The sequence below is a fragment of the Lagenorhynchus albirostris genome, chromosome 6 (assembly GCF_949774975.1).
Source record: "Lagenorhynchus albirostris chromosome 6, mLagAlb1.1, whole genome shotgun sequence".
Classification (NCBI taxonomy): Eukaryota; Metazoa; Chordata; class Mammalia; order Artiodactyla; family Delphinidae; genus Lagenorhynchus; species Lagenorhynchus albirostris.
In genome coordinates this window covers 72,552,778-73,046,087 of record NC_083100.1, presented here as the reverse complement: position 1 = coordinate 73,046,087, position 493,310 = coordinate 72,552,778, and the positions used below count along the sequence as shown (strand labels likewise).

The following is a 493,310-nucleotide window of genomic DNA, read 5'->3' as shown; positions in this document are numbered from 1 at the left end:
CAGGTGAATAAGGATGGTCATTTTATTACAATTATTAGTAAAAATATAGTTATTCACTTAAATTATTATTCAGAACAAATTTTTTCATTTGGGAATAAAAGGGTCAAATGATATAAACCTCCAGCTTGTGACTGATGACAATTAAAGATTGGTGATTAAAGCATAGACATTTTCTTCTCTGCCTTTCCCTCTCTTTATAAACTTGCTTTCTTAATGATTTTAATCAAAAGTTCAGAGAAAAATAGTTTTGATTTTATGTCATGAGGCTTTGAAAAGCAGCCCAAGAGAGTTGAGAACTCTCAAACTAATCATTCTGGTAGTGATTGCAAATCATTCTGATGGAGGGAGGAGGATAATTGAAAGATTCTGCACATTGGTCCAAAAAATCATCTGCACAAGACAGGGATGGGGAGACAGGGTTTAGTGGCACCATGTATAAAGAAAATGGCCTTTATCTAGGTTCACACATTGAGACTGATTTTTATGTCTCACTAGTTTATTTTAGTCTGAACAATCCCATCACTTTTTTCTCCCAGGACACTGACTTTTTCGAAGCATTTAAAGAAGCTGTTTTGTAGAATGTCCCTCGTTTTCGGACTTGTCTGATTATTTCCTCTTGGTATCTAATAATCTCCTTTTATTCCTCTTCCCCTTGAATTTCCTGTAAGTTAGGTCTCAAACAGGGGTCAACAAACTACAACTCACAGGCTAAATCCAATCCCTTACTTATTTTTGTAAATAAAGTTTTATTGGCACACAGCCACACCCATTTTTTTACATAGTGTCTATGGCTCCTTTCCGCTATAAGGACAGGGTCGAGTAGTTGTGACAGAGACCATGTGGCCCACAAAAACTAAAATAATTACAATCTGTCTCCTTCTAAAAAATGTCAATTCTTAGACTAGAAAATTGGTTGGATTGAAGTAAAATACCTTTGGCACAAAGGTGATGTATTTCCTATTCATCAATGCCAGGCTACTCAACTATCAGTGATGCTAAATTAGTAGCCTTGATGAAGCTGGTGATAGCCAGATCTCCTCATTGTATGTAAAGGTACATATTTTTCCCTCTTTTCATTTAGTAAGTAATTCATGGAGTGATATTTTGGCTCTGTGTAAATATCCTATTACTCAAAAATCTTCCATCCAAAGGCTTTACTATTCATTGATGATCTTTGCCTGAAATAATTATTACATTAGGGATTGAAAAAGGTCATTTTCCAAATCTATCATTTTTTCAACATTTATCAGGTGGCACAATAAAACAGCCTAAGTTCACCTTATAAAGTCGAATCAGCTATTTGTTTTTCCAATTAGCCCTGGTTCCTTTAGGTGAGGACGGTATTTAGAAATCGATACCTAAATTGATTTAGATACTAGACTGTATGATTTAGTATGTAAAGTGTATGACCTATAGGCCTGAAATAGTTTTATTATCTGGCCCTTTACAGAAGTTTACTGATCCCATCTAGTGGGATGACAGAAGGGAAGGGCACCACATATTTAAATGGTAGTAGGTATGCTCACTGCTACTGAAGTGTCATTGTTTCTAGTGATACATTCAGTGACGCTCTCCAGAGGAAGAAAAGTTTATTTTGAAAAGAAAAAAATCACACGTCCTCACTGATATTTTAATTTTATATTTAATATTATAGTCTCTCAAACACGAATTTAATATAGGTATCTTTTCTTATACACTGAGTCCTAGTCCGGTTAACATTAAAATATTCACTTGTATGTTTTATCCTACCACAAATATAAAATATTTCAAGCTCACAATACCAATGTTACCACTAATATTAAACCCACTGAATGAAGTTTAGGATTTCTTTCTAGCACTTTTTCACTTAGAATACATCCAAATAAGGATGTACAGGCCACTATTTTCAGAAGTCACTTGAAATAATTTTTTCTTCATGTGGTTATACTATTTTAGTTGGGGAGGCTATAAAAATTCTTATGACAGAGAAATTTGAATACGACTGGATGCTAGATGATATTATGGAATTACTGTTCATTTTCGTAGATATCATAATTGTCCTTGTTCTTAACAATTTCATGCCAAAGTACTTAATGGTGAGGTGTCATGATGTCTGCAACTTTCTTTTAAATAGTATGGCAAAACACAGCGTGTGTGTGTGTGTGTGTGTGTGTGTGTGTGTGTGTGTGTTGAGAGAGTGAGAGAGCAAGATTACAAATGATAAAGCAAATAGGGCACAGTACTAAAAATCCATAAATCTAGGTAATTTTTTTGTACAGTTCTTGCAACTCTTCTTTAAGCTTAAAATTTTATTGAAGTTAAAAGTTAAAGAAATAGGTGGAGAAAAAAGAGAAGGATGATTATTAGTCCAATATGGATTCTTAAAAGTGATTCATATACACATGCATAAATACTTTGCCACCTTGGGCAAAATTAACTGATGTGTTTATCTTGGGGAAGAAGCTTTTAATTCTGCTCTGCTTTGGCAGGAGTATCAGACCATACCTAGAGCTCCAAGTGCTTTACTGTCAAAGGGAACAGACAAAAAGGAATGCAATGAGAGGAGAGAATGGTTCATTAGCTTGAACAAATGTCAAGTTTTCTTAGCTTTCCTTCATTCTAGTTAGGTCAGTCTAGAGGCTATTTAAGGCTAGAACTCAAGTATATAAAAAAGTTTTGCTTTTTTAAGCAACAGCATTAATGCCTCTCTCTTTCACCATCCCGTTAGACTTGGGGTTAGCAAACTTCTTCTGTAAAGAGCCAGATAAATGCTTTAGGCCTGTGGGCCATACAGTCATTGTATGGATCACACTGTCATTGTCACACTGGGCCACAGAGTTTCTGTGTGTGTTCTGTATGTGTTACACCATAGGTGTCACTATGGTGCACAAAAGCAGTCATAGACAAATGAATGGACATGGTTGTGTTCCAATAAAACTTTGCTTATGGACACAGAAATTTAAATTTCATATAGTTTCCACACAACATGATTTCTTCTTCTTTTTTTCAACCACTTAAAAATGTAAAAAAAAAAAAAATTCTTAGCTTGTAAGCAATGTGAAAAATAGACAGAGGGCTGGGTATGGCTAAACCCAGAGAAGAAAGGGGAAAACTTACAATTGTACCTTTGTGTTGGTTGCCTTTTAGCTGCCCCACTTGGCTTTGATGAAGGAAAGGGGCTCCTTTAGATGGTATGACAGGTCAAAGCAGTTCTGTGCTCTCTCTTTTTTTTTTGTCTGTGCTGTGAGGCTTGCAAGATCTTAGTTCCCCGACTAAGGATTGAGCCCGGGTCCTCTGCATTGGAAGCACAGAGTCCTAAACACTGGACCACCAGGGAATTCCCAGCTCTGTGCTCTTATGTCATTGAGCAGACCATAGGAGTCTCTTCCCAGAGCTTCAAGATTAAAGAAGGCCATGAACTGCTCTAAATAGGAAGACTCATTTCAAGTTTGTAATCAGTGTAGTTGGGAAGGGTCATAATTTAGGTAATCATAACTAGAACCATGATCTATCAGCCCAGGTCCCACCTGGAACTAGAGAGAAGTGTCTCCCTCGCTCCCGCTGCAAGGGAAGCCACTCCCCTGTCTTTGCACTCTAGGGCCTTTGCCTTGACAGATCCATGTAATGTTAATATCTCTGTGCAATCAAATTAGTTTGCTTCTAGATATGAACGTGTCTTATTTAAACAAATGTATATTAGATACTGATATAGGCAACTTCCTAAGTAATAACCTCTATTTACAATAATTTATATCCTTTGATAATACTTCCATAGTGACCCTGAACTATGATATGTGTTGAATCATGATGGTGCGCTCCTTTGGCCAGTGAGGGTTTTCCCCTAAGCCTTCCTCCACTATAAATGACAAATGAGTTGAAAGCATACCCCTTCCAAAAACAGCTTATAAAAGAAAGGACTTATAGGGATGAGAATGGATATGTGGGAAGAGAAATAGATAACCATCCTTAATGTTTAAATGGTTGTCAAGGAAAAGAAGGTTCAGACTTGTTCCACACGGTCTCAAGCAATAGCAGGAGGATTAATGTATGGAAGCCAGTGAGACAGATCCAGGCTTACTACCAAAAGTAAATAAATAAAAAGAGGAAAAGAAAAAAAATAATCCAGTATCTGTCCGAAGATAAAATGGACTGCCCTGGAAGATAGGAAGTTTAGTATCAGGAAGTACTAAATTAGATTTCACTAGATTTCACTCTCATAAAATTAACAATTTGCTAGAAAAAATTAAAAATTTAACAAGTAATTACAATTAAAACATGGGTGTTGAGATTTTACAGATATAGGGCACAGTGATGGTCTTTAAACATGATCACAAATTCATTTATACTCTTCCTTTTGACAGTTTGGGTCCCCAAATTCCCTAAATTCCCTTGATGGGCCCATGTGATTTCCAAGGCTAGATCATGAAAGGTCATGAGGCTTCTGCCTTGTTTGATGGAAGATGAGCTTCTGGAGCCCTGAGGTACCATGTAGGAAGTTCAGCTCCCCTAAGCTCACTGTGCTTTGAAGAAGTTAAGCCTCATGGAGAAACCATACAGAGCTCCAGTTGACAATTCCCAGCTATTCCTAACTTTCTAGTTATCCCAGTCCAAACGAAAGAGGTCACCAGATTATTCTAGCCCCACTCATTCAAGTCACTCCCATCCATTCACATCTTCCCAGCTGAGACTCCAGACATCATTAGGCAGAGACAAGCCATCCTCTCTGGGCCCTGTCCAAATTCCTGAGCCAATGGATCCACATGTATACTACTACTACTACTAATAATACTTTTGTTGTTTTATGCCAATAAGTTATGGGGTGGTTTGTAAGGCAGCAATAGATTATTTTTTTAAATTAATTAATTATTTTTATTTTATTTTTGGCTGTGTTGGGTCTTTGTTGCTGCACGCGGGCTTTCTCTAGTTGCAGAGAGCAGGGGCTACGCTTCATTGTGGTGCGTGGGCTTCTCATTGCAGTGGCTTCTCTTGTTGCGGAGCATGGGCTCTAGGTGCACAGGCTTCCATAGTTGTGGCTCGTGGGCTCTAGAGTGCAGGCTCAATAGTTGTGGCACTTCTCTGCAGCATCTGGAATCTTCCCGGACCAGGGCTCAAACCCGTGTCCCCTGCATTGGCAGGTGGGTTCTTAACCACTGCACCACCAGGGAAGCCCAGCAATAGTTTATTGCAACAGGCACCATGAGAATATATATCAAGACCTACCCTGTCTAAGGAGGACCAGAAAAGACCTGAGAAAGTCACATTTGAGCATGAAGAGACATGAGGAAAAGTAGGAGTTAGCCACAAGAATGTTCTCAGTAGAAGAAACAGTCTGTCTGAAGAGCCAGTGGAGGCAAAAAAAACCCCTGGGGCCCTGCAGGAACTTACAGAGTGTGGTAGTCTGGAGAGAAGTGGGCAAGAGTCCAGTGGGAGATAAGAGATGAAACAGAGTCTGACCATGGCTCATTTCGTAAGCAACATTAAGGCATCTGAACTTTATCCGAAGTGTGAAGACAAACCACTGAAGGGTTTTCAGTATCAGAATGTTGTGATTGGATGTGTTTGCATAGCAGGCAAGTCTGATGTAGGGAGAAGCTGTAGCCCTAATTCAAGTGAGAGATGATAGTAGGCTGATCAGGATGGCAAAGAGGCTCAATATTGAAAAGGTGAATTCATGGTATTTACCAAGCCCTTGGCTGGGAGAGGTGGAGGTGGGGAGTGAGAGAAGGAGTCCCCTGGGCTTCTGACTGAGGAGTAGGGTGAACGGGGTGAGTCATTTACGAAAAGGAAACACTGGAAGAAGAACAGGTGGAAGGGGTGATGAGTAGCTCCATCTGGAGCATGGAAAATTTGAAGCACCAGTGAGACATCCATGTGGCAAAGCCAGGAGACAGCTGGCTAAACATGATAGATAAGGAGGAGGGTATGGAGAGGAACTAACATTACCGAGTGTATTTTAATATGAGTGCTTTATAGATGTCATTTCCTTTAATTCTGCTAACAACCATGTGGGAGTGTTCAGAGAGGTAAGTAACTTTCCAAAGGTCACAGATACAGGAAGTGGTAACGTAGGGATTTCAGTATAGACCCTCTTACTCCATGTTCATAGTGAAAGACACATGGTACCCTTTCCCACTTAAAAAAAAATCACAATGTTGGGCAATACTCTTTGGATGTTGAAGGCAGCAAAGTCAGCATTTGGGAATGCCTCTCCATTCAGTTTAGTGGGTGACCTGAAAAGCTAGCAGTTTTGAACAGTGGCCAGAGCAAGAGAAAACTGTCCAGCTGGTCTAAGCCACAGTGCAGACAGCAATGCCATTTGGCCCTATGACACTGTGGATTCACTGGTGCACTGGTGTATTCTGGATGACCAGAATGTTCTGCAGAGCTTGCCAAAAACTTTTATAGGTCTTTGTATCAAAGAAACCCTCAGGATTCAGTGGCATGCTCATGATTTCTTTGCAAGTTATGCTTTTTCTTTTGAGAAATAGCTCTTGGTTTACTATTGGACCCTGGTAATTATTATGATAACTACTGTCAGTCAAGCAGGTACAATGTAATAGGCACTGTAGTAAGTGCTTCTATGTTTTAACTTATTTATTCCTCTCAACAACCAGGTATTATTTTTTATCTCTATTTTATAGGTATCAATTGGACTTTTGACTTTAAGACACCAGATGACAATGAGACTAGCTACTCATAATAACCTGGGTATTATCTGAGCCCCCTGGCCATAAAGCTGGGAGTGGTTTGCAGCACAGACTAATGAAACAAAGTGCATTGGGATTGAGCATGACCTGAAGACAAAAGTAATTTGCCCAAACGGGTGGCTTTTTCTCCTTCCAACTGACATCCTTCTCTCAACCCACAACTATGGCCTGTGGGACATTCTCAACGACGAACTGACTGGGGGAGAAAAAAAAATGAACCAGACACAAGCAGGGCTATCTGCTTTGGTGGATAGCCCTGCTTCGAGGTGTCCTGAGAAGTGGTAAAGAAGGGAAATTTTCATTTGAGTATAATTTTAAAAGGAACATCTCAATGTCCACTTTACCTGAGCTAAAGGATTAGTGACTGCCACATATTACAGACTCAATAGATACTTTTTGAGTCAATGAATAAATGATGAATTAATAACATTTTGTGAAAAAAAATAACATTTTGTGGAAAATAGTTCATGGCTGGGCCAGCTGGTTAGGGACATGGAAGGAATATGACTGGAAGATTTGTGACAGGAAGACTCAGACAGATTATATGGGTGGACCTGATGGAGTTGGGTAGAAGTAACTTATGGAGGTGATTTAGAAGAATTAGGTGGAAAAGATGATGTGCTATGTGTGTATCGATCTTCTTCTCCAGAAGCCTGGTACTTGCTCAATGGGCTCATGATAAAATGCCTCCAGTGGTGCGAACAGAAACTACATGTTGCTCAACTACACGGATTTGCCCTTATGAAGACTGATCTGGCTACTGCCACTCTGAGCCCTTGACAGGGTATATAAAACACCCGGGGAATTAGCCGGTGATGGCTGGTACATTATATCACATCTGTTCTATCATGGGAAAGGCAGAAAAACAATTTGGATTTTCTCTCCTTATACACCATGTTTGCACCATCTGTGCACTCAGTATCCCACAGAATGTTGCTTCATCCTGAGGAACTCCCTTCACTCTGTAAGATGTAAGACAACAGGCTGCAGCCCATATGCTGCCATCCTTATAAAACAGAGGAATGGTCTACTGATGACTCAGATACATCATGAGCTGGGGACTAATATTTTGTGAGGTTGAGTGCTATTTTATAGGAGGTGGTTTTTCTCTGAAGTAGTGACCAATATATGGTGCTATTTCTCAGCATGGCCAGTATATGAACATAGGTGGACCAAAAAGTACAAGTGGGAATGGTGCTTTTCACTACAAATCCTAAAGACCCATTTGCAAAATTTCTGATTCCCAACCCTGAGATTCTACGCTCTGTTCACTTTAGCTTCTAATACTTCCACCAGGATGACAAAAGTAACATTGAATTAGGAGCTGATGTAAGTATTTGCCTTTGGGGGTTTATAATAACAGTAAGTAAACAGGTAGAAAAGGAGGTTACAGTGCTTGCTGGAAAAAGTGACCTATCAAAGAGAAGTAGGACTGCTATTATTTAATAGAGGCAGGGAGAAGTAGAGGGAATCCAAGGAATTCCCAGGATACTTTCCGGTATCATGTGGCCAGTGGTAAAAGTCACCCTATACAAGCCAGAATAGGTTGACCCACTAGGTAAAGAATCTCACACAACCAAGATGCTGGCTAAAAGGAAAGGACACATGTAATGCATAATAGAGAAGAAAAATTATAAATTTGAATTGTGAACTTAACCATTTACCAAAGGAAGGCATTCATCCTTGATCTGCCATATACATACACACACATACATATCTATATACATAAAATGTGTATAAATATATGTGTGTATATATATATTTATTTAAACTAATTTTCTGTCTGCTTCCTTCACCTCTCTTTTCCTTACAATTTTACATGAGATATGTTTATTGGTAGTAAACTTTAAAATTTAGTTCACAGGTCATGGAATATCAAGATGGATCATGACAGACTAGAGAATGATAGGGCAAAAAGATATCACCTGTAGATATTAAATTTAGGGCTGGATGTTATAATAAATGAGACTTTGAGTTGATTCCCTTTAGGAATGAGGTAAGCATGTTTTGGGTTGTAAAAGGTAAAATTACACAATGTTAGGTAGAAGGAAACTTTTGGGTAGTTTAAGTATAGAAAGAAGGGTACATGTTGATTTTGCCAGTTAAAGTTATGACTGTAAGAGACATTTTTTTTCTTTTTCTGTTTTTCTCAGCTTCTGCGCCCCTTCCTCTTTTTTAAGAAATCCCCACTGTAAGCTGATGCCAGATACTTGCTTTCCCAGCCTCCTCTGCAGCTAGAGCATGAGCATCTGACCTGAGTTCAGCCCACCACAAACTTCACTTAGAAGCCAGTGATGCAAAGAAGCAAGGCCCGTGGAGATTCTGTTAAGGCCATGGTTAGTGGCAGTCGGGCAGGAATCTGAACAGAGGCACATTGCTAACAGTGATGTCCACAGTCCAGAGACAGCAGAGGAGGAGGTGCAAGCAGGGCATCTAATGGTCAGTGGTTGGACTCACTGGGATGATTCTGTAGAGGGAGTTGGGTTACTGTCTTGACTCTTTCTAATCTTCCCAGCCTCTGTTATTCCCAGCCATTTTCTGAGCTGGTTCTGTAGGTAATTCTGTAAGCTACCCAAATATCTTTCAACAAAATCTTTCTACTGCAAAATTCAACTAGAAATGATTTCTGTTGTTTGCAAACTAGAACCCTAGTTAATACAAGAGGGCTGGACTAGATGCTTTCCAAGATTCCTCCCAGCTCTAAAATTATATGACTCTATAGAACTCATATTAAAAAATATAAAGTAAGAAAACAACCCTGATTGTAAACACGCTCTTTTCACTAACTAAATAATTACTTTAATATCACCTGATAGCTCTGTGTGTGTGTACACATATATATTTTTTTGCAGGAGTAGTTCTGCAAACAAAGATAAACATCAAGTGCTTAAATCTATATTGTATCTGCCACAATAGTGGCATTTCGTGTAAGTTGCCATTACATTCCTCCCACTCCATGGCTTTATACTTCCATCAGAGCTGCTAAATTTCTGCCTACCTAGCCCTGCAGCTTTATAAAATCTTCCTAAAGTTTATGCCTAAAAGTTATTTCATTACCTGAAAGTGCTTAGTAAAACTCCCGAGCTAAGGGGTAGGTGATAAAGACATCAATACCATACAAAGTGGTTGCTCCACTTTACTCAGTATTTACTCCAAATACTGTGTGGGGCGTTGGAGGACACAGCATCCCTTTGCTGCAGAAGAGGAACACAGCAAATCATCTACCGCTACGTATTAGTATAAATGCTGAATGGGAGAAAGGTAATGAAGTTTCAAAACATCCCAATGCCCAAAGAGAAACTTTCAAATATCTGTGGACCAAGATAAAAGTGTGTGTTCCTGGGGAAGAGAATATGAGATAACTTAATCTTGAAAATACCATAGAACGTAGCTCTTCTATTTGGAGTTATAGCATCTGTGATCATTTCATTGACATATACATATGAAAAAAAATAATGGTGGGCACTAAAGGGATGCAGTAATGCTCATTTTGTATTAAAAATATATTATAAAGGGTTTCTGAATATTGCTTGCCCTCTACAAAACACATACCTGCTGACAATTCATTTTATGTCCTAAACAAGTAACTGCAACAGACAGATCAACTTGGCATATAGTAGAAATCCACTAGCTTTTTTTTTTAATGAGCAAAGAGTTCTAAAATCAAAAATCAAGCTTGTCAACATTAAAGTAAAAGCAGTCCAGGGCTTCCCTGGTGGCGCAGTGGTTGAGAGTCCGCCTGCCGATCCAGGGGACACGGGTTCGTGCCCCGGTCCGGGAAGATCCCCCATGCCGCGGAGCGGCTGGCCCCGTGAGCCATGGCTGCTGAGCCTGCGTGTCTGGAGCCTGCCCTCCGCAACGGGAGAGGCCACAACAGTGAGAAGCCTGCGTACCGCAAAAAAAGAAAAAAAAAAAAAGCAGCCCAAACTACTATACAAAAGGCATTCTCCAATTACCTGTGGTTTGGAAAGGGCCACAGACCTGAAGCTGGACTTGTGTAACTCAGGAGATAAATCGCCGTCCGAGACCTTTAGAATGACAACTGGCTGAGCCATCCCTGCCCAGCTGGTGCTCCGTCTGCCCATGGCACAAGTTTGCTTATTCATTTTCACATTAAAATGACACTATATATTATGCTTTGTCCATAAATTTCTTAGCCTCCCTCTGTTGATCATGCTTGCTCAGCTAAGATCCATTCAAGGAGTACTATGATTATGTCCAAATGATCTGTGTATCAATGCCCCAGTATGTGAAAACATAGACACACATATACGCACACACCATAGTCAATTATATTACACTGATGAGCAGGTTCTACATGTTATTATTATTTTTCTTTAGACAAAATTACCTCTGTGGGTTATAAGACAGCATGTTGGCTAACAGTGGGGTCTCTTGCAGCCTTTTAAATGAATGTTAATTTGTGAAACTCTCATGGTATCGTTTAAAAAACAGAACAGTCTTTCTAGGAACTATGTTTGCTTAGTGCCTCACAGTGACCCTTGGTCGACATCATTCGGCACAACCACTTGGAATGGGGATTTGGTTGGCAGAGATTTAATGAACAAGAACGTTCCCACTAATTCGGGGGAATCTCATGCTGAGAAGCAAAAACGTAACAAATGTTTGTAAAGTTTCTGTTGAAGTCACTTTATTGAACATGCTCTTTCAAAACCTCAAGGATTAGACCACGGACCCACTTCAAATGTTCTAATGTCTTCTAATATAACATGCTGAATTTTGCATATTGTTAAGAAAAGATGAAAATACAGAGAAACATCTGGTTTTACTACTTAGAAAATGCAGTAACTGACAATTCCCTGCTGTTGGCAAGCACCCAAAAACACACACTAGATTAAGAAAGCCAATTTAGTGTTAGGAAGGCAGCTGGCTCTAGTTTCTTCCTTCCAAACGGTCACCGCCATCTTCAACTTCAAATATTTGTTTTACAACATAGGAAAACTCTCTTCTTTCGGAAACAATAACTAAAAACTAGTGTTTGTTACTGCTAAACAGGAGGGGCACCCTGCTACGCATTCTCTAGGCCTTTTAGAAAACATGGAGCTGTTCCTTTGGTCACATACACGAGAATCTACAAGAACAGTGATATTGTAGATATCAAGGGAACGGGCACTGTTCAAAAAGGAATGCCCCACAAATGTTACCATGGCAAAACTGGAAGAATCTACAATGTTGCCCAGCATGCTGTTGGTATCATTGTAAACAAACAAGGGCAAGATTCTTGCCAAGAGAATTAATGTGCATATTGAGCATATTAAGCACTCTAAGAGCCGAGACAGCTTCCTGAAACATGTGAAGGAAAATGATCAGAAAAAGAAGGAAGCCAAAGAGAAAGGTACTTGGGTTTAACTGAAGTGCCAGCCTGCCTCCAACCAGAGAAGCACACTTCGTAAGAACCAACAGAAAGGAGCCTGAACTGCTGGAGCCCACTCCCGAGGAACACCCACCATGGCATGATGGGTATAAAGAAAATAAAAGACCTGGACTGTAAAGAAAAAAAAAGCAAACACATTTGCATTCAAACACACACACACATACACACACACACACACACGCACGCACACACACACACACACACACCCTGCTTGGAGAGAAATGCAAGATTTTTCCTTACAGAGGATTCTTAGAATTGATAAACTCCCCCATGAATGTAAAGTTTCACCGACATGACTTCCCTAAACAATTTCAGTGAGGGTATAGCATTGGGCAAAGAGAAATTAGGAGCACTTCTACAAAAAGTGGAATCTTCTCAAGAATCCAATAGATGATTTGAGGCCCATACTTCAGAAAGTACGGAAAGAACTCTAGTACACTGGTTCTCAAATGTTGCTGCACTTCAGAATCTCCTGAGGATTTTCAAAAACTGCTGGGGCAGAAATCCCATTGCCAGGGATTCTGATTTAATTGGTCTGGGGCCAGACCTGGACCATCATGACTTTCGAATGCTTCCCAGGTGATTCTACTGTATCAAAGAATGGAAATCCTGTTCTTGTGTTACATTAGCATTGACCAATGAAGCGCTTAGAGCCTGTACCTTCTATTTGTTGGCTGTGCCCAGCTTCAGTTTTCTGGTTATAAAATGATATCCAGAAGAACTGCTTAGCCAAGTTAATTTGCTTTTAGAAATCTTTAAAATTACCTTCTACAGCATATAGTTTAAAACATTTTTAATATGCTAAAATTATTACGAAGGAGGTAAATGGAAAAGGCAGGCTATTTATGAAAGGCCACACTTATATCCATCCTTGTGGAAACAATAATTGGCAAATACAGAAGAAGGAAGGTATATGTTAGCTGCAAGAGAGCTGAACTGCCAAAAAGTTAGAGACTGAACATTTGAACAAGGATTTACAAAATGTCCTAATGACTAGGGGAGCCCGTGCATGGAAGGGTGATGTAATTTCTGCTCGTTTACTCTGCAAATTTCAATAGTAATGGGAAGCAATACGATGTTAAGGAAAGACAAAAAATGAGATATGACCATTACGTGTCCTTACTTTCTACTCCTCCCTGTGTGTATCTAACATAAAGAATACTTGGTAAAGAAAGTTTTGGGAGACAATACAAGTATGTTTAAAATTACTCAAAAACAAAAGAAACATAAACATCACAGAACCATCACAGCTTACAGAGCTACACGCACAGTTACTAGGGCTGTGCCATTGGCCCCAACAGGCCCCAGGAGGAAGGCTGTGCATTCAGAGTCCTGCTGGAAAGAAAGAAAGAACCACTGTACGTAGAAGAAGAGAGAAAGTTTAGCTTCAATCAGTGGGTGGGAAAAGAAGGCTCTGGGGAAAGCCATCAGGAGATCAAATGACAAGGAAGCAGGAAGACCAGAAAAGAGCTCTGAGTGAAGAATCAGCGAAATTAGATAATACCAGGTATAAACATTGTGGTAAAAAGCCAAGGAGAAGTATATGTTCTTATGTCTATTTTGAAGACTGCCATTTCTGTTACCTGAAGAGGGTACTCCTGTATTTGGATTCACATATTCACTTCTATACATTTCCCACTACTTCCTACTTTTCCCACCAATTTGAAGCCCACAGCCAAACAATCAATGAAAATAGAAAAGTATGTTTTATTTATTATTTTTAAAAATACTGTGGGTGTTTTCTTACTACCAGAAATTTATGCTCGTTGTGGAAATTTTGGAAAATGCAGGAATATAAAGAAGAAAATCAAAACTGTCTTTCATTTCGTTACCTGGAAACAAAAACTGTTATCATAATATAGATATTAAAGTGAAAACATTTTGAAAATATTAACCTCATCTATTTTATTTCTCCTGGATATCATGTTTTCCTTTGGCCATTCCACTAGTGTGGAAGGAGAAGTAGGTGAGGTTCTCAGATGCCAACTTCATCACTTTCTACCCCTTAGTGAATCAACTGTAATTAGTGGGGGGTTATTAGAAACACTGAGATAGCTATGGGAGAGTCCAAGAACATGGGGCTAGTTTCCTACTTTCCTGGTAAAAAATGCTCCCCAGGGAAGCCCTGCGTTTAGCATGGCATCCTGTTCAGCATGACGTAGGAAGGGGAGGTGTTTAGAGATTACATGAGAGAACATTTGACCCCACGGTTTGTGCAAGGTTTTGCTGGAAGTATAAACCATGTGCTGGGAAAACCAGGGCTGGCAAGACCTGAGGAGGTGACCTCAGGACCAGAGGCAATGGCAGGGTGTGTAGTCAGCAGCAGCATATATATTAACCAGCATCCTAAGGCTCAGTGGATCCAGTTATGTTACCAGCAGATTACCTGAAGACCAAGGCCTATTCCCAAAGACAAGCAATACCAAGGACAAACTGGTAAGGACAGTGAAGACCTTGAAAGATACAAGATGATGAGAAAAGCAGGGTTCAAAATTTATATAAAATATGATATCAATTCTATAAGGGAGTCAGAATCTGCAGGTAGATCAGTCATTCAACCCTCCACTGACAGGAGGCCACTAAGCTTTACTGTGCACCTCCACTGGCCAATATGGATCCACTAACCACATGAGGTTATTCTGCACTTGAAGTGTAACTAGTTCAAACTGAAATGTGCTGAAAGTGTAAAATGTACAGCAGATTTCAAAGATTTCGTATGAAAATAAGAATGTAAACTATGTCATTAATAATTTTTATGTTGACAGCATATTGAAATAAAAATGTGTCTGGATAGATCAGGTTAAATAAAATGTATTATTAAAATCAATTACACAGGCTACTTTTTACATCTTTAAACGTAGATAACAGAAAATTTTAAATTACATATGTGATTCACATAATATTTTTATTGGATAGCACTGCCTTGTACCCTGGGGAGGTGGAGGGATGAGGTGAAATTGTGGAGGGTAATGAGGACCCTGAGGGGCATCAGGCTGCAGGCTGACTAGCCATCCCACCCTTCTACTGGGGGAGGTTGTCTGACCGCCAGCAGAGTTTCTACCTTACCCCCCAAAGAGATAGAGATAATCTGAAATGAGACCATTTAAAAATGAAAGAGCCTGAGATACTTTTAATTTTAAAAGTTTCCATTTTTCTTCACTACCCTACAGGAAGGGGACTCATAAAAAAGTTGAAATCAGTTACTATTCTTCATGCATTTGGGATAATGTGAGTGAATATTTGACCTTTGTACAAATTAACGTCTTTTATAAAAATCATACTTTACATAAATTTTAAAACTTCCTTTTTTAACCATTCTGCATACATTAATATTAATCTTTTACCAACAAGAAAGGAAGCTATATTGCCTTGGCAAAACAGACTTAAAAAGTAATGCTGGGGCTTCTCTGGTAGCGCAGTGGTTGAGAGTCTGCCTGCTGATGCAGGGGACACAGGTTCGTGCCCCGGTCCGGGAGGATCCCACATGCCGCAGAGCGGCTGGGCCCGTGAGCCATGGCCGCTGAGCCTGTGCGTCCGGAGCCTGTGCTCTGCAACGGGAGAGGCCACAGCGGTGAGAGGCCCACGTACGGCAAAAAAAAAAAAAAAGAAAGAAAAGAAAAAAAAGTAATGCTGAAGTGGAATATTATTCATCAGTAAAAAGGAGAAGAATGAATGATACACGCTACCATATGGATGACCCTCAAAAACATTATGCTAAGGGAAAGAACTCAGATGCATTACATTTATATAAAATGTCTAGAAAAGGCAAATCTACTGCGTAAGAAATAGATCAGTGGTCATTTGGGGCTGGGAGTGGGATTGGGACTTAATGCAAATACGTATGAAAATCTTTTGGGGGTGAGGTAAATGATTTAAAACTGGACTATTGTGATGGTCGTACAATTATATAAATGTACTTCATCTAAGTGTAAATCACTTAATAGTACACTTAAAAGAGGGGAATTTGTGATATATGCGTTATTCTTCAATAAAGAGTTTTATATTATGTTAAAAGTAACAGTGTTGGTAGCTTCCCATAAATCATGACGAATTTTTGCACATTTTTATGAAAAGACAGAAAATAGAAAAGTAGAAGAAACTGAAACCTACCATCAACCTTGTCTTTGGCAAGCACCCCAATATCTACCAATTTATTGTTAGGACATCAAAAGTGAAACGTAAACTATTTAAAAATTAAATAATAAAAACATATTTCAAGCCTTGTAGAAAGTGGCCAAAGATATACAGATAATAAAAACCTATAGCCAATTGAATTTATTAGAAAATGAAAGAGATCAAAAACAAAATAACTAAAAGCTTTCAACCCAAGAGGACAGAAAAAGCTCAATAATATTCAGAATCATGTTTCTTCCTCTGTCTTCCCTCAAACACCATCCCTAGTGAAATGAATCACCATATTTTACCTGATCTAAATACTTTATAAGCATCTGTCACCTCTGCATTCCCACTGCCACTTCTTAGTTCAGACACTTTTCTCACATAGCAACTAAAGAAAATTTATAATCGGCTCCTTGGTCACTCATTTCTACTTATTCCAAAATAATTTCCAGGCCTTCACCAGAGTGGGGAAGGGGGAACTATGAAATCTTCTAAAGAACCTAAGAGAAGATTTGAACTGGAGAGCTACTCTGGAAGGATGATCCTAGACTGGAGATTAAATGTGGCATATATGTCAGCTCTCCTTAATAAAATTTCAAAATCTGTTGATTTTTTGCATTGAAATTTGATATAATAATACATTTTTGAAAAGAACAATGAGTGAACCCTTGTACTATCAGATAGCAAGACAGAATAAATAAAACGGCATGGTACTGATGTAGAAATATAAATATAGATCAGTTTTTATTTAATCTAATCAAGAGCCCATATGAATATAAAAGCACAGTTAGAAGTGTAATATATAATAAATGGTGGCATTTCAAATCAGTGCAGAAGGATGAATCATTAAATAATTGGTGTCGTGATACCTATCAGTTTAGACCAAAATATGAAAGTCAGACATTTTGCTCCAATCTTTTATGAAAAGAAATCCCAGATGGCTAAACTTTAGAAGAAACATGGATAATATATAATATTTTTAATATTGGGGCTTCTGCTTTGCAGAAAGTGATACTCAACCAGGAGTAAAAAGAGGGTATGATGTCCAGCTTTGCCTCTGCTTGTCAAGTTGTGTTCCACGGTTCAGAAAGGGCGTCTTGTCTTTTCCTAATCTGTCTGCTTCCTGTAGGGGATCTATGTACTTTGCCCCTGGCAAGGGGCACCTTTTCTAATTGGCACAAAAGCCTTATATGCTAGCAGCAAACAATAAATAGTACTTAATAATAAACAGGTAATTTGTACATACATAAATCGGTTTTTTGTTTGTTTGTTTTTACACAAATGGTTGCTATAAATTGATTGTGTTCCTCCAAAATTCATATGTTGAAGCCCTAAACCCTGATGTAATGGTATTTGGAGATGAGTCCTTTGGGAAATAATTAGGTTTAGATGAGGTAATGAGGGTGGGGCCCTCATGATGGGATTAGTGCTCTATAAGAAGAGACACCAGAGAGCTTGCTGTCTCTCTTCCCACCTTCTAGGGATAAAGTAAGAAGGCAGCTGTCTACAAGCTAGGAAGAGAGTTCTTACCAGAAACAGACCATACTGGTACCTTGATCTTGGGGCTTCTAGCCGCCAGAACTGTGAGAAAATAAATCTCTGTTGTTTAAACCACCAGCCTATGGTATTTTGTTATGGCAACTGGAGCGAATACAATAGTATTATATTGTAAAATGTATTGGGTCTTTGTTGTTGTTCTTAAACTCATTTTTTATGTAGGTGTATGTAGATAGTTTGTATGTATATGTATTAAACAACTGATAACAGAGAGAACTTCTAGAGGACAGATTGCATGAGGCTAGTGATCAAGGGGCACTGTTTCCTTAACCTTAACATTTTATTTTTATTTATTTGGCTATGCCATGTGGCTTGAGAGATCTTAGTTCCCTGACCAGGGATTGAACCTGGGCCACAGCAGTGAAAGTGCCAAGTCCTAGCCCCTTGGCCACCAGGGAATTCCCAACATTTTATTTTTTATGAGTGTCCTCATTCTTACACGTTTTATTTAAAATATCTTAAATACTTAAATATTTTGAAAACAAATTATGTTAGATGGTATCTCATGTTTTAAAAAGTCAATTGATAGTAATCATTATATTTAATGAATACTCACTATGTTCCTGCTGTGTGTTCTATTTAACATCTCACTTACTCCTTGTAACAATCCTATGACGTAGATACTATTTGTCTTCATTTTACAGATGAAGAAACTGAAGCACAGAAAAGTGAAATGACTTACCCAAAGGTTACACAGCTATAAAGGATAGAGCCAGGATTCTAATGTTCACAACCTGATTCTAGAGTCTTCCGCCTCAACCTCTTTGGCATGTTGAGAAAGGAAAATAGGGCATTAGGAGGCTAGTGGAAATTTTGGCAAAAACAATTTTTAAAAAGTGATGAGGGTTGGGACTTCCCTGGTGGTGCAGTGGTTAAGAATCTGCCTCCCAATGCAGGGGACATGGGTTCAAGCCCTGGTCCAGGAAGATCCCACATGCCGTGGAGCAACTAAGCCCGTGCACCACAACTAATGAGCCTGCGGTCTAGGGCTCATGAGCCACAATTACTGAGCCCACATGCCACAACTACTGAAGCCCGCGTGCCTAGAGCCCGTGCTCCACAACAAGAGAAGCCACCGCAATGAGAAGCCCACGCACTGCAATGAAGAGCCCCCGCTCGCCGCAACTAGAGAAAGCCTGTACACAGCAATGAAGACCCAACACAGCCAAAAATAAATAAATTAATTAATTAATTAACCTAAAAAAAAGTGATGAGGGCAAAAGATAGCTTGTAATAGATTGAGATGGGAAATCTAATTAATAAATAAAAGGAATTGCTATATCTCTTTACTATGTTGAACTTCTTAAGATTGCCAATACTTAACCATTTGTTGACCCACAAAAATGGAATTTCCTTATGATTCAACCTGATGTATGTGCTAATTTACGAGTATTGTTTTCAAGACACTTAATCTTAGAATTAGAAAATAGAAAAAGGAAATAAACAACAGAACTTTTCAAATCCTCAAGGCTATGTGTATGTGTGTTTTTAACAGATCTGGAAATTGCTTCAAGCCTTCTTATTCTGACATGAGAAAAATGTGCCTACAGCTAAAATATCACACATGAGATTTGTGAATTGTATTTCAGTAGTAGAAAAAATACGTTTTAACCAATCAACCACATTTCTTAGCATCAGAATGGTTACAAACAAACACAACTTCTGGTTCTTGTCAGAAGCAAAAGCTATCAGCATTTTTGCATGTTAAATTCCATCTCTCTAAATCACAAAATGAGGACTGTTCTTTCATCTACAATATCATCCAAAATTTTCTGAGAATTCTTTTCTGATATATTATCTGGATATTTTAATGGCCTTCCTCACTGATTTCCCACTGGCATGCAAGCATTGGATTCATAATTATCTGAATCTATAACATTTCATATGAGTTGAATACACAGATCATAAACCCTTAAAAGTTGATAGCTCACTTAGCCCTCAAAAGTTATCCACTTCAGTTTTACAAAGGACAAAACAGAGCCTCGTAGAGGCTGAGTCAGCTTGATAATTATTGGGACAAGAAACACACAACTGAAATGGCTCTGTAATCAAAGAAACTTCCTGGCTATGAGGGCAGATTTTACTAGAAGCATGTCTCCTAGATGCTGGGACTTCACATCTGTTCCTTTTTACCTACCCCTTTAATTCCTGTGGCTCTCTTTTGTTTCCCCAGTGTAGTTTCAGACTATCCAACCAGCCTTTTGACCCCCACATTTGCCTTGCCTTTAGTACTTAGCTGCTTGTTCCTGTCTGACCCATGGCCTGGCCTGCCTTCTGGTATCCTCCTATATCTTGGTTTGTGCTTGTTTAACTGATTTCTCACTGGTTGTTTCATCTCTTAGCCTTGAGCCCTAGGTTTGCTATATTATTGGCTTTCTTCATAATAGATTAAACTCAATTATAAATCCTGAGATACCTGGAAAATCATGTGAATTTTATCCAGAAAGTTGTTGGGAACTGCATGGCATCTGTGTGGAACCACAGATTCACTCTGCAAGCTTGGTCACTGGAGTCTGACATAATTCCCATGGGTCACAAAGGAAGCTTCCTAGATATAAGTGAACCTTGTTGTGTAAAATAGTTATGTCATCCTAAGTTATGATAAGTCTAAAATGCAATTTTTATTAGTTTAGTAGACTTCATTTTTTAGAGCAGTTTTAGGTTCACAGTGAAATTGAGCAGAAAGTATAAAGAGTTCCGTGCAATTTTTTTTTACACTGACAAACTGTAAAGAAAACTTGTGATTTATGTTATGAAATGTAAGATCTATTTTTAATATATCTTTTGTGAAAATCTACTCAGGAGCTAGCTAAACTAGATAACTATGCCAGTTACCACTTTATTGTCTCTCAGCTCCAAATCTCCCTTCATTGTCTGCTCTATGAAAATAGAGTTGGACCCTGTAACTATTTCTTCTCTGCAGCTGGTACAATGCTTAGCCATGTCAGAAAAGGGTACAGGAGGAATGCTGAAGAAGGAAGGGGCTTTCCTTCCTAGTTCCAGTGTTTACTCCTTCTTGTTCCTGCTTCGTGGCTACCAGCAGCATGTGTGGGGGACACCCAGTGGTGTTTGTGGAGTTCAGTTGCACCCCGTGGCCAGTTTCCCATCAAATTTCAGAGGTACTCCCATGGTCAGGTTCCCACTGAGTCTTGCAGGCATAAGCATCACAATGCTTGACTTCCAGCTTCGGTCTCCTGCACGCAGGTAGGGTGTTGCCTGCTTGCCCCGTGACTAGGAACAAGTTCTGGATGAGCCCATCCAAGAACCTCTCCACCATGTGGCGGGCACCACCACACCTTCTACATTGAGGTCTGAATCCCAACCACAGAGAGGGGGGCCCCACCTCCAAATTTGTTCCTTCCATGAGAACCCTCCCTTCAGCCCTGCAGCATTCTTTAAAGTTCTTTATCCCTTTATATAACAGAGATTTTTTTGGTTAGAATTAATAATTCTTTATCTTAAACTTTCCCTATCCTAATTACCATGTTGTCTCTGTCTCCTCACTGACCCTGACTGATGTAGTAACCTTGAGAAAAATAATTTTAATTTTTCAGTGCACTCATTCATAAAATGAGGAAACTGGATTAGTTGATCTCAAATGTCCTTTCCAGCTCTAAAACTGCGTTATTCTAGAGAATTCAGGTTTTTCCTATACCGTTGGGTACATCTTAAGTATACTAGAATGAATACCACAGAGCACAGAATAATTGCGTACTGTCTTCCTCAGCCTCAGTCGTAGTAAATGACTTTTTATCTGAATAATGGTTTCCTCCTTCTGGGTCAAAATATTAAGTCACAGCAGCAGCCAGTATTATTTCACACACACAGTGGGCAATCAAATACTATGAAATCCTCTGTGAGGATTTTAACTAGGAAGCTCTCTGAGGAACAAAATGGAAAACTAGAGATTCATGTATGAATATGAGAGTTTAAAATACATTATAAGTATCATTTTATTCATTTATGAATATAAATATTGTAAGGACACATTAAGTATAGAAAAATGCTCCCTCTGATATTATTTATCCTAACACATTACGGAAGACTCCATTCACCTAACACATTACAGAATTCCATTACCACACAATTTAAATTTTTCTTTTACCTTTCTCTGTCTTTTACTGACTGTTCAGCCATTAATTTCTTCAGTTCTTCCAGACGCTGAAGATCTCTCATTTCCATTTCTTGCCATTTCTGCTCTCTTTTAGCCCAGTATTTTCTTATCTATTGCATAAATATCACATAAAATTTAAATTAACAACAGGTATGTTAAAAACAAGAAACAAAGTTATAACAACATTATCCATTGTTTCATATAGCAAATATTGAGTTTAAATGACCCTTCATCTTTTTTATCTCTTAGATCTGCCTACAGTGTATTGGCAACAGAAAAAATAAGTTAAAACACAAAAATACATGTCCTGAGAAGCTGCATGTTTTAACAGTTTCTGAAGTGGAAATGTAACTTGTGCTGAGACCTAAGGTTTTAATCTATGGCTAAAATAATCAGCTTTCAGGGAACCACAATAAAAGCATGTTATTGTCTCTAAAGTATATGATCTACCTGTTACTCAAGAATATTTTTATCCTCTTATGGTAATGTAGTCTTTAACAAATATAGCATTAAACCTATTTTTACTTTAAAAGCACGAGTTTATTTATACTAATGGACAGCAGGATGTTGAAAGTTTTATGCTTCTGGGGAAGTGGCAGGAGATAGGTGGGAGGAAGGAGGAAAAGAAAAAATTAGCAGGGTTGTGATAAATAGTAGTTCTGACTCATGTGGTAACATGAAGGACAGATTTATCAGGCTCAAAAAGGTGAAAGCATTGTTCCTCACTAGGCATGTTTTACTTCCTTTTTCTGGGAATGGAGGCAGAATGAGAAAACCTGAAGCACACATAAGCTATTTTTAGGGGGCTAAAAAAATTATTGCCTTAGTGATGGGGCAGTTGAAGTTTATGTTTAATTGACAGAGGACCATTCAACCACTCTGGCCTGCCATGTTGTGTCTGGGTCAAGAGAGTGGTTTCTTGCTGGTAAAAAACAGTACCTTAATGGTGAATGGCAGTGAGTGACCACGAGCAGAGGGGCTTTGGTAGAGTATGGGTTAGCCTCATCCCCAAGGTGGCATTTTCTCTTTTGAGAAATGAATATGAAAAGCCAAGTGGTTTCCAGACTTGCCCAGCAGCATGGGCTCTGACACCTGGGAGAACCAAAAGAGGCATCCCAGTACCATGGCCACAGCCATAGCAACTCTGTGGCACGGCTTGCAACACGAGCAGTCACACCAGTGACATCCATTCAATGCTTAATGAGTTACTGATGGCTCCAAGGTAAAGTGATTCTACTCCAGAGATGATGGAGATCGGAATCTAGGGAGAACAGAGATGAAGCTAGAAAGGTAGCACACCAAGATGGAAAGTGAAAGAAAGGGTAGGAAAGGGAGAAAAAGGAAACACTGACTGATATTTCAGAGTCCTAACTGACAAATGCCAACGCATTCTATTAGTGCCAGATATGGAAATGTTAACAACCATTATATTATCTCCCTCTGGGTTTATAAGCGATCTTTATTTTATTCTTTGTATTTTTCTGTGTTACCTTATTTTGGGCAATAAATATATATTTCTTTCATAATCAGAGGGAAAAAGAAGATACTTCAAAAGAACAGATATTGGATTAAAGGGCATTTTTCTCTGGGTTCTGACAGACCAATAATGTTGCTTACTCCCAGCACTGACCTTGGAGGGAAGTCAGTGGTCCTTCTGCTGACAGTCCCTTGACAACAAGCATACCAACCCCAGGTTCCTGGTGTCTTCAGATCACTGACACCATCTGGTGCAGTGTCCTGTGCAGGCCCTAGAAGTATATCACACCTGAGGCTTCTTGGCGTCTCAGGACCAATTATTTCCATCCTTGACTCTGGTAGAGGCTGGGGAATGATTCGGGCATTTTCTTCCTTGTTAATGGCTACTTTGAGACACTGATGCTGTCCCTCTCATGTACAGTGCCTTCTTCCTTTGATGTTTACAATATCTGGCTATATCACCCTCTACATGTCCTTATCACTGGCACGTGTGGACTTCCAGGTCATTCTCAAATATTCATTGAGAATTCAGATACGTGAGTCATAGCCACATAGGACTTGTTGTCCAGAACAACTCCTTCTACCTTCCTACGCAACTGCAGTCTGAAGCCCCTCTGACCTGCCAACTCAGAGTCCTATGACTTCCTCTATTCCAGTGAGCTACCTCCTCCTCCAGGATTCTACCACCATGGAGAACAGCTCCAACTCCAAAAGCTTCAATTATAGCCATCGATCTTATGACCAGAACCTACGAGCCCTTCTCCATCATCTTTTGTGTTCCGGTCGTATAGTTTAATTCCTCTAGTACAGCCCTCACCACAAGGCTTTGCTAATTAGTATCCTTGCTCCTCTCTCCCACTACACTGCAGAAACTGTGATTTATTATCCTGGGACTTCCAACAGCAACTGTACCAAATTGATGATTTCAGCTGAATCCTTATTGACAATCAGCATTCCTTTTATGAATTCCTGGCCAGTGCCTCCCGATTGCTCATGGTGGTATTTCAAAACCCATTCACTATATTAAACTCCATACCTGCCTCTATTTCTTCGGTTTTATCAGAGGAAACACAGACCCTAAAAGATTCCTTCCTTGATGTCCTGCTCCTCAGAGGAAGTGCTGTCCTTCCTTCTTTCCAAGGCAACCCTCACCTGGGATCCAGAACCTATTCCCCAATTCCAACTCCATAACCTTACTCCATCACCTACCCTTCTTTCCCCTGTAACTTCAACCTCTTGGTCTTTGCTGCTCCCTTCTCCTCACATGAAAATCTACACAAATCTCACCCATTAACAAAAATTTTAAAGGACTTTCTTTAGACCCCCAAGACTGTAGCACCACACCCTTCATTGTTCCCTTTCAGTCAATGATACCTATTCTTCTCCAATTTCACATCTCTTATTTTAGTCCTCACCCATGACATTCCTACCTCTGCCTCCACCCCAATTCACTACTCTTGCCAGTGACTTCCCAATGATCAAAGCAAATTCAATCCTTATTTTATGTAATGTCTCTGATTCTACAAACCCTTATTTACAGTCTTAAGAAACTACTGACTTTGGCATTCATTCATTCAAAAAATACTTATTGAGCATCTGCTTTAAGCCAGATACTGTGCTATGTACTTGGGATATGGTGCTTAAAGAAAAATTAGGCCTTTGCCTCATGGAGCTGGGAGTTTCGGAAAGAGAGAAAATAAACAAGTAAATGAATGAAAAGAATATTACATGTTCAATTCTAAGAAGGAAATAAGTATGGTGATGATGTAGAAAAATCTGTGTAGAACCATGAGAAGGCATATTTTTAAATGACATTTGGATTAAAATTTGAAAGATGAGAGTGAGACAACCATGGAAAGAGATGAGGGAGATCACTGCAGGAAATGAGAGCTTTAGGTGCAACAGTATTGAGTGGGAACGACCTTGCACATGTTCAGAATTGGGAAGAAAACAGCACAGCTGGAGCAGGTAGTGTGAGTTAAGACTGGAGGTAAGTTTGGGAAGCTGGATGGGGGCTAGATGATTAGGCAAAGATTTAGTTCTAGAAACAAAACAAAAAAAGATATTGAAGAGTTTAAAGCAAAGAGTGATATAATGTGACTTAGATTTTTAAAATATAGCTTGGGCTATATTGAGTGAAGAATGGATAGCAGAGGAGCAAAGGAGAAACAGAGACCAAAGAGAATATGGCAAAAATGATCACTGGGATCTAGGAAATTAATTATTCAGATCTGAGATGTGCTTTTGAGTGGAGTCAGAGTGTTCATTTAAGGATTAGACACGGCTGTTGAAGCTAAAAGGAATCCAGGATAATTCCTAGGTTTTTGCTAGAGCAACTGGTTGGATGATGGTACCAATAATTGAGATGGGAAATTGGAGGAATAACAGGTTTGGAAAAGGAAGTCAGGAGGCTCAGTATTAAACATTAAACAATTGATGTGACTGTAAGACATTTAAGTAGAGATATCAAATAAACATCTGGAGGTACAGATGGGTGGCTCAATGGAGAATTCAGGGCTGGTCTAAATTAAGGAGATATCTACTTAAAATGCTATTTGATGCTACAAGACTGGAAAAGATCTATAGAGTGTGAACGTAAATAGAAGAGAAAAGGTGATCATGCACTTTCATGTTTATCTGCCTTTTGCAGTTTTCTCAACCAGCATAACTTCATTTTCCTCCTCCACCTGTTTATTTTATTCTACCATTAAGACCAGAACAAATGCCATCTCCTTGAATCTTCCTCTGAACCCTCTAGGGAAAATGTTAGTAGGACTTCCCTGGTGGTCCAGTGGTTATGAATCCACCTTCCGGTGAGAGAGTGGTATGGGCATAAATACACTACCAAATGTAACATAGATAGCTAGTGGGAAGTAGCCGCATAGTACAGGGAGATCAGCTCTGTGCTTTGTGTCCACCTAGAGGGGTAGGGTAGGGAGGGTGGGAGGGAGATGCAAGAGGGAGGGGATATGGGGATATATGTATATGCACAGCTGATTCACTTTGTTATACAGTAGAAACTAACACACCATTGTAAAGCAATTATACTCCAATAAAGATGTTAAAAGAAAACCCTAATATTAAAAAATAATAAATAAATAAATAAAATCCGCCTTCCAATGCAGCGGACGCGGGTTTGATCCTTGGTCGGGGAACTAAGATCCCACATGCTGCAAGGCAACTAAGCCCTCGCGCCAGAACTAGAGAGCCCACATGCCACAGTGAAGAGCCCGTGCACCACATCGAAAGATCCTACATGCCATAACAAAAGATCCCATGTGCTGCAACTAAGACCCGATGCAGCCAAATAAATAAATAAATAGTAAAAAAAAAAAAAAAAAAAAAATAGAAAGAGAGAGAGAGCTCCTAGCTCCAATTTCATCTTTTCATTAAAAATAATAATAATAGCAAAAATATTTTGAAAAAAAAAAGAAAATGTTCGCTCAATCCTTGGCACACCAGTGATCTTTAATTAAGATTTATTACCCTCCCTTCTTTGTTCTGCTTTGTATTCCTTGATTCTTTTTCAGGAGGGTCTAACACTGGATTGTTACTGATATATTTGGACATTTACTACATGCCTGGCATGCTCTTCCCTGCCTTGTTACCTGCTAAATCCCTCCTGTCCATCATTTAAGACTCAATTGTAGCTTTGCTTTCTCAGCCTTCCTCCTTTCCCCTCTCCTCCAGACATAACTAGGTGTACCTTCTAAGGCACTATTTATGTATCCTTAGCATAATACTTTCCATATTGATCTGCATTATTCATCTTTGTATCCCTAGTATGTTGTATTGTAAATAACACATAGAAGGGCTTAAGTGATGATCATTAGGTGAGTGGGAGCACTTTCTGGTCTCTGGTCTGAATATAACAAAGTTACGGATGGGAACCAGGCCAGCAGTTTTATTTGCAGGATGGTAAAACTAAACATTTCCCTAAGGACAGTTCCATTACTTTCCATCAATTAATAAGAGCAGGAAGTGTGTGTCATGAAACATTGGCTTTGCAAGGTTCAAACTAAAGTTAAGGTTAAGAGTATTTAACTAGCCTTTTGGAACATTTGTTGAGACACAGATTTTAAACACACTACTGTTTAGATTTTTTGAGTGATCCTTATAACTTTCCAATGATAGAGGAACCAGAAAGTTAGCACACGGGGTAAGAGGTGAATTTAAAGCTTGTCTCCTCTAGACTTGCAGATAAGGTTTCTAGAAAAAGCTTACTTTTCTGAAAACCAAAATGGGTCCTCATTATCCCCCATCTCCGCTTGTTATCTCTGATTTGTACTGGATAGTCCTCTTTCGTAGTCCCATATTTTGTTCATTTTGGTAGAGTTAAGCCAATAAAAGTGTAAACAAACTGAAGAAACTATTCTCTATATAGATTTATGAGCCAAAGTAATGCTGTGCTATCTTTTCAGAGGGTTTAAGATCATTTTTATATCCCACCTTACTTTTGTAATCTTCCAAACAATTTGTCTCCAGTTAAAAACTCCATTAGTAAACATGACATTTATGGTATTAAGAGTATATCAGAGTTTAATTTTAAAAAACTTGGACTAATATTACATAACCATTCAATTATTTTCATTCCTTCAGTCCAAAAATTATAATTGCATGGAAGAAGAATTTATTGTTTACACATAGAAACCAGAAAGTTAGGACTAAAGCATTAGAGTAGGAAGACAGTTTGGTCTCTGATTTCAAGCAATCTTCTGTACCTTGCTCCTAGGTCATTATTCCAAAGGCTCCAAAGGCTCTAATTCAGGAGGATGTCATAATGCTTAACCAGATACACAAAATACATGAAATATGAAGTACAGAATATCCAGTTGCCTTACTCATAAAGCACTGAGGCAGAGTGATTTTTATTCCATTCTCTAGATTCTCATTTACTTAGCTAATTCCTCACATCTCACACCTTTTCTACTTTTGGCCCGGAATATGCACCCACAGAAAAAGTGTTGTTGCTCCACATGAAAACGCAGCAGGGCCTCTTCATTAAAAACAGTCATTCTTTTACTTTAAATTTTTCCCACGTGTTTCATGTAGATGAGCCTGTATCACATAAAGTCACCACCAACCGAAGTCTGACTCTTATTTCTATGCGATCTATTTGACAATCATTTGTATTTTGCCAAGTAAATTTTCACACACTTGTGTGAACTTCCAAAAGGTAAGGAACATGCCTTATACTGTAATATTTATTTGTATCCAGTATATTGCACCTTGCAGATGAGAGGTACAAGATAAACTACTCCAGTGGAAAAGAATATGGAAAGGCAACACTGCACACAGTACTTTTCTTATATCAATTCATATAAATCCAAAACTATTAATAAAGTATCCAGACAGAAAATAATGACAGACCACAGACATCAGTGAACCAATTCATTTAGTCATGTGGGGTGCAGAGGTACATTTAATCCCAAAAGAGCACAAGGGCGTGGTACTTCTCTAAGTCAAATTGTCCATGGAAGCCAGATTCAAGGTTTTTTGGGCTGAAGGTGGACACTTGGTCACTTCCATCCTCAGAACCTTTCAGCCAATGTTATCTCTTCTATACTTTGTGGTATAGAGATCTCTGTGGGCTTTTCAATCCACGATGTGCTGAAGCTTCTGAGCAAAAAATTTGGCTCCAAAATAATTATTTTGCATGGCATTCTTTATGCAAAGATGGGAAAACTCTCTACACGGGTAAGAAATCAAAGCTAGTTCTTTGGTTTTTAAAAACAGAAAGTCAGTTTTTCCACCATCCTGCCTGGTTATTTGAATTTAATGGATCTCCTTTCAGTCCACAATTCAGACTATTTGTATTTCAGCTACTTATTTTCATTGTCCTAAACTTGAACCTTTTTGCCACCAATCTCTAATCTGATAAACAAGCACATCTACCTACAGTAAGAGGATAAATTGTCATACTCTTTCTGAAGAATAAATAGGGAAGTTAACTAGCAAAAGCCTTCAGAATTAAGAAATAAAGTTTAAGAATTAATATGCAGGCACCTATGCAAAGATTTATATACAGGTATGTTCATTACAGCCTTAAAAGGGTAAAAAAATTGGAAATATTGTAACACCACCAAATAAGAAATTGGTTAAATGCAATTATTCACATAATGAAACACTATGCAAACACCAAAAATTATGTGGTAGGAATACAGAGGAAAATATGCAAGATATATTGATAGATGAAAAAAATCAGGTTAAAAATAATATATGCAGTATCAACTAGTTAAATTAAAATCTTTGTGTATATAGAAAAAAAATATATGAACATTGTTATTAATCTTTTGCTAGTGGTTTAGGATTTCAGGTGATATTTATTGTATTTTGTGTGCTTGACTGTATTTTCCAAACTATTTACAATGGACATAAAAGACTTTATAATTACAAAAGGATGTTTTAAAAGTCTGGCCAAAAAAAATCAAAATTTAGAAGGAATATCCAAGGGACATGACTGTTATTCATTCTGGAAGTTTTTAAACTCTATTCCCATATCAAATTAAATGACAAAAATACTGTATATCTTTGTATATAATATTTTAACTTTTTATCACCTTGCATGCATTACTTTCACTTTCTGTAGAAAAGTTTCACTGAGCTACGATTTAATTTTATGCCATAGGCCTTATAAAGGTTAACACAATATCATATAAGGCTTGATTTACACTCAGTAAAACTTCTATTGAAAATGCTTTCTTCTGGGTGGTTTGCCTCCCTCCCCCTGCCAGCTCCTGATGTGCTAGATGTTGTCTATTATTAGCAAATAAGAGCTAAATGCTTCCTTTTAACTTTAACCATGTTCAATTACAGCATCCCTTTTTAGTCTTGGTTTGCTGACATAACTATATTCCCATCCTCTTAGTTTTTTGTCTCTTATTCTCTTACTAATTTTCTATTTTAATGATTCCTAATAGGAAACAGATGGCACACTCAAAATTAGGTTAAATCCAGAAGAATGTAATAAGGGGACAATGACAAAGAAGGTTAGAATGCAGGGCAATCACAAGGGATCATGTAGTAGCCATGCTGCTTTACCGAGAGCCAGAGAAGGCTGTGTGGGGAGGGCCACCTGACGGGCTGAGACCTTTGGTGGAGGACACAGCTAGTCAATACAACTCTGCAGGGCCAGGAGCTGGGGGAGCAGCTCTCCCAACCTCACTCTCCTCTCTCATCCTCATCTCTAGTGTTCCACTTTGACTGAACACAATCAGAAGCCAGAGGGCAAGGGAGCCTTCTACAGGACAACTCCCTGGGACACAGAGCAGGATGGAGAGTAGATACGCCCTAACGGGTAGATATCTAGCACAATATTGTTAGTGCCTTTATTATAAATTATTTGGAAGTAGGTGATGTCTATATGTGTAAGTAAATAACATGAATCTTTTAGGTGATTTCACTTTGGTCACTTATGTGAGCATTTTTTCCTAGCAGAGCTGCCTACTCGAATTGGCAATAGCTATTTTCTGCCGTGATGTAGTCTTATATCCTTAGAGCATGATGAGCCAAGAAAGTATTCTGGTGTAAACACATTAGTTATCTCCCTCTTAATTGAAATTCCAGGTGGATTTAAAAATAACTGTTATGTCTTCTTTAGGAGTAAGGTCTATTTTCAGTCTGGGCATTGAAGTATTACATAATGATCGTGTCATATGTTGATTTTGCTAAAATGAATTTGTCTGTAATCTTGTTTAATTTCTCTCTTTTCACTATTCATTAAAAAGGGAGTATATATACTGAGGATGTTGTATTTCAAAGCCTGAAGTGTCAGGGAGAGTGAAAAGTGAAAAGTAATCAAACCTCAGAGTCATTCAATCATGACTTCTTAGAGCTGAGGTGATTTTAGCAATCATTTAATTCAAACACCTCATTTTACAATTGGGGAGGGAAAATCCTGCAGAGCCTACATATCTTGCCCAAGGTCATCCACCTTGTTAGGGCCTCCTAGTTTGGCATATTTTCCTCTATATCTCAACATCAAAGTACAGTTGTATTCTGCTCATACATTAAATTCACTCACTCAAACAATATTTATTGAGTGCCTTGTGTCAGGCACGGGAGATAAAACAATGAAGAAAATGGACAAATCCCCCCTTTTTACAGGGCTTACATTCTAGAAGAGAAAGAGAAGACAGTCAATAAATAAATAAAGATATGTCAGAGGAACGATAAATGCCAAGAAAAAAATAAAGTAGGGTAAATGGACAGAGTGACAAGGAAGGAGGATGCTATTTTAAGTTTGGTAGTCAAGGATAGACATTCTCTCTGATGACATTTGAGCGTGACCCTGAATGGAGTGAGAGAGTGAGTTATACAGACATCTGGGGGAGGACTCTTCCAGGCAGAAGGAACAGCCAGTGCAAAAGGCTAAGGGGACATGTGCTAGGGTGTTCGAGGAGGAAGAAATAGGCTGTGATGGCTGGAGCAGGAGGAGTGATGGGGGAAGTCGCAGGATATGAGATCCAAGAGATATTGAGCGTAATGCGGGGAATGACATAATCTGACATACCTTTTAAAAGCATCACTCTGCCTGTTGCGTGGGAAATCGATGGAGGGGGAGGGAGGGAAGAGAAAGGGAGGAGGCAGAGAAATGAATTAGAAGAGTAAGAGGTTTATAATAGTTCTGATTTGGAATACAGAGCCTTCTATTCATGACAATAGGTAAGGGTGTGAGTATAGGGTGTGAGGGGGGAAAACAAGAGTCAAAATATCAAGGCTTTTGGCCTGAGCACTGGGAGAATAGGATTCCATTTATTGAGAAAAGGAATATGGGGAAAGAGTGGGTTTGGAGAGAAAAACGAGATTACATTTGGGTCAAATTAGATTTGAGGCAGTGGGATGTGTGAGTTTGCAGTTCAAGAGAGAAATCTAGACCAGAGATATTAATTGATAATTTGAGTCAGCATATAAATGGCATATGAAGTACATTGGATTGGTTGAGATCCCCTGTAAAGTACACATACTTAGAGCACCGAGGCCCCAGGGAACTCGAAGACTTAGAACGATGAGGAGGATCCATCCAAGTTTATGGAGAAAGAGAACCCAGTGAGATAAAAGAACAGAGGATGACTTCCTAGAAGCTAAATATCAAGTTTTCCAAAGAGGAGGCAGTGATCACTTCCATCTTAATAGTTCAAGTAAAGTGAGGACTGAGAACAGACCCCTGGAATTAGCAACATGGAGATCACTGATGACCTTGACAAGCACAGCTTTGCTGGAATCGAGGGACAAAATGGCTCAAGCGACAATGGGTGGGATGAAGCGAGGACAGTGTGTAGAGGCTACAGGATGGTGAGATTTTCTTAACAGAGGAGGCATGAGGTCAAGGGAGAGTGTGTTTCTAAATACAAGGGAGAATGGTATATTTATAGGTTAATAGGAAAGATCTAGAATAAAAGGGGGAAGTGGTGGTGGGAGAGAGATTTGGATGACCTTGCGTAGGAGAGAGGGAATAGGATTCTGTGCATAAGTGAAGGGGCTGGCCATAGACAGGAGTACAGATACTTAATGCATTGTGAAAGGAGGGAAGGAAAGGAGTGGGTACAGATTCTGATAGGTTGGTAGATGCAATGTTGGAAGCCTGTGGAAATTTTCTTCTTGTGAAATAAGATATTGAGAGGTAAAAAAAAAAAATCACAATCAAAATCGTTAATATTTTCTTCAGTCAACTTAACAAAAGAGCAACACCAGGGAGGCAATGAAGCTGTTGTTTTTTTTTTTAACCTGCTCATAACACATGTCTTATACTTGACACTTCAACTGTGATCAAACCATAATGGTCTGGCTTCTTGTAAAGTGTTTGGCTATAGTGGTTCATTAACCCAAGGAGAGAAATCCTGAGAGAATATTAATAAGACAGACTGCATGTACCTGTAAAACATGAAAGAAATACTCCTAGTAAGCAGACTACTAAAGAGATTTTAAATTATCAATTACCTATCAATTTAACAGTTCTGAGTACACTAGGACAGGATCAAAGCCATGAAAATTACCCTAGAGCAAACAGTTTGAAACCAAGTTTTCTCAAAATTGATTAATCACAAAATTAATAGCAAACAGCAATCACCGTGATGGGCAGCACAGCACAGTGTTTAAAATCATGAACGATGGAGTTAGACCTCCTGGGTTCAAATCCTAATTGCACTGCTTAATGGCTATGTGACTTTGGGGAAATTATATTCCCTCTATGTGTCTCTGTTTCCTCATTTATAAAATGAAGATCATATTAGTACCCACCCCTTAGGGTTATTAAGAAGATTAAATGAACATAGAACTGTGCCTTGCACATAGCAAGCATTGTATAGGTGTCTGTTAATTAAATCATATCACTGTGAATAATCAAGACCTAGCCAGAAAATGCAGCCAAAAATTGACACCTGGAGTTAATTTTTAAGACTTTTAAAACTGCCTACTGGGAAATCTTTTACAGAAAAACAAATACATCTGTCTCTTGATCATCTAGGGTATTTTTTCCCCTCCATCTGACTTTTTCTTAAAATTGTGTCCTGACAAAGAGTAGGAAGATTCCATAATTTCCACTTTTAAAAAAGAAGTTCTAATGGAAATCTTCACTTTTAAAAGACATGGAAACCAGAAAAGTGAGCCTCTTGGATTACCATCCTACTTTTCTGTCACCTATTGACTCATATACTGAGAGCTGACCCTACATTTAGACTCATATTAGAAGGTCATAATCAGTTAACAAGCTATGTTAATGTTCATTTCTAAATTTTAATGACAAAATAAGGAACATTATGAATATTTTTAAATTATATGATCCTTGATTTATTTTCTTTTCTCCCATACCACATTCATTTCTTTACTCATACAATATCATTCAGAGGACTGGTTAAATATTCAGAAGATAAAGTCTGAACCCCCAGTTTATTTTGGAGTCATTTCTACATAAAATACACCTTAACTATCTTTTCTTTTTGACCATTGTAATATCCTGATAGTTAATTTACCTACTAGGTTTTATGGTGCCAATATTTTGGGTATTTCATCAGATTTTCAAATAAAAGTACCAAAAATTAAAAGAAAAACACCCGCTCAAACTTTGACTGCAAGATCACATTTCTAGGAGTTAGTAACTGAGAGCACCACAAAACCGAAGGTGGGAAGTAGTTCAACAGATTGGTCCTCAGCCAGATGGGGCTACTTCAGCTCTAGCTGCAGGTGGTCCCTATGCAGAGATGCTTGCAGTGAGAGATCTGGGTGGGCGGATTTTAGAGCAGAGGTCAAACTGGCGTTCAGAGAGGTTCAAAGACATGTTTTTAAGGTCGAAAGAGTCTATGAGAGTTTTTATATTCCATATTCTCCATTTTATAAAAATGTAAAAAAGTGTTGTATACCAATTTGAGATCATCTGAATGTCACTGCATGACTGAGTGCTGCCACAGTGTTTTTTGTTTGTGTTCACAATTCAGTTGGTCCCCAGTGGTACATTACATAAACTGACAGTATATCTTAAGTCATTTTAGTCTAAGTGGGATCCAGTTAGACCAATCAGTCTTTCTCCCTCCCTCTGCTCCCCAGAGCATTTCGTTCCCCAAGAACCAAATGGGCTTTTGTGGATTTTATGGGATTCACCTTGTTAGAAAAAAGCCAATAAACACAGGTCTTTTTGAGATGAACCCTTCTCTCTCTTGGCCTCCTGCTGATGTGGCTGTGAGAAACTGCCCTTAAACTTCTCTGAGGCTCTCTAGTTTGAGAGTATCTATGAGAAACACCCCTTATCTCTTGGAAGTGTTGCTTATATGAATGGATACACTGACCCTTTGATCTTTTCGAGACTATAACAAAGGGTTGTACATTCACACTTTCAGTCTTTTCCCTATGCCATGCTGTTGGAAATAAACTCTTAACTCTAGAGTCTTTTGCCATTAGGATAGATGGAGATAGAACCTTGCCATTAGGATAGATCCTCCTTTCTCCTGTTTCCAATAATATGTTCATTGCTTCTGAACCCTTATCAGCCACATCTTATCCATATTTCTACTAACGGTATGTTCAAGGCATTCTAGTCTTTTTTCTATCATGCTCCTCAAAATTCTTCCAACTTCTCTCCACTTCCCAACTCCAAAAAAACTTCCACATTTTTATGTATTTGTTATAGTAGCATTTCACGTCCAGATACCAAAATCTGTATTGATTTTTTAAATTGCTGTGTAACAAACTACCACAAATTTAGCAATTTAAAGCAATACTCACTTATTAGCTCAGAATCCTATAAGTCAGAGGTTCAGAAAGGCATGGCTAGGCTCTCTGCTCATGACATCACAAGCCTAAAGTCAAGGTGTTGCCAAAACTGATTTCTCATCTGGAAGCTTCAGAGAAAAATTTGCTTCCAAGCTCATTCCTTTTTTTTTGGTCAAAATTCAGTTTGTTACAATTATAGGACTATAGGTTACTGGGTCCTATTTCCTTTCTGGCTGTCAGCTAGGGCCACTCTTATCTCCTATGGGGCCACCCACATTTCTTGCCATGTGATCTCCTCCATCTCCAAGCCAACAATGGTGGGTCAAGTCCCTTTTATACTTTAAATCTCTGGCTACCCATCCTGTGACCAGCCAGAGACACCTCTCTGCTTTCAAAGGGCTCATGTGACTAGGTCACGTCCACCCAAATAATCTCCCTTTCTCAACGTTGTCTGTGCCATATAATATAACCTAATTAGGTATTTACAGTCCTGGCAATTATACAGGTATGTATCCCGGGACGGCAGAAAGTCTCGGGGCCCATCTTAGAAGGCTGTCTGTCACGGGGCTATCCATTGGCCCCTTTAAGTCCCAACAATCTTGAAGAAGCAGAGTTTAAAACCTGGGAATTTTTTTTTTATCATTCTCTGTGTCCACCTTTTTTTCTACTCTTGGCTCTTTAGATCAGTATATTATTAGATTGATAAACGCTGGAGAAGAGATTTCATAATATCATAATGAATTACTCTCATAAGAACCCATAAATCCCCACATAGAGAGAATGGCTTTGATCTGAATGTACTCTGGATTCCCTCCTAAGCACAGAGTTTCTTGAACCTTCTGAGAAGTAGTACTGTTCCACCCCTTTCGCCTGCATTCTGATTAAGATAGCCTCCCCTCTTTTGTTTTAGATTCTTTCCTCTCTTCCCTGGTTATCTGTCAGATGACTATAATTCTGAGTGTTTGCCAGGTCACCTGAGGACAAGGGGAAGCACCCAAGTGCCAAGGTTCTACTGAAGACTGGGTCTATTGGTATTTACTGGTGCAATGTCACTTGAGGCTCCCCAGAAACATCTCTGAGATAAGGCTGAAGGTCACACGGCTGGTGGAGTTATTCTGACTTTTCTGACTATGTTCCCCACCCCTCAGTTGTGCAATATGAGTGGTTTCAATGCTGGATTCAGAGTTGGTGAAAATTGGGAGGGAACTGTGACACGATAAATCAAGGAAGGGATATGTCTCCTTTTTCTGTGAGCCTTGCTTAAAATCTCCATTTTGGGAGCAAGGCTGAAAATATCCGCGCCTTGGATCCCATAGAATGCCAAGCATCATGCAGCAACAAAACCTCCTAAAATGCTGTGATGCAGAGCAATTTCTTTGTTATTCAAGCCATCCAAAGAGCCACACCTAGTAAAAGGGTGGTTCTGGGACCAATATTACATATCAGGCATTTTGAGGTTCATCTAGCATGGTAGTCTTGTTTCTTACAATAGCTCCTAGGGATAGTTTATGGAAAGGCATCATCTCTTGATTTTACCATGACAATTGCAAAAGTGGAGAGATGCTTCTGAAATATTACCATTGTCACCTAACAGCTTATGAATCAAAACTTTCCTTGAGTCTTGAGATAAAACTATGAAAACTGAATATTATGTTCAACTAGAGTTTTAAAGCACAAAAGAAAAAAGTGATCTAATAAATGTACATTTGCAAGGAGCTGGGCACCTACTAGGATAAACTTTGCCACTGGATACAAATTATGTTATTCCCACAAAAAGAAAATATTATTTCCTAAAAGACAAATTACTGGGAAGAAGAATTAGGATAAAGCTGATCTCTTGTTCAGAAATCCTAATGTGGGGTTCTATGCATGGCATAGTTTCTCTACCTCTATTGCTGCTCTCTTACGAGAAGAGACAGGCAAGTGAAACAGTAGATGGGGAGAGACAGAACACCAGGTAATAAAGCAACCAGTCTCAAGTCAGGGGGAGGCTGTCTGTAGGGGGTTTTCTGCCAAGCTTCTATTAAGCACTGAAGAACTAAAATTTGTCTCCAACACGTAAAATAGTTAAAACAAAGGGAATCTAGATTTGTGTTTAGTATATATAAAGGTAGTCAGAACTTTGGTCAGTATGTCTGAGTTGACATAGAAATCTTTTTTCCCACTTTAAACACAGAAATTTTGGACAAACTATATCACAACTATACACACACACCCAGTGTCCCAGTGCTGAAAATAAAGATGGAACTCAAAGTCAAAGCAGTGAGAAGGAGCCAAAGTCAAGTGACTCCTGGGGAGAACTGGACCTGAGATACATCTGAGGAGCTGGTGGCCAGGCCTTCAGTGTTAGTTGTGGGACCTGTGCACATGGGTGCAGGAACCAAGCTACCTACGAAGAGAAAGAAATCATATAGGATTTGTCCATACACACAAGGGAAACTAGCTACACCGTGACCACTCCCCAGGAGAGTGACAAAGGAGCCAACTTTCTGCTTGGGACCAGAGGAAGAAAAGGGCCAAGTGCAGAACCCCAGTGCTGTGCATGAGTGCTAAGTCAGCACCCACTCCCAGCTCACAGCATGGGTCCCAAGTCTCAAAGTTAATATACAAACTGGTCCTGGGCCAGTAAAATGCATAGGGCCCTTAGCAGAGGCAAACATAAAAGCTCTCTGTAGAGATGTTCTCACTACCAGGTCATAGTTCATAAAGGAAAGCACAATTCACAAAGAAAAAGTTTAAGAACTTCAATTATTTGATCATTTGAAATTTCCGTGGAACTACAGACACTGAGGCAAATTTAAAGGCAAATGACCAATGAAGGAAAATATTTGCAACTCATGTAACTGATAAAAAGAAATAATATTCAGAATTTATAAAGAACATCTATAGATTAAATAAAGAAAAAATAGACAATGGACAAGAAGCATGAATAAGCAAATTAAGAGAGGAAAAAAACTGCCCAATAAACATGAGATTTCCAATCTCACAAGTGACCAGGAGAATCCAATTTAAAACACTGAGATACTGTTCCCATTTAGCATACTGGCAAAAGTCAAAAAGAATAGTTTTAATGTCTTATAAAGTAAAAAAAAAAGTCTTATATAAAGTTGAAAACATACACATCCTGCAACATAGTGATTCCCACCCCAGGTACACCCTAGAGAAAGCTGTGCATACATGCCCTGGTCAATATGTACGAAGTGGCTGCTGCAGCACACTTTCAAGAACAGAACTTAAGAAACTTAAATGTTATCCACTAAAAGAAGGGATAAATGGTATCCTAGTTCTACAGTGGAACACTATATAGCCATTAAAAGAATAAACTAGCTCTCTGTGTATTAACATGGCTATATCTCAAAATGTAAGGGTAAATGGAGTACATGCTGCAGAATAATAGTGTGGTAATATTCATGAGAGAAGTAAGAGAAATGAAATACATATTAAAATATGTTAAAAGCAATAGATAGCCTGAAAGATAACAATAAAATTCATGATGGAGATTGCCTTTGGTGTGGTAAGAAGGCAAATGGTACTGAGTTAAGTCCTCAAAAGAAGACTTCAACTTTATTTATAAAATAAAATAAAATAAACCTGAAACAGAATGAAAATGTCAACAGTTTCAATGCTAGGTGATGAGTACTAATGTATTTATTACATCAATCTCTGTATTTTAAACTTTTTTTCTAAATGTAAGAAATAATTTTTAAAAGAAAATAAATAAAATAAAATATATGCCTCAGGCCCATACACTTTCAAGAGATTGACCATGAATTTGGCTTAGAGCTTAATTATTCCTTCCATCACTGTTTGTTTTGTTGTTGTTGTTTTGGTGTCAGGCCAAATTTCAAGCCAAATGTCAATAGCTTATCTGCAAGCTAATAAAGGTCTCTCTCTCATCTTTCAAAACACCTTTCTCTCATTTCCAGAAATCTAAGAGACTGAGGAGAAAACAGCAAGCAGTCTGTCTATCCATTCCTGTATAACCATGCCAATTCCCCAACTCAAATTTAATTTAACAATGAAATGCACTTACTTCAATTCTCAATACTTGAGTTACTAATTTGTGTATTCTTTCACTGTCTTTGTAAGTTCCCAGAAAGCGGAACTGTATCTAAATCTCTTTATATGGCACTTAAAATGACACTACATGCAAACAAATGCTTAAAAATACGGTACTTTTCATGATTATACTAATTCATAGAGAGGAAGGGCTATGAAAGGTGCCCAGGTAGATGACAAATCTCTAAGGATATGTAGTTTCATAATAGTTAATAATTGTTAAGTTTTCCCACAGAGATGTGTATAGTTCACCTATGTTATTTGAAACATGATTGATATTTATGAGTTTCTCTCTTGATGGGGACTTGATGAAATCACCCAACTTCCTTAGAAGTTAGACTGTAAATTATGTCTTCTTTGCAGCTTACTTTGTCAAAAATCATATAACTTCTCTACGTGTTGTTTTTTACACATGCTGACTCTACACCAATTTGCTGATATAAGAGCACAAAACAAGCAAGAATAATGGCAACTGAAGTATAAAGTGCAGAAATCTGACTTCTAGCTAAAAAACCACAGTGCCTTTTTTTTCCCTCATGTTTAATTTTAAAGGAAAAACTTCTAGACAAGAGCTTCATAAACCTGGTTGACCATATAAAGTATCAATTGTGTTCACAAAAGCAAAAATTTACTCATCAAGGACTGTGAATTAGTCATTCTTAGCACTTTAAGCAACTCCAAAAGAAAACATTTTACATATCATGCAGATCAAGCCAATACAGGTGTACAGGTTAATGGAAGTTCCTTTCATTATGTTATAGAGTTGATCATAAATTGCCTTTTGTGAATCATTTCCAAGGAAGTCATAAAATCTTAAAGAAAAATATTTTTTACTGTAAATTCTATCACTTTTGTGGTGTGGAAAAACAAAATATCTAAACAAATATCCCATATATTTTTAAAAAATCTCCTCTGAATATGTTTTACTTTCCACAGGTTGTCAGAAATCATTTTAAAGCTGTTAATAAGTGTTTTGGGGAATTCCCAGGTGGTCCAGTGGTTAGGACTCCACGCTTCCACTGCAGAGGGCATGGGTTCAACCCCTGGTTGGGGAACTAAGATTCCGCAAGCTGCATGGCACAGCCAAAAAAAAAAAATAAAAAAAAATAAGTGTTTTGATTAATATTTTGAAGGTTGGGAAACAAATGTTCGTTCAAAAGTAGATGATGAATTTGTATCAATATGAAAAACCAAACAATCTAACACATAATAAACCAAGAAGTAAATTCTTTAAAGGGCCTTTTGGTATTCTATGAATTGTACTGACCCCAGTATAATGTATTTTCCCAATAAGGACATCTTTTGATAGTCATTTGCTGTACTGCAGTCAACCAAAATGGTACCCCAGTACCTCTGGTTTTGCCACGTCCCTACTTAGTACACGATTTAACAACAATCACAAACCCTATCTTTTCTTTATCTACAGCATCTCTTCTAATCACATGTACTTGTGCTTGTGAAGGTCAATAAAGTGGGTTCTCCTCCATGTCTTTGAAGCTCAAATATATTTAAGCAAGACTCCACTAGAACCTTATGAATCTTTCTAAGAACTGCTTATGAGGATTCCATGCCAAACACCAAGGTCAATCAAATCTCAATCAGGCAATTAAACATTCATTCACACATTCACAGCAACAGTATAAATACTTTTTTTTTCTTCTCTTCTCTTTGTAACAATTCCTTCTTCTTCCACTGTTTCTCTTTCTCCTCTTCCTTTTCTCTCCTTCTGGCAGAAATTTCCATTTCCAGTCTTGCTACCTCTTCCTGGTGGGCTCGCCACTGAAGAACCTGAAATAGAAATTCATTCCAATAACTATACACACTCAAGTGATTTCACAGATCACAAGGAGACTAGGTTCTGAATCAAGTAGATGTCAAAGATTTTCCAAGTACACATTAAAATTCTGTGTGCACATGAGCGTGTGATGTATGTGCAAGATGTGTGTGTGTTAGTATTAAAAGGAGAAAGCAACTTTAAAATCACCTCATTCAGAGATTCTTCACTTGGATTCATGGAATGAAATCCTAAAGAGTCCGTGAACTGACTTCAAAGGATCTGTGAACTCTCATAAGTATTATGGGAAAGTTTTGTGTTTTTGCACAGCTGTGATTTTCTGGAACAATAGTTCCAGTTTCTGGTCAACAGTTTTCAAATGGTCCTAATATCCTAAAACTTTTAAGAACTACTGATATATTTCATCCTGATTTTTGTAAGTGAATAAAATGAGCCTGAATGAAGATGAAAAAAATGTTAAGACATTTAAAAGAAATTTCTGGGTACTGACAGGTGTTACTGGTAGAAGTATAATTGGCACAGCACTTCTAGAGGACACTGGGCAATATGTAAATACGTATCACAAGAGAAAACATGCATAGTCTTTGACCCACAACCCCACTTTGGGGAAGTTATTCAAAGAAGACAATCAACTGGACAAGTGCACAAAAATGTACCCATGAGGAATATTCACTGCAGTTCTGCTTAAACAGAAAAACTGGAAAGCGTCTAAGTGTCTGGCAAAAAGAGATAGCTTAAATTAATTATGGTATCGTCATACAATGACTGCCATTGAAAAAGGATCTATATTTCCATATTCATCAACATAGAAAATATCCACAACATATTATTAGATGCAAAAAAGCAGGTGCAAAACCACATTTATAGTATGATCTCATTAATATAAATTATCATCTATGTATCTACACATAGAAAGAGATTTGGAAGGAGGTTTACCAAAACAATAATAATTGTTATCTCTGAATAGTAGCATTTCATGGAATTTTAAAAATTTATCCTTAAGCCTTTCTATGCCAAGTGACATTTTTACAATAAACATGTATTATCTTTGTAAGCAGTAAACCAATGAAACTAACAAAATAAAAACAAACACATGTTCCATGTACACACGTAGCTAACGAAGCAGAGAGGAGGGAGATGGAGAGGTATGCAGAAATTTTTTTTGGAAAAGGAAGAAACTAGCATTCTCAGTTTAATACCTCTTTGCCTTACATATTTGATATAAGCATGACTCATTATGGTAATATATAAAGTGAAAATTGAATAAATAAAATATCATAGAAATATGATGAGCTAAAATGACTAAATAGTTAAGCTCTTTTTGCACTTTCATTATTCAAAGTTTATTTTCTAAAAATATATTTTGCTCTATTTATCAAAATAACCAAGGAAATTCAGACCCTTGATTTTCAAGCACACTTAGGTTTCCCCATCTACGGCTTATCTTGGCCGTATTTATCTTCTTGTTTTGAACCCTGTTCCTAGAATAAGATCATCTATGCCTTCTGTCCTGACCTCCTACTTCCCAACTATTCCTTTCTGTACCCACCTTCCATCTGCAACATGCTATATCAAAATCAAGTGTCCTATCAAGCGCTACCAGGGATCACTCTCCTGAATACCTAAAGGATAGTTTTCGGTCCCTCTTTCCTTAACCTCATGGTTGGTACTTAACCCTGTCAACCATCTCTTCATGTTTAAAACTCTTTCCTTCCTTGGCTATAACACTGTTCTCCCCTGCTTCTCCACCAATGAATACTACCTTCTTCTCTTCTTCCTGCTTCTTGTGTCTACCCTATACGCAACTCTATTGCTATCCTTTCTCAACCTCAGCCTCTCTCTGTTCGTTATCTGATGTGCTCATCCTCTCCTATGAGTTAACCTATCACTTCTGTTGGTCTGACTCTAAAATGTACAATAGCAACTCTGCATTTTTGTCTGCAATCCCATCCTAACAAATGCTTAAAGACTTTGCTGTATGTATGTGCACCCAAAACACAACATTTCCAAAATTAAACTCGACTTCTTTAACTTTGCCATAGCTTCACACCAAGTCCTGTGCATCTGCCTCTTCTTTCAATCTTGTTTGTTCTGTGAAACCACAAGTATCTCCGTAGTTTCCATTTTTATTACTATGTACATCTATCAACATGACTAATTCTTTACATTTTACCTATTACTTGAACAATCTTATATTTCTTAAGCTCAGATGGGCTTTTATTTATAACAAATCAGCTTCTAGACTACTGAATTTCCCTAAGCCACTTTGCTGTAATTTCCTAGTCCATCCAAAGTCTATGTGCCAAATGTATTTAGAACAATACCAGAAAGCTCATGGGGTGATGTCAATTTCTCCAAATATGACCTAAATAATTTAGCTTTCTCACTTCCAACCAATGCCCTACTTTAACCTAGCTAATGTATAATCTCTAGGTAGGTTTTTTCCTGTGCCTTTCCTTATACCACCATCTTGTCCTTAGCCTCATGGCGTGACCGAAACTATTCCCCCACCTGAAATGCCCTCTGTTCCCCCCTATTTCATAAAGTGCTTCTTGGTCCACCATGTGTCTCACATTTTCGATGAAACATTCTCCAACCCACACTCATCTCTCTTTTATTTCACTTACCATATGATAACTGTTCTCTAATCATTTTGAGCATAATGTTTCTATTTTCATTTAGAGCAGAGTCCATGATATATACATATTTTGTTTTCCCCTTATACTGTCTAGCAGAGTGCTAGCACATCATAGGTGCTCGATTAGTACCTATTTAATTTACCAAAATAACATTTTAAAGTGGAACCAAATAAATAAAAATAAATGATAGCATGAGAATATACCATATTGTAACACATAATGAAATAATGGATCCTCGTTCATGATCATCAATTGCTACTAAAAACTTCATTTTGACAGCTGATAGGAAACGTTATAATGGATGGATCAGGCTGACAACTGTTGAAAACGCTGAATAATCTTAACATCACAGAGAAACAAGCAGCCATTTTGGCATCCTGGTATAAGTATACAACATTCTCCTGAACCATTCTTGCCAAAATATGAAAATGAATATGATCAAATCTCTAGACCTATCTATCAGTTTACAGAAAATTCAGTCAATGGAAAAACACATTAAAGAACACTATGGGAATACAATCAGCAAAATTGAAATTTGAAAAACTTTCAAGGATTTAACAAATTACAAGGAAAAAAGAAGGAAGGGAAAATATGAGTTAAAAGAGATTTAAGAAACATTATCAGCCAAATGCAATATGTGGATAATATTTGGTTTCTGACTTGAATAAACCAAATGTAAAAAAATTTTGAAACAATTAGAGATATTTCAATATTGACTAATTAGTTGATACTATTATGGAAACTGTTAAAGCTTTTAGGTACGATCATAGTATGGTTATTTTTTTTAAAGAGTCTTTAATTTTAGAGATATATACTGAAATACATATGAAATGATATGATATTTGGGGATTTGCTAACTATTATCCAGTGGGCATGGGAGAGTACGTAAGGGTATTTGACTGATAAGCTGATAATTGTTGAAGTTGAGTAATGATAGATTTTGTATGTTTTTACATTTTTCCATACTAAAATTTTTGTAAAAAAACAAAATAAACCATAAAATATATGTCCAAAGAGATTTGTATAATAAAAGACTGTAGTCTCAAGGTTCTCAGACAATGAGACCAGAGATGCAGTGAACTAATGTAAAGAAAAATAGCATACATTCATCCTTTCCAAGTACTGAGACTATTTCTATAAATTTCAGTTGAAAGAAGTTTGTGTTTTGAAACTAGTCTTATCACCTTTTGATTTAAGACTAATTTATGGGAATTATCATTGAATGACCTCTGCACATGTGATGTCATATGATTTATGAAGCCAAATATAAGCAAACACTTATAACTGGTCAAGATTTCTGTTTAAAAAGGTAAGTATAGCAAGAAAATAACCAGATCAATAAAACTCAGGTAACCCAGTTTATCCAATTTACCCAATTGCCCTCCTTGTCATTTGCAAGTCTAAATGATGTTTCTCCTATTCTCCAGAAAAGATAAGATTATGGTAGTTTTTTAAATGGGGCACACACCATAAATCATGAAACAAATGCAAGTTTAGCAATCACAAAAGAACACTACCACAGTGGCAGTCAGGAGCGCATTATAAGGAAAGCATTATTTAGATTATTAACTACAGGACATTTTCCCAGTTCTTTAGTTAATACAGTCTTTGAATGAAACCTTAACCTAACAGAGAACAAATGAAGTTTAAAATATGTTCATCTGTTGCAAATAATAAATTAAGGATTTAAAATGAAAATGGTTAGTACTATTACATGTATCCCTTGCTCTTAATGTAAAAGTTAAATGGTTCAAGGGAAATTAATTAACATACATATTTTCAGGGTGAATAAAGTACTAGAAAAACACAAAATGAAACCCATGAAAACTTCAAAGGCAATAGTGGAAATTAACATCAAGGCAACAATATTAACACAATTTTACACAAAATTGAAAGCTTTGAAAATAACTCTAAGTCGCGATGCAGTATAAAGGAAATGAGTATTGAACTGCTGGTCAGAATACCAGCTTTTTTGTATTCTCTCTGCCACTAACGGACAACAATGTTACTTTGAGCAAATGGCTAACCTAGTTTTCTTGCATGTTAAAGGAGAGGACTGGATCAGGTGAGTTCTATACTTTCTTTAAGTCCTAATATTCTGATTCTATTTTATATTTTCCTTACATAGAGAGACCACAATATGGCACGCTCTGCAATTGTCTTCTTCAAGCAAAATGAATTGCAATGAGGAACGTTAGTGTTTTATAAGCCTGTTAAATAATAACAGACAATTAAACATTAATTGTGAATTCCATCTGCCATTATTTATGGACCATTGTATCATGTGTGTTGTTTTATATGGGAAAAGTACCATTGACCAGTGCCTGTAACTGATGATTATAAAATATTAAAAACTGCCATATATGAGGCTTATTGTGTGCCAGGCCTATGCTTTATAAAGGCATTAAGCACATGGTGTGAAGTAATCCTTGAAACAAGCAAGCTATCTTCTTCACGCTTCATCTGGCTAACTTCTCCCTATCCTACTCAGCCCTAAGCTTAGTCATCATTTGCTCCAGGAAGCCTTCCCTAAGTTACCATGTTCAGGTCAGCTGCCTCTTCCCTACTTCCCTACTTCCCTAGCACCTTGTCCCTCTCCTGTATTACAGCACACATCAGCATGGAACCATGTGGATTTGCCTATTTCTCACACTTGGCTACAAACTTCTTAAGGGCAGGGACCAGATTTGTTTTATTCATGGGCTCTCTCCAGGGCCTTGCATGGCATCTGGCACACAGTAAGGGTTCAAGAAATACTTGTTGGTAAATGCATGGAAAAGTCTCTGAGACTATGCCTGTCAGTTAGATTGACAGTATTTCCCTTTCTCCCCACTGGATTGGTCTTTGGAAAGAAAGGTACCCTCTTCAGACATGCTACCATTTTCTGATTCTTCCACCCTGTGATGACGGATCCTTGCTTTCCTGGTTATAGCTGTTTCCAGGGTTCCCAAGCTCCACCTCTGATTGCCTCAGGGAAAATATCCAGAAAACCTTGTCAGGATTTTCAACAATGAATTCCTATTTCTAGCAATGTTAGAGGACGTGTCCAAAAAAGTGTCAAGCAAATCCTTTTCTGTCTTCTCCTTAAATGTTTCTATAAGCTTCTAAATTCAGTTCAGCTGAGTAAACTTCAAATTTTCATTTTATTAAATCTTCAACAGTGTGATAGTTCCATTAAATTTTGCACATGTCCCACCATTTTTCAATATTACTTAACTAAGCATTTTTATCTAATGTGTTCCATTTATGTTTAAACTCCACTCATGAAATACAGTACCTGTGATTTCACATACATTATTAAAGCTTTCTATACTCTTCTTAGCATTTTTGCTTAGCAGAAAGATTTGGCTTTTCCTCTTGGTTTCACAATTGTCCCTTGGTTTCTTGGGTGACTTCATAAGTGCATTATTTATTTTGCAGTACGCGGGCCTCTCACTGCTGCGGCCTCTCCCGTCGCGGAGCACAGGCTCTGGACGCGCAGGCTCAGCGGCCATGGCCCACGGGCCCAGCCGCTCTGCGGCACGTGGGATCCTCCCGGACCGGGGCACGAACCCGCGTCTCCCGCATCGGCAGGCGGGCTCCCAACCACTGCGCCACCAGGGAAGCCGCATAAGTGCATTTTTTATCACCTCTCTTTGATAACTACTTTCCAGTTTCTGTGACTTTTTATCAGTCGTTTACAGAATCTCAATGATTATGCACTATTATCTTGACTGTTTCATGTCCTTTTCTTTTCAAATAAAATCTTGCAAAGTTTCATTTCATTGGGTCCCAGAGGGTCTTAACCTTAGTGTAAAACAAGACTTGCAGAGGAAGAAATAAACTAAATGTTAATAAGTAGAAAACTATCAACATATATTTTTTCCTAAGGGACAAAAGTTACAAACCTATCAGTCTCTTTTATTTACGAAGCTGACAAAGCCAGATTGTATAATGGAGACAGAAAATGGGGTTAACAGTCAGGAAATCACTTGCCTGCTGGCTATGAGATCTAGGGAAATCATTTCCCATTTCTGGGCCTCAAATCCTCTTTGAAAAATGAAAACTAAATCGGTTTTTCAAACAAAGGGTTACAACACATTAGTGGATAATGAAATAAATTTTATGGATGGGAACTAGCATTTCTTTATGGAAGAAAATATCAGAGAGCATCTCATGTCATTACAGTAATGCTGTTTCAAGAAATTTTAATTTCCATTGTGTGTATGCATCTGTGTGTGTGTGTGTGTGTGTTGTGTGTGTATTCATTTGTGATGTAAAATACATTTCTCACTGTAGGTCACAGTGAAAGAAGCTTGAAAAACACAGCAGGATGTTCTCTATAATCGCTTCCAATGCTGAGATTCTATGGCTCTCTGATATAAAGACCAAAGCTACTGTGTTGCCATCATTAAGCCACAGTCCTTATTCCTTCTATAATACAATCAACCCAGAAGCATGATGAGAGAACCCAGATTTTGAAGTCAGAAACCTTGAGTCCTACCCCTGTGACTTATTAATAGTATTCCCTGGGGTACATTGTTCAACCACCTGTAACTCCGGAATAATGTAAAATGGGATAACAATGACACACACCTTACAGGACTGCTGTGCAAATACCATCAATGTGCACAAGCCAGAAACTCAGGAATCATCCTGACACTGTCTGTCCCTGACGCTCCACATCTAATCCATTACCAAGTCCTGCAGACTGTGCATCCAACTATCACTTGCACCCACATTCGATTCTATCTTCAGGGCTCCCATCCTAGAGCTACCCAGATATATCCTGCATCCACTCTGGTTTCATTCCCTACCCACCCCCCTATCTCACTTCCTACACTTTCAATGGTTTCCAGCACTCTTGGGGTGAAGTCTGAACTCCGAACTATGGACTACAAGACCTCTAGGGTTTGGCCCTGCCTATGTCTGCAGCCCCAACTCCTAACCTCATACCAATCACAGACTCACCCTCTTGCTCCAGGAGCCCTGGCCATCATCCAGCCCCTAAACAAGCCACATTTCCTCCAGCTACATGGATGTTGAACATGCCATTTCCTTTGCTTGGAATGCTCCTCCCCTCCTCTTTGCCTCATCTACACATTTTCCTAACCAATACTTAGTCCCAGATTTCAGCTCCAGCGTCTGTCAGGGAAGCCTTACCCACCCACCCTATAGGAGATAAAGCCCTCTAGCTGCATGCTCCCATATCATTGTTTACTTTTTCTTCAATGTACTTATCACAGTTTGAAATCAGACATTCAGTCCTGTGATTACATTACCAGTGTCTGTTACCCCACTAGACTGTGATCTCCATGAAGAAGGGACCATATCTGATTGGCTCACCATGGTATCTCCAGTGCCTTACACACCACCTGACACCTAATAGATGCTCAATAAATACATCTGAATGGGTGAATAAATGCGATAAGAAAGCATAAGTGCTACACAAATGTTTACTATATTCCTGGATTGCTGCAATTGCTTTCTAGCTGACTTTCCTGACTTCAGTGTCATTTCGATTCAACCCATTCAGTAGATATTTGTCTATTGGATTTTCACATATTTTTGCTCCCTTACACATGATTCTAATAGCAGTGGCTTTGCATTTGCTACCATTTCAAGTGGCTCCTATGGCCATTTATTTATTTGGACATCACCTTATTCAAAGGAGGACTCAATCTTTTAAGGCATATGTGAACTTGACCTCACGCATATGACTTTATTTATTACTCCCCAGAGCAAATAGGCCAGACCGTCCTCTTCCTCCTGTCTCTTCCTCTCTTCTCTACTGCTACACACCCATGTTTATCTCTGTCACTGGCCTTTGCCCAAGAAGCCCTCACTCCTGCTCATCTGTCCTTCAAGGTCATTCAGGGCCCCTTCCTAATGACTTCTCCACCATTTGTCAATCCAATCTCTGATGTGCATCCTTGATAGTGTCTACAAATAGATGACATCCAAGCACTCTTTAACTACCTTGCTTTATTTTCATTCCACTTACCACTATATAAAATTATATTATTACCCTAAGATTTCTCAACAAAAGGAGAATTTTTTTCTTTCTCTTATATCTATATGAGATGATGGACAGCTAAACCTATTGTTTAGCTATTGTCATCATTTCCAATAAATGTAAATCAAACCATCGTGCTGTACATCTTAAACTTATACAGTGAGGTATGTCAATTATTTCTCAATAAAACTGGAAAATATTATATTATTGATCAGTTGATTTATTTTCTTATCATTGTTTCTCACTATACTTAAACTCCATGACAGCAGAGACTTGGCCTTCTTTACTTTCTAACCCCACTCCTGGAACAGTGCCTCACCCAAAGTAGGTGCTTAATGAATATTTCTTGGTTGAATGAGTAAGAATGGCTCTCATCAAAAAGATAAGAATTAATGAGTGTTAGAGAGGACGTGGAGAAAAGGGAACCCTTGTACACTGGTGGTGGGAATGTAAATTGGTGCAGCCACTACGGAAAACAGTATGGAGGTTCCCAAAAGATTAAAAATAGAACTTTCATACAATCCAGCAATTCCACTTCTGGGTATTTACCCAAAGGAAATGAAATCACTATCTTGAAAGATATCTATACCCCCAACTTTATTGCAGCTTTATTTAAAATAGCTGAGATGTGGAAACAACCCAAGTGTCCACTGACAGATGAATGGATAAAGAAAATGTGGTACACAAATACAATGGAATATTATTCAGCCATAAAAAAGAAAGAAAACCCTGCCATTTCCAACAACATGGATAGACCTTGAGAGCATTATGATAAGTGAAACAAGTCGACAGAGAAAGACAAATACTGTATGATCTCACTTACATGTGGAATCTAAAACAAAAAACAAACCCAAAAATAAACTTTCAGATACAGAGAACAGATTGGTGGTTGCCAGAGACAGTGGCAGGGGGTGGGGAGTGTCAAAATGGGTGAAGGGGGTCAAAAGGCACAAAATTCCAGTTATAAGATAAGTCCTAGGGATATAATGTACAGCATAGTGACTATAGTTAACAATAATGTATTGTATGTTTGAAAACTGCTGAGAGGGTTAATCTTAAGAGCTCTCATCACAAGAGAAAAAAATAGTAATTACATGGGGTAGTGAATGTTACCTAAACTTATTGTGATAATCATTTCGTGCAATATATACATACTTCAAATCACTATACTGTATGCCTAAAATTAACACAAAATTATGTCAATTATATCTCAGATTTTAAAAAAGAAAGAAAAAAGGTTTTGTTAATTAGCCATTTCACATACATATCCCAGTTCTCAACTAGATTATATGCTTCTTATATTCTGAGGTCAAAGTTTAGACAATTTTTGTAATCTACAAAATCAACTACAATGCTAAATTCATAGAAGGTACTCTGTAAAAGTCATTATTAAAGATATCTGTGATCTAACAAACATCTTGCAAGAAAGTTGAGACAACTTTCTGCTGAGCCCTAAGTTTAATTTCAGTATCAGGGATTTTCCACAAAGCCACCAACCCCAGAAATGACTACACTTTTGATTCTGCAATTGGAGCTTTCTTATCTGGAGCTATGGTTAAAAATAAAATACAAATAAAATATTTAGCACATTTGCCTAATTAATGCAAGTGAAATAGATTACAGAAAGGATGACTTATCTAGAATCCTTTCCTATAATTAGGATGGTATGCTGTCTATAGGGAGAAAGAGGGAGATATGTATTATATAATGTAAATAAGTATTAGTAAACTATTTTTAAATTCATAGGTTTATACTAGCATAACCATACACCTCAAATCTCTGATATTTTTCCCTTAGAGTTATTACTTTAATGAATAAAACCTTAAGAGAAATGCTCATAGATCAGTAACCACTGGAATAGACTTTTTTTTTATGAGAATAAGATAATTTTGGAGCTATGAAATGGAGACCACTGCTGAGAACAAAAATTAAGGAAAGTGATTATAGAGTGTGATAAAAAATGATTACAGTTTATGGATTTCCTTAACTCATAGGACCCAAATAGGAAGCCATCAATGAGAATACTTTTCTTACTTACCAACACAGTTCTTTCTAGATATAGCACAGAATCAACAACAGATAATTTAAAGAACTTGGCAATACTTTTAATCTCTTCACACAAACTCATTACATCTTACTTATAAAGGGGGGCCAAGAAGAGAAGTGGAGATCACAAGAAGATTAACTGGGAAAAATCATAAAGTGACTTCCATTATCATCAGCAAAACCCCCCTTCACTTAGTATGTTATTCAGCAATAAATATTTCAAACTAGATATAGTGCATATTGATTTATGCGTATTGCCTGAATGCCTTCCTGCAGAAAGAACAGTCAGAACATATCAGAAAACATAAGCAATATCTTCCTAGGGGAAAAATAAAAGCAATAGGAAAAAAGGGAGAAAGGGAAGATAAAAGGTAAGATGAAAAATTAAGGAAACATTATATGCATGCAAAGGGGGCTCACTCAGATGATTCCCAAAAATGCTAATGGAAGTTACAGACATCAATTCCCTGAGCATGCAGAAGATGATAAATCCTGTCACCTTGAACTTTTTCCAAATAGATACTAAGAAAGAGGCAGGATGCTATACTGATATTACAATATGTTCGTGGAGATGGGAAATCTTATTCTTTTCCATAAAGTCTTGGTAAACCTCTGAAATGAATGTTCTGAGCAGATAAAAAACTAGAACAATCTGCATTATTTTGAATTCATTTGTTTTATGTTCAAGATTGAACCAGTTTTGCTTCTAAATGACAACTCCACTGAAGCTTATTTATAAGTTCTTCCAATTTCCCCAACCTTCTAATTACTTATTCTGTATACATTTCTTGAAGGAATAGCTATGACCCCTTATAAAAAATTATATACTATTCAGCCAAGGAGACAACTCTGTCCTAATCCATAAAAACATATTAAACAGAAGATATAAAGCATGATGGTGTGAATCTAACTGCTACTTATGCCAGGAGATTTAGACATTTGAATTTGGTCTTTTAAGTCTATGTTCTACTGCAAGTTTCCTGCGTATAGATAATTACTCCCAGCTAGAAAAAAGATCCTATCTGTCATTACAGAGCTAATGTAACTGACCAATAATTCTATACATCATTATGTGCAAATGTCTTGGGGATTTTTTACATTTAAAACTGTTTTGCCTCTGGTGTTCCTAGGCTTTCCTTTTTGGTTCTTTCCTTTCCACTCAGCCCATTGGGCCTCCAGTACCATGAATGTGGTCACAACGCCCAATTCCATGGCTCTAGATCCATATTTCCAACTGCCAACTGGGTAATCCACAGCCCTCTAAAAGCAATACATTCAAAGACAGAATCACTATCCTTCCTTCAGAACCTGTATTCCCTATCCAGGTTGATGGCATCATAGATCATCACCCCATTGCCCAAGCCAAGAGCCACTCTAGACTCCTTTCTCTCCAGTACCCTTCCCATTCTGTCACTAAATCCTCCTTAATATGTCTAGACTCCTTTATGACATCTCCAGCCCCAAAGCTACTAAGTTCAGTTAAACTTTCATCATCCTTTCCTAGACTTTGAGAATTAGTCCTAACTGGACTCCCCACTTTCAGATTTATCCCATGTCAATCCATCCTCCACATCATGCCTGAAAAATTCTTTTATAGTGAAAAATCTGATATTACTCCACTGCCTCAAGCCTTTCAATGGCTCCCCATTGTCTCCAGCAGAGGCATAAGTTCAAATATCTGTTGGGGCCAGGCAAATATCAAAAGCAAGGAAAGGGGGCTGGGTGTAAGACACCCAAGTGGTAGTAGGGACTGGACCCAGATGGACAGGCACATGCTCCACCCAAAGGCACCTAAGGAAGGTAGTTGCTTTTGACTCTCACCAGTTGTTGCCACATAGAAATGCAGGGTCCAGGTAACCAGATATTCCAATTCTTCAAGAGAATCTGGAAGTCTGGATTTGTATGCACATTTTCCAATATTTTAATGTTGAAAATACCCATATTTTTAAAAACAAATATATGAAGCCCCAATTTCATATTTAGGCTATCAGTTTTCAACTTCTCATCTACCAGATAGAATTCAAACTCTTAGCATGACATATCATTTCCCCCATTATCTATCAAAGAATATTCTTTCTTTACCCTCCCTATACCCAAACCATACTACTTGCACCTATAACAAACTACATGCAATTCTTTAAACATGCCATGCTGTTTTAGTTCCCCATGCCTTTGAATAATCTTTCCTACTTCTGAAATACCCTGATCCCCGACCCAACTCTTGTTTTAGTAGGAAATTGTTATTCACTTTTCCAGTCTTAGCTCAAGCATCTCTTTCTCTGCAAAGTCTTCCTGGATCCAGTCACGATAAGACAATTATCTTTGGTGTCACCACCACCTCTAGGACATAACCATATGACTCACCAGTCCTACTGGTATGTATCCAAGTGAATTAATAGAATTACTATAAAATTAATCTTACTAAATTGAAATCATTTATTTTAAAGTTGCCTCCTCTATCAGACAAGGGACCTCTTTTAGAGCAAAGACTTATTTCAGCTTTTTACATCTATTCTCAGCCCACAGCCTATTTAGTAAATACATAATAGTATTAGAACTAAATAGGAGGTAAGAGACTTGTGCCATTTTCCCCAGTTGATAACAAAGTATTAATAGGAAAACAAGATCTTCACTGACGTCTGAAAGAACTAAATTTTGCTTTCATATAAGTAGAACAGCTTCAGCTTTAACTGAAAAATACTTTAACCTGCCTCTTCTCCTAGGCTGGTCAGTCCTTCACTCGTTATGCAGTGGCTTCAGGCCTATTTACTGTCTCTTGACCCTGTAAGTTTTGCCTTTTCCAGTTTTATATAAAAGGGATTATACAGCAGTAGTCTTTGGGCTTGGCTTCTTTCACTTAGCATAACGCACCTGAGATTCACCCATGTTGTTGCACATACAGAAGTTGATTCCTTTGTGTTGTTGGGAAACATGCTGTTGCGTGGATGCACCACAGATTGTTTATCCACCCACTAGTTTTAGGACATTTGGGTTGTTTCCAGTTTTTGGCGATTACAATTAAGCTGTTTATAAACATTTGCTGCAGGTTTTTGTATAAACATAAGTTTTCATTTCATTCAGATACATACGCAGTAGGATTGCTGAGTCATATGGCGTAAGTTTAACTTTATAATTGTCAAACTATTTTTCCAAAGTGGCTGTACCATCCTGCAGTTCCGTCAGTAACGTATGAGAGTTCCAGTTGCTTCACGTTCTCACTGGAACATGATATTGTCAGATTTCTGGATAGTCAGGTTTTGGGGGGGAGTATGAGTGGTTGAAGCCATTCTAACAGAAGTGTAGCAGTTTATCATTGTGGTTTCAGTTTGCCTGACCTCTTCTAAATCATTTTTTCTTCACTCTTCTTTATTAGTTGCTATTATCAGACATCTCTCTGTCCCACCTCATACCCTCTTGGCCAACCATTTGACTGTAGCTGTTGTGGCAACCAGCTGCTCACAGGTAGGACCTGAAAGCAGCTCAACCTCACCTCACTTCCACCATGTATCTCACACTTTCTGCCCCATGGCTTCTCTGTCCCCACCCCACATGTGAAATATGTGTAAAAACCTTCTCGTTCTGATGCATGTGTAAACCTAGAAAGGCAAGAAAGTTTACACTCTAATGGACAACTCTTGACCAATGGTGAATTGAAGCTGGTGAATACATACTCCTCCCCTTGGAAGGATAGTTCCATTCCTTGGAAGAATAGTTCTAAGACATTTTCTCTATGGTGCCTCACAAGATTCCTCAGTAGAAATGAACACAGTAACATTATGTTGCCCACAGTGGTGATCAGCAAAATAATAATATATCCTAGGCATGGCTTTCCCTCCTTTCTTGTTTGACTCCTTCAAAGCCCCTACTTTTCTTCCTTGAGGTCACTTTCCAAAATAAATTACCTGCACACAAGCCCTTATCTTGGTTCCTGCCTTAGGTGGTATACAGGCTAAGTCACCTTTGGAAAGTATCTCAGCTCAAAGGGGAAGTAAATAACAGAACAGAGCAGAACCTATGCTGCTACTCTCCATAAAGGACACATTTTTTTTCCTCTTTGGTGAGTACTATATTTAGGCATGTCTTCTAGCATGAGATATAAGACTGCAAAGTTATATGACTAAACTGTTGGATTTTTAATACTTAAATGTCTCTTTAATTAGAACCTTAAGGAGATATATGAAGATAGTATTTTAAATTTATTGAAAACAATAAAATATTAATGTCAACTTGTTAAACATAATACTTATTTTCAGTTTTTAAAATATTTTTTCTATTTTTTCAAATTAATCAATTTATTTTTGGCTGCGTTGGGTCTTCGTTGCTGCGCGCAGACTTTCTCTAGCTGCGGTGAGAGGAGTCTGCTCTTCGTTGCGGTGCACGGGCTTCTCATTGCAGTGGCTTCTCTTGTTGCATAGCACGGGCTCTAGGTGCACGGGCTTGAGTAGTTGTGGCACGTGGGCTTCAGTAGTTGTGGCACATGGGCTCAGTAGTTATGGCTCCGAGCTCTAGAGCGCAGGCTCAGTAGTTGTGGCACATGGGCTTAGTTGCTCTGCGGCATGTGGGATCTTCCCATGCCAGGGCTCGAACCCGTGTCCCCTACAATGGCAGGTGGATTCTTAACCACTGCGCCACCAGGGAAGTCCCAAAACATTAATACTTAACTTTTATTCTTCACTAAAGTAATTTTTAAATTTGCATTTTACTTGCACATTTTGTGACAGAGCCTCATTGGAGTGACATGGAAAACTACTGAGGTGGCTTGCCTAGGTGTAGTCTCTTACTCGAGGGAGCTTTACTCTGTACAAGAGTTCACACCAGGTCTGGAGAGAGGACATGAGTGACAGTGACTCTTGTGTCATTTAGAACAGAAGCAAATAACAAAGGAAAGGATTACTTTATTTTATACGAGGAACAGTGTCCTTGATCCTGATAACTCTAGGTTACTAAAGCTATACTCAAGTGTCTCTAATAAAGCTTACCTCTAAGAAATGTCCATAGAGGGAACTATTAATAGGTAAACTTGGGATCTTGTAAAGGTTTGTATTATTATTATCGTGTTTGACAACAGATATCACTTTTCTGGTTGTGCATACAAAAGTTTTGTTAGCAAGCAGAAAAAATCTAGTCTATTCAGAAGGATAGATTTCTCAATTTTCTTGATGACAATACAGGTATAACTCAACTCTCTGGCACGTATACATTACATATATGTGCTGATTACATCTATGGGCACTCTTTGTGTGGTGTTCTTTTTCCTATTGTGGAAGCACTCTTAGTATTTTCATAAAAGGTAAAAGGTGACATGTTGGTAGACAGAAGCCACATGTGTGTACTCTTAGAGGATAATCCTGGATTTCATTCACATAGATGAACGGTAGAGAAAAAGCTCCTGGGATAAATGAGCAATTCAGGTTGGATGTGATTTCAGATTAAAATGTTTAAGAGAAAAGTATACAAATAACTGCTTAGTGTTTACAATAATCAAGCATTGTAAACATTTACAACATCCTGCCTTTGTGAAACAGATCTATCCTGTTTCAGCATAATCATCATCACCTTCACTTTCACCAACAGAATTAATGATGCAGATTTTTAAAGTTAATAAGCTATTCTGAGGGTTTTATGTGTACTCTTCTAAATCTTTTAGATAATAATTCACCAGTATATGAGTAGCTTGCAATACATCTATTTCCTTATACTGAAATCAGATAACATGTTGTCTGCTGACTATTTTCATTTAGGGATATAACTATCATTTAAACAATGCCTTAAAACCAAACACAGTGATTTTGTCACAGAAGTAAATTGTTCGTCTTGCCTTCTGAGATGGCCCGCACCCTGTCTGTGGAGTGTGTTTCTCCCATGGCCCCTCTCACTTTCCGAGACGTCCCCATGCCCTGGGCCGCTCTCGCCTTTTGAGACAGACCTTATTCTGTCTATGGAATGTATATCCCTCTAAATAAATCCACTTCTTACCTAAAAAAAAAAAAGGTAAATTGTTCTTTTCGTTTCTCTGTTTCCCTAAACGCTCCAGATTAGAAAGCTCAGGCATCTTACATCCTCTTTGCCTCCCTATAGTAAATTAACTTCTATTAATTCATCCTTTGTTTTATTTGATTCTTCTTCTCCATTCCCTCTCCTCCTATCCAGGTTCAAAAGGCTAGGCTGATGCTCAGCTTGTTACTGGCAGGGCCAATTATCAGTGAGCTCTGAGGAGACATGAACATTACCTGACAACCTTAAATACAGCATTCCGAGAGGTTTTCATAAGATTTATAGGGGAAATTTCTGGGGGAAGTACAAAGAGCTATAGCTCCACTTGAGACTTACGAATGATCTTGGAACAATCACAGGGACAAGCAGAGCATGTGCTAGAGATGGAGACAAATATATGGGTCCTAAATGCAAGTTGGTCTCCTTGATGGAGGAGAAGGCTTTGGTAATTCCTTTCTACACCTCTGGTTTATAGAAGGTGAAGTATAGTTTTTGGATGAATGGAATAAATTATCCTTAAATGAAATTCAAAAAGAAAAAGAGTACAACTACTGCCCATTCTTTGGCAATTCTTATCTTTGACATAGATAAGAAAAAAGAGAAACTCTGTAATGCCTCAACTATATATCAGGCATGAAACTCCCCAGGCAAGGTGGACTCACACCTTCTGATGAAGCTGCAGAAGCCCTGCCCCAGAGAGTACAACACGTAGTGCTTGTGCCAGGATGGATGTGCCGTACTTATTGCAGAGGATGGGGCAGCTGAGTGCAAGTTCCATTTGGGAAATTAACCTTCCTGGAGTATCCAGTTAAGGTTCAAGGAGAGCTTGCCCAGAATCGGGCACACCCCCCCCCACACACACACACTTCTCTTTCACTGGGAAAGAATGAAACAATAAAATCCAAAATGTACCTCTTGGACCTTAAAAACTTGTAATCACAAATTGAAGCCTTGGAGACACAAAAGGTAGATTAATTTTTTCTTCTAATTAAAGGTCATGACTTTGGAAGAGGCTGGAGAATGTGAGAAGTAAACAGCTGGCTCCGAAAAAGTATTAAGAAGATTTGCTTTCTGCACTGTAAGTTATGATTCTAGATTGGCAAGCTCCTAGACGAGCATTTTATAAAGATCAGGAAGAAAATTTTGGCCAGAGTCATACAGATCTGACATAGAAGATGTCAACCTAAAAGCAAATGAAGATGGGTAAAAAAAGTGTACATGATGGTGACAACAGGCATGGTATACAGAGACCAACAATGAAGGAGGTATTTGATGATTATCAGTAATAATTAACAATATAGCCCCAATGTACCCATACCTCTTCAACCTATGACTACAAATGAAGTCACATTAGCATTTGTGCCTGACTCCTCAACCCACTGTAAAGTGTCCCCAAGTGTTTCTGGGGATTAACAGAGCGTGTACCAACAACTACATGTCTGATGGGCATTTGCTTCTCTCTTAGACCTCGCGGGAGGATCTGCCATCTCTACTTTGCATCCACTAAGTCCTCAGCTCTTACAGAGGCTCTTCTTAAATGTCACCACTGGTGCTTGCAAAGCTACCAAACTCTAGAGGTGCTAACCAGTCCTGCATTGCCTCTAGTCTTTAGTGCCACAGTGATTCTGGGTTCCTTACAGGAATGAGTCATGCTCATCACTACCTATTTCAAAGGACTCAGATGCAGTACCATCCCTCCATCATTACCTCTCATGCATTTGTCTCAGGCACCTGAATACGTGAATAGATACATGGCATAAAATTAGAGGATCTATTTAGGTTCATCAGGATCTACCTTGCTCTACTACCTCCTGAAAAATATGACAAGTCCCTTGGAGAGGATTCCAACCCCAGTCACTTTGCTCTTTCTCAGAGAAGGAAATAGTGTTTTCTCTGCAGTTCCCTGGACCTTGCTCTGGGCTCAGACCCTAAGGTTGCTGGCTTCCATGGCTAAGTTCCAGGAGAGCAGTTACTCCAATATACAGATGACCCCATGCTAGGATTTATGAAGTCTTACACGGGACATCAAGATTTTAATGGACTATCCCTGGATGTCACTAGCCTCTGGATACAAATGAAGTCTAGGCTCTGACTATTCAACTTGTGATCCATGGACCAGCAGCATAGGCATCACCTGGGAGCTCATTAGAAAAGCATAGGCTCAGACTCTACCCCAGAATGAGCAGCTTCAGGAGATCTCCAGGTGATTCATGTTTATATTAAAGTATGAAAAGATAATATTATAAACTATATCACCAAATTTTGCCATTTTAGAAAATTACATCACTGACAGTAATACTGTTAAAGGATTAGAGTTGTGAATACACACATCCATATGCATCTGCATCTGCAGCCCTCACAGTCACTGTGATTCTACTCACGGGTGTAAGCATCTGATCACTGTGTCTTCTGGTGGTGTTACACCCAAACATGTACACATTGAAATACATATTATGTTATGCAAAATTATTTTATTTCACTTCCCTTTTACATTATTGTTAGGATACTATATTGATTTTATTTTCAAGGTGTGTGTGTGCACGTTGATTGTATTTTCTATGGATTTCATTTTGGGAGAGTAAATGAGATATTATAGAATATTTGTTGCAAATAGGAGGCACTGGGTCTGAGGACAATGACAACCACTGCCAAGGGTCACAGGAAGCCTTTCACGGATTTTAAGCAGAGGAGTAACATGGTCAGATGTTTTGATTCAGCTAGATAATTCTGGAGGCTGTTTGGAAAACAGATTTAGGGTCATATGGCTGGTGTTAGAGGAATCAATACGGGACACTGCGACTACAGTCCAGGTGAGTGTCAGGAGTGGCCACAGACTAGAAGAAAAACTGGACAGAAAGGATTCTCAGAAGCAAGGATGAAAGGATTTCAGGAAGAAAGGGGCAAGTCAACAGATTCAAATGTACTTATAGGAATTATGTAAATTAGTAGCTAGGTGGCCATAAAGAATGCATGCACAGCTGTGAACAAACAAAGCCAATTAACTTTGCCTTGGCGTAAGTGTTGGAGGGAAATGAACATGGAAAAGAAGAAAGAGCAAGAAATGTTTTATTGGCTTCCTCTGGGGAGCATTTCCCCTTTTATTCCTATGTCCCTGCAAATGATCCTGTAGCCTTTAGGAAATGGCATTGCTAAGAAACTGCAGAATGAATTCTAGTCCTAAATCAAATGCCAAATACGTCACTTCTGGCAGGCCAATTTTCTGTGACTCAATGTTCTTATCCATGGCTTAGGGATAATAATTTGTCCTCTCTCAGAAGATAGCTTTGGTGACAGAAAAATATATCTCAAAATACTTTGAAAATTAAGGAAGATAACTAAATTATGATTGTTTTATTGTTAGATTTAGACAATATAATAGGTTTCCATTCAGAGCATCTGTATGCACAAGTGGGAGCCACACCATTCATTTCTAGGTAGTAATTCGTTTTTTCCTTTCTCAAAAAAGAAAGAAAGAACTTTCTGATATTAACACTTCTCTATGGCTTCATACTAGGGAATTTATGTGAACAAAGGGGCCTAATAATTCTTTGACTTTTGAAGTCTCTTTTTTTCTAAAATCCCTGTCAATCTAATTTTATAATCAAAGTATATTCTTTGGAGACCTTTGATGACAGCTGGAGGTCAGAGTTACTGTTCGTTATATTTACTCAAAGTATTTTGTAAAAGATTCTTGATAAGGAAATTTTAAACTGAAAAAAATCTCTGGAGAAATGATTACTCTAGGGAAGTGTAAGTAGTCATGATGACTCTGAGCATAGTCTGGGGAGCATTTTGCTGGCAACGGAAGTTCCAGACAGAATCACCCACCTACTCCATCAGCAGTACTTGTCAGTACCGAAAAAAGTTTAGAGCCTGAGCATCTATTCACTTCAAAATTAAAGAACTGCCATTATACATATAGATTCCTTGACAGGCTCTCTTTTTATAGAAATAAATGTCTAATATCTCTTTTTCAAAAAGTAAATTGACTTAGTTAAATAAAAGGATGAACATGTTAAATTGCGATATTTAGTTATAAATTATTTATCTGACTTGAAGCTCTCCAAAAGTCTTATCAGGCCAGGATGAGGCACTAGAAATTTACTGAGTTTCTGTTCAAAACAGCCGCATTCTGCCACTGAGCCAACTTTAAGACTGAACATAAAGTTTTATATTAGGTGAGCTGAAACCCCATTCAGACACACAAAATGGCATTTCCATTATCACTCGAGAAGACTTCTCTCAGCTGTATGAAATACTGTTAGAGATTGGTTCAAGATGGCGGAGTAGAAAGACGTGAACTCACTCCCTCTTGCGAGAGCACCGGAATCACAACTAACTGCTGAGCAAAAGTCAACAGGAAGACACTGGAACTCACCAAAAAAGATACCCCACATCCAAAGACAAAGGAGAAGCCACAATGAGACGGCAGAAGGGGCACAATCACAATAAAATCAAATCTCATAACCGCTGGGTGGGTGACTCACAAACTGGAAAACAATTATACCACAGAAGCCCAGCCACTGCAGTGAAGGTTCTAAGCCCCACATCAGGCTTCACAACCTGGGGGTCCAGCAACATGAGGAAGAATTCCCAGAGAATTAGACTTTGACGGCTTGCGGGATTTGATTGTAGCCCTTTGACAGGACTGGAGGAAACAGAGACTTCACTCTTGGAGGGCACACACAAAGTAGTGTGTGCATCAGCACCCAGGGGCAAGGAGCAATGACCCCATAGGAGACTGAACCAGACCTACCTGCTGGTAATGGAGGGTCTCCTGCAGAGGCGGGGGTGGCTGTGGCTCACCACAGGGACGGAAATGCTGGCAGCGGAAATTCTGGGAAGTGCTCCTTGGCATGAGCCTTCCCGGAGTCCACCATTAGCCCCACCAAAGAGCCTGTAGCCTTCAGTGCTGGGTCACTTCAGGCCAAACAACCAACAGGGAGGAAACTCAGCCCCACACAACAACAGACAAGTGGATTAAAGTTTTACTGAGCTCTGCCCACCAGAGCAACACCCAGCTCTACCCACCACCAGTCCCTCCGATCAAGAAGCTTGCACAAGCCTCTTAGATAGCCACATCCACCAGAGGTTAGACAGCAGAAGCAAGATGAACTACAATCCTGCAGCCTGTGGAATGAAAACCACATTCACAGATAGACAAAATGAAAAGGCAGGGGACTATGTCCCAGATGAAGGAACAAGATAAAACCCCAGAAAAACAACTAAATGAAGTGGAGATAGGCAACCTTCCAGAAAAAGAATTCAGAATAATGATAGTGAAGATGATCCAGGACCTCAGAAAAGGAATGGAAGCAAAGATCAAGAAGATGCAAGAAATGCTTAACAAAGACCTAGAAGACTTAAAGAACAAACACCTAGAAGAATGAAAGAACAAACAAGCAGAGATGAATAATACAATAACTGAAATGAAAAATACACTAGAAGGAATCAATAGCAGAATAACTGAGGCAGAAGAATGGAGAAGTTACCCAGAAGACAGAATGGTGGAATTCACGGCCATGGAAAGAATAAAGAAAAAAGAATGAAAAGAAATGAAGACAGTCTAAGAGACCTCTGGGACAACATTAAATACACCAACATTTGCATTATAGGGTCCCAGAAGGAGAAGAGAGAAAGGACCTGAGAAAATATTTAAACAGATTATAGTCAAAAACTTCCTTAACATGGGAAATGAAATAGACACCCAAGTCCAGGAAGCCCAGAGAGTCCCAGGCAAGATAAACCCAAGAAGAAACACACTGAGACACACAGTAATCAAACTGACAAAAATTAAACATGAAGAAAAATTATTAAAAGCAACAAGGGAAAAAAGACAACGTAAAAGGGAACTCTCATAAGATTAACACCTGATTTCTCAACAGAAACTATACAAGCCTGTAAGGAGTAGCACAATATACTTAAAGTAATGAAGGGAAAGGACCTACAACCAAGATTACTCTACCTGGTAAGATCTCACTCAGATTCAACAGAGAAATCAAAAGCTTTACAGACAAGCAAAAGCTAAGAGAATTCAGCACCACCAAACCAGCTCTACAACAAATGCTAAAGGAACTTCTCTAAGTGGGAAACACAAGAGAAGAAAAGGACCTACAAAAACAAACCCAACACAATTAAGAAAACAGTAATAGGAACATACATATCGATAATTACCTTGAATGTAAATGGATTAAATGCCCCACCAAAAGAAACAGACTGGCTGAATGGATACAAAAATGAGACCTATATATATGCTGTCTACAAGAGACCCACTTCAGACCTAGGGACATATACAGACTGAAAGTGGGGGGATGGAAAAAGATATTCCATGCAAATGGAAATCAAAAGAAAGCTGGAGTAGCAATAGTCATATCTGAAAAAATAAACTTTAAAATAAAGAATGTTACAAGAGGCAAAGAAAGACACTACATAATGATCAAGGGATCAATCCAAAAAGAAGATATAATAATTATAAATATATATGCACACAACATAGAAGCACCCCGATACATAAGGCAAATGTTTACAGCTATAAAAGAGGAAATAGACAGTAACACAATAGTTGGGTATTTTAACACCTCACATACACCAATGGACAGATCATCCAGACAGAAAATTCATAAGGAAACACAAGCTTTAAATGACACAACAGACCAGATAAATGTAATTGATATTTATAGGACATTCCATCCAAAACCAGCAGATTACAGTTTCTTCTCAAGTGCACACGGAACATTCTCCAGGACAGATCACATCTTGGGTCACAAATCAAGCCTCGGTAAATTTAAGAAAACTGAAATCACATGAAGCATGTTTTCTGACCACAACACTATGAGATTAGAAATGAATTACAGGGGGAAAAAAACATAAAAACCACAAACATATGGACGCTAAACAATACGTTACTAAATAACCGAGAGATCACTGAAGAAATCAAAAAAGAAATCAAATACTACCTAGAGACAAATGACAATGAAAACACGATGATCCAAAACCTATGGGATACAGTCAAAGCAGTTCTAAGAGGAAAGTTTACAGCAATACAATCCTACCTCAAGAAACAAGAAAAATCGCAAATAAACAATCTAACCTTACACTTGAAGCAACAAAAGAAAGAAGAACAAACAAAACCCAAAATTAGAACAAATGAAACCCAGAAGGAAAGAAATCATAAAGATCAGAGAAGAAATAAATGAAATAGAAACAAAGAAAACAACAAAAAGATCAATAAAACTAAAAGCTGGTTCTGTGAGAAGATAAACAAAACTGACAAACCTTTAGCCAGACTCATCAAGAAAAAGAGGGAGGACTTCCCTGGTGGCACAGTGGTTAAGAATCCACCTGCCAGTGCAGGGGACATGACTTTGAGCCCTGGTCCGGGAAGATCCCACATGATGCGCAGCAATGAAGCCCATGTGCCACAACTACTGAGCCAGCACTCTAGAGCCCACAAGCCACAACTACTGAGCATGTGTTCCACACCTACTGAAGCCCGCGTGCCTACAGCCTGTGCTTCTCAACAAGAGAAGCTACCGCAATAGAAGCCCACGCACCGCAACAAAGAGTAGCCCCCACTTGCCACAACTAGAGAGAGCCCGCGCTCAGCAACAAAGACCAAATGCAGTCAAAAATAAATAAATGAATAAATAAATTTATAAAAAGAAAAGAGGGAGAGGACTCAAATTAATAAAATTAGAAATGAAAAAGGAGAAGTTAGGATGGACACCACAGAAATACAAAGCATCCAAAGAGACTACTACAAGCAACTCTATGCCAATAAAATGGACAAGCTGGAAGAAATGGACAAACTCTTAGAAAGGTGTAACCTTCCAAGACTGAACCAGGAAGAAATAGAAAATATGAACAGACCAATCACAAGTAATGAAATTGAAACTGTGATAAAAAATCTTCCAACAAAGAGAAGTCCAGGGAAAGATGGCTTCACAGGTGAATTCTATCAAACATTTAGAGAAGAGCTAACACCCATCCTTCTCAAACTCTACCAAAACATTGCAGAGGAAGGAACACTCCCAAACTCATTCTACGAGGCCACCATCACCCTGATTCCAAAACCAGACAAAGATGCTACAAAAAAAGAAAATTACAGGCCAATATCACTAGATGAATATAGATGCAAAAATCCTCAACAAAATACTAGCTAACAGAATCCAACAACACATTAAAAGGATCATACAACATGATCAAGTGGGATTTATCCCAGGGAGGCAAGGATTCTTCAATATATGCAAATCAATCAATGTGATACACCATATTAACAAATTGAAGAATAAAAACCATATGATCATCTCAATAGATGCAGAAAAAGCTTCTGACAACATTCAACACTGATTTATGATAAAAAATCTCCAGAAAGTGGGCAGAAAGGGAACCTACCTCAACATAATAAATGCCATACGCAACAAACCCACAGCAAGCATCATTTCAATGGTGAAAAACTGAAAGCATTTCCTGTAAGATCAGGAACAACACAAGGATGTCCCCTCTTGCCAGTATTATTCAACATAGTTTTGGAAGTCCTAGCCATGGTCATCAGAGAAGAAAAAGAAATAAAAGGAATATGAATTGGAAAGGAAGAAGTAAAATTGTCACTGCAGGTGACATGATACCATATATAGATAATCCTAAAGATGCCACCAGAAAACTACTAGACCTAATCAATGAATTTAGTAAAGCTGCAGGATACAAAATTAATGCACAGAAATCTCTTGCATTCCTATACACTAACAACAAAAGATCAGAAAGAGAAATTAAGGAAACACTCCCATTCACCACTGCAACAAAAAGAATAAAATACCTAGGAATAAACCTACCTAAGGAGGTAAAAGACCTGTAACTCAGAAAACTATAAGACACTGATGAAAGAAATCAAAGATGACACAAACGGATGGAGAGATATACTATGTTCTTGGATTGTAAGAATCAATATTGTGAAAATGACTATACTACCCAGAGCCATATACAGATTCAGTACAATCCCTATCAAACTACCAAAAAATTTCACAATTTGTATGGAAACACAAAAGACCCCGAATAGCCTAAGCAATGTTGAGGGAAAAAAACGGAGCTGGAGGAATCAAGACTCCCTGACTTCAGACTATACTACAAAGCTTCAGTAATCAAGACAATATGGCACAAAAACAGAAATACAGATCAATGGAACAGGATAGAAAGCACAGAGATAAATCCACGCACCTATGGGCAACTAATCAATGACAAAGGAGGCAAGGATATATAATGGAGAAAAGACAGTCTCTTCAATAAGTGGTGCTGGGAAAACTGGACAGCTACATGTAAAAGAATGAAATTAGAATACTCCTTAACACCATACACAAAAATAAACTCCAAATGGATTAAAGACCTAAATGTAAGACTGGACACTATAAAACTCTTAGAGGAAAACATAGGAAGAACACTCTTTGACATAAATCACAGCAAGATCTTTTTTGATCCACCTCCTAGAGTAATGGAAATAAAAACAAAAATAAACAAATGGAACCTAATGAAACTTAAAAGCTTTTGCACAGCAAAGAAAACTATAAACAAGACGAAAAGACAACCCTCAGAATGGGGGAAAATATTTGCAAACTAATCAACGGACTAAGGATTAAGCTCCAAAATATATAAACAGCTCACACAGCTCAATATTAAAAAAATAAACAACCCAATCCAAAAATGGGTAGAAGACCTAAATTGACATTTCTCCAAAGAAGACATGCAGATGGCCAAGAGGCACATGAAAAGCTGCTCAACATCACTAATTATTAGAGAAATGCAAATCAAAACTACAATGAGGTATCACCTCACACCAGTCACAATGGCCATCATCAGAAAATCTACAAACAACAAATGCTGGAGAGGGTATGGAGAAAAGGGAACGCTCTTGCACTGTTGGTGGGAATGTAAATTGATAGGGCCACTATGGAGAACAGTATGGAGGTTCCTTAAAAAACTAAAAATAGAATTACCATATGACCCACCAATCCCACTACTGGGCATATACCCAGAGAAAACCATAATTCAAAAAGACACATGCACCCCAATGTTCACTGCAGCACTATTTACAACAGCCAGGTCATATAAGCAACCTAAATGCCCATCGACAGTTAAATGGATAAAGAAGATGTGGTACATATATACAATGGAATATTACTCAGCTATAAAAAGGTATGAAACTGGGTCATTTGTAGAGATGTGGATGGACTTAGAGACTGTCATACAGAGTGAAGTAAGTCAGAAAGAGAAAAACAAACATTGTATATTAACGCATGTATGTGGAATCTAGAAAAATGGTACAGATGTACCAGTTTGCAAGGCAGAAATAGAGACACAGCTGTAGAGAACAAACGTATGGACACCAAGGTGACTGACATATATGCACTAATATTTATAAAATAGATAACTAATAAGAACCTGCTGTATAAAAAAAATAAAATTTAAAATAAATAAAATGCTAAACTAGCATAGTAATTTCAAATAAAATCAATGTATTTGAAAACAATAAATAAAATTCAAGAAAAAAAAAGAAACTTTTACATGTAGCTGTCCAGTTTCCCCAGCACCACTTATTAAAGAGGCTATCTTTTCTCCACTGTATGTTCTTGCCCCCTTTGTTGTAAATTAGGTGCCCATATGTGCGTGGGTTTATCTCTGGGCACTCTATCCTGTACCATTGATCTATATTTCTGTTTTTGTGCCAGTACCATACTGTCTTGATTACTGTAGCTTTGTGGTATAGTTTGAAGTCAGGGAGCTTGATTCCTTCAAGTCCGTTTTTCTTTCTCAAGATTGCTTTGGCTATTCGGGGTCTTTTGTGTTTCCATACGAATTGTAAAATTTTTTGTTCTAATTCTGTGAAGAATGCCATTCGTAGTTTGATAGGGATTGCATTGAATCTGTAGATTGCTTTGGGTAGTATAATAATTTTCACATTGTTGATTCTTTCATTCCAAGAAAATGGTATATCTCTCCATCTGTTTGAGTCCACCTTTGATTTCTTTCATCAGTGTCTTATAGCTTTCTGAGTACAAGTCTTTCGACTCCTTAGGCAGGTTTATTCCTAGCTATTTTATTCTTTTTCCTTGCAATGGTAAATTGCAATGTTTCCTTAATTTCTGTTTCTGACTCTTTGTTGTTGGTGTACAGTGTATATGAATGCCAGAGATTTCTGTGCATTAATTTTGTATCCTGCAACCTTACCACATTCATTGATTACTTCTAGCAGTTTTCTGGTAGCATCTTTGGGATTTTCTATGTATAATATCATGTCATTGCCAAACTGTGACAATTTTACTTCTTCTTTTCCAATTTGTATTTCTTTTTCTTCTGATTGCTGTGGCTAGGACTTCCAAAACTATGTTGAATAAGAGTTGCGAGAGGGGACATCCTTGTCTTCTTCCTGATCTTAGTGGAAATGCTTTCAGTTTTTCACTATTGAGTATGATGCTTGCTGTGGGTTTGTCATATATGGCCTTTATTATGTTGTCGTAGGTTCCCTCTATGCCCATTTCTGGAGAGTTTTTATCATAAATGGGTGTTGAATGTTGTCAAAAGCTTTTTCTGCATGTATTGAGACGATCATATGGTTTTTATTCCTTAATTTGTTAATGTGGCATATCACACTGATTGACTTGCATATACTGAAGAATCCTTGCATCCCTGGGATAAATCTCACTTGATCATGGTGTATGATCCTTTTATTGTGTTGTTGGATTCTGTTTGCTAGTATTTTGTTCAGGATTTTTCATCTATGTTCAACAGTGATATTGGTCTGTAATTTTCTTTTTGTTTTGTGATATCTTTTTCTTGTTTTGGTATCACGGTGATGGTGGCTTTGTAGAATGAATTTGGGAGTGTTTCTCCCTTTGCAATTTTTTGGTAGAGTTTGAGAAGGATGAGGGTGTTAGCTCTTCTCTAAATGTTTGATAGAATTCACCTGTGAGGCCATCTGGTCCTGGACTTTTGGTTGTTGGAAAATTTTTAATTACGGTTTCAATTTCATTACTTGTGATAGGTCTGTTTATATTTTCTAATTCTTCCTGGTTCAGTCTTGGAAAATTGTACCTTTCCAAGAATTTGTGCATTTCTGTGTGTTATCCATTTTATTGGCATATAGTTGTTTGTGGTAGTCTCTTATAAACCTTTGTATTTCTGCATTGTCAGTCGTGATTTCTCCTTTTTCATTTCTAATTTTATTGATTTGCATCCTCTCCCTTTTTTTCTTGATGAGTCTGGCTACGGGTTTATCAATTTTATCTTCTCAAGGAACCAGCTTTTAGTTTTATTGATTTTTGCTATTGTTTTCTTTGTTTCTATATCATTTATTTCTGCTCTGATGTTTATGATTTCTTTCCTTCTACTGACTTTTGGTTTTCTTTGTTCTTCTTTCTCTAGTTGCTTTAAGTGTAGAGTGAGATTGTTTGAGATTGTTCTTGTTTCTTGAGATGAGATTGTATTGCTATAAACTTCCCTCTTAGAACTGCTTTTGCTGTATCCCATTGGTTTTGGGTCATCATGTTTTTGTTGTCATTTGTTTCTATGTATTTTTTTATTTCTTCTTTGATTTCTCAGTGATCTCTTGGTTATTTAGAAGTGCACTGTTTAGCCTCCATGTATTTATGTTTTTTTAAGTTTTTTTCCTGTAACTGATTTCCAATCTCATACCGTTGTGCTCAGAAAAGATGCTTGATATGATTTCAATTTTCTTTAATTTTCTGAGGCTTGACTTGTGACCCAAGATGTGATCTATCCTGGAGAATGTTCCACATGCACTTGAGAAGAATGTGTATTCTGCCACTTTTGGGTGGAATGTTCTATAAATATCAGTTAGATATATCTGGTCTATTGTGTCATTTAAAGCTTGTGTTTCCTTATTTATTTTCTGTTTGGAGGATCTGTCCCTTGGTGTAAGTGGGGTGTTAAATTCCCCTACTATTATTGTGTTACTGATGATATCTCCTTTCATGGTTGTTAGCAGTTGCCTTATGTGTTGAGGTGCTCTTATGTTGGGTGCATACATATTTATAATTGTTATATCTTCTTCTTGGATTGATCCCTTGATCATTATGTAGTGTCCATCCTTGTTTCTTCTAACATTCTTTATTTTAAAGTCTATTTTATCTGATATGAGTTTGATATGATATTGCTACTCCAGCTTTCATTTTTTCTTTCTTTTTTTTTTGCGGTACGTGGGCCTCTCACTGTTGTGGCCTCTCCCGTTGCGGAGCACAGACTCCGGATGCACAGGCTCAGTGGCCATGGCTCACGGGACCAGCTGCTCCGTGGCATGTGGGATCTTCCAGGACTGGGGCACGAACCTGCGTCCCCTGCATCGGCAGGTGGACTGTCAACCACTGCGCCACCAGGGAAGCCCCTCCAGCTTTCTTTTGATTTCCAGTTGCATGGAATAGCTTTTTCCATCCCCTCAGTCTGTATGTGTCCCTAGGTCTGAAGTGGGTTTCTTGTAGACAGCATATATATGGGCCTTGTTTTTGTATTCATTCAGCCAGTCTGTTTCTTTTGGTGGGGTATTTAATGTTTTACATTCAAGGTTATTATCTATATGTATGTTCCTATTACCATTTTCTTAATTGTTTTGGGTTTGTTTTTGTGGGTCTTTTTCTTCTCTTGTGTTTCCTGCTTTAAAAAGTTTCTTTAGCATTTGTTGTAATGCTTGTTTGGTGGTGCTGAATTCTCTTAGCTTTTCATTGTCCGAAAAGCTTTTGACTCCTCCATGAAATCTGAATGAGATCCTTGCTGGGTAGAGTAATCTTTGTTGTAGGCTTTTCTCTTTCATCACTTTAAGTATATCCTGCCACTCCCTCCTGGCCTGCAGAGTTTCTGCTGAAAAATCAGCTGATAATCTTATGGGGATTCCATTATATGTCATTTTTCATTTTTCCCTTGCTGCTTTTAATATTTTTTCTTTGAATTTAATTTTTGATAGTTTGATTAATATGTGTCTTGGTGTATTTTTCCTAGGGTTTATACTGTATGGGACTCTCTGTGCTTCCTGGACTTGGGTGAATATTTCCTTTTCCATGTTAAGGAAGTTTTCAACTATAATCTCTTCACATATTTTCTCAGACCCTTTCTTTTTCTCTTCTTCTTCTGGGACCCCTGTAATTCGAATGTTGGTGCATTTAGTGTTGTCCCAGAGGTCACTGAGATTGTCTTCTTTTCATTCTTTTTTCTGTATTCTGCTCCTCAGCAGTCATTTCCACCATTTTGTCTTCCAGCTCACTTATTCTTTCTTCTGCCTCAATTATTCTGTTATTCATTCCTTCTAGTGTATTTTTCATTTCAGTTACTGTGTTGTTCATCTCTGTTTGTTCTTTAGTTCTTGTAGATCTTTGTTAAATATTTCTTGTATTTTTTCAGTCCGTGCCTCCATTCTGTTTCCAAGATTCTGGATCATCTTTACTATCAGTACTCTGAATTCTTTTTCAGGTAGATTGCCTATTTTGTCTTCATTTATTTAGTCTTGTAGGTTTTTACCTTGTTCCTCCATCTGCGACATATTTTTTTGCCATCTTTTTTTTTTTTTATGAGTGGGATTGTGTTCCTGTCTTTCTGGTTGTTTGGCCTGAGGCTTCCAACGCTGGGGTTTGTATGCTATTGTGTAGAGCTGGGTCTTGGTGCTGAGATGAGGAACTCCGTGAGACCTCACTCTGATGAATATTCCCTGGGGTCTGAGGTTCTCTGTTAGTCCAGTGCTTCAGACATGGAGCTCCCAGCACAGAAGCTTCCACCTGACCCTGGGCTCGTGAACTAAGATCCTGCAAGCCACCGGTTCACTTTGGGGTTCCTCCTGTCTCCTTGGGCATCAGAGTCCTCCACCAGTGGCCAGCAGGCACCCTAGTTGTCAATAATAACTTCTTAAAGAGCTAAGAAAACTTCTTAAAGATCAAAAGAAATTAGTGGATGAAGTGAAGATTTCCTTTGGGGAATTTGGAAAGCTACTCAAAATCAATTCATTTTTGAAAAACTGAGAGGTAAGCATTTTGGGGGCATTCACCAACAGGGGGAGGTGGGAAGAGCAAAACTTTGAAAAGATAATGGAGGAAACATCGACTTTGAAGGGCTGTACCAGTGGAAGCCTGCTTTGGTCCTGCGGGCACTTGACTAGAAGCAGCTATAGATCCTTAGGGCTGGAGGAACAGAGAATGGAGCCTAGCTTTCACCAAGAGTGGAGATCTGAGTGAAACATCCTCTGTTAAGGGCTGGGATTCTGGATAATTTGAGTGACTCAAAAATCTTCAAGCCTCAGTCCTGGGCTTTGAATGCTTTCAGGTATATGGTAGAAGGATGCAGCATGTTTTCTAGAAGCGAATAATATCACTTAGGCATCAAATTATTTCTATCAGCAATTTAAATTCAATATCTAGTAAATATCCAGCTGAGGGAGGAAGAGCAGTGCTTTGGAAAGATCATAGAGAAAACATGGGTTTTGAAGGGCTACAGCAGTGGGACCCTGCTTGAGCAAGGACTGGCAAAATCAAAAGGCATCTGAAATTCTGAAAAAATCATCAGAAGCAGACTGTAACTTACTATGTTTATAAGGATAAAAGCTGAGCTTAAAATTTTAAGCTCTATGAATTTATCTATGAACATCTATGAGCTATTAACATCAACATTAAAGATTTTGAAAAAGGAGCAAATAGAAATCCTAGAACTGGAAACCAGAATAACCAAACAAGAATTCAGTGGTGGATGTAATTGCAGATTTGTAATAGCCAAAAAAAAATTGATAACCCAGAAGATAGGTCAGAAGAAACTATCCAGAATAAAATACAAAATATAAAATAGAAGGGATATATAGGCAAGAAGGCAACAATAGAAACAGAAAAAGCATTTAATAATAATAATATATTTCTATGTACATATATGTGCATATACATACACATACATACATACTACACTTCTAGCAAACTAGGAATAGCAGAGAACTTCCTTAATCTGAAAGCTTTCTCTATGAGATCAGGAACAAGACAAAGGATGGCCCTTATCAACACTTCTATTCAATAGTGTATTAGAGATCCTAGCCATTGCAGTAAGGCAAGAAAAATAAACACAAAGTATAAGCAATGAAAAAGAATTAGCAAAATTGTCATCTGTAAATAATACTATTTTATACATAGACAACCTAACATAGCATAGAGATAACATATTAGAATTATTAACACTTAATAGATCAATATTAGAATACTATAGTTATAGTTAATATAAATTATAGTGTTATGTTCTAGCAATAAATATTAGATATAATATTTTTAAAGATACCATTTTCAATAGCATCAAAAACACCAAGTACCTAGAAATAAATCTAGCAAAATATACACAGGATCTCTGCAAAGAAACTATAAAACTTTATAAAAGAAATTAAAATTAGAGAAGACCTAAGTAATTTAAAACATACACCATGTTCCTTATTTTGTAAAGATCTCCATTAATGCCAAATTTATCTATATATTCATTCCAATCTTAAACAACCCTCAACAGGATATTTTTTAGACTATGGCAAGCTTTTAAAAGGTATATGGCAGTGCAAAGGTCCAAGAATTACTAAGACATTTATGAAGAAGAAGAACAAGGTAGGAAGGATTACTCTATCATGAATCAACACTTATTTATAAAGCAATAGTAACTAAGGCAGCGTATTATTGGCCCATGCATTTCACACAGACAGATGAAACAGAATAGAGGGTATAGCAACAGATCCATACATTTACAGACACTTGGCTTATGACACAGATGGAACTGAAAACAGTGGAAAAGAACAGACCTTATAATAAAAGGTGCTGGAATAACTGAATATCCTTATGGTAAAAAATAAAATTGAGCCTTTAATTCATGCTATTAAAAAAAAATCCAGGTGGATCATAGACCTAAGTATCAGAGGTAAAATAATAAAAGCTTTAGAAGGTTAAAAGGAAAATATATTGTATTTATGACTTTAGTAGGAAAGGATTTCTTACACAAAATACAAACACACTAACCATAAAAGGAAAGACTGATAAATTCATTATTTAAAAACTTAAAACTTTTATCAATAATGGAAAGGTACTTCTAAGAGAGTAAAAATGACCCCTCAGAGCAGGAAAACATACCTGAAACTCATCTAACCCACAGTGAACTGATATGCAATATAGTTAATGAACAAGTACAAATTGATAAGAAAAAGAAAGACAACCCAATAGAAAAAAAAAAAGGACAAATAATCTGAACAGGCAATTCCACAAAAAAGAAATTCAATAGCCAGTAAACGTGTTAAAAGGCCCTCAGCCTCATTAGAAATCAAAGAACTACAAATGAAAACTACCACAAAATACCACTTAACATCCACCAGATTGGCTAAAATAAAAACATATGAGAATACAAGCATTAGCAAGGATGTGGAACAATGGGAACTTGTATACATAGTTGGTGTAACTAACATAGTTGGTGTAACACAACCCCTTTGGGGAAAAGTATGGTTATATCTTGCAAAGTTGTAAATACACATCTCTATGACCCAGCAATCCACTCTTAGTTGTAGATCCTACAGAATTGTGGTACCAGGGAACATTTGTGAAAATGTTCATAACAACATTGTTCCTAAAAACTCTAGTATGCGGATAACCCAAATGTTCATCAATAGCAAAACAGATCAATAAATTGTGATATACTACAGTCACACACAATACAATAATATACTATTTGATTCCATTCACAAAAGTTCAAACACAGGCAAAACTAACTTGTATTGCTCTGGGATGCATATCAAATAATAAAACCATGGAAATGATTATGGCAAAATTTTGGTTATATAATTCTGAAGATGAGGGGTTGCGGCTACAGCAAATAGAGCCTGAGGGGGAAACTGTGGGGAGAGACTGAAAGAAAGGAGCTGAGGGAAGAACATGGGTGGGGACTGGGGTGAGGTAGAAGTCTCGGGGAGGAGTGGGCAAAGAAGGATTACATGCCAGGGGGTGGACCTGAGGGGATGTGTGAGATGCAGGTATGGAGGTTGAGGTGAGTCACTGGAGAAAGGGAGCTGAGGCCTGGCAGCAGCTGAGGAGGGGATGAGCTGGTGGCACCTAAACAAGCTGGGGAAGAAAGGAGGCTGGCAGCTGGGAAGAACTGGGCACAGAGCATGCTCTGCCAGGCAGTACAGGCTGTCATTATATATTAGCATTCAGTACATTATCTCTAGCCTGGCCAACAGCAAAAGCCTCCAAATGGGTCTGCCAGCTTCTTCCCTTGCCCCTTTAATCTATTCTCAAACCAATAGTCAGAGGGATTCTGTTCAACTGTTTAAGTCAGATCATGTCACTCCTTGCTCACTCCAACCACACTATTCTAATTTCTGTTCTCAAATGCAATAGGCAGGACCTTTGCACTTGCTGTTCCTTTGCCTAAATTTACCTGTTACCTTTCCTCTAGATACATAGCTTGCTCTCTCATCTTGAAATAGGGAAGAACCTTTGTATTCTATTACAAGTTAATCACTAAAGGGATGTTGCCTATTAGCTTAAATTGTACATAATGGCCCATCTCTGGGAACCCTGCCTCCCAGCTCACCAGCATTAAGCTAAAATACCTTTGCTTAGCTCACATGAAACATCCTGACCAGACCCACTGGTGAACGACTGCAGGGAGGAAGAAATTAACACATCCCCTCCGGAGGCTGATAGGAACGACGAAGTGTTTGACTTTACTCCCTCCCCTTTGAGTATAAAAGGAGCCTGAATTCTAACTCAGGCAAGATGGTTCTTTGGGACACTAGTGCACCATCTCCTTGGTCTGCTGGCTTTCTGAATAAAGTCACTATTCCTTGCCCCAACAAATCGTCTCTCAATTTATTAGTCCATCGTGCGGATTGGTAAAAACCTCTCGGACTCGGTAAAAATCTCTTTCAAGGTTTTACTCAATTGTCACCTTCTCCTTAAGGCTTCCAGAGATAGTCTATCTAAATTTTTAACTACTTCTCACCTGCCTTTTTATTCTTTTCTTTCCTTAATATTTTTCTCACTAGTATCTATCACTCTCTTGCACTATATATTTCACTTATTTATCTTGTTAGTCATCCTAACTTCCATTAGAATAAAAGCACCATAAGGGGTGGGATTTAGGGGTCTTTTTCATGTTTGACTCCCAAGTACTTAGAAAAATGTCAGTATATACTCAGCACTCACTAAACATTTATTGAATGAATGAATGAATGAACATAAGAATGAATGAATGAACCCATCCATCCAATAATGAAAGCTAGAAACCTGGGTACCTTTGGCTCTTTCTTCTCCCTCACCCAGTTCTGTCTCTCTAACTTTCTAAATATCCCTCTACCCCTTCCTCTCCATCTCTATTACTATCCAGTTCAGATCACTATTATCTTTCACCCAGACTATGGCAATAGATGTCTAACTTCTCTCCCTTCCTCTAGCCCTGTCCCCATAAAATCCATCTTCCCCTGCGATCAGACTGATCTTCTTAAAATATGTCAGTTTACTACTGAAACTCTTCGATGGCTCTTCATCACACACATTGATTAAAACTCCAGCTCCCTGACATGGCATGCAGGGTCCTGCAAAGTCTAGCTCACACCTTCCCCTCTCGCCTCCTCTCATTACTCTCTGACCCACAATGTATGAAGAGGAAACATCAAACTGCTTTTGTGCCCTGACACGTTGTTTCTGATCTGTGGGAGACTGGCTCATACATCCCACGTCTGGAATGTATTCCCGTTTCTCATTTGACCAAGCTGACAAATACCATCCTTTAGGATTTAATTCAAATCATTGCCTCTCCCAGTGCTCAAGACTGCTGCTTCTATGTACCCTCCTCTCTGCTCCCATAATTTTCACACACATCTCTCCTGTGGCACTTACCATACTCCATAATAACTATATATCTCTTCTACTGGAATCTGAGATCCTTGAGGGCATCTTATTCATCTCTGTATGCCTAGTGCCTATCTCAGTGCCTGGCATGAGACAGGTGCTCAAAAAATCTTTGGTGATTGAGTAAAAGAATGAGTTATGCTATATATAAAGAAAAATAATTTTTATAATAATCACTAAATAAATTAGAAACATGCAACTTGTGTCACTTTCAAATACTCAGGCATTCAACATACGTCTTTTACAAATTCCATCTTTTGTGACAGCAAAAAAAATAGGCACAGAGCTCAGAAGAATCACATTTTACATGTCTCTTATGGTTCTTTCATGCCCCGAAATTTGACTCTCTTTATTATAAATGCCTCAGGCACCAACAGATCATTTTTCTCATTTTTTGTTCAACTTTATCCCTTCACTAGTCTGCCTCTCTCACCCACAATAAAGAACTTCCAGCAAGCCACCATAACCAAATGTAATATTCATTACAATGAGACAATATAGGAGAAATTCAATACACCTTATTTTAGACATTTATAAAATGGGGATTTTCTCAGGTAGTCTACAGTGAAAATACTCTAATGGGAATTCACTGGGTTAAAATCGGCCTGGTAACAAGTGTTAAGCGGTCATTGTATTCAGAGCACTAATGCTTCACTAGGTAGAAATGTACATAAATACCACATATATCAATAATTAATATATTTAATTTCTCTATTATCACCCAGAGAGTTCTGTGAAAATACACGGCTCATCAAAAAGATGACCTCATCTGTCCATTTCTAACCTGTCAATCCTAAACTTGAAATTCTTTGATAAAAGATTTCCTGGGTTATCTGGAGCTAAGAGCAAGGAATCAGGACTAGAGTTTTTCTACCCAATTATCCTCTCACTCACTGCTTAAGGTTCCCCCAGTCAAACAAAACCAAGGTGAAAGGGCAAACTACAAAAAGCAAATCTGCCCTCTGAATTTCTAGTTGGAGAAAAGTATATATAGAAACCAGAATGAGCTCTGGTGTGATGAAAACTATGGGGATGGCCTCAAACAGACTTAGATGAGTTAACACCATGAATTTATTTTAAAATGCAAACTTTCTTAAACCATGAGGAACATCAAAGCCATATGCGAACAATTTGAAATACAAGTTGATTATCAGAGAACATAAATGAGTACACAAGATTCTTCCTATAGTACTTTTTAAAAAATGAAATAAATTTCATACAAATATAACTTATTCAATGGTATATGAAGACAATACTGTTGTTTATTGAGTATCTATTATGGATTATAGCTGGTGTTAGGCATTATGATACAAAGATGAACAAAAACAGACCCTTCTTTAGAGTCTGGCAATAGACATATAAACAAACACTTACCTCAGATGTAATAAATGTAATACGGGAGGTAAGCACAGCGAGAACAATGTGGGGAGGGGCAAAAGAGCACATTTATCTACTGCATTATATGTAAAAATCAGATCTCTAGAGAAAGTCACACTGTTAATATGTTATATATAATGTAAAAGGAGCCAATACACCTTATACCTCTCTACAGACTAGGTTATGCCGTATGAAAGTACTGATATTTAGCCATTTCTCACACACAGAAACAGTAATTTGACATGTTTTAACCTATGAGTTTCAAAGAAAAGTTTCACTTATTTATTCCACATATATTTGGTCATCATGTAGCAAGTGCAGGTAGAAGAGGAACGGAGAGGAGAAAGAGTAGCCGCACCAACGGGGACTAAGGACTATGGCTTCCATTTAAACAAATCGTTTTGGCCCTGAAATTTCCCCTAAAGAGTGCCATAGACTCAACCCTCCAAGAGAGCTGTGCAGCTCAAAGGTCCTTGTTTGTTCTTACACAAAACAGGCCATAGAGACCCTCTGTGAGAATGCCTAAAGCAGAGGTAGAATCTTAGGGAGGCAGGGACCCCCAAATCCCATGCTGGTAACTCACAGCCATACTCTGCTAATTGTCCCTCTTATTTATTCTCCTCTTCTTCCATAGTAATGACCTCTTAATTTTGTCTGGATATCAACCACCTAAAATAGACTACACTGTTCAGCATGTTGCCAGGTATGGCAGGTATGAGAAAGTGCTAGCTCATGGGAGGCTAAGTGGACCAGACTATGCAATTTCTGGAAAATAAACCTGAAGGGCAGTCATGAAGCATTCTCATTCCCTTCTTCCGGCTAACTGGGGAAGTCCCTCCTTCCCCAGTTCCTATAGTTTTGTCTTTGCAAGAAGACCCTATGAATGAAATCATATAGTATGTAGCCTTTTGTGTCTGGCATTTTTCACTTAGGATAATACCTTTGAGATTTGTCCGTGTTGTTGTACGCGTCAGTAGTTTGTTACTTTTTTTGCTAAGTAATAATCCATTGTATGGAAGTATCATAGTTTGCTCATTCATCCCCCAGTTGAGGGCATTTGGGTTTCTTCCAGTATTAGCAATTACAAATAAAGTTGCTATACATGTTCACTTACAGGTTTTTGTGTGAGCATTAGTTTTCATTTTAATGAGTAAACATCTAGAATTGGATTGTTGCTTCATGTGGTATGTGTATGCTTATTAATATAAGAAATTGCAGTTCTTGATGGGAGGAACCAAGATGGCGGAATAGAAGGACGTGCTCTTACTCCCTCTTGCGAGAACACCAGAATCACAACTAGCTGCTGGATAATCATCGACAGGAAGACACTGGAACTCACCAAAAAAGATACCCCACATCCAAAGACAAAGGAGAAGCCACAATGAGACGGTAGGAGGGGCACCATCACAGTAAAATCAAATCCCATAACTGGTGGGTGGGTGACTCACAGACTGGAGAACACTTATACCACAGAAGTCCACCCGCTGGAGTGAAGGTTCTGAGCCCCACATCAGGCTTCACAACCTGGGGGTCCAGCAATGGGAGGGGGTCTTCTAGGGAGGAGGAATTCCTAGAGAATCAGACTTTGAAGCCTAGTGGGAATTGACTGCAGGACTTCAACAGGACTGGGGGAAACAGAGACTCCACTCTTGGAGGGCACACACAAAGTAGTGTGCGCATCAGGACCCAGGGGAAGGAGCAGTGACCCCAGGGGACACTGAACCAAACCTACCTGCCGGTGTTGGAGGGTCTCCTGCAGAGGCGGGGGGTGGGGGCTGTGGCTCACCGTGGGGACAAGGACACTGGCAGCAGAAGTTCTGGGAAGTATTCCTTGGCATGAGCACTCCCAGAGTCTGTCATTAGCCCCAACAAAGAGCCCAGGTAGGCTCCAGTGTTGGGTTGCCTCAGGCCAAACAACCAATAGGGAGGGAACCCAGCCCCACTGATCCACAGTCAAGTGGATTACAGTTTTACTGACCTCTGCCCACCAGAGCAAATCAGCTTTACCCAACACCAACCAGTCCCTCCCATCAAACCTCTTAGATAGATTCATCCACTAGAGGGCAGACAGCAGAAGCAAGAAGAACTACAGTCCTGCAGCCTGTGGAACAAAAACCACATTCACAGAAAGACAGACAAGATGAAAAGGCAGAGGGCTATGTACCACATGAAGGAACAAGATAAAACCCCAGAAAAACAACTAAATGAAGTGGAGATAGGCAACCTTCCAGAAAAAGAATTCAGAATAATGATAGTGAAGATGATCCAGGACCTCGGAAAAAGAATGGAGGCAAAGATCAAGAAGATGCAAGAAATGTTTAACAAAGACCTAGAAGAATTAAAGAACAAACAAACAGAGATGAACAATACAATAACTGAAATGAAAACTACACTAGAAGGAATCAATAGCAGAATAACGGAGGGAGAAGAACAGATAAGTGACTTGGAAGACAGAATGGTGGAATTCACTGGTGCGGAAGAGAATAAAGAAAAAAGAATGAAAAGAAATGAAGACAGCCTAAGAGACCTCTGGGACAACATTAAATGCAAAAACATTCACATTATAGGGGTCCGAGAAGGAGAAGAGACAGAGAAAGGACCCGAGAAAATATTTGAAGTGATTATAGTCAAAAACTTCCCTAACATGGGGAACAAAATAGCCACCCAAGTCCAGGAAGCAGAGCAAGTCCCATACAGTATAAACCCAAGGAGAAACACGCCAAGACACATAGTAATCAAATTGGCAAAAATTAAAGACAAAGAAAAATTATTGAAAGCAGCAAGGGAAAAATGAAAAATAACATACAAGGGAACTCCCGTAAGGTTAACAGCTGATTTCTCAGCAGAAACTCTACAAGCCAGAAGGGGTGGCATGATACAGTTAAAGTGATGAAAGGGAAGAACGTACAACCAAGATTACTCTACCCGGCAGGGATCTCATTCAGATTCGATGGAGAAATCAAAAGGTTTACAGACAAGCAAAAGCTAAGAGAATTTAGCAACACCAAACCAGCTCTACAACAAATGCTAAAGGAACTTCTCTAAGTGGGAAACACAAGAAAAGGACCTACAAAAGGAAACCCAAAACAATTAAGAAAATGGTCATAGGAACATACATATCGATAATTATCTTAAACGTGACTGGATTAAATGCTCCAACCAAAAGACACAGGCTTGCTGAATGGATACAAAAATAAGACCCATATATATGCTGTCTATAAGAAACCCACTTCAGACCTAGGGACACATACAGACTGAAAGTGAGGGGATGGAAAAAGATATTTCATGCAAATGTAAATCAAAAGAAAGCTGGAGTAGCAATACTCATATCAGACAAAACAGACTTTAAAATAAAGAATGTTACAAGAGACAAGGAAGGACACTACATAATGATCAAGGGATCAATCCAAGAAGAAGATATAACAATTATAAATATATATGCACCCAACATAGGAGCACCTCAACACATAAGGCAACTGCTAACAACCATGAAAGGAGAAATCGTCAGTAACACAATAATAGTAGGGGGATTTAACACCCCACTTACACCAAGGGACAGATCATCCAAACAGTAAATTAATAAGGAAACACAAGCTTTAAATGACACAATAGACCAGATAGATTTAATTGATATTTATAGGACATTGCATCCCAAAACAGCAGATTACACTGTCTTCTCAAGTGTGCATGGAACATTCTCCAGGACAGATCACATTTTGGGTCACATCTTGGGTCACAAATCAAGCCTGAGTAAATTTAAGAAAATTGAAATCATATCAAGCATCTTTCCTGACTACAACGCTATGAGATTAGAAGTGAAATACAAGGAAAAAACCGTAAAAAACCCAAACACATAGAGACTAAACAATACGTTACTAAATAACCAAGAGATCACTGACGAAATAAAAGAAGATATCAAAAAATACCTACAGACAAATGACAATGAAAACACGACGATCCAAAACCTATGGGATGCAGCAAAAGCAGTTCTAGGAGGGACGTTTATAGCTATACAAGCCTACCTCAAGACACAAGAAAAATATCAAGTAAACAATCTAACCTTACACCTAAAGGAACTAGAGATGAAGAGCAAACAAAACCCAAAGTTAGCAGAGGAAAAGTATCATAAAGATCAGAGCAGAAATAAATGAAATAGAAACAAGAAAAACAATAGCAAAGATCAATAAAACTAAAAGCTGGTTTTTTGAGAAGATAAACAAAATTGATAAACCATTAACCAGACTCATCAAGAAAAATAGGGAGAGGACTCAAATAAATAAAATTAGAAATGAAAAAGGAGAAGTTAAAACAGACACCGCAGAAATACAAAGCATCCTAAAAGACTACTACAAGCAACGCTATGCCAATATAATGGACAACCTGGAAGAAATGGACAAATTCTTAGAAAGGTGTAACCTTCCAAGACTGAACCAGGAAGAAATAGAAAATATGAACAGACCAATCACAAGTAATGAAATTGAAACTGTGATGAAAAATCTTCCAACAAACAAAAGTCCAGGACCAGATAGGTTCACAGGTGAATGCTATCAAACATTTAGAGAAGAGCTAACACCCATCTTTCTCAAACTCTTCCAAAAAATTGCAGAGGAAGGAACACCCCCAAACTTATTCTAGGAGGCCACCATCACCCTCACACCAAAACCAGACAAAGATACTACAAAAAAAGAAAACTACAGACCAATATCACTGATGAATATAGATGCAAAAATCCTCAACAAAATACTAGTAAACAGAATCCAACAACACATTAAAAGGATCATACACCATGATCAAGTGGAATTTATCCCAGGGATGCAAGGATTCTTCAATATATGCAAATCAATCAATGTGATACACCATATTAGCAAACTGAAGAATAAAAACCATATGATCATCTCAATAGATGCAGAAAAAGCTTTTGACAACATTCAACACCCATTTATGATAAGAATTCCCCACAAAGTGGGCATAGAGGGAACCTACCTCAACATAATAAAGGCCATATAAGACAAATCCACAGCAAACATCATTCTCAATGGTGAAAAACTGAAAGCATTTCCTCTAAGATCAGGAACAAGACAAGGATGTCCACTCTCACCACTATTATTCAACATAGTTTTGGAAGTCCTAGCCATGGCAATCAGAGAAGAAAAAGAAATAAAAGGAATACAAAGTGGAAAAGAAGAAGTAAAACTGTCACTGTTTGCAGATGACATGATACTATACATAGAGAATCCTAAAAATGCCACCAGAAAACTACTAGAGCTAATCAATGAATTTGGTAAAGTTGCAGGATACAAAATTAATGCACAGAAATATCCTGCATTCCTATACACTAATGATGAAAAATCTGAAAGAAATTATGGAAACACTCCCATTTACCATTGCAACAAAAAGAATAAAATACCTAGGAATAAACCTACCTAGGGAGACAAAAGACCTGTATGCAGAAAACTATAAGACACTGATGAAAGAAATTAAAGATGATACCAACAGATGGATAGATATACCATATTCTTGGATTGGAAGAATCAATATTGTGAAAATGACTATACTACCCAAAGCAATCTGCAGATTCAATGCAATCCCTATCAAATTACCAATGGCATTTTTTACGGAACTAGAACAAAAAATCTTAAAATATGTATGGAGACACAAAAGACCCCGAATAGCCAAAGCAGTCTTGAGGGAAAAAAATGGAGCTGGAGGAAGCAGAGTCCCTGACTTCAGACTATACTACAAAGCTACCGTAATCAAGACAATATGGTACTGGCACAAAAACAGAAACAGAGATCAATGGAACAAGATAGAAAGCCCAGAGATAAACCCACGCACCTATGGTCAAGTAATCTATAACAAAGGAGGCAAAGATATACAATGGAGAAAAAACAGTGTCTTCAATAAGTGATGCTGGGAAAACTGGACAGCTACATGTAAATGAATGAAATTAGAACACTCCCTAACACCATACACAAAAATAAACTCAAAATGGATTCAAGACCTAAATGTTAAGACCGGACACTATAAAACTCTTAGAGGAAAACATAGGAAGAACACTATTTGACATAAATCACACCAAGATCTTTTTTGACCCACCTCCTAGAGTAATGGAAATAAAAACAAAAATAAACAGGGCTTCCTTTGTGGTGCAGTGGTTGAGAGTCCGCCTGCCGATGCAGGGGACACGGGTTTGTGCCCCGGTCTGGGAGGATCCCACATGCTGCGGAGCGATTGGGCCCGTGAGCCATGGCCGCTGAGCCTGCGCGTCCAGAGCCTGTGCTCCACAGCGAGAGAGGCCACAACAGTGAGAGGCCCACATACTCTAAAAATTAAAATAAATAAATAAACAAATAGGACCTAATGAAACTTAAAAGCTTTTGCACAGCAATGGAAACCATAAACAAGACAAAAAGACAACCCTCAGAATGGGAGAAAATATTTGCAAACAAATCAACGGACTAAGGATTAATCTCCAAAATATATAAACAGCTCATGCAGCTCAATATTAAAGAAACCCAATTCAAAAATGGGCAGAAGACATAAATAGACATTTCTCCAAAGAAGACATACAGATAGCCAAGAAGCACATGAAAAGCTGCTCAACATCACTAATTATTAGAGAAATGCAAATCAAAACTACAATGAGGTATCACGTCACACCAGTCAAAATGGCCATCATCAGAAAATCTACAAACATCAAATGCTGGAGAGGGTGTGGAGAAAAGGGAACCCTCTTGCACTGTTGGTGGGAATGTAAATTGATACAGCCACTATGGAGAAAAGTATGGAGGTTCCTTAAAAAACTAAAAATAGAATCACCATATGATCCAGCAATCCCACTACTGGGTATATATCCAGAGAAAACCATAATTCAAAAAGACACATACACCCCAATGTTCACTGCAGCACTATTTACAATAGCCAGGTCATGGAAGCAACCTAAATGCCCATCGACAGATGAATGGATAAAGAAGATGTGGTGTATATATATATATATATATATATATATATATATATACATACACAATGGAATATTACTCACCCATAAAAAGGAACTAAATTGAGTCATTTGTTGAGATGTGGATGGATCTAGAGACTGTCATACAGAGTGAAGTAAGTCAGAATGAGAAAAACAAATATCGTATATTAACGCATGTATGTGGAACGTAGAAAAATGGTACAGATGAACCGGTTTGCAGAGCAGAAGTTGAGACACAAATATACAGAACAAACGTATGGACACCAAGGTGGGAAAACTGTGGTGGGGTGGGGATGGTGGTGTGCTGAACTGGGCGATTGGGATTGGCATGTATACACTGATGTGTATAAAATTGATGACTAATATGAACCTGCAGTATAAACAAACAAACAAACTAAAAACAACTAATACTAAACTTTCTTTGGGTTATTTGTATGGAAATATGTTAATATAAATGTTTCAGACATTGCATGAAATTTCTAAAAATCTTGTATGTTCTGGTATAATGTTATGAGTCATAATTCTAGTTATTACTTTAAAATGTATATCTCAGGAATAACTAAATTTCTTTGTCAATTGCATTACTATGAACTTTCATCAAATCTTTAACCATGGTCATTTTAAGTCTTTTGTCATTTACAGACAGTTCTGGGTGTACTCTGATGCTTTTGCAAAAATGTTCCTATAAAAGGGTTTCATCTTCAAGGAATCATGGAAAAGACTCTGACAAGTACATGTTTCTGGTAACTGACTATACTGCTGAACTGAATGACTAAGCATTTTCAGAACTCTAATGGAAAACTGATGAATTCATAAAAGCGCTAACAAAAGATCAAGATAAAAAAAATTAATTACATGGGACTGAGTGAAGTGATGAGGATGATTAAAATTTTTGTGACTTTTTGTTTGAATTAAAAAAAAAAGAACAGAAAAAAAAAGAGTAGGAAATCTTGCCTCTCTGTAATATATATCGTGAAAGGTCTGCATAAATACTTATAAAAAATTCTGTATTTAGAAACCTATTCAAAATAGGTCTTCTTAGGCTTCTTAGAAGTGTCAATAAACTCATATGATGCACTTCCAAAAACAAAAAATTGCAATAATGTTTTGCAAAGTGACTATCAGTTTGCAGTCCCACCAGGAATGTATGAGAATTCAAGTTGTTCCACATTTTTGGCAATATTTGGTATGGTCAGATTTTTTATTTTAGACTAATAGGTATATACTTATATCCCATGATGGTTTTAATTTTCTTTTCTCTAATGACTAATAATATTGAGCATACTTTCATGTCTTATTTGCCATATAACTTGTTTTGTGATTTTTCTAATATTTTACTTTTTAATTGAGTTGTTTGTTTACTTATCATTAAGTAAACAAAACACTTTGTAAATCCTGATAATTCTTTATAAATTCAAATACAAGTCCTTCATCAGATATGTGATTTGCAAATATCTTCTCCTACTGGAAGGCCTGCCTTTTTATTGCCTTCACAGTATCTTTCTATGAGCAGGAATTCTTAATTTTGAGAAAGTCCAAATGGTCATTTTTTTTTTTCTTTTAGGGGTAGTGCTTTTAGTGTCGTGTTTAAGAAATCTTTGTCCAACCCAAGGTCGTAAAGATTTTCTCCTATGTTGTCTTTCCCTGTGTTTTGTAGTTTTCAGTTTTACACTTAGGTCAGTGATCCATTTTGAGTTAATTTTTGTATAGGTCACAAGGTATGTATCAAGATTCATTTATTTTTGCATCTGAATATTCAATGGTTCCCACACCATTTGCACATAAAACTACCCTTTCTCCACAAAATTGACTTTGTATCTTTGTTTAAAATCAATTGACCATGGATGTGTGGGCCTATTTCTGGATTCTCTATTCTGTTAAAATGAGGCACACATTTTTTTTAGTAGATATGTATTCATTTTTAATAAAAATTTTTTAAAATACTGGCTTTCTGACTCCAAGTTGTGGCCTCCTCTCTTAAATTACCCAGTCCTTGAAATTATGATTTCCTGAAGTTATACTGAACAAAGTTACTGTAAAATACAAATATCCCATACAAAGTATGTCACATGAAGTATCCTCATTTGCAAGACATCTTGTGAATTGTTATGACTTGCCACTGAAACATAAGGCTCTTGTTGCAAAGAACATTAAAAAGTACAGTCTCTTTTAGACTTTATAAATAGACCCCAATGCTGACAAATATGTTTTTTAAAACTAAGACATTTTAAGAGTAGGGCTACTTTGAATATATTATTTGGAACAAATACATAGATTCATCAAGTCCCTAAGCCCTGTGCAATTTCAATTAGCTACCTGCCAAGAGCCATAGATAACATAATATAGCTGTATAGAGAAAATGCCATCTGCCTCTGTGAGCAAAAATCACTCTAGTATCAATGCCTATGATTCCTCAAAGCTCTCTTGATTCCGCTGATACTATATCTAAGGTTAACCACAGAGAACTTCTCTGTCAATGTCTCCAACTGCAGAGTCTATAGGGCCCCTGGGTCCATCCAGCACTGTACGAGATTCATTGATAACACTGATTGTGTGGATGGTGCATGGCACAGTTAACCACACCGAGATATTCATGAACAAATGCTCTAAATTGGCAGAAACCACTGAATCCTTGCCAGTTCCTGTGGTAAACTAAATATCCAAGTTTTTCTAACTGCATTTTTTTTCTTTTTTGATCCAGGAAACATATAATGTGAGGATCATTAATTCCCAAGAAGAAACTTGCATTATCTCTCATAACCAAAGAAAACACCCCTGAGATGATGCCAGAAATATAAATAGAAGTAAATAACACTGTGGACATTGAAAGATTGTTATCGTGTGGTAAAAGCAACCTTTCCCCTGCATCTAGTCCTTCAGGCCATGTGACTGATGGGTAAGTTTTTTGTGGTTACCTCTCCCTTTGAGGTGATCCTATACAGGGTACCGTGTGCCTAGAGCATCAGTTCCAGCTTGACCAGGTAAGTGATGGGCCATTATTGGTTCCAACTCCTGCTCATCTTAACCTGCAGTCAGCACACAGGCAAGTTAGAATAGCCCAGCAAGACCCAGACATCATCTGTGTCAATTTATTAGTTGTGTAAAAGAGAATCCACCCTAGTTAAAGAAGGAAAGAATTAAAGGGCTTTAGAAAGTTCACAGTCTTTGGAAGGGTCTGAGAAGCAAGCTCTAGACGAAGTTTCCAGGAATAACATCTAGAACCACACATCACAGAGCTGGTCTGGCAAAGGTCATACTGGCTCTGGCACAATCAGGAAGTTGCTGCCATCATCACTGACCCCAGAACATGCTGTATTTGCTTGGGATCACACCAGCAAGATGGCTCTCCATGCCATATCTGTCTCTTCATATAACTGTGTTTCTCTTTACCTTTCATTTCAGTAGTTTCATTATATGTGCCTCGGAATACTTTTCTTTGTATTTATCCATCTTAGGAGTTTGCTGAGTTTCTTGAAAATATAGATTAATGTCATTCATCAAATTTGGTAAGCTCTTGTATGTTATTTCTTCAATACTGTCTCTATCTCATTCTCTCTCTCCTCTTTCTGGGACTTCAATTACCTGTATATTAAACCTTTTTACTATGTTCCATATCTCTCTTATGTTCTCTATTCTGCTTTCATTTTATTATTTTTCTCTTCATGTACTTCATTTTGAAGATCGTCTATTGATCTACAAGTTCATTAATTCTACCTTCTCATAATGTCTAGTCTGCTCTTAAGGCTCATCCAATGAGTTCTTAAATTCAGGTATTATATTTTACATTTCTAGAATGTCCATTTGATTCATTTTTATATATTCTAATTCTCTACTGAAATATTCCATATTTTCATCCATTTTTTCATCTTTTCTTCCATTTTCTTTAACACATTTGTCATAATTATTTTGTAGTTCTTACCTTTTAACTGCAATATCTAGTTCATTTCTGAGACTGTTTTATTCCTTTATAATCAGTCACTTTTTCCTGTTTCTTTGAATGTTTGGTAATTTTTATCTGGGGCTGAACATTGTGAAGGATATATCCTAGAGGCTCTAAGTTATATTATTTTTCTCTAAACAATGTTGAGTCTTTAGTCTGGAAGGTAGTTAAATTGCCACAAAATCTCCTGGATTGTGTTGATGATTTATTTTTACTTTTTTTATGGTAGGTCTGTTTCAGTTTTGTCCATAATCCTCGAGTGCAGCCCATACCCTTAAGGCATGACCTTCCTGGAGTTTCAGCTGAACGTCTAGAATGTTCACCAGGATTTCTCCACATAAGCTGGGCTAGGACTCAAATATCTACACCTCCCCAAAACTGTGTGACCTCTGAAATTTCTATTCAGTTATCAGCCTACCAGTAGTTTTTCTCTCTTGGCCTTTTGGCATCTCATTCTCTGCATTCAGAGCTTAAAATTTGGCAAAGGACCCATGAGATATTTTTGTAGGCATTTTGGAGGCTCTTTATCTGCTGTACCTTCATCTCTGGTACCCTATCCTCCAAATCTCAGGTGCCTTTGTAGGCCAAACTCCAATATCTGCTTCCTTCAGCTATCAAGATTATAATTTTCTGCTTGGGTTATTTCTCTCTCCACCTTATATTAAAAGATGATGTCAGGGGAATTTCCTGGCAGTCCAGTGGTTAGGACTCCACGCTTTCACTGCCCAGGGCCCAGGTTCAATCCCTGATTGGGGAACTAAGATCCTGAAAGCCGTGTAGCATGGGGGAAAAAAAAGAAAAAAGAAAAAACACAGGATGTCAGGAAGAAATTCTGAGCAAATATAGGGCTCACCTTCAAAGTTTTATTTCAAGGATCTTATCCAGGCACTGGCTGTCCAATGCCTGCAAACATTTTTTAAAATAATATTTTGTTCATGTTTTATAGTTGTTTATGGTGGTATCGGTTATTCATTATCACTGGAATTGGAACTCAAAAACTACATTTTAAATTAAAGTACCATACACCATCTGATTTGTAAAACCTAAGTCTAAGTCTATTCTCCAGAAGCAAAGGAGGCTGAAATCTGTGGAGAAGGGAGATTATGGGAGGAGTTGATGCCATGAGAAATGATCAAAGTGTGGAAAGGGTGGTCAAATGCTATTTATTCAAAAAGGTGTCTTCTACCCCATCATTATCTGACTTCCCTAACTACTATGGCTTCTTGGTTAGGATGTTCATTAGCTAGAGATGGGGGAAAAGGGCACAAAAACAAGATGAAGTCAAGAAGAAAACTAAGTGCCTGGTAACATGATTCATGCCCAAAATATACCTCAGTTTTATAGATTATCAGGTTTTCTTTTTAAAGTCACATGTGACTCTGAAGCGTATTCAGTGTTGACAATTAAGACTTGTACTTCATTTCTTAATGACTTTGCACATCCACATACTTGTTTCTACAGCAAGATTCCCTCATAAATAAGGTAAAAAGAAGGTAGTGAAAATAGTACTATCTCAAGAGGTTATTAAGAAGAAGAGAAAAAAATGCCTAAGCCTTATTACATACTTCGACAAAAGTTACTCAGCACCAAATGTGTTCCAATCACTGAAAAATCTGATGCGGGGGAGGTGTTGGAGGGCTAGAGGAGTTGGAGGGGGTGTATGTTATACCAGGATGAATAAGATGGGGTTCCTGCTTGCAGTTGTATAGGGGACATAGATTTTTCAGTGTGAGAGGTCCACTAGGATCAGGAAGGAAAAGTGTTGACTGGATTAGGTAATATGGAGGTCACTGGTCACTTTGGAGAGAGGAGAGGATTTTGGTGGAGTGGAGAGGTCACAAGTCCTGGAGAAAAATATAATATAGATTATTCTTTCAAAAGGCTGATTTCAAATGAAAGGGTAGAGAATAGGGACTGCCCAGGTCCTAGAGGATGACTGAGAGAAATACCCCACAGAGTAAAAATAAAGAAAAAATAAGGAAAGGGGATAATCAGTAGAACCCAATTTCTAAAGTGGTTAGATGGGTCAGAGTCCCAAACATCAGAGGGAAGGACTGGATGTCATTGTGTAGAAGACATCACATCCTCCATCGGGAGGGAAGCAGGGGACTAGCAGGAGACAGACACAGGGTGGGCAAAGCAGGAATTAAGGGTCGATTTCATACCTCCATGACTTCATTTTATTGATAAAGTAGCAAGTGGGTTGTCTCCTGGGAGTCTGGTGGGGAGGGTGTATGGTGTTAGGTAAGAGTCTTGTAAGGACAGGTGATCCTTTGAAACAGTGATAAGGGGAATAGGAAGAACTGGTGAACAAAGGACAAGACTAAGGATTCCCATGCTGACATTTCATTGAGAGTCCGGATAAGATGACTTTTCCTTAGTAGTACTTGGCCACCCAGTATGGACACAGAGAAAGTCAACTGTGAGACAGATCTGGGAATGAGGCTCCCCAGCCATTCTGTAGACAGACGAGGATGTTAAGGAGTCAAGTGCACAGCTAACAGAGTGGTCTAGGCTAGTGCCAGGACGGTCTGGGGCTGGTAGTCTAGGAAAATTTAGGGCAACAAAGAGCAGGTTTTGTGGGAGCAGGAGAATAAGATCTCTACTTTCCCACTTTCATCTCAGCCCTCTTGTGAGAGGCCTAAAAGCCTCTACTTGCTACAGCAGCAGTTACTGATGGAAAACCAAAATAAAACAGAGACAGAGAACTCATTATTTCAAAATTCCTTTAACTCTTTTCTTAAAGACACAAATCGTCTAAATCATCCCCCACAAGCCCCTTTAAATTCCAAGACTAAGAACAAAATTATGGTTAAATGTTTAATGTTTATTATAGCTAGCATGTTGGTTTTAGAAAGGTCAAATTTATGACACAATGAAGTAATATTTTTCACATTCTGTGAGTCTATTTTATAGCACACTGGGGCCCACAGTATAATAAATGTCTTCCATTTATTTTGTAAGATTCTTGTATGCAAAGCTGTGTAGGGCAGTGATAATACGGAATTTCAAATCAACTGAGCTGGCGTGAACCTTAAGGCGGGTCACTTTATCTTTCAGGACTTCACCCTTCAGACTTGTAAAATGAAGACTAGGGATAAATCTCCAAGTTTCTTTACAGGTTAAAAAAATGAGCATAATTTAATATTTTTAATTACTACTGAATCAATAGAGTTACCCCTTTTCTTTTATGATATATTTTTGGTCCGAGCTATAATTTACTGAGTCTCAGTCCTTGATCAGGAACACAAACTCCAACGATAACACTGTCTCTATGGAAAATAGAATCCATTTTACCACAATTTACTTTATGTTCCAATTTCTCCACTCTCTGCCCACATTTACTCTTTGGAGGCTGCAACTCCAAAAGTTCAGAGATAGTTGTTCACCATATTGTGACCATGTGTCTCTGTGGAGACTCCATATTATGTTGTCTCCACTGACCCCAGCTCCTGATTTCATGGGTGAGTGCTCTACAGCACCCCTTGCACATTTTAACTTGGATTTGTCATTGAGGGTAATATCAGAAAATGCCTATAAAGCATCTATTCGAATGCCTGAGATGTTGGGGGCTCTCCACAGAATACGCCTGATACGTTGGGCAGCATGATGTATGGGAAATAATCAAAACACTGCCTTATTTTTGTCCCCCATTCAGATGTTTCTCCTGTCACTAGATGAAAACTAAGCAGAACCCATGGCTCACTCTTGGGTTACAGAGGGTCCCACAGTCACTTTAAGTCACAAAATACAGTCTTGATTCAAAATTAAATTGTCTAGTTCTAAGAGATTAAGCAACTCTTCCCTCTTTATTCAGAAGATAACATTTCCTTTCATTCCCTACATGCTTAGGCCATCAGAGTCCAGGAGTGGGAGGGAAAAGGGGAGGAGAGGTAAAGGGGAGAAGCAGAGTTCTCATTGGACTGGTGACTGACGCTGTCCCCAGTAAACCCGGCAGGTGCTTAATGCTGACTCTTGCCCTCCTATCAGTTTTCTTGTCTGGACTGTTCCTGGAAAAGTCCCCATACACATTTTCCTTTAGCTAATTCTCTTCCACCTTCAGGTTACCATTTATTGCTGTTCCACCTCACTGTTTTGGGTGGAGCCCAAACCTCTGGCAAGAGCTTTGCTGGGCAGGAAAATCTCAGACCTTTGAAAATGACCCCATGCCACTATCCAATGATTTCTTAAATAGAGCACATAAAAGATTGATAAATAGTATTTCATTAGGACCTTCCAGAAAGCAGGAAAATGTTGCTCCAACTTTAACCACAAGAAAAAGCTGAATAGCCTACAACATCAAAACTTTTCTTGAACCCATCGGAGAAGAGGTCATGGGGCAATAAACTAGCCTGAGATTTAAAGAAAGGTAGATGTCTTACCTTTCTGGTAAGACAGACTGGCTTACCTGAGGCAGAGCCCCTGGGAAAGACAAGGCCATCCTAGAAGGGATAAGAAGATTGCAGGTAAAACTGTGATGATCCCATAGTTACACTTTAACAATTGCTGCTGTGGCAGAGTGTTAGCTTCTGTATAAAACCCATGGAAGCTACAGACGTAAGGGGAATTTACACCCCTTCACAGGCTTTTCTCTACAGACCTCACAGAATGCTCCTAAGAAAGATGGAGGTCAGGGTAAGCAAGCAGAGGAAGTTCCCTATGGGTGTGCAAATCAGCGAGAGAGGAACAAAACCCTACTGAACAAAAGGCGCTGTGGGTGGGGAGGGATGCAGAGCAGCAAACTCACCAGGGCGCAAGTATAGACCCTTTACAGCTGGGGAAAGGGAACAAAGAAATCTTCCTCTCCTGGGGAAGAAGCAGCAAGCTCTCTCCCTCAAAGGAACAAGCAAGACCAGAGGCGAGTCTGGAGTTCATCTGCCCTGGGGAGGAGGGCACAGCTACTGAGTAGGTCCTGGCCCCAAGACCCAGGGACATAGGTCCTGCCCAAGACTGAGGCTGAACCAAGAAAGCAGAATGCCTCTTCCCCAGCCAGGCTAGCAAGGGGCTAGTAAGAACCTACTGCAGCAGAAGGTGCAAGAGGAGCAAGTCTCTCTCTTGGGCTCAGGTTCACAGGGAAAGCCTGAAGCCTACTCCCACCATAAGCAAAGTACACTAATTGCCAAAAACTGAAGACAACTGGTGAATGGATAAACTGTGATAAACCCATATCATGGAATACTACACAGCAATAAAAACGACAAAACTATTGACATACACAATAACGTGGCTGGATTTCAAAGGCATTATGCTAAGGGAAAAAAGCCAGACTCAAAAAAGCGCATACTATAATGGTTACATTTATATGACATTTTAGAATAGGCAAACTATAGGGACAGAGATCAGTAGTTGCCAAAGGCTGAAGGTGGGTGAGGTGTTGACTACAAAGAGGCATGAAGGATGGCTGACAGTGATGGAACAGTTCTACATCCTGACTGCAGGGGAGGTTACGTGTCAGGCATTTGTCAAAACTCAGAACTGTACACTAAAAAGGGTGATTTGTACAGTATATAACTTATACCTCAAAGACATTTAAAATTAAAAAAAAACAGAATTTCATTAAAATTAAGAAGGTTTGTTTATGAAAAAACAATGTTAAGAGTGTGAAGAGACAAGTTACAGATTGGGAGAAAAAAATAGAACCTGCATACAGAATATATAAAGAACATACAAATGAGTAAGAAAAAAAGGCAGGCGATGGAATAGAAAAATGGGCAAAGGACCTAAGTGGCCATTTCACAAAAGAGAATATTCAAATGGCCAATATGCATAAGAAAAGCTGCTCAATATCTTTATTCTAAATGCAAATGAAAATCATAATGAGGTGCCACTACACATCCATCAGATTAGCTGAAGTGAAAGATTGGCAACATCAATGTTGGTGAGGATGTGGAGCAACTGAAAGTGGTTGCAAATTTATATAACCACTTTGGAAAACTATTTGGCAGTCTTTACTAAAGTGAAACACCCATGAGCCTTATGATGCAGCGATTCCACTCCTAGGTACTTATCCAAGAGATATGAGGGCCTATGACCACCATAAGACATGTTCAAGAATGTTCATAGCACCATTATCATAACAGCAAAAACCTGAAAGCAACACAAATTCCCATCAATAGGAGAACATACAAATAAATTGTGGTACATGTATATTATGTAGGAAGTACTACCCAGCTATAAAAAAGAACAAATAATTGCAACATGCAACAAGGACGAAACTCACAGATATGATGAGTGAAAGAAGTGTAAAAGAGTATATACTGTATGATTCGATTCATATGAAATTCACCAATAAGCAAAACTAACCTATGGTGATGAATTCAGAATAGTGGTCATGAATGGGGCCAGTATATACTGAGAAGGCATGAGAGAGTCTTCTGAGCGGTTCTATACCTTGACCCTGATGGTATTTCTATGGGCAGCATATATTTATAAAACTTTATTCAATAGTACACTTAGGTTCTGTGTGCTCTACTGCATGTATGTTTACCTCAAGGTAATACAATAAAAAGAAAATATCACCTACAGCATAGTTTAAGGGCTAATGATAATGTGTGCAAAATGAGTATAAACAGACTAGGAGTACATAAGGACTTGTCGTGGCCCCTGACTACCCTCCACCTTTTTTTTTTAGAGTCACTGAGTGTTCCTAATCAGTCACAGATGGAGAAGAAACACACATTAGCTCTGTAGCCCATGGTAGATAGGGCTTGATGCAGCTTCTATTGCTTTTAGGTCCTAAGCTTATGCAATGTCAAAAGAAATATATTTTTGTTTAAAAAAATGCAGGGATTTCCCTGGTGGTGCAGTGGTTAAGACTCTGCGCTCCCAATGCAGGGGGCCCGGATTCAATCCCTGGTCAGGGAACTAGATACCACATGCATGCCGCAACTAAGGAGCCCGCCTGCCGCAACTAAGACCTGGCACAACCAAATAAATAAATATTAAAAAAAGAAAATAATGCAGAGCAGACATTTTTCCTCTAATGTTTTAAAATAGAGACATTTGTTTCTATATGTTATTAACTGCTATAATATAACATCTACCAGCTTATTTTTTCTATCAAGAGAATATAATTTCTTGTTGCGCCATCATCATCCTACCATGTCATTTATCAGTAAATTAATATTTGGGCACTGTATGTATGCTGTAACTCAATACAACTGTGTGTGTGCGTATGCCACATGTATCTTTATTTCTCAACCACAAACAAGCAGTTGGCATTATACTGCAGTTACAGAACTACTAAGTTTCAGAGAGCTGGCTAAGGTCACCAACTCCAGGTTCAACAGTTTCATGGGTAATAATATTGTTGGCAATTTTGTGAGGTCCGACCAGTCCCCTGCTCGGGGAATTAGTTAGCTCCCGGGTCCTGTCTCAGCTTCTCCAGTTTGTATGGTTCAGACCATTCTACTCTTTAAGTATAAGGTGGATTGCCAAATCACAACTCCCAGGCATCCTGCAAAATAAGCAGGTCACCTTAGGGGCAACCTTTACCCACTCAAAAATTCACCTCACATTAGCAGTAAGGATTTGGCACCACCCCAAATCATTATTTTCCTTACTCATAAGTTTAAGGCATGATACAATTCATGTTTGGTGGCCCTTCCAACGCTCCTAGAGAGGCCATATTCACATGGGGCCTCCAGGACTCATGCACCCGTGACCAGGCACAGCAGCCACTCTTGTTTTCAGTTCTGCCACTAATGTAATTCCTCTATATTTCCCTGCGAGTGTCAGACACCAGTGCTCAAGCCTCCAACTACAGGGGTTACACACTCAACTCTCCAAGTCATCCTGGAGGCCCCTCGCTGGGTCTGAGCAGGAGGAAAACCCTGTCTGCTCCCCCCTCACTCTGCTGAGTGCTCACACACAGCCCATCAAGCTCTCCTCAATGTTTCTCTTCACAAATCCTCCCTCCTCTTCATAATTTGACCCTTTTTTTAAAAAACATCTTTAATGTGAATGAGAGGTCCATGAGTCTGGAGCAGCGTCAGACATTTACTTTATAATTACATTCTGCATTTTCATCCAGCACCTCACTCTGATGTACAGCATTTGTGGTTGGTATTGGACATCCTCAATCAAAACTTCAATACTCACCTCCTGTTATAGTAACTTCAGGTTGAACCGTATGAAATTGTTGATTGTTCACAATTTTTGATCTAAAAGAATTTCAATTTCATATGGTTTGAACTAACAATTGTATTCAAAATAGGCTTTTTAGAGAAATGGGACTTTAGGTTGGAATTGAACAAAAGGGAAAAGTGAATTCTTAAGTGAATACCCAGGCAAATACTAAAGCATCTTCTGCAAAGCGTCTCACCTTGGCTTTCAGATCAGCACACACTTCCTGTTGCTTTTTCCTATCCTTAACCAACATGTTTTCCATTTCATGAGTTGCACAGGCCTCGACCACTGTCAGCACAGCCTTCTGTATAAAGTCTCTCCTATTCTTACTCCAACTTGCTATCAGGATCTTTCGCTGCTCCTTAGCAAAGCGATATTGGTCACAATATTTTTCATGTTCGACCTGAAAAGGTAACAGGTGGTAAACGCTTATGAAACTGAGCCTACGCTTTATGTCATTGTTACAAAAGTGAATAAAATGAATTATAACCAATGATTTTGAAAAATAAGGGACAAACATCTTAATAGTAAATACAACAACCAGGACCAAGTACCAGTCCCAGAGTTCTGAGCCCATGGCTAACTGGTGACTGAGGACCAGTCATTAAATGTTTTTAAGTTTTATACAGGATGGAGTCAGACCAGACAGCCCTAAAACAACTTCTACCCCTATATAGCAATGAATCTATGAGCAGAAAATATGATTTCCCCTACATATAATTTCAAAAATACTCCATCTTTAAATCAGCTTTGCTGTATTAACAGTGACTCCAGGTGCTTCAGTTAGATATATGCTAATAAACATTAAAAATTGCCACAATAATCCTGAAAACTCAGTTTGCCCTTGATTACTGAAACAATCAGATGTTCAGACATCTAAACTTGAAGTATTTATAGCAATGACAGTAGCCCTTCCCATCCCACACTCCTGAGGGACATGATATTCTTACATAGGTACCAATAGTTCCTGCTGCCAGTGAATCCCAACCCTGGGAGATTTGAGTCTTGAGGGAAAGAACAGGACGGGAGATAGCCTGAGTAGTTCGAAAAATCTCTGTAGGTGATTCTGAAATACTTATATAGAGGTGTGTCTCCTGCAATTGAGAGTCAGTGCTCTAAATAATTCTTTATTTTGCCAGTATAGACCACATCTCTGAATTTGATACATTACTTAACCCCTAAGCGATGTGAGAAAAGAAGCTAGCGAGCAGCATAAGGTTGGTCCTACCTAAAAAAAATAACTTAGGTATGGTTAATTAAGTACATAATGAAACGGGCTATGGCTTCACTGAAACCAAATATCAGCTTCTAAATTCTGTTTGGTAAACTTCTTAGCTTTATTCCCCTAAGCCAAGAATATGCTTAAAACTTGGCAAACATTAAGGAAGTATACACCATGCAGAAATGCATACTAATTATCCCAATGTAAGAAGTAAATGCAAAAATCTTTATCATATTAATAGTAGGCAAATATAAAAATCTACACAGTTAAAAATGACAGCTGGTCACAGAAGCAAACAGAATCTATAGGGAATAAAAAGAAAGATCTAATTTAGTAAATTAAGAGTTTTGTAAAATCCAGAATGAATTATTATATAACATGTTTTTTACACAACAAGGATTTGCTATAAAATAAAGGTCAGAATTAAAACATATAATTGGGTGGGGGTTGGTGGGTGGGAAAGGATAAGAGAGGTTGGTCATACTAGTTGTGTGGCCTTTGCCTCAGTTTCTTCACCTGAAAAGTAAGGATAACTATAGTTCTCTCATCCACTGTTACGTGCATTACAGGAGTTTACACATGACTGAGATAGGATAAATTCTATACACGTTAGTATTGTTACTTGCTTGATTTAAAACAATTACAAAATGCAGGGTATGTGATAATATTTTATAGCATGGCCTATTTAAAAGGTAAGAGTCGGACTTCCCTGCAGGCAACATGGGTTCGAGCCCTGGTCCGGGAAGATTCTACATGCCGTGGAGCAGCTGAGCCCGTGTGCCACAACTGCTGAGCCTGCACTCTGAAGCCCACGAGCCACAACTAGTGAGCCCACGTGCCACAACCACTGAAGCCCACGTGCCTAGAGCCTGTGCTCTGCAACGAGAGGCCACTGCAATGAGAAACCCATGCGCCACAACGAAGAGTAGCCCCAGCTCGACGCAGCTGGAGAAAAGCCTGTGCACAGCAACGAAGACCCAGCGTAGCCAAAAATAAATAAATAAATTTATTTTTTTAAAAAAAGGTAAGAAAAGAGAAAAAAATAAAATAAAATAAAATAAAATAAAAAAAGGTAAGAGTCTATGCATGTTTGTTTACATATATGTTTTAAAGTGAGTTACTATGAAATTCACTGGTGACATGGTAACTTCTGTTTCCTTGTCTATGTTACCTTGTCCACTAAAGAATGTAACCATAACTTCCCAGGGAAATTTCAGCCAGGACTCTGAGTTATGAATTTGGGGCATTTGTGTTTAGACCCGTCTAGGGGGATCAAGTGGAGTTGTGGTGGGGATGGTGTAGGTAGGCACCAGCTCCCAAGGCAAGTGTTGGCTTCCCCACGACTAGAAGGACTGAGGTGTGGTAGGCTATGTGAAGGCAGGAGCAGGCACCCCATTTTCAGGCAAGACTCAGAGATGGCAGAACCTCTGAAATGGGCAGGTGAATGTACAGACACCTGGAGGTCAACACTAGCAGAGCAACCCAGGGGACCATGGTGAAGCTCTCTGTGGCAAGTAAGCCACAGAAGAGTGAATGTGGCCAGAGGGATCTCCCACCTTTTTATGTACCACACTGACCCGAAAAATGGTAGACTTTCAAAATATAACCCTATTATTTTCTAGAGTGCAGAAAAAAAAATCATTTTAGAGCACCATTTAAAGTATATATATATTTTGCTCAATAATTATCAATCATTAAAACAATTTAACTTGCCAGCATATAGGGTCCAGCACTCACCAAATCATGCCTCGATTTGTGAGGAAAATGTCTCTGTAACATGTCCAGATACAGAGTCCTTCTGCCACTGAGATCCCCAGGATACTGATCCACAAGAGCCTGGTAAAACCAGTGGTCTTCATCACTTAATTGGAAGTTTCTGGAAGAAATAAAAATGTCACAACACTTTAAGCAATCATGGAGTTTGAGGGACCTTAAACTGTTTAAGCTGTTAGTGAATGATAATGATTATATTAAATAAAGACTTTTTAAAAAATACATTAGCCAAATTAAATGTCTCCTATAGAAAAAGTTCTAAATTATAACACAATGGGTTCTTTCAATCCTTTATTTGGTCTTGCCATGAGTTTCAGGAATAATTTGAAGAAGTTTAACAATGAGACATAATATTTTTAAAATATTTATTCTATCTTGCCTACAACAATATTTTAAAAATTATGACCAATGAATGAAATAATAAATTATTAACTCTACAGATTAAAAAGGAATTTTGCTAATTCAACAAACTTCCTGTTTCTAGACTGGAGGAAAACACAAATGTAGAGAGTCAAATAAACAATACACAAAGGAAACCAAGGCCTGAGGAAGGCACATATTAAGGTTGACTTTAGAAGTAAGTCTAGGGACTTCCCTTGTGGCACAATGGTTAAGAATCCGCCTGCCAATGCAGGGGACACGGGTTCGAGCCCTGGTCCAGGAAAATCCCACATGCTGTGGAGCAACTAAGCCCATGCACCACCACTACTGAGCCTGCGCTCTAGAGCCCATGAGCCGCAACTACTGAGCCCGCGCACCACAACTACTGAAGCCGTGCACCTACAGCCTGTGCTCCGCGACAAGAGAAGCCACCACAATGAGAAGCCTGTGCACCACAAGGAAGAGTAGCCCCCGCCTCACCACAACTAGACAAAAGCCCACTCGCAGCAACAAAGACACAATGCAGCCAAAAAAAAAAAAAGTAAGTCTAAAATTATCTTTTATTTTACCCGCTCAGCTTCTTGCTTTGTGGAGGTAAGACTAGATATTGGTAGTAAAAAGATAACCAGTGGCATTAAATTTCAGATCACTAAAGAAATCATTTGTAACAGGATCCCTTCAAGTCACCTTCCCAATAACATATCCATCATGCTCCAAAATACCTTTTTTAGTTCAGAACTTTCCGAGGTACTGGCCTGGTTTGTGTATTAGCAAAGCCCTATGCAAAGTAAAAAGGTTACAATATCAGCTTGAACTCTAGACTGAATTAATGTTTCTTTATTATTCTGAGTTTATTTGCATATCATCATTCCTGTTTAATAAGTTGGAATAATCAAATACAGATGCAATCAGAAGGAATATTATTAGCAACAAATATTTCTTTGATCCAAGATGGAGACTTGTTATTGTTTATTTCTATCATTGGCCTTCTACTTTAAAGTTAGTTGTGCAATTTAAAGAATTTTTACAGTATGTCCTCTATGCCCTTGAAAAATATTTGACAATTTAAAACAATAAAAACCTCTTTAAATCAGTGATACTAATGGGAATTCTACCATCCTCATCCAACTTACCCAGTTTCTGTAAAGTATTTCATGATACTGATAAGTAGCAAGAAAGAAACAAAGTTATTTTTCAAAGAAGATAACCTTCTCTAACAGCTCTATAATAGGAAGAAAAAGTGGGCTGGAAGTGTTCCATTAGGAAGAAGCAAACTCTACATTTCTTCTGTATGACATGATAATATATTGCAGAGAAAGAATTTGAGATTTCATTCATTGAACACATTGAGTGTTTGGGGTCTCTCTGAATCAGTTAAGCCAAAGGCTTCTGCAAATAAAGCATCTCAAATAGGAGTATTAAGCCTGGAGAAAGGATTGCCTGAGTGGTTTTGGCATTTAAAACACCCTCAAGTCTTCAGGGACAGTATCTCAGGTCCTCTCTCAAGGAACTCATTTCATTCATGATAACATAAATGCATTTTAATAGCAGAGTTAGCCACATTTCTACATGGCAAGCAATCAGAAAAAGGAATAGACCCAGAGTCGATGTCCTCATTAATGCTTTTAAACTGTTTCTGTAATCAAAGGGACCTGAATACAGTTTGAATTTCCATCTTTATTTGATTACAAGGATAGACGTGTAGGGGTGTATGTGCTGGGGAGGAGGAAGCGACAGAATCTAGGTCCAATAAGCTCTCTGTTCTTTTAAATTGTCATTTATCTATATAAAGGATGCTGTTGGTGCCAGGCTAGATCACCTTGATGAGCTAGAATTCCTATCTTCAAAATGCTGGTAATTCACAGATGTACCTTCCTCCTCTGAAGAACTGTCCTGGGCTAGATGGGAACTGCCTCACCCAGGAGGCTATTCTCCCACCACCTTTCAGAGCCAACCTCAACCAACGACTGGCTGACATGGGGGTACAGAAGGCCAGGCCACTTGCCTCAAGATGAGACCAACTCTGTGATGCCATTCGTGCTCCAGAGTTTCACTGTGGGAGCAAACTGTAACCTGTTTCCATTGAGATCTTCTGCCACAGACATCTTCCCCTCCTCCATCCTGCTTCCCTTACCATCCTTCTCCTGAGAGCACTGCCCAACAAATCACATGTTCTTACAATCCCTGTCTCAGATTTGCTTTTACAGAATTGACCTAAGATAATCTATGAGCAACCTTACCCATAACTGTCAAAAATTATTTAAATTCTTTGGCAAATGGAGAGGTACTTCTAAGCTAATTGTTTTGATGATCTCTCATACTGAATTGTGGTGTAAGATTGTGGCTATCCTCAAAGTGCAGATAGCAAACATTTACAAAAATGTTTTTTAAATAAAAGCACACATTAAGCAGTGTGCATTGCTATAAATAAACATAGCAGCAGAAGAATTTGTGGTACTCAGTACATTTTTATACATTGCATGAATGTATTAATTAGGTACCATTTTAGTGACAACATTAAAACCACTTAAACATATGAAGATAATATAACATTAAAACTACATATTTCAAACCAAGTATGATATGAACAATGATCACATCCATTTTGCTCCTATTGATTTTGGAAACCTCACATCTCAACAGCTTTTTCCAATTACCACAATTACACAAATTGTAAGTCATTTTTCTATTAGATGTAGGATAAAAACGAAAAACATGCTTATAAGAAATGATAGGGCTTCCATGGTGGTGCAGTGGTTGAGAATCTGCCTGCCAATGCAGGGGACACGGGTTCAAGCCCTGGTCTGGGAAGATCCCATATGCCGCGGAGCAACTAAGCCCATGCGCCACAACTACTGAGCCTGCGCTCTAGAGCCCACAAGCCACAACTACTGAGCCCACGTGCCACAACTACTGAGGCCCGTGCGCCTAGAAGGCAGTGCTCCTCAACAAGAGAAGCCACTGCAATGAGAAGCCCGCGCACCACAACAAAGAGTAGCTGCTGCTCGCCGTAACTAGAGAGAAGGCTGCATGTAGTAATGAAGACCCAATGCAGCCAAAAATAAAAATAAATAAAATTATATTAAAAAAAACTTTAAAAAAAGAAATGATAATATAAATACTCACAATATTATTATTTTAGAGTACTTATAGCAATTTCCAGAGCTGCTGGCTTAAATTTTGAAGCAAATATTCACATCAGCAACACTATTGGCAGAGTCATGCATCTCCATTAGGATGCTGTCTGTGAGGGAGAAAACTTCCACCACTATATATATATATATATATATATATATATATATATATATATATATATATATATATATATATATACTGAGTCTTCTGGGTAGTAAAAATCTAAGATGAATATTCAAACATGATAGCCTCTTCACAATAACAAAGTAGCCATTTCCTACTTGGCATCTAAGATAAAATCAAATTTAATGTATCTGAATTTCTAAATTCAAATCTGGACATTTATCTTTTCTAACCTTCATCTTTTCATTGTAGAAAAAAATATCTATATAAAATAGCAAATTATCCTAAAATTTTGTACTTAAAAAAAATATCTTCAGACAAAAGATCTTTGGTAGGTCTCTGCAATTTCCATTTTTCTGTCCATCCAAATTTTCTAATTTAAAATGTTTCAGGAAACTTCAGCCTGCAGGAGGATGAGGTATTTATTGCTCAGTCCTTACCCTCCATCCCCCACTGCCAATTGAGGTCCACCAATATCATTTCATCATGATTTCCCAGGATATGAGACAAAACAGGTAACTCAGAAAAGGAGGACAACAGGGCTGTGAGAATTCAACGAGACCAAGGCCAACTGTCTCCATAATTCTACCTGTTTGAATCGTTACAAAAATCCTAACCTGACTCACAATCAACTTAACTACCAGTTTTCTTCATAATCGTGTTAAACCACTTCCCCAGGGTTCTGGTTCCGTGACATCAAAAGACATTTAGTGGGGTGGGGGCAGCCAGCCATGGCAAACAGCCCATGTAGGGCAACAGGTACCTTAACAGCAGGGACAAGTCTATGAGACTAAACACTGTGTATTCTAACTGGCTGAACTTGTCTTATATTTTCTCAGAGTGAAGGGGGCTTTCCAGCAAAATGGCAATTAGGGCCTCCTGATGCTAGCCGATGCAGTTACCAGCATCTGATGACTACCTTGACTGGCAAATGGCCATAGTGAATCTGGATTGAAGAAAAGCTCTTGTCTCTTCAAGTGTAATGCTATCAGGGGAGTGAGCCACTGGTGGAATAATGTGGATAATAGATGGTTCTGACACAATCTGCTTGTTTGGCAGCATTGGGTCTGACCCTCTAGAAAATACAACTTGACACCACTTTTCAAAGTTGTCTTTCCAAATCATACCCATCCAAACATTGAATCTAATCAGCCTGGTTCCTGAAACTGTCTCCCCAGCTATTCACCACCCCACCCCAGGCCTATTGTCCAAACACAAATCTTTGATTTTCAGCCTGGTTTACAGAGGGCCCTCTGGGCGCAGACTCATTTCTGACCAACAGAATCGGCTCCTTAGATGTTGTTTGGGTATGTACGTTGTCTTTCAGGAGATCATTCCCATTTAGCAGTCCTCACTCTCCTGGCTCCCCAGGCTCTGCCCAGTTTACCTACTCAGGTGGGAGTTGACAGCCAGAATAAAGTGGGCTCTTAGGAGTATGGTCAAAATCCACTGAATTGGGCTTCCCTGGTGGCGCAGTGGTTGAGAGTCCGCCTGCCGATGCAGGGGACACGGGTTCGTGCTCCGGTCTGGGAAGATCCCACATGCCGCGGAGCGGTTGGGCCCGTGAGCCATGGCCGCTGAGCCTGCGCGTCCGGAGCCTGTGCTCCACAACGGGAGAGGCCACGACAATGAGAGGCCTGCGTACCGCAAAAAAAAAAAATCCACTGAATTGAAGAATCAACAACAACAACAAAAGTGGTCCAGAAGATAAAGCCAGAACTTGGACCAGCATCCAAAGCCGCCTTCTTCTGAGGGGTGACAGGAAAGTGAAAATAGGACCCTCCAGAATTTCTTAGAGGAGAGTTTAGGAATGAGAATGTGGTCAGAAGAGGAGGTTAAGTGATTTATTTGGAAGCTGCAATTGTTATTTTCATAACAAGCACTCTGTATCTGCTTTTGTATCTGTTTTTACTTAGATACTGTTTAAAAGTAGTTTGCATGGAAAGCTGAATTTTTTACTTAGAATGTGTATTTTTTGGAGGTGGAGTAGCTGGGATGGTGACAATACACTTAAACCATCTTTTGTGCCTATCTCCATCCACCACTAGTTTTAAGAGGCAGTATAATTCCTAGTGGAAGTTTAGAAATAATATGATCAAGATAAAACAGCTTGTTAAAAGTAAAATGTAATAGCTCAGCCATCCCATATGCTAGGTTTTAAATAATTATATTCATCACAAGAACTGTAAAGAAAAGGTAATTGTAGCAGACATCACCTCTACTCTTGCTCCTGCTCACCATAATCCTGATTTTATTCAAGATTTACCACCTTCCTGTACAGGCCCCCCACTTCAGGGTAAGTGAGCCCCATTCCAGCCCCGGGAGTGAATCTTGACTGATCTTAGGCCATTCACAAACATCTGTTCTCAAGCTTTCCGTTCCTCTTCCCAGTGTTCGATATAATCATGGACAAAAGGCCCAAAAGGCCACCGAAATGGGAGGAGAAGTCTTCTGGGGGCAAAGGTTTCCTAGCTCTTAAAACAAGTCACAAGGAAGAAAAGGTCCCCTTCTGCTTCTGAGTGTGGCAGTGTGGAACTGCTCGAGTTGTCTGGCAGAAAGTCATCTATCTACCCTGCAGGAAGGCAGGGCAAGAGAATGCAGAAAACTAGGCCTTGCTGTGCTTGGACTTCTCTACCTCTATGCTTCGAATGAAACAAGAAGTCGCTTTATTATTTATGTTACTTTGACTTGGGTTGGGTATTCTCTTACTTTCAGCTAAAGATATCCTATTTGACAGCTGAATGGAAGAAAAATGACTTTTTTAAAAGTCATTTTTTTAAAAAAGTAGCATCCTAATATTGCTTTGGAAGGAATGTACTTCCTAATATTGTAGCATCCTAATATTGCTTTATGAAGGATGTAGAGATGCAGATCCAATGTGGCCAGTGACCAACATCTACAGTGACACTCCTGAGCTGACTGGGAACAGAGAAGTGTTTAACACCAAAGGCCATTTTTAAGACAAAAAAAAAAAAAAAGAAAACCAAACAAAAACAGCTCAAACTCAAACAAACAGAATCGGTAAAGAAAAGATCATCCACAAACACATTATTTGCTCTAATTAAAAAAAAATCCTATTGAGCCAAAATCTGCTTCCATGTACCATTTTACTCTTCACTTTTGGGGAGCAAGAATATTTTTAGGTGCAATAAAGTTGAAGTGAATAAAGTTACTTTATATGGATATTATTAATCAATTTTCCAGGTTCAAAAGCAAGAATAATAGAACTGGCTTACTTCTTTGGGATGGGATGAGGAAAAGTTTAATTAACAATTATGAGGGCTTCTGAAATTTTAATTGCTACATAAAAACACTTATAATATCACCTCAAACCAACTACCAGTAATCATTAAGAAACTGTAAGACTGGAATATAAGAATGATGGTTCTTTTTCTTAGTTTGTTTTTTCTTAGACATTAACAATGTTCAACTTTATGTTCTTTTATAGGCACTAGTGTTGGAAATAAACACACGCCTGTGAGTGTGGTGATTATAATTTCCTACATTACTAGTTCTCCATAGTCTCAGTTTTAATGATACAGTTTCCTCAAAGGATTATATTTACCCACAGTTGGACTTCAAGGTATAAGGAGTAGGAAAAACTTGTTATTTGATATATAAAGTAAGGTATTATAATTTCTCTCATGTAAAAATTTGACAATCCTGTCTATAGAAATTTTAATCTTGTCTTTGCTTATAGTTACACAGATTTTATTATTTAAATAACAAATTCTATCTATATCATCCAGGTTTAAAAATAACATATATCAATTGTGCTGGACACAAATCTGTCAAGCTGCTATGTTTTCATTTTCTCCAATCTGATTTACTCAAGATTAATTTGATTTCATATCCGGCAAAAAAACAAAAACCTCTCATAAATAACTCTCACTCCATCCTGTAAAACCCTGATTTTTCAGTCTCCTGAAGTATTAAAAATGTATATTTATGCAACATTACACTGTATAGTTTCTATTTGAGGCAATTATATCAAGAAGGCAGTTGTGGGCTACAGTGATCCTAACAATAAAGCCTGCTGAACTAGAAATTTATGGCCACTATTCTTAGATATACTTTTCACAGACATTTAAACAAACATAACATATCAATAAATACACAGACTGAGTTATTAATTAAGCAAAAGCAAAAATCTAAGACTAATTTTTGGGATATCCTGCAGAAATTGGACCCATTTTTTTTCCTTGATAAAATGTATTCCACCATAGTCAAGAGAATTTAAAATATACTTCATTCCCACAACAAACGCAGAGTAGGTTGAACAATCACCAAGTGTGGCTTTTAGTTCATGATCATAAAGTAATTAAATATTTTCAATGATGTATTTAAGAGAAAGCTATGAAATACACATGACAAAAAAATAAAATCACAGTCTGCAATTATTACCTCCCCAGAAGAAATACAAATTCCCAGGTAAGGTTGGACAATCCATGTTGGAATACGCCAAGAGAAAATGGGAGTTGCAGTGATCAAGGACATTGCTTGAGGGGGTCATGTAAACAATGTGACTAAGTGAACACATTAGTGTTCAAATAATTATGCTCCTGTTTCTGAGCACTTCTCCCCTTATTAACCACCCTTGACATACAATCAGCCCAGATCAGAAATGTAGAACCTCAGACTGGACATGACCAGGCCCTGAATCTTTCCAAAAGTTCTGAGAATACATTCTCAGAGAAAAATGCCACCTGCTAATTAAAGTGTTTTAACTTCCTGTAACTTCATCAAGTAAGCAAATGTCAGTGGTTTATTATGCTCCTTTCCCCGTCCTTCTTTTATCTTTTATTCACCAAGCAAGAGTCACATATGTAAGCATATGTTTATTCAAATATTTTTTAAAGAAAATCATGTGAGAGACATAGAAAACAAACTTATGGTTTCCAAAGGGGAAGGTGGGGAGAGGGATAAATTAGGACTATGGGATTAACAGATACACACTACTATATATAAAATAGACAATCAACAAGGATTTACTATACAGCACAGGGAACTATATTTGATATCTTGTGATAACTTAAAATGGAAAAGAATCAAGAAAAGAATATAGATATATGCATATATATGGATAAATGAATCACTTTGCTATATACCTGAAACTACCACAGTATTGTACATCAACTATACTTCAATTTAAAAAAAATAAAAGAAAGAAAATCATGTGAGGCCACTCACTGTTTCCTGAATGCTGGCTTCTAAGGCTGGTTTTTATCTATTTCATCTTTTATCTTTTTGCCAATTCTGTTGGCAAAACTGACATAAGTACAGGGTCAGAGCTATGCTATATAAATACTGAAAAAGAGAGAGAAAGAGAATATGAACAAGGCACTGGTGATATTCACACATGATAGCCATAGCCAATACCCTGACCAACAAGTCCAAAAGATGAACCAAATGATAGCCTGTTGGTGAAAGTATAAATTGTTTCTACCTTCCTGGAAGGCAATATGGCAATACTCTCAAAAGCCTTAGAATTTTTCATGCCCTTTGGCCAGCAATTCCATTTCTAGGAATTCATCTAAAAGGATTAACCGTGGGATTACTCAAAGTATGGTGACAAGGTTTTTTATTCCAAGGTTTTAAAACAAATATCAAAATATGTAATACGTACATATTTGCCCAAAACCAGGAAATGGGTTAAATTTGTGTGGATGAATTATAACAATGTATCATAATACCATGTATGTAATAACAAATATGCTGTAAAGAATATTTAATACAGTAACTTAAAACATAGAAAAAGGTTAGTAAACATTTATAGAAAAAATGAATAATATTGGATCCAGTTCACAAACTGGAAAAACAATGGATAGTGTAGAGTATTTTTTCATTTTTATGAACAATATACATATATCTGAAATGTACAAAATGTTACCAGAGGATATCTCTGGTGTTAGAAACTTAGATAAGCTTTTAGTTTCTTCTCTTTGCTTGCCTCAACTTTTAAAAAATTGTCTCTAATAAATGTAAAGAGTTCTGTATTAAGAGAAAAAACAATAAGGGAAGTCCATAAGCTACTAATCAGTTATTTTGAAAGTTACTAAAAATTAGGTAAATTGAAATAATTTAGTTGAAAAAGTACAACTTTGGGGTGTTAGCAATGTATACACAGAGGGACAAAATTGTTAAAAATCATTGTGGATTTTAGAGAGGGCCGACAGCAGAAGCAAGAATAACTACAATCCTGCAGCCTGTGGAACAAAAACCACACTCACAGAAAGATACACAAGATGAAAAGGCAGAGGGCTATGTACCAGATGAAGGAACAAGATAAAAACCCAAAAAACAACTAAATGAAGAGGAGATAGGGAACCTTCCAGAAAAAGAATTCAGAATAATGATAGTGAAGATGATTCAGGACCTCGGAAAAAGAATGAAGACAAAGATCTAGAACGTGCAAGAAATGTTTAACAAAGACCTAGAAGAATTAAAGAACAAAGAAAAAGAGATGAACAATATGATAAATGAAATGAAAAATAGACTAGAAGGAATCAATAGCAGAATAACTGAGGCAGAAGAACAGATAAGTGACTGGGAAGACAGAATGGTGGAATTCACTGCTGCGGAAAAGAATAAAGAAAAAAGAATGAAAAGAAATGAAGACAGTCTAAGAGACCACTGGGACAACATTAAATGGAACAATATTTGCATTATAGGGGTCCCAGAAGGAGAAGAGACAGGACCTGAGAAAATATTTGAAGAGATTATAGTCAAAAACTTCCCTAACATGGGAAAGGAAATAGCCACCCAAGTCCAGGAAGTGCTGAGAGTCCAATACAGGAGAAACCCAAGGAGAAACACGTTGAGACACATAGTAATCAAATGGGCAAAAATTAAAGACAAAGAAAAATTACTGAAAGCAGCAAGGGAAAAATGACAAATAACATACCAGGGGAGGGTGGGAGGGAGGGAGACGCAAGAGGGAAGAGATATGGGAACATATGTATATGTATAACTGATTCACTTTGTTATAAAGCAGAAACTAACACACCATTGTAAAGCAATTATACCCCAATAAAGATGTTAAAAAAAAAAAAAAACATACAAGGGAACTCCCATAAGGTTAACAGCTGATTTCTCAGCAGAAACTCTACAAGCCAGAAGGGAATGGCATGATATATTTAAAGTGATGAAAGGGAAGAAACTACAACCAGGATTACTCTACCGAGCAAGGATCTCATTCAGATTCTATGGAGACATCAAAAGCTTTACAGGACATCCCTGGTGGCGCAGTAGCTGAGAGTCTGCCTGCCGATGCGGGGGGCGCAGGTTGGTGCCCCGGTCTGTGGGGATCCCGCGTGCCGCGGAGTGGCTGGGCCCGTGAGCTGTGGCCACTGGGCCTGTGCGTCCAGAGCCTGTGCTCCACGGCAGGAGAGGCCGCAGCACTGAGAAGCCCGTGTACCGCAAAAAAAAAAAAAAAGCTTTACAGACAAGCAAAAGCTAAGAGAATTCAGCAACACCAAACCAGCTCTACAACAAATGCTAAAGGAACTTCTCTAAGTGGGAAACACAAGAAAAGGACCTACAAAAACAAACCCAAAACAATTAAGAAAATGGTCATAGGAACATATATATTGATAATTACCTTAAATGTGAATGGATTAAATGCTACAACCAAAAGACACAGGCTCACTGAATGGGTACAAAAACAAGACCCATATATATGCTGTCTACAAGACACCCACTTCAGACCTAGGGACACATACAGACTGAAAGTGAGGGGATGGAAAAAGATATTCCATGCAAATGGAAATCAAAAGAAAGCTGGAGTGGCAATACTCATAACAGAAAAAATAGACTTTAAAATAAAGAATGTTACAAGAAACAAGGACGGACACTACATAATGATCAAGGGATCAATCCAAAAAGAAGATATAACAATTATAAATATATATGCACCCAACACAGGAGCACCTCAATACATAAGGCAAATGCTAACAGCTATAAAAGAGGAAATAGACAGTAACACAACACTAGTGGGGGACTTTAACACCTCACTTACACCAATGGACAGATCATCCAAAATGAAAATAAATAAGGAAACAGAAGCTTTAAATAACACAACAGACCAGATAGATTTAATTGATATTATAGGACATTCCATCCAAAAACAGCAGATTACACTTTCTTCTCAAGTGTGCATGAAAAATTCTCCAGGATAGATCACATCTTGGGTCACAAATCAAGCCTCAGTAAACTTAAGAAAACTGAAATCATATCAAGCATCTTTTCTCACCACAACGCTATGAGATTAGAAACAAATTAAAGGGAAAAAAACGTAAAAAACACAAACACATGGAGGCTAAACAATACGTTACTAAATAATCAAGAGATCACTGAAGAAATCAAAGAGGAAATCAAAAATACCTACAGACAAATGACAATGAAAACATGATGATCCAAAACCTATGGGGTGCAGCAAAAGCAGTTCTAAGAGAGAAGTTTATAGCAATACAAGCCTACCTCAAGAAACAAGAAAAATCACAAATAAATAGTGTAATCATACACCTAAAGGAACTAGAGAAAGAAGAACAAACAAAATGCAAAGTTAACGGAAGGAAAGAAATCATAAAGATCAGAGCAGAAATAAATGAAATAGAAACAAAGAAAACAATAGCAAAGATCAATAAAACTAAAAGCTGGTTCTTTGAGAAGTTAAACAAAATTGATAAACCATTAGCCAGACTCATCAAGAAAAAGAGGGAGAGGACTCAAATCAATAAAATTAGAATGAAAGAGGAGAAGTTAAAACAGACACTGCAGAAATACAAAGCATTCTAAGATACTACTATAAGTAACACTATGCCAATAAAATGGACAACTTGGAAGAAACAGACAAATTCTTAGAAAGGTGTAACATTCCAGACTGAACCAGGAAGAAATAGAAAATATGAACAGACCAATCACAAGTAATGAAATTGAAACTGTGATGAAAAATCTTCCAACAAACAAAAGTCCAGGACGAGACAGGTTCACAGGTGAATTCTATCAAACAATTAGAGAAGAGCTAACACCCATCCTCATCAAACTTTTCCAAAACATTGCAGAGGAAGGAACACTCCCAAACTCATTCTATGAGGCCACCATCATCCTGATACTAAAACCAGACAAAGCTACTAGAAAAAAAGAAAATTACAGACCAATATCACTGATGAATATAGATGCAAAAATCCTCAACAAAATACTAGCAAACAGAATCCAACAACACACTAAAAGGATCATACACCATGATCAAGTGGAATTTATCCCAGGGATGCAAGGATTGTTCAATATATGCAAATCATCAATGTGTTACACCACATTAACAAATTGAAGAAGAAAAACCGTATGATCAACTCAACAGATGCAGAAAAAGCTTTTGACAAAATTCAACACCAATTTATGACAAAAACTCTCCAGAAAGTGGGCATAGAGGGAACCTACATCAACATAATAAAGGCCATATATAACAAACCCACAGCAAACATCATTCTCAATTGTGAAAAACTGAAAGCATTTCCTCTAAGATCAGGAACAACACAAGAATGTCCACTCTCGCCACTATTATTCAACATAGTTTTGGAAGTCCTAGCCACGGCAATCAGAAAAGAAAAAGAAATAAAAAGAATACACATTGGAAAAGAAGAAGTAAAACTGTCACTGTTTTTAGGATACATAGAGTATCCTAAAGGTGCCACCAGAAAACTACTAGAGCTAATTAATGAATATGGTAAAGTTGCAGGATACAAAATTAATGCACAGAAATCTCTTGCATTCCTATGCACTAATAATGAAAAATCTGAAAAAGAAATTAAGGAAACACGCCCATTTACCACTGCAACATAAAGAATGAAATACCTAGGAATAAACCTACCTAGGGAGACAAAAGACCTGTATGCAGAAAACTATAAAACACTGATGAAAGAAATTAAAGATGATACAAACAGATAGAGAGATATACCATGTTCCTGGATTGGAAGAATCAATATAGTGAAAATGACTATACTACCCAAAGCAATCTGCAGATTCAATGCAATCCCTATCAAATTACCAGTGGCGTTTTTATAGAACTAGAACAAGAACTCTTAACATTTGTATGGAGACACAAAAGACCCCGAATAGCCAAAGCAGTCTTAAGGGAAAGAAACGGAGCTGGAGGAATCAGACTCCCTGACTTAAGACTATATTACAAAGCTACAGTAATCAAGACAATATGGTACTGGCAAAAAACCAGAAATATAGATCAGTGGAACAGATTAGAAAGTCCAGAGGTAAACCCATGCACCTATGGTCAAGTAATCGATAACAAAGGAGGCAAGGATATACAATGGAGAAAAGACAGTCTCTTCAATAAGTGGTGCTGGGAAAACTGGACCGCTATGTGTAAAAGAATGAACACTTCCTAACACCATACACCATACACAAAAATAAACTCAAAATGGATGAGACCTAAATGTAAGACAGGACACTATAAAACTCTTACAGGAAAACATAAGAAGAACACTCTTTGACATAAATCACAGCAAGATCTTTTTTGATCCACCTCCTAGAGTAATGGAAATAAAAACAAAAATAAACAAATGGGACCTGATGAAACTTCAAAGCTTTTGCACAGCAAAGGAAACTACAAACAAGATGAAAAGACATCCCTCAGAATGGGAGAAAATATTTGAAAATGAATCAACAAAGGATTAATCTCCAAAATATATAAACAGCTCATGCAGCTCAATATTAAAAAAAAAAAACAACCCAATCCAAAAAGGGGCAGAAGACCTATATAGATATTTCTCCAGAGAAGACATACAGATGGCCAAGAAGCACATGAAAAGCTGCTCAACATCACTAATTATTAGAGAAATGCCAATCAAAACTACAATGAGGTATCACCTCACACCAGTTAGAATAGGCATCATCAGAAAATCTACAAACAACAAATGCTGGAGAGGGTGTGGAGAAAAAGGAACCATCTTGCACTGCTGGTGGGAATGTAAACTGATACAGCCACTATGGAGAACAGTATGTAGGTTCCTTAAAAAACTACAAATAGAATTACCATATGACCCAGCAATCCCACTACTGGGCATATACCCAGAGAAAACCATAATTCAAAAAGACATAGGCACCCCAATGTTCATTGCAGCACTATTTACAATAGCCTGGTCATGGAAGCAACCTAAATGCCCATCGACAGACGAATGGATACGGAAGATGTGGTACAGATATACAATGGAATATTACTCAGCCATAAAAAGGAAAGAAATTGAATCATTTGTAGAGATGTGGATGAATCTAGAGATGGTTATACAGAGTGAAGTCAGAAAGTGAAAAACAAACATCGTGTATTAATGCATATATGTGGAACCTAGAAAAATGGTACAGGTGAACCAGTTTCCAGGGCAGAAATTGAGACACAGATGTAGAGAGCAAATGTATGGACACCAAGCAGGGAAAGTGGCAGCAGGGTGGTGGTGGTGTGATGAATTGGGACATTGGGATTGACATATATACACTAATATGTATATAATGGATAACTAATAAGAACCTGCTGTATAAAAAAAATAAATAAAATAAAATTCAAAAAAAAACATTGTGTATTTTCAATAGCATTCAAGATTTAGATCTCATAATTATTATTAGAATAATTATATAATTATAATTAGAATGATTATGAATCAACACTATAAAGTTTAATAACCTATCAAACAATAAAGCAGAAATTACTTGTTATCATTTTATAGCTTTTGCCACATATTGGCTTCAGATCTGACATAGCTGAATGGAGCATCAATTATGTCTCATCCATATGATTAACTCATCCAAATGTTAGAAAATTAAAGCCACAATCTCATCTGAGTCTAAAACAAGCAATTAAACTGTCTTCATGTTACTAATGAAATACAGCCCAAATAGAATCTAAATAGCTTCACAAACATACTGAATAAATAAATAGGTTCGATTGCAGCCAATTCTTAAAAAAATGTGTTAGTAAAAGACAATATCCTTTAAAGGTCTGTTGTCCAAGATAGAAGCTACTAGACACAAGTGTCTATTCGGCACTTGAAATGTGGCTAGTCCCAATTCAGGTGTGCTGTGGTGTGAAGTGCAAACCAGATTTCAAAGACTTTGTATGAAAAAAAAAATGTAATATATCTCATTAATAATTAAATGCTGATTTACATTGAAATTATATCTTGGCACTATTAAGTTAAAATATACTACCATAATACATTGTATCTTTTAAAATATTTTAATATGGCTACATAAAAATTTTAAATTATGAATGTGGCTCACATCCTACTTCTATTAAATAGCACTGCTCTAGTAGTCAACCCAATTTACCAACATCCTGGTGCATATACATGCTTGAAGTAGTGTGGTGTGAGGGAGAAGCTTTCTATTCAGATGAGCAGAAGAAACTCATTCCTGCTCAGCTATCTACTAGTTCAGAAATTTTGGGAAAATTGCTCATCTACAGCTGCAGCTGTAAAACAAATCTGTGAAATAGAGCTTTTGAAATGGGGTGTATTGAGGATTAAAATTACATGTACTTGTCATGTCATGTAATAGGCACTCAATAAATATCAATGGTTCCATCTTCCCTCTTTATCTTAGATTTTTAAAAATCTGTATTTTTGCTTTATAAGATAGAAACAGTATGTATGCCAAAATTATTTATAATGTTACTACCTGGGGACAGCTATTGTTATTGTTTATTTGGGTGGATAACCTCAGTCTTTTTTTTCTGTGGCTAAATGGATGTAACACTTTCAGAGGGAAAGGGAAAAAAAAAAGAGAACCCATGTTATGCAAGCTATTTTGTGGCCTGATTTTTAATTGCACAGCAAATTATTGCAACTACCTGTGCCATTAAAATTCTTTAATATAATTCTTAATGACTGTGGTATTCCATTGTGTGGATATATCATAATTGATGAAGCTATTTGTTGGCTATTTCATCATTTTGAAGATTTTGCTATCACTTAAGAAAGAAAAACAATATTGAACACCCTGAAGCCAACTATTTATTTCACTTCTATGATTATTTCCTTTAAGATTATTTCTAAAGAGACAAAGAGAATTTACACTTATAAAGATATTTGATGACCTATTGCCAGATTGTCTTCCAAAAGTGTTTATTCACTAGTCCTGTATAAAAATGCCCATTTCTTCCATATTTTTAAACTTGCATAAATTTCTTTTGTTTTGGGCTTCCCTGGTGGCACAGTGGTTAAGAATCTGCCTGCCAATGCAAGGGACACGGGTTCGAGCCCTGGCCCGGGAAAATCCCACATGCTGCGGAGCAACTAAGCCCATGCGCCGCAACTACTGAGCCTGCATTCTAGAGCCCGCAAGCCACAACTACTGAGCCCATGTGCCACAACTACTGAAGCCTGCGTGCCTAGAGCCCATGCTCCACAACAAGAGAAGCCATGACAATGAGAAGCCCACGCACCCCCGCTCACCACAAGTAGAGAAAGCCCACGCACAGCAATGAAGACCCAACACAGCCAAAAATAAATAAATAAATAAATAAGAAAGATTCTTAAAAACTTCTTTTGTGTTTTACCACTTTATAGGTAAAAATCTGAGGATTTTAAATTTTTTCATTGCTTTGATGAGTAGAGAGGTTTTCAAAAATTTCTCTGTCATTTGTATTTAGAATTACCATCCAGAGTTCCATGGACTGCCATGAGGATATCAATTCACCTCCCAGCATCTGACCATAGAATCTTGCATCCCCACCCGTTACTGTAGTAGATGAAACATTCATGCTTATTCCTCCACTTGTGCACTAAATCTTGTTACTGGATTATTCTCATCGGCATCAAACATACTAATATTTGTCCCATTTTAAGCAAAACAAAAGACAAAACCACAACATAAAAGTCTGACCTTACTTTCTAGCTCTCCTTTGTAAGATAACTTCGCAAAAGAGTTATTTATGCTCATTGCCTTCAATTGTTTCCTCTCATTCACTTGAACTCAACCCAGTTGTGCATCTGTTCCCACTTCTTCAGTGAAAATGGTCACCAAAGACCTCCATGTGGAGCCAGCAGTCAACCATCAGTCCTATTTTATTTGACCTAGCAACATTTACTCAGTGGATCGCCCCTCCTCCTCACGGTGCTGCGCACTCCCTCTTCCCTTACCTTCTGGGACAGCACACTCTTGCATTTCTTTGTATCTCACAGACCTTCCCTCAGTGTCCTTTGTTGGTTACCCTTCTTGCTGACAATGTAATGCCAGCAGACCCAAGTGAAACAGGAGGAAAGGGGGCAGGGCACAACCTTTAAAAGAATGACATCGCCTTTAAGGATATGACATAAACTGGTTAGAACCAACTAGGTCCAAGATGTTGGAAGATTTGACTCCCGGTAGACCTTGAGCCTCATTATACACACATTGTAATGCATTAGCATATGCTAAATGACACACCCACAGGCACGATGACAGTTCTGAGGCTGACCATAAAAGGCCAAAAAGTGGGTGGTGGCCCAATTCCTGGAAATCCCTGCCCCTTCCCCAAAATAGTTGGAATAATCCTCCCACTTACTAGCCTATGAAATTACCCAGCCTGTAAAAACTAACCATCCCATATTCTGGGGCTGCTCTCACCTTCTGGGACTGACAGCATTCTGTCTATGGAATGTGTAGCTCTCTAAATAAATTCACTTCTTACCTATCACTTTGCTTCTCCCTGAATTCCTCCTGCACTGAGACATAAAGACCCTGAGCTTCATTAAGTCCTGAGACCAGGTGTGCAATCTCAATTGAAAGACCGTGGGTTTGAGTCCCAGCCCATGGATTCATGTCCCAATCCGAGTTTTGGCTGAGTGAAAGTCTCAGCCCGAGTGTTCAAGTCCCAGTCAGAGTTCTGGCTGTGTGCAAATCCTATCTGAGTTGTGCAGCTTCACAAGGAACTAGTCTTTGATCCTCTCCTTTGTCCCTTCACACTCTTTTGGTGATCACATCCAATTTCATGCTGGTGACTCACAAACATGTATCTCCAGCTCAGATTTCTCTCCTGAACTCCAAACTCATATAACTGACTGCCTTCATAAATACTGCTATCAGATGTATTTGGACATCTGATAGCATCAAATTCAACATGTCCAAACCTGAATGCCTGATTTCCCCCTCTGCTTTGCTTACAATCTTCCCCAACTCAGTTGATGGTAACTTCATCCTTCCAGTTGCTCAACCACAAAATTTTGGACTATTCTGTTGTTTTCTTTTTCTCACATACCTTATTTTAAGTCAGCAGATGCTGTTGGCTTTACCTTTAAAATGTGTCCAGAAGCTGACTATTTCACACCATCTCCACTTCCTGATGCAGGCCACCCTTATATCCCACCTGGGTTTAATTAACTTTCTAAGGGTTCAGTTTTTTCTTGGCCCTCCTTTCCTCCATCTTAAACACAATAACTGCCAAAGTGATTCAGCTAAAACGTAAGTTAGGTCTAGTTAGCACACTTCCTCACACTTCTGCTTCCAGTAGCTTCCCATATCACTCAGAGTAAAATCAGAAGTTTTATAAACGGCTACCAGGCTCTAAATGTCCCACCCTCACCCTTACTTCTTTGCCCATACCTTCTACTCCTCTCCCCGTCTATCACTCTATTCCCGCCACACAAGCCTCTTGCCAGAAACATGCCCACCTCAGTAAACACTGGCTAGAACACTCATACCGCATATTTCTGCATGGCTAGCCCTCTCACCCCCTTCATGACTTTCCTTCACTGTCGATTCCTCAACCAGGACTATCCCCAAACTTCTATTCAAATTTGCAACCTGTTGGGACTTCCCTGGCGGTCCAGTGGTTAAGACTTCACCTTCCAATGCGGGGGGTTGCGGGTTCCATCCCTGGTCGGTGTGCTAAGGTCTCACAGGCCTGGTGGCCAAATAACCAAAACATAAAACAGAAGCGGTATTGTAACAAATTCAATAAGGACTTTAAAAATGGTCCACATGCAAAAAGAATCAAAAAAACACTGCAGTCTGTCCCCTCCCCCACAATCCCAGCAACTTCTCTTTTCCTCTAATCACTATTGTTCCATAGTACTTATCACCTTCTAATATACTACCGTGGATAATTTACTTACCTAGGGTGTTTATAGTTCGTTGTGTGTCTCCAACCTACCTCATGAGTACAGGGGTTTTTGTTTATTTTATGCCAGTAATTGCTCAACAAATATTTGTGGAAAATATGAATGATAAGTCACTTCTTCCTCTCTTTTGTCCCTTTTCTCTTCTGGCTGTTCAACAATTAATTTTGCAAAGTGTTTTTATATGTTAGAGATTTTAATCTTTTGTGCCTGATATTTGCCAACATTTCCTATTTGTCATTTGTTTTTTACCCTTATTTTTTTCCTTAAAAAATTCCTTGTTTTTAGGATAGACAGTATATTCACAGGCTTCAAAATTCTAAAGGTATAATAAAAGGGGGGAGTTACAATAAAAATTCTCCCTCACATTCCCCCCCACCCAGGCATCTAGCTTCCATTCCCAAAGGCAACAAATGTTATCAATTTCTGCATATTTTTTCAGACATATAAAAGCAAATATGTATATGTATGTGTTTTACTTTTTCCTGTTTTACACAATGTGTACTGTACATTGTATATAAGGCTTGCTTATTAACCTTATATCACACCTTAATCCTGACCCCTGGAAAGTGTTCCATATCAGTGAATGCTAAGTATTTACTTTTTTTTTTTTTTTTTTGGCCACACTGCGTGGCTTGCACAATCTTAGTTTCCCGACCAGGGATTGAACCCAGGCCCCCGGCACTGAAAGTGTGGAGCCCTAACCACTGCACCACCAGGGAATTCCCTATATCGTTTTTTGTTTTTAATCTGGAAAATAATACATTGTATGGTTGTACAATAATCTACAAAACTAGTTCCTATTGACATTAAGATTGTTTCCTCAGTCTTCAGCTACTACAATGAATAACTAAAAATAAATCACTGTATATTCAAGTATACAGTTGACCTTTTGACAACATGGAAGATGGGTAGGGAGGGGAGGGTTAGGGGCACTGACCCTCAGCACAGTCGAAAATCTGGGGACTATGAACTCTACAAATCCTTCTCAGTTTTCCCTCCCTTTGGTGGGACAGGATGGCTGGAGTTGGGTATTTCCGTCCCCAACATGTAAGGCTAGCGCTGCTGGACTTGTGTATTTTCCTGCCCCCAGGTAGGTTAGGTTCTGATAAAACTGTAGCAATTTAGGCTCCAATAAAATAGTTTCTCCTGAGGGCAGCCTTTGTTAAGAACAGAATGCTCTGGAGTATTTCCAAACGATTCATTTTCCCCTCCCTCCTCAGAGGCATGAGGGGATTTTTCTCAGATATTCACTGTGGGTACCTGGTAGAACTTCTTGAGGCAAAACTCACAAAAGTGTGCTGACATCCCCCTTAACTAAGGCCCCCTAGAGTTTTTAACTCTCAAAGTTGTCCACAACTCAGCTTCAAGCAATTCCTCAATTATAGTCCAGGTGTTCCTACCCCAACATTGGTTCCCCTGAAGGTTTCTGCTAAACCAGTTTCCTCTCAGGTAATTTGTGATTCTCTGTATCACCTGTGTCTCCAGCTCTGGGGGCAGTGGTTTGCCCTGTGACCTAACTTCTCTGAGGTAGTTAAGAAGAGTTGTTGATTTTCCAGTTTGTTCAGCTTTCTACTCCTCATTAGAGCAGAGTGGCAAATTCTAAGCTCCTTACTTGCTGGACAGAGAACTGGAAGTCCCTTTGATTCTTTAAAGATTTAATACTTGCCTGAGGAAACATCTCGTTATATATTATTAAATGTTTATGTCATTGCATTTATTTAATTTTTTTCTTTATGATTTTCACTGCAGGTAACGTGTTTTTAAAAGGCCTTCTCCACTCCAAGATTATTTAATACTTGTTTTTATTTTTATCTAATTCTTTTATGATTATTTTCTTCTTCACATTTTATGCACCTGGAGTTTACTGAGTCATAAGGAATAAGAGATCTAACCTAACTTTCTAATTCCCTGTTATTTAGTGCTGTCATATAAATAATCCCTCACAGTATAAAAATTTTACCTTTATAATAAATTAAATTATTATAGATATTTTCTGTTTTCTGTATTTCTATTTTGTTCCATTGATCTGCTACAGACATATGAACTTCCTAATTTACTTTGATATTAAAATATATATTTATATTTGGCTGTGCAAGTTTTACCATTCCCCCACCCTAGTTATTCTTCATTTTGAAGAAGTTATTCTTCACTTTGGGTGATTTTACAAGCTTAATCTTCCTAATAAATTTTGGAATAATGTTGAACAATTCTTCAATTGCAATTGTACTAAATTGACAGATTAATTTCATGAGTCATGGATATTTTGAAATCAAATCAACTATTATATAAAATTAGGAATTTTATACTCAAACTGGTTTAAGACATTAATATGGACTAATTGCCCTTGAAAATTCAGCAGTGAGGTTGGCTTCCCATGCAGTTCAAACACGGTACCAGACCAGTTTCCCCATGACTGTCTGGGCCCTCTCCTCTCCTTGCGTGCTGTTGTCCTTCATTCACAAGATGGCTGCCAGCAGCAACCACAGCCATGTACTTTCCTGGTAGATCCACAGGGAAAAAAATGCACTACCCCTCACAAGTATCTAACAAAAGTTCTGAGCTTTGCCTAGATTTGGACCACCCTGAGCTAATTGTTGTGACCGGGGGGAATGAAGTTATGGACTGGTGCACACTCCCAATCAGGGTCTACCTTTGGATCTGGGGTTGGAGTCATTCCAACCCAAACTGGCAAGCTGCTACAAAATAGGAGGAATTAAAATAAATATTGGGGATTAACCATGATGTCCACTGCCTTTAGCCCAACGAAAATTTCTCACAATTTAAAAATGTCCCCTAGATCTTTCAGCCTTCTTATGTTGTAGCAGTAGGCACCTGTTTAAAATATGCACACACTCACTTGTGCAGGTGTACACATATATGTATACAATCTATGTGAATTCTCACAAGGCCTAATAACTAGAACCAAAAGGGGAAATGGCCTTATCAAAATAATGGCAGATACTGGCAAATGAGAGTCCAGTAAATATTACAATTGAATATATAATTCACTGCGCTAGTTAGAACAGTGCATTTACATGCCTTACTCCCCACCAGCCACAGATTTCTGATGCCCACCACCTCTATTTATTCAAAACAGCCCATTTAGGGACTTCCCTGGTGGCGCAGTGGTTAAGAATCTGCCTGCCAGTGCAGGGGACACAGGTTCAATCCCTGGTCCGGGAAGATCCCACATATCATGGAGCAACTAAGCCTGTGCACCACAACTACTGAGCCTGTGCTCTACAGCCCGTGAGCCACAACTACTGAGCCTGCACTCTAGAGCCCATGAGTCACAACTACTGAGCCTGCGCTCTAGAGTCTGTGAGCCCACATGCCGCAACTAATGAAGCCCATGCACCGAGAGCCGCAACAAGAAGCCACCACAATGAGAAGCCCGCGCACCGCAACGAAGAGTAGCCACCACCCGCCACAACTAGAGAAAGCCCACATGCAGCAACGAAGACCCAATGCAGCCAAAAACTAAAATAAATTAATTAAAAAAATATATATATAAGAAATACTAATACTTGTCATATTCATCTTCTTTCATTTCAAAGGAAGAGCCTTTTACTTCTATTGCTAATTTACTATACATGTGTCCCTTCAATAGTTTTCCTTTCTTTTCAGGTATATATTCTTCGGGGAAATTTTTGAGGTCAATATAATAAAAAGCATATTTTGCTACAAAACGTTTCCCAGAAACTTCATATACAGAAAACTACATGAAGTAGACTACTGACCCAGGGTGGCATTTCTGGGTTTGTTCATTAAATGAATTTTAATATAAAATTTACACTAGAGAAGATGGCCCTGCTGACACTGAATTTTAAGTCAGTTAACATTATAGTTGTCATTCAGAAGAGGACTGTCATTCTCAGGATACAATCGAAAGTGCATTTTCTTATTGCTATTTGCAGCAACAAGGATGGGACCTAGAGAATACCATACTAAGTCAATTAAATCAGACAGAGAAAGATGAATATTATATACTATTACTTATATGTGGAATCTAAAAAATAATGCAAATGAATCTATATACAAACAAGAAACAGACTCACAGACATAGAATACAAACTTATGGTTACCAAAGGGGAAAGGGAGGGACAGGGAGGGAAAAATTAGGAGTTTGGGATTAACTCATATAAACTATTATACATAAAATAGATAAGCAACAAGGATTTACAGTATAGCACAGAGAACTATATTCAATATCTTGTAACAACCTATTATGGAAGATAATCTGAAAAAATATGTATATATATAACTGAGTTACTTTGCTGTATACATGAAAATAACACAATATTGTAAATGCACTTTTTTAAACTTCAATTTCTAAAAAAAAAATTTATAAAACATACTTTGTGTTCACTATAGGGCAAAATCACAGTAGATTACAAGTAACATAATTCCATGGGTATATTTTCCATTGTAATCAATTTTTAGTACTGATTTGTAAATTTCCATTGAAGAAGAGCTTCACATCTTGAAATAAAAATTCATAGTTATCAAAAATTCATGTTTGAAAACTATTTCTTACCTGTGTAGTAAAGAGATAAATAAGAGGGATATTCTCATCAAGTTTCAACCTTATAAAAATCTTTAAAACCATTATTTCAAGGAAATTACTTTGGAGAAAAAAAAAAACCTCTCTATTCAACAAATAGTAAATCTAAACATTTATTGATAGTCATATTCCAGTCGCAAAGTATCTATGAAAACAGTAAACAGGAAGTATAGTGACCCCGAAAAAAGTTAAAATTTGGTGGCAAAAATCTAGATAATTCAAGTAGTTTTATTACCTGTATATATCTTCTAACTGCATATCAAAATCTTGAAGTTTCTTTTGATATTTCTCTGTAAAGTTACAGAATTCATTAAGGATTGAAAACTTCAAGTCAGGGTATGGACATTCCAAAGTTTCTAATTCCACGGGCATTTCACTAAGCAGGTTACTTCTTTCTTCTGAAGAATGATCAAGTGTCTGAAAAAAATTGTATGATTATTTTATTTAATGTAAATGACAAATTGATAAATTACTACCTATATCGCACTTACTTTCAAACTCCAGTCTGAAAGATAATTTTCTATTTTCTGTTGCTCTAGCCTAAGTCTTTCATAGACGGCTTTCAATTGTTTCTTCACGAAGTCAACCTATAGGACATTTAGAACAAGTGGTATGCAAATTATTGATTTATCCAATATTTATATTTAAAGTCACAGGAATTTTTCTCAAAAGCCATTAAATGATGACAAATTAGATAAGGGAAAGTCCCTTTGAGGACCCATGGAAGAGGGTTCAAGAGATGCCATAGCCAAGCAGTGCCCATCAGACAAAGGAGCCTTAAAGGAGCTTCTAGACACGTAACCCAAAATGGGCTCAGTCACAGCCACTCTGCACTCACATTTGGATTTTGTTTGTGATGAAGCAGAAAGCTTTCCAGATTGCCTCTGCTTTAATCACCCACTCCTTTCCTTGCATCCTTGCCTCCAATCCCCAGATGGACATGGATTTTTAATGTTTATTTTTAATTATTATTTATGAAAGCAATATGACAATACTACAGAATAACTGAAAAATAAAGTAAGAAAAATCACCTAAAAGCCTACATCTAGGGCAGCTATGATAATGGAACTTATGCTCTAGTCAGGGAAGATAGTCTTAAACTCATAAAAAGTAAGTAAGAAAATATCAGGACGAGGTAAGTGAGGTAAAAACTGACTGAGGTAATAGGGAGTGACTGGGTCTTCTCTCATGCCTCTCGGAGGAGAGGACATTTAAGCTAAGACCTAAAAGACAAAAAGGGCCATGAGTAGGACAGAAGAAACAGTGCAAAGGCCTCAAGACAGGAAGGAGTCTGGCTTATGTGAGGAATAGGAAGAAGGCCAGCGTCGGTGGGACAAGGTCTAGTAGGAAAAAGAGGGTGTCACGTAGGAGGTGAGACTAAAGGAGGCGGATAGGGAAATGTACAGGGAGTGTTACCGTGTGCTCGACGTACAGCGAGGCCAAACAATACCAAAATGTCAGAGTTTGGCGCAAAGAAAGGTTTATCGCAGGGCCATGCCACGCGACAGGTGGCTCGTGCCTTAAAAAAACCCAAACTCCCCGAAAGCTTTCAGCAAAGCCCCGTTACAGGAAAGGTGAGAGAGGGGTGTGGTTAGTTGTTGCAAACTTCTTGGTGTCAGATTCTTTGTTTTCTTTTTTTTTTTAGATCCTTTGTTCTTGAGGTCAGGTCATGGTCAGGTCATGATGTTCCTGTAAACCTCCACCAAAACAAAATGTTATTCTCTGTTCTACAGGAAAGGGCAAGGTCCCAAGGCTCAACTTTCGCCCTCCGAGGTCCAGGCCCAGGCTAAGAGGAGAGGGTCCCTGCGCAGCCACTTACCAGACCCAGGAACGTTGGTCCAGCACCCAGTCTGGGTCCTCCAGCCAGTGCCCAGGCCCGGCTGAGGAGACAGATCTCAGCGGGCAGTGCCCTCAGGGCCGGGTCCCCAGACCCTGCCCAACCGACATCACTGAGCGAGCAAGACGCCCAGGGCCCAGCCTGCCCTCAGGTCGCCCAAACAGGGCCGGGACCCACGAACTGCGACGACGGAGACCGCTGCCGCCATTAGGTCTCAGAGGTGGGAATGGAGGAGAGGTTTGCGGCTGCTTCAAGGCCTGGGCCCGGCCAGTGAGCGGCCGTGGCAGGGGCTCTGGAGCTCCGCAGACGACAGCTGTCCCGGGGCGCCCCCAGCTCACCGCTGGCCCATGGCCAATGGGCCTGGAGGGTCCGGAGGAGAAGGCTGCGATCCGCCTCTCACCACATTCTCTGCCGCGAGGACCACCATAAAGCTGACTGGTGTCGGAGCGGGACCTCCAACCGCAGCGCTAAGGGTCACTCGCTCGTGGTCGCGCGCTAACGGTTTCGCGCTAACGATCTCTTGATAACCGTTAACGGCTGCGCACCCGCCCCGCCCCTATCGCAGGAGGAATTGTGGGCGGGCAGGAGCCCTGAAGGGATTTACCAGGCGGAAAACTTGATCCCCTCCCCTATGATAGGATTTCAGAATACCCTGGAAGGAGGGGCAAGAATGAAAGCGGGTAGGCCAGTTACGAGGTCATTGAAACATTCTCGGGGAGAAATTAGCATGTTTGGACAGATTCAGGGATATGTTTAAGATGCCGAGTAGATAGAATTTGCTATACCTTCTATTTATATACATAAGGTGTACATGTTTCTTATCTCCAACTCTTCTAACTGGGATAAAAATAAAATATTACATTATTAAAAGTAAAGGAGGGCTTCCCTGGTGGTGCAGTGGTTGAGAGTCCGCCTGCCGATGCAGGGGACACAGGTTCGTGCCCCGGTCCGGGAAGATCCCACATGCCGCGGAGCGGCTGGCCCCGTGAGCCATGGCCGCTGAGCCTGCGCGTCCGGAGCCTGTGCTCCGCAACGGGAGAGGCCACAACAGTGAGAGGCCCGTGAACCGCAAAAAAAAAAAAAAAAAAAAAGTAAAGGAAATATACTGACCTCTTCCAGTACTTTCACAGAGTTGGATTCACTGTGCGAGTGTGAATGCTGTGAAATGTGATGCTGTCTGTATTTTAGATCTGCTCTCAATTGCTGAAGAGGATTTATTACATTTTTAAGATATGTGCACCATTGTTCTGATAACTCTTGTTCTATGGTGAAACAAAATTAAATCGAAGCAACACATTATTATTTTAAGTTTCTTCAAGAACAGGTCATTAGATGCAGATTATTTTTGGATTCCTTTAGAAAAAAGCAAACAGCAATATTAAAAGAACATGAAGTGTGTGGCCCACTTTCATTTTCAAAACAAAGCTCCCCTTTAAATGTGGAACCAAAAAAGAAAAAAAAACCTACCGAAATTCATAAGGTCAGAAAGACATTCATTTCCAATGTTCTCTTCATCGAGTAAGGATTTTATTTCAGATTCCAGTTTACATCTGAAATAGACATTATCTCAATCAATTCTTTTACAATCATAAACATATATATAGGTTTAAAAAATAACTAACAGTAGAAACACTCAATCTAATGTGGTTTTACTCACCTGTTCACTAATTCAGACCACATACTAAATTCCTAATATGGATTAGGTACTTGCCAGGACACTGAGATAAGTGAATACTCCAGGAGAAGTAACAGCGTGAGCAAGGCAAGGACGGGGTACATCCTGGCACTATTTCGGGTTGAGAGAGCTCCGGGCACTGGGAAGCTGCTGAGGGATATTAAACTGACCATGCCAGCTCAGATCTGTGTTTTGGAAAGATTTCCAAGGCAGCAAGATGGAGGATGGGCTAGAAGGAGGGTGAAGAATAAAAGTGGAAGATGAAGACGAGGGGATCAGGCAAACCTGGATCAACAAGGAGGTTATTTAAAAAGTTCAGAGATGAGGAGGTCCTGACCTAGGGAAATGGGAGTAAAAGTATATATTTTTATACACCAAAAACATAATAAATCTCAATAATCTTTTACTATATTATTTAAATATAGTCATTTTAGAGTAAAACTATAACCAGCTCTAGATGGACATCTAAAAATATTGCAGTCTATCCCTTATTTATGGCAGGTTTAATAAAATCATAAAAAGAGTTTTGATTTATTATGACTGTTAAGATACAATATTTTAAATGGTATAAAATAAGAAAATAGCAACAATTACCACACTAATACGATGATTATTTTTATTTTTGCCTATAAGTTTCTAACCCTTGTCTACATGCATGGATATTTTAACTAGTTGTAATTATGGCATATTTACCATTTTATATTCGGGTTTTTCTTTTTTAACTTACTTTAAGATATTTCTAAATAATTTTCATAATTGCCATTTATTTTAGTGGCTGCAGAGTATTTTATATTACATATGTGCCATCATCTTCTAAGCCAATTCACAAATGTGGGACAGTGTTTTGTTTGTATATATAAAGGAGGGGTCCTATTGTAGATGACACTTACTGTCTATTTTTCTAGCATGTGTCTTAGTCAAAGGTATTTTTTTTTAATTTTATATATTTTATTTTTGGCTGTGTTGGGTCTTCATTGCTGCACACGGGCTTTCTCTAGTTGTGGCGAGTGGGGGCTACTCTTTATTGTGGTGCGCGGGCTTCTCATTGTGGTGGCTTCTCTTGTTGCAGAGCACGGGCTCTAGGCACACGGGCTTCAGTAGTTGTGGCATGCAGGCTCAGTAGTTGTGGCTCTCAGGCTGTAGAGCGCAGGCTCAGTAGTTGTGGCACACGGGCTTAGTTGCTCCGTGGCATGTAGGATCTTCCTGGAGCAGGGCTCAAACCCGTGTCCCCTGCACTGGTTGGCGGATTCTCAACCACTGCACCACAAGGGAAGTCCCAGTCAAAGGTATTTTTAAGATTACATTTGAAAGTGTTATATGGAGAATAAGTGCATAATAGTGGAGTAAACCCACAAGTTATTTCATAATGGATTTTTAAAAACAAAAATATAGCACTTTAAACCATTTAGGTCAGCCCTCTTATATTTTCAGCATCTAGAAGGCCATAGCAGAACACAAAAACCAACAGGAGAAGTGGCTTTGTTCATACAGGAGATCAACCTGCTACTGTGCATATAATAATTCTAGTAAGCTCCATCCTGGCTTTGTAGATTAACAACCCTGAACCATCAGACAAGACCAGCCTATTTCTCTAATTGTCCTAATTGCCTAACAAAATCCAGGAGCAAGTACTACACGACTCTGAGACTAGCTTGTGAATGCAGGCCAACGTTCCCAAATTGTGTCCTGTAAAACAGAAACATCAATAAGATGCTAGGAAAAACTGGGAAATGGTGAACTAAACAAATCAGACAAGTTTCCATAGTGCAGGATTTCTCAGAAACTTGATTATGCTAAAGTACATTGAGGTTCTCCAAAAAGGGGATGAAATATGAAGTATTTTCCTAATTTTTAGGATGATGAAATTCATTATTCTCCATGGAGTATCTTTTTTTTTTTAATTTTTAAAAAAATTTTTTTTCCATGGAGTATCTTGAAGAATATTTCTGTTTTGTAGAATATGATTTAGGAAATATAGATAAAAACTGCGATGCACTCAAGAGCATTAAAATGGTAACTCTGGGGAGGAAAACCCTGCCTGTTCACCACTGACATGTAGACTCAGTCCCAGGTGTTCACCAAGTCAGAACTCTGCAGCACAGACAACTGTCTCCACATCTGAATAGGGGACAAATGTAAGGCAACATTCCATATCCAGATCTACCAACTTAAGTACCTCCTACTGTTACTTGGCCTGTCCTCTGGTACCACTGAATCTGATGATACTACAAAAATTCTCCTGAGATTTTGTGTGACTGTTTGCCTAGAGGATATATTAATCCACTTCCTAGATATGCCCAGTTGCAATGCAACCACCTGCCTGGTGAGGACATTTTTGAACTCTCAGGACTCTACTTTCATACAGGTCCTCGTCCTCCCAGGATGCTGCCAAAGTTCTAGGTGTAGTACAGTCAGTCTTCTCAGAACCTCAAAAATTACCCAGAGCTTCCTAGGATTTCTAGGGTACACTTAGTTATTAATTTCGGCAGAACAAGGAAAACATGGGGCACTGGAGACTGGTAGAATCAAAAGCCATTTATGCAAACAATAAGCAAAGGGGCATGGATTGTGAAAGGCAGAGTAAGAGAGGATGTTAAAGTTCCTTAGTGGAACTAACAGCCAGGAGATCAGCAGAAAATTAGGGCACCAGAGCAGGCTGAAGGCCAGAGCCATATCCCTCCAATAAGGAAGGAACTCAGCAGTTCAGACAGCTTGGTACCTCAGACTAGCTATTTGATCTGCTTCTCTCTCTTTTAAGAGTCTGTCCCAAGCTGTGTACCACAGAGGGCAGAGAGGGAAATCTCACAACTGTTGGCTAAGGAATGACTCAGAGCGAATTCTCAGATGGCCTGAGTCACACAGTTATGAATACTGACCTCAATTTCATCTTTAAAGACACTTTTCCAGACAATATTTAATTGTTGTTGGTAAAGCTCCATGATATATTCTGTATAAAGGTAATACTTTAAAAATAATATTGTAAGAGACCACATATATTTCTAACAGAAACTACAATAAAAGTAGTAAGGCTTACAAATAAATCCCTCAAACTTTATTAGTCAGAAGTTCTTATTAAAATAATAATTGCAATTCTTTACCACATGGCCAATATAAATAACTTCCTCTTTAATTTCAAAATCAGTCACTCTGAAACAAGGAAGAAAGCACTCCTGGCAAAGTGTATCAAGGTCTTCAAGGGGTATAGTTTGGAAAGCATAGTAAATATAATTTTATAAATTTAAATATTAAATTCTATAAATTTAAAATGTAATTTTATATTTTGAAATTTTAATTGTCTAGTTTCCTTACAACAGATTTTAAAGAATTAAGGTTTGACAAATCCTTTTTTTTTTCTAGTAAGCCTAGACCATTTAGATCTCAGGTGATGTGAATGGAACCCTATGGAAAAAAGAAAAAGCTGCACAGCTCCAAGGTCAGCGAGCACAGGAGTTAAAGGCAAGTGATTCAATACCACCTCCACAAAAACTAGCTGGTTTACCTTATGCAAATAATTTTAATCCTCTGAACCTCAAGGTTCTCATCTGTAAAATGGGATAACAATGATACCTACTCCGTAGGGTCACTGTAAATGAAACAAACCATGTAAAGTACTTAACATACGACGGCATACACTAAGTTACCCAGCAAAAGTCAGATGTCATTGGAGGCCCTTACCTGCTGGGGACCTGAAATTCGCAGATGGAAGTCTCTTATGGTGATGAGTAAGAATATTTTACTTTCCATCTTTTATTAAAAGGGAATGTAGATTTTAAAGATTGGGAGACACTGATAGAATTTAAACTCCTGATTTTCTGGTGGTCCCTAAATTCTCGAACTTTCTAGCCATTTCTCGAACTTTCCTCCTATCACTAATAGTTTTTAATTTCACTGAATACACATTGTAATTAGCCTACATTCTAGAATAACACAGAAAGTTATCTTGGAATTCTTTTTTTTTGTCCAATTTTCAACGCTTACAAGTTTCAAGACATAACGTTATTACTTGAATATTCCTCATTTCCATCACCTTTGTGTCATTCCAGGTCAGCCAAAAGAATTACTTTCCATAATGAAATCTATGTGCCTCCTTTATCTCGCTCAAGAACAAGGTATATACACGGTAAGAAGGGTGTGGAACAGCCAAGATAAAAAACTTTCTCCAGCATCCTTACATTTGAGCCTGCATCAGTGAGCACAATAATTAAAACTTCCTAATGGCTTTTGTTTTTATCATATTTCAATTATGCAAATCTAAAAAAAAATTTCCAATGGGCTCAAAAGTTCTCTCCATAAAAGGTGACATTTTGATAAAATGGGACTGATTTGTTTCTATAGTGGAAGTATGAATGACAAAGTCTATATAATTTTGTTTTTCTCTGTTTTAAGTTATGTAATGATGTAAAACTATTTCCAATCATGAGTCTTTTATGTCACATTTAGGAATTACTTGCCAGAATAGGAAACTCCTATCAATATGAAAAGTACCCATGTCAAAAGTGAAGTTAATGGTATTTGGAAATTTAGCTTAGAATGAGACCACAAAATTATCTATTTTTATATAAAATATATGCTTACAAGCGTATATTTTAAAAAGCATACTTTATAAATACCACCATCATTAAAACTAATATATATGCCTTAAAAAGAGGGGAAACACATCTGCCTTCACTTTCTGGTTGACCTTTGAAAAAAAATTTATTTCTCAAAGATTACATTTAAGATCAAGTATAAAATCATTATTTTGTTTTAACTCATCTTGAAGTGACTGTTGGAAATAATAGTAAAAGTCAAAAATCCAAACTGAACAAGTTAGTCATGATGCCGTTACATTTAGAAATCACTCAACTTGAATCCCTTAGTTCATTTACTGAAAGCATTTAATCTGTCTCTTTCTATGTATCCTACGTAAAGATGAATATAAAGGGATGCTTGTCCTTGAGAAGTTTATCACTTCATAAGAAGACAAATATGTAAGCAAAACATTATAGTCCAAAATACTAAGTATAATATAAATAAATACATGTATGAATGGGAGTGCAGAAGAGTAAGTGATTAGCAGACATAAAAGATTATCTTTCTTTTTTTCCTAAGGAAAGGAAAAGCCATATTAATATATTCACTGGATTCCAAATTAAACTGAAGAAATGAAAGGATTTTAATTTAACTCACATTCAACTGTAACTTTAAATTTTGATTATAATAGTTCAATAAATATGGAAATTTACAGAACATCTACCTAGGTAAGTGCATCTCAGTAATTCCTGCATGTTCTTAATTGAGATTTCTCTCAGTTCTTACCTGACTTCATTTAGCCTTTGGTGTTCTTGCCACCACACTTGCTTGTGTTGCTTTATTAGTGTTTGCTCTTTAGATATCTTTGAAGTCTGCACTGCTTTTCTGATCTAGATTTAAAGGAACAAAAGAGGAGCAATTTCCATGTCTTTTAAGTGTTTTCCACAATAAAAATGTTTAATCTGTAATTTCTAAGTTAAATACTTATTCTTTTTCAATCCTATTCGTGCATTTTCTAACATTAGCACCTTTCTAAAGGTGAAGTAATTCTATTTTCCATACATACAATAAATAACACCTTAATTCATCTAGCCCCAGAAAATCTGCAAGAGTATTCCATATATTTTCTTGCCTGTTTACACATCTTCCCTGCCAGGCATCATAGGCATCGTTATTCCTATGTTACAGATGAGGACAGTGAAGTTCAGAGAGGTTAAAAGACTTGGTCAAGACCATCAAACTCATAAACAGCAGAATCACATAGAACCTCAGTGTTCAGATTGGCTCTTTTTTTTTTTTTTTTTTTTTGCGGTATGCGGGCCTCTCACTGTTGTGGCCTCTCCCGTTGCAGAGCACAGGCTCCGGACGCGCAGGCTCAGCGGCCATGGATCACGGGCCTAGACGTTCCGCGCCATGTGGGATCTTCCCGGACCGGGGCACGAACCCGTGTCCCCTGCATCGGCAGGTGGACTCTCAACCACTGTGCCACCAGGGAAGCCCCAGATTGGTTTTATGTGATCCTTCAGCACTGGATGGGAAAAGGTCATTGGATAAGTTATTAGGAGGCCTGGCTTTAGTCTCAGCTTCAGTATCTACTAGAAATGTGACCTTGAACTGTATATACAATTTTAATCTTTCAACTCCATGACTTTGTAAATAAAATTTTAAATTAAAACTTAAATTTTAAATTTCAGGCAAATCTTTATTTGAAGGTACTAAACAAGGAAACAGTGAAAAATCAGGTAGCATTGAAACCCAAATTTTCAACTAAATTTAATTTTTTCCCGAATTTTATGACTTTTAAAAAATGCTTTTGGGTTTGTGTTGATAAGATATGTCAGGCCGGGGTCTGTTTACCTCAAGATCCATTCTTGGCCGTTTTCCTCGTCTGCTCCACATCAGAGAGCAGCCTGCGTTTCTCAGACACCCCTAGCAACTGCCTTCCAGCTGGGTTCAGCCAAAGGGAGACATTGGTAGTGGGAGATTGGAGGGAGGGAGGGAGGGAGGGAGGAAGGGAGAAGCCAAAGGATTACTCACTTCTCCTGCCTTCTCTCTCCCAGAGGGGTCTCCACAAGCATCTGCATCTTCTCCATTGCACCAACATTTCTTGACATTTCTATTATGGTTCTAACTATCTCTGGGTAACCTCAGCCTATGGGATGTACTACAACCTTGCTTTTTCTAAATGTCCCTCCAACCCAGGCAAGGCAATGACTCACTTCTGTTCTAATCCCTGTGTTGGTTCACAGTCCTCTGGCTTCTCAGCTCTATCACCTGTGTAACCATTTCCTGCATTAAAGACCCCTCTATTCTAAATCCTTAAGTGGTTAGACTTTGACTGACATGTACATGCTGAACTTATGTATTTCATATTAATACTTTTAAACATCTATAAAAGTGTTAATCTGAAATCAGAAACTTGATGAAATATGCATATTTTATATTTTCCCTGTTACTAGAATACTTAGTACCCTGAAAGGCTTAACAGATCAATACTGAAGACATAAAAACTTAAGAAGAAAAGTTCTAAAACGACTATAATGCATGCTATTTCTAGCTGTCATTCACTGATTACCATAACCTTGAGTTTATCTTTCCACTGTTCTGGTTACTGATTCAAAATTAGGGGTATAAGAAAACAAAATAACCCAAACATTACTTAAAAAAACACAAAGTTGGGGCTTCCCTGGTGGCGCAGTGGTTGAGAGTCCGCCTGCCGATGCAGGGGACACGGGTTCGTGCCCCGGTCCGGGAAGATCCCACATGCCGCGGAGCGGCTGGGCCCGTGAGCCATGGCTGCTGAGCCTGCGCGTCCGGAGCCTGTGCTCCGCGACGGGAGAGGCCACAGCAGTGAGAGGCCCACGTACCGCAAAAAAAAAAAAAAAAACACAAAGGCAAAGGCAAATCTTTTCTTAAGAGTGCTACAATTATGAAATTTAGGAGAAAAGTACATTTAAATCAGAACAGGAGGGACATCCCTGGTGGTGCAGTGGTTAAGAATCCGCCTGCCATTGCAGGGGACATGGGTTCGATCCCTGGTCCGGGAAGATCCCACATGCCGTGGAGCAACTAAGTCCCTGCACCACAACTCCTGTGGCTTGTGCTCCAGAGCCCGCAAGCCACAATTACTGAGCCCATGTGACACAACTACTGAAGCCCGCGTGCCTAGAGTCCGTGCTCTGCAACAAGAGAAGCCACCACAGTGAGAAGCACACGCACTGCAACAAAGAGTAGCCCAGGCTCGCCACAACTAGAGAAAGCCCACACACAGCAATGAAGACCCAATGAAGCCACAAGTAAATAAATAAAATAAATAAATTTATTAAATAAATAAATAAGTCAGAACAGGACATTGCAGGAAAACATACAGCCATCTCTCTATTTCGCCGAAAAAATAAAAGTATATATGTAGTGTTTCTAAAATCAGACACTTGTGTTTGCTTGAAGAATGCCTAAAACTCATTCCAACTATTTACCACCTCTAGTCTCTGAAGTTTGTTGCAGCAGGCACAACTTTTAAAATTAGATTTCTTTGACATATTTGGTCCATACTGTACAAAAAAATTAAAACACATTGGTGAAAGATGTAGACACATTTCTATAATTAAAAAAAAAATCAATGCTACTGCCTTTGGTCCCAGGGAAAGGCCAATTAAGTAGACTATAAAAGTGAAAATAAAGCTACAGTTTTTCACTAGACACTTTGAATATTTTGCAGAACATCCTGAGTTTTTTGTAAATTCACTCATTGACTCTACTTCTATCTTTGGCCAAATTTTTTTTTAAAAATAAAGTTTTTAAACAAACAAGAAGATTTAAAATTGTATCTTTTTCAATAATTTCTAGGGGATTCCAATTCATTTTGCTGAGCAATAAGCCATTTGAAAGCAATATTTTAGGTGGATGATGATTTATGCAAAATGCTGATGAATTAAAATTTACAAAAGTAATACATTCGAAAGTAGTTTATCGTGATGAGCCAAGATAATAAAACCCTAAATAGGTACCCTGAAATACCGTGAAAGCCCTTTGGGCCAGATGATCCATCTTTAGATATAAACAACAGTAATTAGTGGACAGTTTAAGTGTTGGTTACATGTACCTATGTCAAACTTCATTGATATGTACACTTTAGATTTGTGTACTTCACTATATGTGAGTTATAACTCAATACAGAACTGAAGAAATAAAAATTTTTTAAAAACTATACTAAGATGCGATTCCTTATCTATCAGGTTGGCGAAAACTCAAATATTTAACAAAACACTGTGTGAGGCTATGGGAAAACATGTTCTCTCTCTTATGTTGCTAGTGGGAATACAAAATGATGCAACCCCCCCGTAGAAGGGAATTTGGAGTTTCATATGGATTTATCCTTTGACCAAGCAATCTTACCTATAGAAATCTACCTGAAAACTGTATTGGCCGAAGTGTAAAAAGATAGGTGAACAAAGCTATTCACTGCAGCACAATTTATAATAGAAAAAGACAAGCGCAGAGATTCTGTCAATAAGTGTTCTTACCAAAATAAATTGAACTTGAATCTGCTCAAGTCTCCAGATATAACTACCAATTACTGGAAATACAAGAGATAGGAAAATATGTTTAATGACACCACCAGGATGTAATCAGCAAAATCCAGACTGTAAGAAACTATAAAGGATAAACACTACAATTTCTTCAAAAATTAAATTATAAGAATACAAGAGGATGGGGCTTCCCTGGTGGCACAGTGGTTAAGAATCCGCCTGCCAATACCGGGGACATGGGTTCGAGCCCTGGTCCGGGGAGATCCCACATGGTGCGGAGCAACTAAGTCCCTGCACCACAACTACTGAAGCCCAGGCACCTAGAGCCCGTGCTTTGCAACAAGAAGCCACTGAAATGAGAAGCCCGTGCACTGCAACAAAGAGTAGCCCCTGCTCACCACAACTAGAGAAAGTCCGTGCACAGCAACGAAGACCCAACGCAGCCAAAAATACATAAATAAAATAAAATAAATTTATATTAAAAAAAAAGGACACAAGAGGATGGAGGAGGAAACCTAAAAAATTAAAATCAATTGTAATATATGGATATTATTTAGATACTAATTTGAATAAACTTTAAGAAAAAAATTTGGAGACAATCAGGGAAATTTAACACTGATTATTTGAAATTATTAAGAAATCATGAACATTTTAATAGTAATGGTATTGTAGGGTTTGGGGTTTTATAGCCCTAATCTTTTAGAGATACTGCTGAAATATTTATGGTGAATAATATGATGTCTGAAATTTCAAAATAATCTGGTGCAGAGGGAAGTCGTAGGTGGGAGTACAGAAGAAATAACGGCCAAGAGTTGTTCATAGTTGAAGCTGGATAATGTTACGTGGAGATTAATGATACCATTCACTCCAATTTTGCATATTTTTACAATTTTCCATAATATAGTGTTTAAAAAAAAGAATTAGTAGATGGATTACTTGAGTTGGACAAGAAATATTCATTCTTGCTAAGCAAAGAAATTCAAATAAAAATAATGGTAAAGATCTCTTTTGTACTTAAACTGGGAATGAACAGTTAACATATAATGTACCAAAAATTGGTCTCAATTTTCAGCCCACATCTACTATTTGGCTTCAGGTTCAGTCTCAGCCTTTGAAAGACTAGATTACTCAATGTGCACATCAGTGTCTCATCTGGCATCCTGGAATTTGTGCATGATCAATAACACAGCAATTATATGGGTCACTATCACATCTAATCAGTATAACAATACCGGCCAAACGAATCAGGCAAGACTTCCTAATTTATTTTTAATTAAAAATACTGTTAATTTCTTTTCAAATATAGCTAAGCATTCTAGATGTAACTTGAAGCAAAAATTTTATGTGCTTTTTAAAAAATTAATTAATTAATTTTTGGCCGCTTTGTGTCTTCGTTGCTGCGCACGGGCTTTCTCTAGTTGCAGCAAATGGAGGCTACTCTTCGTTGCAGTGCACGGGCATCTCATTGTGGTGACTTCTCTAGTTGTGAAGCACGGGCTCTAGGCGCATGGGCTTCAGTAGTTGTGGCACGCGGGCGCAGTAGCTGTGGTGCACAGGCTTATTTGCTCCATGGCATGTGGGATCTTCCCAGACCAGGGATCGAACCCGTCTCCCCTGCATTGGCAGGCAGGTTCTTAACCACTGCGCAACCAGGGAAGTCCTTCTTATGTGCTTTATATGTTAACATTCTATCATTCAGCTTGAGTATGTTTACATTTAATATTGTCACAGTAAAGTGCCGTAGTAATAATGATTGTTAAAGCTGTTAATTTCATGTGCAAAAAAATGGGCATATTTAATTAGTAAAAAAAAATTGGGAGTTGACTGATAATTAATACAAATATTAAGAGAGAATGTGTTAACTATGTAACATTAAGAATAAAATATTCTTCAGTCAACACATATTTCATAAAATGTTAAACAATAATATAAGAAAGGATAACAGAGACAATATTATCATAATTCCAGTTGATGTAGGCTGTTTGATATATTAGCATTCATAACATTAAACAAAATAAATTTTAAGAATTGTATTTAATTTTCAGTTATCTAATTCCATTTAAGCCATGTATCTTTCAAGAAAAAGCCCTATTTGGGAATTGTTCACCTCTTACAAGAAAAAATTAAAAGCAAAATGTCAAGTTGATATCTCTAAATTAAATGAGAAGGGAAGAGTCCAAAAATCATGAAAATGACATTCCCAATAAATCTTCCTTAAACTAGATATAATAAAAAATGAAGATCGTATAAAGGAAAGAAGACTGTTTGAAAATGATGAGGTATCCAGGACACATTTTGTTCTCACTGACCAAATTCAAAACAATGGATATTACAAAAATGCTTTCAAAGGAAAATTATTTATTATTATGAATCGATGGAGACTAAAAATGGAAGCAAAAAGCTTGTCAAAATGATTGCTACAGAATGTGAACCATTTTTAGTAGTTGATGGCAAGAGATATTTTGAGATTTGCCAAGCTATGAATCCCAGGTACCAAGTTATTTCTAGAAAATATATAACTAAAAAGCTTCTTCATGAATGATATTCTGTGAACAAAAAGGTTATTGATGTTATTTAAAATGTCAGTTGAGAGTGATCATCCATTTAACCTCATAAATGTATAACACAGTGACCAGAGAAGCACTATAGTTAGCTGACAGTGCTAAGAAATTATTGTCCCTGAACTTAATGTCAAACTCAAAAAACCACATTAATAATTTAAAATTTTAAATATGTTTACTCTTTGATAGAAATCCTATCATCAAAGAGAAATTCACTTTGACCAAATATTGATGTTAACATTCAACGATTCCCCATTCATCCAAAATGTGCATCTGGATAGAGGAATAGATAGATGGACAGATGGACAGACAGATGGATGAACAGATATATAGATAATATTTGGAATATATATATGAACATATATGTACAGTCAACCTTGAACAACACAGGTTTGAACTGCATGGGTCCACTTATATGTGCATTTTTTTCACTAAATACTACAGTATCACACAATCTGCAGCTGTTTAAATCTGAGGATATACAGCCATAGATATAGAGCAACCTTGGATTCAGAGGGCTGACTAGGAGAGCTAACTGTAAATTATACACAGATTTTCTTCCAATAGATGGTCAGCACCCCTAACCCTTGCATTGCTCAAGAGTCAACTGTACACATTCCAATACCGAAAAGGGTGCAGACAAAATGTTTGTAGTGGCAACTTTACTACAACAGTACTTTGGGAGAGAACTAAAAAACATTCATACTTTTTGGCCCAGACATCCCAATCACGGGAATTTATCCACATAAAGTGTCTATGCATGAAGATATTTACGGAAACATGATTTTCAATATCACAAACTTGGATACAACCTAAATATCCAAAAATTGGAATGTGATAAGGTATTCATCTTTTTCTATTTGGAGTACTCATCACTCCTGTTTTTGTTTGGCTAATTCTTATTGTCCTTGAGATTCCAATTACAATGTCACTTCCTTGGAAAAGCCTTCCCACCCATTTAGGATCAAGTCCTGTTATTATACACAAGACATTCTTTTTTATTGGAGTTTATATTTAATATAATTTTATTTCAGGGCTTATTTGATAAACACTGGCTTCTCTCCTCCCTCTCTCCTGCAAATAGTACACCCCATGAGGGTAGGTGTTATATATTGTTCACCATTATATATTCAAGGCACATAATAAGTATTTATTATATGTATCAATACATATGTGTATAGATGGTATATATACAACAGATCAGTACAGAAGTCAGAAATATGAAAATAGTTTTATTAGGATGATAGTTATGTAAGTGATTTTGCCATAAAATTTCTTTGAATAACATTAAATTATTTTAAAGCTATATCTGAAACAAATAATGCCCTACTTTTTAAGTGGTCTCCTTAGTTTGAGGAGACATAGCTCATGAATATATGGTAATTTCCCCAGAATAGGGTATCAAATGTGCCTTGAAATCATGAGAGTTGCCTTTTTAGAAAGACATTAACAATAAAAAGCTATGTAAAACTAATATAACACAAAAATATTAAATATACATGAAAGCTTGTAAATTGCTAAATATGTTGCTTTGCTAAACCAGATTTTTTAATTTAACCAAGCAATGAAAATGCTGTTTATAATGTACTCTATTATTTGCATAAGAGGGAAACATACTGCCTGAATAATCCTAAACCCATCCATGGTCCTAAAATACTGTGCACAATCACTTGCACATAAACCTCTTTCAAATCTAGTCGAGGCTCACCTCTTCTTAGATCAGGGCAAAAAGGGAATTCGAGAAAAGAGAGGCACCTGGGGGCATACTTTGTATGGTGTTGCAGAAGGAGCTTTAAATTAGATGATAATCCATGGCTAGCACTTACTAGCAATTTTTATTTTTTTTAGATTATGTTAGAAATTGTTGAAAATTAATGAGATAGCTATCTTTCTAAAAATAAAGTTGAATTCAGGCCTCATGTGGTTGTTAAGAACATTAAATGAGTAATGCATGTAGACTACATAGCACAGTGTCTGAGAGCATTCAATAAATGTTGCTATTCACAGGGCTTCCCTGGTGGTGCAGTGGTTAAGAATCTGCCTGCCAGTGCACGGGGACACGGGTTTGTGCCCTGGTCTGGGAAGATCCCACATGCCGTGGAACAACTAAGCCCGTGCGCCACAACTACTGAGCCTGCGCTCTAGAGCCCAGAAGTCACAACTACTGAGCCCTCAAGCCACAACTACTGAGCCTGTGTGCTGCAACTACTGAAGCCCGTGCGCCTAGAGCCTGTGTTCCACAACAAGAGAAGCCACCGCAATGAGAAGCCCGTGCACCACAACATAGAGTAGCCCCCGCTCGCCACAAATAAAGTGCACATGCAGCAAGGAAGACCCAACACAGCCAAAAAAATAAAGAAATAGGAAAAAAAAAATGTTGCTATTCACTATTACCAATAGTTGGAAGATTCTAAAAACTATTTAGAATGTTATTTATTTTCACATTTCATTGTAACTACCATTTTACTTTCTAGCAATTCAATTTTCCAAAACTAGAAAACACACACACACACACACACACACACACACACACACACACACACAAAACTTCTAACCTTTAGCTCCGTAGAGGCAGAAGCTAATTTTTTTGCTTCGGTTAATGCATGCAATTGTTGATAGTCTACTGGTTTATACTTGGTGCTTCTCATTTCATTTTTCATACGAAATACCAGATTATCTGTTTTTCATCAAAAACAGAAAATGACAAAGAAATAGTATTATGTTATTGGAAGTCAAAATAGAATTATGGCAACATGTTGACTGCAGGTCTTATTTTTAAAGATTTTTAAGCAAATATGAGAAGTAATATATTGCAATATTTGTAGTATATTTGAACCTCAATTTCTGGAAATTTAAAAAATATTACCACTATATTCCTTGCATAAAATTACTTCTAAAAGGGCATAAAAGGAATACTTCCATTTAAGTTAGTACATTGAGAATTTTAGAAAATTATATTGTCAAGTTACAAAGTGTGACCATTCTTTTTATTTAAAATGTGTTAGTCATCAACTGTGAATATTTAAGTATCACATTCTTATGAATCAAATTAAATAAATAGAATTTTTAAAGTCATAGCTGCATTTTTAAGTTAGAAAAATTGATTTCAATTAAATACGAAAAAAGGTTGAAACTGAAACCTAAAAAATTTAATAGGCCAGATAAGATTAAAATGATACAAAATGTTTGGGCAGCCATTCTCCATCCAAGCATATAAAATGTCCTAGTTTAGTTTGATACTAATTATTTTGATAAAGTAAAACATAGGTAGAGGATACTCTAAGGCCAAGTAGCATGAAGTATAAAAATTTGGGTAATTCAAGCATCATTGCCTCAATGATGTGAAAGATTCAGCTGTGCGTTGTAAGGCAATTAAGATTTATTAAGTATATCATGGATCACATGACTGCAAGAAGCTCCCAAACGATTTAAGGACAAGCACAGGAAAGAATGGTTGGCCTGACTATTGTAAGGGAACTGGAGAAATCTTCAATGTGACCAAAAAATGAACCTTCCATTATTAAACTTTTGAAAATCAACATTCCAATTTTATATCACCAATAATCCACCATAAATCATAAAACAGGCTTAGAAGTAGAAAAAATACCTGAGGTATCATTTTTCTGAACTGTCATGAATGGTCGGTCTCTTTTATCCATGTTTTCCATATCTGTCAAGGAAACAGAAGAGAGCTAATAACATTTTACAATGTAATTTTAAAAACTGTTTTAAAGATATGTTCATTGTAGTGATTTTTGAAATAAGGTCCAGGACCGGATGCCATAACTCCATGTATTTTATTAAAATTTGTTTCTCTTTGCTCCTAGAAGCCTCCTTCCATTAGTTTTTTCTCTTTGTGCTTTTCCTGATCTTGGTTTCTCCAACCAATCTTTTATCTCTTAGTTACCCTCTCTTGGATTGTCCCAGTGACTGGTAAATATTTTGTGATTAAAAAATTGTGTATGTTTTATCTTGAGTTCTCGAGAGGAAAGAAACACCTAAATTAAAGAATAAAGCAGCTAGGCAAATTACTTATTACTTCTCTTCAGCAATGCAGTACTTGTGGTGGATATGGGGATGTGCAATCCACTTCTAGAAAGCACTTGATGCTTACCTGTCACCAGCTTCAGGGTTGGACTCAGCTGCAGAGAACAGCCTTGCCCAAAGGCACACCATTCCTGGGGTAGCCTATACCCAATGACAGAGTGAGGCAAGGATGTAAAGACCCAGCAGTTTGGGCTTAATGCAGGTCACTCTGATGGGCAATATTTGCTCCAGAGCTCCCTTCGGGGTTGACCCACACTTTGTTGGACCTGCATTGAGTTTTTTTTTTTTTTTTTTTTTTTTTTTGCGGTACGCGGGCCTCTCACTGTTGTGGCCTCTCCCGTTGCGGAGCACAGGCTCCGGACGCGCAGGCTCAGTGGCCATGGCTCATGGGCCTAGTCGCTCCACGGCATGTGGGATCTTCCCAGACCGCGGCACGAACCCGTGTCCCCTGCATCGGCAGGCGGACTCTCAACCACTGCGCCACCAGGGAAGCCCTGAAATTGAGTTTTTTATTTGCCCAATCTTGCTTCTCTCTTCTTCCTTTCACAGGTATGGGTCCCTGATAAATATTCAGCACTCCAAACTCTGCCTCAGCGTCTCCTTCCTAAGAACCCAACCTGAGGAGCACGAAACTGAACTGACATCTTTTTATGGCACCCCCAGGGCAAGATACTAGTCAAGTGGTTCTTTAAATAACAGAACACATTTTTCATACATTTTTGTTCCATATCTACTAGGTTGAACTGATCGTGTCTAGTGGCCTTTGCAGTAACCTAAATCTTCTTAAATGGAAGAAGAAGTCACACAAGTCCATGATTTTCAGAAACTCTGCCAAGTTACCAAGAATCACGGAGATTGCTCACCAGCTTTAGGAATATAGGGATAAACCTCAGTGTGTAATTTCTATAGGGTCTCTTGTTTTAAGCCTTTGATAATATTGACAATCCTCATACCATCTGCCTTCTACTCATACCCATATCCTATCCATTAAAATTCTTTTTCACTCTGGAAGATTTTGCACATCTAATCTGTCCACCTGCATTGCCTCAAGCTCCCATCACCTCCTGCCTGGATGACAGGCATTCTACTTTGTACCTTTACAGTGCATTCTCCAAACAGCAACCCAAGTAACCTCTTAAAAACTCTAAGCTGACCTTGTTGAATCCCTTCAATTGTACCCATACCCTTTAAGATAGTATCCAAACTTCTTTAAATGGCCTATAAGGCCCTGGATGATCTTGCCTTTGATCATCTCTCTACCCTCATCTCATTCACACATTCCAACCACACTGGTCTTTCTATTTCTCAAACATACCAAGTTCGTTCTGCTTCAAGGCCTTCCCACTTGCAGTTCCCTCTGGTATTTAAGGTGAGGGCTTTGGTCATTTTGGAGATTTACTCAGTTTTCCTGGGACTCGCCCACGTATACAAGCTATTAAACTTTAGTGTGATTTTCCCCTGTTAATCTGTCTCATGTCAATTTCATTATTAGAACAACCAGAAGAACCTAGAACGGTAGAGGAAAATTCTTCTTCCCCAACACTATATGGTTCAAACTTAACTATGACCTTGATGAAATAAAATTTATATCTGAGGGCAAGACAAAAAAAATTTAAACAAAATTTTCATCTGCCTGCTTGGCCCTCTTCCCTCCCCTGCAGAGTGTACTGTGCATCTGCATTAACCAGACCTCCTCAGGAGATCACCTTTCTCCTTAATCTTTTAATGGGTTACGATGACCCACTATTAGCTTTGTAAGCACAGATCTGGATTGTGTAATCTGTCATTTGACTTATAACCCTTTGTCTCAGAAATTTATATAACTGTGTTTTGACATATAACTGGTGGAACAGCCCTCAGAGCTTTCTGAAAGACTGTCTCCAGGTAATAATCTTTAGAATGGCTCAAATAAAATTGTCCATTTATTTCTAGATTGATGAATTTTTTTAAACATATTTATTGGGGTATAATTGCTTTACAATGGTGCGTTAGTTTCTGCTTTATAACAAAGTGAATCAGCTATACATATACATATATCCCCATATCTCCTCCCTCTTGAGTCTCCTTCCCACCTTCCCTATCTCACCCCTCTAGGTGGTCAGAAAGCACCGAGCTGATCTCCTGTGCTATGTGGCTGCTTCCCACTAGCTATCGATTTTACATTTCATAGTGTATATATGTCCATACCACTCTCTCACTTCATCCCAGCTTACCCTTCCGCCTCCCCGTGTCCTCAAGTCCATTCTAAACGTCTGCGGCTTTATTCCTGTTCTGCCCCTAGATTCCTCAAAACCATTTTTTTTTTACATTCCATATATATCTGTTAGTATACGGTATTTGATTTTCTCTGACTTACTTCACTCTGTATGACAGACTCTAGGTCCATCCACCTCACTACAAATAACTCAATTTCGTTTCCTTTTATGGCCGAGTAATATTTCACAGTATATATGTGCCACATCTTCTTTATCCATTCATCTGTCAATGGACACTTAGGTTGCTTACATGTCCTGGATATTGTAAATAGAGCTGCAATGAACATTGTGGTACATGACTCTTTTTGAAGTATAGTTTTCTCAGGGTATATGCCCAGTAGTGAGATTGCTAGGTCATATGGCAGTTCTATTTTTATTTTTTTAAGGAACCTCCATACTGTTCTCCATAGTGGCTGTATCAATTTATATTCCCACCAACAGTGCAAGAGTGTTCCCTTTTCTCCACAACCTCTCCAGTATTTATTGTTTGTAGATTTTCTGATCATGGCCATTCTCAATGGTGTGAGATGATACCTCATTATACTTTTGATTTGCATTTCTCTAATGATTAGTGATGTTGAGCATCCTTTCATGAGTTTGTTGGAAATCTGTATATCTTCTTTGGAGAAATGTCGATTTAGATCTTCTGCTCATTTTTGGATTGGATTTTTTGTTTGTTTGATATTGAGCTGCATGACCTGCTTGTATATTTTAGAGATTAATCCTTGGTCAGTTGCTTCATTTGCAAATATATTCTACCATTTGGAGGTTGTCTCTTCCTCTTCTTTATGGTTTCCTTCACTGTGCAAAACCTTTTAAGTTTCATTAGGTCACATTTGTTTATTTTTGCTTTTATTTCCATTTCTCTAGGAGGTGGGTCAAAAGGATCTTGCTGTGATTTATGTCATAGAGTGTTCTGGCTATGTTTTCCTCTAAGAGTTTGATAGTGTCTGGCCTTACATTTAGGTCTTTAATCCATTTTGAGTTTATTTTTGTCTATGGTGTAAGGGAGTGTTATAATTTCATTCTTTTACATGTAGCTGTCCAGTTTTCGCAGCACCACTTACTGAAGAGGCTGTCTTTTCTCCATTGTATATTCTTGCCTCCTTTATCAAAATTAAGGTGACCATATGTGCGTAGGTTTATCTCTGGGCTTTCTATCCTATTCCACAGATCTATATTTCTGTTTTTGTGACAGTACCATACTGTCTTGATTACTGTAGCTTTGTAGTATAATCTCAAGTCCAGGAGCCTGATTCCTCCAGCTCCATTTTTCTTTCTCAACATTGCTTTGGCTATTCAGGGTCTTTTGTGTTTCCATACAAATTGTAAAGTTTTTTGTTCTGGTTCTGTGAAAAATGCCATTGGTAGTTTGATAGGGATTGCACTGAATCTGTAGATTGCTTTGGGTACTATAGCCATTTTCACACTGTTCATTCTTCCATACCAAGAGCATGGTATATCTCTCCATCTGTTTGAATCATCTTTAATTTCTTTCATCAGTGTCTTATAGTTTTCTGCATACAGGTCTTTTGTCTCCTTAGGTACGTTTATTCCTAGGTATTTTATTCTTTTTGTTGCAGTGGTAAATGGGAGTGTTTCCTTAATTTCTCTTTCAGATTTTTCATCATTAGTGTATAGGAATGCAAGAGATTTCTGTGCATTAATTTTGTATCCTGCTACTTTACCAATTCATTGATTAGCTCTAGTAATTTTCTGGTAGCATCTTTAGGATTCTCTATATATAGTGTCATGTCATCTGCAAACAATGACAGCTTTACTTCTTCTTTTCCAATTTGGATTCCTTTTATTTCTTTTTCTTCTCTGATTGCTGGGGCTAAAACTTCCAAAACTATGTTGAATAATAGTGGTGAGAGTGGACAACCTTGTCTTTTTCCTGATCTTAGTGGAAATGGTTTCAGTTTTTCACCACTGAGAACAATGTTGGCTGTGGGTTTGTCATATATGGCCTTGTCATATATGGCCTTTATTATGTTGAGGAAAGTTCCCTCTATGCCTACTTTCTGAAGGGTTTTTATCATAAATGGGTGTTGAATTTTGTCAAAAGCTTTTTCAGCATCTATTGAGATTATCATATGGTTTTTATCCTTCAATTTGTTAATATGGTGTATCACATAGACTGACTTGCATATATTGAAGAATCCTTGCATTCCTGGGATACACACCACTTGATCATGGTGTGTGATCCTTTTAATGTGCTGTTGGATTCTGTTTGCTAGTATTATGTTGAGGACTTTTGCATCTATGTTCATCAGTGATATTGGCCTGTAGTTTTCTTTCTTTGTGGCATCTTTGTCTGGTTTTGGTATCAGGATGATGGTGGCCTCTAGAATGACTTTGGGAGTGTTCCTCCCTCTGCTATAGTTTGGAAGAGTTTGAGAATGATAAGTGTTAGCTCATCTCTAAATGTTTGATAGAATTCGCCTGTGAAGCCATCTGTTCCTGGGCTTTGTTCGTTGGAAGATTTTTAATCACAGTCTCAATTTCAGTGCTTGTGATTGGTTTGTTTATATTTTCTATTTCTTCCTGGTTCAGTCTCTGAAGGTTGTGCTTTTCTAAGAATTTGTCCATTTCTTCCAGGTTGTCCAATTTATTGGCATAGAGTTGCTTGTAGTAATCTCTCATGATCCTTTGTATTTCTGCAGTGTCAGTTGTTACTCCTCCTTTTTCATTTCTAATTCTGTTGATTTGAGTCTTCTCCCTTTTTTTCTTGGTGAGTCTGGCTAATGGTTTATCAATTTTCTTTATCTTCTCAAATAAGCAGGTAGGTTTATTTGAGCTATAGCTCAATAAGCTTTTAGTTTTACTGATCTTTGCTGTTGTGTCCATTTCTTTTTCATTTATTTCTGATCTGATCATTAAGATTTCTTTCCTTCTGCTAATTCTAGGGTTTTTGTTTTTTGGTTTGTTCTTCTTTCCCTAATTTCTTTAGGTGTAAGGTTAGGTTCTTTATTTGAGATGTTTCTTGTTTCTTGAGGTAGGATTGTATTGCTACAAACTTCTCTCTTAGAACTGCTTTTGCTGCATCCCATAGGTTTTGGGTTGTCGTGTATTCATTGTCATTTGTTTCTAGGTATTTTTTTATTTCTTCAGTGATCTCTTGGTTATTAAGTAGTGTATTGTTTAGCCTCCATGTGTTTGTATTTTTCACAGATTTTTTACTGTAATTGACATCTAGTCTCATAGCATTGTGGTTGGAAGATACTTGATACGATTCCAATTTTCTTAAATTTACCAAGGCTTGATTTGTGACCCAAGATATGATCTATCCTGGAGAATGTTCCATGAGCCCTTGAGAAGAAAGTGTATTCTGTTGTTTTTGGATGGAATGTCCTATAAATAGCAATTAAGTCCATCTTGTTTAATGTATCATTTAAAGCTTGTGTTTCCTTATTTATTTTCATTTTGGATGATCTGTCCATTGGTGAAAGTGGGGTGTTAAAGTCCCCTACTATGATTGTGTTACTGTTGATTTCCCATTTTATGGCTGTTAGCATTTGTCTTATATATCGAGGTGCTCCTATTTTGGGTGCAAAAATATTTAAAATTGTTATATCTTCTTCTTGGATTGATCTCTTGATCATTATGTAGTGTCCTTCTTTGTCTCTTGTAATAGTCTTTATTTTGTCTGATATAAGAAGTGCTACTCCAGCTTTCTTTTGATTTCCATTTACATGGAATATCTTTTTCCATCCCCTCACTTTCAGTCTGTATGTGTCCCTAGGTCTAAAGTGGGTATCTTGTAGACGGCATATATACGCATCTTGTTTTTGTATCCATTCAGCCAGTCTATGTCTTTTGGTTGGAGCATTTAATCCATTTACATTTAAGGTAATTATCAATATGTATGTTCCTATTACCATTTTCTTAATTGTTTTGGGTTTGTTATTGTAGGTCTTTTCCTTCTCTTGTATTTCCTGCCTAGAGAAGTTCCTTTAGCATGTGTTGTAAAGCTGGGTTTTTGGTGCTGAATTCTTAGCTTCTGCTTGTCTGTAACGGTTTTAATTTCTCCGTCTAATCTGAATGAGATCTTTGCTGGGCAGAGTAATCTTGGTTGTAGGTTTTTCCTTTTCATCACTTTAAATATGTCCTGCCACTCCCTTCTGGCTTGCAGAGTTTCTGCTGAAAGACCAGCTGTTAATCTTATGGGAATTACCTTATATGTTATTTGTCATTTTTCCCTTGCTGCTTTTAATAATTTTCCTTGGTATTTAATTGTGGATAGTTTGATTAATATGTGTCTTGTTGTGTTTCTCCTCCTTGGATTTATCCTGTATGGGACTCTCTGTGCTTCCTGGATTTGATGGACTATTTCCTTTCCTGTATTAGGGAAGTTTTCAACTATAATCTCTTCAAATATTTTCTCAGTCCCTTTCTTTTTCTCTTCTTCTGGGACCTCTATAATTCGAATGTTGGTGCATTTAATGTTGTCCCAGATGTCTCCAAGACTATCCTCAATTGTTTTCATTCTTTTTTCTTTATTCTGCTCTGCAGTAGTTATTTCCACTATTTTATTTTCCAGGTCACTTATCCGTTCTTCTGCCTCAGTTATTCTGCTACTGATTCCTTCTAGAGAATTTTTAATTTCATTTATTTTTTGTTCATCATTTATTGTTTGCTCTTTCGTTCCTTTAGGTTCTTGTTACAAACATTTCTTATATTTTCTCCATTCTATTTCCAAGATTTTGGATTATTTTACTATCATTACTCTGAATTCTTTTCAGGTATACTGCTTATTTCCTCTTCATTTGTTTGGTCTGGTGGGTTTTTACCTTGCTCTTTCATCTACTGTGTGTTTCTCTGTCTTCTCATTATGCTTAACTTACTGTGTTTGGGGTCTACTTTTCGCAGGATACAGGTTCATAGTTCCCGTTGTTTTTGCTGTCTGCCCCCAGTGGCTAAGTTTGGTACAGTGGGTTGTGTGGGCTTCCTGATGAAGGGGACTAGTGCCTGTGTTCTGGTGGATGAGGCTGGATCTTGTCTTTCTGGTGGGCAGGACCATGTCTGGTGGTGTGTTTTGGGGTGTCTGTGACCTTATTATGATTTTGGGTGGCCTCTCTGCTAATGGGTTGGGTTGTGTTCCTGTCTTGCTAGTTTGGCATGGGGTGTCCAGCACTGGAGCTTGCTGATCATTGAGGGGAGCTGGGTCTTAGCGTTGAGATGGAGATCTTGGGAGAGCTTTCACCATTTGATATTACGTGGAGCCAGGAGGTCTCTGGTGGACCAATGTCCTGAACTTGGCTCTTCCACCTCAGAGGCACAGGCCTGACACCCAGCCAGAGCACCAAGATACTGTCAGCCACATGGCTCAGAAGAAAAGGGAGAATAAATGAAAGAATAAAAAGAAAATAAAAAGTTATTAAAATAAAAAATAAGAAAATTATTAAAAATAAAATAAATTAAAAATAAAAAAAAAAGAAAGAAGAGAGCAGCCAAACCAAAAAACAAATGCACCAAAGATAACAAGCGCTAAAAACTATACTAGAAAAGAAACAACAACAAAAAAACCCGGACAGACAGAACACTAGGACAAATGGCAAAAGCAAAGCTATATGGACAAAATCACCCTAGGAAGCATACAAATACACACTCACAAAAAGAGAAAAAGGAAAAAAAAATATACATCTATATATTAAAAAAAAAGGGAAGAGAGCAACTAAATCAATAAAAAAATCTACCAATGATAATAAACTCTAAATAGTAAACTAAGATAAACATAAAAGCAGAAAGCAGTCAGTTGCATACAGCAAACCCCAAGTCTACAGTTGCTCCCAAAGTCCACCGTCTCAATTTTGGGATGATTGGTTGTCTGTTCAGGTATTCTACAGATGCAGGGTACATCAAGTTGATTGTGGAGATTTAATCTGCTGCTCCTGAGGCTGCTGGGAGAGATTTCCCTTTCTCTTCTTTGTTCACACAGCTCCTTGGGTTCAGCTTTGGATTGGCCCTGCCTCTGCATGTAGGTCACCTGAGGGTATCTATTCCTGCCCAGACAGGATGGTGTTAAAGTCACAGCTGATTAGTGGGCTCTGGCTCACTCAGGCCGGGGGGGAGGGAGGGGTACGGAATGCGGGGCAAGCCTGTGACGACAGAGGCTGGCATGACATTGCACCAGGCTGAGGTGTGCCATGTGTTCTCCCGGGGATGTTGTCCCTGGATCACAGGACCCTGGCAGTGGCAGGCTGCACAGCCTCCCTGGAGGGGAGGTGTGGATAGTGACCTGTGCTCGCACACAGGCTTCTTGGTGGCTGCAGCAGCAGCCTTAGCATCTCATCCCCATCTCTGGTGTCCTCGCTGATAGCTGTGGCTCACACCCGTCTCTGGAGCTTATTTAGGTGGCACTCTGAATCCCCTCTCCTTGCGTACCACAAAACAAAGCGGCAAGAAAAAGTCTCTTGCCTTTTAGGCAGTTCCAGACTTTTTCCCAGACTCCTTCCTGGCTAGCTGTGGCGCACCAGCCCCCTTCAGGCTGTGTTCATGCAGCCAACCCCAGTCCTCTCCCTGGGATCTGACCTCTGAAGCCTGAGCCTTAGCTCCCAGCCCCTGCCCACCCCAGCGGGTGAGCAGACAAGCCTCTCGGGCTGGTGAGTGCTGGTTGGCACCGGTCGTCTGTGTGGGAATCTCTCCACTTTGCCCTCTGCACCCCTGTTGCTGCGCTCTCCTCCATGGCTCCAAAGCCTCCCCTCGCCGCCACCCCCCATTTCTGCCAGTGAAGGGGCTTCCTAGTGTGTGGAAACTTTTCTTCCTCCCAGAGGTGCGGGTACCATCCCTATTTTGTCTCTGTTTTTGTCTCTGTTTTTCCTTTCTTCTTTTGCCCTACCCAGGTACATGGGGAGTTTCTTGTCTTTTGGGAGGTCTGAGGTCTTCTGCCAGCATTCAGTAGGTGTTCTGTAGGAGTTGTTCCACATGTAGATGTATTTCTGGTGTATCTGTGGGGAGGAAGGTGATCTCCAAGTCTTACTCCTCCGCCATCTTGAAGGTCTCCTGACAACTTGTTACGGAGTCCACGCTCATTCTGCTCACTGCACGACAGGCCAATAAATTGGGAGACAAGGTGTTGAGGCAAGGAATATGACTTTATACCTAGATTGACTATCAATTAATTTTTTCATTGATATATGCATGGTGTAGTTGGCAGGGTATCAGAAAAAAATGCCAGAGGACACTTGGAGTCTACGCCGAATGAAGACTTGATGCCAGCATGGATCCACTGAGCCCCACCAGCTTCTCAGTACTCCTCAGGTGTTCCAGTGAGTACCCCTGATATCCAGATCTCATTGCTTTTAAATGATGATTATAAAAATTGTATTTGAGCTGTTTTTATGAAGGACTTGGAGTCTTAGGGGGTACTGTTGAATTTCCTAGGCAGAGACCTAGGGTGATCTGAGTAGGAGGCCCAGGAAAGCATGGGTGGCTGGTTTTGTTAACTTTGGCTTAAATTGAAAAAAAAAAAAAAAAAAGTTGACATTTGATCTGAACAAAATATTGTTAGTGAAATGAGAGACTGAATTATTCATCTCCAAAAAACAAGGCACATTTGCTCATTCCAGCCACAAGGTGTTCTCAGGTGATTGAGAACCCAGCAGAAGTGTCTGAAGATTAATCCTCATGATGTACAGTGGTCTTACAGGGTAGCCCCACTATAACTATTAAGTAAGTACTGCTCTTCCAGGGACACATGAGATAAAGAATGGTCTTCAGTGCTCTGAGCACCTGCAGCAGTTTTAGACTGCTGGAGGTAGAAACAGAGATACATAAAATGAATAGATGCAAGGGCAACTCCTTGGGGAGCTAGACTCAGAAGCAGCACACATTCAATCCACCACACTCTCCTCAGAACGTTGTTCAGATGATAGCTCATATCTAAATTAGGCTCCCCATATTACTCAGCCATAAAAAGAAATGAAATTGAGTTATCTGTACTGAGGTGGATGGATCTAGAGTCTGTCATACAGAGTGAAGTAAGTCAGAAAGAGAAAACCACATACTGTATGCTAACACATATATATGGAATCTAAAAAGAAAATGTTTCTGAAGAACCTAGGGGCAGGACAGGAATAAAGATGCAGATGTAGAGAATGGACTTGTGGACATGGGTAGGGGGAAAGGTAACCTGTGACAAAGTGAGAGAGTGGCATGGACATATATACACTACCAAATGTAAAATAGATAGCTAGTGGATAGCAGCCTCATAGCACAGGGAGATCAGCTTGGTGCTTTGTGACCACCTAGAGGGGTGGGATAGGGAGAGGGGGAGGGAGACGCAAGAAGGAGGGGACATGGGGATATATGTATATGAATAGCTGATTCACTGTGTTATACAGCAGAAACTAACACACCATTGTAAAGCAATTATACTCCAATAAAGATGTTACAAAAAAAAAAAGAACTGTAACAGAACTTTGGCTCCTACATATCCAGAAATTCTGTCTTGGAAAAAAATAAAAATGAATGTACTCAGGATGCTTTGCTTATTAAAAAATAAATAAATAAATAAAATAAATAAATTAGGCTCTCAAATTGATCATGGGAAATTTTTCCTCAAAGGTGAAGTAGCTCCCTTGAGGATGGCTACCTATGGGGATTCCAGCTGGGTTTATGCATGCTTGCAAGTACTTATTAATACTTAGTTGGGAATTAAAGTGAAATGGAGCAAGACCCTATGGGGCCTTCCAATGACAAAATAACCCCCTACCCCATGTCCTCTGCCTGCCTCTTGTCTGCAGAAAAACTTTAGCCAAAGAATAAATTTAATAAATTTAATCAGACAAATGAGAAAATGCAGAAGCAAAGGAAAGCAATAAAACAGGACATAATAGCTTAGTCATTAAACAAAGTCAAGGACATTTAGTTCCTCTTCAAGGGCTATAGATAATATTCTGAGCCATATCCTTTGAGCTGTTTTGTAGATACTGAAACCTCCACCAGGTGGAAGAATTTAACTACATGATGACCAGACATAAGCCATGACATAAGCTGCCTCAATTGTGAGAACTGGCCTCAAGGAAATGGGAACAAATTGATCCTGTGACTGAAGATTAGCTGTAATTAAAACAATCAAGATGATACTGATCAGACCACTGCATGACTAATTTCAAGATGACTGTCGGAGCTGACTGTGTGCTGTTCTGCATGTAGCCCCTTCCCTCTGCCTATACACCCCTGAAACTCCCCTTTAAAAGGTCTTGCCCACTGATCAACAGTGGGGAGTTGGTCTTTGGACATGAGTCTGCCTTCTCTCTCAGTTGCTGGCCTCCTGAATAAAGCAAACTTTCCTTTTTACCAATACTTGCCTCTCAAGTATTGGCTTCAAGGGGCGAGCAGCCAGACCTGAGTTCAGTAACAAAAGGGAATTTCTCCCTGAAATGGCCAAGATGGGGTTCTTTTGGCACTCCAAAACTGATTTTTGGATACAGAGTTAGAGAAAGCCAGCAGAAGGTAAGTTCTTACCATGGCAGTGTCCTGGATCTCTGACTGCAGGGTCTACTATAAACAAGAGAGGTAAGAGTTTTCTTCATTTCTAAAATTAGATTATCAGGAGAAAATATTTGTAGGGCTAGATGCTTGGATCTTCTGAATTGGAAAAACTTTTAAATTGTTAAAATTTTAGAAAGCTATTGAAACTGTGCAACTCAGATTGGGACTCAAACTCAGCCAAAACCCAGATTGGGACTTGAACCCATTTTATGGTCTTTTAATTGAGATCACACACCTGGTCTCAGGACTTAATGAAGCTCAGGTTCTTGATGTCTCATCACAGAAGGAATTCAGAGAGACACAAAGTGATAGGTAAGAAGTGGCTTTATTTAGAGAGAAAAACACTCCACAGAGTGTGGGCCATCTCAGAAGGTGAAAGGCCCTGAAGTATGGCTTGGTTAGTTTTTATGGGCTGGGTAATTTCATAGGCTAAAGAGCAGGAGGATTATTTCAACTATTTTGGAGAGGCGGTGGAGATTTCCAGGAATTGGGCCACTGCCCACTTTTTGATCTTTGATGGTCACCTGGGAACTGTCATGGCACTGGTGGGTCTGTCACTTAGCTTATGCTAATGTATTATAATGAGCATATAATGAGGCTCAAGGTCCACTGGAAGTCAAATCTTCTGCCATATTGGACCTAGTTGGTTCTAACCAGTTTTTGTCATGTCCTATGGCTATGTCATTCTTTTAAAAGTTGTGCCCTGCCTCCTTCCCTCCTGTTTCACTATAATCTTAAAATATTGTACCTATTTAAATTGATATACAGAAGTCCCAAAAGGCTTCAAAATGTGAAAATAGCCTCATTGAAGAATTTGTTGTAGCAGGCTAATGAAAGATTAAAGATATAAAATGTACCTAAAAGCAAACAAAAATTATGACAGATGTAACTACTGCTCCCCTCTATTCTCCTTTATTTGAGTGCTCATTCTAGTAATCCTCTGAATTGCCATTCCTCTCTGAAGAGACTATTAAATGGTTACCTTTAAAAACAGGATCACCTGAGGCTATAGGTGAGCCTCTTCAGACCATACTGAGACCATACTGAGGGCCATAAAGAATTTCTTAAACCCAGGGCGGATCCTCAAAATTTTTGTAAATAGACTATTGAGATGGGAGGCCACTGGTCTGACTAAACTGACCATAGCTGATATTCAGATCTTGTTAGAATTTTTTGTTTTGGCCTTCTCCTCTATGCTAAATAAAGGAAAGAAAAACATTCCAACCTAAGTAAATGTGTCTATCAGTCCTTTGATATCATTGAGGTGGCCACCCAGTTCTTTGAGGAATTAAAACTAAGTCCTGGTTTTACAAATCTAAAGAGCTGTGGATCCAGAGACAATTCAAAGCACACCAATCTTTTTACCACTCCCCAAACCTTCCCTATTTATCTTAAGATAATTTTTAAGTAAAAAATTCTGGCCTTAAGAGAACAGTCTTCCTCGGAGGAACTTGCATTAATCCTCCTATGCCTTTGAGATGTAAATGTTCTACCTGGTCTTCTCCAGGAACTCTTATCTAGGCCATCTTTTAAAAATGCAAATTTCAGGAAGGTAACTCTTATTAAAAACAAAAGGGCAATAGGTAATTCAGAACTTGAATTGTTAAGGACAAACACAAATCTTAAGTGTCTTCTCTATAAATATTAGTAAAAAGGGTTTAGCCATTTAAACAGGTTACCTTGATTTGTTCCATCTGCCAGAAACTCAATTTGAATCCAACTTCTTTTGTAACTGATGGTTTTCCTATTATTGTACCTGATTCATGGCTGAAATTTTGGAATGGAAACTATGGGGTCACTGTGTCTATTTGTGTGTTTGTATGTATCTATATATGTGTGTTACTGCCAAAATTAATTTGTAAAAGAGCTCTATTTAATTGGCTTAAAAGGAATTACGCACTTATGTAAATACTTAGAAATAAAAAAGAAACTAACCCAAATGAATTTCAGGATCACATGATCTAGGAATACATTTTAATAAATGAAAACAACTTTAAGTTTGTTGGCTTAATTAATACAGCCATGTTTTTAGAGTTATCAACATTAAATATAATACTTTTATTGTGCCTAGGTTTACTAGAAATCAAATAAGATCTTATTTCTGTTACAAAGTTTGTCAACAAGAAAAATAACTAGATATGATGAAACTTTTAAGTAAATTAAATGTAAATGAGATAAGAGTTTTTAGGTGGGCTTCCCTGGTGGCGCAGTGGTTGAGAGTCCACCTGCCGATGCAGGGGACACGGGTTCATGCCCCGGTCTGGGAAGATCCCACATGCCACAGAGTGGCTAGGCCCAAGAGCCATGGCCACTGAGCCTGCGCGTCCGGAGCCTGTGCTCCACAACGGGAGAGGCTACAACAGTGAGAGGCCTGTGTACCGCAAAAAAAAAAAAAAAAAAAAAAGTTTTTAGGTGAATTCTTTAGGAATAATTATGCTTTGGACTGTCTACTTAAAATAAGTTATTCCAGATTTTCAATAACTTGAAACTGCTAAATTGAGTTACATGATGTGATCATTGGATATCCAGGTCATTTCCAAATAAGATATTGGAACATTAATTACTAAAGAAATGTAATTTTACCTATGTTTGTCTTATTAGAGAAAAACTAAAAATGTTTGGGCTCATTGGACACGTCTTGTACCCCACTGTGGAAAGAAATTAGGTTATAGAATATGTTCATAAGTTTGCCAATCAGGAAATGCTGGTATGACAAACAGTTCATAATTACTTGCTTCTTAGTTTTCACTAGAAACTAAGGTTTTAAGGTTAAGAATTCTTATTAAAATGTATAATTAAAACTATTAAAAATTAATAAGGAAAACATTTTTGTATGCAAGGAAAAAGAAAGTATAAGGAATGGAAATGTGTTTTGTTAAGGGAAAAGAAAGTAATTTTGTCCTAAAGCTGGTTATTTCTAAATGTGAAAGAAAACAAGGGACAAATTTATATGGATATAGAAAGTTGTAGAAGATTTGTGAGGGAAAAAAATGAATCTTAGAAAGGAATTCTATGTGTGGTCAGTATTGACTGAGATTGGGACAAATTTAACTGAGTAAATGAACCTTAATATTAAGGGTAAAGTGGTACAAAACCTGAATTTGGTTTTCTCTCTGTTAAGGGGACAAAGTTTTCTTAGAATATTAATCCGCTTTTGATAACCAATTGTAGTTTCTTTACCTTTTAAGTAATCTGTTATAACTTTCTGTATTTGCTTTTGAAGTCTTTTATTGTCACTTTGGCTAAGTGAATATGTACTGTTCCACAGTGACATATGATCCTATTTGACCAAGTGTTTTAAAATCTTTTTGATATTTTTGACAAACTTCCCAAAGATCAAATTCTAATTGAATTTTGGTTGACTGCTAGCTAATTTTGAGGTTTTCTAAAGGGCCCCTGAAGCATCGTGGAGAGAGAAATATTAAACTAATCAGCCTTCTTTGGTAAGTTAAATTATACGGAAGCATTGTCAAATGAGTGGTAATAAACCTTCTTAGGTTATATTGTATGGGTAAATGTCATTAATATAAACGTTCTAGAAATTATATGAAATTCTAAAAGTTGAATATGTCCTAGCAAATCAGTCACAATTCTAGTAATTATCTTAAAATGTATGCTACAGCAGTAACCAAGTTTCTTTGTCAGCTGTATTGTAATCAGATCTTTAACCATGCCTTTTTAAGTCTTTTGTCATTTATAGACAGTTATTATTTTACTCCAATGCTTTTGCAAAAAATGCTTCATCTTCAAAAAGATTCATAGAAAGGACTTTTTTCATATCATACAACTGAACTTGGTAAGAAATTAAAGAATTCTAATGGAAAACCTGATGACTTCATAAAACTGTTAACAGAAGATTAAGATCAAGGATTAGTCACATAAGACTCAGCAAACTGACGAATATGGTTATAATTTTTTTGGTTTTTTGTCTGAAATATTACTGGTTTTTAATCTGTGTTTTCCAGTCATAAGGAAACGCTTCCCCTCAAGCTAATTATGACTTACAGTAATTTGGTAAATTATACCTTTTTAAGTAGAATTGAAACATTTATCTTTTCTCTCTACCTGATTCCTCCAGAAATTGGAAACCTTAGGTTCCCAGAAGCCTTATCAGGTGAATAAGGAAGGCTGCCTCCTGGCAGGTGCAAGAATCTTGAGATATTTTGGGGACCTCGATAAGAGAGGAATTCACTCAAATTTTTAGATATCGCAGGCAGAATCTGATGGCATGCCCTAGATGTGGCTTTTCTGGCCTTGAACAGCCTTTTAAAACTTCAATTTGATTGTTTAAAAGTAGCATGACTTTATTTATTATACTTCATCTTTTTCCAAAATGTGTTGTCTTTGTTATGTTTAGATTTCTGTAACTAATGAACAAGTAAAGTAGATAATCTGATTAAAAGTGAGTATTTTCAAAGATTATAAAAAAAAAGTTCAATTTGAGATTCTTTATAAAAAGTTCCAGCACAGCCAATTTAAAAGAGACTCTATGATCAGTTACAGTTATGTAAATAATCAGGCCAAGTTTATTGAAACCAGACTTATTTCACAAATAAATTCAGCTATATGTGGTAGAAATGAGAGTAATTTTAGAGAGAAAAAATTAAGTTTCAGTGGACATTAAGTTCCAGTGTTGTTGTCTTTGAGGTTTTTTGGGGTTTTTTTTTGTATTTACTGCCTAAGACTCACTTTTCATATGGCTCCTTGTCGCTGCGTTACACTACTGTAAAGTTTGTTTCTGAAGCTTGTCACAGTAATCTATCTTTGGATGAAGATCAGATGCCCCATGACCTGCAACCAGAAGATCATGCATACTGGAAAAGACATCAAATTAAAGACTCTTTACCACCACATTGGAAGGGATCATATCAGGCTCCCTCTCCTGAAAGAACGGCAACTTCTGTTTCTGACAAATGACTTTGACTAAGACCAGCACTACCAGGCCAGGGCAAGAAGAAGACAACATCTGAAGTAGACAGCTGATACAAGATGCCAGACCAGGCCTATATCCTAATTGCTTTGAGAATGCTCACACTTTCCTTTATGTATTTATTCCTTGGGCTCAATCATTTGCACGTTTCAAAAACCAATCCAGTTGCTGGGTTTGTAGCCAGTCTCCTAAATCCAGTACTCTTAGGTTACCTTGGTGGATTTTTCCTCTCAAAGGCTCTAATTGGATGGTCCTTAGAAATTTTATTTTAGAAAAAAGAAACTCTAGTACTGGGCAAGCCAATATCACTAAGTGGGACCCTGTTACCTGGCCAGTTAATGACACCTGTTCTGAACCTGGCCCTAAATACTCCTTTTCACTAGATGTTAAATACCTCTTATGGAACTCAGTGGATTTATGGAACAAGTTTATGGCCTTTGACTCTCCCCAGGTTGGTTAGGAAGATGTACACTTGGTTTCCCTTGGACTCGAGGGCACCTACAAGTAGCCCTGGAAACAGCCCCTTCCAATCTGCCTTTAATGTGAGCACACTGGGTGCTCACATTAAAGTTTCTTAATGGTGTGACCAGTTGGCTGCTATATTCGTTCTTTCACTTGGAATAGAAGATATTATTAATCATATAGAGGCTTTAACAAAATTTATGTAGCTGCTTCGAATAATAGTAATCAAGCCAATAGCTTGCTTAATTCAGAAGTCTCCACGATGAGAAAAGTGGTCCTACAGAATTCAATGCATAGCCCTCAAGAGTCTAACTGCTTCCCAGGGGAAAACTTGCACTCTAATACGTACTGAATGTTGCGTTTTTATACAAGAAGTGTCTTCTGATATAACTCATCTTATGACACATATGAAGAATCAAATTTCTGCTCTGAATGATCCTCTTCCCAGTTTAAGGGAAATACTAGGAAAATGGTTTGGTTTAGGAGGATCTTGGCTTAAACCTTTACTAATGACATTGTTACTCCTATTGGCAATTTTGATTACAGTTTGTGTAACTAAGCCATTTCCATTTTATGCTTACTTGTGAGAAATTCAAAGTGGCAACTTCAGCCCATAGTTAAAATGCTTTTGGTTGACTAATGGCTACTTGAACAGAATTTTCCATGTTAAATAATTTAAGAACATTTAATTTTAGAAATTATTTCCATGTTCACATTATGTGACATTTTTGAAATTGCTTATGAGTGTTATAAAAATGTTAAGCCTCTTAGATCTACCCATTTACTGAAAATATTGAAAAATAATATATTTTTATGAGAAATTTCCCATTATGTAGGAAGAACATTTTAATATATAATATAATGATAGCTTTGCAGTAGCAAGAGAGCCGAAAAATATTTTAATATAAAGTTAATTTTAACAGATATGATAGAGAATCTAAACTTAAAAAAATTCACAACCTCAACTAGTTGAGTCCTAATCAGGACTTCTCTAGAGATGAGAAAATAAATAGGGATCATTTATGTAACAAGGCAATCTTTTTACATTGTTAAAATTTGTATTCTTCTCTTTCCTAAGAAAATCTCTCTTAATACACCAAGGAAGAAAATGTCAGTTGTACTTAGGCTTAAAATTGTGCAACATATGGATAGTTTGTTTATTCTAAACTGCTTAATTGTGTAGATTAGCCAATTATCCCATAAGGGTAAGTTTTCAAAGATGGCGGGGATTCTGCCAGGCCAAACAGCATGAGAACAATACCAGTCTGAAGAAATATCTTGTATGTAGCATCAAATTATAACCTTCTTCAAATGAAAGATCTCATGACATTTTAAGCATTAGTTAAAATACTACTGCCAATGTCTAGCTTAAGCAGTATTTTTCCAATCTGCCATATTCTCTTTTAAATTCTAAGCAGAATGGCCCGTATTACTTCCATTATGAAACATTATGCATTGTATCAATAGTTAGTATAAAGTAAAATTATTGTCCTGGAAAAACAAATGGAACCAACAGACAAACTATGAGAGCTAATTAAAAACTGGCTACATAAAGCACTCAGTGACATAATAAATATCTCATAATCAATTCAAACATAATGGGAAAAGATCTCATTCAAAAGAGCAACCAGGGCTTCCCTGGTGGCGCAGTGGTTGAGAGTCCGCCTGCCGATGCAGGGGACACGGGTTCGTGCCCCGGTCCGGGAAGATCCCACATGCCGCAGAGCGGCTGGGCCCGTGAGCCATGGCCACTGAGCCTGCGCGTCCAGAGCCTGTGCTCCGCAACGGGAGAGGCCACAGCAGTGAGAGGCCCACGTACCGCAAAAAAAAAAAAAAAAAAAATTAAAAAAAAAAAGAGCAACCAGAACAAAACAAAGTATCTAGGCATAAACTGTACAAGAAGTTTGTAGGACTCATACTCAAAAAAACCACAACAATGTAGTACAGGAGATAAAGCTTGATCAGAGAGAAACAATTCTAATTCTGTATACCAAATATTTAATAATGGCAATTTTGGGGTAGTAGGATTTGATTTTGGTTTCTTCTTTTTGCTTCAGCACAGTTTCTAAATTTTTCTCTTTTTAACAGGAGAAGAAAACCACATTTTAAAAAATAATAAGCAGGGGCAACTAGTTCTTTCACTATATATGGGGGGCAATGCTACTGCAGTTTTCATATTTTACCAGTAAAAAAAGAAACAATTTCATGACAACAAGAATCCTTTAAAATGTGAGCTTGTATACAGGAGTATAGTTTTCCACTCTAATACTGAATTGAATTATTTCTTACCAATCTTTTTTTTATTAAACGACAGGATATATTAAGTACATTTGTAGAATTTTATAGAACTTGAAAAAGTTAGCAGTAAAATATTTACAAGGTCATTTTTTAATTCTCTATTGGGAATAAATAAATATATTAAACTATTTTTTCAATTATAAAAGTACTGGTTAAATAATGTCAAACTGTCTAGAAAACTATAAGGTAAAAATTAAAATTGCCAGCACTTGTATTTAGCCCTGGTAGTCATTTTTAATGTTTTCTTTTATATTCTTTGAAGGATTTTTTTATGCATATAAAAGTGCATATCCAATTTTTATACAAATGCAATCATGATATATGTACAGTTCTGCAAGTTGCTTTTCTTTCTTTTTTTTTCCATTTTTCTTTTTGGCCATGCTGCATGGCTTGTGGGATCTTAGTTCCCCGACCAGGGATTGAACCTGGACCCTTGGCAGTGAAAGTGCAGAGTCCTAACAACTGGACCACCAGGGAATTCCTACAAGTTGCTTTTCATTTAATAACCTGATTATCTTTCTATATCATGTTATTTGTGTGTCCATGTTTATATATACTTATCTTTAATGGCTGCTATATGACATATATATATGACATATGTTATCATCAACACTATTAATATATATATTATTTAACCATGCAAGAATCCAAGAAAGAAAATTCCAAAAAAATTCTGCCCTTTCACTGCAAAACAAAATCCATAATCAGACAAAGAAAATCTATAAAATCCCTGCCCTTTTCATAATTCTTATAAAGTTGCTTATGAAGCAAATTCTACATATAGTCAACCTTTATGAATTTTGCTATTTTTATGTCTGTAATAGCTCAAAAAGGAGAGCTTAAATCAACCTCATTATGAAAAGGATTCAAATACAAATCTACTTACCCCGTATGCTTTTCCAGGAAAAGTATGGGGAGCAGAGTCAAGCAGAAAGAAAAGAATTAACCAAGGTAAGGAACCTAGAAGTTTCTGAGGGACTTCAGAATTCCACAGAGAGTATAGGTAACTTCAGTGGAGTCGCTCATGCCCTCACTCCTGCTACATCCTTAAAGTATTTCGATCATTTTAAAAGCCAGGAGAAAATGCATACGTACCTAGTTTAAAGCAGTACATAGTTTAAAAAAAGGGGGGAGGGATTTCCAGACATTGAGGTGGGGGATTAGATGAATTCACACAGCTCACATTGCTAGTCTCAGAAATCTGACCAGAAGCCATGACTGGAAGTTTCAAGTTTTGGCAAAACAACTGGGGAAATTAAGTAATTATTTATGAAGAAATACTATTTTGTCCGTAAATCTCTCCCCATAAAAGATAAAATTGATCATCTGTTATGAAGACTCACCACCTGTCCTGCTTACTTGACTTGCCATTTTGGACCTGCTTAAACTGAAAACTTTGTTACCTTTCTTACGACACAATTTGGGAATCCACTTTCTTATCCTGCATACCTAGACTCGAAGTAAGAGGCTTGTCTGCTTCCTCCTGGCCCTTTTACTCCTAACCTCTTTATCAGTAGAGGGGTGTCATATAATTCACTCCCTGAAAATCATTTGTATAGATTTTTGCAATATCCTTTTACCTGTGCTCCTAGCCCCAGCTACCATCACAGAAGTGTCTGAATGAGTGATGCCTCAAAAACCCAAGGATTTCTGATCTACCAAATGGTTTCCTATTACTTTCCAGAAAAAAGGTTCCATCTCTGCATAGTTGACAAGGACCTTTTAAATCCAGCTCTTGCCTGTTTAGCCCCTTCCTTAGCCATTACCCCATATGCACTCTATACTCCAGCATTCCCAAACCATTTGCAGGTCCCTGAACAAACAATACTTGTGGTAGGTAGAACAACAGCTCCCCCAAAATTGTCACATCCTAATCCACAAAACCTGTGAATACGTTATGTTATTTGGCAAAGGAGAATTGAGGTTGCAGCTAATCAGCTGATTTTTATCTATGGAGAGTACCTGGAGTTACCCAGGAGGGCCCAGTGTAAATCACAAGGCTTCCTTATAAGAGGAAGGCAGGAGAGTCATAGAGAAGATGTGATGACAGAAGCAGAGGTCAGAGAGAAGATTTGAAGATGCTACCCTGCTGGCTTTGAAGTAGGAGGAATGGGGCTGTGACCCAAGGAATGCAGGCATCTCTAGAAGCTGGAAAAGGCGAGGAAATATATTCCTCCATAGAGCCACCAGAAGGCACACAGCCCTGTTGAAACCTTGATTTCAACCCAATGAGACCTATTACGGGCATCTGGCCTGTGGAATTGTAAGACAATAAATATTTGTTGTTTAAGCCATTAATTTGTTATTTGTAATTTGTCATTTAGCAGTGGTAAACTGACAATGCTCTTTCACCCCTCCCTGCCTATGCTTGGAATGCCTTTCCCAAACCTTGCTTCTTTGGCCAATGCCTACTCATTTTTCAGTCGCATTTTAAGCATCCCTCTGGAGCTTCTCCTAATCCAGATGATGATGATTTTCCTCTCTTGTGCTACTATTGTACTTTGTGTACCTCCCTACTGATGCATTTATTCATTTCTTCAATGTGTACTGCACATCTATCGTATACTAGACTAAGGGATATAGGTTTATTCAGGCTCTGCAGAGAGACCTGCCCTGGCCATCTCATCTGAAGTAGCCCCCTCTACCCTCAATCACTGTTTATCCCCTCAATCTAATTCTCTTCCCTCGTAGCACTTCTGACTATATGGCATTACACTATGTATTTATTAGTTTGTTTATCTACCTATTGCTATTGCTCACTTCTGCAACTAGGATGTATGCTCCATGAAAGCAAGGCCTTTGGCTGATCGTCTCAGTTTCTCCAAAGTGCCTAACATAGTGCCTGACATATTAGACCCTCAATACACATTTGCTGAAAAAGCATCAAGGGATTGATTGTATTACAGATCACAGTTCAGTCTCTAAAGCTTGGTAGTATTAGAGACAGACACATAGTTTTCACCTCCTCTTCTCCTATTTTTAAAATCTAAGCTCACCTGTATGAGATGAAAATTATTATAAAAGACAAACTCCAAACGAAAATGGGCAGAGGAGGGAGGTGTATGTCAAGAAGGAAGGAAGGAGAAACACTCCCATGTTACCCTGGTGAGTTTCAGCACTGACTGTAAATTCACAGGTGCCCCTTGACCAGCTATTCAGCTGCCAATCACAGCACACAACCTCCCCACCACATGCAGAAACCTGGGCAATGTCTCTATTTATTAGTAACTGAAGGATGTCTATGTCATTTTACTTTTCCAAGACCTTGAGGCTAAGAAGGACATTTTTGTTCTTCACAGATTACCTGGTATTTCTTACCTCCAACATATATTGAGTGAAAAAAGCAAGTTGCACTAGGATACATACCATATGATATCATTACATAAACATGTACAGACCCAAAAGAATGTTATGCATCTTTCTCTGTCTCTCTCTCTCTCTCCTTCTCTCTTTCCAAAGGAAAAAAGTCTACAGGTTATACAAACAGACCAAACTAAAGAGGATACTTCAACTGGAGGTTAGTTTCAAAAGGAACTTTAGCTTCATCTGTAATGAAATCTTGGCTTTTTTACAAAGAGAACATATATATGTATATTTGTATAATTAAGAGTAATAAATATTACCCAAAAAGGTCTTATCCCTAAATAATTATATTACCTATTGTAGAATTAATGCAATTATATTCGAGTTTATAAATGATTATTCAGTGGGTTCTGCTAGTGAGAGCCCCATAGCCTGATTACCAATCATACACATCTTTGAGCCTGCCAAACTTGGACTACTTCTGGAGCACCTTGAACCTACCAAGTTGCAACAACGCTGTGAAGCCCAGTCTGAAACACCCAGTTAACTTTACCTTTAATTTTGAATATAATTAAATAATTTTTGTACAAATTTGTTGTGCCTTGTACAAGAAATTTCTTCTGACATCTTCCTTAACAAAATGAAACACAGTACTTTTTCTCTTGATTAATGGCCACAAATGCATCACTCTTTGTTCTGATTACAAGTTTGCTCATTAAAAGAAAAGTGCCAACGTCAAGGCCACAAGCAAGGTTACAGGGTTCAACAATTAAATGGAATTTTGATGTGCTTTTCACTATTACTGCTGAGGAAATGTTATCATCTGATGTTTAAAACTGTGGCAGACACAGCTGGTTGCCAGTAGCCATTCTCCCTGTTTTCCTTCCTAATAGAACCCAGTTTTGTTCAAACATTGGCATTCCTTGATACCCCTGAGGATCCAAGTGACCATGTGACACAGTTAGTCAATGAGATATAAGCCGAGGTCTGCTGGGAATTTGGGGACAAGATTTGCCTTTTTATATGGGCACTGCCCCTTCTCCCCTGTCCTTCCTCCTTTATTCCTGCTTGAAATGTGGATGTGAAACTAGGTATGTAGGACATTTCTGATTACCTAGTAAGTATTAGGATGAAAGATATACACTAACTATTGGGACTTCGCTGGTGGCACAGTGGTTAGGAATCCACCTGCCAATGCAGGGGACACAGGTCTGAGCCTTGGTCCAGGATAATCCCACAGGCTGTGGAGCAGCTGGGCCCGTCTGCCATAGCTGCTGAGCCTACGCTCTAGAGCCCGCAGGCCACAACTGCTGAGCCTACACTCTAGAGCCCGCAAGCCACAACTGTTGAGTCTGTGTGCCACAACTACTGAAGCTAATGAGACTAGAGCCCATGGTCCACAACAGGGGAAGCCACTACAGTGAGAAGCCCGCACATCGCAACAAGGAGTGGCCCCCGCTCGTTGCAACTAGAGAGAGCCTGCGCACAGCAACGAAGACCCAACACAGCCAAAAATAAATTAATTAATTAATAAAAATTTTAAAAATTACATGAAAAAAATAAATAGGTAGTTAAAAAAAAAGATATATACTAACTATTGCAGAGAATAAAGCCAAAGGGAGCCTGGGACCCTGATAACATCAAGTATCTGCTGTACCAGCTGAGGACTACTTCTCTCTGGACTTGTTGCTGTGAGAAATAAATCTGGAGTTCCCTAGTGACGCAGTTAAGAATCTGCTTGCCAGTGCAAGGGACACGGGTTCAAGCCCCGGTCTGGGAAGATCCCACATGCCATGGAGTAACTAAGCTCGCATGCCACAACTACTGAGCCTGTGCTCTAGAGTCTTCAAGCCACAACTACTGAGCCCATGTGCCACACTACTGAAGCCCCCGTGCCTAGAGCCCATGCTCCGCAGTAAGAGAAGCTGCTGCAATGAGAAGCCCACGCACCACAATGAAGAGTAGCCCCCGCTCACTGCGACTAGAGAAAGCCAGCTCACGGCAACAAAGACCCAATGCAGCCAAAAATAAATAAATAAATAAATTTATATATATAAAATAAAGAATAAATCCCCAAGCTTCTGCCATCAGGTTCTATAACTTTCAGCCAAACAAAATTCCCAGATGATGCAGGCAGGGATGATACAAAGCACCCAGTTGACTTTGATGCCTCTCCATATAAAGCAGTATAAAAATTCTTCTAGAAAAGTACCCATCAATACAGGCACAGGATAAAATGGTAAAAAATATTGCTGTCATTGCTCTTCAATAGTAGCATGAAAAAAACTACAGCTAACAAAATTTACTATTTTAAAACTCCAGTAGGGCTTCCCTGGTGGCGCAGTGGTTGAGAGTCCACCTGCCGATGCAGGGGACACGGGTTCATGCCCTGGTCCAGGAAGATCCCACATGCCGCAGAGCGGCTAGGCCCATAAGCCATGGCCGCTGAGCCAGCATGTCCGGAGCCTGTGCTCCGCAATGAGAGAGGCCACGACAGTGAGAGGCCCACATAACGCAAAAAAAACAAAAAAACAAAAAACAAAACAAAACTCCAGTAGAGTTTCATTTGTAGTTTCAACATAGTTGAATGAGACTATAGGTAAAAAGATGTGTAGGAGGTTCTGGAAGGGGAAAGATAAAAATCCTCAGAAACTTAATTCCACTATCAAAAAGTAAAACAGAGAAATGTATCTGTGGGTTTTCAATACTCCAGAAAAAATCATTTTTGCACAAAGAATCAATTATGCGAGGAATTTTCCTTTTAAATCCTACACAAAAGTATTGGCACTTTTTTAGTTTTTAAAGAAAAATAGCAATCTACCACTCTTTAAAAACAAAGACTCTAAAATTCTTTTAAATGACAGTGCCTGGAACATGGTCACACTAATACATTTTGAATGAGTGAAATAATAATAGGTAAGAAATATTAAATCATTTTTCTGTTATTGCTAAAGAAAAGACCTCTAGGCTAAGATGTGAAGACACAAAGAGAAATATTAAAGGAGTTAAGATAAAGTTTAGAGGGAGTGAGAAAGAAGAAAATCTGAGGGAAGAAAATTGTGTTTACTTCCTATTTCCTCTCTCTAGTTCTCTAAAATTTGGGTCAAAAAAACAAAACAAAACAAAAAACATCCTCACTCCCTAGAAAGTATAGATCAGCTGCACTGAAATGGTTACAAGTTTTACCACAGGGGAGGTAGGGCAGGTAATTTTGAACCATCAAAGTTGGGTCCTAAGGTAGGTCTGGGTTGGATTTCCAATGATGGGAGGCACCTAACTCAGGCTGAGGAGCCTACTGTGAAGAAGAGGGAGGGAACTTCTGATGTGGGAAGAGGGGCTGAATGGGGAGGATGTAGTGAAAGATGTCAAACAGCCTTTTCCTGTTTCAATTTTTGTTTCAACCTAGTCCTTCACACAGAAAAGGAAAGGGAAATTCTCTATCCTTTGTTTTGTGATCTCTCTCCATAGGGATCCATATTCTCTGAACAATAATTTGAAACTCCTTATATGAAAAAATCTCAAAAATATCCTATGAAAGCTGGGGAGGTAAAAAAATAAACAAATAAATTAATTAATTAAAATTAAAAATGTTTCTTTCTCTCAGAGAAAGAGGGAAGGAAGAGTTAGTTCTCTTTACTGCCTGTGGGGTCAGAGGTGGGAGGTGGTGAGAGGAGCAAATGATTGTGTGACACAAGGACAAACAGTAAGAATATGTCTGTATAGGATTTTCCCCTTGACTCTAAAAGTACTATCAAAATATGTTGGTTCAAAATATAATGATCGGTAATATATGAAATAGTCATAACATATGATTATTATCTATCAGTGGCAATCAAAGACATGTAGACACACAAGATATCCATGCAATAGGTTTTAAAGAGCCCTAAACAAAACACTATATTAGACCTACAAAATAGTTTTGTTTAAAATATAATTGAAATCAAACTGAACGTCTTCAAAACTAAGGTATACCTTAACTCCAGAGTAGTGTTGGGCTTTGAAGTAAGTCTACGGAAGACTAAATTCCAACTCCACCACTTCCACACTGTGGGACTCTCAGCAAATTATTTAAACAATGAAAAATACATAATATTGTAAAGATGTCAACTCCTCCAAATTAATTTCTAAAATCCCAATTGAAATCCTAGATTTTTTGTGTGCATATGAAACTGGTAAGCTGATTTAATAACGTGTATAGAAATGCAAAAAACAAAGAAGAGCCAAGGGAATCTTGAAGAAGAGAACAAAGCTGAACAAAGCTGGAGGATTTAGAGCACCATATAATAAGATCCGTTATGAAGTTATAGTAATTAAGACAGTGTTATTGGAACAAGGATGGATAAATAGGGCAATGAACAGTATAGAGAGACAAGAAACAGATCCATACGTATATGGTCACCTGACTTATGGCAGAGGTGAGTCACACTGCTGTGCAGTGTGCAAAAAAGAGTAATAAATGGTCCTGGGTCAATTGGTTGTCCATATGGAAAAAATGAATCTTGACCCTCTACCTCCAAACATTCACAAAAATCAATTCCAGATGTGTTAAAGATCTAAATGCAAAAGATAAAAAATGAGGCTTTTAGAAGAACACATAGCAGAACATACTTATGACCCAGGATTTGGCAAAGATTTCTTAAACAGTTCACCAAAAAATGCTAATCATAAATGGAAAATGTATTAAGTTGGGAAATGCTAAACTCAAGAACTTCTGTTCGAGACAGCAGAATCAAGGAGAACTACAACCCTATAGCCTGTGGAACGAAAGCCACATTCACAGAAAGACAGACAAAATGAAAAGGCAGAGGACTATGTACCAGACGAAGGAACAAGATAAAACACCAGAAAAACAATTAAATGAAGTGGAGATAAGCAACCTTCCAGAAAAAGAATTCAAAATAATGATAGTGAAGATTATACAGAAAAAGAATGGAGGCAAAGATTGAGAAGATGCAAGAAATGTTTAACAAAGACCTAGAAGAATGAAAGAACGAACACCTAGAAGAATGAAAGAACGAACAAACAGAGATGAACAACACAATAACTGAAATGAAAAATAAACTAGCAGGAATCAATAGCAGAATAACTGAGGCAGAAGAACGGATAAGTGATCTGGAAGACAGAATGATGGAATTCACTGCTGAGGAACAGAATAAAGAAAAAAGAATGAAAAGAAATGAAGACAGCCTAAGAGATCTCTGAGACAATATTAAACACACCAACATTTGCATTATAGAGGTCCCAGACAGAGAAAAGGGAGAGAAAGGACCTGAGAAAATATTGAAAGAGATTACAGTTGAAATACCCACCAAGTCCAGGAAGTGCAGAGAGTCCCAGGCAGGAAAAACGTAAGGAGAAACACGTTGAGATACATAGTAATCAAATTGACAAAAAGTAAAGACAAAGAAAAATTATTGAAAGCAACAAGGGAAAAATGACAAATAACATACAAGGGAACTCCCATAAGGATAACAGCAGAAACTCTACAAGCCAGAAAGGAGTGGCATGATATATTTAAAATAATGAAAGGGAATAACCTACAACAAAGATTACTCTACCTGGCAGGGATCTCATTCAGGTTCGACGGAAATCAAAAGCTTTACAGACAAGCAAAAGCTAAGAGAATTTGGCACCACCAAACCAGCTCTACAACAAATGCTAAAGGAACTTCTCTAAGTGGGAAACACAAGAGAAGAAAAGAACCTACAAAAACAAACCCAAAACAATTAAGAAAATGGTCATAGGAACATACATATCGATAATTACCTTAAATGTGATGGATTAAGTGCTCCAACCAAAAAACACAGGCTCGTTGAATGGATACAAAAACAAGACCCATATATATGTTGTCTACAAGAGACCCATTTCAGATCTAGGGACACATATAGACTGAAAATGCAGGGATGGAAAAAGATATTCCATGCAAATGGAAATCAAGAGAAAGCTGGAGTAGCAATATTCATATCAGATAAAATAGACTTTAAAATGAAGAATGTTATAAGAGAAAAGGAAGGACACTACATAATGATCAAGGGATCAATCCAAGAAGAAGATATAACAATTATAAATATATATGCACCCAACATAGGAGCACCTCAATACATACAGCAAATGCTAACAACTATAAGAGGAAATCGATGGTAACACAATAATAGTGGGGGACTTTACACCTCACGTACACCAATGGACAGATCATCTACACAGAAAATTAATAAGGAAACACAAGCTTAAATAACACAATACACCAGATAGATTTAATTGATATTTATAGGACGTTCCATTGGAAAACAGCAGAGTACACTTTTTTCTCACGGGCACATGGAACATTCTCCAGCATAGATCACATCTTGGGTCACAAATCAAGCCTTGGTAAACTTAAGAAAATTGAAATCATATCAAGCATCTTTTCTGACCACTACACTATGAGATTAGAAATAAATGACAGGGAAAAAAATACGTAAAAGACACAAACACCTGGAGGCTAAACAATACGTTACTAAATAACCAAGAGATCCCTGAGGAAATCAGAAAATACCTAGAGACAAATGACAATATAAACACGACGATCCAAAACCTATGGGATGCAGCAAAAGCAGTTCTAAGAGGAAAGTTTACAGCAATACAATCCTACCTCAAGATACAAGAAAAATCAAAAATAAACAATCTAACCTTACACCTAAAGGAACTACAGAAAGAAGAACAAACAAAATGCAAAGTTAGTAGAAGGAAAAATATCATAAAGATCAGAGGAGAAATAAATGAAATAGAAACAAAGAAAACAATAGCAAAGATCAATAAAACTAAAAGCCTTTAGCCAGACTCATCAAGGAAAAGAGGGAGAGGACTCAAATCAACAAAATTAGACATGAAAAATGAGAAGTTACAACAGACACCGCAGAAATACAAAGCATCATAAGAGACTACTACAAGCAACTCTATGCCAATAAAATGGACAACCTGGAAGAAATGGACAAATTCTTAGAAAGGTGTAAACTTCCAAGGCTGAACCAGGAAGAAATAGAAAATATGAACAGAAGAATCACAAGTAATAAAATTGAAATTGCGACGAAAAATTTTCCAACAAAGAAAAGTCCAGGACCAGATGGCTTCATAGGTGAATTCTATCAAACATTTAGAGAAGAGCTAACACCCATCCTTCTCAAACTCTTCCAAAAAATTGCAGAGGGAGGAACCCTCCCAATCTCATTCTATGATGCCATCACCACCCTGACACAAAAACCAGATAAAGATGCTACAAAAAAGGAAAATTACAGACCAACATCACTGATGAACATAGATGCAAAATTCCTCAACAAAATTCTAGCAAACAGAACCCAACAACGTATTAAAAGGATCATACACCACGATCAATTGGAATTTATCCCAAGGATTCTTCAATATACGCAAATCAATCAATGTGATACACCATATTAACAAATTGAAGGATAAAAAGCCTATGATCATCTCAATACATGCAGAAAAAGCTTTTGACAACATTCAACACCCATTTATGATAAATAATCTCCAGAAAGTGGGCACAGAGGGAAACCACCTCAACATAATAAAGGCCATATATGACAAACCCACACCAAACATCATTCTCAATGGTGAAAACCTGAAAGCATGTCCTCTAAGATCAGGAAGAAGACAAGAATATCCACTCTTACCACTATTATTCAACATAGTTTTGGAAGTCCTAGCCACGGCAATCAGAGAAGAAAAAGAAATAAAAGGAATACAACTTGGAAAAGAAGAAGTAAAACAGTCACTGTTTGCAGATGACATGATACTCTACATAGATAATCCTCAAGATGCCACCAGAAAACTACTAGAGCTAATCAATGAATTTGGTAAAGTTGCAGGATAAAAAATTAATGCACAGAAATCTCTTGCATTCCTATACACTAACAATGAAAGATCAGACAAAGAAATTAAGGAAACACTCCCATTCACCATTGCAACAAAAAGAATAAAATCCCTAGGAATAAACCTACCTAAGGAGGTAAAAGACCTGTATGCAGAAAAATATAAGACACTGATGAAAGAAATCAAAGACGACACAAACAGATGGAGAGATATACCATGTTCTTGGATTGGAAGAATCAATTTTGTGAAAATGACTATACTACCCAAAGCAATCTACAGTTTCAATGAAATCCCTATCAAATTACCAATGACATTTTTTACAGAACTAGAACAAAAAATCTTAAAATTTGTATGGAGACACAAAAGACCCCGAATAGACAAAGCAATCTTGAGGGAAAGAAACGGAGCTGGAGGAATCAGACTCCGTGTCTTCAGAGTATACTACAAAGCTACAGGAATCAAGACAATATGGTACTGGCACAAAAACAGAAATATAGATCAATGGAACAGGATAGAAAGCCCAGAGATAAACCCATGCACTTATGGTCAACTAATTGATGACAAAGGAGGCAAGAATATACAATGGAGAAAAGACAGTCTCTTCAATAAGTGGTGCTGGGAAAACTGGACAGGTACATGTAAAAGAATGAAATTAGAACATTCCCTAACACCATACACAAAAATAAACTCAAAATGGATTAAAGAACTAAGTGTAAGACCAGACAGTATAAAACTCATAGTGGAAAACATAGGAAAAACACTCTTTCACATAAATCACAGCAAAATCTTTTTGACCCACCTCCTAGAGTAATGGAAATAAAAATAAACAAATGGAGCCTAATGAAACTTAAAAGCTTTTGCATAGCAAAGGAAACCATAAACAAGATGAAAAGACAAGATGGGACAAGATATTTGCAAACGAATCAACGGACAAAGGATTAATCTCCAAAATATATAAACAGTTCATGCAGCTCAATATTAAAAAAACAAACAACCCAATCCAAAAATGGGCAGAAGATCTAAATAGACATTTCTCCAAAGAAGATATGCAAATGGCCAAGAGGCACATGAAAAGCTGCTCAACATCACTAATTATTAGAGAAATGCCAATCAAAACTACAATGAGGTATCACCTCACAGTGGTCAGAATGTCCATCATCAGAAAATCTACAAACAACAAACGTTGGAGAGGGTGTGGAGAAAAGGGAACCCTGTTGCACTGTTGGTGGGAATGTAAATTGATACAGCCACTGTGGAGAACAGTGTGGAGGTTCCTTAAAAAACTAAAAATAGAACTACCATATGACCCAGCAATCCCACTACTGGGCATATACCCTGATAAAACCATAATTCAAAAAGACACATGCACCCCAATGTTCATTTCAGCAGTATTTACAATAGCCAGGTCATGGAAGCAACCTAAATGCCCAATGACAGACGAATGGATAAAGAAGCTGTGGAACATATATACAATGGGATATTACTCAGCCATAAAAAAGAATGAAATTGGGTCATTTGTAGAGACGTGGATGTACCTAGGGACTGTCATACAGACTGAAGTCAGAACGAGAAAAACAAATATCGTATATTAACGCATATGTGGAATCTAGAAAAATGGTACAGATGAACTGGTTTTCAGGGCAGAAATTGAGACAGAGATGTAGAGAACAAACGTATGGACACCAAGGTGCGAAAGTAGTGGGGGGTAGTGGTGGTGTGATGAATTGGGAGATCGGGATTGACATATATACACTAATATGTATAAAAGAGAACTAATAAAAACCTGCTATATTAAAAAAAAACAAACAAACTTCTGTTCATCCAAATATACCACTCAGGGAGTTAAAAGGCAACCCAAAGAGTAGGAAAATATATTTGCAATACATATATTCAACTTCCAACAAAAAAATAAAAAAATAACCAAAAGGCCAATAAATATTTTTAAAGGGTTCAACTTTATTCATTAGGAAAATCCAATTTAAAACCAAATTGCAGCACCTTTATAAACACACTAGGTGGCTAAAATGAAAAAGACAGAAAATGCCAAATGTTGGTAAGAAGATGGAGCAACCAGAGCATTCATACACTGCTGGTAGGAGTGTAAATTGGTTCAGCTGCTTTAGAAATCCGTTCAGTTATATGACACAGCCAATCTACTCCTACATATACCCAACACAAATGTGCACATATCTTCACGGGAAGGTACGTTTAAGAATGTTCATAGCAGCACTATTCTTCATAGTCCCAAATTAGAAACTATCTAAATGTCTATTAGTGGTTGAATAAATAAATTGTAGCCCTTCTGTCTGGAACAGTCTTTCCTTGGTTTTCACAATCTTCACACTTTAGAAGATTACAGGCCAGTTATTTTGTCAAATGTCCCTCAGTTTGGGTTTGTCTGATTATCTTCATGATTAGAAGGTTATGCATGTTTAGCAGGAATATTACAGAAGTGATTTGTGTTCTTCTCCTTGCATTCTATCACCTGATGTCCATGTGTCCATTACTGATGATGTTCACTTTGAACACTTAATTAAGGTAGCATCTGCCATGTTTGTCCCCTATGGAGTTACTTTTTTACCCCACTTGCAATTAATAAGTACTTTGTGGAGAGTTACTTTGAAATGCTGTAAATACCTCACTCCTCATTAAACATTTAATTTATGTATCTATTAATTTGTCTATACTATCTATATAGATTCATTTTATTCAGTGGGCTGCCATCTGTTACTCTATTTATTTTGATACTCAAATTTTCCCCACTTTAGCCAGTGGAAACCTCTTCAAGCTGGCTTCTATGTCCTACTTAAAAAAAAAAAAAATTTATTAGCTTAAAGTTCTGTAGGTCAGAAGTCTGTATGTCATGGCTGGGTTCTTTGCTCAGGGTATGACAAGGCTGAAATCAACACATCAACCAGGCTAAATTTTTCTAAAGAGGCTTTGGAGAAAATCCACTTGCAAGGTCATTCTTATTGTTGGCTGAATTCATATATGCACAGCTATAGGATTGGTCCCCATTTCTTTACTTGTTGTCAGCCAGGGGCCACTCTCAGAAACTAAATGTTGCTTGCTTTCCTTGCCATGGGACGCCCTCTATTTTCAAGATGACTAGGGATAATCACTCTCATGTTAAATCCCTCTCATGCTTTGAATCTCTTTGACTTCCTCTGTCTCTGACCTGTAAACTCAGATTTAAAGGGCCCCTATCGTAAGGTCAACTAATCTGGGGCCTTAATTACCTCTGCAAAATCCCTCTTGCCACATAAAATAACATAATCACAGGAGTACTGTCTCCTGATATTCACACTCCCAGGTACTACACGAGGTACTTACACTAGGGGGCTGGGAGTCTTATGGGCCATCTTAGAATTCTTCCTACACATATGTAAAGTGCTAGAACAGTGCCTGGTACCTTATAAACACTATACTGTACATGTATTAGCTATTATTATTATTGATTATCTGACAAATTCACAGAAATTTTAAAAATAGCAAGACCCAGTAATAATGAGAGTGTAGTGAAATGACACTTAAATGCACCATCAAAGAAATAAAAATTTCTAAAAGCTTCTGGAGATCAATTTGGCAATGTGTATTGAAAGCTTAGTATTTCTACTTCTAGGAATTCATCCTAAGGACATAATCAGAGGTATACACAGAGATATATGAAAGAAGATATTAATTATAGTATGTTTATAAGAATAAATACTTAAACAGAAACCAAAGTCTCCTTTTAGGGGTTTGGTTAAATAATAAGGCATAGCTATTCAATGGAATACTCTGTATCCCTAAAAACAAAAACAATAAACAAACAAAAATACACGGTATAAAGAACATTAATGAGAAGAGGATATACTCATGTTACAAGTGAAAGGATTAAAAGTTACAAAATTGCCCATGTAGCCATATCCAGTTTTCATACCAACACCAAATGGATTCCTGCTTTTCTTTCTCTCTCTTGAGCTCTGTTATAGTTAAGTTTCTACGGCATGGCAAGATAGATCTTAGCCTCCTTACCTTGCTGTAGGTCAAAAAAGGTTTCTGGCAACTCTTTAGGGAACCCCAGCCTCCTTCCTAGAGTGTGAGGTGGCCTTTTGGCAAGAGAGGGTCACATAAAAAGGGAGGAAACATTCCCTGACACCACCTGTCTAGCTGTGCCATTCACCAAAACAAGGGCATCCTGAAAAGGTAGACTTTGCATCATCTCTCTGTGGCCTTTCATTCCTAACACATAGCCCCCTCCTTTATACTAAATTGGTTAAATTACACTCCATCTAAGATTTTAGACTAAGATTTTTGTTTGGCTTTAGCTATAATGAAAGGCATCCCAAGGTAAAAAATATGTATTAAGTGAGGAGGGAGGTGACAGAAGTTAACAATTATTGAGAGAGCATCTATAGTGCACTTTATAACACTATAAAATAGCTACTATTAGTTCCATTTTACAGGTGAGAAAACTGATGTTCAGAGGGGTTAAATAACGTGTTCAAGGATGCACATTTAGGAAGTGGTAAAAATAGGTTTTGAAGCAACTGGCTTTACCCTTTTCACCACACGCAGTGATTCCTGGTGATTTCTGAGATCTTACATATTTTTTAAATGTCACAAGAAATCTTAATGATTAGCCTAACTTACGACCTACTGCAGTGCACATGACTGCTTCTCTATAAGTGAAGGCAAATTAACTATAAGCTATGTGATTACAGAGCAGATTAATTTTTTTCTCCTAAGCTTTTTTCAGTTCCAGTCCCTCAGACTTTAACTTTCAAATTAAAGATGTGCTTTTGACAGGGGGATCCAGATATCACCACAAGTTCAGGTTGAAACAGTTTTTCCCATTGCTCTCTCAACCCAAAGAGAGACACTCCAAACTCTGTAGTCTTTGGAACTAGCATCTTTCCATAGATCCAAAAACCCAGGATAGTTTCTTGTATCTCTTGCTATTCTGACACAATTCTTGATAAAAGTCAATGTCTAGGCCCCAAAAGTCACCAATTGTTCATTTTTTCTTCAAGGACTTTCCCCCCTATCCTCCCCGGACTCCTTCCCATATATTCTACTTTCCCTCTAGTTCTCAGGACTCTTCAACCTACATTCACCTTCATCACCTTTAAGAAGTAGATGCAAATCCATCTGAAGCTCTAACAACCTGGCCACTCCCATTCTAGTTCTGGCCAGTCTATCTCTGGCCAGTCAACTCAAGTCCATTATTACATCAGGATACAACACGTGTCCTTGCAGAGAACAAAAATTATATAAAAATACACATATGGGGCTTCCCTGGTGGCGCAGTGGTTAAGAGTCCGCCTGCCAGTGCAGGGGACACGGCTTCGTGCCCCGGTATGGAAGGATCCCACATGCCGTGGAGCGGCTAGGCCTGTGAGCCACAGCTACTGAGCCTGCGCATCTGGAGCCTGTGCTCCGCAACGGGAGAGACCACGACAGTGAGAGGCCCGCGCACCACGATGAGGAGTGGCCCCGGCTCGCCGCAATTGGAGAAAGCCCTCGCACAGAAACGAAGACCCAACACAGCCAAAAATAAATAAATAAATTTATAAAAAAAAAAAATACACATATGGTTAAGAGTTCTGTGTCCTTTTGAAATCATTTTTGAGTACTTCCTTCTCCTCTGGAATAACATATTTTGCCAGTCTCGTCTTGTGCTTTGCTTGTCACAGTCCTAGAATCAGCTATTTTCCCAAGGAGCTCTGATCCCTTGGGGATGGTATTTAGAAGTCATGATCTGAACACTAGATACGCTCGTGGCTATTGAGATGTCACTGCTTTTTGACCCTCTCTATGAGCAAAGCTAGGAGATACACACACACACACACACACACACACACACACACACACACACCCCTATGTTTATTTCTAGCTCTATTTCTCTTTTAAAAATAGATAAAGAGAAAGCACCATACACACTGATGCCTCCAACTGCAGTACAACAGTATAACGTTCATTCTCATTTTTTCCCTTTCTCTATTTGTAACTCCTTATTCAAACTGAGAAACCCAGCTCCCATTACCCTTTATACCTTTTATTTGATCAACTCCCTGTATATAACCAATCCCCCACCTTTAATGCCACCCTTCCTCTACCCAAATGCCTTCTTCAGCCCACTTGTGTTCCCACAACCCACAGAAGGTGCTCCCCTACCGCCATATAAGTTCCAGCGTTCCACGGCAGACTATACACTTCCACATAGACTCCTTTCTCACTCTGACTCCCCATGCTGCCTGCCCTCTGTCCCAGGGCATGGATATGCCTCCCGCTCCAGTTGAGTTTCTACATCTCATGTCAGGCTGTCCCTCCCCATACATTCACACTCTCCTCACCCTGCTTGGGCTCTGGCACACTATACTGGGTCACCCCCAGTCATAGGTGCTCCCCCAACCACTTCCTTTGAGTGCTGACACCCACATCAGGCTGCCCCTCCACATGAACACAGTTGCTATCCTGGTTGGTCTCTGACATAAGTGCAGGTCAGGTCTCCCAAATGGATCCCCTCTTTTCTTTCTTGGATTCCAGTACCATGCTCTGGACCACCACATTTCCCTCTCCCTCCCTGTGGAGAAGGCAGTCTTGTTTTGCCCCCATCTAATGACTTTAGGACTGATTATTCAGGAAGGGAAGAGAAAATTGGGTAGAGGATACATTGTCTTCTTCCTAAATAGATAACGTACCTCAACAGAAATTCTCCACTTTGTTGCTGTTATGATTGAACAGCTTTCCATTGACAACTTTCAAAATATTTGATATATAAATTAATTTCTTCTATAAGTAATCATACTCTTAAAATGGGGACCAGCCAACATCTCCTGAAGTCTTTGCATTCTAAGAAACTGAAATCTATGTCCATTAAATTAATGAAAGTAATTACTTTTTAATGACCATAAATATGGGTAACCAATGATAAAAAAAAGGGAACAGTACCCATTACCTCTATCAGGGAAGAAAAATATCAAACCACTCAAGAGTGTGAGCTCTGGAGCTAGAATATTAGGCTTAAAACCCAGTTCTGGGGCCTTTGGTAAGTTCCTTAGAGTCTCTGTGTCTCAATTTTCTTATCTGTAAAATGAGGATAATAGTGGTACTTCTTAGAGTCATGGGGATTATGGCAGATAATGTGCAAAAATTTCTTAGATGAGCATCTAACATCAAAAATATCATCAAAAATATTAGTTATTGAACTTCCCTGGTGGTGCAGTGGTTAAGAATCCACCTGCCAATGCAGGGGACAGAGGTTCGAGCCCTTGCCTGGGAAGATCCTACATGCCGCAGAGCAACTAAGCCCGTGCGCCACAACTCCCAAGCCTACACCCTAGAGCCCACGAGCCACAACTACTGAGCCTGTGTGCCACAACTACTGAAGCCCGTGTGCTGAGGGCCTGTGCTCCGCAACAAGAGAAGCCACCGCAATGAGAAGCCCGCGCACCACAATGAAGAGTAGCCCCCGCTCGATGCAACTAGAAAAAGCCCATGCACAGCAACAAACACCCAACGCAGCCAAAAATAAATTTCAAAAATATATATATATATTAGTTATTAATGTCATTATGAGGTACTCACAGATGCCTGAAACTGTGTCCATAGACTGATTCTTAGACTCTGATTTGAGAAACAATATATTAAAATGTAGACTCTGTCACTTAGGTGATCACTTGGCACTACTGTCATCATAAATCCATGAAAACCAAAATAGGCACCAAAATTGTATGAATGAATTTAAGCCTATATGTTTATATTCTTCCTTAAAGATTGTGTTTGAAATAAAAACATAAAATATTTACATTCTCATAGAGAACTTACTAATCTCCTAGCATATGTTGGTGGTCTTCAGTATGAGAATCACTCCTTATAACATAATAATATATTTTCATTCTCTCTACAACTTGAGGTAATATAAACAAAGACTAAATAGTCTTTGTTTTTAGTTGATTTTAGTTTAAATAAGCAGGACTTCTTTCAATTATTCTAAATAAGAATAACGTAGAACAAAAAAGAAAGAAAAGAAAGTTTATGCATGATAGAATTCATGCTCATCAACTGCAGATCATGAGATTATGATAGTTAATTGAGTAGATCCTAGATCAACCCCAGTTTTCAACCAACATTCTCTGAAGGGCTACATCACTATTCTTTCAAAAGCCCTTATGCACCTCTTCATAAACTAATTAAAGTAAAACTTCACTTTTCTTCATTTTTAAATAATTTCACCATAGAGCTAAGTGAAGAATGCTCTGTAGGGCCACTACTTTAACTGTTTTGATCCATCCTGCTCTCTGACTTAATTAGTAATTATTTTCTCAATGTTTAACATGTATTTCCAGGGTAAGTTTCTCACATTTTCTAAATGCAGCACAAAAGTTTAAGTAGAATAGGGAAGATGAAATGTCCTGCTCTAAAAATGGGCTATTACGTCCTTTGGTCATAGTGAAATAATGTCATTGTCAAATCTGACTCAGGAGAAGGTTCTGCTGTGGCTGGTGGAGAAGGAGCCTTAATTGACTATCCAGAAACAGAAGGAAAGACTGCATTGATTATTCATGCTTCCATAAATATATGTACCTTTTTACTAATCAAGGTCATTTCTTAGCACTTGTTTCACAGAAAATTCTAGTTGTCTGACGATTTAAGGTGTCCCACTTTGTTAAAAAAAAGTTATTTTAAGAACTTCTACCCTATTTACATGCTGCTTGGGACTACAGTAGATATAAAATAACTGCCTTTTGTCCTTAAGTGAAAACCTTCTAAAAGCACCAGAAAGATTTTAATACAGCTATGCTTTATGTCATCTTGAAATTTATGCATTACATTCCTTTCAGACAGAATTAGCAAGGGGACTCCCTAGGTGAAGAGTCTTCGCTCAAGACAAGAGGATAGAAAGACTAAAAGGCATATCAAGCACAGGGAACAGGAAATCTAAGGGCCAAATATGCCTGGAGGAGAGTTAAGAAGGGGGAAAGACTGGGCAGGGAGACCCAATCTCAGAATGAGGGAAACGATGCTGAAGAAAAGCAGATGAGAATAAAACCAGGAGTTTAAGAAAAGTGTGGTGGGATTGCAAATTAATTGTGTAGAGCAAAAAAATGTTCAAACCCTTTTCAATGGACAAACTCTTTCATAAACAAAATTCCTTCTCCAAGATTTTAAACTTAAGGCCAAAGAAAGCTTGAAGTCAGTCTTTATCCAGTGACTAAAGTTCCTAGATATAAGGCTTAATGGCTGTCATAAACCATGTGTCCCACTAAAAGAAACTGGCCTGCAGTGAGCATGCATGAAGCCCACCTGCTGAGAGATGGAGGTGGTGAATTTTTCTGAAGCCAAGGCTGAGTCCTGCCCTCTCCTCAGCTTCATTTGTTCCACCTTTGTTGGTACTCCTGAAACAGTAATTTTTAATTTGACTTAAGCTAGATTGCATTGTAGCTAAGAACCCTGAAAAATCCACTCAAGCAATGTAAAGGTTTGGCAGAAAGTCATTTACTGTTTGCAGAACCTCAGCATCTCCACAAAGCACCATGGTTCCCCAGATCAGAAACTGAAAGCCACTGCCCTAAGTAATAGCTGTTGAGACTTGCCTTTATGAGCAGACAGAGGTATAATATGTGGCTAGGGCCAGAGATGAACTCACATATACTTCATTCATTCACACGACACATATTTATTGGACTCCTATTATGTGCTAGGCACTGTACTAGACACCGGGGCTCTAACAGTGGGTGAGAGACGTGTTCCCTGTGTGCGTGGTGCTTACTATCCAGTGGCCAGGTGTGCTCCAGGGCAGTGAATTACAGAAGGCCATCTCTCCCTGTTATTGATGGTTGCTAGTCTTTCATAATAATGCAATGAAAAATATTAGTGCTTAAAGTGAATACTGTATATTTATCATGAACATTTAATTACACATCAATATCATTTGTGAAATGCCTACATCACTAGTCCTAAGACATATTAGGTCAGCTTATATCTACCATAAAATCTGAGAGAGCATTTAATCAAGATGACATAGATGAATTAAACATTTGCTACCAAAGTAATGAGGCTTTATTTTATATTACTAGTGATTGAAATTGTTTTGCTCCTTTAAAGTACTGGGGAAATATCTTTCTTTACTTCTGAAAACACAAGTTAACTGCTAGTCCATATTGCTTTCCTTAGCACTTAATATTATTATTTATGAATATAAATAACTAAAGGATCCCTCTATTAGGAATCCATAATTTCCAAGGATAACCAATCCTTAAATAGTAAAACAACTGAGTCATAAAGTTAGATTTGTTGCTGCAGTATGATGACATGAATCTGAAAGACTTTTGCTACTACGTTGAAGGACAAGGCCTGGGCTTGCAGGGTTACGTAAGTAAATTTGTAATCATTTACAAGAAAATACCTGTGGGGCTGTGACCACACTAGAGGTCAGGAATTCAGGTGAGCATTTCAAGGTTCCACAATTTCCACAGTAACAGAGGCGCAAGTGGAAGGTGTGAAAGGACAAGACCTGGATGAGGATCTGAGCAAGGGGGTGCAGCTTCAGGGTGAAATCATAAGGAGAATAATCCCCAATTCTTCCCTTGAATGGGCAGACTCTCTTTCTCCATCATACAGGAAGAGATGACCTCACCAGACATATTCACATTGCAAGATCATCATTTCACCACATGTACTTAGACATAAATCCACTTCTAGCATCTGAGTCAAGATGATTCTTTCATCCTGGTTCCTCCCCACTAGTTTGAGGTTGTACTGGGTACAAGCTTAAAATCGAAAAAAAAAATGACTTGGGTTTCTCTGCAGAGCATTCCCCTCCTGTACTGGTTCTTCCACTGATTTATCCACTCACTCAGTATTTACTGAGCATATACTATATTCCAGTTACTGTGCTTGGTGCTGGAGATACTGGAGCTACAAAGATGAAGATGACACAGTTTCTATCCTCCAACAGTGTTAAGCATTCAGTGTCATGGCAGTGGTCTCTAAACTTTTGTATAACATACTCCTAATAAATGATTCAGTATGTTCTGTCAATCATGGATATTTACCATTTGTAACTTATTATAATTATTATATATTTCCATTATTGTATTCCTTTCATCTAATATCTCAGGGCAAAACAAACCCTTAGGGGACTTCCCTGGTGGAGCAGTGGTTAAGAATCCACCTGTCAGTGCAAGGGACATGGGTTCAAGCCCTGGTCCAGGAAGATCCCACATGCCGCAGAGCAACTAAGCCCGTGCACCACAACTACCGAGCCTGTGCTCTACAGCCCGCGAGCCACAGCTACTGAAGCCCGTGCACCTAGAGCCCATGCTCCGCAGCAAGAGAAGCCACTGTAGTGAGAAGCCCACGCACCGCAACAAAGAGTAGCCCCAGCTCGCCACAACTAGAGAAGACCTGCGCGCAGCAACGAAGACCCAACGCAGCCAATATATTAATTAATTATTTAAAAAACCCTTAAGATAATGTTCCTAGATAGCAATAGTTGATGTAAATCTACATTTTACGTGATCTTAATAATTTTAAATCTTCTGTAAGATGCGATATTTGCTATTGTGATTGTTTTTACCTACAATGGGTCTGACGGCAGGGCCACCGCATATTATTACACATAAGCACGTGTCATCCTGCTGCTGAGGAAGTGCTCACAGGGGTACAGAGGAGTCAGCTCTGGCTTTTTCTTGTCGTTCGTTGTGTCTACATTACAATTATCATCTAGAATCCAGAGACCCTTGTAGAAATACATTTAAGGCTATTGTCCATTTCATGCAGGTTAGCTTTGGTTAGGAAAAATGTTAACATAATCTGTAAATCCTCTCAAAACCAGAAAATAAGTTATTACAAGATTTCATAATATGCTGAATACGAGCAAATACATGAGAGCAAACTCGGTATAATGGGGGACTGAATGAAGGTACCAGGGTAGTTCTGTTCATTAAAGATTAGAAAAGCTTAATTTCCTTAGATGTGAAATAAATATAAGTAGAATATCTAACACAGCCTTCTTGTACCTTCCTGTAGAGGACTGACCTGTACTTCGTTTGGAAGAACAGTGGTCTGCAGAGTGAAACAAAGGTCCTGCCATCCGAGGTACTGGAGCACAAAGGGCAGACAGCCTCATTTCGCTTGAGGTGGAAAGCTAAAGGTGGAGGAAGGCAGCGCAGGTGACGTGCCGGGTGAGTTTTATAGTACGGTGGTTTCATTACATATAGGGAGAGAGAAGGCCTTAGAAGACACAGCTGTTTAAGTCTGTGGGGCACAAAAGCAGAATGTGTTCGGAGGAGCACAGGCAAGCAATTCAGGGTGTTTACAGGTTAGGGAGCCAAGTGGGCAGGCTTAGCTACAGAGACATAATAGATGAAAAGAGAATTGACAGAAATCTGCTGGTGCTGAGAACGCTGATGGCTTCAATTTAGAACAGGGCAGCCAAAATTAAAGAGATGAGCTGAGGAAAGAGCAGATCACAGAGGTGGATAGGTTTTTAAAAGAGAAATCATTGAGGAACATGTCATATTAAAAGACACTGCTGAAAAGCAGCTTTCTTGGGAACTAAATAAATGGCTCTTAATGCTAAGAATATCACAGAGAGTGGAGCAGTTACCCATAAAAGCCTTTCCTAGAACCAGATATCTGTGGGTTCCACGAATGGAATAATTACGTAACACATTTGATTTTAAAGGATACGATGACCATTTTGCCTTTAATGGCCAAAGACCTTTCTGAAGTCCTAGCCTCTGACATTCCTCTTTGTAGCCTTCTTACTCTTCAGTACCTCTAAGAAACTCTGGAGTCTGACCAGTGAGAGAGGTGTAGCTTCAAATAGCTAAGTCCATATGATTGAACCTTATCCCACTTACAACCACTGTCCACTAGTTTTGAGTTTATTTGCGAAAAGTAAAGCCTAGCTATTCTACATTAATACATGCATACATTCAAACATGACTCTTCTTATATGAAATCATCATGCTGTACACCTTAAATATCTTACAATTTTACTTTTAATTATGCCTCAATAAAGCTGGAAAAACCTACTACTCTTCTATTCCTGGAAAAATCCAAACTTTTGCAGAAAGACAATGTACTATGGTTAAGGCAAAGCAACAATTACCATTGATAAATCATTAGGGAATTGAGTTGAGGGTCGCAAGCTGCCTCTGAACCACAATGAAGGAATAAAATTTTTTCATAACTGGTTTCCAAAATGAAAGAAAAGGGGAAGAGAGTAGAAGTATTCTGGGATTGCCAAGAAGTTGTGAGAAGAAGGATTCATGTTGCACAGAAGCATGAGTAAATTCTACGAGGGTTGGCACACTAAACATTAAGGGGATGTTTTGGGCAAAGTTGTCTAATAAATAACAGTCAGTACTAAGGCTTAGCAGATGTCAGGGAACTCTTAGCATGGAATCTCCCTGAATTCTTCCAAGTCTTCTCACTTTCGCTTGCAGAAGGGAAAAAGAAATCTGGGAGAAACCCACACTCTTGGGGCTTCAGGAGTGGGGACAGGGAGAGAAAGACCAAAGAGGACTTTGAGAGTCACCCCCTCGACTGCTCCTTTCCATGCACCCTATGCCCTTAGTAGGTTCTTTCTCCTTGAGGTAATTGCAGATTTTACCTCACAAAAGCAATAAAACTTGCCCACCTTGTTCTTACCAGACCCTGACAACTAACAATTTTTTCATTCATTCTGCTCCAATAACAATACTCTGTTATATGTTCCCCTTCTAAAGTGAGTTATCTTATTATAAAAAATTCAAACAATACATAAAAAGTCCATCATAATCCTATCCCTTGGAAACAGCCTTTTTGTTCAGCCAATTTCTTCAACTTTGTTTTCTCCTTCACTATTCATTGGGTCTGTTCCTTAATCTGAACCAAAAAATATATATATATTATTTTTTAAAGATTATATTTTTATTTTAGAAGTATAAAAAATGTTCAGAATCTATTTAAAGCAAAAATGCTGCATTCTTGTAGTATAAATGTAATAGGATAAAAAGCACTGAGCAATAATACAGCCTTGTCTATTTGAAGGGATAACTCCTGGTAAAAAAGTAAAGTAGCTCACAAACTTGTGTGTCCACTGTCCTGCTTCTGATGCAGTCAGAAGCCTGCCTGTGACCTGAGGGACCAAATGGGGGGCCAGATTCCACAATCTAGTTATTCTACCTGAATGGTGGCCCATACTTCAGAATGGCCCCTTCTTCCTTGCTGTCCTAGAAAAATTCCCATGATCTCAGCTAGTTATTGGAAGCATGTAATCTGATTCACTTCAGGTTAACATATGAATGAAGAAAAGATTGCTTAAGGAGGGACCTTCCCAGGAGTATGCTTGTTAACACAAAAACAATTCCAAAGGCTAGAATTTCAGGCTGCATGATAAAGTGAAATGGGAGAATTTCCAGTAGTGTGCAGAGATCATTTTGATTCGAAGAAGTATCCCCCAGTGAAAGCGAAAATCACAACACCATGTAAAGTCTGTCCCCAGCTACTTGAGTTCTAGCATAATGCTAATCTTGTTGCAGTACTACACTGTAAAGGCAGGAGAGCCAGGAGGAAGATCAAGGGTTTTGGAATAATGTACCTGTGGATTCAAACCCACCCCGCTCCTCAGTAGAGGAATGCCTTTGGCCAGATGTTGTTGTGTTGCTGTCATTCAACCTCTCAGAGGGCTTTCCTCACCTGTTAAGCAGGGTTGCTATGAAAATTTAAATCAAAATAATACATATAAAGGGCATGACACACAGTAGGTACTCAATAATAGAAGTTATTGCTTATTTCTTTCAGGCTTTATGCCACATTTAATAAACTGGGATTTTCCCAGTCTTCTGTTAAGCAACAGTTGATGGAGTGAAAGGATGGTCTTACTACTAGCCAATGGGGACCAATACGCCTCCTTTCATATTGCGTCATTACTCATTGAAATGGTTAGAATGTTGTACATTTTTCCCGAGAGGTTATAAACCAGGTGAAATTTGGTCCCCAGACATAAATACTTTAATCTTCACAATGTTAAGTTTATTTTTTAAACTTGAATTAGCTGTCAGCATTTAATAATCAGAAATACGACATAAAATCCCTATTTCCATCATCTTTTATGGAATTTGTATTTCAACCTAAGTGACCATTGATAGATAAAGAAGATGTGGTATATATAAACAATGGAATATTACTTAGCCACAAAAAAGAATGAAATAATGCCATTTGCAGCAACATGGATGGATCTAGAAATTATCCTACTAAGTGAAGTAAGTCAGAAAGAGAAAGACAAATATTATATGATATCACGTATATATGGAATCTAAAAACTAGTACAAATGAACTTATTTACAAAACAGAAACAAACTCAGAGTCATAGAAAACAAACTTATGGTTTCCAAAGGTGGGGGGAGGGATAAATTGGGAGTTGGGATTCGCAGATGCACACTACCATATATAAAACAGGTAATCAACAAGGATTTACTGTATAGCACAGGAACTACATTCACTATATTGTAATAAACTATAGTGGAAAAGAATTAAAAAAAGAATATAGATATATATGTGTAACCAAATCATTTTGCTATACACCTGAAATTAGCACAATAGTGTAAATCAACTATAATTCAATTAAAAAACAAATTCATGCTTCAAAAGCGTACTCCCTCACAAGAACAACTACTGGAGAAAGTCACAGCTAGCTTTTTTAGCTAGGACACGTGTTCTCCAGGAAGTCACAGTTGTTACCATGCCTTAGGGTTCCCCAACACGGAGGAAGAACATCAGTTACCATTTACCATCCAGCTTGCACTCTTGCCTTGCTAACTCTGGGCTCTCTCTACTACTTTTCACTTCTGGCCTGGCTCCTATGGGCATCTGATTTAGTGACCTCTGTCACAAGCATGAATTAGTATATTTCACAATGTATAGCAGTATATTCCACAATATATAGCAGTATATTCAGGTTCTGAAATCCGATAACTTGGGTTTCAATACTGATTCTTCAGATTACTAGTTTTATAACCTCAGGCAAGTTACTTTACCTCTCAGAGTCTCAGTTTCTTCAATCCTACAAGAAAAGTAGTAACTGATTCATCTCCCAGGGTTGTTGTGAGGTTTGATGTAATGCATATTAAGAACTTTTCATCATACCTGGTTGGGGCAATAAACGTTAACTACTACAAAGAAGGAGATGATGATGATGATGATGATGCTATTATCACTATGACTACTCTAAGTAGTATTACCACAATTACCTACTACTGTAGGTAATTTCCTTTGGAAAGCCCTAAGGAACATGGAGCCTTTCAAAAGTGGGAAAGAGCAGTTTCTATCTGCGGCTGCCCAGGAGCACAATGAGATCAGCTACAGAGTGAAGCAAAAGAGCTTCCAATCTCAAAGGCAGTGAAACCACTACAAGCCAGACTTCCAGTCCAGTCCAGGGAAAGAAGGCAAGACTCTGTCCCAAAACCCCAATAGGAAATATGTTTCAGATAAGCCAACCCAGCCAACAAAACCAGAGCGGGGAGAAGACAGGATCTCTAAAGACTTGAAACTAGAAAACTTCATAGAGGCAAGAGAGGTACCCTTAAGTTAGTACTCACCCAGGGAAGGCAAGGGAATGAGGTACTGGGCAGAGCAAGGGGGAGAGGGCGGGAATGCAGGCAGGTGTCTGTCAAGAGGAAATGGAGTATAAACTATGGTCAGAGCAGACAAGCCCCGACCTCTGCTAGAGAACCCAAGACAAGACCAGAAGGCAAGGGAGATCACATGATGGCACACAATCAGAAGTTACGTTTCCTTAGGGCTTCCACAAAGTAGAGGAAAACACTGGGTTGTGCACTGAATATACTTAACAGCCCCAAGGTGGGAAGTTCATCATGAACACAACCAGCATCCATCTTTTACAAAGTACTTTCCTGTTTATCATTTGATCCCAGACTAGCTGTACAAAATGGAATTCTCCTACTTTACAGATGAATAGAGATGAAGAGATTAAACCATTGCTTAAAGGCACAAATCTAGTAAATGGTGAAGCTTGCTAGAGCTTAATTCTTCCGAAACCCATTACTTTGCACTGCTCACTGCACCGTCTTCAGAAACTACCTTTTGTTCACTGTGTGGTTTCCAAGTTTGTTTTTACCTTTAAAATTTTCTTGCTTTAAGGAAGTTTTTTTTATTGTTTGTTTCTTATTTTAATGCAGATATGCCTTGGTTGAATACAGAAGACAAAGGTCAAGGAAAAGATATGTCAAAGTCTGGAACAGTATAGCTAAATAAATTAATTTCTGTGGTCAGGCATGGGGTCACCAATAGTTCCAGCTACAGACTAGAATAACCCAATCTCCTCACCACCACCCCAAGCCCCAGACCACTAGAGTCGGGGATTATGATGTGGTAACATTTTCATGGAGGATTTATTGTAACTTTATCCAAAATATCTTCATCATCCCAATGGATAGATTACTCTTGTATTATTCTAGTGGGGATGAAGGATTACTGTCAAGAAGACACTTTTAAAAGTTGTAGGAGGGCTTCCCTGGTGGTGCAGTGGTTGAGAATCTGCCTGCCAATGCAGGGGACACGGGTTCGAGCCCTGGTCTGGGAAGATCCCACATGCCACGGAGCAACTGGGCCCGTGAGCCACAATTACTGAGCCTGCGCGTCTGGAGCCTATGCTCCGCAAGAAGAGAGGCCACGATAGTGAGAAGCCCGCGCACCGCGATGAAGAGTGGCCCCCGCTTGCCACAACTAGAGAAAGCCCTCGCATGGAAATGAAGACCCAACACAGCCATAAATAAATAAATAAAGCAAACTGTCCACAAGTAAAAATAAATAAACACTATAAAAAAAAAAAAGTTGTAGGAGGGGGAAGATGGCGGAAGAGTAAGACGCAGAGATCACCTTCCTCCCCACAGATACATCAGAAATACATCTACACGTGGAATAACTCCTACAGAACACCTACTGAACGCTGCCAGAAGACCTCAGACCTCCCAAAAGGCAAGAAACCCCCCACGTACCTGGGTAGGGCAAAAGAAAAAAGAATAAACAGAGACAAAAGGATAGGGACGGGACCTGCACCAGTGGGAGGGAGCTGTGAAGGAGAAAAGTCTTCCACTCCGCCCTTTGTGGGCGGAGACTGTGGGTGGTGGAGGGGGAAAGCTTCGGGGCCGCGGAGGAGAGCGCAGCAACAGGGGTGCGGAGGTAAAAGAGGAGAGATTCCCGCACAGAGGATCGGTGCCGACCGGCACTCACCAGCCTGAGAGACTTGTCTGCTCACCGCCAGGGCAGGCGGGGCTGGGAGCTGAGGCTCGGGCTTCGGTCAGAGCGCAGGGAGAGAACTGGCGGCGTGAACACAGCCTAAAGGGGTTAGCGGGAGTCCGGGGAAAAATCTGGAGCTGCCGAAGAGACAAGAGACTTTTTCTTCCCGTTTATTTTCCTGGTGAGCGAGGAGAGGGGACTAAGAGCACTGCTTAAAGGAGCTCCGGAGACGGGCGCGAGCCGCGGGTAAAAGCGCGGACCCCAGAGACGGGCATGAGACGCTAAGGCTGCTGCTGCCGCCACCAAAAAGCCTATGTCCGAGCACAGGTCACTCTCCACACCTCCCTTCCAGGGAGCCTGTGTAGCCCGCCACCGCCAGGGTCCCAGGATCCAGGGACAACTTCCCCGGGAGAACGCACGGCATGCCTCAAGCTGGTGCAACGTTATGCTGGCCTCTGCCACCGCAGGCTTGCCCCGCACTCACACTCCGTGCCCCTCCCTCCCCCGGGCGTGAGTGAGCCAGAGCAACAGAATCAGCGGCTCCTTTAACCCCGTCCTGTCTGAGCAAAGAACAGACGTCCTTCGGCGACCTACACGCAGAGGCGGGGCCAAATCCAAAGCTGAGCCCCGGGGGCTGTGTGAACAAAAAGAGAAAGGGAAATCTCTCCCAGCAGTGTCAGAAACAACGGATTAAAGCTCCACAATCAACTTGATGTACCCTGCACATCACATGTACCCTCCACATCTGTGGAATACATGAATAGACAACGAATCATCCCAAATTGAGGAGGTGGACTTTGAGAGCAAGATTTATGATTTTTTCCCCTTTTCCTCTTTTTGTGAGTGTGTATGTGTATGCTTCTGTGTGAGATTTTGTCTGCATAGCTTTGCTTCCACTATTTGTCCTAGGGTTCTATCCATCCGGGTTGTTTTGTTTTGTTTTTTCCTTAATAATTACTTTTTATTTTAATAACTTCAATATATTTTATCTTATTTTATTTTACTTTATCTTCTTTCTTTTTTTCCTTCCTTCCTTCCTCCCTCCCTAACCCCTTCCTTCCTTCCTTCCTTCCTTCCTTCCTTCCTTCCTTCCTTCCTTCCTTTCTTCTACTAATTCTTTCTTTCTACTTTTTCTCCCTTTTATTCTGAGCCGTGTTGATGAAAGGCTCTTGGTGCTACAGCCAGGAGTCAGTGCTGTGCCTCTGAGGTGGGAGAACCAACTTCAGGACACTGGTCCACAAGAGACCTCCCAGCTCCACATAATATCAAACGGTGAAAATCTCGCAGAGATCTCCATCTCAACACCAGCACCCAGCTTCACTCAACGACCAGCAAGCTACAGTGCGGGACACCCTATGCCAAACAACTAGCAAGACAGGAACACAACAACACCCATTAGCAGAGAGACTGCCTAAAATCATAAGAAGGCCACAGACACCCCAAAACACACCACCAGACGTGGACCTGCCCACCAGAAAGACAAGATCCAGCCTCATCCACCAGAACACAGGCACTAGTCCCCTCCACCAGGAAGCCTACACAACCCACTGAACCAAATTTAGCCACTGGGGACAGACACCAAAAACAACAGGAACTACGAGCCTGCAGCCTGCAAAAAGGAGACCACAAACAGAGTAAGATAAGCATAATGAGAAGACAGAAAAACACAGCAGATGAAGGAGCAAGATAAAAACCCACCAGACCTAACAAATGAAGAGGAAATAGGCAGTCTACCTGAAAAAGAATTCAGAATAACGATAGTAAAGATGATCCAAAATCTTGGAAATAGAATGGACAAAATGCAAGAAACATTTAACAAGGACCTAGAAGAACTAAAGATGAAACAAACAATGATGAACAGCATAATAAATGAAATTAAAAATACTCTAGATGGGATCAATAGCAGAATAACTGAGGAAGAAGAATGGATAAGTGACCTGGAAGATAAAATAGTGGAAATACCTACTGCAGAGCAGAATAAAGAAAGAAGAATGAAAAGAACTGAGGACAGTCTCAGAGACCTCTGCGACAACATTAAAGCACCAATATTCGAATTATAGGGGTTCCAGAAGAAGAAGAGAAAAAGAAAGGGACTGAGAAAATATGTGAAGAGATTATAGTTGAAAACTTCCCTAATATGGGAAAGGAAATAGTCAAGTCAGGAAGCACAGAGAGTCCCATACAGGATAAATCCAAGGAGAAACACGCCAAGACTCATATTAATCAAACTGTCAAAAATTAAATACAAAGAAAACATATTAAAAGCAGCAAGGGAAAAACAACAAATAACACACAAGGGAATCCCCATAAGGTTAACAGCTGATCTTTCAGCAGAAACTCTGCAACCCACAAGGGACTGGCAGGACATATTTAAAGTGATGAAGGAGAAAAACCTGCAAGCAAGATTACTCTACCCAGCAAGGATCTCATTCAGATTTGATGGAGAAATTAAAACCTTTACAGACAAGCAAAAGCTGAGAGAGTTCAGCACCACCAAACCAGCTTTACAACAACTGCTAAAGGAACTACTCTAGGCAAGAAACAAAAGAGAAGGAAAAGACCCACAATAACGAACCCAAAACAATTAAGAAAATGGGAATAGGAACACACATATCGATAATTACCTTAAATGTAAATGGACTAAATGCTCCCACCAAAAGACACAGACTGGCTGAATGGATACAAAAACAAGATCCATATATTTGTTGTCTACAAGAGACCCACTTCAGACCTAGAAACACATACAGAATGAAAGTAGGGGATGGAAAAAGATATTTCATGCAAATGGAAACCAAAAGTAAGCTGGAGTAGCAATTCTCATATCAGACAAAATAGACTTTAAAATAAAGACTATTAGAAGAGACAAAGAAGGACACTACGTAATGATCAAGGGATCGATCCAAGAAGAAGATGTAACGATTGTAAATATTTATGTACCCAACATAGGAACACCTCAATACATAAGGCAAATACAAACAGCCATAAAAGGGGAAATCGACAGTAACACATTCATAGTAGGGGACTTTAACACCCCACTTTCACCAATGGACAGATCATCCAAAATGAAAATAAATAAGGAAACACAAGCTTTAAATGATACATTAAACAAGATGGACTTAATTGATATTTATAGGACATTCCATCCAAAAACAACAGAATACACATTTTTCTCAAGTGCTCATGGAATGTTCTCCAGGATAGATCATGTCTTGGGTCACAAATCAAGCCTTGGTAAATTTAAGAAAATTGAAATTGTATCAAGTATCTTTTCCGACCACAACACTATGAGACTAGATATCAATTACAGGAAAAGATCTGTAAAAAATACAAACATATGGAGGCTAAACAATACACTACTTAATAACGAAGTGATCACTGAAGAAATCAAAGAGAAAATTAAAAAATACCTAGAAACAAATGACAATGGAGGCAAGACGACCCAAAATCTATGGGCTGCAGCAAAAGCAGTTCTAAGAGGGAAGTTTATAGCAATACAAATCTACCTTAAGAAACAGGAAACACGTCAAATAAACAACCTAACCTTGCACCTAAAGTGATTAGAGAAAGAAGAACAAAAAACCCCCAAAGTTGGTAGAAGGAAAGAAATCAGAAAAATCAGATCAGAAATAAATGTAAAAGAAATGAAGGAAATGATAAAAAAAAGATCAATAAAACTAAAAGCTGGTTCTTTGAGAAGATAAACATAATATATAAACCATTAGCCAGACTCATCAAGAAAAAAGGGACTAGACTCAAATCAATAGAATTAGAAATGAAAAAGGAGAAGTAACAACTGACACTGCAGAAATACAAAAGATCATGAGAGATTACTACAAGCAACTCTATGCCAATAAAATGGACAACCTGGAAGAAATGGACAAATTCTTAGAAATGCACAACCTGCCAAGACTGAATCAGGAAGAAATAGAAAATATGAACAGACCAATCACAAGCACTGAAATTGAAACTGTGATAAAATATCTTCCAACAAACAAAAGCCCAAGACCAGATGGCTTCACAGGCGAATTTTATCAAACATTTAGAGAAGAGCTAACACCTATCCTTCTCAAACTCTTCCAAAATATAGCAGAGGGAGGAACACTCCCAAACTCATTCTATGAGGCCACCGTCACCCTGATACCAAAATCAGACAAGGATGTCACAAAGAAAGAAAACTACAGGCCAATATCACTGATGAACATAGATGCAAAAATCCTCAACAAAATACTAGCAAACAGAATCCAACAGCACATTAAAAGGATCATACACCATGATCAAGTGGGGTTTATTCCAGGAATGCAAGGATTCCTCAATATACACAAATCAATCAACGTGATATACCATATTAACAAACTGAAGGAGAAAAACTATATGATCATCTCAATAGATGCAGAGAAAGCTTTGGACAAAATTCAACACCCATTTATGATAAAAACCCTCCAGAAAGTAGGCATAGAGGGAACTTTCCTCAACATAATAAAGGCCATATATGACAAACCCACAGCCAACATCGTCCTCAATGGTGAAAAACTGAAACCATTTCCACTAAGATCAGGAACACGATAAGGTTGCCCACTCTCACCACTCTTATTCAACATAATTTTGGAAGTTTTAGCCACAGCAATCAGAGAAGAAAAGGAAATAAAAGGAATCCAAATCGGAAAAGAAGAAGTAAAGCTGTCACTGTTGGCAGATGACATGATAATATACATAGAGAATCCTAAAGATGCTACCAGAAAACTACTAGGGCTAATCAATGAATTTGGTAAAGTAGCAGGATACAAAGTTAATGCACAGAAATCTCTGGCATTCCTATACACTAATGATGAAAAATCTGAAAGTGAAATCAAGAAAACACTCCCATTTACCATTGCAACAAAAAGAATAAAATATCTAGGAATAACCCTACCTAAGAAGAAAGACCTGTATGCACAAAATTATAAGACACTGATGAAAGAAATTAAAGATGATACAAATAGATGGAGAGATATACCATGTCCTTGGATTGGAAGAATCAACATTGTGAAAATGACTCTACTACCCAAAGCAATCTACAGATTCAGTGCAATCCCTATCAAACTACCACTGGCATTTTTCACAGAACTAGAACAAAAAGTTTCACAATTTGTATGGAAACACAAAAGACCCCGAATAGCCAAAGCAATCTTGAGAACGAAAAACAGAGCTGGAGGAATCAGGCTCCCTGACTTCAGACTATACTACAAAGCTACAGTAATCAACACAGTATGGTACTGGCACAAAAACAGAAAGACAGAGAAATGGAACAGGATAGAAAGCCCAGAGATAAACCCACGCAAATATGGTCACCTTATCTTTGATAAAGGAGGCAGGAATGTACAGTGGAGAAAGGACAGCCTCTTCAATAAGTGGTGCTGGGAAAACTGGACAGGTACATGTAAAAGAATGAAATTATAACACTCCCTAACACCATACACAAAAATAAACTCAAAATGGATTAAAGATCTAAATGTAAGGCCAGACACTATAAAACTCTTAGAGGAAAACATAGGCAGAACACTCTATGACATAAATCACAGCAAGATCCTTTTTGACCCACCTCCTAGAAAAATGGAAATAAAACCAAAAATAAAAAATGGGACCTAATGAAACTTAAAAGCTTTTGCACAACAAAGGAAACCATAAACAAGACAAAAAGACAACCCTCAGAATGGGAGAAAATATTTGCAAATGAGGCAACTGACAAAGGATCAATCTTCATAATTTACAAGCAACTCATGCAGCTCAATAACAAAAAAACAACCCAATCCAAAAATGGGCAGAAGACATAAACAGACATTTCTCCAAAGAAGATATACAGAGTGCCAACAAACACATGAAAGAAAGCTCAACATCATTAATCTTTAGAGAAATGGAAACCAAAACTACAATGAGATATCATCTCACACCAGTCAGAATGGCCATCATCAAAAAATCTAGAAACAATAAATGCTGGAGAGGGTGTGGAGAAAAGGGAACCCTCTTGCACTGCTCGTGGGAATGTGAATTGGTACAGCCACGATGGAGAACAGTATGGAGGTTCCTTAAAAAACTACAAATAGAACTACCATATGACCCAGCAATCCCACTACTGGGCATATACCCTGAGAAAACCATAATTCAAAAAGAGTCATGTACCAAAATGTGCGTTGCAGCTCTATTTACAATAGCCAGCAGATGGAAACAACCTAAGTGTCCATCATCGGATGAATGGATAAAGAAGATGTGGCACATATATACAATGGAATATTACTCGGCCATAAAAAGAAACGAAATTGAGTTATTTGTAGTGAGGTGGATGGACCTAGAATCTGTCATACAGAGTGAAGTAAGTCAGAAAGAGAAAGACAAATACCATATGCTAACACATATATATGGAATCTAAGAAAATAAATATGTCATGAAGAAACTAGGGGTAAGGCAGGAAGAAAGACACAGACCTACTAGAGAATGGACTTGAGGATATGGGGAGGGGGAAGGGTAAGCTGTGACAAAGTGAGAGTGGCATGGACATATATACACTTCCAAGCGTAAAATAGATAGCTAGTGGGAAGCAGCTGCATACCCCAGGGAGGTGAACTCGGTGCTTTGTGACCACCTGGAGGGGTGGGTTAGGGAGGGTGGGAGGGAGGGAGACGCAAGAAGGAAGAAATATGGGAACATATGTATATGTATAACTGATTCACTTTGTTATAAAGCAGAAACTAACATACCATTGTAAAGCAATTATACTCCAATAAAGATGTTAAAAAAAAAAAGTTGTAGAAAAATGTAACTCAAAGTAATATTCTCTGCCAGGATTTGGAACTTGCCTGTTTAGATAGTATAATTTTGCCAAGAACTCTCCTGTTAATACTACGCTTTCAACACTGATTAGAAAGTAAAATGTACTATCTCAAACTTGAGTAATATCTTTTTTCATGTCATGTGATTCTGCTTTAAGAGATTTTTCCAGAGCCGAGAATAGAACAGGTCTCTAAGGCTCTCAGTCCAATGAACTAAACAATGTGGCTTCTTCATTTTTAAATGGTCTGTTTTGAAATGAAGAAATCTTAACATTTCATCAAGCTAAGAAAAGAAACAAAAGGAAAGAAATAGTCTCTTTGGCCAGGAAAAAGCTGAGATAGGTTTGAAGCTGCAGAAGCTGAAGTTACCTGTAAGGTTGCCCAAACTAAACTGAATCAATTGAGTCAATTTTTTTAATCAAACAAAACCCACCACAAATCTTTTTTCTTTTCTTCTGACCGAGAGTCTGTGTTTCGAAGTTACACAGACAAAAATACCTGTCAAACCCAATGATATGTAAGAGAGTCACAAGGAATGTTGATATTTTTTGAGAAAGATTTTAAAGAATCTAGTGTGTAAGTTTGTAAGACTGGGCTTTCAAACAAGATGTGCGTTGACAGACACACAGACACACATGAATGCACACACCACACATACGTACCCCTTCTCTTCAGAAGGCACAAAGGTACTCATTTCAACCAATGGGGTAAAGCACTTGCAACACATATAAAATATCTATTCTATCACCCATTAAAGTATTTTTAGAGCTACTGACCTTTATGTGAACTAAACAATAAGGCTGTTCACAAACCTGACAGAGAGCAGCTTTTCCAAAGTGAAACAGTGAACCACTGTCCCTAATGCATCCATCAAACTAAACAATTAAAATGGCATCTAGCACAAAATTTAAAACGCCATGTAACATAACACTGTCAAGATTATTGGTCCTGTCTCAATAAAAAAATTCATGTTCTGCTTTGTCATTTATTTAAAAAAATAAAAACCTAAGTTATTTATTTATCAGATGAATGCACTGAATACATTTCAGGTAATCAAAAGAAACTCAGTGGTCCCCAGCTCCTCAAGTTGCTGTCAAACTAACTTGGGCGCCGGTGGCTACAAACTGGTCCTAATAACACAGTTTTAGTAACAAACAGTCATGTAGCTCCAACAGGCCTGAATTCAAGTCTTAGTTCCTCAGTTACTAGCTGTATGACCATGGGTAAATTACTTAACCTCTTAGCTTCTACTGTCTTTTGTAATATAAGTATTATAACCCTAGTTGCCTAATATAGTTGCCTATATAAATGAAATCATATACGTAAAGAGTTTAGCATAGTGTCTGGTATAGAGCAAATGTCCCCCAAATCTAGCTGTTATTATCAATGAGAAATCTCATAGAGGTACCACATGATTTCTTATCCAATCCAAGATACTTTTGAGGTTGAAAGGGCGCTCTGTTAGCAATAGGGTGGCAGGGATGGAAGGACAATCTAATCACTGTCCGTGGAGCACAGTCTAGTAGCATGGAATCCTGGGGATTAGGAGCACGATGTTAGTGATAAGCAACATGAAACACAAACCGTATTAGCAAGTGAGCATGCCAAGCGACCCCTGAATGGAAATATTAGCAGTGAGGAAGAACTCAAGTTAACTGAAAATTTCTAGTTTTGAAATCAATTATTTGATGACAGGATCACACCAGAAACAAGTGTTCATATCAAGACTGTTTCAGCATTCTGAATTTAAACAGGTCATGCTCTTTTGCAACAATACTTTACAGCAGACTTTGAAGTCAAGAGTTTTTAAAATTTGCATTTATCATAAGACATCCTTAACCATTTCTTAGATCTGTATACACTTTTCCATGTGGTGTTTTCAGCATAGCTTTTATGCTAGAAATTAAACTAATTTTAAAGTTATAGAAGAAATAGCACAGCAGTTATCTAAATCATCAAACCATCAAACTCAAGCATTGTGCTTCCAGAAAATTAGCCAATCTATCTTGAGACTTGTAAGAGTGCAATCAACGAATGTTTATTTAAAATCGTCTTGTTAATTGTTTTTAACTGGAGTATAGTTGATTTACAATGCTGTGTTAGTTTCAGGTGGACAGCAAAGTGAATCAGTTATACTATATATATAGCCACTCTTTTTTAGATTCTTTTCCCACACAGGCCATTACAGAGTATTAGGTAGAATTCCCTGTGCAATACAGTAGGTCCTTGTTGGTTATCTATTTTTATATATAGTAGTGTGTACTTCTTGTTAATTTTGATAACTTTATAGACACCTTGTGAATGCATCTGTAAACGATTTCATTAATCTTCTTTGCAGTGAAGAGGTAAGTTACCAACCGACAAATGAGTCAGTAGCAAGGCTTAAAAGGGCATTATGGGGAGAATTTAAACATTTTTCCTGGTTTTGAAAGACAGGGGAAAACCCAAAAATGCATCTTTGTGTTTTCTCGTATTTTCATTAAGAAACATGGAAAGGATTAACGGGAAATTACAAACAGCAGTAACATACATGAACATGGTGACTTCTGAAACTATTTCTGTGATTATTTGTAAAAACATGAAAATTATAACTAGTTTATGGGTGTGAGAACAATCTGGCTGAAACATCTGCCTCTATATTGATTGCCAGGGTGGTTCTCTGTGATGTGGCTGGCTGGACAGGCACCTCCTTCCTCCTTGATCTCAATGTACATCTCCCCCAAACCTGCCTGCTCTGTGACCTTGCTGCCCAGATTCACATTTACTTGGATAGTCTGAATCCTAAAAAAAAATTACAGTATTGTAGAAGCATAGTTTTTACACAGATCAGAGGGTTCTCATCCTTTCTACTACCCAAGGCCTAAGCAGAAATTCAACTCTTTGTAACAGGGTGAACACATAGGGTTGGGCAGGGAGTTCGCTGCACAAGCGGGTCTGGCAATGGAGAGAAATGGGGCTGAAATCTCAGCTATGCTCTGCTTACTAAGCCACATGTCCTGGTGTGGGGCTGCATCTGCCTGTTTCTAATTCACACTAGTGTCCTGTGGGCTAGTGTGAGCCCCAAGCCACAATTTGGGTAGACAGGTAAGAGACCGGCCCTCTTGTATCCTCTGATATTCTTCCCCTCACAGTGAGGCATAAAACACTACAATATACATTTCCAGGAAATCATTTTTAAGTACATGCTCTTGACGTTACAGCCAGGTAGGCAGATTACATTTCCAGTGCAATCAACGAGCCCAGTTTTGTCTAGATGAATACAAGTATGGTTTCTTTCCTGAACTTCTCCATCCTTCTGTCTCTGGTTTCCTCTCTGTCTCACTTCTCTCTCTCTCCCTTTTTCTTCCCTCTCTTTCCCACTCAATATTTCTCTCTTTCCCCACTGTCCCGACCTCATCCCTAAAACCTTAAAGAAAACAAGGTTCTTTCTGCCTGAGCTTTCGATACAATGCTCAAATTTGGATTGAAACTGTTCCCTCCGAAGCCATCTGCCACCCAAGCTGTTTGCATCCTTCACTGAATTCCCATTTCTAAAACCAGGGAGGAAACAAGGGCCTGCACTGCCAGCTTCCTCTGAACTCACCCTTTGACTGCGGTCTGCCCTCTGCTTTTCATTGCTGGCTTCTGGTCCCTTCAGCTCCTTCTCTAGGCACCTTCATCCTTCCATCACACTTCTATCAGGAGTCACAGTCTCAAGGGCAACTGTCCCTCTATTATTCCACCAACAAACTGTCAACTTCCTTTCCATAAATAGCATCCCCCCCCAGATGTATCAAAATCCATGAGTTTTGTTTTTTCTTTTTTTTAAAAGGACATATTAAGCAAAAGAGGTACAGTGACAATATATGTCCTATTTAACTGAAAAGAGAGATACATACAGTCAGGATACTGACACAGTTATTAAATTTTTGGTTGTATAGCATCTGACAGAAAAAAATATGAAGGGTAAAGACACTACATATAGAGCAAAATTAAAAACAAAGGGGCTCCAACTGAAGAATATTTCTTAAACTGGTCCATGGTTGGAGTCCATTATTATATGTCAGGGTAAGTCGAAACCTTGTAATTATATGCAAAAACTTTTTGTGTTAACTTTCCTGGGGAGAGATTACACAGATTTCATCAACTTCTCAGGGGGAATCTCTGACCCAAATAAGCTTAAAATACTAAAGGAGAGTCAGTGACTGAAATATCAAAAGAACCTCATTAATTGATAAATTATCTAATATTTAGCTTTTTAAAGTGCAAATATTAAATTCTATGTATTAAAATGATCTCATCATTGGTGGGAGTATATTATAGGACCAGGTAAGTTTTTCAAGCTTACTCAAATCGTTTCATATATGATCAAGAAAATGTGAAGGTATTTTTTAAAGTAGCATTTCCTAAAACTTCTCTGATGATGTGAATCACTTGGGGTATTTATATTAAAAAAAAAAAAAAAAGAGTCCTGGGCCCCACCCCACAAATACTGAATGGGAACTTAGGGAGGCCTAGGCATTTTTAAATTACTTTTTATTTAAGATTTTATTTTTTTAGAGCAGTATTAGGTTCACAGCAAACTTCAGAGAAAAGCACAGAGATTTCCCACGTACCCCCTGTGCCACACATGCACACCTGTTATCAACATCCTCCACCAGAGTGGTACACTCATTACTATTGATGAACCTACATTTGATACATCAGTATCACCCAAAGTCCACAGTTACATTAAGGTTCACTCTTGGTGTTGGACATTCTATGGCTGTGGGCAAATGTATAATGACACGTATCCACCACAGTATCAGACAGAGTAGTCTCACTGCCTCTCAAATCCTCTGTGCTATGCCTATTCATCCTTTCCCCCCGGAACTTTTTTTTAAACAAGTGTCACAGGTGATTCCTATCAATAAGAAGCATTTTATGAAAAATTTCCAAAATTGTTATTAATTAATATCCTTGTTCATCACAGAAAAATGAATGGACTAACAGAAGGAAAGCCAGAAACCCATGCTCTGATTTATAAAAAGTATCAATTCTTAAAATTAGATTCCTTTCTTTGTGAAATTTTGAATGTAAATAATTAATAAACTATAATAGTTTAGAACATTTTGATCTTTATAGCAATACAACAAGCATTAAAATTAATTTTGTAATACATCTGTAACCAGATACATACAAAGGTTTTTCTACTCAAACAATTTTTCCAAACCAGGTATTACACATACTGAAAATATTTGGAGAGCTTCACGCATGTGAGTCTTGGAATTTGATGAATGATCATGCCTAAAGTATTAAGAAGTTATTCAAGGAATCTTAGCATAAAAAGCAAAATGTTAAGAGAAGCAGCAGGGGGTCAAGTATTCTCTCTCAAACACATGATTCCATTAAACTAATAATTTTTTTCACAAAAGGAATGTTTTTCTAATGTATTACACATCACACCAGGGAGATTATTTATAATGGTCACTCTAATGGGCTAGCCCAGCTAGTTTACTCTCCAGTGCCAACTTTAATAAAAACATACTAGGAGGAAATTTCTTTTTAATTTTAAGTATTTAACTTTTTAAATTAATGTAATCAATTCAATTCCACAAATATTTGTTTAGTATCTACTATAAGCCTGGCTCTAGGCTAGCTACTGAGGATAAAGTGATGAGTAAAGCACAATTCCTACCCTCAAGAAGTCATCCTGTTTTAGATTAAAAAAAATTTTTTTTTCCTGATTTTTAAAATTTTGGGTCAACTAAATCAAGGGTTGGCAAACTTCCCTGTAAGAAGTCAGATAGTAGATATTTTATCCTTTGCATACCATACAGTCTCTGTTGTAGCTATTCAATTCCATTGTGTAGCATGAAAGCAACCATAGACAATATTTAATCTAAAAAGCATGGTTACAATAAAACTTTATTTATACAAACAGTCTGCTGGCCAGATTTGGTCCTTGGGCCAGTTTGCCAACTACTGGACTAAATAATTTGTGAACGCTCATTTAACTTTTCAAATGCTTATTTAACCTTATATCATATCTGCTTTATTAAAAATGTTTAGACCAGGAATAATGAAAAGTGGGTATGCTAAGGAGATAGGGAGTTAAAGAATTACAGAAAAAATAGGCTGAGAGAAATTAAGGAAGCTATTAAAGGAGGAAAGGCAGCATCACCCAAACAGAAAGTGATTCAAGAGCAGTCAAGCTCTCCTAAGCAAGTTTGAAAACTTTTTAAACATTTGTGCAATAACAGCAGTAATAATATTATACTACAGAATAATCCACTTCCATTCAAAATCAACTTTATAGCTCTAACTTGCTTTAACAGGCAGATGTTTTCTACTATTCTTCAAAAATAATTTTTTTAAAAAGGAGATATGTTAAAGAATTGGGCATAAAATTGAAAATGTAATGCAAAAACATTTTTTTCAATTAAAAAAACAAATAAGCACAAAGAAAAAAAAATTAATATCTCCTCAAATACTACCAACCAAGAGACACTGCTTTTTCACTGAATAATTTTCAAATGTGTTAGAGGAGTTGACTCCTCAAAGCGTCCTCCTGCAGCTTGAAGGATCAGAGATTCATCCAATCATTCATGCCCTACGTTCACATTTTCGATGGCTGCAGTGCTCAGCGTGCAAAAGCCTGTCACCACGGGGATATTACGTGCCAGGCACAGTGTGAGGAGCTTTCTGGAAGTCATCTCACTGGATCCTCCCCACAATCCAAGGATGCAGGCACTATTAATTATTTTGTCCATGTTAGAAATGAGGAATCTGAGGCACAGACAGGGGAAGTAATTTACCTATGGTCAAGCAGCTTATCAGTGGCAGAATCACAGTATGAACCCAGGAATTCTGTCTCCATTATCCATGCTCTGAACCTTTAGTGCTTCCCCTGAGGAAAAATAAGTATGTACACACCCTATCATGTAACCCTCCCATCAGCATTCTGACACTACTTGTTTTCATTGTGATAAACATAAATATGAATGTCTCTGCTACTCATGAAGAAATAATGGAAACAATGCCAAAATTTTCAATGGTTTGGTGAATGACTCCTGTTTATTGACTTTTGGCAATAAATTGGTATTAATACTTTGGTTCCTGAGGGCTACAACTCAACGACTTACGTGTCAGAACCAACCATGTTGTAAATATGACAAAAGCCACAGATACTTTCCCCAAAGGAATGCACATAAGTATAGTGTGATGGCCCTGTAAGTGCACTGCTCATATCTCCTTCCAGAGAACTCCTGCCAGGAGCAGAGTTGATGCACAGCCCCAGCTACTGTACCCTTGGATCTAAAGACAGTGTTCACAGCAAAACCTCACTTCCCCTGGGGTTGCTTGGAACCAATAACCGAGCATGGCAGGGATACTAGTGCCAGTGCCTTTCTGCCTGACATAGGATGCTTCCAACAAGCAACTTGTCCTTGGGACTCCCCATCAGCCTGGCTGACCTTTCTTGGAACTGTACTGCAGTTTGAGATGTTCTACCCAATGCTTCCTTCCCTTTTTCCCCTCACAGATGTCAGACCTGCATTGTGGTCTCATTGCTACCTATTCCTGCTCCCTCTCCTTTATCTCTCACAGGGATTTCTCCATATTTGAGCTTGTCTAATCCTGTCTTGATGTCTGGTTCTTGGAGGACCCAAAATGATATTCACAAGCATGTTAAATGTTGTGCACTTTTCAGAGGGTTAGCAGAAAGAACCTAAAAGCCCATTTGTGGAGCCCTTGGAGTGTAAGAACACCAGGTTAAGAACCTATGCAGACGGTACAGTGAAAGTGAAATGAAAGATGGTACAGTGAAAGTGAAATGAAAGATACTAAGTCAATATCTGTATTATTCTGCTTTGATACTTATACGAATCTGACGAATGATTTTTAAAAAGTGTACAATCCAAATCAATTAAATATACCTAAATGCTGGTAATAATAAGTTATAGTAATCTATTATTTTTTAAAAAACCTAATGGAAAACAGGAGAGCCACAGAAATGCCATAAATTTTAAAAATTGTTTTAATGTTCTTTTTAAAACAATTGTTCTTTTTAGGAGTGTTCTTTTCTTGGAAAAAACACTGGACTCTGCAATACTGAAGCTTGAGCTCAAATCCTAGCCTGCCCAGGCTTGCTGAGTTACCCATTACAAGTCACTTAACTTTTCTGGGCTAAAATTGCCTTATCTCTAAGATGAAGGGGTTGGACTACCTAATTTTAAGGAATCTTTAAATTCTTAAAATTTTATGATAATATATGTTTCTTTCTGTGGCATAAGTAATAAATAGTGCCAGGGTGATAAAGGTAATTCTAAGGTGAATGTAATAATATCAATAATGTTACTTCAGAAGAATCTGATGGTAACTTTAAGTTTATTTGAAATCCTTAAGATCTGACCCCTGCCTCCTTTTCCAGATTTATACACTATGTTCCAGCAACACCTTCCTGGGATCTCCCAAGGTCATTCCTGCCTCTAGGTCTGGTTTGGAAAGTAGTTCTTACAGCTTTTCACATGGCTGGTTCCTTATAGCTGAGGTCTTGATTCAAAGGTCACCTCCACCAAAAGACTTTACATATTCATCCTGTCCAAATTAAAGCTCCCGCCCCTACCATCTTCAACCCTCTATATCAGAATATCCTGTATATTTACTCAGCAGCAGTTATCACTATTTCATTGTTTGGTTGTCCATTTCTCCCCACTAGAATAGAATCTCTATGGGGCAAGCATTTCATCTGTCTTGTGTATAACTGTATCCCCTAGAATGATGCCTGGCATGGAGGAAGCACTCAGTAAATGCTTTTTACATGAACAGATGAGTTAGCAAATGAATAGATGCACCCTAAGAGAAAACATTAACTTTTAGAAGAGTGAGTTATAAAAATTATTTCTTATTCATTTTTTCTTCAGAGTTATATAGAAGCAGAACATAAAGTTGGTTCCGTATGTTGTTTTTCACAATTTGAGACAATAATAACCCAAATGTAAGCCAGAAGTAGCACTGCTTTTAGCTTTGGGCTGGGTTTTTCTATGGAAGGTCAATAGAATTGTATGCTGATCAATACCAAGATCATGTTCTAACTAACTGAGCAAAAAGGCTTAAATTACTTAGCTTTTAATACTGGGAAACAAGCAAGTATCAAAATAACCCTGTTGATTTCCAAAGAACTGAAAATCACAAGCCCTAATAATAAAGTCATGAAATAGCTCGATGGAAATTTAATTACTGTAGAAAGGTGACATTAAGAATGAGTCATAGAAGTTTAAAGAAACCATTTAACTGAATTTGATGCCATAAAGTCCAAGGAACAGACAAATTTGAAGTCAACTGTCAATTTTCCACGGTAGACTCAGGAATTGTAGCAGAGAGGGTAAAGCATTTGGAACTTCGTGAATCCTGGATCTGGCACTACTAACTACGGCTTTGAGCAATTCACTTAATTTCTCTGGGCCTCAATTTTTAATTTGTAAAACAGGATCAGTAATACATGTTTTGCATTATTACTAGTACTTATTTTGAAAATTCACCATACTCTAAAGCACTAAACATGGGATTCAGCACATATGAGAAAATAAACGGCAGCTAAGGTGGAGAATGAAGATGTACTGGTAATGTAAGGCTACGGTGCTTGGGAGTATGTGTGTGAGATGGGAGAGAGGTCAGAACTACCTCCACAAGCCCGTTACCCTCTCTAGAAACTGGATATGATCACTTCCTTTGTAAAATACACAATCTGTACGGTTGAAAACTGACTGAAATATTTTGAAAGTAGGCCATTTTTCCCCTGGAAAGAAAATGGCAAACAGCACCTAGGAGGTAAATTTTTTCACTATATTAAAACAAAATTTGCCGTCATAATGAAAGTTAATATGAAATTAAATTCTTCTATACTATTTTTTTCGTGAGGAGGGGGGCACGCCAAGTGGTTTGCGGGATCTCAGTTCCCCAACCAGAGATCAAACCCAGGCCATGGCACTGAAAACTTGGAATACCAATCACTAGGCCACCAGGGAACTCCCTATGCTATTATTTTCAATGAAATATGAACTAATTTTTAAAAGGCTATAAATAAACTATCATTCCGAATACATGAAATGATGCACATTAGGCAATAATTCATAAAGTGGTCAATAAATTTTCATTTAGGATCTATCATGCTCATGATTCAATAAAAATAAAAAGACAATCACTAACTCAATCATTCATTTGCTGAACAAATACTTTTGTAGTACCTAGGGCTAAGGACATGAAGCTTATTTCCCCTGGGAACAAACTGGCTGTGACATAATTAGTTTTATACAATTATATGCAAAGTTCATGTTTAAAGAGAAAGAAAGCCTTATGCTAACACATATATATGGCATTTAAGAAAAAAAAATGTCATGAAGAACCTAGGGGTAAGACAGGAATAAAGACACAGACCTACTAGAGAATGGACTTGAGGATATGGAGAGGGGGAAGGGTAAGCTGTGACAAAGTGAGAGAGTGCCATGGACATATATACACTACCAAAGGTAAAATAGATAGCTAGTGGGAAGCAGCCGCATAGCACAGGGAGATCAGCTCGGTGCTTTGTGACCAACTAGAGGGCTGGGATAGGGAGGGTGGGAGGGAGGGAGACACAAAAGGGAAGAGATATAGGAACGTATGTATATGTATAACTGATTCACTTTGTTATAAAGCAGAAACTAGCACACCATTGTAAAGCAATTATACTCCAATAAAGATGTAAAAAAAGCAAAAAAAAAGAAAGGCTTTCTTGAAGAGGTGACATGAGCCGAAATCTATAAATAAGGATTAACCTGGAGAAGGGTATGATTTGAAAGTGGGAAAGGACATTCCAAACAGAGTTAATTGCATATGCTGAGGTTCTCTATGGCAAGAAAGAAGCTAACAACTTCCAAGAGCTGAAAGAAAGCCAGTGTGGCTGGAGAACATAGTGAGGGGTATTGTGGTGTCAGAAAAAGAGAGGTAGGCAAGGTCCAAAACATGTAGAGCCTTTGAGACTTTGTTTAGGATTAGGGTCTTTATCTTAAAATCAATGAGAATCCACTGAGGAGATTTAAGAAAGCAGGTGACATGCTTTGATCTGCATTTTGGAAGATCACTTTAGCCTGAGGTATTGAGAACAGATTGGGGTGGAAAATTAGAAGGCATATATAGAGGTCAGTTAAGACACTGTTTCAGTAGGTCAGATGAGAGGTGATATTTAGCTTGGGCTAATTCAGTGGCAATAGTGATAAATGGATGGAGTCCAAAAATTTTAAGAGGTAAAACTGACAGGACTTCCTGATGGAGAGAATACATAGAGAGGCATAGTTAAGGATGGCACAGGAATAAGGGACAGGAAAATGTCCAAGGCTCTCCCTGTTTTTTGACCAGCACAACTGGATAGGGTGAAGGTATAATTCACTGACGTATGAGACACTGGAAGAGGGCCAGGTTTGGAGGCTGGTGTCTGGGCAGGTGAGAAGATCACAATTTTATTAACTGGACTTTGAGTTGCCTCAGAGACATCCAAGAAGGCAGAAGGGTCTAGAGTATGTAAGAGAGGTCTAGGCTGGGGAGAGAGGGTTGAAGGTCCTTGGTGACCTTTAATGTTATAGGTGAGATTTCCCAGAGAAAGAAAATAAAAAGAAAAAGGGATTTAAACTAAGCATTGAAAAATTCCAAGATATAATGCCCAGGTAGAGGATGACGAACCTGAAAATGAGTATTAAAAGAATGGTAAGAGAAGAAGGAGGAAAATCAGATTGGCATGTATTCCAGAAACCAGTGGAAGACAATCTTTTAAGAAAGAAGGAGCCAAGAACATCCAACACATAAGCACATACACACACACTAATATAAACTAACACTGTCTTTATTCAAAGACAGCACACTGTGTCCATGGAAAATACTAAGGGATCACTAAGAAAAATTTTAAAGTTACTGAAGCTAATATGAGAGTTTAGCATGGTCACAGGATATAAGGACAATATATCATATTCATTTGTATTTCTAAATGTTGGCAATGAACATCTGGAAAAAGAAATAAGAAACACCATTTACAATAGCATCAAAACTATAAAATCCTTAGGAATCATAACAATATGCATTAAGATCTCTACATTAAAAACTGCAAATTTCCCCAAGAGACATTACAGATCTAAGTAAAAGGAAAGATACACCATGTTCATGGGTCAAAACCTTGATGTTATTGTCAGTTCTCCCCATAGTAATATAAAGAGTCAGTGCCATCCCAATCAACTTCCCAGTTGTTGTTTTTTTGTTTGTTTGTTTTAACATCTTTATTGAAGTATAATTGCTTTACAATGGTGTGTTAGTTTCTGCTTTATAACAAAGTAAATCACTTATACATATACATATGTTCCCATATCTCTTCCCTCTTGCGTCTCCCTCCCTCCCACCATCCCTATGCCACCCCTCTAGGTGGTCACAAAGCACCAAGCTGATCTCCCTGTGCTATGCGACTGCTTCCCACTAGCTATTTATTTTATGTGGGGTAGTGTATATATGTCCATGCCACTCTCTCACTTTGTCACAGCTTGCCGTTCCCCCTCCCCATATCCTCAAGTCCATTCTCTAGTAGGTCTGTGTCTTTATTCCTGTCTTGCCCCTAGGTTCTTCATGACCTTTTTTTTTTTTCTTAGATTCCATATATATGTGTTAGCATATGGTATTTGTCTATTTCTGACTTACTTCACTCTGTATGACAGACTCTAGGTCCATCCACCTCACTACAAATAACTCAATTTCGTTTCTTTTTATGGCTGAGTAATATTCCATTGTATATATGTGCCATATCTTCTTTATCCATTCATCTGTTGACGGACACGTAGGTTGCTTCCATGTCCTGGCTATTGTAAAAAGAGCTGCAAAGAACATTTTGGTACATAACTCTTTTGGAATTATGGTTTTCTAAGGGTATATGCCCAGTAGCGGGATTGCTGGGTCATAGGGTAATTTTGTTTTTAGTTTTTTTAAGGAACCTCTATACTGTTCTCCATAGTGGCTGTATCAATTTACATTCCCACCAACAGTGCAAGAGGGTTCCCTTTTCTCCACACCCTCTCCAGCATTTATTGTTTGTAGATTTTTTGATGATGGCCATTCTGACTGGTGTGAGATGATATCTCATTGTAGTTTTGATTTCCATTTCTCTAATGATTAATGATGTTGAGCATTCTTTAATGTGTTTGTTGGCAATCTGTATATTTCCCTTGGAGAAATGTCTATTTGGTCTTCTGCCCATTTTTGGATTGCGATGTTTGTTTGATATTGAGCTGCATGAGCTGCTTGTAAATTTTGGAGATTGATCCTTTGTCAGTTGCCTCATTTGCAAATATTTTTTCCCATTCTGAGGGTTGTCTTTTTGTCTTGTTTATGGTTTCCTTTGTTGTGCAAAAGCTTTTAAGTTTCATTAGGTCCCATTCGTTTATTTTTGGTTTTATTTCCATTTCTCTAGGAGGTGGGTCAAAAAGGATCTTGCTGTGATTTATGTCATAGAGTGTTCTGCCTATGTTTTCCTCTAAGAGTTTGATAGTATCTGGCCTTATATTTAGGTCTTTAATCCATTTTGAGTTTATTTTTGTGTATGAAGTTAGGGAGTGTTCTAATTTCATACTTTTACATATACCCATCCAGTTTCCCCAGCACCACTCAATGAAGACGCTGTCTTTCCTCCACTGTATATTCTTGCCTCCTTCATCAAAGATAAGGTGACCATATGTGCATGGGTTTATCTCTGGGCTTTCTATCCTGTTCCATTGATCTATCTTTCTGTTTTTGTGCCAGTACCATACTGTCTTGATTACTGTAGCTTTGTAGTATAGTCTGAAGTCAGGAGCCTGATTCCTCCAGCTCTGTTTTTCGTTCTCAAGATTGCTTTGGCAATTTGGGGTCTTTTGTGTTTCCATACAAATTGTGAAATTTTTTGTTCTAGTTCTGTGAAAAATGCCAGTGGTAATTTGATAGGGATTGCATTGAATCTGTAGATTGCTTTGGGTAGTAGAGTCATTTTCACAATGTTGATTCTTCCAATCCAAGAACATGGTATATCTCTCCATCTATTTGTATCATCTTTAATTTCTTTCATCAGTGTCTTATAATTTTCTGCATACAGGTCTTTGTCTCCTTAGGCAGGTTTATTCCTAGATATTTTATTCTTTTTATTGCAATGGAAAATGGGAGTGTTTTCTTAATTTCACTTTCAGATTTTTCATCATTAGTGTATAGGAATGCCAGAGATTTCTGTGCATTAACTTTGTATCCTGCTACTTTACCAAATTCATTGATTAGCTCTAGTAGTTTTCTGGTAGCATCTTTAGGATTCTCTATGTATAGTATCATGTCATCTGCAAACAGTGACAGCTTTACTTCTTCTTTTCCGATTTGGATTCCTTTTATTTCCTTTTCTTCTCTGATTGCTGTAGCTAAAACTTTCAAAACTATGTTGAATTACAGTGGTGACAGGGGGTAACCTTGTCTTGTTCCTAATCTTAGTGGAAATGCTTTCAGTTTTTTACCATTGAGGACGATGTTGGCTGTGGGTTTGTCATATATGGCCTTTATTATGTTCAGGAAAGTTCCCTCTAAGCTTACTTTCTGCAGGGTTTTTATCATAAATGGGAGTTGAATTTTGTCAAAAGATTTCTCTGCATTGATTGAGAGGATCATATCATTTTTCTCCTTCAGTCTGTTAGTATGGTGTATCACATCGATTGATTTGCGTATATTGAAGAATCCTTGTATTCCTAGAATAAACCTCACTTGATCATGGTGTATGATCCTTTTAATGTGCTGTTGGATTACGTTTGCTAGTATTTTGTTGAGGATTTTTGCATCTATGTTCATCAGTGATATTGGCCTGTAGTTTTCTTTCTTTGTGACATTTTTGTCTGGTTTTGTTATCAGGGTGAGGTGGCCTCGTAGAATGAGTTTGGGAGTGTTCCTCTCTCTGCTATATTTTGGAGGAGTTTGAGAAGGATAGGTGTTAGCTCTTCCCTAAATGTTTGATAGAAATCACCTGTGAAGCCATCTGGTCCTGGGCTTTTGTTTGTTGGAAGATTTTTTTATCACAGTTTCAATTTCAGTGCTTGTGATTATTCTGTTCATATTTTCTATTTTTTCCTGGTTCAGTCTCGGCATGTCGTGCATTTCTAAGAATTTGTCCATTTCTTCCAGGTTGTCCAAATTGTTGGCATAGAGTTGCTTGTAGTAATCTCTCATGGTCTTTTGTATTTCTGCAGTGTCAGTTGTTACTTCTCCTTTTTCATTTCTAATTCTATTGATTTAAGTCTTCTCCCTTATTTTCTTGATGAGCTGGCTAATGGTTTATCCATTTTCTTTATCTTCTCAAAGAACCAGCTTTTAGTTTTATTGATCTTTGCTATCGTTTCCTTCATTTGATTTATTTCTGATCTGATCTTTATAATTTCTTTCCTTCTGCTAACTTTGGGGTATTTTTGTTCTTCTTTCTCTAATCGTTTTAGGTGCAAGGTTAGGTTGTTTATTCGACGTGTTTCCTGTTTCTTAAGGTAGGATTGTATTGCTATAAACTTCCCTCTTAGAACTGCTTTTGCTGCAGCCCATAGGTTTTGGGTCGTCGTGTCTCCATTGTCATTTGTTTCTAGGTATTTTTTGATTTCCTCTTTGATTTCTTCAGTGATCACTTCATTATTAAGTAGTGTATTGTTTAGCCTCCAGTGTTTGTATTTTTTACAGATCTTTTCCTGTAATTGATATCTAGTCTCATAGCATTGTGGTCAGAAAAGATACTTGATACAATTTCAATTTTCTTAAATTTACCAAGGCTTGATTTGTGACCCAAGATATGATCTATCCTGGACAATGTTCCATGAGCACTGGAGAAAAATGTGTATTCTGTTGTTTTTGGATGGAATGTCCTATAAATATCAATTAAGCCCATCATGTTTGATGTATCATGTAAAGCTGGTGTTTCCTTATTTATTTTCATTTTGGATGATCTGTCCATTGGTGTAAGTGGGTTGTTAAAGTCCCCTACTATGAATGTGTTACTGTCAATTTCCCCTTTTATGGCTGTTATTATTTGCCTTATGTATTGAGGTGCTCCTATGTTGGGTGCATATTTACAATTGTTATATCTTCTTCTTGGATTGATCCCTTGATCATTATGTAGTGTCCTTCTTTGTCTCTTCTAATAGTCTTTATTTTAAAATCTATTTTGTCTGATATGAGAATTGCTACTCCAGCTTTCTTTTGGTTTCCATTTGCATGCAATATCTTTTTCCATCCCCTCACTTTCAGTCTGTATGTGTCTCTAGGTCTGAAGTGGGTCTCTTGTAGACAGCAAATATATGGGTCTTGATTTTGTATCCCTTCAGCTAGTCTGTGACTTTTGGTGGGAGCATTTAATCCATTTACATTTAAGGTAATTATCGATATGTATGTTCCTATTCCCATTTTCTTAATTGTTTTGGGTTTGTTATTGTAGGTATTTTCCTTCTCTTGTGTTTCTTGCCTAGAGAAGATCCTTCAGCATTTGTTGTAAAGCTGGTTTGGTGGTGCTGAACTCTCTCAGCTTTTCTTGTCTGTAAAGGTTTTAATTTCTCCATCAAATCTGAATGAGATCCTTGCTGGGTAGAGTAATCTTGGTTGCAGGTTTTTCTCCTTCATCACTTTAAATATGTCCTGCCAGTCCCTTCTGGTTCGCAGAGTTTCTGCTGAAAGATCAGCTGTTAACCTTATGGGGATTCCCTTGTGTGTTATTTGTTGTTTTTCCTTGCTGCTTTTAATATGTTTTCTTTGTATTTAATTTTTAACAGTTTGATTAATATGTGTCTTGGCATGTTTCCCTTTGGATTTATCCTGTATGGGACTCTCTGTGCTTCCTGGACTTGTTTAACTATTTCCTTTCCCATATTAGGGAAGTTTTCAACTATAATCGCTTCAAATATTTTCTCAATCCCTTTCTCTCTTCTTCTTCTGGGACCCCTATAATTCGAATGTTGGTGCGTTTAATGTTTTCCCAGAGGTCTCTGAGACTGTCCTCAGTTCTTTTCATTCTTTTTTCTTTATTCTGCTCTGCAGTAGTTATTTCCACTATTTTATCTTCCAGGTCACTTATCTGTTCTTTTGCCTCAGTTATTCTGCTATTGATCCCTTCTAGAGAATTTTTAATTTCATTTATTGTGTTGTTCATCATTGTTTGTTTGCTCTTTAGTTCTTCTAGGTCCTTGTTAAATGTTTCTTGTACTTTCTCTATTGTAGTTCCAAGATTTGGATCAACTCTGTTATCATTATTCTGAATTCTTTTTCAGGTAGACTGCCTATTTACTCTTCATTTGTTAGGTCTGGTGAGTTTTTATCTTGCTCCTTCATCTGTTGTGTTTTTCTGTCTTCTCATTTTGCTTAACTTACTGTGTTTGGGGTCTCCTTTTCACAGGCTGCAGGTTCGTAGTTCCCTTTGTATTTGGTATCTGTCCCCAGTGGCTAAGGTTGGTTCTGTGGGTTGTGTAGGCTTCCTGGTGGAGGGGACTAGTGCCTGTGTTCTGGTGGATGAGGCTGGATCTTGTCTTTCTGGTGGGCAGGTCCACGTCTGGGTGTGTTTTGGGGTGTCTGTGGACTTATTATGACTTTAGGCAGTCTCTCTGCTAATGGGTGTTGTTGTGTTCCTGTCTTGCTAGTTGTTTGGCATAGGGTGTCCAGCACTGTAGCTTGCTGGTCGTTGAGTGAAGCTGGGTGTTGGTGTTGAGATGGAGATCTCTGGGAGATTTTCGCCATTTGATATTATGTGGAGCTGGGAGGTCTCTTGTGGACCAGTGTTCTGAAGTTGGCTCTCCCACATCAGAGGCACAGCCCTGACTCCTGGCTGGAGCACCAAGATCCTTTCAACCACACGGCTCAGAATAAAAGGGAGAAAAAATAGAAAGAAAGAAGAAAAGAAAGAAAGAAAGGAAGAAAGAAAGAAAGAAGGAAAGAAAGGAAGAAAGAAAGAAAGAAAGAGGGTAAAATAAAATAATGTTATTAAAATAAAAAATATAGTTACTAAGAAAAAAATTTTAAAAAGGAAAAAAAAACGGGTTGAGAGAAACCTAGGACAAATGGTGAAAGCAAGGCTATACAGACAAAATCACACACAAAAGTATACATATAGACACTCACAAAAAGAGGAAAAGGGGAAAAAATAATATATCGTTGCTCCCAAAGTCCACCTCCTCAATTTGGGATGATTGGTTGTCTATTCATATATTCCACAGATGCAGGGTACATCAAGTTGATGGTGGAGCTGCTCCTGAGGCTGCTGGGAGAGATTTCCTTTTCTCTTCTTTGTTTGCACAGCTCTGGGGTTTAGCTTTGGATTTGGACCCGCCTCTGCGTGTAGGTCACCTGAGGGTGTCTGTTCTTCGCTCAGACAGGACGGGGTTAAAGGAGCAGCTGATTCGGGGGCTCTGGCTCACTCAGGCTGTGGAGAGGGAGGGGTATGGATGCAGGGCGAGCCTGTGGCAGGAGAGGCTGGCATGATATTGCACCAGTCGGAGGCGTGCTGTGCGTTCTCCCGGGGAAGTTGTCCCTGGATCACAGGACCCTGGCAGTGGTAGGCTGCACAGGCTCCCAGGAGGGGAGGTGTGGAGAGTGACCTGTGTTTGCTCACAGGCTTGAAGGTGGAGGCAGCAGCAGCCTTAGCGTCTCGTGCCCGTCTCTGGGGTCCACGCTATTAGCCACAGCTCGTGCCCGTCTCTGGAGCTCCTGTAAGTGGCGCCCTTAATCCCCTGTCCTTGCGCACCAGGAAACAAAGAGGCAAGAAAAAGTCTCTTGCCTCTTTGGCAGCTCCTGACCTTTTCCCAGCTTCCCTCCTGGCTAACTGTGGCACAGCAGCTCCCTTCAGGCTGTGTTCACGCCGCCAAACCCAGTCCTCTCCCTGCTATCCGACAGAAGTCCAAGCCTCAGCTCCCAGCGCCCCCCCCACCCGCCCCAGCGGGTAAGCAGAGAAGCCTCTCGGGCTGGTGAGTGCTGGTCGGCACTGATCCTCTGTGCGGGAATCTCTCCACTTTGCCTTCTGCACCCCTGTGGCTGCGATCTCCTCCGCGGCTCAGAAGGTTCCCCTCTCCGCCATCCGCAGTCTCCGCCCACAAAGGGGCTTCCCAGTGTGTGGAAACCTTTCCTCCTTCACAGCTCCCTCCCACTGGTGCAGGTCCCGTCCCTATTCTTTTGTCTCTGTTTATTCTTTTGCCCTACCCAGGTACATGGGGAGTTTCTTGCCTTTTGGGAGGTCTGAGGCTTTAAAGCTGCCTTTAAAATTTATCCAGAAAGGCAAAAGACTTAGAATAGCCAAATTACTTTTGAAAAAGAAAAATAAAGTTGAATAACTTACACTATCATATCTCTAGACTTACTATAAAAGGTATAATTATCAAGACAATGTAGTATTGGTTTATGGATAGACATATAATGAATGAAACAGAAGAGAGTCCAGAAAAAGACCCACGAATATGGTCAATTGATTTTTTTTAAATTGTGGATAAACATACACAACATAAAGTGTACCATTTTAACCAACTCTGGTATTAAGTACATTCACATTGTTGTGCAACTATTACCACCATCCATCACCAAATTTTCATCTTCCCAAACTGTAACACTGTCCCCATTAAACACCAATTCCCCATTGTCCTCTGTCTCCAGTGTTTAGAAACCACCATGATACTTCCTGTCTCTATAAATTTGACTACTCTAGGTTCCTTATATAGGTGGAATTTATCCTTTTGTGACTGGCTTATTTCACTTAGCATGTCTTTAAGCTTCATCCATGCTGTATCTGAATTTTCTTCTAAATAATAAATCATTGTTTACATACCATATTTTGCTTATTCATTCATCAATGAACACTCCGGTTGCTTCTATCTTTGGCTATTGTGAATAATGCTTCTGTGAATGCATAATACATTTGTATTCTGTGGGTATACAAATATGTTTAACTCCGTGCTTAAAACTCTTTGGTGTATATACCTAGCAGTGGAATTGCTGGATCATATGGTAATTCTATATGTAATTTTTTGAGAAACTAATGTACTGTTTTCTACAGCAGCTGCATTATTTTACATTCCCACCTGCAGTGCACAAGGATTCCAATTTTTCCATGTCCTTGTCAACACATGCTATTTTCTGGTGTGTTTGGTTTTTTGCTTTGTTTTGTTTTGAATAATAGCCATCCTCTTGGATGTGAAGTGATATCTCACTGTGGTGTTATGTTCAGCTGATTTTGACAAATGTGTGCTGATAATTCAATGAGGAAAGACTGATCTTTTTAATAAATTGTGCAGGATGTGTATTAAAAAATAAATGAAAGTCAAACCTTGCCTCATACAATATACAAAAATTAATAAGTAAAATCATACATTCAATGAAATTCCTATCAAAATACCAATGGCATTTTTCACAGAACTAGAACAAATAATGTTAAATGTTGTATGGAAACACAAAAGACTCCAAATAACCAAAACAATCTTGAGAACGAAGAACAGAGCTGGAGGAATCAGGCTCCCTGATTTCAAACTATACTACAAAGCTACAGTAAACAAAACAGTATGGTACTGGCACAAAAACAGACACAAAGATCAATGGAACAGGATATAAAGCCCAGAAATAAACCCATGCACTTATGGTCAATTAAGCTACAACAAAGGAGGCAAGAACATACACTGGAGAAAAAGTCTCTTCAATAAGTGGTGCTGGGAAAACTGACAGCTACATGTAAAAGAATGAAATTAGAACATTCTCTAACACCATATACAAAAATAAACTAAAAATGGATTAAAGACCTAAATGTAAGACTTGATACTATAAAACTCCTAGAGGAAAACATAGGCAGAACAGTCTTTGACATAAATCACAGCAATATCTTTCTTGGATCCTTCTCCTAGAGTCACGGAAATAAAAGCAAAAATAAACAAATGGGACCTCATTAAACTTAAAAGTTTTTGCACAGCAAAGGAAACCATCAACAAAAAGAAAAGACAACCTACTGAATGGGAGAAAATATTTGCAAATGATATGACCAATAAGAGATTAATATCCAACATATATAAACAGCTCATACAACTGAACAACAACAAAAAAACAAAGAACCCCCAACAAGGAACTACTGCATAGCACAGGGAACTCTGCTCAATATTCTATAATAACCTAAATGGGAAAATAATTTGAAAAAGAATAGATACATGTATAACTGAATCACTTACTGTAGACATGAAACTAACACAACATTGCTAATCAACTATGCTCCAGTATAAAATAAAAATTTTTTAAATTAATCAATTGATTAAAAAACCCCAAAGAACCCAATTTTAAAAATGGGCAGAAGAACTGAATAGACATTTTTCCAAAGAGGAACTACAGATGGCTAATAGGCACAAGAGAAGATGTTCAACATTGCTAATCATTAGGAAAGGTAAATCAAAACCATAATGAGATATCACCTTACACCTGTCAGAATGGCCATCATCAAAAAGAACACAAATAACAAATGTTGGCAAGGATGCGGAGAAAAGGGAACCCTTGTACACTGTTGGTGGGAGTGTAAATTGGTGCACTGTGGAAAACGTTATGGAGGTTTCTCAAAAAACTAAAAATAGAACTACCATATGACCCAGCAATTCCACTCCCGGGTATATAGCTGAAAAAAAAACCCCACTAATTCAAACAGATACATGCACCCCAGTGTTCATAGCAGCATTACTTACAATTGCCAAGATATGGAAGCAACCTAGATCTTCATCAACAGATAAATGGATAAAACAGATGTGGTGTATACATACACAATGAAATACTACTCAGCCATAAAAAAGAATGAAATTTTGTCATTTGCAGCAACATGGATGGACTTGGAGGGCATTATCCTAAGTAAAATAAGTCAGACAGAGAAAGACAAATACTGTATGATGGCACTTATGTGTGGAATCTAAAAAATACAACAAGATAGTGAATATAACAAAAAAGAAACAGACATATATAGAGAACAAACTAGTGGTTACCCATGGGGAGGGGGGAGGGGCAATATAGAAGTGGAGGAGTGGGAGATACAAACTATTGGTGTAAGAGAGGCTCAAGGATGTATCGTACAACATGGGGAATATAGTCAATATTTTGTAATAACTGTAAACGGAAAGTAATCTTTAAAAATTGTATAAAAATAGTAAAAAATAGCAATAATAGCAAAATAAATAAATAAAACTTCTAGAAGAAAACACTGGAGAAGAAGCTTCATCACTTTGGAGTAGGCAAAGGTTTCTCAGATAAGATAGTAAAGCACAAACTATAAAGAAAAAATTGACACAGTGAACTTAATCAACATTAAAACTTTTCCTCTTCAAAAGACATCTTCAGAAACTTAAATTGCAAACAAAACACTAGCAGAAAATATCTGTGATATATATATCTGACAAAGAACTTGTATTCACAATACATAAAGAACTTATATATCAATAGTAAGACAAACAACCCAATTTAAAAAGGCAAATTAGGGACTTCTCTGGTGGCACAGTGGTTAAGAATCCACCTGCCAATGCAGGAGACATGGGTTCAAGCTCTGCTCTGGGAAGATGCCACATGCCGTGGAGCAACTAAGCCCGTGTGCCACAACTACTGAGCCTGTGCTCTAGAGCCCGTGAGCCACAATTACTGAGCCGATGAACCACAACTACTAAAGCCCAAGTGCCTAGAGCGCGTGCTCCACAAGAGAAGCCACCGCAATAAGAAGCCTGCGCACCACAATGAAGTAGCCCCCACTCTCCGCAACTAGAGAAAGCCCGCATGCAGCAGCGAAGACCCAACACAGCCAAAAACAAACAAATAAATAGTAAAAAAATAAAAATAAAAAGGCAAATTATTTTAATAGATGTTTTATAAAAGATATACACATGCCCAATAAGCACAGGAAAAAATGTTCAGCATCTTTAGTTATCAGGGAAATGCATATTTAAACCACTTCACACACATTAGAATGGCTAAAATTCAACATACAGTTGACCCTTGAACAATGCAGGGGTCAGGGACACCAACCCTCTGCATAGCTGAAAACCTGTGTGTAACTTAGAGTTGACCCTCCAAGGTCCCTATCTGTGGATTCAACCAACTGCAGATAGTATAGTACTGCAGTAGTATATACAGCTGAAAAAAATCCACACATAAGTGGATCCTTGCAGTTCAAACCCTTGCTCTTCAGTGTCAACTGTATTGACAATACCAAGTGTTGACAAGAATGTGGAGCAACTGGAACTTCATACACTGCTGTTGGGGGTGTAAAATGGTATAGCTACTTTGGAAAACTGGCAGTTTCTTGAACAGCTAAACATAAAACTAACATAGGCCCAGCTAGTCCAAGAGAAACAAAACATGACTCCACAAAGACTTGTACACAAATGTTCATTGAAGCTTACTTGTAATAACCAAAAACTGAAACAACTCAAATGTTCATCAACATGTAGATGAATAAACAATTTGTAGTATATACATAAAAAGAAATAATACTCAGCAATAAAAAGGAATAAACTAATGATACACACAGTACAGCTTAGTCTCAAATCACTCTGCTGATGAAGGAAGTCAGACACAAAAGACTACCTGTTGTATAATTCCATTTATGTGAAATAAATCTAATCTAAAATGACAAAAGCAGATCAATGCTTGCCTCAGAAGGGGCAGTGAGGGAAATTTTTGAAGGGATGGAAATGATTCTGTTGGTGCTTAGATGGGTGATTGATTTGTCAAATACTCATCACACTATGCTTGAAATAGGTACACTTTGCTTTATGTAAATTATACCACAATAAAGTTGATTTTAAAGTAATACACCTCATTTCTAGCCTAATGTTCAATATTAAAAGATAGAGAAAATGTGAAACAGGAAAGATGATAAAGATTCATCAGGAAACTGAATAATTTGGAAATTAGAAACTCAATTCTAAGTCCTTCACGAATATATTGTTTATAAAGGTGGACTCCAGAAGCAAAGAACCAGGGTTCAAATCCTAGCTCTGACACTTAGTAGCTGAGTAATTCTGGGCAATTTAAGTAACTATCTGTGCCATAATTTACTATAAAGTGAGGATAATAATAGTATACCTACCTCATATCATTCTTATAGAGACTAAATGAAATTATATGAAGTGCTTACAACTGTGTCAGGCACACAGTAATTGCTATGTAAATGTTAGCTATTACTGTGCAAATTAAAACAACCAGAGGGCTTCCCTGGTGGTGCAGTGGTTAACAGTCCGCCTGCCAATGCAGGGGACACAGGTTTGTGCCCTGGTCCGGGAGGATCCCACATGCCGCGGAGCAGCTGGGCTCGTGAGCCATGGCCGCTGAGCCTGCGCATCCGGAGCCTGTGCTCTGCAATGGGAGAGGCCACAACAGTGGGAGGCCCGCGTACCGCAAAAAAACAAAAAAACAGAAACTTATTCCAGGCTGCTCATATCTGAGTTGTTTTTATCTGATAGCTGTTCAATAGTCTATTAAAAAGTAAATCCAACACACTTTACAATGAAAATCACCCCCTACATGCTATATAGGCAGACAGACCAATGATTTCATGGAAAGAGAGCCTGAAGCAGAATCTGAAGTATTATTATAATCCAGAGGTGAGTGGATTAGCATAGAGTCTCAAGTCTGGACAAACTAGGACAACTTTCAACATCTTTTCTGTGGGTCTTTGTAAAAATGAAATTTTCATTTCTAAAGCTGTCAATTTACCAAAGTGAACTATGAAGATCTAAATGCACAGTACATAAGAAGCAAAATTAAGAGATTCTCAGAACGAATTATATTAACCATAACATTTCTAAAGTAAGTATCACACCAAAAAATCTAAAATAAATCAGAAATATCTAATTAAAAGTTGCAAAATAAGCTCAGATTTAGTTGCCTTATATATCCTGAGAGGTTTATTGATTTCTTTCTTTTTTCAATGTAATTGTAGCTTCTTTTTATTAGTAGGAGTGATAATATGATTTTTTATTGTGGTAAAAGATATATAACATAAAATTTACCATTTTTCCAGGTTTGTTGAGATATAATTGACATATAACATTTTATTTGTTTCAGGTATACAGCATGAAGGTTTGATATATGTATAGATGGTGAAATGATTACCACAATATAAGTTAACATCTATCACCTCATATAGTTACAAATTCTGTGTGTGCATGTGTGTTAACTTTCAAGATCTACCCTCTAAGCAACTTTCAAATATACAATACGTTGTTTTAAACTTTAGTCACCATGCTGTATGTTACATCCCCAGTACTTATTTACCTTATAGCTGAAAGTCTGTACCTTTTGAACACCTTCATCCATTTTGACCACTCTCACTTACCCCTTCCTCTGGCAACTGAGCGATCTGTCCTCTATATCTATGAGTTTGGGGTTTTTTTAGAGTCCACATATAAGTGATATCATACAGTATTTGTCTTTCTCTGTCTGACTTATTTCACTTAGCAAAATCATGAATGGCAAAATATCCTTCTTTTTTATGGATGAATAAAATTTCATATTGTATACATATACCATATCTTCTTTATCCGTTCCTGCATCGATAGACACTTAGGTTGTTTCCATGTCTTGTCTATTGTAAATACTGTTGCAATGAAATTGGCGAGTGTAGATATTTTTTCCAAGATAGGGATTTCATTTCTTCAGATATATACCTAGAAGTGGAATTGCTGGATCATATGGTAGTTCTGTTTTTAATTTCTTGAGGAACCTCCATACTATTCTTCATAGTGGCTGCACCAATTTACATTCTCACCAGTAGTGTACAAGAGTTCTTTTTTTTTTTCCCACATACTGCCAGCACTTGTTATCTCTTGTCTTTTTGATGATGGCCATTCTAATAGGTGTGAGGAGATAGCTTGCTGTAGTTTTTATTTGCATTTTCCTGATGATTAGTGATGTTGAGCATCTTTTCATGTACGTTTGGCCATTTGTATGTCTTCTTTGCAAAACTGTCTATTCAGTTCCTCTGCCCATTTTTTAATCAGGTCATTTGTTTTTTGTTGTTGTTATTTGTTGTATATCAATTTCTTACATATACATGCAATTTTCTCTTATGTTAGTATTTGAAATAAAAATATGCTTAAGATGTTTCATTAAAAAGCAAATTCTTTGCTATGTGACATCCTATGTCTTAGGAATTTTAATTCCTTCTTTTGTTGATGTATTTCTTTTTGAGGTTAAAACATAATATCTATGATCTGAAAAAGTATATGTTCTAAGTAATTTTTTGTCAAAACTGTTCAGTATCATGTTTTCTCTCCATCCCAGAAGAGGGTGAGGAAGAGTAAAATATTCATTGATTTATCCAGATTCAATCTCTCCCATGTTCACCGGTTATGTGCAATATTATAATTTTCTAAATACTATAGAATTTTGGCTTCTTAACAGTCAAAATCTTTACTTGCGTTTTTATTTTTTATGTGACATATTTGTTATGCTTGTTCTACAGAATATTAGATACAATGTGACTCCTTAATCAAAATGAATAAGCACCCCCTTTAAAAAAAATCATAGGGTTAAATATTGAGGTGGAAAATATACTTTGCACCCAAATTAGAATCTTGTTAGATGTGGCTGCCTTTTCCTTATTAAAAGAACTGTTATACATTAAAAACCTGCTTTGATGAAGAATAGGAAAAAAACCATTATCAAAAACAAAGACTTGTTAAAGGTAGTATTGAAAATAAATAATTGGCTTTTGTTCATGAATAGCTAAATCTGTTTTATGGTTTGAAAGAGCTAAGAACAGATTGCTTCTCTTAGATTGTTAGCAAAGAAATGTTTTCATCAATTAACATTCTTTGCTAAGAACAGTTTTCTCCAGTGCTTTTTCTCAAATGGAGTATTACATAAATAGGCCTGCCCAAAAGACAATTCCTGGGCTTTTTTCTTTGATGTCTTAGAGTATAATAATTATGGCATGTAGTTCTGAATTATGGAAGAAAACAAAAAAAAAATCACATTTCAAACAGATAATTTACTTGAAGAAAAAGTTGCCATAGGTAGCCATTCCTGCAAATTAAATGAAAGGCCAGTCTTCCTCTTCATCATGCTTTTGCCTAACATTTACAGGAGGATGGAAGTAGGGAATAAAGAGTTGTTGCAAAAGGCCCAGAACTGTAAGAACACACCATCCCACTCTCCCACGTACATTCCCCTGCCTCACCTTTACCTTTCCTCTTCTACCCTGTGCTGAAGAGATTACCATTTTATGAGGGTTTATGTAGTGGGGTGCAATAATCACCAACATTTATGTAGCAATTTCTCCTAGCCAGGCACTATCCTAGGAGCTTTATCTATTTTGATTCATTTAATTCTCACAATAATGTTTTGTTAACACTGTTTCCCTTATTTCGCTGAGTGGGAAACTAAGGTCAAAGATCATACAGCTCCTGCATGGCAGAGACCAGATGCACACCCAGGCAGTGTGGCCCTAGAGCCCATGGACCTAACTGCCTTCTGTATTCTGCTCTCTCTCAGGAATGGAGACAAAGCATAGGTGGTGGTGCTCCTCAACACACAGAGAAGTGTACTTCTGTCATTTTTATTTTAGTAAACAGCTCCTCCCTTGTTAGGGTAAGGGTAAGATCCTAGAGGGAAAGAAAGGAAGACAAGATAGAAGCAGGAGTTAAGGGAAGAGACAGATCTTGAACAAGGAAAAAGAAAGAAGTCTATTCAAAATACTAGTTTATGGAAAAATAAAAACAAAGAGGGTGGTGGAAACAGACTTAAGGGCTAAGGCAAAGTGAGAAACATTTGTGGCAAACTTCTTTCAAAAGAACACAAAGCCAAGATTTAGAATGAGATCATGCAGTGTCATTTTACACGTGAATTAATGTAAGCCCGGAAAAGATTTTAGTCTGATACATTTTATAGATCAGTAAACACAGGGACAGAGAGATTAAATGCTTTGTCCAAGACTTGAAGAAGCAGGTAGCATAGGCAAGGCTAAAGCCCAACCATATATCCTAACATTGAGCTCAGTGCCCTTCCACCAACTATAACAAACACAATTTGTCAGCTTTCAAAATACAGATGTGATTGTCAATAGGTTTTGACTCAACTTCAAGAACATAAAAAATAGCTACAGTGTATACATATTGGAAATTAAATACAAAGTCCCTGAAGTTATATTCTTAATAGTCAAATAATATTGTGGGAGAGCAGTATAGTCATTTATAAATGCAAGAAAGAGTACTCTTGATATAAATGCATATTTTTCCCCTAATATTCTTTCCCCATCAACATTTTAAAATTGACTTTTTTAGTTTTGGAAAATGAGTCACACACAAATAGTATACAGCAAACACAGTAAAATATCTAAATCGTATTGATTTCTTATTAAAGACACTGAATTCAGAAGGAGTCTTAGGCTAGTTGTACAGCCAGTTTTTATGCTGGTTTGTAATATCAAAGGTTCTTTCAGCTCTAAAATTCTATAATTTAGAAAACTGGCAACTGAAATAAACAGTAGATTTAAATATTGAATTTAAGTGTATTTGACCAATGAAATTATGATATACCACCTAACATAAGCTTGTAAAGAAAATTGTTTATAGTGGCTTCAACAAATGGAGATTTATTAGAAGTTCATAAAATGCTAATGATTATGCTACCTATGGTATTTCAGACTATGTTAATTAATAAAGAAATTTTTACCTAATATTAACAAATAGAAGGAAGGATGAAAAAAGAAAAATTGACATAAAGTAGAAATAAAGAGGCCTTTTCTAGGGTAAACTCTCAGATGTCAAAGACCCTTGTGTTTATGGTCAGCTATAGGTACAGTAGCATGCTCATACTAAAAATTCAGAAGTTTGCGTATTTTACATTTTTTTAAGTTTAAAAAAGGTGAGAATAGAGAAATGTATTAAGAATGGAGAAGTATATTGTCTCATTTTCATAGATGTGGGGCAGAGGCAGTGAAAAAGTGACATTTCCAGTGCTAAATAATAGATCACTGAAAGCCTAGGATTTTGAAATCAGGTTTTCTATTGATCATAAAAATGCATTAATTCTGTGTGGGTGGAATTTTTTTCTTTTCTCAAATTCTCTACAGCAATTTCCTTTGCTTTCTTTCCATTGTGTTGTTATTTATTTCTCACTTTCAAGTCATTTGGATCTGTCAAAGAATAATACTTGTCTCAGTACCACTCAAGACTTCACTGACGTCTCCCAGGTTGGATGACAATAATGATCAGCATCTCTAATGATGTTAGAGATTTAAATGTGATTTACTGGAGACAAATGATCTGAATGATCTTTAAGACAAAACATCAAAAGTTTAGATTTGAATGTCATCTTCCAAAGACTTATTTCTACTACCTGTGGAAGACAGGAGAGAAAAACTAAAAAAACAAAGCAAACAAACCAAAACAGGAAGGAAAGAATGTACACTTTAAAGATATTCTACTAAAACTAAGGTCCTTAAACATTCTCCAACACACCCTCCATTAATAAGCATTTTTTGCAAATACATATAAAATTATTGTTATAAATTCTTTAAGTATAATATTATCGTAACATGTAAATTGTAAAACACAAATACAGAGAAATCCATAAATACAAAAAAGGTAATATAGTATTGATAATTTTAGTAGATTTTAGTGAGAGTTATGTGATTGAAAATGTATTACCTTGAAAATCTTGGTTTAATACTGGATCATAGAGGGTTCAAAGTCTAAGGTCAGTTTATTCCCATACTTAGCTATAAGGACTATAATAGTTAAAATAGATACCACAATGAGATATGGAAGAAGTGCAAAATTGGCTTCATGTACTCAATTATGATACTCAAAATTCAATTTCATCCACTAATTATACAAGGGTTGCAGCTCAGTATTTTTCTCGAGTAATTTTCTGACTTCCCTGATATCATTTTCCTTGTAAAGTTTTTTTCATTTTTCTTTTTTTTTTTTCCCTTTAACATTTAACAAATGGGGCCTAAATCCACTGAAATGCATTTGGAAGATTTTCAATCGTGTTAGAAAATTGTTTCCAAATTTACTAAGCGCTCATATATGAGAGTTTTAAGATGATGTGCTTATGCCATTTTTAAATGTTTTTATTTGTAATAGCTTTACTGAGATCTAACATTCCATAAAGATACATCCATTGTAAGTGTGCAGTGCAATTATTTTTAGTAAATGTATAGTTGTAGGGCTTCCCTGGTGGCACAGTGGTTAAGAATCTGCCTGCCAATGCAGGGGATATGGGTTCGAGCCCTGATCCAGGAAGATCTCACATGTCACAGAGCAACTAAGCCCGTGCGCCACAGCTACTGAGCCTGTGCTCTAGAGCCCACGAGCCACAACTACTGAGCCTACGTGCCACAACTACTGAAGCCCATGCGCCTAGAGACCATGCTCCGCAACAAGAGAAGCCACTGCAATGAGGAGCCCATGCACCACAACGAAGAGTAGCCACTGCTCACCGCCAACTGGAGAAAGCCTGTGTGCAGCCACAAAGACCCAACGCAGCCAAAAATAAATTTTAAAAATAAATAAATTTTTAAAAATGTATAGTTGTACAACCATCACCACCATTTAGTTCTAGAACATTTCAATCACCTGAAAAATTTCTGTCATAACCACTTGCAATCAGTCTTCCCATCCCAGCATAAGGTAATCACCGATCTGCTTTCTGTCTCTATTTTCCTTTTTTGGAAGTGTGGTCTTTTGTGGCTGGATTTTTTCCTCTTAGCATAATATATTGGAGGTTTATCCATATTGTAACATGTATTAGTAGTTCATTATTTTTATTGTTAAATAGCATTCCATTACATAGCATTTTATCTCATCATTATTTGATGGACATTTGAATTATTTCAGTTTTTCCCTATTACAGATACTACTGTAATAATTCATGTAAAAAGTCTTTGGACATATGTTTTTATTTCTCTTGACGAGATTTCTAGAAGTAGAATTGCTGGATCATATGGTAAGTTTATATTTTAAAGAAACTGTCAAACAGTTTTCCAAAGTGGGTACAGCAACCAGCAATCTATGATAGTTACAGTTTTTCCACATCCTTGTAATCACTTGGTATTGTCAATCTTCTGCCTTATACTTATTCTAGTAGTTGTATAGTGGTATTGTATTGCAGTTTTAATGCGCATTTCCCTAATGATGTTGAACATCTTTTCATTTGATTATTAACCATTTGTATAACTTTTTGGTGAAATATCTATTCAAATATTTTGTCCATTTAAAAAATTGATTTGTTTGCCTTTTTTTTTAAAGAACTTATTTATTTATTTATTTATTTTTGGCTGAGTTGGGTCTTCATTGCTGTGCGTGGGCTTTCTCTCTAGTTGCGGCAAGCGGGGGCTACTCTTCACTGCGGTGCACGGGCTTCTCATTATGGTGGCTTCTCTTGTTGCAGAGCACGGGCTCTAGACACATGGACTTCAGTAGTTGTGGCGCATGGGCTAAGTTGTTCCATGACATGTGGGATCATCCTGGACCAGGGCTCGAACCCATGTCTCCGGCATTGGCAGGCGGATTCTTAACAACTTTGCCACCAGGGAAGCCCTGTTTGCCTTATTTTTGATGTTTAGAAGTTCTTTATATATTCTGACAAAAGCCCTTTATCAGATTCTGCTTTTCAAATATTTTTTCCCAGTCTGTGGCTTGTCTTTTCATTTTCTTACTGATGCCTCTTGAAGAACAAAACAATTTTCTATAAAGTCCAATTTACCAATTTCTTCTTTTATGGATCATGATATAGTGTAATATCTAAGGAATCTTTGCCTAAAGCATGGTCACAGAGATTTTGTACTATGTCTTCTCCCAGAAATCTTATAATTTTAGTTCTTAGGTCTATGATGCATATTTAGCTATTTTTTCTGTATGGTATAAATTAAGAGTATAAGTTCATTATTTTGCACATGAATGTCAAATTATCCTAGGAGCATTTCTTGAGAAGACATCCCTTTCCCCATTGAACTACCATGGCAGTTTGTTGAAAATTAATTGACCATCAATGTAAGGGCTTATTTCTGTACCTTCTATTCTATTTCATTGATCTGAACAGCTATCATTATGCCAATATTATATTCTATTATTGTAACTTTTGAAATTGGATGTTATAATTCCTCCTACTTTGTTGTTGTTTTGATGTTCTTGTTCCTATGTTTGTCCATTTGAAGACTGGCTTGTAATTTCTAATAGGGATTTTAATAGGGATCACACTGAATCAATAGTCAGAGGTTTTATATTTCTTTTCTAAAATTTATTCCTAAGTATTATACTCTTTTTCATGTTATCGTAAATGGAATTATTTTCTTAAATTCATTTTTAATTTGCTATTTCTTAGCATATAAAAATTCAACTGATTTTTATATATTGGTCTTATATCTTGTGACCTTGCTAAATTTATTATCACTCTAGTATTACTCTTTTTTTGTATATACTTTAGATTTTCATGCATAGATCATGTCATCTGCGAATAAAGAGAGCTTTAATTTTTCCTTTCCAGCCTATATGCTTTTATTTTTCTTTCCTTATTACAATGGCTAAAACTTCCAGTGATATGTTAAAGAGATGAGAGTGGACATCATTTTATTCTCAATCTTAGGGGGAAATCATTCAGCCTTCACCATAAATGTGATGTTAGCTGTAGGCTTTTCATAAATGCACTTTGTCATATTGAAGAAATTCCCTTCTAGTGCTAGTTTTTTTAGCATTTTCATCATGAATGGGTATTAGATCTTGTCAATTGCTTTTTCTGCATCTATTTTCATCTTCATTTTTTCTTATTTTTAAAAATCTCTATTAAACTACAGAAAAATATGGCAGTTCTTGACTTCTGTTTCCTGACAAGAGGATGTACTAGCAGGTCCTGTTTACCCGATTCCCCAGCTCAACCCCAGAGATGCACAGAAGCTGTAACCAACTGTGATGACAGTTAGCTGACCTATTGTGTAAAGAAAACAGTGGCCCAGAGATGGAAAGGGCTTGCTTTTCACTCCCGATCGCTCTGGTCAGCTTATGGTCACCTCTATGAAGCAAAGAGCTCTTTAGTTAAGAAAAATGCTGAGGTCATATTTTCTCTGAATTTATTTTAGGAGAACTTCAAATCTATTTTTTTTTTTTTTTTTTTTTTTTTTTGCGGTACGCGGGCCTCTCACTGCTGTGGCCTCTCCCATTGCAGAGCACAGGCTCCGGACGTGCTGGCTCAGCGGCCATGGCTCACGGGCCCAGCCGCTCCGCAGCATGTGGGATCTTCCCGGACCGGGACACGAACCTGTGTCCCCTGCATCGGCAGGTGGACTCTCAACCACTGTGCCACCAGGGAAGCCCTAAATCTAATATTGTAAACAGCATTTTAATGTGGTGATCATTTGATGTTCCAGGGCTGGCACTGAGTAAAATCTGCTTTTCAAATGGAGATTGTTGACTTGCCAGGTGCCCTGCATCTGTCTGACTGCTTTCTTTTGCTTTGGGCTTCACTCAAACGTGGTAGACATATGGGTTCTGTCAGTAATTAGCATACTTCCAATATAGGTTCATTTATGAGGACTGTCACCTTCATTTTTGACAGTTTTGCTAGATAAAGAAAACTTGATTGACATGCTTTTTTCTCTCAGCACCTTGAATATGTCTTTCCACCACCCTCTGGTTTCCCTTTTTTGATAAGAAGTCAGCTGTTAATTTTATTGTGGTTCCCTTATATATGATGAATTGTTATTCTATTTTTGCTTCAAAACTTTCTCATCTTTGTCTTTCAGCAGTCTATGATGTACCCACACTAGTGGGTCTCCTTATGTTTACTCTACTCAGGATTTACTGTGTTTCTTGGATCTATAGATTAAAATTTTTGTAAAATTTGGAAAGTTTTAGGCCATTGTGTCTTCAAATATTTTTTTATACATCCTTCTAGCCTTCCTTTCCTTCTTTTACTCACAGCTGTCCCACAAGTTTCTGAGGCTCAGTTCATTTTTTCTCAATATTTTAAAATTTGTTTTTCATACTGGATAGTTTCTGTTGGTCTAGAATTTCCCTTTAGTTCCTTTTTTTAAAAAACAACCTCTATTTCTCTACTGAGAGTCCCCATTTGTTAAGTCATTTTTCCTTTAAGTTTTTAAACATATTTATAGTAGGTGTTTTGGATTACCCGTCTACTAAATTCAACAAGTGGGCTCACTCAGCCTGTCTATTGGCTACTTATTTTCCTGAATTTTGATCACAGTTTTCTGTTTTTTTTCAGATGTCTCATAATTTTTTGTTGAAAAGTAGATATTTTACATAAAACACTGTCAAAATTTTTGATGGAGTCTAGTTTTCCTCCTGAGATGTTTTATTAAAACAATAATTACTGGAACTTCAGAATCTGTTTTCCTGAGTTGTGGGGCTACTAGTGTCTCTGATAAATTTTCCTATCTTATTTTTTAGCCTGTTTCCTAAAAAATTAGTATAAATGTTCCTAAAAAATAGTATAAATTATAATACGAATTCTAATATTTTCTTCCCATACCAGTGGTGTGGTAAAATGACTCTACCCTGAAAAAGGAGTCATGCTGCTCCTCTTCTCAAAGTTCTTCTCTTGCTCCCAACTTCAAAGGAGGAAAACTGAGAGTTAAGGAATATAAGGTTTTGTGGGAAGTGGGGAGGAATAGACACCACACTAAGTAAAGCTCTTTTACCCAAATTAGGTTGGCAATATTTGGAACTACACAGATCATTCATTTTCTATTCTAACAAAGAATAGAAATTTAGAAATTTTTAGACTGTTGCTCTTCATAGTCCAATATGATGGTCATAATATGTGCTTTGTTTTGTTGTAAATATTTGCATAATATTTTAGTGAAACCTGTTGATTGTAAAGAACAAAGACTCACTAAAGGCAAAACAGGAAAAGAATGGGTTAAGGGTGATTATAAGTAACAAATCTCTCAAAGCGATATCTGCACTCCCATGTATATTGTGTCACTGTTCTCAATAGCCAAGATATGGAAACATCCTAAATGTCCATCAGGCAGATGAATGGATGAAAAAGATGTTGTATATATACACAATGGAATATTATTCAACCATGAAACAGGAGGATAGCCTACAATTTGCAACAACATGGACGGACCTTCAGCACATTACGCTAAGTGAGCACATTATGCTAAGTGAGATAACTCAGACAGAGAAAGACAAGTACTGTATGATATTACTTATATGTGGGATCTAAAGAAAGTCAAACTTCAGGACTCCCCTGGCGGTCCAGTGGTTAAGATTCCACGCTTCCAATGCAGGGGGTGTGAGTTTGCGCCCTCGTTGGGGAACTAAGAATCCACATGCCGTGTGGCACGGTCAAAAATAATAAAATAAAAATAAATTTAAAAGTCAAACTTCTAAAAATCAGGGTAAATGCTTGTTATGAGGGGATGGGGGTAGGGAAATATGATTGATGTTTAAGGCTACAAACTTGCAATGAGTGGCAAATTAGCCATAGAGATCTAATATACAGCATAACGAATATAGACAATAGTGCAATATAATTATGTAATGTGATAAATATCACTACAATGGCAATCATATGGCAATATATAAATGTATCAAAGTAACACACTGTATACCTTAAATTAACACGTTATATGTCAAGTATATTTAATTTTTAAAAAATATCAAGGAACAATAAAAAAATGAATTATAGGGGCTTCCCTGGTGGCGCAGTGATTGAGAGTCCGCCTGCCGATGCAGGGGACACGGGTTCGTGCTCCGGTCCGGGAAGATCCCACATGCTGCGGAGCGGCTGGGCCCGTGGGCCACGGCCGCTGAGCTTGCGCGTCCGGAGTCTGTGCTCCGCAACGGGAGAGGCCACGGCAGTGAGACGCCCGCGTACCGCAAAAAAAAAAAATAAAATAAAAAAAAAGGAAAGGATTATATTCTGTCTTCATGGGGAGAATAAAAACCCAGAAAACATTAGGACCAAGGCAGCTGTTCTCTCTGGCTCACTTGGTCTCTCATTTCCAAATTTCCAGGGGAAAAAAAATCTGATTGGTATTAGTATAGGTTATGGGTCAACGGTCAGCCAATGGATTGGCTACATTTGTATCGGGTCCCCACCAGGGTTGATTCCATAGCCAGATGAAAGGTCATGAGGCATGCAGGACTGCTTACTTCAAGGGCTATGCATATAGGTACTTGAAAACATGTCTATTATACTTACCAGATGTTTGATGCCTTTCTGATTTTATGAAGTTGTTAAATTTGCATGATTCTATGGTGTTCCAAAAGACAGAGCAACCTGGATGCTTTCGATGGAAAAAAATGTAGGCAACCCTTATTTAAACTGCTTCACAAAGCTGAGTTTCAACTGATATCCCCAATATACAGAATTTTATAGCCTTAGCTCTGAATATGATGACTTCAAGCCAAAGCACATGCAGCCAGTTCTTTTCACACAGGTCCCCTCCCTCATAGAGGAGTAGAGATAGATCCTGATAGAGATGAGATCTGAGACCTTTCTCTCTTAGCAGATTACATGGCAGAAACCTCTACTCTGTTCTGCCATACATTACCTCACTTTTCCACACTGAACCTCTAGTCCATCTTTTTCTAATTACCTCCCAACATTACTGATTCTAATTTTTCATTGTTGGAAGTCAAATTCTTCCAAAGACTACACGGATTCATGACTGTTGGCTTTTCTTAGTGTGGGAGGCACTTCAGTAGACCAAGGCACTATGGAGGCTAAGGTCATTACCATGACATGTATCTGATCCTTTAGGAGAGAAGGCTCATACGCTATATAACTATACCACGGGGTAGAGAGTTTTAAATGCCAAGGTAATACACTAAATCAAAAATCATCCTCTCCAGAGGCGGGTAAGATCAGGAAATTTTCAGAAAAGGCTTTACAGGTTTAATGGTTTATTTGGCTGGGCCTCTAAAGGCAGGGGAGGATTTGCATATTCAGAGAATGTGCTGGAGGTGGGATACAGCCAATTCTGCAATCCTGAGTAGAATTATTATTAAGCTCTAGCATCCTCTCCCAGGACAAGTTTATTCCACTGCTCTCTTTCCCTCATTTGCCACCTGCCTGTGTTTTAACATTCCTTTTAAAAACAAACAACACCTCCCCACCCCCAAGCAGTGTGTTTGTGGAGTTCTTATCTTAACTGCTCCCACCTCCTCCATAGGCATCCAAGAATGAGAAAAGAGACAGTGTTTCCGCTTCTTTCTTTTCCTTGCTTCCTCTGCTATTCTTTGTCAGAAATTCACTACTAGTCATTATGGGCTAATGTGAAAATAACAAACATTGGAAAGTTACAAAGTTTTCATAATCATGAAGGGTTCAGGTTGACTTCTTTCTGAGACAGTAATTTAAAAGTTCCCCTGAATTTCTGCTGTTTACTTTTGTTCTTGAGGATGCCCCCACAGTCGGCTGAGCAGAGGCCCTGCTTCCTATCTCAATTTCCCAGCAGTTAGTTCCACCAAGGTAGTGTGGCTAGCAGGTGAAATGCTTCCCCTTCACATGTAAATAATTTGCATTTCTATGGACCCTCGGGGTGGGAGACAATGGTTTCTACTCTTCACTGGAAATCTGGAATTGAGGCATTGCAATTTGCAAGTAAAGGGAACTTTTGTAGAGGAGAACTTTATTGGCAAAAAGAGTTAGGGTTTTGAGGGCAAAGAGCACAATCTTCAGAATCATTTGAGTAGTATTCAAGGGCAGAACATCGGTAGTGAAAAAATAGAAGCTGCAAGAAATTCCTTTCAAATTGTTTCTTGCTGAAAAGAAAAGCCTATAGATGGATATGGAGGGAGAAGGATAGTGGTGTTACCAAAGATCAGATATTTGTAAGGTGTAGGAAAAAAATTTTGAAGGAGAGGATGTAACTCATGATCTAAGAGAGCAATTATAATCAATGGAGGAAAATTCTGGGGTGGGAGGATGGCCAATGTTTAGGAGCACAAGTGGAGTGTGAGCTTGGAACAAAAGGCTGTCACCCTTTTCAGCCAGGACTGAAGGAAGTGATGAAGTGTGAAAATTGAGACTGAGATTTAGGAAAGTTAAGCTGAGAAACCTCGTGGTGGATGCCTCAGTCAAGTAGGAGGCAAGATCACTTGCAGAACTGGAAGAAGACCAAGTAGAGTGGAGGCCTGAGGAGGGCAGAAATAGGACAGATATGGGAGAAGTGCCCTGAATAATGTCCTTAGATCAGTATTCTGGATAATCACCCTCCTGATGAGGAAAGGAATTTAGAGAATCAGTGAAGACCCAGCCAAGTCTGGATAGCATAAACTTTTAGTGGAACAAAATGATTTCTTTATCCAGCAATGCTTGGTTGTAGAGGAGCAACTTCAAAAGAAACCTTTCACTGAAGCATGAGAATTACCAATAATAATAATAATAATAATAATAATGTTGATTGACAACATCTTAAGGGACATTTTTCATGGTGGATTTTAGTAACATTTTAATCATTAGAAACATGAAATACACAATATCAAAATACTCATCAAACATGTGATCTGAGAAAAATGCAAAAAGAAAAGATTAATGGAGTAAAAAAATCAGTTAGTTCTTGTTTTCTTCTTTCTTTGCTAGCCTAAGGCAAGGAAAAAGGAAATATTAATGTTTTCCTTTCCACTCAACACATCTTCCATGATTATAAAAATAAAAAAACCCCAAGTCATTGGTATATTGTGAGTACATTAAATATGAGTCTTATTTATAAAAATGTGCATTTTACTTTTCCTATTCTCCTATAAACAAACACCAAAAAGAAAGCAAAAGGAAGAAATTGAAAGCATGATGAGCTAATTTCCATGATGGCAAGGCATGAGACAGCACTCCAATTCTGATTTCTTCCCAGTTCTGGAAATATTTAGGGGGAACACTCATGTTCAGCTGTTTTGTTCCACAGTCCAACCCTTCATAGGATTATCAACGATGTACAATTTTACTACAAATTGTGAAAGATGTTTTTCTTTTCTTTTCTTTTTTTTTGAAAGATGTTTTTCTAATCAACGTACCAGGTTAACAATTCTTATCTATTTTTGTAATTTTCAATTATGGTAAGATAAAAACCAAAAGCAAATCATATTATCCAACTTAAAATTCAGGACAGTAGTTAGACATATGTAGCTTGCACACATATTAATCTGTTTCTCTCAACAAAATATTTGTAATTTCCAAAATCCTATCAGCATTTTCACACAATATGGTCCCTCCAACTTGAAGGGCAATAACATAAACACAGTCTTCTTTCTAAAGAAACTAGTATAAAAATAGCAAAATCACCAAAAGGAAGGAACATAAGAATATCAATGAGTATATCATAGGCAATATGCTTAAAAGCCTAATATGTTCATGAAGTCCTACTTTAATAGCTAGTATCTAAATATGAAAGTTATTTACAAAAAAAAATTGCTATTGACAAACTAGAACAAAGTGACTTTAAATGAAAGCAAAGCACTTGTAGTTAAAGCTCCAGATTTTTTGTGTGATTCCATCTCTCAGTTAATTTCTTTATCAAATTTAGAGATAAACTGGGAAATACCTAGAAAACAAAATCCATCAACTGTAATCTATTTCCTTTACTCCCTTGTGAAATTATCAGAAGACGTGCAGGATCAACTCTATCACCTGTGTCTTTCCCAACCCTGTAAACTCTTAGGGGAAAGACCATGTACCTGTCAAGCTAATAGTGCAGAATGTACACATAGATGGGTGTTTAATACATATCCTTCAATGGAGAGATTAGAGGTTTTCTCTGGGAAGCGGGGAACACATTATCTCATGCATTGACTCAATGACATCCACCATACAATACGTCAGCCTGTTTCCTCATCAAAATATCATCCAAAGGAAATCATCTTTGGGTCTCCTTTAAGTCTTTAGACCCCAAATTTTGAGGCAAGATCCACCCAAGGGAAGGGGGAGTGGTTGGGAAGAACAAGTAGAATTCATGTGGATCAGTGACGTCAGGAAGAAGCAATGATTTAAAGGATGGGGTGCAAACTCACCTGGTGAAGCAGAAGCTGCACACATGTCAAAGTTCAAAGGGCAGAGGCTGAGGGACTCCCCAGTCGCAGGAAAAGTGAAACGCCCACTCCCAGGCTCTCAAGGATTCGTATAGTGGCTCAGCTGTCCCCGCCTTTGACGCGACGGACAAACCCTACCATGCACAGCTGCTGTTGCCAGGAAGGCAAAGCGAAAGCTGCCCCAATTTCAGAGCCAGCACTCGGGAATCCCCCGGTAGTTCTTTCCCCCACCCTCTCCCGCGCCCAAAGCCAGAGATACCTTCATCCTTACTCCTCACCGTTTCCAGGCCCTCTAGCTCTTAACGGCATCGGTCTCTATGGCGACCTGAAACCTCAGTTCCCATTGGTCAGTTCAATATGAGGGCCGGGCCAATGGGGAGGGCCAGCCTTTTCCTTCCTACCAATGGGATTGGCAGGGAGCAGGTCCGGAGACGGCGGCGTGCTGACGTTCCCGGGAGCCTGGGGCTGGCTGGGCAGGCGGGCTGGCGGCTGGGCGGGCGGCGGCGGCCTCTGGGCAGTAGAGGGGGCTCCGGGGCTGAGTCCGCGTCGACGCCGGCCGCGGAGGCGGCACCATGGGCAAGGGGTAGAGGGGCAAGTTGGCCACCGCCGCCGTCGGGGGTGGTGGGCGAGCCGCTTTGGGGTAGGGGGCGGGAGGGGGAGGGAGGGGCGGGCAGTCGCTCGGCCGCGGCACTTTTTTAATTTTTTCGGGTGCCGCAGCGGCGACCCCTCGGCGCCGATGTTCCTGATCCCCGGAGCGACGACGGCTGCTGCCTAACCTGGAAAGTAAGTGTGCGGGCTCGCGGGAGGGCGCGGAGACTCCTGCCCACGAGACCCCCGGCCCTCGCCCCGTCGCGCCGGAGCCACGACCTGCCTGCGAGGGGCGCGGGGCAGGGAGGGAGGGAGACGGGGACGGGCGCCTCCCTCCCGTTACTCCGTCCCCACCGCCTCGCGGCCGCCTCGGCTTTCCTGCCCCGCCTCGTGTTTCTGCCCGCACTAGCCTGCCTGCTCCCCTCCCCCCGGCAGGCGCACAAGTTTCACCCTCCATTTGCTTTTCCCTGCGATTATTCTGCCCCGGTATCCCCTACATGCCGCGCACGACCCCTCCCCACGTTGGCCTTCTTGGATCTAGGGCCCCCAGCCCCAAACTTGAGTGCCACGCCGAGCCCTCCTGGACGTCTGCTCGGAGGCTTCCCAGCTCCTGCCCGCCTGGCACTCTGCTCCGCGCCCCCAACACCCCTGGGCGCCCGCCTTCTCCAGCCCTCGGGGCTGTCCGTCCCTCTCTCTCTAGCCCCAACTCCCGCTTCTTGGCCCCCTCCCCTTCCTCCCACGTCCCTTCTGCCTGTACGGTCTTGTGTTTGCCCTCTGAGCCCCGCGCTCCTTGCCGGTCCTGCCCACCGCCCAGTCCAGTGCGCCCCTCTCCCCTCACCGCCTATCCTCACGCTCCACCCCTCCCGGTTCTCCAGCCCCAAGCTTCCCCGCCTGCCCTCTTGCGCTGCCGCTTCCTTCTCTCCCTGCCAGGAGTTGAAGAGGAGCTGCGGCACCCACCCACCCGCCCCCCCTCCGGCGGAACGAGTGTCCCTGCCCGCCGCTGGGGCTGCTCAGGCCTCTCTTCTTTTCCCCCCCCGGGAAGCGAGGGGGTGAGCGGCTGGGCTGAGATTTGGCTGCGTGTTGGCTGAGTGCGACAGCGAGCTCGGGCAGTAGAGGCGCCGCGGCGGCCGTGGCCGCGCGGGGCGCAGCAATAAGCAGGTGTGTGTGTCCGGGGGGAACGTGCACCGCGGGCTCCTCGGCTGGCGACAGATTGTGCAGGAATGCGAGGAATGCACCAAGGGCATAGTCCACACGACCCGCCGCGTCAGAACTAGCGCCTTCCTGGTCCAGCTCTCGCCGAGCAGCCAGAGGTCACCGGAGCATCTTCGGAGCTGGTGAGCCTCGCTCCACTCCTCTCCTCCCCTTGCTTTTCTCCATGCGGCAGAGAGGGCGGCGGAGAGGAAGCCCGGCAGTTCGGGCTTCAGATAGCCTTTCTTCTGGGATTTTGGTGCGTTGGTCTCCAGGACCGTGAATTTCGGGCCGATGGTGGTGTAGCCAAGGTTATAGATAATTGCACGAGGTTCTTGGCGAGTTTGGTTTGCAAGGTTTGAATAGTGCCTGACTTTTACGAGGGTTTTTTGAAAACCTGCAGGAAAGGGTGCCGAAGGTTCTTAGAGTAAAAAGCTTGCCGCTAACGTAATTTTAGCTCTATCAAAAAATGTCTGTTAATGCTCATGGATGGGGATATAGTTCAAGAAAGAACTTGAATGCATCACTTTGCTGTCATAAAAATTGTAATTTTTTCCTTGCATACTGGGCTGTGTTGGGACCTCTTATAATACATAATGAATAGAAACAGAGAAGCAGTGTTTGGTCAGCGATGGGACAGATAGGACTGTCTGGCACAGTTCAATTCAGGGCGTGTCAGTTACCATTGGAAGTAACATGGGTACTACAAGATCATGTATATTTCAAGATGTAATTTATTAGTTGAGGTCACAGTTCTTTTTTTTTGGTTCCCAAATTTGACCGAAAAATAAAAATACAGCTCTACAACTTATAAAGAATGGTAATTGTGTATAAATCCGAAGTGATTAGTATACAGTTTCAATGAAATTTTATTTTCCTTAATGCAGAAAAGCAAATTTTTGACAGAAGTTGCTTTTCTAGAATTGGGCTTAGATTCTCTTATTTTAAAAGGTAAAGTAGAAGACTGCTTCTCTTTTTGAATGTAGTATATTATTGTAGAAAGTATCCTCATTTCTGGTACCTGTGAAACAGTTGTGGAAAATGGTAACATGAAAATGAGAACAATTGATGTCCAAAATAAGTGTTTCTGGATTTGGAAAAGCATGCTATGTGTGCTTTTATTTGACACAATTTTCTTTGGAGGTTGAATTTACTCTAAGCCTCTCCACACTTGGCTATTTTGTATCAGATTCAGGAAAATAATAAGTTGATTGTCCAGCTGTCTTCTAACACTACTGTGTAGGGATCAAGGGCGTTGAAAATATACGAGCCTTTTATTTACTTAAGAACCCAATGGAAAGGAAAAATAGAAAAGGAAAAAAAACTTTGTGCTGGGTAAGGTTGTGTCTTTTGGCTGCTACATTGTTTTTCAGGTATGTTCGTAATTAGTGGACCTCCTAATTTAGAGATTTAGCTCTAAATGAGAGTTAGTAACACTGTGTAGGATATTGGGAAGTGTTTGGAGATGCCAACAGGAAACTTATGTAACACAGTCCTCACAGCAGAATTTAACACGTGCATATTTGATTTGATGTGAAGATTAGAAAGTAAAAGCACATTGAGTTTCTCTGCCACATTAGAAATCGAAATAGCCCGTTCAGGTATATAGAGAATGTGTGTGTGTGTGTGTGTGTGTGTGTGTGTGTGTGTGTGTGTGTGTGTGTGTGTGTGTGTGTGTGTGTGTGTATGAATGATTGGCTGTACAAATAGTTTTACATGCTTTAAGTAAAGGTAGGCTTTCAGTTAGAAATATATTCTATTTGTTACAGATATTTGAAGGGAGGAAGTTTTGAAACTGGTGATCATTCACAGTAAAATGACATGAACTGTTTCGATCAGAGTGCGTTTCCTCCCCAACCCCACTATTACATAAGAGAAGGTAGCTGCGTTACGTGTCTTATGTATGATGTAGAAGATTCTAACTTGGGGGGCGAAACATCCAGTTATCTGAATTCTTACCTGTACTGTCTTTGGAGGGAGATAGAGGAGCCACAGTGGAGATGGAAAGCATGAGAGAAGGTAAGCAGAAAGTAGGAGCAGCTGGCGTTCATGGGGGGGGAAAGGGCTGTTGCTGCATTTACAAGCTGAATAAACCAAATCTAATTATGTGAGTAGTTCTGACACAATTTGAATTTAAGGAAACTACTACCAAACTGAGTTCAATAAAAACTTTAGCAATTGTATGACCTTGAGTATCTGGATTGTCTATATTAAGTCAGAATTGCAATTTTCTTTGTTTTCTATACAAATTGGGAAAGTAAATTTAACTTAAAACTTTAAAATTTATTTAATTTTTAAAATCCAATTATTGCCAGTTTTCAAACTGAGTTATTTCCTTGCTGTTGACCAGGGGTTGATTTAAATAGAGAATTTTCATACCCTCGATGATGCTGATCATTTAAGTCCAGTGCCTCACCTTACTACTTTGAAATATTAAGGTATTTTGAGAATGCTCCATAAGCTAATTTTTTTTTCTGTTCCAGTCAAGAGGTATGCCCATAATTTGCTTCATTTTAAAATGGACATTATTCCTTTGTTTTTAACTGGAAGATGAAGTAGAGGTTATTCTAGGGTTCTTCTAGGGCTTAATCATTCATGGAATTGTATGTCACTTTGGGAAGTTGCCTTCACACCTTCAGTGTACTGGGAGATAATTACTTCCTCAATGTGTTAAATGGTTTTGTAGTGCTTTTCCTGCACTGAAGGGGGAAGAAGAATCTAATTCATGACACCAATAGACTGGATATGTTAGGAATATTAAGTAACTATTTCATGCCCAAAATGTAACTACAAATAGCTGCAAACAGAGAGAAACAGAGACAAAGTAAAACTGGATGTAAGGCTTTGTATACTTCCAGTTAGTGATGATAACAGTTAGCAAGTTAGTTTGATGCCCAGCAGTGAAAAATAACAGACTTCTTCTAGGGTAAGGGCATCAGGCCCTAAGTCACAAACAGCAATAATTCACGTGCTTACTGGTTTCAGTTGAGAAGTTGTACAACATTCAAAAGTTGCTCCCACTGTCACTTCAGTAATTCAGTGGAATTATCTTCATCTTTTGGAGGCTGTGTTACCATAACTAAATTGGGGATGTTACATGATGGTGCTCTTCAGTTAAACTTAGAATGCTATAGACATTCCATTTGTCATTGGTCTGAGGAGTTTTTTTTAAATTATAATTTAGATTTATTTGATAAATTCATTTATTAAAATAAATTTGATATACCAATATATTTGATATACTAATAAATGTTGGCTACATTGATGATAATTTCATTATTCATAGTCTTGATAATATAGTTTATTATGACTCATATATAGTGATTCATTGCGGGTGATAAAATGTCATTAGACATTGCACTGTACATTTTTAATACTATAAAATACATAAATTAAAATGTGGAAGTGTCTGAATTATTTTAAATCATATCGTTGTGAAGCATTTTTCATGAACTGAATAATGCCTGATGATTGGTTAGATGCCCATTCCTGTAGGCTGATATACAATATAGCCCTCACAAAGTCCAGAACTCACAAATAAAGGATGGGGAGGGAGAGGGTCAGGGGAACCAGTAACCCTTTTTTCATCAACAGCCAAGGCATGTTTAACTTCTATAGTTATTGTCTTATTCAGTATGAATTTAGTGAGTTACAAACATCCAAGGGTGTTTATTCTGCTCTTCCTTAATCTGGATCCCTGTGTCGTCCCTGCCCGCCCCAACACACACGTACCACTACCACTACCAATGCATCTGTCTGCTTGGAGAGGTGGAAAAAGCCCCCTTTCAGGGACCACTTACATGGAATATAGAAGTTGGTGCCTAGTGTTCCAGGTTGAATTTAGAGCAGATGTGGGGTTTTGTCATAAAAATGATTATATTTTTATGAAAGTTATGTAAAATGTGAGGTTGAAGAGGGGCTATCAGAGTACCATGCAGGCTTTGGGGGCCTGGCCTCGACCTTAGAATATAATTTTTCATGGACACCCACAGCCTATTTACAAATATACTTTTAAAACAGTGGGTAGGTGGTATCTGAAATTCTGGTCCACTGTAAGCTCTCTCTTTAATTGCAAACATGAGAAGGAGGTGAAAAGCACCCTAAGCCAGAAATTAGGAGATCTGCCATTAAACCTTATGACCTCCACAAACCATTTCATATTTGGGTTACAGCTTCCTACTTTTAAAAGCACAGGTTTTGGATTGCATTGATCTAAGATATATTTCAACTCAAGGTTCCCAAAGTTGTCAGGGTTTTTTTGTATTTTGTTTTAAGAAAAAAGGTTTCATAGGCATTGCTGTATATAATCATTCCTATTTTCCCTTCTACCCCAAATCATAACAACAGGAAGTTGGGGTTCTCTTTTGAGACTTTTGAATCTCCTTCATGTTCATCTTAAATAGCTTTTTTTTCTTTAACAGTATAATTTTGGGAAGTGAGGGGAAGGGAATAAACCATATAATGCTTTGAAGGTCTCTGTCTACCCCCACCCCAGTTCAAGGTGAACCAAGGTACCTTAGGCCAGGGAAAGTCTTTGGGATTTTACCTTCACACAGAGCGAAGCCCATGAGAAGTGTCATTATAAGGCAGTGAGGTGTTGTAGTTAGCAGCCAGAGTGTCATGGTTCAATTCTGCCTCTTCTGTTTGCTAGGTGTGTAACTTGGTAAATTATCTAACCTCTCTGGATCTCATTTTGCTCATCTGTAAAACAGAATGACAAAAGTATCCACCTCATATTGTTGTTGTGAGGACTAAATGAGTTAATACATGTAAAGCACTTACAACAGGGCCTGGCTTAGGGCCAGCTCATAATACATTTAAGTCGTTTTTATTCTTCCATTGTGGTACTTAATGATGCTTTCTGTAGCATCTACTATATGCCAGGCAAATTACTGGCATGTTTTCTGTGATCTTAGTCAATATGATTATGAATCTAAATAGGATCTTGTGGGGAAGAAATAAACTACTGAAGAAAAATTATTATGAGCTTGATAGTTTGCAAGAGATTGCTTTTAAAGAAGAGAATCCAGCAAAATATATCAACTAAGGGCCTTTTTAAAATAGGGAAGTTAGACCTTGTTCGGCAGGCAGTACTTAGAGGCATGTAAACACCACTAATGTGTAGGAGGTTGGGTAAACACATCTTAATCAACTGTTACGTTTAAAAGGTAAAGACTGATAGTATTATACACTTGCAAAATGTAAAATATACCTTTTAAATGTGTATGCAACTATTGCATTTGTAATTCTAAGTGGTAGTCATTTTATAAAATGTCTTTGCTAGTCAACATGTGAAGAAAGTGTTAGTGTTAACCAATTATGGACTAAAAGGCACGTTGTAAATAAACTCTTTAAGCTGCCTTTTCTCTCTGAAGTTCACACTTGAAATTGGCAGGAAACTACCAAAGCAAGAAAAACTAGAAGAAAAGTTTGGAAAATACTTGATGTAAACAAAAAGACAGTGGTTTAATAGATGTAGTCTCTAGTCCTAGACCTGGCCGTATCACCAAGCTGGTGTGTGTGCCATGAGCAAGTCATTTAACTCCTCTGGTCTCTGGTTTTCTCATCTTATGAAATGAAGGTGTTGGACCAGATGCTCTCTAGAGTCCTTCTAGTGCTTATATTTCACTTCTCTTAGCACAGCCAGCATTCTCATTCTGTTGTATTTTTTCCTCAGCAAGAATGTACTGTCTTCTCAAGAATTTATTACAATTTGCCCTTTGGGTTAAGGGGAGAAAATTGAAGTTATACATATGAAACGCTCAGCTTCTAAAAATATAAATGTTGCAGCCAGACAAACATTTGTTCCCATAATGGCTGAGTTAGTGGCTACCTTCTTGGACTTATTTGTTAACAAACCAGTCTGCTGTGCACATTTGAGGCTCAAGCCCTTGTTGAGGCTAAATTTTCCAGAAGTTGGATAGAAATAGAAGGGAAGTTAATTTAGGTGGTGGTTAGATGGGACTGGTCTTGTTAAAATGAGAAAGGTTCATTTACCATTTGCTTTGGTTCGATTTCCCCTAAAAGGTTTGATTTGTCCTCAAAGAAATTAAGCAACCGAGACAGAGTTGTTCCTCTGGAAAAACTGTTGCTTTTCCGTAAACAGAACTCATTGATCTATATCTCATTATAGAATATAGGTCGTTTCATTTAACTCTGGTTTTTTAGTGCATGGCCAACCAACCAGTGTTCAGAAATTGCAGCATATTTCAACAGGATGATATTTTACTTAGATTTGTGCTCTTGTGTCTGTGGTTTTTTTTTTTTTAAGCAATTAAAAAATCCAGCAAAGAGATTTTCTCCTAGATCCTGCTCTCCCCCACAAAGGGGGAAAAATTCCTATAGAACTTACATATGTATACCTCCATATACAGTAATTTAAAAATATTGAGATTGACTATCTCCCTTTGCTAATACAATAAGTACATTATTTTCAAAAAGGAGAATCAGTTATACTACTAATACATGCAATATTGGTTGAATTCTCAGTATGATCAAAGTAAACACTTGAACAGGCTCTTAAGTTTCTATACCTTCAAGAGAATTGTAAACACTCAAAGTGGAAACCAGTAATAACCACTTTGCAGTGAGGTTCATCATATTGTCTGACACCTGCAACCTGGATTGAATGGGGAACAAGGACTAACCTAGTTAGAATAACTTCTTAGTCCTAAGTACCACCAGGGGTCCAAGTGAGGGGACTGAACACAATTAGCACTTCAGATATTTGCTGGAGTCCTACTGTGTGTGAAGAATTGTGTTTTCTTTTATATACCTCTTATTTAAAAAGATACATGATTCATTTTGGTTCCATTTAGTCATCATTCATTTGTCCCCTGCTCTGTATGAGACTCAGTGGCCTCATGGCCAAAAGATGAGTTTCCCTAGGGAGTTTTATAGTCTATGTTGAATTCAGTATTCTCCATCTTTGAGGAAGCTGTGATTAATTTTACCATTTAGTTGGTAAAGATAATACACATGAACTGGAAAAAATTCTTCTAGAAAACTTTGGTATATAAATAAACATGCAAAATTGTTCTGTAAGTATTGAGGATGAGCTGTAAAATGACTTTGTATTCACTAGGTTTTAGCTAAACCTACTTTCTAGGTGTGTTATGTGATACGTTACCAGAATCTAGATAGACAGCTGTGTTAACCACTGTCAGCGGCTTTCTTTGGAAAAAGGCTGCATTTGAAAAAGTGCTCCCTACCAGTAATAATAGTGATTTCAGAAAAGACTTTAATCATGAACTTGATTATTTGGTTTATATTTCTTGAAGTACTTTACCTCATAGCCTATGTAAAATAATTGGTCACAACGAAAATGCATTATTTATGAAGAACCATAATTTATGCCTTAAGACCTGCCATTTTAAGTAAGTTCTTTTTTTCGTTTTCATATAGCATTACTCTGGTTTATTGTGTTTTCTGCTTTTCTTTATTCTTTATACAATTTATATGCCTTTATAAGTCCAAACTTACTATCTATTATTGAAAATACTCCCTTTTGTTGTTACGGATAAACAGAAGAATGTTTTGAAAATCTCTTGAGACATCTGCTAGAATAAATGGTCTCATTGAATCTTACCTGGAACCTCAGACTGATGCACTGATGGGAATTTTCCACTTATTGTCAGTTTGTTAATGAGTGAATAAGCAGCAAAGTCAGTTTTTAAAAAGCACTGAAAGAGGAATCAGAAAACCCAATTGGACTTTCACAAGAACTGCTGTTATTTTGAGACCTGCAATAAGCAACTCAGCTGTTAAATGTCTAACTCAGACTGTCCACATATGAGAAATATGTGTCGGTCTGAAATCTTTGGACAATATATTGGCAGGTGTCAATCTTCCAAAATATTGTTTGAGTTACTTGATCAGAACTTTGAATGCAATTTTCCATAGAAACAGCATAAATCCATAAATCCATCATCCTAAGATGTAACTGGAGTATATCAGTTCCAAGTTCCTATGGTCCTTCTACTTCCCTGAGCTACTTGAGAACAGGGACTTTGTTTTTTTGCATGACTTAATCTTGACCTCCAGTCTTTCTGGATGCCTTAATTGAATGAATGGGTTTTTAATTCCAATCTTGGCATACCTTCACCTTCTACTCTAGGATAAACCTCTCCCTGCCTAATACCATCCCTCTTTCCTTTTGTAAACTACTTTTGTAAACCGTTTGGTCTTAGACACTCAAAACTATTTATTGTACATGTTTCAATGGAAAAACTGCATTCTGCCTTATTTAAACAATTACCTTTGTAATACAGTTTGGTAGATAAATAATTATGTCAAATTCCTTGCTGAAGACATTAATTAGAAAATCTTAAACAGACTGATTCATATTCATTATTCCCTGGATTATAACTATGGTGAGATGAGTTTACATAGCACGCTCTTTCTCAGAGTATTAATATGTAGCTGTGAAGCACCAAGACAAGCTTGGTCAGGTTTTGGCCATATAACGTGAGCAAACTTTCTGTGTCCTTGCCTTTTGTGAATTAGTAATATCTTTGTTATATTCAGCTGATGAGTTGAGGTGGAAAGTAGATGCATTTTTAAGCACATGAAGTCTTTCAAAGGAAAAAGTTAATAAAATAATACAAGCATAATTAGCACTATAAAATTACATAAACATTAATAGTCATAAAACAGGAAATTTCACAGCTTGTTTTTGATGTAGTGGGTGCAGCAAACCTTTGTTTGGTTTTAAAAGTGTAGTTAGAAACACTCTTAAACATTTTGGTGGTTCCTCCCCCAACCTCAAGTAATCACTGTGATAAAATTTGAATAAATTATAATTTTTAAAAATTAAACTTTTAATTGTGAGATGATTATGAACTCACAGTTCATAACTCACAGAACATGCAGTTATAAGCAATAATACACACATCCTGTGTACCCATTACCCATTTAACCCCAATGGTGACAGCTTGCGAAACCATAGAACAGTATCGCAGTCTGGATATTGACATCGATGCCATCAAGATACAGAACATTTCCATCACTCCAAGGGTCCTCGTGTGGCCCTTTTGCAGTCACACTTCCACTTCTCTTCCATCCTCACCCCCTCCTTAATCTCTAGCAACCACTAATTGTCCTCTTTCTATACATTATAGAAATATAATTTACTTATATAATTTCATCATTTCAAGAATGTTACATGAATGAAATCTACAGTATGTAACTTGAGAGTTTTTTGTATCTGTCTCCTCAGCATAATTTTTTAGAAATTCATGCAAGTTGTTACATGTATCAGTGTTCTCTCCTGTTTTATTGCTGTGTAGTATTCTATAATAAGAATGTACCACAGTTTGTTTAACCATTCACACTTTGAGGGACATCTGAATTTATTTTCAATTTACAGAGCTACTAGACATATCTCTATACAGGTTTTTATGTTATAAGTTTATATTTCTCTGAGGGAAATGCCCAGGAATGCAATTACTGGGTTAAATTATAATTTTTAAAGCTTCCTTTCTATAATTATACACTGAATTACATGTGACCTCGGTCATTTAAAAGTTAGATTTATAGTTTTGGTAAATTATGAAAACCGTATCTGTGAAACTGAGTCTTTTATCTTTTATTACCGAGTATTTTACAGATACTGCCTCCTACCTTATTTTTAGCAGAATCTCATCATTGATTTTATTTTGTTTCATTTTTTTATTGATGTACAGGTGATGGACAGTGTTATATAAGTTACAGGTGTACAATATAGTGATTCACAATTTTTAAAGATTATACTCCATTTACAGGTATTAAAAAATATTGGCTACATTCCCATGTTGTACAGTACATCTTTGTAGCTTATTTTATACCAAATAGTTTGTATTTCTTAATCCCCTGCCCCTATATTGCCCCTCCCACCTTCCTTCTCCCTATTGGATACAGAGAACTAGTTTGTTCTCTACATCTGTGAGTCTGCTTCTTTTTTGTTATATTCACTAGTTTGTTGCATTTTTTTAGATTCCATATATAAGTGGTATCATTGTCTTTCTCTGACTTATTTCACTTAGCATAATGCCCTCTAAGTTCATCCATGTTGGTGCAAATGGCAAAATTTTATTCTTTTTTATGGCTGAGTAGTATTCCATTGTATATATATACCACATCTTCTTTATCCATTTATTTACTGATGGGCACTTAGGTTGCTTCCATATCTTGGCAGTTGTAAATAATGCTATGAACATTAGTTTCATCATTGATTTTAAATGGAATTCATGAAGTTACTTTGTAGCTTGACTTCAGGGTTTGTTTGTTTCTTTCTGTTATATTTTGTTTTGTTTTAGACAGGAGGTATATTTAATTTCCAATAACAATTCTGTATTTTAAAATGTAATTGTTAATGTTAGTTTTTTCAGAACTTCACCTGTATATGATGTAAACAATTGTAGTAATATTCTTTTAAAACAAAAGTTTATTGTGTACCATGCTAACAGGTGAACTAGGGATTTAAAATGAAGACAGTATCCTTGTATGTGATTGGAAACAATCCAGTTGTCAGGTGGAAGCCGACAAGCATACCTGGAACTTTTTTTTTTTTTTTTTTTGCGGTACGCGGGCCTCTCACTGTTGTGGCCTCTCCCGTTGCGGAGCACAGGCTCTGGACGCGCAGGCTCAGTGGCCATGGCTCACGGGCCCAGCCGCTCTGCGGCATGTGGGATCTTCCCGGACCAGGGCACGAACCCGTGTCCACTGCATCGGCAGGCGGACTCTCAACCACTGAGCCACCAGGGAAGCCCCTTTCTCTATATTTGAATGATACAACCTCAGCACCTTTTAATTTCGTAGAAGTATGATCTTCCCAACAAATTTTAGATTTCCCAAAGGCTTTCTGTAGGTAGCTGGTATGCCCTTCTCTGCCTGGTGAGCCCATGGTTTTTTCCCTTCAAGGTCTAACTTAATGACCCCTCCTTGGTGAAGCCTCCTTTGCCCTTCTCTGCAGATTTAAACCTTCCCACCTGTGCTTCTTAGCACTTTGCATGTAACTCTGCTACAAATATGTGTCACACAGTGTTCAGGTTATTTCTCTGTCTGTGTTCCTGGCTGTATTGTGAGCACTGTCCAGGTTAGAACTGTGTCACAGCCGTCACTGTAACCCTCACTTAGCAATGTGCCTGACATACATATTAAGCACCAGATACCTGCTTTGGGTAAATGAATAATGAAATACTTTGTTTATAACCTTAGTCATCCCTCTCCACTCTAACCTTTAGTGAGTCCCCATTTTTCACCCTGCAGGATCACTTTAGACTCCAGCCTGCCTACCAGTAAAGGCCCTTCACAATCAAACCTTAATTACTCTCCTTCCTGAACCTTCTGCGTCAGCAAAACCAGTTTCGACTCACTGTTTCCTGACTCCCTGCGCTGTCTGTTTCAATCCTCACAGCCCTCCAAGACCTAGTTCAAATCCTTCCTTGTGTGTGTGACCTCAGACCACTGATGGTCACCTCTCCTTCTCCAAATGTCTCTTTTCTCTGGCTTTTAATGATAAATTCCCCATGGTGGTTTTTCTGTTGTTGTGTTGGACTGTTAACATCTACTGATTAACTTTTCTCTTGTCTCTTTCCTCCAAGTTGATTGTAGCTCTCGAGGCAGGGCCCTTGTCTTGTATGTTTGCTATCTACCAAGTGACACATTTCAAGTAGAGCTCATTCAGGAAGTAGAGGTTGTGCCTGCTGGTGATGTTGGTGGGCAGGGCCAACCTCTAACTTAGGAATGCTGAGATGTATATGAAAGATAGTCTTTCAGGTCCTTCTTTCATTAATAGTTATTTGCGAAGCACCTAGGATGTGCCAGGTTTTGGTATATGCCATCTAGATGTTTTGGAGACCTCAGTTGTCAAATAAGCTACGTCAAAATGAAGTTTTGATGGTTTGTTCTTAAAGACCCCTTTGCCAAATAAGCTGTATTAAGTGGGGTTTTGCTTCTCTAAGTTGTTGTCTCTTATTTTTATATAGTACTGTCACATGTTGAAAAGAGTGAACACTGTGACTGAGAAAACAAAGAAAATTTTATCTCCTGAACTTTTTTTTTTTTTAAACAGTGAAAAGTTATATGTTTTTGAAGCTACAGAGTTGTGATGTCCAATCTGGTAGCTACTGACCACATGGACTATTGAAAATTTTAAATTAAAACTTCAGTTTCTTGTCCTCAGTAGCCACATTGTAAGTGCTGAATAGCCACATAGGACAAGTGGCTATAGTAATAGGCAGATACAAAACATTTTTGTCATTGCAGAAAATTCTGTTGCAGCTGGTATAGAGAGTAGCTGGGACCGATTATAAATAAAATAACAAAACTGTAAATGTTTTTTGGTTAACAAAGCAATATGATATAGCTTTACAGTTTCCAAAGCATTTCTATGAATATCTATTTAATCCTTCTAATAACTCTGTAAAAATAGGTGATATACTACCTTCATTTCACTAGCAAGGAAATTATAAGAGAGTCACAGTAATAAAAGTATCAAAATAAACTGTAAGTTTAGTTTGTGGTTCAGTTCTTAATACTGAAATAAGATAGTTGTTATTTAGTAGTTAATATTTGGTTAATGAATTATGGAAGGCATTTCATGTACAGGGATGTGTGATCTTATTTTTTTCATCACTTAAAATCTCATCAAGGGGACTTCCCTGGTGGCACTGTGGTTAAGAATCCGCCTGCCAATGCAGGGGACGTGGGTTCGAGCCCTGGTCTGGGAAGATCCCACATGCCGCGGAGCAACTAAGCCCGTGTGCCACAACTACTGAGCCTGCGCTCTAGAGCCCACGAGCCACAACTACTGAAGCCCGTGCGCCTAGATCCTGTGCTCCGAAACAAGAGAAGCCACCACAATGAGAAGCCCGTGCACCACAACGAAGAGTAGCCCCCGCTCGCTGCAACTAGAGAAAGCCCGCGCACAGTGACGAAGACCCAACGCAGCCAAAAATAAATTAAATAAATAAAATTTTTAAAAAAAGAAAGGACGATGCTCACAAGTATATTAAAAAAAAAATCTCATCAAGTTAAAAAAAAACTTGGGCTTATCTTTTGAAATTTTCAGTAGAATTCGGAGAATTGTAGTCAAGAACCATTTATTACAGAGGCCCAGTGCTCTGTATGGGAAGGGGTACAGAAATGATTTGGGAAAGGCCTAGTCCCTACATTCAGGACATTCACTCTTAGAAGTGTTGTTACGGTACCAGATGAGCCTCAGAGATGCCAGAAATGTCCTTACTGACTGCAGAGAGGCTCAATTGTCTTGATCTGTGTGGCAACTTCAAGTCTGCCAGAGTCTTTTCCTCTCCTGCCTTCCGCCCGCGGGCTGAGACATGTCAGGGCAGCAAAGGTATAAAGCAGAGTGCTTGTCCTCAAGAAGCTTATGTTAAAACTTGTCCATGAAAAAAAAAAAAAAAAAAACTTGTCCATGATTCTGGGGATAAGAGAAAGAAAATGGTTGTTCTGAACATCTTTGATTTGTGGTTTTGCTTCGAAAATTAAATTTAAAAACTGCCTGGAACACATAGAAGTGTAGGTATGCAAAGTAAGTTAAACAACATGCGAAATGGAATTAATTTAGTATGCAGAGTATCACCTTGCTTCATAATTGAAGGAAAGCCAAAGCAGAGCCCTCCCCCTTCCCCTATTTTTTCTTTTAATGCCGATCAAAGACACAGACATCTCATCTGATTCTTAAATTTCCATAAAGTAGCTTCAGGAAAAAAAAAAAAGCTTCAGAAAAAAAAAAGAAAAATCCTGACGTACAATTTCAGTTACTTTAAATAAATATATCTTGACATTTCATGTTTTTAATATTTAAGATATAACAAATCTATGCTGTATCCTATGGTCTCATTTTTTTTTACTGCTTTTAAGAAGCTTAGGTGATTGAGCCTCCTGACAGGGAAAGTATAGGCTGTAACTAGTGTGCAGGCCCCTTCTCTGTGACTCCGTTTGCTTGTAAAGACATTGATAGAGTCGGTCTGAAGATACTTTTTCATTCACTTTTATTGGATTCATTTTAATTTTCAGTTCTGCGCTGAGCTTCTTAAAGCTTTTTGGAGGAGAGAGAGCTGGGGAAGAATACAGTTTTACTCTATATCCTTTAGAAACCATGTGATAAGGTTTATTTAAGTTTGGGCTAGCTGTAGAACGAGACTGAATAACGTAAGCATGTTTAATTTTTCAATCATCAAACATGTTTAAATGCCTCTGTTAAGTTTAATGTGGTATCTGAAATGGAATTACTTTTCAATGACTAGCGCTTCGTTTCTTTGAAATGATGCTTAGTTCAATAAATGGCAGTTAATAGAAGAAGGAAATTGTCCTGATTTTGTAACGATGAATAAGATTGGAGAAATAGTAAAACAGGCTATTGTAAATAGTAAAACAGGCTATTCATTGATATTTAGTTGGAAGCTACTGCTTATGGCAGACCCACTAGGAGAAGAGATGAGTCTTACTTCCAGTATGTCTTCTCTCATACGTGTGATGAGCTTCTGTTACTGTGATTTGCACAGTTTGAAATAAAGCACAGTTTTTCGTGTCAGCACTTGAAGGCTTTTTTTCGTTTTGACAACGAGCAAAACGTTAGACATTTCAGTGTGAATAGCTCTCGTGATCCAGAAAATTCGAGCAGACAATTTAATTGTTCTTGACTGTAAAAATTAAATCTGATACTAAATTTAATCCAGAATCTATTCATGTAGGCTTTTCCCCCTTATTTCAAACAGAAATTAAACTTGCATGTCTAAGCAACTACATTGATGTAACATTCAGAAGAAAATTCATGCCAAGTGATTTATAACCCATCCTCCTTACTCCCTGATCATTATTAATCCTATTCTTTGACTTCCCTGGCCCCATCCGTAATCAGGCTCACGTCTTCATCTTTAAAACATTTCTTCCACCACAGCCCCCTTTTGGGCCATGGTTTTCTCTCCTTCCCCTCCAAATCCCTGAGAGATTCCTCTCCCCTGGGTGGCTCCATAGTGCTTGTTGAGAAGGGGCTTAGGTTGGTGGCCTGGCTGAAGGAGGGACCAGGGTCTGGAAGCTGTGTTTATAACAAGCATGCTGTTTTTGAGTTAAACTGTTCATAGAATAGGGTCACTACACTATACTGACAAATTCCCAGCTACAGTGGGCTTTCACCAGTGTCCTAAGGAACACAGGGTCTTTTGCCCTTCCCTCAGCAGTTTAAGGCCTTTTTTCTCTAGCAGAGATAGGAGAGAAGGATCCAGGTGGTATTTCGTGCCTCTCCCGAGGCAGTTGCTATTCTCCTCCCCAGGCCTGCACCTAGTGGGAGGCGGTCTCCGGACTCTGGCCAGGCTTTTATGTTGGCACCTGGGGAGGTCCACGTAGAAGAACCTGAGTGTGGGTTCACCTCCTGTCTGTGGTCCTTCAGAGTTCTGTATTCTCTTGCTTGCCCACATTTAGCCTTTACCAGTTTACTAGCTCATTTCTTCTTGCCAGCATTCAGCAGCATTGCCCCAGGTAAGCAGGTCCATCTCCTTGGAGATGCCTCTCTTTCCTTAATTTCAGGTTAGTTGGTTATACTGAGGTTTCAGCTCTCTGAGTTGAAGAAAATTGCGAGTTGGCAGACTGTGTGGTGTTTTTGTGGCTGTCATCAGGGTGAAATCTCTGCTCTTTCTTTGTTCTCCTGGAGGAAATGTTATATACGTTTACAGCCCCTTTGAAGAAGCTAATCTTTCCACTTCCAGTGTCAAGAACCCTGGGCCCCAGTTTTAAAATCTTTTTATTAGAGCTTTTTTATTTTTCAATAACCTGTCTATGTGCTGTCTCGCCACTAGATTGTGGACTAACAGTCATAAAACTGTGCCTGGCACAGAGTGGGCGCTCAGTAAGTGTAGACGTTGTAGTTTTCATTTTAATCTAAATAAGGGCACTTTTCTTTTTATACTTAATGGTGGCAGCATATTCTGTCTGTGCCCTGCCCACATGCCATGGCACTCGCCATCAAGTCATTGTCTTCTGACCTAACAGCTTCCTACTACAAGCCCCTGGGACTCCTAGCCTGAAGTCTCTGCTACCAATGTTGGGTCAGGTCAGAAGTGCCAGGAGGTTATCATCCCTGGGAGTAGCCCCCAACCATCAACTAACGGAAGCTGGACCAGTAGCCCAGCTTCTTGGCGCCTTAGTTGAGACATCCCTGAGGCCTGTCCTCTGCAGGCTCCCTGAGGTCCCCAGCAGACGGGAGATCCATTTGCTCAGAGCAGTGACCTGCTCACTAATGTACCCCTTAGTCACTTTTTTCCCTACCTTACTTGTCCACCTCCCAAGTCAATTACTTGCACTCCAATCCTTGTCTTGGGTCTGATTCTGGGGAATTCCAACTCAGTACAGTTATAATTCACATAAATATTCAGACATTGGAAGTTCTGTATACTAGGAACAATCAACAAAATCAAGGAGATTTGACTTTTTTTTTTTTTTGAGAGGAGTTATAACTTTCAACAGATTTTCAAATAGTTCTTTGCTTCTCCCCTCCAAAGAGTTAGGATAATTGCAATAAAGGTAAAGAAACATCTTTTTTTTTTTTTTCCTTTAGCTTAAGACTTTAGAGCAGTTCTTTCCCTTTCAGAGGACTGGTACAGTGAATCTTTTTAGATGCGATCAGGAAATCACTGGGACATTTATAGGTACACATGTGGGCATATCTCAACCCCGAATTTTAAAGATATGATTTCAGGTTTAACATTATCATCCACATGCACAGCAAAAATGTATTGTGGTGTCAACATTTTACCATCCCTTTCCTCACTTTGAATAGGGAGCTCATCTTCTGAAGGTTTAACTGAATTAAAATAGTATCAGTTTTGGATTAGAGAACTGCTATTTTAAATATAGGAAAATTCACTTTTAATATAGTTTTCTTTTTCTAATTATAAACGTGATCCGTACCATTATAGAAAAATCTTTAAATTCAGAAAACCACAAAAGAAGGAAGTGAAACCTACCTATATTTACCTGCATCCAGAGGTGATCACTGTAGGTATTTTGTTATAAACCATCAAATTCCTTTTTAAATGTATGACTGTGTTAAAGTTAAGCCACAGATACGATGGTCACACTTTGAGAAGAACACTGCTGACAAGGCTAATGTTTATGGAATCACAATATGCAGTCCCTTTTACAGGAGAAGAACCTGAGATCTGGAGAGGTGGTGACTCAGGTTCATGTACTTTCCTGGATCAGGAGATGTAGCTGCTTCCTCAGGGGTTGTGTCTGTGTGCATCTGCAGCCTGGTCATCCTTTGTGGGAATAGCCTTTGCAGTCTGGGCCTCCCAGAATCCCACTGAGTCCTTCCCTTGATGGATGCCAGATTGTTCTCTGTGGGCCACATCTCTGCTTTACTTCTTAAGCTGATCAGTTTGCTGCTCCAGTGGTTACCTCTACTTGGGTTACTTTGGAAGAGTTACTTGGGAAACTTGACTTCAGGTTGGGTGGCAGGAAACAATGGCGCATATGCAGCATCTTTGGAATTTGTGTTACTGATATCATTTTGGTCATCCAGTCTCCAAGGCAGGTCCAAATTTGAAGCTGAAAAACAGTGAGACCTAAGTCATGACCTGAAGCCTAAACCAAAAACCATGTTAATATCCCCAAATTATTAGCCAGGTTTGTTGAAAAGATATGTTTATCTCACTGAGAGCTAACATCCCTTTCTGTCACCTCATTGATTAATTTTGTGTTTGATTTTAGGTTTTAGGTTGTATTAGTTCTTTTTTATCTTTATATAGTAATTGCTGCTTTATGCTTTAAAATTTTAGGAAGTGCTAAAAAAAAACACCTCACCACACACAAGTGTTATGGAATCCAGATATAGCCCTAGATTTGACATTCAAATGTCTTCAAAAAAATGGAATCAAACTGTTCTGCGTCTTCAAAATGTACCTTTTTCTAAAAAGTAAATACAAGATACTTTTCCTGAATGACTCAGATGTTCAGTGTGAGATGAATCAAGTCGCTGGTCCCTGAATCATTCATTCTCACTGTGTCACCAAGACATTCACATGTCCCCCTCTATCTATTCTTGGACTTATTATTTTGATGAAATGGCCTAACCCAGGAAAATCTATCGGCTTCATGTTAAATAGCTGGCCTTAGTACTTGAAGTTTTGGTCTAGTGGTGCATTGGGATGTTGACAAGTAAATATGAGAAGCTAAACTAAAGGTACTATTGAACAAAATCTTAGGCCCCAAGAGAAATTGGTGAGGTGGCAGTGAGGGATATGTGAAAGAAATTTGCATCAGGATTTATTTGTCTTCTATTGATGTAGTTCAGTTTTCTTGTTGCTTCAAGTATCATGTCTTATGGTCATTTTATTTAAATCTAAGAAACTCAGAGGGGGCGGGGAAGGCCTATCCATTGTTACCAATGCTAGTCAATTTAAAAATAATCTCTTGAGGGCAACAGTCAAACCCTGCCATGATAGTGTGGGTGAGATACAAAAAATTCAGTCCTGTGAAATGTGGAGGTGAATCACGGCAAGATTAATGAAGTCACCAAAGTAGGTCTGCCTACCAAGCTAGCCAGCCACGAATTCCAGGAGTTTGGCTGCCAGTACGTTTGGTTATATATAAATTTTTGTATGTGAATTCTCATTATCCAAATTTGTGTAGCTGTGAGGTACTTTTTGCTGTAATTTCTTCAGTACATAAAGCCTTTGCTTCATTGGTATCAGACTTGTTCCTATCCTGAATTTGTTGGTGACCAGAAACAAATTCAGGATAGGAACCAGTTTGTATCCATTAGTCATTATATCAAAGTAAAGCAGTGAAAGCATCATCAGTAATTACAGAAATCTTAAGTGCTGGTTAGGTATCTCTGACTTAGGAACACTAGAGATGGCCAGATCTTTTGGTCTGGAGTCTGAACCTGACCTCTTAGTTTGGCCAGAAGGTACTTCCACCCTTAGATGTCTACATGCCCAGTGCTGTGCAGACACACACAGGAGCTCAGTGCATTCCACAAGCCTTTAATCCACAGTCCGCCTCCATTATGTGTGCCAAGGAGAGGAAGAAAACTTGTTGACAGCAGTTGATGGCCCAACTGTTTCAAGGCCACAGGAAACTTCCTCAAAACTGCAAGTCCAGTAGGATTGCATCGCAGCATCCTGGGCAAGGTACCATGTCTCTCATTAGCTAATTTAGATGAGCATTCAGGACTTTAATCCCCTCCCTCCCCCACACAAAAAAATTTTAAAACAGGAAATGATCTAGGCCAACTAACCTGGCGGTGTGCTTTTTGCAAATAAGGAATCGGGAGAAAACCTTGCCAAAGTGAATGAACTACTTCACTGCAGCAGAAGTATCAGCTCCTGCGCCATTGAAATATTAATTATGGCCTGATTTCTCTGAAAGCCAAGCAGCAAGGAACAGACCCTGTGAAGAGAAGTGAGATATCAGGGTTCCCTGGAATTCTGTCATATTGATCAACTGGGATTAGGCTGAGGTTCAATTTCCTGCTAACAATTCCTTATTTAAAAAATGGCTAAAGCCCCATGCCAACTAAGCTGTAGGGACCAGCTTCTGAGGTATGCACATAATAAGTTGCTAACTATTATAATGCCTCATATACGTAACGGATAAGCCAGGAACAAAGTTTATAGTCTTAGCTCTTGTGTTCTAGAGAGAAACTTCTGGTTCAGGCTAAAAACATTTTCAGTGTTCTAAAATAGACTGGCAAAGGTTAGAGATCTTAAATTTGCAGTTTTCTTTCTGAAAGGATGTGGTTTGAAATTTAACCTCATGTTAGCTACAAGATGTGAGGTTGTTGAATAAGGAGGAATTTTAGCTTCATCCCAGATTATAAAGACATAATCATTACTTAGATTATTATTTTTTTAATTAGGGAAGCATTCAATAAATTTACTTCTGTGTCTTAAAAGTAATCACATTATGTTGTATGCTTTGTTTCTCCCATTCAGTGAGTTAGAATATTGTAAGATAAGATGCTCACAAGCAGATGACTTGCTATGATTTTGATTTTCAAAGTTTAATAAACACTTTGGACTATGCCAACAATATATGTGGTCTTTAAATTCTTTGTACTGAAAGATACACGTTTTAAAATTGTTGTAGTAGGTGTAATTAAGATAAATGGAATCATTAGCAAGCATGTGTCATCTGTCGTCTGTCCACCTCGGCAGTATCTCATTTTTTTTCTATTAAATAGTTGATAAATATTTTTGACTGAATCACCTAAGTTATTAGTAATGACTTAAACCTGAAGCAACATGGTGAAGTACAAACAAAATATTAATCAGCTACATAATATTTTGGTAGTTGTTCAAAAGCATAATTTGAAGTGTGATGGGTGAAAGGGGTCAAAAGATACAAATTTCCTGTGGCACATATATACAATTACTCAGCCATAAAAAGAAGCGAAATTGAGTTATTTGTAGTGAGGTGGATGGACCTAGAGTCTGTCATACAGAGTGAAGTAAGTCAGAAAGAGGAAAACAAATACTGTGTGCTAACACATATATATGGAATCTTAAAAAAAAAAATGGTTCTGAGGAACCTAGGGGCAGGACAGGAATAAAGACACAGATGCAGAGAATGGACTTGAGGATACGGGGTGGGGGGAAGGGTAAGCTGGGATGAAGAGAGTGGCATGGACTAATATATACACTACCAAATGTAAAATAGATAGCTAGTGGGAAGCAGCCACATAGCAGAGGGAGATCAGCTCAGTACTTTGTGACCACCTAGAGGGGTGGGATAGGGAGGGTGGGAGGGAGACGCAAGAGGGAGGAGATATGGGGATATATGTATATGTATAGCTGATTCACTTTGTTATACAGCAGAAACTAACACACCATTGTGAAGCAATTATACTCCAATAAAGATGTTTTTGAAAAAAGATACAAATTTCCAGTTATAAAATAAATAACTCCTGAGGATGTAATGTAAAGCATGGTGACTCTTTCACTGTTACATATTTGAAAGTTGCTAAAAGAGTAGAACTTAAAAGTTCTCATCACAAGAAACAAAGTTTTGTAACTGGGGTGACAGATGTTTACTAGACTTATTGTGGTGATCATTTCACAATATGTACAAATAGAGAATAATTGTGTTGTATACCTGAAACTAATGTTATATGTCAGTTATACCTCAATAAAAAGAAAAACATAATTTGAACTTTTGGGGTAAATAGAAACTGGTGATCGCTAATGCTAATGAGACTTTGTTTAGCGTTTTTATGGAATATTTCAAATACAGAAAAGTACAGAGACTAGTGTAATGAACACCCATTATGATGAACACTGTCGTTCAGATTTGAGAAATCTGGTTTTAGCAAATTTGCTTAGGGTTTCTGAAGTTGGTGTTTATCCTTTTCATTATGTTTTTATAAAATGATATATATGTATCATTTATATATATATATATATATATATATATATAGGCTTTTAGATGCTGAAAATCTTTCTTATGGTTGTATGATTTCTTGACACTTTTCCCCCAGTATATTAGAGTTAGTAAATTCCACCCCTGAAGTACTTTGATGGAAGAGACTTGTTCCCATTTCATTTCTTTTCTAGGTAGGGCCAAGCCAGGATCCTCCAGGTGGTTTGTCTTATTTTTCTTTTTCTGTTAGTAGGAGTTACTTAAGCGGAATTATTTTTTTTCAACCTTTCAGCTCTTCAACAATTTAGATGTTAAATAGTAGCTAACTTTTAAATGTAGCATAAATTTAAATTTTTCTTTTTCTTGGTATTTTCCTGTTTAAGTTTCCATAGGCAGTTTGACATTTTTGTACTTAAAATGAGAATTTCGATGTATTTATCAATCATGAAAAGAATTCAACTAATAGCAACTGTTTTAAGGGAAAAAAACTTCATTAACCTATAACAGGTGGTAATCCTACTCTGTCATTGATGACAGCTGAATAAGAGTTCATAAGTATTAATTACTCTTTGATTTATTATTTAGTCTCTGACTTACTGTATGACCCAGACAAATAGTTCTTTTCCAAGTCATGAAGTGGAAATGTATTTCTGAAGCATTTATGATTTCTTTTGGATTTATGCAAATTTTGTACTTCCCTCTCCTTGTCTTTTTTCTTTTTAATTGAAACATAGTTCATTTACAATATTAATTTCAGGTGTAGGTAGTGATTCAGTATTTACAGATTATATTCCATTTTATATTTTTTAAATAAATTTATTTATTTTTATTTTTGTAAAATAAAAATACAACATAAAGACCCAACCTGTGTTGGGTCTTCGTTGCTGCACGCAGGCTTTCTCTAGTTGTAGCGAAGCAGGGGCTGCTCTTCATTGCAGTGCATGGGCTCCTCATTGTGGTGGCTTCTCTTGTTGTGGAGCACGGGCTCTAGGTGCACGGGCTTCAGTAGTTGCAGCACGCGGGCTCAGTAGTTGTGGCTCATGGGCTCTAGAGTGCAGGGTCAGTAGTTGTGGCTTGTGGGCTCTAGAGTGCAGGGTCAGTAGTTGTGGCTTGCGGGCTCTAGAGTGCAGGCTGAGTAGTTGTGGCTTGCAGGCTCTAGAGTGCAGGGTCAGTAGTTGTGGCGCACGGACTTAGTTGCTCCATGGCATGTGGGATCTTCCTGGACCGGGGCTTGAACCCGTGTCCCCTGCATTGGCAGGTGGATTCTTCATCACTGCGCCACCAGGGAAGCCCCCATTTAATGTTATTACAAAATAATGGCTGTATTTTCCTGTGCTGTACAATATATCCCTGTTGCTTATTTATTTTATACACAGTAGTTTGTATCTCTTAATCCCATACCCCTCTCTTACCCCTCGTCCCCCTCCCTGCTGGTGACCACTAGTTTGTTCTCTATATCTGTGAGTCTGTTTCTGTTTTGTTATATACATTCGTTTTATTTTTTATATTCCACATGTAAGTAATAACATAGAGTATTTGTCTTTCTCTGTCTGACTTATTTCACTAAGAATAATACCCTCTAGGTCTAGCCACAGTGATGCAAATGGCAAAACTTCATTTTTTATGGTTGAGTAATATTCCAGTGTGTGTGTGTGTGTGTGTGTGTACGTACACATACATAAATATACTGCATCTTCTTTATCCATTCATCGGTTGATGGACACTTGGGTTGCTTCTTTACTTGCCTTATTCTTTACCCCAGTTTCTCTTTGTATCTTCAGGGAGAGAAATTTCAGCTCATTTCTCATGTTTACTTGATTTAATGTTGAAATCCAGGGTCTGCCCATAACTTGGCTTCTCAGTTTTGTTTCAGCTCTAAGCGTCAACCAGGGCTGCCCATGTGGCTTCAGTCTTCATCTTTCAGATCTCTCCTTTGTCAGCTCAGGAGAATGTCAGAAAGAGAGGAATTCCGTCTTCTCAAACTTTAGCTCAGAACTGCTATTGCTTCACAGAGAGAGCCAAGTAGACTTCTGTATCTCTATGTCCTTTTAAAGTAACTAGCAGCTTTTAAAATTTGCCTCCTATACAGAATTTTTGTTTGCAAATACCTATTCTTACACAAAACCACCTAATAAAATGGCTAGTATTTCATTAGAGAGAGGGAAAAAAAGCACCCCAAGATGTTTAAAGAAAAATTATATGAACAGGAAATTAACAAAATTTTAAAACCAAAAATTGAAGTGCTTTTAAAAATTGAGATATAATTCACATAACAATTCAGTGGCTTTTAGTACATTTACAGAGTTGGGCAATCATCACCATCTAATTACAAAACATTTTCACCCCCAAAATAAACCCCATACCTGTTAATTAGTCATTCCCCATTTCCTCCCCCCACCCCCATCCCCGGGAACCACTTGTTTACTTCCTTTATGGATTTGCCAGTTCTGGACATTTCATATAAATAGAATCATACAATATGTGAACTTTTGTGTCAGGCCGCTTAGCATAGTACTTTCAAGATTCATCCATATTGTAGCACAAATCAGTATTTCATTCCATTTTATGACTGAATAATATTGTATTGTTTGGACAGACCACCTTTTGCTTATCCTGCATCAGCTGATAGAACTTGGGTTTTCATTTTTTGGCTATTAAGAAAATGCTGCTGTGAACATTCATGTGTGTTTTTACATAAACATGTTTTCAGTTCTTCTCGATATATACCTAGGAGTGGAATTGCTGGTGCATATGATAACTCTCTGTTTAACTTTCTGAGTTACTGTCAGGCTGTGTCCAAAACAGCTGCACTGTTTTACTTTCCCACCAGCAGTATGTGAGGGTTCCTGTCCTCTACATTCTCACCAACACTTGGTATTGTCTGTCTTTAATTATAGACTTTCCTAATGGATATACAGTGATAACTCATTGTTTGATTTATATTTCCCTAATGACTGATGACATTGGAGCATATTTTCATATGCTTATTGGCTATTTGTATGTCTTTGGAAAAATGTCTGTTCAATTCCTTGCCTATTTTTAGATTGGCTTATTTCAAATGCTTTTATTACAAGTATGTGATTACTTTTGGGGAAAGGAAATTTTGTAGGAATGAATGATAATGTATGGGTAAAATACATGGAGAACTGACTATCACATAACACATGAAAAGCAAAACTGGTTATACTAATTAACATTACTCACCCATATGTATTATTGAAATGGTGCCAAATTAGTTTATAGCTTTAGTGTCAGATTTTAAAACATTGTCGTGAATGGTAGTGATATTTTACTATATTCTACTTAGAGCAATATCGATAAAGTTTGTAGATTTCTTAAATGGGGTCTGTCATGCCTTAATTATCTATCTGTGCTGTCTAATATATATCCACGAGCCATGTTTAGCTGTGTTTAAATTTAAATTAATTAAAATTAAAACCTCAGTTCCTCAGTCACACTGGCTGCGTTTCAAGTGCTTGATAGCCACACATGGCTAGTGGCTGCCACACAGGACAGCACAAATATACATTTCCATCATCACCGGAAGTTCAGTTGGGTGGTGATGGTCTAGAATTATTTCATTGTTTTCCTCAAGTGCCAGATCTTTAAAAGGAAAAAATACAGTGCCATTTGATCAGGTTGCTTCAGTACTTACATGACTGACCACTGCTCTGAGATAAAGACTGAAAGCCTGACTATGATCTACGAGGCCTTGCGTGACCTGCCTTCCTCTCTAAGCAGAAGTTCCAAACTGGCAGCCTGTCCTGCACACAAGTCCAAATTTCAAGCTTCTCTTAAAATAATAGTCATTGTTTATTGAGTACTTATTATATGGAGGAACCATTCTAAGCATTTTATGTGAATTAATTCATTTAATTCTCACAAAAACCCAGCGGAGCCAGGGATTAATAGCTCTATTTTACAGAAGAGAACACATAGAAACACAAAACAGTGAAGTATGTCATCTAGAGATACACAGCTAGGAAGTGACAGAGCTGGAATTTCAGTCCTGGGCAATTACTCTAGACCCCATGCTCATATCCACTCTCTGTGCTGCCTGAGATAGACTCTCAGTGTAACCCATAACACTGTTGTTCAGAATTTCACATTCATTTGTAGGATTGTTTGATTGAAGTCTCCCCCCCACCCACAAGCAAGTTGTAAGTTCCATGAAGGTACTGTAAATCCTATGAGGGAGGATCTGTGTCCTTTCCCCCTTTATCATTGTGTTTTTAGAGCTCTTTATTAGCATCTGACATGTACTAGGTGGTTGGTGTATATTTGTTGAAAGAATAAATCAAAGTGGTCTGACACGACTCATCTCTGAGCTTGAACATGAGATCACAACCTTTTAGAAGCAAAGACGTTTAATCCTTTAGTTCATTATCATTTGTAAAATTGGGGAATGATATTGAAATTTCTATAAAGCAAGTTGGATTCTAATATAAAAAATGTGTAACTTCATAATGGTTAGAGATTTGTTTTTGTAGTTTTGTTTTGATCACGAGTATGAGAATAGGTATTAATTAGCTTATGTTCAGTAACAGCCATCCATTATGTCAATAATTAAAATACAGTGGGATATGCAATCTAATTAAGGTTATGTTTATAGTAACTTGTTATTTTAATTTATTTAAAACTTAAACAACATTCATATTTTATTACCAAAAGAATACATATTCTGATTTGGGCCACATTGAATTTTTTATTTCTAATTAAATCTATGTAATCATTAAGAGTGGAGTTCCAACTAAAAGCATTACAAAAATGGAATTTGATAAGGAGAATTGTATTTTTGGCATTTAATTTATAATCATAGTAAAATTACTTTGAAGATACTTGGCAGCTCAGTTTCTAAATTTTTACTTTTGTGATAGGTTATAATTTTAACTAGTTTCTCCCTATTTGAATATGTTTGATATGATATAAAAAGAGAATTTTATTATATTAAGTTATATGAAGTATGGAGACAATATTAATTGTGTCATAAAAAAGTAGAATGTTTTTTCCTTTGAGGTTATTAAAGTAACCTTGAATAAGGTGAAGTCAAGAAATTTAAACAAAATATGACTGAACATTTTCCATTATATCTAATGGATTTTTTTGAGAGCTAATTGTTTAGTGGCAGTGTAGCACTGAGTTTTAGGTGAGACTAGAGAATTAAAGCACAAACTTTTGAATGACTGTGAGATCCCTAAGACCTACAGATCTCATCCAGCTGTTTGAGCAGTGTTGCAGCTTACTAAGAGCTGTGGGTTTCAAGTATAGGGTGGGGTTTAGAACAAAGTGGCCCATATTCCAAATCCAGCTCTTCTCAACTAAACCATAAGGCAGAGAATTGATTAAATAAAGCATAATAAATTAATACCTGCTACATGGCAAACTGAATTTGGGAAGTAGTCTAGAAAGATACTTGAAAGATGCACCTTTTAGCAACATGCCATCATCATGAAGTATAGAATAACGGTGATTGAAAGCCATTCTATTTGCTTGGAATGGTCCCTCTTGAATGTGGAAAGCTCGAGGCTGGATCATAGACAGTGCATGAGTCCAGTGACAGTCCTTGTAGGTTGAGTAACGTTATTTGGGCACTGATCGTTTCAGTCATAGCTGTGCATGCAAAGAATGGTTATTGTCAGAATAACGGTAACGTTTTAAACACAAAAGTATCTTCCGTGTAACTTGTATATAACTTCATAGTCATATACCTGTTTCCAGCCCTGTGATACATGCCTTAGGAAATGTTACATCAACATCCTTATATATGGTATAACTGTAAACAAGGGTGGGACAGAGAACACTGAGAAGTGGCTGGAACATGGAGTTTATGACACAATGTGGTTCAGCCTGTAGTAGTGATTACAGCACGAGCCTGTGAGCTTTGTGTAATAGTTAAAAGCAGGTGACATAGTGGAGCCTTAAGGCCATAAATGGGACATTTAAACTGGCACAAAACCTTTTTAAAAGTGCCTTTGTGGGGGCTTCCCTGGTGGCACAGTGGTTAAGAATCCACCTGCCAATGCAGTAGACACGGGTTCGAGCCCTGGTCCGGGAAGATCCCACATACCGCAGAGCAGCTAAGCCCGTGCGCCACAACTACTGAGCCTGCGCGCCTAGAGCCTGTGCTCCACAACGAGAAGCCACCGCAGTGAGCAAACCACGCACCACAACGCAGAGTACCTCCCGCTCGCCGCAACTAAAAGAAAGCCCGCACACAGCAACGAGGACCCAATGCACCCAAAGTAAAATAATTTTATTTTTTAAAAAAAGATGCACTATTAAACAAAAAAGTGCATTTGTGTGAACCATACAATGGTTCTGTATATTTTCTTTCATTTTCTTTTTAGATTTTTTTTTTTTACATCTTTATTGGAGTGTAATTGCTTTACAATGGTGTGTTAGTTTCTGCTTTATATCAAAGTGAATCAGTTATACATATACATATGTTCCCATATCTCTTCCCTCTTGTGTCTCCCTCCCTCCCAACCTCCCTATCCCACCGCTCCAGGCAGTCACAAAGCACCGAGCTGATCTCCCTGTGCTATGCGGCTGCTTCCCACTAGCTATCTACCTTACGTTTGGTAGTGTATATATGTCCATGCCTCTCTCACTTTGTCACAGCTTACCCTTCCCCCTCCCCATATCCTCAAGTCCATTCTCTAGTAGGTCTGTGCCTTTATTCCTGTCTTACCCCTAGGTTCTTCATGACATTTTTTTTTCTTAAATTCCATATATATGTGTTAGTATACGGTATTTGTCTTTCTCTTTCTGACTTACTTCACTCTGTATGACAGATTCTAGGTCTATCCACCTCATTACAAATAGCTCAATTTCATTTCTTTTTATGGCTGAGTAATATTCCATTGTATATATGTGCCACATCTTCTTTATCCATTCATCCGATGATGGACACTTAGGTTGTTTTTATCTGCTGGCTATTGTAAATAGAGCTGCAATGAACATTTTGGTACATGACTCTTTTTGAATTATGGTTTTCTCAGGGTATATGCCCAGTAGTGGGATTGCTAGGTCGTATGGTAGTTCTATTTGTAGTCTTTTAAGGAACCTCCATACTGTTCTCCACAGTGGCTGTATCAATTTACATTCCCACCAACAGTGCAAGGAGGTTCCCTTTTCTCAACACCCTCTCCAGCATTTATTGTTTGTAGATTTTTTGATGATGGCCATTCTGACTGGTGTGAGATGATATCTCATTGTAGTTTTGATTTGCATTTCTCTAATGATTAATGATGTTGAGCATTCTTTCATGTGTTTGTTGGCACTCTGTATATCTTCTTTGGAGAAATGTCTATTTAGGTCTTCTGCCCATTTTTGGATTGGGTTGTTTGTATTTTTGTTATTGAGCTGCATGAGCTGCTTATAAATTTTGGAGATGAATCCTTTGTCAGTTGCTTCATTTGCAAATATTTTCTCCCATTCTGAGGGTTGTCTTCTGGTCTTGTTTATGGTTTCCTTTACTGTGCAAAAACTTTGAAGTTTCGTTAGGTCCCATTTGTTTATTTTTGTTTTTATTTCCATTTCTCTAGGAGGTGGGTCAAAAAGGATCTTGCTGTGATTTATGTCATAGAGTGTTCTGCCTATGTTTTCCTCTAAGAGTTTGATAGTTTCTGTCCTTACATTTAGGTCTTTAATCCATTTTGAGCTTATTTTTGTGTATAGTGTTAGGGAGTGATCTAATCTCATACTTGTACATGTACCTGTCCAGTTTTCCCAGCACCACTTATTGAAGAGGCTGTCCTTTCTCCACTGTACATTCCTGCCTCCTTTATCAAAGATAAGGTGACCATATGTGCATGGGTTCTCTCTGGGCTTTCTATCCTGTTCCATTGATCTATCTTTCTGTTTTTGTGCCAGTACCATACTGTCTTGATTACTGTAGCTTTGTAGTATAGTCTGAAGTCAGGGAGCCTGATTCCTCCAGCTCCGTTTTTCGTGCTCAAGATTGCTTTGGCTATTCAGGGTCTTTTGTGTTTCCATACAAATTGTGAAATTTTTTGTTCTAGTTCTGTGAAAAATGCCAGTGGTAGTTTGGGATTGCATTGGGATTGCATTGAATCTGTAGATTGCTTTGGGTAGTAGAGTCATTTTCACAATGTTGATTCTTCCAATCCAAGGACATGGTATATCTCTCCATCTATTTGTATCATCTTTAATTTCTTTCATCAGTGTCTTATAATTTTCTGCATACAGGTCTTTTGTCTCCTTAGGTAGGGTTATTCCTAGATATTTTATTCTTTTTGTTGCAGTGGTAAATGGGAGTGTTTTCTTGATTTCACTTTCAGATTTTTCATCATTAGTGTATACGAATGCCTGAGATTTCTGTGCATTAACTTTGTATCCTGCTACTTTACCAAATTCATTGATTAGCTCTAGTAGTTTTCTGGTAGCATCTTTAGGATTCTCTATGTATAGTATCGTGTCATCTGCCAACAGTGATAGCTTTACTTCTTCTTTTCCGATTTGGATTCCTTTTATTTCTTTTCCTTCTCTGATTGCTGTGGCTAAAACTTCCAAAATTATGTTGAATAAGAGTGGTGAGAGTGGGCAACCTTATCGTGTTCCTGATCTTAGTGGAAATGGTTTCAGTTTTTCACCATTGAGGACGATGTTGGCTGTGGGTTTGTCATATATGGCCTTTATTATGTTGAGGAAAGTTCCCTCTATGCCTACTTTCTGGAGGGTTTTTATCATAAATGGGTGTTGAATTTTGTCCAAAGCTTTCTCTGCATCTATTGAGATGCTCATATGATTTTTCTCCTTCAGTTTGTTAATATGGTATATCATGTTGATTGATTTGCTTATATTGAGGAATCCTTGCATTCCTGGAATAAACCCCACTTGATCATGGTGTATCATCCTTTTAATGTGCTGTTGGATTCTGTTTGCTAGTATTTTGTTGAGAATTTTTGCATCTATGTTCATCAGTGATATTGGCCTGTAGTTTTCTTTCTTTGTGACATCCTTGTCTGGTTTTGGAATCAGGGTGACGGTGGCCTCATAGAATGAGTTTGGGAGTGTTCCTCCCTCTGCTATATTTTGGAAGAGTTTGAGAAGGATAGGTGTTAGCTCTTCTCTAAATGTTTGATAAAATTCGCCTGTGGAGCCATCTGGTCTTGGGCTTTTGTTTGTTGGAAGATTTTTAATCACAGTTTCCATTTCAGTGCTTGTGATTGGTCTGTTCATATTTTCTCTTTCTTCCTGATTCAGTCTTGGCAGGTTGTGCATATCTAAGAATTCGTCCATTTCTTCAGGTTGTCCATTTTATTGGCATAGAGTTGCTTGTAGTAATCTCTCATGGTCTTTTGTATTTCTGCAGTGTCAGTTGTTACTTCTCCTTTTTCATTTCTAATTCTATTGATTTGAGTCTAGTCCCTTTTTTTCTTGATGAGTCTGGCTAATGGTTTATCAATTATGTTTATCTTCTCAAAGAACCAGCGTTTAGTTTTATTGATCTTTGCTATCGTTTCCTTCATTTCTTTTTCATTTATTTCTGATCTGGTTTTTATGATTTCTTTCCTTCTGCTAACTTTGGGGGTTTTTTGTTCTTCTTTCTCTAATTGCTTTAGGTGCAAGGTTAGGTTGTTTATTCGACATGTTTCCTGTTTCTTAAGGTAGATTTGTATTGCTATAAACTTCCCTCTTAGAACTGCTTTTGCTGCAGCCCATAGATTTTGGGTCGTCTTGCCTCCATTGTCATTTGTTTCTAGGTATTTTTTAATTTTCTCTTTGATTTCTTAAGTGATCACTTCGTTATTAAGTAGTGTATTGTTTAGCCTCCATGTGTTTGTATTTTTTACAGATCTTTTCCTGTAATTGATATCTAGTCTCATAGCGTTGTGGTCAGAAAAGATACTTGATACAATTTCAATTTTCTTAAATTTACCAAGGCTTGATTTGTGGCCCAAGTCATGATCTATCCTGGAGAATGTTCCATGAGAACTTGAGAAAAATGTGTATTCTGTTGTTTTTGGATGGAAAGTCCTATAAATATCAATTAAGTCCATCTTGTTTAAGGTATCATTTAAAGCTTGTGTTTCCTTATTTATTTTCATTTTGGATGATCTGTCTATTGGTGAAAGTGGGGTGTTAAAGTCCCCTACTATGAATGTGTTACTGTCGATTTCCCCTTTTATGGCTGCTTGTATTTGCCATATGTATTGAGGTGTTCCTATGTTGGGCACATAAATATTTACAATCGTTACATCTTCTTCTTGGATCGATCCCTTGATCATTACGTAGTGTCCTTCTTTGTCTCTTCTAACAGTCTTTATTTTAAAGTCTATTTTGTCTGATATGAGAATTGCTACTCCAGCTTACTTTTGGTTTCCATTTGCATGAAATATCTGTTTCCATCCCCTACTTTCATTCTGTATGTGTTTCTAGGTCTGAAGTGGGTCTCTTGTAGACAACAAATATATGGGTCTTGTTTTTGTATCCATTCAGCAAGTCTGTGTCTTTCGGTGGGAGCATTTAGTCCATTTACATTTAAGGTAATTATCGATATGTGTGTTCCTATTCCCATTTTCTTAATTGTTTTGGGTTCGTTATTGTGGGTCTTTTCCTTCTCTTTTGTTTCTTGCCTAGAGTAGTTCCTTTAGCAGTTGTTGTAAAGCTGGTTTGGTGGTGCTGAACTCTCTCAGCTTTTGCTTGTCTGTAAAGGTTTTAATTTCTCCATCAAATCTGAATGAGATCCTTGCTGGGTAGAGTAATCTTGCTTGCAGGTTTTTCTCCTTCATCACTTTAAATATGTCCTGCCAGTCCCTTGTGGGTTGCAGAGTTTCTGCTGAAAGATCAGCTGTTCACCTTATGGGGATTCCCTTGTGTGTTATTTGTTGTTTTTCCCTTGCTGCTTTTAATATGTTTTCTTTGTATTTAATTTTTGACAGTTTGATTAATATGGGTCTTGGCGTGTTTCTCCTTGGATTTATCCTGTATGGGACTCTCTGTGCTTCCTGGACTTGACTATTTCCTTTCCCATATTAGGGAAGTTTTCAACTATAATCTCTTCACATATTTTCTCAGTCCCTTTCTTTTTCTCTTCTTCTTCTGGAACCCCTATAATTCGAATGTTAGTGCTTTAATGTTGTCCCAGAGGTCTCTGAGACTGTCCTCAGTTCTTTTCATTCTTCTTTCTTTATTCTGCTCTGCAGTAGTTATTTCCACTATTTTATATTCCAGGTCACTTATCCGTTCTTCTTCTTCAGTTATTCTGCTATTGATCCCATCTAGAGTATTTTTAATTTCATTTATTATGCTGTTCATCATTGTTTGTTTCATCTTTAGTTCTTCTAGGTCCTTGTTAAATGTTTCTTGCATTTTGTCCATTCTATTTCCAAGATTTTGGATCATCTTTACTATCATTATTCTGAATTCTTTTTCGGGTAGACTGCCTATTTCCTCTTCATTTGTTAGGTCCAGTGGGTTTTTATCTTGCTCCTTCATCTGCTGTGTGTTTTTCTGTCTTCTCATTTTGCTTATCTTACTGTATTTGGGGTCTCCTTTTTGCAGGCTGCAGGTTTGTAGTTCCCGTTGTTTTTGGTGTCTGTCCCCAGTGGCTAAGGTTGGTTCAGTGGGTTGTGTAGGCTTCCTGGTGGAGGGGACTAGTGCCTGTGTTCTGGTGGATGAGGCTGGATCTTATCTCTCTGGTGGGCAGGTCCATGTCTGGTGTTGTTTTGCCGTGTCTGTGGACGTATTATGATTTTAGGCAGCCTCTCTGCTAATGGGTGGGGTTGTGTTCCTGTCTTGCCAGTTGTTTGGCATAGGATGTCCAGCACTGTAGCTTGCTGGTCGTTGAGTGAAGCTGGGTGCTGGTGTTGAGATGGAGATCTCTGGGAGATTTTCACCGTTTTATATTACGTGGAGCTGGGAGGTCTCTTGTGGACCAGTGTCCTGAAGTTGGCTCTCCCACCTCAGAGGCACAGCAGTGACTCCTGGCTGCAGCACCAAGAGCCTTTCATCCACACAGCTCAGAATAAAAGGGAGAAAAAGTAGAAACAATTAGTAGAAGTAGTAAGAAAGAAAGAAAGCAGGGAGGGAGGGAGGGAGGAAGGAAGGAGGGAGGGAAGGAAGGAAAAAAAGAAAGAAAGAAGATAAAGTAAAATAAAGTAAGATAAAATAAAATAAAGTTATTAAAATAAAATATTAAGAGAAAAAAAGAAAAGAAAAGAGAAAAAACGGACGGATAGAACCCTAGGACAAATGGTGGAAGCAAAGCTATACAGACAAAAATCTCACACAGAAGCATACACATACACACTCACAAAAAGAGGAAAAGGGGAAAAAAATCATAAGTCTTGCTCTCAAAGTCCACCTCCTTAATTTGGGATGATTGGGTTGTCTATTCATGTATTCCACAGATGCAGGGTATATCAAGTTGATTGTGGAGCTTTAATCTGCTGCTTCTGAGGCTGCTGGGAGAGATTTCCCTTTGTCTTTTTTGTTCTCACAGTTCCCAGGGACTCACCTTTGGATTTGGCCCCACCTCTGCATGTACGTCGCTGGAGGGCATCTGTTCTTCGCTCAGACAGGACGGGGTTAAAGGAGCCACTGATGCGGGGGCTGTGGCTCACTGAGGCCGGGGGTGGGGGGAAGGGGCACGATGTGGGGCGAGCCTGCGGCGGCAGAGGCTAGTCTGACGTTGCACCAGCCTGAGGCGTGCTATGCATTCTCCCGGGGGAGTTGTCCCTGGATCCCGGGACCCTGGCAGTGGCGGGCTGCACAGGCGCCCCAGAAGGGGGATGTGGATAGTAACGTGACACAGGCTTCTTGGTGGCGGCAGCAGCAGCCTTAGCATCTCCTGCCCGTCTCTGGGGTCTGTGCTTTTAGCCGCGGCTCGCGCCCGTCTCTGGAGCTCCTTTAAGCAGCGCTCTTAATCCCCTCTCCTTGCGCACCAGGAAGCAAAGAGAGAAGAAAAAGTCTCTTTCCTCTTTGGCAGGTCCAGACTTTTCCCCGGACTTCGTCCCGTCTAGCCGTGTTGCACTAACCCCCTGCAGGCTGTGTTTACGTCCCCAAGCCCAGTCCTCTCCCTGCGCTCCGACCGAAGCCCGAGCCTCAACTCCCAGCCCCGTCCGCCCCGGCGGGTGAGCAGACAAGCCTCTCGGGCTGGTGAGTGCCCATCGGCCCTGATCCTCCGTGCAGGAATCTCTTCGCTTTGCCCTCCACACCCCTGTTGCTGTGCTCTCCTCCGCGGCTCCGAAGCTTCCCCCTCCGCCACCCGCAGTCTCCACCCACGAAGGGGCTTCCTAGTGTGTGGAAACCTTTCCTCCTTCACAGCTCCCTCCCACTGGTGCAGGTCCCGTCTCTATCCTTTTGTCTCTGTTTATTCTTTTTTCTTTTGCCCTACCCAGGTACTTGGGGAGTTTCTTGCCTTTTGGGAGGTCTGAGGTCTTCTGGCAGCATTCAGTAGGTGTTCTGTAGGAGTTGATCGACGTGCAGATGTATTTCTGGTGTATCTGTGGGGAGGAAGGTGATCTCTGCGTCTTACTCTTCCGCCATCTTCCCGGAAGCCCGGTTCTGTATATTTTCTTATTTACCAGTTGTCTTCACCATCATCTTTGTACGTATACAATATTATCATCGTATATGTTTTACACACCAGGAAATGGACTGAAAGATTATCTGTGACTTGCCTAGGATCTTGAGGCTAGTAAGTATTGGAATGGGAATCCAAAGCTTAGTTTTCTGATGTAAAAAGAAAATGCCTGTGTTTGACCGTGCTGCTGTTGTGAGTTAAATGTGAGTGATGTCCTATGTAGAAAGCACCTATGGGTTTAGAGTTTTGTTTTGTTCAGGTATAATGTTTATATAATTTTTCAAGTTAAATTTTGATAGATTTGTGCTAAAAGAATTTGAGTGTTGGAATAGTTTCTGCAGATACTGTTACACACTTTTTTCTTTATACGTTTTTATTGCCGAGTAAAGACATTGCACTATCCCACTGCCAGGCACAGTCCTGGCTCATGGGGACTCAGTGATGTCAAATGAATGAATGAAAAGCAAAGATTTGGCCAATGTTTGTGTCATGTAAATACGGTGATGAAATATAACGTGTATGATAAATTAAGTAGAAAACTCCTGAGATATGCCTAAATCATAAATGAAAATGTTGATTTGTTTCTTCAGTTAGGGAATTATTCACTTCTGAAGTCATTCCACAGGATCAGATCATCTTCTAGGTAGACCCTCCACAGTTTTCAGTTTCTTCCCTCTATACCCAGAAATTTATCACTGCTACCCACTCGATCCTTCCTAACTATTTTACAGTAGATTTCTGTACACATGTGCTACAAATCAAATTTCACATTCTCATGAAACCAGATTATAAAAATATTTTTGAGGGAGAGATGTAAGATGCAGATAGGGTATAAAATTAAAAAACATATAAAAGCTTAATTTAACAAATATTTGTTTACCCTGCAGTGTGATTGGGGCATCCTCTTCTTTAGCATTCACTAGCACACGTTATCCTTACTAGAATTCCTTCACCTTCTCAGCACTTCCTTCGTCTTCTTCAGAGATGACTCTTCACTTTGTCTTCCTCTGACAACTGAGGCTTCTCCAGAGATGGTGCCTTGCTGAATTCACATATGTACCACGTGCACTTTCCTTATTTTATTTTTTTCTGTACCACTTAACATTGTCCCACCAATGTGAGGAAGCATCCACAAAGAAGAAGGTATCACCCCTGACCCTGTCTTGACCCTGTTGGAAGCTCCCTGTCTCACTGATATCCAGGTATCCAATATATGGTAGGATATGGTAGACAGCTTTTAAGATAGCCTCCTGTGATCCCTCCTTCCTGGAATTCATACCTTTCCCTTGAACAGGGTCTAAAATTATTATTCACTTCTAATAAATTCAGTATTCCTTAGGAGGATGGAACGTCACTTCTAAGAACAGCAGTGTTATCAATATCATGGTCCTTGACAGCTTTGTACTGAAAGAACTTAGAATTTGCTTCTGAGTCAGGAAAAGGACAAGGCCTGTTTACAAAGAGCTGTCCAAAAGGTATCTGGAAACAGATAAGAACAGGAGAGCCAGGCACTGTCCTTCAAAAGAAGACTTGTCTCCACTTCTGTTGACTACCTTAGCAGTCTTCGAGAAGGCATTACATCTCTCTGAGCCATTATTTTCTCATCTCTACAATGGCTGGAGTTGAACTTTAGGATTTTGCTAAATCTCTTCAGTTCACATTCTCTACATCCAGATATCTAATATTTTGCTTTTTGATAAGGATGTTTAATTTACAACAAAAACAAAAAAATCTCATCCAGGTAGAGTGAAGTTAATTTTTTCCTTCAGAAACTTTATGTCATAGGTATGAAATTTATATACCATCTTAAATCTTCTGATGTTATTTTATTGGATATTAGCATATCTGGGTGTCTCTTTTGAGTTACTGTTTACAGTAACTTCCTAGAGTTATACTTTTTATAGTTGTGAAGGCAATTTTTTTTTAATAGGTTAAACCATTGCAATTAGGGTAAATTCGAAATTCCTTCCCTTGGCCCAAAGTCTGCTTTCCTTTTTATTTATTTATTTGTTCTTTGTTTGTTTGGGGGGTTTTTTGGCTGTGTTGGGTCTTTGTTGCTGCGCGTGGACTTTCTCTAGTTGTGGCGAGCAGGCGCTACTCTTCGTTGCAGTGCGCTGGCTTCTCATTGTCATGGCTTCTCTTGTGGAGCACAGGCTCTAGGCACACAGGCTTCAGTAGTTTGGCACGTGAGCTCAGTAGTTGTGGCTCGTGGGCTCTAGAGCACAGGTTCAGTAGTTGTGGCACATGGGCTTAGTTACTCCGCGGCATGTGGGATCTTCCCAGACCAAGGCTCGAACCCATGTCTCCTGCATTGGCAGGTGGATTCTTAACCACTGCGCCATCAGGGAAGCCCGTATGAAGGCAATTTTAATGCGGTCACACTATCTTAATCTTTTTGAGTTTGCTCCTGACAAATGAAAAAGTTTTCTGAAGCTAAAAATTACTTGCTGGGGAAAATATGTGTCCCTTTCTGTACACTACATGTATTATATTTTGTTCCTCCTGTGGAGTTGGCGTGGCATGCCTGAAAACCGTCTCTGTGCTCTAAAATGTTCCTGGTATCTAATAATGGCACTTGAAATACTGGTGCAGGTTCTCCTGCCCCTTTGGCTACCTGCCTTAGCAGGATGCAGGCAGATGGTTTTTTGCCATGAGCTCTCTTTTCTGAGCCCCTTCCCACTCAGATCTCCAAGTTTTATTAACCCGTTCTTTTCAGCGTCAGGTCATCAGAAGCTAAATTCTACTCACTACATATAAGCTCATGTGGTTTACAAAATTTTCTTGCCTTTGGGAATCAGTGGAAATAATTTTTAAAGCAATGTTTATCAAATAAGGCAAAAGTAGATATGGTAAAAATATAATTATGTCCAGCAAAACTTTAACAAGGTATAGTAGGAAGACATTAAGGTGAGGGGAGTCTGGATTCCTCAGGTTTGGTTCGCATGCTGATGATCTCTGAATCCCTTGTCAGGGCTCTCGCCCAACCCCCAGCCCCGCCTTCTTTGAGATAACACCTAACAATATGAATCATTTTTCTTCAGCTGTCAGTCATTATTAAGGATTAATAATTAGGAGACATCTCAAATTGTGTTTTTAAATTGATGCATTAGAAATGCTAGATCAAACAGCTGGATTTACTTTAAATATTTTCAGTCAATTTAAGAGTGTGCAAATCACTAGTAACAGATGGCATCTACCTAGGATTTTTGAAGGGTGAAATTGGGATACTTGTAGCCAGAATGTGTGAATTTAGCTTATGAACAGTTATTGGGCCAGCAGGTTGGTATCACTGTGCACATAGTGATGCAAGGGGACTTAGGGCATTAGCTGTCCACCTTTCTTTCCTGCTAGGCTACTGGTACCTATGTGATAACAGACCTGGTTACCAAATCAAAAAACAATAAAAAGCTTTGGAGGGAAAGCAAATATGATATCTGCAGGCAAATATGTTTACTAGAATGTTTTGAGGGGGTTAAAACATACGTAAGTAAAGTATATGTATTTTTGTATACTTTCAAAAAAACAAATTTCCACTTTAAAAAAATTATTTATTTATTTTTGGCTGCGTTGGGTTTTTGTTGCTGTGCGCGGGCTTTCTCTAGTTGTGGCGAGTGGGGGCTACTCTTCTTTGTGGTGCGTGGGCTTCTTATTGCGGTGGCTCCTCATTGCAGAGCATGGGCTCTAGGCGCATGGGCTTCAGTAGTTGTGGCACGCGGGCTCAGTAGTTGTGGCTCGCCGGCTCTAGAGCGCAGGTTCAGTAGTTGTGGCTCATGGGCCTAGTTGCTTTGCGGCATGTGGGATCTCCCCAGACCAGGGCTCGAACCCATGTCCTCTGGATTGGCAGGTGGATTCTTAAGCACTGCACCACCAGGGAAGCCCCCAAAGTTCCACTTTTAATGGCTGTTTTTAAAAATTGCTGTTAGGCTTTACCTGGTGATAATAGCTGATTTGTCAATAGGGAGTTGAAGTTTGGAAGTGGGAAATAGTAAGTTGGAATAAGGATGTATTTTTCTGGAGGAAGAAATGCAAATAGCAGTGCTCCTCAGGAGTCAGTGTAGGGGATGGTTTTAAACATCCATTTAATCTGTCTTGAGGAGGGCATGAGTGTCTAGGTTTCCAGTAGTGAACACTCTAGAAGACTGACGAAACTGCCTTCATTTGTTCTCCTCACTTGTATTTGTTCTCCCCACTTTGCTCACATTGCTAATCTTTATTTTGTACAAAATTTCTAGTTGGACTTTAGTGAGGGTTTAGTTATTCATACACGTCGGCTGGTGGCACTTTGTCATCATTGGTCTGGGCCAAGCCAGTGTTTTATTTATTGATTCTCTGTTATCACCATCCCCTACATATTCCCCCCACCCCATTACCACGGGCACTAGTCTAATGTGGCTAGTGCATTTCTTTTTGTTTGTATGTGCTCTTGTATAATGTATATTTTACATTATGTAAACTGTTACATAAACGGTATTGTTCTCCTTCAGTTAATGTTTTTGCTCAGCAGTTTATTTTAAAGATTTGTCTCTGATCCTGTGTGAATATTACCTTGTTGATTCTGACTATAGTTGAGTATTTTGTGATGTACATTCATCCAGTTTTACTTCTCCTGTGATGGGGATTCAGATTGCTTCAACCTCCACATCATCACAAAGTGGGTTGCCTGTCCCTTGGGACCTGTGTGACAATTTCTTTGGGAACTATGTCTAGGATTATGATTGCTGGGTCATAGACTGGTGAGTGCATTTAATTTGCATAAGTCATACCTGATGGTCTCTAGAATGGCTGCCTCCACTTGGCATGGTATGGCTTTCTGATTTTTGCCAGGGTATCAGGTATAAAATATCTCACTCTTAGTTTGCATTTCTCTGACTATGGGTGAACTTCATCATCCCTTCATCTGCTTGTTATTTGGGGGACGGTATCGTCTTCTGTAAATTTTTTGTGTATAGGTTTTTTTTTTTTTTTTTTTTTTTTTGCGATACGCGGGCCTCTTACTGTTGTGGTCTCTCCCGTTGTGGAGCACAGGCTCTGGACGTGCAGGTTCAGCGGCCATGGCTCACGGGCCTAGCCGCTCCGCAGCATGTGGGATCTTCCCGGACCGGGGCACGAACCCGTGTCCCCTGCATCGGCAGGTGGACTCTCAACCACTGCGCCACCAGGGAAGCCCTGTGTATAGCTTTTGCCCATTTTTCTGTTGGGATTCCCATCTTTTGTTGATTTGAGGAACATTATCATATTCTGGATATTAGTCCATTATTGCGGCATTGCAGAAATCTTCTGATCTCTCATTCTCATCTGCCTGTTAATTTTATCCATGGAAAAGACACTCTTAAATGTGCTTTCAAAAAAATTTTTTTTCTTACTTGTGGCTTGTAGGTTTAAGTCCTTCCCTACTAGGTTTCAAAGATGTTCTCCGACATTCTCTTCTTTTAACTTTATAGTTTACCTTTTACAGTTTGGCTTTCTTCCATCTGGAGTTCACATTGTGTCCCACTGCCCTGATTAAAAGGTTTCAAGGGACCTAAGTTATCTACGGAGTGTAGCCAGAGCACTCAGAGGGCATATGAAGCCTCTCAAGGTCTGTCGCACACATTTCTTCTCATTTGGATGTGTCCGCACTGTTTCCATGCTTTGGCTATTGTAAATAGCGCTGCTGTGAACATTGGGGTGCATGTATCTTTTCGAGTTTTCTCTGGATATGTGCCCAGGAGTAGGATTGTTGAATCATATGGCAACTCTATTTTTAGTTTTTTAAGGAACCTCCATACTGGTTTCCATAGTGGCTGTATCAATTTACATTTCCACCAGCAGTGCAGGAGGGTTCCCTTTTCTCCATACCCTCTCCAGCATTTATTATTTGTAGATTTTTTAACGATGGCCATTCTGCCTGGTGTGAGGTGGTACCTCATTGTAGTTTTGATTTGCATTTCTCTAACAGTGGTGTTGAGCATCTTTTCATGTGCTTATTAGCCATCAGTATGCCTTCTTTGGAGAAATGTCTATTTAGGTCTTCTGGGTTGTTTGTTTTTTTTGTTGCTGAGTTTTATGAGCTGTTTGTATGTTTTGGAAATTAAGCCCTTGTTGGTCACATTGTTTGCAAATATTTTCTCTCGTTACATAGTTTCTCTTTTCATTTTGTTTATGGTTTCCTTTGCTGTGCAAAAGCCTGTACGTTTGGTTAGGTCCTATTTATTTATTTTTGCTTTTATTTCTATTGCCTTGAGAGACTGACCTGTGAAAACACTGGTACGAAAAATTAAATCACCATTAATTGTTTGCATTATTTTGACTCACCATTATTGATTTACCAAGGAGCCAAGTAGTCTTTTGTCTTTCTTTTTGTATGTATCCTCCAGTGGAAACACTTGCCTCATTTTTCCATTTTCTTAATTTTGTTCTGATCTGTGGCTGAATCTTCCCCATACCCTCCTTCAGCCTCTTAGTGCCATTTTCCATGTGGTGGTCAGTCTAGCAGATAACAATTGTGTTTCATTGTTTTCTTTTGACCCACCCTTGGGGCCAGCCCTTCTCTCTTCCTGCTCCAGACCGGGCTTGTTGCTCTCCAGGGCTGCTTCACGATGTCATTGCACCTGAGTAACCCTCATCGAGGGACTGAAGGAATCCCTGACACTCCAGCATGCTGGGAGATAAATTCACTGATACGATGACGTTAGCAAACATGGGCATTTGAGAAGGTCTCAGAAGGCCTCTAGTCCCTATAGGTGTCAAGCACTTGCTGCTGACAATGAGCATGGTTCAGCCTAGCCTTCTGATCTGTGTGTGCCTGCTCATTTGTTGACACATTTCTTGATGTCTCAGGATGCTAGTCTAGCTCTGACCATTGGTTTCCTCTTTCCCACTTCCCCTCTCCCCACCCTGTGTACATCCCTTCTCAATCTTCTTTCTTTCTCCTGTGTGATAATTGATTGCACTGCTAACATTTTTTTGGTCTTTTGGGAAGAAAGGAATGGAATCCAGGGGTGCAAGATTCATTTAAAATGAGATTGACATTTTCAGACTTTGGGAAGTAGGCAGACTCTTACTATTATAAAAGTCGGATCATTTTCTTTTTGAAATTTGGGAACTTTAAGTGATTCACTGATGAAGAGGGAAAAACTGTTTGCACTTAGCATATTTCTCATTACACCACTCAAGATGCTCATCTGTTACACTACTTGAAGCATTTTGCTCTGTTTTCAGCACTCTGGGACAAGAGGTTATATGTTTTCATTATGTGCATTGTGAAAATCATTTCACCGCAGCTCTAAAATTGTTTTTTTTAAATTGTAGAATGGGAAATGAGTTCTGTTTAAAACAAAAAAGACTTCTTAGTAGCAAAAAAATGTGACCTTTATACAGTCTTACCTGAAGTTTATTTGAAATATCAACTGTGCCAAAAATATGCTGTGAACTAGCAAGTTATTTGCAATAGTGTGAATAAGTAACTTAAAATATACCTTAGTTATTTGAAGATAGATGAGCAAATTATGAGCCTGATATGTCTGATTAATAACATTAAGGATGATTTCTTTTGGAATAAAATGTTTGAACGACACAATCACAGATAGTAAAAACACTTTAAAATATGGTAGATTGCTTTCATTATTCAGTTTTTTTATTTAGATTTTTTAATATGAAAATTTCTGAACGAACTGCAAAGACTTTTTTTTTTGCGGTACGCGGGCCTCTCACTGTTGTGGCCTCGCCCGTTGCGGAGCACAGGCTCCAGATGCACAGGCTCAGCGGCCATGGCTCACGGGCCCAGCCGCTCCGTGGCATATGGGATCTTCCCGGACCAGGGCACGAACCTGTGTCCCCTGCATCGGCAGGCGGACTCTCAACCACTGCGCCACCAGGGAAGCCCTGCAAAGACTTTTGAGGTATGAAATACTCTCATTGTAGATAAAATGCATTTAATGTTTCTTTTAATTTGTAAGTAAACAGTTATGATTTTGTAAAACCAACTAAAAGTTTTAGTTTTGCAATTTGCTTATCCTTTAAATTTGAGCAGATATTTTAACTGCTTTGAGCCTATTTTGTTATCGATGAAGTCAAGGTAATTCCTACCTCTAGGATTTTTGTTTGTTTGTTTTTTTAAATTCAGTGAGATGAAATAAATGGCCATTCTATTTTTTTTAAGTTTTGCCTTTTTAGTAATAAAAGAAAACTATTAAAACAATATGGTACCAGTTGTTGAGACTGACAAAGATCGGAAAGAATGATAGAACCTCGTACCGACGAGGGTCAGTGACACCAGCTCACATTGCCACGACTCTTCTAAAGAGGAAGTTGGCACTAGGCATCAACAGCCTTCAAAAATCCAGAAAGTACATTTGGTCCACAACGTCTAATGTACTGTAAGGCAGTTATCACTCAAGTGGACAAAGACTGTTTTCTGCTGAGTTATTTAGAAAATTAAAAACTATACATCAAAATATTAAGCTAAGGGGGAGAGGAGGTGGGGAAGGGATGGGCTGGGAGTTTGGGGTTAGCAGATGCTAACAAGATGAACAACAAGATCCTACTGTGTAGCACAGGGAACTCTATTCAGTATCCTGTGATAAACCATAATGGAAAAGAATATAAAAGTGTATATATATGTATAACTGAATCACTTTGCTGTACAGCAGAAATTAATACAACATTGTAAATCAACTATACTTCAATAAAAATACCCACGTGTTTTAAAATTAAAAAGGAGAGGTGTATATACATATTTTTAACCTTTGTTTCAGTAAATGGATACCAGTTTAATCATATCTTTTTAAATTGACTGCAATGATATGTGAACTTTTTCTGTTCTCTGTTTGGCTACATTTGTGTTTATACATTTTTGAGTGTCCCTCCTTCTTCCTTGGCTCTTTGCCTAGTTTATAGCTCCAAGTTCCCTTCCCTTTTGCCCACTTTTCCTACTCCTCTTTAGCTCCTTTGCTTTTGCTTACCCAGTACTAGATATAAATCATGTAAGAAAATTAATACTGACTGAGGAGAAGTTATCTTTTTAAAAAAAAAATTATCTTCCAACTCTTTAAAGTGTGACTGTAGAAAATGGTCTGCCATTTTTTCTGGAAACATACAGGGTGGTGGTTAAGCGTTTAGGAGTCGATTAGACCTTGGCTTGAATCCAGACTGTGTCACCTGCCCGGTGTGTGACCTTATGCAAGTTAACTTCTTTGGCTTCTGTATTCTCAACAGTGAAACAGGGATAATGTGTAACTCAATTTTGCCTTGAAGATTAAATGATATAATGTTTGTAAAGTGCTCAGAGCTGACTCATAAGAAGTATTCAATAGATGATTGCATCAAGTTTTCAAAGATGAAATGGAGGCCAGACATCTTATTTCAAATACTGTGTCAATGTTTAAAATGCCAGTAAACATTGCCTACTCAGTGTATAGTCAAAAACCAAACAAGTCAACAAAACAGAAGTATGGGGTAGAAATTAAAGTTTTATCTCATGTTCAGAAGTATTATAAACTTTGATATGGAATGTGGCAGAAAGAGAATGAGGAAAGGATTATGGGGAAGGGGGAAAAAAAAGTCTCAGCTCCTGACTAAATAAAAAGATAAATGATGAATGATGACTCCCTTGAGGCAATGTGAGGATGGGCAGAAAAGGGGAGGGGATTCTTAACTGTGCCTCTTTTCACACATTTGTAAGTGAATATGAATATGAAGGTGATTTGGAAAGGACAAAAACACCTATCCAGATATAAAAACATTTTTATAGTCTTTATCACTACATTCTCATGATAAACTCTGTATTTTGGAACTTTGTCTCAGAACTTTATTATTTTGTTAGTTTTATATAGTGTTCCCAAAATGTGAAAAGTCACTTTGTTTAGGGGCTTCATTTTTGTTTACGGCATTTCTTCAGTGGTGCAAATCACTGGGAATCCAGTTTATTATGCTGTTATTGGCCCTGTAGCCATCTTCCCCAAGACACTTCTTCTAATACCTGGGGATTCTGCAGTGTTGAATCTCGGAGGTAAGTTGGTAGAGTAGACAGTCTGAGGCCCTTCCAGAACTTGTTCCTCTCTGCTTTGCTCTCATATACACTCCTTATCCTTTTGTTCAGACAAATGCTGTTGCCCTGTACCAGCAGCGAGAAGGTTGTGTTTTTTTTTTCTACAAAGATGGGAGGTTTGGGGGAGATCCAAGTGCTCTGCCTCTTCTGACCAGGCATGGCTTTCTCTGGCACAGCTGGTGACAGTGACATCACAGCCTGTGGCCACGGAAGAGAGCAGAGTTCCCCACCTCACCTAGGGATTGAGCCCCTGGGGCTCGTGCATCAGCTCAGTGCTCCTGAATCCACAATAAGTGTGGCCACTTGTGCAGTAAGAGCAGTAAAACACCCCACGTGAAAGAAGGCTGCCGTGGGGTTGCCTTCAGGATCCAGAATAGCAGTTACCTGAGATTCCCTGCTTGTTGGAGCTGTTTATTATGGTGCCTAAGGAGGACAGCTTGTGAAACCTAATTTTAAATGCGTAAGACTAAATGACCCGTCGGGCTCTCGTTTAATTAAAAAGTGGACCCCTTTGACATCAGCACTGTAGATGTGAACATTGCCTAAGGGTGTACAACCGCCAACCCCAGTGGGCAGTGTTCCAGTGGACCCTCGCCCCCGCCCCCAAACCCGGAGCAGGTCCCACAGCCTTCCTGCTGAGCACCCTGCCCCAGCTGGACCCCTCTGTCTGTGAAGCATGCCAGTGACCCACCTCGCTCGTTTCCTGGCTTGTTCTTAGAAGTTAGTTCCTTGTGACCCCATTGTGTCCCTAGCCCTAGAGAAACTGTACCGCCACTGAGTTTTGGCCGAATAATGTTTATTTCACATGTGTCTGCGTTTAAGTTAGAATAGCAGAGGTCAGTGTTCTGATATTCCTAAAGGAGGATTGGCCGTGTGTCCACTGGTCTGGAGAAGAATTTATATTTGTGTGGGTAGCCAAGCAGAGCACCACTGACCCCTACTACAGTTTGAAAGCTAGGTGGCCTGACTTCATGACAGTGTGTTCTAAATCACATGATTGTCTTAGTACTTATTATTCATCTGCTTGGTTAAAAATGAGGTCAATTATTTCTGGAAAAAAATGGGTAACACTTGCACCAAGTAAAACAATGCCCTTGCCTGTAGGTTAGTCTCAGGCTTCTTGAGTAAAAGGAAGGATATTTGGAACACAGAGAGTATAGAGACTCGAGGCTTAGAGAGTAGGATGCATGAATTGATCAAAGTCTCACCTCCCCAGACCTGAATTTGCAATTTCTGATTCTATTATTAGCACAGTAACATGTATCAGAAAGTGAGATGGTATTCTACCAGATATGTTAGAAAGTTCTAATTATTATACTGATGCTAGAGAAAGCGGTCAAGAAAGTTATCTTCAGTAGTAAGTTGTTGGTACATTTATGGACAGTATATAAGGTACTTTGGCATGTTTTATATTCATGGATAATCAGGGCAGGCTAATCTTGCATGTTTGTTTCCTAATTGCTCTATTTTTAGCACCCCCGTCATTTCTCTTTCTACTGGAACACCCGAACGTAGTGCAGTGCATGCACCCATGGTGCATAGCAAATGTGAAGGCCCCAGTCAGCTCAGTTGCTTCTGTAGAGAAAGCAGTCATTCCAGTACTGCCAGTAATGACGACCTTGTGGATGATACCAGTCAAGGTCTATTATAAAGCATGGAGAAGTTTTTGTTCTGCCTTACAAATATGTTTTTGTTTGTTGGTAAACATGCATAATAGCAAAAAGTAAAGATAATCTATCCTTATTAAAACCCGAGTTCTATAAAGAAAAGGCACAACAACGTTTATAGATGTTTTGTTTCCCTGAGCCACAGAAAATGCAGTCCTTATTTGACTTAGTTGCAATGCTTTGGGAAAATATAAGCCTGCAGATGGTAATCTGCAGATTACCAGAAGGGTCATCCGCTCTATACACAACCTGCAGTATGTTGCCCCCATTCTGTCTCATGATGCTCTTCACTCTGCCTCAAATCTTCTTCTTCACATTTTTTATTCACTATCCAAGGGCTTTACACCCTGCAAGGCCCTGCTCAAGTATTTCTTCCATGAAGATGTTCCTGACTCTAGCACCCTCCTTCTCCTTGAATTCATGCACATGTACACACCATTTCCCACTTTATTTGTACTGCTTTTATTTTAATTACCTCAGATACTTTTTAATGATGTGTTTATAGCCGTATGTCCCATCATTTACTTCTGAACTAATTTCTTTGAAGTCAGAGAGTTAGCTTCTGATTCACCATTCCATTCTCCATGATGCTGGGTATGGTGTCCCACACATAAATCAATAAATGGATCCAGAGATCTTGATTTTTAAGATTCCCACTTAATCTGTGTTTTGTTCTCTGTAATGTGCCTTTGATATTTGGTAATATAATATTGTATAGAAAGTAATGTTGAGAAAACCTTGGCCAGTGATAATAAAAGTTAACATTTCTTTGTGTGTTAATTTATGAGGATTTTGTGGTTATATTTAATTATGTTCTATCAATAAGCAGGGAAAGATAGCCTTCTTATCATAGAAACAATGGAGATACACCTACCTTTTTGTGCTTTGCAGTATAAATCTATAAATCAATCTGATAAGATAGGTTATATGCATTTTTTATATTTCTGACAGTCCATGGGAGTTTGTGTTGAGGAAGTTGTAAGGGTTGACTACCATAAGAAATGATATCCGTTCTTCTGTTAATTAGAAAAGGATTCCTATAAGAGAGAACATTTTAGACTCTAATATTAGAGAAAAAGAAATGCAGAGAGATGTAGGTATCTGGGAGAGGACATGGACTAGTGGAAAGGTATATATATTCTGAGCTACAATGACAGTTAGGGCCAATCTCGTTATTCTGGTTAGCAGCTGTGTTCTGGGCAGAGTGGATACCGGAGGGTTGTGACAGATGCCAAATCTGAATGCCCAGCCTCCCTGCTTTGATTCTGTTGCTTGAGGCTGCCCTTAGCTAGGAGCCATCTTGTAGAGCTGTTGCTTTGTCTGAGACCTCAGAAACCTAGGAAAATTTAGCATGGCTGCTAGACCTGAGCACAAGAGGGGTTTTAGATTGAACTTTGCAGGGACAACAATGGTCCTGGCTCAGCAGTGCTCTGCGAACACTGTGCTCCCTGGGGCACACTTCCTTACTCTGCTGCCTTCTGGGTTGTGGCCTCGAGTAGGCTGTTTGACTTCTGACATGTGTTACCAAAAAGGCTATCATTACCAATGGTAACCTCTCACTTAATAAAATATAGTAACAGCAACTGCAACAAAAATCCCAGCATTTATCATTGCCTTGCAACTCTGCCTTTTTGGCCTTTCGGGGAATCCACTGATGTCACCTGAAGGAACCATTTTATTTCTAATTGCTACATGCCAGGTTGTTTTATGTGCTTGTTTCTCAGCATTCCACAGATGCCACGTTACTCAAAGCTGTGCTTTAGAGCATCTTCAGATTTCTCCCTCCCCGCCCCGCACAGCTTCCCTGCTTGGTTCTCATGTAGCAGCTGCTTGCACACCCTGCTGATATCCATCCACAGCACATGTCCAGCCAACAGAGCTAAATTGGAGTGAGCACGGCTTCAGTGCCGGTGAACTGGCTACGCTCCAGTCTTGTCACTCCTGTCTTACCATCTGATTTGAAGCGTTTTGTTGAAAAGACAGATTTAAACACTCCAGTGAGGGCAGAACCAAATTTCATAGCTCTGTGAAAGGTGTGTGATTATCATTTCAGTCTCTAAAGTGCGTTGGTTTTGATTCATTTTCATACTGTTTTCTCAGCAGCATCACCATGCATTGTTTACTATGTAAGGTTTTCTTGCCTAAAGCAGGTTGTAACCTTGATCTTCCCATGTACTTTTTAGTCCATAAAGAAATTATGATCTTTAACATTTTTACTATAAACTTTTCTCTAAGTATAAACCCAAACTGTATCTTCATCTTTGTGTACGTAATTATGAACGCACTCTCCTTCACTCTGTCACCTTTAAGACTACAGGATCACTTGTAATCACTCAGAGGCTCTCCCAAATATGTACTCCAGGAGCATGGTTGTTGGCATTGGGCAGCTTCTGGACAATAGCATTTGTAAAGTGCATTGGATTATGCGTACAGTCTCATTCAGGTCTTCTGAGGGCTGAAAGCACTTGGTGAAGTAAAATAGAGTAAGATGGAAGCCATCATATGACTTTGCTTTATTCCGTTCATGACCATCTGAATGGATCTAAAAGACTATGCTCATGAAACCTCAGGATCTCAGTGAGTACATAACAGCAATCATATTTTAGGAACTGGGATAATCCAGGTTGACTGGTGATGTAAACTTAGCAGATATCTTGATGATAGTTCCTGTAAATAAGGTACGGGACATGTTAGTGGCCTTGAGTTTCATTAGAACCCAGATTCCTGCCTTTGTAGCGTTGGGTCCATAGAAACTCTGGTTCTAGTCTCTTCTGAGATTGATATCTTCCTATTCCTATTGTAGGGCTCCCAAAAAGTCTTTCAAAGAAGCTAGATCCCTCATTCCCAAACAAGTGCCCTGGGCTGGAAAGTTTCAATAATCTCTCAAGTCCCTTTGAGTTTTAAAATTCCATGACGCCATGCTTTACCTTCAGTTCCTGCCACTGCTCTTTCTCTGACTTCTTACGTATCTCGAAGTCCCATCTGGTCTGAAGTTGAAGTGTCTTCCTGTCACCCCTCACCTTCCATGTGGATCACCACTGTCGCTTCCAGCTGAACTCCTGCCCCCACTGGACTTCTCTGTTGTCCTTCAGCCCAACTAGTCCCATGTCAAACATAAAACGTTTCCAAGGTACTGCTATCCTTTAGAGAACTATCCAAATGCACTTGGTGCAGCGGGAGACAAAGGTAGTTCACAAAGGTAACTCACATGCTGATGGTGATACAGAATTTTTACCTGTGGTATAGCCTCTGCAGTATGTTAGAGATGGGTTTTGTAAGAATAAAAGTTTGACATTCATAAAAGCAAAGAATAGTAAGCTCTCCCTGTTTTAAAATAAACTTTTGGCACAAATCCTTGAGACTTTCTGCTCTGTGGTCTTACATTTGTACATTTAAGAATGCTATGTGAATTCTTGGTAAGAAGTGCTAAAGGCTTGGGGCCTATCTTATACCTCTCTTAGCATTGCCGTCCACATCTGTTTTGCGTAAGTCCAGTTAGAACCTCCCCTCGTAGGAATTCTTCAGCCTAATTAAAACTTTGAGCCATAGCACATGCGAAGGAATTGGAAGAGCTCCTGGAAGCAACGTTTGTCAGATGATACAAGCAATATCCAAGTTGTTAGCTGTACTTGCTGTGCTTCTGATATTTCTTAGATGCGTGTCTACTCATGTAGAAGATATGTCAACAGGAATTTCAGGGATGCTTTATCTTTAATTTGTTTCATATTTAGTTTAATCGGTAGCTGACTAACACTTTGGCGTAGATTGTCTTGATTCTCCTTTTACCTCTAATTTCCTCCTTCTCCAAGAATTCAAAAATATTGTGATAACTTATAAACAGATATTTCAATGGCTGACTAATGGAACTTGCCATTAAAACAAAATCCCATTAAGTAATTTTATAAAGGAAAGAATATTTTTGTAAAGTGGAACTATAGTCTCATATAAAAATTAATATTTTATCAAATCATATTTTCTTAGTGGGGATATACTTGTAATTTTAAAAATTATGCCTTGGAAAATTAAGATCTTACATATCTCATTGAAATTTTATGTTGAAATTTTGAACATTCCAAATATTTTAAACACCTCCTATTTTGTTTTAATCAGAAATTTTAGCAGCTGGACAAAGTTGATAACCATTCATTTACTTGGAACTATTTTTAATTCCAAGCCCAGTAAATGAAATATTTTTGAGTTTTTCAACATGCTAAAAGTACAGCATTATTCCTATAGTTAAGAAGAAATTATGATCTTTAACATTTTTACTATAAACTTTTCTCTAAGTATAAACCCAAACTGTATCTTCATCTTTGTGTACGTAATTATGAACGCACTCTCCTTCACTCTGTCACCTCTGATTTGTTGTTATGGGGGTTCTCAGCCTTTAGTGTGTATCGGGACCACCCAGAGGGCTCGTTAAAAACAGAGTTCTGCGCCTTTTACTCCCAGAGTCTGATTCACCAGGTATGGGATGTTGCTGGTTCTGGTGCACCATGCTTTCAGCACTACTGCTTAGGAAGTCTAGTAAGTAGTGATCTGTTGTGATTTTCAAATATGAGTTTGAGGTACAAGAGAACAAAGGAAAGATAAGAACGGTTTGCCAGAGTTTTTATGGTTCCCAAAGTTATATGTAAGATGCTTTTTAGCCATATTCCCTTTCTTGTGGTTCTCAGGATATTGCATTTTACTTATTTTAATTTAAATGTATATAGTGCTGACAGTGTGACTGGTATTTCTTGGGAAATGATCAAATATGCATTTGCTAGTTTTCATTAATAATTTGAGAGACGGTGAATGGAGCATTGCAATGACTTCTGTACTATTAACTTCGTATCAGTACTAGGAACTCAATATAAATAAGTTTCTATAAAGCATATGCCCAGTGCCAGGTTTCTATAAAGGGGACATCCAGTAAATGATGAAATGAGCAAATGAATGTATAGCAGTTCATCTTCCCCCGGCATCATGGAGTTACTCCTTGAAAACAGCTGATCCAACTTTGACTATCTGAGAGTTATCTGTTTTATCAACTTTGCCATTTTTACCACCTTTGCTTCTCATGCTTGTGTTCCTGAGGGATGGTTATCTCACTGATAATTTAGCCCTTCTACTATCAAAAGCAGGAAGCAAGTTAAACATAAAATTAAGCCTTCACGGGCTTCCCTGGTGGCGCAGTGGTTTGGGGTCCGCCTGCCGATGCAGGGGACACGGGTTCGTGCCCCGGTCCGGGAAGATCCCACATGCCGCGGAGCCTGCGCGTCCGGAGCCTGTGCTCCACAACGGGAGAGGCCACGGCAGCGAGAGGCCCGCGTACAGCAAAAAAAAAAAAAAAAAAAATTAAGCCTTCACTTTTCTCTTACTTGTTAGTAATAATTACTGGAATAGGTAGTATTAACTTTTTTAAAAAGTTCCCTTGGGGATGGTTTGGGTTCACTATTCAAGCTGGACCTTCGATTTTCTAATTATATATTTTCAAAAAACTTTATTAGCTAATCTGGAATGTAAGTATATAGCAAGTTAGATATTATTTTTATACGCTTCTTCCAAATTCATGGGAATTTCCAATCCTATGTCATTACATTCAAACCAGGTTTATTGTTATAGTTCCTAAAATGTTGAATTCCATGGAATATCTATGAAATGTTAACATTTTCCAGTTACTTCAGTGCAATTTCAGTGATGTTTTAGCTTTGTTTTTGATGGCTCTCCTGTTAATTATGACAGATGGAGTCACTGTAGATTGCTAAACTACCTGCTCATATCAGTGTTGGCCAAAGTGTGTCTTCCATACGAGAAAAAGAACAGAAGAGCTTAATAGTGTTTCCAGGTGCAAAGTAAGAGAAATTTCCGTTCCTGTCCTGGTTCTGATGCCGTCATTTCATGGACTGTAACTTATAAAACATTTCTCTACTGCTTCTGCTTGCTTCATGAGGATATCGTAAGAGTGAATTAGAAAACTGTTATGATCCTGATAAGAAAGGTACTCCATAAACTCTACAGGTTTGGGAAGATGATGGACTCAGCTGTGGGCATGCAGAGTTTTTGAGTATCTGGAAGGACACCCTGTTGATGGCCTGGAAACATGAAAATTGAAACTGAGCTCAGGGCTCCAGATCCTATTTTTAGTGGTTAGCCTAGAAGGGGTCACCAAAGCCTTAAGATTTTACCTCCCCCAGCCCCCTTCCTCCCAGATAGATCTTGTTTGGAAAACCAAACACCTTAGGAACTCCTGGAGCTTAGGAGGAATCAGGAATCAGGAAACTGAGTCCTAGTCATACGAGCAGAGCTTCACTGAGGCCGAGGTTCTTCCTGCTGCCTGCTGCTGCTTTCGATAAACTAGTGAACAAAGTTTCTACTAATGCAGCTTATATTTGAGACGAAGGGGGATGAGATCAGATGGTGTTGAGTGTTACGATGAAAAATAGCAGGGTGGGTGAGGAAAGGAGAGAGGGCCATGGGATGACTGGGAGGGGGGTGGTAAGGTCAGGCTCAAGGTCAAGAAGGTCGCAGATGGGGACTTCCCTGGTGGCGCAGTGGTTAAGAATCCGCCTGCCAATGCAGGGGACACAGGTTCGAGCCCTGGTCCGGGAAGATCCCACATGGCGCGGAGCAACTAATCCCATGTGCCACAACTACTGAGCCCGCGCACGCCCAGAGCCTGGGCTCCGCAACAAGAGAAGCCACCACAGTGAGAAGCCTGTGCACCGTAACGAAGAGTAGCCCCCCTCACCACAAATAGAGAAAGCCCGTGCACAGCAACAAAGACCCAATGCAGCCAAAAATAAATAAATAAAATTTTAAAAAATACATACTGTACAACAGGAAAATATGTGGATCATTAAAAAAAAAAAGGTCACAGATGAAGTTACTCAGCAGTATGAGATAAGGGACCAAGAGTTGGAACGGGGGCATGCCAGGGCCTGGACCACCAGGTACAGGGGCACTTAGAGGAAGGGGCAGGGTACCGTGGTCCCTGAAGTGCAGGTGCAAGGCAAGGGGCCCTGGAGTGGGCTGTGGCCCACCTCTGCCAGCCTTGGCTCTGGTGCTGAAGATCTCTGCAATACTCAGAGGGCACGTCCTTCAGCTGCAAGTTTGAGCGGTCTTCATTCTGAAACATTAAAACATTTGGAAAATAGTACATCTGAACTTTTCCCCTCAAAGCTGTACTGTGAAATTTGAATTTTAAAAAGATTGTGCAGTACTTTGGCGTTGGATGAAACTCACGTTTCATCTAGGACTGTATTGCTTTAGTTGCTCGCAACAGTTGAAAGAACCTGCCTTGAGAACCAGCAAACCCATTAGCAAGACTGGGCAAGTGTGTCCCTGCTCTGAGCCTCCAGGCATCTCTCTGAAGCGTGAGCCTTGATGTTAAATGACCTTCCTCAGGGAGCTTCCCTTCTCCTTCCAGGAGGGAAAGAAGGTCCCGGAGGAGTAGCTTCTACTTTTCTTTTTTTCTTTCTTTCTTATTGGTATTACTCCCGAGTTTATTTAGGAAAAAAAGTTAAAAGAATAGGAATTTGGAAAACCACTCAACTAGATGAGCGTCAAGGTCCTTCCCATATCCAGAGCTACTATTTTTATTAGTCCTCAAGTATATGTTGCTTCCACGTAATTTAGCCACAGAAATGTTTAGATTTGTGTTGGTGACCTCAGATGTTTCTGACAGAAGTGCTTCTTGACTAATCATGTATTTGGTACAAGAGCATCCTTAGGGATAAGGGTTTTTACTATGTTTAATACTCCTTGTTTTGTGATTATTTTTGAAATCTGATCAAGAATTGACAAAATTATCTCTACAAAATTTATACTTATGTCTGTTTTTAACCTTTTATTAAAACTTTATGAATTAAAATATTCCAAAACTCTGAAGAGAATACGAAAGGGTTAGAGTGGAACTTTTCCCTATGCTCTCTGACTAAAATGCATATATGAAATGTTGCCAAGAAGCTCCTATAGATGTAATTTCATCTTGTGTACTTTTATTTTATTTTTTAGAAAATATTTATTTATCTGTTTGGCTGCGCCGGATATTAGTTCCAGCATGTGGGATCTTTAGTTGCGGCATGTGGACTCTTAGTTGCGGCACATGGGATCTAGTTCCCTGACCAGGGTTTGAACCTGGGCCCCCTGCATTGGGAGCGTGGAGTCTTAGCCACTGGACCACCAAGGAAGTTCCTCACCTTGTGTACTTTCAGAAGGGATGGAGCAGCCAACTGCTAGTTAAAATATTTTATTTTTGACTAGGGAAGAAAAATCAGACGTGATTAGGTTAATAAGAGAACTGCTAAGTGTTTTCTAAAAGTACCATGTTTAGTTTATGGTCATTCTTCATTACTGCACTCACTTTTAGAGGACATAGTCTTGTGGGGTGCTGCCACTACTTTCTCATGAATAACAGTGAGGAATTATAGAAAGTCGGGTGGGAGACAGCCGAGGGATTCCTCTGGTCAACCTAAAGCCTGTTACGTCCAGACATAGACTATTTTGTTCTTTCTTTTGCTTTAAAGGCCAAGGTGGCATGCCCATCACTTGGGTGTTTTCATATTCTGTACATTTATCATGATACATATGTTTTGCAGTGGTGCAGATGTATTGATCCATAAATGATTGATATCACATGCTGAATCCGAATACATGAATTCAAGTCTAGAGAGAGACCTGTGTGTTTCTCAGTGTTTCTGTGTGACTGACCACTGTGATGTATGAGAATGAGTTTATGCTGTTAATGGAGTGGCTTTGTTGTGATGTAATTTCAGGAGCTGCTCATGGCAGCTGTGAGTCGAAAGTAAATTGAAAGCCAGCTGGTTTAGGTAACACAGTGGTGAAGATCAACAGCGTACTGTGAAACCAGGACTCGGTTATGGCAACATGAGACTCCCAACTAACCTTCAGATGTGTTTCATCTGACATTTCCCCAGCTCTGTCCCTTGCTGAACTGGCTCCATTTGAAAACTTTACTTTCTTAGGGGAATGAATTGCAGGTCTTGAAATGGGAACAGACTTGGTTTCTTGGTTAGTTTAGTATTTTTCGATTCTTTTGGATCATGAGATTATTGAAGTTAACATTGAAGGCTTGCTCAAACTTCTTTGTCTCTCTCACAGATAGCAAAAGAGGAGAGAAAATACATTCTGTTAAGCAATTGATAAGAAAGTGATGTTTGGGGCCGTGGGGTCCATAGAATGTTGTGAATGTAGACTGCTACCAGGAAGAGCTCTCGAAACCTTTGTTGCCAGTTGAATGTGAGTAATGTGAACCCAGTGCCCTCCAGGGTGAGCGTTGGTCCACAATTGAAATATTCCTGGATCCATCCCCAGGAGTAGACTTCCTCCATCTCTGCTCATTGTGGTTCCACCACAGGGTGGCTGTTGCCTTTCCCCTTTAATAGGTGCATCCAATTTTCCCCACTCAGAGAACATTTTATCCTTTAGGCATTCTGTATAAGACATTGAAGATAGAAAGGAAAATGCCAGTGAGGGAAAGTTAGGAACCGCTTTGTGTCCTAGGCAATTCTTCATTCCCACTGACAGTTCTTCCATGTGTTTTGTAGTAGTTTATAATTGACATATAGGTAGGGAATTGATACTGAGAGATCCAGCTGCTCTCAGAGTAGGAGTGTAGTGACTCAGAAAGAGGAGAGAATTGTGGAACTGTAAAATGAGCAGATTGCCATTTCGGTATCTTTTTCTATCCCATCAAGTGCCAGTTTGCTCCATCTTCACCAGACATTTTAAATTAAGTGTCTTATTTATCATGGTGCCTCTGATGTTCAAAATTAGATATGTTACTGTACTTCTTATGAGTTGTGAGGGTACATACTTCCATGTGGACAGATGGTACTTTTGACACAGTCTTTATAATCCCAGTAGGCTGATTGGGCATCAAAATTTTATATTCACACTGTTACCTTAATTGTAGAGAGATTCTGGGGGTGGCTTTGGAAAGTCATCTGACATGTGTTCTCTTTCTTTGCACTGCCAGAGTTCTAAATATTTATTAATCATCACTTATTTATACTCTGTAATGCGATACTTTATTGGTGAATGTTCCACCTTTCAGAGGGCATTAGGTAGGTTTTCTGCAGTATATAAGAGACATATGAGCATTTCCCTGTCAACCTATCAGTGAACTTCGAATCGTAGTTTATGATCTTCAGATTAATAAAGGCAAGTCTCCCCCACCAAATTAAAATGATACGAAAATGCATCTAGGGCACAATATTTTAAACTCAAAATTCATACTTATTTTTTAAGATCTGGTGTGTCACACTAATTTAGATTCTGATAGATTATGAATTTGTAATAAATTTATTTTGATAAAGTTATCTTTGTACTCTGAATAATGAAGTATTAAGCAAAAAAAGAAAAGTAAAAGATGTTTGAGATGTATATGAACATAGTTAATCTTTGAGGTATTTTACGACACTGGTTTAGAATCACGAAATGCTGCTTTTGATCTGTTCATTAAATCACAGCACAGATATCTATATTTTTATTAGCAGCAGTAAAAAACATGTCTTTAAAGTATGGAATAATTCAGTCCCTTTATTTTCCTGCCCATTTAATTGGAACAGGTGACGTTTCAGTATATTGAAACATAATCAAGACTTTGATAACAGCTTTCTAGATTATTGCAGGAATCATAGCTCTGATTTATAGGGTCTCATTAAAAATACACTTTATTTACTAGATCTGCAACTGAGAACTTAGAAATACTAGTGTGACCACATTGTGACATAGGTTGTGTTATCTCCTGCTAATGGAATGTAGCTTCCTTGACTCACAGCTGTTTTCCTAAGTTCTTCCCTCAAGAAAGTCAAACCCACACCTAAAAAGAAACCAGTTACCTAAGTAGGAAGATTGAAAATGAAGTCTGACTCTTTCTGACATTTTTAGTGCCAACTACTGAACAAAAGACTTTTTTAGGGAAGCAGTTTATTCAGTGGTTCTTTGAATATGAGCCATCTAATATATTAAACATTTTTCAGCAAGTACAGCAGTAGGGTGCCAGTTTCTGTTTTCAGCTCCTCACATAGTAAAACCTGTTCTGTTAGCAGGCATCGTATGAAATGCCCCGGCACATGTGCGAGACACCAAAGAAAAGACAGACGTCTAAGACAGGGGTCCTGGTTTCAGTAAACTTAAGTCTAAATAGGTGAGGGAACATTTATAGAGCAGATACAAGTGGGTGAAAATGAGCATTGTGTGCTGGTGGTGTTAAGACTTTAACTAGATTAGTTAGACTAGAGGGGTGAGTCATTAAAAAAAAAAAGGCATTTCCAGAGCACACTGAGAAATGCCTTCATAAGGAGAGGCACATACACAGTCTGTGCAGAAGGAAGAAACAGTTTGGTGAAGCAGAAGGCAGTGAGCTTGGTTTTACGCTTGCTTGTGGAGTTTGAAATGACTGGAGGTGGAGTGGCTACGCTCGGGAAGCAGCAGAAAGCCCAGGGCTGGAGCTCTGGGGCGGGGAGGAGGGGCTAGCTCTACTCACCCAGCCTCAGGCAGCAGATCACAGGCCTGGAAATCGCACCATAATGAGAGGCTATGCTGAGGGAGCCACTGCTTGCTTGCAAGGATGCCCACAGTTTGGGAACAAGCAGAATTAGTGGGGCTCCTTCCACATTTCCACCTCACTTTTGCCTCTGATTTCTGTGGTGATCTGCACTGCTATACCTACCCACGCCATCCGCCATTCTTAATCCTTCAAAGGCCTGCTCAACTCTTCTTGTTCCAGAAGACCACAGTGGTCAGGGATGACCTCTGTGAGCCCGAGTGAGTTGCGGGAGGAGAAGAATGCAGGCGAGAGGGAGCACACAAATGTGTATAAAGCCCAGGTTAGGGCTTCCCTGGTGGCGCAGTGGTTGAGAGTCCGCCTGCCGATGCAGGGGACACGGGTTCGTGCCCCGGTCCGGGAAGATCCCACATGCTGCGGAGAGGCTGGGCCCGTGAGCCATGGCCGCTGAGCCTGCGCGTCCGGAGCCTGTGCTCTGCAAAGGGAGAGGCCACAACAGTGAGAGGCCCGCGTACCGCAAAAAAAAAAAAAAAAGAATAAAGCCCAGGTTAGAGTCCTCTACTGTGATACCAGTCTTCACAGAACCTTTTCTCAAATCCTTGAGGTCGACAGTTTTTATTTTCCATATGTATTGTATTACGTTGATCAAAAGTGTGGTTTTTGGTTAATTTGACACATAATGAGTTTTATTTGAATGCTGAAACTTATCGGTACTTCGAAACAAACAAATGTTCTACCTTTTGGAGGAGGAGGATTTGCTGAAACTTAGAAAAATTTAATGTGTTATTTATCTGATGAATAACATTTGCTTGGTTAACTGTATTACCAGACTGAATTTCCTTCTGGAAAGCGGTAACGAATTTTATTTGAGAGAGAGACGCAGACAGACAGACACACTGAGACCAGTTAGGAAGACATTTTCAGAGTGAAACATCTTCTGTTTTCCAATTTGTTTTTTGTTCAAGCTTTCATAAAGAAAACATTTATTTACCTTCCTTCTATGACATGCCATTTAAATTTTACACGTGAAATAAGAGCATATGTAAACACAAGCTAGTCACAATAGATACCCACTCTGAATCCGTCCCATTGGGTGTTTAATAAAAAATCCTGACTAAAGCATATTTAGTCATAAAAATGGGCAGTAGTAAAGCCAGTAGAAATGGTATGGTATGAATTGTATCTTAATTTTTTTTAATGTTATAACATTTTAAACATTTAAAGTTTTTCTGGTTGCTTGTTGCAAATTTGAAGACAGTTCTGTATTATTATATATTCATTCGTAGGCATTTGTGCTCCCGGGTGACCAGACTAGGAATACACAAATACTGTGAATTTTAACAAGGACAGGCTTTTATTTTAAAATGTACAAAATAAAATCGCCTAGGTGCTTTCTGGATGTCACATGTGGAACACAGAACCATGCTTTCCTGGTTCTTGGTTTTGAAATTTTTTGCACTTCAGATGATTAAATGCACTGTTGTTCGTTTTTTTTTTTAACTGAAGTACAGTTGATTTACAGTGTAGTGCCGATCTCTGCTGTGCAGCAAAGTGACTCAGTTATACACATATAGACATTCTTTTTTATATTCTTTTCCATTATGATTTATCACAGGATATTGAATACAGTTCCCTGTAAATGCACTGGTTTTTGAAAGCAAAATTTAAAACAGATTTTAAAGATAAATGATAACCCAGAATTAAGGCATGGTTCTGCAGAAGTTGATTTAAACCAGTGAGTGTTGAAAGAGTTGACTTTCATTGCCATGCATATGGTGGCCACGCAGTGCAGGAGCACAGCGGATGCGTGGCAGTGGTAGAGATTGTGCACGGGGCATGTAAAACCTTCACAGGCAGCTCTGTGAGCATGTAGCTGTTTTCATCCTGTTCTAGAGTGACTAATGGACATATGTTCCTCATGGTGACTGACCTTTTCATTTGTGTAGGTTTTGTGTCAATCCTTTCTTACATTTCTGAATTGGAGTGAGCCACTCCTCAGCTAGATTGTTTTCTGGGGAGAACAACTAGGGGTAGAGGCCAGGCCTCCCCAAACACCATCCTAAGCTTTGAAGTCCCCACAGTCCTGACCTGAGCCTGTCCTCAGTTCTGCACTTCTAGGAACCAGGACTAATCTATAAACCAGACCACTCATTTATTAATTTATGAATTCATAACTGCCAAAATGTGCGTGGTTGCTGAGAAGGCCTCTCCCTTCTGGCATCTGGGTAACTGTTGCAGTGGTGAACCTAGAGTCCTGTCAAAGGTGAGGAGAGTTTCAAGAGAGATTTCATTTGAGGACCGTCTCTGTCCCTTATAGTGAAAGATCTTATAGAGAAGATCTTTCTAGAAATCTCTTATTTGACTTCTCCAGACAGGGCCCGAATCTAGTTTTTCCTCTTCAGTGCTTCACACTCACAACTATCCCCTTCTCTGATTCTGATGGTAATTACATGTAACGGAGCATAAGTCACATTTTGATTCTGGTCTGGATGTTGTAGTCTTTTATTGATTATAGTTTTTATAAAGTTCTTAAGGGGAATGCATTTACTGGTTCTTAGTTTATTTCCCCTCACAGCCAGTCTTATCCTTATTTTATTAAATTTTGTCTCCTGGGAGCAGCCCTCTTTCCTTTCTCTCTCCCTATTATATTGGATGCTCCCTGTGAGGATATGGAAGCAAAGAGGGTGGTGATGCTTGGGGACTTCTTGTCATTTCTCTAAACAGACCACTCAACAATGAAGGATGGGTTTCCCAGGATTATATTCATCCTTGTATCCCCAGGAACTTGGGCACATGGGGGACAGAAGAATAATTGTTTCCTGTTACAGGTTTTGCATGGTGTGTTCTTTTTGAAGTCTTCTTAAATGTTGTTGCCCTTTTCCCCACATTTGCTTTCTGGCTGCTCACTGGGCTTTCCAGATGTTTTCCCGCTGCTCTAAGCTGACACCGTCTAGCTTTTACCCTCTCCTACTCTCCCTTAGCCGTGTCATCTAACTCCGGGTCACGTTACTGCCTTCACTGGGGCGCTGGTATCTGATTCAGTTGGACTCTTTGCCTCAACTTTCACCATCATCTTAGGCAATTTTAAAGACCTGGTAGACGAGCTATGCTTTCCCTGCCTTCATAGTTCCTTCATCTCCTCATCTCCAGAGTTTTCTCTCTCCTCCTCCTCGCCACCCTAATTTTAGACTGTTGGCATTCTCTGAACACAACACATTGCGATGTTTTATACCTCTGTCTTTGTAGTAACTCTCATCTTGCCTGATGTCCCTCTTCCTATGGCATGTTTTATGATCTTTACTCTTGCATTTATCACACTATTTTTATTCCTTTCTTTCCTGTTAGACCGTGAGCTCCTTCAGCATCTCGATGGTTCTGAAACCTAACCCCGCCTGGCACCTATTATAGATGCTTTTTTGATAGAAGTGCAGGTGTATTGTTGTTCTTTCCTTCAGTTTGTTTCATTCTTCCACTGAACAAACGCTATTGAACATGTACTGTGTTTCAGGCACTTGTATTGGTGCTGAGAATACAGTGGTGATTCAGATGAAAACAGTCCCTGCTCTCCCTGAATCTAGTGTGTATGGTTAGGGGATACGGAACAGTGGAGAGGAAATTCAGTATCGTCCATTGCATATGCTCCATCTGTGATCAACAAAATGCCAGAAGCTTTGTAGCTTTTTCTTGTGCTTTCTTCACATAGCTGTTTGGAGATGTTAAGTGTGAAAATGTGTCTGTCTTCTTGAAAACAAAATATAGTATTAAGCGTACAGAATTTAAACTGATTAAAGGAGACTGAAAGTTAACCATCATTTCTCTGATTTTAACTTGCTGAAAACAGGGACAGAAAGAAAGGATTGTTGTTACAGTTGTTTATCTACCATACTTCCAGTTTTGATGCCTTTTTAAATCTAGAATTTTCCCTTTTACTCTAAAGAGCTACTTACAAAATTGGAATCATTACATGCACTATTGCTTAAATCGGTGTTATTAAAAGCTACTTTAAGCATGTATAAGATCAATGTTTTTGATGATACTCCAGTTCACAACTGTCAGCTTTCCTTTTTCACCTGTGCTTTCAGTAAAGTGCCTCCTAGACTAACATCTGTCTTAAACGGGACATGTTTTAGGCTAATTGTTATATATCCCAAATGGGGAGTTGATCTTCCCAACCAAAATACCAGTGTGTGCCGTACACCATGTCTATTTCCACATGACTGTTCGCAAGACAAGTGTGAAAAATAGAATTAAAACTCGCACCTGGCCTGGAGCAGACTGGGTGCTTTTTCTGGAAAACCATTTATTCCTTCATTTAGAAATGAAGTTTTCCAGGAAATTGGTACCCAACTTACAGCCAAAACACAATTCCGTGCTTAATTTTGTTGGCAGGAATCTTTACTGAAGAGAACTTAAAATTTTCTGTACCATTTTCTTAAAAGTACTTAATTAATGTTTTTCTTTTAATGGACTGACATGACTGGAAAAGCTGAGAGAGCCAAATTTTAATTGTGAAGGGTGGGACAGTACCCTAACTTTATTTACTCATGAGTAATAATTATTATTATATTGTGGGATTTCCCAAAGCATGTTCCTCAGAATGTTAATAGGTGACCTCAAAATGATTGAGGGTCAGATAAGTGTGAGATACTGAGTTAGATGAGATTAAACAGGTTCATCTACTTTTAAGATTTCTCAGTCTTTAAATGCTCTGCACCACTGCTTCTCAACCTTGAAGGTGTATACAAAACACTGGTGATCTTATTCACATGAAGATTGTTTCAGTAGGTGTTGGGTAGGGCCTGAAATTCTACATTTGTTATAAGCTCTAAAGTGCTGCCAGTGTAGCTGCCCCACAGGTCTCACATTAAATAACAAAGGTTTTTTGGAATCTTCAAGAGGAAGCATGCTCTGTAGCATCTCCCACACTTACTAACCATAGAAACATTGTTTTTGACATATTAGAAGTAGTCCATGGAGCATATTTTGAGAATTTTAAATTGAATCTTTCAAATTACAAATGAATTTGTAATTTAAATAGAAGTCTAATGCAATGCTTCTGAGACATCTGATACAGAACTTGTGGGTTATTTTCAGCTAGACAGCCTAGTGTAAATCCCAAGACACTGAGAAATCATTTAACTAGTCCATGTAAAAAGAAAAATCACTTATCATGAACTAAATAGGCAGACTGTGCATAAGATATCAGGTTGTTACTAGACTGTATACTTTTTTTTTAAAAGACCTTATAAATGTTATTAAATGCCCAAGTCCTTAATTAAACATTTACTTTGTTTTTATTGCCTGTAGTAATTGATTTATAAATTACCATTTTTCTAAATCCCCATATGTGCTGTGCTAGTGGTTTTAGTAGTCTTTAATCTTTACCACTAGCATTTGATATGAAAAACTAATGATAAAAATAAAAATAAATCCTTTATTGGGCTTCCCTGGTGGCGCAGTGGTTGAGAGTCCGCCTGCCGATGCAGGGGACACGGGTTCGTGCCCCGGTCCGGGAGGATCCCACATGCCCATGAGCCATGGCCGCTGAGCCTGTGCATCCGGAGCCTGTGCTCCGCAATGGGAGAGGCCACAACAGTGAGAGGCCCGCGTACCGAGAAATAAATAAATAAATAAACAAACAAATAAATAAAATAAATCTTTTATTTAAACAGCTTGAGATTTGATATGGCTTGCCATACCCTTAATTGCATATGATATAAAACAAGAGTCTAGGGAAGTTTTTGAAAAATCTGTTGAACCTAGAGCAAATTTTTACATATAAAAGCTTAATAAAATTAATTAATACATTAGAGGTGGACTTGTTTCCCCACCTGGGTCCTGCTGCTGCACCTGGTATAGTGTGTCCTCATTTATACATACCTACTGAAACCCAGCTTTGAGCACCTGCTTCCTGTATTTGAGCTCTTAGTGCCCCATTTATCTCGAGATGTGTATTTTATTATAGATCTTTATTTACCTTGTCTTTCCTTTTAGACCGTAAATTGGCTTGGAGATCAGGGTCTTATTCATCTTTATATTTTCAGTTACACCTAGTTTATAGTGTGGTACATAGTAAGTGGTAGATCAATGATGCATTAAATAAACTATATCTTTAGAAGTTAATTCAGCATGTAAAGTTTAATTTTTTAATCTTATACCATTTAAAAATAATGTAAGTTAAATTTTTTCCCTTTATCCTCATTTTTTGTCTTCATGGTTGTATCAGTTAGTTTTACTTATTCATCATATAACAAGTCATCTGAAATCTCAGTGACTCAAACAACGATTTTTAAATTTCTCACAATTCTAGGTTACTTAGGAGGTTCTGCTGATCTTGCCTGGGTTCACTCAGGTGGCTACAGACAGCTGGTGACTTGGTCAGGGCAGGACTTTCTAACATTGCCTGTCTTACATATTCCAAGGTCTTAGCTGGTATGGCTGGGATCGCTGGGTCTGTGTCTGTGTCTCCGTAGCATCTCTTTTTTGTTTCGTTTTAACATCTTTATTGGAGTATAATTGCTTTACAATGTTGTGATAGTGTCTGCTGTATAACAAAGTGAATCAGCTATATATATACATATATCCTCATATCCCCTCCCTCTTGCATCTCCCTTCCACCCTCCCTATCCCACCCCTCTAGGTGGTCACAAAGCACTGAGCTGATCTCCCCGTGCTATGCAGCTGCTTCCCACTAGCTATCTATTTTACATTTTGTAGTGTATATATGTCAGTGCTACTCTTTACCTTCGTCCCAGCTAACACTTCCCCCTCCCCGGGTCCTCAAGTCCATTCTCTACGTCTGTGTCTTTATTCCTGTCCTTCCCCTAGGTTCATTGGGACCATTTTTTTTTCTTTTTTTAGATTCCATATATATGTATTACCATACGGTATTTGTTTTTCTCTTTCTGACTTACATGACTCTGTATGACAGACTCTAGGTCCATCCATCTCACTACAAATAACTCAATTTCATTTCCTCTTATGCCAAGTAGTATTCCATTGTATATATGTGCCACATCTTCTTTATCCATTCATCTCTCGATGGACACTTAGGTTGTTTCTATGTCCTGGCTATTGTAAATAGTGCTGCAGTGAACATTGTGGTACATGTCTCGTTCTGAATTACGGTATTCTCAGGGTATATGCCCAGTAGTGGGGTTGCTGGGTGGTATGTTAGTTCTATTTTTAGTTTTTTAGGGAACCTCCATACTGTTCTCCATAGTGGCTGTACCAATTTACATTCCCACTAACAGTGCAAGAGGGTTCCCTTTTTTCCACCCCCTCTCCAGCATTTATTGTTTGTAGATTTTTTGATGATGGCCATTCTGACCAGTGTGAGGTGATACCTCATTGTAGTTTTGATTTTCATTTCTCTAATAATTAGTGATGTTGAGCATCCTTTCATGTGTCTGTTGGCAACCAGTCTGTCTTCTTTGGAGAAGTGTCTATTTAGGACTTTGGCCCAGTTTTTGATTGGGTTGTTTGTTTTTTTGATATTGAGCTGCATGAGCTGCTTGTAAATTTTGGAGATTAATCCTTTCTCAGTTGCTTCATTACAAATATCTTCTGCCATTCTGAGGGCTGTCTTTTCGTCTGGTTTATGGTTTCCTTTGCTGTGCAAAAGCTTTTAAATTTCATTAGGTCCCATTTGTATATTTTTGTTTTTATCCATCTCTCTAAGAGGTGGGTCAAAAAGGATTTTGCGGGCTTCCCTGGTGGCGCAGTGGTTGAGAGTCTGCCTGCCGATGCAGGGGACACGGGTTCATGCCCCGGTCCAGGAAGATCCCATATGCCGCGGAGCAGCTGGGCCCGTGAGCCATGGCCACTGAGCCTGCGCGTCCGGAGCCTGTGCTCCGCAACGGGAGAGGCCACAACAGTGAGAGGCACGCGTACCACAAATTAAAAAAAAAAGGATTTTGCTGTGATTTACGTCATAGAGTGTTCTGCCTATGTTTTCCTCTAAGAGTTTTATAGTATCTGGGCTTACATTTAGGTCTTTAATCCATTTGGAGTTTATTTTTGTGTATGGTATTAGGAAGTGTTCTAATTTCATTCTTTTACGTGTAGCTGTCTAGTTTTCCTGACACCACTTATTGAACAGGCTGTCTTTTCTCCATTGTATATTCTGACATCCTTTATCAAAGATAAGGTGACCATATGTGCGTGGGTTTATCTCTGGGCTTTCTATCCTGTTCTATTGATCTGTATTTCTGTTTTTGTGCCAGTACTGTCTTGATTACTGTAGCTTTGTAGTATAGTCTAAAGTCAGGGAGTCTGATTCTTCCAGCTCCGCTTTTGCTTCTCAAGATTGCTTTGGCTATTAGGGGTCTTTTGTGTTTCCATACAAATTGTAAAATTTTTTGTTCCAGCTCTTTGAAAAATGCCATTGGTAGTTTGATAGGGATTGCACTGAATCTGTAGATTGCTTTGGGTAGTATAGTCATTTTAACAATATTGATTCTTCCAGTCCAAGAACATGGTATATCTCTCCATCTGTTTGTGTCATATTTGATTTCTTTCATCAGTGTCTTATAGTTTTCTGAGTACAGGTCTTTTACCTCCTTCGGTAGGTTTATTCCTAGGTATTCTATTCTTTTTGTTGCAATGGTGAATGGGATTGTTTCCTTAATTTCTCTTTCTGATCTTTCATTGTTAGCGTATAGGAATGCAAGAGATTTCTGTGCATTAATTTTGTATCCTGCAAGTTTACCACATTCATTGCTTAGCTCTAGTAGTTTTCTGGTAACATCTTTAGGATTCTCTCTGTATATTATCATATCATCTGCGAACAGTGACAGTTTTACTTCTTTTCTGATTTGGATTCCTTTTATTTCATTCTGTTCTCTGATTGCTATGGCTAAAACTTCCAAAATAATGTTGAATAATAGCGGTGAGAGTTGGCAAACTTGTCTTGTTCCTGATTTTAGAGGAAATGGTTTCCGTTTTCACCATTGAGAATGATGTTGACTGTGAGTTTGTCATATATGACCTTTACTATGTTGAGGTAAGTTCCCTCTATGCCTACTTTCTGTAGGGTTTTTATCATAAATGGGTGTTGAATATTATCAAAAGCTTTTTCTGCATCTGTTGAGACAATCATATGGTTTTTCTCCTTCAGTTTGTTAATATGGTGTATCATATTGATTGAGTTGTATATATTGAATAATCCTTGCATTCCTGGGTTAAACCCCACTTGACCATGGTGTATGATCCTTTTAATGTGTGGTTGCAATCTGTTTGATAGTATGTTGTTGAGGACTTTTGCATCTATGTTCATCAGTGATATTGGTCTATAGTTTTCTTTTTTTGTGACGTCTTTGTTTGGTTTTGGTATCAGGGTGACGGTGGCCTCGTAGAATGAGTTCGGGAGTGTTCTTCCCTCTGCTATATTTTGGAAGAGTTGGAGAAGATAGGTGTTAGCTCTTTGATAGAATTCACCTGTGAAGCCATCTGGTCCTGGACTTTTGTTTGTTGGAAGATTTTTAATCACAGTTTTAATTTCAGTGCTTGTGATTGGTCTGTTTATATTTCTATTTCTTCCTGGTTCAGTCTCGGAAGGTTGTGCTTTTCTAAGAATTTGTCCATTTCTTCCAGGTTGTCCATTTTATTGGCACATAGTTGCTTATAGTAATCTCTCATGATCCTTTGTATTTCTGCAGTGTCAGTTATTACTTCTCCTGTTTCATTTCCAATTCTATTGATTTGAGTCTCCTCCCTTTTTTTCTTGATGTGTCTGGCTAATGGTTTATCAATTTTGTTTATCTTCTCAAAGAACCAGCTTTTAGTTTTATTGATCTTTGCTATCGTTTCCTTGATTTCTTTTTCATTCATTTCTGATCTGATCTTTATGATTTCTTTCCTTCTGCTAACTTTAGGGTTTTTTTGTTCTTCTTTCCCTAATTGCTTTAGGTGTAAGGTTAAGTTGTTTATTTGAGATTTATCTTGAGGTAGGATTGTATTGCTATAAACTTCCCTCTTAGAAATGCTTTTGCTGCATCCCATAGGTTTTGGGTCTTCGTGTTTTCATTGTCATTTGTTTCCAGGTATTTTTTTATTTCGTCTTTGATTTCTTCAGTGATCTCTTGGTTATTTAGTAGCATATTCAACTATATTGTTTAGCTTCCATATGTTTGTATTTTTTACAGTTTTTTTCCTGTAGTTGATATGGAGTCTTATAGCGCTGTGGTCAGAAAAGATACTTGATTCAATATCAATTTTCTTAAGTTTACCGAGGCTTGATTTGTGACCCAAGATATGATCTCTCCTGGAGAATGTTCAATGAGCACTTGAGAAGAAAGTGTATTCTGTTGTTTTTGGATGGAATGTCCTATAAATATCAATAAAGTCTGTCTGGTCCTGTGTGTCTTTTAAAGCTTGTGTTTCCTTATTTATATTCATTTTGGATGATCTGTCCATTGGTGAAAGTGGGGTGTTAAAGTCCCCTACTATGATGTATTACTGTCGATTTCCCCTTTTATGGCTGTTAGCATTTGCCTTATGTATTGAGGTGCTCCTATGTTGAGTGCATAAATATTTACAATTGTTATATCTTCTTCTTGGATTGATCCCTTGATGATTATGTAGTGTCCTTCTTCATCTCTTGTAATAGTCTTTATTTTAAAGTCTGTTTTGTCTGATATGAGAATTGCTACTCCAGCTTTCTTTTGCTTTCCATTTGTGTGCAGTATCTTTATTCCATTCCCTCACTTTCAGTCTGTATGTGTCCCTAGTTCTGAAGTGGGTCTCTTGTAGACAGTATCTTATACAGGTCTTGTTTTTGTATCCATTCAGCCAGTCTGTATGTTTTGGTGGGAGCACTTAATCCATTTACATTTAAGGTAATTATCAACATGTATGTTCCTATTACTATTTTCTTAACTGTTTTGGATTTCTTATTGTAGGTCTTTTCCTTCTCTTGTGTTTCCTGCCTGGAGAAGTTCCTTTAGCATGTGTTTTTAAGCTGGTTTGGTGGTGCTGAATTCTCTTAGCTTTTGCTTGTCTGTAACGGTTTTAATTTCTCCACCGAATCTGGATGAGATCCTTGCTGGATAGAGTAACCAAGATTACTCTATGGTTGTAGGTTTTTCCCTTTCATCACTTTAAATATGTCCTGCCACTCCCTTCTGGCTTGTAGAGTTTCTGCTGAAGGATCAGGTGTTACCCTTATGGGGATTCCCTTGTATGTTATTTGTTGCTTTTCCCTTGCTGCTTTTAATATTTTTTCTTTGTATTTAATTTTTGATTAATATGTGTCTTGATTTTTTTCTCCTTGGGTTTATCCTGTATGGGACTCTCTGCTTTTCCTGGACTTGATTGACTATTTCCTTTCCCATCTTAGGGAAGTTTTCAACTATAATCTCTTGAAATATTTTCTCAGACCCTTTCTTTTCTTCTTGTGGGATCCCTGTAATTTGAATGTTGATGCGTTTAATGTTGTCCCCGAGGTCTCTGAGACCGTCCTCAATTCTTTTCATTGTTTTTTGTTTATTCTGTTCTGTGGCAGTTATTTCCATTATTTTATCTTCCAGGTCACTTATCCGTTCTTCTGCCTCAGTTATTTTGCTATTGATTCCTTCTAGAGTATTTTTAATTTCATTTATTGTGTTGTTCATCATTGTTTGTTTGCTCTTTAGTTCTTCTAGGTCCTTGTTAAATGTTTCTTGTATTTTCTCCATTCTATTTCCAAGATTTTGGATCATCTTTACTGTCATTACTCTGAATTCTTTTTCAGGTAGGCTGTCTATTTCCTCTTCATTTGTTTGGTCTGGTGCGTTTTTACCTTGCTCCTTTATATGCTGTGTGTTTCTCTGTCTTCTCATTTTGCTTAAATTACTGTGTTTGGGTTCTTCTTTTCGCAGGCTGCAGGTTGATAGTTCCTTTTGGTTATCGTTATTATTTTCTGCCCCCAGTGGCTGAGGTTGGTTCAGTAGCTTGTGTAGGCTTCCTGGTAGAGGGGACTGGTGCCTGTGTTCTGGTGGGTCGGGCTGTATCTTGTCCTTCTGATGGGCAGGGCTGCGTCGGGTGGTGTGTTGTGGAGTGTCTGTGGACTTAGTATGACTTAGGCAGCCTCTCTGCTATTGGGTGGGGTTGTGTTCCTGTCTTGCTAGTTGTTTGGCATGAGGCATCCAGCTCTGGACCTTGCTGGCCATTGGGTGGAGCTGGGTCTTAGTGTTGAGATGAACATCTCTGCGAGAGCTCTTGCTAGTTGATATTATGTGGAGCTAGGAGGTTTCTGGTGGTCCAGTGTCCTGGACTTGGCCCTCCCATGTCAGCGGCTCAGGCCCGACACCTGGCTGGAGCACCAAGACCCTGCCAGCCACCCAGCTCAGAAGAAAAGGAAGAAAGAAAAAAAAAATGGTAAAAGCAAACCTATACCGGCAAAATCACACAAAGAGGCATACACATACACATTCACAAAAATAAAAAGGAGAAAAAAAAATATATATATATATATTTAAAAACAAAATTGGAAGAGAGCAACCAAAGCAACAAACAAATCCACCAATGATAATAAATACTAAACTAAGATGAACTTAAAACAAGAAACAAATTAGATGCAGAAAGCAAGCCCCAAGTCTACAGTTGCTCCCAAAGTCCACTGCTTCAATTTGGGGAACATCCATTGTCTGTTCAGGTATTCTTCAGATGCAGCGTTTGTCAAGTTGATTGTGGTGTTTTAATCTGCTGCTCCTGAAGCTGCATGGAGAAATTTTCCTTTCTCTTCTTTGTTCGCACAGCTCCTAGAGTTCAGCTTTGGTTTTAGCCCCGCCTCTGCGTGTAGGCAGCCCTCAGGAGTCCTTTCTCTTCTTTGTTCGCACAGCTCCTAGAGTTCAGCTTTGGTTTTTGCCCTGCCTTTGCGTGTAGGCAGCCCTCAGGAGTCTTTTCTCTGCCCAGATAGGAGGGGCTTAAAGCAACAGCTGATTAGGGCTCTCTTGCTCACTCAGGCTGGGGAGAGGGAGGGTACGGTAGTCATAATTGGAATGAGGGGCGAGCCTTAGGAGAGGGAGGGTACGGTAGTCATAATTGGAATGAGGGGCGAGCCTTAGGTTAGCAGAGGCCAGCGTGACGTTGCAGCAGCCTGAGGCACGCCGTGTGTTCTCCCGGAGAAGTTGTTCCTGGATCATGGGACCCTGGCAGTGGCGTGATGCACAGGCCCCCAGGGGTGTATGGATAGTGACCTGCGCTTGCACACAGGATTCTTGGTGGCAGCGGCCACAGCGTTAGTGGTGCATGCCCGTCTCTGGGGTCTGAGCTGATAGCCGCGGCTCGCGCCCCTCTCTGGAGCTTGTATAAGCGGTGCTCTAACTTTTTTGGGCACACTGGGAAGGAATCCCCTTTCCTCGCGCACCCTGAAACAAAGGTCTCTTGCCTCTCTGGCAGTTCCAGACTTTTTGTCGGACTCCCACATGGCTAGCTGTGGCTCACTAGCCCCCTTCAGGCTGTGTTCACGCAGCCAACCCCAGTCCTCTCCCTGGGACCTGACCTCCGAAGCCTGAGCCTCAGCTTCCAGCCCCCGCCTGTCCCGGCAGGTGAGCAGACGAACGTCTCAGGCTGGTGATCCTCTGTGCAGAAATGTCTCCACTTTGCCCTCCTCACCCCTGTTGTTGCACTCTCCTCCGTGGCTCTGAAGATTCCCTCCCGCCCACCCCCGTCTCCGCCAGTGAAGGGGCTTCCTAGTGTGTGGAAACTTTTCCTCCTTTACAGCTCCCTCCCAGAGGTGTGGGTCCTGTCCCTATTCTTTTGTCTCTGTTTATTCTTTTTTCTTTTGCCCTACCCAGGTACGTGGGGATTTTCTTGCTTTTTGGGAAGTCTCAGGTCTTCTGCCAGCGTACAGTAGGTGTTCTGTAGGAGTTGTTCCCCATGTAGATGTTACTTTTGATGTATTTATGGGGCGGAAGGTGATCTCCACGTCTTACTCCTCTGCCATCTTGAAGGTCTCCCATAGCATCTTTTAATCCTGAGCTCTTTCATGGCATAGTGATCTCAAGGTTCCCAAAGAAGCTGCAAATCCTTTTTAAGGTTTAGCCTCAGATGTTGTACAAAATCACTTAGGCCGCATTCTTAGTTATAAGAGGCCATCATCCCCACATTCAAGGGGCAGGCAGTGGGCTCTGCCTCTCCTGAGAGGAGCAGCGAAGGCACAGTCCTCTGGAGTTTCTCTGTATGCCTTTCATCCCAGAAAGTTAAATAAGACATTAGTACAGTTTTAGGTGGTTTTTTTGTTTAATTGAGTAATTAATTAATTTATTTTTGGCTGCATTGGGTCTTTTTTGCCGTGCGCGAGCTTTCTCTAATTGCGGCAAGCAGGGGCTACTCTTCGTTGTGGTGCACGGGCTTCTCGTTGTGGTGGCTTCTCTTGTTTTGGAGTGTGGGCTTCAGTAGTTGTGGCTCACAGGCTGTAGAGCACAGGCTCAGTTGTTGTGGTGCACAGGATTAGTTGCTCCATGGCATGTGGAATCTTCCTGGATCAGGGCTCGAACCCGTGTTGCTTGCATTGGCAGGGGGATTCTTAACCACTCTGCCACCAGGGAAGTCCCAGTTTTACTTTCTTCAGCTCCCCACACCTCTCCTGCTGTTATCATGGGGAGTTTCTTTAGACTTAATCTTCAATTTCCTGAATTATCTGCTTAACACTTGTTTCTTGTGTACTAACCCTTCCCTGATCATATTTATTATTTGGTTGCAGAACTTCCTTTAAAGAATATTGAAGCCACATTTTCTTGGGTCCTGGTATGTCCTAAAATGCCTTTCTTTTCTTCATATTTGAATGATAATTTTTGGTCAGTACTTAGAAGTTATTACTGTATCCACTGTAGTTGATAAGAGGTCTGATGCCAAACTGATTCTCATTCCTTTGTAAGCAGTTTATTTTTCCTCCATGTTAACATTTACAGTCTTGTCTTTATCCTTGGAATGTAGAAGTTTCAATGCATTGGTTCTAGATGTAGTCTGTTTCATTCATTTTATTCACTTATTGGCCCATTTAAATATTAGTTTTCACCTCTGAGAAATTTTCATTTCTTACTTCTTTTAGTATTTATTCTCCTTTTTTCTCTCTTCCTAGTACTCTTGGTAAATAAACGTAACTTCTGCATCTAGTCTCTAGTCTCCAAACTGTTCTTTTATCTTTTTCATCTTTTTCTTTCTCTCTCTCTCTCTCTTTTTTGGGTGGGGGGATGGGGAGTGGGGTGCTCAGATAGAATTATTTACATCACTCTTATGAAATCCTCTTTTTACGGAAATTCATTTTGCTGTTCATTTCATTGATTGAGATTTTTGTCTTTATCCTGTGTCTTCTTTTCAAGGTCTCTGGCTGTTTCTCTTTCACATGCACAGTACAGTTTTCAATTTTAACACTAAGGATGTTAGTCTACCTATTCCACTTTACTTTTTCTGTTTAGGGAATCTGTCCCTTCTGGGTATCAGTGCTGACTGACGCCCTGCTCTGTCTGGATCCCTCCTTCTTTGCCTGTGGCAACTGGTAGAGCATGTCCAGGGCAGGGGCCGACTGACCACCTAGTGGCATTGTCTCTCTCCCTTTGATCATCTGATCGTGGCCCAGGCCTAAGAGCCTCCAGTTCTGTGATCCACCGACTCTGAGCTACCTCACCAACTGCTCCAGCCTCTCAAGCAGGCTTTTTTTCTCTTTTGCGTTTTGGTTTCTTACGGTTATTTTGCCATAGGTCTGCAGCCATTATTTTTCTAGTATGTTGGCACATCAATGGCATTTTTTGAATCTCTAGACTGGCTAATTTTCTTATCTTAAAAAAGAGAAAATGCCTTTTCTGTTATTTCATGGCGTCGTGAGTTGGAAAAGAGCGGAAATGTATGGTCATCGGAAATGTATGGTCTCCATCCAGTCATCCCCCCTCAGAGTTAATTATGTTCTTACCCTATTGGTTATCCCCATCCTGTCTCTTTTACACCCTTTAACATGCCAGACATCTATATGCTACAAAGGATCCCAAATCCTAAAAAAACTGAACCTGTATTATTTTACAAAAAGATTTCCTCTTTTGCTCCCTGTAAGAAATGTTTTTTGGAAAGGTTGAAAATACCAGAGTGCAGTCTGTGTTTATGCCACATAGAATTTTTAGTTTTTATTAACAGTTTTGCAGGATTTACCTGTCATGACAGGGACCTTGTCAGCACTCCAGCTGACTCCAAGGGGCACCGCTCACACCGCACACAGTGTGAGAGGCCGCCTCGAGGTGTGAGCCGTGCTATTATTAACCATGCGTTTCATTTTCAGAAAGTACTGTTGAATAGTATACAGGGTTGAGGGCATTCTATTTTGTAATGTGAGCCCCCTTTTATTGAAATGAATTCCAGACATTTATGAACCATGAAATTATATTTAGTGTAGCTTTATAACCAGAAGTAATTCAGTTCTCTTAAAAATGGATAATCTTTAGTATTTAAGCTATTAAACACTATTGTATTCTGTTTATAAATATGCTAAATTATTCTGTTTATAAATTATATCTAATAAGAATTTATCATATGCTCATTCCACTATATTAATATTTTTACTTTTTCACAAAAAAACTGGGAGAGTGAATAAAATATATATATAATTATAAAAATTCAAAAGATACACATCCATTAATTACTGCCCACGCCATGCCAGCACCCCAAAAGTTCTTCATGCATCCTTGTGATATCACAGCCTCTTCTTTTCCCCAAAGAGGTAACCATTCCTCTGACTTTGGTGATAACCATTTCCTTGGTACCAATGCATGCATCCCTAATAAACATAGTTTTATCTTGCCTATTTTTTAAACTTTACATAAGCAGAATTCTACTGTTTGTTTCTTTTGTGACTTGCTTCTTTTATTCAGCATTATGCTTGTGAGAGTCACTCTTGTTACACAGCTGTCGTTCATTTGTTTTATTGCTATAGGTGAAATACATTGCATGAGTATACCACAATGTATTTATTCATTCCACTGTTCATTGTCATTTGGGTTATTTGCAATTCATGGCTTTCATGAAGAGTGCTGCCATGACCGTACTTACATGTCTCTCCAGGTGTTTGTGTGCAAAAGTATCTCTATATAATCCGCAATGGAATTACTGGGCTGTGTAATATATGTTATCAGCAGCTCAACTAGATAAATGCCAAAATGCGTTCCAAGGTTATGGTTCCCATTTACACACTCATCAGTAGCCTGTGATTTTTACCATTGTTCCACATCTTTGCCAAAATTTGATATTGATAAAATGTATTGCCATTTTTGTGGTTTTGTATTGATATCTCATTGTAGTATGAATTTGCGTTTTTCTAATTACTAAAGAGGTTGAGCAACTCACTATTGGCTGTATAGATTTTCTCTTTTCTGAAAGACCTATTCATCTCTTTTGCTTATTTTTGTGTGGGGTTGTCGTGCATTGATCTTTTGATTGTAATAATAAATCCATAAGTCAAAATAATTAACTGCTATATCTAATCCATTCTCTCGAATTACTCTGCTGTTTGGCATATAGCTCCCTTCTAAATGAATTCTTGCCAGGAAATTGAAATCTTTTGGATGAACTGTTTGATTAGAAGTTCAGTATGTAACTGTCTCTAGGCTTCCTAAACAGTTGCAGATTTTTGTAATGCTTCTTATTTCCAAGATATTTTTAAACTATAACTGTGAAAAGTATCTAGTATTCTTTTTAGAATTCTAGAATAGACTCCATATGGTACTGAAGGTGTTTTACTTTTGAGGCATATTCCTAATTCCCAGTACTTCATTCTTTTCTTCTGTAATATCTGTTCCAGTTTCATTATAAGTAAAGCAAAGAAACTTATCTTTGCTACATATGATACTCAGTAATTTTTTTAAATTTTTACTCATAATATTTTGTTCATCTAATGCTTATTTAACAAACTTTTATTCTATATTATTAATATATTGCTTTGAATCAAATTTAAATATTTGTGCTTATTTTCTGTCCTTTATTAGTCTTAATTTGTTCTTAGACATCTTTATTTTATCCTACCAATTTTGAAATGGTTGTTATCAATCATCATAACATTTTCTGAGTGTTCAAAATGAAGTCATGAGATGTGTGTTATACTCCAGATTACTAATGCAAAAGAGTAGGAAAAAATACATAGTCTAATTTATTTCACTGGATAAGACAAAATAAAGTATACTTATTATACTTTGACCAAAAATTATCTGTTAGGAGAGTAAAATGAGTAAGTAGAGGAAAATCCAGTATCTAGTTGATCTTCTATCTCAGAAATTTAGTGAAGATAATTTTGTGGATTAGTGTTATCTGTGGTAAAAGGGATTGTAGTTATTGAGTCTTAGGTTATACCTATATATGACATCCACAGCCTGCAAAGAAAGCCTTAGATAATCACACTAGAATGTATGTGGCCTGCATCCTTGAGCAGAAGAATTTCTTGTTAATTTGTAAGAGTTCACTGTAAGACACACACACACAATATTATGCTAACAGTTTCACACAAAAGCTTATTTGTGTTCAATAAATGTAGCAGTGAAAACACATAACCGTTCATAGTCAGCTTTCCAAAAGGGGTTTCACAAGGTTCAATAGAATGATAAAAACAGAGACCTGAGCAAAGAGGAAATTTAGTAATGAAAGGCTGGGATAAAATGGGAACACAGTTGTAAGAGTTGGTTACAGACTCCTGAGCTTTTTGTGTAGCTGAACAGAAACAGTCAGCACTAAGATTTCCAGTGCCCATCACTCCCTCAGGAAAACACAGCGTCCTGGCCTTCAGGTGCCTTTTTACACAGAGGTGTGTTATGGTAGACGACATTCGGAAAACCCCTGAGGAGCATTCACATCAATTCAGAATGTAGATGTTGTCATATCCTAGTGTCAGCCTCAAGATTCAGAGAACTTTGTTTCCTGATTCTAACACACACCCAGTGCAGGATGCCTCCTGTACCATCCCTGCTACTTGATCATCTGAACTGTGATCAAAGACCTCTTGTGATGGGGAATTGTACCACCTTTGGGGTTATCAGTTTTTGAAATTATGGACATTTGACTCTTCACTCCAAAAGGAAAGACCTCATGAGCTTGCTCTCATGGCTCCAATCTTTAGTTCTATAATGTAATATTAATATATAAATATAATAAAATATAACTATTAGCCAAATTTGCTTCAGAGTATAAAGACAGTAGTAAATTAGGTTAATACAAGTTTGTTACAACACCATTAGTTTTTGGTCTAGCTTTTGGGACCGAAAAGTCTAACTTTACTTGTACTTGGCAGTCCTGAAGAGGTTTATAGACCTTTTGCTTGTCTGCGTGGTCCTTCTCGTCTTCAGGTCACACTTTCTCTTCCTGTTTCATCTGCTGTGCCTCCTGTGTTCTCGGCTAAGCTTTGAGCTCATTGTCCTTGTTCTTGCTCCTGAAGTCCTTTCCTCATCCTTTCATCCTCTCTTGAATGGATGCACTTGTGTTCGTTCCTGTTAATGTGCCACCCATAACTGGACATGTCCCAAGGCACCTGAAGAAAAGGTGTACACTCACTTGTCCCCTTCTTCCTATCACTTTAAATGCTGATATCAATACAGCATAGCATCACCTTGGCTTTGCAGCAGCCTTGTTTCACTCATGGTTCACTCATTCTGCTCTTGAGTCTGAAGTGCCTAAATCTTCTCCCCTGTGTGCTGCTGAGCTAAACTAAATGCAAATCCCTACGTTTATCCCTGGTGTTTTTCTCTCATTAGAGGCAGCTCATCACTGCAGTGTAGCAGTGGTTTTTGTATTTGAATTTCATCACCTGGTAAGTACAGTATTCCTACTCACTGAAGAATTTGAACATGCCTTGTATATTATTATTTACATTATGGCTAAAGTTTTTGGTCAGGGCTGGGCCAAGATCAGAGCTCTCTGGCATTACATTAGAAACCTCTGTAGGTTGGTATATTTTGTTCAGCTATTTACAGATTGTCAGAGTCAGCAGTTGACCTTGTGCCAGCCCCATTTCTATGCTGATTATACCGTAGGGGACTTCTAGCACCATACATGCCTCACCAGAGTCTAGACACACTGCATTTCCACGGTTACACTGCCAAAGAGAAATTAAACCAGCTTAACATGACTTTTCTTTGGCGTGCCCCTTTTTGGTTCTCACAGATCATCTCTTGGACAAAATCCTTGTAAGAATCTCACCCACGATCTATGTCTAGCTCTCTAGTTTGTAACGTGAAGAGAGTCTACTTTCTTCTTTCCAAAAACAGCAATGGCATTTTCCTGCTTCCAGTTTTCTGGCACCTCTTCCATTCTCTGTGATTCTCCAAAGAGCCAGCATGGTTCAGCAACTTATTTGTAAGTTTTCTCAGGTCCCTAAAATGTAATTGCCCAACTCGGGCAAATTGAGATCATTGAGGGAAGCACAGGGCCTAATTTCTCACCCTCTCTTTGCTATATAAGTACCTATTGCTTTTTTTTTTTTCTTTGCTAATGGAGAGAGGTAATAATATTCTGTGACTTTAGTCTTAGCTTGATTCCTTCAACTCCTCAAACTGTTACGAGAACTACAAGTAAGTGAACAGAATACTTGAATAGGTGTATAGCTTGTCAGTATTATGGCATCCCTCCTCTGTCCCATGTTGGTAATGGTATTTGGGGACCGTTCCAGAGATGAGGTGTAGAGAAGCGTCGCGTCCTCAGTTATGCCTGGGTACCCTGGTCATCCTTCTGTATCCCATAGGTGTGATTGCCTGCAATGTCTCCTAGTCTTTGAGGAATCTGAGAATAAAAACATCATACCTACCTATGAAAGTCTCCTCTCTTGCTGAATAGTAGTTTCTTGTACAGATTTATAACCTCTTCACCACCTCTTCCTATCAACTTCAGCATTGTTATTCCATCACTTGTATCTTGCTATACTTTGCCTTGATCTGATTCATATTTTGCTGCCTCAGCTAGATGATGAGCCACTAATGGTCAGTGACCTTGCTTTATGCCTGTATTCCCTTATCACCCTGCATATTACATGGGCAAAGTGGTATTCAGAAAATGCTCATCTGTTGTCATAGATCTGGATAGTCATCAAAAAATAAATAGTATGAAATTATGGATGGTATACTCACAGTGATGTAATGTAATTACAAAAATATAATTTAGTATTTTTCTTTAAACAGTAAGGATCCTCCTATTTTTAGTAGAGAATAATTACTTCCCCAGTGATGTTTCTGTTTCTCTCTTTTTCAAATTCTCTTTGTTCACTGAAATTTTGCTTCTCTTTTTCTTACACATTGGTTGTTTCATGGTATTATACTCTTGATATTTTAAATTTTTGTTTCTTGGCATTATTTGTTTCACTGTTGCATAGTAACATTTTTGTTCTTTGCAACCCACCTGCTTATTTTAAGGTGTGTAGTTTTTCCATGGCATAGAGTGCTTTCATATCTTTACTAGCCTTAAATGCAAAGCTAAGATCTTTGTGGGGCATTTTTTTCTTCATAGACCTTAAACCTTGTACATAATGAGCACTGGTTGAATACAGTTATTTTATCCAGTTGATGGTATTTTAAGTGTACTATTTTATATCTTAACACAACATACATACTAAAAAATAACGATTGCCATAAAGATCATTCCATGGTGTTGTATGAAGAATTAGTAAGCCATTTTGTAAATGAGGAAAGGATGGCTCATGTTCAAGGCACTTAGGTTTTGATCCTGGAGCCACTTACTCCAAGTCTGAAGGTCCTCCTCTCACTTGTCCTTGAGGAGACTCTCCTCCTTGCAGATGAGGCTGCACCCCCAGCCTTGGGCCCCACAGAAACGGGTGATAAAGAATTTGCCTGCTAGACAGTAGTTAAGAATCTGCCTGCAATGTAGGCAGACGGGTTTGGGGACACGGGTTTGATCCCTAGTCTGGGAAGATCCCACATGCCGCAGAGCAACTAAGCCCGTGTGCCACAACTGCTGAGCCTGTGCTCTAGAGCCCACGAGCCGCAACTACTGAGCCCATGTGCCACAACTACTGAAGCCCGTGTGCCTGGAGCCTGTGCTCCGCAACAAGAGAAGCCACCGCAATGAGAAGCCCACGCACCGCAATGAAGAGTATCGCCCACTCGCGGCAACTAGAGAAAGCTCGCGTGCAGCAACAAAGACCCAACACAGCCAAAAGTAAATAAATAAAAATTGTTTTAAAAAGAATATACCTGCTAGAGCTGGCATGAGAACTCCTCATGGAGAGTCCCATTGGGGGAAAATGCTCAAACTCATCAGACCCATTGTCTATTTCTAATATTGTAGGAATAAAGTAACCACTGGTGGCAACCTGGAACCTAACCCCATCTTCACTAATGTGGAAGTCAGGAGAGTAAAGAATGAGATGGAGGCTCAGGTGATATGTCATCTTCCCCTGTCTTATAGACTATGAGTTTGGAAGTAAACAGCAAGCTGATACTGACATTTGATGGAATGGGAAAAAATCCCCAGATCATCCTACAGAAATGAACATTGTGGAAGTTGATAAGAAATCAAAATCCAACAGTAGAGTCATTTTTAGGAGAAAGCTAAAAGAGGAACGTCAGAAACAGCATTTATGGTCTCAAATGTCCATATACAAGTACACAGGGTAACGCATTGAACAAATAAGGTCTCATGAGCATCATAGCACTTGGTCAGATTTGCCTAATGACTGTAATGAGACATGGAAGAGACAGTCAGTCCTTCATTCATGTATTCAATTATTTGGGAAACATTGAGTATCTATTATTATATGCCAGGCACTAGGCTAGTCTCATGGTATGGTAGACTCTACTCTTGAGGAAACAGGCAGAGAGACTGACAGGTAAACAAGTTATTAAAATATTTACAACATTTTAGGTTACACCTTTTTCACATCTTTTGCAAATTTATACAAAGTCCATATCAGATCAATAAGTTTGCCGGCAAACATACCACTCTTAGTATGTGTTTATCTTAGGAGAGGCACCTCATCTTCTGCCAAGAACCCATTTCATTTGTCACAAGCTATGGTCCTGAAAAATAAATTCTCTTTCAACACCAGCTCCATAGCCATTGTCATCTTTGCATAATCAGATTCCTCTAAGGAAACCAAGCTAGCTATAATACTCCACCAATGTTATCTTTATTGCTGGTTATTAATGCCTTGCATTTCTTTTAAATACAGCAGAATTTTGCTTATTTTCAAGCCTTTCATAAGTTTTAACCCCTTTTTCTTCTGTTGAATAAGCCTCTTCTATAATCATAAAGCATTTGCACGTTCATAGGTGTCTTCCTGTGCGTACACTTCTCTGAAAACTGACCCGTATAGCAATCTAGAGTGTTGTTGTTTTGTTCGTGATAAGAAAATCATATTTACTTAATGGTTAACTGTTTAGAAAATTCAGCGATTTTATAGCATCTAACAGCCTTAGTGTCCTCAGTATATTTTTGAGTCCTCTTCCCTAACCCTTTTCACATCATTTTTTGCTATGATGTTGTTTAAGTATTTTCTCAGTGTTTATTATTATCATTCTTATTCTATTGTTATTTTTTAGTATTTGGTAGTACTAGCTATACTTTGGCCCTAGATGTTGCCTTTTAGAAATCAGATAGCCGTCTGGTGTTGTGATCATGGTGTGTAGAATCTGTAGTAGTTCCTAGGAACCATCTGCAAACGCTCAGCCCCTGCCTTTTCCTGCCCAGGAGCGGAGGAGAAAGTGTTAACCCTTTGCCTGCTTGATTGCAGGAGGAATGCCAGCTCCTGAGCAGGCCTCATTGGTGGAGGAGGGGCAACCACAGACCCGCCAGGAAGCTGCCCCCACTGGCCCAGGCATGGAACCCGAGACCACAGCCACCACTATTCTAGCTTCCGTGAAGGAGCAGGTACATCCTCTGATTTTAGACTTTGCAATTAATTATTTCTTCAATGCCTTTAAAAATTAATCTTTCGATGTGTTTTCAATTTGTCTAACGTCCTTGACGCCTTCACGTTTTCTAATTATAAGGTGTTTACATCCCTGAATACATTGGGATGACTGGCAGGTAGAGCCGCTCCAGGTGCCAGTCAGAATCGGAACATGCAGGATACTTGTGCGTCTGCAAGTAAGGACAATATCGGTGGTCATCGGTGTCTCTTGTCTCGCTCACCTTGCAGAGTGTGTGCATGCACGCCAAGCTTCATAAAGCGTGTTTCACATCACTGACTTTTCTGTCAGGACTCTGGCAGCTTGAGGCCTGTGATATCCTTAGATCTGTTGAACGTTTTAACATAGGTATTACATAGGGTTGTCTCAGTGATTTTTGGATAAAAGGCTCTATTTGTTGTGTTTGTCTGAATCAGAGTATACTCATTTTGTGAGCTAATGTTCTAAAACTTGTCACCCTGTGCCAGTTTGCTTAAATGTCCTGTTCATGTTGATTTTTTTAAAGGCACTTAATACTATTTATCCTTCAAACCCAAGTAGCCTTCTAAATTAGATTTTTATCTGGCGGGCTTAGAGAAATTGGGATTACTGGTTTTAATTGTTTAAGATTTAAAAGCTTAATAAGGTGAGTGTAGATGTAAAGCTCCAGGGAGACTTTTCCCTGAGACTTTCCCTCAGAAAACAAACAAGCAGACAAAAAGTATATGCCCTCCGTGAGGGTTATTTTGTTGGTGATAATCTAATAGTAAAATCCTCTTTTTAAATCTTATGATTAAGTGACTGGTCTTTTTTTCTCAAGAGATACAAGCTAGATGTTGAATATAGGCTGGAATTATTTTTTGAAAAATCAGTATCAGCAGCTCAAATGAGTAATGATGACAAAGAATGAAGGCATGTTGAAAACTTCATTATTTTACTGTTTGCTGTAACTTAAAGCTGAGTATTGTATGAAAGATTGCTCTAGAACTAGGAGATGTGTCAGCCATTAGAGCTGTACTTTCAAGAAAAAAATGATTTCACAACTTACCCTAGTAGCAAGCTGTCAAAATATTTTTTCATTCCTCACAGAAATTTGAAGTTTTTAAACATTTCACAAACTAGGAATTTGAGAAGACACAAGAAAATTAGAGTCAGTACTGTTTCTGTTTTCCACTAAACTATAGATTATCTAAGCTTCTGTCACCTTTAGGGAGGAAAAAAAGGACTCTTTTCTCATAGTTGTTGAGATCTGACCCAAGGAGCTATAAAATGAAACGGCTCTGATTTATTTGCGGCTCTTAGCTTGTACTGCGTTTTGGTGAAACATGATGGTAAATTTATCAAAATGCCCAGAACTAACTTCAGACCAGAAACTGTGTTCAGTAGGCATAGCAACAGGAACTATTGTGTTTGTACCTTGAAACCAGATAATCCTGCATGTTGAAGAAAATTGGAAACCTATCATGATTTTTGCCCTGTAATTCCTTGACGGCCTCAGATGACTTCAAAATTTTATCTTTTGGCAAAGAATAGAATTCTGAATGGATGTTTTGTGGGAGAAAGCAAAAGGGGTTCTGGTTTCTCGAGGTAACCAAAAAAAAATACAGATATTTGTTAGAATTATCGTATGTCTACCACTTTATTTAGTTAGTGGGAAGAGATACTCATCTATTCTTGTTCTAAGAATTTGAGTCCATTAATACACATTTACAGTTTTCATTCTTAATTTCTTTTAAGATTGTCAGTGTTCATTACTCAGTGCTTTAATCATTCAACCCAAGACACCATATCTATCTCTTGTTCCAAGATATTTGCCTGATTTTAAATAGCTAACTCTAGTTCCCATAGGATTTTTGTGGTACCAGGCAAGATACTCTAATTTCTCCATAGTAAAAATTTCTTAGACTTTCCTGAAATATGTCACTCATTTTTGTCTGTCAAATGAGACAGAGCACAAAAAAGTTAGCTAGGAATAAGAAAGTTAACTACTATTTACCTTATATATTTGATTTTAAAATACTAGTCAGAATATCAGTTCTTAGTTGCATTAGACTCAAATGATAGTTAATTTTAGATTATGTCCTTGGTCATGTTTTGTATCAAAAGAGCAGTATTCTTGGGTGGGATGTGTAATTATAGGAGAAAAAAAAGGGTGCCTCATTTTCATAGCCATGAGGTGATAGGATCAGCTCTGCTGATCTCAAGGAACAGACCTTGTTTGGTGGCAGCCATCTATCAGGAAGGATGTTTCGTTCGGGTACAGAGACCCCTTTAGTGCAAGGGGGGATGTGGCTGGGTTCCCATCATGGCTCTACTACTTATTGTGTGATCTTGAGAAAATTATTAACCTCTCTGTGCCTCAGTTTCTCATCTATAAAATGAGGATAATAATAGTTATTGAAAACATTAAATTAACCTGTGCAAAATTTTTATACTGCCTGACACTTAGTAAATGCTCATAGTAAAGCCTAATATTACTATTATCGTCATCTCTGCATAAGAAGAAAATGCCCTCCTTAAGAGAAGCTGGTGGTTTTACTTTTAAATATGTATCTATAGGGATTGAGTGACACTTCTTTCAGGATACTGATATGAAGACAAAAACTTTCTGAATATTTAGCCATGTTTATGTTGCGACAGTGTTTACTTCTGCATGACATTAAACTTTCCAAACTTCACCATACTGGTCTCACCAGTTAAAACAGCTTTATGTATTTATTATAAGAAATGGAGCATGTGAAAATAAATTTTATAAACATGCTGATGTAGTACAACCCAAACATAATGTCAAGACACTTGGTTAAAGAAGTGGAAAGTAATATATTTCAACATGCAACTGAATTTTGAGAGGAGGAGTCTGTGTTCTTCTTGTAAATTATATCAAGCCACTAAAATACTTCACATGAATTCCCCCTGGGTAATTCATTGTAAGTAGTAGGGAAGGGAAGTGACCAGTAGCAGTCTTGTTAACAAATCATTAGTCTGTTAATATCTGAAATTGGATTTAGGATGTCATAGGAACAATGAAATCTTCCTGTACTGGGCCACACTTTCCCTAGGATCCTCCCGTGCCGGAAGCTGTTCCTTATTTCTTGACAAAATGCTGAGATTCATATTCTCTCTCTTTTATGAAGCGATGACCTTTCACATTGATGTCAGTCACATAGATGCATACATGTGCAGTTATAGAAAAAGTCCTTGGTCTTTTGCAGATAGAAAGAAGGAACCTACTTCTGTTCAAGTGCTACCTCTTTCATGAAGCCACGTTCACCCCAGCCTGAAGTCAACTCTCTCCTGATCTTCTTTAGCACTTTATACCACGGCTGTGACTCTTATCATATGCTCCTTTGGATGATATAATAAAAACCTACCTAAGGATAGAGCTGTGTTTTATATGTTGCTTCACACACATGTTACAGGCCACTCCTCGCCTGGGCCCTTGAATATACTAGAGCTGCAATAAATGATTGTTCAAGGAAGGAGTAGATAAATAATGCTGACTATCAGATCACTTTGTCACCAACTGGCTGTTTTGTGAGGATAATGGAATCTGTTGCCACATTCATAGAAACATTACTAAGCAAGAGAATCTCACAGACAGCACTTAGAAAACTAGTTACCCAGCTGTACGTTCTTGTCTTTAAGACAATTTGAATTGCACTATATCCTATTGATTTAGAAATTAAATCTGATCTCTGCATGGAGCAAACAAAAATTTTATTTCATATGGATGGTCAAATAATGGCATAGGTGTTTTGTAAATATGAAATAAATTTATATTCCATCTTCTATCTGTCCAACTTAGTTGAAAATTAAGTGTAGGGAAGGAAAGGATGTGGTTTGTCTCGGTGATGTCACAAAATATCCACCGGCCTCATGTATACCAGGTAATCACAGAAGAAATGCCTTTCAGTTAAGGATTGTACTTTAAGAGAAATAAAAAGCCCATGGGAAAAACAAAGTAATGTGATCCTTGGACTCGAACGTAAAGTTACAGGAAGTATGTTGAACTTAAGCTACCAGGTGGTTGCTGGCTGTAATCAGGATCATCATTTGGCAGCTTCTACTGTTCAGCTCAACTCCTAATGAAAATCCGGGAGTCCAAGATGAATATAGATGGTGGAAACACATTTTTTTGTATCCTGATAGTTTTCAGGCTACCTTGAGAATAATCTAGTGCCTAGCTTAACATCTTGTAAAAGAAATATGGCCAAATGTGGTGCCCTCAGAGAGCCTTGCCTCCTCTTGTGAAAACCTTAGACTAAAGTGATTGATTCGTCCTTGAAATGGACAGCACACCTTTGGATACAGAGGAATTGGAATTTGATAAGACATTGACTTATCCAGAAATTCGCTGCCACCCCCTGCAACTTAGATGTGTCAGCGTGCTAACTTCACAGGCTCAAGGAAGCAGTGAGCCAAGGGCCCCGAGCAGGCTATTACTATCAATTGGGAAAGTATATAGTAGTCTTATAATTAATAGAACGTCATCCTGGATTGTAGAAACACTCTAAAAGACCATATGGCCAATCCTGGATAGGGTTAAATACTTTTCATAGCTCTATAAAGGTGCAAGTTGATTTACATTCTATAAAATCACGCATGTAATATTTATTACACTCTTTCATCTTCTGTTGTAAAGTTTCTTGAATAATTGAGACCCCTATTTGAACTTGGCCTTACTCCCTAGGTGCTCTAACTTCCATTGTTCTCCCACAAACCACACCCTCTTATTTTTGGTTTATGATTTAAGAAGTTTGGAATCCAGATTTAAGATTGAGGCCAATCCAGGTAGCATGAAATGGTAAGCAAAGAATAGATTTGGTAAAACATTGCTAATTTTACTCTTACTCTGGTGAAGTCCTAAATTAGATTCTGTGTGTAGTTCTTTTGTTACCTTTGATGAGTGAAAATTGCACTGTTCTTCACTTGTGAGGCTTTCAAAGAGAATACCACCTCTCAAGATAGTATCTGACTTTGTGAAAATTACAATTCTACCTTCAGTGTGTCCCTATTAGTTTAAGTGATATTTAAATATTACAGAGTGAAATGAGTCATTAGAGATCCTTAATTTTTGAAGATAAAAAAGGAAATTTGGAGCCCAACTGTGTCCTACTGATATTACTTCATTTTTACGTGGATATGTTAGCTTCAGTAATTACACACCCTTTCCTGTATGGCAGAATGCCCAGAACTGAACAGATTCCAGTACAATTATTTACTTTATTTCTCTGAAACCGAAACAGCTCAACTGTTGTACACCTGCCTTTGCAACTCCCTTTTATTTGGCCCCTAAGTTTATTTACAATGAAATAGTTCTCCCTGACACACCTCAACCACATGCAGAAGACAAAATTTTTACTTCAGCTGTAAACAAGCACAGTTTGTAGCTTAGCTAAAAGCACTGTACTGTAAGTACAATTCCTGAAGCTTCACGTTTTTCCTTTTAGTAACTTAGTAATTTTTCCTCTTGGTAACTGAATTATCCTGGCAATTGTAATTATTGTGTAATGCATAGGGAAGTCTTCTGTGCCTGAACTGCGTCATCAAACACAAGGTAAGATTGGATCTTTTCTTAGTGACTTCTGTGGGATCATCAAATTTCACAGCTTTACCTCTTTAATATTATGGAAATCAGGTTCAAAATGAGGTCAAGTGGTAGAGGTCTTGTGACAGTCTTTGACCTGGATTCAAGAATTCTTAACACTGATGCTTGGTTCTCAAGAGATCAGTCCTTTTAAGTTGCATGTGACATGGTCAAAATTTAACGTTTCTCTTCCATGTGTTAATGATGTGTAGCGTATCCCGCGCTTCAAGTATCTCTGTGGTTAAACGATACAAAAGAGTATAGCCAACAGATTTATTCAGTATTTGAGTGTACAAAAAAAAAAATAGTCCTTAGATTGCCAAGTTAGCTAACAACAAGCATGTACACTTTTACATCTGCTCATGTTTTCCAGTAGTCTGATGAATGATCAACTGGACTTGTGAGCACAGTTCCCAGGCTTACATGTCCTAGGCATACATTTTGAATACCTGAGTTTTTGTTCTGTTTGATTCCACTGGAGACATCTTTTTAGGTGTATTGACACCGTAGGTGGTTTGTTTTATTTTACTTTGTTTTTCTTGAAGAGCTCTTAAATTCCAGGAATTTGAACAGATTTTGTCTGGCTCTTCACATATAGCTGAATTATACTTGCAGACATGATATGCATAGTAGGTGCCCCCAAAGTATTTATTGGGTAAATGAACTAAGAATGTAAAAATGCTTACTCTCCCACTGTAGTTGTTTTACACTGGCTTTTAACTAGATAAAAAAATATTGATTGAAAGCCTACTGTGAGCAAAGACTGCCCAGGAAAGAGTCGGGAGGGATGGTAAGGAGACCTATGAAGATGGTCTGTTTCATACAGTTTCTACCCTCAGAAGAATGCAGTCACAAACCTTATTGTATATTTTTATGTGTGGTAATTGGCATATAATGAATATTCATTAATTGGAACCACAAAATCCAAGAATATATGTACTTTTGCCCCCATTTTAGTTAAGCAGCCTATAGATTGTATTATGTCGGTTTTATGTAAATTTGTTAATTTAGGCATTATTAACTTTAACTTTTACCATTGAATTAGCTTTACCTTTGGTTAACATTTGAAAGCAATAGAATATTTTTCCTTTATTAACACTTAAAGTCAACCCCGACTTTCCATGTTTAAAACAATAATTTCCTTTTCAGTTGAATAACTCAGTTCACAATTCCTGTTCAGAGTTAAATTATGAATATATGGAATAATCTTTCCCCTGTACGTGCAAACTATATGCTACTGAACGTGAAATGAGTGACTGCTGATTGATGAGATTAAATGGGTTACAGGATTATTCAGCGTTGAATTCTCTACGCTGAATGATTGTTTTTCTTTTTAGAGTCACTTCTGGAGAGAAAAATACTTCAGAAACATACTTTTTCCCTCAGGAATAACCCTAAAGTTACTCCATAGCGATAGCGAAACAGGCTGTCTTCATGTTTGTGTTCTCAATTTCTAAATTGCCGTTTTTGTTACTTTTGCAGAAAGGGATCCATACGGTCTTACTGCATCTGTTTTTATTTTATGCGTGTATTCTTTCCAGAGTGATCGGATCTACTTGTACCTCAGCAAAGTAATTTAGGTTTTGATTATTTCATTTTAGGCGTTCCTAAGAAAAATTATTTAAAATGTAAAGTTTTTTTCAAGTAATGCAAAGATAAATCTATGTCTTAGCTTATAGAATCTTAAGAGTTTTTATGCACTGAAACCTTAATAATATAGGGATTGAAAATAATAGAAACACTCTGCAAGCAAATTGAAAGAACACATTATTGAAACATGAAGATAAATGCATGTTATAAAGTTAAATTCGATGTAAATCATATTTCAGATATGAAAATGGCTATCATAAATTGAAAGATAGTTTTCGTAGAATTGAAATCTCTTGGCTCTTGAAAGAAAATTTAATTTTCCTTTAAAAATTGGAGACCTAGTCATTTCAAACTTGTATTTTAATTTGTAGACCTTTACATATGAAAATTCCTATAAAGCAGCACGACATCAGAAAAGTATTCATCATGTGGTATTATCTACTGTAATAGGCATATGTCTGATTTATAAGTTTTCCTAAAATCATTCCTAAAGTTTAAATCAAGATAAAAGTCCTCAGCCACTGCATATGGCCTTCTAATAAGCTATTCTGGGGGAATCAATTCTTACTATTTCCTCTATATTTAGCATCTCTGCATCTGTTGTTCCTTTACAAATTGCATCAAAAGTTGAGATAAACCATCATTTCTCCCCTTTGCAAAATATTTTCATGAATTGTTTTATTAATAAAAGAGTAAACCTGTCTTGCCCAAGTCTAGAATAAATTGGCACCTCCTTTTTTCACTCACGACCTTAGCTACCTCATATATTTCTTGCTTAAAAGCAACAGTTGTTGGAAGGGGGCAGGCTTACTGGAGCTTTTCTCTTGCACCCATTTTCTCATTTGTTTCTTAATAAGGTGAATATTGTTTTTTCTGTAATGTAAACAGTGAACGGCAGGATCTTGATTTTTCTTTTAGTTAAGGTATAATGAGAAAGTGAATTCTTATTAAATTATTTTGTGGAAAAATATCGTAGTAATTGCTGCTGTTGGCATTATTCTCAGCTGATTGATTAGAAGATTTGATGGTCTGTAGGTAAGAATATGAAATTTATATTTGTATAGCTGTGGATACTGAACAGAATGCTCTTTCACTTAGTTTATTTGATCTGCACTATAGAATAGGGAAAACATTTTATTCATGCAAAATACTTCATGCATGCAAAACTTTTATTTGGTTGAATTTATTTTTTAAATTCGTAACCCTTGATAAAACTTCTTTTGAGTTCCCATTAAAAACCCTGAAGACACTCACCCTATTGTCAGAGTTGGAGAGGAGTTCTACTATAAGGACAATCGAACAGGATTGAGAAGAATGGTTAGTGGATTATCTGTGCTAGGTCTTCCATTCTAAGGACAAAGACCCTACATTGCTTTTATTGGGCTTGCCAGCTTTTTGATACAACCAGATTGCTGTCTCTTCCCTCTCTACCACCATCACCCCCACCACTACTACTACCAGAAGCAAATGAAAAATTTTAGAAAAGATTTTAATTAAAACCTTGAATTATGCAGATAGTTATTATTATTACCCCCATTTACAAATGGGAAAATGGAAACTCAGGAAAAGTTGAGTAAGTTGCCCACACTTACACAATTAATAAATAGGGCATCTGGTATTCATATCCAGGCAGTTACAGTCTAGAGATGCATACTAAATAGTTAAAATCTACAGTGGAGTCAATAGAGAAAACTGGATACAGAAGAAAATCGAAGCACTGATGTTGATAAGATTATTTGAGAAGTTATCTTGGAATATAGAGGAAGAGAATAAAAAGGATATGATAGATGTCATTAGACATGGAGGTCATAGAGAATAAATCTGCCATAAGCATTGTGGATGTTCCTGAGAAATATTTTAGAATAACTGGAGCAGAAGCAATACTTAAATATAATTTTAGAACAGATTTTCTAAGCAGAAAATAAAGTCCTGAGTATATAGATTTGAAGGGGTCAGCATATTACAGGCATCACCTGTGGAAGAGAGACCTGTCTAGGAATGACTTTGACAAAATTTTGTATTTACAAAGTTAATGGGGAAAAAGACTCTACAAGAATCCAGATTAAACAAATAGTTTATCTGCAAAAGGTAAAATCAGACTGACATATAGCTATAGCTTGGTGTAGAGCAACTGTGTTTAGAGTATTGAGGGGGAAAAAATGCTTATAGTCCAAGAGGTTTATACCCAGCTAAATTGTCTTCCATGTGTGAAGAATGAAAAAGATACTCTCAGACATTCAACTCATGTTGAATGTGTTGAACTCATGAAATGTGTTCTCTCTTGTACCCTGGTACCCTTCAATAGTTGAAGATGTGTTCCCTTCAGAGAGTAATCAAATTTAAGACTCAAGGATGAGAAATTTATGATATAAAGTAACTAGTGCATCATCTCTTACTCAATTAAGATTCCAAACCAGGAATCAAGGGTTATTATGTGCTATCAATTCGATTTTGCAGTTCTTCTCCAGTGCTTTCCTGCTTCTCATGGTCCCCAATCTATATACTCCTTCAGGTAGTTCAGATGGATATGTTACTCTGGTGACTGTCCCTATTAGCCATTGGTACTATTCTGATTCACTCTTGATAATAGGAGGTAAACTGCTTACATATTTTAGATACTCCACAGGGAGAATGCCCAGTCAATGGTAGGGCATCATTTAGACATTTAGTGGCATTTTTCATTGTCCCAGCACTTAAGATGTTTTGCCACCTATAAACTTATATTGAATGTTTTGAGTCATGGTTTGTTGGCTTATTGGATTTGCACAGACAAAAAGAAAAAGAAAAAAAAAAGACATCTTGGGCTTCCTTGGTGGTGCAGTGGTTTAGAGTCCGCCTGCCGATGCAGGGAACATGGGTTCATTCGTGCCCCGGTCCGGGAAGATCCCACATGCCGCGGAGCGGCTGGGCCCGTGAGCCATGGCCGCTGAGCCTGCGCGTCCAGAGCCTGTGCTCCGCAATGGGAGAGGCCACAACAGTGAGAGGCCCACGTACTGCAAAAAAAAAACAAAAAAAACTTCAGTTTGAGCTGGGAACAAATTCCTATACATGTTTTTATCTTTGTTGGATCTATGAGTGCTTTAATTGTGTTTAAAACATCAGTGTTGGTAATATCATCTTTGTTATGTTAAGATATATATTCACTTAGAAAAGTCTTGTAAGGAAATTCCCAAAGGTATTCTGGACTATGAAGAATAGAACTGTGTCCTTAGCACAGGACAAGGTAATCGACAGAAGTTTAGTAGGTACCTATCAAATGAGTGAATAAAGTGAATGAAATCTGTGCAGAGTAATTAGAAATGAGAAAGGAAAAACAGAGAAAAGAGGTATTTGACATTAACAGACAGTTGACAAAAGAAGGGATATAAATAACTAATGTACATATGAAATAATATTTTTAGCTGACTAGTAATTGCAGTAATACATATTAAAATAATGAGACTATATCTGCCTTTCATATTGGCAACAGTTAAAGATTAAAACGGTGTGAGCATAGTGATGTTAGCGATTTCATGCAGTATCGGTGAGAGTAAATTGGCACAACCATTTTGGAAACCACTTTGGTCCAATAATTCCAATTCTAGGTGTCCAGTCTAAGGAAATAGTAAATGTTAACACAAAAATATTAGTCCTAGTGATGTTTATAATATCTAAAAATTGGCAACAACTTGATTGTCCAATACAAGTAGAATGATTGCATAACAGTAGTACACAAATATGATGGGCTTTGCACAGCTTAAAAATCACACTTCTAGGGCTTCCCTGGTGGCGCAGTGGTTGTGAATCTGCCTGCCGATTCAGGGGACACGGGTTCGTGCCCCAGTCCGGGAAGATCCCACATGGAGCGGAACGTCTAGGTCCGTGATCCATGGCCGCTGAGCCTGCGCGTCTGGAGCCTGTGCTCCGCAACCGGAGAGGCCACAACAGTGAGAGGCCTGCGTACCACAAAATTTAAAAAAAATAAAAATAAATCACACTTCTAAAGAATTTTTAATGACAGGAAAACTTAACAATACAAAGGAAAAAATAAGGCATCTAACCATATATGTACAAATTTGCTATAGAAATACATGCATATCTGTGTGTGTGCACACACATACACACAAACAAATGCATGTGCACTCATTAATAAAAACAAGAGACACTCCTAAATATTGAGTAAGTATCTTCAGGCTTTCTCCCTTGTATTTTGCAAATTTCCTTACAAAAATCATGTAATGCTTAATAAAAATTCTAAAGCCATAAAGTAATCTGGCTGAGGTTTTTGAAGTTTTCCAAAAGATAATAATAAAAGGTTACCATAGACTAAGGTTGACAGAGAAGGAAAGGAAAGAAGTGTATGTAAGTTACAGGATGTGGAACATTTGTCAGATAACTCATGGTTGAAATGGAAAATTTAGCATGGCTGTGATGGCAGTCTTCAGATAGGGTATCACGGCACAGTGGTTAAGAGCAGGGGCTCCCATGACTACCCCTGGCTGTGCCGTGTGACTTCAGGTTACTTCAGATGGAGGCTTCTGTGTCTTCATTTGTAAAATGACGATAATGGCTCCAATCTTACTAAAATAGTGAGTACTCAGTAAAGGTTCACTGCAGTTGTTATCTCTGAGAGGATATGTAGAAAGCTTGTGGAAGCATTATGTTCTAGCCCGGGGCCACTTGGGAAGGACCTGCATCCAAACTGAAGAATACTCAAAGGCAAGGGCCAAGGCTGAGACCTGGCCCACTGAAGGGGTTCCATCCAGAGGACCAGGCAGAGGTTATATGCCTTAGGGCCCTTACGGCGTAATGCCGATGAAGCTGATGGGAGGAGCCAACATCTGTCTGGACCCATGGAGATATGGTTGTGTCATCTTACAGTAATTCTGCAAATCCAGCTCTTTGCAGATATCTTTACATAGTATATTCAGAAGTCTAGTTAAGAGATTCCTGAGATATATCTTTACCAGTTGCCTTGGAGGGCTTTTCTACAAAGTATCATTAAGTAAGAAAAGGAAGATGCAGAGAAGTGTACCAAACACCCATTTTTTTGGATTGCCCCACTGCAGGATATAAACTGCAAGGATGCTTTCCACTATATTCCAGAGCTTAGAGTAGTGTCTGGTACTAATCAGCTCTCAGTACCTGTTGAAAATATATTTGTTGGAAATGTTTGTGTATTCATGGAAAATAAGTAGGGAACAAAATACAAACATACTAGTGCACATCAAACTCACATTCATTACCTAGGGATGGTGAGGGAGGAAGTAAGAAGCCCCTTCCCCCAAAAACAGAGTAGGAGGGGGATATAGATCTAAAGTAAAAAAAATATAAAGTTTCCTCATGACATGTGTATGAAAGTTTATAGCTGACCATTTTTTCCCTTCCATTAGAAAAATCAATTCTGTCCAAAAGTGATAGTCATAAGAGATTTGTTCAAAAATGGATGTTTGTGTCTGAAGTGAAATGGTGGTCCTTGCATCTTAACCAGGACCACACCACACTTGGGCTTCCTTTGCTTGTGCAGACATCCACCTCTCCAACCCCACAGCCTAGTAACAGCGGACTGACTACTTCTCAAAATGATGTCACTCTTTTGGGGGGTGGGAAGCGAAGCATCTGTACTGACATGATTATATTTTCCAGCTTTTATGTGCTTCCAGCAATATTTCATATTTCATTGAAAATGTAGCTTTAGTGAGTCATGTCTAAGCCTGAAGAAACACTGGTGCTTTTACAAAGAAGTTGAGAGTTTGTCACTGCTGAGATGGTGCATACCTCTAATCTGTTCTTGCCTTCCATAACCTGGATGCAATCCAAACCCAATTGTATCCACTCTGACTGATTTATTTGAACTGGCAGAGCTTACGTCGGTAGACTCTTAAGTGTTCCCTTATGATATATTCCTACACAGAAGGAAGTAAATGTAGTAATTAGGACTGTCTTATTTTATGACTAGAACTATGCAAAAAATATGGAGCCATTTCCAATACAATACTTGTGTCTGGAAAATAACATCCCAGCTTCAAAATCCTTTATCCAGGCGGACTAGAAGTGCACAACAAAATAGAGTAGATTGACCACAAAATATTGCAAAGTACAAGATCCCGTTTGTATTCTGTGACTGTTTTAGCTAGCATTTTGACTACCCGAAATAGGTTTTTAAACATCTTGAGAAAACCATGTTCCCAAGTACAGGTTTTGATTCCCGTAGCAGATTAGTACTGGCAAGTTGGAAGGTCAAGCACCTTTACAGCTCAGAAAAATGTCAAATGGCCACCTGAGAGCCAGGCGGGGAAGGACAAGGGCGTTAACCAGGAGAACTGAGCCAAAGAAGCCCAGCTCTCTCCCTTTCCCTTTAGCTGGCTGCTCCGGAGGGCGCTGCTGGGCAGGCCAGTCACGATCAGCCCTTCAGCAAGGGCATCCTCACAGCCAGCCAGCCAGCCCCTGAGACCCTCTAGAAGAGGCACACAGAGCCCTGGGGGGGCTACAGTTTGTCCTGAGGACATCACTGTACCATAGTGAATATTTTTAAATGTTAGGCTTGTTACTATTTATGGTAATAATCTGATAAGCCTAACTCATCAGTGAACTCTTGGAGAGTTTCACTGTACTCTTGTAAAGAATTCAGTAGTTTCTTGGTAGAATGGGAAGAATGTAGACATTGATGTCAGGCCGACCTGGGTTCAAATCCAGAGTCCCACAAAGAGCTTTATGCTATTGGGCAAGCCCCTTAACCTCTCATCGCCTGTTTCCTCTGTAAAATTACAACAATGCCCAGTTTGTAGGGTATAGGTCTTATATTTTAAAATGCTAATAAAGTGCTTGGTACTTAATAGGTGGTCAAGCCCCTCTTTAGAAGCAGAGCTGTCTCAGGTGTTTTGTAAATATTGAAGTTTTCTGTCTTTGGGGTTTTAGTGATAAAACTGGCATTAGATCTAATTGCCCCTGAAATGGCCACAGCAAAATGAAGCCACCCACCAGTGTTGAGTGTTGTTTACTCTATTGCTCTTTGTTTCCCGCAGAGCATTAAGTTTGTTTTTCATCTTCATCTACCAGAAATCTTTAATTCCCAATCTTTCAGTTTTGTTCGGTGAGTTGAGGAAATCCCACACGCACCTCCTTTTTCTTGTTAAAGCCTGCCTTAGGACTCGTCCTTACCTGAAATGCATTTGAACATTCTGCAGTCCAAAATAATGTAGTACGATTATTCTGAAAGAACTCTCTGTTGGATCCGAGAAGCCATTAATTGTTTTGAGAATATGAGCCATGACTGCTTGAAGTGGTAGATTCTGACTCAGTGCAGGATGACGCGCTGAAGCAATCTGGTATGCTTCAGGTCCTGCAGCCATCACGGGGGGGTGGGCAGTGCTCTGTTTTGAACCCCAACCCCTTAAAGGAGATTGTCAGACCATCATATTGCAAAGAATCCACTCATTTCCTTCAATAAGTTCATGAAAAGGAATTATTTCTTGAACAATTTTAATATTTTCTATTTTAAATATTAGGCCCCACGTGGTCTGTAATATATATTGTATTTAGTAAGCCCTTATTTATCTGTAAGACATGTCTAGAATTCCTATCAAACAGATGTCAGAGATGAGACTCTAATAGGAAATAGCAACTCCTGACTTGCTTTTCTTACTTGGTGCTAAGAAACAGTGCTCTGATGCCGTGGCAGTTAGTATCTGTACCAGGCACAAATTACTGACAGTTCTTAGTTATTGTTCACATTTATTGAGTACCAGTGTGCATGACACTGACTCACATACTTTGTATGTGTCACCTCATGTAATCCTCACAGCAGTTCTAAAAGTCTGTCACTATTATTATCCCCATTTTACAGATGAAGCAGCTGAGGCTTAGAGAGTTTGTGAAACTTAAGTCTACCAGAGTGTAGACAGCGTCGTCCATAGCAGAAGCCCTTGTTCCTAGAATGGGGCCTGCTGCATAATAGACACTCAACTGATATATGTTGGATGACTGAACTTCCTCAAGTTCACACATCTGGTCAGAATCCAGGGATTGACAAAGGATTTAATTCCAGGGGACTCTCAGACGCCAAAGCGTCTAGCTTAAACTTGTGTCATTTTCCTGCCCCTCCCCTCCTTCAATCAGCCCTGCATTAGACAGTTTCAGAGGAATAGAGGATATGATTCCCGCCCTCTAGATGCATAATCCAATGAAGATGCTTCCAACCCAGTAAAGATGTTCAGAATATGCTTGCTAAGCTTCAAAATAGGAGCTGAGGCAACTAGGCACTAAAACACTCAGCTCTGCCATAAATATGTGTTAATTAGGCTTCAGGTTTAGCTGCTGTAAACAATGAGACATCAAAATACCATGGCTTAAACAAGACAGGAATATATTTCTCTCTCATGAAACATTCCAGAGAGTAGTGGTCCGGAGCTGCCAAGGCAGTGTTGCTGCATGGTTGCTGTCTCTTGGTGTCAGGCAGCTCCCAGGTCTCATTAGGTCCTGCCAGGAGGTAGGGAGGGATAAAGAGCCCGGGGAACAGATGCATTTCTTTTTGGAGGGCGTGGTCTAAAGAGGCTTGTTCCTCTTAGGCATTGAACTGCTGCGTGAACTGGGTCATTTGGCCACGGTGAGCTGCCCCGAAAACTGGAAATGCAGGCTCCAGCTGAAACAGCCATGGGTTCGGATAAAATGATTTATCAACAAACAGCAGTTTCTGCCACAGTGTACTTGGGAAGCGTGTGGGTGCCCTGGCACCTGGGCCTCGTTACTCCTCTGCCATCTTTTCTACCTGCCTTACTCTACCCTCCTTTTGATTAGCGCTAGGCTGAGCTGAGCTGTACTGGATGTTCATGGTGGTCCAGAAAGGAACAAAATCAGAATCACTACACTGATTTCTATATTCTCCGTTTAACATTTGTAAATAAGAAATGCTGTGGAGGATAGACCAAAATTTTATTTCCTTGGGTTCCTTTTTTTAGAATTTATTTTATTGGCATATAGTTGATTTACAGTGTTGTGTTAATTTCTGCCATGCAGCAAAGTAATTTGTGTGTGTGTGTATATATATACACACACACATACATACACTCTTTTTCATATTCTTTTCCATTATGGTTTATCAGAGGATATTGAATATAGTTCCCTGTGCTATGTATACTAGTTTATATCTGCTAATCTCAAACTCCCAATCCATCCCTCCCCCACCTCCCCTCCCTGCTTGGCAACCACAAGTCTGTTCTCCAATGTCTGTGAATCTGTTTCTGTTTTGTAAATAAGTTCATTTATATCATGTTTTTGAATTCCACACATAAGTCATATCATATGGTATTTGTCTTTCTCTTTCTGACTTACTTCGCTTAATGGGATAATCTCTAGGTCCATCCATGTTGCTGCAGATGGCATTATTTCATTCTTTTTCATGGCTGGGTAGTATTCCATTGTATATATGTACCACATCTTCTTTATCCATTCATCTGTCTGTAGGCATTTAGGTTGTTTCCATGTCTTGGCTATTGTGAATAGTGCTGCTATGAATATAGGAGTGCATGTGTCTTTTTGAAATATAGTTTTGTTCAGATATATGCCCAGAAGTGGGATTGCTGGATCATGTGGGAACTCTAGTTTTGTGAGGAACCTCCATACTGTTCTCCATAGTGGCTGCACCAGTTTACATTCCCACACAGTCTATGAGGGTTCCCTTTTCTCCACACCTTCTCCAGCATTTGTTATTTTGTAGATTTATTTTAATGTTGGCCATTCTGACCTGTATGAGGTGATACCTTGTAGTTTTGATTTGCATTTCTCTAATAATTAGCAATGATGAGCATCTTTCCATGTGCCTGTTGGCCATCTGTATGTCTTTGGAGAAATGTCTATTTAGGTCTTCTGCCCATTTTTCGATTGAGTTGTTTTGCTATTGAGTTTGATTTCCTTGCATTCTCAGTAAGTTTCTATTTAAGTTTGTTTTCCCTTTAAGCCTGAATATGCCAATTTTTGAAATCCTGTTAATATTGCTTAAATTTTAAAAAAAATCCTCATTGAACTTTTCATGCTATTGCCATCTTGTAAAAGAGTAATAGAAATTGCTAAATATGCCTAGTATGAGTAATTAATGTTGCTATGAGATCCTGAATGTTGCATTTCTATTTCTTTACTTCTCTGTTTCTGCATTTGGAAAAATTATACTACCCCAGGGTCTCAAATTTAAATGTATTTTTATAATGTCATCAAGTTTCTCTCCAGAGTTACAGTTGTCAGCATTTTCCCCCTATTACCTGAAAACTTCTTCCCCTGCAGTTTATAATTGGAAATGAGTAAATTTCAAAGTGTAATCTCAACTAAAACATTCCTTTTTTAGGAAAACAGAAGAAGTTTTCTAATTCAAACATTTTGACCCATAAGAGTAAGAAAGTTATCTATCCTTTTTCGACTTTTCATTCTTAGTACCTAGAACAATGCCCAGCATGTAAGTACAGTACTCAAATACTTGTTGACTAAATCATATTTAACTTTTTAAATTAAAAAAATTTCCCATTTTTAATCTGTATGCTTAGATTAAAAAATTGCAAAATTGGGCTTCCCTGGTGGCACAGTGGTTGAGAGTCTGCCTGCCGATGCAGGGGACACGGGTTCGTGCCCCGGTCCGGGAAGATCCCACATGCCGCGAAGCGACTGGGCCCGTGAGCCATGGCCGCTGAGCCTGCGCGTCCGGAGCCTGTGCTGCGCAACAGGAGAGGCCACAATAGTGAGAGGCCACAATAGTGAGAGGCCCGCATACTGAAAAAAAAAAAAAAAAAAAAAAAAAAATTGCAAAATTACATACTTAAAGTGTTTTGACTATAGCAACTACCCCCCAAATACCCAATGTATTCACATACAGCACATGCACACACACACACGTATGCACACCTGTGTGCATGTATACACATGCATTTGTTTGGAGGTCAGGCCACTGGCAACTTCAGCCCTTTGAAACATACTAAAAATTACCATGAAAATGGCTTTAGGCCCTCACCCTCAACCTTATTCCCTCTAGTTTACAATATATAATTTGGTCGTCACTGTATTTTTGTAGAATATGTTTTGGATGTACAAATTTAGCCGAGGAGTTGCAGGGCAGGAAGGTGAGGAGAGGGACCAGAGGGCAGGAAAGAGAAAGGATGGAGATCAGAATTCCAAAAGGAACTGTGACAGCACCAGGTGACATTGCTACATCAGGGAAGGAGACAGGACAACTGATGGGCAGGCTCCAGGGATTAGTGATGCCTCCATACGGTTGTGGTTATGCATGTTTCGTTAGTCAGATTATTATTGTCAGTTATTTAGAAAAGTATGCGTGTTCCATATATTCTATTTAACAAGTCAGGAGAAAGCATCATACCTTAGGAGTGTTTGAAATCAGAAAATAATTTGGCATTTGAAGGATCATCTTTGGATATCCAGAAATTTTAATCCTGTGAAACAGCTCTTTACTCAAAGGTGATGGAGAAATGAAAAGTTATTAAGTAGTATAAAGAATCCGTGTAGCCAGGTTTAGAAAGGAATGCGTTAAAAGTTTGTAACTAGGGAGAATAGCACTGAGAGACTAGACTAGTTCTACCCATCCTAGTTATCCTTACCAGAGAGGCCAAGTAGAGTTTTGTTGACAGGATAATAATTAGTGTTTACTGAGCACCTGGACCAGGCGCTGTGCGGGTGATGGCAGTGTGTGTATTGATTAAATTCCCCATCGCTCTGTGCTTTCAGAATTAACACAGATTAGCTCTTTTGAAATGCGAGGAACTGAGGTGTAAGTGGGTTAAGGTTAAGTTGCTGTGTGTGGTTCACACAATTCATAAACAATTAGCAGGAATCTTACCATCATCCCATTCTGCCGCCAGTGGCGAGCTTATGCCCTTGCCAGCCTTCAGGAGAGCCATGCTTAGTTGAAGCAAAGCTACTTCCTAGCTCTAAGCTCTAAGCCAGCCGCATGAGATGGTGATTCCAAGCCTCAGTCTGTGTGCTGGATAATGGGGGTAAAAGCAATCAGTTGACTCCCTACCGCATGAAAGCATCGTGAGACTCATGAGACTAAAAGCACTTAGAAATCCTCTACTTTGTAAAAATTGTTATAAGACATTGTTACAATATTCTTATAATCAGCAAAATAAGAATATAGTTATTTTCATTTAGGAAGTATTATGTATTGATAGCATTGTGCACTAAGAAATAAGGATTAGAGTAATTTAGGCCTCAAATATTTTCAAGTTAAGAAATCTTTATTTTGTTCTTTCTCCCTGCCAAAAATATCTTATTCTACACCCCACCTCACTCCCCCGACCCCTCACCCCCCAGCTTAGTGGGAAAAGTCCTGGTTATATTGTGTTCCTTTCAGTGCAATAGTATGTAAACTGCATAAGGGGACAGTGAGAGTAATGAAGAATTTGTTTTCTTTGGTGACTCCTTTTGCACTGAGTATTGAATGCGGTCTGAATGGAACGTGCCACCAGAAGCCAGAAGGTCCTTCGGTCATCCATCCAACTCTGTCTACACACATTCGTTATCCATAAATAATCGGCTGTTGGATAAGTTCACGTGCATCATCTGTCCAGACTTTAGGAGAGCACAAAGCCATGTCAGGAGAGAGCCCTCTTTACCTGCAGGTGCAAACTGGGAGTAGTAACCATGAAGTGACATTTAAGGAAGGTGGAGCTCAATGAGTGAACCTTCACTGCCTCCTCTTCCTCTAACTCCCCACCCCCTGCCTTCTACCAAATCTGCCAGATCTGCCTTCTACCAGATACCTTCTACAGATCTGGCTCCATCCTTTCCACATGCACCATGCCAGAGACCCAACACTTGTAGTCTTGAGTCCTAAGCATGGCAGAGAGCAGGCCCTAACTTCCACATTTAGTTGGGAGCTACTGGGCACAAGACAGTTGAGCATTACTTCTGATTAGCTTGCTTACCTCAGGAGGAAGCCTCTCTTTGCTTCCCCTTTTGGGGGCGTGGCTGCCTCACCTGGCACCTAGGCCGCCTCTTTCTTTCTCTGTATACTCTCATGTTAACAGCTGTTTCCTTTTCCTGCTTTCTCAGCTTTGTCCTTTTTGCTCTTCCTACAAGCCTACCAGCAGCACTGTCTCCTGTTGTTTTTGTTCAAAGAAAGGGAGGTGGAGAAGAGTTTTAAAAATTTGAGGTATGGGTAAGTCTGTTCTTTTAAGTTGTAAATTGCTGGAGGGCAAGTGCCCTTGTTGTACATTGCAGAGCATTAACAAAATCTCATGAACTTAATGCTTTTTGTAGTAACAAAGCACAACCATAATGGGATTTAAGCAGATGCAGAAGTTAGGATTTTCCTAATAATACCTGCATTCAGTTCATAATCTTCACACTTACTTAAACTTGCTTCCAGTAGTTATTTGGCATATCCATGAGCAGTCATAGCTATTCATTTATGTGTGTGTGTGTGTGTGTGTGTGTGTGTGTGTGTGTGTGTGTTACGTGTATATCTGCATATTTACCACCTAGTGTCATGCTTGTTTCAAAGCTGGTACCATAGAATTTCCTATCTGTAAGCTATTGATAAAACTTCACAAGTGCATTGTATGATTTAATTAATGTTCATAAAAACTCTTTGAAGGTAAGATCTCTACATTTGGCATTTATGCCAAGAATTATGATTGCTTTCTTCATGTAATTCCCAGGACTCAGTTTCTCCTGCACATAGTTTCTCTCATGATCAATCAAAAAAGGTTTATATGCAATACCTTTGAGAGTATTTCAAAATTAGAAGATTTTTTTTGGTTGAGGTAGTTACTGGATTATTCTTGCTGGTTTTAATCTTGAAAAAAATGAACTGTAAACTCGGATTAACTTGATTATCTCTTCAATCATTTACACCTGAAATACCTTTTGACATTTGGATTCTACCCATCAAACTCTGCATTAGGCTGTCAGATTATTTTTTAAATGTATGCTGAATTTGTAGTACTATTCTAGGATTTATCTGAACTGAGTTTTGTTTGAGTAGAGAATTCTATGTGAGATACTCAAAATAATATTAAATAAAATGAATAAGAAAAAGATTTCAAATGTCAATCTTTGTAGATTCCTTGGCCCAAAGAACTTAGTGAAGTTCTTTCCCCAATCTATTTTTTCATATAGTTTTGGGTTTCTTTTGGTTGTTGTTCAGACATCATTTTTCTTCAGATTTTTGCTTCACTCTCCTTGAAAGATTATGAAAACCATTTTTATTACTGCATTCAGAGAAATCTACAAACAGAAGATGCTTAAGTGAAGATGGTTAGATGGCAAAAACAAAAGGCACTGCATATTTAAAACCTGATGCTTTTTGGAATGTTCCTTTTCTAAGTAGTCACAAGATATTTGGGAGTTCAGTTGACCTCAGTATAAAGGAAACAAAGTGAAATATTTGTTGGGAAAATAGTAGCATAGGGCATGAGCCAAAAAATGTAAGCGGTTGGCAGCACAAGTAAGGTGTCAAATTCAACCTAATTTCACTTTTGAGAAAAAGATTCCCTCTCAGACAGCTGAGCTGGGTGGATAGAAGATAAGCATTAAAAACAAACCAAAAAAAACCCAGCCGGGGGAGCATTGAGGCGCAGATTATGAATAAAAAGCAGTGAGGTATGACTTATGGATTGAGAGAAAAATAGGTGTGGAGCATATGCACAAATGGCTGAAATATCGAAGTTCAGGCAGTGAAAGGTAAGAGATGAGTTGGAATCACACAGCACAAGGCTAGAGTAAGTCAAAGCCTTTTTCTTTTTTTTTTTTTAAAATGTTCATTCTGTCTCTGGATGCTGGGTGATTTTAGAAAAGACACTTGATTTCTCAGCATTTCAAACTTCCCTACTGACAAGGTAGCCAGGGATGGTATGCTCGCTGTTTAGAGAATGGCCTTTGGGGTCTGACCAATCTGCCTTGAACTTTGAACTCATTTTTAATGTAAGTGTTAAGTCAGCGTAGTAACTTATCTATGGCAAGTATGTTTCAAGAGTTTGATCAAGGGAACTGCTTGTGAAATGCAAATTTGTATTCTTTTGCATATTTTAAAGAGGAAGAGCAGACTAATAGAGGAAAGAAGAACCTGAAATATTAATACAACTAAATTTTAAATAGTACATATAACATTATACTTATACCAAAACCAGCAGATATTACATGACAAGAAAACTCTAAACCACTATCTGTCCCTCATGAATATAAATATAAAAATCTATTACAAAATATTACTAAGACCAAACCAACAATATATAAAAATTTAACTCATCATGACCAAGTATGGTTTATCCCAAGAATGCAAGGTTGGCTTAGCATTTGAAAATTAAGCAATTATAATTCACCATATTAATAGAAAAAAAAGGAAGCCCACATCATTATCTCAGTGGATAAAGAAAAGGCATTTGTTAAAAAGTCAATGCCTATTTATGATGAAGTCTCTCAGCAGACTTGGATAAAGGGCATTTATGAAGAACCTAAAGCTAGTATTATATTTAATGACGGAAGACTGAATACATTCCCACTAAGATTTTAACCAGTACAGTAAGGCAAGAAAAAGAAATTAAGGGCACAAAAATTGGAAGGGAAAATTAAAACTATCCTTTTACACAGAGGACATGATTATATATGTAGAAAACTCTAGAGCAGGAGTCAGCAAACTACAGCCAGATTTGATCTGTCACCTATTTTTGTATGAACTGTGACTGTGACCTAAGATGGTTTTTACATTTTTTTGCCTGTTCGAGTGTAAGATGGATAAAACTATGTTAGAAAACAGTTTGGCAATTTCTTATAATCATACACTTACCTCACCATCCAACAGTTCTCCTGGGTATAACCAGGAGAATGAATGAAATAAATACATCCACACAAAAACTTGTATACAAATGTTTATAGCACCATTTATGGGTATTTACAGTATTTACAGTACCCCCAAATTAACCAGCTTAATTGTCTGTCAGTAGGTAGGTGAATAAACAAATCATATTCATACTGCCAAATAAGAAAAAAGAAACCACTGATACACACAGCAATATGGATAAATCTCAAAAATACGCTAAGTTAAAGAGGCCAGACACAGAAGAGTTCATACTACACTATTCCATTTACATAAAATTTTAGAACAGGCAAAATTCACCTGCAACAACAGAAAGCAAACCCGTGGTTGCCAAGGAGTAGGGGGAGGGGCAGTACTGAAAAGGAGGTAAGGCAATTTTGGGAGGGTAACGAATATCCTAAATCTGATTGGAGTTTGTAGTTCATTGTTGTGAATGTTTAGTAAAACCCAGCAAACTCGGCATCTTTAAAATGGGTTTTATTGTATGTAAGTTATGTCTCAAAGGTGACTTTAAAATAAAAAATATCATGTGTTTTTAAAAATCTGAACGTGGCCTGGGCTTCCATGGTGGCGCAGTGGTTGAGAGTCCTCCTGCTGATGCACGGGACACGGGTTCGTGCCCCAGTCCGGGAAGATCCCACGTGCCGCGGAGTGGCTGGGCCCGTGAGCCATGGCCGCTGAGCCTGCGCGTCCGGAGCCTGTGCTCCACAGCGGGAGAGGCCACAGCAGTGAGAGGCCCGCGTACCGCAAAAAATAAATAAATTTAAAAAAAAAATGAACTTGGTTTGGCTTAAACTAGATTGTGAGCTTTAGCAGAACACAGGCTCTTTGGTAGGGAATTTTTTAATCTCCTGCATTTAGCTCAGTACTAGGCACCCAATAAATACTTTTGAGCAAATACCTTGAGTAAAAGATAGAAACGAGGTGACCTAATAGGCTGGGAGTAGAAGGCCAAAGCTCCCTGCAGTTCAACCAGTAAGGCCCAAGGGCCAGAGCTCCAGTGTGTGCCGAGGCTGGGTGAAGCTGTTGTATATAAAGTTTTCGTTTTAGATTTGTTTATGCTAACATTGGTTTTTCTCCTGGAGAGGCATGTGTGCAATGTAATCTGTCACGGCTGGAATTATAGATAAAGTCTTTGGGACGGCAGACAGGGATTCAGACGATTAACTGTCTGTGGAGTACTTTATACAGTATAGGAGACGATTTCACTGAAGTAACGTAAGGAGCCTGTGTTGGTAGTTCTAATAAAATCAAGCCTGACTCATCTATTTGAGGACCAGGATTATGGAAATAACATCTTATACTTCAGGCGTATTTTAAGATTGAAACAGTTATATTCATATTTACTTATGAAGAAGCAGAATTGGATGGGTAAGTAAAACTTTAACCCTGTGGAAAAAATGTAGTATCTGTATCTGGCTTCTCTGTGTTAACACTGAAGAAATCGCTTTAGGTTATACAACTCCCTAAATGTTAAGTTTCCAGTATTACCAGAGGGTACTTTTACAGAGGAGGATCATGTTTTATTTCACATCTGAAAAATAAACTTGAGTCAGTGTTCTGCTTTTTAATCCCTTAAAGTGTTATTGCAGTATATTTCAGAGTTTGGGGAAGTTCTTAAGTGGCCTTGCGGCTTCGTCCCTGTCAGGGAGGAGTGATTTGGTTGAATATGCGCCCCGCATGCCCACCCCCCCAAATTTTGACTTCTTCCCCTACCCTTTGCTATTCAGCACTCTGGGAACTGGTGGGCCTACAAGTAGTTAGGTGCAGTCACCCCTCTGAAGTCCATCCATATTTCATCCCTGTTTCTTTTAACCCTAGTAACTCATTGGCTCATCTTTGCCTTATCATGAAGCATTTGGTTTTTTGGCTTGTTTGGATCAAGAGATGTGTTTAATCCAGGGGATGCACTGTTGTATTCTTACTTACACTGTGTTCTTGTAACTGGACATAGATGTATCCTTGAAGAGAGAAGAAAATTGACCCCCACCTATGGAATGTTTGCAATTAGTTGGTACTTAATCGATATACACCAGACCTGGTATTTTGGCAGATGGGACTACTTTCTTCTGGTAGAGGGTCTTATGGGGTTGGTTCAGCCTTCCTCTGGCAGCCTTACTCTCAGGTAGTTTAAAAAAAAAAAAAAAACAGATCAGGATTTCTTGGGGTGTAGTTGGTAGACTACTTTCCTCAGGATCATCCGTTATGTCTGCTTGTGAACAATTAATCCTAAAATAGAATTAGGAGAGAAAAAACCTACATTTGGCAGTCACCATAGTAATAATTGTTTAGTGCACGAATCACCAATGGCTGCTAAAACTAGTGGATAAGGATGATGAGAAACAGGATATTTACATTATCGATTTACATAGTCTCAAAGTATCTCCCTACAAGATGTTATTAATTACAGAAGGGAAACAAGAGGCTTTGCGGTGGGAAAACCTGATACACACCACCTAAATCAAGTGTTCTAAGTTAAAGTTAACAATAGTGGGACAAATCAATATGATGTGCCTTTTCCCACTTTCCCCTCCCCCTCAGTTTAACATGCATAGATGAATTTGAATAAGCTAAAATTTAGGCATAATTTCCTTCCCTCTGTTCCTTTCTGTGCATAAAATATCCTAACCAGTATCTCTGGACCATGATTTCCAAAATGGAGCAAAAGCTTTGGTTGCCTTTCAGACTATACTATATGCCATAATATATCAGCAGTTTTTGACTGGTGTATTTCTGTACCTTGACAACATACAGATACCTTTGATCTTACCTAGCTAGGTCACTTGCCTAGCCGTTTGCCTCTCTGTACAAATATCTGTTTTAAAGTTTTGAACAGTATGACTTTTTTGGTTCCTAGATGGGGTTCTTGTAAAGAACACAGACCTTCCAAAAATATTCATACAGACCTACATAGGATTTGTTAGGGCTAATTGGCATCTACCAGTGTATTGCTGTATGACCTCCATGTCTCCTGCGGTATATTAGTCACCACCAACACTTGATCCATTTCCTTGATGAACTTACTCTGCAGATATCAGTGCTTTCAGTGGTCTGGTGCTCAGTGTGATTCTGCAGTCACCGTTTGTAAGGTCACCATTTCTAGAAGAGTGAAGGCTCCCCTCCATGGGTTGCCTTGCGTGTAAGATGTTGACAGATCACCAGAGACTATGTCAGACACCTTTTACCTTCTTATGAGAACATGTTTTATCCTCCTATTAAAGTTTATTTTAAATAGACAAATTTGGAATTGAAAACAGGCAACTTTTTTCTCATTTATAATTTATTAATAAGCAGAGGGAGAAGGCAGAGATCGATTTAACTTCAGAGCCCAGAATTTTAGTCTTTCACGTTGACTAGTTTGGAAAGGGTCATTAATATTCCGATGCCTGTATTTTGCATTTATTAACAAAATTTTAAATTAAAAATGTTTTTTTATTACAATGATTTTATTGACAATATAGTGGCTTAGTTTGATAAATATTATTTTCTTTCAATCATTGCTTTAAAAATCATGGACTTTTAGAAATGAAAGCATCTAAGTTGTGTAAAATATTTACAATTATGCCTAATATGTATGGCATAATATTTAAAAAGGGTTCTCAAATGATTCAACCTAATGTAAATGGCATTTTACCTCAGAGCGATGTGGCTAATGGTAATAGCATTGTCCCAACGTCTTAAAGGAGAAAACACCAGAAAGGTCAGGCACACACTCTCCTGAGGCCCTTTCTGTGGCTGTGCTCCAAACAAAGTTACATTTATAGATATCTCAGGGGGAAAAAAATTATTCTGCTGCCAATGAGAAGTTAAATCGGACAGTCTGTTAATGTGAAGAAATGTCGCCTGAAACAGACATCTACTTGTAATGTACATCAAGGTGGATTAGTGAGTGAACCTATAGCATTATTGCCAGAATTATAAGAAAGGCACCTGTGAATGAAATTATCATGACGTAATAAAAATAAAATATGGCAATGTGTGTTAATGTTTTTTAAGGCAAGTTTATTGAGACATAATTTACATACAATAAAATGTACCCTTTTAGTGAGTAGTTCTATGAGTTTTGCAAATGAATACAGTCAAGATTTAGAACATTGGGACTTCCCTGGTGGTTCAGTGGTTAAGAATCCGCCTGCCAATGCAGGGGACACGGGTTCGATCCCTGGTCCGGAAAGATCCCACATGCCACGGAGCAACTAAGCCCGCGAGCCACAACTACTGAAGCCCGCGTGCCTAGAGCCCGTGCTCCGCAACAAGAGAAGTCACCGCAATGAGAAGCCTGCGCACCGCAACCAAGAGTGGCCCCCATTCGCCGCCGACTGGAGAAAGCTCAGCAACGAAGACCCACCTCAGCCAAAAATAAATAAATTTTAAAAAGATTTACAACATTTCCATCATCCCAGAAAACGTTGTGTAAAAGGGTTTTCAAAAGGTGGCTGTGAGTCGTCTTTGGACAAACAACCGTGTGACACAGCAAGCACTTTGCCACTGAGACTGTGACTCCATGATGGGGTGATGCCCAGTGCTCCTCTTTGGCTGCACCGTCTGCAAGGGTGGCAGCGTGATACCTCTTCAACATAAGATCTTTCCAATTTGACAAACTCGTAGAGTCCACCTGCTTCTCAGTCCCAATGGAGAATCCCTGGAGCTCTGTGTTCTAGTGAAAAACAGTGTTTGCAACTGCTCTCATTGCTAAAATTCTTTTTTTTTTTTTTTTTTTTCTTGCGGTACGCGGGCCTCTCACTGTTGTGGCCTCTCCCGTTGCGGAGCACAGGCTCCGGACGCGCAGGCTCAGCGGCCATGGCTCACGGGCCCAGCCGCTCCGTGGCATGTGGGATCCTCCCAGACCAGGGCACAAACCCGCGTCCCCTGCATCGGCAGGCGGACCCTCAACCACTGCGCCACCAGGGAAGCCCTCATTGTTAAAATTCTATAGCTGTGGGTTTTAAAGTTTATGCAAGAGTGGACATTTATGTTTTGTTTTGGTTTTTTTGTTTTATTTTGTATTTATTTGGCTGTGCAGGTCTTAGTTGTGGCAGCTTGCTCCTTAGTTGCAGCTCACTGGCTTCTTAGTTGCAGCACGTGGGCTCTTTAGTTGCGGCATGCATGTAGCATCTAGTTCCCTGACCAGGGATCAAACCCGGGCCCCTGCATTGGGGGCGTGGAGTCTTAACCACTGTGCCACCAGGGAAATCCCGACATATATGTTTTAAGTATTCAACATTTATTGTTACTTCGTTAGTTTAGGTTTAGGTTTGCAAAATTGATACTTTAAGAGAAAATTTAAAAACTTCTGGAAAACAAATGAGGTACCCTACCAGGAATGCACAGTCTAGGCAGCCTAGCCTTTTAAAGATGACAATAACAGAGAAAACAGATTAGGTTGCTGTGCTGCTTATTTATGGTTTTTTATGTCAGAAACACAACTATATATTCAAAATGACTTGCATGAATCAATTTTGTTTTAGAATAACATTTTGCAAATACAGTTACTTAGTTGTCATTATTCTTTTCACTATTAAGTATTAATGATCATTCTCTAACGTAATTCTGGTTTGCCTGATAACGCTTAAAAGGAAAAGAACAATTTCCTTTCTTAGTGTTAAAATTCCCACCAGGCCTGTGGTCTTTGGGTTAACTTTACCAAAGCAATTAAAGCTATTACAAGGACACAGTTTTTATTTGGCCAGATAGAGAACCCCAAGCTGTTTGTTTCTAGGTTAGAGAAAATGCATTAATTTGTTTAGCACTACTAGTGTCTCTAAATCTTCCCTTTACTGTAACAGCAAATGCAAGTGGGCGAGCCAATTTCTTGGCTGTGAAGCCACTCCCAGGGTAATTGATCAAACTGGCAGGGACTTAGCTTGCCTGCTGCTCTACTAAAACCATCTCAGCCAGGATTCTCCCAACTGGTATTTGATCACCGTTGGCCCTTCTTTATCCCAAAGAATACAAGTATAAACTGAATATAACTAAGTTTTAAAAGAGAGATGTCAGCCACTTATTTACCCTAGCTCCTAAGGGGAAAAAAGTATTTTCCTAAAGAGTAGTTTCCTAAAATATAGGCATATCTGTTCCTAAAATCTTTTGGCTTTCTGCAGAAATTTTTTTTTACTCTTTGCAACTATTTATATTTGCTAATTTACCAGTGCTTACTCTACTTAGCTGTACTATCAACCTCATTTTTAAATTATGTTTGCAAAGTTAATTACACTTATCTGTAAATGGAAAAATCAGAATAAGTATTTCACATTAACATAATAGCTTTAGAAAAGTAACTTGCAGCCTTTTATTGCAATATTAAGTAACAAATGGTCACTTTGGAAGAGCCAAATTCGATTTCAGCGCTTTTTTTTAATAAACATAATAGACTTGTAGTAATATGCCATGCTTCTGTATTGTGATTGTGGTAGGCAGAGTAATGCTTCTCTCCCCAAAGATAGGAAGTCCTAATACCTGGAGCTTGTAAATGTTACTTTATTTGAAAGAGGTCTTTATCGGTGTAATTAAATTAAGGGCCTTGAATGTGGGAGATGATACTGGATTATCCAGGTCAGCTGTAAATGCCTTCACAAATGTCCATAGAAGAGAAGCAGAGGGAGATTTGACACATGTTCAGAAGAGAAGGCAGGGTGAAGGTGGAGACAGAAATAGCAGTGTTGGGGCCACAAGCCTAGGTAAGCCAGCAACCACCAGAAGCTGTAAGAGGCAAAGAACAGATTCTTCCCTTCAACCTCTGGGATGAATATATCTCAGCTTACAACCTTGAGTTTAGTCAAATGAAGCTAGTTTCAAATTTCTAGATTCCAGAACTAGGAGAGTATAAATTTCTGTTGTTCTAAGGAACACTAGGTTTATGGTGATTTGTTATAGCAGGCATAGGACACTAATACAGGTTTTGATACCAGGAGGTGGGGTGCTGATTTAACAAATACCTAAAATGTGGAAGTGGCTTTGGAATTGGATAACAGGTAAAGGCTGGAAGAATTTTGAGGCACATGATAGAAAAAGCCTAGATTGCCTTAAGCTGACTGTTGGTGGAAATAATAGACATTAAAGGTGCTCCCAGTGAGAGCTCGGAGGAAATGATGAATATATAACTGAAAACTAGAGGAAAATTGATCCTTGTTAAATAGAGGGAGAAAACTTAGATGAATTGTCTCCCACAGTTGTGTAGAAAGCATGTAAACGATGGACTTGGTATTTAGCTGAAGAGATTTCCAAGCAAAGTGTTGAAGATGTGGCCTGGTTTCTTCTTGCTGCTCATAGTAAAATGCGAGAGGAAAGACATAAATTGAGGGAAGGACTCTCAAGCAAAAGCAAACCACAACTTGAGGATTTGGAAAATTCTCAGCCTATCCAGATCACAAAAGACAGTAAGATTAGAAGATTCATTGCTAGGTAAGTGTGCTCTGGAAAGAATGCCAGGGGTGTAGGTGCACAGTCTTTAGTACTGAAGTGATTAGATGTGTGACTCATGGGTCCCGTCAACCATCTCAGCAGAATACTGGAATGGAGATAGGATCATCCAGGAAAGATCTGTGGAGGACCCTCTTTTTTAATGGCATGAATATACAGGAGACCTGCAAAGTTTTTGAGAATATTATATCAGCAGCGACAATGCCAGTCTGACTGAAAGGGACAGAGATGATAGGGTGAAACATAAAAAAGCTGCTGGACTTCCAAAGTTCCATAGTCAGAAAACAGGCTTATAAAACTACCTGGGTGCAAATATGTGCTACCCTTCAAGAAAAAGGAAAAATTACACCAACGGTAGAGCCTCAAGCCACAGAATATTATTCCCAGGCCTTGAAACCTTGTCCCCACTGGATTTTGAAATTACTTGGGCTGGGTGGCTCCTTTTCCTTCCATTTTTCTCCCTTTTAAAATAGGGATGTCATAAGTGAATTGTCTCCCACAGTTGTGTGGAAAGCATGTAAGCAATGAACTTGGGTTTTGTTTTTTGGTTTTTTTTTGTGGTACACAGGCCTCTCACTGTTGTGGCCTCTCCCGTTGCGGAGCACAGGCTCCGGATGCGCAGGCTCGCGGCCATGGCTCACGGGCCCCACCACTCCGTGGCACGTGGGATCTTCCCGGACCAGGGCACGAATCCGTATCCCCTGCATCGGCAGGCGGACTTTCAACCACTGCGCCACCAGGGAAGCCCAACCTTTTCCTTTAAACATTGTATTCTTAGACAAAAAAACCCTGTCCTTTAGCTCACTTCCTTTGTACTGGCCCCCTAAATAATTCTTTGTCTTTATTAAAAACTATTTGTTGGTCTTGCCACTTTCTCTATACCTCGAGCAACCCCACCGTTGATATACTAAATTCACATGGTCTGAGAATAGGGCAGGTAGGACTCCCCATCGAAAAATCATAACGCCGTATCTAGAAGAAAGGTAAAAAGATGCTAGGTGGCACAAGCAACAGGTGTCCATTATATAATGCTTGCAACACTGCGTATTTCCAGTGTATTGGGTTGGCCAAAAAGTTCGTTCGGTTTTTAAGTTAAAAACTAAAAGACACTTTTCATTTTCACCAAGAACTTTATTGAACAATGTATTTATTAACCGAATGAACCTTTTGGCCAACCCAATATTATGATTACTATTTGCTTGCTTGAAATAAATAGCCCTGAATATTCTAATTATATTAATAGATTCTAAGGAATTTGTCTCATAAAAGCCATGCCTAGGGACTTCCCTGGTGGCGCGGTGGTTAAGAGTCCGCCTGCCAATGCAGGGGACACGGGTTTGAGCCCTGGTCCGGGAAGATCCCACATGCTGCGGAGCAGCTAGGCCCGTGCGCCACAACTACTGAGCCCACGTGCCACAACTACTGAAGCCTGCGCGCCTACAGCCAGTGCTCCACAGCAGGAGAGGCCACCGCAACGAGAAGCCCACGCACAACAAAGAGTAGCCCCTGCTCGCCACAACTAGAGAAAGCCTGCGCACAGCAACGAAGACCCAGTGCAGCCAAAAATAAATAAATAAAATTAAAAAAAAAAAAAGCCATGCCTAGTCAATTAAATATAAATACATGTTTATTTAGTGAAAGGATGACTTCTAATTGCGCTCTAGGTAGTTCAGGGAGTTCCCCAGTCTTCTAAGAGGAAGGCCAAATACAACATCATCAAAAATGAAAGAAAGGAAACAAGGGACCAATCTTATGTAAACTTTAAGTGCTTATAAAGTAATTAAGGCTTGGGGTTGTTCAGTCAGTTCTTTCTTCTCTGGAGCGTGTTGGTGTATTTGTAATTGTGAGCCATCTGTCCTCCTGCCCAGTAGGCTTCTGGGACACCTCCTTTCCCTTACAGCAGGTAAATGCTAAGGACATGTAAACTGATTTTAATAATAGAGCAGAATGTAATTAGAAAGGCAGATCTGCTATAGAAACATTGTACCATGCTTTACAAAATTAAATGTAAATAATTTGGATTAGAGCCACACCACTGGGTGTTTCTAGTAGCATAAATAACAGATTTGGTTGTGTAAAAATAACTTCGTGAACATTCCTCTGTCCTTTGTTTTGAATGTTTGTGAAATGTTTTACTCTGTCTCCAGCACCCTTTACAGCCAAAATGTGGGAAGAGTTGGTTAAATGTATTGTATTTAAACATAAAGATGGATGGTGATGATTTGGATTTCCTTTGAGTTGATTTTCTGATGGTTGTGATGGATTTTGCTCATGCTATCTGTATTCTCACCTGGTCTTACTTTTATACTTAGATTTGGCCAGGTCTAAGTGTAATCTACTATGAGACTGAGGTGGTTTTAACCTCAAGGTTTCTTTTTCTATGGTTATTTTGGCCACTGTTTATTTAACTCAAGGTACAGCACGTTAATACTCCTGATCAAATTCTAAGGGCAGTACATTTGTATTCTGTCATAATCACAGTGGAGAATTAAACACATATTTATGAACCAGAATAAGGATTCAATAGTTACCTGTGATAAAGGGTAGTAATGCCTTATTTATCACATTACTACACTGTGACATTGGCAAGTTCTGAAATAGTTTAAAAATGTCTCTCTTGTTTTCTAAATAGAAGGGAAATGGGCTCCATACAATTAAACACATCTCAGTGTGAACCTAAGTGTGAAAAATATCTTCACACAGGGTAGTTTAATTTTTAAAGTTCTTCCATACACTAATGGCATACAATTTAGTTTAACAGCTCGGTGTGTTATAATCAAGAGTGTGAATAGGCAATCAAATACTCCTGTGAAATTCTGCTTCCCAGAGAATTCATGGCGGGCCTGTTGCTATGGTACAGTCTCACCTGGGACTTGTTTAGCTTCTTTCTCAATCAGATATATTGACAATAATGAGCTTAGAAACAGAAATCTGCATAGAAAATTCAGAATGGAGAAATCCAGATAGATAAATGAAGCAGTATAGCACTTCTTTTCTGACTTGCACTTACAAGTTCTTGTTTGTGATCCCAAGAGTTTTAAGATCCACTGAAGACATTGCTCTCTCTCTGTAAAGTGAGCTGGACATCACAGAAGGCCCTGTTTATCAGATGGGAAACCATAGAGAAGATGTCTCTAAAAAGCTGCAAACTAGATTCCCTTCATCCACAGCTGCTTCCCTGGAACTTGAGACCACTACGGTACTACTTAACAGTGCCATCTTATTTAGATAATGCCAAAGAAAGACTGATGAGTCACAGTTATTAAATTGAAGGAGGTGATCACATCAGAGTACAATAACAAGCCAGGCAGCGAGACCTTTGATGGATTCCTTAGGCTTGTATTGTTCTTAAGAGGCTGTTATCTTCCTCTCTTCACCTGGAAATCAATTTCATTGCTACACTCTGTAGGTCACGGTGTGAGGCTGAAAGACAGTGACAGAGAGCACCAACTCTGGAGTCACGCCTCTTAGCTTCATCTTCCTGCTCTGCCATCTGCCAGGTGTGTGACCTTAGACACTCACGATCTGCATCTCAAAAATGAGAGTAGTGATACGTACGTCGTGGGGTGGTTATAAAAATTAAATAAGAGACACTTAGCACTTAGAAGTCATTCATTGGTTATTGGTTGTACTCACCATGTACGACATGCATGGAAAGCATTAGTACAGTATCTGGCTCGTAGTAAGCACCTAATAAATAATAGCTAGTAATACTAGTATATTATAATTCCTTAAGTGAATCTCTGCTAGAGTCTTATTAGATTATAAGAGAATGGTTAAAATTTGGTGTATTCAATCATAAAACAATTGTACTCATATGAATGAAAAGGGGTGGAGAGCCAGAAACCATCCAAGCCATTCTATATACTGTCCTGGAGTGCAAGGGTGCCAGGCTAGAGTCATCAGCCCAGCAGCCTTTACAATGAACATGTCATTGTTCTTAAATTAAACCCAGCTAAGTATGTGCTGTTCTAAAACTCTGTGCTGTTCAAACTAACTTACTGTATGCTGTGAGAAAATGCTAAGGTTGGCCAGATTATGTATTTTTACCTACCATCTGATATTCTTGACTTTCATTACACAATACTGTTAAAATGTTTTATTTTAATTAGAAACACATTAGTTTATTTTAAAAGATAAGTGTCACAGATGTGTACTTAAAGTGATCATTTAGGTTTAGTTTCAAGGAGAGTAGTAAGAGAGAGCCATAGCCTGCCACATGGTGGTATTTCCACGCCCTTTCATTCACTCTGCTGATGGGCTCAGAACGTCTCCTCTGGCAGACTGAGTTATCTTTCCTTCCCGAAGGGACCAGCCTTCTCATTCTTACTCACACGTGCATGCAGCAGGCATGGTCCCAGGCACTGAGGCTGGTGCACCTCTGAGGCAGGTGTAGCCCAGTGGACTAGCCTCTGCTTTCCTGAGCCTCGGGCCTGGACAGGCACGCGGACCGAACCTGATGGTCTGCCGACCACCTACACCAGGCATTCGGCTCGGAGGTAGCATCCTCTGGGCAAATCAACTTCTGCTTTTAGGAGAGAAGACAGTTACGGAGTTCAGCTCCATCTTTCTCATGTCTGTTAACTGTAGGTATGAGTTGTTGGCATGACAATTACTGATCAGAATATCTTCAAAAAACAAGAAGGAAAAGCTGTTTTTAGGTATTTTCATAAAATAGACACAAGGAAGGAAATTTCTTTTTCTTGGCCGCGCTGCTTGGCTTGCAGTATCCCAGTTCCCCGACCAGGGACCAAACGTGAGGCTGTGGCAGTGAAAGCGCTGAGTCCCAACCACTGGACTGCCAGGGAATTCCTAGGAAGGAATTTTTTTTAAATTGAGATGTAATTGACATATAATTTTATATTAGTTTCAGATGTACAACATAATGATTCAATATATGTATATATTGTGAAATGATTACCATAGGTCTAGTGTTAAGGAATTTCTTAATAGAGTAAGATGATGGGAAATATTGAATAAAGATTTTGGGCTGCATTGAATCAGTATCTGAGTATTAAAGAACAACTTAACATATTTATCCACCATCCCCGTATTGTTCATTGGCATTCGTCACGCTGACTATAGAAATCATACATTTTAATTTTGTGAGGGTCCCTAAATTTGCTAAAATTACTTGTTTTGAAATTTAATAAATAGAAAATAGAGCATATGATACTAGCAAGAAGCAACCGCTCTTTTCTTAGGTGTTTGTCATGAGTGGTGCTTCAGCCACCACTTTCTTCTTGTGATATATAGAATTGGATCCTCTTTATATGAGGTTTGAGAAGAGAAAACAAAAAATGACAGAGCAGAGCTATTGAGAACAGAATATGATCAGAAGGTGAAAGAAGTAAATTATTAACTGAATGGTATAATAGCATGGTACAATACTAAGAGCTTGATAAAAATGGAATCCAAGGCATCTCCTTATAGTCCAGATTATTTTTTTCTCCACTTAGAAATTGAAAATACTGTATATCCCCAAATTTTTGGCAAGTGAACCTATTAGGGAAGAACATGGTGCTTTTTTCAGATGTATATTTGTTACTATATAATGCCCAACTCTCTAAAAACGGCTTTATGGTTTATGCAGCATTTAACAATTCCTCTGTGATGTGGGTGTTATCCCCATTTTACAGACAGTTAAACTGGGGCTTATAGATGTTAAAGTGACTTTTCAGTATCATTTAGCTAGTAAGTGACAGAGCCTAGAATCAGATCCAGGTTGGAGTGCAAGTCTTAGAATCCTTCCATCTTTGTTGTAATCTACCTCTAAGCACATGCTTCTAAAGAGACTTACAAGTTTTTAAGCTCTAGGACCTGGGTAAGCAAAACTCTGGCTCACAGTCCAAATCTGGCCCCTGCCTGTTTTTTTGTAGCCTGCAAGCTAAATGTTTTTTGTTTTTTTACCTTTTTTAATGGTTTAAAAATAATTAGAAGAAGGTGATTTCATGACACCTGAAAATTAGATGAGTTTCAAATTTCAGTGTTCATAAACAAAATCTTATAAGTTTGCTTAAATTTGAAACAAAATTTTGGATTTTTAAAAAAGTATATAGAAGCAATCCAGGTATTATCCACTGATGGATGAATATATAAACAATTGTGGTATATACAAACAATGGAACATTATTCAGCCTTAAAAAGGAAGGAAATTCAGACACAAGCTACAGCATTGATGAAGCTTGACAACATTATGCTAAGTGACAAAAGCCAGTCACCAATGACAAATATTGTATGATCCCACTTATACAAGCTACATAGAAGAGTTAAATTCATAGAGACAGAAAATAAAATGGTGGTTGCCACAGGCTGGGTGGAGGGAGGAATTTGGAATTATTGAGTATGGTGTTTCAGTTTAGGAAGATGAAAAAGTTCCGGAGATGGATGGTGGTGATGGTTCCATGACAGTGTGAATGTACTTAATGCCACTAAGTTGTACACTTAAAAATTGTTTAAATGGTAAATTTTGTGTTATGTATATTTTACCCTAACATGATTTAAAATTGAAAGTTAAGTGTAGGGTCCTCTTCCAGAATTTATTTCCAAAAGGTATGTTGATATATAGAATTTGTAAGAAAGATTATGTGGATTTGATTTTTATGGTTACACTGAGCATAAGTTGTTCCTTCCTTCCCTACTTGTTAGAAGTTTTTGGAAAAAAATTCATTGAAACTATAGAACTAGCTGAGAAGCACCTTTCTAAAGATACCAATTCTTTATTAAAGAGTTTTAAGAGAAATATATACATAGAATTCATTATTAGTCAGTTCATTATACAACATTTATTTTCATGTAAAGTATTTATTACTGCTATCATGTATTTCATGCCCTTTATGAAAACTAATTCTTAAAACATGCTCTTTTTAAATAGGTCAGAATGGGAGCCTTTAACTAGTAGTAAAAATTAGGTTCTTAGTGTGGTTTTAAATGAAAAAGCAATTCTTATTCTATTGTATTTGTAAAAACTAGTAACAAATGAATACCCAAGTTTAAAAAAATTAAATATTCACCTAAAAAGTATGAAATAAAAAGTAAACTACCCTACAAACGTCCAGTCCATTTTCCCAATGGTTAAAACTTTACCTGGTTAAGTTTCTTGAGTATACATCAAGAAAATAAGGTTTTCTGCTTACTCCAGCATCTGTCTTTTTTAGAAAAACAACTGCATAGCTTTATTTTCCTGGGTAATCTTTCTTATAGATTATTCCACACCAGCACATGTGGGTTTACTTCAGCCTTTTCTAGCAATTGCATGGAGTCCCATCTTATAGAAGTATGTAATATATTTAACCAGTCCCTCGCTGATGGATGTTAGCTTGTTTCCAGTTTTATTTGATTGGTTGGTTTTGTGTACCTTTCCAAGTATATCCAAAGTCTCAGCATTAGAACTGATGGGCCAGGGCTTCCCTGGCGGCACAGTGGTTAAGAATCCGCCTGCCAATGCAGGGGACACGGGTTCGAGCCCTGGTCCGGGAAGATGCTGCGGAGTAGCTAAACCCGTGTGCCACAATTACTGAGCCTGTGCTCTAGAGCTGGCGAGCCACAACTACTGAGCCGGCATGCCACAACTACTGAAGCCCACGCACCTAGAGCCCATGCTGTGCAACAAGAGAAGCCCGCGCACTGCAACGAAGAGTAGCCCCCACTCTCCACAACTAGAGAAAACCCGTGCACAGCAACAAAGACACAGCGCAGCCAAAAATTTAAAAATTAAAAAAAAAAAAACACTGAATGATAAAATTAAAAAAAAAAACTGATGGATCAATAGGTTGGTACACTTTTTTTTTCTTTAGATATTATTAAATTGCCCCCACAAGAGTTTGCACCAATATACATCCCCATAGCACCTTTTCTCCATGCCCTCACCAGTGCCAAGAACTTGTAAATCTAAGTGCTATTGCTCATTGTTTGAATGGGTCATTAGAATACTATTGAATACTTCAAAGTACTTTAATAACTTCAAAAAGGTAAAAACATCTATCCTCCTCTCAATCAGAATACCATTTTCCAGGAATTAGATTGTTTCCTAAGCAGGATCTGTCCTGGTACTATTTAAACAGAATTTTTTTAGCCCTTTTATTCTCTTCTTCTTAGTTTTGGGGGTTAGATTTTAATTAAGGAATTCATATGCTAGCTACAAGTGAAACAATACAAAGAAGATAATAAAAGAAGATTAAATAAATAAATGAAAGAAGATAAATGTAAATAATATCTTGACCCCTTTTTCATTCCCACCCTCCTGAGGTAACCAGTCTTCCTGATCTGCTATATTCCTATCATAGTTTTCTCCATGCTCAAACTAACACATATAGAGGTTTTTAATTTTATTATTTTGCTGTGTTTTACTCAGCTGTTCAACTGGCTTTTTCACTTAATTGCATGTAATGGTCTTTCTGAGGCAACAGATAAAGGTCCAGCTCATTCTTTTTAACAACCACATATATAGTAGTTATTACATGTAGTGTGGAGATTCCATAGTTTGTTAAAATATTGCCATGTAGATAGATTCTTAAATTGTTTCTAACAATGCTACAATTAATATTTTATGTATACAGTTGACTTTATTTCTGCAGAGTATATATCCAAAAGTGGAATTGCAAGCTCATGGGGAATATATATTTTTAATTTTAAAAGAGGTTACCAGATTATAATAGCAAATCACGCTAACATGAACAATATGTGTCTGTGCTCTTTTCTCCAAGTGTTCCTCCCCAGCCCTGGATGGGACACTTTGAAAATATTTGCCAATATGATGAAAACCAGCATCTTGTTACTTGATTTTCTTTCTCCTTATGAATGAAATTGAACATTTTTTCTGATATTTTAATTAGCATTTACATTTCATCTTAGATGGATTGCTTGTTGATACTCTTCCTATTTTTACTATGTGTAAATTTGTTTATATGAGATTTTAAATGTGTGTTATATGTTAGGTGTTAAAAATGTTTCTCTCTTGCTCTCTTTTTTTGGGCATTTGACTTTGCATGAGCTTTTGGAGTATGAAGTTTTATTTTTATGAAGTTAAATATGCTTATTTTATCCCTTATGATTTGGCAGTTTCTTGTCTTCTTTAAGGAGGTCTCTATCATCCCAAGTTTATAAAAATATTCTCCTAACCCTTCTACACTGTTGGTGGGAATGTAAGTTGGTACAGCCATTATGGAAAACTGTATGGAGGTTCCTCAGAAAACTAAAAATAGAATTACCATATGATCCAGCAAGCAATCCCACTCCTGGGCATATATCCAGACAAAACTCTAATTCAAAAAGATACATGCACCCCTATGTTCATAGCAGCACTGTTCACAATAGCCAAGACATGGAAACAACCTAAATGTCCATCAACAGATGAACGGACAAAGAAGATGTGGTACATATATACAATGGAATACTGCTCAGCTGTAAATAAGAATGAAATAATGCCATTTGCAGCAACATACGTGCAACTAGAGATTATCGTACTAAGTGAAGTAAGTCAGAAAGAGAAAGACAAATACCATATGATATCACTTATATGTGGAATCTAAAATATGACATAAATGAACCTATCTATGAAACACACTCACGGACATAGAGAACTGACTTGTGGTTTCCAAGGGAGAGGATGAATTGGGAGTTTGGTGTTAGTAGATGCAAACTATTACATTTAGGATGGATAAACAAGAAGGTCCTACTGTATAGCATGGAGAACTGTATCCTCTGATAAACCATAATGGAAAAGAATATTTTTAAAAATATATATATATGTATAACTGAATCACTTTGCTGTACAACAGAAATTATCACAACATTGTAAATCAACTATACTTCAGTTTTTTTAAAAAAAGATACTGAAAAAAATATTCTCTTAGGTCACCTTTTAATAAAGTGGGTTTTTTCCCCTACATTTGTTATAGAACGTGTGTGTGTGTGTGTGTGTGTGTGTGTGTGTGTGTGTGTGTGTGTGTGTGTGTGGTTTGAGGTGGTAATCTAGCTTTGTTTTCCCTAATTATACCCGCAGTTCTTTTCCCATTGAATGAAATTCTACCTTTGTCGTAATTACTAAGTTCCCATATATACTAGCATCTGGCTCTTTATTCTTATTACATTCCAGGGCTTTATTTGACTTGGGAAAAAATGTTTTAAAGCAATAAAGTCAATACAGTTCTAAATATAACCTTCAGGAATAGAAAATGAGACAACCTTATTTTTTTCAGCTTCCTGTAACAGAAAGAGCAAGAATTTAGAGTTCCATTTCCAGCGCTCCACTTCCTAATTATGTGACCTTGAGCAAGTCATTTATTTTGCCTCTCCCAGGCTATGATTGCTCAACTCAATAGTGGCCGGCACTTTTGTAAGGATTAGAGAAAAAAATATGTAGAGTGCCTGACCCACAGTTGGCCTTCATTCAGTGGTACCTAGTATTACCACTAGTGTTAGGACTTAACAACAAATAAGAAAGTAAGACATTTGATATCAAGTTATGTCTGCTCCAAACATAAGCAGATGTGTCACTTCGTGAGTATATATCATGTGCAAGAGAAAAAGAATTCTAAATATGGTAATTTAAAGGTTCTTTCAGGCAAGTAAATTAGTGTGAACAATAAAAATAATGTAATGAAGTCTGGCACCTTTTTCTAAGAACTTTTTTCTTTTTCTTTGTTTTCTACTGAGAGCCATACAGACCTAACACAAGTAAAAAGTAACCTTATTTGTCCACTTTTTTTTTTTAACATCTTTATTGGAGTATAATTGCTTTACAATGGTGTGTTAGTTTCTGCTTTATAACAAAGTGAATCAGTTATACATATACATATGTTCCCATATCTCTTCCCTCTTGCGTCTCCCTCCCTCCCTCCCACCCTCCCTATCCCACCCCTCTAGGTGGTCACAAAGCACCGTAACTTGTCCACTTTTTTAGCTAAGTAAGGAAAATACAGCTATTGGGAACAACAAATTTTAAAATTAAAACAAATTTTAATCGCTTTTCTGTTTAGCTCACCTGTAGAAGAGCTGGATGTTAGGGGAGAAAGCAAGAGAGTCAGAGAAAAACAGAGGACACTGAGTATGGAAACACTGTGGACCTGAAAATAAGGATGGTCATGAGTCTAGATGCAGACACATTGACGTGCCCCAGTTCTGTCCTAAGGCTTTAATGTTTCCTGTAGGTTAGAGATGTCCTGTGGTTATCAATAATACATTGATTTTTCTTAACCTTATTTCTCAAGAACCCCAGGACAATTTCTGGAGGTTTAGAAACAAATGATGTTAGTGAAGCCATACAGGTAAAATGTAAAAATCGAAAAGTTAAAAAGGAAAAACAATTGAATACCACTTATACCTCTTGGGCTGGGTAACAAGACTTCTCAGGGAACCATTTAACTGACTAGGGCACAGCTCATAAATGTATATTCTTATTCTAGTTACCTCCTCGCTTCCCCACACTTTAGTCTTAAAATATCTGCGAAGCAGAAAGAACAGCTGTAGAAGTAAGCCTAGTAATTTAAAAAGTATAATCGTAAGACAAGCGCTACCTGCACTAGACAGTATTTGTTTTCTTTCCCCATTACACTTCATTAAGTTACTAACCAAACCTTAAATTAATCATTTTGAAAATTAGCCTCTTATTCCCTAGCGCTATTTATTAGACCTACTGAAGAAAGGAAGATTCAGTTTTGCCTTGTTTTTGTTTCTCTTATCCTTTTCATATTCTTTGTTGTGTTTGCAACAACTAGTCCACAGAGAAGAAGTGGGAGGTTGGTCATTTATTCCTCTCACTTTTCCATTTCAGCAAATAATGATTTATATGCATTATTATCATCTGCACAGTCAATTAGCTCTCAAATAAACATCTAACATTAGGTGATATGCATCGCTGGTCTTACTAATTTTGAAATATTTAGGTACTAGAAAACCAGATAAATTATTAATGTTAAGTCATTATTATTTTTCATAATTTCTTAATGAATTTTTTAAAAATGTCTAATCGGGCTTCCCTGGTGGCGCAGTGATTGAGAGTCCGCCTGCTGATGCAGGGGACACGGGCTCGTGCCCCGGTCTGGGAAGATTCCACATGCCGCGGAGCGGCTGCACCCGTGAGCCATGGCCGCTGAGCCTGCACGTCCAGAGCCTGTGCTCTGTAACGGGAGAGGCCACAACAGTGAGAGACCCACGTACTGCAAAAAAAAAAAAAAAAAAAAAAAAAAAAAGAACCTATTTGCCCATGTCACCATGAATAATATGAAATCCCTGATAGAGCTGATTTATTTTTTAAATTTATTTATTTATTTATTTTTGGTTGCGTTGGGTGTTCGTTGCTGCGTGCGGGCTTTCTCTGGTTGTGGCGAGCGGAGGGCTACTCTTCATTGCAGTGTGCGGACTTCTCATTGCGGTGGCTTCTCTTGTTGCGGAGCACAGGCAGAGCTGATTTATTGAAAGAGCAGTCAACAAAATTTAGGGAAACACAGGTTCTAGTTACAGCTCTGCCTTCATATCGCTCTGTGACTTTAAAGGTAGCAAATCGTTTTGTACCACTGACTTTTCTAATTTCCCTTACCTACGTTGTAAGCATGTGATTATTACTACGTTTGAAATGCTTCAAGAGCCTCATAAAGGACCAACCATAATATATTATGCCTGTCATTATATAAAAATACTTAGGAATCAATCAGTTTAAAAATTTATGTGATTGATTATAACATACGAAATAAAGTGTACTGTGTAAAATCCACCCAGAATGAATTAGCAGGATTTTCTTGTCTTGGTCTTGTAAGAAGCTAGATGGATGAAATATAGATTTCACTGTTCTTTAAGGAGAATTCAGTTTAGTAAATGGAATACATGTAATGGCTAAGTGCTTTACCCAAGGGCTGGATAAAGGACTCTAGGCACGCGGGAGGGTGATATTTCAGGTGGATGGAGCAAGGTGAGAAAAAGCTCTGAGTGCTAAGTATAGGAAATTATGAATAGTTCTGTCCAGGTGCATGAAGGGGAGTGGCAGGAGACTGAAAAAAAGGTATTTGGGGCAGACTGCCGAGGGTCTTAAAATAAGGCTGTGGTAACCGTACTACAGGTTGGGTGTGAAGGGCATGGTGTGCAGTGGTTAACACCATGGGGTTAGGAGTCAGACTGATGTGATTCAAATCTTGGTTTTGAATGACTTCAGTCAAGTCAGCCCTCTGTGAATGAGGGTAACCTTCATTCACTACCTTGCAGTCTGACTAAGAAGTTAACAACGTAATGCATGTTAAAGCTTAGCAGAGAGCCTGGAGTCCAGGAAACACTCAGGAAAGGATAGAGATTATTGATGAGTAGTATTATGCCCTCAACAGATTTATCTGGGAGAAATGTGAAAAGCAGAGTCAAGGCCCCTTGCCACCACGGTGGGGAGAAGACTTAGTGCAGGGTTATTACAATAGTCTAAAGTTAATGTGAGTCCGAATTAGGGTAGTAGTGGTGGGAATGGCAAGGATGGGAATGGATTCAATAGTGGTAGAGAGGTTGAGTGACAGGATTTGGGAAACCATTTAACGTGTGAGAAATGGGGAATAAGAGAAAGGGGAAAATGATGCAAAGATGAAAACACTTGCATTTTGAGTCTGAGTAAAAGGGGAATGGTGGTTCCATTTGATTAGTGATTCTGGAACTTTTGTATGCATGAGAATCTCCTGGAGGTCCTGTTCAAGTACCAGTGGCTGGACCTGACCCCTTCTGGTTCAAAGAAGTTTCCAGGTGATACTGATGCTGCTGTTCAGGGCCCGTACTTCGAGGACCACTGCAGTGGAGAAATAGAAAACACAGGAGGCAGGGGGTGGTATGGCTAGATGTGAGCCATGGCTCATCCTTCAAGTAGAGATGCTTAATTCACTACCATCAAAATGCTTAGTTCACTACCATTGAAAACATCAGTTTGAATCTGATTAGAGATAGTGGATTTGGACATCACACAGGCCCATGCAATGTTCAGAGACTGCCAGGTAAGAGATTAAAGAGCCAGTGAGCTACTGGTGGGTAGACAAGTTTTTATAAAGCCATCGGTGATGCTGTAGGAAAGGCTTGAGCTTTTACCCGTTTGGCTCAGCCTTCTCTGTATGTGGCTCTAAGCAAAGCTTTCATTAGTGTGTTTTAATGTAAACCTCTCTTCATTTTGATTTCCTAATAAAGGAGCTTTGGTGACAGTTACAGATAAGAGCCTGAGGTTTAGAATATAGATTTAGAGCATCTGGTAAGCTTTGCCATTCTCTCTGCTTCATTAAAACTGAAGGATAGATATCAGAGCTAAACCTGGTATAATCCTGTGTGGTTTGATAGGATAAAACAATAAAGATCTGAATGTTGATCATCTCCTATTTGAATGTCAACTAGTATAACAAAAAATCAGATTGGTGGTTGTGTCTCATGTTTTTCTGTTATCTTAAAGAAGATCTAAATGTAAAAAACTGTGGGCATAGATTAGAGCAACTAATCCAGCAGTAGCATCCTAACAATCATTCCCTTCCTGTCTTCAGAGTGGTGTGAGGTCAGGAGTTTCCATTTAAAGGTTAACCCTTTGTGGTGACCAGCCCTTTGTAAATATTCAGCCTTGACCAAAGTAATTAAAATTTTGTTTTCCAACATGTAAGGTATATTTTTAATGTAGAATACAGGATAGTACCCCTTAGTTCAACCATCCCAAAATACAATAAAAATGAACTGAATTCTTATTTTTTTAATTTATTTATTTATTTTGGCTTGTGGGATCTTAGTTCCCCAACAGGGGATTGAACCCACGCCCTCAGCAGTGAGAGCTCAGAGTCCTAACCACTGAACCACCAGGGGAATTCCCTGAGCTGAATTTTTACTGTTGACTAAGTTGTGTTCTGCAAGACAATATTGTTTCTTGAGATGTTAATAGTTATTACTTGAAAAAGAAAAGGTGTGGTTAGTTTCAATAAATCAAAGAATGGCCAGGTTATAGAAAGGTAAGCTGATATCCTACTGGTGGACGTCTGAAAACTTTTAATATGCTAGTGTCACTGTGAACCTCCAAGCTTTGGAATCTTCTGGGCAGCAGTTTTCAAACCTGCTTGAAGGTTTAAACCCCTATGGGAGAGTGGGACACTGGTATCTGAGAACACAGTTTGATTGAAAAAGGCAATGTTTCTTCTTAACAAAAGGATCTGGTCAGTACAGAGGGGTTAAACATCATGTAGTTAGCATTTTTATAATTAATTATATATGGTTTTTAGTGACTACCAAGTAGACTTAATAAAGACTTGTCAATTATTATGTAAACTGTGATAGAAGGTCAGGACATTTGATCACCTCTGCACTAGTGGATGGTTATTAAGATTGAGAGTTCAGGGACCCTTTCAAAATATGATTGCTTTGGTTTTGGTATCAGCCTAGATTTGGGAGTGGAATCTGGGATGCTTTGAGGATTTCTTACTAGCTCTTAAATATTCATTTTTAAAGTAGTTCTCTAGGCCTGACTCAAGAGCATCAAATATATGATCATGACCATAATTTACTCATCTTTTTAACATGCAAAAGAGAAAAAAATGCTATAGTATATCCTGATATAAGACATACACTGTGAAATTCTCTGCACCTTAAAAATCTAACATTATTATTCAGTGATGATTGATCTTTTAGTGATATAAAACTCTTTTACCATACTAAATTAGAAAGGTAAATTATTATTATTGGAAGATTTTTAAGCAACAGTGATTGAAATAAAAATTATTTCTTACGTAAGCACGATTGTATCAAATAATGACCTTGTCAGTTTACTTCTTTCAGTCTAACCAGTACTCAGTACTTTCCTGCTGAGATGTATAGACATGGAAAGGTATGTTGACCCCTGGTGTGTTGTACATGTACTGTGATGTGAATAGGTTTTTAATACACAGATGAACATCTTTAAAAATTACATATTTTAATTTATATTAGGAAAATTATATAGAAGCATTAGAAACCAGGATTTCAGTGATTTAATGCTAGAATGATACTGTCTTGTCTTAAAAAGGAGTCAATTTAAAGAGAAATATTTACTAAAAGGTAGTATAGGTCAAATGGGAAGGAAACAGAGATTGAGGAGTCCTGAGGTCAAGAAGATGTTTTCTGATGAGAAGATTTAAGCATTAAACTGAGAGGAAACACTGACGATTTGGGAAAGAGAAGCAAGATCCTGGAAGAGGCAAGAGGGCATGGAGAGTCTGGCCTTAGACAGGAAGGGGACACTCCTCTACCAATCCTGGAAGAGGATTGAGGACTAACATAAATGTGGGACAGGAAATTGAGAGTGTCATCGCTAATGGCCTGATAGGAATGCCTACTGCTGTTTCTTAATTGTCATCGTCATAGTGGTAGTAACTATTGTAGCCACTCCTGAATTAGTGAATCAGTTAGAACAACCTGAAGTAAATAGATGCTAGTGATACAAGTGGGCAACTGTAGTTGTATGGCATGACCCCCAATGAGCTTTTGCACAAGTTTGGAAGAAGAATTGTTTCTAGCATCTAAGGCAAGAGGGAACACAGCGTACTAATGTAAGAATGTAAGTGGACGAGACTTCCTTGGCGGTCCAGTGGTAAAGAATCCACCTTCCAATGCAAGGGACGTGAGTTTGATCCCTGGTCAGTAAACTAAGATCCCACATGCCACAGGGCAGCTAAGCCCACTTGCCACAACTACTGAGCTCTCACGCCTCAACTAGAGAGCCCACGTGCCGCAAACTACAGAGCCCACGCGCTCTGGAGCCTGCGTGCCACAACTACAGAACCCACATGCCCTGGAGCCGTGTGCCACAACTAGAGAAGAGAAAACCCACACACCACAACTAGAGAGAAGTCCGAGCACTACAACAAAGAGACTGTGCCTCAGTGAAAGATCCCGCATGCCCCAACAAAGATCCCTTATGCTGCAACTAAGACCCAGTGCAGCCCAAAAAATAAATAAATAAATAAATCTTTTTTTAAAAAAAGAATGTAAGTGGGAATATGATTACAGATTCTACTGACAGGAGGACAGTGAGAAATATTATATACAACTTCATGCTAATAAGTAGAGGTAGTGAGGAACCAGGGGAAGGCCAGTTTCCTTCTCTGGAGCACCTCAGCTGTGGTGTGAAGAATGCATAGTCTTCACCAGACAGAGGTCAGAAGAAGCAGTATTTTCAGGAAAGAACTACATTTCAATTAAAGTCTGTAGGTGGAGAGTCTTCTTAGTAACCCTGAGATGGAGAATATTCTAAGTAAAAGATGAAGAGTTTATAAACAGAATTTGCAAACTGGAACGAGGCTTCCATAGGGCACAGTTGGAAAGGGTCAGGAGATATGTCACTACTGGCCATCAGTGAGGCTTTAATGAAGGTGAGAGGGGCTAGGAGGCCACAAGAGGGTGAAGTATGCCCTGTTTTTAGTGCCAGCACCAGAGTCCTTGAAGCTGAGGTCTGGGATGGAGCGCTTCCTGCTTATTGAAGGAGATGGGAGTGGAAGGACCTAATGCTGGAAGCCTCCTGGGCTTCTGGAAGCCAGTGGCAGGAGACATGACTAGGTATGCAGTATTATTTCTGTTTAAAAAAAACACTGAATCACCAGTTTAAGGTCGCATTTAGGACTGAGGTACCTGGAGTTTAGGTAGAGGTTTCACTCCAAATGAACAGCAGGAACAGGTGGGTATGAAGAAGACCCAACTAGAAGTCTCAGAAATGGAAAACATTGTCATTGGAAAAAAGTGAATAATAGATGAGATAAACCCTTCACGAGGCAAACAGAGAAATAGTGAATTGAAAGAAATACTGAGAAATTCTCAGAGAAATTAAGAGAAAATATGAAAAAGCTGTGGAGACTCCCATTTCTGGCATATTCAATACCCTAACCGGTCTCCCCACTGAAAGAAACTAAATACGTATACTGAATAAAGTATTTAAATTGTGTTTTTAAAAGCAAGGCTGAGCTGCCAAGGAAGTAAAGTACTCACAGAAACAAAAACCAAAATGAAAGTGAGACTCCTAAGCTAAGTAAGCAGTAAACCTGGCTTCCACCTTGAAAGTATGTGTCAAGCCTAGGTGATCTTGAGCATACCATTAGATGTCAAATGCCATGTGCCCTCTGAGGGCTGCCCAAGATGGGGAGTCTAATGGGATATCCCTTGCCCAAACATAAAACTTTACAGAGCAACAGCATTAGTACAAGGGTGTTGAGAAACCTGTCCCCCAGAAGAGGACAAGCTTGGGTGCTGGTAGTAGGGAGAAAGTATCCCCCTGAGCGTTTATGATACCTGTGAGAGAGGGTACCTAAATGGCCAATAAGCATCTGGAAAGATGTTGGTTAACAAGGAAATACAAAATAAAATAAATGCAAGGTAGCACCCCATGCCTGTCAGATTACAAAGAAAGAAAGGAAGGGAGGGAGGGAAGGAGAGAAGGAAGGAAAGAGGGAGGGAAGGAGGGGAGGGAGGGAGGGAGGAAGGAAGGAGGGAAGGAAGGAAATTTAAGCCCCAAAATGCAAATCGGTATCAGTGAAAATGTACAGAAACTGGAGCCCTCATACACTGCTGACTGGAATGTAAATTGGTACAACTACTTTGGAAGGTAATTTGATAATCGTTATCAAGTAAACTTGAAGATATGCGTAGCCTTCAACCCAACAATTCCACGTCTGTGTCTCTACTGGAGAGGTCTGGCACGTGTGCACAAGATGATTTATACAGTGATGCTTATTTTGCAGTACGCTTATAATTGCACAAAATTGGAAGCAACCCAAGGGTTCATCATTATAAGAACATATAAATATATTGTGCTGTAGTTGTACAATAGAATACTGTTGAGCAATGGAAATAAATGAACTAGATCTATGTGTACTGATACTGATAAATCTCAAAATCATATTATAATAAAACCAATCTGCAGAGCACTGAGTGTATTATACCATTGATATAAATTGTATGAATATGCAAAACAATACTATATATTATTTATGGATCTGTATATATGGAGTAGTAAGAATATAAAATACTCATGTGAATATTAAACACCAAATTCAAGCTAATGGTTTCTTCCGGAGAGGGAAGAAGAGAGAGAAATAAGATCCAGGAAGAAGAAACCAGGGGATTCCATTGTATCTGTAATATTTTATTTCTCAAAAAACCTGAAGCAAATGTAGCAAAACAGTAAGATTTGCTAGAGCTGGATCAGCTTTGCCAAAGCTCATTGTATTATTGTTTATACTTTTTCAGTACATTTAAAGCATCTCACAGTATTGAAAAATTAGGAGTGAGAGAAAACTTCTATCATTATATAAAAGGAATCCAAAAACAGTACTGTCCCAGGTTGGGTTCTCACTGGAGTGGAGTTTTGCATGCAGAATGTTTATTATAGATCAGCACTTGTGGAGGTGAGGGCAAGGAAAAGCAGGCTTGGGCAAGGGAGAGGTCCAAATACCATGCCAGACAGTCAAGCCCATGGAAAGCTCTGAAGCAAATCTGGATCCAGCTTTTATATTCTCACCTCAATCAGTGGCTGCATGCAGCCTGCCCAGAAGGGTACAACTTCCTTGGTCAAGGAGATTCTCTGCCTCTGAGGGCCCCCTGAAGGCACTGACCACTGGGGTATTGAGTCCTTCCTTGGGCCTCCTCGGGCCATGCGTTTCTGTCTACCATACAAGATCATGCAAGTGAATCTTTGTTTCCTTCTATTCCCTTGACTCTCAGAGAATATTTATCAATATACTTACTGAGAGAGATGAGGTAAATATAAACAAAAGCTTCCAAACGCATGTGAACTGACTCCACTTTTATAGCATGTTAGTAGGCTCGGCTTTCCTTCTAAGCTTGATTACGGTCTTGTTTGACAGAATTTAAGAGGAAATTGTCATGTACTAATCATTGGCAAATGCTTTTAACATTATTTCCTTGCTCTTCTCAAAGGATCCCCCTGTAATTTAGATGCCCAGTTTGGGATGCTGCAGTAAAGATCAGCATTCACACACTATGTTTAGAGGATAAAATATTAAAATTTTAAATTTATGGATGGTATCACTGCATAATCATCTCAATGAGTGTTATTTTGGAAATCATTAGATGTGTTTTTATATGTAATACCGTCTTCCTTGTCAGTCAGTCTAAGAAGCCAGTAGAGACAGAATTGTCAAATATTTATATCCTACTCATTCATCTTGGCGCCAGTCACATGTGGGAGTTTTATTTGTATTCTATAGAAGTAGTATTAATAATTTTATTAAAAAGCATATATATATTTTACTTGTAAATATCCACAGGTATTAGATAACCTTTATAGATTCCATGCTTTACAGCTTCCTGAGAGTCTGCTTTGGGGGCTTTAATGATGTCATACTTGTGAGAAGTGTGGGCAAATAATGGATAAAATGGTTTTGATAAAAGTAGCCAGTAATGTTCAGTATTATGGGCTCCACAGCCAGGAGGGATACAGTGTAGACTTTACTCAGTTCATATGAGTGTTAAAGGAATTTCCCAACTTCTAACAAAATGTAGCTGCATCGTGGGTACAGAGGCTCTTCTAGCAGCTTGACAACTGTAAATGGTTTCTAGCAGTATGTCAGTCAGAGTTTCTAGTTGCAAGAAAAAGAGACTGACATGGCTAATTATGCAGGGGGGGAAAAGTGCTTATTAGGTGGTTATTAGTGAATTCCCACATTTGTTGCCAGGACTGGAGAACAAACCTTGAGACTAAACTCCCAGGAACAGTGTCCAAATCAAGTAAACACTGCCACTGCCACCAAGTATAAACATAGTTTGTGTGGAGGTCATTTCCTTGAGTCCTACTGCAGGGAGTACAGCAAGAAGGTGAAAGAAAGAGAGAAAACGAGCTTCATATTTTCTGATGTCACTGTCTTGGTTTCAGCATCCAAGTCACAGTCTGGCATCTTCTCGGCAGAGCCAAAGGCATCTGTCTCAGCTTCTAAGGGAAGGAATTACGGGTCATTAAGTTCCAACCTGTGCCTTCAAGCAGGAAATTTCCCAACCATTTCCTTGAAAGGATGCTCAAAAGGCCATAGGCAGCTACAAATATGATTTTAAAAATCCACTAAAATGTTTTTTTCTATGAATGGAAATTTTTTTAATGTTCTCATTTGAAACATGCCTCAATCCTACCCTGGTAACTTTTGGCTATCGCAAAATGAAGAAAACCCTCCAGCCCTCAATCCCTAGTTGCCACTGAACTGAGAACACAAAAGTTATGTGATGGCTTGGGGAATATTTTGAGATGCACAGATGGTCCTTTCCTGGCCCACCTTGATCCAAGCAGCCAGTCTTCCAGGAAAAGATGTGTATAATAAGACAATTGAGTAAAATAATAGAAAGAATGGAAGCGTATCACAGAAACTATGATGCTGTTTAAGGACAAAGAAAGACTAAGTGTGAAGTAAACATAATACTATTTGTCCTTAAAATCAATGATCTTAGCCTGGTACTGAATGTTGTGCAATTATTATCTATCTGATCTTTTGTTGCCGAACATTTATCAAAAGCCTGTGGTCTAGGAAGTGTTAAGCAGATGTAGGCAGTGTCCTACTTACCCATTATGATCCTATTGTACGGCATTATTGGGCCAGCTATTACTCATTCAGGCACTGCCCTATGCGCCCACACCAACTGGGCTCATTAGAAAAGGACTCTCAATATCAGGAAGCAATAAGGAGTTCACGGACTGTTTCTTAAGAATTATTCTAGGAATAGTTTGTAGAATTTGCACGGCCAATGCTGTCAAGTAACTGCACGTTTGCCTGACTCCGCAGGGAGTTAATACACTTTTCAATTAAATTGTTTTTTATTTTTGTTTGCATGACAAATACACATTGTCATAAATAATATTATGTTGTCAGTAATATTATTATTATAAACAAAACTAAGGTAGTTTTATTTCTGATTAGCTCCTAGACTTAGGGTTCATCTGTCGTATTTTGAACCAGGAGTCAGTGTCCAATTAAACCACTTACAGTTCAGCATTTGCTTTGAGTAGACTTGTAAGGAGTTAATGTGGCACAAGGGAGTTTGAGGTGTTACTGGAGATGTTATTTGTGGCTTAAAGCCTTTAGTGTATACTTGATTTGATTTATAGATATTTTATGGCATGGCCTGCTTTCTATTTATTAAAATCCTGTCAAGATAACAATGAGATAAGTACAAATAATGTTAAAACATTTCTCCTAGAATAGAATACTGGCCTTCATGATGCATCGTAGAATGTAGAATGTAATTTCTTGAGACAATCTTTCCAGCTTTTTAATACAATTTTAAATTCTATATTATGGCTCAGACTTTTTCATTATTTTTTCTCTTGTCCCTTCATGAAGTGACACATGAATGCATTTGTGACAATAGGAAAAAATGTGTATTATAGATAAATATAGAAAGACTTTTTTGTGGGGTTGTAATGATTTTTTTTCTTAACAGTGGAAAGGCTTTGTATCAAATATGGTCAAGTGATTCTCATTACAGGAATTTACTTCTTTTTTTTTTTAATGCTGTGCTAACATACAGTATGAGGGATGGAAGAATTGGCTGTTGAGGCCTATATTGGTTGGTGTGCCTCTAATGTAGGCACATCGAGTGAGGACTCTGCAGACCTTACTTTAATACATCACTGGAGCAAAAGTACTGTTTGAAGACCTCATTTAGAACCACCACCACCAACAGCAAAAAAGGCCAAATAAAGCTCTACATGTTTTCAGTTTCAAACGAAGACACATATTCTAGTGCCTTTAAGTTTGTAAAAGCTACAAATTAGTAGGTTGTTGAGGCCCACAGTTCTATTCAAAACCCTAATCTCGTAAGGCCACACTGTAGTGTTACATTACGGGCATGTTCCTGTGTTTCCTGTGACGTACATGAATTCATGTATCTGCCTAAGCAAACCTGGTGCCTTATATGCCTTCTATTTCCTTGAATCACAGGAGCTTCAGTTTCAGCGACTAACCCGAGAACTGGAGGTGGAAAGGCAGATTGTTGCCAGTCAGCTAGAAAGATGTAGGCTTGGAGCAGAATCACCAAGCATCGCGAGCACCAGGTACAGGGCCGATGGCTCTATTTTCTTACACGCCTTCAAGTCACACATTATTAAGTTGTCCTAGATGCAGCAAATGATGCTTTTAGTGTTGTCACTGTTAACTGGCCTTCCTGAAATGGATACCAAAAATGTCAATTTATTCTAATTTTGAGAAACCTCTTGTAATATTGATTATCTTTCAGTCCTGTGCTTGAAGTGTTTTATACAGCACTGGTATGCCTCTCTAGCAAAAGCTACTATGCTAACTTTAGAAATTTGATTTCTTTTATGTAGACAAAGTTAATGAATGTTTTCAACAATTGTTAATTATTTGGCAAAGCTAATTGGCTTTGAAAACCTGATTGATTTTTTTTAACTCAGAAATATTTCTAAGTCATAACATTTATCTAGCTTTGAAAAACACATTCAATTTACTTGGGGTTTTCTAGAACTCTGGAAAACTACTATACGAAATAATTACTATATGAAATAATTGTGTATTCAAATATAGTAAATGCGAAGTAAGTCGAAAAGAAAAATATCGTATTATTAACGCATATATGTGGAATCTAGAAAAATGGTATAGATGATCTTATTTGCAAAGCAGAAATAGAGACCCAGATGTAGAGAACAAATGTACGGATACCAAGGGGGGAAGGAGGGTGGGACGAATTGGGAGATTGGGATTGACATATATACACTACTGATACTATGTATAAAATAGATAACTACTGAGAACCTACTGTATAGCACAGGGAACTCTACTTAGTGCACTGTGGTGACCTAAATGGGAAGGAAATCCAAAAAAGAGGGGATACATGTATATGTATAGCTGATTCATTTTGCTGTACAGTAGAAACTAACACAACGTTGTAAAGCAACTATACACCAATAAAAATTAATTTTAAAAAATATATAGTAAATGCAAAACCAGTATATTACTGGAAAAAACACATTTAATCACAAGTATTTTATATTTAAGTAGCCTCTTATGCTATTTAAAATATCATTAGAATAAAAATTACGGCCACAACTCCAAATGGTGAAATCACTACTTATGCAATCTGTGGGTTTCTTTCTTAGTATTTACATATTCCAATAAAGCCTACCATAAAATACTTCTGTTGCTTGCATTTTTAAGCTTAGTTTGTTTAGTCCTAAGTAGGTGTATGCCCATAGTAACTTGTCTTTCAGCTGTTTCTAACATCGTAATTGTTGTATTTCTCATTATCTTCTGTTATTCATAGACAAAAAATCCTTCTTGGTGAATACAATGCTGTCTGTAGTTTGTCTTTCCCAGCTGATTGCTATGAATTTAAAATTATTAGGCAGATAAAATTGTATTGTCATGAATTTTTAAATCTTTGACCCTTAACAATTATGCACGTTAGTATGTTTAGTAAGGCATAAAGCATGCAAGTAAGATCAAGAAAACTTTCAAAACACAGATATCAAATTATGTGATCATTTTTAAGACATCCAGGCAGTTGTTCATAGGAAGAGAAATTATAAGCAAGGTGTAAAATTACAAATCAAAAATTTCTAACTCTAGCTTTGTATTCCTCAATTAGATAATTTATCAAGAAAGTTAAAATTGTCAAAACAAAAATTTGTTTTAATTTTACCCAGTTTTTTTAAAGGATATCTGTATGTTTAGCACCAAAAAGAACAGTTCACAAGCTAAATAACGTAGTGTTATATATTTCCAGATTTTTTCAAATGTAATTTTACACTATTAGAAAAATTAAATCGGTATTTAAAGAATTCAGTTAAGGCGTTTATTCTGACAATTTTGCCAATTAAACGAACATAGAACTTTTCTCGGTAAACTCCTAGAGATATTTGATATGTCAATAATACCTAGAGGAAATGGCAAAGGAGAAAGGAAAATCCCCAGGTACCAGAAATAGAGAACCAAAAGCCAGAGCCACGGGCTTCCCTGGTGGCGCAGTGGTTGAGAATCTGCCTGCTAATGCAGGGGACACGGGTTCGAGCCCTGGTCTGGGAGGATCCCACATGCCGCGGAGCGACTGGGCCCGTGAGGCACAACTGCTGAGCCTGCACGTCTGGAGTCTGTGCTCCGCAACAAGAGAGGCCGTGATAGTGAGAGGCCCGCGCACCGCAATGAAGAGTGGCGCCGGTTTGCCACAACTAGAGAAGGCCCTCGCACAGAAACGAAGACCCAACACAGCAAAAATAAATAAATAAACTCCTACCTCCAACATCTTCAAAAAAAAAAAAAAAGCCAGGGCCACAAGCATTTGAGCTGCATTGAGTGCAGGAGGCCTGGGCACTGTCAAGCCCCCAACAAAGCACTGGAGTCTTAGGTTTAATACCCCTGCAGGGACCAAAGAGTGAGGCCTTATGTGCTCACGGTGGTAGACTTGAACTTGGGAACACTGCATTAAGCCATGACCCTCAAAAGCTGCACCCTTGGACCACCCCAGGCTTGCACGGTATGTGGGTCTGGAGCCCAAATGTAACTGTATGCATTGTTCAGGAATACCCAGCTGAGAAACTGACATCACCAAAGATGCGCTCACAATCAGATAATAAAAAACTCAAGTCAGAAAAACTCAAGGATGAGTAAGAATCAGCAAGCAGGAGAGCAGGATTTAAAACTTTTAAGAACTTGATATCATTGGAGAAAGTCTGACAGGTATGCACAGGAAGACAGGTACAAAGATGCTTATTGTAACATTATTTGCAAAAGTAAAAAATTTGAATCAGGATAGAAATGGGAAATAAACTGTGGATAAGTAAACTCAAGAGCCATTAAAACGAAACAACTACATGTATCAACGTGGACATCTTTGCAGAACAGACTTTCAAGTGAAAACTACAAGTTGCAAAAGAATAGGTATAGGTTATATTTATGAATATTTTAAAATATACATAATACTGAATTTAAATAGTGTTTGATTTTACGAATCAGTGCATCTCTAGTAAAAGTATAAAAAATATTTCAGGATGACACCACTTTAAGATAGGGGTACCTCTAGGGACGAAGGGGAGGAGGAAGCTATCAGGAATTCGGCTTTAGCCAAATCTGTAACGTTTTATTTAAGACTGCCATCTGGAACAAACATAACAAAAAATATGAATATTGATATCTGTTAAACAAGGGGGTTGTTGATATATGCATGGCTGTTAGATTATTTTCTGTAGTAAATATTTTAAAATATTAAATAATTTTAGGGTTATATAGTTTGAATTAGCTAATTCCATAGGTTTGTTAAAAATCTGTTAGTAAAATACATATTGTGAGTAATACTTATTGTCAGTGATTTGGGGCTTTGTGTCTGGATCTCAGTGCCCAGCTTGGCGCCTGGCATGGCAGTGGGGCTCAGTCAGACAATGTCGGGTGAGTGAGTGGGTCCTGCAGAAATGGAAACCGGGCTGACCAGAGAAAGAGGGAAAGTATGCGCAGAAGTGTGTATGATCTCGCATTGCTGTACTGGAGTTCCAAGAGGCTTGGTAGTTTCCAGGATGTGTACTAAAAGGACCTACTGGCTTATGAGGTTGGAAGAGTAAAGCTGGCATTAGATTGTGGAGAACCAGGAACCAGGTGATGATGAGTGTCACCTTCATTAGGTCTGTAAAGGAGACAGGTTGAAACACATTGCTCTAGTTGGAAGCAGTTGTCCTGATAGTGTAGGGTGTAGGTCAGAAAGAAGAGAGGCCAGGCAGCAAGACAGGAATCTATTATGGAATCTTAACGGTTATGAGTAAGGGGGGTTTCTTTATTCAGTGAACTCTGGTTGGAATGATAATTGATCCACTTTGATTGCCCTTCTCCCGTCTCATGTTGGATTCTCATGTATTCTTGATGCCCCCAGCTAAGTGCTAACCCGTTCGTACAGCCTTTCCCACAGTTCTCCAGGAAAGTCATCTCTCTTCATCCGAACTCTCATGACTGTTCCTCTGTGCCTGTATTAGCCTCCTATGAGGAGCTAAAGCTCACCGCAGCCCTGGCACAGTGCCTGGGGCTCAGCAGGCAGGCACCCTGCTAAGTGTTCATTGAATAAATAATGAAACTTAGGCCCAGTGTGATTTAAGTTCCTCAGGAAAGGATGCTTTACCATTAGGTCACCTACTTGGCATTCACCCTTTCCCATATCTGCCTTCTTCACACGTTTCAGTGTGCTTTTCGGTGGACCTTAAGAAGAACTCTGCTCCGTGACCACCAGGTTTACACACTGGCAAGAGCCCATTAGAAAACAGTGTTAGTGAAGGGAGCATAGGTTTTTATTGTGTCACTTGAGAGATCCCCCTTGTGCCTGTCAGTCCCCACCATCAGTCTCAGAACCAGAATCTAAAGATACAGAAAATAGCTCTCAGACCCCAGCCCTCTTTCCCATCAGCCATTTCTGATTTGCTGAAGGAAAATTATAAGTGCGATCACTGCTTCCAGCCAGGAAACTTCCTTTGGATTCAGGTCCTTCTTACATGGGAGTAAGTTTAGTCAGCAAGATGGGGGATTTGAAAACTGGTTATCTTTCATATTGTTTGATTTAGATCCTATGCCAGAGTTGGTAAGGTGATCTGTAAGATTTTATTTTTCCTAGTCCAGATATGATCTCAAAGGGTAAAGAAAAGCATACTTTGATTTACTTTTTCAGTTGTCCAAAGTTCTTGCCATATTGGCCTCACCCTGTGAAGAAGGAGTAGACAGTGGCATGAGGTCCTATTTAATTAATGACTCTAATATTGTACTAAATAATATACTGTAGAGCCCTCTTCCAAATGGCTCTAAAGCCCAGCATTTCGGTTTCCTCACACTTGCAGTACCAAAGATAAATTTTTAACCCTGCCGTGACGTGTTCCCATTTTACAGTACGGAAACTGGGCCTCTGCATGTATTTATTTAGGAAGTGTCCTAAAAGGTGAGCTGCACAGCTGTCTTTGGCAGTTCATTTGCAATATGCCTTGCTGAGAACATTAAAAAAAATCTTAATGATTAAAATGATTGCTAGGTTTTCTTTTTTTAACATCTTTATTGGAGTATAATTGCTTTACAATGGTGTGTTAGTTTCTGCTTTATAACAAAGGGAATCAGCTATACATATACATATATCCCCATATCTCCTCCCTCTTGTGTCTCCCTCCCACCCTCCCTATCCCACCCCTTTAGGTGGTCACAAAGCACCAAGCTGATCTCCCTGTGCTATGTGACTGCTTCCCACTAGCTATCTATTTTACATTTGGTGGTGTATATATGTCCATGCCACTCTCTCACTTCGTCCCAGCTTACCCTTCCCCCTCCCCGTGTCCTCAAGTCCATTTTCTACTTCTGTGTCTTTATTCCTGTCCTGCCCCCTAGGTTCTTCAGAACCATTTTTTTTCTCTTTAGATTCCATATATATGTGTTAGCATACAGTATTTGTTTTTCTCTTTCTGACTTACTTCTTCACTCTGTATGACAGACTCTAGGTCTATCCAACTCACTGCAAATAACTCAATTTCGTTTCTTTTTATGGCTAAGTAATATTCCCTTGTCTATATGTGCCACATCTTCTTTATCCATTCTTCTGTCGATGGACACTTAGGTTGCTTCCATGTCCTGGCTATTGTAAATAGTGCTGCAATGAACATTTTGGTACATGACTCCTTTTGAATCATGGTTTTCTCAGGGTATATATGCCCAGTAGTGGGATTGCTGAGTCATATGGTAGCTCTATATTTAGTGTTTTAAGGAACCTCCATATTGTTCTCCATAGTGGCTGTATCAATTTACATTCCCACCAACAGAGCAAGAGGGTTCCCTTTTCTCCCCACCCTCTCCAGCATTTATTGTCTGTAGATATTTTGATAATAGCCATTCTGACTGGTGTGAGGTGCTACCTCATTGTAGTTTTGATTTGCATTTCTCTAATAATTAGTGATGTTGAGCAGCTTTTCATGTGCTTCTTGGCAATCTGTATATCTTCTTTGGAGAAATGTCTATTTAGGTCTTCTGCCCATTTTTGGATTGGGTTGTTTGTTTTTTGGTTATTGAGCTGCATGAGCTGCTTATAAATTTTGGAGATTAATCCTTTGTTAGTTGCTTCATTTGCAAATATTTTCTCCTATTCTGAGGGTTGTCTTTTCGTCTTGTTTATGATTTCCTTTGCTGTGCAAAAGCTTTTAAATTTCATTAGGTCCCATTTGTTTATTTTTGTTTTTATTTCCATTTCTCTAGGAGGTGGGTCAAAAAGGATCTTGCTGTGATGTATGTCATAGCGTGTTCTGCCTATGTTTTCCTCTAAGAGTTTTATAGTGTCTGGCCTTACATTTAGGTCTTTAATCCATTTTGAGTTTATTTTTGTGTATGGTGTTAGGGAGTGTTCTAATTTCATTCTTTTACATGTAGCTGTCCAGTTTTCCCAGCACCACTTATTGAAGAGGCTTATTTCTCCATTGTATATTCTTGACTCCTTTATCAAAAATTAAAATGATTGCTAGGTTTTCTATTAACGACTCTTTGGAAGTAGTGACTCTAAACAAACTAGCAATAAAAAAACCCATTTCTAATATGATTTTTATTTACTGCAAAAATGCATTAATAACACAAGTAATAACACCAGCAATATCAGTATATAATGATCCTTAATCTGGAATTGATGGTGCTTGTACCCAAAGATGATATATCAGACCACGAATAATCACTGAAAATTGAGAAACCCTGAAGGGGAGCTATGGGATTAGTTAATAGAGAAGCTACAGACTTTCTGCCTTTGTACCAAGTACACTATAGTTACCTGTGCATTTAATAGTCATCTATTTTAATATTTCACCTGATTAAAGATAGGCTGTAGAAATAGTCAATAAATTATATCTTTTCTGTATTTGTACTGAGTATAGTATAGATATTTATATATTTAATTTTTTACCTCATTTAAAGTGGGCCTTGGGATCAGTTAATAGAGAAAATACCGATTTTCTGCATTTGTTTTTAGTGTACTATAGTTATTTACATATTCAGTATTTCACCTCATAGGAAGTAGGGCGTGAAATCAGTTTATTGAAAAGTTACAGCATTTCTGCATTTACACTGAGTACACTATATCTTATGTACTATGCACTATGCACTATTTAATATTTTACCTCTCCACATGTATTTGGAACATTTTTAGAAAACACAGAAGCCAACAATGGAGTGAGGGAATTGGGGCAAAGATAAAATAAAGACTAGAAAAATAAGATGAAGCCAAGGTTAAAATAGTATACAAAATATATGTCGTCAATATTGCACGCATTGGCTTAAAGTAGAGAGCCACTTTGGCTCTGAGTGTCCTGGTAGCCAGGCTAAAGAAAAAAACTCTAATGAATTACGTGATTCAACGTGTCTGGAAGATAAAAACAAACCAGGTTGCTCAGGAGGATTTACTGTCCCTGGGGCTGAGACTTGAGTGGTTTCTCTTGTGAGTTGCTGTTGAGAGCACTGCGTGATGAGGCAAACAGCGTCCTCGGTAGTTTCTAAATTATAAAATCAGACTCACAGGGGTTCTTTCTTTTGTTGTTAAATACAATATAAATGGATGGAAAAGCAGCTTAGCTAAAAGCAGTTCTCCAGGAGGCCAATTCTGTTGCTCCAGTTTGGCGGGAGGATGATAGTTAGCATATGCAGATGGATGGATCCATTTCGGGTTCTCCAAGCAAGCAGCCTGCCATGATGACTTCTGTCTGCAGAGCTTTTTAGAGTCATGGGTGGCAGTGGGTACCAAGGTGTGAGAGGTCCTGTTTTGCAGGTCACCGTGCAGGTGCACGTTGTGCATGCCTTAGCGACAGAAGCAGAGGTATGTACGGCGCATCTCAGGAGAATCTCATAGCACAGGCACCTCAGAGAAAAATAATGCCCTTTAAACCTCTTGCACCCCATGGGCTAAGCAACAACCTTCAAATCCAAATTTTGATGAATGTAGGATTTATTCTTTTTCTCTTTGCAGTATCATCCATGGAATGTTGCTCTCACCTTAGCCTGCTTTAGACTTCACTGGATGGGGGTGACAGCAAGGGGACTTCCCCTGCCTACCTACACTCCCAAGGGCACAGAAGGGGACAAGTGTGGCCAAAACAGCATTCTCACCTTTTAACTGACTGGAGTTACATAATGCTCATTTTAGCCAATTTGTAAAGTTCAAGGAAGTATAAAGAGAAAAGTCGTAATTCTACAATTCATAGATAACCACTTTATTTTTAGGTCTGGTTTATTGAAGTGTAATTTACTTACAGTAAAATTCACCCTTTGTAGCATACAGTTTTATGATTTTTGGCAGTTTGGCATGTAGTTGTATAACCACCATCATGATTGAAATGTAGAACATTTCCATTAACCCGAAAAAAGAGGCAACCACTTTTTTTTTTTTTTTTTGCGGTACGCGGGCCTCTCACCACTGTGGCCTCTCCCGTCGCGGAGCACAGGCTCCGGACGCGCAGGCTCAGCGGCCATGGCTCACGGGCCCAGCCGCCCCGGGGCATGTGGGATCCTCCCAGACCGGGGCACGAACCCATGTCCCCTGCATCGGCAGGCGGACTCTCAACCACTGCACCACCAGGGAAGCCCGGCAACCACTTTTTAAAGTTTGCCACATTTCATTCCCTTCCAAAAAAATTTAAGTGTGAGATAACTCCCTACGGCCAACTTTTTATCTCATTCCTAAAGTCCCACTTTGATAGCCAGTTCTAACTTTTAATGGCTCCCACCTGTCTGAGGAATTCTCAAGGAGAAAAGTAGCTTGGAGATGCACCCAAGGGATGCTAGTTTAGCGGTGGTTAGAGGTCACTACAGCCTTCCCGTGGCAAGCTGCACTCGGTGGGTGCAGGGGACTTGGCCAGGGGAACTACTAAAAGGCACAGTCTTCAAGTGTACAAGACATGGCCTGCGTTGCGTGTTTCATCCAAGCAGAGACATTACACTAGTGGTTCAGCTGGGGTAACAGAAACTGTGGAAGGAGAAGAAAATGTAATTCAAATTGAAAAGTCAGTAAATATAAATACGATCATCTCAGAATTCAAGAAATTGGGTAACAAAACTGTGGAAGGAGAAGAAAATATAGTTCAAATTGAAAAGTCAGTAAATATAAATATGATCATCTCAGAATTCAAGAAATTATTTCTGAAATTTTACAGTACAGAATTTCAAAACTATTTCTGATAACAGGCTTAGAATCTTACCATTGCCCAGAAACAGAAACTTCACTTCTCACTTACTTCTAGGTAAGTTGTAGGTGGTAAAGGAGAAAGTTTATTTCTTTGGGACACAGATATTGGTTCCACATATTTTATCTTGTAAGTAAATCATAGCTTGTCTGCTCCTTAAGATGAAGCACTAAATTTTCATTTATATTGAAGTACAAAAGAGATACTTAAAAGATGGACCTTTTACTAATTATAGAAAACACTAATGACAACTTTTGGAATTGAAGCTTAGTTTTAAATTTTTGTTTTGATATTTTGCACATTGTTTTAAAATTTGTTTATGCCATTTGGAAGCAGTTGGCCCCTTCACATTGTCTGTCCTTTAGCTGGCTGCCATTGGTGTTAGGAAGTTACGCTAGACCCTGAGAAAAATCCTGTCCATGTCTGTCAACTGAATGAGGGGGGAAATGGGTGGCAATATTAAAATTAAATAACTTCACACTCTTCCTAAGATTATCTCTCCCTTTTCAGTTAGTTTAAAGCTCTGCTAAAATAGAATTCTTTATGGTTTCAGAAAGGTCATACAATCTTGACAAATAGTCTTCTTATTGCCATTTAAGAAAAGAACTCTTATTTTTTAACGAAAAGATTTGATACCCTACTACCATTCAGACTTTTTTTTTTTTTTTTACATTTTATAGGATCATCTGCTAGTGCCCATCAGGCTTCCATTGATACTATTAAAAATTCTAAAAATGCCGTAGGACTGACAGTAGCCGAAAAGCCTTTTTCATGGGTCAGGTCTTTTCTTCAACAAATATTTTTAAGTCATTGTGAAATAAACTTTCTTCTCAAATGAAACATTCTTTAAAAATGAAGAGTCTTTACAAAGATTGAATGTTTGTGTTTTGACAGCTTATTATTTAATGTACTGCTTCAGGAAGATGCTTGATAAAGTTCTGTCCCTTTGACCTTCAGTGCTCTCACTGGCCGAAACCTGAGTTTTTTAAATAATAGTTTTATTGAGATATATTTCATATATCATAAACTTCATACTTTTAAAGGATATGATTCAGTATTTTTTAGTATATTCATAGAGCTGTGCAATCATCACCACTATCTAATTTTAGAACATTTTCACCATCCCAAAAAGAAATCCTCTACCCATTAGCACTCCTTCCCCATTTTTCCTTCCCCCACCCCCAGCCCCTGAGAACCAATGATCTATTTTCTGTCCCTATGGGCTTGCCTCTTCTGGACATTTCCTATATATGGCATCATACAATATATAGCCTTTTGTGACTGGCTTCTTCAACTTAGCATGATAATTTCAAGGTTCATCCATGTTATAACATGTATCAGTTCTTCATCCTTTTTTATTTCCAAATAATATTCCAGTGTATGGATATACCACATTTTGTTTATTTTTTTATCACCTAATGGGCATTTGTGTTGTTTCCACTTTTTGGTAATTGAGAATAATGCTACTATGTCTCAGGTTTTAAGAGGGGAAAATCCCAAGGGTTCTGCTCCAGGCATTCTTAGTTTGGGGCTGGGGAGAGGCACTGAGAGTAGTAAGGATTCCCCTTAGCCTCTCTCTCCATCCTCCTACTCCCTCACAGGGGCTCACCTTCTTTTCTTCCTCCTTTGCTCTCTGTTATGGTAAATCCTTATATATTGCTGAGCTAGCTGAGTTAGTTTTAAGTGCATAGTAGGTAAACTATTGGGGAGTCCTCTTATGTTTATCAGAATATAGTTCATCAGATTTCCTTTCTTAATATTGTATTTGGTCACTAGTGACTCTTAATAGTCAAACAAATAAAAGCTCTTTATGTTCATTTGGAATTCAGACTAAATGAAGAATAAACTATTTGATATTTGAATGTAATTATCAGAAACCCTCTCTGGGATCTCTACAGTGAATATTTATTACATGGATGCTCTTCTGAGCAAATTTAGTGACACTGAATGTTTATGATGCAACTCTCCTGTGTTAACACAGTAAAGAGTAGCACATCTGAAAGATACAAATGAGTCTGTGGCTGACCTGCATCTCTCCACAGAAGTCGTTTTCTGGAGCAGTTTGCTCAAGCACAGTTCTTCCAAAAAGCATTTTAATTGCTACTGCACATTGCCATTGTGATCACAAGCCTGTTTCATCTGGAACATACAAATCCACCTGGCAACTATCTCTACACATTTGAATTAAACTTACATAAACTAAGTCTTATGTAGGGCATGAGCCCAAGGTAATTCAACCAGTATTCCATTAAGGTAACCTATTTTAACCTAAGAATGTGACCATGTTGAATTTGAATTTGAAGCCAAGTAGTCTTCATAAATATTAGAATCTTTTATGGACCTAGAACATTATACAACAAAATGTCTTAATCATAGTGAATAAATATTTCAAAATGAATTACCTATTTCTTAAACTGAGCATTTTAAAATGTTAAGTTGGAGGTATGGTTAGAAGGAACCACAAAAAGAGATCAAGTTTATAGTTCAAAGTTTATAGCATGAAAGTTTCAGATTAAGACTATTTTAATACACTTGGTTAAATACAGAGGCAGCCCAGCTGTATGAATTTTCCTAATTAATGAAGAGGAAAATACTTTTTAAAATTCAGAAGCCCATGCATCTGAAATATATGTACCATGCCATTATTTAATTATTTATTAAAGAACTGTTTTAATTAAAATAACAATATTTCATTTTCTGTAATTTTTCATAGTTTGTATTCTATAATTACTATTCCTAAAATATGTAACAGTGATGAATTATTGAATCAATACAAGAATTATATTACTAGTCCCCACTCTTAGTCATTAGGTTTTTTTTAACCATGTATATTTTGATAAATTATAAGGTAATTTACACAGGCCACATAGTATATATCAGGATGCTTTTTGGAAAAATTTACCTTTACTGCTTTATAGGAATTAATAATTACTTTAATCCTATATTTTCTTATTACTTATTTTGTACTTTTTAATCTATATCTTGAGAAATGTGAAAAATACTAAAAAGTATAGAGAATGATATAACAAAAATTTAAGTACATCCCAGAATTGAAAAGCATTGATAATTCATCATTTTGGCTTTTTTATATAAAAATATATTAAACATAAAATTCAAGACCTCTTTGCCCCATTCTCCCTTCCCAATAGGCATTAACTAGTATATAGTCTACTTTGTGTACTTTTATATAATATACATACATCATATACATCCATGGCCCATGTTTTGTGTGCTTTTTTAACATACACAAATGGTATAATCTATGTGTCATTACACATCTTGATTTCTCTACTCCGTGTTTGAGATTTATTCATATTGATGTGTGTAGATCTAGTTTATTTTTTAACTGCTGTTATATATTTATGTCATAGAATATTAAACTGTTTGTCCATTCCCCTATTGAAGAACACTTAAGTTCCACTTTTAAGTATTTTAAGTAATGCAGCAGTGAACATTTGGAGACTTATCTCCTGGTTTACATGTGTGAGGTTCTAGAAGAGGTATCATTAGAAGTAGAATACTTCAGGCATAATGAATACATGTTTTCAATTTTTCTAGATCTTGCTGAACTGCTTTCTCAGGTACCTCAACAATTGCACCCTCTCAAGCAGTGTGTGAAAAAGTTCCAGGTTCTCTCTCTTTCTCTCTCTTTTCTTTTTGGCCAACATTTAATATTACGCAGGGTCTTTAAATTTTACCAATCTAATGTTATCTCATTTTACTTTGCATTTTCTTGATGACTAGTCGGGTTAAATATCTTTTCATATCCTTATGATCCATTTGCATTTCCTCTTCTGGTCATATCCTTTGCCCATTTTTCTAATGAGTAATTTGGTTTATTTATTTATTTATTTATTTTTTGGTTCTATCATTAGTTTTATCGAGCTGAAATAACTCTGGGATATATCAATACATCTAAAATAGTACAGGCCTTGGTACATCACAACACAAAGTATACCATATTAATCTATTTTTAGAATATAAATCTTTAGTATGATGACAAGTATGTAGGAGAAACAACCCTCTATATGTGATATATAATAATGGATCTCAAATTCTCCAAATCTGCCCAAACAGATGATACTAACATTCCTTTCTCTTTCTATGTCCACATTTCCTTTAGTGACTGCATTTATTTTCTTCTGCAAAGGTTTATGATGTCTTCTCTAAATTCACTCAGTAAATAGTTATGGCTTTGCTTTATTGTAGAGATACAAAGATACAGAAGCCTGGAATTTCCAGTCTAGTAGAAGGGAACATTGTGTGTAATTTAGCCATATGACAAAGTAAAATACATGTCTGTATTTTATTATATTTATTTTTAAAGAGCAGTGTGCTGATCAGATTACATTGTCCTGGCTCTATCCAGGGAGGCCTTGCTTTGGTGTCTTTGATTCTCATATCCTTAGGTGAAAATACTTCTTTGTAATTATATTAGAGTAGCCATTGAGCACCTATGGTATAATAAACATTTGTGCGAGTCGATGTTTTATACCCATTATCTGCTTATTGTTCAAGGGTTTCCACGAGGTTTGCTTTTGTGTTTTAGTTTGCTTTGGTTTTTATTATTATTGTACACCTGATTTTAACATTAAGATGATATTTTCTCCTAAAAATAGTTTTATTCTATTGGTTTTCCACTGGGGTGTCAAGAATTCGTTTGAGAAGACTTAGGCAACCCACTTACCTCCACTCCACCGCTCCAGATAGACACAGTCTATATCAAAACTGCTTGCTATACAAAGACAAGTACAAAACCCCTAGCCCCCAGCCCCATCTCCACTACCACTATTTTGTCTCTCCTTCGTAGAAACTTTGGCGTGGCTTCTATTTTCTGTTTTTGGTTGATCACAGACATGTTACAATAAATCATGTAGGTATTAATTCAAAGATTCTAGAAAACAATCTTGATAAACATTGCCACTAATGTACTCTCTGCAGTTCATTATTTGGGATGGGGGGGGCAGTTTGCCATTCCTTCATCTAATTCCTTTACTCTCCATGAAATAAAGGAAGGTTGGTGTTAAGTTCCCATTCTCATTACCATTTGGCAGGTTAAGGACACAGAGGGGAAAGACTGATGTGTGTGATGAGATGTTTCCTCAGCCCTTCAGAGATATACTACTGTATACGCTCTAATCCAATGATGTATAGAAAAGGAAATTGGAAATGTGATTATCCACCTAAAAGTGAGAGCCATCCATTAGTGCATTTTTAGCCGTTAATCAGCTTGCCATAAAAATGAACATGGCATGTCTGCCAAGGGCGGGGAAAAACAACTGACAAGTTTGCCAGACTTTGTAGTGACTAAATTGTTATTATAGCTATCCTCCCTGAGGCTTCACAATCTATTTAATAACAAATCAATCTAATCTGGTTTTTGCATAGATTTTTCTGCCCTGCTGTTGTGTTACTCCCTAGTTAAATAGGGAGAAAACCACTCTAAAACTGAAGAGGGAGAATGCCTGTAGGCTACAGATTTTCATAGCTTAAAAATGTTATATTAAACAATTACACATTTTAACCACTGTCAGATAGTTTAGATACAACATTTGGTTTGCATTGTTGGACTGCTTATAAGCCAAGGAGGAATGTCTTTAGGGTATACTTGTTTATTTCTTCTAGCCTTTTTTTAATTGGAAAAGAACAAATAACAGCCAATTATTCTAGGATCCTGTGATCTGTTGTTTCTGCTTTAGAACACGCCAATTAAAGGTTGATCTACCCCCAGCTTTAGTTACATTATCAATAATGCGGCTATTTGAGCCACAGAGAAAATTCAAGCAAAATTATCAATGATCATCTAAGAACTGGTGCTTCGGAAGTACAAAATACAGGGTTATATCTATTTCCAGAGGAGCATTAGCAAAATAATTTTCAGTAAAGACTTATTTCTAAATAGTAAGTGAAACAGTATTGTATTCCTTATGAACATAGATACAAAGGTAGAAACTACTATTGACCAGAGTAGTACATTCAAACAAAGTCTAGAAATTAAAATCTTGGATGAGTTTTTTTTTTGCAACCACTGACAAAACAATGTATCTACATCAGTAATCATCAATGGCTGTTAAAATCTTTAGCTGAAAAAATGACGAGAAACTTTACAATAAATGGATCAGGCTGACAACACCTGAACTCAATGATCTAAGATAGATGTTCTACAAAACAAAAGATAGTCAGAAATTTTGGCCTTCTGAAATGATGCAATGGGAAGTGCATATCATCACCTAGGATGCATTCTTGCCTCCAGATTGCTCAACCATCTAGATATAAGTAACAATTCATAGGAAATCAGAGACAGAGGAACAGGTTAGACAACATTTTGCTGATGCCTTAGTTAGATCCAGTCTATTGGGAATTTTGCAAGGCAACTGAAATCGTTTCAAACGGGGAAAATGATGTAAGAGGGAGGGTGAGACTGCATGAAAAGAAATTTTTAGAGACATAACAACCAAATACAATGTGTAGACATTGTTTTGGTCTTGATTCAAGCAACTGTTTTTAAGAATTCAAACAGGAACTTTTAATACTGACTAGATATTTGTTGATATGAAGAATTTTACTGGTAATTTTTTTAGGTGTGATGTTATTGTGGTTATAGTCTTTTAAAAGTCTCTATATTTAGAGATACATCTAAAGTAATAAGATGCCTGAGACTTGGTTCAAAATAATCTAGTAATGCACAGAAAACAGTGGGTAAAAGTATAGATGAAGTAAGTGTTGACCACATGTTCCCTTTTATTTGTTGAAGCTGGATGATGAATCCATAGGGGGTTCATTATACTGTTTTCTTTTATATATCAGTGAGTGTGTGTTTTAAATGCTGTATAACAAAAAGTTTAAATATTAAGTAATCCAGCTCTTAATTTTCTGACTGAAATTTTGGTTAAAACTTTTTTTTTTCATTTTTATAAAGTTAAGAAGGTCATATTTTTAAAAGTCTGAGTGGTAGATGTTTTCTTCAGTAGTTCAAATGAAGAATATTTATTTAAGTTAAATTAGATTATGAATCTACACAGTATGCTCCATATACTTTGTAATGCCTTTTCCATCAATAATGTTGGCTCACTGTGGCAGTGAATGCGAGAGGGAGCAAAGAGGGGAAAGCAGGGGAAAGCAGACCAACCACTTGTGTCACGTTGTGAACCACTGTTCCTCTTTTCATTCATATTTCTTAAAAGAAGAATGCTGGGTATTAAAGCTAGGAATTTAACAGTCTTGTCCAGCCACTTGTCCATTTGCCGTGGAGAGTGCCTGAGCAGTGTTTACGGCTCACCCATTATACATCAAGAATTCTGTTTGAAGAGACTTTACTTTCCATTGTCATTGTTGTCATTCCTTCTCATTCATTCTAACAGGCCTTTTTCCATTTCATTCCCCTATTCAGTAGTTTGGAAACCCTGCATAATTATGTGTGGGGGGATAATAGAGAAGAGAAGGAAACAGGGTGGGAAAGGGGATGTGGGACAAATTAGGGATCCATGAGAGCTGTCAGGGGAGATTTAAAGCATTCTAGAAGCACTTTGCTGGGTTCGTTAAGTCTTACTACCTAGAAGCCTAGCATATGCTCCGCCAAATTTTGACTGTATCCTTATGCATCCATTCTTCTTCCTGGACAGTTATTGATGATGCAGGGTCTGTACTCTACCCCACATGTGAATTCATTCCTCCTTCAGCACTAAAACAGCTATTTATGGTGCTGGACCATGAATCAAGAGCTGAAAATGCTATTACAGGGAGAAGCGTTATTTTTCTCAAAAAGCAAAGCAGAACTTTAAGAAATATATCACGTTCTTCCTTTTCACACTCATAATGAAAAGTTTCCTCAGAAATTACAGAAACTTTCCTGTTTATAATAATTTTTTAATAAAATCTTCTGGGTAATCAATGGACAGAAAGTGAATATCATTCTTTAGACACACACCAGATTTGATAATGTCTGTATTTGAGTATCAAAGAATCATATATGAATATATCATTTGCTTTTGAATGCCTAAATAATCAGAGTGGTCGGTACACGTTTAATAAAACATTTAATTTTATGATATCTTAAAGTTGCTTTTAAGTGAATTTTTATATAGGCTTTTCGGAGCATTTTACATCCTAAATAATATTCAAAATGAAATTGTATGCATCATAAACAGAACTATTTATAATGAGGAATTTTATAGGTTTGGGATGTCAGCCAGTGTACCTCTTACTATAGATCTCTACAGCTTAGTCCCATGTTAACTCTGTGCTCCATCTCCTGTAGAGCAAGTAGAAAAACAGGACCCTCGCACTGCTTCTTACCGGTGCCAGCTTTATTTAAAAATGTACGATTTGAATTGTTTTACATATTTCTAAAAGGAGTATATTTGTGTGTGCTCTTTCTTGTTTTTTTTTATCTTAAATTTTAAGAAATGTTTTCCTTTTCTGTTTCTTTGCCTTTGGAAGAATTTGAAAGAACAGAAATGAGGGAGACAGTAGCATTTTGTAGACCTCAATACAAATAATTCACAGTGGCCCATCTATTCTGAGGCTTGACCCTTTGCCTAAATAGCATCCTAAGTTATGGCAGAATACTTAGGAAAGAGAGTTTGGTTTTGTATTTAGTCATTTTACTATTTTCATCTCAGTTGCTTTCACTCTTTCAAATGTCATCTGAAATGTTAGAAAACCCTTCTATTCTGATTTCTACTTTTACTGGTTGGAATACCTGTTGTGGAATGGGCTTAAACAGAAGTCATGCTTCCTGTATAATTCATGGAGATACCAGAGGGAACTGTTTGTCTCATTTTTGTCTTGTATGACATTCTTTTTAATCTTCCCCTTCCCATGTGGTCCTCTGGATCTTTTATTCATAGATTCAAAGCAGTAACACAAAATGCTTTTGTCAAAGAATATTTAACATCTTCTAAAATGTGTGTTCACCTCTAGTCCCTATTAAACAATTCAAGTTACTTGAATCGTTTAAAGGGCTAATCTGATATTTCCTGTTCCTTTAACGTTTTTGCTGTGCATCAAGTACATAACTTTCTCTTTCAGAGACTGGCTGTAATATTATTTATTTTTATCTTACCTTTTCCTGGAATCCATTTTAGACAGATGTTATAAGGGTGCAAAAATATGGTAAAGTGGCATGAGGGAGGAGTGGAATGAAGAACTGAGTAAACAAGGGTGACAACAAAATAGAGCCAGTCATGAGACCAAAAATGTTCACCACAGTGTTCAGTTATACATTTTACTCTAAACTTGCTAGCAGCCAGTGGAAAACCAAGATCGCACTTTTATACCACCCTTTGCTGTTCCTCATTATTTTTTAAAGACTGCAATTGTAAAAGCATATTCTGAGCGCGTGGCCAGTTTTTTCAGGTGAGGTGTCACTGAGCAAGGAGTATGTGGGTCCGACTGTAAGCCTCTGAGCTTTCCCGTGTTCCATGAAGCCTCAGGCCTGCCTTCCTGCAGCCGTCTGACTTGTTCCTTCTGTTGGTCACCCAGGTGATGGTGACAAGTGAGTGCAGGTGGACGGGCACATATCCATCACCATGCATGGAAGGGAACTCAGGGCTCATGTCCTGTTGCTGATGGCTCAGGAGCAGCTGCATTCTACATGAAGGACATCATTTTTAATTCAAGTGCCTTTTCTTTAACCTCAGTGTCACCTTCAGACATAAAAATAATTATGAAAAGAGAGCCTTTGCCCTGTCTCATTCTTTGTGCCTTGCTCAGTTCAAATTACAGGCATATTACCATTTTCAGGGGCAATTCAAAACCGTAACACATTAAAAATAATAATAAACTACAATTATGGGCATGTTGTCATGGTTTCACTTTTCCTGACTGCCGGTATCAAGTGGTCCTTTGGCAGGAAGAAGGAAATCAGTCTCCATCCAATAGAAAATTTTCTACGGTCTGAGAGCACAATAAAGAGGACACAGAAAGGAGCCTCAGTCCTGAAAAATCATAAATTTGGACTAAGAGCTTTTGGTTTTGTTTTTGTTGAGATTGATTATGAATAGACAATAAGTAAATTTGGAAGAGGCTCCCAAAAATGTAGTAAAATACTAAGAAGGATTGCTTTCTAAGTATTACTGCTAAAATACCTTTATTATCTAAAGGCTAGTGATTTGTCAAACTAGGGTCCTCAGAGCCCCTTAGGAAAAATAACGTGGTGGGTAGGGATAGCCGTCTGCCTCCCAGCTCCCCTCCTCTCCTTCAGCCAGGCAGAGCCGTTCACCATCATCGTCTGTGGTACATATTAGCCTTCCCGTCTTTGACTTACTGAAATAGCCTAGTGGAAGGCTAGCTATCCACAGCTGTCTCAGGAAGAATAATCGTAATGTATTTAATTTTGTCTAATTGCTCTAGTTCTGACAGTAAGACATAGTGTACGTCTCTGTTTAATGTAAAGGATTTATTTCTTAGTTAATTCTTTTTTTTTAAAGATAGATTTTATTCATTTAAAAAAATTTTTTATTTATATTTGACTGCATTTATTTATTTTTGGGTCTTCACTGCTGCACATGGCTTTCTCTAGTTGCAGCGAGCAGGGGCTACTCTTCTTTGTGGTGCACGGGCTTCTCCTTGAGGTGGCTTCTCTCGTTGCGGAGCACGGGCTCTAGAGCACAAGCTCAGTAGTTGTGGCTCGTGGGCTCTAGAGCGCAGGCTCGGTAGTTGGGGCGCACGGGCTTAGTTGCTCCGCGGCATGTGGGATCTTCCCGGACCAGAGCTCGAACCCGTGGTCCCTGCATTGGCAGGCAGATTCTCAACCACTGCGCCACCAGGGAAGCCCTTAGTTAATTCTTATCTAACTAAAAGGGAGAGATGAGGTCCTTGTTTCCCAAACATAAGAAAAACAAAACTGTTAAAACCTATCAGTTTCCTGTTGTTAGGTGGTATGAGTTCTCGGAACATCAGAAGATGGCTCATGGCATTAGAGAGCCCTTGATTCCATCTTAGGCTTCTAGACCCCACTTCTCACCATGCTAATTATGAGTATAAAATGAACTCAAGAACATTCTTGCCGAGGTCAAGGGGAGGAGAAATTTGACCTGCTTACATGGTGAATGCTTGAAAACCTGGGACTTTCACAGGCATTATCTTCAAAAAGTGCCTTTCTCAAGCATAAATTCAAGAGCACTCAAGAAAGCTAAACCACAGAATGAGCTTTACCCAGCTCAGAACTCACAAAAAACTAACGGAATATTTTACAAATGCATTAACAGAAACTGGGTAAAGTTTTAAACGTACTAATTATACAAGGAAAGTCAAAGCAATACTAGATAGAAATTTTAAAAGACTTAAAAGTGTGGTATGATGTTATCGCCGTATCATAATTTAAGATTTAATTATAATTAATGAAGATAGAGAAATGTAAGTATCGGATAGAATGGGTTACTCCGTTAAGGGAATTTATTTTAAATTTTATCTGGTAGCACTCCAGATAGAGACCAAAAGTTGAGAATCATTAGTGGTTATTTTGCCAGATTCTGGCTGAGAAAATCCTAGGTGCATAATAGGAAATCTGGAGTGACCTGTGGACTATGGAGCCTAGCTTTCATACCTAAGAAGATTCTGAAGCCGTTCATTAAAAAGTAATCTGTAATGCCTAGAGGATAGCTGGGTAGTAAGTAATTTCAATATGAATTAATCGCCTAAAATAAAAACCCGAACAAACCAACTTTTTCTTTTTTAACTGAGAAATGGACCTTGGAATCAAGTGAAAGGTAGACTTATAAATATTAGAGCAATGGATTACAAAGGCAGTTATAACAAACCAATAATGAGCTGCCAGAATTTTTTTGGTAATGGATTTAGAATCCAGAACATTTGCTAATGGAATAACTTCAGTTAGTAATGAATTGGTGGAGAAGGAGAAAAATGCATTTTGGAATTTATTCCAGCTACTTACTGAGATTTCATCTGTAAGCACGTGGTAGTTCTTAAATTCAAGAGTTAACATGTGCAGAAGAAATACAGAACTTTTTTTTAATTGAAGTATAGTTGGTGTATAATATTATATAAGTTACAGGTGTATAATATACTGATTTGCAATTTTTAAAGGTTATACTCCATTTACAGTCTTTATTAAATACTGGCTGTATTCCCTGTGTTGTATAATATATCCTCTTAGCTTATTTATTTCATACATAATAGTTTGTACCTCTTTATCCCCTTCCCCTATCTTGCCCCTCCCCTCATTCCTTTCCCCACTGGTAGCCACTGGTTTGTTGTCTATATCTATGAGTCTGTTTCTGTTTTGTTATATTCACTAGTTTGTTGTATTTTTTAGATTCCTCATATAAATGCTATCATGCAGTGTTTGCTTTCTCTGTCTGACTCATTTCACTTAGCATAATACCCTCCAAGTCCATCCATGTTGCTGAAAATGGCAAAATTTCATTCTTTTTATGGCTGAGTAGTATTCTGTTGTATATATGTATATATGTATATATACACCAAACATCTTCACTGTTGAATTTCTGTGCCATAAATTTCTTAACACAATGACTTTTTTAAAATAAAACAAAGTGAAACATTATCCAGTGTTGATGGACATTTAGGTTGCTTCCATATCTTGGCAATTGTAAAGAATGCTGCTGTGAACATTGGGGGTGCATGTATCTTTTCGAATTAGTGTTTTTTGTTTTTTTTGGATATATACCCAGGAGTAAATTTCTTTGTCATATGGTAGTTCTATTTTTAGTTTTTTTGAGAAACCTCCACACTGTTTTCCACAGTGACTGCACCAATTTACATTCCCACCAACAGTGTACAGGGTTCATTTTCTCCACATCCTCTCCAGCATTTATTGCTTGTGTTCTTTTTGATGATGGCCATTCTGACATGTGTGAGGTGACATCCTATTGTGGTTTTAATTTGCATTTTTCTGATGATTAATGATGTCAAGCATTTTTTCACGTGCCTGTCGACCATCTGAATGTCCAGAAATACAGAACCTTTGCGTGGAACTCAACATTTATGGTCAGAGCTCAAAATAGTAAAACTAATAGGAAAGTCAAGAGTAAAACGTCAGGCCAGCAATGTACACATACAGTTTTGAAAATATTTATAGTAAGATTAATGAACATATGATCAATGAGAGTTCGTCTGTTAATTACCTCTGTTCAGTAAAGGAAGATCACCTAAGGGTCATTTTAGAAAAATATTGTGAAAGAATATGTTGCAATAGTGAAATACATAGATTATGTAATGCTGCTAAATTGGGGTGGTTTAAACAACCATTTGAAGAGACTGTCATAATACACAGGGGAGACCTGACATGTCAGGTTTATCTGCACATGTGGACTATCATATTGATGGTCTCCCAAACTGGCTGATTTCTGGCACTTTATAATTTTTGATCTGTGGGAACTGAAGCAAATTCTTGAATATAACAGTACATTTCACATTGCTACATACCTCTTCCCTCGGAGCCTTCATGTTCAAATTCCTACCTGGGTAATCCTAATACCAATTTACCTCATTTTCATAGGTAAGTAGAAGGAGAGCTGGGTCTTGTTTTTGTTTTAAAAGACAAATGTTTCACACTTTGGGTTGTTATAGATATGCAAATGCTTCTTCAATCATAACGCTGCTGGACTCATCAGAGTACTCTCTTACAGGTTTCTGCCTTTCAAAAGTCTCTTGACACCTTGCCTTTGAGGGGCATGTGATCCAGTGGGGGTGTCACATGCATACTGTAATGAGTAATTACAAGACAACTGTGAGCATGCAGAAGGCAAAGGCTCTGCCTCTTGTCACCATTATACCCCAGCCTCTAACAATGTCTGGCACTCAGTAGATGATCAATAAATATTTGTTGGATTGATTCCTATAATATTTACAATAGACATCTTTTCTATAAGATGTAGCAAGAGCCAAAATCTCCTTTGTAGAATGATTGAAACAATTTCTAAAATAACACAGGATTAGCCTTAATAAAGAACAACCCAAAAAGTTAAGGTCAGCTATCATTTATTTAGCATCCTATTCAATGCTGGTCGGATGCAGACAGAATTAAGACACAATCTTTACCCTCAAGAGAGCCATAGTCTGATAGTGGAAACAGGTAAACAAATCCTGCAATTACAATCATATGAAAAACAAAACTCGAGATAGATTAATGGGTACATTTTTCATGTAAAGGAAGAAGTGATCAACTTTCATCAAGCTAATTCTCGAAGGATGATTAGTGCTCACCAGAGAGGACGCTGTGGAGGGTGTGTGGTCTAGACAGTGGTACACGCCCGTGCTCTATTTATAAATCAAATAGTTTCTAGAACATTCATTCCAGTAATTCCTGTCCTTTAATGCCAAGTGAAATTGAATTTGGTTTTGGCTGTGCTTAATTTTTTGAACTACTAATAAGGGTTCACATATATATGGCTGTGTGTGTATAGAATTTCTTAACACAATGACTTTTTTTAAATAAAACAAAGTGAAATAACTCGGATTCTGTCCCAATTCAGTGTACCTTATAGGAGAATAATGACAGTAACTTGCGCTTTACTAGTGATAGAAAGAGCCCCATCTAGACCAGGGAGAAGGTGAGGGAAATGACATGGTAAAGTTACTGTGTAGCTCCATCAAATTCTCCACTCCCCCGTCCCCTACTGTTTACCTACTGCTGTCCACTTAAGCTCACATCTGGCACAGCAGGAAATCAGGAGGAAATTGAGTAGTGACTTAATTAAGTAGACCATTTTCCAAAGATATTCCTGTTATTAAGTGACACAAAGTGAAGGTGAACTTAAGAGTGTTCCATTTCATGGGTATATGACATATGTATTGTTACACTGTACCACATATACCATTCTGGAATTTGTGTAATTCTGAGTTTCCCGACTGTGTTCCTACACATTCTACCCCCAAAATAGCATTGGAAGCGTGAAGCAGCCTGGTACGTGAGGAAACTGCAAGTAATTAGAAGTGCCTAGAATGTAGGTTTGTGTGGGAAAGGGCAAACGGGAAGGAACCAGGTGGTGGAGGGCCTTCTGTGCCATATGAAGATGTTTGAGTCTCTGCCATACTAAGATGTTTGAAATTTACCCTGTAAGGATCTGTTGTGCATTAGCATCAGGAGAATTTAAGATTTGAATGTTTTCAGATTTGAAAAATCACTGTAGCAGCAGCCTGGAAGAGAGCCTGAAAGGATGAGAAATCAAAGCCAAGCAGACAAGTTAGGAGAGAGACTGAAAGAATGATCCAGCCAAAAGACAATGAGAGGATGAAGGCCCCAACTGTGTCCTTGGTGGTAGGGATGAATTCAGAAGGTGTATGTTTTGAGTGAGCGCCATGTGCCAGATACTGTCGTAGGTTCTGGAGGCGTATCTGTGAACAAGGCAGACTTCCCTGCCCTCGTGGGGCTTACATGCTAGTGAGGCGGGCAGGGTAGGGGAGACAATAAAATGACTCCATGTTCTTCAGTGTGAGTGACTAGGTGGTGATGATTAAATGGGAGTTCGTTTGGGGGAAAAAAGGGTTTCTATGTGTTGAGTACAAAATGTATTATATCCAGTGTGCACTTGGAAATACAGGTAAAGAGTTAAGGAGTGAGGTTTCAGCGCTGTTCAGAGGGCCTGTTTGCATTTGTTTTCAGTCATAAAACATCAGTCAGAACTTTCAGCTACAAACGGTAGAATCCTCTGGCTTGTATAAGCAGGAAAGGAACTTACCAGAAGCTATTAGGTGTCAACTTTCAGAAGCTCCAGGAAGCCCAGAGAGCCAGATTCTGAGTCGGGGTGTCCAGGGCCAGTGCCCCCGCTACTGCTTCCCGCGGTGCCACCGCCTCCCCTCACATGCCTCCTTCTAGACCCTAGGTCACTGGCCAGCTCTCTGGCTGCAGAGGAGTGTGAGAGGCTAGTTTTCTCACATATAGCATGGGATGTCAAGATAAGGGGGGTTTGGGTTTCAAAGACAGCCATAAATATTCAACAAAGGTAATTTTGCCTCCATTTATGTCTATGAATGAAAAACTACATAATTTCTTAAAGTGTACAGAATTTTGTAGTGATTTATTGCACTTTTCTCGTGTAATACTGTGAAGACATGGTGTCTTCGTTAAAACAAAACTAAGATTTTTTTCACATTAAAATGAATTGCCTTGATTTATTAATTTGCAAATGAGCTTGCTCCTAACTGCTGTTCACTATCTAACCAAACAGTCCCAAACTTATAAATGGATTTCATTCTAGAAGCTTGTTGATAATTAAGTTATTGGAAATTGTGAATACATCTTCCCACTGAAACAGAGTTATTGTGGATGATCCCATTCTTGTATTTTAAAATGTTTCACATTCCAGTGGAAGATCCTAGAACATAAACTGCTTGGCATCTTCAGATGAGAAGTGAAAGGGAATGCGACGGAGTCATTCATGGCCACAGTGCCTGTAGACACGTTGTAGACATTCAGTAAAAGTTGGGGAAGTGTTTCTAGGAATAGTTGGCTGGAAGAAGAGAGGAAAGAAGGAATATGCCTGTGTCTAATGTGGAGCTGCCTCTCATTTTATTGTTCCAATAAAAGTGACTTAAAACATTCAGTGACTTAAAACAGCATTTCAAAACTGCACATATTTACTGCGCGATCCCTGAATCCCAGAGTGGTGAACAATTTGAGAATCATATAAAGTAAGTGGTCCAGAAAGAAATAGACTGTTCTGAATAACATATAATGACCAGCTATCACACAGAATTGTGGAATCAGTGTGAAGGTAAACGGGCTGAATATATAGTCTTCAAAGTGGAACTTTTGCTTATTTTTAATCCTCAATATTAACTTATTTTCCTAGTGATTTCTGTTGTTTGTCTAGAATAGAGTAGGGAAAAATAATTTTAACGGAGACTTCCCCTTGCCTTCACCTAGGAATACTTTATTGTATTTTGATGACCAAAGGCCTTTTCAGCAGCAAAACTGCTGGTTGCCTGATTGTTATGCAATGAGGCTACTGGAATTTCCTACCTGGAGTGGGAGAGAATAATTTGACCTGTTCGAACAAAGTAGTAAGTAATAATTTACATACACCTGATCTTTCAGAACAGTGAAGAACCCGGTATTACTTTTTCACAATTTGTGTTACAGCAGCAATGTGTATTAAGCATCTTCTATGTGCCAGGCAGTATGCTGGGCACTTGACCTAACGAGATGCAAAACAGCCACAACCCTTGCCCAATTTGAGCAGTTAAGATGAATTATATTCTGTGATCTATAACTTCAAGAATAAAAATCTTGTAAACATATTTCATTAAAGTTTATGTAAATTTCAATCAGAAGATAACAGACTTTATCACTCCCAAGAAACTTGAGGTATATTACACAATTCTGGATGACAGTTTGATTTACCATGTATTTTAATATTGACAAAAAATATGAACATGTTAATAGGAACACAGTTGGGTAATAGCAACCTCAGTGATTAGAAAACTAATTTAGATAATAGAATTAAATAATAAAAACATATTCAAGAGGAATTGAAATTCAGTCTGGGAAACCACTTTTGAAGTCATAAGAATGTGATGACCTATCTTCAGGAACAAGACAGATGTGCCCTTATTGATACTTCACCAGATTTTCATCTTTTTTTTCTTCCCCATCAGTCCCTTTTGAAATCAGTTAGGAGTGCATCAGGTACAGGAACATGACCGGAGTGCTGAAGATTAGCATTAACTGACTCCATTCACTGAGAGCATGCCCCCCTGCTTGCAGCTAGTTCAAGGTCCTGGAATGTGAGCTGCAAGGCCTGTGGTGACAAAAAGGCAAATCACAGACAAAATTGAAGTTCAGGGAATTCTTACTGAATCTAGAATTTTTAACCAGCAAGAGTTTCATTAGCCACTTAATGACTTGGGGAGGAATATCAAGCAACTAACAAGTACTTAAAATCTTACACCTACGGCACTGAAAGGATGTCCCTTTCTTTAAGTTACAGACTTTCCTTAAGCCCAAAGTCACATACCTTTTCAATAAACTTAATAAATACTTCCAAAATACTTCAGTATGTGTTTGTTTCTGATTTCCAGGAAAAAAATACAAATGTTTAAAAAGGAAAAAACTCCTTTTAGTTGTACCCCACAGAAATAACTGCTAGCACTTTGGTTTTTATTTTTCTAGGTTTCTTCCTAGGCATATTGTGTGTGTGTGTGTGTGTGTGTGTGTGTGTGTGTGTGTGTGTGTGTGTGTGTGTTTAATGCAAAAATGGGATCACAAGCTATTCTACTATATAGCACAGTGGTGAGAAGCCCTGACTTTGAAATCAAACCATCCTGGGCTTGAATCCCAGCTCTTCCAGTTACTAGCGTAAGACTTTGGCCAGTTTTTTTTATCTGTAAAGATAATAATGTACCTATTCGTTAGGTTGTTGTGAATAATATAAAGGAGATAATATATGTGAGGTACTTACTCTGACATTTAATAAATGCCTAATAATCCAGCCTCTTGTACCTTTGTTCTACCACACCATCCCCTAAGCACCATGCTTTCCCGTATTGAGTATTTTAAGCGGGGGAGGGGGACCAGGGAGGCACAGATATGTTTTTATACACAAATTTTTAAAATTGGTACTCTATAAACCAAGAAAAATATACAGTTAAAATTTTCTCCTAGCTTGTAAAACCTTATATTTTGATATAAAGGTTTAGGATATTTAAATTTTATAAGGCAACATTCAGTTCAAAATGACCCTGTTAACTTATGTGTCTATTATAACATCTAGGGCTTCTTTTGAAAATAAGTAAATTGAATGAACTTCTTAACAGCCTTTTTGGTTCTTTTTAATGTATATGTTGTACAGTATAATGTATATGTTGTTTTAATTTATATGTAGTTTTCATATTAGTTATTCCACACGAAGCAGTGTAGTACTTCACATAAGTACTATGAAGGTCACAGTTAGTTGTGCTATTGTATTTGTCTTATCCAAGGAGAATCATACTTTTTATGTCATTTTGTAAGTCGTTTTACAACTTTATAAGTCATTTTATAACTTGCCTTAATTTCCAAGAAATACAGTTTTGTCCCAAATTGATGTGGAGGGTTTAATACTGTCTAAAAATTAACTTAGAACAGTCATTTTAAATTTTGTTTGAGGTTTTTATACTTTTATATAATTAAATGTGAAAATTAAATGTCTATATGCAAAAGAGATCCAAAGTTAAATTTTATGACAAAGGAAGTAAATGTTCCATTTTTTTTCCTTCTTTTTCTCTAGCTCAACTGAGAAGTCATTTCCTTGGAGATCAACAGGTATGAGTTTTTAATCATATAAAATATCTTCCTTTAGTTTTGCACAGACAGAGCCTGCTCTCTTAAATTACTACTTCTTGGTGAAATCAGCCAAGCAAAGCCTTTAATAGTGACAATATTGAGCTGCTTTGCTTTGAAGTAGTACTTTCTTAATATGCTTAATTTTTTTTTAACAGACTTGAATAGATTTATATATGCCAGCTGTAAAGAAGTTAAAGCACTGGGCATCAAAACATTTTTAATATCAATTCAGTAGCTGAATTTTTTATCATAAAGAAATACAGGGATGCCCTCCCAAAGGTTTTTGTATAATCTGGGATATCAGTTATATAAGTCAAGGTCTTTCCTTTTACAGTGTTTCTCATACTCAAGAAAAGAGTTGCCTGAAGTGTTCATTTTCCTTATGTATCCAGATGTAGACCACCTGATAGCTTCTAAACTAGTCTGGAAGATTCTAACATAGTCTCTTTATCTCTTCTTTTTACCCTAAATTCACCTCATATCAAGGATGAATTGCATTGAGGAGAGTGTCTGCCACTTTCACAGATGTTCGATATCTTCATACTCAGTCTTCACTCATTAAACGCTTCCTGAGTAGCCACATCATGAGCCAAGTACTATACGTGTCATTGGTCAGAGAGTGTTGGGCTCCACACATATGCCCCTCACCTCCCTCACCTCTCATAATGTAAAGGACAATGCCAGCAATGTGTGAATGCTAGAATAGGCCTTGATACCTGAATACTTCGGCACTTTTTAAGCAAGGTTTGAATTGAGTAAAACTTAAATCACCAAATGCCTGGTATCTGAGTTTACCTGAACCTGGGCACCAGGATTCTGGTGTTATTTATAGTGGATACAAGGCAATTTGCCATTTTGTAAAGAACCTATTCCCAAGAAATATAGTATTTTACTCAAACCATAGATTAGGAAGAGACATGTGAAAGGCTACTTAACAAGAAGACTTACAAATGGCAGTTTAATGCAAAGAAAGACATGGCATGAAATAATATGTGGTTAACTACCAAGTAAGTATTATGTGGGAAACATTGTCATTAAATGGACAGCCCACTTTTGAGATAGCTTGGCAGAGAGGATGAGCCTGGAGCCTGGGGCTTGACCAGCAGCCCGGCTGTGGAAAGGGCACTGTCATTGGGCAGCAGAAGAGACGACAGAAATGTCTTGTGGGAACATTTGAAACTAGTTTGAGAGATGATAAGATGTGCAAAGGCTAGATAGCCACACTGGGCCAAATTATAGAGATCTGTAAATACCAGGGACTTTGAACTTCCTGCACATCATGGGAAGCCACTGGAAATCGTTTGAGCAAAAAGTCACCTGATTTAAACATTCCTCAGGAGAAATAGCAGTGCTATGAACTGCTAAAAAGAGAGTTGAAAAATTCAGTTTAAAGAAAAATACACAGTGCATTTGCTACTTGGTTATGGCAAACACGTACCATTTAATGTAAAATTCTCCTGTAAGTTCATGTTTAATACTGCATCATTAATTTATTCCGAAAATATTTCTTGAGAGTCTAGTTGGCTAGCATGTAGTTGTCAATGTTTAAAACAAATATCCTTGCCCTCTTAAGTGTTTCAAGTCTAGTGGAGGTATATAACTCTATATACTTAAAATTGGGGGCGACGGGGGTGGATTCTGTAAAGGAAAACTACAAGTGTATACCATGTTTACCCATAGCTCTATTTTTGGACATTTAAGTTGTTTCTAACTTTTCATTGTAATAAATAACATTATGGTAAACATCCTTATGTATAAAATTATATCTGCAGCATTGATTTACCTTAGGCTAGATTTTTAGGAAGAAAACTATTCAAACTATATGAACATTTTTAAGGCTCTTTAAATGTATTACCAAGTTGCCTTCTTAAAAAGATTGCATTCATTCTCTCTCCTTTTAGCTATATGAGGCCAGTCCTCTCATACTCCCTCATGAGTGTCATCATTTATATCTCTATCTACAAAATGTTTCAATATCCCGCCGTTGCCCTTTTCTCTTGGAGGACTAGTGTTTGATAGGTGAGAGTTCTTTGTAGCCCAAGGAGAATAGCTGTGTCAGTCAGGGCCCAACCACCCAAAGGAGTGGTCCTTCCTGGAAGCTGCTGCCATGTCTAAGACTGCAGGGACAAGGGGCTGGGTGGCTTTGCCACCAAACTGGAGCAGTGGTGGGAGGTGGGACCCGGCGAGTTTTCCAGCATTAGCTGGAACCATGAAGGAGATAGAGCCATGCCAGCAGTGCTGCCTGAAGTAGAGCTGGAGAAACATCCTGACTGAACTGAGGTGGAGGGGGCAGTTGTGGATTTTTTAACTGCCAAAAGCCAGGCGGGCACGGTGTGTGATTGCATGGATTTACATATGGAGAGAATGCGCTTGTGAAGACGCACGATGGAGAATGAACATCTGGGCCCTTGGCATCCTTTCTGCCTCTCCTCCCCTCCAGTGCATTTACTCAGCTTCAGTCATTTGACCACCATCTTCGTGATTTACTAGTGCATAGAATATAGATAGATAAATAAATAAAATATTATAAATAAAATATTATAGATATATTTCATTTAATATATGAGTATTATATATTCATATATTTTTAATATATGCCAGATGGCTCCCCAAATACTTTAGTGTTAGGGAAATACAGCTCTAGTAATTCAGCTGTCCTCACCACAGCGACATTCATAATTCACACCTGATAACTATACTTCCTCCCTTACTTTGGTCAGAGTATACTGCTGCCCAAACTCATATTCCAACCTGGGAGTTTTACTTACCCTTTTTCCTTTTGCAGGGAGGGGGAAGTATATTAACTTTCAAACACAGCCAACACAACTGATACTTATTCTACTCTCTATTATTTTAATTACATTAACGTTTCTTGTGTGTTTTCTTAAAGTTGCCTACTTTTCAACCATACTTAAGGTATTTAAATTGTAACCATGGCAATAAGCTCTAATGATAAGGGTAGAAAATTGAAATTTAATTGTATGAATAAAAGATAAAAATCTTATTTGTTTCATATTCCTTTTTCTGAGCAGTTATAGATGCCCTTTAGAAGTTTGATTGTAAGTGAACGGGATGAAATGACAGTTTTGCTGCTACATTTCCTATAAAGTTTAACTGTTATTTTCTCTTTACCAGTTTGCATGCAGAGACCCTGAATGTAATATGAAAATAATCTTATTTTTAGAATTTGGCAGTCCCACCCAGAATGAGGTAGGGGTGGCTTAAATATAAGAAAATACTTAAAGGGTCTTTGGTCTGTTTTGTCTTTGGATAGGTCTTGACAAAAGAAACATCTTTATTCAATTATCTTGGTTTCCTAAATAAGAAAGGATTATTTGAAAGGATTTAGGATTGAAGGTCTGTTATTGTTCCTCATTTTTCTTTAATATTTTGAACACTTACTTGAAGACAGTTTCTCTACCTTTTGTGTGTGGTGGTTTACCACAAATTTGGCTTGAAAAGCTTTTCAGCCATAAGGTGAATTGTTAGCAAGGCAATAGTTTGATCACTACCTGGGAGTGATCCCTGCCTACTCAGGAGTTTTCAGCAATATTCCATTGAAATGTCAGAAATTGAGACCAACTGCTAAATTTGTTTTTAAATAGCTAACTTACTGCAGAGTCATTTTCTAAGGAAAAGCTCAAGATGCCCTAGGCAGAAAAGATTTCCATTTATATGATTCAGTTCAGGAGGATCAGCTTACTTGTGTTTTCTGGTTGGTTGATTGGTTGGTTGGTTGATATTTTTTAATATATTTTTATTTATTTATGTATTTATTTTTGGCTGCGTTCGGTCTTCGTTTCTGTGCGAGGGCTTTCTCCAGTTGCGGCGAGCGGGGGCCACTCTTCATCGCGGTGCGCGGGCCTCTCGCTATCGCGGCCTCTCTTGTTGCAGAGCACAGGCTCCAGACGCGCAGGCTCAGTAGTTGTGGCTCACGGGCCCAGTTGCTCCGCGGCATGTGGGATCTTCCCAGACTAGGGCTCGAACCCGTGTCCCCTGCATTGGCAGACAGATTCTCAACCACTGCACCACCAGGGAAGCCCTGGTTGGTTGATTTTTGATTTTTAACTTGTACCAAGGATCGCAGGCTGTTGCAAAGCAGAAAGCCAAAGCCTTGGACACTCAAAGTGTGGGGAAGAATCATCCATTCTACAAAACATTTTTATTTTCCTAGGCTGATTGGGAAGGAATCTTAAGGAGAAGCTCCCCTGGACATAATAAAATTGTTTAAAGCATATATGCTTTATTGTTATCTTGCCTTTCTGTTGCCGTCTCTCTTCCATTATTCTGTATTTTCTAGCTTACCAGCATTACATGTCTGCTCTCTAAAAACATAAATGGACCTCCTCTTGTCTTTTATGAAGAGGAGAGTTTATTATTTTCTGTTGTGGCTTTGCTTTTTCCTTAGCCTTGCATTTCTTATGACCTTGGATTTGGTGGGTGTGTTTATGTATACTCTGCTGAAAAAGAGTGAAGAGGGAATGTTGTCTTAGGGTTCCTGTTTCCTCTTCTGTTAGTGTGCCATTTTTCCACTATTCACGTCTTCATATGTCTTACCAATGTATGTATTTGTACAGTCTCTTACGTTCCACCAAAATTTGAGGTAACTTTTAAGAACCCATATAATAAAATAGAAAAATAAACTCCAGAATCACAGAAAATATATATTAGAATAATAGGTAAAGACCCGAAGAAAGTGAGAATGCAAATTTTTGCACAAGTAATTATACTTCTTCATGATGGAAAATATTATATTATGGAGGATATCTTTTAAAGAGAAAAACCTTGGACTTACCTCTCTATTAAGAAAAAGCACACCAATTCAGTCATAAAGATAACCAAGCACCATGTGCCCTACCTACCAGAAAGAAGCTGTTGAAGCCATAAATTGAGTCCTTTTGTCAAAGTGATCATGGGTTGTTACTTAAATCCTCCAGCCACATCCTGTAAACTTGTGAATTTTGTCACAAATCACAATTTCACAGTTTTTCTGTTTCAAGGGGGAAATTACTAGAATCTAGGCAGTTGCCAGTTTCAGTACTTGTGTGTAAAATGAGGGGAGGGGAGCGGCAGCAGCCTGAGAATCTACCCCTCCCCTCCTCTTCCCTGCACATTAGGACAAGGAGCAGCCTCCAGGGCTGGAGTGCGCTGTCTGTCCCCACAGTAGGAAGTTATATCATGCATATTCATAAATAGAATATTAAATTAGCAATCATGGATAAAGGACTATTATTTTACTGCAGATTTTGAATGTTATGATTTATTATGACTATAAATTGTATAAATGACAAAATTTTATTTCTGCTTCTCTTCCAAATACCAAGAGGAATATGAATTTCTGTTAATATTGGCCTTGGAGTCCCAAGATTTTCCTCCCCTATTTTTTCAGACCTTTTTTAGTAACACAGTCATTATAGTCTTCCTACCACAATTGCAGTGCTGTAGCTTCCTAATCACCACTTTTTCATGTTTTGTTACAAAAGTAAGTTATGCTTTTGTGTGTGTTTTTTTTTGTCTATTTGTTTATTTTGGCATGCTTCTTATTTAAAATAAATTGTCTAGGAGAATTTGGAGTAAAAGGTAAAAATTTCCTTCATTGCCACGTCTACCCATACCATGGCCATTGCCCCACATACCTACACACACACACACACACACACACACACACACACACACACACACACACACACAGAAAATCTGAGGGGTGTGTGTGTAAATATCCACACATTTGCATTTGTTTTGTTTTGTTTTTAATACAATGAGGATATGTTATACATTGTTCTATGACTTAAGTGTTTCTTTCCTTAACAACATAGTAAAACTATGCATGTGTTTCTGTGTCAATTTATAAAGATCTGCCTCCTTTTTAATGGCTATCTATTGTTTAGAAAATTTATGTAACCAGTCCCTTATTAGTGAATATTTCGTTTTTTCCAACTTTGCCCTTTGACAAGCAGTGGTAAAATTTTTCACTGCACATCTGAGTGTCTCTGTTGATTACATTTTTAAGGGGAACTGCCTGGGCAAGGATGTATACATTTTTATTTTGGCAAATAGTGTCCAATTGCCCACTGAAAATGCTTAGCAGTATGTGGCGGGGGGGGGGGGGAGATTTTTCCTCTAACCTCTTATGTTAAGTAACTGGGGGCCTGTGAATTTAACTGACGGTAGACAGATTAATAATAATTTTTCAAAAACCCTGAGTATTCATATGCATATGAGAGCTCACAAAAGAAATACCTCCCTAGGGACTTCCCTGGTGGTCCAGTGGTAAAGAATTCGCCTTCCAATGCGAGGGACACGGGTTCAATCCCTGGTCAGGGAACTAAGATCATACATGCCGTGAGGCAACTAAGCCCACGTGCCACAACTACTGAGCTCGCACACCTCAACTAGGAGCCTGCGTGCCGCAAACTACAGAGCCCACACGCTCTGGAACCTGTGCCACAACTAGAGTGAGAAAATCTTCATGCCACAACTAGAGAGGAGCCCACACGCAGCAATGAAGAGCCCACACGCCGCAACAAAAGATCCCACGTGTCTCAACAAAGATCAGCATGCTGCAACTAAGACCCGATGCAGCCAAATAAATAAATATTTTAAAAATTAAAAAAAAAAGAAGTAGCTCCCTAAATGACTAGGGTTGGGGGCTTATATACCTAACTTAGGGGAGAGGAAGCAGGCAGAAGAGGCTTGTATGGGAAGAACAAGTGGATTTCTAGGGGAACAAACAGGAGATAAGACAGTTTGTGATGATGTTTGTTTCATTCCATAAAACTCCCCCAGAAAGGATCCATGGCAGCCTCACTCCCAGGACTTTTCTGCTTTTAGTGAAATAAGGGAAGCTCCAAAAAGGCTTCCTTCTGCATCTGTTGAATCTCAAATATCTTTAGTTTAGAATAATCTCTCAGGGTCCAAATAGGTCCCCACAAACATATATTCCTACCTATACCAAGTGTCATGCCTATCATGCTTCCCATGCTATCAGAGGGTAGTAACATACAAAGTGTAAATCCTCATGAGTATTTAAAAAAATGGCTTCAAATTTCCCTGTATCATAAGCTCTATCTACATATTAAATAGAGTAAAATCATTTACAGAAATAATTATTAAATATTCATTAAATCAGAAGATTGCATGGAAACTTCAGCATACCACTGACCATTCTATTATTTGATTCATTCTTATGGAAATTGGAGATAAGCCTGATCTTGGAATTTAATAAATTTGTCATGATACCTATCAGCTTTGGTTTCTTCTCTTTTCGTATCTGTCTCAAAATGATCAGATACATTTTTCTGTCAACAAAAATGCAAAAACGATTACCAAAACAAGCAAAAACTACTATCACTATTAGAGGTGATTTGGGAACCAACACCTCACTCCAGAGGTGCCCAAACTTTGCTGCACATTAAAATTGCCTGTGGAGCTGTTAAAATATTATTCCCGGCCCTCCTGATACACAATTAAATCCAAAAGTCTGGGGCCCAAACCAGAAATCAATAGTCTTTAAATCTCCCCAGTTGATTCCACTCTGCAGTTTGAGAACCACTGCCTTACTCATAATTAAATCAAGTTAGTTACTAGTAATTAAAGAAAAGAATTAAAATTTTATCCTGCTTGTCCTATACAGATTTTATTTCAGGATCACCAAATAACCCTAGTCATTACTGAATATCTAAAGATTTCTTAAATATGCCAAAGAATTCCTGCTGATAAATGTAGAAAGAACAATAAAATTAGAAAAATCACCAATTTACAGCCCCTAATGAAATCACTCGTTCAAGCAAAGATTGTCAGTGTACGCAAAAACCTCTATATTCTCAATCCTAGCTGCACATTGGAATCACCTTGGGAGTTTTTAAAAATCCTGATACTCATACCACAACTTGGGCTGATTGAATTGGAATCTCTGGGCATGGGACTCGGCAGTAGTTTCTAAATTCTATGCCCTCCACTTCCACGCCAGACAACCAAGTTGTGCAGTGTGCAACCAAGGTTGAGAATCCTTGCATTAGTAGAAAGGAAGATGGTGAACTTGTAAATACAAAGATCAGGCTGCCACCACTTGAATTGGCTGCTCGATCTGAGCAAATGTAAAAGTTCTGATGTGACTTCATGTGAAGTACACAACACTGTTCATGAAGTATTCTAACCACAAAAGTTTGACCTGAAAGCTTTTAGCTCTAAATTTCTGCTTACAGGAAAAATTGAGGTTTGAGGATGTGTAAATGCCACCGCGAGAAAGCCATCAAACATTTAGAATGTGGCGCATCCTATGAGTTTATTGCTATGGTTCCAGCAGTGAGCCAAGAAAATGAAAATGAAGGAATGGGAAATCCTTTCTAGATCGAAAGAACTTAAGTAACAATCAAAAACGCAATCAGTGAACCTTATTTCAGCCTGACTAGTACAAGCCACTGAAGAAAGACATTTCTGAGACATCAGGAAAATTCTGAATATGAACTCATTATACGGCATTATGGAATAATTGTAGTTTTGTGAAGTCCTTATTTTATAGAGCTACAAATGGAAGTATTTAGAGTTCTGATCATCTGATATGAGAGGTCTGTTTTAAAATTCTCTAACAGAAGAAAAGAAAAAGATAAATAGATCATAAAAGTGTGGTATAATATAATTATGAAATCTGGGGCATTGTTAATTATACTTTTCTCTGTTTTTATATATGTTTGAAAAGTTTAATTTTAAAAAATTTAAATACAAGTTGTTTAAATAAAGAGTTCAAAATAGTGGGATTTAAATCGTACATCAGAGTGACGTGTTAAAGCCAGTAAGCTGTTGCCCATACTCTGAAGGCTGGTCCTAACAGAAATGAAACCAACTATGAGACAGTGACATGTGCTCCCCAGCCAGTGGGTGGTACTTAATTTGAGTCTCCACATAGATGGGATTTTGTTACAATTCTTACTAAGCAAAATCGCCTGTAGCGTGCCGGGCATCAGCTTAGAACTCCACATTTATCACTCTGTTTTTGCATGGGTGTTTGTGCCAGCAAATAAGAATATTAGCATTTAGCTTTAGCCAACATGTATCTTTATGTTCCTGAGCCAGTTATTCATGACGTATGAACACATCCCCCAGAAGCTTAAATATTGTTAGTACTTCATGTAAAAATCAAATATCCAGCTTTAGCCTTTAACATTTTATGTTTAATTCAAACATGTCAAATAAATATTTAAATTTTCTCATGTTTTTAGTGATATGTGAAGAAATAATCTATTAACTAGCTAAAATAAAATAGAAATTGTAAAGTCCAAAATCTCCTGTTTTTCCATTACCACCTCCTCAACACAGAGCCCCACTTCCTTAGCTTACAATTGTTACCTTGGGAAACGTTAAAAAGGCTACCATCTATAACTCCACATTTCATTTTTATGCCAAAGTTAGCCTACATTTAGCTTTATCTTGATAATCTTTACCAAAATAGATAATCCAGTAGAAAAGTACAGAAAAACCTGGTTTCACAAGACCCATTCATTTCTTTTAAAGGTGAATATGTATGGAATTTTTTAGAGAAGGTTTTTTTTGGTTTCTTTTTTTTTTTTTTAACAGAAGAAATGTATCTCCCACTATCAGATATTTTCATTTATATATTTGGTAACATCTTTTCCCCAAAAGGAACAAAATTTGTCTTTGGAAAAATATTTGACTGGTTTTTGAGCACTTAGTTTCCATAGACTACACTTTTTACATCACAGCAAGTCCCTTATTCTTTGTTCAGCTTTACTCGTTAGGAAGTGAGAGCCCTCTGGCCTTTTATGAGCACTACCTGTTAAACTCGGACACTTTGCAGATGTGATCCATTTCTTTTCATCTTTGTATTTCTAAACTTCTTGTTTTTATAGTTTTCCTTTTATAGGGATAATAGACTATGAATTTTTTATGGTAAGTTAAATAACTGTATTTTAGTTAGTACCCAGACTAAAAATACTTAATAAACACTCATCTTAATATGTCTACTTGTGGAAATTCCTATTTTTTCCCCTAAAAATTAGTTTTAATCATTTTGAATCCCTGAAGAGAATTCAGGAATTTTAAAATGTTTTTGAACAGGAGAGCTCTCTGGTGGCATACAAACCTAAAATATTTTTCAGATTTGTCATTGTAGAAATCCAAAGTACTTTATACCAGTTTATACAGATACGAAGTTTGTTTAAACTATGAAATTCAATTCGGGTAGATGAGCTTCTACAGTGGATTTTAAGGCAGACTAGTTGATGTTTAGAGCAAGGTTTAAAGTGAACTAGAAGGTACTTCATTAATAATGGTTTTTATTTTCCAAGGCTTTTCACACAGTGTTTTCCGTATGAGTAAAAATTTTAGGGCCATTGTCTTATTAATATTTAAGAGATAGTATAAGCATGCATAAGATCCAAAAATCTAGATATATCAAGAGAACCAGACTAGAAATAGCTTCAAGAAACATGGTCTTCTGCTCGTTCTTCTAAGTCTTTACTTCCATTAAAACCCAACTTTGAAAGAATATCATATGTATGTAGTAGTTTGTAGTTGGGTCAACAAACTCCAAGTATCTGTAATATTCTTAAGATATCAGTCAATATCCATCTCTATCTTATGTGGTTTAAAGAATTGTTCTTACGCTTCATGCTTCCATCACCCTATTTACATTTTCACTCTGAAACAGGATTTCCCAACGTTCTCATTGCCTCCAATAATAAAGTTACCTGCTGTTGAAATGAGTCTTGTACATCAGAGAAGCTACTGAAGAGGACAAGTCTTGGGGACCATTTTCCAGGTCCGCTTCCAGAATTTGGCTGAGAGCTTTACTTCTTAGCCATTGAAGGCACTGGAATATTTCTGCAGCAGCTCTGTGGAAAGTAGACTCCCTTCTGAGCCTACGGTGCTACGGGAAGTGAGAGTCCCAGGGCCAAACAGGAAGTTGAGTCCCTGTAAGACTAAATTCTCATATTTTTCACAGTGTTGCACCTGAGTGTGATAGCCTGACTTCAACTCATAGGCCAGAGTTGGAAGAAATGTGACATACCCATTTCCCTTAACTGTCAAAGAAAGTATCATCTGCCTTAACATTGTGTGCTATTACCATCCCAAGGTCCCTGCCAAAACCCACACTACACTGCCTTTTATGTAAGGGCAAACCCCTAAACGCTATAGCAACTCAGGACAAGGAGAATCTAGCATAAGGTTGCAGCCTGCTGGTTTGTGAAAGACTAGTTACAGGATTATACATACTAAAAATCTCCTTACTGATCCCTAGGTTCCTGTTTCAGTGGGGATTTCACACACAGTGTAGACCTCTGTCATTTCACATAACATAAACAGACACACAGATTAACAAAGCAGAGTCATTTTAAGAATTTCAAGTTCTTTAAACAAGCCTTAGACCTTTCACTGAGCATATTTTTATGTGTACTTGGTATGTATTTGGGAGGTACATCACAGAAAAGATAAAATAATTCACTTTGTATTTCATCTTTTACTGTGAGCTTAATGGGATGGGTAATGTAACAGATTTTCATAGCCCTACAACATTATTGTCCCTTACTTTTCTTAGCTGCGGCCTTCTACTTTTTCTAATTAATTGCCCTTTTTTGGGTAATATTCAGGCACTCAGATGAAATGTAGCAGACAAGAAGGACCATGCTTCCACAAATCTCCCTGTCTTAATCACAGATGGAGATTATTTCATTCCACCTTGAAGCTTATTCAAGTTCTATATTTGTAGACATTCATTTTCTTGGAAGATGCTAATTTGATGTTTGAAAATCTCCCATAGTATATTTCTGGTGTCCCAGAAAACATGTTTGTGATTTTTTCAAAAAGGTAACACATGTTCTTCAGTACGCAGATTAAAGAAGTAGCATTCATATTCTGTTTGCCATTTTTACTCTTAAAAATCTCTCAATTTCATGTTCTGATTGTGCTAAACAGCATGCCAACTGTTTAATTGTAGTTTACAGCATTGATCATAAAATGATGAACCCCATCCTGTAAGTCTCTGTGGGTTTCTCTGGTAAATTTGACTAGTATCTGCTTCCATTCCACAAAGCAGACGTTTTTAAAAGACATTTATTTGAAAGATTGCATAAATAATGCATAATTAGTAATTGTGACACACCATACTACAATAAGGTTTACTTTATTCAGTAATTAGGAAATGACCCGTTTGTATATCTGAGGTATAGTAACTGTATGTACATACATTTATGTGGGTGTATACGATTTGTGAATTACAAGTTTTCAAAGAAACAGTAAATAATAGCAAAAACTATCTTGAAAACAATTTAATTTCCTTTTAGTGATTCAGAAGAGGTTTCAGTATCTTTTTGTCTTTGTAGGTATACATTATCATTGGACTCTACTATAGAAGTAGAAAAATGACTGAAGACCTTATTCACAGTATATAGGATTTGGTTGTTTTACAGTTCATATTAAATAAACCTCTTTAACCAACTTTGTAAAACTGTAACTTTTATATTTACTGAAATATAAAGCACAAAATAGGTACCCTGTACTCTAAACCCAGTTATTTAGGTCTTCAAATTAGATTTGGGGTACATGGGGATTTAATATTTTAGTGTTCTAGTTAACATCTCTGTGTCCTTTTCTATATTCTGTTTTCTGAGGCATTGCATTTAAAACTATAAGAAACATAGGCTTCCCTGATGGTCCAGTGGTTAAGACTCTGTGCTTCCACTGCAGGGGCATGGGTTCAGGGAACTGAGATACTGCATGCCACACGGCACAGCCAAAAAGTAAAAAAATAAAAGTATAAGAAACAGATACTAACATTTAGAGGGCAGATGATCATATTACTTGGGGGTAATTTTGTTGATTTCGTTTGTGTTTGCATTGAGATTCTAATTCTGTTAAGTTTTACTGCTAGGGTGACCAGTATGGAATAATGTATCTTACAATTTGTACTTGATCTGTGTAAGATTATTTATTTATTTATTTTTAATTAAAGCATAGTTGATATACAATATTAGTTTTGGGTGTATGACATTGTGATTTGACATTTATATACATTACAAATTGATCATAATAAGTCTAGTAACTATCTGTCACTGTACAGAGTTATTGGGATATTGTTGATTATATTCTCTTTTTCTATTTACTACATCTTTATTGGAGTATAATTGCTTCATAATACTGTGTTAGTTTCTGTTATACAACAAAGTGAATCAGCCATATGCATACATGTATCCCCATATCTCCTCCCTCTTGCATCTCCCTCCCACCCTCCCTATCCCACCCCTCTACGTCATCGCAAAGCACTGAGCTGATCTCCCTGTGCTATGGGGCTGCTTCCCACTAGCTATGTTTTACATTTGGTAGTATATATATGTCCATGCCACTCTCTCACTTCGTCCCAGCTTACCCCTCCCCCGCCCCATGTCCTGAAGGCCATCCTCTACATCTGCATCTTTATTCCTGCCCTGCCCCTAGGTTCATCTGTGCTGTACATTATGTCCCCATGACTTATTTATTTTATAACTGGAAGTCTGTACCTCTTAAGCCCCTTCACCAGTTTTGCCAACCATCCCCCCACACCCATCCCTTGAGAGCTAATTTCTTTCCCTGTGTCTATGAGTCTGTTTCTGTTTTGGTTTTTAGCTTCCACATATAAATGAAATCATATGGTATTTGTCATTGTCTGACTTACTTCACTTAGCATGATACCCTCTAGGTCTGTCCGTGTTGTGGCAAATGGCAAAATCTCATTCTTTTTTATGGCCAAGTAATATTCACACAAGGGAATACCACATCTTTACCCATTCATCCATTGATGGACACTTGGGCTGCTTCCGTATTTGGCTATTGTAAGTGATGGTGCAGTGAACATATGAGTGCATATATCTTCTCAAATTAATGCTTTTATTTTCTTCAGATAAATATCCAGAAGTGAAATTGCTGGATCATATGGTAGCTCTATTTTTTAATATTTTGAGGAGCCTCCACACTCTTTTCCATCATGGCTGCACCAATTTACAATCCCACTAACAGTACCCAAGGGTTTTCTTTTCTCCACATCATCACCAACACTTGATTTTTGTCTTTTTGATAATAACCATTCTGACAGCTGTGAGGTGATAGCGCATGTGGTTTTGATTTATATTTCCGTATGGTTAGTGATGTTGAGCATCTTGTCATGTATCTGTTGATCATCTGTATGTCTTCCTTATAAAAATGTCTATTCAAGTGGGAGGGAGGGAGACGCAAGAGGGAAGAGATAGGGGGACATATGTACATGTATAACTGATTCACTTTGTTATAAAGCAGAAACTAACACACCATTGTAAAGCAATTATACCCCAATAAAGATGTTAAAAAAAAAGCCTATTCAAGTCCTCTGCCCATTTTTTAATTGAATTATTTCTTGTTTTTTGGTTTTTTTGATGTTAATTTGTATGGGTTCTTTATGTATTTTGAATATTAACCCCTTAACGTATATATCATTTGCAAATATCTTCTCCCAGTCAGTGGGGTACCTTTTTGTTTTGTTGGTGTACGAAAGCTGTTTAGTTTGAGGTAGTCTCGTTTGTTTATTTTTGCTTCTGTTGTCCTTGCCTGGGGAGACAGATCCAAAAAAATATTGCTAAGACTGGTGTCAAAGAGTGTACTGCCTATGTCTTGTTCTAGGGTTTTATGGTTTCAGATCTTACATTTGAGTCTTTAATCCATTTTGATTTTATTTTTGTATGTGTTGTAAAAAAAAAAAAAAAAGTGACCCAGTTTCATTCTTTTGCATGTAGTTATCCAGTTTTCCTAACACCATTTATTGAAGTGACTGCCTTTCCCCATTGCATATTCTTGGCTTCTTTGTAGTAAATTAACTGACCATATAAGCATGGGGTTTTTTGGATTTGTTTGAGAAGGATAGGTCTTAACTTTTCTTTTGTTTGTTTGTTTGGTAGAATTCACCTGTGAAACCAGTCTGGGCCTGGGCTTTTGTCTGTTGGGAGTTTTTTTTTTATTACTGATTTAATTTCATTACTAGCAATCAGTCTGCTCAGATTTTCTGTTTCTTCCTGATTCAGTCTTGAAAGATTTTGTGTTTCTAGGAATTGATCCATTTCTTCTAGGTTATCTGATTTGTTGGCGTGTAATTGTTTGAAGTAATCTCTTACAATCCTCTGTGTGGTGTCAGTTGTAACTTCTCCTGCTTCATTTCTGATTTTATTTATTTGAGTCCCCTCTCTGTTTTTCTTGATGAGTGTAGCCAAAGGTTTATCAATTTTATCTTTTCAGAGAACCAGCTTTTAGTTTCATTGATCTTTTCTATTGTTTTTTAGTCTCTATTTTAGTTATTTCTGCTCCAATCTTTATTACTTCCTTCTTTCTGCTAACTTTGGGCTTTGTTCTTTTTCCAGTTCCTTTAGGTGTAAGGTTAGATTATTTATTTCAGAATTTTCTTGTTTCCTGAGGTAGTCCTGTATCATATAAACTTCCCTCTTAAAACTGATTTTGCCTAGTCCCATAGATTTTGAAATATTGTGTTTCCACTTTTTCTCAAAGTATTTTTTTATTTCTTCTTTGATTCCTTCATTGACCCATTGGTTGTTTAGTTGCATGTTGTTTAGCCTTCAGGTGTTTGTGGTTTTGCCAGTTTTCTTCTCGTTATTGATTTCTAGTTTCATACTATTATGGTCAGAAAACACACTTGATGTGATTTCAGTCTTCATAAATTTATCGAGACTTGTTTTGTGACCTAACATGTGATCCATCCTGGAGAATGTTCCATGTGCCTTAGAAAAGAATGTGTATTGTGTGTGTGTGTGAAGTCTATTTGGTCTAATGTGTTGTTTAAAGTCAATGTTCCCTTATTGACTGTCTGGTTGATCTGTCCATTGATGTAAGTGGGGTGTTAAAGTCCCCTATTATCGTATTGCTGTCAGTATTTCCCTTTATGTATGTAGGTGCTCCTGTGTTGGGTGCATAGCTGTTTACAAGTTATGTCCTTTTGTTGGATTGATCCCATTATCATTATGTAATGCCCTTCTTTGTCTCTTGTCACAGTCTGTATTTTAAATTTTATTTTGCCTGATAGAAGTATTGCTACCCCAGCTTTCTTTTCATTTCTGTTTGCATGGAACATCTTTTTCCATCCCTTCATTTGTATGTTTGGATCTGAAGTGAGTCTCTTGTAGGCAGCATATATATGGGTCTTGTTTTTTTAATCCATTCTGCCACCCTATGTCTTTTGACTGGAGCATGTTGTCTATTTCCATTAAAAGTAATTATTGATAGGAACATACTTATGGCCTTTTTTATTTTTTTTGCGGTACGCGGGCCTCTCACTGTTGTGGCCTCTCCCGTTGCGGAGCACAGGCTCCGGACACGCAGGCTCAGCAGCCATGGCTCACGGGCCCAGCTGCTCCGCGGCATGTGGGATCTTCCCGGACCGGGGCACGAACCTGTGTCCCCTGCATCGGCAGGTGGACTCTCAACCACTGCGCCACCAGGGAAACCCCATGGCCATTTTGTTAATTGTTTTCTGGCTGTTTTTATACTTCTTCTATGTTCCTTCCTTCTTCTCTTGTTCTCTTCCCTTGTGATTTGATGGCTTTCTTTAGTGTAATGTTTATATTTCTTTCTCTTTATTTTTTGTGTATCTGTTACAGGTTTTCGGTTTGTGGTTCCCATGAGTTTTATATATAACAGCCTATGAATATAGCAATCTATTTTAAGTTGATGGTCGCTTAAGTTTGTGCACTTTCTAAAAGCACTACTTTTTTTACTCCCCTCCCTGAACATTTTATGTTTTTGAGGTCATATTTTATTTTTATTTTGTGTATCACTTAACTCATTCTTTTAGATATAGATGATTTTACTACTTTTGTCCTTTAACCTTCATACTGACCTTTTAGGTGGTCGATCCACTACTTTTACTAAATGTTTCCCTTTACCAGTGCTATTTTTTTCTTTCATCTTGTTCATTTGTTTGTTTGTTTCTAGTTATAGCCTTTTCTTTTCCATTTAAAAAAAGTCCTTTTAACATTTTTTTAAGACCAGTTTAGTGATGATGAACTTCTTTAGCTTTTACTTGTTTGGAAAACTCTTTATCTCTCAATTCTGAATGGTAATCTTGCCGGGTAGGGTATTCTTGGTCGTAAGTTTTTCCTTTCATTACTTTGACTATATCATGCCACTCCTTTATGGCCTGTAAAGTTTCTGCTGAAAAATCAGCCAATTGCCTTATGGCATATTAACCCTTGTATGTGACTTTTTGTTTTTCTCTCTTTATCTTTAACTATTGCCATTTAATTATGTCTTGGTGTGGATCTCTTTGAGTTCATCTTATTTGGGACTTTGTGCTTCCTGCACCTGGATATCTGTTTTCTTCCCCAGGTTAGGGGAGTTTCAGCCATTGTTTCTTCAGATGGATTTTCTGTCCTTTTCTCTCTCTCTTCTCCTTCTACAGACCCTGTAATGTGAATGTTAGATAGTTGATGTTGTTGCAGTAGTCCCTTAAACTGTCCTCATTTTTTAAATTCTTTTTCCTTTTTGCTCTTCTTACTCAGTGATTTTCACCATCCTGTCTTCCATATCATTGATATGTTATTCTGCATCCTCTAATCTGCTGTTGATTTCCTCTAGTGTGTTTTTTACTTCAGTTATTTTATTCTTCAATTCTGATTAGTTCTTTTTTATATTTTCTTTCTCTTTTTTGAAGTTCTCCGAGTTCATCCATTCTTCATCCTAGTTTGGTGAGCATCTTTATGACCATTATTTTGAACTCTACCTGGTAAATTGTTTATCTCCATTTTGTTTAGTTCTTTTTCTGAGTTTCTGTCTTGTTTTTTTCATTTGGAAGCTATTCCTTTGTCTTCTCATTTGTCTAACTCTCTGTGTTTGTTTCTATGCATTAGGCATATCATCTATTTCTCCTGGTCCTGAAACGGTGGTCTTATATAGAAAGTCCCCTGTGGGGTCCAGTATTACAATTCCTCCTGGTCACAAGAGCCAGGCTCTCCAGGGCTAGCCCTGTGTGTGCCCTCTTGTTGTGGTTAGACCACTATTGCTACAGGCACTCTGGTAGGCTGGGCTCACCCCCTTGGTCCAGCCAGCTGATAGGTTTTTCCTCAACTGCTGCAGGCACACTGATGTGTGGGGCTGGTCCCCAGCTCAACTGGCTGCAAGGCCAGCCGGAACTGTTGCAGACATGCTGATATGCTGAGCTAGCTCCCTGGAGTGAGAGCCACTTTGGAGGGGTGCCAGTGCTGGCTGGGGCTACCCACTGGCTGGGGCAGAGTGAGAACCACTTTAAAGGGGCCCGCTGGGGCAGGTGGGTTGTGCAGGGCTGGTCCTCAGGAACACCTGGGGAGGGTGCACAGTGTTAGTTAGGTTGAGAAAAGAGAAACAGAAATGGCAGCTGCCAGCAACAGGTCAGCCAGGGGGAAGGAAAGTGAAAAAAATAATGGCATCTGACAGTGTTTCCATTCCCAAAGGAAGTTCCACCAGATACCTGCCGTCTGGCACATACCGCCAAATAGTCAGTGAATCTCCTTCTCATATGACCTCAATGCTTTTCAGGCTGTTGCTTCTGCCCTGGTACCTGGAAGAGGTGAGTTTGTGTGTGAGCTCTTTATGGGCAGAGTCTTGGTTTCCCACAGTCCTCTGGCTCTTCCAGACTTAAGCCTTGCTGGTTTTCAAAGCCAGACGTTATGGGGGCTTGTCTTCCTTGTGCAGCTCCCCTGGTCTGGGGAACGTGACGTGGGACTTGGGTCCCTCGCTCCTCAGGGGTCCTCCACGGTCGTAATATCTCTCCCGTTTGTGGGTTGCTGCACTAAGTGTGTGCGTTCTGACTAGACCGTGTATCTTCCCCTCCTACCCATCTCAATGTGGACTTTTCTTTATATCCTCAGTTGTAGAAAATCTGTTCTGCTAGTCTTCAGGCCATTCTCAGACATGGTTGTTCTCTCCGTAGTTGCAGTTTTGTGTATCCGTAGGAGGAAGTGAGCTCAGGATCCTCCTACTCTGCCATCTTGATCCCATCAAGATTATTTTAAATAGCTTCTCTTAGAAAAGAGTGTAAATGAGCACAATTGCTTGTCACCTGGTTTGTGAGAAAATGTTCCATTGGATAAAGAGACAAAACTGCTGAAGTACAGATTTTTAGCGTGTCTCTTTTTCTTTTCTTATTTAAATAATATCTCCTAATGGTTAAAAAGAGAGAGACATACACAGAACTCTAATGGTTTTGGTTTCCATGGTGATAATTTTTCAGATTCTGACACTGCATGCCACCTAGTGTTTCCAAGCCAAGAGCTTTGATGTAATGGTATCCCAGGTTTTATCTTGTACTAAAGCTGAAGCTAGGAGCTATCTAAACGTCTTTTTCTTTTTAAAAGTGGCACACTTTTCCATTATGCCAGTTCTTGAAACTGCCAGATTGGTGCTTCCATGTCTATAGTTTGTTGCCATTTCCTTTGTGATTTTCCAGTGTTCCGTTCCTGGATGAAATAAAGGTGGATTACTACCTAGCTCTGATCTCAGGTCCTCTCTTGTTTAGCTTCTCTGAGGCATTCCATTCCCTGTAAAACTCTTATAACCTAGCAAACTATGTATTTTACTCAGTCCCTAGTAAAACTCCTTCAAGAATTGCTGTGTAAGAGTGTTTAGAACTGTGGAAAGACAGAAGACTTACAAATGAAGCAGATTACCCTTCACTATTAGCAGCCTGATACAGACTTAGATCATGTTTCCGTGTATACCAGGGAATCCACATACAATCTGAAATCTGTATTGAAATTCCAAACTTAAGAATTCAGGGCTTCCCTGGTGGCGCAGTGGTTGAGAGTCTGCCTGCCGATGCAGGGGACATGGGTTCGTGCCCTGGTCCGGGAAGATCCCACATGCCGCAGAGCGGCTGGGCCCGTGGCCCATGGCCGCTGAGCCTGCGCGGCAGGAGCCTGTGCTCCGCAACGGGAGCAGCCACAACAGTGAGAGGCCCGCATACCGCAAAAAAAAAAAAAAGAATTCAGAACTATCACAGAGTTCTGCTACCTAGAAGTGTAATGTCAAATGATAAACCTAGAGACAGGTTCATCAAAAACCTATATTAAGAATGTCAGCAAATCTTTCTGGAGGCTAGAAAACAAAACCTTGGATTGAATCTGACATCAAGTTAAAGGTTTAGAATGTGGCATCCCAGTTCTCCTGTAAACCCTATATTCACTTTCCAAACTAGCTTGATCAGCAATGCCTAAAAGTTTTACTTTGCTTTTCATAGACAAACCTTATTGAACACAATAAAGTAAAGCCGACAGCACAATGCCAGGCATGAATCAGTGCTCAATAAAGAGAAGCTGCTATTCTTACTGGGAATTTGTTCAATAAATATTTACTGAGCACCTACTGAGTGCTATGCACCTATCCTAGGCACTGAGGATACAACAGTAAACAAAGCAGACAAAAGTCCCTGCCTGCTTTGAGCTTATAGTCTAGTGGAGAGAGATGGTGATAAGTGCTATAAAGAAAGGGCAAACTGGCCTCCTGTGGTAAGTGGATACTGCTTAGATATTACTTCCTTTAGGAAATTTTTCCTAAGCTCCTTTCCCCCGACAGTAACACAAACATGTGCATGCACGGTGACACACAAACACTGTATCTTTTCTCAGCTGCATGCTTAGAGCCTGGCATATAGTAGGGCCTTAATAAATAGTTAAAGAAAGAATGTCAGAAAGGAAAGACTAATTTCAATCCTTAGGATTGTGTGTTAAACTCAGAATGTGATACCGATTCAATTTAAATCTGTAAAGTGAGAGTGAAGTGGCATTCCTGAAAAAAATGTTTGTTAGCAACATGAGGGTTAAACTTGAGGAAAGAAAGACTTGTCATGAATATAATCAGAATATGGGCAAATATATTTTGAAGAACCTAGAGGAAAGAGAACATATTTGATTAGAACTGGGAAAAGGCAGTAAAAGCTACACCACCTAAATTTATAGCATAAAAAAGAGGTTGGAATCGGGAAGAAGATAAGTTGTTTTGTTTTGTTTTTTAAGTTCAAGATGGCAAAATGATACAGTTGAAAATAAAACAAGATAATGGGCGAGACAGATTTGAGTAAAGAAAACAATAATGAGGTTAGATTTGTCTATATTCATTTTGTAAAAACTATAAGAATAAAATAAGCAAATGGATAAGAAATTTAAATTTCCATTGTTGGCAATTCTGAAAACTGCACAGAGTTCCTTTGATTTTAGATGATATGAAATGTGACATAAAAAGCTAGCCCTACCTTCAGCGGTTTCATCACCAAGCTCAATAATGTGAATATCATGCAAGTTTTCATTTCAATAGTTTGAGATATGGAGGATCTTTTTTTACATAGTCACCCTTCTCACTCCATCTGTTAATCCTCTTGGAGGAACTCACCCTGAGAGGTGAGTTTTCCAAGGGGTAACAAGGTCAGTTTTCAGATTTTAATTTAATGTAGTATGTAAGTTAATTTGTGGCTGGTAATCAGGATGAAAAACATTCATGAAATTTAGCAAGATATATTAATAAACTGAGTATATGGAATACTTTCATATAGAAAAGAGTCAAAATGACTGTTCAGTTTAAGGTGAAAATAGTCTTGTATTAACTTGTATGAAGTCTTGAGTTAATAGTCTCGTATTAAGATTATAAGACATTACTGATAAATACCTGAACCTTTTTTTAGCAAGTTTTTATGTATTATTTTCGTTGAGTTTAGCTGATTAAACTTATCTTCTTCCAGATGTGCCAAATACTGGTATAAACAAACCTAGAGCTTCGGACGCTGTCCATCCCAATAACTATCTCATCAGGACAGAGCCAGAGCAAGGAACCCTCTACTCACCAGAACAGACGTCTCTCCATGAAAGTGAGGGTCTGTTGTATTATCTTTTAAGTATTAGATTTGCTTTTAATATTTCCATTTTGAAAATGAGCATCAGAAGTGTAAAATGAAGATATATTCTGCTGGTTTCATTCCTTCAGGATCATTGGGTAACTCAAGAAGTTCAACACAAATGAATTCTTATTCCGACAGTGGATACCAGGAAGCAGGGAGTTTCCACAACAGCCAGAACTTGAGTAAGGCAGATAATAGGCCACAACATTCATTCATAGGATCAACTAATAACCACCTGGTGAGGAATTCAAGAGCTGAAGGACAAACACTGGTTCAGGTAAGCCAAATACATCTCGATCCTTTTTTTAAAAATGGGCTCATTTTACACTATGAGTCCATGATGTTAATGAAATTTTACGCTTGAAATCTAAAACTGCATTAGTTCCTATTAATGAATTCTGATAAATTCTAGACATTGGAGAGTAATTTTTCTGTAAGCAGCAAGTTTGGCATGAGGGGAATAGTCCACGGAGAGTGTGAGAGGATTGGGTGGAATGTTCTAGTCCCTGAGGGGTTATGAGTTCCTAAAAATACTAAAGCTAAAATATGCTGTAAAGAGTTCTAGAGGGCAAAGCACTATTCCCACACCTGCACAAAATGGGCCTGGCCCATTCTAACCAAAGTTTTTGCCTTCATCATTGGAATTGTTCTCTGAAAACGTATTCTTTTGCTTTGCTAGAATATAGTTATTCCTGCCTATAGGGAGCTATTATATAGAAGCATAACTATTCTGTTAAGGTTTTCTTACTTGATAGTCAAAAATAATAATGCATATGTATTTATAAAAACTCTTAACTCCTCACTCACTGCCACTTTATTCACCTCAGTCCACCAGCATATGCCAGAATTAATAAAAGTAATAGGAGTCCCGAGTGGCAATAAGTAGTGAGGATCTCTCTGTCCAAGTACCCCCGTGATTTGTCTGGAGCTGAAAAATGGCAAGATGATCAAAGAAGTCAGGCGAACCCTAAGCTTCTCTTAATGCGATACAGGAAGCCCTGAAGGTACACACAGCAGCGGGCCAACATTCGCAATGCCAAAGGAGAAACACAAAACAACTTTGGCTCAGCAATTTAAGGGAAACTTTTAAGTATTAAGAGACATTTCTGGGGCTTCCCTGGTGGCGCAGTGGTTGAGAGTCCGCCTGCTCATGCAGGGAACACGGGTTCGTGCCCTGGTCCGGGAGGATCCCACATGCCGCGGAGCAGCTAGGCCCGTGAGCCATGGCCGCTGGGCCTGCGCGTCTGGAGCCTGTGGTACGCAACGGGAGAGGCCACAACAGTGAGAGGCCCGCGTACCACAAAAAAAAAAAAAAAAGAAAAAAGAAAAGAAACATTTCTGTATTAAAACAAACATAAATATGGTGCATGAATTTTAAGGTAAGACAGGAAATCTTGTGCCCATAGCAAACTACTTCCAGCTGCAGACCCCTCTCCACCAGCTCCATTCCTCAGATGGTACATTTACTCCTCTGCTGTTAGGGATGCTCTGATGAAACACTCTGGGAAACTTTGGACTAAATGCTTACAGGAGTTCATCTGCTTAGGTGAATTTCTATGTTGGCAGGTCTGAAGTCACACTTACGAACAATAATTAATTACACAGATTGTCTATTTTGCCCCTAAGAGTGGCCATGAGACCTTTTTAATTAATTTATTTATTTTTTAACTTACGGTAAGTTGATTTTGTTCCTGGAGATTGCAAGACCATCTTTAAAACTGAACTTGCATGTATTCTGGGGAACACAATTTCTAGATATCTGGGCCAAGTGTCATCCCATTTTGATAGTAAACAGCTTATGTGTGGGATTTTTTAAATTATCTTTAGCACTATTAGTAAACCCCAAGTACAGATTTTAATTTTCCAACTGTCTACTAATTTTTTTGTTTTGTTTTGTTTTTTCTTTTTTAACATCTTTTTTGGAGTATAATTGCTTCACAATGTTGTGTTAGTCTCTGCTGTATAACAAAGTGAATCAGCTATATGTATATGTATATCCCCATATCCCCTCCCTCTTGCATCTCCCTCCCACCCTCCCTATTTCACCCTTCCAGGTGGTCACAAAGCACCGAGTTGATCTCCCTGTGCAACGTGGCTGCTTCCTATTAGCTATCTATTTTACATTTGATAGTGTATATATGTCAGTGCTACTCTCTCACTTCATCCCAGCTTACCCTTCCCCCTCACCGTGTCCTCAAGTCCATTCTCTACTTTTGTGTCTTTATTCCTGTCCTGCCCCAGGTTCATTGGAACCTTTTTTTTTTTTTTTTTTTTAGATTCCATGTATATGTGTTAGCATACAGTATTTGTTTTTCTCTTTCTGACTTACTTCACTCTCTGTGACAGACTCTAGGTCCCTCCATCTCACTACAAGTAACGCAATTTCATTTCTTTATATGGATGAGTAATATTCCCTTGTATATATGTGCCACATCTTCTTTATCCATTCATCTGTCAATGGACACTTAGGTTGCTTCCGTGTCCTGGCCATTGTAAATAGTGCTGCAATGAACATTGTGGTACATGTCTCTTTTTGAATTATGGTTTTGGGATTGCTGTTATATGGTATGGTATGTAGTGGGATTGCTGTTATATGGTATGGTATGGTAGTTCTATTTTTAGTTTTTTAAGGAACTTCCATACTGTTCTCCATAGTGGCTGTATCAATTTACATTCCCACCAACAGTGCAGGAGGGTTCCCTTTTCTCCACACTGTCTCCAGCATTTATTGCTTATAGATTTTTGATGATGGCCATTCTGACCGATGTGAGGTGATACTTCATTGTAGTTTTGATTTGCATTTCTCTAATGATTAGTGATATTGAGCATCCTTTCATGTGTTTGTTGGCTATCTGTATATCTTCTTTGGAGAAATGTCTATTTAGGTCTTCTGCCCATTTTTGGATTGGGTTGTTTGTATTTTTGACATTGAGCTGCATGAGCTGCTTATATATTTTGGTGATTAATCCTTTGTCAGTTGCTTCATTTGCAAATATTTTCTCCCATTCTGAGGGTTGTCTTTTTGTCTTGTTTATGGTTTCCTTTGCTGTGCAAAAGCTGTGAAGTTTCATTAGGTCCCATTTGTTTATTTTTGTTTTTATTTCCATTTCTCTAGGAGGTGGGTCAAAAAGGATCTTGCTGTGATTTATGTCAAAGAGTGTTCTGCCTATGTTTTCCTCTAAGAGTTTTATAATGTCTGGCCTTACATTTAGGTCTTTAATCCATTTTGAGTTTATTTTTGTATACGGTGTTAGGGAGGGTGCTAATTTCATTCTTTTACATGTAGCTGTCCAGTTTTCCCAGCACCACTTATTGAAGAGAATTCTTTTCTCCATTTTATATTCTTGCCTCCTTTATCAAAGATAAGGTGACCATATGTGCATGGGTTTATCTCTGGGCTTTCTATCCTGTTCCATTGATCTATATTTTCTGTTTTGGGGCCAGTACCGTACTGTCTTGGTTACTGTTGCTTTGTAGTATAGACTGAAGTCAGGGAGCATGATTCCTCTAGCTCCGTTTTTCTTTCTCAAGAGTGCTTTGGCTACTTGGGGTCTTTTGTGTTTCCATACAAATTGTGAGATTTTTTGTTCTAGTTCTGTGAAAAATGCCATTGGTAGTTTGATAGGGATCACGTTGAATCTGTAGATTGCCTTGGGTAGTATAGTCATTTTCATAATGTTGATTCTTCCAATCCAAGAACATGGTATATCTCTCCATCTGTTTGTATCATCCTTAATTTCTTTCATCAGTGTCTTATAGTTTTCTGCATACAGAAAACTTTTGCATTCCTTGTGGGCCTCAATTAGGTGTCCACAGTTCTCTTGTCCTTTCTCAATCACGCATCGCACACCTTCTTGGTCTCTGGGCAGGCACAGCAGGGCTGCAGAGGCTTCTTCTCCTGCGACTCAGATGGGGCAGGGCTTGTGGCCTCCAAACCAGGCATTTTTTGCACCAAAAGCAGCAACTAGCACAGACACCCTAAATGCCAGCCTCCGCAAACGCCGCCAATTAGCCTGCAATCTTTTGTCTCCTTAGGTAGGTTTATTCCTAGGTGTTTTATTCTTTTCATTGCAGAGGTAAATGGGAGTGTTTCCTTAATTTCTCTTTTAGATTTTTCATCATTGGTGTATAGGAATGCATGAGATTTCTGTACATTAATTTTGTATCCTGCTACTTTACCACATTCATTGATTAGCTCTAGTAGTTTTCTGGTAGCATCTTTAGGATTCTCTATGTATAGTATCACGTCATCTGCAAACAGTGACAGCTTTACTTCTTCTTTTCCGATTTGGATTCCTTTTATTTCTTTTTCTTCTCTGATTGCTGTGGCTAAAACTTCCAAAACTATGTTGAATAATATTTGTGAGAGTGGCATCCTTGTCTTGTTCCTGATTTTAGAGAAAATGGTTTCAGTTTTTCACCATTGAGGACGATGTTGGCTGTGGGTTTGTTATATATGGCCTTTATTTGTTGAGGTAAGTTCCTTCTATGCCTACTTTCTGGAGAGTTTTTTATCATAAATGGGTGTTGAATTTTGTCAAAAGCTTTTTCAGCATCTATTGAGATTATCATATGATTTTTATCCTGCAGTTTGTTAATATTGTGTATCACATTGATTGATTTGCATATATTGAAGAATCCTTGCATTCCTGGGATAAACGCCACTTCATCATGGTGTATGATCCTTTTAATGTGCTGTTGGATTCTGTTTGTTAGTATTTTTGTTGAGGATTTTGCATCTAGGTTCATCAGTGATATTGGTCTGTAGTTTTCTTTTTTTGTGACGTCTTTGTCTGGTTTTGGTATCAGGGTGATGATGGCCTTGTAGAATGAGTTTGGGAGTATTCCTCCCTCTGCTATTTTGGAAGAGTTTGAGAAGGATAGGTGCTAGCTCTTCTCTAAATGTTTGGTAGCATTCACCTGTGAAGCCATCTGGTCCTGGGCTTTTGTTCGTTGGAAGATTTTTAATCACAGTTTCAATTTCAGTGCTTGTGATTGGTCTGTTTATATTTCTGTTTCTTCCTGGTTCAGTCTCGGAAGATTGTGCTTTTCTAAGAATTTGTCCATTTCTTCCAGGTTGTCCATTTTATTGGCACCTTGTTGCTTATAGTAATCTCTCATGATCCTTTGTATTTCTGCAGTGTCAGTTGTTACTTCTCCTTTTTCATTTCTAATTCCGTTGAGTTGAGACTTCTCCCTTTTTTCTTGATGAGTCTGGCTAATGGTTTATCAATTTTGTTTATCTTTTCAAAGAACCAGCTTTTAGTTTTATTGATCTTTGCTATTGTTTCCTTCATTTCTTTTTCATTTATTTTTGATCTGATCTTTATGATTTCTTTCATTCTGCTAACTTTGGGGTTGTTTTTTTGTTGTTCTTCTTCTTTCTCTAATTGCTTTAGGTGTAAGGTTAAGCTGTTTATTTGAGATTTTTCTTGTTTCTTGAGGTAGGATTGTATTGCTATAAACTTCCCTCTTAGAAATGCATTTGCTTCATCCCATAGGTTTTGGGTTGTCGTGTTTTCATTGTCATTTGTCTCTAGCTATCTTTTGATTTCCTCTTCGATTTCTTTAGTGATCTCTTGGTTATTTAATAGCATAGTGTTTAGCCTCCATGTGTCTGTATTTTTTACAGTTTTTTTCCTGTGATTTATATCTAGTCTCATAGCATTGTGGTCAGAAAAGATACTTAATATGATTTCAATTTTCTTAAATTTACCAAGGCTTGATGTGTGACCTGAGATATGATCTATCCTGGAGAATGTTCCATGAGCACTTGAGAAGAAAGCGTATTCTATTGTTTTTGGACGGAATGTCCTATAAGTATCAATTAAGTCCATCTTGTTTAATGTGTCATTTAAAACTTGTGTTTCCTTATTTAATTTCATTTTGGATGTTCTGTCCATTGGTGAAATGGGGTGTTAAAGTCTCCTACTATGAATGTGTTACTGTCAGTTTCCCCTTTTATGGCTGTTAGCATTTGCTTTATATATTGAGGTGCTCCTATGTTGGGTGCATAAATATTTACAGTTGTTATATCTTCTTTTTGGATTGATCCCTTGATCATTATGTAGTGTCCTTCTTTGTCTCTTGTAATAATCTTTATTTTAAAGTCTATTTTGTCTGATATGAGAATTGCTACTCCAGCTTTCTTTTGATTTCCATTTGCATGGAATATCTTTTTCCATCCCCTCACTTTCAGTCTGTATGAGTCCCTAGGTCTGAAGTGGGTGTCTTGTAGACAGCATATATATGGGTCTTGTTTTTGTATCCATTCAGCCAGTCTGTGTCTTTTGTTTGGAGCATTTAATCCATTTACATTTAAGGTAATTATCAATATGTATGTTCCCATTACCATTTTTAAATTGTTTTGGGTTTGCTATTGTAGGTGTTTTCCTTCTCTTATGTCTCCTGTCTAGAGAAGCTCCTTTAGCATTTGTTGTAAAGCTGGTTTGGTGGTGCTGAATTCTCTTAGCTTTTGCTTGTCTGTAAAGGTTTTCATTTCTCTGTCAAATCTGAATGAGTTCGTTGCTGGGTAGAGTAATCTTGGTTGTAGGTTTTTCCCTTTCATCACTTTCAATATGTCCTGCCACTCCCTTCTGGCTTGCAGAGTTTCTACTGAAAGATCAGCTGTTAATCTTACGGGGATTCCTTTGTGTGTTATTTGTTGCTTTTCCCCTGCTGCTTTTAATATCTTTTCTTTGCATTTAATTTTTGATAGTTTGATTATTATGTGTCTCGGTGTGTTTCTCCTTGGATTTGTCTTTTGTGGCACTCCCTGCGCTTCCTGGACTTGATTGACTATCTCCTTTCCCATGTTAGGGAAGTTTTCAACTATAATCTCTTCAAATATTTTCTCAGGCCCTTTCTTTTTCTCTTCTTCTTCTGAGACCCATATAATTCGAATGTTGATGTGTTTAATATTGTCCCAGAGATCTCTGAGACTGTCCTCAATTCTTTTCATTCTTTTTTCTTTATTCTGCTCTGCAGCAGTTATTTCCACTATTTTATCTTCCAGGTCACTTATCCATTCTTCTGCCTCAGTTATTCTGCTATTGATCCCATCTAGAGTATTTTTAATTTCATTTGTTGTGTTGTTCATCATTGTTTATTTGCTCTTTAGTTCTTCTAGGTCCTTGTTAAACGTTTTTGTATTTTCTCCATTCTATTTTCAAGATTTTGGATCATCTTTACTATCATTATTCTGAATTCTTTTTCAGGTAGACTGCCTATTTTCTCTTCATTTATTTTGTCTGTTTGGTTTTTACCTTACTCATTTATCTCCTGCATATTTCTCTGTCTTCTCATTTTGCTTAACTTACTGTGTTTGGGGTCACCTTTTCGCTGGCTGCAGGTTCATAGTACTTGTTGTTTTTGGAGTCTGCCCCCAGTAGTTGAGGTTGGTTCAGTGGCTTGTGTAGGCTTCCTGGTGGAGGGGACTGGTGCCTGTGTTCTGGTGGGTGGGGCTGGATCTTGTCTTTCTGGTGGGCAGGCCACGTCCAGTGGTGTGTTTTGGGGTGTCTGTGAACTTAGTATGATTTTATGAAGCCTCTCTGCTAATGGGTGGGGTTGTGTTCCTGTCTTGCTAGTTATTTGGCATGGGGCATCCAGCGCTGGAGCTTGCTCTCCGTTGGGTGGAGCTGGGTCTTAGCATTGAGACTGTGATCTCTGGGAGAGCTGTTGCCGATTGATACTATGTGGGGCCAGGAGGTCTCTGGTGGTCCAGTGTCCTGAACTTTGCTGGCTAATGGTTTACCTCAGAGGCTCAGGCCTGACACCAGGCCGGAGCACCAAGACCCTGTCAGCCACATGGCTCAGAAGAAAAGGGAGAAAAAAAGAAAGAAAAATAATAATTAATAAAATAATAGAAAATAATTCAAATTAAAAAAATAAGAAAGCAATTTGAAAAACACGAAGGGAGCAACCAAACCAATAAACAAATCCACGATTGATAACAAGCACTAAAAACTATACTAAGATAAACATAAAAATCAGAAACAAGTCAGTCGCAGACAGCAAACCCCAAGTCTACAGTTGCACCCAAAGTCCACCACCTCAATTTTGGGTTGACGCATTGTCTATTCAGGTATTCCACATATGCAGGGTACCTCAAGTTGATTGTGGGGATTTTATCCACTGCTCCTGAGGCTGCACAGAGAAATTTCCCTTTCTCCTCTTTGTTTGCACAGCTCCTGGGTTTCAGCTTTGGTTTTGGTCCCATCTCTGCATGTAGGTCACCCTCAGGCTTCTGTTCCCGCCCAGACTGGATGGGGTTAAAGCAGCGGCTGATTAGGGGGCTCTTGCTCACTCACACGGGGGGATGGAGAGGTACGGTAGTTATAATTGGAATGCAAGGCGAGCCTGCGTTGCAGAGGCCGGCATGATGTTGTGACAGCCTGAGGCACACTGTGTGTTCTCTTGCCTACTAATTTTTAAACTCCCTCTTTCTTGCCTTATTGTTTATTTTCAGTCACCTTCCCTCCCCAGATCTTCTCCTTTCCATGGCTATTGCCTTCCCAGAATTGTTGAGTTTGAGCACCCAAGTGGTCTCGGAGCAGGTGTTTCAGCCAGCCAACTGCTTATGACACGTGGAGACAAAACATGTTTCTTCTTATGGCATCTAAGAGTATACAAAGTCTGTGACTCATCCCTTTTCTTCCTTTATTGCCCCAACTAAAAGTGAAAGGGGGTTGATGACAACTGTACTCTAGTAGTCACTAAGGAGATACAGAAAAAGCTTGGTCCTGAGCTTATAACCCACTGCCTCAGTCCAGCCACCATTCTTCTTCATTGTTGTCCTGCATCAAGAAAGGGATCTGAGACTCAGTGTTTGCAAAAGTCTATGGATTCATAGAAGGACTAGCCCTGGCAGAGATGTTCTTCATTTCCCAGTCTGGTCATTTGCAGCTGGCCAGAACTCAGCAGAGATTTTGAGCATACCTCCGGCTGGAACAGATTGAGGGTACTTGTATTTGTATCTCTTTTGATCCACCAGCTTAAGACAAGAGCTTATAAATCAAAGGAGGTAGAAAGAAATGGCTGAAATCACTAGCAGCCACACTTAAGCTAAAAGAAAAGATAGATTTGGCTAACGCACTAATGCAGCACTCACAGAGGAGAGCTGAGAGCACAGGCCCTATCCAAACGTTCAATTATTCCACTTTGAAAGAACCTTCCTTTTGTTAATGGGGCCAACCCATAAAGACAGTTATAAAGGCAGTTATAGATACTGCTCTAGCTTTATCTAGATTAACATATTGAAAAGGTTTTGTTTTGTTTGTTTTGTTTTTGTTTTACACAAATGGGTTAACTTAGCCAAACTTTGACTCGCAGGGTACAAAATAAGTACACTGGTCCAGTGACCCTTCACACTTGCAATACAGCATGGTATGTGTTGTGGAAAATGTGTAGGCAGAGGGTAAAATAATGTAAAGACAAAAGAAAAAAAGAATATTAAATGTCTTTAGATCTCTCCTTACTGGTTGGTTTTAGTGTTCTGAAGGGGAAAGTTGGAGATTAAACCACCACCAAAAAAAAAATAGTAGAACAAGAAAAACAGAATAAGGAAAAATTAAGATCCAGCTCTACAGCAAGAAAAGGAAAAGAAACTTAGATGCCTAAAATAAATAGTGAATTCACATTCTGTAGTGAGCTATGTACATTTTTTTGTGTAATGACAATGGACACACAACCCTGGATAAACCATTCTCTTTTCTCCCCCTTTCATCAGCCATCAGTAGCCAATCGGGCCATGAGAAGAGTTAGTTCAGTTCCATCTAGAGCACAGTCTCCTTCTTATGTTATCAGCACAGGCGTGTCTCCTTCAAGGGGGTCACTGAGAACTTCTCTTGGTAGTGGATTCGGCTCTCCATCAGTGACCGACTCCCGACCACTGAACCCCAGTGCATACTCCTCCACCACATTACCTGCTCAGCGGGCAGCCTCTCCGTACTCTGCACAGAGACCCGCCTCCCCATCAGCTGTACGTCGGATTGGGTCGGTCACCTCCCGGCAGACCTCCAGTCCCAACGGACCAACCCCTCAGTACCAAACGACCACCAGAGTGGGGTCCCCACTGACCCTGACGGATGCACAGACTCGAGTAGCTTCCCCATCCCAAGGCCAGGTGGGGTCATTATCCCCCAAACGCTCAGGGATGACCGCCGTACCGCAGCATCTGGGACCTTCACTGCAAAGGACTGTTCATGACATGGAACAATTTGGACAGCAGCAGTATGACATTTACGAGAGGATGGTTCCACCTCGGCCAGACAGCCTGACAGGTGAGTACAAGGGGACAGCCCTACACAAAGCCCAGCAGGAAAGTCTTCCATGTAACCGTTGTTGAAACAGAGCATGTAACTTGGAAAAAGCTTACATTTTTATCTTAAAATTTATACTGCAGACTTCAGGCTGACTTGTCTTTCAGGCTCTATAATTTTTTTTCTTTTTGCGGTACCTGGGCCTCCCACTGCTGTGGCCCCTCCCGCTGCGGAGCACAGGTTCCGGATGTGCAGGCTCAGTGGCCATGGCTCACGGGCCCAGCCGCTCCACATTACGTGGGATCTTCCCAGACCGGGGCACGAACCCGCGTCCCCTGCGTCAGCAGGCAGACTCCCAACCACTGCGCCACCAGGGAAGCCCTGGACTCTATAATTTTTAATGCACCGAATTACACACATTTACATCACCAGACCTCTTTTGTAATGAATACATTTCCCCCATCCCTCACAATATTAGGATATAAGAGGTACTTTTTTGCTTTTTAGAAGAATTGGTTGGAATTCTAAACTGTTTGTTGAGGTTTTTCACAGTGAAATAGTTTTCACTAGCTAGGCCTACCCATACTCAAAACCCTAAGATATGTTAAAAGGTGGTATCAGAATGTCTGTTCAAATTTTGTTTTTTAAAGATATGCCCTAATAGTGTAGACTAGAATATGGATTTCCTCACTTACTGCCTTGATTTTTAGCATCCTGATGGGAAAGCACAAATTTCTTATGAATTACCTTCAAATGCCACTTGTATTAAATCAGAAAGACACCAACCAGGTCACTGGTAGTCCAACTGTTTCCTTCAGGGTGTTTTCACGGCGGGTACCCTACATGAGGTATAGACTTGTTCTTTTGATTAAAATGAATTCATCTTTAGCTAGTGTTCTAAATTATATTTTAAAAGTAACATGTACATAATGGTAAAAAGAATTCACACTATGCAGGGAAATATGAATTGAGAAGTGAAAGTCTCAGCCTTCTCTTTACCCTCACCCAGTCCCACTCACATACATAAACATACACCATACATAAACATACATGTTTATGTATCTTCCAGAATGTTTGATTACATATATGAGTATATACATTACATACAAATGTGCACACATTGTGTTTCTTTTTTATTTTTAATGCTGTTGGAATTCTATTATATATATCTTCTATACCTTGTTCATTTTTTAATATGTCAGAGTTCTACTTCATTCCCTCAAGGGATGCCTAGGACCCTATTTTATAGATGTATTATAATTTAATCATTTTGCTATTAATGGACATTTAGGTTTTCTCATTTTTAGCTGTTAGAGACAATGATGCAATATATATTATTCCTCCTGCATATTTGCACATAGCTACTAAGATAACTATGGGATCCATTTCTTGAAGTAGAATTGCTGGATCAAAATATGTGTGTATATTTTCTTAATGAAATACTGTCAAATTGCCCCTAGGAAGGTTTTATAGATTTCTATTTATACCAGTAGTTTGAGCGCATGTTCCCTACACCTTCACTAGCACTGCATGATGTCAAAGAGTTTCATCTTTGCCAGTCTGGCAGTTAAAAAGCTGTACCTCATTGTTTCAAGTGGCCTGTGTTGAGTAATGACTGAGGTTGATGATTTCATATGTTTATCAGCCATCTGCAAACCGTGAGTTCAGGTCGTCTATTTTTTTAATTTGTAAATGCTTATTATACTTGAAATAAATTAACCCCTTGTAATATACTTCTCAGGTATTTTTCTCATTTTGTAATTTGTCTTTTGACTTTGTTTTTGGTATTTCTTATTTACAGAAGTTTTTAATATTTTGTGAAGTAAGATTAATATCCTTTCCGTATGGCTTCTGGGAAAGGTAAAGCCTTTTTGAAATTTTCTGATTGAAGAATCTTGCACAAAGAATTAATATTGAACTTGATTCTGAGCTCAAGGAAATTCCTAGTGGAGAAACTGCCTCTTTTTCATTCAGCCATTAGAGGGGTGTCCTTGGCTTAGATATTCTCTGGCATGCCTCTGAAAAGTATGCAGCAGAGTGAGGTGGAATCATTTACGACATTCTGCCTCTGAAGGAAACCTTAAGAGATAAATAGTTCTGAGGATTTCTGTGCCCCAGCCCCGCCCCGTGTATGTGAACAACGGCTGTACAGAAATCGATGTTTGCAGTAGAGTGAAGAGGAAGCCCAGGAAAGAAAGTGAGCACATAAAGTACTGTCTCCATGTTTAACCCTGGAGCGCTGATCTCCTTTGGTTTAAAAAACCTGCTTCTCTGACAGTGCAGGTGAAGTTAGACTTTATGTTTCAGGGGGAAAAAATTATACGTAGCCTATTATGGATTTTTTTTTCCCTAGAATATGACAGTCTTCAAAAGAAGTAAAGGGTTTCTTAAAATGTTCTAGGGACGCTTTGGTTTCCATCATCTAGCTACCTGCCCAATTAGTCTGAATGTGGATCCTAATTTGTAAATTCCTCTCTTTTTTGTCTTATTTTAGAAAGTGATGCGCTTGTCATTATATTTACTATGCTTCTGATTTCGAAGGCTTAATAACCTGCTAATTGATAAGCCTAAAGCAATATTTTATAATAGATTCAGACACTTGGATATTTGGTGATCATAATTTAAATGATGTATATAAATTACTTCCTACAACAGAAAAATATGTCTGCCTGAAAATATTCATTTCAGTATAATCATAGCATATCAAGACAAGTTTTGAGAATAAGAAGAATTCATATTTGGAAGATAAATTTATGTTTGTTTTCACTGACTTAAAATATAAAGGTTTTAAATCACAAGGAATATATCATTGAAGTAGGTAAACTAGTATGTATTTGTGGAATTGCACATATCACTTGTCTTCCAGTTTAAAAGATATTAAGTTATAATAGCCTTTCTGCACAATCATTTTACTTAATCTATAGGGGCTATGTAATTTTGTAATTTTTTAAATGTTAATCTACAGTAGTTGTGTTTTTGTTTTAATGCATGAGTAGGTAAACAAAAATATTTACCATCATAATGTTATGCACAAAGATTTCTAATATCGAGAAATTGCTATTTCACTATAATTCTTAAGTTTTTATTTCCCGTTATAGTCTATCACGTACAGTCATTTCATCTCACTAATAATCCTGTAACAGGGGGCTGTTTATTGGATACTTTTTATAGTTGTAAGTGGTAACAAGCTCATTTGGTTACCTTTCTTGTGAAATCATAGTAAATCTTCATGAAAGTTTTCATATTATATAGATTCCAGTGAAGACTCCAGCTAGATCCTGGCACAGTGAGAATATCACATTCTGAACGGGGCAGAATGCTTTGGTCTCTTTTCACATCACTGTGGTGGTGAGCCAAGGCGGCTTAGCCAACTTTAGGAGCATCCAGGGCTCAGCTTGCCTCTGCCCAAGTGTTTGCGATCTTCAGAGTCTCACAGTAAATCAAGGGCTCTACTGAATATTAAAATAATGCCTCATACTGATAAGATTTCCAAGAACTAGGTGCATTTTCCTGCCCACTTTACGTCACCATTAACAAAATCAATGCCTGCAACTTTTGTTCAAGATACTCTTGGGCTCTATAAAGAAATGGAGTTTATACTGTGCTAAGAATGAGAAATCTGCCAGTGAATAAAAAGCTGAAATCCTCAGATGAGAACTTTACAACAGCAATCATAATATGGTCTTTAGAGTTACATGGGCTTCCATGAACCCCTGGTGAGCTAACCTCCCTCCTTAACCTTATGTCTGTGGAGGGCTCTGTCCAGTTCAAGGTTTCTCACACCATGTCTCATTGATCCTTGAGAAATAGCTTTGTCCAGTGCAGTGACAGATCATGGAGGGGGCTTCCTCTCAGCCCCACCAGGAAGTAGCTCTCTGAAGGGGATGAACTACATTTCCTTTGGGGCTCTGTTTCCTCAATTTTAAAATGGGAAGATTTGGCTGAATGAGCTCCCAATTATAAAATTGTATAAACCTGTGATCTTCATTTTAGCAAGTGAGGAGCCAGTAGCCAAAACCCACATTTGTTCATTTAATTTCTTCCCATGTCACATTGCTGTCCGGGGTTGGTAATAATCATTCATATTAGAAGCTTTAATGTATTAACTTTCTTGCCACTCCTCACTAAGCAACATGTAATTATCACTCACATTCAGGCCCATTCACTTTTAGTTGTCATATGATTAACTGAGCTAACAAGATGTGAGCAATCGTGTCTTTTGGTAATTAGTTACTGTGTTGATTATTTGCAGTCTTTTTAAAAGCGAATATATGCTGACTGACCTCAGATATGTTTGTGCTTTTTCTTGCTCGTATTTAGAATGTAACCTTAGTTGGTATTCTTACCAAGTGACAAATTTTACTTACTACTGAATGATGACAACTCACAAATTTCTGAGCATCATAATGTAGAATATACTAATTCACTTTTTTAAAGAAAATAACATGTTTGGGTTTGAAATTTGCATTAATTATTAATAATTTGAATGAGAGTATTTGAAATGACTTAATACACTAACTTTGTACTTTTCCTTTACACTAGAAAGAAGGTAAACAAGAATCTGGTATTTGGATTCCTAGAAAAACACTTGTTTTGTTTTTTTAATTGTGATAACAAATAATAAAAGAATACTTTATAAATCTTATTAGTTCGCTGATGATATTTTAAACTTTGTAACATAAAATTTCACCTTTTTCTATAAAAATCTTGGATGAATGAATTGAGACAAAGTTCAGAACAGTTCTTGAACATCAGCCTATTTCTAAGCGCTATTATGTAGGTGTTGTCTTAAGTTTTGGGATTTAAAGAGGTGTGGGACATGACGGCGCTCTCTTTTTGGTCACCATCATAAAATAGCTTACAGTTGGGGGATGAATTTCAGCGTATCAAACCATTTAATAATTTCTTATATTTTTTTTAGAAAATTTACTTTTATCCTGCTGCCAGAGGAAAAAGTTTTATTTTTAGAATGTATATGGTATCCCATTCATATCTGTCATCCCTCTTTTGTAAAACTCACTAGGTTTGGTGTTTAGACTCAGCATTTGGTCCTGTTGTTTAGGAGTTATACTTTTAACCTCACCACAGCTTTCAAGTTTTTTAATGATGTAATTTTCCTGCCTGTAGGCTTACGGAGTTCCTATGCTAGTCAGCACAGCCAGCTTGGACAAGACCTTCGTTCAACTGTGTCTCCCGACTTGCACATCACTCCTATTTATGAGGGGAGGACCTATTACAGCCCAGTTTACCGCAGCCCAAACCACGGAACCGTGGAGCTCCAAGGATCGCAGACAGCACTGTACCGCACAGGTTCGGGTGGGCATCAGCTCTGTTCAGCTCCTTTCCCAATTTCACCAGCCCAAGAGTAGAGGATTTTATTGAGATGGATTTCCTGTTAGAGTGAATTCATATTGCCCATTTGGTTGTCAGATAAGCAGCCGTGAAAGCAAATCAATAAACAGTAAAACAGAAGTTCATTTAGTACCTATTTATAAGTGATATATTTTTACCTTAGTTCAATCTGATCAGAGAACACAGTGATTACATTTTAATTCACAAATAAGTTTGTTGAGCTATAAATCCGACTCCTCAGGTTAGAAGCATATCAGATATAGAAAGGAAAGCCTTTTTTGGAATATTTCTTTGTAATTATTGTTTCCTAGAACACGTATTTAGAGAAAATCCCTACGTGAGCTATTGGCTTATCTTTGATTTAGCATGTATGTAGCCCAAGTGTATGTGGTATTACTCTTTTTTCGTTACTGAATCTCTTCTGAATTCTTAAGTGATAGAATGTGAAATAAATATTCCTTATGATAGACTCAATCTGGGACAGAATGCAATGATGGCAGTTATAAAAATAGGGAATAGGAATTCACCAGGGGTCCAGTGGTTAGAACTCCATGCTTCCACTGCAGGGGGCCCAGGTTCGAGCCATGGTTGGGGAACTAAGATCCCACATACCACGTGGTGTGACCAAAAAATAATAATAATAATTTTTAAAATAAGAAAAATAAGCAGCTAGTGCATCACACCCTTGCACCCCCAGACTCACATTTGTGTCACACCGTAGCGGCTGATAGAGCAGAAGCTAGAACCTGTGGCCACGTGAGCTGCCAGGTTGTGCTACGGGTATGGCTTATAAAGTCCCAAGAGGCCGCTTTAAAAAAAAAAAAAGTTAGTACAGCTTTATTAACGTGCCCATAAATGAATTCCAGGTAGCAATGATAATTCCCTAAAGACACAGCTCTAGGAGCCATACCTCACAGAACACCATGAGGGAGAAGACTGAATTTGAATTGGTTCTTTGCCAAAAACTGACAGTTTGGTCCACTGTAGTATTTTTCTCCTGATAAAATGTACCAATTTTTAATAGATGTTAGTGAAGAAATGTTTCACTCATTATGATCTGTAAATTAAAGAATTTCTTTATTAGGATTAAGAAGTAAATAGTGTTAAAATATGTTAATTGCAGGAAGAATATGAACACAATCATTGGAGAGATACCTACTGCAATAATTTGGAAAGAAAGGTTAAATACAATGTACAGTACTTTATACATAGCATCACGCAGTCATTTTAGGGAGTAGCTTTAGAAGAAGTTGATATATCAGTCTTCTTTCCTGTGAAGTATATTTTCCAATGTTATCAAAATACACAAGTCTATAAATAAAATATGTATCAAAATACGTAGCCTGTATTCACTAGGTGTCCAAAGTTTGACGGTTTCAGTTATCTATAAGTTTGAATATCTTACGTGTCTTTTATTGCTAAAATGTAGTTATGAAATTTTGTTATCTATTTCTAAGATTAGTTTAATTATTTTCCTTTATTTCACTTTCAGTTTTGTTACTAAATCTTAAACATTGAGACCTACTGTGTAAGCAGATTTATAGTTTCATTTTTGCTTTTTCCTGCTAATAAAATTGACATAAATATTGTTTGTGTTATGTTAAAAAACTTCAGTGCCTTTGTTAGCACTAATGAGCTAGATTGGTAATACCTAAAAGTAAGCAATTTATATAATTGTTAAAAACTTATCCCTTCTTAAAACTAAAAACATTTTGACTTTGAAAAGTATCACTTTGTGGAGAACATACTAATCTTTTTTAAAATGCTGACTTTCTAGTAGGTGTTGGAAATCTGCAAAGGACGTCCAGCCAACGAAGTACCCTTACATACCAAAGAAATAATTATGCTCTGAACACAACAGCTACCTATGCGGAGCCCTACAGGCCAATACAATACCGAGTGCAAGAGTGCAATTATAACAGGCTTCAGCACATAGCACCAGCTGATGACGGCACCACGAGATCCCCATCAATAGACAGCATTCAGAAAGATCCCAGGCAAGTACTGGTTATGAGTCTCCAGAATGCCACCATATCTCAGGAGTCAACTAGTTCCTTCATCCTGACTTTTTTCAAGTTGCCGTGTCTGTTATAATATCAGTAACTCCTTATCTCTCATATTTCCAGTCGTTTGCCAGCACTGTAGGTCATTGAGGTTAATTTCCCTTTAGAGATAGATTCCTTCTTTCAGTGCTTTAATAATAAGTCAGAGAATGCGCAGGTCTGTGTGACCATCTGCAGCACCCACAACTGAAATACTTCATCAAGGCAGCTACCTGGGATACGTCTGAATTACACAGAAGATTTTAAAGGATCATTTTATGCCTTTTCCTTTATCTTGGCTGACCTCTTACATGATGGCTTCAGAAAATGCATATGGTTGTTTTAAACTGGGAAAGACCAGTGTCATGTACATTTTGAATCATACTGGTCAGTGCCGTGTTGCGCTTTTATCAACTAGGTCCTTTGAAAAGCTTTCTGCCATTTCGGGGAAAATAGTTTACAAGAAATTCTCACATCTCATGAGCAAGAAATATTTGGCAAATAATAGATGTTTCCTGCTTTTAATTTTATTTGGCCATGTAGAAAACGTGTTTTATTAAGATGAGTCATTTAGTACTTGATCGATTTTGGAAAAGTAGCCTCATCTCTTTAATGAAAGTCATTTAAAATATTCAGGAAATAAAGATATTTAGAAACTAAAAGAGAATTTTAGCTTCTGAAAGAGTGAAACTATTTCTAAATTTTAAGCAGCTTGAGTGTTATTTTAAGGCATATATTAACAAGATTTCGTTCACTCTTTGCCCACAAATAGTTGTTTCACTGAAAGATTGTTATCATTATCAATTCATTTATAGCAGCCTACCAACTTATTCTCATGAATTAAAAGCATGAGTGAGGTTTGGTTATTAAAACAAAATAACCTAAGGTATTTTGAGTTGAATGGGAAGCCCACTGCTTCACTAAAACCACTCCACCTATTCACTCTTTTGCCTAAAATATTTTACAGTGTATGCATACATTTGGTTGTGCTATTCCTATTTGTCACCCTTCTGTTATTTTAAGGATTTCTAAAACTAATTTGTCTAATAACACCTCCAATATAATTAAGTCAAAAATTTTTTACATGATTTTGTTTTTTGTTCTTTTCTTTTTTTAAATTTGTTTGTTTGTTTACTTATTTATTTTTGGCTGCATTGGGTCTTCGTTGCTGCACGCGGGCTTTTTCTAGTTGCGGTGAGCAGGGGCTACTCTTCTTTGCGGTGCACAGGCTTCTCATTGCGGTGGCTTCTCTTGTTGCGGAGTGTGGGCTCAGTAGTTGTGGCTCACAGACTTTAGAGTACAGGCACAATAGTTGTGGCGCATGGGCTTAGTTGCCCTGCAGCATGTGGAATCTTTTTGAAGTCCTCACAAGAACAACAGACTAGGGCACGCTACTAGATAACAGAAATTCTCAAAAGGGTTTTGAATTGTAGGTAATTTAGACCATCCCTTGGCTGAATCTGCAGAGAAAAGAATAGCTACCCAGAAAAGCAGTGAAATATGATAAGAGCTTTGAGTTTAGTATGCATTCCTGAAGACTTCAGTTTTGACCTCTGATATGAGCTGATTCATTATAAACAAGGATTTCGTGTCTGATAATATACTTCAGTTATTCATAGTATGATAATTTCATAGTCTAATGCATAAAACTGTTATGGCTAGCTTTGATTATGTGAAACTTTACTGATAATGCATTTTGTAAGACGAATAAATGACTGTCTTATAATAGGTGCATTTATTTATTTGAAACTGGAATCCAAGTGAGTTTAAAGTTTGAATAGTCAAACCATGAAATTAAAAACTCATGATAACTATTACTTAATTTTTAGTTTTAAAAATAGCAAATTTTACTATTTTTATTCACTTCTAAACTTACTTCCTTTGTCATTAATGCTACATTATAGTTAACCTGAAAACTACCCTACAAGACTTAAGAAGTTGTTGATGTTTTATACATAAAAGGAAATGTATGAGTTTTTTTTAATAGTTGTCTAGTTTGGAAGCAAAATTTATTAATAGTACAAATAGTTCATCTGAAAGGAGTAACAAAGTACTTGTTCTGGAAAGTGACAGTGACTGAAAGAATGACAGCATTCATGGTGTTCTTTCTGAGGAGGGCTTCAGCTGTGACATTCAACAGAATAATTTCATTTACCATCTCCTTGACCTTTAAGTTGTTGTCAAATATTTTACTTCTACATACATTATCAAATCCATAATGTAGTGTTGTTATTTTTACTGTAAATAGTCAGTTGTCTTTTAAAGAAATTAAGCTAAATTAAAAAGATGGTCTTTATATTCACCTGCATACTTAGTTGTAAATAGTTCTCTTCATGTCTTCCTAGAAATTCTAGTTTCCATCTCCACTCATTTCCCTTCAGCCTGAAGAACTTTCTTTAGCCTTTCTTGTGTTGCATGTCTGCTGGCAACACATTCTCTCAACTTTAATTTATCTGAAGGTGTTTTCATTTACTCGTTTTTAAACGATACTTTTGCTAGGTATAAAATTCAGGGTTAATGGGGTATGGTGGGTTTTTTTTCCAGTCCTTTAAAGGATGTTGTTCTTTGTCTTCAGACCTCCACTGTTTCTGATGAGAAGTCAGCCAACATTTGTACTGTTCTTCTCATTATGCAATGTATCTTCTCTCTGGCTGCCTGTCAGACTTTTCATATTATTGTTGACCTTAAGCAGTTTTACTCTAACAAGCCTAGGCATAGTTTTCTTTACATTTAACCTGCTTGGGATTCACTGACATTCTTTTAAATATTGGTTGATGATTTTACCAAAATTGAGACATATTCAACCATTATTTCTGTAAATATTTTTTCTGGCCCAAAATTCACTCTCCTCTCCTGGGATAACTTGACTTCATCTCACAGGTTACTGAAGTTCTGTTCTTTTTTTTTTTTTTAATCTTTTTTCTCTGTATCCTTCATATTGGATCTTTTTTTTTAATTAATCTGTCTTCAGATTTGCTGTGTTTTTCTTCTGTGGTCTCCAGTCAGTTGTTAAGCCCATCCAGTGGATTTTTTTTCTGACACTTTAATTTGGCTTTTTTGTAGTTTTCATGTCTCTGATAACATTCCCCATCTATTCACTCCTTACATACATCTTTTGCTTTACGTCTTTGAGCACATTTATAAAAACCATTTTAAAGTCCTCTGATCATTCCGACATCTCAGTTTTCTCTGGGTCTGTTTCTATTATTTGTTTGTTTACATCTTTGAGAGTCACATTTTTCTGTTTCTTATGCCTAGCAGTTTTAAATTATATGCTGATTGTTGTGGATAATACATCGTAGGGACTCTGTATTATGTTGTCTCCTCTTAGGATTCTAAGTTTCGTTGTGGAAAATAACTAAATTACTGACAAGTGCTTTTGATCCTGTCACAGTTGGTTCTGTTCTTTGCTAGGACAGGTCTATTTTAGATTTATTTTACTCCTAGAACATGGCCCTGACTCTGTGGAATGGTTCTTACTCCTAAACAGCTATTCTCCACCAGACCTGTACATGTACATGCAAGGCACGTGTACAGCCCAGTGCTCAACTAACGACTTGTGCGTAATCCTTACACAGACTTGTTAAATCTCCTCTGCATAGCTCTCTCCTCTCCAATATCCTGCCCTGCAAATTTTAACCTCTTGAGCATCTCCAAATTCCAATCTTTCCCCCTCAGTTCACTTAGACCATCATGCCCATTCAGACTTGCTTCCTGTGCCATGATCCAAAAAGTGCCCTCAGGCAGAAAGCCAAGTGAGTACGGGGTTCCCAGGGTGATGCCCCCACCCCTTCAAGGATTACATTCTTGTGTTACTTGTTGTCTAGGGCCTGAAAACAGTTTCCTTACACATTTAGTCCAGTTTCATGGTTGTTTATGGGAGGAAGGCAAAGTCCAGTACTGGTTACTACTCTATCATGGCTAAAAACAGAAGTCTGGGCTTAGGTTTTAATGAAACAAATCTTGGCAAGCATTGATGCCATCCAGCCAGCCCATGAATTGATAGAAGTCTTTCCAGGGTAAATTTCTCCTGAAAATCAAGGTTGGAGTTGGTGTCAACTGAGCTTAACTGCCCATCTCCAGCGGGAGCCCACCCTTTGTGTTGTCTGGCTCAGGAGGCACCCAAGGATGCTAGGAAATCTTGACCATCCCTGTGCCATTTAAAGAGAACAGAAATGTGTATTTGTAATGATTGAGTCATCACGGAAAGATTAAATCACACTCCTTGCACTCTGTTAATTACCTTATAGATTTATATATAATAGACTTTAGATGGATTTTCATCAGAAATAGTTAACATAGTATAGTTCATTTTTCAGGGATGATGAATATTAGTAAAACATCTTTCATAATGCAAAGTATGTAAACTACTTTAATATATATCACCACAATTCAGTCATCATAGCCAGCCTAAGAAGAAGTTAGACATGATAGTTTTATTGTTCCTAATTTACAGATGGGGAAACTGAAGTTCTATGTAAATGGTTTTCAAAATCACATCACAATTGAAGGACCTGGGACTTAAACATAGGCAATCTAACTCCAAATTCTGTGCTTTTTCTGCTGCGTTATCCTGCCTCTCGGCATTTATGGTTTTCTTAATGCCTGTTAATGACATCATCATCATCCAGTCTGTTCCCCAAGCTGGAAATCTCCATCTCACCCTTGATTTCAGTTTTCAGTAGATCATCTGGTTGCCATGCAAAGAATAATTGGGGGAGGGAGTGATATTTGAAGCAGAGAGAACATGTAAGTGGCATGTAGAGGGTCCAGCCAAGATAGAAAGAGTGGATGGATTTGGTTTATATTAAATATTTTGGAGATAGTCAACAGAGTTTGCTGATGGATTGGATGAGAAGGATAAGGGAAAGAGAAAAATCAAGGATGGTCCTATTTTGAGCAAATGTGGGGATAGGGGATAGTCTCCTTGCCACCAGTCTTTTTTGATTCTAGTATATTCTCTACTTGGCCACCAGAGTTATCTTCCTTATAAATGTGACCTTGTTGCATTCTCTCACGCTTCTGCTTTAAGACCTCCACCAGCTTTCTGTTCCTTGTGCGTGGTGATAACATATTAGACCACTAACCTCCACCTCTTAATTACTAATCCCGGGTCCCTCGTCTATCTATATCTAATGTTATTTGATAGTGCCTACCTTATGGGGCAACAGTCAAGGTAAGTGAGGTAATATCTATAAAGCTCTTGACAGAATACCTGACACAGATAATCTCAATACGTAATTATTCATGTTATTGCTATTAAGACTAGACTTTTTTAGTTTGGCATACAAGCCCCTATACATAAAATTATGTCTTATTCAACGTTTGTATCTCCAGCACCTGTTCTGGCACTTGTAGCATAGTAAGAATGCACCAATGTGTGATATGAATGTGTGTGTGCAGGTGTGGAATGACCTGACCCTCTGTAGTGGATGTACCAGTTCATACTGGAGCCTTCCCAGAGAGGCTGTGGGCCTTTAAAAACTGGGCCATAGAAGTATCACTGGGTCATTAATTTAAAGATTTATTTTTAAGTTTCTTCAGGATTAATTCATTTTTGATTAACAGTTTACTCCATCCTGTTATCAAAGTCTGCAGATTTGTTGCTTTGTGAACCATTTGTAAGAAGCTGGTCTTTATGTAACATAAGCATAAAATCACATTTAACAAGGACTCCAAACAGTGAGCCGATCAAGTTACATCAGAAAATCTGACAATGTGATGTTACCTGAAAAAAACGTAGTATAAAAGTATGTATGTATATTTAATATGATTGTATACTTATTGTACAAGAAGTGGGATAGCACGGGGGTGAGGGCACAGACTCTGAAGGCAGATGCCTGGGTTCAAATGTTGTTCTGTTGTTGACCAGCTGGGTGACACTAGGCAAGTCGCTTAGCCCTTCTGCTTCAACCTCCAAATCTACAAGGTCAGTTTAAGAATAGATGAACTAATATACATAAAATGCCTAGAATAGTGCCTGGCACGGAATAGTATGTGCTATTTAGTAATAATCCAATTCTTTGAAAAAAATTCTGTACACACACATGTGCACACTTGCCTGCATATGTTGAAAAAAACACCAGTGGGAAATGTCAACAGCTGTTTTCTCTGGATATAGGGTTACTGCAGAAACATTTTTTATCATGTTTTATGTTTCTTATAATCAAGAGCAACCATATATATTAAATTTCTTAAAAATCATCAGGCACACAGTATTTCCACTGGCTTTTGCTCCTCCCTCCTCAGGAGTGACATCTCACCTAGCTGAAGTGCACTTGTTTGCCTGAGCCTCACACCTGCGAATTTCTTACATAGGTAGAAAGGCGTAAAATTAGAATCAGGAGGAGGAAAACAAGAATGGAAAAGTTACCCATATTAAGAACCTCTTTGTTACCCTGAATGTTTCTCTGCATCTGTGCATCATGATTTCTTTAAGATCATAAGCATCTGTGATATGTTCATCAGTGCATAAAAATTATTTACATACATACATATATATATATAGTTCTTTTAGGATTTTTGTAACTTCCCATTGTCTCCGCTGAGCTCTCTTCTCTGACAAATGTTTTGTTCAGTGTATCGGTAGAACACGGGCCTTCCTTTCTGAAGCTACGTTTTTCTCGTGCAGGGAGTTTGCCTGGCGTGATCCCGAGTTACCTGAAGTCATTCACATGCTGCAGCACCAGTTCCCGTCAGTTCAGGCAAACGCAGCAGCCTACCTGCAACACCTGTGCTTTGGCGACAACAAAGTGAAGCTAGAGGTACAGGACCAGTGCCTGGGATGCCAGAGTTGGCAGGGCGGGGAATGGGGAGGGCCGAGCAGTGCCTTTCCGTTTAGCAGCTGCGTGCTTGTGTGCTTAAGAAATGACCAGATGCGGGCTTCCCTGGTGGCGCAGTGGTTGAGAGTCCGCCTGCCGATGCAGGGGACACGGGTTCGTGCCCCGGTCCGGGAAGATCCCACATGCCGCGGACTGGCTGGGCCCGTGAGCCATGGCCGCTGAGCCCGCGCGTCCGGAGCCTGTGCTCCGCAACGGGAGAGGCCACAGCAGTGAGAGGCCCGCGTACCGCAAAAAAAAAAAAAAAAGAAAGAAAGAAATGACCAGATGCAATCTAGAGGCCCTTTTCAAGGGGTGTTCTGATACCAGTGACTCTTTTACTTCTCAGCTATGCATTTCAATATTTCTTGGGAAAATCTGGGATGAGATTATTTCTTGAAGTACATTTTGCATTTTCAAATCAGGTGTCCACTCATTAGCTTATTCATAAAACATGAAACAAAATCAATTTAACCTGCATTTTGAAAGTATTTTCTATAAATCTATTAGATACAAATTATAGTATGTACTTGTGAACTCATGTATTTTACGAGATTCTGGTCAGAATCGGTGCCAACACACAATTAAGTAAAGGATTTATAACCATTACTAATACCGAACATATATGAATATTTTATTTCAGATTTTAAGCTTTTGGGGCTTTTACAGAAACATAGTGAGTCATTGATATTGGCTAGATTTAACATTTTAGACCTTTTTTCCTCCTGCAATGTCATATGGAACTTAAGCGTTTTTCACCCCTTAAAATTTAGAACAACACACAGTTACAGACTAAAGGTGAATGCAGTAAATAAAGCCCAAAAATATTCACATAAATATTAATGAAGTGACAAATGGAAGAAAATTTAGGGAGAGTCACCTAGAGAAACAGTTCTAGAAAGCAAATGACTTCAGTCAAAAATCTCTTCCTGGGGCTTCCCTGGTGGCGCAGTGGTTGAGAGTCTGCCTGCCGATGCAGGGGACGCGGGTTCATGCCCCTGTCCGGGAAGATCCCACATGACGCGGAGTGGCTGGGCCCGTGAGCCATGGCCGCTGAGCCTGCGTGTCCGGAGCCTGTGCTCCGCAACGGGAGAGGCCACAGCAGTGAGAGGCCCGCGTACCGCAAAAAAAAAAAAAAAATCTTTTCCTATGTTGTCTTCGACCCTGCATACAGCTTTGTTGTGGTCGTGCATTTCACTTGGAAGTGACAGCATAATCCCTGTGTACATTCGGAGGGTTGGCGTATGACCATGTTACCTGCATGTGGCCGTTAAGCCACCTAAGTCTCCCGTCCCTTCTTTAAGCCATGAACCTGTGAAAAGACCTTCATCTTAGAGAGTGTCCTTAAAATTTATAGAACATGTACTTTTTTAGAATAAAAAATAATCATTTGAAATGATCTGGAGTTGTATGTTTTCCGTGATCTTTCCATAACAGACTTTTGTTTGATCTCCGATTGACCACATGTCACTTAGGCCTGGTACCTAATATTTTTCATTCTAGGTGTGTAGGTTAGGGGGAATCAAGCATCTGGTTGACCTTTTGGACCACAGAGTTTTGGAAGTTCAGAAGAATGCTTGTGGTGCCCTCCGAAACCTTGTTTTTGGCAAGTCTACAGATGAAAATAAAATCGCGATGAAGAATGTTGGTGGGATACCTGCCTTGTTGCGACTGTTGAGAAAATCTGTTGATGCAGAAGTAAGGGAGCTGGTCACAGGTGGGTAAAGAATGTGATCATGTCTTGGAGGAGATGTTGAAAACCATCTAGATTCTGCCCATGTATGGTGGCATCGTGAAGGACTTGGAGGTTCTAGGTTGGAGGTGACAATACAGTGCTCACAACTGTGACAAAGGCTGTGTGTAAGTTAATCTAATGATTCAGAAGGTACTTGCAGTGCTGTAGTCACCTCGACTAGTATCATTTATTGTACTTGTTAGTGCATAAGTATCAGCTAACAGATGTCTTGTCACAGAGGGCCGAATACGTCATTTTTCATTACATATTCCATAGTAATTACTTGTTTTAAATAGACTGGCTCTCCTTCCTTATGAAAATAAACTGTACTTAATGGATTGGCTACCTTCCACTTCAGTTCAGCCTGTGTCTGAAAGCCTGTTAGTATCTCAGATGCTTCTCTGGGTACTGGAGATGTAAAGTTGAATAAAACTCAGTCCCTGCCCTCAAGTAGCACTTCGATTCCAGAGGAACACAAGTGATTTTCTGTGAATGTCAGTGAAACGTGCAAGTGCTGGACTCCGTAGAGGTTGCATTGGGAGCACGGCAGATGGGTAGGGAAGTTCTCTGGTCAGTGTGAAACCAAAGCTGGCCTAAAGGTTGAGGAGGCATTGGCTGGGTATACAGGGGAGATATTTCCAGTCGCAAGCAGAGGCTCGGAGACAGCATGGGTTATACAGGCGGAGCTGCCAGCAGGAGGGGGATGCTGAAAGGAGACAAGAGCAGAGAGAAACACAGGCCTGGTTTGGGGAACTTGTGTCCCACATGCAGTGGGAGTGATTACAGGGCATGGCGTGACTAGTTTGGGCTTTTATATGCATTCTTCCAGCAGGCAGTAGGGGTGGGCGATTGATTTGAAGTAGATGAGCCTGGCACCTGGGAGGCCTATGAGGAGGTCAGTAGTCTAGAGATAATAGCTTGAACTGTATCAGTGGTAGAAAGAAGGGGTGGGCAGTGGAGAAGAGGAAACAATGAGAGAAATATTTCATGGCCAGGCCACGATGGTCCAACATGGGGAGTGAGAGTCCCAGAGGAACTGAGTGATGCTTTGTCTTGAGGTCAAGCTGAGAGAACAGTTCTGCAGGAGGGCGATTAATGACAGCACTGTTTATAACAGAGTATTAGGGGGAAATACTGAGTATTCATTGGTAGGAAAACGGTTAAATAAATGGCAGTACATTCACACAGTGAAACCACATAGAAGGGCTAAAATAAGCGCATTAGAGCTATCTGTAGCAACATAGATAAATCTCTAGAAACATTGGTAGAATGATAAGCACAGCATGACACTATGGTATAAATTTTAAAATATGCAGGTTGAAGCTATCTTTATTTTTTGATATAGGCACATGCAATAAAGGTAAAATTTTTCATTAGAATGGTAAAAGACAGATTCAAGATAGTGGTTACCTCTACAGGGTGCGGGTAGAGAAAAAGGCATTGAGGAGTATAATCTGGCTCCACTTCTTTAAAAGGAAAGAGAAATCTGAAACAAAGAAGACCAAATGTTAATACAGTTGATCCTTGAACGACCTGGGGGTTGGGGGCCCTGACCCTCTGTGCAGTCGAAAATCTGCATATAACTTATGGTCAGCCCTCCGTATATGGAGTTCCTCCATATCCACGATTCCACATCTGTGGATTTAACCAGCCACCAATTGTGCAATACTATAGTTTTTACTATTGAAAAAAATCTACATATAAGTGGACCTGTGCAGTTCAAACCCATATTGTTCAAAAGTCAACTGTATTTAACAAAGCTAGGGGTGGTGGACATCTGGGTGTTTGTTTTATATTTGCTATGCTATTTTTCATGCTTGAAATAGTTAATTTAAAATGTTTTACGACATTTCTTCCAAGTGAATCCCATTCTCCACTAGCTTCCACTATGAAATCAGAGCTTTAGGTTCTGTCAGCTGTTATTCAGTAATACTTAGGAATGTAGCAAACCATCCTGAATCTAATATTTAGTTAAGGGGAATCAACTTTCTCATAAGATATTCATGTTCAAAATAAGTACCCTGTACTTCGAATAAGGTATGAAAATTACGTACTAAAACTAGAATGCACTTTATATATAATCTTAAACTCCAGAATGGACTGCCTGCTCTAATGTAATTTGAATATTAATGCTTTAACACATCTCAATTACATATTGATTTATTAGTAAATCAATTTAGCTCCCTCTTTATAAAACGCTTTTGAAGCATCAAACCCTCTCACACCAAAAAATAAATTATTTACATTTACATACTATGTATTGTGTGTATGAAATGAAAATTAGAACAAGCGAAATAAAATTAAGAAAAAAAATTATAGACATATCCATTCTAGAAGTTAGCACAATCACTGTGATTACACCCAAATATTTGTCCTAAGCCCCCTGTTAGGAAGACAGTGTTATTTGCAGTATATGAGTACTTTCTTTCCTCGTTTGATGTTTCTTTCCCATCGTTTTGAACTCTTCTGTGAACGTCCAAGTAATTCCTCCCAGTAATACACCTGTGCAGCCAGCAAGGCTGCAGAATGATGTGTGCAGGCTCCCTGAGGGATCAGCAGTGATCCAGGGTCAACCTGACCTTGGAAGCACAGCTTCTACTAGATTTGGTTCTGTTTTGATTAACTAGGCAGATTTATCATGACTTGGTCCTTACATCCTTGATGTGCAGCTTTTTTCTCTTCTTCTGTCATAATTTCCCACGGGAGGAAGTCTTGACTGCATTTTTGTTTCTGAGGTTTTATCCTTGAGAGAAACTCTAACAGTGTCTTTCATGAACTGAGCTCAAGGAGTTTGTATGATGTAGTGATAAACAAGAAGTAAAGTGTATGAAAGTTTGGTGGTTTTTTTTTCATTTTAGAATAAATCAAATTTATTTGAAGTAGAGCCAGACTTTACTATGAAGGGCTTTTATGTACTAATTTACCTGGTGCGTACTCTGGATGTGAGTGCTAATTTAGATGTTTCACTGCATATATCCTCATTTCTGTTTGGGAACAGTACTAAGTTGCTGAGAACACAAAAGTTTTAAGACTTGGACCTTGACCTTGAGAGAGGATATGAGTTTTCATAATTCAAAAAGCTATTTCCCTAATAGATTGTATCAGTTCCAATATAAAACTAGCAACAACCTCTGATATTTCTTTTTTGGAAATAGCTGCCTGTAGCTTTTAGGCTTTTTTTAGAAGTATTTTTTGGCCATACTTATAGGTTAGGGAATATTAAGAACTGTTTTATAACTCTGTACTTTTACCTGGAACAGTTTATACTGATATGTGGACGGATTGCTTATGAAACGTTTTCTTCAAAAGTAGTCTTTGCTTTGGAATGGCAGTAGTGTGTGTAAGCAATTCACTGAAATGACAATATGTAAAGGAGTCGGACCAGAGGACTTCAGAAGTGAGTTTCCAGTTTCAAAATGCTAAATGTCAGCCCAAGTTTGATTTGTACCTAAACACTACCTACCTAATACGAAACTACCAAGTCATAATAAATCGAGCATAGTTGCTTGGGGTCGTGTGTGTATTACATGTATACATGTATTTGTAGGTTAAGATTTATGGAGGCAAGAAAACTTATTTATGCACATTTCTCAGTTCCAGAATTTAGTGGTACCAACTTTAACTGATGATCAGTAATGTTTTAAGAGCAGCTAATCCCTGATGTATTTTAAAGAATGACAAAATCAAGAGAACCTTGAGCTCTTTCATTAACTATTCCTGAAGTCAGATACTCATACGCTGTCTCTTATAAAGCACAGAATCACAAGGTTGGAGGGGACCTCCAAATTCATTTTGTCCAATCAGCCATCCAACACATGGAACCCCTGTACGGCTTCCACACAAAGTAGCTGCCCACCATGTGCTTGAACCCACAGGGATAGGGGGCTCATTACTTCGTGGGATTAAGACTGAGCAGCACAGTTGTCCAGAAAGCAACGAGAAGACATTAAGTGTGACTTGAGAGGCAAGGAAGATAAGCCCTCAGGACCTCATTTTGCCTAAGAGTAGCCCTACAAGAGAAGACCAGTTAGCCCCAAATCCAGCCTTCCAGACCTTTCCTAACCAGGAAAGCATGTCCCCGTCTGAACCATTTTCATTGAAACATGTCTGCTCCAAACATGGGTAGCAGGGTGCTATGTGACTGCATCACCCACCATTCCCTATCAGCTGCCCATCTCCTAGAAGATGTCCTTCCAAATTTAATGTTCTTCCAGTGTCTCCACAAAATACTCTGGCCCTGGCCAACCTTGCACGGTGCTTGGCCTTTGTACGGCCTAAGAGTTCTTCACTGTAAACTATAGTCAACTTAGGGTCATGAAATGTTAAAGCACAGTGAACCATTGTGTTCAAAATATTGTGTTATTTGAAGAAATTACTATCCCCTTGAAACTAGGTATTCTATTGTCCTTAATAAGTAATTCAACCTCGTTATTAATTCAAAGCCTTTTCTTGCACTTCCCTTTGTTTCAGTCTGGCATTTTTAACGCACTTCAATGCAGAAATTTTAGCTATTCTTTTTAAAAGATGTCTTGCCTTTGCTTTAAATGTAATAACTGCCCAGGGCCTGCATTTTTGGCCACATCTTAATTTGCAGAGGTAGGAAGGAAAAATACTTTTGGCCCAGTGTATTTTCCCAGGACAGTGTGGCTGTCATAGTTAATTAAAATAGTTCTCTAGTATGTGACGTGATTCTTGTGTTTTCTTCACTGTGTTGAACATGTTCCAGGTTGGAACCTAATGAGCTTTTCTTTCAGTAATTGCTGATATGTGTAGGTGCTTAGGCTGAGGTTTTTATTACAAAGGTACTTTTTACCTTTATTGTGCTTAAACCTGAAAGCTGGATGAAGTATCGTTGTTCCCCAGTTGGGTTATAAAATGAATGTCTGCTAGGCCACAAACTATGGGTGGAAAGTGGGAACATCTTGTCACTAGAAGAGATATGTTGAACTCATTTGTTCAAGATAATTAAATATGTTTCTAAGCTAGGATATATGAGTTTCAAGTTATTGAGCATCCTGAAAGCATCGGTTTTTTAAACTATATAAATTGAAGATATTGCATAGAATCTGCAGGCCTACCTTTTGATGCACCAGATGTCCCAAAATTATCATGCTTCTCTTACCCCACTAACACTGGTGTTAAGTACCAAAAAGTAGCCTTTGAATAATAATGGACTTTGTTTAAATGACTGCTATATTCACATTCCTTCCAATTTAGCAAGAGATTATTATTCCTCCATATGGCTAAGTAAAATATTTCCACCACACTGTTTATTTTAAAATGTTTGGATGCCAGCAGTAGATTCCAGACGCTATGAAGAACGTGAAATTAGGCGTATTCCCTTCCTGATCATTAGCTCCTTATTTCTAATTAGACAGTAAATTAATAAGAAAATGATAGTTGGGTGCCAAGGAAGGGTACATGGGCCAGGCTCAAGTTTAGCAAAGAGCAGGACATCCTATAAAGAACCAGAACCTAATGGACATGCATTCAGCCTTTTGGATGATTATGTGCCATTACAGAATGAAATGATTACTAAACATGTCCCCTTGGCCTAACTAAGGTGCCTTCAAAACAGTCGTTTATTCCCTGGTGCAGAGAGGAGTTGGCCTCTTACTTTCTGTCCTGCTTTTTGTGGGCCCCTAAGAGCTGTCAGGAGTCTCATGGGTAGTTTTCAGAAATCCAGCAACATCACCTCCCAATTCCGAGCCCAAGTCAGTAGGATCCTTACCACTTGGCCCTCTTTATAAAATAATAGCAAGAGGAACGTGCACTCTCCTATTTACTAAACATTTCAAACCATAAAAATTAGTAATGAGAAATAAAATGACAAAAGTTTCATTGGTAACAAAACAAAAATAGTTTAATAAATGCAACAACTCTTAATTCAGAGTCACAGAACTTTGAGCTGGAAAGGGCCCTAAAGAAATCTTCTATTCTGCCCCCTGTAGTACAAGATGAGAAACTGGGATACAAAGAGATTGAGTCCAGAGGTTGGGTTTCTGACATGCAGGCTGGAGCTCTTCCTTCCCTGCCTCTGCCCACCCTGGCCCATCCCCAAACTCTGGGGGAGGGTGCAAATGCCCATTTTCACATGTCATTTCCCTTATTCTCTCAAATTACCACCAAAAAGGGAAAAGGGAAAAAAAAAAATCCCATAATATCTCAGTTAGTCTCTGAATTTTACCCAGGTATATAAATATTTTTGAACTTGGTCACTCGCACAGCCACATCAAACTAATGATCAGGTATAATCCTAAAGCTTCAGGTTGCTTAGAAAACACGTGAACTGTGATTTTAGTCTTGTGAGTATTTCCGGATTCACAGTCTGAGTATGAGAAGATTTGCCCTTGGAAGTGGACTATGACATTCTATTTTGTGTGCGGGCTTCCGAATGCCGAGTAAGATGCGGCAGTCAAGCGGGGAGACTCAGAGGTTCCTGTAGAATTCAGGTGGTCAGCCAGTGGTCAGGGTGGGGTCTCTCAGCACAAGACAGTCCCCGTAATGACACTCCCTCAGTAAACTAGACAGCACGTCGGTGTGAGAAGGATGAGAGCACATGACGAAATTCTCAAAAAGAGGTGCCCAAGAGACCCCAGCCGGGTCCCTCGGGTACTTTGCAGTTTCTGAGTCTGTCTTATCTCCCGTGGCTTAGGACTGGAGGCACGTTCGTCTCTAAGCTGCTTCTGCTCGGACCAGATGACAAAGTGGAAGCCTTAGTGCCGTTACAAATGAATAAGCACATTCCTGGAACACATAAAAGTCAGCTGTGGAACCTGCAACTGTGGGACTTTGTCCCAGGGAAAATCTCTGTGGTAGTGTAAATAAATTCTCTGTCAGAGCATGAAACGACCTGAAGAGCACCCAGGGTGGCCGGGTCACTGCTCCCACTGCCACCTCTGCATCAGAGCAGTTCTCCCAGGGGGCTTTCCCTTCACGTGACCCGTTCGCTTTTACAAACTCCCCGCTAACAGAAAGAATCATCCTTTACGTGCCTTACGGGCAATGCTTAGTCAGCAGTTCTGAATTTTAAACGGATTGATTTTCAGAGGAAATGCCTTTCCAGGCATGCCTCCATGAAGTCACTAATCCTCTCAACCTACCCCTGAAGTTGGGAAATTACGTAGGTAAGAAAATATGGTGAAATGCAAAGTGGCTCTGTAAACAGAGCTTTAGAAATCGATAGATCTTCTCAAAGATGCTGTGATCCACCTTTGTACCTGAAAAATCACAGAAACAAAGGCTTATGTTCTTTAAAGACTAAAAATATAAAGATCTATCATTCAGGTCCTTCAGCTGGGGACAAATTTAAGCAGCGGGAACAGTCCCCTTCAGATTGAATATGTAGGCTGGGGCCCTACTGTGTGCAGTGTCTGCGGCCAGCTCAAGTCTTCGGTTCCACACAGCCCCCTCCTGGGCAGCTTCCTTCTCTCAGATCACCTGAGCCCTCACTCACTGCGGTGGGAACCCGAGGTCCTGACCACCATGACCACAGCTGGGCCTGACTTTGCCTTCCCATGCCTGGCATGGAGGATGCCTCAGCTGGGCCGGAAATCTCAGGGAGCAACGAGGGACACAAGGCAAGCCCACCAGGCGGGCCAGGCCAGGCCTCCCTGCAGGACCCCAGCTCTCGGGGCAGCTGCACTGCCCACCACCTAAGATGCCAGCTGTGCCAACCAGCAAGGAGTGTAGCAAAGCCTAGCCTGGCAGCAGGGGTACAGGAAGAAGAAAGCCCGGAGCCGGGCCTGTAAGCCAGCTCCAGGACTGCACGTTCAGGTGCTCTGCGGCTCACTGCACACGTTTTCAGGAACCTCTCCTGAGATGGTCTCATCTTGGGAACCCTGGAAATGATTATCCACCACCGTGACTTGTTTTCTTGGGAATTTATCCAGAGAAAGGCATTTCTATAACTGAAGACAGTCCTTTTGTCCCACTCTCACAATAATTGCTTTCCCATTATTTCAGTTCTGTTTCAGTTTCGTAATTTATTCACAGCATTCCAGTCCTGATGGAAAGTTTGAGTCATTTACCTGAAGCCACAAAATGGCAGACACTTCTCACACTACCTTTTTCCCGCTACCCCCTTGATTTCCTCATTTCTCTTACCTGTACCATATTCTCACACAGGAGGTGAACTGTTGGCTCATCTTTGACGTCACCCTCAGCTTGCGTCGGGCTCCAGATTCTCATCACAAGCACACACTCTCCCTTCCTCTTTGCTTTCCCATCCCCTCTGCACTCCTTCAGGCCCTCATCACATGCTCCCTGACCTACTGTCCTGGGACACAGGCTTTGCCCCTCCTGGTCCATCAGCTTCACTGTCCCCTCCTGGGATAATGCCCGTCCCTGCAGTCCATCCTTCCCCAGCTGCCGGTCCAAATCTGCAGCCCCTGTCCTCCCCTCACCTTCTGGGCCAACCCTAGCCTCAAGGTTTCCCCACTCCTGCCCCTCCCAGCTGGGAGGGCACCCCCCAGCCCGCTTCTCCCTGGCCTCTGCCCTTCACATGCCAGCTCGAATGCAGTGGTTTCCAGTTCCACACCAAGGCAGAGGTTTGCCTGCTAAGAAAAACATCCAGGGAGAGGCAGCATGGGATCAGGAGTGAGTATGGGCTCCAGAGTCAGATCCACTTGTTTCCTTCCAGCTCTGTGAGCCCCGGCAAATCTCCTCACCCGGTACCAGCTGCCCGGTGAGAAACACAGTACCTGCCGCTTGGCGTTTCTGTGGAGCTGGCCTTACTGCTCTTCCTACTGGTGGGTGCTTTGTCAGAGCTGCCTGGTGCTGCAACTATTTGTGGCAAGGCCTCCTGGGAGCAGAGGGCTCACCTACTTGTACCCCTTAGAGCCTGGCATGAAAACATCCCTACCAGCACTTTCCAGTAGAAGTGTAAACGCAGGGCACATGTCATTCTGAACTTCCTAGTAGCCACATTAAAAAGGAAAAAGAAAAATGTGTTTATTTTAATAGTGTAGTTTGTTTAACCCAGTAGTTCCAAAATATCACTTCAACTTGTAAGCAGTATAAAAACAATGAGGTGTTTTACATTCATTTTTTTCATACCAGGTCTTCATAATCCAGCGTGTATTTTACACTTACAACACATCGCAGTTTGGACCAGCCACATTGCACGCGCTCGATAGCCACATGCAGCCAGTGGCTGTCGTATTGGACAGTGCATGTCTAGGCTGTGCTTGGGTATAAGTAACATGTGTCTAAAAGGCATGAGGTACAGAGCTTTAATGCCGGAAGGGGGCAGGGATGCAGGTGACCGTGTTGTGACAAGATATAGTAGCCATAGCATCTTGTCATTACTCTGCCCAACTGAAAGTTGCAGAGGTTTATAAAAACCCTACTGGGGTTAGGGAAGAGCTTCGGGGCAGCTCCAGAGAGAAGAAACGGAGATGTGTTTTTGCTAGATCCTGGGTGTTTCAGCCAGAGACCATCTCGGGAATCACGATGGAGGCGTGTGCTAGGAGCAGACAGGGGCCCTGGGTACAAAGGCCCATATTCCTGCCTTGTTATCCACAGACTATGAGTTTACGAGAAGCACACATGCTTGGACGCTTATATGCAACCTGCAGCCTTGATGTTTTATATTTTCACTTTTAGTCTAATATTTCCACCCCTGCAAGAATGCTTGCAGGGTGGGTATACACGACACCAGCCTGTTCCAAGCAGCCCATTGGATGCAGAATAGCCGGGAGGGGATGAACATATATACCAGGCAATTCTGACCCCCAGAGAGCTGAAGCATGATAGTGACTTATCAGGATGCTTGCTCTGTGCAGGGAATGATGCGGCCAAGATCTCGTTGTCTCTTCTCTGATTTAATGCTCTTCACACCCCTAAGGCTTGGGTGCCTCGTGGACATCTCATGAAAGAGCATGTCTGAAACAAGAATGTCAGGAACAGACACTGAGCATGAGGCCAACTCATGAAAGAAAATGCAGGGGCATGTCCAGTGGTGATATTTGAAGTTGCACTAGCACTTTTTCGGCTGTTTTATTTTTCTTTTTTGCAATGCCCATGAACCCTTGTGTTGTGCAGTTTCAGGAGGAGGGGTTGTTTGTTTGGGTATTTTTTTGATAATTAGGAAGCAGCAAAAATTGAATACTATATAAAAATTAATGGGTTTAGATTTCTTTCATATCAGAAAAAGAAAGAAAAACAGTTGCATAGGCTGTTATGTATTTATGCTACCAGAGAAATAGCATTTTCAAAATGTTGTTTGGTTGGTTTTCTAATGTCCTTTAAGAAATGCATTTTTCAAATGGTGCTATTATTTTAATTAATCAAGTAAAATCAGTTTCTGATTTAACTATGAAATTATCATTTGGCTGTAAGAATAGCTATAATGCTAGTTTTAAACGTGCACTCTTTCAAAATTCTGTGGCCTAGGATTTATGTGAATGGTATTTTAATTACTTTATTCATTCTTTGTGGGGAAAACGAACTTTCATCTCTTACGGCAGTTTCTCATCGTGGTTACTGGTTACTCATAATTATGTGTACTTTTTCTTGTGGTAGAGAATAAGCAGCGTTTTCTACAGTAGTATGCAGGAAATTCCCTAAGAATTTCAAAATGAGTTTGTTTATATATATTCTTAGTTCTCACAACAAATAGCTAATTGCTTTAAATAAAAACCTCAAGTTTCCTAAACTGAATTATAGTTTATTTTTAACTTTCTTTTAAGGAACCAAGAGACAGTGGAGTGTGCTGCTAAATATTTTTGAAAATAATTTTGCACTAGGACGTCGGAGCTGGAGGTTTTCATGTTGATGGAGAATGCTAATAGTTCTGTATTTCTCATCAGTCTCGCTACATATGGGAGCTGGTGTATTTTCCATTCATTACTTACTGTTCTAGGAACATTCTCCCTGACCCATTAAATGAAGCCCTAGACAGAGTAAGTGGAAAGAACATTGTTTTATTACTGCTTTAGTGAGGCAAGTGCACACAGGTATTATTAGTTGGTCTTAAGAATGGTGCTTTTTACTTTGAGTAGAAAAGCCAAAGTAATCATTCCGTAGCTAAGGCTTTTAAGTTTAAGTGAACCTTCTTCATCCAATGTTGGTTGATCAGAACTGGTTGTTTTGGCTTTCCATAACCTCTATTTTTGAAAAAGAAAATGGGGAGGAAAAACCAATGTCTTGGAACTTGCTTTGATGTTCAAAATGGCGAGTTAAATCCTTACCAAATGTAGTTTTTTGCGTTACATAGCAAAGTACAGGATTAGAGGGATAATGTAACTCTTAATGCGGGATCAGAAAGCTGCCTTTGTGCGGATGCCACCGACTTAGCAAAAATAGAATCTTTCATTTCTTCTGATCAAGAATAATTTTGAACATTTTTTGAAGTTGCAGGAGAGGTAGCTTTAATTTCTGTAGCAGACTGATTTTAAGAGTCATCTGAGGTGACCGAAAGATAACCTAGTCAGCTGGCCTACAAGTCTACTGAAGGATTACGTATTTTTAAGTAATTTCACATTTTATAATTGGGCAACACCGGTCCTTTCTTTCTGCAGTCTGAGGGATGGGGATTCAGGCATTTCGGTGTAACTTAACTTCTGGTTCTGGGAGATGGAGCAGCAACGTAATTCTCCTAGCCCCATAGCTAGGGTGGTAGTTTCAGCAACCATCCGTTTTGGCCTTCGTGTGAAAAGCAGGCAAAACTGTGCTGGCAAATTCCCTTAAAGATCCAGCCCACTGTTCTGACCCCCTCCATGTACTTACAGACCTTCAGGGACACTCTCAGGATGCTCAGTTTTAAGAAAAGGTGTGAAAAGGAGGGAATACATACTTAGGTGCTAAATCTGACAGGCAAAAAATAAAAGGGAAATCTCAAAGCAAGTACAGGCTATTAAATTGGATCCATCAACATATATTTCTGAGCACCTGTTATGTCCCCTGCATATGTGTAACCAGACATATAAAAGAGTGGGTAATAGAGTGTTTCTTACTCATTATACTTGCCTAATGAAATTTAATATTAAATTTAGAAGAAGAAATGCTCATCATCCTGTAAAAGTGATTCACTTTGTTATAAAGCAGAAACTAACACACCATTGTAAAGCAATTATACCCCAATAAAGATGTTAAAAAAAAAAAATCAACATGTAGAATTTCAAGCCTACCAAATAATTAAATGGGAAGTGAATTCATTTTGTGCATCTTGACTCTTTAAGGTATTATGTGTAAAGCACACAGTGTCTGGCACAGAGTAAAACCATAGTAAATGGCCAGGTTACTATTGTGTATGTTGATTTACGAATGTTTCTGCTCTCCAATCCCCTGTAGATGTAATGGCTAATAGTAAACTGTAGAATGACATATAACTCCACTGGTCATTCTAACTGCCTGACAAGGAAAAGAAAGAGCCAGACAAAATCCTTGTTCCAGCACAGAAAGTCAGGCGAATCCACAAACCTGGGAACTCTCCTCTTGCCAGAGTAGATCTTAGAAGTAGCCAGGAGTGGAGGCAGGAACCATGAAAAACAAGCTGTTCTGCCAGCAGTCGGAGAACTTCTAGGCATCAGCTCCAAGATCCAATGTGCTAAGTAAGAACCACCCCTCTTCTTAGTCGTGTTTTCACCTGAAGCGTGTGACTCAGCACTGTTTAATTTTCCGTAGAGATGTATCTAATTTTATCCCTATAACCTACAGTATGATAGACTTTACTTTGCATAAACCTTGCCTTAAATTAACGTTACTGGAATGCATTTATTCGGTGAAGTAGAACGTAGCTTATTGGAAAATGCAACTCTCCCCCATGTGTAGAATTTCGTGGAGTGAGGACTTTGAAATGCTTTCACAGAGAGAAAAACTGTTCCAGTGGCCTTCAGAATCGCATGTTATAAAACTGTCATCAGGAGAGGTTAGGAAATGACCCTTCCCCACCACTGGCCTCTGGGCCACACGCTGCCCCTCTGGCTGACTCAGGCCCCAGGCAGGCCCCTTCAGAGCACTGGGTGGGGTGAGGTTGGCCTCGCTGGCAGAAAATGTTAAAGCCCTGTTCGTGGCGGCTGCTATCATCCATGCTTCTGTGCCTCAACCCACTCTCCTTCTGTCTTCTCTCCCCTCACCTATCATTTGGGTCAGAACCAACCTCCAGAGACTCGTTTTTCATCCTTAGCGCCCAAGGTCTCTTCTGTGGTCATCCGTCCTCAGATACTTTTCCCCTAATACAGTGCTTTTCAAATGCCTTTTAGACACAAAACCCTTTTTTCAAACAGAAACATACAGTGAAGCCCAGTATTGAGAACAGATAAGGATGGAGCTGTTCCCAGTGAACTGGGATGGGATCTGGAGCCCTGCCCCCAGTTCTCACCCACCTCCCCCATGGCTGCCCTTAAGAGCCCAGCGGAACCCCCAGAGTCCAGGGAGCCCAGTTTAAACCCACTCACATACATGCAGCCAGTTTTATCAGAATCCACAGAGAAGTAGCTCAGCTTGTGGAGTTTCAGTTCACTTCATAAGCACCTGCAGTGTGCGCCGCCCTCTCACCAGGACCATCAGCCACAGGATAGTTATGGAAACGAAGGTCTGTCGTGGTGGACAAAACAAGCCTTCAGAGGCAAAGCAGGGTCCTTCCTTTTCCCGATGCTGAACTGTCCAAATCCCCCTCGAGTCCGAGCCTCACTAGATGGGTCACCGCTGAGGCTGAGGTCCTGAAAAGCTGTGCTTATGGTGGGCTGTCCCACCCCAAAGGGTAGGAGCAGAGAAAGGATGAAAGTCTTGGGGGAGCAAGGGAAACCCAGTCAGCAAGGCCCAGACATCAAAGCCAAGTGAGAGAGGAGTCAGGACCCAGGGCGTTTCCCAGGACAGGGCCCAAGCATCTGCCTCTGTCATCGACCATCCCTCCATGGTGTGAGTGGGTCAGGGCAGGTGTGTGGGGAATGGACGGTCCTCTCGGTTCACAAGTATTGTTTTACGGTCTTCAGTTCTAGCCCTTTGCTTGAACCCCTCCTCCCGCCTCCCTCCTTCGTAAGGGGCCCTGCGATTTTAGGCCCCGAGAAGGCTGCTGCTCAGGCAGTTCACAGGCTGGCTCCTTGGTCACCAGAGCCAGAGCAGCAGTTTTCAGCCTTGTCTCTGGCCCAGCACTCTAGATCAGTCATGTTCACAAGCCTCGCGTGCTTCCATGGACACAGGCAGGCTTTGCCAACTCCTTCCCCTCCACAGGCCTCGAGCGTTTTTGTGTGTTGATAGTTCTAAAATCACTATACTGACTGATGCAACTTGCCAGGGATACATCAGGAGTGTAGGGCTCTGAAGATCGAGCTGTACCGTCTCTCCTCCACCCCATCCCCTCTTACTTAGGAAAATGCATCAGTGTGAAAATGACATTAGAGTAGGTATAATCCTGAATTTGCTCTAATTTCTAAAAGAGTAACTATTAGGAAATATGTGCTTTATAACAATAATTTAACCCTCTTATGGTTGACACAGAAACGAGGACCCTCTAATATGCTTATAATTCAAATAACACTCTAATAAGCTACATTTAAGGTCTGGTGTCCTAGCAATATTGATACGAATTACAATATTGGGAGCTTTTAATTTATTGTTAGTCTCGCCTGTATCCAAAAAGGAATGGTAGTAACTTGCACATGCTGATAAAACTCTTAACGTGGAAATAGAAATGTTTAAACCTTATCTAAATATGGGAGATAAGACAAATGTAACCACCCTTTGTGCAAGTTACTTCAAGCGTAATATTTAAGCATGAGCTTCCTGGTAGCAAAAGTAAGAAAAGGAAGTGTGATGAAGAGAAAGTGTCCTTCTTTTGAGAAAGAGAAGTTCTTTTCAAGTACTAAATGTTAAAAATGGTTTGTCACACACAACACTGAATGTAAGGGATGATACAATGAACCACATTTTTACAGCCATCACAGATGCATCATATTTATGACCCTTGATTGGATTGTGCCCCTCCCCCTCACAGAGTAACTCTAATTTGCTTTGCAAAACCATAGTCATCTTGCCTGATAGATACATAGGCTCCGAAACTTAAGATAAGGACGACTTGGTAATATACTGCCAGAAGCTTACATATGTTCAGTCAACATTTATTAGAGGCCCATCCCCAGCCTGGTTGTAAATTCAGGCCATAGATTAGGTTTGGGACAGACTGAATTCCCATCAATTAAAGCTAATATGTTTATTTCATTACCAAAACTGCAGGATTTCTAATTGATCTGATATTTAAAATCTCATTCTTTAGGAGTTCTTTGGAATTTATCCTCATGTGATGCCGTAAAGATGGCAATCATCCGCGATGCTCTCTCAACCCTGACAAACACTGTGATCGTTCCACATTCTGGATGGAATAACTCTTCTTTTGATGACGATCATAAAATTAAATTTCAGACTTCACTTGTTCTGCGTAATACGACAGGTTGCCTGAGGTAAATTTTTGTTTCTTCTTTACGATTAAGTCTGTGATTAAATAATATGTGTCATAGCTAAGTTGACTTCAGGATGATTTAATATTTCATTTCTATTAATATCTCTCTAAGTTTCCAAGTTCTTTTTTTAATTTAGACCACTGGGCTTTGTTATCCTATGAGGAGAACATTGTGAGCACAGAGCAGTGGCCTGAGAGACATTATCTTATAAACGACTCTTCTATAGATCAGTCAAAACAGCCCTTTCAGTCTGAAATTACTGTCAAAATTCCAGTGTTTTCCACTCAAGCAGCATTTTTCTGGTTGTCACATTCTGATTGCTAATGTGTTGGCAGCCTAGTGTTTGTTTAAATTGAAAATGTGGAAGTGCAAACTTCAAGTTATAAAGTAACTCAGTCACGGGGATGTAATGTTCAGCAAGGTGACTGTAGTCACTAATATTGTGCTGTAAAGTTGAAAGAGGCTAAGAAAGTAAATCTTAAAAGTTCTCATCACAAGAAAAAAACACTTGGTAACTTTGTGTGGTGACAGACGGTAACTAGACTTATTGTGGTGATCATTTCACAATGTATACAAATGTCAAATTATTGTTTTGTACACCTGAAGCTAATATAATGTCTGTTAATTAGACTTCAGTCTTTTTAAATGTAATGGTTAAAACTTTTTTGCTTTTAAAACGGTGCAAAAAGGTATGGTTTAAGCAACCATTGGGTTTAGAGTTTTATAAATAAATGAAAATGAGCCCAAATACTCTTTTCAGTCATTATCTTTAGCATTTAAAATCCATAAAGCCTCCTTTAACTGTACACGGTGCTGCTCATTATTTGCCATTAACTCTCATCAGCTCAATTTCCACCCAGTTTCCCAGGCTTACTGGGAACTTGAAACAGAAACCTTGGGGCAGAGTGGCCTGGTGACAACAAGAGTGGGCTCTGGCTTCAGACAGACTGACTTCCTGTCCCATTCTGAGCCTCAGTTTCCTCATCTTTACAATAGGGGTAATAATAACATCTCAGAGTCGTGAAGACTCAGCTTGTATAAAATGCTTCGTGTAGTGTCTCACACACAGTGAGCGCTATTTACTGTTTAGGCTAAGATGTGTGAGCGTCCCTACACCAGAGCTCGAGGGAGGGGCCTGGGCTTCTGCTCTGAAGCCTTCCGCTATTGTGATGGGTAACTGGGTCAGGGGAGGGGGCGACAAGAATCAGGCTCCTAGAAGGCAGGCCAGTTCCCTGACTCAGATTCCTGCATCACGGAACGGGTCACATGGCCTCTACTGCTGATCTGTGGGGCAGCATCTCATCTCCCTGTACCTGGCTCAGGGGAGGCCGTGAGCCCTCAGCTAGCCTGCCAGGCTTCAGGGGAGGCCCAGGGACAGGACGCATGCTCAGGCTCCCCCAGTGGTTGAAGGCTATTAACAGTTGGTGAATGCCTTCTGTGTAAATTCATTGATGGACAAAACAGAGTAGGTCGCGGCTCGGATAGAACCAAGTTCTATTGATGAAGACAGGTAAATAAATAAACAAGAAAATAACAACAGATGCCATTTAAAAAATAGGGTGATGTAAGAGTTAGTAGGTGGTCACTTTGATGGTCAGGCGGTCTCTCATAGGAGGTGAAGTTTAAGCCTAGTCGGAAATACCACAGGAGCTGCTCCTGTGAGGGCGGGGTGGAGGAGGGGAGGAGGACGCACTCGAGACAAAGGGAGCGGGGAGTGTCCAGGCTCTGGTGCAGGAAGGGGCTTGAGGCTGGAGCTTAATGGGCAAGGTGCAGCGTGAAACCAGTTACGTCGGATTTTTTAGATCAGAGCAAGGAGTGCACCACATGCCAAGTGTCATGGGGAACCATCAGAGGGTCTACTCACAAGAGTAGGGATGGTTTCTGGCTGTGATGGGGGCGACAGTGGGGGCAGGAAGGCAGATGATGAGGGTGACAAAGGCCAGGCACCAGAGAGAGGTCGGCAGAACGGAGTACGTTGTGGAGGGAGAGGCTGACAAGGTTTGCTCATGGACTGAATATGAGGGGCGAGGAAAAGGGAGGAAGTAAGGACAGCGCCTAGAGCTCTGGCTGGATCAGCTGGGAGCACGGAAGTGCTGTTGATGAGGTCGAGCAGAGGAGCGGAGGAAGGGTGGAGAGACAGCAGCTGAGGGTTTTGTCTGGTCCACTTTGAGATGTCTGATTAGCTATCCATGTGGATAAATGTAATGTCTGGATAAACGAGTCTGGAGTTCTAGAGAGGGGTTGCGCTAAAGATAAAAACTGGGGAGTCATGGGTCCATAGGATGTATTAAATCCAAGGAGCAGAAGGAGGCCACCCAGGAGAGCACCAAGATAAAGATAGGAAGCGACCACAGTAGCCCTGGGCACTCCAGAGGGAACCACAGGCAGAAGAGGCTGAGAAGGGAAGACAGCAAGATGAGAGGAAAAGCAGAGGGGTACCGGATCCCTGTTAGAGGAACAGAAGAGGTCAGCTGTTGAGAGCTGCTGGGAGGTAACCCTGGATAAGAACCGTAGAGGGACTTCAGCTATGGAACGCTCTGTTGTCATTCAGTCATAAATAATTTATATTTTCTACTTTTATTTTCTCTTAAACCATTGTAGCAGGAAGCCTCTAAGATGGACGCAAAAACTCTTGCCTGCTAGTGTTATGCCCACGTGTATTCCCCTTTCGTTGAGTGAAATCCTTCAAATAAATAGTAGTTCTGAAGTTCTAGATGCCACTTCTGAGATTATGTTACAAAGAGACTGGCCTGTGTCTTGCTCACTCTTTCTCTTGTTGCCTCATTCTGAGCGAAAGCTAGCTGCCATGGTGTGAGCTTCCCCAGGTAGAAACCCCCATGGCAGGAACTGACGTCTGGCAAACAGTGAGAAGCTGCGGATTGCCATAGTCACGTGAATGGACTTGAAAGTGGATTCCCCGAGGACTGGGAACGACCACTTGTGTGAACTTGGAAGTAGATCCTTCCGAAGTTGAGCCTTCAGATAACTATAACCCCAGATAATAGCTTGATTGTAGCCTTATGGGAGACTCCAACCCAGAGGCACCCAGCTAAAGAAGCACCTGAATGCTGGACCCAGAGAAACCATAATACAACAAGTATTTATTTTTTGAGCAGTTAAATATTGGGGTAATTTGTTATACAGCAATATATAACTAATAGAATCATGAATTAAAGAAAAGTATGTATTCTAATATCTCAAATAAGTGGGGCAGATGAATTTATATGATTTCTAATTTTATTTAATTTTAGTTAGGGAATATATTTTGTGTAATATTGATTGAAGATTCTTTTATGTTCTAGTAGCCAGTCAGTGTTGATATAGGTTTGATAATATTTAACATGGAGTTGAAGATAGTGTTTTCTCTTTGTATGGGACAGATACGCAGCTTATTTTGTTTATTCCCATGGTTAATATTCAGCTGATTCAGACTTTGTACTTCAAACTGATTGTTAAAGTCTAACATCTCTTCTACTTCGTTGACACCTTCATATGGTGAATCAGTGCCTTTGTTACTTTGGCTATTAAATATTTTTTAGTAACAAACAAACAAACAAAAAGAACAGTAGAGGGATCATGCGTGATAGTATCTCTGGCCTCAGAAAAACAAAGGTGAAAAGAAAAGTCATTCCCGATCCCCCTTACCTAGTCTAAGTTTTACAAAATCTCAGTTAGCCTAGAACCCTTGTTAATGGCACATAAAATAGAGCCTTATAATTTGGTATCAATTCACGAAGTTGAATTGATAGCACAAATTTCCATATGGATGAGACCTAAAACAATTTTCAGGTTTTTTAATAATTAAAAAGATGAGAAAAATTGTGGCATGAGCAAGTGTTCCTATTTAAGTTGAAATGTTTGTGCAAGAAATATGTTTCCTCTGTTCATTCAAGAAGCATTTATGACCACCTACTACATGCAAAACATTTTGATAGGTGCAGGAACTGCAAAGACCTTATGACCTAACAAGGGAGGTAAAGGATGTCTGAAAACAGCAACCGTGCATGGCTAGCAAACATCCTTTTACATGGTGGGCACTTCCTAATTGCTTCCTATGTAGCAGCTCATCTCTTCCTTACAGCAACCTTACGAGGTAGTTACTATTATTCCCCGTTTCTTATGTATGAGGAAACTGAAGATAAGCCCCAAAATAATTATTTTAGGAGGTTAGAAGGTGGCCCGTCACAAGAGAGATACAAAGTTCAAGTGCCCCTGCTCCCTTCTATTTGTGTGGCTAATGGGGGGCTGGCTATTACTGTGAGCTCCCTCGAGATGAAAATGCAGGCTCCAAATGCCTCTTCAGACCGGATCTACGTGCTGCTGTGTCACCCGTTCTCAGATCATTAAGGTAAGGCTCCGCAGCTAACGAGCTCCCCCGTGCCTCTGCCCGTTTAGGAATCTCAGCTCCGCGGGGGAGGAAGCGCGAAGGCAGATGCGATCCTGTGAGGGGCTGGTGGACTCTCTGCTGTACGTGATCCATACGTGTGTGAACACATCTGACTACGACAGCAAGGTCAGTGCCCGCCTGGCCGTGAACGCCACGGTGGCAGAGGACAGCAGCTGCCGGCCGCCGCCGTCCACGTGCCATTGACTCTTTCTGGGATTCTTGACCATCTCCTCCTTGTTAGGCCACGCTCCAGATTAAAGGGAGACTGTCTCAAAGTAAATAAATAAATAAAGGGAGACTGTCTCTAAAAATTACAAGTTAACAGGGACATGAGAACTTAAGAAAATAGCCTTAGAACCATGAAAACTGAGTGACTCCGTGTGGCAAAGGATCGACCAGGGTCCAGACCTTCTCTGTGGTTTCTCCCGGGCTCATCGTCAAGGTGATGGCCCCACTGCTCTTTCCTCCAGTTCCGTATCCCCTGCTGCTACAGTCAGATCCATCTGGATCTAAGTATCTACTGAATAAAAGTTCCTGGTCCAGGCACTGGAATCCCCCCAACCTCTCTTCCCTTCTTGCCTCGGTACCAACTCTGGATGCCCCTTTCTACATGCGGTTGCAGTCTTTCACCCACTCCCTCTGTTACCAGCATGTCCCCCTTATCCTCCCCTCCTATTTCCTCCATCCCGGCCCTCTCACAAGGAATTCTGCTCATCATTTTTCAGCTGTGATGCCATCCAGGGTCTGCCCCAGCATCAGGGGCCAGGGAAGGTGGAGAGAAACAGGAAGGAGGGACTAAAAGTGTCAGGGGTCCCAAGGCAGGCCGGGCACTTGTTGTTCAGGATGGGCTGGACGAAGAGGGGCCACAAACAGGCCTGGGGTCGTAAACAAGGGTCTAAGAGGAAAAAGAAGACTGAGTGGTAGGATTGGGGGGGAGCTAGAGGAGAAATTCAAAGGGACAGCCAGGTTTTTATTTGAGCTCCAACTGAACCAAAAGATCTGCAGATGAAATTGAGAGGAATAAGCAAGTTAGAAGGGGAGCTCGCTAGGCAAAACTGAACTTGGTTTTAGACACACTTGGTTGAAGTGAGTTAGCCTCCCAATTAGAGGCGTGATACAGACTTTGAGGAACAAAAGACCATGTACAGAAGGCAAAACGTCAGCAGAGAAAGAGATCAGATCGTGGAACTTTCCACGGGGTGGGGAGGGGGGAGATGGAAGGAGACAACAAAGATGGCACTTGCGGGGAGGGGCTGTGCCCGGGGTGGAGGCTGGTCACACCCGCTGTCACGATGAGGATTCCCAGTGGTGAGAAGGGGGGGGCTCTGGTAACTTGGGCACATCTCTGCCACTGCGGCAGCCCTGAAGCAGAACCCTGGGCATTTTCTTCTCCAGAGCCTTGCACGGTTCCCTCAGCAGGCAGTCAGATCGTCAGCTGCACTGCGGATGGCTCTGCACTCTGTCATTGGGTGTCCCGCCAACAGTCTGGAATCACCGTTCTGACCTTAGACTGTTGCAGTTCCCATAAAGGGAAAAGCAGTTCTTTCACGTTCTACATTTCTTTACTATCACTGGTGCTCAGTACAGAAACACTTTGCACTAATGTGCCACGGTGGTTTTAATCCTACACTGTGTTGGGTTTCAGACCGTGGAGAACTGCGTGTGCACACTGAGGAACCTGTCGTATCGGCTGGAGCTGGAGGTGCCCCAGGCCCGGCCGCTGGGGCTGAACGAATTGGATGACCTACTCGGAAAAGAGTCTCCCAGCAAAGACTTGGAGCCAAGCTGCTGGGGGAAGAAGAAGAAGAAGAAAAAGAGAACACCACAAGAGGATCAAGTTAGCATTTTACTTGACATGAAACTCTAAAGTTTCGTTTCCTCTGGGAGTGAGAAATCACATATTTGGCAAGAAAAAATTTTTTTCTCATGATGCAGTTTTTCTGCTTAGCTCTAGCTGAGTCTAGCAGAAAGGAACGTTTTCAGGTGTTGGATACCGTGTTCACGTATTTGCTTCCACTAACGCGTGCTCTTTGTCTTTCAGTGGGATGGAGTCGGTCCTATCCCAGGACTGTCGAAGTCCCCCAAAGGGGTTGAGATGCTGTGGCATCCGTCAGTGGTAAAACCATATCTGAATCTTCTAGCAGAAAGTTCCAACCCAGCCACCTTGGAAGGCTCTGCTGGATCTCTCCAGAACCTCTCTGCCGGAAACTGGAAGGTAGGATGCCTTCTACGTGTGCACACTTCTTGCAGTCAGATCAGCAATGATCATGGAAAGGGACACGGTTGTTTAGAGTTTGGTAAAGCGGGGGAGGAGAAAAGCAGGGAGACAGCAGTCGGCTCTGGGGATCCAAGGATGAATATGACGTAGCCCTTCCCCATGAGAAGCTGAAGGCTGGCGAGAAAAACAGACAGATGGAGCCAGTACAGTGTAGACCCCATGGGATATGTGTGCGGCGGGGTCTTGGAAGAGGACATCTAACCCAGCCTGGCAGGTGAGGGAGAGGCAAGGAAAGAGGGGAGCCAGAACGTAGGGAAGGGTTCCTGGAAGGGTAGTGCTGCCCAAATGGAACCTTTAAGAATGAGTAGAATTAAGCCAGCAGAGTCGAGGTCGGGGTGTACAGGGAACCCACCAGATAAAGGGACAACAGGGGAAAGGCGTCACAGTGAGGATGCCGTGGGCGGAGGCTACAAGCCGGTTGCCAGGACGTGGAGGGTGAGACGAGGAGTGCCCCCGTGGAGCTGGGCCTCGTGACCAGGCCTGACGGCCAAGCTTCAGGAGCTGGGACCCAACCTTCGGACCAGAGGGGCCGCTGAAAGGGTTTAAGCAGACCAGCAACACAGGCTGATGTGGACACTGTTGGATCCTGTCTGCAGCAGCGCAGAAGGCGAATTTGAAGTAGAGGAAAGTTGAGGCTGGGATTCTGTAGGGGAGTCTGGTGAGAGATGCCAAGGGCCTGAATTAGAGCTGAGGCTGGGCCGCCATTCCTGTCTCAGACACTTATAGAACATACACATGGCAAAGTTTCCACCTCCACTAATACGTGTGTGACTTCTTTAGGAAAACTGAAGGTGATTTCTACTGTTACCACTATAAGCAAGTTCTCAAAACTTTTTACATGTCATCTAACAACTTCCCAGACAATCCTTGTTTGAAACAGTTCAACCTCTAGAAATTTCCTAACAAGTATATTTTAGTAGAATTACTATAATGCTTGTTTTTGACTACTTCCTCCATCACCCCCTCCCCAAATGAAAATTGGCCATCGTTTTTTCTGTGAGAGTGAAAAGCATTGCTAGGCCTAGGTAAGGTTTATTTCATGCGGCCAGATGCTCTAATGAATATACACAGATAATTACAGCCTAGCGCTAAGACACCATGGCTCTTTTGTTATTGTTCTTGATATGTGTGTGACTGAGTCACTTTGCTGTACAGCAGAGGTTGGCACAGCACTGGAAATCAACTATAGGTCAATAAAAGTGAATAAATAAATAAATTTTTAAAAAATTAAAAGTGCTGGGCTTCCCTGGTGGCGCAGTGGTTGAGAGTCCACCTGCCGATGCAGGGGTCACGGGTTCGTGCCCCGGTCCGGGAAGATCCCACATGCCATAGAGCAGCTGGGCCCGTGAGCCATGGCTGCTGAGCCTGTACGTCCAGAGCCTGTGCTCCGCAATGGGAGAGGCCACAACAGTGAGAGGCCCGCGTACCGCAAAAAAAAAAAAAAAAAAAATTAAAAGTGCTAATAGCTTAGCATCTTAAGTGCTGGCTCTGGAGCCAGACCCCTTGGCCTTGGATCCTCCCCCACCCCCCTTACTAGCTGGGGGCCTCAGATTTCTCTGTCCTCAGTTTCATCATCTGTAAAATGGAAATAATACCTACCTCATTTGGCGGTTTTAAGGATTAAATGAGATAAATTTGGAGGACCCAGGAGAGGGCCTAGCACATAAGTATCAAAAATATTTATGTTGGTGACTCAGTGTTCACCTCCAGCTTCTTATGACCTGAGACTCATTTGATGATAATAAGAAAAAAGACAATAATTAAAATAGATACGATTTGAGTTGTAGAATTTTATTTTCTGGGATCTTTAGTGAATAAACGTTAAATGGCAAGGTCGTTTAAAATATAAACATTATATGGAAGTGATTTCAAAAGTGTCTAAAATAGTAAATCAAAATATTGGCCCTCATTAAGAAAACAAGATAAACATGGCCACAGATGTGATAAGTCAGAAGCTATCTGGGAGTGGTGATGGCTGTAGTGCTCTGGCAGGGAGGCGCCCAGGGCTGGGCTGAGCCAGTTGGTCTCCAAGCGAGATAGGTGTTGGTTCTGTCCTTGCAGATTTCAGAGAGAGAAGTTGCCAAAGCTGCCCAAGTCCTTTACCTGATAGCAAGGCATGTGTTCTATTTCTCTTGCAGATATCATTTGATTTGGAAAATAGGAGTATTGACTTCATCCGAAGGAAGCTAATAGGATCTTTGAAATGCATCTTTTCCTTTTATTTGTGTTATTAGAATAATCTATTCTGTTGGTATTAAGGAGACTGAGTAGTCAGTCACATATTTTCATGTTCAAAATAATACAAATGGCTGGAAGATCTGTGTCCTCGTGTCTTGACCACAGCAGGAAAGTATTAGATGTTTTATGAGCAACATTTTTCAATTATCCTAAATTTTGAAAGACAATTTGCATTGGGAAAAATGTCAGTGAAAACTCAAAACAAGATTAAAGACCCATTTTCAAATGTTACTTTTTTTGTTTGTTTTCTCGATGATTTAGTGTTCGTTCCCAATTCATACGGTGCCCAAACTGACTCACCTTACACACTTGCCTCTTAATCACAAAAGAAGTTCTTGACTGTGGATTAAAAAAAAATAGCAGCAGCAGCTAACTAATCTTGAATGGTAAAGCATTTTGCACACAAATATACTTACTTTTTCACCAGTGTGTATTAACACAATGCTCAGTGTTCCTGGAGAATTCCTCTTCTTCTGAGGCAAGGGATTTTTTTCCAAGCAATTTCCCTGAAAGGTTACTAAACTGTAAATATTGTTGCAGAGAATACAGGGGAGAAATGACTTGATGGAAACAGGTTCTCCTTTAATGTGCACTGACCAGTTACCCTCTCTGCCATCCTATTTATAGCCTCTGGACCTGGCCTGGGGCCAACTGCAGAGAAGACACGCCATCCGTCCTTAATCATGTTTATGTAGCTGAAGTAGAAAATAATCACTGCCTTCTCTTTTCTACCCAAAAATATCTGCCAGATGGTGGCTTGAGCTTTTCAGGCTTTGGGATTTCTTTTTAAATCAGTCATCCTAGCTTACCTTTCTCCCAAACTGGTTTTCTCCTGACTGGCATCACAGATGTAATCTCCCGTTGGAAAGAAAACATTTAATCTATTAGTTTATCTTTTGGAAACATCTTTTTTTAGGCAACAGTAACATCTGAGAGTTGAACTCTGTTTTATATTACTTATTACCTTGTTTTATTTCCTAGTTTGCAGCGTACATCCGAGCAGCTGTCCGCAAAGAAAAAGGGCTCCCCATCCTTGTAGAACTTCTGAGAATGGATAATGATAGAGTTGTTTCTTCTGTGGCGACTGCCTTGAGGAATATGGCCCTAGATGTCCGCAACAAGGAGCTCATAGGTATGTTCTGGTGACCAGGTGAGCTATAAAGAGAGAAACAACAGCGTTTATAAAACTCTTCTTTTGATTTATAAAAATATGACATTTAAAATGATTAGCAACTCAGTCCTAGTCCCCGGTGTCTTGGCATGTTTGGTGCCCGTGTGTCTGTCCTTTCTAACCATTCCTTTTCAGCAAGAGGCAGCCTCATTCATTAAACACTGGATCAGGAAGGTAAATTTTCAGAAGAGCTAGCAATTTCAGTCATACATCATAAAACTGCTTGGTAGATTTGGTGTATCTATTTCCCCAGAGAGTCATTTCTTGAACAACCAAAAAGGTTTAATTCTCCCTTTTCTGATTTTTGAGACGTATCTCCTAATTCTCCAACACTACCGTGTTCTAAATTAAGAAAAAGAAATCACATGAATGTTTTATAGCTTTTCCCTCTCACATCTGTGTAAGTGTTCGCCTTAAAACAGAGGCACTGTTCCGAGGCCTGACCCCAGGGCAGGGTCAGGATGAGGATAAGGCAAGCGAGGCACACAGGGTGCACAACTTTAGGAGGCGTTCACCCTTGGGTCCATCCAGACGTCGGGTTGGCGCTTGCATGAACTTGAGAATGAGTGCCTCTTCAAAGTTGTGCACCCACGGCAGCTTAGCTTGCTTGCCTCCAGAGCATGGCCACATCCCAAGCAGGGTGTGGGGAAAAGAAAAGATCAGAGACCCTCCAGTGGACCTCAGGTTAAACCCTGGATGTGCTGCTCACTGGCGGTATAACCTGGAGTGTCCTGTATGGAGCCCATGTGGGCTTCATTCCTTCATCTGAACTGAAAACTCTCCCTTGGTTCCCATCTCTGAAAGGGAGCTGCCCATGCCTGCACTCGTCACCGTGGGCTTGCTGTGAAAATGCCCCTTGTAAACCCCTCAGCTCCACGCCAGTCCTACAGCCGATGACAGGTCGGGGAGAAGGAGGGAAAATTTGACAAGATCTTATGTGGATTAGTGAATATATATTGAACTCATATTAAAATACACCTGCCATGATAGAGCAAGACAAAGGTGGAGAGAGAAAAGGAACAAGGACAACAATGTTTACCTCAGAGAGTATCTACGAGGAGTCACCACAGCCCCTCACACAGTGCCTGGTAGATGTGCTATTTTAAATTATTGCCTGGATTAACCTGCTCTTAAAACACTTGTCTCTTTGGGCCAAATTGTACCCCCCGGAGAGGAAAGGAGGCTCTTCCATGCCCTGTTCATAGCCAGCTCATGCCTGGTTCCAGTAGATGTGTTATAGCTCCAAGATCCCACATTTCCTTGAGAGAAATCCTTTAGGTCCCTAAAAAGATATTTTTTAAGTTATTTGTTACATCTATATTATTTGAATTTCTTATAAGAAGCCCGTATAGTTTGGGAGTTCTTAATGCTAAAAAACAGTGTTGGCCACACACACCTTGTGTCCTGTAATTCCACAAATGGGAGGAGAGAGATGGGAGAGCAGAGGGTGCACAGCCAGTTCCATGAGTGCTAAGACCTTGGGGAAGAACGAATGTACATTCAGGGGCGTCGCCTTCTCTCGGTGCGTCCCTGTGTTTTCTGTGAATGTCCTCACCCCCTTTTAAACGTTCACACGTGTTTTCTCTCTCCGCTGATGAGCATTATTTTACCCAGCTGGAGTACTCTTGAGCTGTCTCAGGAGTCACTTTTTCTTGTTTCCCCATGAAGATCCCTGCCTTCCTGTGTGGTCTGAGCCCCTCCCATAATCAGTATTGGACTCTGATTTACCCAGCACTTCTGTTGCTAAGAAGCATGCCCTTCTCTGACCTCTTCACTCTCTCCTCACATCCGTCACCAGCGCTAGCCATGGACTTCCTCTCCAGAGCCGTTTTTTACGAGGAAACAAAGTTTTGTCAGTTCACAAAAGTTGCTGCATACTCAACTGAGTCTGACCAAGCCAGCTGTCTGGGCTGCAGGCTCTGAAGGGACCACTAGGGTCACTCACAGACCGAGTGACTGGCCTTCTCCCAAGCCTCCAGAGTGCAGTTTAAAATTGTGCCGTAGCAAAGTGACGAATTACATGTCGTGGACCTTTTGGTCATTCGTGAGTATTCAGAATCACCAGTGCTAACTTATCATCTGTTCTTAAAAACCACATTTATCTTCTGGCTTACAGTGTCATCACTGCTTTTCCACTCTTCCTAACAATGTTCTCTGTGAGTTACGCCCGCGTCTTCACTTTGACGTGCTGTAAATTATGCGGCGTGTACTCAGGCCCTGTCTTCTTCTGCTTGCCATTGTATATAAATAGGTCTTCAATAAAAACCCCATTTAGCATCCACTCAGTTATTAGCATAGGGAGAAAAGCTAAGAAAATATTTACTTGAACTTTAGTTAATTTCTTTTGTCTGCAGTACAGTTATTCCAGTTGTCAGTCAGTAATTGAAATGGAAAAAGCTTGAGATAATCTCTTTTTGGAGAAGAGTAAGGGGAATTGAGGATCTGTACGGAAATGCCTCAGTAGCGAAGGGACACCCCAGCCTGGTCCTGTCGGGAACTTTATTATTGCACTACTTCTGGGACGTAACGTGCCCTTAATCTTCATACCAGAATTATACTTCTGTCTTCTTCAAAAGAAACGAGCATGTTGTTACTGATGTCAGACCAACTGATATAAACCCTCAACTTGATAAAAATGTGGGATGAATTGGGAGATTGGGATTGACATATAGATATATATACCAATATGTATAAAATAGATAATTAATAAGAACCTGCTGTATAAAAAAATAAGATAAAATTCAAAAATTTTGGAAAAAAAAAAGGTGTAACTGTACCCAGTTCACATGTTGAGATCTAGAAAGATTTCATGAATTGTTTGGCAGCCTTACTTGGTCCAGCTTAAAATTTCTTCAAAGAAAAGTTTTTAAAGGCTTTAAGAGGAAGTTGTATTTCCTATATGACGCATAGGAACTGAATGGAGAGTAAAATTTACTGTCATAATTCCTTTATCCTTGCTGTTAATGAAAATAGTGGAACTAAAGCAACTTGTTTGTTATACCCAGTTTTATACCCTGATTTACATTTTCTTTCAGCAATTTGCAGTAAGGTTTTATAAACCAATCATTTCCTCGAGCGGCATGGCCATAGATGTTAACCTGCCCCGTACAGTTAAAATGTTTGTTATTTCTTCTTTACCGTGGATTTTTTCTTTCCAGTTATTGTCTCTTTTGAGGTTTTGTTTTCAAGAGACTGCAGAGTCACAACCTTTCAATGACAACAATAACAAAAACCAGGTCCCTTCCAAAAGTGGAATGAGCTCTCTTTTGCCTCGGGCAGGTAAATACGCCATGCGAGACCTGGTCAACAGGCTTCCGGGTGGTACCAGCCCCAGCGTGCTGTCGGATGAGACCGTGGCAGCCATCTGCTGCGCCCTGCACGAGGTCACCAGCAAGAACATGGAGAATGCCAAGGCCCTGGCTGACTCGGGGGGCATAGAAAAGCTGGTGAACATAACCAAGGGCAGAGGAGACAGGCAAGTCTGCTGCAAGGAGATGCCAGCGCCAGGCCCTCATTCCTGTGACAAGGGCCTTGGTCGAGGATACACTGCTTATTGGGAAGGATTTATTTGTGCACTTCTCACGTGCCAATAAGCTAAGCGGTTTCCAGCAGTTAAAACCTGTTTTTTGCTGGGAGAGGTATCTGTGGTCATGTGGCCCCTTTTCTGCTCTTTATTTTCTTAGAGCATCCCTCACCCCTACCGTCATTCCTGTCCCTAAAGCCACATTTGGCCGTTTTGACTCCTGGAAGAATCAGACGTTTCATGAGGAGGAAAACCTGGGGCCCCATCTCCCTTGGACCTTTGGCTCTGCTCCAGGCTCCAGGGCCTGTTCTGCAAGAACATCTTCTTAAATCCTCAGTTCTGGGATTATTTCACCTAAATAATATTTCACCTAAAATCACCACGTGCAGCAGAGCCAGAGCCTGTTGTGTGGCCTCAGGATGTGCCCTGGGCTTGGATCATACCTCTCTTGTGGGTGACACCCAAGTGATGAAGCAGCAGAAGTAGGGATTAGAGAATTGGTGGCAAAAATGGAAGGTTTCTTGTCACGGAGCTATAGCAGTGACTGTGAATTTGCCTTAGTATCAGATCAGAGAATCCTTCAAGGAAGCTGGAAGTGTAGGGCTGCTTGTCCCATACAACAGGACAGTAGCCTCCCGATCAGTCGTAAAATGGCCCACCCGTCCCCCCACTCTCCTCCTGCACACGGCAGTGGCTTCCCCCGGGTTATTTACGACCCCTCTGGCATCTGACAGCCCCCCCGGAGCGGGTGCCTTGTCTTTTCATTCACTGCTGCATCCTCGGTATCTAGAACAAAGACTGGCCCATAGTAGTAAACATTTATTAATTGGCTGAGTGTCAGTACTAGAACTCACACTATGTGTACTTTTTTTTTTTTTTTTGCGGTACGCGGGCCTCTCACTGTTATGGCCTCTCCCGTTGTGGAGCACAGGCTCCGGACGCGCAGGCTCAGCGGCCATGGCTCACGGGCCCAGCCACTCCGTGGCATGTGGGATCTTCCCGGACCGGGGCACGAACCCGTGTCCCCTGCATCGGCAGGCGGACTCTCAACCACTGCGCCACCAGCGAAGCCCTTGTGTATACTTTTGAAGAATAATGTAGCAAATCATATTCTCACCCCGCAGAAACCACAGCTACCAACATTATTCATATTTCCTTTCAGTCCTTTTCTGTTAGGTATCTTTTTTTATCTCATTAGTAATAAGTGCAAACACACTCATTTTTATTTCAAAGGAAACGAAACATTACAGATAAAGCTAAGGCCCTGTTCCACTAACTCCCCCTCCAGCTCCCTTCCCCTCTCCTGTAAGAGTAACCGAAATCACATTTAGTGCTCCCAAAATTTTGTGAGATAGGCTTCATTCGTGAAAGGCATTAAAAACAGGCTGGAGAAATGCTGAACCAGTGCCAAAATCTTTGTATATTGAAAAAAAAAGTCTAATTTTTTTTTCCAATACAAGAGATTCAGAAAACCTGGATCAAATCAAGCTGTCTTCTGAACGTACACTTATTTTCCTTTTGATTCACTCACCAAGCTTCTATCTCTTGCCCACCTGCCACGTGCTATAGCAGTGAGCAGTTCACACCTGCCCGCAGGTAGCTTACATTCCATGGGTGGAACAGACAAGGTACCAGTGGAATGAGCAGCGCCTGTGGATGGTGCTGAGTGAAAGGCAGATAATAAAATCGGGGACAGTGATTGGGCTTGCCAGGGCGAGGAGGGGTTGTCACAATTTCAGACACACTGGTCGGGGAGGCCTCAGGGAGAGGGGAGGTAATACCTGACCTTATTTTCCAAGTCAAACACTAGAGCACACAGACACATCTGTTTACAAAGAGGCACAAATGACAAGAAGGCAGTGAACATGTTTTATATGAAGGCCTAATAATGGGGGTGGGGGGTAACTTAAGTTAACTTGGGCGGGTCCTCAGACACTTGAGATGTGTGATCATGGTCAGAAGTCGTGGGCTCATCCCGACCACAGCTTCTGACCACAGAGCCAAGTGCCTGTGAGCCTCTCTTTGGTCCTTGCCACCTCTGGCCAGCCCTGAACTTGACTGACTCCCAGGTACACCTGATTCCTTGGTGGTGGTTTCTAGCAGCAGCCTCCTTGCCCCCTGGTCCTTGGAGTGATGGCCTCTTGGCCATTGCTTTGCTGCCAGAGTCTCTTCAAGTGGAGCCGCCCATGTTCATTAACATCCCCACTCTCTCCCTAGATCATCTCTGAAAGTGGTGAAGGCAGCAGCCCAGGTCTTGAATACATTATGGCAATATCGGGACCTCCGGAGCATCTATAAAAAGGTAACTTACAAGAATAGCTCTGGCATAATTAGCATTCATGAGAGCACACGCTCGTAATCATTTATTGTAATGAAATGTCATTATCCACTTTGAGAGGTTTCTTTTCCTCTTTTAACTCCACAGGATGGGTGGAATCAGAACCATTTTATTACACCTGTGTCAACATTAGAGCGAGACCGATTCAAATCACATCCTTCGTTGTCTACCACCAACCAACAGATGTCACCTGTCATTCAGTCAGGTCAGTGGGTAAACTCCCCTTCTTGGTGAGAGCATTTGTGTGACAGAACATTGTTTCCCATTCAGAGATCGAACGTACACTGATTAAGCCTGTCACCTCCAAACACTGAGGAAAGGAGAGTTTGCTCTTCAGGCTGAAAGCCTCCTTTGGGAATTACATGGTATTGTATACAGCAGACCCACTCTCCTCCTTCTGCTTTAAAAGTTTATGTAAGTTTACACCAACTATGGCGCATAAAAGTATCCCGGGGTCCTCAATAGTATCTGTTCCCCCTAAGATTCTGCTTCACTAGGTTTGCAAAGGGGCCTGGGAACCTGCACTTAATAAGCTGGCCCAGTGATGCGGATACAGGAGAGTGGACGAACACACTTTGAGAACCACTAGGTTGTGCCTGAAAATGGCTGCCCTTGCCTGCCTGCAGGCCCTAAATCTGAAATCTCTTCAAAGTGATTTTTTTCGTTTTCTTGGTGAAAACTCTTAGAAAGAATCCCTTAGACGCGGGCTTTAGACCCATAGCCTGGGAGAGCCGTGATCTCCACCTGCGCCTTACTCCTCAGCAGTTAAAGCTTCATCCCCTGGCTGCCTTCCAGACCCCCAGCATCCATGGCTAATGGGAGCAGGCCCTGCAGGTGGCTTTACAGGAATTCCCTGTGATTTGTAAGTTGGGAATCTTGACAACCACACTACCTACCTATTGGTGGTGTTTAATTTGGTAGAAAGAATGTATTGAGGCTCAGACTGGGTTTTGTCGGGGGGGGGTTGTTTTTTGGGGGGTTTTTTTTTGCATGTAAGAACAGAATATTACTACCAAGTCGATTCAGTCCTGTAAATTTAATTCTTAACTAAATGAAACAGGAAAAGTAATAAATATCTTTTTCTATTCGGCTTTAAATCTCCCATTCTGACATATAAATATTACCTGTTGTATTCAACTGTGCTCCTGCTGGCAGTCTTATTTCTCATGTGGACAAATGTGACCAAAAAGACTAATATATGACTGGTGGTTCTTGTCACATAATTGGACGTCTCCGCTTGTACCAGGAATTTTTAAAAATTATCTCTGCCTACTGCATATGGTGTATATTTATGTCTTAGTTTTTAAATTATGAGTTGTTTTCTTGAAAGAGACCTCTGCTTGGTTTTTGGTACATCTTGCTGGGTTCCCAGGTGTAGCCTGAGGCTGTCTTGCTTTATAAAAATGCTCAGGATTCTTTAGAGACTCAGGAAGAGGGGTGCCCGGAGAAGCAAGAGAGTTTGCTGTTTAACGAAAGGCATGTGTACAGGCAAAAGAATAATTTCAGACAAATCAGGACATAGTCACTAAGCAATGAACTCGTTTTGAGGACCTCTTAAATATACACACTGGACAGTGCTGACAGGCCCCGTCCAAGTTCCTAGGTCCCTCTCTGGATTCCATTTGAAGGTAGGATCTGATTCACACTTGTTTCTCCGTTTATTCTGAGGACTGATCATCCATCCCTCAGCACTAGCACGGCATCTGCTTACGGGCACATCTCATATCTTGCTGATGTAATTACGGGAGGCGGGTGGCGATGGCCTCTGTCCTCCTACCTTGTAGAAAGTAGGCAGGATGAGAAGCACATAGACACTGCCCATGCATGCTCACTGTGTGTCAGTGAAGTGACTTTCTAGGGAAAATATTTTGATGTCAGTCTTCCTCTGAAAGCATCCGTGCACACAAAACCACTGGTAGCAGGGCCTGGGGCCTGCCGCTTTGAAGTGGATCCAGTGAATCAGTGACCACTCTTAATTACAAGATACTTCATTGCAAGCAAGATGTTTTTTTTTAATGAGAAAAAGAAGATGTTTTCCTTCTGTGCAAAAATGTCCCAGCAGGACACCCATGGGTAGACACGTTGTTATGAAATGTTTGGCTCCAGCTGGGATAAAAAAGCTGGGCCTTGGTGAGGCCTGGGCTTCTCAGCACCATGAGCTTGATGAGCAGGGCTTACGGAGTTTATAAATTTCCCTGACAGCTGATCACCATAAAAAGAATTATAAATTTTATGGGCTGGGCACTCTTATTCAGACACATTTAGAGATGCAGATATTTCTGAAATCATCAGAAATCAAAACATGCCGTAAAACATCTACTTACTGAAGAGCTATACATAACGGATAATAGATGGGTGTGTTACGAGTAAGTGAACTGAGATCATAAAGCAGCAAATGGAACTCTTGCATGACTGGGAAGTTACCATCACTCGGTTTCGAAAGCCCGAGCAGGTGGTTGAGACCCACCGTGTCAGTGGGGAAGCCGCATGGTCCCTGCAACCACGTGCTGTGGCTCTCTAGCAAGCTTGGGGGTTGACAGTGCTGATCCTCACAGTGGCCGGCCTGCAGGTCACCTCCAGAGACCCAGGGCTGGCTGCCCTACGACTCACAGCACCTCTAAGAGCTGACTTTAGTGCCAGCCACGTGCACTTCTAATTACTGACCTTTGTTTTTCCAGAGGGGACTTTCTAGAGACACTGACAGCCTGATTTCTCTTTCTTCTCTCTCTCTCCCTCCTCCTCTTGCCTCTCCCTTCAGTTGGCAGTACCTCTTCCTCACCAGCACTGTTAGGAATCAGAGACCCTCGCTCTGAATACGATAGGACCCAGCCACCTATGCAGTATTACGGTAGCCAAGGGGATGCCACACATAGAGGCCTGTACCCTGGTAAGACGCCAGTCGGGTGTGTGATAGAGTATCTCGAAAAGCCGCGTGTCCCCAGGCACTTGGCCGGTGGCCTGGGAGGTAACCTCTGCCTGCAATGAGATGGTCCCCCAGCAGCAAACCATGGTCCAGTCTCTGCATCTCCTGCTTCAGGGCCTTTTCCACTTGTTTTAAGTAAAAACAAGTGAGGGTAGTGGTCTGGTGACCGCACATAAAATGAGCACTGTATCCAACCGAGAAAGCATTTCCGACTCCCCTGCAGCGCAGGCCCTTTGTCCTGCCCCCCTCCCCACTCCCCTGTGTGTTCCAGAACCCTGAGCTCTGTGACACTTGGCAGGCCCACATCTCCTGGACTGACTCATAAATTCAAACCTGCGGATGGAGATTAATTCCGTTTACATTTTTGTGGAGAAGAGTTTGAATGAATAACAAAATATATAACGGGATTCTCCTCAGAGTGATTATTTTTTAAGAATAACAAAAATGATGTTGCCCAGTATTAATATTTTTATGTCCTATTCAGAAAGCCCTGCATATAATTTACTTAAAGAAGGCCAACCTGAAGGGTTACCAAGGTTTCCTATTGTCTCCATTCTCAACTATGTTGCAAATTAGTACTCTACAGGTTTCAAATGAAGCAGTGTGAGCTACCAAAAAAGGGGGGGAAACCCTCCTTTCTCAACAACAACAAAAAAAAACTGTTTCTTAAAAAGAAAGAAATAAAAACTGGTGGCAATTTAACAACTGCTGGGGGAGCAGTCTCAGTTGTGCTGTTGTCTTTAAGATTGTGATTTCACAGGACTGTTTACTAATCAACTACTGTTACTATGGCAATTAATAGCTCAGAAAATTGCAGATGCTACATTTCAAACACCAAGCTCTTTGCAGAGGAAATGCACATACCAACTGAAGTGCATTGTTGCTTCAGGTTTGCGGCAGCCTGCTTTATTTTAAAGATCGCCTCCTTAGCATGCACGCCCTTCTGTATCTTCTTTGCTTGCTTCAATAAACTAATTTGCCTCAAATATGTTTCATTTTCCTCATTAAAAAAAAATAAAAATCTTTGCTAGCCTTAACAGTACTTGAAGGGTAACCAATGACATCATTGGGAGTCTACTGTGGACTCATGAAGACAGCTATCTGATTACCAGGTTCTTTTTGTTTTGAAACATACTTAAATATGGTGGACACAAGGATGTGCCCCCAGGTGGCTGGCCTGTTAGAACACACCTGTGCCTGCTCCTTCCAGGACCTGGGATTTTGAATCAACGCTGTTCTGAGGGCATGGAGCTTGTTCCACTGTGTTTCCCTACCCCCTCATCTGACCCAGTTCTCTAGCTCAGAGCCCTGGAAAAGCCGTGTTCCTGGCTCAGGGAGCAAGTCTGCTCTTCAGAGCCAGCCAGGGAAATCTTCACAGGTGGGAAGAGCTCAACCAGAGGTTGAGAAGGAACCCTTTTTGGATGAGCTATGCATTGGCATTGCTTTTTGGTGAAACACACAGCCTCTCTTTGCCGTATTCATTAGCCCCTAAGAACCCTGGGTAAGCAGCAAGCAGGCTTGATCCAGGGCACCCAGGCTGCTGACTGGTCCGGGGCTGTGCTGGCACCGGGGAAGGCAGGGCCTGTCGGGGACGCCACCAGCCCTAGAGCAGGGAGTCCACACAACCTAATGGGACAGAGTAATGAGCACTAGTTTTAATTTCGTAAAATATTTTCTTACAGGCTCCAGCAAACCTTCACCAATTTACATCAGTTCCTATTCCTCACCAGCAAGAGAACAAAATAGACGGCTACAGGTGAATTTGCAATACCATTTTTACAGAAGGCCGATTAGCAGGGATCAACACAGTAAGGGGTCCGCGCCGGTTGACTTACCTGAGCTGGGCCCACCCTGCAGGGGCCGAGGAGCTTTCCCGGGGGAATCTCTGCTCCTCGGAAGCTCATCCGTGGTTTAAGCAAATCACTTCCACAATAGCCTTATGTCCTTGCATATCCGAATTGGTACCACCATGCCACTGATGGCAACCAGCTGAGAAGTCTTTAACTCCTATTCTTTGCCCAACAGTTTCTTTTCCCCACTCCTTTTTTTTTTTTTTTCCTGTTAATCTCTAAAATCTCTTCCATCCTGTGGGTGCGGAAAGGTTGGTAAGCACACTTCATTCTCTCTTCTCATTGTTCTTTTTTGTACATACACCTCTTTCTCCATCTTCATGACTCCCTCACATTCAAGCCTCCGTGGTTTGAAAACACCTGAGTCCACAGCCAGATCTCTCTTAGGCTCAGAGGTCGGAGTGGACCCAGCCCTGCAGGGGTGAATTCCACTCTCCATCACAATAGGGACTAGTGATTGTAACGTTCAATCTCTGCGTTCGTGAGGGGCCTTGAAGTTCATTTTGGTCCTTCCTGATGCCATGTCCACCTGGGCCATCTGATCTCTCCTCTTACCTTCCATTAACACATGAGCAACTGGGGGTTTCCCAAACAAGCCTGTATCCTGCTCTGCAGAAAAGGATGCTCTTAGACCTCCCTTCACATCATCTTTTCTCTGTAGATGGAAGAAGAAGAACCTTTCAAGTTACTCATAATCTTCTTTAGCCAGGAGAAATAGCCTCAGAATCGTAACTCTAATTAAAAAACAAGTTTAGCTCTGAAATCCTTATAATATTAGAATGCGTTTAGTTCCAGAACATGGTGTTGATACCTATGTGATAAATATGTTACATCTTACTAAGAGGGGGATTTGGGCATGATCGGGGGAAAGACAGACATTAGAACCATTACAGTTTTTCTCCAAACATATTTGAAGAAATTAATGTGAGGTCAGAGATAAGACAACACAAAAGAAAATGAGGGCAGGGGTGGATGATGCCCACCTGTGTTTCACCTTGCTTCCTTACAGATGGAGTTATTATTAGCCCCAGCTTGGGGAAGTCTTTTCCTTTAGAATTGCATATGCTCACGTATCTCTTCTAATTTTGCTACTCTCCTGCCCAGAGACTGCCTTATTCCTTTAAAAGCACAGCCAGCAGGGTTTCCAAAGCGTGACTTCACCAAACTACATACTTCTTTTTTTTTTATATAAACATCTTTACATGTTTCTTTTAAAACTGAGGGATGGACTCAATCTTCATCTCTGAGGTAAATGTTTTAAAAGATGGTTGTGCAATTACACAACAATCCAAAGCCCAAAAATCCAACCTTTAACTAATGTGCTAATGGTTTCCCTGTGTCAAAGCAAAAATCAAGTCTATCCTTTCACTGGGCACGCCCAGGTCACAGGCTCCTCCACAGCAGAGCACGGAACTCGGCCTCTAGTAAGGAGGGAGGTGTCTTGGGTTCTCCCAAGGCGCTGACTTCTAGAGGCCATAGGAAAGGACTTGAGCAAACTGCCGGCCTGCCTGTAAACATAGTGTAAAATCCCTACGGTCCACTAGTGAACATACAGTATGCACCAGAAACGACTTTCAACCATAAATTCACAAACACTGAAAATTGCTTTAAAAATATGAAGCAGGAAGCCCACGTTAATTTTCCCTAAACATGTACTTCCAAAAATTGCCTTGATTTATTTGCTTTTTCATTTTGTCAACAGCATCAACAGCTGTATTATAGTCAAGATGACTCCAACAGAAAGAACTTTGATGCATACAGATTGTATTTGCAGTCTCCTCATAGCTATGAAGATCCTTATTTTGATGACCGAGTTCACTTTCCAGCTTCTACTGATTATTCAACACAGTATGGACTGAAATCGACCACAAATTATGTAGACTTTTATTCCACTAAACGACCTTCTTACAGATCAGAACAGTACCCAGGGTCCCCAGACTCGTGGGTGTAGCATCAATGCTTGGGAGAGGAACTCTTTCTTTCTAACCTTGTTTGGATTGAGATGAGAAGTCCGTCTTGCTGATTTGCTGATGAAATGTGAAAGTGACATGGAAGGAATGAGTGAAGAGAATTTTTTTTTCTTTTTTGAGGAATTATCAGGGAAGTGAGGCAACCTTTGGGAGGGAGGACTTTCTAAGCTCTACTTAGGCATTAGATCTAATTACCTGTAGATTCTATAGTCTGGTGAAGGTGTGGGCGATGTGATGAGAGGTTTGTGAAATGGGTGAAATGAGATGGGGGATGTGTAGGTCAAATCAAATTAAAGATGATTTTTTTAATGTGAATAAGTTATGTTCTGATAGTTTGTACAGAAAAAAAAATAATAAAATGGATGCCCTTCATGTTTTATTGCTATTACTAAATGTCAAGATTGTATGCTATTGTGTCTTGTAAATTTCTTTTGTTGGTGTAAATATGGAAATGCCACATTGGTTGAGTGCCATCATTTGTAACGCAGTGTGTCATTTGAAAAGAGATTTGAAGAAACTGACAGCTTAAAAAACAAACGGGAAACCCAAGGAATCGTTAGCAGTTAAAAACAAACTACAACATCCTTTGTTTTCAAAATGAATAGTGTACCTTTGAAGCACAAAGTCCAGTCTGGTATAGCAGCGCCATGCCCATTCCCTTGCCTCTTTCATAGGACACTTCACTGCCATTTTCTATGCACATGAAAGAAAAATAAATGTGGAAATTTCATCCTTGGAAATTTGTTCCCTGTTCTTTTTTTTTTTTTCTGTGTATGACACGGAAAAGCAGATTGATAAATGCGAATCTCATTGCATCATGTAGGAAACGGCTTAAATATATCGAACTATTTTGGACTTTTCCTAGTTCTGTACAGTTAATACACTTTGTGAGATGGACTATACCAAAGAATGAAGCTGTGAACTTTCCTCCTCTTTACCTATCTTAGTGTTTTTATTTCTTGGGTTCTGTTTTGAATCTAATGCCCATTACCGTTTTATCATGTTTTTTTTCCAGACTGCTGTATATTTAACACCACTTTTCAACGAAGAGAAATTACATCTGGCAGCCTGGCCCTAACTAAATTGACAGACTCCTTTGGGCATCACTTTAAGAACTCCAT

General features: G+C 38.8%; 2 protein-coding genes and 1 non-coding gene across 15 annotated transcripts in view; 1 reads left to right on the top strand and 2 right to left on the bottom strand.

Annotated features, from left to right (window-relative positions):
• Positions 1–129,053, bottom strand: part of CCDC148 (coiled-coil domain containing 148) — a 146,120-nt gene extending 17,067 nt beyond the window's left edge. The window contains 7 exon segments of the mRNA XM_060151487.1: positions 21,863–21,981; positions 41,258–41,398; positions 98,597–98,803; positions 101,360–101,498; positions 125,937–126,118; positions 126,193–126,288; positions 129,006–129,053. Coding sequence (XP_060007470.1) covers positions 21,863–21,981; positions 41,258–41,398; positions 98,597–98,803; positions 101,360–101,498; positions 125,937–126,118; positions 126,193–126,288; positions 129,006–129,053 — 932 coding nt within the window.
• Positions 97,700–97,852, bottom strand: LOC132522523 (U12 minor spliceosomal RNA). The gene has a single exon (XR_009541264.1). It is a non-coding gene; the product is annotated as a U12 minor spliceosomal RNA (small nuclear RNA).
• Positions 129,054–241,160: 112,107 nt separating the features above from the next.
• PKP4 (plakophilin 4) lies at positions 241,161–492,929 on the top strand. Of its 13 annotated transcripts, none has more exons than XM_060152843.1 (22): positions 241,161–241,289; positions 324,093–324,229; positions 377,540–377,652; positions 405,963–405,997; positions 427,749–427,880; positions 427,991–428,181; positions 437,632–438,184; positions 443,291–443,479; positions 445,293–445,512; positions 452,189–452,321; positions 453,879–454,092; positions 469,328–469,511; positions 473,907–474,024; positions 475,544–475,735; positions 475,940–476,113; positions 479,396–479,546; positions 482,865–483,060; positions 485,326–485,410; positions 485,534–485,651; positions 488,205–488,333; positions 490,052–490,125; positions 491,922–492,929. In XM_060152843.1, the coding sequence occupies exons 2-22, from the start codon at positions 324,098–324,100 to the stop codon at positions 492,168–492,170; spliced, it is 3,582 nt and encodes a 1,193-aa protein (XP_060008826.1). In that variant the 5' UTR covers positions 241,161–241,289; positions 324,093–324,097; the 3' UTR covers positions 492,171–492,929. The 13 variants fall into 13 exon arrangements, with proteins under 13 accessions (XP_060008826.1, XP_060008825.1, XP_060008829.1 ...); XM_060152842.1 differs by lacking the exon at positions 241,161–241,289 and adding an exon at positions 242,068–242,428; XM_060152839.1 differs by lacking the exon at positions 241,161–241,289 and adding an exon at positions 322,421–322,519 and having other exon boundaries at positions 427,749–427,874; positions 445,296–445,516; positions 452,193–452,321.
• Positions 492,930–493,310: the final 381 nt, after the last annotated feature.

Excerpts from the sequence above, each read along its gene's own strand:
- PKP4 (XM_060152834.1), top strand. The coding sequence starts at position 322,426 with ATGAGAAGCCCACGCACCGCAATGAAGAGTATCGCCCACTCGCGGCAA. Across the intron at positions 454,093-469,327 it reads AGTAAGGGAGCTGGTCACAG|GAGTTCTTTGGAATTTATCC; the intron begins GTGGGTAAAGAA and ends CTCATTCTTTAG. Across the intron at positions 469,512-473,906 it reads AATACGACAGGTTGCCTGAG|GAATCTCAGCTCCGCGGGGG; the intron begins GTAAATTTTTGT and ends CTGCCCGTTTAG.